General features: G+C 38.4%; 3 protein-coding genes, 3 non-coding genes and 1 pseudogene across 14 annotated transcripts; 4 read left to right on the top strand and 3 right to left on the bottom strand.

Moving 5' to 3' along the window:
• The first annotated feature begins 40,358 nt into the window (after positions 1-40,358).
• On the top strand, positions 40,359-40,492 carry LOC121433319. Its single transcript, XR_005972308.1, has one exon. It is a non-coding gene; the product is annotated as a small nucleolar RNA SNORA29 (small nucleolar RNA).
• A 44,874-nt stretch (positions 40,493-85,366) lies between these two features.
• LOC121433310 lies at positions 85,367-85,473 on the bottom strand. The gene has a single exon (XR_005972302.1). It is a non-coding gene; the product is annotated as a U6 spliceosomal RNA (small nuclear RNA).
• A 22,433-nt stretch (positions 85,474-107,906) lies between these two features.
• On the bottom strand, positions 107,907-404,693 carry Mbd5 (methyl-CpG binding domain protein 5). Of its 4 annotated transcripts, none has more exons than XM_041631387.1 (13): positions 404,047-404,693; positions 216,273-216,377; positions 175,959-176,135; positions 166,185-166,851; positions 162,971-163,073; positions 161,648-161,828; positions 154,600-156,735; positions 141,722-142,714; positions 139,881-140,092; positions 137,433-138,641; positions 121,288-121,361; positions 112,567-112,642; positions 107,907-109,813 (listed from the first exon to the last, which is right to left on the bottom strand). In XM_041631387.1, exons 4-13 carry the CDS (start codon positions 166,295-166,297, stop codon positions 109,742-109,744), a joined length of 5,169 nt encoding a protein of 1,722 aa, XP_041487321.1. In that variant the 5' UTR covers positions 166,298-166,851; positions 175,959-176,135; positions 216,273-216,377; positions 404,047-404,693; the 3' UTR covers positions 107,907-109,741. The 4 variants fall into 4 exon arrangements, with proteins under 4 accessions (XP_041487321.1, XP_041487323.1, XP_041487324.1 ...); XM_041631389.1 differs by having other exon boundaries at positions 137,433-138,536; XM_041631390.1 differs by having other exon boundaries at positions 142,388-142,714.
• LOC121433155 lies at positions 330,597-332,425 on the top strand (annotated as a pseudogene).
• Orc4 (origin recognition complex subunit 4) lies at positions 404,242-444,022 on the top strand. Of its 5 annotated transcripts, none has more exons than XM_041631394.1 (14): positions 404,242-404,300; positions 417,155-417,228; positions 420,138-420,214; positions 420,795-420,885; positions 422,358-422,433; positions 422,984-423,069; positions 424,638-424,686; positions 426,574-426,725; positions 430,509-430,682; positions 436,592-436,678; positions 437,439-437,547; positions 438,290-438,385; positions 438,473-438,540; positions 441,764-444,022. In XM_041631394.1, the coding sequence occupies exons 2-14, from the start codon at positions 417,172-417,174 to the stop codon at positions 441,950-441,952; spliced, it is 1,311 nt and encodes a 436-aa protein (XP_041487328.1). In that variant the 5' UTR covers positions 404,242-404,300; positions 417,155-417,171; the 3' UTR covers positions 441,953-444,022. The 5 variants fall into 5 exon arrangements, with proteins under 5 accessions (XP_041487328.1, XP_041487327.1, XP_041487329.1 ...); XM_041631393.1 differs by lacking the exon at positions 404,242-404,300 and adding an exon at positions 404,985-405,135; XM_041631397.1 differs by lacking the exons at positions 404,242-404,300; positions 417,155-417,228 and adding an exon at positions 419,675-419,739.
• On the top strand, positions 439,729-439,886 carry LOC121433320. Its single transcript, XR_005972309.1, has one exon. It is a non-coding gene; the product is annotated as a U1 spliceosomal RNA (small nuclear RNA).
• A 419-nt stretch (positions 444,023-444,441) lies between the features above and the next one.
• Acvr2a (activin A receptor type 2A) lies at positions 444,442-520,220 on the bottom strand. 2 transcript variants are annotated; one of them, XM_041631391.1, is made up of 12 exons: positions 520,034-520,220; positions 476,703-476,910; positions 475,751-475,860; positions 475,463-475,617; positions 462,229-462,252; positions 458,792-458,935; positions 456,972-457,115; positions 455,551-455,696; positions 454,183-454,297; positions 451,310-451,448; positions 449,010-449,140; positions 444,442-448,082 (listed from the first exon to the last, which is right to left on the bottom strand). In XM_041631391.1, the coding sequence occupies exons 1-12, from the start codon at positions 520,086-520,088 to the stop codon at positions 447,888-447,890; spliced, it is 1,566 nt and encodes a 521-aa protein (XP_041487325.1). In that variant the 5' UTR covers positions 520,089-520,220; the 3' UTR covers positions 444,442-447,887. The 2 variants fall into 2 exon arrangements, with proteins under 2 accessions (XP_041487325.1, XP_041487326.1); XM_041631392.1 differs by lacking the exon at positions 462,229-462,252.
• Positions 520,221-561,249: the final 41,029 nt, after the last annotated feature.

Here is a 561,249-nt window from a genome sequence, read left to right as displayed (position 1 = left end):
CTCCTTCCTACTAAAACAGCGCCCCAAAGTTAGGCACCCTCGGTTTCACCGGGAGGATGCTAGTGGTAGCCTTGAGGATTTATGGTTTGAGACTGCTGGGCGCAACAAGCGGACTTGCACCTGTCATCCAAACTTCCCTAGTTATTTAGTGGATGGGAGGGAATTCTCTGATCTCAAAGAGAAAAACGCCAGTTCTTAAAGGTTCCTCTTGAAATCTTTTGCCAAAAATACTGGTTACTGTGACGACTCGAAGAGTTTAATAAAGTTCCTGAATCCAATTAACTTGCGTGTTACTGTGTTACAACTGTTGAATAATTAGCAGTAAGAGTCGTAAATACTTGAAGAAAGGGGCAGCTGAAAAAGATTATAGTCCAAAAATATATAGATAAGTGCCTGAATACTTCGAGAAAACGATACAGATGGCACAGGAGAGTAATGCCACGCTAATTACCAAGGGGCATCAACAGACAGTTGCTGTAACCGGTGAGAGGACGGAGACTAGCTTTGGCCAGAAGAGGTAGACTAGTATCTCCGCAAAATAATTAAATACAGCTACTGTTGACACAAACCTCTTTGTTGCCTAGTTTCTTAGTCTTTAAGCATTGCAGGTTTTTCGGAAAATTTCCACGAAGTGCAAGAATTTTATCATTTTCTAATCATTGACCAAAAAACCTAACTCAAAAAAGGGTACGTAGATGGTTTGCTAAAGTCCAGCTGTAAAAACTGATTTCTTGCTGGGCGGTGGTGGCACACGCCTTTGATCCCAGGATTCGGGAGGCAGAGAAAAGCGAATCTCTGTGAGTTCGAGGCCAACCTGGTCTACAAGAGCTAGTTCCAGGACAGGCTCCAAAGCTACAGAGAAACCTTGTCTCAACTATGTTTCTTCATTGCCACCCGCTTTTTTTTTTTCTACTTCCTTCTCTGCCTGCGTTTTTCTACCCTTCTTCCTTCCCTCTTTCCCCTTTGTCTCCACCCTTCCCTTTGTAGGCAGGATGGTTAATCCGAACATCTATATAACCTAGCCAGGTTGTCCCACCAGCACTTGGGAGCATTGTTCAAGGGGCTTGTTTTTACATCCACTGTTGGGAACCGTGCAAACGCTGTGACTCCCTTCTTGTAAGCAATACCTTTTTCATGCTTGTGGATGTGTCCTGCTCTGGGTGCTACCCTCTGGAGTAGTTCCAATCCTTTGTAAGGAAGAACAAAAAGTTCTTAGATGGAGGGGGGTGGGGGGTGTCATTGCTGAGTTCAGGCCTGAAAGGCAGAGGAAGATAGTAGTTGAAAAAAATGAGTCACCCGGGCCTTTTATCTGGATGCCTGGCCCTTCTCAGGCTCAGATTGTGTGGTGAAGTCTCAAGCTGCTGAAGTTCCCTTAATTCTTACAGCTCTATACTCCTCATAGGGACAAATACTGTCATGTTTACAAATAAGGAAACAAGTTACTAATAAGGTAGCTTGTCAAGTTCCAATACGACTAGTGGGTCACAGAGCTGGATTCAAATCTGGGTCTATCCTGAGTCCGGAACTCTGCGCTCACAGTGGGATACTTTAGGTGATCTGTTGACCATCTAGTGTTCAAAAGTTTCCGACCCAAAGTTAATTAGTGAGAACTCCTAACCGATGGCAAGAATGGCATCTCCCCTTTCATCCCTGTGAACCTAGTTCCACACCTCACACGAGGCAGGCATCTGCTGTGTTTGCCAATTGATAAGAAGTTGTATCATGTCAGTTCCGTGAAGACCTGCAGTACTGCGGACCCTGATCCACCCCAAGCTGGAGCAGGAGTGTCTTCCTGACCTGGCATCAAGTTCATGGATGCTAATGTCTCTTCTTTGGCCTGCCCTGTTCTTCAGATCCTTACCTTTGGCCCTCAGAACTTTAGAAGCAGCAAGAACATCTTAGAGAAACTCTTTTTCCCTAGTGTAAAACTCAACCATGGGAACGGTGTGTGCATCATAGTCGGCTTGCTGTTGTTCTTTTGCTTTGAACACCTAACAAATTTGCCCCAAAGGCCCCTTTGCTTTTTGCGTAGGCAAGGATCACAGAGCTAAGAATAAAACAGTTGGACGCAAACGTCCCAAAGCTCTTTCACCTGAACCACAGTCTGTGTCCCCTTAGCTTCTGATTCAGTGCCCAAACCCAAATGCCTGTTTCACCTCTGAAAAGTGGTTTTAACTTGTCTACAAATGTTATTTATGATAAAGTTTATTTCTACTTGTTAAATACTTTTTTTGCTAGAGCTAAAGACACAGAAATCTTTTCAACTTCTGAAGTAAGTCCTTTTAGGAAACTTCTTTATCAAAATCTGTTTCAAATGGTTACGCAGCCTAGCCTACTCTAATTTCCATATACAATGCTTACGCACGTGTATATGCAGCCTAGCCCACTCTAATCTCCATATGCAATACATATGTACATGTACAGCCATCCTAAAAATCAGTCGACTTCAAATATATTCTGGGTCAGTCCAAATGACAGTCATCTAGTTTAGCGAATGCAATATACAAGCGCCAAGAATTAGAACCGGTTTTATAACCATGCAAAAATACACATATTAAGTAACTGTAAAGAATTGAAATTATATGTCAGTTTTCGTTTCCCAGTACCGTAATCGGGGCTTCCAAGTACTAGACAAGTCACTTTTTGAAAACAACCTTTAAACTAGTAAACACAGTTGCTATTCAGCGATCTCAGGGTTTTGCAAAATGTCACGTTGTTTGTAATTGATTCCAAGTCTCCGCAAACCCAACGGAAAGTTAATTGGGTTGGTATGTGGACGGCATCTCCACCCTCCCCCTCCCCACGTGCCTAGGAATGAACCTCGTACTAATAAAGCTTCCTTGTTCCCCGTATGTCATCTAAACGTGGGAGTCTGCATTCGTCACCATCAACTGGAATCGGTCCTGCAGTCCCAGTGCGCTTGACGGAGAGCTCTCTCGATCTTTTTGAAATGTTGGGAGAGAGAGAGACCGTGCTGAGGGGACACGTGACAAATACCTACTTCCACCCTCCACTTGCCACTGGGAACATGAGACAGTAAATAAAAATCCGTCGCTGCGGCTCAGATACGGGAGCAGCATCTCCTCTCTCAGACCTGGTTGGAATCACAGGGTGCCACCTTGTGTATAAGCTGACAATTTCCTTCCGCGCTCCACCAAGCCTCCAGACGGACTCAAAAATAGTCGGCCCCAAAACCCCTGCATCTCATTAACCGAGGAGAGATGGGACAGATTAATTGAAGGAAACAAATTTGAAAACACCCAACTCCAGAGCATCTACAACGCTTGATTTTAAATCTGACAGCCTGTCTCGTTTGTCTCCCCACCCCTGACCGGAAAACACACACCATGTCCCCCATATGGAATAGATTGACACCGTACACTCAGGCTTTTAAGTGGGGGAGGGAGGGTAGAAGTAATTAAACTCTTGTGATGGGGCTATTATTTTTGACTTGATCTGTGTTCTCGCATGCCAGCAAGAGAGCTACTTAATATCGGGACTTTGAATTTCTTAGAAGCGCTAGGTTCTTCTGTTCCGCTGATGAATATGGTACTACTTATTTTAGTAGCTCTGTTTGGAAAAAAATGAATTGGAGACCGGGAAATACAAGCAAAGTCATGAATGGTAAAATAGGGTCTCTTTCAGCGCTGCTACTTGAGGAAAACAATCTCCGCCTTCAGTACTTCTCCCATGTAGCTAAGGCTACCGCCTCAACTCAGAAAGCTTCCTGCACCTTTTGTGTTTTTCCTACAAGGCATGGGAATGAAGAACCTGGGGCTTTTCTGGCCGTGGCTGCAAGCCTGCTGCAGGATAGCTCTCCTGTAACAGGCTCATCTCAGATGCCTTTCCCAGTTTCCCCTACTGGCTCATCATTTTCTTAAGCACCCAGGAAAGGTAGCTGGGAAGATATATTCATTTATTCACATTCTCCCTCTCCTCCCCGTTCCTGGTCTCTTTGACCATGAACAGGCTCAGAGCACTCAGCTCTCCGAGGTGGACAGTGTTAGCTGAGAGGACCCCATTGCTAGGAAACTGGGGCTCAGCTACTTTAAATGCAGCTCCTTTCCTCTTACCTGTTTTGTTTTGGTTTGGATTTTTAATCTCTCCCACTAACAAAGCTGGTGTTTACCATATAAGCGCAGGTTTGTGAATAAAGTATGCAGCTGGAATCGTGAATTAAAGAAAACGGTGAATTGATTTAATACCAGTCATTGTGCCTTGTTGACCTTATTGTTGTGGTCCCAGAACATGGTGTTTGCAGGGTATGGAGAGCCCCCTGAATCCCCCCCGTGAATCGTCAGGAGGCAGAGAGGAAACTGTATGTCCAAATCAAAGGGCCATTTACTTACCTTTCATCTGCAGTTAGAGGAAACTTTGCTGGAAAGAAACACACCCCTGAAATAAAACGCTAATTATTTGCATTTTTACTGGCTTACCTAAGCCACTCACTCACCTTGCTTCAGAAAGAGGTTCATGTGGCATTAAAAGGTAGCTAACGTATATAGTACGATGGCAATTTGAACTCTAAATTCCTAGCATCCTAAATTATAAGCGTGTCAGTTTCACAGTTCACGGTGTCCATTAGATAATATGATTACTCCGGATATTTACCACTGCTCTCAATCAGAATGTGCAGGAGTAAACAGAACAGTTAGGTGGCGTAATATTATCTTAACAATATTTTTACAATAGACACAACAGGGTACCCTAGTGCTGTTTCCTATAGTGACCTTCCATGTAAAGTAGAAGAGTAAAATGAGCCTGGGATGTCTGGGGCTATGAGCACCAGCCCACACAGGTTTCAGGGTAAATGGACACCATGACCCCCAGACAATCCTTCATCAATGCGTTTTTCTCTCTACTGTCTCTTGATAAACTGGATTGAGCTGAAAATTGGGCTCTGTTCTTTTCACCTGAAGTGTGGTTCTCCTAAGTGCCCAATTACACTCACGGGCCTAAAATGACCATGTTACAGGGAATCGAGTTGGCGTTCTTCTCTGAAAAGAGCTTAACGAGGACCAGGGCTTCATCTTGCAGTGACCTGAGGGTGTGACCCCTGGCAGAGCCAAAAGGCAATTTGACCCTGGATAACTAAGGTAGGTATTGCCCTCTCAGGTTAGATGGCACTGGGGGAAGGGGATGCTGAGAAAGTGTTCTTGTATTTGCCATGGAAAGTTTCGGTAGCCCATCAGACTGTGCAAAGGGTAGTCTTGAAGAAACTGAGTTCACAGTACCCAGTATCCACTTTCCACTGAGGGACCAAGTCCTCGTCTTCCACACTTCCCCCAGGCTGGCATTCCCTCTAAGACAGATACACGGGCCTGTGCCTACATGTGACCTAGACCCACTATCTTCAAATAACAGAAGTGGACCTGCCCTGTGAAGACAAGGGATTCTGGGCATAGAACTCGTGTTATTAGATGTACATGGTTTTAAAGTCAACTATAATACGTGACAATTGCTTGAACCCACTGAGTCATCTCACAAGCCCAGAAAACTACATTTAAAACTTTTTTTTTTTTGATTTTCGAGACAGGGTTTCTCTGTAGATTTTTGGTTCCTGTCCTGGAACTAGCTCTTGTAGACCAGGCTGGCCTCGAACTCACAAAGATCTGCCTGCCTCTGCCTCCCGAGTGCTGGGATTAAAGGTGTGCGCCACCACTGCCCGGCTACATTTAAAACTTTTAAAGATTTATTTTATTTTATATGTATGGGTGTTTTTCATGCATATATATATGTGTGTGTGTGTGTGTGTGTGTGTGTGTGTGTGTGCACCTGGGTGTTTGGTGTCAGAAGAAGGCATTGGATTCCTGGGAACTGGAGTTAGAAGTAGGTCTTAGCCACCATGTGGGTGTTTGGAATTGAATGTAGGTCCTCTGCACAAGCAACAAATGCTCTTAACTGCTGTCCCATCTCTCCAGTTCCTAAAGCCTACTTTAGGCATGAAGTAAGGCTGGAATTTTTTTCCAAAATATCCCCTTAGTGGGAGAACTCTCAACCAATTCTCCAGCACCATATCTGCCTACATACCCACCATGCTTCCTGCCATGATGATAATGGGCTAAATCTTTGAAACTGTAATCTTGCCCCAGTTAAATGCTTCCTCTTATAAGAGTTGCTATGGTCATGGTATCTCTTCACAGCAATAGAACACCCACTAAGACCCCCCACAACTGTCAGCCTAAACAAATCCTTCCTTTCTGAAATTGCTTCTTGTGACCTATATTGTTGCAGAAAGGAGAAAAGTAACTATACAAGGTTCATTTAAAATGTAATTGTCTTATATTTAAAACTTAACAAAATGAAACATTCTATCTCACCCTTGCTTTAACACCTCTTTCTCTGTGCCTTTTTGGCTCCTATCAACTAGCCAGGTGTAGGCACCAACTATCGCCACCATGGTGGCCAAAGATGGGTATAGAGGTTCCTTACTCATAATCCCAGCACTCAGGAGGAGGAGAGAGGAGGAGCGCAAGTTGGAGGCCAGCCTGGGCTACATAGTAAGACCTGTTTCAGTGGATGGAGAGGTAGACAGACAGACAGACAGACAGACAGACAGACGGACGGACGAACAGACGGATGGACAGACGGACAGATGATGGATGGATGGTTGGATATGTTGGGGGCAGGGAGGCTATGAAGATAGCTCAACCAATAAAGTACTTGCTATGCAAGCATGAGAACCCAGCAACCATGTAAAAAGCCAGGCACTGTGGCACCTGCCTGTAATTCCCGAGCTGAGGAGGCAGACCTAGGAGGAATCCTGGGTATTGCTAGCCAGCCACTTTATCCAGTTGGAATCTCCAAGTTCAATGAGAGACCTGCCTCAAAAAAATGAGGTAAAGGAAGCTAGGGAGATAGTTCGGTTAGAGCACCAGCTGCCCTCCCAGAAGGCCCTTCAATCCCCAGCGCCCACATAGCAACTCACAACTGTCTGTGATTCCAGCTCCAAAAGATCTGAGGCCTTCTTCTGGCCTCCTCAGGCACCAGACACACAAGTGGTGCAAAGACATACAGCAGACAAAACGTCCATACACATAAATTAATAAAAACATTTTTTTAAAAAAATGAGGTGGAAAACAACAGAGGAAGACACTTAATGTCAATCTATGGGTTCCGCGTCAACATGTACATCTGTGTGCATATACTACTCACAAATACAAGTAAACACACACACACATACACAAAGACACACACAAATATTCATGGCCCAGCAAAAGTGATGACCTTAGAATTTTGAATAAGAGAAGTATTTCTTTCTTAGGGAAAAAGTATATATTTATGGAGGCCCACTTGTATCTAAACCTTGAACCAGACTCTCTAAAGTAGCAGTTCTCAACCTGTAGGTCATGACCCTTTGGGGAGAGTCTGAACAACCCTTTCACAGGGGTCACCTAAGACTATCAAAAAACACAGATATTTACATCATGATTCATAACAGTAGCAAAATTATGGTTATGAAGTAGCAATGAAAATGATTGTATGGTTGGGATCACCACAGCATGAGGAACTGGATTAAAGGTCTCGGCATCATTGCTCTAAAAAGCCTGATTTGCCAAAACTTTTACTCCAGGTTGGAAAGCCACGCTTGTTACTTTTGCGGAGGAATTGGTTTGATTCCCAGTGACGACATGGCACCCCGAAACCGTCTGTAACTCCAGTTAGATTCTAGGTTATTTGCTGTTGCTGTTGTTTGTGTTTGCATTTTTAAAGGATGATTTGTTTGTTTTTGCAACAGGGTCTCACTGGGTAGCTCTGTAGACCAAGCGGGCCTCTAAATCACAGAGATCCATCTACCTCTGTCTCATGAATGCTGAAATAAAAGACCAGATGTTGTGTTTCTCTCTCTCTCTCTCTCTCTCTCTCTCTCTCTCTCTCTCTCTCTCTCTCTCTGTGTGTGTGTGTGTGTGTGTGTGTGTGTGTGTGTTCATGAGGGCCTGGAAGGGCACTAGATCCCCACCCCAGACTCTAGAGTTGGAGAGTTTGATATTCCAGACTTGTTCTGTGGTGCAGGGATCCAAGCTCCAGTCTTTGCAATTGTGTGGCAGGCTCCTAACGACTGAACCATCTCTCTAGGCCCTCGGCTTGGGCTTTTCATTTTCCTGTCATGAGGGTCAGAGACCGATTGGCTTACAGGATTTGTGATTAACTCTGAATGCCTTTCCAAACTGAGTTCCCAGGATGGAGGGAGTGTTCCCAGGTCTCCCCTGTGAAAGAGGCTACTGTTGAATACACATATTGTGTGTTTATTAAACCAGTTCCCAGGTCAGGTGTGGTGGTGGCACAGGCCTATCACCCTAGTACTTGAGAGGCAGAAGCAGGAGGATAAGGAATTCAAGGGCAACTTAGGATATGAGACCCATACTCCAAAATAAACAAACAAAAATAAAACAACAACAAACTAAAAAACAAAAGCAATAGAATCCTACTTACTGACCCTCTGACCTCTGTTATCAAAAAAGTTTGTTTGTTTGTTTGTTATTCCTTTTCCAGTCGTGGCGACTTGAAGAAGTGTCTCACGCCTCACGCGTGTGCTAGGCAAGTCGCTGCTCTTCCACTGAGCTACAGCCTTAGTCCTTCCTTGTCCCCTTTTATCTACCATTGATATAAATAAATTCAACGGAAAATTTGAGATATAAGGCTAGTAGGCTTAGTTGGTTTTACCAATGTTTCTGAATCCTCGGAAGTAAGAAAATTCCTCTAGCTGGAATTTTGCAAAATAAAAGAGTAAAATAAAAGGACGATAAACATCCTGCTTGTCACTATTTTCTTTGACGACTACTTGTTCTTTATTAGTTTTGTGAGTTTATGAATAGCTCCAATGTTCTACTTAAATAAACTTGAGTCAAGTTTGATGTCATTTGTAAATTTTAATATCGCTGTTAAGTCTATATGTATTTCATCACTTTTAGACCCACTTTCAGTTACAAATAACTTGTTACATGAAGCAGAAGTATAATTCAAATACTTAGAACTGGAAACATTAACTTCATTTTCTTCCTCAAACCAAAGATTTGTTTCATACCCTCAAAGGTAATGTTTGCTGTCAGTTGTACAACTAGGAGACATTGGTTTCTCATCTGATCAACCACATAATCTATAATAATAAATAAAGAAGCCATGCACTTACATACAACATAGTCACTATCATAGCAGGCTCATCTAGGTTCAGATACAACCTGATCTCTTATCAAGCAGGCATTGTCCAATATGATAGGACCACAGGATCACTGCCCAACAGGCCCTTTCAACATGGCCCCTACCCTAACTGTCTTAGTTAGGGTTTCTATTGCTGTGAAGAGACACCATGACCACGGCAACTCTTATAAAGGAAAACATTTAATTGGGATGGCTCAGAGGTTTAGTCCATTATCATCATGGTGAGACATGGCAGTGTGCAGGCAGACATGGATTTTGGAGTAGGAGCTGAGAGTTTTCCATCTTGATATGCAGGCAACAGGAAGTGGTCTCAGACACTGAACATGGCTTGAGCATATACGAGACCTCAAAGCCCACCTCCTTAGTGACACACTTCCCCCAACAAGGCCATAACTACCTTAACAAAGCCACACCTCCTCAACCACCAAACTAGCCCTGATTCGAATACCAGGCCACTTGTGAGCACCAGAAACTCGACACTATTTCTACAGAAGTGGTTTGATGAGGACATACAACAGAACACCTGAGTCCTCAGCACACTCAGGTGCCAATGTCCTGTTCAATGGCACAGCAGTTTCTGTCATAGGGAACTTTGGAAACAGGCATAGCAAAGATAAAAAGCAATTACAAAAAAATTATCCTGGATGCTAAAATGACCCTCATACTGCACACATGCCTCGGTTTATCTTAAAGGATTATGTAACAGTAATATTGCTTCTGTTAAAACATTTTCAATGGTGCTTATTTGCCTGTTCTGTGGAAGAAGGGCAGGCAGGCTATGGCATATATGTGAAGGTCACAGGACAACACTTACGAGTCAGTTCTCCTTCTCTCTCACGTGGATCTCAGAGCTCCAACCCAGGTCATCGGGCTTGGCAGCATGGGTCTTTACATGCTGAGCCAATTCACCAGCCCCCTCTAACTTCTTTTTATGCACTATAATTCCAGCATGAAAAATGGGCATGGTAGACAACCCCCTCACTCTGAACCTGTAGACGAGATGTCAGGGGGCTTCCGATCTTTACTTTTACCAAGTGTCCATAAGAAAATGTCTAAGAATGAACAAATGATCCATACTTAGGAACCACCCCAGCAAATGGACCGAAGGAAAGAGCAAGACACACATTGTTGCGGTTCACGAGTTTCCTGCATGCCCAGCTCCAGTGCCCGTGGCAGAGGAGAAAACACCTTTGACATGGTGCTGCTGTTCTCAGAGTGGAGCCTTCTGATGAGAGGTGCTACATTTTCAGGGATGCTTTGATGTGCGCGAAAGCACACCAACATCTTCGCCAAAGTAATGGTTATCAAGCGAATTAAAGAGAAAAGCCTTTTAGGCGAGGAGATGAACTATTTTTTTTTTCAGCTTTAAAGAAGCAAATGGATTTTAAATTTTGAATAAAATACAATTTGAAATCAAATTAACAAAAAGGGGAGTAATTATTTTATCAGAACGCTTACTCTTAAATCATGCTGTTGCCATGGATGCCAATTTGGCTAATCTGGGATGTGGCCCAGAGTGAACGATTTCACAATGCAGGTGATTCCGCTTCAGAATAGCTACACTGTCTCCGCTTTGGTTCCTCTTTCATGATTACTCCTTTCTCTAATTTTCATCTTCCTCTTGTTTTGTTTCTTTGTGCGCTCTCTTTCCTCTCCCTTACCCTCTCTTTTCTCTCTCCTCTCTTTCTCTCTCTCTCCCTCCTCTCCCTATCTCTCTCCTCTCTCTGTCCTCTGTCTTCCTTCTCCCTCTCCTCTCCTCCTCCTCCTCCTCCTCCTCCTCCTCCTCCTCCTCCTTCTTCTCTCTCTCTCTCTCTCTCTCCTCCTTTTAATTTCTTTCTCCCAGGATGGAAGGAAGTCGTTGAAGGAAGGTGGCAGTAGAGATGCGGAGACTGGCTGGGGAGACCTGCGGAATGAAGAAGAAAGACAACTACCGATTCCGTCACCTTCAACTGTACTATCAAACAGTACCTGGCCTCACTGTGTTCTCCATGCCCCTGTAACTGTGACATACACTCAGGCCACCTAATTTTCTACAGTCACGGTTAACAGAGGGAAGCCACCAGAGGCCAGGGGAAATGGGCACGGGTCTTGGATTAAAGCCTGCAAATGTCCAGATTTAGTCCTTCCAACTTAAAGAAGCTGCGTTAAAAATGCTCAGAGGGGACCTAGGATTAGAGCAGCTATTGCCTTCACTTCCCGACAGTCTATTCTGATCTCCGTCTTCTCTACTGCTTTTGTTTATTTCTGCTGTGTAGAGGCTTGTTCAAATGCACTTTTCTAACATAGTAAACTAATATTGTTTGAAGAACATTGACTTAGGAGTCAGAGGAAGCACATCCACACCTGCCCCTAGCATTAGCTAACCTGGGTCCTCGGCACACCAAGCAACCTCTCAGCTCTCATGGCCCATTCCCGTCAAAGGGAGGGTGTTATTGACGATGCTCATTTTGATGCTAGCATTATGCTAAATGAAATTATATTAATCTTTTATGATGCCTCAAGATAAACAAGATCAGGTATGCGTAATGATAAGAATAAGTGAGTTTTTATTATATTTTAATTTTTAATTATGGATATGTGGGGGTGCACATGAGTGAAGGTGACTTTGGAGACAAGAAGTGTTGGTCTCTTGGAACTGGAGTTATAGACAGTTGTGAACTGGCGAGGGTAAAACTAGTAAGCAAAAGGAAGGTATCTCCAAAACTCAGTGTAAGATTTTCCCTGGCATGGCCCTGAGTGAGTCCTTGCTGTCAATCAAAAATGATATACGTACACGATCCAAGGATCATAGGGGTGTTCCAGATAGCTAGACTCAGATGTTCTATTCCTGGGTGACTATGTAAGAGGTTGAGCAGCTTCTAATAGCGTGACAAAACTTTTCCTGGGGAGATGCAAACTGTATCTACTCACAGGCGGATCTCTGAGTTTTAGGCCAGTCTGCTCTACAAAAGTGAGTTTCAGGGAAGCCAGGGCTGCACAGAAAAATCCTATTTCAAAATAAAATAATAAAATGAAAAAGGAAGAAAATTCACATAAATTCTCGGTGTTCAAGTTGTACAATCACAAGGACCCGCCACATGTGGCAGAAACATGTTCTTTCTACGGAGGCATGAACATTAAATTCAATAACAGCAAGCAATAATGAATAATCTGAAGTAAACTCACTCCTATCTGCTACACCTGGTGTGGGGGGGAGCGTGAAAACATATCACAAGAACAATTCTGTGGTTTAAAGAAACTGAGGTCACAAAACTCTTTTCTTGTTTTCTCGGGGTTTTCTCCCAAGCGTTCCGAATTCACCTTGCATGACTCCATTCTAGGTCTGTGTTCTGACACAGGGAGGTGCCCAGGGAACCTGGTCAGTTTCAGGGAATTCCTGAAGCTGTGTTGAGCAGCTTGCCCGGCTCTCTCAAAGCTTCCCTGCAAGTGGAAAGTTTCAGTCCCAGTAGAAATGTCTACAGAAGAGCCCTCCGTGAAAATTAGGAAGTCAGCTAGCTGAACAGCTTCATATTATCTTTAGAGAACATTCCTCCTCTCCATAAATAAAGAGGGGCTATCAGGGAGAATGAAAAGCATGCGGCGTGTTTCTCCTCCTGACCGTCACGTCCCTGGAACTGACTTTTCTCCTCTTATCCATTTCTCCACTCCAGCAACAGTAATGTCTACTACGCCTTCCACTCTTCGCTCAGTAAAGCTTGCCACCAAGTTCTCTGAGGATTTACAGAAGAAGATGCTTTTTCTTCTGGTGCCAGTTGCCTGCTAGAGGGCATACGGTGTAAGTAAACGTAGTTGACTACACGGCAGCATGCAAAGTGATGGGTACCACACGGAAAATGCGACACTAAACACAACGGGGAGAGAAACTACAAAGAGTTTGCTCCCGGCTGATGGGGTTGGTGATATGTCAGAGAAGTCGAAGAGAGGAAACATGACCTGAGCTTTGTAAGAGCTGTAAGCAGGTAGATACGGATGGGAAGTTTGTGGCTGGCTGAGAAAAGAGGGCGTGCATGCAAGCACACCCAGGAAGGATGGGAGGCATTCCAGACTCGGGAACCCAAGGAGCGGCGCGGAGGGAGTGCAAACATGTACCGATAAGCCAGTGATGTTCCCAGGCTAGGTTTGGCCTACTAATAACCTAGTATGTCGCCAACATAGTTAGCTTCTTTCATTTCCAGCGTTCCTTATGGCAGATGGTGGAATAAGCATCTGCCAGAACCACAGGGTTATTGTGAGTACGAGACGCAGCGAAGCCTTTGAACACTCTTCAAGTCCTACGGTCTGAATGCCCCTCAAAGTGCCTGTGTGGAAACTTAATTGCCAACATAATGGCATTTAGACTTCTTGGGAGTGTGGCATCCTCCTGCTTTTGCCCAGCAAATCATTTATCTTGTGGGATCGTTTCCCCACGAGCAGAAGCTCTGCCTGCTCTAACTCCCATGATCTAACTCCCCCAGTCCCCTGCATAGTGTCTCCACCTGTCCAGTCTTGCCCTCCCAATCTCCACAGAGTATCAGAATGGCTATTTTGTGTGTTAATCTGGGCATACGCTTCCTGTATTTCGTGTGGGCCATACTGGTCTCTATAATCTCTCCCTTCTTCGTCACTTCTCCCCTTCGCGCCTACCCCAAGTCCTGGTGACAACTCCCTACATGCTGTTGCCCATCACTGCCCTGCCAGCAGAACATGCTCTTTTGCAAATTCCTTCTCTGCATTGCTCTTCCCTGGATTTCCCACTCAATGCCCCTACAGTCCACCATCAAATCAAAATATCGGCCCCTTTCCCACAAAGACAGCTGGTGGTGATACTGCTCATCCCTTGGCCTTGGTGACTCAGTTACTCTCTCAACATTTCTCCCACACATAAGATATTGCAGTATTTTCCATGCACGTTGTCGTTCTTCATTCATCTCCACATCACATCCAGGGTCCTCTGGTTGTTTTTTTTTTCTTCCTAGCTATTACATTTAGAACAGTTGAACGTAATAAACACTTGTTAAATGGATTAACAATGTACCCGTAGAGTTGAACATCAGAAAATTCTCCTCAAACCTTGGTTCTCTTTCAGCCTTTCTCTGATCGCCTATTCCATTTAGTTCTTAGAACCACCCTGTCCATTTCAGTCCAACCCAGCCCCAGATGTCTTGGGTCAGGAGTCAAAAGCTGTACTCTATTTTCAAGCAACACTAGTGTGGAGTGAAATGAAGCCTTTCACGCCCGTCAATCATTTCTCACTCATCTGCTGACATCAAGGTTTCAGCTGCACACACATTTGGAAGAGGAATGGGTTTTGCCGTAGTCATTCCTACCCCTGACTTGTAAACAGAATTTTACCCAATAGAAGTGGCAACAAAAGAGAAAAATGGAAGTAATATTTCAACCTATTCAAACTTAAATCCAATTCAGTTTTTGGCATTGTCTCTGTACCGGGCTGAGTGTGAGGGTACATCTCCAGACATGCTCTTCTTCGGCTATAATAATTTATCTACTTGAGAGATTTCAATTCCGGCTCTCCAGATGTTTAGAACGACACACCTGTTTGTTAAAAGGGAGGGGGAGTCTCATGGTATCAGAATATTCCACAGCATCCGTTGCTTCTACCCACTAGATGCCAGCAGTGTCCACACATTGTAATGATGAAAAATGGCTCAAAACAATTGACCGGTAATTCCAGGGCAGAATCACTATTGGTTGAAAATAGCTGAGTTAATTAATTCCGGTTATCATTTAGATTTTAGATAATATGTTATGATATATCTGAAGCCTCTCTGAGCTCCTTAGATCAAATGCCCTGTCCTGTTACTTTATTATTTTATGGGTGTGGGTGTTTCGCTTTCATGTGTATCTGTGCACCTTGTGAATATCTTGGAGCTATAACAGGACATTGCATTCTCTGGAACTGAAGTAACAGTTGCTTAGTTTGCTCTGTGGGCACTAGGAGTTGAACTTGGGTCCTCAGCAAGAGCAGCCAGTGTTCTTAATCACTGCGCCACCTCTCCAGACCCACATTCTCAGTTCTTTTAATAGTGCATGCTATTCCTTCAGAATAGATACTAAGATTTGCATTTATCTAGTTACTAGCATGTATATTCGAGTTCTGTACAAACAAAACCAATAGGAGTCACACAGAGGATTTATTTCATCAGAACAATTGGCTGATGTGCTCATGGAGGCTGAGAAGTCCCTGGCAGGCTCTCTGAAAAGCGGGTAGTGGGTGCTCTCAGGGGAAGGGCTTCAAGACTAGAGCCAGGGAAGCTGATGGCATCATGCTCAGTCCCTACCAATGGCTGGAGATTCCTGGGACTACTGATCCAAATCCTGAGTCTCAGGACCAGGCAAGCTGCGATTTTGAAGTCCAATGGCCAGAGGAGGAGGAGTGTTCAGGCCCAGGAGAAGGAACTCTCTCTCTCCCTCTCTTTACCTTTTGTTCTTTCTGAGCCTCCAGCGACTGTGATGGTTCCTGACCAAGTCTAGTGTAAATCTCCCCCTCATCCCACTAGGTCACAAGCCACTCTCCTGCAGTCATGCCTTCTCAAACATATCCAGCAGTAATGAATGCCTTTCAGTTCTCTCAACATTCCTCAGGTCAGGCATGCTGACACCTAGAATCAACCATCGCCACATGTTCCTAGGCTAGCAGAGCCGAGACAACACAGACCTGCTGCGATGTGCCTTGTCCTTAGCACAGTTCCTGGCTCATATGTCCTGGCTTCATGAAAGAACTGGATAATTTCTGCCTCGGTAGCAAAGTTCTAGAAAACTCCAAGAAATCCTAAGTGTGTCCCCGTGACCAGAGAGGTCTTTAAACAACAGTGTAGTTTGCAAAGGATGGGGGCTTTTCGTATTCTTTCTGAAAACCCCGAGAGACAGGGGAGAGCATCCATAAAAACCAAGGCAGAAGAGTCTGATAAGCCCTTGGGGAAATGAAGGGACAGGCGTACAAAGATGTTTGTTTGTATTTGCTGTAAGTGTTTGATGGAGGTTGGCACCCTGAAGAACCCACAGTTCCCATAAAGTCCTAGTCTACAGAAGGACTTTCTGATCTGGACCATGACAAGCAACAGTGGCCAGGGACCCTAGGACAAGTGAAGAATTTACTCCCGGCTTCTCAAACATTTTGTATGTATGAATAAATTCAAAACAAAAGCAGTTTTCCTTCCCTTCAATAAATAACCAATAGATCATTCTCCTTTCTGGAGATATAAACAAAATAGGGGAAAAAAAGCCGTTTTCTCTTATCTCCCTGCTATCAATGACACCTTTTCAAATAAAAGATCCTAAACTTGTTCTAAACTGTTTATGCTTCGTCTTGTTTATTATTTGAAGGGTGTTAGGAGTCAGGGTCTGGGCAGGAAAAATAAAAACACGATAAGAGATGGTTTACAAAGTGTGTTAGGAAACCACAAGGCCAGTGCTGGAACTAAAGTCCAGTGAAAGGAACTGGTTCTCTCTGGTTCTCTCTGGTTTTCTCTGGTTCTCTCTGGTTCTCTCTCTCTCTCTCTCTCTCTCTCTCTCTCTCTCTTTCTGCCTAAGGGGTAATGACAGAATGGGGAGGGCGGCTGTGCACAGTGGTCTGTGGCCTTCAGAACAGGGATGAGGTGACTGGGGGTGACAGAGCACAGAAATAAATCAATAGTCAACGTTCCCATTCTCTGCTGCCTCATTTTGCTCCCTTTTATTGATAGCAATCGAGTCTTGAAGCAGCAAGGTGGCCCACTGGAGCTCCCAGCATTCCAGAGAGCACAGGAAAGGGCAGAAAGCACACCTGATGCCAGAGAAACCTTCCTGCAGTCCTAACTGCCAGCGATTTGTAAACGAACGTGGATTTCCCAACAAAACAATTAGGAGATGGTATATACTTTGAAAGTTGGTACATCATGAAGAAATTGTGCGTGGCTACGTCACGGGATTTGGTCACTTTCATTGTCCTTGCGGTTGCCTGTCACACTACAGAGCTCGCTCCAATGACAAATACGTGGGAGGAATTAAACTAAACGCCACACCTGCCTCCCTCCTGCAGGCAAGGGTGTTAGAGGTCTCACAACACCACCGCTTCCCCTTTGCCCTTTTTCTGGGATGGAAAGAGAGACGTGAGGAGAGCCATCAAGACCTAAAGTATGTGTAAGAGTATGAGGAAATTGCAGGGGAAGCAGAGAGAAAAATGCAGCTGATTGGAGGACGAGAAGGACCTTCGGACCCTAACTGGGTCAAAAGGATAAGATGTTTGCCCATGTGTGGTGCAATACTATGTCTTTCCAATTCGGAATTTCCTGAAGCTTTTAAGAGAAGATTTAAACTGCCTCCCAATTTTGTTTCTAAATATAAATGGAGCTGCGCGGACAGACACCGTAAATTACCCCAGCCTTCATGTGGGCTGCGGAAGAAAGCAAAGAGCAGATGACCATCTGGCCAGGGATTATTTTCCAGGAGGAAAATGCAGAGGAGATGTGGGCCGAGAGTTGCCAGGCTCTATGTGAACTCCTCTGCCCTCGCTCTTGTTTCCAGGAAACTCTTGAGAACCTCTTCATTAGGTTATCCTGGGAGATTCGGAGGAGAAGAGCAGTCCTGTGCAGTAGACGAGCACGCAGACACGGAGCACAAGAGCTGGGGCCGCTCTTCTAAACAGAGTGCCTTTAAGAAAGCAAAGCCCGAGCCCCACTGGTGCCGAGACCCTTGCTCTTTGGGACCAAGCCCCTACTTCTGCCTGCCCCATCTCTCATGACCACCTATGCTCCTACCTGCTCACTTCAGTGTTTAGTAACCTCAGCCTTAGCTATCAGTGCCTTCCACGGGTCTCTTCTACAAACTCTAGTCTTAGCTTGCCTGTGCTCAGAACCAACTTCCTTTTCTCCCTTCGTCTCTCCCTTCCTTCTTTCCTTTCTTCCTTCTTCCCTGCCTCTCTCCCTCCCATCCTCCTTTCCTTTCTTTATTTGCTGTTGTTTTCTTTTTCCTTTTTTTTTTTTTTTTTTTTTTTTTTTTTTTGAGACAGGGTTTCTCTGTTTCTCTGTGGCTTTGGAGCCTATCCTGGAACGAGCTCTTGTAGACCAGGCTGGCCTCGAACTCACAGAGATCCGCCTGCCTCTGCCTCCCGAGTGCTGGGATTAAAGGTGTGCACCATTATTGCCTGGCATTTTTGTTCTTTTCTTTTCTTTTGAGATGGGTTTCTGTTTAGACTTGGTTCTTCTGGAACACTCTCTGTAGACCGGGCTGGCCTCTCTCTGCGTCTCTGGAGTGCTGGAATTAAAGGCGTGTGCCCCAGACTCCTGGGTGCTGAGATTACAGGTGTGTATCACGATAGTTGGATTGTTTGGGATCCGCGGCACTGTCCTGGCTCTCGATGTATGATTCCTGTATGGTAACCAGAACATGACAGGGGTTGATGCTAAACCAAATTCAGGACACTACCATTAGGATACTTGAGCCTTGCCAAAACCACCTGCAGCCAACATAATACTGATGACATTTATTGTTTTATTTTTTCCTTATGATCTCAGGACTTGGCATAAAATATCTTCTAGAATCCACAGGAATATATATCTGTGAATGAATGTTCCCATTCTTATTTTATTAACAATAGAGGTGCAGTGAGTGTGTGTTAGAACATATGTATCTGCTGTAAAGAGAATTAGCTGTGTCTCTCTGCGACTTCTCTCCCACCCCAGGCTCAAGGAAACCGGAATCAGGCCTTCGTAACCTACCTAATACCCTCCTAAGTGCTGAGCTCCCGGCACATGGCTGCCCCATGTCAAGCCACCTTATTTCCAGTGAGGGACACCTCTCCTTTAAAGTCTATAAAAGCACCTTTATTCTGTGCGTGCTGGCTCTCCTAACTCAGTTTGCCCTCTTACCAAGGGCTGGTGTCACTAAAGATGTTTCAGCTGAAATCAATTTCAGCGCTTCTCTCTGTTGAACCCCCAAGGAATATCTCTTTCTTATGTGAAATGGTAAGTCTGCATAGTTAGCTAGGAGTGGAGCTGGGGCAAAGCCCAGGCAGTAAGACTGTGTGCCTGGGTTCTCAGCCACGGGTGCCAGGTACATAGGCTATGACCCTCACATGAGCGGCACCTCTAGGTGGGAACTTTCTGGACATGGTGGGTTACTCTGCACCCTTTGTGGCTCCTCCTCAGAGGGGCCTTCCTGCTCACCAGTCTGGGGATAGTCTCTTGTTGTCTTCCTCTCAGAATCCTTTTTCCTTTGTTATGCTAATCCCTGCATATGTGTGTACCTGTGTATACTTACTTGTCTAGTGTTTTATCCTGCTCCATAAGATTTGGGACTGGGTCTGTTTTACTCAGCAATACATTCCCATCAGTTAGCTTGGTAATTCACCAAAACAAGATTCAGCCAATCTCTTTTAAATGAAGTACCAAATGGTCTCCTTTTGGGCACCCTTCTTATCAAAAAACCTCCCAAGTTTCCATACGCTACCTAAATTGTGGCTAGTGTTCTTTAGTGTTTGCTTGCTGCTGAGAAAACAAACTTTCTTTTCAAAGAGAGATAAGCATCTATTTAGGTCAAATTTACAGCAAGCAGGTTGGCCATGATTAGATAATGAACTCTAGTTCAAATGTGTTCTGATTATAAGGTGGTGGTAAGATGTGTGGGTGTGCATGTGTGTATGTTGTGTATGTGTGTATGTCTATATGTGTGAATGTATGTGTGTATGTATATATGTATGCATGTGTGTGTCTGTATGTGTGCACACACACTGCACAGAAGATGCAGGGATCTAAATGGGTGCCCAATGGCAGAAGTCCTGAGCTGTGTACAACCTACAGAAAAGAATTAATTGACTGACAAATCCTAGCACTCTGCTGAACGGTTTTATTCCTTTTAAAATTTTTATTTATTTATTTTTATTTTATGTGCTTTGATGCTTTGCCTACATGTATGCCTATGTGAGGGTGCCGGATCCCCCGGAACTGGAGCCACAGATGCTTGTGAGATGCCATGTGGGTGCTGGAAATTGAACCCGGGTCCTCTGGAAAAGCCGTCGGTGCTCTTAACCTCCAAGCCATCTGTCCATTCCCTCTGTTTTATTTTTCTTTTTAAATGATGTTTAGTTATGTGTATGGGGAGTATGCGCACAAGTGTAGTGCCTTTGGAGGTCAGAGGCACCACATCCTCCTGGAGCTAGAGTGATAGCCGTGGTAGTGAGACACCTGATGTAGGTCCTGGGAACTAAGCTCAGACCTCTGCAAGATTCGCATGTGCTCATTGCTGTTCTGCCATTTCTCTAGCCTGACTTTATTGCTTTCTAGTTAGCTTTCCATTGTACCTAGTTTAGAGTTTTCAAATTTTCTCAGCTTGGAACCCAAAAGATACTCTTGAAAACGATGGAGAACTGTGATTAGTGAGATGGATCATCAGGTAATGTTTCTGCCACCCAGTTTGATGACCTGAGCTTGATTCCTAGAACGCACATAAAAGTGGAAGGAGAATCAGCTGTACACAGTTGTCTTCTGGCCTCCATATGCATAATGACCCTCCCCACACATAAAATAAAAATGATACATAAAAATTTTAATTAATATTAAGGAAACCCAACGAGATTTTGTGCCTTGTTAGTAGCATCTTGTGTTATAATGAAAACCATTTTGACTTACTAGTACCTTGGAAGGCTTGTATGTTTATCTAAGAGGTTGAAGATCACCCCAAGATTGGCTGTATCCACCTACTTCCTAATCAGTTTTCCAAACGCCTTCTGCAAATTTGTGGCATTACCTTCTAGCTTCAGGTAAACACCTTTAAAACACGTTTAAACAGTGTAAACCCGAAACCGAAGGAAGGCTCAAGAACCACGGGAGGAAAGAAAATGTGGGCGAGCAGAAATTATTTATAAGCAAGACACGTGATTTTGTGATAACATCTTTGGAAGCATCTGGAAGTAGTGGTGATGATTCTCAGCTCTGCCTTGCTTGGCCTGTGAGGACAATGCTTCAGGGGCCATCTCAATGGTTGCTATGTTCTGCTGGCTTTCACAAATCAGATTCCTATGTCTCAGGATACACAAAATGAGTCATTTGTCTGTTTTTGAGACAGAGTCTCACAATGCAAGCTTGGCTGGCCTACAACTCACTAGATACCAGGCTAGCCTAGAACTCATGGAAAGCCATGTACTCCCAAGTCCTGGGATTAAAATGTGGACCACTACAGCTGGCTCATGCTTTTGAGGAGAAATCGGACGTGTCTTGCTGGGTAATCCCAATTTGCTTGCTGCTACAAATTCACTTGTTCCCCACAATATGAGTTGAGCTCTCACTTCTGACCAGTTTTGTCCCATCTTGTCTGTCGCTCCAGGAGGGTTACAGTGTATGCTATGGCTGCTTGTATGTGGTGACATTTGGCAGAAGACGATGTTGGGAGAAAAGTCAAGTTTATATTTGGCAGAAGGGGCTTTATTTTTTTAAAACGAAGAGCACATTCATCCTTTTAAATATTGTCAGAGCCGCAGAGTCGTTCTCTGAGCGGAGCCCAGGAGTTATTCACAGTCAAGCTGAAGTGAATGGGAGAGTCCTAGGGATCTGTTCCTGCACGGATAGCCCTAGGGGAGGGGACCTTGGAGATAGTGCTATCAAGGTCGAATCGGAAAGTAGAAGAGGACAGATCAAATTCTTCATGTCAGTGTAGCTCAGCTGTTGTTGTATCTTCTCGGGATCTCAACCGTGGAGGTGGCCCTCTGGGCAGGACTCAATCCACCCTGGGAACTAGATTCACACCAAAGCCTCACCCTATCTCCAGATCAGTGACCACAAAACAGCAGAAAACCAAAGTGTCTTCCTTTAAGACCTTGGTGGTGAAGCATTGGAACAGATATGGTTCTTAAATCCGAGAAATGGGTCAATGTTTGCCCAAGTTCCCTGCCATGTGGTCAATGACTCAGATTCTTAGGATCCCATGGATGAATTGGAGCCAAGAGAGTATTCTCAACCTGATGTATCAGCGGACTGAAGAGGAATCCATTCAGAAAAGTGAACCAAATGTGGAGAAGAGGAGAGGAAACCAGTATTTCTTTTTCTCATGAGGCAAAACTTATTGTAGAAATCTCAACTTCGACCAAGTTGTTCTTTACAGAGGAACAGTGTACTTCACACTTTCAGAAGCATTTGCCTTTTTGAACTATTCTTTTTCTTACATTTATGCATTTGCAACATTCATATTTTGTGCTTCTCTTGAACCAACTGGAGCAGGCCAAGGAGAAATGAGCCCCTCAGCTTGCAGAAATGCCGGGGAATGTTTCCAAAATAAGGAAATAAAAAAGCTGTAAAAACTTCACGTTTGCATCTCAGGCTGTTCCTTGGTACGGAGGCAGAGCTGGGGGACCAATCTCGGTGCTTTTAGAAAATTTCTTTGATGTTACAAAAAAATGAGAAGATTCTAAAATTTTTTTCAAATGCACTCACAACAGGAGTGGGAGGCATTCTGTCCTGGAGACTTCTGATGAGATCATTTACATTTTTCTTTTTTTATTTTTTTCCAAACAAGAATAAAGGCTTCTGGTGATCCTTGCTTGTTGTAGTCTTTGTTATCCCAAGGCCATTAAGAGTTTCCAGCACACACACTGTTCTAATGCTACCTGGGTAAAATTCCAGTATTTGAGGCCCTTTCAAATGATTGAAAGAGTCATGGGTCTCTTATTGTGCTCAGAATAAAATAATAAAAAATATAAAAAACAAACCAAAAAACACTGGGTTGTAGCCTATAGCTGGGGTGGGATGGGAAGATCTGCACTGTGTGGCACTAGACTTCCGTCCTCGAAACACAATGGGAATGCCTAGCTTAGTGTGCACACTAGAGAAGAGGCGGGGCCACACAGACGGAAGTGTGCAATGCAAGATCCTGGGAACACGGGGGGGGGGGGGGGGTGTCAATATCTTGCTGGAATTCATTGACACATGCTTACAAAAGTCGACAGCTCCATTTTCAGGAGTTCTGCTAGCCCGTTGCCGAATGATTGGCAGTTTAGAAGGACAATGGGAGGGATACTCACTCCATAAATGTCAGCAGTCACAAACAGGGTTCCTCTCAGTTGGCAGCCAACACGTTGTAAGTAGTAAGTAGTTCATCAATGCTCCTAATGAATGGAAGGTTTTTTTTTTTTTTCTTGGAATTCAGTTTTCTTTTCTCCTCCTCATTCTGCATCTGAGTCGAGATATGGTTTTGCTACGTAGCACAGGTTGGCCTTGAACTTAGCTTTCTTGACTCTTCTTGCTCAGCCTCCCCAGGGCTGGGATTATAGGTATGTCACGCCCTGCTCAGTTTCTTGCTGATTTCCTAAAAATATGGTGGACTAAATAGTTTGGGCATAAATGTTTTGAAAGTGTCACTTTGTTCAGTGGGATGAGATCTCTCTCTCTCTCTCTCTCTCTCTCTCTCTCTCTCTCTCTCTGGTTTTTCAAGATAGGGTTTCTCTGTGTAAAAGCCCTGGCTGTCCTGGAACTTGCTCTGTAGACCAGGCTGGCCTCACATTCACAGATATCTGCCTGCCTCTGCCTCCCAAGTGCTGGGATTAAAGGTGTGTGCCACCACTGCCTGGCTGGGACAAAATCTCTTTTAATTAAAAATTTTATCGGGTGGTGATGGTGTACATCTGTAATCCCAGCACCTGGGAGGCAGAGGCGGGTGTATCTCTGTGAATTTGAGGCCAGACTGCTCTACAAAGTGAGTTCTAGGACTATTTCAAAGAGAAACCCTTCCTCAAACAAGCAAATAAGAAAGGAGGAGGAGGAGGAAGAGGAGGAGGAGGAGAAGGAGAAGAAGAGGAGGAGGAGAAGGAGAAGGAGAAGAAGAAGAAGAGGAAGAGGAAGAGGAGGAAGAAGAGGAAGAATATTGATGTATTAATGCAATGCAAAAAACTGAAACGTAATTCCAGGTATCAGCAAGCTTTTTGGTTACAGTCTTTACTTCAGGCTGACTACTGTACCAAGCCTCCCTCCTCACTGAAGAACTACCAATCGTCTTGCTTTGAGTGAAGCAAGGTTGGACCAATGCTAATTCACAGTCCCGAGGTTGATCATGACAGATTCTTCGGGCATGGAGATGTGATTTCTCTCCAATCGTGACTTTTTAAATGGTGCACATGTGATTCTGCTGTGACTTCCATTCCAGATACAGAAACAGATCATTGGAGAGATTGCATCCTTTTGTGCTTATCTTCTGTCTTCTGTAGTATGAAGGTGTAACCTTCAGGCAATGGTCTGATGGGGGAAAAGCCAACTTCCTATGGGATTCTGAGCAGAAAACTAGGGCATGTAATTCTGTGACATCATTGCGCCACCACCTAAAGTCTGAACTTGCCTTTCCCCAGTAAAAGTAATTTAAGCCATGGTTTTATCTTCCTTTTATTTGAAGCCTGAAAGCTTTCAGTTTAATACGTGGAAGGAAATATATTGCAAGTACAACTTCCCTTTCACAGGTCCGCTGGCTGTAACTTGTTGTACTCAGCACCTCCTTATAGAGACTATTCTGCTTCCAGATCTCAACGGCCCAGAGAGCAACATTAGAGCAGAATGTATTATGGGGGTAAGAAGATAAAGAATGGGGTTTATTTGGCTAGTGTAGCGAGGCCAAGCATGGCTAGTCTTCACAAATGTACTCTGGTACAACCACAGGGGCCCCTTTAGGGTTATTCTTGAGGTTCTTTCATCCTGGATTACTTATTTCTTACCAGAAGTGATATTTGGGGAATTCACTCACGGCTGAAAAACTGATGAAGACAGAAAGGAGTGGTGAAGCTGGCAACCGTTGCTGTGGAAACAGAACCTGTCACACACAGGGACTTGGTCTGCCCCTATGACAAGCTTTTCCAGACTTCACATAGGAAGACTGGGCCTGGGACATGGGGTCTAGCCCTCAGAAGGGTGTACAGACAGCCCTATGCTCCTCCTCTCCTCATGGCCTCAGTTCCTGGCTCATCTCTTCTCTGTGGAGTCTTTCAACTTGTCTGATGTTGACATCTTCCCATACACCAAAGGCTCTGGGCTTCAGAGGGCTCAGCTGCCAGGCTGATGCCTAGGAGGGACAATGGCAATAGTGAGAAGACACATTCAGGGCCTCAGCACTGGGGAATGGCCGAGAGTGCTAGGAAGTCTACGCATGGCTTCCGACGCTGTTCGGAGCACATCAAGTCTTCCTTTCTCCTATTGCTGAAAACTCCCAAGGAACTGAAAGGAACCTCTGTCTGCTTAATTTCAAAGGGGAGTTTGTAAAAAAAAAAATGCTGAACATTATCCAAGTAGGTCCTTACTGGGTAATTTTCAGAGCTAAATATCTCAACTGCTCAAAAATAATTCTTTTTCATATTACTCAAAGGGAATGGGAATGGGGCTTGACACCAAATGCGTTTTCTTTTACATATATTCTCTCTCTCTCTCTCTCTCTCTCTCTCTCTCTCTCTCTCTCTCTCTGTGTGTGTGTGTGTGTGTGTGTGTGTGTGTGTGTGTGTGTGTGTGTGTTGGAAAGATTTAAGCACTTTTAGAAACTATTTTTAAGGAGCAAACTGCTACCTAATAAATGTTTGAGTAATTTCAGAAGGAAAGGGGCTCCTGCATAATGTTCGTACTATTTGGGATCAATGAACTCTTGAGTTTTTAAGCTGTTACAGACCCAGCCTGTTTCCATGCTCAGTTGCCAAGGGAAAAAGTTAGAAAGAATACAGCAAGGACCAGCTAGGCTCAGGGCCCTTGTTTGAGGTGTGGAATTTTATAAGCCCTGTGTAAAGGTATATGTGCACACCCCCCTAACTACATTCACATCTAGGAAGCAGGCACAAAGAGGGAAGGGACTGGGCTTAAAGCTGGAATCCTGCTATAATTGCATCATTCAAAATAAGGCTGCATAATTTTCGGACAGCGATACTTCAAGTTACCTCAGCAAGCGTTGAAAGTAGCGATTCTTTTGCCTCAGTGGGTGACTTGAAAAGAATCGGGGGATCCAGGAAGACCCACGTATCCTAGCCTCCAAGAGAATAAGAACTGTAGCAGAGCTAGGTGAAAGATAAAGGAGGAATTGGCCAGCTCCCGCCCTCCAGTGACACTCGTCTGTTCTTCCTGGTCTCGTTATTTCTGCTTTCTTGTAGTTTTTTGCCTCGTCATCTCATAGTTTCTGTTTCCTTTAGCCTTTCTACTCATGTGTGGACCCCATGGCACCTTGTGATCTCTTTCAGTGCTCTCCTCGAGCTCCACAACCAAATCTCTTGCCCTCATTTACTGCTTCCTCATTCTGGCTTCTAGGGAGAATTGTTTAGCCCAGTTCATCTTCTCTTGTAGCCGCTCCCTCCTGTGGTTTCAATTCCTGTGGTTTCGATTACTCACGGTTAACATCAGCCTGAACGTTATCAGGTGGGAAATTCCATAAGTAAGTAATTTGTAGATGTAAAAATTGGCAGCTGTTTTAGTAGCCACATGAAGCTCTTGTCACCCTGTTCCACCACACCGAGGACATGAATCATCTTTGTTTTTCCATCTCCCCCAGGACATGAATCATCCCTTTTCCTTAGCATACACACCTGCGGATCCCACCTGCCTGTTTGTCATTTGCCGGTTACCTTAGCTGAAAGATGGCACAGCTCTCAGTGTTTGTGTTGGCGTACGCCTTGTCTTCAGTGATGTTCCTAGAGCACAGGTGGAGCGAGAGAAGCAATGCAGGTCTGGCCAACAGAAGCCACCGTGTCTTCCTTAAGTAAAAGGGGAGACCTCTGACTTAATAAGACAAAAAAAAAGGTGCTGCTGTTACTGAGATCTGTTATGGTAAGAACGAGTCTATGAAATCATGAAGGGGAATTTGCTGGTTTTCATGTCATATTTCAAACTGCAAGCGCTTAGTTATAGGGTTTTCTGGGCCAGGCATTCACTGGGGGCTTAGAACACCTCATCCAAGGGCAGGGAGGACTCTGTTGCTTGACATCCTGAAGGTTGGTTGTTGTGGCTGCAGGCTGGTATAATCGAGGAAGTGGATCGTGGGGCTCTAGCCAGGGCAGTACTGAACTCCCTCCTGCTTAGGAGCAGCTTCTAGGGGTGGACACCGTGGTTGGTATGTTCGCTAAAATGTGTGAGGATATAGCTCAAGTACCCTCAAACCAAATTTTCAGGATTTTTTTTTCTAACTGTGTGCATGTGTCTGTGTGTTATGTGTGTTTTATCCTGAATGTGAATACTTAGGCAGGCACAACACAATAGGACAACATCTCATTTGGAACTCTTCCCTCTCATTGAGCCTTTTGAGCGTGTGATGGAAAGGGCTCACTGAGCCACTTGTCCCCTACTAATTCCCCAGTGCTTTATTTCCTTAGTTCTTATAAAATGACACAATTTCTTCTATAACCTATTGCCTCCACCAACTGTAAACCCCTAAAGACAGGAACTTAGACTTGGCTGATTCTAGTTCCTGTGCTAATTCTCAGCACATTACATGGTGCCCGCCCCACAGGAACAACTTGTTGAATGAATTAACAAGTAGCTGGGATTAGGGATTGCACAAAAGAAAACACTAACATGGAGTCTCCAACATGAGAAGGAGAATAGCCTGGTTCTTGTTTGAAGTGCACATTCCTTGTAGATATTCTCACTGAGGGCTTCTGGGAAAGATTCCAGGATTTCCCATTGTGAACGGTCACTGTGAGTGATTCTGATCGCTTGGAGAATGGCAGTTTGATAAACATTGCTGCAGCTGAACTTCAGAGATCTTACATTGGACATCCCCTACCCAATCAATATAAGAGCAAGCAGGAGACTACAAAGGGACAGGCACATGGAAGGTTGGAACTAGCCCTGTTTGACAAGGACAGTGATGACCAATGGGCCACCAAAGAGTTTGTTGCCTCCGACTATATGAGAAAGACCTGACCAAATAAAAGGTATTAAATCCAGTGCAAGCACCAGCTCAAAACCCCTTTCCGAAGCCGGGTGGTGGTGGCGCACGCCTTTAATCTCTGTGAGTTCTAGACCAGCCTGGTCTACAGAGCTAGTTCCAGGACAGGCTCCAAAACCACAGAGAAACCCTGTCTCGAAAAACCAAAAAAAAAAAAAAAACAAAAAAAAAAAAAACAAAAAACAACAAAAAAAAAAAACCTTTCCGAGTGCAGCGAGGGGCTTCTGAAGTGGCGATGCTCACAGCGGAGAAAAATTCAGGACTTTAAATTAGAATATGTAGTCTTTTTTCTTCATCGTCATTAACATTCTCACATACTTTTGAAAGATGATTGACAAGGCGTTATGGGTTACTGTAAAGAAGAGGGAAAGGCTGTTTTTAGATAATCTTCACAACAGTCCAGGGGAGAGTCATCCTTTCTACTCCCATTTAATGGATAGAGCGCAGAGAAGTTGGGGGACACATCTGAGGGGTGCAATGAGGATCCCACATACTTGGACGTAAGAAGCTATGTGTTGATTTTTTTTTTTGGCAAAAGAGCACTCTTAATGTTGGTGATGTCCTCTAAACACGCAAGTCACATAGTAAAACCAGCCCCAACCCGAGTTTTCCATGCACACAAGCCAGTGAAACTCTTTTGTACAAGCCAGAGATTGTGTTTTCAGCCTTGGGCCGTTACAAGGTTTGTTGACCCAGCAAGAAGGCCCTCCCCTAGGACATGCTGGCTCAGTGTTCTCAGAATTCTAAGCCTTGGGAGTTGGGGGCAAATTAAACTACTTTTAAATATTTCCAGTACTTGTCGGTCACTGGTCACTGCAGTAGAAACACCAAACACGCCATAGCACTAAAGGAGGGAGATTCACTTTGGCTCATGGTTTCTGGATTTTTGTCCCCTCGCTGACTGGTGCTTCAGGCCTGAGGTAAGGCAGAATATCATGGCGAGCCACCAAGAAGCAGAGAGATAGCAGGAGCAAAGGGTACTGGGAAAAACAGACCTTCCCAGGGTCCGTCCCCATTGAGCGCGATCTCCTCTAAGATGGCCCTGCCTCCTGCTTTCTATCAGCTCCTCATACGGCCATCAAATTACGAAGCCATGAGTCCCTTTGTGGAGTCACCCACTAATCAGGATAGAACCTGTGATCTAGGCACTGCCCGAAGCCCCTCAGCAAACGAAAGCTTTCACACTGTGAGCCCAAGGAAATATTTTTTCTTTTAAAGTTGATTTCCTCGAGTATTTGCCATACTAACAGGAAGGTAACAAGTCCCCACCACTGCTCTCTGGTGTCACCAACAGCACCCAGGATGAATGCTATAATTGGGATCTAAGTCCCCTAGAAACCATCTGTTAGAAAAGTCTCCTAACACCTATGTGCGTGGCGTTTACGGTATTTAGAGGTAGGGCCTTTGGGAGGTGATTGGAACAGGTCGCGAGAGTGGAGCCTCCACAATGTCATCATATTTATAAACAGGAGAAGAGCCCAAATCGGAGCACTGAGTCTGCCTTGCCATGCCATGCTCTGCACGTTGTGACCCAGCAAGAAGGCCCTCCCCTAGGACATGCTGGCTCGGTGTTCTCAGAATTCTGAGCCTTGGGAGCTGGGGGCAAATTAAACTACTTTTAAATATTTCCCAGTCTGGGGTTTTTGTTATGGTCATGGAGAACAGTGTAATACTCTAACCTTCTGGCAGTTTCACTCAGCTTACCATACTCATTGACTTTTGTCGGTAAATATTTATCAATTTGCTTTTCAGGTATTAAAAAAATGAAGCCAATGATGATGTTCGCTGTGTTAAAGCTTCCCGGTGACTGGCTTCAAGTTATTAACATGATACCCATAGACGAGACGTGGCCTTGGGAAGAGAATCAGACCACCAGCTTTTGAAGTCTATAAAAGCAGATTCTAGTGTACCACCACCTCTGGTCTGGGGGCTTCACTGTTTTCTTATATTAGAATGACACCCAAGTCTCTCCACTGCCCCACAACCACTCAGCAGCTAATTCCCCTAGGTCTTCCATCTGAAGCACAGATAGAGCCACCATGTCTGGGAGCAGCGTTGGTCCTGCCAGCTTCTACGATCCCTGTGTTTCCCTCGGGTACGGAAGCATCTACTGCACTTTGCATAGTACATAGAGCCTAGTAAGTCACCGTGTTTATTGGATAGAGGAAAGCATGTGTGCATGCCTTATGTCTCATAAAAGAGGCTCTTGTGAGCAGCTGTCTACCCAGTATGAAGCCAGGCAGAACATATTCACTAAAGATGTAAATGATGCATCTGGGAACGGCTTCCCAAGGGTTGAGATACTGCTCAGGCTCATCTCATTGAGAGGTTGTGCCCAAGTGATCAGTAATTCATGTCTTCTCTCTCCTGTACCAGTTTCTCTTATTCGTGAAGCCCCCAGGAGGCTTCTGTAAGTAGACGAGAGCCTATGCAAGGTGAAGGGTATATCTGTGCACGCGGAATGCCTTGCTTACCTTTTTGTCTGTGAAGATGGGGACAATAAAGGCATCAGGATGGTGAGTAGATGTGGCAAGGACTGGTGGGATACTTGGATGGTGGTGGGAGAGAGCTGGGGCTGAGGATGACTAACTCATTCCCTACATATTTTGGGAGCTTGGAAGTGAAGGACATTCTATACTTAAAAGTATTTTCAAAGGTGGTCTAATACTGTACCCAAGTTTAGAAGAAAATTACAAGCAGCAATAGATCATTTTGATGTTCTGTTGTAAAAAAACAGATGTGAAACGTGACAGGCTCCTTATAGTAGAAGTAGAATATAGGGCAGGCATGTTGGCCCAGTGGGTCAAGGTACTTTTCATAAAACCTCACAACCAGAGTTCCAGTCTGGGGTCTAGCATGGTGACAGGAAAGAAGAGAGCCTTAAAGGTTGTTCTCTGTCCTCGTGTTTATACTGTGGCATATTCTTATCTACCCACCTGTTCAAAATGGGTTAGTAAATGTATAATAAAAGTAACATTGAAACTAAAAAATAAAACTTGTATGCCTCCTGGACACTGATGGAGAAGATCCCAGTGTTCGTGGCCGCATCCTCTCTTGTACCCTCACCTGCAAGGGAAGGTCAGCGCCAGGACGCATGCCTGGACCATCAATTCCTGCCCACCCACACAGACAGGAGCACAGCACTGACAGCTGGCTCCACCTTTACAGCTTTTGCTGTCAGCTGAAGGGAACAGGGACTCTTGCTTCCTGCGTCCATTGCTGAGCTCCATGGCACAAGCATTATTAAAGGGCTTTCTCTTCCTTCTCTGTTCTGGTGACTCCTCATTTTCTCTCCCAGTTTCCAAAGCACTTGAGTGCAAGACCCAGGTTTCCAGAGCCAGCCATGTGTTTGGAGTTAATAAAACACAAAGTCTTTGTTTTTAAGAACTTCATAGGCAAAAATAAGTCAGTGGTACTTTTTGGTTTTTTGTTTGTTTTTTTTTTTTTTTAATATGGGTTCCTGATCTTCATGGTTATGTAAGTACTTCAGTTTGGACTGAGTATGAAATTCCAACTATCTCAGGAGAGGAATCTTAGTGTCCATTGGTGTCAAAAATGTTTCCCAAACCTGTAACGCTCAGCGGCCCATTCTTAGCAGAATCAAGCTGCAATGGAAATATCAGGAAGGTCCTACTGTCTGACTCTCTCTCTCTCTCTCTCTCTCTCTCTCTTTCTCTCTCTCTCTCTCTCTGAGACAGGGTCTCTATGTAGCTGTCCTGGAACTCACTATGTAGACCAGGCAGACCTTGAACTTACAAAAAGATCCGCCTGCCTCTGCCTGGGATAAAAAGTGTGTGCCACCATGCCTGGCATGTAGAAAGTCCATGAGCAACCAAGCATGGTGAGAAACCCCACAATTGCTGTTCTGAAGGAGCAAGCAAATGAACTTGGCCTCCAATAGGTGAATTATGAATCCTGAGACCCAAGAGTCCTCAGAAGAGCTTGGACAAATTGGGTGAAATCCTGACTGCAGCAGCCCTCCCTGCTTTTAAACAATGTACAGAGTTTGGAAAGTTGGGCAGCATAGACAAGCTAATTCCAAGCTTATTTTCCAACACCATGCTAAATCTATTTTTATTTGATCTTTTCAGAATAGATGAAAGACTTCTCAATTTAAACCGAGTCCAGTTGTTCACCTGGGAAAAGCATAGTTAGCACCGTCTTTCCATGTTTCTCAGACTATTGGAACCATAGTTAGTGTACTGAAAAGTGAAAGGCTTATCTGAAATACTGTTTTGGGAACCGAAAAAAGATTCTTGAGCAAAATTACTTGGAAACAGAATAGCATGGAGCTTAAACAGGTTTATCTCCCCAGACTGTTCAAGATCCCCTGGTTATGGGTTGTTGACACACTGCTTTTATTTTTAGTAAAAGAAAAGTTTTATGAATCTCAAAGAGATAAGCGAAGGGCTTGTGATTCTCCACTGCTCCACCAGGCCCCAGTGGTCAGGTGGAGCAGCTGCCTGTCTTTTTTGTACCTCCAGCCAACCATTTCATTCAACTCCAGTGTTGGCAAGATACCTAGCATTTCCCGGTGTGGTCTCCTCCGTGGCAGATGACTGTCCTAGTCTGAAGGGTTACACTGCACTTCAATGACAAACTCAACTCAGTTGAGTCTCATGAACATGATTTTGTAAAAATGCTGGCTTCAGACAGAAGCCTGGAGGAGTCTGGTACTTCCCCATGAAGTAAGCAGGCCCTGCAAAATGTTCCCAGGGCTCTGTGCGTTCCCATCTCCCCAGGGTGGGGCTCGAGGGACAGCAAAGCCTTCCTCTGACCTATGTGTGGATGCTGATAGTGTGTGCAGAAAATGCGCACCATAGCTTTCTCCCCAGGGCGAGAAGTTTGCTCACCTACAGAGACTGCTCCTGCTGGAATTAGCTAACCCTGCCTCCTTCTCCAGGTGCATATAGTAACCCTGCTTCCTTGTTTATCTCTCTGTTCAGTTGTATTCAATGACGCTGCCTCTCTATTCAACCGTAGAGGATAAACACGCTGAGCTTCTCGTTGCCAGGAGCGAAGGAAAATGGTGTCATGTTTTTTCAGTTATTTATTTAGAGAGAGCTCAAGAGCATGTGCCAGTCAGAGGACAACTTACAGGAATTGGTACTCTCCTGCACCATGTGGGTTCTGGAGACTGGACTCAGGTCATCACGCTTGGTAGTAGGTGTTGTTATCTACCGAACCGACTCACAGTCCTTAACGTGGGATCACTATTTGAAAAACTATCTGGCATTTCCTTATGAAGTTCAATATGAAACAGCCCTGAAAGTGAGCACTTCACCTTCTAGATATTCACTTAACCAAAGTGAAATAATACTAATCAAATTGCATCACGTTAAGTGAGGCCATGCAATCTCAGAATTAAAAAGCTGCATGTTTTCCTTAGTCTGTGAGTCCTAGCGCATAAGGTTCATTTTGTCCCAGTTTGCTTTCCATTGATGTGGTAAAACACTGTGACCAAAAGCCCCTGAAGGAGGTAAGGACTTGTTTCGGCTTACACTTCCATGCTATGGTCCATCACTGAGGGAAGTCAGGACAGAGCTCAAAGCAGCAACACGGAGACAGGAACTGAAGCAGAGGCCGTAGAGGAACACTATTTACCAAAGTCTTGTTTCTACGAAACAAGCTGTGTATGTTTGTTTCTCATGACTTGGTCAGCCTGCTTTCTTACACTACCCAGGACTACCTTCTCGGGTGGGGGCACCACCTCCAGTGGGCTGGGCCCTTCCGCATAAATCAGTCTAGAAAATAAATGCCCCACAGACATGCTTCTAGGCAATTCCTCAAACGAGAGTCCCTCTTCCCAGATACGCCTAGGTTTGTGTCAAGTGTGCAAAAAATAACCATAACAAATTTAGGAAGGAGAACATCTCTTCTAGCATGTAGGAAGGAGAACAGAAAGGGCAGCCTCTTGTGATGAGAGATAAAGGACACACGCATCGTAAAGGGGCTATAAAGCTAGCTGGCTTCCTAGCTTAGCTCTGGCCTGGGTTTTACTTTTTTTTTTATTTTCTTTCATGGTTGTGGGTAAGTGCATTAAAATGTAATTGATAATGAAACTGTGCAATCCAAATAAAAGCTCTGCGACTTCAGAAAATGGTTTCTCTCACTGTACCAAAGTTCTTTAAAATAAACCGATTTTTTCAATAAAGTGATTTTTATAATTAAAAAAAGGGAAAGCAAGTGTCCATACAAAGACATGAGCTAAAAGCTGGAGACAGAAGGTTATAGAAATGATAATAAATGCAGGCCGATTAATCTGTTACATTTGTAGCCACTCGTTAGGTGGTCTTAAGAAAAAGGAGCACGCAACCCCTGTGTTCATTAGCGGGTGAGTGCGTGAAGATCGTACAGCATTTTCACGTGAATGATACTTACCAATAACCAGAGCCCTCTGCTGATGGGGGGTAAATCCCAGCCTCTGCGAGCATGCGTACAATGTAGAAATCAGGGCAGTGGTTGCTCCTGAGAGTGGGTGTCTGACTGACCCCAAAGCACCAAAGGAAACTTTCTGGGTATTAGAAGTCCTTGCTTCGGGTGATATTTACATAGAATGTAAACATTCATCAAACGCACTAGGACGGTGCACTTAAAAATCTACATGTAATCTCACATACCTGTATTTTGAAGCCCAAGTGTCTTTTCTCCCAGATTCTGTGTCAGAAGGTCTAGAGCAGGGATGTACAGACTGTTCTCTTGTGCGCCTACATGAACGTGAGCGCTCGTGCCAGAGGTCAACCTCAGAAGTCATTCACCTTGGTTCCTGAGACAGGGTCTCTCACTGGGACCTGGGATTTGCTGGTTAGGCTGGCCAGCCAGGGAACTTTAAGGATCTGCCTGTCTCTGTCTCCCTTGCAACTGGGTTATGAGGGAATGCTGCCACGCCCCCACTTTTTATATGGGTGCTGGTGATTAAATGCATGTCCCACACTTGCAAGGCAAGGACTTTACCAGCTGAGCTATCTCTCCAGCCCCAATTCTTCACTTGTCACCAACACCTGCTTTTAATGCAGAAGTTACCCCAGAGCGGCAGGTCATGTTAGAAAGGATAAGGAATCGGGGACATATGCTTTCTTCTGACTCAATTTCGCTTTCTCCCAAGGGATCCGAACTGCAATTAGAACAACATCGTCACTCCTTGCTCGGCCGGTCATCAGGCACTTCCAGTCATCTCAATTAACAGAGTATTTTTTTTTTGAGTCATTACCATTTATCTTATTCAAAGAGATCACGAGACAACCATTCTTCCAAAAGTGAGCAACATTTAATTAAAAGAAAACACACCTGTGTATATAAGAAATTTGGACCATTTGATTGTAATAAAAAAGGGATAAGCATCCACTCTCTCCAATTTAGTTTTTCCCTGATCATTTCCCAATAGCTCTGCTCCCTTATATCTGTGTGTCCTTTAGAACGACGTTTTCGTGGAGTAGCCTGTGTTTGTAATGGCTGTTCAGATGCTTTTTCTGCTACCCATTCTCCTTTGATCTTAGGTTCCCTTTTCTGCGTTTTCATTGCAGTTAATCACGAATTCAGCAGATCTCAGGCCCTGAGTCGAGGATCAGACAGTAATGCTCCATCCCCCGACTCCCTGGTGTCTTGTCAGAGCCCGTGTTCCAAGAACAATTGAAGACTTTATTCTGATCAAAAGCCCAGCCAGACAGATAAAAGACACCATTCTAATTCCCAGATGATACTGGGTTTTGCTGAGCCTATTTCTCAGGGTAATTTCTGCTAACTACCTAAGTGTTAAATTTTAATCCCAATTATCTCAGCCTATGATGTTCACAGAGATCCATACTCTTGAAACCTTCCTAACAATTTTCTACTTCCTCAATTCCAGGTCATTTTAAAAGAATGCTTTTCTACTAGTAATCAATGGTCCAGAAAATATTTCTCTTTGGTGATAAAGATGGTATTTTTTTCTTCTTTCTAATGGAAGAGCAAAAAGCCCCAGAGCAGAATGGCTTTTCAAAACTTATTTTGTTGTTAAAGCAAACGCCTATGTAGGGAGACTATAAATCTAGGGACTTAAGCAAGATGGAGTATATTTGGCAAAAAAAACATCAAAGAGGAAGGATGTGCAGGGATTCCTTATTGCAAAGGAAGGCAAGCTTCAGTAGCTAGTGTTGGCTGTTTTTCTGGCTGCAGCAAGGGAATCTGGTCCTGTAGTCCATATCATGATTTTTAGGGAGCATGGCAGCAGGCAGGCAGACATGGTTCTGGAGAAGTAGCTGAGAGCTTACCTATGTTCCATAGCCATGGGAAGAAGGGAAAGAGGGAGGGAAGGAGAGAGAGAGAGACAGAGAGAGATAGAGAGAGACACAGAGAGACTGGGCTTTCATAGGCTTTTGAAACCTCCAAGTTCATCCCTAGTGACACTCCTCCTCCAACAAGGCCACACCTTATAATCCTTCCCAAATAGCTTCACCAACTGGGGACCAAGTATTCAAACATATGAGCCCATGGGGCCCACTCTCACTTAGACCACCACACTCTGGTTTGCCTCCCTAGCGATCCCCTCGTACGTAATCTAGTACCACCCACTACCTGCCCAGCAGTGGTACTGCCCTCAGTAGGCTGGGTCCTCCTGTACTGGTGGTCAGCCAAGAAAATGCCCCTCAGACCGACTCAGAGGCCAATCTGCTGAAAACGGTTCCTCAGCCATAGTTTCCTCCCGTAGTGACTCTAGCTGGAGGGACATTTATGAGGAAAACAAATACAATCTATATGACTAATTTTCTTACTAGTGAGGAGTGCTACAGATTCATATGGATACCCTGAAGGAGCAAAATAGAAAGAAACAGGAAAAATGCATACACTTTATAGGGTTAACGAGGCCAACATGGGGCAACCAGATACTGACATGAGAAAGAGAATTTTGATTCCGACTTCATACTGTATGTAAAAAAAGATAAAAATAAAGAAAAGATTTCAATGTGAGCGTTAAGACTATAAAACTCTTACAAGAAAACAGTGTATTTGTGACATCAGATAGGCAAAGATCTGACACCAAGAGCATAGCAAACACATAGAAAAGTCAGGGGTATTGTGCTGTGGGAGCTCCTTCTGCTCCTTCAGCCAATAGCCTTTAAGATACCAGCCCACTTGGACGTGGTCTCTTATACTATAAATGCAGCTGTGAAGCTGTGCTTGCTCTCACTTCCGGCTGCTAGACTCTGTTCCTGTTTCCTGTTTGTGTAGAGAATTGTGATCTAGGACAGTGATCTGTAAGTCTCTCCAAAATAAATAACCCTTTATTACACGTAATTCTGAACCAGTGTGGGATTATTTTGCATCTTCCACCATCAGTAATGCACTCTGCCATAGAGCAAAAGCTTTCAGGCATCAAAGGAAGTGAAGAGGGAAAAAAAAAAACCATTTTCAAATCACACATCTGCTGAGGCCTTGGTGTCCAGGACATACAGAAATGTTTAGAATTCACCAGCAAGAGACAAGGCAGTGTCCAAATGGATAAAACATTATGATGTATATTCTCCAGGGGAGAAAATGGCTAAGAACAACACGAAAAGCTGCTAAAATTCACCCGCTGTCAGGAAAGGCAAATAAAAGCCGCCGAGGGGTACCACTTCACATGGGCGACCATAGAGAAAAACAGGTATCACGGGGGCATGAAGGATTACAATCCCAAATCATGAATGGCAAAGCAAAGTGGCAGTCTCTGTGTAAAGAAGCTGGCCGTGGCTCAAAATGTCAAACGTGAAATTACTGCATGGCCCAGCGATTTTATCCGTCAAGAGAATTGAGTGCAGGGACCGTGGGTCATGTGGGACAGTGCTTGCCTGGCATGGCCATATCCATGGAGCCTATCCCCAGCATTCAGGAGGCAGAAGCAAGAGGATCAGAAGTTCAAGGTCATCCCCAGCTATCGTAAGGAACCTGAACAAAAACTACAAGGAATGTGTATGAAATATATATGTACATTTACACATCTATGCCCATATTTTATAATAGACAAAAGGTAAAAACAACCCAAATGTCCATCGATTGGTGAATAGATAAATAAAATGTGTTTTATTTAGACAATGGATTATTTAAAATACATATTTTAAATTTGTTCTTTGAGAATTTCACACACACACACATATAGTGTATTTTGATCATATTCTCCTTCCTTTCCCATTTTACCCCAACTCCCAAAACACCCCCTCCCAATTTCATGTCTTTTTTTTTCTTTTTATAAATAACCTAAATTCAGTTTGTGCTATCCATGTCCACTTGGGGGTTGGTCCATCTCTGGAGCCTGGGGGGAGGCCTACTAGGGACCATATTCTTAAAACTGACTTGCTCTCCTAACAGCCATAGAGGCAATAACTTTTTAGGGGGTGGGGGTATCTACTCTGCTACAATGTTGACTGGTTGGATCTCGTTCAGCTGCAAAAGCAACAAAGTATTGAGAGATGTTTCAGTATGGATAAGTATGCTAAGCAGAAGGAGTCATTTCAAAAAAGCCACATGTCATTTGATTCTAGTTATTGAAAATGTCTGTATTTGTGATTATCAGGGACTAAACTGTGGCAATAAGGTGGGGATGGTGGCTGCTAATACACATGAAATTTGTTTTTGGGGTGATATAAATTTCTAGAATTAGATAATGTAACGATGATGTAAAGTCTGAACACATTAAAACCACCAAGTTACACCTTTTTTTGTTAAAAAAAGAAGTCTTTGTTTAAAAAAATTTGTTTTTAAGACAGAATTTTATTGTTCATCCCAGTCAGGCCTGGAGCTCATTAGATACCTCAGATAGTCTGGACTCAGATTCTAATGTCTTAATCTTTCACATGCTGTGACTACAGATATATTCTATCATGTCTACTTTAGCTGTGTCTTAAAATGGTGACTTATTGTAAATGAATAAGATTTATTATAAAAGACTTAACATAAATAAATAATAATAAATTATTCATTTGTCTAATAAAAATGAGCTAAAAGTAAGGTAATAGATGATCAAATTCAGCTTTGAGCTTCGAATGTTATGATTCAAACAACAACAAGAAACAGGATTCATTTTTCCATTATTACATTAGCAAATATTTAAGATTTTATAACTCATAGTATTTCATAGCTACATGGAACCTTATCTAGTTTTGTTCAGGGTAACATGTTATAGCATGTTTTATAACTTAAAAAGAAAACAACCTCTCCTCAGTCAGGTGTTGCAATTTCTGCCTTTATCTACAGCACACCAAGACTGGGGCAGGAGAACACTGAGATTAAGGTTAGTCTGAGTTACATAACAAGTTTAAGATAAACTAAATAAATAGTATAAAATTAAATACATTTCTAAAAGTAGATAAATAAATGGATGGGGCTTAAGAGATGGCTTTGTCAGTAAATCATGTTTGACAAATATTCATGAGAACCTGAATTCAGTCCCCAGTACCCACATAAAAAGCCAGAGATGATGGTGAGATGGATATAATCCATGGTGAGATGGAGATGGATCTTTCCACCGTGGTGGAAACAGATGTAGGCAGAGCTCAGGAACTGGGGCCAAGTAGCCTCTCACTTCTGGTCCCAGAGAGAGCAACGATAAGGTTGATGGGCTGGGTCCTGAGTAATGACACACACATTTGTCCTCTACATACCCTCACACATATGTGCCCCCAAACACATGCACACCAACAGTAAAGTAAAATAAAATACATAACTTCACTTCCAAAAGTTAAGCCTATGCTTCTGCTTTTATACATACCTGTGTATAAAAGTTGTTCGCCATAGCACGGTTGTCAAGACTTAGACCACTGGCCACAGTTGTACAGCCACACACGGAAAAAAACCAGCTACCTTGAAATAAGACAAGCTTACATGGGAAAGTGCCTAGAATATGGTTTTTTAATGATGCTAAGTATATATGTATATTTACACATATATACTTGTATTTTATAGGTATTATATTTATAGTACTTAAGAGGTATATCAGAGAAAACATTTGAGAAATGAAAAAAGTTTCCTAGAGCTGATTGGATATTTTTTAGTTTTGTTTAACCTACGTCTATCATATATTAATTTATAAAATTGTTCTCTCCTGTTATTTGCCAAAAGTTTATATCATTTTGTACCTAAAGAGAAAAAGCTGGACTCTGGAATCAAGAGGATTGCTCTGGTGGAGCACAGCCCTGCTACCCAGAGGATGACTGCCTGTGGGAAGGACCGGTGGCTAGCACCACAGGAATCGTCAACTACACGGCCACCAATGACCTTCTGTGCACACCTCGCTGAACTTGAGGGGGGGCAGTTATCTGTGTCCCTTGAGGGCAAGGCTCCTCTTTGGTCAATGACTCTGTCCCCAGGAACTGACTCAGACACTGCACACACGATGGTTGTTTTCTTCTCTTACTGCTAGATTATAGTGGCTATGCTCATGGGATGGGTTAAAGGTGCCATGACATGAAGAGAGAGGGCTTTTCAGTGTCTCTGTTAAATGGCTGAACTTAACACTATTGCCTTTGATTGGTGACACTATGCTATATATGCAAACCCCAAAAGTTTGAGTAATGGACTTGTAAGGATTTTTATCCCGTATGCCTTAAAACAGGGGTGCAGCGTACTGCATTGGTAAATGTAAATGTTAACGCAGATGATCCTGAATCTGTGCCTCCCCAAATTAGTGCAATAGGTGGTGATTTCTTTTCTAATATGGTAATAGATGCAGGGATGCTACTCCACAGTTAAAACTGGAAATAAATTGGTCTCCTTTTGAGCTGTAATTAGATTTGTATACATTTTGATTTGATTGCATGTTTAAGCTTGGGTAATTTCACCTCTCTTTAACTAAAAACAAAGCAATTAATAGTTGTTTTCTAATCTGAAGTGGAAAACAACAGAAAAGAGCAAAATCCTCTCTATCACCTTGTTTTTGGTGGCAAAATGGGGATGGGGTGGAGGAGGATGTTGACTAAGCATGGACCTTATTTTTGTTCAGACAGCATCTCGCCATATAACCCCTGCTGGCCACAGACTGCTGGGATTACACACTGTGCCCCACGAGGAGGTTAGCAGGAAGTCTCAATGGGATTTCAAACTGATTCCTCTCTGCCTCCTTCGGAACACCTTTGAAAATTTAGCTAGGATGGGGATCTAGGCACACCATACACATGTATTGAAATATCACGTTTGCCCCACAAATATGTACAGTGACCGTATCTCAAATAATAAGAAACAAGACCCAAGAGTGAGAGAAGAAAAATAACATCAGCTACCAGGCAGCTCTCATGTACAGCCTCTCCTCCAGAGGCCAGTCAGACACCTAGACTGCGAGGCAACGCTGTTAGGAAAGGTACCAGGTTCCCTTTGTTCTTCAATCACAGGGAACTTTTAGGAAAACGTCATGCATGGTCCGTTCCATTGTAATCCTTAGCTAGTGGTATTAGGAGGTAACCGTTTGCAATGGCCACACTTCTCAGCTACCTCAGCCGTGTGTGAGCATCGTGACTGCAAGCTACAGTCCAAGCTCTTAGAAACGCCACCCTCTGGGTTTCAGGCCAGGACTTGCAACTGCTTTAAATTCTTTGTTTGCTGTGAATTCTGCTCAGTTCCAACAAAATTGGCACATTTCAACTCTAGACGAATAGGGAGCCACCTGAAAGTTCCTACTGAGGCAGGCAATCTGTCAGGCTGTCTGTCCTTACCAGGCCTGTGATAGCATCTGGGTTTTGCTTGTTTTTATTGTTTTTCTTTTTCTTCTTCTTTTTTTGTCTTTGGGTTGTTTACTAGCAAATTCCAAATGAAGTTATCACTGATGAATATGAACTTGCCAGTGTAGACTGTGGTGCCACTTTGTCCAGAACACAGACTTTAACTGATTGATCTTGAGCACAATTTTAGACCAGAGATGATATGACATTGGAAAACTGGGGAAACGACTCAGTTGGTTTTAATAGCATTGACAAATAAAGTCAAGGGTGATAAAATGGAACTTATCAGGGTGTATGTGCCGTAGTAAGGGTAGACTGTGGAGCTCCAGTCATCGTGGATGTGTGTGTGTTGTAGGTTTAAGGCAAGATCAGATTCCTTCATTATCTTCATAGCCTCGAGTACAAAAGGCCCTCAGCCCAGCGCTGATGCTAACCCATCGCTGTCCACAGCAAATCCAAGACCCATGGAGTTAACGGTCTGCAGAATGGCTTCTGTCTCTAGAGGCTGGGGGAAAGATCCAAAAGAGTATTTCACGGTGAAAATCATGTGATCTCAAACTTTTGTGCCTACATGGAACTGTTGGAATCTAGTCATTCCCATGTGTTTCCATATTGTCTGCGTCCACTTCAGCAGGCTTGAGTTCAGTAGGTAAGACAGTTACTTTATGGCTGATAAAGATTAAAATATTAAAACATTGATGAAAAAAGTTTAGTAAGCCCTGATCTAGAGGAGCTGTGTGTGTGCATGTGTGCATATGTGTTCGTGGGTGTGGCACATGTGTGCATTTGTGTATGGAAGCCAGAGGTTAATCTTTGGTGTAGCTATCTAAGACGCCATCTCTGCTTTTTTTTTTTTTTTTTTTTTTTTTTTGACATCAGGTCTCTCACTGGCCTGGCTTGGTTGTCGAGTAGGCACGGCTGGCTGGCCAGTAGTCTCCAGGTATTGCCTATCTCTACCTCCCCAGCTGTGGGATGACAAGAGCAGGTCCCCATGCCTGGCTTTTTGTGTGGGTTCTGGGCTTTTGAATTGAGGCCCTTGTTCTTGTATGGCAAGGTCTTTGACAAATACTGAACCCTCTCCCCATCCTAGAGAACTTATTTTTATGATGCATTTTTCTCATTTGTAGATCATCAGATAAACACATATATATATGTGATATGTATAACATCAGATACACACACACACACACACACACACATATATATATATATATATATATATATATATATATATATATATATATATACATACATACACACACACATTGATTTGTTGAATGTCTAGGGAAAAGGTGTTTGGGGATGCTGTGGGCTCTATAGAAGTTCCTCACATCCCACGGAACCCATTTTATTCTACGGGCTGCTCCCTTGGCCTCTGTGTCTTCTACCTTGGAACACCTGTGGAGTTGGCTCAGGGCCCCTGGAGCAGCTTTTCCTGACCACAGGGGGTTGAATGCACTGTTGTTAGCCCTTGGTCAAAACGCAGGTATGCAGGTACATTTTCTAGCCTTGGATGAAAAGTCAAGCTTCTGAGACACACCTTTCATGCTAGAGGTCTTCTGTGGAGCCAGGCTGACGTTCTCTTCTTCAGGCTTTGTCTGCATCACCCCTATCCTGTTGTTTCCCTTCCTTCTGGGTACTCTTTGTCTCATCCCATTGGGGTCTGCTGAACTCTTTAACTAGGCTGGTGGCCAGCAAACTCCAGAGTCCTTCTGTCTCTGCAGCCCACAGTGTTGAAGTTGTAGATACGTGCAGCCAGGCCAGGCTGTTTATGTGGGTGCTGGGATTTGAACTCAGGTCCACAAGCTTACACTGCAAGCACTCTTATCCACTGGACCATCTTAAGTGTTTAAAATTAATTTCAAAATCTTTGAGAGCTCAAGGGGACATCCTTAAAATTAATGTAATTAAATAAGTAAGACATTAGTTTAATAAATAAAGCACAACGAGGTCAGGCCAGCGGCTGACTTTATATGTGGATGATGCAGTTGGACCAGAGGCCATGGTCTTAGTAGGAGGCCGAGGATATACGCTAGACAAAATAGGAACAGTGTAAGAGAAGTTCTGTTATGGAGACCTTCTAAAGGAAATGAACAACTCATTTCCAGGTTTTACCATTTTCTTTCCAAACATTGTGAACTCTGTGTCAAAAGTATGGGGTTTCTAGCACCTGGAAAGATTAGAGCAAATTCAGATGATATTTCCTTCTTGTGTCTTAAATCTTAGTAATAAGTCAGCGAAGTGTATCCCTACAGTGTTTGTCCAGCCCATGTGCAGAGCAGGCTGTTCGGATTTCTGGTCCATCAGTAAATTCCCCACCCCTCTCTGCAGTGACTGCCTGGATGCTTTCTGAAAAGGTTACACCATTTCCCCACCCCTTGCAGGTGTGGAAGTTTGCCAAACACTCACCAACATGGACGTCTAAAAATTTCTAAATCTTTGCAGGTCTGGTGGTTGAAAAGAAAGAATTGTATTTAAACGGAGTAAATGGTTTTTAAAGTAACACTTATTTTCCTTTAGTGTGTATGTGTGTGCGTGTTTGTGTGTGTACACGCTTGCATGCACGTGAGCGAGACAGCATGCATGCGGCAGTTAGAGGAAATTTGCAAGAGTCTTTCTGTCTTTCCACCATGTGTGTCCAGGAACTGAACGCATCAGCAAGGGACTTTTCCCATGGAGCCATCTCTCCAACCCTATTTGCTTTTAGTCCATGTTTCTGGGTTTCAAATGTGTCCGAATGCTGCATCCTTGGGTCTGTTTATCTGTGTGCGACTTATCAGTCAATAGCCAGGAAACACTGGCATGCAGATGGTTTAGGCTTTTGCAGAGGACTGTTCACATAAACGTTTTTACATTTACAACCCTGAAGTTCCCAGGAAGCTTCATGGGAATTCTACTTAATCTCCTTCTACCCCGAGAAAATGGCAGATCAAAGAATGGGGCAGCGCTGGCAGCTGCCCCTGCCTTCTGTTCTGACATAAGCACAGTCCCAGCTGTCTCTGGATTCAAAGAAGTTCCAAAGAAGGGCCAGATTCCTCTAAATAAGGGATAAAAGTCTTTTGTATTCCCAAGTTCCAGAGTCTTAGTTTTCCACGTGTGGATTCAGTGTATGCGGACAGTGAACAAAATGCCATGCTAGCAATGCGCCCAGATGACAAAGCATGCTTTGCAGTGCATGGCTCTTGAGCTTCTTTGGTGGTCGAGTGTGTCTAATCCATCCGCATCCTTGCATCTTCCATGCCTGGCACAGGATTGGAGAAGTGGGGACATCCGGGTATATGTTGGAAATCTAGCAGGAGGAACCAGTACATTTTTTTTTCTTATTTGGGCTTCACTCTTTGGAGAAATCATGATATACAGAGGCCAATAGTTTGGACTTTGCTGGAATTAATATCAAGATATTTTAGACGATCAATACAAGTTCTCTCGGAAACCACAACTAACTGATTTACAAATGTGGATTCTGCTTCTGTTTCTATTAGTAACCAGAAAGGGAAGCTTGGTTCTCATCAGAAACTCTGTTACCAAGGGAACCAATAAGGTCAAACACCTCATTACTGATGAAGCTGGAAACACAAGTTAGGAAGCAAAAACCCCTCCATGACTGATAAGAGAAGTCTCGAAAGATTTATCGGGTCTTTCTTGTCTTTCACTTCTTTTACAAAACGTGAAAGCCGACATGTAATTCCCATACAGTGGAACCCACTCTCTTGAGGGGACAGCTCAGTGGGCTTTGGCATATTCACCAAGGTCTGAAGCCATCACCACTAGTTTCAGAAGCTCCTTATCTTCGCCGAGCACTAATTCTCTTATCTCTGGTTCATGGTACCTATGGTCTCATGCAGGTGGTGGCTAAGAGCGTCATCTCGGATTTCTGCTTCTGTGATCCTATCCTCTTTTGGCCACCTTCAGTAAATGCTATGGACTGAGCTCAGAAACTCTAAGATGGTTCAGGTAGGGCAATTGTTCTGCATCATACAAAGACATGTGAGATTGCTTGGGTAGGATTAATTAATGAGCCTGTGGATCATGGCCTTTGTGAAGAAGAATAGTGATTGCCACAAAGACCAAGGACTGCTTTCTTTTAAAGGGGTGCACTAGCGGGGTTGGAGAGATGGCTTAGCAGTTAAGAACACTGACTAGTCTCCCAGAGGATCCAGGTTCCCAGCACCCACATGGCAGTCACAACTTTCTGGAACTCCAAGATCTGATACCCTCACACAGACATACATGCAAATAAAATACCGATGTCCATAAAAGAAAGATAAATAAGTTATGTTTAAAATAAGAGATGCATTAGTATGGTAAGTACTTGCACATATAAACAAAGTCATCTGCCACCGGAGTCTAAGATGGGGCCTGAAATACGGTGCATAATACAAAAAAACTCAAACTTACAAGCACTAACAATTGGCCTTGTTTAGGGCTCTGGGGTTCAAGCCCAAGTACTGCTAAAAAAAAATTAAAATAATATACATAAAATAATATGCATATTTCTAATTATAGATTTTCCTACCATATAACACATTTTATATATTAAAATACATGTAGGGCTAAGTATAGAGATGCACACTTGTAATTCTAGACCTTAGGAAGCAGAGACAGGAGGATCACTGAAAATAGAAGGCCAGCCTGAGCTCCATAGTGAGACAGTGACTTAGATGAAATAAAAAGTAAAATTAAAAATTTATGAAATGCGTGTTCGTGCTCTACCTAAGATCATCTCACCCCCAGCGGGAGCCTAGCCAAGCTTAGATAGGAAACCGGCTCACCTCTGGATAGCGCTTTTGTTCTTGCATTGTGTTGTTATGATTCTAGGGCATGCAATGCAATGCACACAACACAAGGAAGAAAACATAACAGGCAAACAAACCAGGGACACCCAGAAAGACACATGCCGCAGTTCACTCTCACTCTCCGATACTGGCTCTGACTCCTTAGCTGTGTGCATTTAGACTGGGGTTCCTAGAGGTCAGAAGACTAGAAAGGGGCCATACATAGGTAAGGGTGGGGAAGAAGGAGGCATCAAGCTAGAGCAAGTATAACAGATCCTAGGTGGTATAAGGTGGGCAAAGGGAATAATGGTGCAGAGCGGATTGCACGGAAGTGGGGAGGGGTGAAACAGGGTAGAGAAAGGAAAATGAGGCTGAGTGACAGGGCATAGAGAAATCAAGCTGGTGTTGACATGGAAGATTAGACCCATTGGCTAGCTTTTATACAGCTAGAGGATTCTGTGCATGCTGCTGGGGGAGAAAAGAATCAACGGTCTTGGCCAGGTGTAAACACTGAGCTACATTAACCACCAGGCTAGCAAGGTACATCCATTGGTGTAATAGTGGCATGAATGGAACTCATGGCTGGTACTGTTAACTGGGCCAAGAACCCACAGCTGGTATTACAGATCCTAGACAGTTGCTGCTATTACTCAGTTAAATGGACAGAATACTAAACTATATCCTAAATGCTTACCATTATACTCACAGATTAATGCTGCTCTTAGCTCTCATCAGAGAAGCTTCTCTTTGTAGTAGATGGCAATTAATACAGAGATTCATAACTAATCAAAGTAAAGAAAGCAAGATACTGTGAAGTACTCAGGGTAAACAGAGTTTCTGTTCCACCCGGTCCCACAGACATTCAGTCCCAAAGAAACACACAGAGGCTTATAACAATTATAAACTCTTTGGCCTATTAGCTCAGGCTTATTAACAACTAGCTCTTACAGGTTAAATTCACCCATAATTCTTGTCTATGTTAGCCACGTGGCTTGGTACCTTCCATCAATGAGGCAGTCTCATCTTGCTTCCTCTGCGTCTGGCTGGTGACTGCAGACTGAGCCTTTCCTCTTCCGAGAATTCTCCTAGTCTGGTCACCCTGTCTATACTTCCAGGCTGGCTACTGGACAAGCAGTATTTCATTAAATTAATATGAGTGACGAATCTTTACAGTGTACAAGAGCATTATCCCACAGCATCTCAGCCCTAAGTGGGACCTCTCTCTCTCTCTCTCTCTCTCTCTCTCTCTCTCTCTCTCTCTCTCTCACACACACACACACACACACACACACACAGAGAGAGAGAGAGAGAGAGAGAGAGAGAGAGAGAGAGAGAGAGACCGCGCCAGAGGAGTGGAGCAATAACGCTGTGAAATAACCATTTCCAGATGTGTCAGGGATGTTGCACAGATGAACTCACAGCGGCAACGACTGCACCCAAAAGGCTTGCATAAGATCAAGGGAGTCAAAATTCCCAGATCTGGAGGTGGGGCTCATGAGGTCCCACCCCTAGTTGATGCGCTATTGGCAAGTGATAAATGCTGAGGGAGGGAGAGTCCATCTTCAGACAGAACCAAGTCCTAGTTTGCTTCCCCAAGAGCCGCTTCCTGCCTTGCTCCCCAGAGCTGCTTAGTCAGTGTCCTTTCTTCTACAGCCTAGGACCACCTGCTCAGGAACTGCACCTCCCACAGTGGGCTGGGCTCTCCCACATCAATAATAAATCAAGATAACTCCCCACAGACTTCCCACAAGTCTATCTGATGGAAGCATTTTCTCAGTCCCTAGTTTGTGTTATGCTGACCCCATACCCACATGCATGCTGGACGGGGTACATAGACTCACAGTGCTTAAAAAAGAGTTTGTAAAATTGGGAGAGGAGAGTAGGAACATAGAAAAGGAGCTGGAGAGAACAAAGTGTGTAAGGGATTGGAACAAGACACACATAGTCATGACTGAAATCCCTAAAGAATAAAGAAAACTCAGGGTCACGACTGACATAACAAATGGAAGTATATAAAATGATAAATAGATTATTCCTTTTTTTTCTCTCTCCAAAACAGTCTCACAGTTCTCATTGTGTAGCCCTGGCTATCCTGGAACTTACTATGTAGACCAGGTTGGCCTCCAACTCACAGAGACCTGCTTACCTCTGCCTTCCGAGGGCTGAGATTTAAGCAGGGTGTTACCACACTCAAATCCCTTGTTTCCATGACCTCCACCCAGGTGCTGGGAGTTGGAGCCTTTGTTAGATAAACAAAGGTGCTACCACTGAGCCCCAATAATGGTTTTAAAGTAGGGACAACTGTGTTGGAACGGCTGCATTTTGAGGCTAAATGGCCTTGTGTTGGTATCTTAGTTACTGTCTATTGCTGTAAAGAGACATTATGATGCCAGCTTATGAAGGAAAGCGTTGGATTAATTGGGAGCTTCCATAAGCTTCAGAGGGCTAGTCTGTGATCATCATGGTGGAAGGCAGGCTTGGGACTGGGGCAGTAGGTAGGCGCTTACCTCCTGATCCACAGGCAGGGGCAGAGAGAAAGCAACTGGGCCTGGCACGGCTTCTGAAACCTCAAAACCTACCCCCAGTGACACACCTCCTCCAATAAAGCCACACCTCCTCACCCTTCCTAAACAGTCCGCCATCTGGAAACCAAACATCCAAGTATATGAACCTGTGGGGTCCATTCTTATTCAAACTACCACACATACACAAGGAGCTTCCCCCCACCCCTAAGAATTGTTTGGATAATAAGAGAATTTGTTTTAAACAGTATAGGAAGACCTCTTCGAGAAGAAAAGATTGCAGAAATTATGTGTTCTTCCATTTATTACCTCCAGGTAAAGGACCTCTAAAATCTTTCTACCTAAAGTGTATGGATGGATAGTGACAAAATATTGTCTCCTTCCTTCACCTTATAAGTTGGAATCAGTGTGTCTCTTGGGCCCCTGTGACTCATGCACATGTTGAAGTTTGAGGAGCTCTACTCTAAGCCATGGAAACCTACTATGGTTAGCCCTTACCTGGAAACCTTCTTCCATAGACGTATCCCCAGACAACTAGCAAGGAGACTGGATGTCTGGACTAAGAAATGGATTGAAAACCCAATCTCCTGTGTGCTGGTTTGTTTTTTGTTTACTCATCTTGCTATAAGCCAGGGTCATCTGGAAAGGAGGAATGTCAATTGGCGAAATGGCTTCATCAGACTTTCTGGAGACAAGTTTGTGGGGGCGTGTTCTTAGTTATTTTTTTTTTTTTTTTTTTTGGTTTTTCGAGACAGGGTTTCTCTGTGGCTTTGGAGCCTGTCCTGGAACTAGCTCTGTAGACCAGGCTGGTCTCGAACTCACAGAGATCCACCTGCCTCTGCCTCCCGAGTGCTGGGATTAAAGGCGTGCGCCACCATCGCCCGGCGTGTTCTTAGTTATTGATTTGCGTAGCAGAGCCCAGTTCATTGTGGGTGGTGCCACTCCCGGGGCAGGTGGTCCTGGGCTGTGTAAGAGAGCAGGAGAAGGCAATATTCTTTCATGGTCTCTGATTCAGTTCCTGCCTCCAGGCTGCTACCTTGAGTTTCTATCCTGGCTGCCCTCAGTAACAGGGATTGGGAACTGGGGCCTGTAAGCCAAACAAACCCTTCCCTCCCTCAGTTGCTTTTGTTTGTGGGATCTTCATCACAAACCCACCCTAAATCTGGGTCACAGCTGGTGGCAGCCTACATAAAGGAGATGGGGCAAAGAAACTTCTGTTTTCACCTGCCTGGTCTCACCCTTGCTGGCAAGATCTTATCTCCTGCTGCTGAGGCTTTCCTTCACTGTCATTGGAACCCACTTCTGTGGGATTCCCATGTGGACTTAAGACCAGCTGAGGCATCCAGCCTTGTGGGCCGAACAACTTTTGGATTCTCAACTTTCCAATGGAAGACAGCCATTGCTGGACTACCCAGACCGCTGCCTATAAGCTAGCTGTGTGTCTAATAAATCTACTTCAGATACAAACACACACAGACACACACACACACAGACACACACACACACACACACACAGAGAGAGAGAGAGAGAGAGAGAGAGAGAGAGAGAGAGAGAGAGAGAGGAGAAAGACAGAAGGGGGAAGGGGAGAAGTGGGGAAAGGCAGAAGTTGCCTCTTCCAAGAGGGAGATGGAAAAGGGAAGGAACTCAGGCTGGAAGCTGACAGGGGTTGGGGAAAGGTGGGGGAAGTGGGTGTAGCTTGTCTCCTAAAGAGACAGAACAGATTATTACACCATGTGCCCACAAATAATGACATGTAGACTTCTTATTAATCATGAAAGCTTGGCCTTTTGCTTATACCTGCTCCCAACTAGCTCATAGAACTTAAATTAACCTGTTTTTATTCATCTACATTCGACCACGTGGCTTTTACCTTTCTCCCTTTCTGTACATCTGACTTCTTCCGTATCTCTCTGGAGTTTCTGTGAGCTTAGGTTCCCTCTCCTTTTCCTCTCTTTCCCCAGATATCCTGCCTATCCTCTCCTGTCTAGCTATTGGCCATTCTGCTCTCCATTAAACCAACCAGAAGGTGTCTTAGGCAAGTACACACCATTATAGTGTACACAAATATTCTGCAACATAAGTGCTATAAAAATTAAAAAATAAATATGCAATATTAATTTCTTCCTTTTCCCCCCCAACTCTCAGTACCATCTCATGTCCCTAAGCTTGCCGGCTCAGAAGCATGTCTGTCCTATTTGGGAATCGCAAGCCTCTGGGGAACACTGGAAGTACTGAATTCATATAAAGAAAAGAATTCATGCATATAAAAAAGAAAACGTTCACATTTATGTTTCTTTGAGGAAGCGTTTTCCTTGGGAAGCCTTGTCAAAGGGCTTCGTTACTGTTTTCAGTGCCCCTTCTCTGTCCTTCCTATAGTCAGTATTTATCGAATGAATGAAATCACAGCCTCCAGGGGCAGAAAACCTCTTCCCCTCAGCTCTGTAGAAACTGGAGTTTTGCCAAGGGGTCTTTGATATCACGCTTTCTCCATCATGACAATCATAAAAAAAAAAATCAGCATTTATAAATGTTCCAATGGCTAAACAGAAATTGGTTTCTGAAGAAGACCAAATGAAATGAGCCAATCAGAACACAAACAGGCATAAAAGCTGTAGGTCACTATGGTGACTGTTATGTGAGGAACCTAATATTTAGATAGAAGAGAAGGTTATTTTTAGCTTATTTGTTTGCTTTTTTGGTTTTTTTTTCTTTCATTTTTTTTTTTTTTTGAGACAGGGTTTCTTTGTGTAGCCCTGGCTATCCTGGAACTTGCTCTGTAGACCAGAGATCCCTTTGCCTCTGCCTCCCAGGTATTGGAATTAAAGGAGTGTGTCACCTTTACCTAACTCTTTAATTGTTTCTTATTCCCAGGTTTTCATTTTGAAAACCTTCCTTGGCCTACGACTGCCCCCGTGCCATGTCTGTTTTATATTTCATCAGCACATTCATTTTCCCCAACTATCTCCTGAACACTTGCAGTCAGGGATGATAAGATATTATTAGAACATTATCTCATGTGATGACGAATAATAATGGACTTTAGTAAATCTAGACAAGCGAGAATAACCTAGCTGGAGTTTAAAAGTCCTTCAACATGTACGTCTAAAGCTCTAATGCAATGTAGATTTTTCCAGGTACTTTATAGCAGAGAAGAAGGAAAGAAAGGACCAGCTATTCCTATTGTGTCCTGTCACAAACTGATAGCATGGGCAGAAATAAAGACAGATCAGGGACCTAGGCTAAAATATATTAGAGTCGAGCTTACAGTATGCCTGGTACTGATTGGACTCTGAATGTCTAAAGCAGACTTTCCAAAATAGTGTGGTTCTTCACTCTGGCTATACAATAGAGATGCTTGGACTATCTATCATCTATCTATCTATCTATCTATCTATCTATCTATCTATCTATCTATCATCTATCTATCTACCTGTCTATCTATCTATCTATCTATCTATCTATCTATCGTCTGTCTGTCTATCTCCATCTATCATATCTATCTATCTATCTATCTATCTATCATATCTATCTAATCTATCTATCTATCTATCATCTATCTATCTAATCTATCTATCTAATCTATCTATCATATCTATCTAATCTATCTATCTATCTATCTATCTATCATATCTATCATCTATCTATCAATCATATCTATCTATCTATCTATCTATCTATCTATAATCTATCTCTCATGTCTATCTAATCTATCTATCATCTATCTATCATATCTATCTAATCTATCTATCATCTATCTAATCTATCTATCTATCATCATCTATCTATCATATCTATCTATCTATCATCTATCTATCATATCTATCTAATCTATCTATCTATCTATCTATCTATCTATCTATCTATCTATCTATCTATCTTGTGCGGGCCCACAAATATGAGCCTGACTCCACCTTGATTGGAGGTCAGAGTTTGAGCTTAGTTTTGCTCTTTCAAAGTTGTTGACAGCAGGTGTGGCTATACACCCTGACCTAGGGTGTGGTTACTTAATGTTTTGGGCATTAAGATGGCCCATAGTGATGAATCCACTCCACCCTGACCAAAGGTCAGAGAATTCAAGCATACTCCTGTGTTCTTTCATTTAAAATAGGAGGTTTGATGTAGGGAGTAGACCAAAGATACTTGGTCTAGGGTGCGCTCACTGAGTTTTCCTGCCTGAGACATCAAATGCTTTATTCAGAAAATAATGGCTTGATGTCTCAAGCACTGAAGCCAGTAACTGTTCTAGTTGTCCTTTGTGTCATGATAAAGCAGTCTTTTGCCTCCCCCACCCTTGTACGGAAAATAAACGGCGGGCAAATTCAGTATTCAGTATCTACGGAGTTGCCTTCCTGATACTGTCCTGTGTCTCTGTGTTTCTTTCCTATCTCTCTTCCTCCTACCTAACATTGCCTGCCCTGGAACATATGAACCCGTCGTGGCTAGGACCTCAGCAGAAGTTACCCCAAAAGGTGACTCACGACACTATCTTTCTATTATCTATATGTCAGTCTATCTATCCCTTTTCTATCTACACACACACACACACCTACAAAACAATCAGATGTCTGCTCCCATTCCAAGAGGTTTTTAAGCAATTTGTTTGGAGTGAAGTTTTTTGAAAAGTTCCCTAGATGTTCTGTCTATGGCCCAAAGTTAAGAGGTAATGCTTGGCAAGGATATACTTACAATATTAAAATAATTTATACATAAACCACAGGGTCCATTTATTTTGACTTGTGTTATACAGAGAGCACATCTTTCCTTCCGCTGCTGAGGATACGGCCTTTGTGCTTCCATCATGTCAAAGGGAGGCATCTATAGATGAGGGTGGAAGATCTCTATGACAACATCTGAGAAGCTACAGCCTCCCTGCTTGCCTACCTCAGGGTCTTCAAAAGATTTTTTTAAATTTACTTATTTTATGTGTATGAGTATTTTGTTCATATTTATGTTTGTGCAGAGGCTATAAATGGGCATCAGATCCCCTGGAACTGGAGTTACGGGCAGTTGTGCGTTGACAGGTCGGTGGATGGGAAACAACTTGTTCTAAGAACAACAAGTCAGCTGCTGAGTCATCTCTCCAGCTGCACCCCCAAGCTCTTATACATGCTTATTAAATGGGGGAACAGAAGCTTGAGCCAATGAAGAAAGATACTGTGTGTGTGTGTGTTCCTTTTGTGAGGCGGGGAAGGCACGGAACCCCATGGCTCCACTGTTCTTCCTCAGGGAATCATGAACTGCCCATCCCCTCCCTGCACTGGACCAGCAGAAATGCTTTGCAGCAGATTGCCCAGAAAGCCCTGAGCTGGTCTCCTAATGAGCCCAATCAGATGGAACCAAGAAGCAGTAATCAAGAAGAGGATCAGTGTGCCGACTAGTTTTGTGTCAATACGACACAAGCTAGAGCCATTTGGGAAGAGAAAAACCTCCACTGAGAAAATGCCTCCATAAAACTGGCCTGTAGGCAAATCTGTAGGGCATTTATATATGATTGATGTGAAGACCCATGCCTCTGCGGGTGGCGACATCCCTGGGCAGGCAGTCCTGAGGGCCGGAAGGAAGCAGGCTGAATGAGGCACAAGGAACAAGCCAGTTAGCAACATTCCTCCAAGGCTTTTGTTTGAGTTTCTGCCTGACTTTCTCAGATGATGGGCTGTAATGAAGCACTGTAAGCTGAAATAAACCCCCTGCTTCCCAAGTGGCTTCTGGCCATGGTGCTTTATAGCACCACCAGAAACCCTAAGGAAGACAGTCAGGAAGGGAGTGCCATCAGCAAAGGGATCAAGCAGAGCATCAGCGTGATAGGGAAAGGAAGAGCTCCCAGGACTTAAGTAGTCAGGGGTTGAATTCTACTGTGCAGCTCACTCTTCTATACATAGAGTTGGGCAGTACACATCAGTAGTCTCTAATGTTCCCTGGCTTGTAGAGTGGCAGCTTGAGCCTTGTGAATTCTCTCTCTCTGTTTCTCTCTCTGTTTCTCTCTCTTTTTCTCTCTCTGTTTCTCTCTCTCTCTCTCTCTGTTTCTCTCTCTCTCTCTCTCTCTCTCTCTCTCTCTCCCGTCACATATAATGCACACACCCTTCTCCATTTCTTCCTTGTGAGAACACTAGTCATGCTGGATTCCAGCAATCTAAGACCTCATTTCTGTTGACTGCTTCCCTAAGACCCTGTCACCTGTCATATTCTGAGGTCTTCAGATTAGGACTTTGATTCTGGGGAAACAGTTCCTCCTGACATGGTTTCTTTCTGTGGTGTCTAAGATGCATTGAGTTACATTTTGCTTCCTCAGCAGCTGCGGTTCCTTCCCGTTTCATGCCTTTTTTGACATTATGACTGCGGTCTCATTTGGTGTTATCGTTTGCTGTGGAGAGAGGAAACAGCTACCTGCTTTTAAGAGATCATCACCTCTCAGGAGAAGAGAAGCTCACCACACTGCTATTACTGTTTTCTGTCATTCTTCCCCATTGCCAGCTCCCTATACCTTCTCCCCAGCTGTCACTCTGCTTCTGATTTTTTCTTCTGACTTTCCTGGCAAGTCGTTTGGGTTTAAGTCACTACCTGCTGCTGTAGGAAAGCCAAGGATGCCACTTATGTAGGCCTCTCAAATAACTCAGATACCGGGATGCCCTGCTTTGAGTTCTCTGTCCCTTATAGAGGTAAGACAGTCACCATCCAGAGATGAGTGATAGTCTCATCTGAGAGGAAAGAGGTCAACAGGATGAGCCGAAATGCCACATCTGGGGGAAAGGTGGCCCAATGAGGTAAACAGTAAGTGGAAGCATCTACATAGCACCCAGGAAGCTGCTTGAAGCTTTGCCTCACATTTGCAACCACACTGGGTTTCCTTTCTGGCTTCCTAGAAGTAGAGAACACAGCCAGAGCTGTTTCTAAGGTCAGGGCACAAAGCTGCAAACTGGGTGGTGGTTGCGGTGGGTTTTATTTTATTTTGTTTTTCCTGTCTTTTTACCTCTAGTGCTTTGCTCACAACTAAAGCATTCGTGGTCGTTGCTTTCTCCCGATGCCCTGATGTCAACCAAAATAACTTCGGGGGAATGTTTTGCAAATTACCTAAATGCTTATAAAAAGTTATCTCCAAATACATGTGCCGGAACTCACGCTGCGTTTGAGACGTCAGGAAAGGATATAAAGCAAAGGGTGTGGTGGGTTTTGCTATGTGGTTAAAAACACCTCTCAGCTGCTCTGATTTCCTTTTCGGTCTACCAAACAGGGAACAACATTCCTGCCCAAAGGTGAAGAGTCAGTGAGATATGAAAAAAATTACACCATTTTTTGCCTGTACAGGTCATTCTGAGACAAGTTCTCTTCCCCTCTCGATGACATAGTTCAACGCAGTCCCACGTGTAAGGAATGTTAGGAAAAGGAGAGCAGATGCTCCAAGGGTCCATAGTCTCCTAATACAGACTTCCTGTGTCCCGCCACTGCCACTCAGATGCAGCCACGGCTGGCTGACATTCATGGTCTCTACTGGGTGTTCTCACGCTGCTCTCTGTCCCATACCCAGTTTCTCCAGCCTGTGGTCCCCGGTCCACACACCCACCCACCAGCACACATATCTCTACAGGGGACTCTGCATCGCTCTGGAGGAGGAGTTGAAGAACATGGGTGCTTTCTCTCTTCTATGGTTCACTGTAGCCTCTCCATCCTCCCCATTATGACTGTTCTTGTGCTATAATCTTGCACAATCTCTTAACTGCCCTGAAGTTCCACCAGAAGAAAGTAGATGTTTTAAAAATGCTTATTAGGGAAGAGAAATTGCGGAATAACCTTGAATGTGATGGCACAGGAGACAATTTTCTGAACAGAATGCTGATAGCACAGGCACTAAGATTTAACAACTGAAAAAAAAAGATTTAACAACTGATAAATGAGACGTCATGAAGCTGAAAATCTTCTGTAAGGTAAAGGACACCATCAATTGGTCAAAGTGGCAGCCTAAAGAATGGGAAAAGATTTTTTACCAACCCTAAATCTGACAGGGGACTAATATCCAAAATATATAAAGAACTTAAGTGACTAGGTATCAAAACACTAAATAATCCATTAAAAAATGAGGTACAGATCTAAACAGAGAAATTCTCAGTAGAGGAATCTCAAATGACTGAGAAACACTTAAAGAAATGTTCAACATAGCCGGGCGGTGGTGGCGCACGCCTTTAATCCCAGCACTTGGGAGGCAGAGGCAGGCAGATCTCTGTGAGTTCAAGACCAGCCTGGTCTACAAGAGCTAGTTCCAGGACAGGCTCCAAAGCCACAGAGAAACCCTGTCTCGAAAAACCAAAAAAAAAAAAAAAAAAAAGAAATGTTCAACATCCTTAGCTATCAGGAGAATGCAAGTCAAAACTACTTTGAGATTCCATCTTACACATGAAAGGATGGCCAAGATCAGAAACTCAGGCGAGAGCTCATGCCGTGAGGATGTGGAGCAAGGGGAACACTCCTTCACTGCTGGTGGGAGTGCAAACTTGTGCAGCCTCTATGGAAATCAGTGTGGTGACCTCCTCAGAAAACTGTAAACCAATTTACCTCAAGACCCAGCTAAACCACTCTTGAAGGAAGGATGCTCCATCCTTCTAGAGGGACACTTGCTCGTCTATGTTCATTGTAGCTCTATTCATAATAGCCAGAAAATGGAAACAATCTATGTTGTTGTTTTTCCTTATTCCTTCTTCTTTGACTCTACATGTGGAGTCTTATCCTTTCTTATGAATGCCCAGCCTTCACTTGGCTTGTGTCTAGCCAGCTTTTCTTAACTTAAATTATTCTATCTACCTTTTGCCTCTGGACCTTTTTGTCTACTCTATATACCTTTCTTTACTTCTTACTCCATGGCTTGCTGTGTAGCTGGGTGGCTGGCCCCTGATATCCTCCTCTCCTTTTCTTTTTGCTCTTAGAGCTCTTTTTCTCAGATGTCTCCTTCTACTTATTCTTTCTGACTGCTAGCCGTGCTTCTCCTTCCTCCTGCCTAGCTATTGGCTGTTCAGCTCTTTATTAGACCAGTCCGATGTTTAGACAGGCAAAGTAGCACAGCTTCACAGAGTTAAATAAATGCAACATAAAAGAATGCGACACAGATTTATGCAATTAAACAAATGTTCCACAGGATAAACAAATGTAACACATGTTCAACTAATATTCCTTAACAAACCTAGATGTCCCTCAACCAAAGCATGAATAAAGAAAATATGGGACATTTATACAATGGAGTCTTACTTAGCTCTTTAAAAAAAAGACATGAAATTTGCAATCAAGTGGACACAACTAGAAAATTCATCCTGAGTTAGGTAACCCATACCCAGAAAGACAAATATGATATGTATTCACTTATAAGTGAATATTAGCAGTTAAGTAAAGCAGAATAAAGCTACAATTCACAGATCCAGAGAGGTTAGGTAAAGAGGGATCTAGACAAGGATTCATGGATCTTTCTGGGAAGGGGAAATAGAATAGACTTTGTGGGTGGACTGAGGGCAGGTGAGGATGGGAACAGAAGGAATCAGGTGATGAGGAGTAATGCAGAGAGAGAGAGAGAGTGTGGCGGGGAGAGATGGCTTGAACTGAGGGGTATTCGGAAAGCTGTGTGGAAACCTAGTGCAGTGGAAATTCCTGGAATCTGTGATGGTGACCCTAGTGAGGACTCCTGGTAATGGAGGATACAGAGTCTGAACTGGCCTTCTTCTGTAGCCAGGCAAGGCTTGGTGGAACTGGGTTGCATTTGGTCAAGTTGCTGGCCAATGAGGTTCCATGGGGATCCACAAACAAGCCAGGCTGGTGCAAGAGCACTGGGTTGCTCGCTGCAAACTGACGGTGGGGCCCCATTGCTGAAGACTACATCTACAGAACTCAATGGATGTGGAGAGGTTGAGCTGGTGCCTACATTTAACCTTCATTTCTATAGTCTAATCTCTTCAGTGTGGGCTACCAAAAGACAAACATGGACACGAACCCAGCCACAAAACCTTTGACCTACAATCTGTCTTGTCTGCAAGATGTGCTGCGCCAATGGTGGCACAGAACTTCTGGTAGAGGCCAACCAATATCTGGAGGTCCATGCCAGGAAAGGGAGCCCATGCCCTACATTGCCTGGATGGCCAGGAACCAGAGTCTGGATAACCCAGAGACATAGGGTAGAACAAAACTCAATGGCAAAAAAAAATTTAAAGAAATTATTCCTAATTGTATTAGACTATACTCATAGACTGGTTCCTTGTCTAGTCATCTTCAGAGAGGCTTCTTCTGGCAGCTGATGGGAGCTGGTGCAGAGACCACAGAGAGACATGTGGAGAGAGAGTCCAAATTGGAGGTCTCCATCAGACCCTCCCTTTGGAGCTCTGGGTACCCCACAGAAGGGAGGAGGAAAGATTGTAGGAGTTAGAGGGGAATGGAGGACACCAGGAGAATATGCCCCACTGAATCAACTAAGCAGAGATCGCTTGGGCAACTGATGCAGCACACAGGATCTGCATGGGTCTGCCCCAGGTTCTCTGTGTGTATGCTATGACTGTTAGCTTGGTGTTCTTGTGAGACTCCTAACAGCGTGTCTCTGATTCTGTTGCCATCTCTTGGAACTCTTTTCTTCCTATTAGGTTGCCTTGTCCAGCCTCAATATGAGGGCTTTTTGCCTTGTCTTATTGTATCTTGTTTTGCCGTGTTTGGTCATTGTATCTTGAAGGTCTGTTTCTTTCTGAAGGGAAACAGAGTAGATCTGTAGGGGTGGGTATTGGGAAGAAAGGAGGGAAGATAAACTGTGGTCAGGATGTGCTGTGTGACACAAAAGTCTATTTTCAATAAAAAAGTTAACAACCAGGAAAAAAATTCTTATTAGGGACTGAAGAGCTGGCTCAATGGTTAAAAGCACTGGCTGCTCTTCCAAAGGACCCTCCCAGCACCCACAGGGAGATTATAACTGTTTGTACCTCCAATTTCAGAGGATCCAATGCCCTCCTCCTGTGTGCACATAGTGCATAGATATACATGCAGATAAAATGCACATATACATAATTTTTTAAATATATAATATTAACTGGATTTCCATTCAAGCTCTACACCATAACTTGAATGATAGCAACTTCCCATTGAAATCAACTAAAATAGCTTAGATTAAAAAAAATCCTGTGTTTGGAATAATCAGAGTTACCTTGGTTGATGGCTATTAGGGTTAAGGCCCTGGAGAGAGTGGGAAGATTCTGAGGTGACCGCCCCAACCCCCCAGGTGTTTGTTGATTCTTAGGAGACCAGAGTACAACCAGAAATGATGCTAGAGACGAAGTGAGTAGGTGTGGCGGACCTCTCGACTGGCGAGAAAGAACAACCACCACATCAGGATTCTACTCAGAACACGCTTTACTGGAGTGCCCTTGATTGATGGGGAGCATGAAACAAGGGGGGCAGGAAAACAAGGGGCAGGAAGGGAAGGGCAGGGAGAGCATGAAGCGAAGGGGAGAGGCAGCAGGAAGCGAAGGGGCAGGGAGCTAAGGGGAGAGACAGCATGAAGCGAAGGGAGGGGGGGGCACTTAGGCAGCCACTTAAATAGGGAATTGGCACACGGGTCGCCCTGTGATTGGCTGCCACCAACAGCTGCCACCAGACCACATCGGGATAGGCTCAAGGATCCTCATCCACCACGCATGCGGGAAGCGGGGACGTGCAGCTCTCAAAGCCATAGCCAAATATGGAGTTGTTTATAACCAACAAGACAGGATGTCAGCGCCATCTTGTAATGGCGATCCTGTCCAGCTCACTACAAGTAGGGTTTCCCATGGAAGATGCTAAAGCTGGAACCTGGGTGTCTCTGCACGTGGGACTTCAGAAAATCAGGGTTAAACACCCACAGGCAATTCTCACTCTGTGGGTTTAAGAACCATGGGGTCTGCCATCTTGTTCACTATCGCCAAGGCTTGTTCCCTAGTTCTCCCCACCATGCTGCCCTTAGTGACTGACAGTGAAGGGAGTTGGGTAAAGACTCCAGGCTTGCATGGATCCTTGAAAAGAGACATCGTAGGAGAAAAAGGAAGACCCAGAAATAGTTCTGGCTGAGTCCAAGAGAATCCAAGGCTGGGTTAATTCCAACAACCCTAGTATTGCATTACTGTCTTCCAGAAGCAAAGACCAGCTTCTTTATGAGAAGACAGTCCTATCCAGAGCTTCCATATGTCTTCAAGCTGCTATTCCATGGTGGAATGGTTCGTATACCTTTTCCAACCCTATCTTCCGGTCTCCAGTGAGATGTAGAAAAGTAGTGGATATAATAATAATAATAATAATAATAATAATAATAATAATAATAATGAAAAGTAGTGGATATGCAGAAAACCCCGCCTCCGGGGTTGCTTCCTTATTAGTAGAGCTGGCTTCTAGCCTTCAACATCTCTATCTCCGGAGTGGATCTGGCCTCAGTCCAGCTACTTCCTGTCCTCCTGCCAGTGAGGGGGCAATCCTGGCCCTGTGGTCATGGGGACAGCTGAAGAAGAGACATTCCCAACACTGGGCGCACATGCGCTCCCTCACAGCGTGTCCTCAGCCAATGGCAACAGCAACAGTAGGAGCACAGCCAGGTCCTATAGCTAGCCAGCCTCCAGCATCTTCTTCCAAGGATCCTCTGAAACCCAGAAACCAGGCAGGTCTGCTTTTTGCCCTTTTTAGTTTGGTTTTGATTCTGCCTTCCAGATCATCTTCACGAGGCTTTTTGTCCACCACCATCCTCTATATGTCTTCTCAGAGGAGACGGGACACTCAGTGGGCAGGACTTGACTTAACACCTTTCTTCCGCCCCCCCTTTTTCTATGTGTTTACATGTGTGGTGTTCATGAGCGCATACATGTTTACGTCAGGGGTGGGCACATATGAATGTGCTTATATGTGTGTAGGCCAGAGGCAACATCGGGTCTCTTCCTTGGCTCTTGCTTACTTTAGTTTTTGAAATAGGGTCTCTCACTTGAGCCCAGAACTTTCTAGTTCAGCTAATCTAGTCACCTTGCCTGGGTGACAGCTACCTCTGCCTCTGCCTCTGCCCCTGCCTTCTGAGTGCTTGGGAGTTTAGGGGACTCACCGCCTCACCTGGCATTTACTTGGGTGCTTACAGTCCAAACCCCGATCCTATGCTTTCCCAGAAAGCGCTTTTCTGAGTGATCCCATTCCAACACTTTTCTTTTAAAGTAGACTTTCATCAATCTACAGGGAAGGTAGCGTCATCAAAAGACGGTCTCAAAACGACTCTTTGGCAGTTCAATTAGCTTTGGCTTCCTCAGTAACAGCCATTCACACACTGTTAGCCACTAAGGACAGCGGGAATGTGTGAGGAACAAGCTACAGAGACGTGGTGAATCAGATGACAGCCCCTGAGCTTCTTAAACCCACAAACCAAGAATCTGCTTGTGTGTGTTTTACCAGACTTCCCACAGCTCTCTATGCAGAAGGCTCAGTGTTCTAATGTCAGGAGTAAAGATGGGATAGAAGGTACAAGAGACGTGGAGAAAGTCTGCTGATTAAGACAGGTTCAAAGGCACTGGACTGTCAGCATTGGGTCCCCATCCCAGTCATTCGGGTGTTCATTCAGATCTGAGGAAGGGACTGCCGGTGACAGCTACTTGGTTGGTATTATAATCCCTCTCCTCCACATCTCTTCAGCCAGACAGAAAGCGAGGAGCATGAGTGTCAAGAGAGGAATGGGAGCGATGCCATTTTCTTCGGCATCTCCCTGGCTGTCCGTCACAAGTTGCAGAACAGTTCTTAGGACAGATGCTGCCTACATTGCTTGAGAGCCTTCAGGTGAAGGACTGGCTTACCACGGGATGCACTGCTGTGATTGTCCTGTTGGTTGTCCAGCCAAGGCCCCTAATAGTTGGGCAGTCTTTTTCTCTCTTCCCTGTGTGCCTATCTTTATATTCCCGATTGGAGTGTGCCCTTTCCAGAGTCACTTGTGGGTACAGCAGAGCCCTGCTCGAGTCTCTTCTTCCTTCCTGAGGATGGACACATTGCCTCTGGCTCTGTCTCTCCATTTCCTTGGCCTCCTCTCTGAGGACAGATGGGGGTGTTTCCAGAAGCTCAAGAGACTTCTCGCATCAAGTCAGTTCCACAGAAGTGCCTGTTTCTTCGAGTACTCATATCCCTCCGCTGTTGGGGTATGCGGGGTGGCACAGGGCCACAGCATTTGCGCTTACCCACACTGCGGGTACTGGCTCTCTCCCAAGCCTGAACAGTAATGGCCCTGCTGAGGATAGTTTTCTTAACCACAAGTCCAGAAAGCTCTCAGTTCATTTTCATATAGAAACCATTTAATCAACCAGGGCAGCCTGTGGTCAGGCAACCCTGCCCACACGCGGTCCTGAAAGCCTTCTGTGCCCTGCCACAGGTACAGGTACTTTTTGTGAGCATGTTGCTGTATCTATGTCTTGCTCGCCTCCTACCTCCCACTCCCAGCAGGTCCAGTGATCTCTTTGGACCTGTGGCTGCCTCTAAGTGACTACCGAGGAGGAAAGACAAGTTGGCTCTTGGTGCAGTGAGTTGGCTCTCACGGCTTTGTGATTAGTTTGTTTCTACAGAACAACATCTCCCCTGTATACACTGTGCCCTAGCTTCTCAGTACACAGAGACGGTGGTGGCACAGTGCCAAGGCTGTAGGCGAGGCATGGTGCCTGCAATTATAAAGTCACATACAGAAAAGGCATATGAAGAAATCATTTTCTTCTTTTCTTTATTCTTCTCTATTTTCCAAAATGTTTTTTTTTTCCTTCTGAAGGAGGGGTGCCAGGAAATCCCACCCTGCGTCCTCTGAGTAGAAGGCTGGAACACAGCCCCTGGAACCATGTGGAACCATTCCACTCAGCATGCATTCTAAAGTCAGAGCTGAAGTCAGTTTTGTTTCTGCTTCTTTCTTGCTACAAGGCCTTAGGTAAGGGACTTAACCTCTCCAGCTGGAGTGTTTTTATCTACAAAAGAAACACAGGTCCCCATCTTCTTGGCTCCCTGAGAAGGTTGACCAAGACAGCCAGGTAGAAACTTGCAGACCTGGTGTATATATATGTACAAGGGCTCGACACAGCTAGATGATCACCTTGTTTCCTTTGGCCTTTCCTGGATGGGAATCTTCATTTTGCCCAGCAGATATAAAAGTACAGGTGTGTGTGTGGGGGCGGGGGGAGAAGCCAAGACATGGGAAGAGCTAATGAGAAGCAGATAAACGGCTCTGAAAGAGGAGTGGGAACTAAACTCCATGGATGACAGAGTCTCTCACATTCCTTTAATACCCTGGGTACCAAATAGACAAGAAATAAGTCTATTACTCCCAAGATGCTTTCCTGGGGATTCTTTGCAATAAAGAGGAAATCTAGAGGACTTTTTGAGAAAAGACACTGCTGTGGAGGATGTTCTAGAATTTCAAAAGTCCACCTAGGAAATTAATGCAATGTCAGCTTTTGGGCGAGATTGCCTGGACACCCAAGCCAGTCAGTCTACATACATTTACGTGTCATAGCTGCCGTTTTTATAGGATGCAGAATATTCTGTTGATAACATTTCCCACTATAAATATGGAGACAGTTTGTCCGGTATGGCATAGATTTTTGGATTATGGGAAAGCTGCATGGCATTTGATAAAATCTTTGCCATTGATTACTGGCATGTGTCAGTGAGACAGCCACCAAGGGGTGAAGAGGAGTATCCAGACAGACATGAAGGCAGGGACAGACATACAAGGGAAAAGACTATTTCCAAAAGTCACATGTAAGGACAGTATGATTAGTGCGGAATTCATGAGTCATTGAGCATCCCCTGAGTTTAAGAGTGAGGGCTGACTGAACACATGGGCGCTTGACATTTGAATTTGATCTTTCTATATTATATGAAATCAGCAAATGCCACTTAGGAGCATAGAAAGAATGGTTCACAGCAACCATGGTCATGCAGAAAAAAAAAATATCGGGGATTCCTGCAAAAGGGGAGGTAAGACAGGTAAAGACCTGAGCTAAAAGTCAGAAGAATCCACAGGAAATTATTTTTCAATCTTTCCCCAAAATCAATCTATCTATCTATCTATCTATCTATCTATCTATCTATCATCTATCTATCTATCTATTATCTATCTATCTATCTATTATCTATCTTTGTCTGTCTGTCTGTTTGTCTGTGTCTTAGAGTGTCTATTGCTGTGAAGAGACACCATGACCACAGCAATGCATACAAAGGAAAGCATTTAATTGGGGTAGCTTACATCTTCACAGGTCTAGTCTGTTATCCCCATGCTATGGCATGGTGGTGTGCATCAGACGTGGTGCTGGAGAAGGAACTGAGAGTCTTACATCTTGACCCATATGCAACAGGAAGTGGTCTCAGATACTGAGCATGGCTTGAGCATACATGAGACCTCAGAGCCCACCCCCACAGTGACACACTTCCTCCAACAAGGCCATATCCACTGCAACAAAGCCACACCTCCCAATGCTGTTATTCCCTACGAGCTTATGGATGTCAATTACATTCAAACTACCACAGTGTGCGTGTCTGTCTGTCTGTCTGGTCTGTGTCGACAAAGGGAAACTTTTGGGAGCTGGTTCTCTTCTTCCACTGTTGGTTTGGGAACAAATCCAGGTCATCAGATTTGTGCAGCAAATGTCTTTCCTTGCGGAGCCATCTCATTAGCTCGGAACTCATCTTTGGATCACTAGATCTTGGAAGGCTTCTCTCAGTAGAAGGAACAAGTTCCTGGTTTCTGGTTTGAGTATCTAGAGTGTATGATGGGGATTCAAAAGATAGAGAACTTTTATGTAGGAAATAGATACTGGAAAGTCAAGGACTTAGTGTAGAGAGGTGTGTGTGTATACCTAAGTGTGCGTGTGCAAACAAGGAGAGTGCTAGTGAAGCCACTGTCAAAGTTAAATTGAGTAGAGTTTAGCTCAGCTGCTGCTTTCTGTTATCCTGGCCTCTGTTCTTCTCAGAGAGGGGATACTTTAGGATACCCCAAAGGCAGAGCAAACAGCTTTGTTTCCTGAGTGCTTCCTATGTGACTTTCTTGGGTCATTGGGTACTTTACCTATATTACCTCATTTGATCCTCAAAATAATTTTATGAAACGGAGATTACCATTTCTAGTTTATAGATGAGCAAATGGAGACTCAGAAACTCACCAATCGCGAAGGGCAGCATTGACGCCATGCGACGGGAATCAAGATGTTTTCTGCGAAAGAGAAGGTAGCCTTCCTTGTTCTTATTTCTGGTTGCAGGAAGAGAGGGCGATAAGAAATGTGGATGAACAAATGTGCTTTGGCAGTTTTATTATCACTTCATTCTTAGATCTGTTGATGCTTTCAAGACATGGTCACATCCCCTATTTCAGATTTCTCTCAAATCATCTCTGTGAGATAGCCCAGGCAGACAATCGTGTCTCTATTCATCAATCAACTAATATTAGCTGAGCATGTCACTATTCATAACGGCATTTCCTCTGCTTTGAGGGAGTTGAAGTAGAGTAAAGGGCCCCTACAGGGGGTGACAGAAGTACCAGAGTGGTGTGTTGAGCACTAAATGCAGGCTGTGGAGCCCTAGCTTTCAAACTGTGCGCCACGGAAACTCCAGATCCTAGCACCTGCATGGTAATGTCTCTCAGAAGGTTGGGGGATGGTTTTGCCCCAGAGACCTCTGGCAATGCCGAAGGCAGTTTTTATTCCCTCCACATCCCACAAGCATGCCAGAGAGTAAAAGGGTGTACACTGCTGGCCTCCAGGGCACCGGGAAGCTGGCAAATGTTTGTACGGGACAAAGCCCACAAGAGTTAGCCATCCAACATAGAAATCATCCAGGCTGAGCGTGCTACTCCAGGAAAACACAGCAAAGAAACAACAGGTGTGTTGAGAATCACGGAACTCATATGCTCACGCTGGGAGTGAGATGCATGTGAAGTTGGGTGCTTTCTGGAGAGCCTGCCCGGCACAGCCATCACGAAGACCCCTCCCAACAGAGTGCCGTACTATGGGGAACATTCGAAGATTTTGAGAGGGAATTATTTAAAAATAAAATCTACAATTTGATGGGTTTCTTGATAAGATAAAGAAATGAATTTAGAAGCTGATGTGAGTCATCTACAACTTTCATTTTTTTATCAACCCAATTGAACTTATAAATACATGCTAGGATTGAACTTAAACATTTGGATTAGTGAAATATATATTTTATTTGAGGAGGGGGAAAGGCTGTTACTATTTCAAACAGACTCAAAACCCTATACGAAGCTACTATGCATGAAATCAGGTCCATGGCTTGGAGCCTCCGCACAGGCTTTTCGTAGTAGCGGCATTAGGATTGGCTGAGGAGCTCAGCACAAATGCAGAGTACTGGGCCCAGCTCGGAATCAGGGGCCTCTGTTTCTACACAACCCCACTCACATTAGAGTTTGGAAGTGCTGGCCTCTCGGACTTCACAGAACAGAGACTTTCTGAACCACTCTTATAAGCAGGACTACAGACAAACGGGAGCTTCTCCAGGCTTGATTCAGCCACCTAGGAAGGGCATACCGGGTGGGACCAAGGGTGAGGAGAGGAGCAATATGAGGGGTCTAAGACAGAATGGCCAAACAGAATGTTCTAGATGTAGGGTACCAAAAGTGTTTGAAGAATCTTTCGGGGAATCGGGGAACTTGGAGCTGAATGCAGGGCAGCCAGCCAGCTCCCTCTTGCTGTGGTTGCCTCTCAGGGATTCCAGGCCAGGACTGGGATCCAACCACTCAGCCACCATGAACCAATTAAACCTTCAATAGCCCCAGAATTTGAGGGTCATTAGCTGCAATTTCTAGAGGGGAGCCAACCACTTCCGAAGCTCTAATTACCAAAGGTCAGAGGAGCACCTGAAACAGGAAGTCTGGTCTGTAACAGCACATTCTTGGCCTCGTTGGCTCTTCATCCTGAGCCTCCCAGAGGAGGGGCTGTTCTCAGTAAAACCCTTCCAGAGTTTCTGAGCCCTAGAGGGACTCTGGCAGGAGAAAGGGGGCTATTCCCTCTTCATCTGGGCCTGGTTTGGGGTACAGAACAGATTTTAACCTCATGCCACAAAGGCTGAGAAGGCTCACAAGAGAGGTGCTGAGACAGAGGTGCCCTGGAACCAGGAAGAGGGAAGCTAGGGAAAGCAGAGGAAGTGGTTGCTATAGAATTGAGTCTGTCTCCATCCGTGCAAGAAGCTGGAAGCAAAGCCAGCATCCAGCGGAGCAGCACAGAAATCTCAGTTGAGTCAGGGGATCAGCCAGTTTGCTGGGGAATCTGCCTCCTTTATTCGTTTACTATTAAGTGTGAACATGTGGAAGTGCACACGCCACAGGGCACATGGGGAGGTTCACATGCTACAGGACACGTGTGGAGGTGCACATGCTACAGGACATATGTGAAGATGCGCAGCACGCGCATCCCCATACCCCAAATAAGTAAAATGTAATGAGAAATTTAGAAGATTGCATGATGCCTGTCCTACACTGGAAAAACAGGATAACTACTGCTGCAGGCACTTGCCATTCAGAAGGGAGAGGCTCCAAGGAAACGCAAGAAGTCGCAATAGCAGAAAGGTAAGACAAAGGTAACCCTTGTGTAGGCACAACTGGAGTCATCAAGCATCTAAGAAGCTGCCTTATAGTGGCACTGTCTCAGGGCCATCAGGTGGGTTCATTTTCTTGAGAACTTCATAATGACATTTAAAAAAAAGTAGAAGGAAAAAAGTCCCAATAGCAAAATCCAGAAGTTCTTTTTGCCCAGATCCTATTTTACCGATCAAGTGAGAACTCTGTGGGGCTATACATGTTCCCTTCTTGTCCTGATGTTGACTCTGCATTTGAGGAAAAAGGCATGGCCACCAGGTCAGTGTGAGTATGGTTCAGAGACGAAAAAAGAAGGAAGAGCCTTGACTCAGAAATATTTCATAAAGTGGAGGAGATAAAACTGAGTCTTACCCCAAATGCTAAAATCTGTATTCTTGAAAGAGTCACCTGGGACTGTGGCAGGTATCTCCCAAGTGTGGAGTTTGGAGGTGTTGGTTGAAGGCTTTGGGGAGCAATAATAGCATATTGGACCTTCCCAACAGTCCCTCAACGCCAGACACAGTAAGAAGACATCCGTTAGTAGCGAAGACAGGTTTCTCAATCAAAATATTTTCTCCCCAGCTGAGATCTTGGAGATTGGCTGGTCCCATTGAGAATTCCTCTATAAAATAGTAACATTCATCAGAGGGAATCAAATTAATTCACAATAATGGGTGATTATCTAGTCTTTCCACAGACCTCTGAGAGGAGGAGGCTCAGGGCGGTGCAGAAAAGAGAGATCAGAGATTCCCTGTTTGGGAAGGCTGCTCCAGGTGAGAAATGCAAGTTGGGAAAGCAGTCAGAAGGCTGAATCAGGGATGGGAGACCAATTGCCTTTCTCTGTAGTCCTTGTTCAATCTCTGCTTAGCCTTCTTCACTTAGGAAATACCTCAGCTTACCCTCTGAGCTTGCCCAGTATCTGCACATAGGACTATTAATTCGACAAGATCCTTAGAAAATTTGGTGGCCCATAAATTTGAGAAATTCTGGGTTTACAAATTAATGCTTCTAAGAGGTCTTGCATTCTGGAGTCTAATTTGTATGAATGTAAGCCGAATTCTCCTAAGTTTCTTTTGATGAAAATACTCTTTGGGGCATGTGTATCATCACCTCTTGACAGCATATTCCGAGAACTGCATCTCTGACGCCTCTGGATATCACTGCGAATATTTTTGTGTTTGACAGGTTGTTTTTAGGTGGGAGTCTCACTGTATAACTCAGACGGACAAACTCAGCATACTGAGTTCTGGAGTTACAGGTGAAGGCACCACAGCCAGCGCTGGGGGTTTTAGATACTGTAGCCCCTTATTTCTTTGTTTTGCTATCGCCAATCTATAGCATGTGAGTGAGAAAGATCTTAGTCTGTCTTCTGTGGTTGCAATAAAAAAAAAAAAACTTGAGTTCCATGTCATTTATAAATAGAAGGCTTTTGGCTTGTGTGTTTGAAGGCTGGAACTCCAAGAGCTGGGTACTGGGATTTGCTCAGTCGTTTACCAAGTAAGGTCTTTGTGTGCCATATGATGGTGAGGGCATTTCATAATTAGTCTACGGTGGTTTGAAGGAGAATGTCTGCCACAGGCTCAGATGTCTGAATATTTGATCACCAGTTGGTAGTGGGGTTTGGGTAGATTTAGGAGGTGTGACCTTGTTTGAGGAAGTATGTCCCTGAGTGTGGTGCCATTTCTAGTTTGCTACTTCTTGCTGGTAGTGCTCAGCACCCTGTTTCGTTCTGCTGCTTGCTGCCCTGCTTCCATCCCATAACAGAGAATACCCACCCTCTAGGACCTATCTGTCCAAATAAACCCATCCTTCTGTGATGTGCCTTGGTCCTGGTGTTTTATCACAACAATAGAAAATGAGTTAATACAAGACAAAGCAAGCACATTAACTTAGGGCTATGTTAGGGCTAAGTCACTCTTATAAAGTGACTGATGCCATCACGCGGCCCCACCCTCATGACCTCAAATTAGTCCTAAACACGTCCCACAGGCCCTACTCCAAATATTATAAACATGAATTTGGAAATTAAATTTTAATAGGTGAATTTCATGGAGGCACATCCAGAAGAAAGCAGAGGAGGGTCGATGAACACCCTGGACACTCGGCTTGGTACTCCTACTCAGTGATGAGGATGGGAGCAGCATCACACCTCCTCACCCCATAGTGAGCAGATTTCCGACGGAATCCATGGACCTATGCTCACTTCTACTGGTCCAGCCTGGAGCCTGGCTCCTGCTGAGCTGTTACCAGCAGAACTCCGCCCTCTTTAAAGCAGTAGCTTACCTAGTATGCTCTTTTCATTGCTTTGTAATCTTTGGAAATAGTCCAACCATCTCTTCTCTAAGGAGAACTGGTTTAGGAAAACTGTTATTCCTGGCCAGGAGGTACTTCAAATACAGGCATCCCTGCTGTAACTGGATACGTGGGATGCTGTCTGAACACCATCCAAAGTCAAAGTCTTTGAGAGCACAACAGAAAGATCCAAGGACTCGCTATAATTTTTTTTGTCATTTGGAGTGAGTTTTGTGGGCCAGAAGCCCCAAATCACTGAGGACTTGTTAGACATGCAGATCTGAGGCTGCAGCTTAGACACAGTGAGCAGCATCCACTGATGAGAAGCTCTGTTTAGTAGCCCATGTGCACACAAAGCGTAATACACATCTAAGTTGACCTCACCGCATTTTATTGGTTAATCCATTTAGTAGTAAGCAATTATTGATATTTGTGATATGCTAGAATCTCTTCTAGGTGTTGTGGACATAGTAGCAAAATAATAGTTATGTCCCTTCTTCCCATCACTGTGCAGTTACATTCTGGTAGAGCAGATGAACAAACACGTTTAAGAAAACAGATGTTAGGCAGTGAGAGGTGCTTAAGAAACTGTTGGGTAATGGGTTGAAGGTGACTGGAAGTTGGAGATGACGGGGTGGCAAGGGAGGCTCTGTCTGGACAGAGGCCAGCATGGTGAGGCCTCGGGTAGATTTTAAGCAGGTAGTTGTTAGAGCAAAGGACCAGAGGAGAGTTTGAAACTGGGAACAGGAAGAAAGAAGACCAGTGTGTCTCTGATTTAGTGAATTAGGAGACTCAGAGGGCAGACAGACAGGGAAGGACCAGAATCCATGTGTCAATAGTCCTCAAGTTCACTGCTCTTTGGAATCACTTGCTGGAAGGCATGAGCGACACAGATGCCTGGGTCCTAATCTAAAGATCATGAGTCAGTAGCTGGGGGGGGCGGGGGAAGAATTCACATTTATCGCAAGCTTTAGGGCATGCAGTGGTACTGATCTGGGTCCCCTACTTGTAGGGCCACTGATCTGGGCCCTAGTTGGTCCTTGTAAAGAGTTCAGTGTGGTGGAAAGCCAGCAGAAAATTCTGAATGGGACAGTGACCTGGTCTGGTTTTCATTTCCAGGAGGCAGGAAGGTCTTTCCAGTGACATCATCACTGTGCCTATCCCTTTCCTACCTTGTCTGTCTCATGGTTTGATCCATTCTTGCACCCTTCCTTTCCATTTCCTTCCAGATACTTCCATAGCATCGTCTAGAACCCCCACTCCCTAAGCTTAGTTTTCGCACATATACTCAGCGTGTTTCAGAACTTCTTCCTCTACTTAATGGGAGTCTGCATTGTACCAGGGATGCAGTCATTGGCTCTTTCTGGCAAAGCCTACTTGGTCTGTGGGTTTCAAAATCTGCAGGTTATGTTTGTTGGTGCCTGCTGTTGTTTCTAAAACTGAGCCTGTGATACCTCTTACCAAAGCCACTTCCTGTTTGGTGGCCTAGTGCCTGACTCAGACAGTCTTCGTTTTTTGAGGCCCCATGCTTCCTGGCTCCCTGTCTTCTTCTCTGCATAGCGCCTTTGTTAATTCCATTGAAATTAGTCGTGAGGGTGTCTCACCTAGCATCCTCTCTCCTCACTGTTCTTGAGCTCCTCATTCACTATGACCTTAGAAACCTCCATTCCATCTCAAGATTCTTCTCATCCTCGTTGTCATCAGAAAATCTCATGCCTCTGCAAATCCAAACACTCATTCTTTCCCACATTTCTTGGCACATGCTATAGTTCTTCGATCCATCAAGATCTCCTTCCCACTGGTCCCACCAGCTTTAATAGGTCCATCAGCGACCTCCTCTGCTTACCCTTCTCCTCTGCGTTAGGGTTTGTGGCTCACCACTGTGACCAGTTTCTTAAACATCTCCCATCCTCAGAACCACTTATCTCCCAAGTGTGGTCCCCGACAAAACACTACTAGACCTGATGATTGACACCTCCCTGACTGCTCCCGTGCCCCCATGTTAGCCTGGAAAGCCAAGGGAGCCAGTCTGCTTCTAGCTCCAGTTCAAAACCACTAAGTGATACGATGGCCAACTCATACTCTTTGAGGTGACTTTGTCATAATTTGTTTCCCCCTTAAAACTCTCACCTAACGCTCTCCTGGTTTTGCTCCTCACTGATGAACTAGCCTCATGTTTCATTGAGAAAGGAGATAGGATATGGAACGGAAGCTCTCGGTTTTCTACCTAAAATCCATAAGCTGGTCTTCCCTTGCCAGGCTCTCCTTTTCTTCGGATGCATCATCCCTCTCAAAAGCTCACCATAGCCTAGGCACTGTGAGTGGTCCATCCCCCTTGTCTATTTACATCCTCATCAGTGTCCTCTCATGTGTCATTTCTCCTATCACACAGATGTACCCCAGGTACCCAATCTGCTCCTCCTGCAGTTCATATCTATATTCGAATATTTAGTGTCTTCCACTCTGAACCCTTTCTATTGCAGATATCCACCCCTTTAGTTCCTGTTTCCCACCCTTCCACCCTGCCGGTACAAATCACATCACCCTTTTGCCTAGACTGATCAATGTTATGTGTATGCGTTACCATGGCTGTTGGGTATCCACAATTCAACACGTGGAATGTTATATATATTTTTTTCTGGTTTAACTTTGATTGTCTTGGAGTTAATAATTATTTTATTTTTCATTGCTTGGCTTTCTACATCTCACCAAGTGTTTCTAAACTTACCAAAATACAAAGCGTCTCTTGTGAGGCACGCAGGACTAACCAAGATGCCGCTCCACTCCCAACTTCAACACCTTTGCCAGTACAGCCAATACAGCTAAGAAACAGCTCAGAGGGGAGTGGGAGCAGATTGTGAGTTTAAATGTGGTGTCTCTAGACTGGGAGGTATGGGCTGACCAGACTTCTCACCTGGAATCTCAGGATTCCAAGTGTAAGTGTTCTAGAAAACAAGGTGGCAGCTGGAGGACTTTTAGCCTGGGGGAGGGGTAAACCTCTCCATTGTATGGGAGGAGTGTGACAGAAGATTCGTGTCTGTGTTTTGAAAATGCCATAGACTCACACACGTGTGTGTGTGTGCGCGCGCACACACACACACACACACACACACTCACACACAGCTATTTGAGTTGAATATCTTTGGGCAGGTTTTCAAAAAGTTGGAGGGGGGAACTGGGTCACTGGGGACGGGGCAGAAAGAGTCTTACTGTATAAATCATTTTGTGTGCTTTGAATTTTGCAAAGTGTGCTTGAACTACTTTTTAGGAAACGCTGAATGGCTGAATATTTGTGCCTTAGCCCAACTCCTCTCTCTGGCTGTTACCTGCCCCTCCAGGCCGTGTGTGTTCTCAGAATGCAGCAAGCCTGTGGTGTCCTATAGAACTTTCATGATGGGACTACCCTGGATTTGGGGCAATATGATTAAAAACTGAAGAACCAAACTCAAATTATACTGCACACTACAGCTGTAGGAAGTGAAGGAGCTCCCGTGACCAGTGTCAAACTGTGAGATACCCTGCATTTTGGTTTCCGAACCTTTTTGCTCAACTGCACCCTAAAACAACTTTGAGCCGCTGTGCACCCTTTGCACAAATTAGCATTGACATCTAAATGCTTCATCTTTGGTTTGAGAGTTTATTTTTGTTAGGCATTATAAAAGATTAAACATCTTATAAGATGAGATGACGAGTGGCTATAATTGGAATAAATGTTTCATGGGCTGGCTTGATAACATAAGTTTTAATTACTGAATAATGCAGAATAAGTTTGAAGGAAATTGTGCGAACGAGCCTCTCATCACTAACTTATAGTGCTCCTGTCTAAATTTAGAACGCCTCGGTGCGGGTCACACGTCACCCTTGACAGACACGCACAAGACCGAGGGAGATAGGAGGCCCTGAGCACTGAAGACGCCTGATGAATCATTAAAGAATCCCCAGAAACCAACATATTCATCTTCCCTCTTCTGGCTCAAGGAGCTTTGGATACCCCAAAACAAAGCTTTGTGGTGGATTCCGGGGGGAGGAGAGGGCATGGGAACTTTAGGAGACAGTTGTAGAAACCAGCAAAGTGAAACCTAGTCATTTTGACCAGTAGTGGACTCTGTCCCAACCCCACCCTCCTCCCCAACAGTCCCTCCCCTCCCTTCTAGTAACCTCAGGTGGAACAGGAGGCGGGTATGGAGCATCTCTGGTCACGGAACATGTACCGGGGCTCGCTACAGCACACTCCTCATAGACAGACTGTTGGTGTCGGTCCCATTGGGGTCCAAAATTATTCCTTAAAGTTGGGCATGGAAATGGCTCACAAAGTGTGTATAGGTGCCACACTGGAGACCAATATGTCATCCTTCAAAATATCCCATGCAGAGTCACATTCCCTACTGCCCAATCGCCCTTTCTTTGGTCAAGAGGATCAGCATCCAAGAGCCGCATGTTCTGTTCACCGAGAGTCACGCTCCTTACACATGTTGCACACATAGCTCTTAGGGTGGAGTGGAGCCCTGTCGTTTAACATCCTGGAAAGTGCGAACAAAGATCATCCTCTACCCGTGTGATGGGCGAGTCCCTGTCCGCATTGCCTTTCCCGCTCAGAAACCGTCCCCTGCCCTCTCCTCCGCTCAGCAATTTGTAGTTAAATTCTCTAAGTCTGCATTTGCCTGCAGCCCATGTCAGCTGCATTCCCTCTGCATTCTTTGGCCATTTTCCGAAGGTGGCAGATGTTTAGAGCTTGCTGTCTCTTGCCGGGCTCTGCATTAAGCAGCCGGCACTTTCCTTTCAGACGAGACTTAGCACGAGGGCCCCTCAGCCTCACCCAGTTCCCTAGTTAAAGCCCACACCTCTGTCTACTGGCAGAGTCATAAAAGATACAGAGGGCAAAGAAGGCAGACACATTTGGCCCCCTTCCATCAACACAAGGAACTACCATGCCAGGAAGTGGCAAAGGAGGCAGCTGTCTGACACCTAAGGTGTACTGTCTGAACAGTGGCCATCAGGAAAAGGTCGAAAGGACCTAGAGAAGCGAAGAGGCCAAGGGATTAAAAGGGAAGATGGAGGAGTTAAATCCAGGAAAACGAAGGCCCTTAGTGTGGCAAAATCTTGATAATTTTCAATAGAAGACATTTAAGACCACAGTGTATTGGCTCTCATCCTCAGCCTCGGGGTAACTCCTATCATGTCAAATTAATAACTTCGGGAACATGTGCTTAATTTGCCTACAGTTGTCATAAAGAAAAGCAATCGCCTTGTGAATGTGGCTGGCTTAATCAACTCGAGGGCTCGCATTCCCTCCCTCCATCATGCTGACTTCAGTGGCTCATGCTTCTCTCTCCTCAGAAACGAATTCCACAATAGTATTGCTGGAATTCTATACTAATATTGCCCTGAGACAGTTTGCAGATGGTTCTCTTCTCCCATCACAGTGTCTTTCTTAAGCTTCGCTTTAAAAACTCCATTTTCCAAAGGTCCTTCAGGAGGGCGTGCTGAAGCAAGGACTCGGTGGGTCCCCCTTGAGAGTCACCTAAATAGTCCACTCTTCTGTAGATATCAGGGAGGGAAAAAGGACGAATGAGCCAGAAGGCAGTTGTAGATGGTGTCAGCTTCTTGGGAGGATTATATTTCTGATCTAACACTGCCAACAACTGTCTTCTGTTAGTTCTAACGGTAAAGTAGCGGGCACTCTATCACCCCTGCCACTGTCTTTCATCTGCAGTACCCATTGCCAAACTGTCAAGATGTTATGTTCCAAGAAGAAGAAGCCTGGCGTTTTTCTCTTTAACTCAGACCCAGACCCTTTGTATTTGGGTGGTAAGAACTCAAGACACATTTGTTCCCAGATGAGACAATTCAAGTACTGCCCTCCTTGGCATTGTCTGTCCTGGAATTGTCAGCTGCTTAGTGCAGTCTCTGCTCATGCAGAGTCTGGGCTCTGCTGACCATGTTCTGATACTTAAGTCCTCAGTGACAAGTTTGCTCATACTATGCCCTTTCGACCCCTCTCTTCTTTCAAGAGATAGTGCGAGCTCGCTTGAGATTTGCCCTCCATCTCCTTCGCCTCACCATATTGTCTTTCTTTGGATTCCAATAGTCTGCCCCATCCACCCAATTCCATGGAATTTCTGCCTTGGAGCTCCGCCATGTTACTCTCAGTAAGTTTTGGCCTTACCTCACAACAGTGACGAGCCTTGATTGTGTGTACATCACTTGAGACCAGAGCTGGGGAGAAAAATGCCTCAGCTTCCACTCACCAAACCTGCGAACCCACTAAGAAATCCTGCTTGGCCTCCACTGTTCCAGTCTTGAACACACTTCTTGGTTGTGCTAGCTGAGATGGTCCTTGGAGAGTCCATTCTGGAGCACTGTGCAGCAATCACTCGGGTGGCTCTAAGCACGCAAAGGAAGGCCATGCTGAAAATTAATTTTCTGAGGTCTTCAGCAAAGAACTCATCGCAAGGTTAAAGGGGAGCAGTGTAGGCACTGCTCTACTCTCTCCGCAGGATTGCTCGGACAAATGAAAACTTCGTGTTTCCTCTTTACGACTTGACCATTGCAGTCACTGTTTCTATCCCTGTCACCCCCCTGTCCTCGTCGCAGCAGATGCCTTAGCATCTCCATATTGGTAAGGATGGGAAAGTAGTGTACTTCATAGTAGACTCTGAAAATAGTTATTGTCTGCAGATGAGAAAAAGAGACCCCTGTCCTCATGGACCACAACCTATGATAACAGAGAGGCCATGAGTAACAGACAAGACACATGGGTAATAACAGTATTAGCCAGTGAGCTGGTAGGTAATTGAATGCTACAGAAGAAGAACCTGGGAGGGGTTGACAGATGGTAAGGGTCCACAAACTACTTTAGACATGAATCACAGACACAGTTCACCCTGAGAGCTCTTCCATCCATGGTAATGCATCCTTACCAACGTGGAGGTGATTTTCAAGCTGGAACCAGAAGCCTCGTAAATGTAATGTCCTGTCCCTTTTAGAGACAAGCCCTGCCCACTCCCTCCCCGCTCCTCATCTGCTGAGGCAAGCAGATCTTCTAGCCTGAGTTCCTTCCTTTCCATCTCTCTCCCTTCTCCCTCCTTCTCCCCATCTCTCCCCTCCCCCTCCTCTCTCTCTCTCTCTCTCTCTCTCTCTCTCTCTCTGTTTCTTTCTCTCTCTGCCTCTCTCTCTCTGCTCTTCTCCCTTCTCCCCTTCCCCCATTTCCCTTTCTCCTCCATAACCCACTAAATAAATACCCACTTTCTCTGCATGGTGTGCCTCTGTCTCTCACCTGCCACATGGCTCCCTGCCTGGGACCTGCTGGCCCTTGCGGCCCATGGGCCACTCAGGGAACCACAATGTTTTATCACCACAACTCTCCATTCTGGGTTGCTGACTAGGTTAGATTTTTGCTTCAAGGCCAGTTCTGGGGGAGGAGTCTTTCTGACCTCTCTCCTGCTGCAAACCAGTTGCTTTCTCTTCCCATGTGCTCAGTCTCCCACCTGTCTCCCTCAGACACTCAGGAGCACTGGAAATGTCTGTCTTTTAAATTTTTCCTTCCCTACTAAAATTTAGGATCAAGAAGACAGGGATCTGTCCACATGGCTCCACAGGCATTTCAAACACCTATAACCATTCCTGGCCAGAAATCAGTGCACACTGAGTAAATACATTGGTTGATACCCATTAGATGGAGCCATTGCTGAGGCCTCTCAATCGTGGAGGGATCGATGGCTTAGCAGTTAGGAGCACACACTGCTCTTTCAGAGAACCCAAGTTCAGTTCCTCACACCTACTTCCGGTGGTTGACAACTACCTGTAACTCAGCTATGGGGAGTCTCTCACTATCTCTACGGGCTCTACACTCATGTACACACGCCCACATCCATATTCATAAACATATGCATGTAACTTTTCATTTAATTAACATTTTTCATTTATTTTACATGGTGCCAGCTGTGAAATGGTCGAATCTACTATGTCAAGGGGATGGGGACAACCTCGGGGCCTTTTTTAGGTGGGCTTGGCCTTTGAGGGTGAGTTTTGGGGAAACCAGGATACAGAAAGCACAGAGACAGTTTGTCAGAAGTGTGTTTGGCAGTGCACACAGGCAACGTTTGAGGCCAGGTTTTGTGACACAGAACCATTTCTCTTTGGGGCTGTCCTGTAGTGAAGAAGATGCCCACGGGCTTTCCAGCTCACAGGACCAGCAAGCAGGCTGCCTCTCATTCAGGGGTGGAGTGGAGGAGCCGCCCTGACTCCTGAAGCACAGGGCCCCCACAGTTCACTCCATGAGGCCTCGATTTAGTGGCTCCGAAGGGTCACAGCAGAACCTCTCAAACATCCTCACTAAAGTCTTCTCACTGAGAGTTGAGCACGTGCCCCCAAGAAACAGATAGGAAATGCCTTTCAAGTGCCTTTTCTAGCATAAAAAGTTTATGTGAATTTTGCATCTGACTTTATAATCGACTCATGCTTGTTTTAATATAAATATATTATTTCCTCCAACTATTCCAATAACATGGATAATCCAAGACAGCTGCTAGTAGAGGGGCCTGGGTGGCAGGCAGGCAGAGAGAAAGCTAGCAGCCCACATCTGAAGCCTTGGTCAATCCCCAACACTTCAGGTAGAGGCTTTTATTAGAAGAAACATATTTATTATAAAAGAATTATATTTTCAGTCTTTATAAAGCATACCGTGGACACCCCTAGGACCTTCTACCCTAAGGAAAACCCTGGTAAGGAATACCTGTGTTATCTTTATACTCATTGGCCTTGCTCTCTCTGACCACTCTTGTCACCTTGCCCCCTGTGAGTTCTGTCCCCACTACTGTCACTTGCAGATTCTGGTCCTATACGTTGCCCAGAGTGGAGCCTTCTATCCAGACCTCATTCAGCTAATCGCATGCAAGCAGTCCTTGTTTACCTTCTACTGCTGGGATAAACACCATGACCAAAAGCAGCTTGGGGAGGAAAGGGTTTATCTAACTTACAGGTTCGAGCCCGTTGTAGAGGGAAGCCACACAGGAGTACAGGGCAGGAACCTGGAGGCAGACCTGAAGAGAACCATGGCTTGTTCTCCTGTGCTTGCTCAGCCACACTTCTTCAGTACCTGCCCAGGGGCGGTATTGTCAACAGGAGGTTGGGTTCCCCTACATTGATTATTAATCATGAAATGCTCCACAGATTCACGTACAGGCAATCTGAGGGCCACAATTCCTCAGTTGAGGTTCCCCATTCCCAATGACTCCAGCAGTGTCAAGTTGACAGAAATGAATACAAAACAACAAACAAACAAGCAGAAACAACAAAAAACTAACCAGCACAAAGCTTGTTTTGAACTCAACTCTGTCTTCAACCAAGAGAACTCACTGGAGAACTTGGCCTGTTAAGATCCTGTCCTGCACTGGGCAGTAATGGCGCACACCTGGGATCTCAGCACTCGGAGGCGGAGGCAGTCTGATCTCTAAGTTCAAGATTAGCCTTGTCTACAGAATGAGTTCCAGAATAACCAGGGCCACACAGAGAAAACCTATCTCAAAGACCAAAACCAAACAAAAACAAAAAATCCTGTCCTGGCCTTAAAGTCCTGGCTCTTGTTCATAGGGTCTCTTTTGTCTGGTGGGGCCATCTGCTGGTAGCCAGATGCTCAGGAATCAGCTGGAATAGAGAGAATTCCAAAGCACTTCAGCTCAGAGCCAAGATGGGGACAGGTGGAACTGGACATTGTGGTCTCTGCTCCCCAACTTGTAACTGAGAGAGTGCCCTAAAAAGAAACCGTTGAGCTCCTTGCAATAGGGAGACCAAGTCCAGAAGCTGTGATATAAGAGGAGGTTTGAATGCAAAGCTGCTTTATGTTTATAAGTAAGTAGGGTACCTAAAAATCAATGCTACCGGAGATCCTGGTCAAAATGTCCCCAAGAGGCTTCTGAAGTAGCTGTGGTCAGCAAACGGGTGTCTAAGCTGAATATCATAGAGAGACAATGTTCTGAGGAGACCAGCAGTACTGGAAAGTAGGGGTGGGAGGGAGCGCAAAGGTAAATGGGAGGCAGATGCCATGAAAAAATTTAATATTCATACTTGCGGGCAGTGGTGGCGTACACCTTTAATCCCAGCACTCAGGAGGCAGAGGCAGGTGGATCTCTGTGAGTTCGAGGACAGCCTGGTCTACAAGAGTTAGTTCTAGGACAGGCTCTAAAACTACAGAGAAATCCTGTCTTGAAAAACCAATAAATAAATAAATAAATAAATAAAAATAAATACAAAAAATGATTCACAATCTAGGAAGGCTTGGGCAACTTTAGAGTAAAATTCCATCAGTCAAGTATTTAGTCATGGGATTTTTTTTTTTTTGCTTGTGTATGCTCTTTTTAAATTTTATTTAAATTTTCTTATTCATTTTAAATACCAACCACAGTTCCCCCACCCTCTCGTCCTCCTGCTCCCCCCACCACCTCCCCTCCAACCCACCCTTCATTCACTACTCAGAAAAAGTAAGGCCTCCCATGGGGAGTCAACAAAGCCTGGCACATTAAGCTGACCAAGCCTGCCCTCCTTGCATCGAGTCTGCATGCCACCATAGGGAATGGGCTCCAAAAGCCAGCTCATGACCCATGGGTGGATCCTGGTTCTTTTCCCAGGGGTCCCACAAACAGACCAAGCCACACAACTGCCTCCCACATACAGAGGGCCTAGTTTGGTCCTATGCCAACTCTCTACCTGTTGGTCTAGAGTTCATGAGCTCCCATGACTTTGGGTCAGCTGTCTCTGTGGGTTTCCCCGTCATGGTCTTGACCCCACTTGCTCATGTAATCCCTCCACCCTCTCTTTGACTGGACTTCTGGCTTTCGTATGTTCTGAAAACAAAAACAAACAAACAAGCTAGAACTTGCACAGCAAAGGGCAGTTTACTTTTCCCTCCAGAGCGGTGTCTCAGGAGGTAACACCCCAGTTCTCAGATGCTCACACTAGCTTTAGGGATCATCTCCGAAACTAACTTTAAAGCTCTCCCCAGAGTCACACTTGGGACTCGGCTGCTTTGATCACCTATCGTAGTTTTCAGCTTTGCCTTGATTCCAGAGATAAATCCTGCGGCAAATAAGTATTATTTCTCACCAAGCCTGCTTCCCGGTGGATTTCTTGAATCAATGGGACATATCTGGCTTATCTTTGGCCACCAAGCCCTGGCCATGTGTTTCAGAGATGCTGGCTCAATAGTTGTCTCTGTGGTAGCCCACTCCTATAGTGACACTTCATTTGTATTTTAATAAACAAAGTTTGCCTGAAGGCCAGAACACAAAACAGCCACACTAGTCACAGTCATAAAGGCCAGGCAGTGGTAGCACACATTAATCCCAGCAGCCACACTAGTTAGCCATAGAGGCCAGGCGGTGTTGGTGCACGCCTTTAATCCCAGCCCTAGAGAGGAATAGAGAGCAGGAGGAAAAAGGAACTTACTTCCTTTCAGTCTGAAGATTTCATAGAGCTAAGAGCTCTCTAGTGGCTTGGCTGCTTTGCTTTTCTGATCTTCAGGATGAACCCCATTATCTGTCTCTGGGCTTTTATTAACTGTGCTACATTCGGTGAAGAATGTTTGGTGTACAAATTCACGAAAAAGCCATTTGCCTGTGGCTCTCTAGCCACCAGCACAGGCCTGAGCCAGACGTGCGGCTCCAGTCCCATCCAGCAGGCTTTCTTTTCTTTTTCCCCAAGCTTCCGAGCAAATTTGGGATTTTCCTGTTGTAGCCTATCTGAAACAGTCTCCAGCTGCCACCCAAACTCCAGAAGCCCCTGAGCCTCAAATGCCACAGGACTCACCCTCCCTAGACTGGCTGGTTCTGCCTTCAGACAGCACCTCCACCACCTGTACTTTTCCCGAAAAATCCCTAGACATTTTTCAGACAGCTCCCTTCCCCCTGTCTCCACCGTGGACCATGGGTTGTAGGTTTTCCCTGAACCCCCTTCTCAGGCTGCTGTCAAACTAGGTCGCTGCCTTGAAATCCAGTCAGGCCTCTCCTGTTCTACGCAGCAGCAATCAGTCTCACATCTTCATCAACATCGTCAGGAGATTTCATAAAACAATGGGGAGTTCTTAAAGGGAGGAATTAGTTTAAAAAGAGGGTTTCTTTCCTACATTAAAAATAAGAAAAACCATTACAATGAAGGGATTTGGATCTCTGTATGATAATATGCTAGACACCTTGAAAATGGAACAATTAAGTGAGAGGGCATCTAATTTAGATGGGATTTATGTAATGTCAATTGTAAATAAGCTTTATCATTTTTGTCTGATCACTAAAAGAGTTGGCTAATCTGAGTGCTAATATACAGGCCTTAGAAAAACCTAATAAAACAGATCACAGAGATATTCAAATCCAGAGAGAGGAATTTAATGGAGAACCAGTTTCAGCATTGCATTATAAGAATAGAGAGGAACAGCCTAAGGTTTTCAGACAACCAACTTTAATATATCCAGTAATCTTACAGGAATTGCCAAATGGCAGAGGCTCTGTTACAGCTAACTGGGCTCCTGTTCCAATGTTAGATTTCAGGAGATTCAAGGATGCAATCGTCTCATATGGCATGCATTCACCTTTTGTGAAGCAAATGTTAAACTCATGGTCAGTTTGTAATAGAATTATCCCTAAAGACAGGATAGAATTGGTTAAAGGTGTTTTAGAACCTGATCCACAATTACAAAAAAGTACCTGGTTCAGAGAAGAGGCTAAGATTATTGAATAATGGAGTAAAGCTAGAGGTAGGAAAATCTCCCAAGATCAAATTCTTGGAGAAAGAGATTATGCTACTACAGAAAGGCAAGCTTATATGGTGACCACATCCTGGATTTCTGCTGCACAGTAGCTTTGAATGCTTGAGACAGAATTAGAGAAGTAGGAAAGAAAATTGAGTCATTTACTAAAGTTATACAGGGCCCACAAGAAACCTTTACGGATTTCTTACAAAGACTGACTTCAGCTGTAAATAGAACGAAACCAAATTCAGAAGCTGTTCCATTTGCCTCTTATAAAAACCCATGGCGGAGGAAGGTCAAATACTATTATTATGAAGGTCTAGACAGAGACCAGGAGGTGGCCCAAGCAGATCCCATGCTGATGGTGAATGGTAGTGCTTCTGAGATTCAACTGGTCAGGTCCCGGCTCAAATCTGTAGTTTTTTTTTGTTTTTGTTTTTTTGTTTTTTTTTTTTCTTTCTGCTCTTTGGGGGCCCATCACACAGCTCCCAAATACATACACGGTGACTTAATTTTTTTTTCTTTATTTTACATTCCAACCACAGTTCTCCCTCCCACTCCTCTTCCCAAGGGTCAGGGTTCCCATAGGGAGTCAACAAAGTGTGGCACATTAAGTTAGGGCAGGACCAAGCCCCCACCCCCCACCCCCACATTAAGGCTGAGCATGGCATCCTACCATAGGGAATGGGCTCCAACAAGCTAGCTCATGCATCAGGGGTAGATCCTGGTCCTACTACCAGGGGCCCCTCAGATAGTCCAAGCTTCACCACTGTCTTCCACATGTGGAGGGCCTAGTTTGATCCCTTGGAGGCTCCACAACTGTGGGCCTAGAGTTCATGAGTTTCCACGAGCTTGTTCAGCTGTCTCTATAGATTTCTCCATTATGATCTTGACCTTCCTTGCTCATTTATTACCTCCTCCCTCTCTTCAGTTGGGTTCCTGGAGCTCGGTCCAATGCTTGGTGGCAGATCTCTTCATCTGGTTCCCTCGGTTACCGGATGAAGGTTCCAGCTTCTCTGAAGCTGTGGATTACCATCTGGTCATCCTTTGCTTTGCACGTAATATCCACTTATGAGTGAATACATACCGTGTTTGTCTTCCTGAGTCTGGGTTACCTGTGAAGGCCCCCAAAATTGTGAGCCTATTTCCTCCTTGGCCAAAGGTCAGAGAGTTGAAACCTATCTCTACTTCTTCAAGTTATTGTCTGTTTCTACCTCAAAGGTCCCACCTAGATTTAGACCAGAGAGTTCTGCAGTCTCAAGGTTATTGACAGAAGGTGTCAACAAGAATATCCAGACCTTGTATTTCAGGAGGAGAGAAGTATATATGTTTCTACTCCAAACAAAAGTCTAAGGATCCAACTAAGTTCCTTCTCCTTTAAGGGGATAATAATAGATTCCACTCAGGGAGTGGTTTGCCAACGGAACATTTTGGTCTAGGGTGTGAGCATTACTTGTCTTGTTCTAGCAACAAAATGTTTACTTAAGAATATAACCCTCAACCTTCACTTGGTATGTTCATTTCCTTGTATACGTTAATGCAGATTTTTTTTAAAAAATCTTTTTGGCTTAAGGGGTATTTTAAGCAATTGGAAATTAAACACGGGCGATTTCAGCAGTCACTGGAACTCCCTCCCGGTACTCTCCTATGTTTCTGTTTTATCATTTTATTCATGTCCTTGTATTATTTACTTATTCTTCTGATCCCCAGCCTCCACCTTGGCAAGAGGTATGTTTGTTGAGGGTGATCCCTGACAGTTACCTCACTCAGGATGTTTTTTCTCTCGAAAAATATGTAATTCTTCAGGAATTCACATGTCATCCTTGCACAGGGGCCACGCTAATCTTCTCTGTAACATTCCAGTTCTAGCAGATGTGCTGTCGAAGTGAGCACGTGGTGACTTATTATTACTAATGAATGCCTGGACTTGGCTTGGCTTGTTTCTAGCCAGCTTTTCTTAACTTAAATTATCCTGTTTCTCTTTAACTGTGTTTTGCCTCTGGTTTCTCCCTGCCTGGATTCTTTGTAGTTTTGGAGCCTGTCCTGAAACTCACCTGGTAGACCAGGCTGGCCTCAAACTCACAGAGATCCACCTGTCTCTGCCTCCAAAAGCTGAGATTAAAGGTGTGTGCCACCACTGTCTGGCACCTCTGGGCTTTTTACTTTTCTTTATTCTATTTATCTTTCCTTCTTACTCCACGGCTGACTGTGCAGCTGGGTGGCTGACGGGTGCCATCTTCCTCTCCTTCCCCTTTTCTTGCTCCTTGCTCTTCTCTTGAGCCTAGATTTTTCTTCCTATTTATTCTCGCTGCCTTGGCAGCCCCACCTATCCCTCTTTCCTGCCTAGCTCTTGGCCGTTCAGTTCTTTATTAGACCAGCCAGGTGTTTTAGGCAGGAAAAGTAACAGCTTTACAGCTTTATGTTAAATACAACATAAAAGAATGCAGCGCGTCTTTGCATCGTGAAACAAATATTCCACAGCATAAGCGAATGTAACCCATCTTAAAACATTCGATAGCACAAATCCTGTTCTTTTGGGCTGGATCAGACTGGAAAATAAACTTATTTTTGGAATAAAAGCACCAGGTCACCAGCTTGTCCTGGTGAAAGAATCCTACTTTCTGGTTGCTAGAGCCAGATTCAAATAAGAGGGACCATGAGGACTCACCAGAGTGGAGGAAAGAAGCGGACAATCATTTTGTCTTTATCTGAATAATGGAACAGGGGTTCTATGCTGGATAGCTTGCTTGCTTAATGTTGAGTGTTCTAGGGTGCCACAATATTATCATAAATATCTAAATTCTGGGCATCGTTGGGTCTGTGATTCTCCCACACAGCAGCATTCGTAGCAAAGGTCATTTCCACGAAAAAGCAAAATCTTCTTCAATACTTGCCACCCCTTGCCACCCTGGCCGTTGCAACATTCCGCACGTCCAATTGCTAGTGTCTTCTCTCCTGTTGCTTCATGTTGTCGAAGTTATGGGACTCTTTCTGTGGAGCCGGACTGTGTCCTATTGGCACACATATACCGCACGAGACGGCTGTGCTTGGAGACAGTCTTTAAAGAGGGGGTTAAGAGGGGGTCATTGGAGTTGGATCTGATCCAATATGACTGGTGTTATAAGAAAAGTTTGGGGCCAGGCTTACAGAGGGGAGAGGGTATAAAGACAGCCATTTACAGCAAGGAGGCCTCAGAAGAAACAACCTCCTGACCTCTTGGTCTCATACTTTCAGCTTCCAGAACTACGAAAAGCAGTAACATCCTGCCACTTAAAGCATACTGTCTACCAGACTTTGTAGCCACCCCTACAGCAGATACCCAGCTCCCTGTGTTCCTCCCTGCCTCTCCTGAGGCCAGCAGGATCCACAGCTGCCTTTCGTCACCTCCTTCTACACACAGCTCATTTCAGCAGCACAACAGAAACTGAGTGGGCCCCTGGCATTACACAGTTGCAGGTTCAAATCCTGCCTCCCACACTTGGTCGCTCAATGAATGTTTGGCAGGTTATTGGCAGTGACCTACCACGAGCCTTGCTCATGGAGCAGGTGTGAGGCTGGGGCCCTGAACTATGGGTCTGGGCTTCGTGCCAGCCCTGCCACTCCCTCCCTCCTGGACCATGGGAAGTCACATATCCCCCCAGTGTAATAACAGTTCCTGCTGCCATGATTGGTCATGGACTCAAGTGAGTTGACGCGTGCAAGCATTCAGTTCAGCTCCTGCTCCTTGCGACCCTGACATGAGCGTGTCATTACGATGCCGAGAGTGCCCACGGAGCCTGGCACCAATCAGTACTAAACAAATATTGGTTTAGTGAACACAGGAGCTGAACTGGAGGCGAAGCCCTTGCCTGGCTCTTCGGTGTCACTCTGGGTTTGGCAAGGGGAAAGCCACATACAGTGAGACGGTAAAGTCCACACACCTGGTTCTCTAGAGCCCAGGAAGCCAATGGGAAGCGAGGAGTCTGATCTTATGGGAGATCTTCTTCACTGCTTCGGCAGCTTTCTGAGCAACACTGCTGCCTGAGCCTGGGTGTTAGCAGGACACAGTCCCGGGGGAGAAGCCGGTGGACAGTGAGCTCTTGATCTCCGGCTAGGCCTATTGCCTAATGCCTAGGAGCCACCTCCCACCGCTGTTTGTCAGCTGACATTCTCATTGCGACCTCCAAGCAGGGAGCAGCAGCTAGGAGAGCTGCCTCAGGCAGAGCTTCCAGAGGTCACCGAAGCAGAGGACGGGAAGAGGCCTGACACCAAGAACATATATAGATTGACAGTCCAGATGGACACTGACATCCATGTAGCCAAATGCACACAGACACATTAGAAACACACGGACACACGTGCAGCGCACGCCACAACCGGCTGCGCATTATGCGCTACCATACAGTTCCCGAGTTTTGGGCTAGGGGCTGGAGGTTGAAACACAAACACACACGGACAGAGGGACAGAGACACGGACCCCTAGTCACTGGTATGAAGCGCCATAGAGGCTTATATACCCAACCGTCAAGTGGGCCAACAGGTGAAAACATTATCCTCTGATCCTCAAGGCCAAGGCAACAAACACGTGCTCATGAAGCAGAGCTGGTCAACAACTTTGACACAGCTTTCAGTAACTCAAATCAGAAGGAAAGTAAAGATCTCTAGCAGGGAAGAGCAGCTGGGGGCCAGGACTCCAAATGGTCCCAACACACAGGGATACATTCTTGCATACACACTGAGACACCTAGCAGCAGACACGCAATGGATACACCAGAGGTTCGAGCTTCCTGTAGTCCTTCAGGGGCAGTGCATGTCAGACTGCCTGGGCTGGGCAGTTGGTGTCAGATACTGGGTTTTCAGCCTCACCCCAGGGATTCTGGGAAATCTGCACTTCGCATGAACTCCTTAGACAGCACTAAGGGGGTGATCCCTGGATCATAATTTGGGAGACATTTCCTTAATGTCCATTATTAAAATGATGACTTTGGAGAGATGAGCAGAGGAACTGACGCGACAAAGTCCTGTCTCCACCCTTAGCTAGAACAACAGTGAGACGTGCCGGGAAGGATGAAGACGTGGGGCCTTGTTTAGAAAGGATGGCTGTGGACATTAAGAACCGAATCCTCTCTCTCTGGCCCCTCCTCTTCCTCCTGAACCCTGTGGGTGGCAGGACCCAGGTAACACATTAGCCAGCAAACTTTCTTAGAGTGTCCAGGCCAGGGCCACACCTACAGGCTTCTTCTTGACCCCCGTTCGCCAGGCTCTGTAGCTCCCCATAGTCCCCAAATATTCTCTTCCTTTCCCTCACCCCACCGTTAGACCACCAAACCTGTCCCACACACGATCTTCTGCCCCAGGAGAGGAGGCTGTTAGCAGATACTCCCTGGCCTGACTGTCCTCCTGGGCTGACAAAGGCCTGTTAGGGGAAACAGCAGGCTCACTACCTGGAGGCCTTAGGCCTAACGCTGGGTGTCATTCTTAACAAAATGCCCTAGGCAGTGCAGAAGTAGGTGACAGAGGGAAGAGGTCGGCCAAGGCAGTGGCGGTGTGTGTGTGTGTGTGTGTGTGTGTGTGTGTGTGCGCGCGCGTGCGTGCAGTCCCAACACCCACACTCAAGCTCACACCGTCTGCTAAGTACAGGTATATGTAACTTTGTGGTTTGAGGGTAAAACACTGGATTCCCCCCTGCTCTGTGGAGTATTCCTCCGTCTCTCCCTTCCTTTCTTTCTTCCTCCTTCTTTTATAAGTGAGTAGCCCTACCTTGTGTTTGTGGGGGAGCAGAGAAGGAGACAGACAGGAGAAAGAAATGTCTCTGAGACAGAGGGGCCACATGACAAGCCAAGGGAGGTGTGAGTCCCACGAGTGCTGCTGGCTGTCTCCCTCAGTGCCCCTGGGTGGGCAGGACCCCAGAGGCTGCCATACCCATGAAGGGCAAGTATGTTCTTGGGGGAAACCCTGAGGACAGGAATACAGGGAGCTTGGCAGTGCCCTGTGCCACACAAGGTGCTGGGTCCTTCAAGTCTGGACAAAGATGGGTTGAACTTTCTGCTAGTCAAGCCTGATTGGGGCCACAGGAAATCTTGAAGTTTGTATTAAGAGAATAACAGAAGCTGGGCAGTGGTGGCGCACGTCTTTAATCCCAGCGCTTGGGAGGCAGAGGCAAGAGGATCTCTGTGAGTTTGAGGCCGGCCTGGTCTACAAGAGCTAGTTCCAGGACAGGCTCCAAAGCTACAGAGATCCTGTCTCGAAAAAACAATAAATAAATAAATATAAATAAAAAGAGAATAACAGAATGTTGTTTCTACTACTCTGGGGTTTGTGGTCTGACGTTTTTTTCTTCTGATTTTAGCAGTTAATGTCTTCAGACATTTTTGTTTTTAAGTCTGTGCAGTATTTGTGTGTGTTTGTGTATATGCACGAGTGTCTGCACAGATACTTCTTTTAGGTTAACACATTTATTAGCAGATTGTGGAAAGGCAGACAAGGGTCACAGTGTGCATGGACACGTGTGTGCACATCCCTTCGGCTCAGTGCTCCCCTTCCCTACCCTCTCTCCCCTGCCTCTCAATTCAGCTTTGAAACAGTGGATAGAATCAGGTCATGAATTGGCTAAGCTCGGTTCTCCACTTGACTGGGTCTGGAATCAACTAAAATGTGAGCACTGGGTCCACCCGTGAGGGCAATTCTCGATTAGATGGTTTGAAGGAGGAAGACCTACCTTAAATGTGGGTGGCACCTTCCGGTGCAAATCCAAAGCAATGGACATAGAAGAAAGAAACCTTCCCTTTTGACTGCTTACCCTCATGCTCGCTGGCACGTTCATCCGCCCCGTTTCTGTGGTATTGCACAGTGGCTATTAGAAGAGTGTCTTCAGGGGGCTGGAGAAATGGCTCAGTGGTTGAGAGCACTGACTGTTCTTCCAAAGGTCCTGAGTTCAATTCCCAGCAACCACATGGTGGCTAACAACCATCCGTAAGGAGATCTGGTGCTCTCTTCTGGCCTGTAGGCACACATGCAAACAGAATACTGACAATACTGTATACATAATAAATAAATAAATCTTAAAAAAAAAAAAGAAGAGTGTCTTCAGTCTTCCGACAGACTGAAGACCAGCAGCTCTCCAGGAATCCTCCAGGCCTTTAGTGGAACTGTTGAGACATCCAGACCCACGAACTGAGCAATCACGTTCTAGTCCTCTCCAGTGTGAATAGTCAGACCCTACCTACCTTGGAAGCCAGTTTAATAAATACCACATATACGCATATACATGTTGTGTGTGTCTGTGTGTGTGTGTGTGTGCGTGTGTGTGTTTATAGTAGGGAGGGGGCCACTTGTTAGTCCCAGCTGCCCAGAACTGAAATAATCACACAGAAACTGTATTAATTAAAGCATTGTTTGGACCATTAGCTCTACCTTCTTATTGGATAACTCTTACATAATCCAAAGGGCCTCTGTATCAGTTAAGGTAACAGACGCTTACCAACTTACCTGGACAGCCAGTCTGTGATCCTCCATGGTGATCCTGATAGCTTTGTTGGGGGCAGAGTTGTCAGTCTTGGGCTAGCACACAGGACAGCATTAAATCTTCAGCTGCTACACTGGGCAGCATAAACCTTTGGTCCCCAGACCCATGATGTCTGAGAAGCTTTTCCAAAGAGGAGGAACTTGGGAAAACTGACCTGTTTTGGAGAAGTAGAGCAGGGTAGTTAACCTAACAGTATCTAAAGTTTTGGCAGTGCCCTGGCAGTGGCTGAGACATGGGGCAGTTTTTGTACAGTGGTCAGCATTATCACAATCCAAGTGGAGTCTGTGGTTATCCTTTAGGTAGCCTCAGCTGCTGCTAACAGAAACTGGCATTTTTGTCTAACAGGGAAAGCCTCTTTCATTAAACACCTTAAATGCTGTATCAGCAGATCTCTGAGTAGTCGGAGGGCCATCATCTCACCTTTATGCAAGTTCAGAAGTCATTTCTCTGTGGGTACCATATGTCCAGTTCATACAGCATCAAGCAGTCCAGGCAAGAGCAGTTTCTTGCCCAAATGGCTAGCAAACTCCATACGGAGCCTCTTCAGTGCCCATCTTCCTCTTGAAGTTATTGGTGCTGCCAGGAGCAGATGTGTCTCACTGTCATAAAAAAGTCCTAACTTCTTAAAACACATTAAATACTATATTCTGAAGGACCCTGAATGATTTGAAGAATACCTAACTAACTGAAATATATCTCTATATATCAAGAAAGCTTAACTAATATGACTACAAGATTGACTATTATAGATGATTATCTATTAACCTATATTTAATTGTACATTGCATTTTTAAATGAACTGCACAATCACAATACCTTAATCAAGAGCAGAAATATACATATACAAAACTGACCTTAAATTTGTATCAATAAACCAGGAACCATACCAATGCAAATCTCTATAGCCTATCCCTTTTTAAATGTAAACAACCATTTATAAACAATACTTGGGAATTTGGGCACAGTTCTCTCCAAACTACTTCCTGCTGTTTATTGGGCAAAGTAATTTTGGGTTATTCACGGAGACCTTCCAGGTGATCTTGGTCCATCAAACTACACTAGTCTGGAATTAATCCACAGACTCTCATCTTCTGTGGAAACAAAAGAAGAACCTCTTGTCAAAGCAACAAATCCTTAGACCCAAATTCTGAAGTCACGATACCTTTAATGTTTAGCTTAGCAGCCCATACAATGAAATGTCTCTTTGTACTTAGCTCATTCACAGTCAAAAAAATTCAAAGAAAATCAATAATATACATTATCCAGACTCTTTGTGTATTTTCCATCTTTATGTGGTTTTTCTTTAATCTTTGATTGTGTACTCTGTCTCTTTAAAAAGTTTACCTTTTCTTAAAACCACTTACTTCTTTTTATAACTGTCTATATTCTTTTTCTTTTTCTTTTCTCTCCCAAGCCTATGTACATTTATCTATCACTGTGACCCATTTAGACACCTTTCCCATCTGAATTTGTCTTTATTGTATATCTGTAATACTTTTCTGACCAGGACTGCTTCTTGAAATGTTAAGCAGCTAAGCTTCATTGGTAAGACTAAGGCTGCTTTGCCTTTTGGCTCCGCCCAGTCCAACATGGTGGGGCAGAGGTCTGTTTAGCGTGAGCCACACTCATAGCCCCATTTTCAGGCACACAGTGGGTCTACGTTGCCATTAAACAAGTTGTAGCAGTCTGTTCACAAACCCGATTTAAATGCTCCATAGCCTGATCTCCCAAAAGAGTTAGCGCTCGTGCTGGCAGCATGGCCCAGAAAGCCATGGTTTCAAAACCATGTGGCTTTCTTTCTGATACCTCTGAAAAAGGAAAACCTTTCTTAAAGGAGCCATGGCATTAAGCCATGCTTAACTCTGTTATTTTGTGTCTAGAATTCCTTTCCAAGCTTTCTCAGGTTTAACATGGATTTAGTCAACCACACTGGCACTCCAATTTGTTGTAGGAGACTTGTTTGTTTCCTGACTGCTCAGCCCAGGTAAAGTTCCAGTGTCTGTCTCTGGTATATGCCTTCTGTAGGGCTACATGGCTTCTTTCTGACTCTGCCTTCTTTCTCCCAGCATTCAGTTTAGTTTTTCCCACCAATTTCTGTTCTGCCCTGCTCTGCTATACACTCAAAGCAGTTTCTTTATTTTTTTTCTTTCTTTTTTCTTTTTTTTTGGTTTTTTGAGACAGGGTTTCTTTGTGGTTTTGAAGCCTGTCCTGGAACTAGCTCTTGTAGACCAGGCTGGTCTCGAACTCACAGAGATCCGCCTGCCTCTGCCTCCCAAGTGCTGGGATTAAAGGCGTGTGCCACCATTGCCCAGCAGTTTCTTTATTAACCAAAGGTATTCACAGCATACAGACCCACATCAAATATCCTTCCACGTGTTTATTGGCCATTCACTTACCTTTTGACTTTATTCATATCCTCTGCCCATTTTTCATGAGTTGGGTCTTTTTCTGTAACTGAGTTGTAATAGTTTATTATATATTCTCAATTAAAATTCTTATATATAATTTCCAAAAAAAGTTTTCTGCCATTCTGTTGGTTGCCTTTTTACTTTCTTACCAGTACCCTTTAAAGCACAACATTTTTTATTTGCTGATTTTGGTGTCACATCTAAAAAATAAAACCATTACTACACCACTGCCTAATCCACAGTCGTGAAGATCTATACCTTTGTTTATACTCTCCTTTGCAGAGTCTTACAGTCTTTAGTCCATTTTGAGTTGATATTTTGCATGTGTTGCAAAGTGTGTGGGAATCTTGAATATAGGTTTGAAGAAGTTGGATACAAAGCCCATAAAACACCCAGGGGAAAAAATGACAGGAGTGTAAGAAATACCAATAAAAAGTCAAGAAAACAAATTTAGAACCATTAATCCATATAAAAGAAAAGAATCCTAATGAGTAGCCAATGAGAACACGGTGCCAACAATTATCCACAATTCTCTGAACATTATTTCCAAACGATGGAGACCTACTGAGCCAGCAGAGAAACCAAGGCTCAGAAAGGAGGAAGTATGGTGTACTCAGTCTTACCCTGCCCCCTAGGGTGGTTCAGCCAGCTGGAAAAGTGGAGCCATGAGACAATGTGTACCCCAGTCCCCCAACATGCTTAGTTTGGTTAGTTAATTTTCTGTGTGGTGATATGAATGTTTCTGTGGCTAAAATTAAAGCAGATGCAAATAACTTTGGGAGAAGAGAAAACCCATGTGCCTTTGTAAGGGAAGTCAGTTTGTAAAACCAATGGTCCCAGGGTTAGGATTAGCTAGTGATTTTGTGTGCTAGACAAGTGCTCTACCACTGGGCTACAACATCCTTCTCTTAGTAACCTTATGTCTCCTGCTGGAAAACTCAAGCCTCCAGCTTCTCCTCTTATTTGGCCAGTGGGTGACGAACCTGAATAAGATCAAATGATCAAGGCAAACCCCAATGAGCCTCCATCTGAGTTTGAGAGGTAGTACATGCCAGGTGACTTCAGGGGCCACCTCTGTCTTGCTAGAATTGCCCAGTGGCTGAGGACTGAGGAGCCAGCTTTTTGCTTTGAATCAGCTTGGTCTTAGTTTCCTCATGGATAAAATCCATAGGAAGGCCTCATGGTTCTCATCTCACATAATTATCATGAGAAATAAAGGAGTCATTTTAAAATATAGAAAGCTGTGAGTTCGAGCCCAGCCTGGTCTACAGAGCTAGTTCCAGGACAGGCTCCAAAGCCACAGAGAAACCCTGTCTCGAAAAACCAATATATATATATATATATATATATATATATATAGAAAGATACCGAGGACCACTGATACCTCCTATTCATGGGCTCTGATTCTACCATCACATCTATTTCTCTTCTGCAACAGGTTTCCCTATGCATCCCAGCCTGGTCTGGAACTTGCTATCCTCCTGTGTCAGCCTTTCTAATACAGATGTGTGTTGCCAGGCTCAGCTTATAGTTGTTAAAATGTTCTCTTTTCCAGCTACTTCCTGTGGTCCTTTGGAAGTAATAGCCACTCCATTCTCATCAACTTGGTTTTTCTAGTCAAGAGCCCATAAAGTGAATCTTCTATTCGTAGCTTTTGGTTCACAGAACCTACCAGAAGGAACTTTGCTGTGGGACAATGGTCTGTATCCTGTCAATTATACTTTAAATTAATGCTGATTGTCCAGTAGCCAGGTAGGAAGTATAGGCAGGACAGGAAGTAGAGGCGGGTCAATGAGATCAGGAAGAAGGAAGTCCTAGTCTGTAGTCCTGACCCAGTCACAGAAGAAGCAAGATGTGACTGCCTCGCCAAATAAGGTAGCGAGCCACGTGGCTAACATAGACAAGAATAATGGGTTAATATAAGTTATAAGAGTTAATAAGAAGCCTGAGCTAAGGGGCCAATCAGTTTATAACTAATGTAGACCTCTGTGTGATTTCTTTGGGACTTAACAACTGCAGGAACCAGGCAGGACAGAAAACTTAGTCAATAAAACTTGATTTTTCCAGACTCATCATTTTGTCTGACCAGTCAAAGGGACCTAGTTAGGTCTTCCTCCAATCAGTTCCCACCTCAGTGCAGTCATCCAAGCGCAGGAGAGAACCATTTTCCTCTGTGCTCAGTGCTTGGACACAGAACGGCCACACAAGGAGACACACACAGTGCCTGTGCTTACACCATCAGTCTGTGGCACCACTTCTCATCTCTGCCTTTCCCAGGAGGATCCTGCTCTCCCATATACCACATCAGAACAATCCTTCCAAATGGCTCTGCTTTCTCTCCACCTCTTAGCCCTGTGCGCTTGACTGTCCCCTCCAGCCACTCATACAAAGTACTTCCGTGCATTCCTATTTCTCTTCTGAAAATTCTTCACAGAAACCACCCTCAGTCCTTTACCCTCTTGAGCTCCTTGACCCAGAGAGCCGCCCTGTGTATCAGTTCCGCTGTTTCCGGTGCTGCCTGATAGCCAGCCTGAGGTTCCCTCACCAAACGCCTCAGATTTCCCACTTGGGAACTTCAGCTGACTGTGAGCGCCTACAAGACAAAGACATCATCCTTCAAAGGGACCAGAAAGGGCTGTTTAAGTGTGATTGACAACAACTGAACCATGGAATGCATATTTCCACACTGAGAAGGTCCCTTTGAGGTTATGACCATGTAGCTAACTTTCAAAATAGGAGAAGGGGTCAGAAGTCTGTCCCCTCCGGCGCCGTGCATGTTCATTTCTGAAGGAGAAACTCAGTCACTTTCAGAATACGACAGTGGTAGAGACAGGAAGCTACAAAACCACACGGTGAAGCCAGAACTTTCTGAACTTGATAGACGGAATCAGAGCATTTTATAGAAAACAATCAACACTTAGTGTTTTGTGGCTGTTGTTTCCCCCAAAAACTGAGACCTCCGACCAGAAATCTGTAGTAAGTGGTGGCAGGTACCAAGAGTCAATAACAGGAAGCCAAGAGGGGTTCAATGAAACAGGTAAGGTTGCTGCCCCTGCCCGTAGTGGGTGGAGCCGGAGATACTTCAGAAGGCTCCTTGTCAAACCCAGAGAATATCCACGTGTTTCTCGCCACAGAACTGGTTTAGTTTCAAGGACTTGGCCTTGATTTCATAGACTCATTTGAGGAGTTCTTTGTCTTTGTTATGTTTTTTATATAGGGTTTCTGTAGCCAAGGCTAGTACTGAAATAACACACACTTCTGCCTTAGCTTTCCACATGCTCAGATTATAGTTGTGTGCCACCATGCCTGACTGAGGAATTGGACTGAGACTCACTTTCCTATTCCTGGTATCCAGAGTGGGCAAAAGAGGGTGAAGAGGCTCTCAAGGCCATATTTAGTTCTATTGAAGCTCACTTGTGTGTGTCTGTGCCTTGTACAGGTACAGGCACTCAGGAACACGTTTGATGGAGGCTTGTTCTTCCTGGAGCGGAGCTGTCCTAATACCAGTTGCTGAGAAGGATGAAGATGCTTTGGCTGGTATTGAAATGGTTAATGGATTTGCTCACTTTGTCCCGCCCATGAACTGCTTGTTAGAGTGTATGATTTAAGAACCCAAAAGTCAGGTCAGTCTCTATCCTCATGAACTGAGTCTTGGTATAAAACACAGCCTCGAAACTAGCCATAACAAGAAATTCAATTACAGCAAATCCATGGTAATTCCCCCTCCCAGCAATTTCACCTTCAGGGAGAGTTCATGGGGCTCACACAGCACAAGGCTACCTTGTAAATCCTTTCACAGAAATCAACCTTTTAAAGGTCTGCAGTCTCTCTCCTCCTGATCCCCAATGGAGGTGTGTAGTGGGAAAGGGTGTGTGTGAAGGGCTCTACTTCCTGCTTCCTCTTCCCTACACTCCCCTTGTTCCAGGAATCTCCCTCCTCCCAGGCAAGCTGACTATGGAGGTAGCCAGTTTTCTGTCACTGTAGCACATTGCCGTCTACAGTGAAAAGGGTAGTTTTGGCTTATTGGAGGTTTAAGTTCACGGTCATTGGCCCTGCTGCTTGTGGCTCTGTGCTGAGACGGCACTTCTCAGGGGAGTGGGCAGTAGAGTGGAGGCACTCATTACACATTTAGGGAGTGAGAGAGAAAAAGAGGGAGCCCCCACAACCCCTTTGGATGGCATACCTCCAGTGATCTACGAACTTTGAACTAGGTCTGTCTCCAATTCCCGCTCACCTCCCAATAACATCACCCTGAACATCCATATGCTAATGTATGGGTTGTTGGTATCGGGGCAGGGATGGTCCTCCAAACCAAAGCTATAGTACCTCACAAAGTGGTCATCACGGAGGCTTTCCTTCAAAGACAAACTCTACAGGAGCCTCCATCTAACTTAACAGCTATTGACAAAGATATTTTTCTATATTATGAACTGTATAAACACTTTTGTGTGTGTGTGTGTGTGTGTGTGAGGTTGTATATGTTATATACATAAGCTATTAACTTTGAGAAATACATTTCAGATACCTTATAAATATATAAAATAGGATAATAAAATGTTATAGCTTGGGCTTTGTGGGTGGGTGCTTGTATTCCAGTTTCTCCAGGTTCTGATCTACTACTTTCTACTGGGGTGACATGGGCTAATTGCCTAAAATACTTAGATTCCCGAAGTAAAAGAAACTGGTTGAGTTCCATTCACTGGAGAATGTTAGGAATTATTTTTTATCTTAACAATACTTGTCAGCAGAGAGGATGTTTCATAGTCACTTACTTTGTTAAAAACTTCTGTGGAAGTAAGAAATGAGTCTCAAGGTTTTTGTTACTGTCACGAGATGCACATTCTCTTCAGGCTTATGGGATGTTTGTGGAACCTCTCTTCTCACCACAGGAATTTGGCAGCAGTGCCGTGGCATCTGAGGCTAGGCCAGACTAACACTACCCTACACGACCTCTGTCTTCAGGGCACTTGTCCTTAGAACCCAGACACCATGCTGAGAGGAAGCAGGTAGAACAGAGAGGCCACGTGAAAGCTGTATGGTTTTCCTTCTTTCCTTTTTTTCCTTCCTTCCTTCCTCCCATTCTTCCTTCCTTCCTCCCATCCTTCCTCCCTTTCTCCCAAAAGAAGTCCCAGGCCTCTGGTAGCTCTCTGGTACACTGTGTGGGTGACTCTCCAGAGCAGGTGACAGCTCGGTAGTGACCTAAGATCCAGGGAGACATATTTGGATAGATAGTTTGAGTTCATATATATATCTCAATGTTCTCAAACCAAACAGTCCATGTTGGTTATCAGATGTTGTTAGGAGTAGACTGCCAGTCTATTCCCGGCTGCTTCGACCAAAATAATCACACAAAACTATATTACTTGCAATACTGTTTGACAGATAGCGTAAGCATATTTCTAGCTCGCTCTTATATCCTAAACCAGTCCATTTCTATTAATCTGTGTATCGCCACATGGCTGTAGCTTACCGGCAAGGTTTCAGATCGCCTGTTCCAGGCAGTGGCTACACAGCAACTCTTGACTGCTTTCTTTCTTCCCGCATTCAGTTTAGTTTTCCCTGCCTAGCTCTATTCTGCCCTGTGCAGGCCCGAAACAGCTTCTTTATTCATTAATCAATAGAAGCAGCACATATACAGAAGGGCTTCCCACATCAAGATGTTTCAGAAGTCTCTGCTTCCTTTTGCTAATCTATCACCATTTACTTAGGATGCCAACGAAGTGTAAGAAAAGCTGGGTCTCTCTCTCCCATGAGCTTTGACCAATTTGCATTCATTGCTGATAATACTCAGAGGAGTAACATGCTGTAACCTTGCTGCTTTGTAATCTTGCTGCTTTGATGAGGACTCCTCAGAGTTGCATGCACACAGCCCCAGTACAATGAAGGAGGAGATGATGAGTCATTCTCAGCTTATCTCAGTGTTTCTTCATTTCTGAGTGCTCTTAAAATGGAACAGAAGGATATATAACACTATACACACACACACAGTACACCTTTGATTTTATTTTTATTTTATTGACAGGAATTCCTGGTTGAAAGAAGGGTGGAAACCATTGCCTTAGGGAAAAAAAGGCTAGCCCGGCAGGGTGACACACACCTGCAGTCCCAGCTGAATGAAGACAGGAAGATCTGGAGTTCAGTCAGCCAGGGCTATATAGTAAGACAAAGAGGGGAAGCATAGTAGGGGAATCGTTTTACCTTGGGGCCCAAACCACACTTTCCATCTCTTTTTTTCCATTCAGAAGTCTGTGAGCTCCTGGTGGCAATTTCTGGGCATGACCTTTAATTACACTCAAAGTGACAATGCATGGTTCTGCCTTTTTCCCAGATGCCTCAGCTCCTTTGGGATTGTGATCACTGGTCATTGGAAAGAGACAGAAAGCAAAGAGAAGGGAGGAGGGAGTTCCCAGCCTCCAGTGACTCCTGCCCAAAAGATGGCTCTCCCAGGGGGAGCCTATACACCCTCTGTCCAGTTTCTGCATGCTTGTTCCCCAGCTCCTGTGAAATGTCTTCTGTTGACAGATAAACCACAGCAGTAAGAATCAGCCTGCGATCACCAGTTCCTGTCTCCAAATTAAGTTGAAATTTGAAGGAACTTACCTACTCAAAATAATCACTACATGTTTGGAAATGGAGGGGGGGGGGGCAGAGCCTGAAAAAGGGATCACGAGACATATCTGCAGTCTCTCTTCATGGCAAGGAAAGCTACTGAAGATGAACTTAGAAAGGAAAGCTGAGCCGAGCAGCCCTCCCAGCTGAGTTCTCCAGGAGCCTTCTCCACACCCAGGCAGCTCCATCATCAGGAAACCCCACGGAGGCCTTGTCTAGGAGTTAATGTCTAATTCCACCTTTCCATCACTGGCGAGTATCTGTTTCTCTTTACAGCAAGGTGTGCCTGTGACTTAACATTGTGCTACAACTCGGGCATACTGTTTAGACAAGCATTCCCAATCAAGAAATTATCTAAGAGCATTTACAGATGCGACCATTATACATGTCTTCCCTTCTCTTTTAAAAGCACTTCTCAGTCTATTATCTTTTTTCATTTCGTGCTAGTCTTTTGTGTACAGCTAATCTTAGGATAGTTACGAACCCACTCCAAACTATATCCTCCCAACTCTCATACTCAAACCTTCTAGGAACTTCTTAACTCTAGCTTGGCTATAATTCTGAGTATTCATGTTAAATAAGAGGATACATTTAACAACATGCAGTTAAAAGTGACCAGCAGGATCCATTAAAGTGGTCAACACCTGTATTTACCTACTTACTTGAGCCTGTATCATTCCCGTCTGCTCATGGAAGGACCAGGAGCTTAGCTTCTATATTAAAGTGGATATAACTAAGCATTGCATATACAACTATCTTAAATAATAACTAAGCTTACATAGCGCTTGTATGGAGTTTATCACTCCAACAGTTATGAGGTAGCTTTTCAGTTCATTTTCCAGATGCTAAGACTAGGGAATGGAGAGCTTACACCCTAGGATATTCCTGGTGATGCATCTTCTAACACAGAACCATTCAGTGTCAAGAACTGAGACCTCATGTTTCAGTCTGTCGAGGCAAATATGTCCTAACCTGTCCTAAGTTCTGCACCGCTGGCTTTTTAAACGTTTGTAGTCTAGCTACTCATTTCTAGAGCTGTCCTTAATTTTATTGTAAGGCAGAGGCTAAGAAATGCTCAATTTTTATCCAATCCTAATTCTATTCTAGTTACTACAACCAACGTATGCAACTTCTTGAAGAAACAAATTTCTAAAGTACTTTGTTGGGAAATCGTTTTGTTGGCCCATTTCTGCTTGTGGCACCATGAGGAGCAGAATTCATCCAGGAAAACTCACACCTTAGTCGGTCCAGACATGTGGGACTGCAAAGAGGAACCACAGAGGGTAGCATGACCCTGGACAGCAGAGCTCGTCTTCTGTTAGAGGCTTCCCAGGGACCCACATAGTCTACCGGTGCCAGGGCCTGACAGTTCCTTCTGACAGGGGTCCCTTTGCTTGTCAGCATTTTCACACTGAAGTCTAGCAGTGTTTTGGATTAAGAGTTTAATCTGTGTTTTGTCATCCAGTCTTTAACACAATAAGGCAAGTGTCATTATCCTCTTTTTCAGATGAAGAACCTGCCCAAGTCAAATTACCAGTTAGTATCAGAAGGACATTTTGAGTGCACATCCATCCGGGCTCTCTAGGGCCCAGTTTGTAACCATTATAACAGACTGCTTGTGTAAGGGGGTGCACTTCCGTGTACGTGACCTCATGTTAGAGGGAAGGGATAGCTGCTAGCCCAGAGGCCATCAGATTGAATATCTGTTAGTTTATCAGTGCTTGTCTATTTTTAAAAACCAGGATGAGCTGTGGAAAAGCCCCTCACCTCACTGCCCATTGAATACAGAAAGTGACTAATTGTGGCTGGATGTCTGCAGAACACAAACAGCATTATGGGCTGGTTCGCATGACGAAAGGCTGTGTTCTCACCTGCTCTGGGGTGGAGGTCCAACAGTCAGATGACCTGTTCTGGGCTCCGATCGCCTTTCATCTGCTTTGTTGTCCTTCCTGAATTGTCAGTGCTCACCTTGTATTTCGAGGGTCTTGCGCCTTCCGTCACAGCTTCTTCTTCCCCAGGAGGACAGACAAGGTGTTCATCCCGAAAGTCCACACTGGGCCGCACTTACCTGCACATTCTGGTCAGTGTCCCACCACTCTAGCAACGACGCTCTAGGGTTTAAACCTCCCCACCTCTGATAGCCAGGATAGAAATGCGCTTGTTTCCTACCTGTGGAGGGAAAGAAAGGCGATGTAGGACACACAGATCGTGTCCCCATGACTGCAGCTGAGATCCCGCTCCTAACACGCTGGGAGGTCAGCTGTCTTTTAGGCTTTGGGTTGTTTGGGACTTTAGAATATTTGCATATATATAATGAGGCATCTTGGGTATTAGATCCCAAATTAAATTTTTGTGTGTGTGTACTTTTCACACGCATACGCACTGAGGCAATTTAGTACAAGAATTTTAGTGCATCTGACTTCTGACTGTGAGTCTTCACATGAAATTAGGTGTAGAACTGTGCACTTAAAGATAGGATATTTTCACTAAGACCTTTCGCACTTTGGAGGATTTTATATTTCAGATTAAGAATGTTCAACATAAAAGACAAGATCTCCCGAGTAAGTTGGGAGCATGGGGACCATAGGAGAGGGTAGGAGGGAAGGGGAGAGGAAGGAAGGGGAACAGAGAAAAATATATAGCTCAATAAAAACAATAAAAGAAGAATGTTCAATCTATATTAGAAACACACACACACACACAGAGCTCTAGACTGGAATGGTATCTGATTGACAAATGTAATCTGAAAAATTATGGTAAGCTGGTATTTTCTAATAAAACAATTAGGAAGTTTATGAATTAAAAAATGTTGTTCAGAAGAGATTTTCATGCTCTTTAGTCTTAACCCCCTTCATTGTGTGTGTGTGTGTATGTGTGTGTTTGCACGCGCCTGTTGTGTATATGCATATGTGCATGTGTATTACTGGGATTTGAACCTAGAGCCTCAGATACGTTAGGTAAGAACTCTATCACAGGTATTCCCAGGCCTTTTCTTTTCATTTGTCATTTGAGACAGGGTCTCACTCAGTTGCCCAGGCTGTGAACTCCCTTTGCAGTCTTGAACTTGTGATCTTCCTGCCTCAGCTTTGGACTGGTTGTACACCAGGCCCAGACTATTGCAGGTTCTTAACACTGCAGTCAGAATAATTTTTCTAAAACACAAACCTCGACTTTCAATAAGATTATACAACAGTTCCTTATCAATACATGGTGAGAAATCATGTACTTAGCCAGGCTTTCAGGGCTCTTCCAGCATTTTCTTTCCTGCTTCCTTTAAGCCCCAAGCCTTACCATGCACTACTCTGCTGTATCTAACACACCTACATACTCTCAGGTATTACACTCTTTACTTTGCCTAACTTCTATTCATTCCCCACTAATTGTGCTTTAAGCCTTCATCCCCACAGACAGCAGACATGTGATGCCCCCCCATCCCTTACAATTATCATACTTACATGTTTGTCTGTCCTCTCTATCGGTTTACTGAGGGCAGAGAATGGGCCTGTCTTGCTTACCAGAATCTCCATAGCTTCACAGAGGGTGTCATACACAATGTCACAGAGTAAAGATTTATTAACAGAATGAATAAAGCAACGATACCTCTACGGTCTTCTGATTTGCTTCGGTCAGAATTGTTGAGAGGATAGCCAAAACCTCCTGATACCTGAACAAGGCAACTGTAGAGAACACGTATGTATCATGGCCTCTGCAGGCAAACACCCCATCTATTCCAAGGAAAGCATCTACCTCCTACACCTTGAAGCCTTCCACTCCCCCAGAGATCCTAGTATTACTCTATGTGGGCTCTGGGTCTTCTTGTAGACTCCGAGTCGCATGTACTTAGGTAACTCTTCTAAGTGGGCATCTCTGTCATGATTATCTTGGAGCTCACGATTGAGCAGATATGTCCAATTTGCAGCCCGGTAGCACTTTGCCCCAGGATAGCTATGAATGTAGCTCAATGCATTTGTAGATGACAGTGTCAAAAGATTCTGGACACCCCTGAAAAGTATCAAGTTCAAAGTGGGGACCGATATTAATATATTCACTTCCTTAGCCACGATGGGTCAAGACACATTCAGTTGACACCAATTTTGGCAGCTTCTGGAATCAGTTTACCAATTGTTACATAATGCAAGCCTATTCCTAGTTTACACAGACACAGGGTCCCAAACAGGCTCAACTTAGGCAGTGTTTTGTTTTGAATTTTAATTCGAATCTCTACCCTCATGTGCTTCAGCAGATATCTGGTACTGTCTGGGGTCACTTTTGATTGTCACAACTTGGCATAGCGTGCTACTGTCACTGAGAGGGCTGAGGGGAGGGGCTCTGCGAAATGTCTGAGAATGTGAAAGGCAGCTCCTCAATCAGAGACAACTGGGGCCCCAGCGTCACTAGTACCAGTGCTGAAAGCCCTGTGTTGAGGTAACACCCGTGGGATTCTTGAGGAGCAAGAGTTAAGGTCTATTCATTAACATTGTACTTCCCAGGGCCCCTGCGAGCAAAGCAGAAAAGAGTAAACTGCAAAGCAGTAGAAGGCTGGGGCTCTGCCCTTCTTCGTGTTTCAAAGAAAGATTTGTGGGCTGTCTCTCAAGTAGAAGAGCTGCCTTTGGGAAGTTTTCCTACGTGGGTCCCTGGTATAGACCATTAAATCTCTTATGAAAATCTCACGATACAAGGTATTTAGCACAGTTCAACGGTTTTGCATGTAAAAGGGGGTCTTGGGGAAACTGGAACCATATTTGCTTTTCACATTGAAAAGTTTCAGGCCACTTTGTTTTTCTGATGGTATAATCATCTGGACAAAGATATTCATTTGAATGGTGAGTGAGACGTAAACCACTACCCTCCTACCCAGACAGTTCAAAGTATTTACACTTAACTCATGAAGGCATAATGTTACAAAAACACATTTGTATATTATGAAGCCATGTGGCATCAAATTTTCCAATTTATAGACAACTTTGTATTTACATAACAAATTATTAAATCAACCACTTTTCAGGTTTATAAAAGGTCATCGAGGTACACACACAGTGTGTATAAAAGCAGATAAGGCTTATCATACATATCTACAGTCGATACAAATTAACTTTCATAATTGAAGATAATACTTTCAACATAATTTTCTGTATCAAACTTCCCATCGTTACCAGGATTTTCCAGGATTCCACTGTTTACGGCTCTCTGGCTTACTGATTTAATACTCACTTCCGGGTTTCGTACACATATGAATTACTAATGTTCTTGTATCTTTGGCTAATGCAAACACGGCAGAGTGAATCAAAGAAAAAGATATGCTAACTTGGGGTGGGTGCTGTGACTGCTTGGTTTCTTGTGTCCACATCTTCATACAGGTCTTTATGTTCTACACTGCAGAGCCTTGAGTCTTGCGTTAGGTCACTTGGGCATAAACGGTCAAAGGAAGCACGTACTAGTCGGGACTTAGAATTCTAAGCTTTCTTTTCATACAGAATAGTGCTACTGACATCCTAAGCATCCTCCAGGTCTTAAACCCTAATGCAAAATTGTGTATGACTCGCAAAGGAAGGCTGAACCCTGCATGGAACGTCACCACGGTTCCCAACAGTGTGTTGCTATCACCTGAGAATCTTCAGAAACCTCACAGACGGTGAGCCACCAGCTTCAGCGCCTCCCACACGGCTGCTGCATTATAAAGTAAGGAGGCCAGGTTTACTTTACAGACAGACAGCAATACTCCACATCAGGTTTTTACAAAGGGTTGACCATAGCTCACGACATCATAGAGGATGGTGCTCGTCAAGCATTTTCATTCAAAGCGCAACTGAAAAGTACGCTTCAAAAATCTTCCTTTAAAAAGATTTTAAAAACAAGTCCTGGACTGCTTGGAAAGACAAATCACACAAGGCCTCTGTAGTTAACTTTTACTCATTGGGAATGAAGCGTTGACACTACTTAGATGTGTGGTCTATTCTCTGTGTGCATCCCAGAACTGTGAAGGAATGGATTAAATTTCCTTCGCTAGTTAGGGCTATTATATTCTCTAAAGGAAAAAAACCAAGACGAAGCTTTCTTTTCTTTCTTTCCTAATGCTTGATTTCTTTCTTGAAAAAAAGATTATTTTAGGAAATAAAAATTTTGCTAACATAGAAGGACTAGTTTTTTTTTTTAAATAAATTTAGTAGACTTTAGTAGAAAGAGAAGGAAATGGCTCTATGGGAAGAACTGAATCATAAGTGAGCAATTTTTCAGGTGTAAAGTAGGTGTAACATTTTAAAAAGTGTTACAGCATGGTAGGACCTGAACTCCTGACACTATTTACATTCCCTGCTTATACGAAACCATGAAACTGTAAGAGGAAAAGAGAAAGAACCACGTGAACAGAGGAAGTCGTATCTTGCACCCACAGCAAAGAGACAGCAACCATGAGGTCATGGGAGAAACAAATGTTGCATGGTTCCCTGATGCAGAGTGTACCACGGTGCTAATGGAACTAACTCAGATTCCCCAGAGAAGGTGTGTTGGAGCCAGTCTAAAGAAGGAAAGGCCAAGGCCTTCTATACAGCACATCACACATGTGGACACATGGAGTCCATGGACATACCCATGTAACACATCACACATGGAGGTACACGGAACACACAGACATGCCCAGTCTAAAGATGCAAAAGCCAAGACTAAGTAAGAGAGTCTTCTGTACAGCAGTACCACATCACACATGCAGACACACGGAGCGCACGGACACGCCCACGTCTCTCTGAGAACAAACAACGATGGGCATGAACAGGAAGAAGCAGGTTGATGCCAAAGAAAAGCATCAGAGGTTTAAATAGACCACATACATCACCTTGTAACAAAACATGTCCACTATACGATATCAAAGGTTACTTCATGTGACTGAAGGAAGGCTTGGGCAGCTGTGGGACCCTCCCTCTGGTACCCCCTCCCACCTTCCCCAAAGATAAAATGACCATACCCACTGTAGGAGGCACTTCCATTACAGCCATGTGTATCCTCTTAGGCAGGGTGGGGACAGGACAGACAGAAAGGTAAAAGATGTGGGGAAAAAATTTCAGAACTCTGATATCAGAGTTCTGGTGGAGGATGGGTGTTATGGTGTATGCCTTCAGTCCCAGCACTCGGGAGGCAGAGGCAGCAGGATCTCTGTCTATTTGAGGTCACCCTGGTCTATGGAACAAGTTCCAAGACAGTCAGAGCTCACAGAGAGACCCTGTCTTAAAAAAGAAAAGAAAGAGACTCTGGTGGTGTATGTGCACTGTGTACTCTGAGTTTTGTCTCCTCTCCCCTGAGTTACTGGACTCTGTTACATGACGGGACTGAGGAGTTTAAGAGGAGGGTTAGATAGGTGAAAAGCAACACAAATACAGAAGGACCTCCTACACCAGTACTGTCCAGTCCAGAGTCTGGTAGAGGACAATCTCCCAGCAGCTGAGTGCCAGGCTACAGAGTGACCATGGCAAGCGGGTCTTGGGTAGAGGCTGGTTCCAAGAAAGAGGGTATAACATATCCCTTCTTTTGACAGTCTCTAACAGGTGGTCTGTAATTTTGTCTATGCCACCATCACAAAGAATTGTGCAACAGAGAGGAGATGCACTGTGCTCCGTTATTGTTCGTTATCTTGCACTTTACGAAGACTCACAGTTTTAGGTTCGTGTATTTGTAATGTAGCAATATTCTACATTTATTTCACATTTTTTATTTAATATAACATAAAATAATTTGGCTAATAAGACATAACCAACATATTTCAGCCACATTTATATATATATATATATATATATAAAATAATCTGTGAATGGTATAAATAATTCTTTAAATAAAATAAATCTGATATGTTACGTAATACTGATAAAATTACCACTGCTCATAATTTTGTAAGCTACTCTCTCTTCTGTGTAAAGACACAAATGAATGGCATGAAATGCGGTTTGACTTATTTTTCCCATTACAAAAAATAAAAACTGAACTGTCTTCACCCTTATGTCTGTTGAGGGCTGCAATGTGTGGCCTTTGCCTCCATGTGTGGAAATGAAGCTTTACTTTGTCAGATGTCTGCAGAAAAACTCTGAGCATCGCTGGTGGAAAGCTAGCTAGTTCAACTGCTGGCTATCAAATATTTACTAAAGAAATGATGGAGTAAAATAGTTCATCTAAGTGTTTTTTAAATTTTATAAAACCCACTCTATTTTAAAACTTCATTTTAAAAGATGTCCTAAGTGGAGCAGCCATATCCCCTTTCCAAGGTAGGAAAAGGTAGGGAAGGAACACTAGAGCCAGAGCACAGGGGGATATCTTCTGGGTACGCCATAGCCATCCCTCTCCAGCCCGCAGCTTTGGCTATCTGCACAAGACTTACACGATTGAACATAGCAGTATTTCACCATGGATGGTGGAGGGGCCATGACAGACACATGATTGAACACAGCAGTATTTCACCATGGTTGATGGAGGGGCCATGACTTACATATGACATGACTGAACATATCAGTATTTCACCATGGTTGATGGAGGCACCATGACTTACACAAGACTGAACTTATCAGTATTTCATCATGGATGGCGGAGGGGCCCGTGTGGTCTCACTCCACCATGAGGGACTATTAGCAGTTAATGGTTGCTGGGTCAGGGGATGATGCCATTTTCCCTCCTGGTGTAGCCACTGAGAAGTTGCCTTGCTCTAGTAAATAACCTCCCACCCATGCTCAGGCAAGAAACTCTAATCACATCCAGTGGGTCACACACAGGAAGACATAAAAATAGGAGGGGACTCACTGTAAAGGGGAGGGGGGTAAAAGAAGGGGATGGAGGCAGGGACAGTGACTCAAATTCATTATAGAAATGTCCAAAACTGTGAAACAGTGAAATTGTAACAAATGGTTGAGATTCTGAATTCTTGATTTAGGCTTGTGAATCCTCAATCCACTCAGAAATTTTCAGGCTTCTTAGACCCCAAAACCTGAGTCTAGTTCTTTTATATGAGGCTCCTGCTAAAGAGACATTGTAAGTGGACACTCAGTGGTGTGCAGCGTATGCCATGATTTGTGTATTACATCATCGTGCCTTTTCTCTGCTGTTAAATACAAAACCAGCATCTGTTATATTATCATAGAAAAGCATTTAAGTTGTATTTTTATTTATCACTTTACACTGGTAGTCTCTGGTAGGTGTACTCCATAGAAACCAAAGATTTTTGTACACTATTTCTTTGTACAATAAAAGATAAAGTGTGCATTAAGTATGCTTGTACATGACAATATTGTACAATATTTACATTTCTAATATCGCCATGAAATTCTGTATTTTCTATATACAACACTGAAAATTCTTCAGAAACATTTGGACTATCTCTTATAATCACAATTTTAGTATAATAGAAAACGCTTCTCAGCAATCACTTGGCCATTTATCACTTTGTTCATACAGGGATTTTGATTGTTTTGTTTTGTTTTGTTTTCAACATTCACTTTCCTTCCTGATCAAAACACATCTCCATCATTGCTCCTTTTGGCGCCCTGTGGTGGTGGTAGCTATCTGCCATAGTTTACATTCAGACCTCACCATGGCCATGTCAACACCTACACACAGATGGATCTGTGCACGTTCCCTTGATAACACTGTGCCAGTGGAACAGTCTCTGTTATCTGGAGATCTTCCTCCTCTTGGGCTTGGGGGGCCTCATTTGTCTGTCACCCTGTGGGATTTGGTGAACCTGGGAATAAGGTGGGAAAAAATAACAGGAAGATTGAAATCATAAACACCATATGACTTCTGACAAAGAAATAGGGCAGAAAACAGTCTGCTTCATTAGATATTCTAAGACTTCTTTAAAAAATTTATGAAGACCTAAGTCTGTGCACTGTCTCCACAAGGCTTGAGCAATAGTAGAAATTGATAATCTTAGTATCAGAAGACACCACTGAATAGCGTGGAGCACAGTATGAGCTGGAGAATCGCCAGCCAGAAATGCCTGGATCAACAATCTCACTATGGCCTGGAGACTCAGGTATATGCATGCCAAAACCGCTTCTGTTCTCTTCATTACACTTATTGTATAACTTCTACAAAGTGTCAAAGATCGGGATATCTACCTACACGTAGTTCTGCCTGAGGATGTTTGTTTATGAGAAGAATCAGTATAGGCAACAGAACTCCAAGACCATTCATGGGCAGGCTTGAGTTTGTATGAGTTGGGAAGAATAACTAACACAACTTACTGTAATATATTAGTACAGAAACTAGAAACATTTAATTCTGTGCGTCACAGTGAAAAGGGGTTGAATGGTACAAGAGCATTAGATAGCAGATACATTCTGAGGGACAGGAGGTAAGATCTCCCAAGCTGGAACATGGCTCGTGATGTCAAAGAATGAAGTAAGACACGGAAGACAGAGTAGACCCAAAGCTGTGGCCAAAGTAAGTATTTTAAACTAGCATTTGGAAACAAAACCATTGTAGTATTTGCTAATTCCCATGGTGTAAATGCTTCTATAGCCAATTTTAACCTATCAACATGATGTCACAGGACTAAGAGTTAGGAAAACAATCCACTTGGGTTAATTGTATGCTTTAAATGTAATGTTTAAGGTCTGGGAACTAACTCAGTTGTAAGTGCTTGCCAAACATGCACGAAGTCCTAGATCCAATTCCCAATATTGAGCCAATTATAAAAACAAAGGTTAGACAACAGCAAAGGCTAACTGTCTTTAGTCAAAGGTAAGATTCTTTTATAAAAATGGTATTTAAAGCTTTAAGAAAATGTTCATGACCTTCTAGGAATACTTCTTTCTCTAGACCCTTTCTGTGCATGTCTTTAAAACAAGCACAACTCAAGTTCACTTGAGGTGAGGTGTTACGTTATAGAGGAAAGTCTTTACCCACAACAACGTGTTAGTAATCTGCAGGTCCAATGTGGCCTGAAAAGGTATTTTGCTTAGATATGTAGTTTTTCAATGTTTTGTGTGTGTATAAGTGCTTTAATATCTTTCAAACAATTGTAAACATGAGGCATTTTACTTTTGGGTTCTCAAGAAAGTTGGGGACATCTTGCAATTCCATCGCAATGTCCTGCATGGTTCAACTCTGCTGGAGTACAAAGGAGGAAGAACTTCTGAAGAACACATTCCAGGTTTGCCTCATTCGTTTCCAATGCCTGGTGGCCACAAAGGCCAAATGCCCCAAGACAGAGAGTAATGAGACAAAGACCAAACCATTTTTTTCTTTTTCCTTGGAAGGCACATTGTATAATGTATTTCCTAACCCACTTGAGTTGAGGTGGTCTGGGCTGATAGGAGCTATGTTGACAATTCTCTGTGCCCTCTCTTTCTTCACTATCAAGCAGGATGCAACAGATATATGGGATATGGAATACGTTAAGGTCCTAAGGAGTGGTGGGCACTTCCCAGAGAATCCAGGAAGTGAGAGGCTGAGGGGAGCAGCACCTTTCTCAGATGGCCCCAGAATCAAGTGAGAGATGGCCATTGGTGCTGAAATTCTAAGTCAGAGAGTGGTCAGCAGTGGAAACAGTACATTTTAGTTGGTAATTCTCAGCTCTAGGATTGTTATCACTTTCATACCTGATCCGCTTTACTTATACACCCGGGTCCTAGAAGATGTTGAGTTGATGGCCACTGGTCTAGGCCTACAAGTTTATCAGGAAACTCATTGTCCTCCCACTGTAGGTTAGATTACCAATTTTTTATGACCTGCACCAAAGGCAACGTTTTGAGAACCTCTGCGTGTTATCCATCATTGAGTAGCCATTGGATGGGTTGTTAGAATTCAGATGGCCTAAGTCAAAGTGTCAGTAAATTACTTTTCATTGCTACATAGCCTGAAATAATTCTTAATTTAGGGGGATTACTAAAATTAGATTCATGTGTTTAAAGTCTACATGTGAAGGAGAGAAGGCTTTAGACTTCTCCCTTCAATGCTTCCGATGCATCATCCAACAAAAATGTGAAGAGAAAGCGCATGACTTCCTTAATCACAGGGTTTACAGTTTATACTAACAGAACTTTGCACAAAACATTTTAACTTTAAGATAGCAGAAGGAAAATGAGAAGTCAGTACACTCTTTGAAATTGACTTTTTTTTTTTAAAAAAAAATCTCACTGTCCCCCTTAAATGTGAAATTTGTATTGCTGAATATTTGGTTACACTGACAGTCACTGCTACTCACAGTCAATGCAGAAATCTGTGATTGGGACCTCACCGTATTGCTGCTGACACTTAATGAACCTTTGTAAGAAAACAAAAGTTACTTATCTCAGAAAAAATAAAAAAGTCATAGCCAATACAGGCTCCTTCTTCTTAAATGCTTTTCTGGTATCCGACTTTCCCCTGTGGAGCAGTTTAGTATGGCTATGAGTTGCTTCACAGTGTTCAAGAGAGGTTACCAAAAAAGTGTTAAAGCAATTTATTTTCAAAGAAACACAGTATAATGAGAAGAATAAATTGACTTACTGTCCCAGACATTTTGTCCAGTTCACTCATGGCCTCATGAATAGCAGCTTCTAAATGGTTATTTAGCTTTCCACTTCTGGAATTAATGAAAATAACATGCCAGATTAACAAATTAAAGAAACAAAAGCCCTCATTTAATTCCCTAATCAGAAAACAAACATATCAATTCTACCAGGAATGGCAATCTAGATTCATGTTTAGAAAACCCAGGCCATAACACATCGCTCCAGAGTTCCCACCACTGAACACTAATGATTTAAATAACAGCATCTTAAAAAGATGAGCCCAGGAAGCTCACGCCATCAAATGCTTCTTCTGCGTTCCGGCGACGAAGGTTGGATCAGGGGGTCTGTGGCTGCCAATGCAGGGGCTTCTACCAGAATTCAGTCTGCCCCGCAATGTCTTTTACCTGGCTGTTTTTCAGCAGGGAAACAGATTGTGGCTGGGACACGGGGACTGAACTGCAGGCTCTGGCCACTAGGGAGCTCCCTCCACCCTTTCTGGATCTCAGCTATGCCAAATGGAGCAAAAAGAAAGTTAAATTTTGATGCACTGTCCAGGTAAGAGACAGCTATTCCCTCGTCACACCTGAGGCTCGGAGGCTGGTTTCACACATATTCACTTAAACTGACATGGTGTGATCCTTCCAACAGACACAAGATGATTGTCTCAGATGCCGATCACTCCTCTGACTATTGCTTTCTCCCTCAGCACCCCACTCCATGGTTTCTGTGAAGAACATACCGCACATGCCAATTTTGAAACTGATATGGATGAAACCGTTGTGCCCATTACTACAGTCAAGAAAACTGACCTTCTCTATGGCTACACATCCATTCACCTATCTTCCTTCCCCTCATCTATATATATAAACTTTATTCCTGAATCTTCTGAATATGCAGACAATCTATTCTCATCAGGGTATTTGACGGGAAAGAGGTTGAAGCAAACTCCTATAGCAAGCTATCATTGGCATGGCTTTGCATGAGTTAAGTCTTATCTCAGCATCTGCAGTGGAGACTGGAAATCTGCACTCGTGGGAGGGAACACCATCACTTCAGTGGAATGCCTTCGGATGAGGCCTTTCCGTTTACCAGAGTGACCTGACAATTCCCATATTTTGGTTTTTCCCCTATGCCCTACAGATGCTCACTGATCCACCTTTGAGTATTATACGTCTAGGCACACCATGACTGCTGCATATATTTGCTGAGTGAATTTGTCCAAAGTGAACATAAGTGGGTTTTGTATCTTGGTAAGTCAATTGTGCACGTAAGTCAGTTCAACTGAAAGGGAAGATTCGATTTCTACTTGGTGACTATTCTCAGTCACACTCTCTTCCATCTGTCCCCTCAGCTTATGTTTTACTTGATATACTCATGGACAGAATGTTTTTTACACACAAAAAGCTGTCAGGATTCACAATTCATCTTTCTTCACTACTATATCATCATCATCATCATCATCATCATCACTATTATTTTGAGGCAGGGTCTTGCCAATGTGGATCAGGCTGGGCTGGAACTCTGAAGCCTCTCCCTCCATGCTGGGATAAAGACATGCCCCACCATGCCAGTTATTCCTGTATCGTTACTTTTGGGCACCATTCAAGCTGGCATACACATTTCCTTCTTTTCCTCAGTACACAGCATTTCCACGTATATACTGCCTGCCATTACATTTTTATGGGCGTCTGCGACTTCTAGAGCCACTCTGAGTTGTTGTTTTTCAGTGAGGAGTTTGTTAAGTGTGATCCTGGGTGGCTGAGAAGAAGCTTAAATCCAGGACTGTGGGGCCATCAGTGTTTGACTAAGGACCTCTTTTAAGGGCTATTTGGTGAGAATCATGATAATATTCTTCATGGGAAAATTGTTTAGCAATATCTTACTTTCTGCAGTGCATTTAATAGGTTTATCTTTATTTTGTCTTTTGGATTGAGAAACAGGCATTTATATTTTTCAAAAATTGGAAAAAATACTTATGTGTATGGGTGTTTTGCTTGCAAGTAAGTTTGCATGCCATGTACATGCTAGGTATCCACAGAAGCCAAAAGAAGGTATTGGATCCCCTGGGACTAGATTTATAGATGGCTGTTAGATACTGTGTGGGTGCTAGGAATTGAACCCCAGTACTCTGAAGAGCAGCCAGTGTTCTTAACCACTGAACCATCTCTCCTGCCCCATATGCATTTAAGTTTCAAGGATATTTAGTGTTTATGTATTTTGATTAAAGCATATTATAGAATTAAAATGGACTATGCCTAACAACTTCTAAATAACCAAAAATAAAAATATTTCATTAAAAAATCTATCAGTGAACTATGCTCTCTTCCCTTTAATCATCTTTCAGAAAATATTTATTTATTTAAGTCAGAAAGTGCACAAGCCATGGTGTTGAGGTCACAGGACAGGTTGTGGGATTGGTTCTCTCCAGTCACATGGATCCTAGGGATGAACTCAGAAAGTGCATTAGCCACCAAGCTGCTCTGCCATTCCTCTTAATAGCAAGAGTACTTACTATTTATTGAAAGACTGTATTTGCCAACAATAGTTAGATCTTATGTATTATCTCATTTAAAATTTACAGCAATCTCATGAAGTAAGCATTGTGGTAACTGTGTGTATATAATACGTTGTGACTTTTTTTAGGTAAAAAGAATGAAATCAATTATAATTATGTAATTAGGAAAGTGTGTATTTAACTATAAATATCTTTCCAAAGTAAGAGTCATGATTTTTTTTCCAATGAAGAGCACAGTAACGTCATGATGAAAGTACAGAAATAATTTAACAGCAGAACTTATTGAATACCAAGTTAGAACATTAGAAACTCATTGTTCACCCAAGAATTAAAAAAGATATTTGTAAAAAAAACATGCAGAATGGGCTAGTGCAGTGGTTCCGTGGGTAAAGGCACATGTTATCAAAGCCTGATGACCTGAGTTTGACCCCAAAGACGAATGTGTGGAAGAAGAGAACCAGCTCCCACAAGCTGTCTTCTGACCTTCACACATTTGCCATGGCTTATGCATATGTCCCTCCCCAATAAATAAAACAAAATATTCAATGGTAATTTAGACCAAATAGCACAATATTTTGTTTATAATAAATTTAAACAGATACTAGATGGAGAAATGACTGTTTTTGGAAAGAGAACACACACAGAGATGTGGAGCATGAAATGATGTGAAGGTATCACGAGAGTCAAGAGGCAGGCAGACTTTTCTAGGTGTCACATCTACAGACTGATTTCCATTGTATGTGTGCCAGGAATGAATGAGCTTAGAAGAGGAAGAGAAAGCTCCATGAGTTCTTAAAGGAACAATTAGTCAAAATTTGATTTTGCAGTCCTGAGAGACTCCTGTGGAGTCTCCGCTAGTATTGTCTATTCCTGCTGATACTTAATAATAAACATTTTTACTAATGGACACTCTAAATCCTAACTGATTAAGCAACAGACATTCATATGATCATATTTCTAGTCATTAATGGAGATAATTGCCACTTCTTATCTCCTTCGACTATCACGTATTATCTTTATCTTTACTAATTAAAAAGAAAAAAAGGCCAGGTAGAGTCTGTGAATGATATAAGATGTCAGTGTGAACTGAGAAATTATGTATGACTTTTTAAGATTCACTTTAGAATGTCTGTGACTCATTTCAGGTAAAACATAACAAATTAAGTGAAAACAGGAAGCCAATAACTCTGTACTCTGAAAATTTAATCCATAAAGCAGTATGAAAATTTAAGACAACTAAAAAAGCTAAATTGAAATTATTCTTTTTTATTGTTTGGGAGTTTCATATGTTCATGGTTCATTTTCATCAAATCTACAACCCCTGCTATTTCTCCTCTTCCCCCTACCACTTCCCCTCCAAACTTCATATGCTGCTTTCTTGCCTCCTCCTCCTCCTTCTTCCTCTTCCTTCTTCTCCTCCTCTTTCTTCCCCTTCCTCTTCCTTCTCCTCTTCCTCCTTTTAAACCCACTGAGTTCACTTAGTGCTACCCGCATGTGCATGGTGTAAGATCACTGACTAAAGCATGGGTAGCCTCTTGGGGGCCACAGCCCCGAAGAAAACTGACTCGACCTCCTCCACAGCCATCAGCTGCCAATAGCTCCTCAGCTAGGGGGAGAGCCCCTCCCTTGTCTGTGTTGGGATTTTGGCTAGCCTGCTTTTGTATATCAGTCCCAGCTGCTGTGTGTTTTGTGAGTAGTCGTGTCTGACAAATACTACTACTTTACTGCAGATGTTCACTGCCTCTGGCTCTCACATCTTTCTGTTGCTCCCTCTTCTGGGATGAACTGTGAACCTTGGGAGAAATGGTATGAAACAACGATCTTATTTAGAACTGAACACTTCACAGTCTCTTGTTCTTTACATGATGACCAGTTGTGGGTCTCTATACTAATCACCATCTACAAAAAAGAAGTTTCTTTGATGAGGGCTGAGAGATATAAATATATTAGAGACAGTTTATTACTATGTCTATTTAGCAGAATAAGAGCAGTAGTTTCTCCCCTATGGCCTGTGACCTAGCCAGCCATGTGTTTTTGGCCTAGTTAGTGGTATCAGGCATGCATTATGTCTTGTGGATCAGGCCTTCAATGCAATTTAAAAGTAGTGGTTGGTTACTCCCTAATACCCGTGGCATTATTGTACTAGTGAGTTTGTATTGCTAGGATGTTTATTCTTGTAGTTTGCTGGGTTCACAGCTGGGTAAGAAAGTGGGCTATTTTTTCTCCTAGTAACCTACATAGCATCTTCTATCTAGCACTATGAAAGATACCTAGTAGGGATGAAGCTTCCAAGTTGGTATGACCTTGATTTCTACATGTTCTATAACTCAAGTATGTGGTGACATTTCTTGGTTTTAAAGTGAAAATATATTTGGCCTATTTTTTTTTATCATTTACCAATTTCCAATTTTGTAAGATATCAGGTAACCAAAGGAATTTATACACATAGAAGGCTGAGTCCCTTGTAACTGAAAAAAGTAATGTTTCTAAAAGCTTTGGAACTTTCCTTTTGTAGAGCCACTTCTTGTGGGTTTTTTTTTTTTTTTTTAAGTTTTTCGAGACAGGGTTTCACTGTGGTTTTGGAGCCTGTCCTGGAACTAGCTCTTGTAGACCAGGCTGGCCTCGAACTCACAGAGATCCGCCTGCCTCTGCCTCCCAAGTGCTGGGATTAAAGGCGTGCGCCACCACCGCCCGGCTTTAGAGCCACTTCTTTACGCAGCAGATTAACCTAAACTAACTGTTAAAACCTTACTACTCCTTATAAAGTGTGACTATTATGTCAATTCAAAGATATTCATTTTTGATATGGTAGTTTAAGATATTAACAATTAAAATGATTATATAACACCCTAAACATTTACGAAAACAACATGTTTCAACCAGAAAAAAGTACTGATAATTTATTTCTTTTACTTTCAACTATATATGCCAAGTACCATATGTAAGGGCCTATATTATTTATAACAATCCTAAAGTGGGAATTAATATGTACATTTTAGAAATGTTGAATTTAGGCTCAGAGAAATTAAGCAACATACTCAGACATATAGCTATGAAGCAGCAAAAAATAGAATATGAATCTAGGTCAAGAATCAATCTCTTAACTCTCTCAACACTTTTCCTTTTCAGACTTTTCCTCTTCTTAGTCTACAACAATTTTTAAACCTGTCGTTGCTGTGGCTTGAATGTAAAAGCTGCACATACAATAACACCTGATCCCAAACTTACTGCAGTCTGGGAAGGCTGCTAACTCTTTAGGGAGTGAGTGGGCTCCTAGGAGACCAGCCTGGTGATGCTCTGCTTCCTGAATGATAATGCAACGTGACCGGCCAGTTTTCAGTTCTGCTACCAAGCCTTACCAGCCTGCGGTCAAGTGTTCCCTATCAGGATGGATTGTGTCTCTCTGGAACTGAGAGCCAAAATAAACCCTTTCTCCCGTGAGTTGCTTTTGCCAGGTATTTTTCTCACGAAAGTAACTCAAAAACTTTCTAATTGTAGCCCTGGTGAGATGGCTCAGCTGCTTTGAGAACTGTGTTCAGTTTCCTGATGCTGGGAACCTGTGTAGCTTCAGTTCTATGGAATCTGACACCCTCTTCTGACCTCCACAAGCACCAGGCACTAGGTACAGACATGGCATACATACAGTGCAGGCAACACACACACACACACACACACATACACTCACACACCAAACACCAATAACAGCAAAACAAAAATAACAAACAAAATCCCTAAAAATAAAACACCCCACCTTTATTGTGGTTTTCTAGGAAAATGTCATAGGAAGACTGGAAAAGAGAATGAACACCTGTGATCTCCCCTCTCGATTCCTTATTTTATCAATAACCCATGAGCTCTTTGTACATCACCAAAGGACTGGATGGCCTCCAAATTGCAAAAGCCAATGGAGAAGTCTCACTTCTTGTCTTCCTGGATCTCTGCTGCTTCCATCTTGGTTTTCTTTCTCTTTTTGAGACAGGTTCTTACTCCTGTGCTAGTTTTGAACTCATGGCGATCCTTCTGCCTGGACCTCCCAGAGTGCTGGGATTACATCCCTAAGCCACCATGCCCAGCTTGAGTCTGTCTTCTAAGGCCTTCCACTCTCCCCCTGGTCTCTCTCCTTTCCTAGCACTTGGTTCCACTTTCTTCACTCTGTAGTTTCCAGCTTTCAGTCCTCAGTGCACAACTCTGCACTGGCTGACAGAGCACCTCTGTATGGGTGTAACAGCTTTACAGGCATCTCACACTTGCCTGTCAGCCACCCTGCAGATCCCAAGTACTATCCAACAGTTCCCTCCGTATTTCCGTTTCAGTCACTCCCTTCCTCATCACGCAAGCCCAAGTCCTTGCCTACTTTCCTTACTATTCTGATCAGCACCATGTTTTGTTAATTTTACCTCCTAAATATTTCCTGAGCATGTTTCTTCTCTTCCCTTTTCATTACTCCTTGGGTGCTTTCCCTTCCTCGTCTGCTGGCATGAGCTCTGAGGTAATCTACCGCGAAGACTGTTTTCTTAAGAGTCCCCCTCTTCTACATTCACACGAAGGTAAAAAAAATCTGATCATCTGCCCCCTTTGGGTACTTCAAATAAAGCAAAGAGCCAATATATTGGCTCCTGCCTATGTTTCTGGCCAGACACTTAAAAACATTCTCTCTGCTGCTTTCCCCAAATTCAGTACTAACATTATCTAAACACTGTCCTTTCCGAGCTCATTTGGTTGTGTGGAAGCTTTGGTTTAGGAGTCTAGGAACCATTCTTTTTTTTGTTTCCCCTCTCCTCTCCTCCCCTCCCTTCTCCTCCCCCTCTCCACCTCTTTTTTTTTTGAGTCAGGGTCTCTTTACATGGCCCTGGCTGTCCTGAAACTCACCATGTAGATCAGGCTGGCCTTAAACCTGCTTCTGCCCCCCCCCCCCCCCGAGTGCTGAGATAAAAGGTGTGTGCCAATATGCCCAGCCCTAGGAAGCATTCTTTGTTGACTTCACTGTTACCTCTCATATTTACTTACATACAATGCTTTCCTTGCTATTTTCACATTTAATTGTGTATTTCCGAATCTGTCTCTAAGGACAAAAGACTAAACCTGTGTCTCAAAGGGTCTGTGTAAAGATCATTTACAAATGAATAAAGATTAATTTGTAATTCTTCTTTTTTTTTTTTTTTTTTTTTTTTTTTTGGTTTTTCGAGACAGGGTTTCTCTGTGGTTTTGGAGCCTGTCCTGGAACTAGCTCTTGTAGACCAGGCTGGTCTCGAACTCACAGAGATCCGCCTGCATCTGCCTCCCGAGTGCTGGGATTAAAGGCGTGCGCCACCACTGCCCGGCTTCTTAAGAAAAACATTTATTCAGTGCATGTACCCACCCACAAGATGGCGCACACATGGAGATCAGAGTACAGCTTATAGGGGCCGGTTTTCTTCCTCTACTATGTAGGTCCAGGGTTTCCAGCTCTGATCACCAGGCTCAGGGGCAAGTATCTTTACTGAGCCAGTGATCTTACCAGTCCCAGTATATAATACTTAGTTGTTGGAAAATACGGAACTGAACAGGAATGCCAATGACATGGTCTAAAATAATCCTCTGTCTACACACACAGAGCAACATTTGTTTCTCTACCTCAATGTGAAACAATGATTACGATTCATCAACCACCTTATCATAAAAATGCTTTGTAATACTACCTGCTTATCTATATGTTTTATTCATCAAATAACAATCCAGGAGAACTTGAATAATAATGGTTCAAAGTTCAATTTCATGTCAGAATTCTAAGAGAACTTATATTCAAGTCTATAACTCTGGCAAAACAAGAGCAACATCCACTAGTACTGCTCTCACCAGTGGGGTAACCGGCCAAGGCTTTCAGGGTGCTTCCCTCCTTAGTATTTGAATTGCAAACGACAGACTCACTAAACCTGTACGGCTTACTTAATTGCCATAAAAGAAGTATTAATCATGTTTTCTTTCCTTCTAAGTTAGGAGGTGAGGATGGAGAAAGGAAAAATGGATGAAGAAGCAAATCCCACATGCCATATGGACAAATTACATAGAAAACGTCTTTCGGTAATAGCTAGTTTGGGGTGTCCATTATGGTCCTCTGATTAGAAATATCAGAGAATATAGTACCTGGGTCACAACATGAAACAAATCAGTGAGACTTCACAGTCCCTGAAGGAAAGACAAAATGGAAAACCAAGTGCTTACTTTCTGTTCCTTTTCCGGACTCGGCTGTAGGCTTCTAAACCGTCTGTTAGGGTCTTCAACTTCTCGGGCTCCACCTGAGGGAGGGTATGAAGACCAAACCGCATTACCCAGACCTGTAATTGCTGAACATGCTCTTTATTCTACTTTCTTGCCAGATAGCAAGTGTACCACTGGGGAAAGGACCCCCCCCCCCCCCCGCCCAAATCAAATGTACTGTCCTTGCTCAATTACAGGCAGTCTCTGGGACTCGTAAGTTGAAGCATCAGTGGAAATGAAAGCCAGTTTGGTTTTGACATTGTCAGTGTTTTAGAAATAAGAAGCCTGTAATTTAATAACTTTCAATACACACAATCACGTAGCTCACACATCCTGGCCCACTTTCTCCACTGCCTTATACGCTCAGCATCTTCACAACATGCAGGGGAGAGGTGAGAGTGCTGCTCAGGGAAGAGGAGCAGCTGTAGGGTCCACGGTCTGGAACCGGAATGTTATCTCATGTTTTACTAGGAATTAAACAATTCAATATTCTTCAAAAACTTTCAGACCTATTTATTTTATTTTGCCTGTATGTATGTGTATGTATGTATGTATGTACGTATGTATGTATGTACATGTTGTGCATGCCTGGTGCTTGTAGATATCAGAAGTGGGCGTCAGATCTTCTGGAGCTGGAGTTACAGATGGTTTTGAGCCACCATATAGGTGCCAGGAACTGAACTAGGGTCCTCTGCAAGAACAAAAGCTCTTAGCTATTAACTTTCCAGTCCCAGACAGCTTCCTAAGCCTCATTTCCCCTGTTGCGAAAGGCCAGTACCACCTATCTTGCAGCTATGCTTTCTGTGATCAGTAGAACGAAAGGCCACATTTTACACAGCCTACTGAAAAGTAATTATTATGTAGAGTGAGCTAGGCACCCCAGAGGCCAGAAAATAAGAAGGGTAGAAGCCATGCATAGTCCTTGGTGCTGTAGGAAGGAGGGGGCGATACTCTGTGCCCTTGTCATCTTTCCTGTCCTGCCATCATCACTGCAAACCCGTCAAGTTGGCTTACTCCACAGAACATGGCCTCCCATTGGGCTGGGTATTTGTATGCACAGGCTGTGTGCATACATTTTGCCCCTCCGTCCCCCAAAAAAACAAAATAGGAGAAAAATGTGTATGTATCAAAATGCCTTTGGAAATATTTTGCTATTTTTATTGATCTTTAAAAAAAGAAGTCCAGCTATGCCTTATCTGTATGCTTGTCACTACTAAGCCATTTTTATATAAAAATTCAGAGTTTGGGAAAAGCTTCACGCATAAGCAAATAAATACTTATAAGCAAAGAAATTAGCTTTTGTCTTTAAATTTTAATGACACGCATGAATGTCATTTATAAATAATTTCTCTGTGACCTCCTCCTCAGACGAGCACACACTAAGAATAACAAAGTGTTTCTACTTTCATGTCTGAGTGCAGGCATTTCTATCTGTTCAGTCAAGTAACACAAAGGTATTTGTGTGTGTAGCTTTGTATTTTGTCTAAAAGAAAGCAAGTTTGTTAGGGATGTCTGATAGAAGATGTGCCAGAACAGAAGACATCTTTGTTCCTGCCACACTTCATCAAGAGATGTGCCCTACTGACCAGAAAAGGCCGAGGTTTCCAGATCTCTAAGACAAAGAAGGCTTCCATGCAGAGTATCACATTTCATGGTAAAGTTCTGTTTTGTGTTCACGTTCATGAAAGGAACACACAAGATAATATACGCACTACATCTATGGAACTATAATACAAAGTTACACCTTTCTTATTTTTTGAGACCAGGTCTTACTATACAGTTGTCTCACTGTATAGCTCATGCTTAACTCCACTTATTTTTAAATGAACTTCCTGCCAGTAGAGGGAAGTCCTCCTGTACAGAAAGATCTGTCCAACCTAGGTCTCCTATGGCAAAGAGAGACTTCAGAATTGCGAAGAGGCACAGAATTCAGGTTCACACTGAAACAAAAGATGCAACAATTAGCTTGTTGGTCTTAATTAAAAAAAATGTTAGGTTGCCTTTAATTCCAGAACACAGGAGGTAGAGACAGGTGCACCTTTGAGGTCAAAGCCAGCCTGGTCTACACAGCGAGTTCCAGGACAGCCAGGACTACATAGAGAAATGCTGTCTTAAAACATCCTCTCCAAACAAAACAAAACAAACAAAAACTTGTTAGGTCAGAATATATTTAACTTATCAATTTATAATTTTAATTAAGTAAAGAATAAGGGCAGAAAAAACATTTTGTGCTATTTTGTATAAAGGGAACTAATTTATCATTTAATATGATAATCTTACAAACTAATTTTATTTTGCGTATGAGAGTAATGAGTTTAAGCAATATAGCCAGATTGAACAGTTCTGATTCCAGAATATTCAAACTATTTCCACCATATTAAGTTTAGCATGAATAAAGTATAATTTTATAGCTACATTAAAATTAAAAATACAAATATGTAATATATACACACATGTATATAAAACAGGTATCATAAAAAGCTAGGATACTGGCTAAATTATTTAAAATAAAAATATTGTTTACTAAAATTTAGTAACGTGTCCAAATTTATCCTCAATCAAATATTTTCTCTTATTTATTGATTTATGTGTGTGCATGTGTGTGTTGGTGATACAGCCCATGTATGGAGATCAGGGGACAGCCTGCAGAAGTCAGTGCTCTTTTTTCACTTCATGGTGCCAGGGATTGAACTCAGGGTTTAGGGCTTGGGAGCCAGCACCATTATCTACTGTGGTATGTTCAATTTTTAAATGCCTAGATGATTTTCCAGCGGTCCTTAATTTTTGAGTTTATTACCTGTCACAGCCTCTTCAGTTAAATCTGCGTCTGCACCTCTAAGGTCCAGTCACACTGAGCTACACTACTCACAGAGGGTTCAGTGGCCTCAAGAGAAGAGCACTGGCAATGGCTTCTGAAGCTGAACAAAACTGAGGTACATACCACTGTGCATTTTTGTGATGAAACCATACAGATCACTAGGAAAATGTTGATTTAGTGTGTGTGTGTGTGTGTGTGTGTGTGTGTGCGCACACACACACACACACACACACACACACACCGTATATTATTTCTGGAGAAAATACTGGTATAATCACAAAATATTAAAAAAAAGTCTTTAAAAGTGTACTCATAAAGATGGTATCAGAGAAATATATTCATATTCTCATCAAATGGAAATCATGCTAATGATTTAATGAAGATTTCCTTATAAATTAGTTAACATATAAATAAAAACAGGGAAACTGAGCATATAAATTTAACATTAAAATATTAAACACACATAAATATTTTTATAAAACTTATACTGAGGGAGCAAGTTATTTGGGGATAATTAATACTTTATCTAGAATAGGTTCTTAAATACTTACAAGTCAAGCTATTTCTCATCTAGTGAGAAACTGCTGGAAGTCTTTATCATTTTATCTTTGGTCATAATCACATAGTCTCTTTCTAATAATAATACCGCCACTAGGAATGGCCACCACTGTATATCCATTCACACATGTTTAACAATTATATAAAGCAATTCTCATAAAATTTACAATGCCATTCTTTACAGAAATTGAAAAATAATTTTAACATTTGCATGGAAGAACAAGGGATCCTAGATAGTCAAAAATACTCCTGAACTAAAAAACAAAACAAAACAAAAAGGTAAAAAATGCTGATGGAGAGATCCTCATTCCTGAAAGCTATAAAACCCAAGACTATGACACAGACGCACAACCAAACACAGTGGACTCAATTAGAGGACCGAGATGTAAGTCCAGGCCACTGGAAGTTTGACAAAGATGACAAAAACACACAATGGTGGAAAAACAGCATCTTTAACAAATGGTGTTGGGGAAACTGGATACCTACATGCAGAAGAAAAAAACTTTATCCTTCTCTCTCAACATGCGCACAAATCATCTACAAATGTATCAAAAAGATCAGTGTTAGAACTGAAACGCCAATGCTTCTAGAAGGAAGAGTAGGGAGCACAGGTCAGGATATAGGCTCAGGTAAGGGCTTTCTGAATAGACTCTGGTCACCCAGGAAATAGGACTGCAGTAGTTTGAATGAGTATGACTCCCACAGGTGCATAGATTTGAAATCTTGCTCCCTAGTTGGTGGAACTGTTTGGGAAGGATTGGGAGGTGTGGCCTTGTTGGAGGAGGTGGCCACTGTAGGTTCTGACTGTCAGTGCTCTTTCTGCCTTGTGGAGATGGACTGAGATGTGGGTTCTAAGCTGTTCTTTTGTTCTGCCATCATGGAATCTAACCCCCTGAGACCATAAGCCAAATCAAATGCTTTCTTTTACAAGTTGCCTTGGTCACAGTACTTTATCACAGAAATAGTAATTAATAGTGATAGTAATAGAAACTAGACAAAGACCAACAACAAGTGGCACTCCAGGAAATGCTTCCGTCCTATAAAGAAGTTGATAAAAGACTGAAGAGGCATCCTACAGAATGGGAAAAATTATTTGCTAGCTATATCTCTGACCGAGGATTAATGTCTAGAATGTGCAAAGAAATAAAAAAAACAAAATACCAGGAAGATAAGCAATTCAATTAAAAGTGGGTTATGGAACTGAACAGAGTTCTTAGAAGATGAAATAAAAATGATCAGAGAATTTTTAATTGTTCACAATCCCTAACTAATATGGAAATGTGAATTAAAACTACTTTGAGATCTCATCTTACCCCTAGTCAGAATGACTAAGTTTAAGAAAATAAAAGCAAAAAAAAAAATGTTCGCAAGAATGTGGAATGGGGAACCTTCACTCATTTTTGGTGGGAGTACACGCTGATATAGCCACTGTAGAAATCAGTGTGGCAGTTCTTCAAAAAACTAGAGATAGACTTACTCTATGGTTCAATTATATCACTAGGACATAGTTCAAGAGAAGAATTCTAAGTACCTTTGAGAAAACTTCAAGAAACCAAGACAAGAGTGTTGTGATCTCAGTTTTTTACAAAAATCTGGAATTGTCCTTAGAATGTGTTTTTGTGTTCCTCCCAGTGTAGCAGACAGGACCATGCTTACTTCAGCTGCTATTCATATGCCTCTATAGAAAAACCTGTTTTCATCACGTGCGGCTTGCCAGCCTGTGTGACTTGCCCACCATGTGTAGCGGCTTACCTCTGTGATTGTTCAAGTTACTCATGGACTCCTCTTAACCTCAGAGTACAAACTGTCTGGAGCTCTGAATAATACTGACTAGAGCATGAGACTTTAGTCTCCCTCATTTATCAGCTCCATTCTCCTGGGTCCCGCCACCTCTAACATACCATGGCAAACATGCCATGACAGGGCATGGAGCTTCAAGGGAATCTACAAATACAGACACTCATGTTCCTCCACTTTTATAGCTGCTCTGTTCACAACAGTTAGGACATGGAAGCAGTGTAGATGTCCTTCATCTGATGAGTGGATAATAACAATGTGGTACCTGGATACAATGAAATTTTATTCAGTTGTAAAGAAGAAAGAAATCATGAGATTTGCAGGTAAATGGAAGGAACTGGAAAACATTATACTGAGGAAGCCTGGACTCAGGGAGACAAATCTTGCATGTTTTCATACTTGTGTGGATTTTAGCTTCGAATATTTAGATTGGTGTGTTTAAACGGAATATAATCTAGGAAACTAGAAAATCTAGGATGATTAGTGGGAAGGGGAAAACTTAAGGATGAGGGGTAGTAGAACACAGGTGACATGAAGAATTAAAGGGAAGAATAGGGTTTAAATAGCAGAATGGGACAGTAAGACAAAATATGGTGGGTAGGAGATTATCAGCCCTAAAGCTGTTTGAAAAAACATGAAAACCTAATATTGCATAAGCTTCACTTTTCATATATTCATAGAAAACATTTAATTGGGGTTACTCTACAAACAGGATGATGTTCCTCCCAAAAGCCAGAGATGGCTAAATAAAAAGCCCTTTGCCAGGTGTTGTAATCTTCCAGTTGTTGGTCAGTGGTGTCCTGGAGATGCCAGAAATACTGCACGGTTCTTGGTTGCCCATTAAAAAGTTGATGGTTAAAACCTATTGCTGAAGATAATATACATTTTGGGCACTGGATATGGAGAAATCAAGTTGGCACTAAACAGGAAGCTTCCTTTCTTGACTAGCTTTTGTAGTGCCAAAGGGTGCTTGCTGTGTTGGCTTTTGGGGGGCGTGGGGAGAGTCATCAACAGTCAACCGTCTTACCTAGCTATAATCCTGTGAGATACAGTGATGATCAATGAGACAAGAATATCCCTAACAATAGTGGCACAAATGCTATCAGGGTAACCACAAACTTTCTGACAGGATTTAAGAACTGTTCCACAGAAGGAAACATATGCCTAGTACTGTATATCTGGTCAAGAACCCAGGCCCAAGAGTGAATTTACTATTACTTTATTAAATGAACATGATATCAACTACCCTCTCCCCACAGATTAGTCTAAGGGCAAATGATAGAGTACCAGTCATATCACAGATGCCATAACAGAAATGAGACATCTGTCTTCAAGTTTCCCATTCTATTTCTAGCATGTATTGGGGTTCTGGGCTAATGAATAATACTATGTGCAAAGTTAGAAGACAAGGTTGGGATCTGCCTCAACAGTCTGTGACTCATGTCCTTAACAACGCCTCTTCTCTGAGCTTTAGTTGTCTTCTCTGTAAAGTGGGTAAAGATGTACATCATGACCAGTCACTGAGATCTAAGTGAACATAAACACAATGTTTATGCAAATAACAAACTAACCTTTCCCCAAAAGCTACTGATATATGTGATATTATTTTGAACATTATAAAGCCTTTTAATATTTTAATCATTATGTATTTGCATGAATTCATCTTTAAAATATTTACATAGGATATTTGAAGAATGCAATTATTTAAATTTTTAAAGTGGCCTCAAGTTTAGTATATAAATATACAACTAGTATTTCTTGATGGAACAAAATAATCAACAAATAAAGAAAAAATATTAAATAAACAATAGTACAAGTGGTAGGCAGTGCTAGTTAAAGTCTGGGAAACACATATTTGAAGTAATACATAAATACAAAGCATTTATTAGTTATTTTTAAATTATTGAAAAGACACATTGAAGATAACAGCAAATGTTTGAAAATAACATCTTTAAACTGAAAAGACCTACTAACTTAAGAGTACTTTCAGTACTTTTGAGATAACGGAAATGAGTGATAAATAATAACTTTGGTATAAAAGTTGATTTGTTTGTGATAAGAAAGATAATTTCCCAGCTGTAGAACTGGTAAGAGACCTCTTAATTAATGCTGGCATTTTCAGTGTGCCAAACAGCTCCCCCATCATCACCATCTTGTCCAGTGTCAACTCTCATCAGCACTTTGGCAGCCAACTCTGTTCTACCGGGATTGAAGTATTTTTAAGTATTACAGAATTATGAAGAGGAAGTAAATCTATTCCAGTGTGATATCAAATATCTTACCAAGCCATGATATGTAAACAGAATAAAAGTTTTGGGCAATCCTGAATTTCTTGGAAAATGTGATATGAGTCCCCTTAGATTTTAGATTCCATTTGCTGCTGCCTAGATGGAGGCTGCATTAAACCTTGGGAACTGGTACCTACATTGATCTTAGTTATCAGCCCGAAAAGGGATAAAAACTCTGCTTCAGTCTTTCTTACGGGGAACCAAAGGTCACTACAATAAAGCTTGCAGTCTTACCTACCTTTTCACTCAGTTTAGGATTTTTCTTGATAGTCATATCTTTGGGCCGATCTAGCTCTTCATTCTTACTATCTTTCAAATTTGGATTAGAGACTGACTTTGTTGGTCTGGATTTTATCACTCTTATTACTTCAAAATATAATTCTGCTTCATTTCTAAGAAGATTCTGGTGCCAATAGAGCACTGGTTGTCTTTGCCATAACACTAGCCAAAATGTAGCTCAAAGACTGTGGCTGTCTAGGGAAAGATTCATTTCCAACACTGGTTAGGAAGACAGAAGGAAAAGTGAATGCACAAGGAACATTTTGGATACAGAATCACAGTACTACAGACTACAAATTAGCTATCACCTGTATTCAAGCACACAAAGAGCATTCTTTAAACATTACAGGAGCACACCTCCCAAAGTGGGCTCCCTGGTTCAGTCTCTTAAGTTCATATCCCTGGAACATAAATATGGCATTTTTTGGTTATGTACCACAGCTTACACACATGACAATGCTGAGCTGGAAAACAGAAACCATGATGCCCCCAAATGAGTAAGTTTTAATAAGGATGACGTTGACAGCTTTAATCAATCAGCCAGAAAGCCATCTTTATAGACTACCACTGCAAATGCAGCCATGTAGATAAAGTCAAAGAAACATTTTTGTGCCACTCTGGTGACAAGTCTTTAGAGTTCAGGATATACACAGAAGTGCAGTGGAATATGAAGAACAAAGAAACAGCACTGAAAACAGTGAAAAGATTTATTCGCAAAAAATAAAATTTCTATGTTTTGATTATTATTAAGTAGCAACCTTTTAAGACTAGTTCATGCATGATCAAAAGTGGCAGATGGCACCTATTTATCCAAAAGAGAATTAACATTTAGGCCAAACAAAGAACAAAACAAAACCATACAGAAAATAAATGACCAATCCAAAAATGGACTGATATATCTGAACAGAAAGTTTTCAAAAGAAATATAGATGGCTGATGTATAATTTAACAACCTTTCAACACAATTAGCAAAGGAAATGCAAATTAAATCCACTCTGGGTTTCTGTCTCACTCAAGAGAAAATGGCTATCATCAAGAAATGACAACAAATGTTCTCAAGGATGTAGGGAAAGAGGAAGTATTATTTGGTGAAAGGGCAAACAGGTGCATTCACTATAGAAATCTGTATGGTGGTTCTTCAAACAACTAGAAACAGAACTATCACCTGCCCCAGCTGTTCCACTCTGGATGTACATTCAAAGGAATCTGTGTTCTGTTACAGAGACACTTGCTCATCTATGTTCATTGTTGTTCTATTCCCAAGATAACTAGAAAACTGGATCAGTCTAGATGTTTAGAAGCTGAAGAATGGATATTGAAAACATGGTATATATGCACAACGGAATTTTGTTTAGCTGTAAAGAAAAATACAATTACGAAATCTGCAGGCAAATGGATGGAGCTTGAAAATATTATGTTGAGAAAAACAAATGTCACGTGTTCTTCATTTTGGGATCTTAGTTTTCCAATCTCCAAATTTACATGTTCAACTTGGAGTTACTGTAGAAGGCAGGAAACTAGAAAGATTTTTGGAGCAGCATGCATAAAGTAAGTGGGTGGTAGAACATGAGATAATGGGAAATAGAAGAGGGAATACTGAGGGTGGAAAAGTTTAAGCAAGGAGGTGATAGGGGGTGGATAGAGGGGAGGATAGGGCAGAGGGAAAGGTCAACCAAAATTAAAGGTGTTTGAAAAAGTCATATCCAAATGGACTGGTAACAAACTAAAGAACATATACTTTATCCCGCAGAAGTTGGGACTGAGGTGGCCCATGGTTAAGGGCATTGGCTGCACTTGTAGACTACCTGGGTTCAATCCCCAACACCCACATACATGGTGGCTCAAAACCATCTCTAACTCCAGATACCATGCCTTCTTTTGACTTTAATAGGCACCAGGCACTCAAGTGGTGCAGATACATGCATACTGGCAAAAACACAGATAAATATAAAATAAAATCTTTAAAAAAAAATGGGTCTTTTGCTCTTCCAGAGTCAGTGTTCCAAGACAAATCCCCAGCTCTGTAGCAGAAAACCTGCTGTGAGACAGAAAACTTCCTTTTCCCAGCTCATCCATTTTTCCAACCCTCAACACTAACAGGCATTCCCTGGGAGCACACCTGTCCAGCAGGCCATGCAAATAGATAGGCCACCTGAAGAGCTTCTCCACTCCCTCCTCCCTTCCAAATCCAACCCCTCAGCCTCAACCCTAGCTCTGCAAAAGAACACTAGCTGCAGCCTTCCTCACCCCCTGCCCACATTCCCATGGACTCCACAGATAGCCACTCCTCTCCTCTCCACAGCTCTGCAGCAGAACACTGGCGGCAGCCTTTCCTACTCTCTCTGTTTCCATCTCCTGAGCATCCCATAGATCTTCTCCTTTTAACCTCTTTTCCTGACTGTTTGCTTTGTCCCAGTCCACAACTGCAGCAGATACCCACTGCTAACCCAAGGGCTGTTCCAGTCTGGGCAACAAGTAGGCTGCCAGGAGATCCACACTTTCCTTCTGCTCCCCCAGATCCAATCTCTCCAGTCTCATCCCCAGCTCTGCAGATGGAAACCTGCTGTGGTCTCCCATTCCTGTCTCCTCATTCCCAATGGATCACAAAGATCTCCAATCTTCCTTCCCCCAACTAATTCCAGTATCCCAGCCTCAAACACCAGCATACATACATTGGGAACACACCAGCTGAAGTGGCAACGGAAACAGGTCCACAGAAAATTTCCTACCAGGCAACAAATAGCTAGCACGCTTTCCTAAACTCCAGTGAGGAAGCAGAAATGCAGGAACAGAACACTCACCCAACAGAGACAAAACCAGATATCATCACCCCAAACTATAGTCATCCCAATCCCAGATACCTAGATTAAAGCTGGATATCATCAACCACAGAAACAAACTCATGGAAACTGAACAAATCTCTACTGAATTAAAAACATGTCAAGAGAAAAATAAAACCAATGACTTTCTAGAATTCAATGAAAATGAATGCACAACACACCCAAATTTATGGGGCACAATGAGAGCTATTAAAAATCTCCACCAGTTAACTGTCAGGGACTGGGTGCCTGGAGATGGAGTACAAAAGTCTAAGTTGAAAACTTTTAGAAATAATCGAGAGATTGTCAATTTCACTCAAAAGAGTGTTCTAAAATGTTGCTGGTATAACCGTTCTTGAAATTAACAGCTAACACTGATTGACATACAGATATACAATTTGTATGCTATGTGATAACATTCATAAAACCATCACAAACTATTTTGCTTGTTGGGTATATTCTCTACTATCCTTTTACTCTCAACCTGGTGAGGAAATTTCTATGCACAGATAACAAGTCAACAATAACAAGGATCTACTACCTCAACTCAGTGACGGTGGAGTCCAAATTAATATGATTGTTTTTTAAAGGGGAAATAGGCTAATCTTTACTGGGTCTTCTTCTGTTTTGAGAACTTAAGGAAATCTCATTGAACACTTGAAACACCATTTTGGGTAGGAATTACTGTTCCCATTAGAGGAGACCAAGCCCTTGGGGAGTATTATACACATGCAGGGCCACTTAACTGTCAGGTAGTACTGGGTTAGGCTCCTGTCAGAGTGCCCAAAGCCCATGACTCCTGCAACAGTTCACAGACTTTCAGGTTCTCTCTACTGTGCTGTTGCATGGTTTCTTAACAAACTGCTCAGAATGTAGCCTATCTTCTGCATTACCAGTCTTCTGCTTTCTATTACACAACATCAAACTTTAAAAATGCCTTTCTAACAGGCTAAACTGAACACCATGTTATTTTCTAGAATGATTGCCATTCTACTAAGGTTAGCGATTGGCCAAAACAAGTGCTCTAATCCGTACTGAAGGTTCTTCCATGCAACAGGGAGACAGGAGAGGTATTTTAAATACTTACCTGTGATCCTGTGATTATTTATTTTTCTAACTTGCATTTGTCTAGAAAGAATTTTGAGTGGCTGCTGAGAATGAAGATTATAACAGGAAAAAATAATTGTGGAATTGAGTTGGGAGAGTAACAAATCTATTTTAAAAACTTGAGTGAACAGAGCTTTATCTGGTAGGATCTGACAGGATCTTGGATTAATTTACTTTGTTGTACATACGAATAGTATCAAAGGCTAGGAAGGCTTAAAGTGACACTATGTAAGAGAGTTGTTTGGCTCACCCTGAAGGTAAACAGCGGGAAAGGTGGCCCTGCAGTCCACAGCCGCCTAGTGGAACTAATAAGATTTTGCTGTTACAGACCTAGACTTTAATAAGTGTTGAACACTCAGCACACAGAAGGAAACCTATAGTTCTTACTTTTTAAAAGCAGAGGCCTGCTTATTAGCATTCAAGGCTTTATTTACCCAATATTGCTAAGGGGTCCTACGCAAATAAACTCATTATCATAATTAGTTCACTTGAATAAAAGGACAAGTCTAAAAGTTGTCTACCTAGAGATATTTCTCTTGGCTGTACTCAGGTACTGAAATATATTTTAATCTTTCCTTGATAAATCAGGGTCATTACTACACCACACGAAAGTGAAAGTCACCTGGCTGGAATTCTGATAGTCCTGTTTGAGTCTTTTTGGATCTCAAGGAAATGAGAAAAGTGGGCATCATTAAATAAGGTGAGGAAGCCCTTTGTTTTTTGAAATACTCAAGAAAAATAAGTCTAGCAAAATAAGTACTTTGCTTTTAATGTACAAAAGCAATATGGGCCTTGGAAAGACTGCATATTTTAAAAAATGCTAAGTAGCTTAGAGCTGTTCATGGCTGCGTATTTTGCTTTAAAATTTAACATTACATGCATGTATGTATGTGTGCTTGTGCTCACACACAGATGTGAAGGTCCAAAGACACTTGGAGGATTCTGTTCTTGCCTCTCATCATACGGGTCCTGGGGATCGAATTCAGGTGCTCAGGCTTGGCAGCAAATATCTTTCTCTGTTAAGCTACTTTGTTAGCCCTATACCTTACTTTTTAATAATAGGTAAATATTTCATGTATTATCATTAATATTTCATTACATATATTTTGTTTTCTCACCATAATGTATGCTTTAAGTTATACATTTTGAATTATTAAAATTACTTTTCATGTATCTTGATATAAAAGCCTTTTTTGGTTTTTCTTTGTGGGGGGGCAATTTTTGAGGCAGGGTTTCACTCTGTTGTGTAGCCTTGGCTGTCCTGAATCTCTGTACATCAGTCTGACCTCGAACTTACACTGCCTGCCTCTGCCTCCTGAGTGCTAGTATTCAAGGTGTGCATCACCACCACCCAACTGGTTTTAGACAGACCCTGAACTGCTCATCTCCTGTAATCAGGCAAGATTTCCAGTGTAGGAATTGGGATAGCAACCCAGCCACCAACATTTGACCTACAACTTGTCCTGCCTACAAGATGTGCTAGGGTAAAGGTGGTGCAGAAACTGTGGGAGTGACCAATTAGTGACTGGTCCAGTTTGAGACCCATACCATGAGAGGGAGCTCAACCCTGATAGCCAGGACCTAGAGCCAGGATAGCCCAGAGACCTAGGACAGAATCTAGCACACCTGAGTGGTGGGGAAGTCAATGAAATGATTCCTAATGATATTCTGCCACACTCATAGATTGGTGCCTAGACCAATTGTCATCAGAGAGGCTTAACTCAACAACTGACGGAAACAGATGCAGAGACCCACAGCCAAGCATTGGGTAGATCTTGGGGGAATCCTGCAGAAGAGGAGAAAGGAGATGGAGGGGTCAAGGATACCACAAGAAAAAACGCAGAATCAACTAACCTATGTTCACAGAGACTGAACCCACAACCAGGAAGCCTGCATGTTACAGTTGTGTAGCTTGGTCTTCTTGTGGGATTTTTAACAGTGGGAGCGGGGGCTGTCTCTGAGTCTGTTGTCTGATTTTAGGACCCTTTCCTCCTGCTGGATTGTCTTGCCCATCGTTTGTAGGAAAGAAGGTCCTAGTCTTACTGCAACTTGATATAGCATGGCTGGTTGATATCTATGGAGGCCTTTCCTTTTCTAAAGGGAAATGGAGGAGGAGTAAATTGGGGTGTGAGGTTGGAGGGGAGGGGCTGGGTGGAGAGGAGGAATGGAAAATGTGGCTGAATATAAAAGAGATTAAATAAATAAATAAAAATAGAAAAAGAGAGTATTCAAACACACATGAATCAGGAGATTCAGACTGGTGTTTAATACAAAATGTGTTAAAGAATATGATTTGGGGCTTGAGGAGATGTCTTTGCAGGTAACTTGTTTGCTTCTCAAGTATGACAACTTGAGTTTGGATCTTAACATAAAAGTCAGCCAGGTGTGGTGGCCCACTTATAACCCACTTATAGCCTGACTGCGCCAGGCGAGTTGAATCAAAGGAGCCAGGTTCAGTGAGAGACCCTTGATGGAGGAAGGTCATTGGCTAATAAAGGCACTGCCCTGGCCCATTTTATTGGTTAGAGGATAGGTGGGAGGAGTAAACAGAACAAAATGCTGGGAGGAAGAGGAAGTGAGCTCAGAGACTCGACAGCTCTCCTCTGGGGAGCAGACGCCTGAGAGAGACGCCATGCTCCTGGCTCCTGGGCAGATGCATGCTAAGAAGCTCCGACCCAGGATGGACATAGGCTAGAATCTTCCCGGTAAGCGCACCTAGGGGCGCAACACAGATGATTAGAAATGGGCTAAATTAATATGTGAGAATTAGCCTAGAAGAGGTTAGGTAGAAATGGGCCAAGCGGTGTTTAAAAGAATACAGTGTCCGTGTAATTATTTCGGGGCATAAGGTAGCCGAGCAGGCAGCTGGGGTGCTGGGGACGCAGCCCCGCCGCCCCTTATTATTACAGACCCTGCCTCAGTATGTACAGTAAGCAGAGATTGAGGAAGACACTTGACATCAACCTGGGCCCTCCGGGATCTCCCCAGGCACATACGTATGCACCCATACATTGTGCCTCCATGCATGCAAACTCACATGTACACCATACAGGCTTAGATACGCAACAATGCATGCCTTTGTCTTGTGGGAGCATACAATGGCATCTAGATGCAGACTGTGGCAAGAACAATGTTTGGGGAGGGTGGTAATCTTTCTTTAAGTATATATTTTTATAAAATGGCACCTGAACAGTCTTAGTTCATTCACACAGAAATTGTAAAGCAGTCTGGTGACTCTATTTTGTATTTGGAGCAGCTCCATATATAAGTGCCCATTTTTGCTGTTTCTAATTATTTCTTGAACAAACTGTCAAAAATATTTAGGTTTATCAACCTAACAAATGCTTGGCTGGCAGGCCTAAGAGAATACCAAGAATAAGATGTTTTGTGAATAGCAGTATGGAATTCATTTTCTTATCAAATTAGAAACATCAGGCCCATAGTGTATTGTGACAAGTATACATTAGGCATTATAAGCATGAGCTTGAGGAGCTCCTGGACCCTTGACGTAAGACAGTCCTTTTATTGTACAGGCAAAATGCTCTTGGTTTCCTGCCATTAAGTCTAAGTGCCAGCTTAAGTCTGAGCAGAGCTGTAACAGCTTTGCACAATACCCTCTTTAAGAGAGCAACGTATGCCTGTAAGAGTGATTTTATTAGCTAAGAAGATGAGAAATTCTGTTTCTTCATATGAGGGAATTGGGCATGATTTTCTCCTTCTGGTCCAGTAAAAATGTTTCTATTTACTTTAAACATTCTGCACGCTTCCTGCAGCCAATTTTAGCAACTGTAAGAGAGGGCAGACACTCCTACTGATTTCTTTTAAGTTAGAAGGTAGTTCATGGATACATTTTCATTTAATTTATATGGTCAGGTTATGTTAAGTAGACACCGTCTATTGATGTAAACATATCCACATGCTAGAAATACCCAGAACTTTCTCTGAAAAGAATTCAGATGTTACTGGCTGGTTTCTGTAATGGTTTCAGCTTTACCCAGATTTAGCAATGTCCCACCTCTGGATGTGACATGTAAACATGGGAGGGAAGCTGTCTGTTGCCATATCTTGCTACATGGGAGTATCCCTTCCTCTGCTATATTTTCCCCAGTCATTGCCACTTGCCTCCCTCTACTGAATAAAAAACTACATAAACACAGAGAAGAAAGACGGAATTAACAGGATTGTAGAAATCTGGTTGAGGGTTAGAGGTACCCTGAGCCTAGTGGGTCTGTAAGGTTTTCATGACTCACCCCTTGTCAACATGACACCTTGGTGACTATAACCATCCCCTCTTCATTTTATGCTCCAGAAGCTTGTGAGACCTCAATGAGTCATGAAGAATCTTAAAATCAAATCCAAAGAATCCAAAGTGATGATAACAAAACAGAATAATTGATATTTGAACAAAGGTTAGTATTTGACAATGGATAAAGATTGGTATACCTTCCCTTCCTCGGGGCTTTGTTGGCATGAGTTGTGAACGTCGTCTTCTCTTATGAATTTTCCAGGCCAGGAAGTCAGTCCTTTGATTTGGCCCCAGACCAAGTCACCAACGTTGAACGTCCTTGGTCTATAGTGTATCAATTCATGTGAAGAGGGGGAGTCTGGATTCCTTAGGTCATCTTCACTACTAATGCTTTTAGCATCTGAGGGACTAGGCACACACCCATTCATGCTTTTGGCATTAAAGTCTCCATTGTAATGGATGTAGTCTTTGACCAGAGAACTTTCCAAACTATTCGAAGAACCTGGAGACTGCCCCTCTAGGACTAGGTCTTGTTTAGCAGTGCCTAGCAGCTCTCCAAAGCCCCGACTCTGACGAGGTCTGTTTCCATTAATGTGCGTACATCTCTCCACAGTGTTCTCCAGTCTCTCCTTAAAGCCCATCATAGTTCTTTTGTAGCTGTTATACCTGAAATTTTCCTCCAGAATTTTATCCCCTTGACAGTTTCTTGGTGGTAACAGTATTGGGTGCTGTTCCCCAGCTAGAAATGGCAGTGCAGAGACATTGTTGGGCCTTTCATGACAAGGGCTACTGTGGATATGGCCTGGATGATCTAAAAATTCCTCATATTTCCACCTGTTACGCTCCCCTCTGGGACTTTGCTCCCCATCCCACTGTTTTCTGGATGTGTGGCAACTTGCTGACTTGAAATACTCAAACCCATCTCCTTCGCTGGAGTTTTTCCCATGGTCTATACTCTTGGGTAGCCGTGACGCTCTTGCATTTCTCAGCCTGCCATCATGATCCACTCCTCCCATGCTCCGCCCGTGAATGACCGCACTTACAGCACTGGACAGGTTTAACGGGTCACCAATCGAGGCGGTGAAGGCACTCATGGCACTCAGAGCCGGAACAGGGCTGATCTGAGTTGTACTGTTGACAGCAGTGGTGATGACAACCTGCATTCCTTTGCTGGCCGCATCCACAACCGCTTTGTAAATGGCATCTACGGAGGCATCACCTGGGCCACCCATAACGAGGCCGTCCTTCCCCGGCTGACCAAGAGATGGGTCAATCCTGGGCTGCAGTTCACAAGGTGCATCCTGGAAATGTGGAAGTACAGTGTTTGGGTTCTCAGGAAGTGCTGTGAGTCCTGGCTGAGTGCTTATTCTTTTATTTAGAAGAGCTGCATCTCCTTGCATCCTCACCTTAAATAAGTAAGAGATGGAGGGGGGGGGGGAATTTAAAGACCTTAAAGAAGAAGGTCATAATTCCAAGATTTACCAAAAGACAAACCAAGGAAGTACAAAGAATAAGAATAAAAATGAACGTGAAAATCATCCTATATAGAAAACCTTACACATTGATTATACATTTTTATTTTTTTAATTTATTTTTATTTTTGGTTTTTTGAGACAGGGTTTCTCTGTAGCTTTGGAGCCTGGCCTGGAACTAGCTCTTGTAGACCAGGCTGGCCTCGAATTTACAGAGATCTGCCTGCCTCTGGCTCCCGAGTGTGGGGATTAAAGGCGTGCGCCACCACCGCCCGGCTGATTATATTTTTAGATTTGGGTCATTTCTTTAGTTGAAATAATGCAACAGATCTCTTTTAAACGTCATTGCCAAAAACATTTTCTAGAAAAATGAAACTTGAGGTGGTGGACAAAAGGTGTTTCCAGTGAAGACACTGCTTGCGGAATGGTCATATTATTTATAGTCTGTGATGGTGGATGCCTGTAAGCCCAGCATGAGGGAGTCTGAGCAGGAGGGTGCAAATTCAAGACTAGCTAGCTGTGCTACATAGTGAGCCCTAGCCTTGTTTTTTTTTAAATCGTGTATATTTTATGCTCACATTTATAGAATATTACTTTTTCTATATAATCTGTAATATATTTCACATCTTGGTAGAAGCTGACCTCATGGCATAACCCGGAAGGATGGGGTGTGGTGAGCCTACACTGACAGTGAAGGAAATGGGCACTAATCATGGCAGCAAGGTGGGTACATGGCTCAGAAGGGCACAGGAGGGCACAACTACCTGGGTTGACTCAAAATTCCAAAAACAGTACTGCTTTATACAAAAAAAAAATTATAGGCCTGGAGAGATGGCTCAGAGGTTAAGCACATTGCCTGCTCTTCCAAAGGTCCTGAGTTCAATTCCCAGCAACCACATGGTGGCTCACAACCATCTGTAATGGGGTCTGGTGCCCTCTTCTGACTTGCAGGCATACAACAGATAGAATATTGTATACATAATAAATAAATATTTAAAAAAAGAAATAAAATTATATTTACACAAAAGATTGGAAAGCTTAACAATATTCCACATTACTAAATAGCTGGCAATAGACTCGGAAGGGCCTCGAACCCATTCTTTCACTTCTCCTAGTTATTTCAATAAAACCAGACATTGTTTTCAGCTGAAGTCACACATGGAAGGAAAGTACCTGGAAGTTCTGAAACAGACAAGCCATGGGGTTACTGTTAGCTGGACAAGGGACTGTGGGCTGTCCTTGGAAGGCCTGGAGGTTCTGGTGTCCCTGGAGGAGGTGCTGCTGCTGCGGCTGACTTGGAGGGAACATCTGGCTGCTGTTCAGCAGCGACTGCAGGTGACTCAGTTGGTGGTTATTCAAAGAGCTGCTTATTGTCGACAGGTCACCTACAGGTTCGGGAAACATGAGGTGTAAGTCAGCATGTCTCTCCAGAGATCCTGTGCTTATTTTTGCACCTGAGACCTCCTGAAACAAAAACTAAAAGCTGGGCTGTTTGATCATTTATTTCAGCCTCACTTAGCCGTAAGAGTACCTTTAACATTTCGTTTTATCTGCACGATTAGCTTTGCACTTTATATCACATACAGATTACTTAGTCCTTATGTTAAGCTTCGGAGTTAGATGCCTCCCTGTATCTATTACAATTAGGACAACTACATTAAAGGTTGAAGACTTCCTGAACAGTCCTAAGCAGCTGACTAAATGGAGACACAACGAGTGGGAATGAGATAGTCTCATTTATAAAATTTTAGTCTTAAGTCACACTCACAATAAATACCACCAAATAAAATTAGCTGCTTAGTTTAGAAATATGCATTTTGAGCCAGGTGGTGGTGGTGGCTCACACCTTTAATCCCAGTACCTGGGAGGCAGAGGCAAGTGGATCTCAGTGAGCTCAAGGCCAGCCTGGGCTAGTTCCAGGACAGGCTTCAAAACAACAGAGAGAAACCCTGTCCTGAACCCCCCCCCCAAAAAAAATGCACTTTGTTTTGCAGCAAAATGTTAGCTAAAATCAAAACTTTAAAGAAACCTAACAATCCAAAAGAATTCACCCCTGTAGTTATTCTAAAGATTTTAAAATCAATGACATCAATGGATAGCATTAATAACTGGTTAATTTATATTTGAAATTCAGAACTGTTTTAGATTGTTGAAATTCTTTTGAGAACAGTTTTGTAACTTGAGACATATATGTCTATTACGTTTTTGAGTGGTTTAACTACAACTATTTTAGGTCTATATGAAACTAACTGTGCTGTATTACAAAAGTTTCCATATCACAGTCTGAATGTGTTCCGTAGTGTGTTGAGATGCTAAACATCATGGACACTTGCTTCTGTTTCTGGGCTTCATGGGCACTTCCTGCACTTCCCCCGATTGTTACCTGAACCCATCATTTAAATACTTGACATTATTTTCAAGTTCTGTTTTTGAAAGGCTAATCTATGTGGATGACTTTGTTTTATGGCACAAATACATAATTATAAAGATAACAATCATGAAGAAATCTAGTATTATTTAGAGGGATGGTTTCCTTAATGTTTGGGAAGCTTAAGCTTGGAGTATTTTGATGCCTCGCCTTTTTAGTTTGGCTTCTCAGGGTTCACCTGGAAGTTCTCCTCAAATGGTTCCCATTCTAGTGCAGCTGCTCATACCAACCCTGTGATGCCACACCAACTAAAACAGAAACACAGGTTCTTTAGAAGAGGCAGACTGTTCTTGACTGAAGAGAATGACGGGTAAGGTTAGGGCTAGGCGGCATCAGAATTGGAAGATAAGAGAAAGCAGATTACAGTGGCATTTAGTAATGCTAGCATTGGCAAAAGGAAAAAGGCATTTTGTGTTTGTTTAGCTGGTTTTGTGTGGGCATTGTTATATTTAATTCCTTAAAGAAGCTGTGACACAATAAAAACATTTTTAAAAATAGTGTGACAAAATGGAGTTTTAAAAAGGAGAAAAGAGAATTAGAAAAACGTTTCTTAAAAAAAAAATTTTGTGACAAAATTTTAACTTACCAAGCAGACCTGTCCCCAGTAGAGGGTTAAGTAGCTGTGGCATCACAGAGTTACTGTTGAGTTTAGCTGGACCAGGTGGATTCCCAGCACTATTAGATATATTCAGCAATGTTTCTGCCATTGACACCACTGCTGTCCCACCAAGTGTTGAGACAGTCAGTGCTGCCACTGCTGATGATGTAGTGGTTGTGGTAGTGGTTGCCTGGGAGGAGGTTGCTATGGAAACCTCTGGATGATTAGCGGTGTTGGCGGATGCTGAGTTCAGGACACCTCCCAACAGCTGGGGATTCAAGGCCATTAATCCCGAGGCCCCAGTGACAGCTGGGAGGAGCAGGGGGTTAAAAGTAGTGTCACTGCCTGTAAAGCTCGGTAAAGGGTTTCCCAGGGGGCTGGTTAAAAGGGTCTCAGCTCGGCTGTTGTCTGACTGATTGCTTGGCAAACGGTCTGTTGGGGCTGTCATCTGTGTTAATAAGGGTAAAGGGGTATTTTGCTGTTGCAAAAGATCTGAGATGGTCAAATTGAGAGATGGCAGGGGGAGCATGGCAGCTGCTTGTGCTTGGTTCTGCAGCAGGGCGGCTAAAAGCTGAACATGAACAGGCTGCAATACCTGCCCATCCATGTCACCGGAGAGAAAAGCTAAAGGGTGGAGGTTGATCTCAGACTTGCCTTCTCCTGCTGAAGGCTGGAGGATATTTAATAGATTCTGGTTTAGGAGATGCTGTTGATTCACTGGCAAAGAGATAGGTAGAGAACTGAGGAGGCTGGGGTTCAAGGGGTGTGGAAGATGGTTGTTTGAAGTGCTGTTGGATGGAAAATGAAGGGCATGCTCCTGGCCAACAAAAGGAAAATCGCTCCCAATGGGCAGCTGACTCTGCAGTGGGTTTCCAGCTGCGGTGGTGACAATGACTCCATCTTGGAGAACAGATGTTGTCTTTGTGATGGCAGGGTGGTTGCTGCCAGCTATAGCTATGGAAGATGGTAGGCTTGGACCACCTAGAATAAGAAGAAGAAACACAGCTGTTAGTTATGGACAGAAACACTACCCATAAAGCTTCCTAAGGTGAATTTCAGTTGCTCTACTTATTTCATTGTAGTAGATTTATTGTACCATAGATGATTTGACATCTATTAGTGGTATTTAACTCACTTTGAAAATTAGTATACCGAAAAGCAAATAGGTTTCAGTCACTACTCCACAGAATGACGCTGGGCAAGAATGTTACAGTTCATCCATTCGGTTTGGTACCAAAGCCTCCTTTTTCTTCAAAATCATACCTTTTCAATTAAAAAAAAAATGTTTGGCCTTATTTCTAAGAGTAGTACTTTCCTTTAATGAACAAAATAAAATCCTTTAAAACTAGGATGTACATGAAACAAAGCAGATAGTAAAATAATCTATGGTAATACAAAATACAAACATCTTAGCGCATAGCTTTCTGATTTTCCATATCAGTATGTATATATACATCCAGATACATGTACACACACACACACACACACACACACACACACACACACAAAACCACGTAACTTTACAACAAAACAACTGTGCTATAGTTTTTAACTTTTCATTTATCAATTTAGGGAATACCTTTCTCTTGTTAGTTGATATATACTGAATCATTTACTAGTTTCATGCATCAATATATGATAATTTACTATCTATAATCACGAATATTTTTGCTTTAAATTATTTTGCAAAAACATTGAGAACAATTACTGGTGACACTTCAATAAATATTATCAATGTATCTTTTCAATTGTCTATTTTTTTTTTTTAAAGACATGGCTTCACTGTGTAGCCCTGCCTGACCTGGAACTCTTTATGTAGACCAGGTTGTCCACAAACTCATAGTGTCTGCCTCCCAAGTGCTGGGATTAAAGTTGTAAGTCACCACACTGGGCTGCATAATTATTTTCTAAGGATACATTCTTGAATATATAATTTTCAAAGTCTCAAAAGCATATATATATATATATATATATATATATATATATATATATAGTCAAACTTCCCTCAAAGATATATATCAATATATATTCAATTTATATTCCTTTAAATGGCATATAATATATTTCTCACTAACACACTATCATTATTTTTAACAGCAAAAAGTGTTTAATAATCTATTATTCTGAAAGTGTATATAAATGTTTCCATAACTGTACAATGGTAAAAATATATTTTTTGTTTTAATCAAATGGAATAACATAATAATTTTTATATACCTTTAGTCATGTTTAAAAACTATGTAGTATATCATGCTGATGAAATGTAGCATTTATATGTTGATTTCTATCATCACATATTAACACAGTGGTGAGCATTTTCTCATATACTTTTATTTGTGTTTGTGTGTGTGTGTGTGTGTGTGTGTGTGTGTGTGTGATTAAACCTAAACCCTTAAATCCCAGAACTATACCACAGAGTTTTCTTATTTTGAGATAGGGTGTTCTCAAGCTGCGCAGATGGCCTCACAATTGTGGTTCTCCTGCCTCAGCTTGTGGATACTAGGATTCCAGGCACATACCACCACACCCAGCTACCACTGAATGTTTCCCGAGGAAGTTTATTTCAAAGTGTTCATAGAGAAAATTTCCATCACTGTTATGATTGCTATGAGATCAGAAACAGGTAAAAAGAGCTGGTCAGGTGACAAGTCTAAGGAATAATAAAGGTTTTGTTGCTGTTATCCCTGACATCAGCAGGGCTGTGGTAAGGTACTAACAGTGGAAACTCAAGCTGCTACTACCAACACCACCTTGCTGCCGCAACAATGGCTTCTGCCTTCCCATCTGTCATAGTCTGATCTTTTTTTCAAAAATTTCAGTGTTTTATTTAAAGGCTGAGATTAAAAAAAAGCTTCTTGAACATATATAAATATTTATGAAATATTATCATGAAATAACGACATGTTCACAAAGATTAGGGTAAGAAGACATACGGAATGCTGAAGTAGGCACACGGTATACAACTATTTAAATATTAATTCAGATTTTTTTCACAAAACAATCAACACCTTTAATATTTCATTGCTTCTTAAAATTGTCATTTCCATACATACGATGCATCATTTGCATCTGGAAGGCATCTTTTAAATGAGCCAGGGAGTCTTATTTACGAGGAATCAAGATCACTGTCAATTTTTCTACCTGCTAAATAATAATGACATACTTAAACATGGAGCTTGCTGCTCTTCGGACCACATGCAGATTATATTTTCAAAATATTAGCATATATGCAGCAAGGCTTTTGTAGATGATGGTTTTCCTTAGAGATTACTTTTTATTACTTTAATTTGCCACTGAGAAGCATCCATATTTATGATTCAAAGTAGTAGTCATTTGGGGATAACACTATTTTAAAAGCTCTCCATCTAAATATTCTTGAGAAATTATAATTAAAAGCACAGTCACTTTTTTTTAACCCTGCCAACAAGAAAGGATGAGTCTATAAGCTTTATAAAGACAAGATGTGGACACACACACGGACACACACACACACACACACACACACACACACATTTTCTCCAATTTCTAACAAGTCAGTTCAACAAACAGATACATTCTGTTGGAGAATAGGATTGAAATAGTGACAGAAGTTTAAAAATCTTGTCCAGAAGAAAGTCAGAGTTTAGGTAAAGTGGCAAATGCATAAATTTCCTAATCTTCCCCCCTCCTCAAATATATAATCACAAGGTAGGAATTTTTGAATGTCATGTTCCATATTAGCTAGGACGATGCGACTGCAACGATAGGCCTGTAGCAGCTATAGAGACACATACAACCAGGGGACAATTATAAAACTGATGGTGTCTGAGAAAATGGCGAAATGAGAAAACTACACATTTTATTATGCATTTGAAAGATGAAAAGAGATAAAAAGTGCCTCTAAGTAGAGGCAAAATAATTTTTTAAAATACAGAAAGTAAGGCGGATGAAGGATAATGAGTCTTGTGTTTCACGAGCACAAAAATATCTGAAATGTGTTTGGCTTTTCTACACTCTGACTCTCTCAGCTCACAGTTAAACCTGCCAGTTTACACAAGCAGTAAATATATTTGAATACATATTTTTAAACCATTAAAGACAAGTATCATTTCTTATTTCTCTCTGTATTTCAAAGACAAAACAGTCATGACGCATGGTTAGATTAAAAAAAGTGTTTGTTGGCTGAGACCCTAATATTTGCACTCATGCCTCCAAGGGAGTTAACAATGTAGACATGGGGGAGCTGAAGCTTGGTTTTCCAATTTATTGGCCCAGTGCCAGGACACAGGGACTACTGCAGAGGAGGTGGCTTGAAAATGACAAATGACGTTAGAGCTCCCAAGCAGTTCAAGAAGTTAAAAGTCACCTCACAGCAGGGGACATCCACCCCAGAGGACAGACCTACAGTCAGTCATTCAGGCATAGAGCTGCTCAAGGAGAGCCCTCAATCTGCATGCACTTTTATATCAGAGGGCAGTTTGGAGAACTCTTATTTCTGAATTACTAACTGTAATATTCTGTGAACCTATTTCAGGCTTCTGCTGAAACAGGAAAAACTGTATATTCAGTTAAAGTATGTAAGGAAAGTATCTGTTAAAGCAGGTTTTTGGTCTTAGTGGTGAAAATTTCATCAAACATTATCAATAATCAAAGGCATGAGGGAATTTGGAAGAAGTTAGCAAATTCTAGTCATTTAATTAATAAGGAAAAATAAGATTACTTTGTGGCAATCGCTATGAAGTGACAATTTCTTTTTGTTATTTTCAAAGTAACGCTCAGGTGTTGCCAGATGTCCAGCCTAGACCTGCAGCGGTGGGCAGTCCAGCGTGGTGAAGAAATGAGTATGCGCCCTTGCTCAGTGAGCACTGCACAGAAACCTTCTGCACACACAACTCATGTGCCTAAGTACAGGGTGTGTAAATACAAATAGCATAAAGAATAATTTATTACTAATTTAGTTCTTGAGATGCTTAATTTGCTTTAGTTTTAGAATTACTTCTGCCTCCAGATTTATCTCACTGGTCAACAACATTCCTGGGCAGAAGTTCACATTGTGATCAACTCTTGTATGACTTAATATTACTACTTCTACTATTACACATGTGTCAAAAAAAGCAGATCAATAAAGTTTTTAAAAAATGTCAGTAACTTGGTTTATTTAACTCCAATTTTGAATAAGTATTATTTTGTGCTAAGTACTTTCTAAACCGAAATGGCCAAATACTGACTTTTTATCCATGCAACTCAAGAGCTTAAGGAAAAATATTTTATGAAAAATTTTCTTTCACTGTTTGACCTTTATCATTTACTTTGCTAACAGTACTTTCATTGCATAGAGTCAGAAGTAATCCTTAATAAAAATAAATCCTTCCAGAGATAAAATATCATGGCCTAGTAAGTTTAATAAATATAATTTACTTCTCAGTTCCATTGAAATATGAAAAAGTGTCTTTTAGATTTAAAGGACTGATTTTTAATGATAATAACATAATAAGCTGAAAGATAACTTTTATGAGAAGTATAGGTACTCCAGTAAAGCTTTATAAACATGTTCAACTCTTAGCAGCGGCCACAGTAATGTGCGTTTACAGAAATACATCAACTTCATCTTTCTGCTTTGGGTTCTAGTACATATTCTTGACATTCCTGTCTAAGGAATAGGAAGACAGAGGAAGGGACCTGGGGCTATGTTTTTTTTTTTAATTTTTTTTTTCCTCAAGGGAGAAATGGACCCCAAACAAAAGCACACTTAAGGTGAAGGGGAAGAAAGCAATTGCAGGATCCCAGGGAATGCTCTTGGCCTTGGAGGGTCAAAATGCTGGAGAAAGGAAAGGAGAGCAGAAAGACGTGACTTACATCTCAGGATGTAAAGATCAGTTTCTGGATGATGATGAAATGAAACAGGGAAAGAAAACAGACTGTGTGATTACATTATGTCTCTCCATCCAGTCTTCCTCTGTGGTGCTGGGAACGGAGATAGGGCCTCAAGCATGGTATGCCAGCACTTCTACCCCTGAGCTATATACAGGCCCAGCCTGTTTCCTTTCATAACACCCAGAACCTATTGGAATTACTTTTAAAATGCTTGGAAAATGTAAGGCTACTCAAGTAGCAAAGCTCATTTGTTGTTAGGTAAATAGGGTATTTGTGTGATAGCAAGACTTGAAAAAGGTGGTGAAATCTCTGGTAGGATTTGTTTTCTGACCACACGAGTGAGTTAAAATGCATCGTTAATTACCAACTAGAAGTTTCATTTCAACAGACAATGCTGGATTTTTACTAGTCAACTCCGTATCCTATTATATCCTGTTTTATCTGAAGCTGTCAAACAGTGCCTAACTCAATAAACACCGAATTACATCACGGATGTTCTAAGCCACTGTGACATGCCAATGAACTACAGAGATCAATTTATTATGCTCCACCTAATATTTTGACAAGTAAAATAGGAAATCTGGAGAACACTGTAGTGTTATTTTGAAAACTGTTTCTGATAGCTTATAGGACATCAGTGTTATTGGGTGCTACAATCATCTCAGTGTGTCGTGACGGTGGCTAAATGTTTAAGTGGAGGATGGAAGCAAGATGGAGTGCTGAAAGCAAACCTCAGTGTTTTCATGAAGCTTTCACTGTTATAGTGACGTGGTTAGGGGGCTGTCATGCCAGTTGCCTGAAAACCATAACTGTGCGTTTGTGTGTGAGTAGATGTCATGGTGGACACAAGATCAGAGGACACTGTACAAGAGTGGGTTCTCTCTTTCTACTGTGGGTCCTGGGGATCCAACTAAGATGGCCAGGCTCGGCAGCGAGCACTCTGACCTGCTGAGTCATTTGGCAGGCTAGGGTCAGGCTTCTGAGATGTGCTCTAGGGAGCAGACTATTTGTAGACTGAAGTGTGGAAGCATTTCTGCAGAGTTGGGCTCCCTACGAGCCCCACACCAAGCTGCCTGATGAATGTGCATACCTGTGCCCATGGGTGCTTCTCTGGGGAGCACTTCCAACCTCAGGAGCTGTTCAGCAGCTCTTTTGGACTTCTATTTTTGGTTTCACTTCTAGTTTGTAATGTGTGAGTTTTTACTTTGAATTTGTAAGAAGTCTAATAATAAAAAGTAACTTTTACTCATTGCTTGGTTGGCACTGATAACTGCTAGATTCACAGAATGCAATATCCTCACAATTTTGAGTTATTTAGTACTACATGAATGTGGAAATAAAATTTACTTTGATTGGAATGTATTTTAGCATTACTTTTCATAAGTCAAGTTTTTGCGGGGTTGATATTAGGTCCCAGAATCTGGATTCTCTTTAGATGTTTTTGGAATAGTTTTTAGTAAATAATAGCTTAGGTAGCTCCTAAAGAATTGAAAGTTGACAGCTGTATAAAGAGAGCTTAATATATTACAATGGAATAAATTTCTCCCAACTAGAACACTAGAACAATTTATTTCTTTAAAGGTACAAAATAGATAATTGAATCAGCAAACATCATATCACTCTGAGTTTCGTTATCACTCTTGATTACATAGACTTAATTAATGTTTTACGTAAAAACATATTTTAACTCCTTTTATATACAAGAAAACATTAAACCTATAATATGTAAACAAAACAAGTGGTGTAGCCCTGGTATAAGAAGACCTTCTCAAGGACCGAGACAACGCCTATAAGAAAAACATCTTTCAACAAAGAAGGGTTCATTCTGCAAAAATTTAACTAAGAATAGATTTTCAATTTGCTTGGTTGTCTGACTAAATAACAAGATCACAGAGCACTTTAAACTTGCAGATCACATGCATCATAAGGGGAAGAAAATATAGGCTTTAAAAACTTAGTATGAAGTGCATTCAACAGAAACAACTGTCACGGTGCCCTTGCCACCTTCTTCAGGCTAATGAACGTCCCATACCTGTCTCTTCAACATTGTCATCTCTACCTGTCTGCATTTGTTATTTCCCCTTTAAGTGCAGGGTGTAACTTTCCTTTCCTTTCTAGACTGGCATGTTATGAGAATAAATAAACACATAGAGCTAAAACTTAAATACATCATAGTCTTTTACACAAAGTAGTTTTGTGGTCTCATGATTTCACTGCCTTATACCTACCATTCTATTAGCTGTCCTGAGTTTCACATGTATTTTGTGCTGAGTGAAAACATTTTCGTTTGCAGTAAAAACATACATACACACTTACATACGTAAATACTCATGAACATGTATTTATTCATAGGTTTATTTATATCCTGACGAGTTGATGCATAGAGTTAAGAGTTAAGGCAAATAAATGTGTTAGTTTCTCTTCTGACACAAACACAACACTCCTTTCCCTCAGAGCATTGTAATTTCATGTAGCTGAGTTGATTGTTCCTTATTAGGAAAAAGAAGTATTTTATAGTTAAAAGAGTTTAATGGCATTACCATATGGGAAACAGGAAGGTTGTTATTAAGTATGTTCATACAATAATTTAAATCCTTCTTTTTGTACTCTGTGTACAGGACCAAGGGAGGGACTAGTTGTGTGGATGTAGGCAGGACCTGTGTTTTGGTACAGGTGTTTCTGTTATTTGGTAAGTGGATGTGGGCCTACTTAAAGTTTGCTGGTCAGGGACACTTGATTTTTGACCCCCTCTAAACCAGAACACTACACTTAGGTGGTAAATTTTCTTTTTAAAAACATTGAAAATTTTGTGTCCATGTGATATGTGTGGTATGCGTTTGTGGGTGTGTGCAGGAGAGCACATGTGGAGGGGAGGCCAGTGTGAACTGTTTTCCTTTATTGTTCTTCACAGCGCTTTCTGAGATGGGGTCTCCTACGAAACCTTAGGCTTAGCAATATAAAAGATCAGCTGGTCACCAAGTCCCAGGTCCTTCTGCCTCTGTTTCCCACACTAGGATTATAGGACTATGTGACCATGTATGGCTCCCTACAAGGGTGCTGGGGCTCCAAACTCAGGTCCCTTGCTTGCACAGCAAACATTTCACTGACAAAGCCATCTCCCAGGCCCCTGGCATTTATTATAAATGTCCACTGCTTATGTATTTCTAGAACAGTGTGTTTGGCACTGTGTGACTGGACTGGGGTCTAGGGTTTTTGAGGTCTGGTTTCCAGATCCAACAGAACATGATTTGACCATTTAACTATATCACCAAGAATCTTACTGTTATGAACTAAAAATTCTTCAATGGAAATATTAGGCTTGATTGCAATTCAATATTCAAAAGAAACACTTGCACACACTTCAATATAGAATATTTAGAAGCATTCATGGAAAGGAAACTAAAACACTCAATAGAGTTAATAAAACACATAGCCTTAAGATTTTAGAATAAAGAAATTTAGTATTTTTATATATTCTCCACACTCTTCATTTAATTCCTATAACTGAACTCTATACTTAAAAATGTGAATACAGAATTCACATATTAGCTTGCAAACCAATATTCTTAGTTTTTAAAGATAGAATGATCCTCCTTAAAGGAACTTTTGAGGGGCTAGAGAGGTGGTCAGAGGGCAAAGGCAACTGCCGTGCAGGCTTAGCTGCATTCAATCCTGGGGGCCCACACAAACGTGGAAGTAGAGGGCTGACTTTGTCCGAGTTATCTTTGACTTTAACATGTATGCTATGGCACATGCACCCCTTCCCCACATCACAGACACACAATAATAATGAGATTTTGAAAATTAGTTACCTACTGAGTTAAACATGAGAACAAGTCATTTCTTAATGTCTTCATGTCATATTTCTGACCTGCTGTTTAAAGACTGGATAAGGCACTGGGGTGGGTAGGTCACCTGAGCTGTGCTTACACTGTGTTGGGAAAGAAAAGCTGGACCATGCTTCCTAGCCATCTGCTCCTACACCATGAAGCCATGCAAGAAGGGAAGAACTGGCACTGTACTGCTTCAGAGGCCCACAGAAACATCACCCACAGGGACCTGTTCCTTTGTCAGCCAGGAAGGTCACCAAATGTGGTTCACATATGTGGGGAATTCTCTTGATATTTTGACAAAAACATTCTAATCCTGTGTTCTATGATATCAGACTCCAAAGACAGAAGGCAAAAAGAACTGGCTTTTGTCTAAAAAAATATTAAAAATATACATATGTGGATTGTCATATGACTTAGTGTGCTATTTGAAAAAAAAAAACAGTATTTTTGGAGACTAAACAATTCAGATGAACTTGTGTAGCTGGGAAGGTGATATTTCAGGATCAGATAAACCTGAGCTCTAATCCTGGCTTAGTCATAGGGTTTTGGATAGCGAGGTTCTCTGAGGTTCACGTTTTCCACCTGTAAAATGAAGACAACACTTTATACTATGGACAACTATACAGATGATGAATGAGTGGAGTACTTGGCACACAGCAGGTAATCCGTGATAGCTAATGCAGCATTTCACTAATAAAATATGCGAGCACACGCTTTCAATCCCTGAATCCAGGAGGCTGAGACAGGAAGACCATGAGTTTGAGGTCAGCATGAGCTATGTACCTTACCTCGAAACAACATCAAAAGACCAAAAGGTGTTTTTTCTTTACTCTTACAGAGAAAGCTGTGCTATCTTCTGATGCCTCATTCTGAATGCCCAGCCGCACTGCTCAATGAGTGTTAATGAAAGAACAAGTATCAGTTTAAACAGGTATTTATGCTAGGCAAGTATGGCAGCACATTCAGTTGACATAATTTGCTTCATAACAAAAAGAATTATGGGGGTAAAGTCCTTCTCAATATTATCTCTCTAAAGAAGTTCATCAGTAAATCAACTCATTTTCATAACCAGCTGCAATAAGATCTATATAGTAATTATTATTTAATTTTATTAGGTCTAATGTTTTCGAATTCTTAACTGACCTAGATTTTTACCGTGTATGTCTTGATAACCTACACATGCTCAGTCACATCCATCCCATTGCCTGACATCTGTCATTAGTCTCTGAGTTACTCATATGCTAAAGCCTTTCTTACATTAATAAATTTGCAGTCCATGTGCCTTGATACCCCCAGCAATAGCAATCTAGGTTATATGGATAAATGTTTATACGGATAAATGGAACAAGAAAATAAATGACTGAGGCTCTATAAAATAAATCTAAACTTGACAATCAGAAAAAAAACAAAAATATAAATAAATGTAGGTATTTTCCATAATAGAAACATTGAAATACATCATTATTGAAACACATACATTTGCACATATGAACATAGACCTGACATGAAGCAAACTATGGTAAAGAATACCAAAACTAAATAATAAATGAGACTAACAAGGCTTCAGCAAAATGACTGAGGCATGCTCAATAAATATGGTACATCTTGAAACACGTATGAACTTGATGCTGTTTTAATTTCTAAGTGCATATATTAAACTTTTATTTGTACAATATTAGCTAAGACAGCATGAGTCAGTGAAAAGTTGGAAGCCCCTTATGCACCCTTTAATCATCCTGCTAAACCCAGTTTCACCAGAGTCCTTAAATTAAGAATATCAGGAAGGCACTACTCGCTTCAAATTATCTTTTAAGCCTGCATTCTTTTTGAAACACAAACGATCATTGTACAATTCTTCATCGAATACTGACATCAAAACAACACAAAACACAAACTGTGAAGGATGGCAGTGTAAAGCGGCAACACCAGGAAAGCGCACACTTGACGTTACCTTCCCAGACATGTGGATGAGAGCGCCCTTCCAGCACAGTGGCATAATGAAACCTGTCTACGTCTACATGGTGACATCAGCAGAGGTGTGAGCGGTTTCCCCACCAGCACCAGCAATCTGGACTAACTATGGGGCTTGGAACTGAACTCAGGGTCTTGTGTATGTCGGACAAGGGTTTGACCACTGAGCGGTATTTCCAACCCCAAATAGTTTAGTTTTAATACGAATGCTAGTGTCCCTGCAATCACCTTCCATTTCCTCCTTTTTGTTTCCTACAAGTCTGGGATCGTCAGTGATGGGCTTCAGGGGTTTTCTCTAATGTTTCCAGGACCAACTTTCTGCTGCTTGAATTAGTTTACGTCTCTAATGTTCTAGGATAGTTGTTTTTGTAACAATTTCTAAGGATTTTATTGTGCAAAACATAGTTCTTTTCTTCTAATGTGTCTATTTTTTTTTGGTTTAAATTTGCCTTAATTAATAGTGGATGAAGATTTATACTTAATTTGGGTTCAAAACCTTAATACTGATGCTAAAAACATAGTTTAGTTTGAGAAAATTTAAACAAATTCCATGATAAAAAATTCTGGAAATCAGGTTTTCAAGCCTTATTTTATTAGAAAATTTAAATTATTAATTTTTTGTTTTAAAAAGGAAGTAGCCATATTCATGCTTGAATTTTCTTGAACAAATACTAAAGGAAAGAAACACATTTGAAGAGAGCTTCCTACTTCACACACCCTCTAGTGACCCTTTCCTACCTATTTACCTATTTCTGTTGAGCAGCAATAAAAAAAAAATCCCCTTCTTTTTGTATTTTTGGATTTTTCAAGGCGAGCTTCATTTACCTGTATACAAATTAAAGCTGGGTAAACAACTTTTATACTGGTGAAGACCAAGGACACATCTCATGAAGCAGGAAACCTTGCTTTCTATGGCTTCTTTTGCAGTGTAAAGTCCAATGGTTATGAAACCAATTGAAAGTCAAACAATATTCAAAATGACACAGATGGACAACAAATGACAAAACACATGGAATCCTCTTAGCTGGCATCCTTTCCAAAAGACAAGGCCCTACCATTCTGTAAATAGCATTATAAATACCATAGAAGTGAGAATCTTCACAACGGGGAAAGGAACATTTCTTATCATAATAAATATTTTGGTACAAAAATTTAAAAACTGTAGAAAACTTTAGTACCTTTGGGTACTTTTTTCTAGTAAAATCATACCTGCTTCAGAACTTGTCTGATTATAGCTGCTAACAGCGCTGTTTGGTATCACTGGAGTGGAGGACGCTGCAATTCTTGACTGAGGTGGATTGGGATGTAATGAGTTTCCTAAAGCCACGCCCGACTGACTGAGCATCCCACAGTTCCCGCTAGCCTGAATCTGATTTATTAAACCTGCAAGATGGTGGTTGGGGACTGGGCTGTTACTGTGAACAAAGTTAGTGTTTGCATTGTGGCAGTGCACGGCTTCCCCTCTTAAAGGTATGCTCTGTGTCAGTGAGTTCTGAAGAACACTGGAATTCATATTAGGATCTGGAAAATGCAGCTGGTTAGCAGAGCAAGGCAAAGCAGTATTCGATCCCCCACAACCCGGGGTACTATTGCTACTCAAGTGAGAGCTTTGACAACTCATAGACTGTAGTAACTGAGACATTGAACTTATGGGAAATGACCCCTGCCCCTGCTTCCTTAGCAAGTCGGGTCCGGGTTTAGGAACTGCAGAACTATCCATTTGAGACTGTCTGAGCAAACTCAACACTGTGGTAGGTGGCTGTTTTCTTTTCCGTAAGGAGTCTTTTTGCTGAGACATCAACTTATCTCTTAGTGCTGCTCGACCACTTTGACCTTCACCTGTAGGGAGAAGCATGTTGGCAGTTGGAGGGAACATGGTGTTTAAAGTGCTATGTCCTTCAGTGTTGCCACTGCTGGCAACAGCTCCAGAGTTGTTACTGCTGCTACTGTTGTTACCAGCAAGTTTGTTTTGATTTGCTAGCTGTGCTTTGGCTGCTGCTGAGAGTAAACTACTTGCTGGAAAGGAGGCAGCATTGTGCTGGTTCAAGATCTGATTTAAAGGCATTCCCAGCAAACCAGGCTGACTCTTTACAGAACCATTTCCGGCAGATGCGGCAGGAAAAGCTGCACTGCTTGGGGTATTAAGTACATTACTCATTCCAGCAATTAATGGGTTAGGGATATCCTTGTACTGATGATGTCCATCAGACTTGGTAGAAGGGCTTGATGGCATTGATGGCCTTGGGGAACCTATTGTTGACCTTGGTGACCTAGGTGGAACCTTTATGCCACTACAAGTGGCCTGGGGTCCTACAGGTGGCATCATGAAATTTCCATGATCTGATGATGTGGAAGATGAGCGTGATCTTTGGGGCGATGCCTCAATCCTTCCAATTCCAGTCCCCATCATGTGCACTGGGGATGTCACTGGAGAAGGGGACAGGGAGGTTGAAGCTGAATGCTGAATTCTTTGTACATGACTCCCATGATTCATATGACCAGGTTTTACAGTTGGCAAAGGGAGATTACTTGGCAAAGGAACAACAGCAGGAGGCATGCTTACATTCATCACAGGTACCTGAGAGTGGACATTTGAATGGAAACTGGTTGAATTAATGATAATAGGGTTCTGATTCACTGGTTTACTAGGAATAGGGTCAAGGATGCCAAGTGGATCTTTCTCAGATGTTAATGGCTTTTTCTGAAGAGCACAAGAAGGTGGAGGAGGGGGAGGTGGGCCTTGGGGTGGTTTGTGGTGGAACATTGCTCGTGGTATTTCCATATTAGTTGAAAAATTACACATTGGTTTTTTCATTACTGGACTCTTTGTAGTCAAGGTTGGGGAAAGAGGTATATTAGTTCTTCCAGCCATTGCACAGGATGACTGCACGGGAGAACCATGTAGCATTACTGAAGGTGGAGAAAGAGGAGTCCTATTCAGGTGAATAGGACTGGAATTGGGAGCTCCATGAAAACCAGGGTTATTTCTTGTGAAGACATCAGGGCTTCCAAGTGGGTCAGTCCTTGGAGAGATTGATCCATCTCCATAGATCTGGGAACCTGATGATGCTGGGCTGGGTAGGCCTCCATGGCTGCCACGAAATGGAGATTTCTGTCCATGTTCACTGCTGCCCAATCTCTGTCGGGGGTAGACAGGGTGGAGTTCTTGCTGCTGGCTTCCAGGCAGGTCTTGCACATATAGTCTTCCCATGGCATTTGCTGATCCAGTCATTAACTTGAAAGGATTCTTACATTCAGGCATTGCAGAGTTTGTAATTCCTTCGTGAGACTTGTTTCTTACTGATCTTGGAGCTGCCGCCCGTGAAGGTGCTACTGGAGATGCATCTGAGGTGAAAGAGAAAAAAACAATTCTGTTAATTGTTTCAATTATTTTGTGTTGGGAAAAAGGGAGGGAAAGAGAAAATTTAGGAGGGTGAGAAAAGGACACCTGGGAATACAAATTTACGAACAAAAGCTGTGACACCATGCAACTAAAAACCTTTTATAAGCTTTATCAAACTTTAAACAAAGAACACGATTCACCATTAGTTCATGAAAGGTTCTTGATAACTGTAACACTTGTTTACTCCATGTTTCTTAAGAAAGCATGGGCATAACAATCAGCACAGACTCACATTAGCCCTTTTAATATTTAGAATTTGCAAAATCAAAACTGACAGCCCAGATGGTGATGGCACTGTTACTGTTTTACTAAATTTACAAATTTTAAGAACAGTCATAATGGAAAGTTGTAATCTCTGTGGCACTTTTTCTTAGATTACTTAAATAAATTGCTATTTCTACAAGACAATGTGTTACTCTGTTACTGTTTCAATTACTTGAATGAAACCTCCCCAGATGCTATGGTAATAATTCCTTATCCCCAAATTGTTACTGTAAGAGTAAGCTCTTAATTTCTGTGATTCGAGTGCATGAAGTTCCAGTTCTCTCTAATGGCAAGATAGCAATAATATATGTAGCGATACAATCATACTTAGATTCCTATCATCTCCAAAATACAGTATAACACAATTTCTTAATTGGTTTCTATTGTAAAGATGGTTTTAGTCTGCCAACTTTGGTAAAATCCTTTTATATAAGGACAGACTTCTCATCTAAAATTTAGTTGGGGTGTTAGAGTCTTCAGCACCGGGCTGCAATTGAGTATTCCCTTTCTGCATCAGTTTACTTCTCCATCCTTCTGGAATCCCTTCAGTTCCTTTGGAGATCAGACAGAATACGGGCAACAAAAAAAAAAAGCTGGCTTATCATACAGAATTTTCAGCCTATCATGTCAGAATTCTAGGTTTAATTTTTTTTAAGGCCCGAAGGAGAGTTATGTATTATATAAAGTTGCACCTTCTGAAACAAAAATGCCGAATAATATTCTCCTATGCTAATTCCCACTAATTTGTGCTGGCTGCTTAGAGAGCTGTGTTGAAAAGAATGCTGCTATAGCTGCACTCTATGAGAAAATGCCAGAAAGTCTATTAAGGCAAAGGCGATGAAAGTGGCACCAATCATACTACGTATTTGCCGTATCTATTTTGAGACTGAAAAGCATATTAGCAATTATACTTAGATTCATTTGCAATCAGAGATAGACTTAAAGGGATAATTGCACACTTAAAATGAATCAACTTCTACTATGTGCCAAAAGAGTATACAGGTCAAATCATATACTAACTTCTAAGACAGCATTTCTCAACCTGGGGTACACAGAAGCCGGGACAAAAAGAGACGTGAACGTGTCCCCTTCCTCCTTGGAGTACGTAGACTTTCTGATTATAGCTCGGTAGAAGTTCTTTGAAAGAGTAATAATGTTCGTATTCAACAACATGACAGAGGACAGAAGATACATGGAACTGAGGATAATTTTCTTGTTAAAGAGGGAATTATTAAAGGTTTTTAATTAAAGAAATCACGAGTTAAGATATCAGGACATTGTACTTGGTGTATAGTGAGAATAGGGTTAATGTAGAACTAAGATCATGGGCTATATTCTATATAGTAATGAGTCACCCATCTGCATATTTTCTAGTTATCAATATATTTGTATAATTATCTATACTTCCATGATTCAGATATGACAGTAGTGACATTTTGTATAAATTCAGCTAACAGAATTTATATAATAGCTATGATTTAGAAAGGATTTCTTCTATCCCTGAGGACAAATTGTTACTATCTTTAAAACAGCAGGAATGTCAAGTAGACAAACAAGAGCCAGGCTGACGCTGAGTGACAGGGGCTAAGGGCAGTCAGCACAGGTGAAAGCTTGGCACTGGTCAGGCACTGCTGAATATAGTCAAGTAGGACATTGGAAAAAGCATATGAGAAGCTAAGGTAATATTTATACAAGAGGGAGGTGAAAACTGCCTCAGTAAGCCTGAAGTGTTTAATTACTTAAACCTCGGTTTATGGTAACAGTCTATAGCTGGGAAAGCAGTACACTTAATTCAACAACACACACCATTCTAAAGGGAGATTCGGCATACTTCTCATTGTATCTTTAATTTCAAGAACTAAACTTGTATGGAGAGGTACAGCAAAAAAAGACCTAGATCCAGACTCTGCTGGGTCTGTAGAGCAACAGGGCAGACTGGAGAATGGAATATGTTGTGATATAAGGCATACAGGATCAGCACAGTTAAGCGCAGTGTGGGCTGGAGATGGCTCAGTGGTTAACAACACTTGCTATAGAGGACTGGGTTGGCTTCCAGGCAACCACACAGCAGCTCACAACCACCTGTAACTCTAGTTCCAGGAGATGAGACATCCTTATTTGAGCACATACATACATGCAGGTAAACACATATAAAATAAATAAATCTTAAAAAAAGAACATATATAACACCTACAAAGTGATAATACTTGCAAAGTGATAATAGCCACACTAAGGTGGGAGGGCAACGGTGAATTTTAAATAATTTGTTACTATCAAATATACCTTTACAACGTTGGAGACAATTTGTATTTTTAAAACTAGCCTTGTTGAGAAATAAGTTCCCTGAAAGGTTTTTTCCTCACCTACCCCAGAGGAGCAGTTCTTTCGATTACTCCTTGTTTAGAGTTAGTGGCTACTGGACAGCAGCTCTGTGCCAACAACAACTGAAGACCAATTTCTCTTCCTCTGCACTCTTGCCTTCAGTCCCTTCAATTATGTGTATGATGTGCTTATGTTCTTGGATTCAGGGCTCTCAACGGTTTGGCCCCCGTTCATTTATTATTATGTAGTCTCCTACTCAACTCGGGTTATTTTCCTCATCATCCAATAGTTACGGTACACTCACGCTGGGGATGAAGTTTCAGTTCTTTTCACGTCTCCATTATTTTTCAAAGCTGGTTCTGATTCTGAGTCCTAGTCTTTGAGTTCTGCCACTAAGTCTGGGATAATTATTATAGGTTACATACATCATGACGACATTTTTCAGAATTTTGTGAAACAGAATCAACTGTCCATTAAGCAAACACTTGGGAGCTCAGCTGCATCAATTCAGCGTTCCTGTTTAAATGTTAGACAGGCTGTGCTGTTTTTTTTTTTTTTTAAATTATTTATTTATTGTGTATATAATATTCTGTCTGTGTGCATGTCTGCAGGCCAGAAGAGGGCACCAGACCTCTTTAAAGATGGTTGTAAGCCACCATGTGGTTGCTGGGAATTGAACTCAGGACCTTTGGAAGAGCAGGCAATGCTCTTAACCACTGAGCCATCTCTCCAGCCCAGGCTGTGCTGTTTTGAAGGGAGTTTACATAAGGGCTATGAGCAGAAGTTCCTCAGCCTCAAGTCATCCCATAGAGTACAAACTCATCAAGGGAAAAATACCTTAACAGTGGAAAAATAGAATGGACCCAATCTTAAGCAAGTAATCAAATTTAATGCTATCAGCACAGGGTTAGCTGACAGTATATACTGTGCCATTTGATGAAGATATAACATCATTCCTACCACAATGAGCAGAACTGTGATGTGAGGAAGCAATTAAGAAATCCAGACGGAGGAACACTCTGCAAAGCTAGCCTTTGTGCCTTACGATGTCATGTCATCAAAGACTAACACACACTGGGGAACTGAAGATTAAAGATAAGTAAAAGCTTATTATAGTGTACAATCTCTGATTATATTTTAGATTCTAAAAAAGGAATGAACTTTTAAAGATATTAGTAGGAGATATTAGTAGGAGAGTAAAAGGAACTTTAACACAGACTATATGATAGCTCATGGAATTTCACCAGCATCACTGGATTGTGGTGGCATAGGGGAATGTCCTTTATTTCTACATTCAGATGATATTATATCCTTCCTCATCAGGGACATTTGATGTTAGGAAAAATATTTATGTCCAACGTGGGCAACCAAACTTAACAGCAGATGGGAATTCAGCAAACTCCCTAGCACTTTCCTATGACTTTGCAATTTGTCCTGGGGGCAGTGTCAGGGCTAGTGAGGCAGCTCAGTGGGTAAAGGCTCCACCCACCAGGCCTGAAGACCTGGGTCTGACCCAAGAGAGACTGCTTCTGCACGTTGTCCTCTGATCTTCACGTCTACACTGCGACCATCTATGTGCATGCATACATGGACACACTTCAATAAGCAACTGTACTAAATTTTTTACTTAAAAAGGAATGTGTGTATGCGTTAGTGTTGGGAGTATATCATAAAAATTTCTGGGCCAAGTGATTTGTACTTGGGTAGGTGCTTAATAAACAGCTATTGTGACGAAGTAACTAACATGGCTAATTTCCTTTTATTTACTTGTGATTGAAAATGGATGTTCTCAGATAATATAACCTGACTACAGCTTCCCTCAGCTCTGCTCCTCCTAGTTCCTCCCTTCCTTCTGGACCCACTTGCTTTCTGTCTTTCATTAGAAAACAAACAGACTTCTAAGGGCTAATAGTAAAGTAAAATATAGAAAGATAAAAAACTCCTAATAATATTGCTAAGCTATATTGGGACTTGATCTTATCCATTGATATCTAGCCCGATGTAAGAGGATGTTTTCTTATGAAACAATGTAGCCTTTTTCCCTGTTAGCTTGTCTGTAGGAACTGAAATAAAATTTTAATTTGCTGATTAGAATTTATTTTGATTGTGTTACTGCATGCTATAAGAAAATTTGAGAAATAGATCCACAGTAGTTTTTCAGATAAAATGACAGAACACACAAAACTGTGGATGTTCATATTATGGCCTGGGAAATCCGTGGCAAAATGAGTCAGAGAGATCGGCTAACCCTACAGCCATGTGACATACTTGTTCCTCCTCCAGGGCTGGTGAGCACCAGAGAAGGGTGTGGGGCCTCCATGCTTTTATGGAGTGTGGCCACAGCGATGATCTTCCTCTTGTGGATGCAAAGCTTTGTGACATCTTCATCCGCTTTAACATCTTCTGCAGTTCTCTGCTTCACAGCAGCTCCAGGATCAAAATTAAACACCTGGAAAAAAAAACACAGCATCTGCTTATAGTAGGTCCCTGAAAATATTTCATAAAAAAACTCCTGGTTACAAAGAGAAATGCTGTACCTATGAATAGGAATTAAAACTCTGAGGTTTGAAATGGAAGAAAAATAACTTTATATAATTCAAAAATACTTTTGGCCAAATAATATTTTTGGGACAATGAAAATTATACACATTTTATGATAGCTAAGCTAATTAAACATAGGGAAGGGTATAATATCTGATAATATCTCTGATTTTGACACCTCCTGATGGCATAAGAGCACAGAAACAAATGGTGCACACAGTGAAAAACACGGAAAGCCACAGCATCCTATAGCCTGATTTTTGCCACAACATCCCTACATGCTTACTTTCCCTGTTGCTTATTTTTATTGCTATATTAATACTTCTGCCTCAGTGATCTAAAAGTCTACTATATGTCAAAAATTCTTATCTACCATATAAATCTCCCCAAATTTATTTATTTTAATCAGTTAATTAATTTCCCCAGTCTGATCAAAGCTTGCCCTTCTGCAGCCCGCCCTCACCCACTCCTCCCCTCCTATGTACACCGGTCAGCCCTGGCACATCAAACCGCAGCCAGACCAGGCATCTCTTCTCCTGCCAAGGCCGGATGAGGCCACCCAGTAGTTAAAATACGGTTAAAAATTAGCAGCAAATACACATTTCAGAGAATGATTGCCTATTTTCATATGAAATATTCACCCTTTTAAATAACTTTGCTTTTTACTTTGTAAAGCAGTAAGGCGACTCCGTATTTTTGCTATTAGAGATGAACTCTGTGATTTTAAGAGTATCTGTGGCAGATTTACGGATGCCAGTGCTAAGAAGAATGTTAGAGTTGAGCAGCCACAGCAGCGAATGAGCGTGCTACACTATATACAAAGGCACAATGAAACAGTCACCATGTCACCTTTGAAAATGAAAATCATTTCTTTAAATCTTTAAGCATTCCAATATTCAATAAAATAATTACAATAAATTAAAGAATAGAAAATAACATAAAAGTAAGGCACCAAATGAGAAAAGCAAAGATATAAAATATCTACAACCAAACAAAAGCCAAAACCACAACCCAAAGCAAAACACTGCTGCACTCGATTGTGACGGTTACCTTGGGAAGAATAAGAGGACATTCCAAGCCACACTTGCATGTTCCATCAGTAAGCAGGTATGTTTTAACCTGCTCCAAGCAAGATAACAAAGACCCACTGGGACTGTAAAAATAGTTTAAAAAAGGTCAGAAAATAATTTTGATGACACATACTATAAAAAAGTACAGTTTATAAACTTATCGTCCCTTCACAAGATAATATTTTCCTTCTAAGGAAAAACATTTTCTTTGTCAATATTATGTTAGCTACTAAATTACAGACTTCAACACTATCTCTTTCTTTGGAACAGAAATATTTCTCAGAAAAACACATATATTCATAGAAGATGAAGGAAAGCATTTTGAAAACCAGGAATAGATCAAAGATGGGATTCCATTCTTAAGAAAGGACATAAACAGGTAAGAAAGAAAGTAGAAAAATAGGCCAAGTATGCTGGGTAGTGGTGTTGCATGACTTTAGTCCCAGCACCTGGGAGGCAGAGGCAGGTTATGGGTTTGAGGCCAGCCTGGTCTCCAGTGTGAGTTCCAGGACAGCCAGGGCTACACAGAGAAAACCTGTAATGAAAAAAAAAAAAAGAAAGAAACAACAAAAATTATGAAAAACAAAGCTATTTATTTGAACCCTCAGGTCTGCTTTAAGCTCCTTGGGGAGGAAGTGAAACTGGGACATGAAAAGGTTCAAAGCAGAAAGTTATAAAGAACAACAACAACAAAAAAGGATATAACATTTTCCTCCCATGTCTACTGCTTGATTCTGTGAGGTGGAAGAGCCTCCATGAAGGTGTCTTCCCAGCCCCTCAGTGTGTGAAGAAGAGTAATCTACTTCAAATTCTACCCGACAGAAAGACTGTACAGAAAGGGAGGGAGATACTTGTTCTGGAGTCACTCACATAAGCAGGCATGGATCAGTTTCAGGTCTACACAGTAGGTATTAAGTCAGACGAAAGGATAAGTCTGTACTACTTACTTACATGAGGGGATTGATTAAAAACTGAATTTGCATCTTAGGACATTTTATTATTAATAGGTTGATCTTTACAACATAAATGTGCATACTCTGCTTTGAATTTTATATATATTTAAAGATTAATTTTATTTGCGACTATTTAGAAAAATGTTCCCTTAATCTTTCTGGTCAGATTCATCCAGAACAACATCCTGTTTCATGTGCGAGGGGTCACTCTCAGGTGGAGTCTAGTCCGCCTCCACGGAAACACAGGCAGCACTTGAATCAGGCTAGGTTAACATGCAGCTCATACAGTGTTCGTGGGAAAGGGCACAAGTGACTTCGGCACAAAAGCGAAACCTACAGACATCCTTAACTTAGGTCTTTCAGATTATGTGAAAGAACGATAATTTTCACATTATAGACTGGAATTTCACCAGGGCACACAGGGGCAGTAATGGCTTTAAAGTTTTGATAAGTTTAGTGAAAGTGTCACTAAAATGTATCACATTGATTTTTTTCCCATGAAGAATTAGTAAATTTAGTAAAAAAAAAAACAAAACTGCTCAATATTTTCCTTAAAAGAAAGTATATGGATGGCAATCTAGAGGGATTTACTTGTAAATTTAGACTAAAGTGAGATTCTATTAAGAATGCTTCTGATATTGTAAAAATACTTCCCACCACCAGTTAGGGTATTCCCTTCAGTTACAGCTATTTAATTAACTTTTGGGAGTAATAATTATCATAAAAATAGTTAGGTCTTAAATCACAGATAAAGCTTAAAGGATTGGAAAAGGGTGGAAAACTTACTCTGTAGCCTGTGTGTCAGGGGGCAGGGACCCTTGGCGGCTAAACTGAAAACCAAGCTGCAGGGTGAAAGGGGCAGAGGAAAGTGCCTGACTTCGCACAGGCGCTCCAGAGAGATTCAACTGGTCCTAGCCGGACAGGTCAGATCTATGCTGGCTTGACTGAATTCTCTAAGAATTCTTGATGTTCAGATTTGATTTGGAGACCTCAAGCAAAGAGGATTATCAGACATTCATGACTAGGAGACTTGGAAACTCATGAACAAGGTAACTGTGGTTTCTTAAACCTTAATCTGGTTTTTGACTCTTAGACTTGACCTGATTTTTGTTCACAGCAATGTGATTTCATAAGTAGTTATCAAGACTTTGGACTCACTTGGCCCAGGCTGAATATTAATTTTTTTCTTTATAGTCTTTTACAGCCATAAACACAAACCTGTCACGGATAATGCGCAGTGTTGTATTAATGACAAAGTGTTTCTGACAATCTATGGACAACATTGGCAGCAGGCATACTTTGAGAGAATTAGTTATGAGCACTTGTGTTTCTCATTTCCATGGGCTGAGCTTCACTTTCTCCATTATTCCTTCACTACAATTAGCAAAGCAATCCTTTAAAATTTAGGAAAAATATACATGACAATGGAATTTCAATTGTAATTAAAGTTAACTCAAAAAAATCTTACCCAAACTAAACAAACCCAGCTGACTTCTTGAGTTCTGGCATCTAATTCTTTATGTTCACGTAGCAAAGAATATCCCAGTCATGTCTTTTAGTTTTTTTCCCCTAGGGGCAAGGCTTCCAGAATCCCAGACTGGCTTGACTGACTATGTGCTAAAGCCTGCTTTGAACCCTGGGTGTTCCTACCTCTAACTCCTAAATGCTGAGTTTACAGTTGTGCACCACCAATTATGTATATTTCTGTAGAACTGAAGAATTCTGTTGAAGATAGGTTGCAAAAGTCACACTGAAAGTAATCGCATGAATATAATGACGAGATGTGTCTTTGAAAAATTTCTGTTCTTAAATTGTATCTCAGAGATTTATGGTATCCAATCTTTGATTCTTTATTAGAAACTACAAAGCAAAGAATGTGGGGGTCAATTATTAAATCTATTTAATATATGGAGAAATATTGGGCCTATTTCTAGTAGTTTACATTTCCTATGGTATTCTTGTTTCTATGTTTCTTTTAGAAAGCTTGGTACTTTCTTTATCCTTATTACAGAGAAGCAGAAAGACAACTTTACACAGACACTCGTAAGGCATAAAGATTCTCTTCAGTAATCTAAGGGATTTACATTGCTGAGCAGCACAGAATAAAAACACTTGTGCATTTCTGGCAGAGGTCATTTATTCAAGCTTACGTTAGGTGCTGTCAGTCACAAGATTTTGTTCCCTTAGAGGAGATGAGTCTTTTACTGCACACGCGGAGGTGACAGAGATCGCGAAGCTCACCTGATGTAAAGCACGCCGCCGTGGTCCACGCGCCGCTGCCAACCCACAGGAACCTGGATAGCTGGAAGACCTCCTTCCTTGTCTCCTCCGTCACACTCTTTGCCTCCATTCATTTTCTGTGTCTGCTTGGGGCGCTCCGAAGATATCAGCAATGCGATGATATCCTTCTAATACAGAGCATGGTGGCCTTCAAAACTGGGCCAGCATAGCACAGTTTTCCTGGACTACAAAACACATCGGGAAGCTTCGGCTCAGTTTGGAACCAAGTCCTTGAAATCTGCCATCGTGAAAATGTTTCCCATTATAATCTACATTAAATAAAAAATATTTCATTCCTGGGCATGATCTACATGGACAAAAACAAATACTCTCAACCAGGGAAAATCATAGTTTGCCTACGCTGGTACCTGTCTGAAGCAGAGGAGGGAGGGGCTAAAAGTTTTTAGTTGTACATTTTTTTCTTGAACCTTGGTACTGGACTAAAATGACTTCGGCTGTCTAGAAACGGGTCTGCTCTGACACTACCAACTGGCTACTGTCTCCAGGCGCCCCCTGCCTTTATAGACCACATTCTTTAAGCTTTCTCTTTATTTTCCAATGTGAATCCAAGGTGTTGCAGGTTGGTTCCTCTGGCGTTTTCATGACTTCAGAATTCCAATAATGTAGCCTGAAATATAGGTAAATATGTAAACCGTAAATTTAATGTTGAAAGTTGAGAAGTCACGTAATTTAAAAATAAACTTTTAAATGTATCTGATTACTTTTGTGTTCTTTGGTGTCAAAATCATATGTAAAATTCAGTTTTGCTTTTTTGAAAAAAATTGTTTTTAAGTCTTTTTTCTTTTTAAAGTTTTTAAAGTTTTTTTTAAAGGAAACAGTAGAAGGAATAAAAATACATTTCCAAATATAAGGGAAATTTTTCTTTGTATTATTGAAGGGATGAGAGTTGATTTATTGACAAGATTTCACAAAACCTTATATTGTGGTGTACTCTCCTAATTCTTTTATTAAGTGACAAGGTGCTATTTGAAAAGAAACAATATTGTATGAATATAACTTGTTTTCTTTTTCTTGAAAACTTTATATGTATACATCTATGCTTATATATTTCAAATTTACTTCTTTGTTTACATTTTAAAAATATTTTATTCTTTAAAAATTTTATACATGTATAAAATGTTTCTTTATCATATCTACTCCCCCTTCCCTGTTCTAAGTTACTCCAGGATCCCAACTTCATGTCCTCTTATAAACTTTTATTATTATTTTGTTCGGATTTTTAAAAAAAAATATATATTGTTACTTAAAACTATTTACATTCCAGCCACAGTTTCCTCTTCCTCCTCTCCTCCCTCACCTTATTCCTACCCGCCCCCTGCCCCCCATCCAGTCCTCCTCTATTTCCACTTCAAATGGGGTAAGGTCTCCTGTAGGGCAGGGGTCTACCCTTGTTCCTGGGGTTCATCTTGAGGACCGTTTCAGGTCAGCTGACAAAGCATTCTGGGTGTTCCTGTGCTCTTCCTGCCCCACCTGGTGATTAGCTGTAGGGCATTGACTCCATTGTTGGTATGGTAATTTCCCACCTGCCAGGGCGGAGGTCCTTGTGCAGCAGTTAGGTAGATAAGATAAGGACTTCCCCAAGTCTGAATAAACCAAAGCCCAGGTCAGGTCTCCGTGGGTTTCCCCATCGCGATGTTGACTACCCCCACTCTTGCTCATACAATACCTCTATGGGAAAGTGTTTTGCATGTATGTATGCCACATGTGCATAGCATCTGCAGAGGCCAAAAGAGGATGCCTGAACTGGAGTTAGAGACAGTTGTTAGCTGCCATGTATGTGCTGGGAACCATATTTGTGTTCTCTACAAGAGTACTAAGTGAGCCAGGTGGTGGAGGCACTCAGGAGGCAGAGGCAGGTGGATCTCTGTGAGTTCGAGACCATCCTAGTCTACAGAGTGAGTTATAGGACAGGCTCCACAGCTACACGAGAAACCCTGTCTTGAAAAACCAAAAGAAACAAAAACAAAAAAAGAAAAGAAACAAAGAAAGAAACAAACAAAAAGAAGGGCTCTGAACAGAGGAGCCACCTCCCCAGCTTCTCAACTTTTGAGTACTAAGTCATTACCAGTTTGTATTCCCCCCTCCACTTGGACACGTTTGTATGACATTAAATATTTTCCCAAAACATTACTTTTAATGATTGGGATGGATTTTTGGGGAATTGATGAGTTAATTTAATTACTTCCGTGCCTCCAAAACTGTCATAACCATAAACAAATTCAAGAAATGTTCCTGCACATATAACTATATACATGTTAATAATTAACCTAGAATTATTTACTAAAAAAGAAGTGTATAATTTGGGCTCTTCAGACATTCCTTAACTTCATGAAGCAGTCCCAGGAAAGGACGTAAGGTCTTGTTTCTCAAACTACTGAAGCGTATACAATACTGCCCCCCTCTCACAAATTACTCAATGTGCTCTCATTGCTTCCAGGATTCTGGTTATTTTATCTCTTATAGAGACCCATCATCCGAGGTGCAACCACACTTTCTTTTTTATAACCTCAGTATAAAAACTGAACGCTTTCTCCTGTTTCCCAAATTTAGCATTTTAATATTACTATGCTTCAAAAAGCCAATATTCCACGATATCCTTTCCTCTTTTCCCTTGGAGACCCATCTTGTTTATGTGGCTTCATGCCATTCTAGTAAAACATGCTAAAATAGAAATGACTATGATATTCAAGCTACCACCTTGCCCCTAGTGTTTGGGATCTAAGATTCATGTGTGTGTGTGTGTGTGTGTGTGTGTGTGTGTGTGTGTGTGTGTTTTAATGTTTCAGGTTAATCTGCATTTACTTCACAGAAAGTTCTGCAATGATGAAAATCAAATGTGTGAGTTTACTTATATGTGTGATCTAAGGGAGAGAGCTGTTACAACTCTGCCAATGTTTTTCATATTTTCAGCCTCCTTTCAATAGTAAATCAGTCTCTGATAATTGGCTTTGAGAGAAATGAATTTAAGTGGCTTCTTTTTCTTTGCTGCCCTGGTGTCTTCTAACATTCAGAATTTAAGATGTCACTTTTCACCAAAACTATAATGTAAACCACAGGCACGCTTTATTTGTAATTAATTCACTAATACTTCCTATTTCCGGCGTACCAGCAGCATCAATCTGCTTTCTGACTCACTGAGCAAGAACCTAGATTCACTCTGTCCTTCCTGTATTCATGCTTCCCATATTAATCATTTCCTGATGATTGTATATATTCTAGTACACAATTTTATATTCTGTTTATTACTTAGGCTTATGATACATTTTAGCATCACAAGTCTAAAATGAGGTTTTTGAAAAGAAGCCAATGAATGTATGCATGTTGATAAAATCTAAGAAGCACTTTTTTGTGATCTAGATTTACCCTTAAGGATCTCACAACTTCTGAGTGATAACTTTTGTAGAGAATATAAGGCTTCTATGAAGACTAGGATACTTTTTGGGAACTCTCACTTTTATTAAGTAACACATTAATTGTATCAATAAGGGAACTAGAAACTGAATGAAACAATATAACAATTGAGCTTATATTTGAACAAGGTACTATTAAAACAGTAGACTTCATTTTTCAATCTGTTTTTACTGATGTTCTTGTCAATATAAGAATAAAATTATTATACATTACTAAATGTATTAAAAAGTCAAAAGTCAAACTCAAAAGACTATGAAGATTAAAGATCAGATAATATGACATCATAAAAGTACTACATAGATATTCTTCCAAAATCTTTTTGAATGACCTCAAATGCCATAAGTCACTGGAATACTGTCACACAAACTTAACGGTAAACATAATGAATTGGCTTTTGTGTGGTGATATTCTTTATCAATGCATCTTTATCGATAACAAATTGATCTGTGCTCTGTGGATATACAACAGTAGCACAGAATTAAGTCAATGATTCTTCAATTATCAGGAACAGACTGTATGTTAAGTAAAATATGGAAATTGTTTGATACATGATGTAATTAAATCATCACTAAACTTTTTATAATATGATTTTAAAGTTAGTTCATGAAATATTTGTAAATAGGAAGTCTTCTCCCATCCTGCATTGGCAAGACTGAATGCTTCAGTTATCAGACTGATAGTAAGTTTCACTTAAAACAATCTTCTGTGCTTACATCTCAAATAGTATGTGTACAACAATGGATTTGACTGGAATAAACACAATATTAGCACCATAGAGAGCTGTATCTAAATGACTACACCATAATTATCATTTGATTGAATAATAAATAAAATAACCACAACCTTTATGCTCTTTGTTAAATTATGTTTGTTAGAGTAATCCTAGATGGCATTTTCTCTAATTATCTTTTCATAAAATATCAATTATATAAATGCACCCTTCATTGCACCCATCCAGCCCTAGTCAATGTTAACATATTTATTCAAATCATGCATTTTTATTTATAAGCATCCCATTACTCTCATTTTGAAAGGAAATTCTGAAGCATATTAACTCATTTTATACTAGTTATTGTTTCCATTTGGTTCTTATTATGACTGGGTGACCACTTCTAAAACATCTTTTTGATACATCCTGTGTAAGAGACCCAAAATGCTCTGCTAGGCATGGTGTCCCCAAACAACCATTATCATATCTATATTTTGTTAATCACTTGGACCAGAATATTCTCAATAATGCCTCTTTCCATGCTTGATAATCAAAGTTCTTAAATTCTAGATGTTTTCCTTTTCCAGAGCAGAAAGTATAAAAGCCCACAACCTGTGAGGCTCAGCCGTCAACACTGGCCGCTCTTGCAGAGGAGCAGGGTCCAATTCCTAGCACCCTCATGGTGGTGATGGTCTGAAACTCCAGTTCTACAGGGAATCCAATGCCCCCTTTTTGATTTCTTTGGGCACCAAGCATGCTAAGTTGTGTACAGACACATGTGTAGGCATAATACCCATACAAACAAAATAAAAACATTAAAAAATAACAGCTTATAACACAAGAATGATGTGATAGTCATACAGGAAGGTATCCATCATAAGCCTGAAGGTCTTGGAATAGGCCCATAAAGTCTTGGCACTCTTCACAGCCAAGGCAACAAGTACCTTAGCCTGGGTCCCCTCTACGGCCAAGAATAGTACTTACAGCCAGGCCAATTACTTTTGACTATAAAATTTTAGCAACTTCCATGTTTGAGCCATATGGAAATCTTAAGTTATGGGTAGGAGAGACTGCAAGTGGCCCTGCATATTTTTTGCCATTTCCCCGGGCTTGGTGATCTGCAGAGAAGTGTGACAGGTGTGACGCTGCTCTCACTGTGTTCCTGAACCTCAAGAAGCTGATGCTTTCCACTCTGGTGCTTTAGAATGCCACTATCCTGTCAACAGCCTCAACCAGCTCTCTTGCGGTTGAGAGGGGATCCGGATGGAGAGAAGCCCAGCTGTCTATCCAGCTCAGCTGAGGCCTGTCATGAAGATGAATGTAGAGATCACCAGTGGAACAGGGATGAGCTGGCTCAGTGACTGTGCAGTAAATTGCAAATGCACAGAACCATTAGTAGAGGCAGAAAAAACTACTCATAACAACGAGGCTAAAGTCGTGTTGGCTTATAGTGCTGAGAGGCTGGTTAGCACCGCTTATTAACAGTGTAAGCCTTAACTCTTATTTCCTCTAACAGAAATTTTAACAGTTTTTGGAAAAAAAACCTGCTCTCATAAATGCTTAGAACATTGTACTACTCAAATTATTATTTACAGATAGCCATTCAAATCAAGTCAGTGTCTTGCTATGACACCATAACTGGTCTGGGACCCACTGTGTAAATTAGGCTAGCTTTGAACTCACAGATGCCATTCTGCTTCTGCTTCTCAAGTGCTGAGATTAAAGAAGTACACAGCCATGCCTAACCATATAACCTTAATTTAAAAAGTGTAATCATATGTCAGTATAAAAACAGTACACCAGTAGTTGTGCAATTACTAATGTATGTAAGTATAGGAACACGGTACCAAGTGTCCTCTCAATTCCATTGCATGGCCTTGGCAATAGGGACACATTTTATTTTTATTTTTATTTTTTGTACAATAAGCACACATTAGCTCTAACTGGGAAATATTTCTAAAAGCCTCAGTACAGTATCCTTAGATCAGGAAATGAATGATTTCTACTCCTCAAAAGTACCAGGGAAACTCTCCATGGAAACATTCATAAACTTTGTGCTTAGGACATTACAAATTATTTTTGTATTTTTTTTTTCAAAAGAAGAATAGGATAAGGACAATGAAAACCCTTCCCCTGAATGACTTGAATGGAAAGCCGAGGCTGTTTATTGTGTTCTGAATTCTTCCGGGGATCACTCCTACTTTTCTGCTTCGAATTCCATATCTCATCCCAGCTTCTTACCCATCACTAAAGCAGTCTTATTTCTTTCATTTTTAAAATGTCACCCGCAAAAGACCCTTCCTTATTTCCCAGCTTTTGTATGACTTCGCAAGTCTATATTACTATCCTCATTTGGTTTCTATTGCTGGTAAGCACTATGACCACAACCAGGTGGGGAGGAGAGGGTACACTTCAGACTACAGTGCTGAATGATGGAAGTCAGGGCGGGCATGCACAGCAGGCACTTGGGAGATAGAAACGAGGGGCACTGAATGATGGTTTGTTTCTCATGGCTTGACACCCAGGATGCACTGCCTAAGGGTTGGGCCCTTCCACTTCCATCGTTCATCAAGAAAACACCCCACACACTTGCCTTCAGACAATCAGATGAAGGCAGGTTTTCATCTAAAGTTTCTCTACCTGACGAACCTAGCTTGTGTCAAGATGACAAAAAAGCTAACTGAGACATTTAAGTTCCCCCTGTAATCTTTCTGGTAATATCCAGTACCTATCTTTTATAAAAATTACAACATAACACTTAGCTATCTACTTTATTGCAAAGAAAAAGCAGATGAGACCCAGGATTTCCTCTTAAAGCTTTTCTTTGTCACTTTACAAATATAGAATGGTGTGGAAACAGAGTGTCTGCATGTACAGGTAAACAATGCCTTCCTTCTTAAGGGAAACTGAGCAATAATTAGTCTCAACTACATAGCCTGAAGCCTCTTTTCAGTATTATTTTTAAAATAATAGGTTTTCATAGGACATCTATAAAATAATAAACTGACTATAATTCTGAAGTAAAATTATTTGTGATGTATTTTTTACCTATTAGTACTATGATGTTACTTTTTTGCTTTTCTGTATTTGAAGATTCTCATGAAGAATGGTGATAATGAATCCTTGGGTATATTTATATAACTATCTAAGAGTGACCATGTAAGTTAAAAGTGGCAGATTTTGCACTTCAACCTTGTAAGAACAGTATTGTGACTGCTTCAGATGCAGGCTATTTTATGCAGGTCAAATTATTATTGAAAACTATCATCTTGTTATCATCTAGTTACCCAATGGTTCTCTTCAAATTTATCCCTCCAATTAAATGTAACCATCTTCCGTTGAGCAATATCTTTCATATTACCTTTGTTCCACATGCAAACACTGCCATGGGCAACTACCATTATATTTGATCACTTCTGTGAGATCAATTGACATTTTTCGAATCCACTAATGAGTGTGTTCATGCAGTGTTTGTGTTATTCTAACTTTTTCAGTTCAGGAAATTTCTATTTGGTTGCAAATGGTAGGACTTTGTTCTTTGTAATAGCTGCACTAAATTCTCCCCACCCCCGTGTGTGAATCACATTTTCTCTATATTCACTCATCCGCTTATACATCTGTATATCTATAATAAACATATAAGTTAAAATTTCTCTTCCACAATCTGATTTAACCCTTTGGATATATACCCAGTTATGAGATTGCTGGGTCAGACAAAAGTTTTAGTCTAGTTTTGTTCTAGGACTCAACACACTTCTCCTATAATAGTTACATTATTTACTTTTCTGCCAACAATATGCAGGGTTTTCATCTTTCCATGTCTACACCAGCACTTGTTATCTTTTGTCTTTTCAACAGTCACGCTTGTCAGAGTGAAGTGACATCTCACTGTGGTTTTAAATAAAATTTCTGTACGTCTTATTTTGAAAAGGGTATTTTTTCTTTTTAAATTGGCTTATTTATTTTGCTATAAGTTTTAAAAACATAAGGTTTGAATATTAAGCTCTTTTCAGTTTGTAGAGTTGGCAAATATTTTTTCCCATTCTGTAGATTATCTCTTCCTACTTTTTAAAAGTTATTTCCTTTGTTGCACAAAAACTCTTCTAGTTTGGTCCAATATCATTTGTCTATTTTTGCTTTTGTTTTACTAGACATATATAATATAGTCACACACACATCCTAGACCTGGTTAATGTCATTAAGTATTTCATTTATCTTTTCTTTTAGTATTAGAAGTTCAGGTGTTATGTTTAAGAATCAAATCAGAGGAGAGGGTGCCTGAACTGGCCTTGTCCCGTAGTCAGATTGATGACTATCTTGAATATCACCATAGAACCTTTGTCCAGCGACAGATGGAGACAGAGTCCCACATCAGAGCACTGGACTGAGGTCCCAAGGTCCAGTTGAAGAGCAGAAGGAGGGAGGATATGAACAAGGAAGTCAGGATCTCGAGGGGATGATCCACCCACTGAGACAGTGTGCCTGAACTAATGGGAGCTCACCAAAGCCAGCTGGAATGGGACTGAATGAGCATGGGATCAAACTGAGCCCTCTGAATGTGGCTGACAATTGGGGCGGACTGAGAAGCCAATGATAATGGCAGTGGGATTTGTCTCTATGGCATGTACTGGCTTTTTGGGATCCTAGTCTATTTGGATGCACACCTTCCTAGGCCTGGATGGAGGGGGGAGGGACTTGGACTTTCCACAAGGCAGGGTCCTGCCCTCTCTTAGGACTGGAGGGGGAAGGGAAGAGGGTGAGTGGGGGAGTGGGAGGGAAGTGGCTGGAGGGGAGGAAGTGGAAATTTTGATTCCTAGTATTAATAAAGTAATAAAAAAGAATTGCTTCTAAGTCACATAGAGTTGTATACCTTAAGAGAAAATAAAATACTTAATCAATAAAAAAAGGAAAAAAAAGAATGAAAACATTTTAAATGAAAACCAGATTACTCAAAGTAAAAACTCACAACTTAGTCAATGAGACACTCATCAAAGACAGCATTTCAGCATATGAATAAATACCTAGGATCACACATATCTAATAGATCTCCAGTCAATAGGATTAAATACTGCATAACTATGGTCTGATAAAAGTTCTGATAAGTTCTCTCAAGATATGAGAGGAAAGAAATCTTGCGTCTGGATGTTAGAGAGGGATTACCTAAAGCATACAAGTAACATGAAATAAGTAGTGATATTTACAAATGTATGAGATCATATGTAATGTCTGAAAAGAGAATCATGTTAACAAGGAACTGATTCTCACCGGAACATTCAAGAGTGGCCATGAAAATGTGCTTACCCAAGAAAACTTATGAGCAAAGTACTCCACTTGCAAGGAAATTTCAAAAGCCCAAAATGAAGTAGAAATTAACTCAGAGGATATTATCAATGAAAGCCAACCCTGTAGAAAATAAAGTCTCCAACAAATAAATAAAAAATGTGACTCTAGTTATAAAAATAAAGACTCTGAATCAAATCCTACTTACAAAAATGTTCGGCTTGTACAAGCTTACAATTAACAACAACAATAAGAAATTAATTGGCCATATTTAAATCAAAAGATTTCAATGAAAATATACAATTCCTGTTTACCTGAGAAACTGGACAGTGAGTGTGGTAACGGTAGGTCAACATTCCTGCCTTGCCACAGTTATCTGGAGCAGAGCAGAGGCTGCTCCTCCAGAAAGGGCTTGGCTCTCCAGCTTGCTTCAGCGGCTTCCTGCTTCATTCCACCATTCTGGCCTCTGTAAGTGATCAGGTTTCCAACTTCTGGAACAAAAAGGACTTGGAGATAAGGGCTCAAGCATACACTTTAGCTTTGATAAGAGGCAAAATTAATTTTTGTTCATTGTCAGGAGCCAATTTCCTCCTAAATTCATTGCAGGAACCATCACCCTGGGGAGTCTGCAGAGAACCCCACACCCTTAATTGTGTTAGGAATAGTTCTATTGACAGAGCCTACCCCACACCCAAATTGGCTGTTAATGAGAGCTATCTGTTAGCGGAACCCACCCCACATTCCAAACTATCTAGGGATCTAGGTGTGTCAACTCGCGACTTCTTGGCCTACAGTGACCTGACCTAAGACAACCTCCTGCCTACGTGACCAACTCGGACCATGTGACCAACGTGAACCACGCGGCAAGAGCCCAGGCCCCTGTGCCCCCCCCCCCCCCAACTCTTTACCCTATAAAAGTTGTACCCCGTCTCTAATAAACGGAGGCTTTGACAAGAATTCTCGCTTAGCCTCCTTCCGCTTTCCTAGCCCATGTCTCCCAGGTGGTGCCTCTCCGTGACCCTGGAATAACTGACTGCCAGGTGGGTTACTAACCCTAGACTGAGTAGCCCACCCAAGGCAATCAACAGTTCATCATTTAAACTGTATTTTCATTTCTTCAGAAGGGTGGAGGTTGGGCACTCAGGAGGCTCGCATACATTCTTAGCTTGCGCAGGAGCAACACTAAACCAGTTACAGCCATAAACACACAGTAAGAGTCTCACCAGTGACACTGAGCTGGCCCGTAACTGTTGATTCTTGAGTCAGTGACTACATGAAGACTCCCAACTCATATATCATCCACATCTTGGGAATTCACAGTAGCATCAGAAAATTATGGAATAAAATTACATAATTTACTTTTTATTAAGAGATACAAAATGTAATGGATTTTACTCTTGGAAAAATAATTTTCTTTTATAAAATGATAAGAACATAAGCTTTTTAAAGGTATGTTTAAGATGTTGTATTTACTCTGTTGTATCCTGGCTTTCAGAGACACTTGTTTGCCATGCCGTGTGATAAGGCTTTTCCTTATTGGGTAAAATTGTCCCTACAGTGATTTGACTTATTTTGCTCTGTTGCCATATCAACAGACAACCTTCTGAGTATAATAGGAATTCTATATCTTATGTAATTAAGTTGGTGATGTAGACAGGTACAAGTCCTTCAGTCAGAAAGCAAACTCCTAAATAAATAAGCTAGCTGGCATGGAAACTAGATACGTAATAATGAAGATATGTGTAGACTAGTGTTGTGGAATGTTATTTTAAGGCGTGTTACATTTGTTTATGCTGTGGAGCATTTGTCTAATGATGCAAAGATGTGTTGCATTCTTTTATGTTGCATTTGTTTAACTTTGTGAAGCTGTGATGCTTTGCCTGTCTAAAACACCTAATAGTCTAATAAGGAGCTCAACAGCCATTAGTGAGTGAGACAAGAGAAAGGATAGACATAGCTGGTAGGAGAGAGAATAAATAGGAGGAGAAACCTGGGAAGAAAGAGATCTAGGAGGAAGAGGCGATGGAGGAGCGAGAAAAGAAGGGGCCAGTCACCCGGCCACATAGCCAGATACAGAATAAGAAGAAAAGAAAGGTATATAAATAGATAAAGATAAAAGCCCAGAGGCAAAAAGTCGATGTGATAATTTAAGAAAAGCTGGCTAGAAATAAGCCAAGCTAAGGTCGGGCATTCATATAAAGGAATAAGACTGTGTGTATATACTTGGGAGCTGGGTGGTGGGTCTGCAAAGAGCCAAAGAGCCAAAAGAGTTAAAAGCAGCAACAACATCATTTTAGTGTACCAATGTGAAGCTCTCAAACATCCATCGAGACGAGACCTGGGAAAGCTGAGAAAACAAAAACAAAAACACAACTCCTTTAAGAAGTTCTGATGCACAGAAACAGCCTTTTGTTTCTTTTCTTTTTTTTTTTTTTAAATTTTAAGTAGAAAAAGTAAGTTAAAAAATGTCTGCCACAGTGCAGGGCACTGGCATTCCTAGTTGGGGGGTTGAGTGCAGTTCCTGGTCAAAAGGCACCTCTGATCAGGTTGCAAACTTTAGGCTTGGCTCTCAGGAACTCAAAAGCAGGTGTAGCTGGCCAGTAGAGCTGCACAGAGGACCCAGTTGTAGCTTAGTAGTTTAAGGTTTGTTCACATGGTCAAAAAAGGCTAAAAGTATTCAGTAAAAGAAGTCCATATGGAAAAACCTCTAAACAGGTTCCAGTGTGTTTTGCAATGCCTGTCTAAAACATCTGATTAGTCTGATAAAAAGCTGAATGGCCAATATCAAGGCAGAAGAAAGAATAGGTAGAGCTGGCAGGAGAGAGAATAAATAGGAGGAGAGATCTGGAGAGAAAGAGATCTAGGAGGAAGAGGAGAAGGAGAGAGGACACCAGGGGCTGGCTACCCAGCTATACAGGAAGCCACAGAGTAAGAAGTAAAGAAGGGAATAGAGAAGAGAGAAGGATAAAAGCCCAGAGGCAAAAGGTAGATGGGATAATTTAAGTTAAGAAAAGCTGGCTGGAAATAAACCAAGTTGAGGCCAGGCATTCATAAGAAAGAATAAGATTCCATGTGCTTTATTTGGGAGCTGGGTGTTGGGCCTCACAAAGAGCCAAAAGAGTAAAAGACTAAACAACAGACCAGTGACCCATTATCCTGAGAGTAAGAACAAACTCCTCATCACATCCTAGTTAATCTATAGGGCAACCCTCCACCTGTATGCATTTCCTGATAGTCAGACTTCCACCTTTTTGTTTTATTTCTGTTCTGTGTCACGTGCTTTAAACCAGTGACATTGCTGGAAAACAATTTTCAAGCAGATGAGGACAGGAGAGTGTGAAGGACAGGATGTGGGCAGTGCCCTTGAACAGTTTGTTAGTTTCTGACAAGGCAGCCAGGAGAGACAAAGGAGCAGGTGTAGGGAAGGGGGAAAAAGTTAAATGATGGTTTTAGTAATCCTATGTATCTGGGCATTATATTTCATATATAAACAAAAAGTTCAAATTTTTGTTAAGCACCAGAGAAAGGACTTTATTAGCCCGGTTAACACTAATGGTCCTGGCTATGATAGAGATAATTATGGAAAGTTAGAGAGCATAAAACTCGTCTACTTTTCAAGAATAATGGCTACATCTAGGGCTGCAGAGGGGTTAGGCAGGCAAAGAAAGGTCAATAGGGGCTACAGACTTCATTAAGTCCATTCAAAAGATTTCCTTTTCCAAACCCTGAAAATGAAAGTGTTTACATTTCTGTGTCTGCAAATGTTTTCAACACTGTACTCATTTTTAGCTGATAAACATAAAGGTCTCATTTTGTCAGACCTTCAACTTTGTGATGTTGAAGGGACAGAGCTGTGACTAATCTGCCTGATTTCTGAAATGCAAAATGATAAAGTAACATCTACAGGAACTAACAGCGTTATTTTATTTTTAAAAAACTGCTATCAAATAATGATTATTTCAGTAAGAAAGGAACATTAGAAATTAATGCATGGAAGGAAAAAGGAAAATTGAAAAGGAAGCTGGGTGCTTACAATTACAGCAACACATGGGAGGCGGAGGCAGGAGGCTAAAGAGTTCAAAGTCGGCATTAGCTACAAAATGATTTTGAGATCAGTGCGGGCTAAAGGTACCCCAATCTTACCCACAAAAACAAACAAGCAAACAAGACAAAAGGAGCTAGACACAGGCCAGGGAGTACTAGACAATGTAATTCAAGTTATAGGAAACTATAATCCTTCTTTATGAAGGAATCCTGAGTAAAAGAAAGATGAAGCTAGGGTGCTGAGCAGTCAAATATATAAATGATCCTAGAATTATGTTCTCTTTTAGGAACATACATAAATATGTTAACTCAACTTTGGTATGACCCTACAAGGCAAGTACTTTTAATATTTTTATTATAGAGTAAAATTAATACAAGAGAAATAAACAACTTTACGTTCTTTCCAGCTTTGACATGATTCATGTACCCTTTCTTTCACCCAGAGTATGATCATTATCCAGCATTTATCCATCTTACTGTTTATCCTATTCCTATCTGTCTCCTCTGAAAAGAAGGCAAGCAATGTAAGCACAGGGGATACAGCAGATATCGTAACAGACAAAAATCCCTGAGAATTATTTTGCTTTGAGTTCAATAACTTCCCAGAGACTAATTTTGTAGTGTGTTTTTTTCTACAAGACACAAAGTACTTTAAAATGCTTGAGTTAAAATATTTGCCGAAAATATTTTTCGAGTGGATCATGAACATATCTGATCATTACGCATATCCTTGCCAGGCTCATCACTCTCACTGTAAGACAGGGAGCTAGAGAATTCAGTTCCTGCTTCAAAGAACATTTAGGTCTTGAAACAAGGTAGAAGCATGAAGGATACTTAGGGCATAAATGAGAAATCCCGTATTTCATGATCTCCATTCTTCAATCAGCAAATGTTATCTTCAACAGCAGCTCATCTTTCCTCTCCACCATCATAATATAAGCCTAACTTCACATTATTGTAATGTTCACAATACCATGAGCTGGAATTGGCCTGAAAGCTCCCTTTTTAAGGACTAGCTCTCATGGTACCAGAAGGTACAATGCAAACTTCCAATATAAGGGAGCAATCAACTGTCCTAACCAGCTAAGACATCTATGAACCACAGTAAGAGGGAAATTAATAGGAATAAGCACTACAATAAAAATCAGAAAAAGCACAATAAATAACAATGATGCAACTGAAGAATTCCAAGATACAAGAACAAACCAAACCAAAATCCTGTAAGAACAAGAAATACTAAAGACCAAACAAGACATGAACGTGAAAGAAACACAGCTAAAATGCAAACAATCAATGAATCTAAGAGGTGATTATTGCAGAAGATAAAAAAGAAAGAAATGACCCAGATGAACAGAGTCAGAGATGAGCATGGAATCATTACAACAAACACCAAAGAAATTCAGACTATCATAAGCAAATACTTCCTGCCAGGTGACTCCACCTATACTTCTTGCCTGGCTACTGGCTAATTAGCATTTTAAGAAACCAATACAAGTGACCAATCTTTACAGGGTACAAGACCCTTGTCCCACAGCACTAAGGCTCAGGGAAAATTATGGAAGAGGGGATGGAAAGACTGTAAAAGCCAGAGCATTGGGAAGTCTGCTGTAAGACTGTGTATCCTACTGCCATCTGGAGCTACATCCAGAAAAGTCTTCCCAATATAAAATTCTCAGTTACACCTATAGAAGTTTCTCTCCAACATGAGCTGAACACAAAATGACACCAGTGGACATACCAAACTGGATGGTTTCAGTTAGTCTCAGTAGTCCTGGCTAACGGGCCCCAACTGATGTTTAAATGTTATTTCAGGGAAGAGACTAAAATTTTAGAACATCAGTGAAAAACAAAAGGACTTGAGACCTCCCAAGATCAAATTCTTGGTGAGGGCTCTTATGCTGACCCACAGGTTCAAGCTCTTTACAATGAAAAAATCTTGTCCCTATGCCACAAAACAGCCTTAAATGATTGGGGCAGGATTCAAAAACCAGGAAAATAAATTGAAGCATATACTAGGGTTAAACAGGGTCAGAGAGAATCCTTTAGTGACTTTTTACAAAGATTAAGGCTTCCAGTGGTAGGACTGGGGCACCAATGCAGTCACCAAACCTTAGACCTACAATCTGTCCTGTCTGTAAGATGTACTGGGGCAATGGTTACACAGAACTTGTGTGAGGGGTAAAGCGATAACTGGTCTAATATGAGGCTCTAGTCAAAGCCCATGCCAGACAGACACTGCCTTGATGATCAGGAACTGGAGGATGGATACCTCAGAGACCTAGGGTAGAACCAAACATAACCAACAAAGAAAAGAAAATCAACGAGATGATTCCTAATGATACTCTGCTATACTCAGACTGATGCCCAGACCAGTAGTCATCCAAGAGGCTTCCTCTGGCAGCTGATGGGAGCAGATGAAGAGACCACAGTCAATCATTAGGGGGAGAGAAGAGTCCAGGGTGGAGGTCTCCATCAGGTCCCTCCCTTCAGACTTAGGGCAAGAGGAATTTTGTGGCCAGAGGGGTTGAGGGCACAGGGAGGACTCAGCCTGAGGAATCACCCTAGTAAGGCTCATGAGGGCTCACAGAGACTGATGTGGCAATCACAGAGCCTGCATGGGTCTGAGCTAGGCCATCTGCATACATGTTATGGTTGTTAGCTGGGTGTTCTTGTGGGATACTGACAGTGGGAGTGGGGTGTCTCTGACTCTTGCCTGCTCTTTTCCTTCTACTGGGTTGCCTCACCCAGTCTTGATGTGAGGCTTTGTGTCTGGTATTATTGTATCTTGTTGTCTGGTATTTAGTTGATGTCCCTGGGGGCCCTGCTTTTTTGGGATGTGTGTGGGATAGGATAGCAGGGTGGATATGGGGGAAGAGGGTAGGTAAGGGGGAACTGGGAGTAGTGGAGGCAGGGAAAGCAGTGACTGGATGTACTGTATGAGAAAAGAATTAAAAAAAAGATCAATAAACAAACAAAACCAAATTCATATATAATACCGAGGAACACATTTTAAAGTATAAAATCTATTTATGACATTAATCTTTTCAAACCTGACATTTTTCTCCACTATTTATATGTTTTAATTTTCATGTGTCTATGTTTGTCTCCCCAATATTGTTACTCTTTCAGTCAGATAACTTCTCCTTCTGTATGCAGTACCTCTTCTCCACCCCTTTGTACCCACGCTGCATATCCCTTTCCTTCATATAGACCTGTGCTGTCACTGAGGCTTGGTTGGTTGTTCGTGTCTAAAGCTCCATGGCTGCACCTCAAATTCTCCAGCCCACTGTCTTTTGTTCAGCCAAGTTCAAAACTTTGTCTGATTTTATTTTGATTTTCTTTCATTTAAAGAAACTTTTCATTTTGAAATAACTTAAACAACAGTTACATAGTACCAGGACCATTCCATAAAGATACAGACGCTGTAAACATTTGGCCACAATTGCTTCATCTCTCTCCCTCTCTGCCTTACTCGATATATTTGTAAGTTTAGAAGATTTTGACATTAAATTGCATTTATCACATCTCTGCTTTGTTTCTGCTCTCTTTGCACTTACTTACTTAACATACTCAGTATGTTAGAGCGTCCAATTCTGTCCATACTGTTGTTCTCTAATCTGACACTTTTAGAGAAAAAAACCAGAGAACATTAAATTGAAGACTTTTTAAAAGATTTTGACTTTAAAATGTTTATTATGCAAATGCATTTGGCATTCTTTAGTGTATGATTCAAAGTTTTGCCTTGCCTTAATAAGCTTAATTATTTATTTCTACACCAACACAGAATGAAAACAGACAATGATGACCTTGCTACTAACACTGAACGCATCATTGAGCTGCATTTAAGTTTCAAGAACACCCAGTACAGAGAAACTCCCAGGAATCTGGAAAGAATTTTAGGTTAAAGTGCTGAAGTTGGCTTCAGAGTCTTTAGCAACATTGGGAAATAAAATGGTGCAAGCAGTTTTATTTCTAGGTAAATCAATCTAATGTTACAGAAAATTTTCTACGGCCACTGATACAGAAAAAAAAGATAAAAGCTTTCTTTATTTCTAACTATTGGGACTGTTTGAAGACTTTATTCTTTACTGTGACTTTTGTTTTAAAATTCTACTAAAATATATTTCAACATTTTTATTTTAGCAATGCTCAGGATGGACAATGGTGATTCTTATCAGCCAATCAGCTTCTAATTGTGCCTACTGACTTTTGTAGGTCTGGGAGCTTATATAAATCCTAGCTTACGGTTAAGCAGTAACACTAGTTATTAATTCATTATTTTTATCAGAAAGGCATCAAGAACAGATATTGACATACATATCATTTATTAAAAACAGCAGGCAACTAAAGAACATATAAATTGTGTTTTCACCCCCAAAACAAAAAGACAAACAAAAGTAATTTACCAAATGTAAGAAAATAATCCTGAGGCTCAAAAGCTTAGATTTTAAGATATTTGCTCCTAGCAATAAACGAGTATTTTCTTTCTTTTTTTTTTATTTTAAAAGTTCGTTTTTCATCTTACATACCAACCATAGTTCCTCTTCCCTCTCCTCCTCCTGCTCACCCCCACCCAACCCACCATTCACTCCTCAGAAAGGGTAGGCCTCCCATGGGGATTCAACGAAGTCTAGCATATCAAGTTGCAGTAGGAACAAACCCTCCCCCGCCCCTGTGTCTAAGCTGAGTAAGGTTTCCCTCCACAGAGAATGTCTCCAAAAAGCCAGTCATGCACTGGGGATAAATCCTGGTCCCATTGCCAGTGGCCCCACAGACCGTTCAAGCCACAGAACTGTCACCCACATTCAGAGGGCCTCGTTTGGTCCTATGCAGGTTCCCCAGCTGCCAGTTCTGAGTCAGCGAGCTCTCATTAGCTTAGGTCAGTTGTCTCTGTGGGTTTCCCCATCATAATCTTGGCCCTTTTGCTCATATAAACCCTCTCTTTGACTGGACACCGGGAGTTCGGCCCAGTGGTTAACTGTGGATCTTTGCATCTGCTTCCATCAATTGCTAGATGAAGGTTCAATGATAACAATTAGGGTGGCCACCAATCTGATTACAGGGCAAGAACAGTTCAGGCACCCTCTCCACTATTGCTTAGTCTTAGCTGGGGTCATCCTTGTGGATTCCTGGGGATTTTCCTAGCACCAGGTTTCTCCCTAATCCCATAATGGCTCTCTCTATCGAGATATTTCCTTTCTTACTCTGCCTCTCTGTCCCTCCCCCACCTCAATCATCTTGTTCCCTCATGATCTCTGTGGGCTCATATTTCTATATGGTGTGGCAGCCAGGCTATCAAGCCATAGTTCTCCACCTGAGGTGGTCATGGAACCTTCCAGACAGGCTGCCATTAACCTAACTAAAGGTCAAAATGTTGTTTTGCTTCTTTCTTTGTAATTTGGAGGATGCCTGATAGAGATGTTAATTCAAACCTACGTGACAGCTAGCATACAGAGCACACAGGTAGTTGTGGACGTGACTAAAAGCCATTCACCTGGTTACCTAGGAGACAGAATGCTGGTGTATTTCTCCCTCGGTTTATGTTTTAGTATAAAAGCTGTTTGGAGAATAAAGTGAGAGGAATTCTTCAGGTTGTGAACTCAGGATTTCATGAGGGATCTCTGAGAATCTCCCTCCCGGTAAAGCCATGTGATTTGTGTTTTTATTCCCGTGCCTCCATGCCGGTCCAGAGAGAGACAGTTTATGATGGGGTCTGGTTTAGAGAAATAATTTATGGTCCGGGCTAGTACCAGACCCCAGAGACCTCCTCTCCCTACCTTACTCCACCTCCCCCCCCTCCAGCCCCACAGTTTACTCAGGAGATCTTATCTATTTCTCCTTCCCAGGGGCATCCTCTCATGTCTCTCTTAGGGTCCTCCTTGTTACCCAGCTTCTCAGGGGTGGAGTAGCCTGACTATACTTTTCTTTACCTCTAATATCCACTTATGAATCAGTGCATACCATGTTTGTCTTCCTGAGTCTGAGTTACCTCACCAAGGATGGTTTTTTCCTAGTTCTATCCATTTGCCTGCAAATTTCAAGTTGTCATTGTTTCTCCTACACAAGTAATAAATGGGCTGAAAAAGAAATCAGAGAAACATCACCCTTTATAATAGCCACAAATAACAGAAAATATCTTGGAGTAACTCTAAGCAAACAAGGGAAAAACCTGTATGACAAGAACTTTAAATCTCTGCGAAAGAAATTAAAGAAGATACCAGAAAATAGAAAAATCTCCCATGCTCTTGGATAGGAAGGATCAACATAGTAAAAATGTCAATCGTACCAAAAGCAATCTACAGATTCAGTGCAATCCCCATGAAAATCCTATCACAATTCTTCACAGACCTTAAACGACAATATTCACCTTCATATGAAAAATCAAAATAACCCAAAATAGCCAAAACAAATGGGCCCTCCTGAAACCGAGAAGCTTCTGTAAGACAAAGGACACAGCAAATAAGACAAAATACCAGCCTACAGAATGGGAAAATACCTTCACCAAACCCACCTCTCACAGAGAGTTGATCTCTGAAATATATAAAGAACTCAAGAAACTAGACATCAAAATACCAAATAATCCAACTAAAAATGAGGTTCAGATCTTTATCTAATAACTGATGGAAGCAGATGCAGAGATGCTCATGCAGAGTGGTTAGTTGTGGAACTAACCACTGCAAGGAGCTCCTGGAGTCCTGGGAAGATGGATAACATGAACCAAGGGGTCCAGACCACGATGGTGGAAACCCACAGAAAAAAGCTGACCCAAACTAGTGGGAGCTACTGACTCTGGACAGATAACAAGGAAACCTGCATAGGACTGATCTAGCCCACCTGAAATCAGGTGACAGTGAGCGGCTTGGACAGTTTGTGGGGCCACCAGCAGTGGGACCAGGAGCAATCACTAATGAATAATCTGGCTTTTGGGAGCCCATTTCCTATGAATAGAAACCTTGCTTAGGCTAGTCATGGGGGAGGGCCTTGGTCCTTTTTCAATATGGTTAGGTGACAGAATTGACTCCCCATGGGAGGTCTTACCCTCTCTGAGAAACAGATTGTGGGTAGGGGAAGGGGAAGGTGGGGGAGGAGGAGGGAGGTGGAACTGGGATTAGTACGTAAAAATAAAATAAATTAAAAAATGGTGTTCAGATCTAAACAGAGAATTCTCAACTGAAGAATCTCAAATGGCTGAAATACACTCAAAGAACTGTTCAACATTCTTAGTCATCAGGGAAATGTAAATCAAAATGACTCTGAGATACTTACACCTATCAGAATGACTAAGATCAAAAACACTGCTGACATCTTATGATGGAGAAGATATGGAGTAAGAGGAACATCCGTCCACTGCTGGTGGGAGTGCAAACTTGCTTTTTCAGTAGCAGCCTAAAGATCATCTTGATTTGACTGTTTCTTTGTCAAGCATATCAGTCTATCACCTTCAAACTTAACCCTTCATAGAATACAAAGAGAATGCAGGCAGCTTCACCTTGTACAATATCACATGAATGGCCCCATCTCTGTTCACCTTTGAAATGTCCCAAGCTAGTCCCTCATTGTCCACATTTCTCTCAGCTTTGTCTTCTAAGCACACACACATATGAAAGAAAAATCTACACATATGACATAGAAGTAGAAGGCAGGCTATTTTGGGACTGCAGTTGGAGACCAGTCTCAGTGGTTAACAGCATATACTGTTGTTGCAGAGGAACAGTTCCAAAACACACTCTGTGCAGCTCCCTACTGTCTGCAGCTCCAGCTCCAGGAGATACAGGGTCCTCAACTCGCTTCTGGGGGTAACTGCATTTATGTGAATACACCCCCTCCCATCACACACAAAATTAAGGAAAAAACAAAAATAAATATTAAGAAAGAAAAAAGATCAGCATAGGGAAAGAGGGGAATTAGTTCAAAATGGGTAAATATGGTCATAGTACATGATCTACTTGAATGAAAATATTCTGCAACTCATTGCTTTAGATGAATATATGCTAACAAAATGTATGATGAATATATGCTAGTAAAATTGTGAAGAGCTATGAAAAGAAAAAAATAACAACAATATGGAAAGCTAGAATAGCTATTTGTAATTTCCGAAATGGAAGACTTCTAAATATTCATAAATAGGTCAGCAGTAAAATACAATAGTTGTTCTATTCCACATAGGCAAATATAAGAGAAAAGAAAACCTAGTTTTTCATAAAACAGTGGCACTAAGTCTCAAACAATTATACTGAATGAAATAAATCAAATGGTTAAAAGTATATATTTTATTATTCTTTTTATATAAAATATGAGAAATTCAAGCTAAGATATAGTGCCAGAAAATAAGAGAGGGAAAAGTAGAAGGGGTGAGATTAAGGAAAAAATATTAAGAAAAAATTTGGTGGTTATAAGCATGGCTATTATTTTAACTGTGGTGATGGTTTTACATATGTTAAAACATCAAAATGTGTTCTTTCTTTTCTTTGGGACTGGATCTCATGTAGCTTAGTAGGCCTAATTTTCCTGTTTCTATCTCTATGTGATGAAAGTGTTGGAGTGTGTTTCTGATAACTGGGTGTGTTTTTATAAGTGTTAAGATCAGGAGAGAGTAGGTAAAGGGTATGGGGAAATGCTGTACACCAGTTTTGAAGTCTTTAATGGTCTAAGTCTAAAATTATTTCAGTTTAAAGGAGTAAGTCACAAGCTTAAAGAGGTGAAGCAATAGTAGTAGTAGTTTTTTTTTTTTAATTATGCCAGTCATCTTGATCCAGATGATTTCCTGAAATAAACAAATTAGGGAAGCTGGAGGTGACATGATTAGATTGATGGTATTTTTTGATGAACCACAGAGATAGAATTTAGAAGATAAGAAGATGAAATAATTTCTACTGCTTTTATTCCAAGGGGAAAAAGTGTGGAAATCATACAACAGACTGGTTCCAGCCTACAAGATTGTGACAGGGCATTAATGAGAAGATAGTTTTGCATGCACTTAGAAAGGAAGTCAGCGACATTTATGAGATAGTTTGGCTTCAAAAGAACAAATCGTGTCAGACTAATTTCATTTTGTGAAAGTATGACTGGTTAGCAGCTCTGAAAATGTTCTAGTCACAGTAGACTTCACGTTAAAGTAGGAATTGGCCTTGGCAGCTGGAGAAATGCTCAGCGGTTAAGAGCACTGACTCGTTCCGAGGACGCAGGTTCAATTCCCAGCATCCACATGGCAGCTAACTACTGTCTGTAACTCCAAGATCTGACACCCTCACACAGACATACACGCAGGCAAAACACCACTGTGCGTAAGATAAAAATAAATGAATTACAGATAAAAAAGAAGTAACTGGCCAAGTCGATGGGCGGATGAGATGGTTTATCAGGTAAAGAAAGCATTTGCCATGGAAGACTGGTGACCGAGCTGATATTCAGAACACATATAAAGGTGTGGGGAGACTACACAACATTGTTCTCTGACCCCCCCCCCATGGTGTAGCACATGTGTGTCTACACACACATCATGCATACACAAGTCCACACGCAAGAATTTAAATAAATTAAAAAGCTTCTTTGTCACCTAGATGACAAAATAGAGCTAAATAATTCAAAAGTCAAATGGATTTTTATTATTTGAGTAACACAGATCTATGACTCCATGTTCAAGGTCAACCTGCTATTAGAATTCTATACTACTCCAACTCTATTTTCATTAATAAGGATGAAGACAAGTTCAATTGCAAAAATATACGGATTTAGAAAGATGGATGTAGAACAAAAATTAAAAATTGCCGTATAAAGGAATTAAATGGAAAATAGGATATACCATTTTTAGTATACAGGGTAAGGATTTTTTTTTTTTTGGCTAACTACTAGTTCAGTAGGTCTAGTCATACAACATAATTGGTAAAAGGGCAAAGGGGAACTCATTTATCAGAGAATGACATTTAGTCTACATTAATATATGATATTCTGACAAACTAGATATTTTCCATGTTTCATTTAGCAAATCTTTTTGAGGATAAAAAGTGAGAACAAATTAATCTCCACAACAGATGGAAATTACAGATGCCTTTGAAAGAAGAAAGAACCTTTATTGAGAAACCATTCTGCCTTGATGAAATGGAAGCCAGGATCTCATTATAACCAGTTTCTTCTGATGGTGGTGGGTATGGGTATGACAGGCTTTCTGAGAGCAAAATGGAGCAGCCTATTTACTAATGTACGACAGCAAAGACCAAGTGAAGACTACGTGCCAATTCAGAGAGAGAGAGAAGGCAAGCAATTCACAAACACTGCTAATAGATGCCGAGAAGCAATTTTCTGTAATATCTTAGGTGCTAACCCTTCTTTAACTAGAACCAGCTTTAGTTTCTTTTATATATTAGAATTCCATTTGAATCTATTATATGAAAAATATTAATAAAACAAAAATGTATAGTTTCTTAAATTATAAGGATCAGAAGGCAGAAGCATGAGTCAAGATACACATTCATGAATTAATCAGAGAATTATGAAGTCAAATACAATCTAGCTGACCATGTAATCAATTTGTCAGGGGTTGACAACCATTGCTAAATAGCTTACTTCAACATTATTTCTTTTAAACTGCACACTTCTCTTATTTTCTACTTTTTATTGAATGCTTTAGCTAGGACTTTCAAATTGAAAATAAAAGGAGAGGGTACACTTTTACTTAAGATAATTTTAATACATGGTTGTGCTACGTCTGTGGATGAAATAGGACTTTAGGAAAACCATGGCAAATAATTGTGAACTTACATGTTTTACTAATCAGTACTCTAGGAGAAAAGAAGTCTATGTATTCAAACTGGAGAACATGCAGAAACATTACAATGGTAAGGGCAAAAATGTAGGGGAACTAACAAGGGTTAGTGGGTGACCCCAGGGATAAAGATACTAGAAAGCTATTAACACAGTAGAAAAGAACAGTTTCTGTTGCTGAAAGTAAAGGCACGCAGCCACTGCAGCTGGCCCTACATATCCCCATTCTCACCCTCTTTCCACCGTATGTTCTTCTCTGGGTAACTTCTACTGGGCCAGCTTTGATATAGTCCTAAAGGTAACTGCAGAGGCAACACCGTGGAGCAGAAGTAGGGTGAGAGTTTTAATTGACAGGCAGTGGTTGCCTGAAGCAGCATTCAAAAGGATTATGTGATGCCATCCAACATTACAAAGATCTCCTACTATGGAGAGCATGTGTGTATTATGAGAACGGAAGAGGTACCATCACATGTGTGGACATGAGTCATTTATCTCTTCTGAGCATGGAATGGGGCATGGTGGTACGTGATTTACAACTTTGAGCTTAAGAAGTCTTTATAAGTTTTCCAACGTGTTTGCCTAATTTTTTAACACTATGCCAACAAATCAAACAAAATCACAGGAGGGATAAAATTGGGAGTAGGGATGATACGCTTTGTTGATTTCTGAAATGCCCAAATGTTATTATATTAGTTACTTTTCTAGTTGCTGTTACAAGATACATGACAAGAGCAATTTAAGGAGGGGTTGTTTGGCTTATACTTGGGGAGAACAGTCTATCACAGCCATTGTCATATTGTATCCAAAACAGGAGGAAAATAGAGATTTATGCTGCAGTCCATTCATTTTCACCTTGATGTGCAGTCCAGAACCCTAATCCAGGGGAGGCTGCAACCCGCAGTCAGGGTGGACCTTTCCTCTTCAGTTATAATTTTCTAGTAACAGCCTCATGATACAAGCAAAAGTACGTTTCCATGGTGAATCATAATCTAGTCACACTGACAAGGTTAGATATCACAACCATCATGCCTATATAAATGAGACAGAAAATGGTAATTTTGGAACTAGCAGCTTATGGGAGTTGAAATGACAAAGAGTGGCATATAGGGGTGAAAAACTACTCAGTATAGAATCTGGAAACAACAGTATATAAGGGGCGAGTGGTATAGGAACAGTTTAAAAATATGAACAGTAAAAAAGCAAGAATATTTAGATTACAAGCACAGTGTGGGAGGGCAGATTCAAGAAAATAAAAGAGTATAATATTTGTTGGAGAAAGCTGTCATGAATGTAAAAGGCTGAGAAAAAGAGCAGTGAAGAATGGAAACATGTCCCCTGGACATGACAGGTAAAGGTCCCTGGTGCCTGAGTGAGAACAGGGCAGGAAGCCCACGTTGAGTGAGGTGAGATGTGGTGAGAGGTGAAGACATAGCTAGATAGAAGCAGGTCACGGGGACTGCTGATTTTATGTTACATCAAATTTAAAAGCTGAAAAACAAGACAAAAACGAACAGAACATTAATAAGCACAACAGTAACAAGAAAGAAAGAAATAGCAAATTACAAACCAATTATTTTAAAATAGTAAAATCATGAGGGGAGCAATGAAAGACATATCTTGATAAAGGGACCCATTATCGGGGCAGGGAGAAACCAGGTCTTAGGCAAATTCCCAGCAATCCACAAGGATGACCCCAGCTAAGACTTTTAGCAATGGTGGAGAAGGTGCATGGAACTGGCCTTCCCCTGTAATCAGATTAGTGACTACCCTAACTGTCATCATAGAACCTTCATCTAGTAACTGATGGAAGCAGATGTAGTAACTAACAGCCAAGAACTGGGCTGAGCTCCTCAAGTTCAGTTGAAGAAAGAGAGGAGGGATCATATGAGCAAGGGGATGGGGATCAAGATCATGATTAGAGAGATACAGCTGACCCAAGCTTGCAGGAGCCCACTGACTCTGGACTGACAGCTGGGGATCCTGCATGTGACCGAACTAAGCCATGTGAATGTGGGTGACAGTTGTGTGGCTTGGTCTTTCTGTGGGGCCCCTGTCAGATCACGGAGATAGCTGCTTTTACATTATATCAAATTTAAAAGCTGGTGCATAAACTGGCTTTTTGGAGTCCATTTCATATGGTAGGATACCTTGCTCAACCTTGATACAGGGAGCAGGGGCTTGGTCCTGCCTCAACTTGATATGTCCAGACTTTGTTGACTCCCCAAGAGAGGTCTTACCTCCTTTGAGGAGTGGATGAGGGGTGATGGAGATGGAGGTGGAAGAAGGGAAGGAAGGGGAAACTGGGGTTAGCACGTACAATTAAAAATATTAAATAAAAAGAAAGTAATAAAATGAAGTTATATGATGAAAGGGACAAAGGATTTGGACAGCCATTTCTGAAAAGAAGAAATAAGAATGGCAAACAAGTATATAAAAATGTTCAATGTTCTTATAGATGAAAAAAGCAAAAATCAAAACCACAAGGATATATTATCTCAACCTAGTCAAAATGGTTATTATCCAAAGAATAAAGCACTCAATTATTAGAAATACTGAAACAGAATTGTCATACATTACTTCTATCAGTACAGTGATTAACAGAAGTTCCATAAAAATCAGGAGACAAGTTGCTCAAACAGGTTTGACGGTTTGGTATTCCGGTTTTTATGAAACTTCTATACTGTAGTTCTTAATTGAAAAGCCCAAGTTAATAGGCCAACTAATTTATAATTAATGTAGGTCTCTGTGTGTTTCTTTGGGGCAGAATGACTGCAGGACTGGGTGGGACAGGAACCTCGGTCAACAAAATGGCACCAATGTAGACAACTACATTCACATAAAACTGGAGAGAGCTTGGGAACTAATTCTAGACACAAAAGAACACAGTTAAACATGATTCCTTGGTAGCAGCATTTTATCAGGTGGGTTCTGTTTGCTAGAGGCAGACATGTCTCATTTAGGAGAGGCTTCCTGACTCGGCTTTAACTCTGAAAACCTTGTAGCCTTTTAAGTAGATCTGCCACAACGCACTAAATGGTGTATGGAATAGCAGATGGCATGCTTTTTGGTGGTGGCAGGGCAGGGACCTTGAAACTTCATAGAGTTGTGGCAATAAACACGGCTCCCACCAGTATCTCTGCCATGAAGCTAGAGTCTCAAAAAGCTAAGGAATGTGGTGGATCCAACCGTCAAAGTCATGGTTTTAATACTAGCCATATCACTTAGCAAATTAAAGACTCATGTGGTCAGAAAAAGAGAGCTATACAGTAAAGAGATTCGGATGAAGAAAACCTCTAAATGGCTTACAGTGTGTTTAAAAATATATGTAGGCTTGGGAGAGAAAAGAAAAAGGATAAAGTCCTTAAAAAAAAAAAGAGAATAGCTGGGTGTGGTGGCACATACCTTTAACCCCAGCACTTGGGAGGCAGAGGCAGGCAGATCTCTGTGAGTTTAAGGGCAGCCTGGTCTACAGAATGAGTTCCAGGACAGCCAAAGATACACAGAGAAACCTTATCTCAAAAAACCAAAAATTAAAAATTAAAGAAATAAAGTTTAAAATAAAGCCATGTAACGATGGAAACTACACAGAGAATCTGGGTACTGTGTACTAGTCTGTTGTCTTTGAAGGAAGTTGAGGAAGGAGTAACAGCTGCTAAAAGACATTTGATTACAAATGCTGCTGGATTAATCCAATATATATATTTTGAAAATGTCTTGACTTCAAAATTTAAGTAAAAAGATATGTTTCTTTGGAAAAGAGGTTTTGCTTTTGTTTCCACAGGAAATGAGAGGCTGTGGATTCATTCTGGGTAAAGAAAAATCAGGTTTCATCAAGTAAGATCCCCCTGAAGAATCTCCAATAGGTGCAGATGGCCCAGATAATCCAACATTTCAGAGAACCTTTGTAGGAGCTTCCTCTGAGTTCTACAGCCAGAACAACCTCAAGACTGTTGGCTGAGATGATCAAGTCTCACAGAATATTTCAGTCAGGACTTGACCATAATCCTAAATTTTGTTTGGGTCCCCATAAGATTATCAGTGTCTCCAATCAATAGGAAGTAGCCTGGAAAACTACACCCACATTCCCAAAAAAAATGGATAATGGATGCTTGTCTTTGTTTAGAGTGTTGGTTACAAGTTGCTATGGATAAAATGGCTAGGAAGAAAGCTAAACAAAGGAGATTAGATTCGGAGTTCTTCTTTTGAAAAAAAAAAGGGGGGGGGGGAGTGCTGTGAGACAATGGCTTTGTACCCTGTAAAGATTTGTCACTTTTATTGTTTCAATAAATGCTGATTGGCCAATAGCTAGGCAGGAAGTATGGGCAGGGTGACCAGAACAGGAGAATTATGGGAAGAAAAAAGGCTCAGTCTCCAGTTGTCACCCAGATGCAGAGGATGCAAGATGAGAATACCAAGCCACGTGGGTAACACAGACAAGAATTATGGATTAAGGTAAGATGTAAGAGTTAGTTAATAAGAAAGCCTGAGCTAATAGGCCAACACATTTATAGTTAATGTAGGCCTCTGTGTGTTTCTTTGGGGCTGAACAGCTACGTGATGGGGTGGGACAGAAACCTTTGCCAACAGAGATGGAAATAATCACAGAGAAGGCTGGTGCCAGACCCCAGGCTTGGATCCTCCACTGAATAAGGAGAAAGAGAGCGGAGCACTAGTATTCATTGCCCTGTTCTGCCTAAGCGAATGAAATGTACCTCTGCTAGTTGCCACTGTCGCTATCTTTATACCACCATGGAGTAACCTCAGTGTGCAATATATCCTTCCTTCAGTAAGTTTCTTTTTGGATCACATCCATGAGAAAAGTGAATAACAGAACCCAGGCTAGTCGCTGACCCACAACCCTCCTGGCTCAGCCTCATGAGCTCTAGGATTTCAGGCATGCACTGATGCAATAATGATTTCCTGGCCCATGATGGACTCAGTTGCTGTGCTAAAATATTTAGAGTAAATGATCTGACAGACTGCTAGAAACAGAATCCTGATAATAACCTTCTATCTTACTTCTGTGTTCTTTTAAATTTAAAAAAAGTTCAGACTTTTATAATACAAATAATTAAACAGACTTCAGTCAAGGTGCTCTAGACCATTCTTTCCAATGACATATGTCTTTTAATGTTAGTAATAAAAAATAAAGACTCCCAACCTCTAATGTTTAATTATATTTTCCTATGACATTACTCAATTTCTCTCAATCCCTTTCACCTTATACAAGAGTATGCACAGTTTAAACTCTATGAATGGTAACAACAAGAAGGTTCAGCCACATATTAAAAAATCCATTGCTTTCCAATTGGGTCAGTGAAAAGTAAAAAAAAAATCATCTAAATGTATTTTTCGTAAACATTTTTCTGTATAACTATACTTACTATAGTTAAAACACAACTATATTTCATTATATGTGTTCATTAATTAAAATAATGAATATTAGGGAAAGACATTAAGACAAAGCTAGATAAGAAAATAATTTAAAAAGTTTACCAATATTGCTATTTTTATTTTAAGACAGAATAACAGATGAAAATTTTTTTCTGATAAGGGGAAAAAGAACTACTTAAAACTGCTGATGAAGTATTCATAATATAGTATAAAATTGAAACTATACTGACAAGAATTGAATTATTTATTTTCCTTAAGTAAAGAAAAAAAATTTAATCATGCCTTTAGACTCACAAACAAGGCAATAACTTCTTATGTAGTATATAAAATACCTAAAATAGGAAAATGAGATGTTGCTGTTCAATTTAGAAAAAGTCATGCTTCTTAACACTTAAAACAGAGTAGTAATTATGGAAGTTAATGTAAAAAGTGCCAATATTATTCAGGTCAGCTTTGAAATTTATTAGAAATTTAAAGTGCCCTAAAACTGATTTTAAAATTATTTAATCTATGCTTAGAACAGTTCAGGATTAACATATAAAACAACTTTACTTAGATGAACTATTATTTCTTAAGTAAAAGTATATAAATTAGTGAATAGTGCAGACTTATAAGAAGAATGAAATCCAATGGCTTATCTAAAGTTCTTGGAATATATTCAACATTTTAAAAGAAATACAAAAAAGGTAAAGACTCATCCTAAAGGTGGGCTAAAGGACCATTAGTATCTCTCTAAGTAGAACCATTATCAGGTAAAATTAATATGACAGAACAGGTAGGTTTTCCTTTGCTCCCATAAGAACCTAAGGAGATATGGACTCACTCAAGTCACTGCAAGCATGAACTCTCTTTCCTTCCTGTAGCTAGCCAGTCTCAAGCATAACCTTGAAAAGGGATGGTACTTAGCTCCTCTTGTGCTGTACGCGAGCGAGGGGCAGATGGCAGGTAGAGCGGAAGCATTGGAGGAAGTTGAGTCAATGACAACTTTTCCGCCACCTTTTGGTTTCATATAATTTGTTGTATTTTGATGACAAGAATTTAGGGGAAGTAACAAGAAAGACAACATTACACTAGCAGTTAGACTGAAAGAAGCAGAAAACGCAGTCCAAGGTGGCATCTACTTATTTGCTTCTTGACTCATGAAGCAAGGACACAGCATTATTTCTGCTTCTCAGTCTATTGCTTTGTACTCTAAACGAAATACGGTCAATGTCTGAAGGGGATTCTTTTGATGAATTCATCTCATTGGAGTATAATAATGAACGGTGAGGAAGTACATAAACCACACACGTTGGTGCTCACAGAACTTTTACCAATGCAAGGGAAAGTGAGAGACTCAAAGCAGCATTCAGGGACCTTCCAGGGCTCCTCTTGATTATTATAATGGATATGTACATGTGTGCTGCTGCCCCAGAGGGCAGAGGGCAGAGGGCAGAGGGCAGGGGACATCCTGCACTGTGGACCCTCCCAGAGACAGCACGGTTACACATTTAAAAATGTCAGATGAGAGCAAGGAAAGAGATATTTTGTTTGAAAGAGCTAGCAAGAAACCTGGTACTAGAGAAACTCCCAGGAATCCACAAGGATGTCCCCAGCTAAGACCCTAAGCAATAGAGGAGAGAGTGCCCGAACAGGCCTTGTCCTGTAGTCGGACTGATGAATATCTTAAATATCACCATAGAATCTTCATCCAGCAACTGATGAAAACAGAGGTGGAGATCTGCATCAGAGCACTGGGCTGAACTCCCAGTCCGGTTAAAGAGTGGATGAAATGAGAATAAGAGCAATGAGGTCAAGACCATGATGGGTACACCCACTGAAACAGTTTACCTGAGCTAATGGGAACTCAGCAATGACAGCCGGACTGGGAAGGAACAAGCATAGGACCAAACTAGTCCCTCTGAATGTGGGTGACAGCTGCATGGCTGGGGCAGACTGTGGGACCACTGACAGTGGCACCAGGATTCATCCTGACTGCTTGAACTGGCTTTTTCGGAACCTAGACTCTTTGGATGGATACCTTGTTTAGCAATAGCTGGGAGGGCCTTGGACCTTCCCCAAAGCAATGTGTCTTGCCCTCTCTGAGGAGTGGATAGGGGGTAGGGTTGGGGGTAGGTTGAGGGGTTGGGAGGAGGGGAAGGAGTGGGAACTGGGATTGGTTTGTAAAATGAAAAAAGGTATTTTCTTAAAAAAAAAAATTAAAAAAAGCCAGGCGGTGGTGGCGCACACCTTTAATCCCAGCACACGGGAGGCAGAGGCAGGAGGAGCTCTGTGAGTTCGAGGCCAGCCTGGTCTACAAGAGCCAGTTCCAGGACAAGCATCAAAGCTACAGAGAAACCCTGTCTTGAGAAAACAACAACAACAACAAAAACCAAAAAAACAAACTTAAAGAACGCTATTAAAAAATAAAAGAAACAAAAAAATTAAAAAAGAAAGGAAAATGTGAGTAGTGCCAAGTGTGGAAACCATTTTACAGCACTGGATATGCTCTTTTCCAGTTTCAACTTAACTGAAGGAGACTAAAAGAACAAACACTGGATGGAAGTGATGCACAGACAAAAGATTTTTTTTTTTTTAAAGAGAATGCAAAACTTTGAAATTTATCATGTAAAAATGAGGATGAGTTTTCAGATATAAGGCAGTGACTTATATCTGAGCATCCAGACATTTTATGTAGTTCCTTGGTATCTGTGGACATTAGTATGCCTACCTCCCACATTTAAACATTTTCCCATAGATTTTGCTAATTTTTCATAACATGACTTCAGTCTTTTTAAACCTTCCCTGAGTGTCTTCTGGTAGGAAAGTAGCCCATACATCAATAACCAAATCTAGAGTTATTTCAAATTCACAAGCAAGCAATCTGAGGATGCAACTCTTGTTTGGGGACTTCCTTTGTTAGAAACAGTTTCAGGGTCTTTAAGACCTATTGTGGTATTCAGCCTAGGGCCACAGATGTGGGGTGCCAACAGAGGAAAGTGATTCCGCCACAGCAGATTCTGGAAAGTGCTTGTACCGTGCTACTCACTGGACAACATCAGAAGTTTCGGTCTTGCTGATATTTGTCAGTGCCATAGTTTAGATTTTTTTCTTTTATTGTGAAAGAAAGGAGTATGTTGTTTTGTTGTAAGAAACTTTGATGAACAGAACAATGTAAAAATGTAGAAACAAGTTCTTTTGTATAAAGTTACTGAAGATCCAGCAGTAGACCCATGACAGACTACTGAACTATGCCATGTTGGTACTGCTGCTAATGCCATGTATTATACACTAGACAGGATGCTAAAAATGAGAAATCCAAGGTTTTGGTCTTAATAATGAGTACTTTTATGCAGAAGGCATTAAAGATTGCATACTAAGAAGTTAAACAAATTCAAAATAAAACCAATGAATTGAACAATAAATTACTTAAAATAGTATTTTCTGATACTGAGAAATTTTGTATATAGTAAAAACAAAGAAGCAATTCAACAGGAAAGTACTTGCCCAAGCTTCATCCCCAGAACAGAAAAAAAAATCTAAAAATAACTGTAGTCACATGAGCATATGGCAGATCAGAAGCTAGGCAAGGCAGCACACAAGGAGCTTAGTGTATTTTGATTGTCTGCTCTGACATAGGACCTGCCATGTTGCCTAGGCTGGTCTTAAACTTGGCTTAAATACTACTACTGCCTTAATTTCTTTAGTTGCTGAGTACACATGAGCACTGCATGTTTGCCTCAGGAGTATAGCAGAATATACTACTGTCATTTTGTAACTAGTTAACAATTTACATATAGCCTGAGAAATCATTTTTCTTTAGTATCCCAGAGTCCTGAAAGGAGGTACTCTATCCCCTCTACTTTAACTCCAGGGTAAGGAACCAATAGGTCATCTTTAGGCTCTCCAAATAAGAAAGAATATTTAAAAAGTAGGTTAGCAATTGAAGGGAGGGTATGCCCTCATTTTCTTTTTTTAAATATTATTTTAAACTTTATGCCAGATGTAAGAAGTGTTCAACATGTAGTTTTTAACCTATTATATTTCCAAAAAATACAAACTTTTAAAAAATAAATTATGCAATAATTTACAAAGCCAAAACAAGACAAACCCAAAGACCATAACAAGGAAAACTAAACTCCATTGGATATGTTTAGTGCTACTAAAGGGTTTATTATAAGAAATAATATGACTGATGATTGTTAATCATTTTCAGCATACATTTAGAAACATTTCAGATATAAATGAGTGTTCATATTTAGCTGTTAATACATGAACTTAGTGTCACTGTCCACTTGATTTTGGGGACTACGTCTTTAGATCCACCACCACAGCTGGCACACAGAAATAATTTAAGCTGAATAAATAGATGGATACATGTCCAAGTACATCTAGGGAATTTAATCAACTAACTGAGAATGAATTCAATATTTTATGCAAGTGACTTGCTGTGACTCAGGATACTGATGGGAGGAAATAATTTTGTATTCCTGTTGAATTCCCAAAAGTTAGGGATGCAGAGAACCAAAAATGGCTCTCGTATTCAGTGTAAAGACTATGAAAAAATCATGTGTAATAAGTATAATTCATCTACAGATTTTGTACACTTTTTGTTTCTAAATTCTAAATTTCTTTTAAAAATACCAGGCAATTTAGGAAAGTTTTAGTAAAATCTGAAAATCTTATGTTTATGGGATAACCTAGTATATGAAGCCTGGCTTCCAAGAGTTCTGCTTACCCCTGCTGGCTGCTGACACAGTGTATCCTCATATTCAGATTACAGAAACAAGCAGGAGCACCTCCTGTTTACTGTAACATAGAAAATGTAGCTTCAGATCTGGTGTTAGATGTAATTGCTAAAAACAAAGCTAATCAAGAAAAAATGTAGGTCAACATTGCTGCAGGATTCTTTCTGCTACCAATAAAAGCTCTAAGCTTAAATTTTCAGAAATACTTTTTTATGAGAAAATATGCTATTTTGTGGTCACTAAAAGGACAAGAAATAGTTAACATATTTTATTCAACATACAATGAATGTAGACTATAATATTATTAGTGGACTTTGAAGAAGCAAAGGTTGAGCAGAAAATAAAAACTATTTCCTTAAATAAACGATGGACTATCTGTAGTAACCCAGCAAGAATACCACGAGGGAACACATAATTTAGTATACGGGAGAAACAACGTTTCAGGCTGAAGGTCTATTAAACTTGCGTTAGGAAGGTAAACCAGGATTAAGATGCAGTAAATGAGTGTCTGTGTGCCTTCAGAAACAGCAGTCCATTGCACATTTTCTAATTGCATTCATTTAAAATATTAACTGGAATTCATATAGTACGTTTAATGTAAAGAAATTCATGTGACTCAAGAATACACAAGCTTTTCTCAAAGGAGTGTATTAATTACCATTAAAATTTTGTTTCATTATTGTATTGATTTGAATAAAAAGGAATAGTTTCTAAGGCTTGGAGTTGTAAACTGAATGTTTTTTCTTGCACATATGGAACATTAAGGACTATTATAATAAAAAACCTTTGACTTCCAGTGGATATATTCACATTTAAATATATATATAAACACACATATAAACACATTTTAAAAATATGTCCCAACTTATTTCAGGGTAAATTCAAAATTACTATAATGCTGCAAGAACTGGACAAAAAAAACTATCATTCCCTTCATCTAGAAATCGGAAATACTAACATTCTGCCCATGTTTTTGGCCAGTGATGAATCTATTACTTGTCTATCCCCATTGTTGATCTATCTATATCCATCCATCTCTCCATCTATCCATCTTTCCATCCATCCATCTCTCCATCCATCCATCTCTTCATCCATCCATCCATCCATCCATCCTTTACTTTGTTCTGAAAACTTGGAGAATAAACCAAGCAATTGTTGAGGAATATTTGTTTAACTATGCAAAGATGTGTTACATTTGTTTATGTTGTAGAATATTTGTTTAACTATGTAAAAACATATTTCTGTTTTAACTTACCTGCCCAAGGCACCTGATAAGTCTAATAAAAAGCTGAATGGGCAATAGTGACTGAGAAGGTATAGGTGTGACTTGCAGGTAGAGAGAGTAAGAAGGAGGAGGAATTTGGGTTTGGGAAAGAAAGAAAGAAAGAAAGAAAGAAAGAAAGAAAAAGATATGCTAGGGACCAGCCAGTCAGACAGGGAGGAAGCAGGAAAGTTAGACATACCTAATGAAAGAAAAGTAAAAGCCCCAATGCAAAATGTAGATGAACAGGAAAAAGAACTAGTGGGACAGGCCTAAGCTATGGTTGAGCATTCATAATGAATAATAAGCCACTACGTCTTTATTTGGGAGCTGGTCGATGCACAAAAGAAAATTCCAACTACAAATGGCACCAATATGGGGCCTGAATTTGCACATCAGGCATGAGAAAGCTGAAGCTGAAAAAAAAGAGAAAAAAGCAAGAGAAAAAGATAAACAACAAAATAAAATCAAAACAACTAAGGCTCCCTGAAGAGGTGCTGCTGTGCATTAGTGCATTTGAGCAGTTGGCATGCTAAGCAGAAACAGCAAACAAAGGAAAAACGCTTGCCATAGTGCAAGCACCAACTTCCTAGAATGGGGTGGTTAAATGAAACTATCATTTAAGCAAGTCACAGTTAAATGCAGCTCTCTACCAGTGCGATAACTTAAGGCTCTGCTCTCAAAGAGCGGAGGAGAAGTGAAACCAGCTGCTAGGGCCTCATGATGGAGGGCCAAGCTGCCATTTAGTAGTTAAAGGTTTGGCTCACATAGTCAGAGAACACTATAGGTACAGAGTAAAACAGGTATACACCAAAAAAAAAAACAAACCTAAAAAAACAAAAAAACCCAACAGGTTACAGTGTGCATCAGTGCTTAAGGAAGAAAAGAAAATGGGTATAGACAGTTGTAGAAAAAAACAGTTTAAAAATAATTAAGTAAAGTCTTTAAAGAAAGTAACTAATATAAAAAAATAAGCCACGTATAGATGGAAAATACACAGGGAGTTTGGATCCTGCATGGTGCTTTGTAGACTTTAAATTTTTTGAGTTCTGGTGAGTTAACAGCAGCAGCTAATGACAGACATGGGACTATAGAACGAACTGCGGAATTGAACCATGCTAGATACTTTAGGGAAAGTAAACATCAAGAAGACTGAGATATAACACATGGGAAGGGCACACAAGAATTTTAACATTGTAATAAAGAATAGAACCTCCTAGTAATGTCAGAAGTTACTCACACCTATGAAGTCTCAATAACATGATTGCCTAAACATGGGCTGAACAAGGACAACACCAATGGACAAGTCAAAATGGATGGGGAAAGCCCAGGAGTCCTCAGTCCTATAAAAGAGCTACAGGCAATTAAAGAATGCTGCGAACAGGAGAAATAGTCTTTCCCAGGGAAGGGGACAACAATTCATTATACAATACCAAATGGTCATCCTTGAAAACATTATATAAAATGAGCAAATTATATTTAGGAATATACATATAAATATATGTATGTTAAAGTAATTAATTTAAAAAGATGCCATGTATTAGTAAAAGAGCAAGGAGGGGTATATGGGAAGATTTGAAGGGAAGAGAGGAGAGGGAAAAATAATGCAATTATATTCTATTCTTAAAAACCCTGCATCTTTCCCCCTTTTAAGTTGTGTTGTCACAATGATGGAAAATGAAGTAACACATGGAATTACATCCCTATCCGTCTGACTGTAATGTGAGCCCTTTGGGGCTACAGCCTTGACCTTAACAATTTTGCACAGTGGGTGAATTCAGAGTATCCTACTGTTTGAAAATGACTTCATAACGTTTTCAGTGCTGCTAGGGAAAAATCAGAGCTAGACTACCTGTGAACTGTAGGAAGTCTCCAGTCTGTTGTCCACATCCACTCTCCTCTCATGAATCCTTACCCCATATGCCACACCCTGTAAATCCTGGTTCTAAGCCCCTTTCTTAGGTTTGTTTGTTGCCGGGAAGAGATGGTGTCTAGTTTCTGCTTACCCAGTTGCATGTCTTATTTATTTCTGATACTCTTGGTGTGGGGGACTCGATTCACAGCAACAGATTTCTAGCTAAAAGCCATCTCATTTTGGTGGTCTGCCCTGGTACTTTACGGCTTTTTCTGGTTGTACAAAGAAACCTACCAAGTAATTTGGTGACCTGGTCTATCAGCAAAAGAGGAGACAAAACCACAAATTTGATCATTAGCAAGCCTATATTCTAATTCCTCTGCATAGACTTGTGATGCAATTTTATTTCCTCTGTTCTTTTTTTTTAATTTTCTGGATAGAGTAAATAAGCACAAACTTTTGAACACATATGATTCTCCACCTCAGAGCAGTTACCTGTGCAGATGTCTTAACATATTCCATGCCTCTCTTTTGTGGTGTTGCTTTTCACACAAAAGTATTAAGTAACAAAACAGCACTCCACAGCAGAAAGGCAGCTCTTAAAATGGAAAACCTAGAGAAATTCTCTGCAGTAGTTTGAAATATAACAAAATTAGCATTATAATTTTATAATAATGCTATTATGTTCTTAACAATGCTTTCTTAAACCTGGGAAATTAAAAAAGACTCAGGTTTCATGCTTGGGATAGATATCTTAGTATACCGGAATACTGTAAATTCCAATCATAGGTAAATAATGAAGGAAACTCTACTGAGACTTACCCAGTTTGTTCTAAAATTATAAACATTGACTGACACATTCTAAATAAAAACACTGCGTTTTCATTTGATTATTTAAAAATGTGTTGAAGAATATTTTAACAGCAACCTTGACAATGACTACATATAGTACCGGAGTCTAAGCAGTGTGCTCCCTGGGATTCTGACACGCAGAACGAGTATTTCAGCATAAGTATCAGCTATGCAGCACACATCCTGCCTTCACATTCAAATCTAGGTCACACAGACTACTCTAAATACTGTGAATAGAAAGAAGAAAGCAGGAGGATTTCCAGGGAGCCAAGAAACCATAATGGCATTCAAATAAGAAGAAAAGCAGCACAACATGGTTTTTAAAAGAGTAATTCCCATGTAAAATAAAAGACAAAGCCTTAAATATGAACTTCTCCTTTATTATATATGCTGAATAAACCTTTGAGAAGTGTTATTTACTTAATAAAATGTCTTCTGTCTCCACCACTCTCTCAGATATGTGTGTGTGTGTGCGCGCGCGCGCACGTGATGTGTGCGGACATGTGTGTTGAGCAGCCAGAAGCAGACAAAAAGGGTATATACCGAAAATAAATGCATTGCTAATAAAAAAGCTTATGCAATTTTCAGAGAAATCCTGCAGCAGTTAGCAGCAATCAGAAAAACTATAGCTTCCATTTACAATAAAGGCAAGTAGATATGATAATAATGATCTCTAAAATTATTTTTTATTTATAAGAAAGTCTTAGAGCATTTATAGTATACTTTAATTAAGAAAATATATAATGCTTTAGAAGTTTCTTAATAACTATATTGTTAGAGATATTCTGTATAAATGATCTTAATCTATTTTATTATTTTACTTGAAATTTACTGAATGTGTTATGGCATAGATTCAAAACATCTTGCTTTTCTTCCAAACTGTATGTGAAAGATAAGAAACAAATATATTTTTCAGCAGAACACAGATCTCTAAGACCCTACAACAATGGATATAATTTTCAAGTGTTAAATAATATTAATACATATGTTAAATTATTTTTATTTTAATTAAATTAGAATTGCACTATTTCCTCTTTCCTTTCCTCCCACCCATGTCTGACTACTACTACCCCCCTCAAATTCATGGCTTCTTTTTTCAGTATTTTCAAGGGAGGTAGAAATGAAAAAACTTGTCTGTCTTATGGTCTTATTATCTGAAAAGACCCTTTCACTTTGCAAGCACAACAATTAAGAAGAGTAACATGAAGAACTACTGAATAGGTAAAAACAGCACTTCATAAAGGAGAAGCCACATCATCAAAGGCATCTCCAGACCAATCAATGAGATCTCCCTAATGTATGCAGTAAGAATGTACACAAGAGTTGCTTTAGTCAGAAGAAAGCACACTTGATCTTACCATGTTAGCTTACGCTGCCACAATCCAAATGGTATCCGTAAAAATATATACAAAATTCCAACTGGTCTGGTTATTTTTCTGCTTGAAATTTTTGTAACTTTATTTAAGGCTAGAATGTAGAATATATATTTTTATTTCTGACAGGGCCCAGTAAAATAACATTACAGGAATTAAAAAAAAAAAGAAGACCACAACAGATGGAAGATGGGACACCAATAGATAAGAAATTTCAACAAATTAATGTGATCTGAGAAAAGGAATTGCTGAAGGCACCCAGAAGACCTTGACCCCAAGTAGTTGGGACCATTATTCTCTGAAACCACAGAGGAACTCATGGCTTAGAGACTGCAATGAGATGGCAGGGCTGACAACTAGGAGAGTTCTGAATATTTGTACGGGGAAAAGCATTGCCATTCACAGAGGTAAACTATGAAAGCATTCACATACCAGAGAAACTAAAACTATTTTCTTCTGCTTTTCTCAATTAACATTTTTGGTAGTATACTTAAGAGTGATGCTATCTGAGTTAAGTAGTTTTAAGCACACCACAGTGAACACACTGGGGGACATGTACTTTTCTGGTGAACTCAAAGGTGCTAGATCCCTAATACAAAGAGAAGCATTTCTCATGTTCATTCTAGTTTATATTTTCATTTAAATCTTTAGGTTAAGTTTAAGCTTTTTAAAAGTTAGTTTTGAGAATTGAGACACAATACTAATACTGTAGGAATTGGTGAGGCCTTGACTTAAAGCTTTCTTTGTACTGTGATTTCCTTTTGGGTGTATTTTGCTAAGTGAAACTTGTTAAATTTTTTGTTAACTAAATTTTTTTCTTAAAATAAAGACTTTTTAACAATTAAAAAAAAGAATATGAGATGCAGCACTGAGGGCTATACTCCACTTCCTGTAGTGCCTAATTCCCCTGCCCTGAAATCCTAAACCTGCCTTTGAAGGTTACATGGTGAATGATTTGTTACCTGGAATCCCACAGTAAGTACTGCTAAAATGAAAAGTGATAATTGTAAATATGACAATTGTTAAGATTATAAAAAGAAATTCATATTAGATTTATGAAATGTCAAGTTTTTATGCAGTGTCTCATGAAGATGTGTTAGCCCAAAATAGCACTTTAAAATGTGTTTTCTCCTTTTTGAGAAAGGATATGCACACACCCCCTACATTTTTTGTGTTCTCCAGTAAACCTTAAAAACTCAGATATGAGCCTATTTGGGTGTGGTCTCACATGATAAATTTCAGCCATAAAGCTTGCATGCTCTCTCTCTCTCTCTCTCTCTCTCTCTCTCTCTCTCTCTCTCTCACACACACACACACACACACACACACACACACACACACCAAAAAGAGCCTGCCTGTGGCAGGTGTCTGCTTAGGCTGTTCAGACGCTGTTTGCAGTTGAGGGTTCTTCACTCTGTCTCTCTCCTGCCGGATTCAGTTTCTGTTCCCCTGCTCCTGCAAAGTACCTGTGATTCTATCTCTAAATAAAGAATCCTTTATTATACTCAATTCTAAGTTAGTGTGAGACTACTTTATAGCATCCATCTATAGATACATTTCTCTTGAGAATAGATTTCAACACCTAAAATTTTGAGAATTTGACTATTTATAAACTTGTAGTTTCATTATAGAGAATGCAAAATTTAGAGAGAAAAAACAATCTGTGTTCTAGTTGTGCCAACTAAGGACATGAAGGGAGGAGCAGCCCAGGGTGACACTGGGCAGCTTAAGGACATCGACCCTAGAGCAGATCCAAAGGGAGAGAAGTTAAGAAAGATCATAGAATGGACAGTTGGAAAACACTGTAATGAATGAAGAAAGCAAAAGACATGTAGAAATTCTAAGGAAACTAAAAGATAAAATAAGTAAAGAAACAAAAGACTCCTTGGCATTATAATCATTAACTAAAACACTAATTCTCTAGTGGCAGCTGTGATTATGACATTCTTTCTGTCACAGAAACTATGGTAGCAGTGGAGAACATAATAAGCAAAATTAGAAGTAGATTAATCTATTTTTATTGTTTTCTTGGAGCTTACATCCTAGCAAAGCAAGAGTGAGATAATTTAGAAAATTAAGCAAATACAACATTTATATTAACAATAAGACATATAGAAAAACAGTAGTGGACAGAAACTTCTAGACATAGAACTTTCTATCTGAGCAATTACTAGTTTAGTCAAGAATTTAAGAAAGGGAGGCTAAAGAACTGAACCATCTGGTTACCTTTATTCTGGAGGAAACAGCAATTGTGAAGGTTTTATAAAAAGGTGATGTAGATATTAGAGGGCTAGGAAGATGGCTCAGGGTCAAGAGCATGTGGTGCTCTTGAAGAGCACCTGGGTTCAATTTCCAGAATACATGTGATGGCTCATATCCATCACTCTAGATCCAGGAGGTCCAACATTCCTTCTGACCTTGGCAGACAGTGGGTACATATGTGGTGTGCAAGTACACACAGGTATAACAAACATATAAAATAAAAATAATACAAATATAGCTTATAAAATAAAAATAAGGTGAAGATGTAGCTAACTATGGTTTAAATACAGACATAAGTAACATACAAAATTACCAATTAAAATAAGAACCATGGAAGTTGAAGAGCTGAAGGAACAGTGGGGTCTATTGAAAACTTAATGACAGAGACGACAATCACAAAACAACATTTATGTGGTTATTTCCTCCACACACCTACGAACACCTGCTTTTTGGCAAAGAAGCAAAAATATCAAATGGAAAAAAGAAAGCATATTTAACAAATGGTGATGGCATAACTGGATATCAACATGTAGAATGAAAATAGATCCATATCTAACATTATGCACAAAGTCAAGTCCAATGGGATCAAAAACCTTAACATAAAGCCAGCCACACTGAACTTCATAGAAGAGAAAAGGGAAATCCACTTGAACACATTGGCACAGGAGATCACTTCCTAAACATATAACCTCAGTAGCACAGACACTGAGAGAAAGAGTGAATGAATGGGACCTTCTGAAACTGAAAAGCTTCTGTAAACCAAAGAACACAGTCAACAAGACAAAATGGTAGCCTACAGAATGGGAAAAGATCTTCACCAACCCCATATTAGAGGGTTGATCTCCAAAATATAGAAAGAACTCAAGAAATTGGTCATCAAAAGAACAAATAATCTAATAAAAAAATGGAGTACAGACCTAAACAGAGAACTCTCAACAGAGGAATCTAAAATGGCCGAAAAACATTTAAGGAAATGCTCAACATCAGAGTAATGCAAATCAAAACAACTCTGAGATTCCACATTACACCTAGAAGAATGGCCAAGATCAAAAACACTGATGACAACTTATGCTGGAGAGGATGTGGTGTAAACAGACCACTCCTGAATTGCTGGTGGGAATGCAAGTTGGTACAGCCCTTTTGGATGTCAGTGTGGTGATATTTCAAAAAATTAGGAAACAACCTTCCTCAAGATTCAGTAATATCACTTTTGGGTATATATCCAAAGGATATTCAATCATACTACAAGGACATGTGCTCAACTATGTTCATAGCAGCAGTGTTTGTCATAGCCAGAACCTGGAAACAACCTAAATGTCCTATGATCAAAGAATGGATAAGGAAAATGTGGCACATTTACACAATAGGGTACTACATAGCAGAAAAAAAATAACAGCATCCTGAAATTTGCAGGCAAATGGATGGAGCTAGAAAACATCATTTTGAATCAGGTAACCCAGAAAGACAATTATCACATGTACTTACTCATAAAGGAAAGAAAAGCAGCCCACAAATCACAATCCCAGAGAACCTAGACAACAATGAAGACCCTCAGAGAGATGTACATGGATCTAATCTACATGGGAAGTAGAAGAAGACAAGATCTAAATAAATTGCGAGCATGGGGACCATGGGAGAGGGTTGAATGGGAGAAGAGAGGAAGGGAAGGAAGCAGATAAAAAAAATGTATAGCTCAATAAAATCAATTAAAAAAAAGAAAAAAACCAAAGCAGCATTTATAGCTAATGGGTGCAAACTAATGGTGGCTCCAGGAGGCAAGGATTAGGTATGGGGAGACCAAGGAAAACAGCAGGTGTGGTTGCAGCTGTGTCCCCTGATGCATCAGACGGCTCTCTAATCATTCTTGCAGGTGCAGTGACATTGTTACCACTGTACGAGAAATTAAGGCACTAGAGCACTTTCCGATTGTCACGAATATTCAATATTCAATAGTGAAGTCCACAACCCAAAAAGATGCTGCCAGACTGTAGCAATGTTAGTGTTGGGGTTTAAAGCACTATCTCACTGTCTAGAAAATCAAGGAGAGAAACGCTAGGAAAGAAGATCTCGTCCTCCATGTTCTCAGAAAGGAAAAGGCTCATCTTACCCACTTCACAAAATTTCACAACACTCTTTAAACGTCCACAATGCAGAGCCCAATGAAGGGCTACTCCTCCTACTTTGTGATACCCTGGTTCAAACTCTCTTTGGAGCGCATGCTTTGTGCTGTTTTGTTTTGCTAAATCAACTTCTGTTTTAACTGTTTATGTCTTTCCACTGATTCCTTCTTTCCTTGGAGAAGATAAGAACTTGATGGACAGAAATATCTGAGGCCATTAGCAAAAATAAATCTAGGTTACCTTGTCTCACTCATGCATTTGTCACAGTGATGGAAATTGATGCATATGTTGGTGTTTAATGAGCAATACCCTGGCCATCTCATGATTAGCATCCTTACTAGTGTGATCCCAGAAACTGAGTGAGAACTGGAAATGGCTTAATGTACTTATTGGTTCAGCAACATCTATTTTAAAAGGTGATATACAATTGCTACAACTTCTAGATACAATTTTAATTGAAAAAAGTAGCTCTGAAAATAAAGCAGGATGTTTCAATAGTTGGGAATGAACTAGAGACAAACTCAAGACTTTGGAGCTTTCAGAAGACTTTCATGTACCCAGTTCATAACTTTACCACATCAGACTAGGAAAAAACTCACAAATAGAGTGAGAGAATCAAAATTTACAACTGAAAATTTCTCAGAAATTCTAATAAAAATGAGAGATGGAGTTTATTTTGCCTTAAAGAAATCTTACCTCACTGAAAAACATTCAACATAGTTGAACACAACTTAATAGTGATCACATTCTTGGTGTTATAGTTTCAGATGCAATTACTTCTGAAGGTAAATAAAAAGCACAAGTTAAAACTTAAAAATAAAAGAGCAAATGAGAAATCTATGAAGGTATCTTGTGTTTGTGACCTTGCACTGTATGTACTATTAAAGCTTGACTTCTGAGACCATCTGTGGTTGATAACGTGTCCAAATCAGGTTTCCTTCTCTCTGGTATTACAAACAATACCCCTCAGTGAAGAACCAATTTCTGAGAATTAACAACTGGCTAGGAGCATCCACGCCCAAGGCCTTGTCTGAGGCCCACATCTCATCTAGTCATTATTCACAATCCCCTAGACAAGCCTCAATTAAAACTGTGAAGGCTATTTAGAACTACATTTGTAAAATCATTTTAAATCATTCTTTCTCATGCTTTCATGACTTCAGTTTGTTTAACTCAGGTGTACCTTCAGATGCAACTAGAGCAAGTAATAAAATAGAGTAGTAATTATTCTGACTGTTGGCTGTCTTGTTTCATTTATTAAATCTAGTTTAATATTTTAAAAATACCTAGTGATTGCATTATACAATAAAAGCAACTGAGCATATAAAAACCTTGAAGCCATGTAAAAAGCAGTGATAATGGAGAGGTGTTCCATCAGCTTAGAATTTTATAATATAGTTTTCATAAGTTAACTTTTATTTGAAAAACAAAATAAATTCAACAAATGCAAAAATGAATTTAAAGATGCAATAGTTCCTAAAATCCAGGGATAAGTTAGAGTCACAACATGCCATGAACTTATTTGATTCTTACTTTCTCTTAGATGAGAAATTACTTATTTCCCATTTATAAATAATTTATTGTCATATGTTAAACTGATTTTTTTCACTCTTACTTTATGTCTATGGCTGAGAATTGCAACCTTCTCACTTTGCTGTTTGCATAAATGGATTATAAGATACAATTTCCTACTAGATATTACATTTAAAAATCTCCTTGTACAAACCATACCACCCCATACTTAATAGTATGGCTAATATTAGAAAGGCAAAATGTAAGTGTTGGTGTGGAGAAGATGCTCATTACTGGGGTGAATATAAATTAGTTCTTCTATCACAGGGAAAAGTCATAGATGTTCCTCTACTCTCCAACATGGTCACTGCCTACCCAAAATTGGCTCTGATTATATGCCTCTGCACAAAATCTACAGTAATGAAAAATGGGAGCTATGGTAATTAACAACATTTCACAATACATACACATATCGATATTCCAGGGGAAAATAAGGTCCTTTCTCAAAATGAGTGATTGAGAATGCCTCAGACTGCTTGGGTCAGAATCATTTTATCTACGGAGAGATGATTATTTTCTACCTCAAGTAGATATTATGAGGATAACAATTTAAAACAGCAAATCAATGTTAGACATGCACTATCTGTTATTATAGATAGTAATAACTTTTTAGAATCTTATTTACTTTTCAAAATTCCTCAAAGATAATTGAAAGCTTTCAATATGTGTGACTTTAAACTTGAAGATTAACTTTTTGTTCTTTTTAATCAAAAAAACAATTTATTTATATGTATGTCGTGACTACGTGTGTGTGTGTACATGCATGAGCATGTGGGTCCTTGCAGAGGTCAGGCAAAAACCTTGGATTCTCAAGAGCTGTAGTTACAGGTTGTTGGAAGCCACTGGGAATCAAACTCCAGCCTTCTTCAAGAGCAGCAAGTGCTTTTACAGGCTGAGTCATCTTTCCAGCCATCCCAAATTTTTTAAATTATAAAAACATACATGACTTTTACATCTATGATTAAGGCTTAATTTTCATGTGTGTGTGTGTTTTTTTTTTTCTATAAAAAGGACAAGTCTACTTCTAGTTGGGAATGACTTGCAGTGTGTCACTTTAAATTAAGATTACCCGTGGAAACAGTTTGTAGTTATGGCTCTAGTTACCACAGGTGCATTGTCTCAATTTTCTAGGGTAAGCTATTACTATGTTTACTATCACATTGTGAAAATGACCCTAAGATACGACTTTCTTCTCAACTAGTACCTTAATCATGAACTGGATATTGACTGCATCATATGATGTAGCACTATCAAAACTATATTCTACCTGACTCAAGGATAAAAAGACAAATGTTGTACTTGGGGAGAAACATATTAAAATGTTCCTCAAAAGATTTGGGAAAGTTCATGTTGATACACCCACAGAAGTAAACTCAAGATAGGACTTTCTGAGGTTAGAAAAATGAAATATACATCATAGTCTAAAGAAGAATTACAGTATTTAGTCAGATGATTCCAATAGAAAAATCAAACAAGGTATTTATTTTTTTTAGGTTTGTGAACATTCTGCTTTTATTATATGGGTGATAGTCTTTTTTTTTTGTAAGTACTTTAGTACAATTAACTTTTTATAGGACTCATTTTGAAACAGCAAATTAAGTAACATTAGTCTTAGCTAATGTTTATGTTTAATGAAATATTCTACGTATGTTGTAATGGAAGTATGTGATTTCAGCCGAAGTGCTACAGATATAAAATATAAATTAGGTAAAATTACATCTTGAGTCATGTGTACACTGAAATATTAACAGATGACATCATATAATACCTGTAATTTACTTCAAAATAAAAATATTGAGATATCAATAAAACAAGATAATCAAATTCTTAATTATTAATGCAAAATTAGGAATGTGAGGATTCATTACTAATATTTTTACATTTATCTCATTATTTTTCAAGAATTACACATGAGTACTACATTAATATCATTTCAATTCAACATAGACCTGCTGCATACTTGGAACTGGGGCATTGTGCACAGATTGCAGAGGCAGGGAATAAACTTCCACCATGTTGGACTGTACAGAGCAAGCAGAGAATACCATATATACCCTAGTAATGATGCAGCTTAAGTTTTTAAGAAGCGCTTAGCAATTTAAGAAGTGCTCATGGTCAGTAAGGAATTATAGATACACAATAGATCAGATTCAGAAATAAAAGACCTCTAAATGGGTCACAGTATTGGATAAATGTACATAGGCTTGGGGGAGAGAGAAGAAAAAGAATATAGACAGTTATAAAAGAAAGTAAATGGTTTTTGAAAAAAAGGTAGTCTTTAAAGAAACAGAGTACAGACTCATAGATTAAAGGAGTAAAGATAATAAAATAAATATTAAAAAGTACTATAGTAAAAATAAATAAGCTATGTAAAGATGGAAAAGTCATAGACATTCTGATTATGTATATTATTGTATTTTCTTAGAATTTTTTGACTGTGAGGGAGCTAAGTACAGAGAGACATTTCACTGTATGGGCTGCTAAGCTAAACCAACATGTATACTTTAACGGTATTTTGATTCCAAAATATGGACCTAAGGATATGTTGCTTTGGAAAAGAGGTTCTTCTTTTGTTTCAAACAAGAGGCCTCCTACTACAGAGGTGATGTGGGATTCCCCTCTGTATGCTGTCAATACCACTGGTTAATAAAGGAACTGGTTTGGCCTGACAGGGTAGAACAGAGCTAGGCCTGGGGGGGGGGAGGGAGTAAACTGAACACTGGGAGAAAGGAGGCAAAGTCGAGAGAGAAGCCATGGAGGGGCTGGCTGGTAAACTACAGCTACATGGTAATACACAGTTGAATAGAAATGGGTTAAATTAAGACGTAAGAGATAGCCAAGAAGAAGCTAGAGCTAATGGGCCAAGCAGTGATTTAATTAATACAGTTTCTGTGTGGTTATTTCAGGGCTGAGCAGCCAGGAACTAACAAGAGGGCTCTTAAAACAAGATTATCAAGTTCTTAATTATTGATACAAAATTAGGGATGGCAGATTTTATTACTAACATTTATACATTATCTCATGATTTTTCAAGAATTATATACATGAGTAATATATTAATATCATTTCCAGCATGCTCTTCCCTCAACTCTTCCCATGCTTTACTTACAACTTCATGATTAAATTACTGCTGCACACACACACAAACACACACACACACAAACATACAAATAGAGCCACATGCATTCGCGCACACACTCAGAAGGCATATTACTGTCTATAATATTTACAGATTTAAAGTTTGTCTTCTGAATTAGGGTGTTTTCTTCATTGTAGCCAAGGCTAGCCTGGAACCCACTATGTATCAGGCTAGCCTTAAGTGCATGGCAGTCCTGTTGCCTCACCCTCCCAAATGTTGGGATTGTAAGTGTGAGCCACAACTTTCAGTATTGATTTAATATTTTTTTATTACGATTCTTTTTCTCATTAAAAAAAAAAAACATTTCTCCAAAGTGTCAGCATGGGGAAAAATGTGACATTCATAAAAGAATGAAAAATTGAAATGAAAATTAATGTTCATTTTACTAGTGATAATATAAAAATTAAAATGTCATACACTTTCATTAGGTTTAAGGATAAAAACAGCTAACACAACAGTATACAGAACTATAGAGAAAGAGGTACTCTTATAAAGTGTCACTGAGATGCAAACTGGTAGATTTACTGACCCTTGACAAACCAATGCGATTTCAAAGAATATACCATAAATTCGCATTCCAAAAACATTCAGTGGAATTTGAAGCATAGTTGTGCTTCTGTAAATGGGCATATCTAAATTTAGGAGTCTGTGCTTCAGAACAAAGAACATGTACTCTTGGAAATCATCTCAAATCATCAGACACCAACACAAAATATGCACAAGATATGTATAGAAGTCATGCTTATCAGAGAAAACTGGAAACATATGAAGTACAATTACAGGAAAGAAGCTCCATATTTTATGGTCGTATTATTAAGCTGAAATATTACAACATGATTAAAAATAATGATGTTAATAACAGTTACTGATACAAAAAATGTTACAAAAAATTGCCAAGTAAAAGAGGCAGTGTACTCATAGAACATTTACACCCTACAATTACTAGTCTCAGTCATGAACACACAGACATCTATTCCACATAATCATCGATTACCTCAGCAAAGAACGTTAGAAAGCACCAGGAGTCCTATGTCAGGACTCTTGTCTGTGTCGGTACTACATTTTTCTGCACTACAAACTCTACAGTGAGTGTTAACCAACCTTATAATAGAAATATTCCTTAAAGACAACAGGTTTATACACTTTTATAAAAACATTTGAAGGCGCTGGCATTTCAAACTACAGATACCAGAAGCTTTCATTTTTAATGAAGACAAGAGAATCATAACTGTATAAAAAAACCAATGGAGCCCAAACGCCATTCCTACCTTCTGGAGAGAGACTGGGACAAACATAGCAAGTGTAAACTCCAGCAGTGTAGTGTTGGTAAATGTTCAGGTGCACTGTGCTCAGCAAGGGAGTGCTGCTTCTCTCTGTTAAAAAAGAACATGGGCACATCTGATTTAGAAGAACCTGGGACCGAAACTCATCTCATAGTCTGCCAGCAACATCAATGAGCCTTTGATAAAGCACAGAAGGATTAGGGTATTGCTTATCTTGTTCTTCAGAGCATATTGATTAACCATGAACGAACAGTACACTGTTTTCATGCTTACTTCATATACTTTAAGGAGATACACCAAAAAAACTGTAAAATTGTTGGTAAGAATAGTATGGGTTTTGTGTCTACTAGCCAGGTAGGGTGCTAAATACTTTCTCCATCCTTTGACACTCCCCACACTTAATACTTGTTCACCAGTATTTATAGGTGCTTATATTATTCAGGCATTATATGAAGTACTGATATACAATGGCAGCCAGTCATGGCGCAAGATATTCAGCAATACCACACCTTCAAATGAATCATTGGATATTGAGAGTTAGTCCTTTGTAGCCAGCTTTAAGGCAGATAAAATATCCAGGAGAGAATAATAACTAAATTGGAATTTGTAGACGAAAGTCACATGAGATACATATGAAGTATGTTATATAGATTTAATACTTTGTAATATGTTATCCTTACAATGTGTCATTACACAAATGTTAGGAAGCCTAATTAATCATGAGAATACAACATCCTAGACAGAATGGTGTTAAATAAGTTTGGCTTGTATATAAATCTCAAAATCTTACTTAAGAGAAAATAAGAAAAATATATATTAAAATAAAAAAGAAGTAAAATGATGAGCATAAAAATTAAGTATTCTGGCATATGCACACACATACATACAGAATTATACAGAGAGTGTGGTTCGTGGTATGTTCCTAACCAAGAATCACCATTGTATGGTGAAACATACACAGAGGGAAAACGCAGTGAGATGGAGAAAAAGAGGTAGTTATTTACAAAGGGGAGCTGAATGAAAATCATCCTCAAACACAAACTGTAAGAACTTTGCATGTCTGTTTTTAAGACACATCTTACAGGTAAACAGTAGAATATTTGCATTCTTCTACACGTGGACATCCAGTTATGCCAGCACCATTTCTTCAAGATGTTTTCTTTTTTCCATTGTATACTTTTGGCTTCTTTGTAAAAAATCAGTTGTTCATGGGCTTATGGATTATGTCAGGGTCTTCAATTTGGTTCCATTTGTCCACATGTCTGTTTTTATGCCAACACCAAGCTGTTTTTATTACTATAGTGCTATAGTAGAGCTTAAAGTTGGGGATGGTGATACCTCCAGAAAGAAATTTCAAATGGCTGAGATACACTTAAAAAAGTGTTCAACATCCTTAACTATCAAGGAAATGAAAATCAAAATGACTTGGATACCATCTTATTCTTGTCAGAATGGGCAAGATCAAAAACGCTAATGACAGTCTCTGTTGGACAGGATGTGGAGTAAGGGGAATACTTCTCCATTGCTGATAGGAGTGTAAACTTATACAGTCACTTTGGAAATCAGTATGACGGTTTCTCAGAAAATTGAGAATCAATCTACCTCAAGATCCAGCAAAACTAGTCTTGGGCATATACTCCAAAGGATGTTCAATCATACCACAAGGACACTTGCTTATATATATTCATAGCAGTCTTATTTGTAATAACCAGAACCTGGAAACAACCCAGATGCCCCTCAACTAAAGAATGGATAAAGAAAATGTGATATATCTATAGGATGGAGTATTACTTAGGGGTAAAAAACAGTGATAATCATGAAATTTGCAGGCAAATGGATAGAACTAGAAAAAAAAAATCACCCTGAGTGAGGTAACCCAGACCCAGAAAGACAAACATGGTATGCACTCACTCAGAAGTGAATATTAGATGTAAAACAAAGATAACCAGACTACAAACCTCAGTCACAGAGAAGCTAGGTAACAAGGAGAACCTAAGAGAGATGTATGGATCTCCTTGGGAAGAGGAAATAGATGAGATGTCCTGGGTAAACTGGGAGTAGAGGAGAGTAGAGGGGGAGAGAATGGGAAATGGGAACATGAGGGATCAAGATGGTTGACTTGGTGGCAGGCAGAGGACAAGAGCAATAAAAGAAGTATCTTGATAGAGGAGGAGCCCTTATTGAATTAGGGAGAAACCTGATGCCAGGGAACTCCCAGAAACCCACAAGGATGATCTTAGATAAGACTCCTAGCAATAGTGGAGAGGGTACCTGAACTGAGAACTTGTAATCAGATTGGTGACTACCCTAATTGTCATCATAAAGCCTTCATCCAGTACCTGATGGAAGTAGATAGAGATCCACAGCCAAGTACTAGGCTGAGCATTGGTAGCCTAGTTGAAGAGAGGATGAGGAATTTTATGAGCAAAAGGAGGGCCAAGAACATGATAGGGAAACCCACAGAGACAGTTGACAGCTTGTGGGAGCTCACGGACTCAGATGGATAGCTAGGGAGCCATGGCACTAACCTAAGCCCTCTGCATCTGGGTGACAGTTGTGTAGCTTGGTCTTTTGTAGGGCCCCTATCTGTGGGACCAGAACCTGTCCATGATGCATGAGCTGGCTCTTTGGAACCTATTCCCTATGACGAGATGCCATGCTTTGTTGACTCCCATGGGAGGTCTTACTCCTTCTGAATAAAGATGGAGGAGTGGATAGGGGGTGGGTAAATGGGAGGCAGGGGAAGGGAACAAGAGGAGAAGAGGGAGGAGAAATTGTGGTTGCTATGCAAAATTAATTAAAAAATTATGAATAATAAAAAAGTTTTCACCATAAAAAAGTATAAGTGTGCACACATGATGTTTGAAGGCATTTTGGATGACATAAGTGGCAATGACACATTAGCTTCCTTACCCACTGAGCATAAAGCTTGGGCTACTACTTTCTAAATCTTCATTTCCTCCTTTGATGCCTATGTCTATAAACTTGTTCGAAACTTTGAAAATATCAATACTTTCAGCTGAATTTTATTGAGCTTAAGTAGCAAAGTTGGGGGCAGACAATTACTTTATTACCTATACATAAAACACTATTTAAAGCGAATCAGAAAAATATCACTTGTTTACATGATAGCTGACTTTTATAAAAAATAAAAGTACCTTGAAGTCAGAATTAAAATTGGAAGACAAAAACAGCAGTATAAAGAAGCCTGCAGGGTTTACAAAGCTGTTTTCGTCTTGCATGTAAGATTAATGTGATCAACAAAATTTTCTTCTTGTTGGGTAAAGAAGAAAACTTCAACTCAGCTCCTGTTTCCTTGCCTTAAATTGAGCAGTTAAGAACAATGGACATGGATGTTGTTTCAGCATCTATTCCACCAGTTGTGTCCTTCAGACAAAGGACCAGATAATTTGTTGAGGAAGTTGAGAGACTGAGTTCTGGTTTCATCCCTGACCATTATAAGCACAAATATGGATTTTATAATGAAAAATTCAACAAAAAGAAAGAAAAAAATTCATTGACAAGTTATGATAAGTATAAACAAGTCTTAAAGGAGGAAACAATGGAATAAGATGATGATCTCTATAAACTAGTGACAATAAAAAGGATAGCCACTGGTCAAAACTTAGTATCAATTCAATATACCATTAATCTTATTGCTGTGTGGCTTGTTTTGGGATTTTGACACATATACACTCAGAATCTGTTATCTGGTCAGGGTAGTTTCATAATTTCATAGTACAGTCTCATAGCTTACATTGAAATATGATCTATGTTGTTTTCTTGCATATGGAGAGAATTGAAGAATACTTTATTCATTCTGCATATGGAGACCAAGAGCATTTATTGAATATAATTGCTTCAATCTACCTATGTTCATGTTGTATTTGTTGGAAATTGGCTTAACTATGTATTCTTTATGCTACTTTATTGGTTTATATAGTCTTATCATGACAATTATCATACTGTTTGTATTCCTATAGTTTTAAAGTTAGACAATGTAATACAACTAACATTACAGATTGTTTAGCATTGCTTTGTACTTCTGGAAAGACTGACTAGTTTAGGGTAGTCTGGTCAACTTAACATTATTTCTGCCATCCATGAACTTCAGTTGTCTGTTCTCTGTGTATGACCTCTTCATCTGGATTCATGACTTGTTATTTTCATTATTGGGTTCCTTTTTGGGCTTAATATTTTACTTAGTATTTATTATTTAGTGAACACTGTGAATGACATTTTTTCAGTTATTATATTTTGATATATAAAAGATTCTTAAATATGTTTACTTTGTGTTCAGAAACATTATTGAATTTATTAATTATAAGAGTTTTAGGGTACAGCCTTTTACACTTTTCTTCATATAAAATCATGGTGGCTGTGAACATGTACAGTCTGACCATTATCCTATTTGAATGTCCTTTAGATAAAAATAAACCAAGTACATGGAAGTACACTTCTGCACACTTTCTGTATTATCAGAAAATCCTATTGTGTAGACTGTATGTACTTAAAAAAAAAACCTAGCTTCTTAATACTAGAATATCATTTCGCTGGGCGGTGGTGGTGCACTCCTTTAATTCTAGCAATCAGGAGGCAGAGGTGGATCTCTGTGAGTTTGATGCCAGCCTGGTCTACAAGAGCTAGTTCCAGGATAGGCCCCAAAGCAACAGAGAAACCCTGTCTTGAAAATCCAAAAGAAAAGCAAAGAGTATCCATTTCCTTGTTCAGTATACAACTGTGCAACTGTGTGTTTAAAAAATTCTTATTGTCATATTTGTTAAATGAACAACGATTGTTTTAAAATGAATTTGTGTGATTTTTACAAAATTTCTTAAAATTAAATAGTGGGAATTGATTGTACTGTCAAGACTCTTACTGGAACGGTATATTTGAGAATTAAATGTATAGTTTCAGAAATAATCAGGCAGACTTAAAAAATTAGGTCAGTCCTTCCCAAGTCTTCTAGAAACAAGAGCCTGGCCCCTAGCTTTCAGTCTTATTAGTCTTCTAAGCTAAGTAAAGCATACAGGTTAAGAAACTCAGGCTACTCCAAAGCCCCCAAAAGTCAGGACATCACTGAAATCTAAAGGTACTGAGAGTGTCAAGTGGACACTGTTCAAGTTGCAAAATCTTATGCAGTTTCTTGGTTTGGCTAAGAATCTGACTTCCTGCCATAGGAAGTTCATATAAGCTTAATTTGAGATTCCTTATGAAAATTTCCAGTGGAGAAAATTTTAATATGGCTCTATGTCAGTGGCTCCCAACCTTTCTAATGCTAAGACCTTTTAATTTATCATGTTGTGGTGACCCCAACCATAAAATTATTTCATTGCTACTTGATAACTATAACTTGTTACTGTTATGAATTGTAATGTAAATATCTGATATGCAGGATGGTCTTAGGTGACCCTTGTGAAAGGGCTGTTCTATTCCCAAAGGGGCTATGGCCTACAGGATGAGAACCATTGCTCTATGGTCAATGACCATTCTTGCTACACTTATTTAAGAATCAGGGCCGCTTGTTACCTTGCAAATAAAAGTTAAGGAGGAAGTAGTTATAGGAAAAAGTTTTGCTTCAGTAGAAAAGCATAGTGAAGTTGATATAACTTCAGCGGTGTTCACTGTCTTTCTTAAACTGAATGGGCCATTTATTCTCCTGGCTTCTTCCAATATCTGCCTATGATGTTGCAAATTACTATTTCTAATATTTACCCCTTCTGATTTGACAGCTTTGATAACTGATTCATCTCCCCAAAGTGAAAGGCAGAAAACTGAATATAAACATCAAAGAAGTAACCCAACAGATTAAATGAGTCAATATGTAAAGTACTTAGATTAGTGCCTAACAGTGCCTGGCACAGAAAAGAAATATGTTTTTAATGATGGCTACTATTTTCTCAACTAATATTATTATGTATATTGACCATCAAATATCCTGAGATTTTTAAGCTTCCAGGAGCCAGAGAAATCAGCAATATAAATGTATGATGAGAAAAATTCCCAAGTTCTAAAAAATCATGTGAGGTTGGAGAGGGCACGAAAAGAATTACAGGTTGAGTCAGTTCATCAAACCCAGGGTTTGAGTCCATCTTCCTCTGTTGTTGATTCATTGCTATTAAAAAATTTCACTTTCAAATGTTCTCTTTAAACTGGCTATAACAACTCTTCTTGGCACTCAATAAAAATGAACTTATTTGATAAAAACAAACATTTTAAAGTTACAAATAACCATTGACAACTAAAAGGGAAAAATACATCCAAATCTACTCAAAATGAGCAAACTCAATAACATAACCAAGGTATGCTATAATTTTGTTGTCTTAGTAGGTTCAATCCCATGAAATTGTCCATATTCAATCATTTTTTAAAACTCAAAATGACAATTTCACCTGTTCTAATCTAGTATTTCAGCAGCTATACAGTAGAGACCACATACTTAAATTTTTCTTTATTAGATGTTATATTTTTATTTGGTTAGTTGAAGTTACTTAGACAAAATATAGATAGATGAGGTCTACAACAGAAGGCAAAATTATCCAAGGAAACAGGATAAGCATTTATAAAGTAGCATATAGGTGTCTGAAAACTTAATGACGCTACTTCCTTTTGCCTTCACAAGACAGACTCCATGTGATCATGGGCAAAAATCCAGCTTTAAACCAAGGGCTCTGGTATAGTAATAATGGCAATATATGGCACATTAGTGATAAATGAGGGAAACTATACATGTTTCTCATGATTCAGCCACTTGGTTTAGAGGATAAATTCAGGGCAAGTATAGCTGAGAGGAAGCAGCCTCTTCTTCTTGCACTAAACCTTAACCCAGAGAAAATCAGCAAACACTGGGATCAAAGCCATTCTAGCTAACTCATGAGAAACAGGTTCTATGCTGAGAACACTGGGGTCCCAGTCATCCTAGTCTATGGGGCAAAGGTTCTATGCTGAGAACAGCGGGATCCAAGTCATCCTAACTAACTCATGGGGCACAGGTTCTGTTCTGAGTAACGCTAACCAAGTAAGTGAAAGGCTACTTATTATTGAAGGCAGTTTCACTGACTCTGTCCTTAGCATTGAAGTAGTGGCTCTGAGACTTTACCCAGGAAAAGAGGAAGGCTTTAAAGACAGAATGCAAGCTCTATCGCCAAAGCACTGACTTTAGTTAGAGTAGAATATAGAAAAGCAAAACCACAGTGTGGCCTTGGGGAAATGCCAGTTTCTGGTAAGCAAATAGGACTCTTCTATCTTTGGGACAGAAAAAAAAAGGTAAGCTTTATCAGTGAACAGCAGGGAGAAACGATGTCAGTTTTTGAACAATAAGGAAAGGTAATATGAGGAAAATACAAGCAGTTACTGCAGAGAACCAAGGGGAGAGACAGATAAGAATGGTTGTTCTGAGGTGAGACAAACTTCAAACATGGCCTGAAGAAAGCATAGCAAAGGGGAGTTTGATAGGAGTGAAGTGGGGCAAAATTTATGTGTGGGAGTATTGAAAATAGAACATTCAACCAGCAATTAATAGCACCTATCAGACGGAAGTGACCAAATGAAGCATTAGAGGAGGCAGCCAAAGAGCTCTTTGTCATAACTGTCACTACAGTTTCAGAGTCACTACCACACATGAGTAAGGTTTTGATCCCTACAAGGCAGAATCAAAAGTATTACGAAGTTAATGAAGCAAATTTGATGAAAATAGTTCAGCCAGCTTGTTAAATAAATAAGAGTAAACCAGAGGTGCTACTATACACTACCCCACAAATCTACATGTTAATTATACTTTCCTCAAACCCGCATGTGCCTGGCAGAAACATTTAAAGGAGGAAGGATTCATTTTGGTTTGAGGTGTAGGTGTTTCAGTTTATGGGCAGGATGCCATCTGCTTTGACTCTCAAGAGATGCAGGATCTCATGGCAGCAGAAGCATGTGGCATAGGGTACTTAGCAGATGGCACCCCAGAAGCAGAGAAAACAGGAAGGGTCTACACAGCTCTAACAGATCCAAATAGTCTGTTTAAGTAAAAGATGAATCATGAATGACCTAAACCACTTATCTGAGCCTTCACATCTCTGACAGACACCCAAAAGTTTGCCTTCCTAATCTGTTCTGTATACCTCAACCTGGTCAGGATGACAAAAGTTAACCATGACCTCCAGGAAGGAAGTGAACTGAAGCTGCATCTATGTAAACTGGAGGAAGAGAATTAGAATAAGGAAAAAAAGATTACTTTTCAAATAGAGAATGACAATAGCAACTTTTTAAGTTCAAAAAGGCAGTCACAGGATACCTGAAAAGGGGAGAGAAAATGGTAGCGCATAGAAAGGAAGCCAAGCTGAACAAAGTTCCAGCAGTATGGCTCCTCATCAGAGGAGGAAATACAGAAGAGTGTCCTCAGAGGTAATCCTGATGGCCATCCATGAGAAGTTCATAGTCCTAGTAAGCCTTAAAACCAGTCATGCATTTTGTTGGGATATTAATTCCTCTGGTAGATGGATTAGCAGTATAGAGGATTCCCATTTTTCAGTCTGTGACTCAGACAGGGGCTGGGTGTCATCTTGAGACTATTCTCAAAGTAGATATAAACTGCCAATAAGTATTTGAAAAAATATTCTACATCACTAGCCCTCAGGTTAATGAAAATTAAAACTGTTGGCTTACAATACCAGGCATGGATTCCTTCCTATTGGGCAAGGCTTCCATTCAACTGGACAGCTGTTGGCTACGACCATGACACATGTGCCACTACTGCACCTTCACAGCCATCTGATCAGGCTGGTCAGTGCTGTGGTCTGCGGCCATCACAGATGGGTAGAACTGTCAATTGCCTGCCCCCTGAACAAAAGGCACTTTCTGGCACCATAAAAGCTAGTGCTGAAGGAGTAAATATTCAGGTTAGATTCAGCTCAATTCTGTGCCCTGTATCCAAACTGCATGTAGTCTTCCAAAATAGGAACTTGTCTTCAACTTCTTGAAGACAATAAAAAGAAACAGCAGTAGCTTATATTGTTTTCAGAGTTGCTTGGACTCCCCTACCAACAGCTGGATAGGTTTCTCTTGCTTGTGATTTGTGATTTTGTTAGATGGTCTAAGGTTCTAATTATCACAAGTGGCGTAACTTCATTTAAAAACACACACACAATATGTAATTTAAGGCAAATATAAATCATATGATTCCCTATGGCTTTTAAAAATATCCTTGGTGTTATTTATCCCTCGTCCTTGTCCTCTGTCTCCATACTGTTCTGCTTTCTCCTTCCGAAATAAAGCACACTCCCAATTTTTTTCATTTCCCCTTCACAGCACCCGTACCCCACTCTTCTGTTTCCATCTGAAGAGCTCCTTCCACCATGGTGTATCCTACTTTCTTGGTTTTATACTCACATCTAAAGATTTGGAGCAAGGATCAACAAATGAGAGAGAACATGCGTGTTTAATCTTTCTGAATCTTGGTTACCTTAATAATATTTTCAAGTTCCATCTATTTATCAGAAAATTTCATTTAACTGAATTTGAAAGACCCATCCAGAATGTGGGTAGTGCTATTCCATAAGCCATAGTCCCAAACTAAACAAAACAGACAAAGTGAGTAGTTTGTCTAATATGTGTTTTATATCTTATATTCCATTATTATCTCTTAAAAGACTGGTCTTTAAAAAAAGCACTTCTGCCTTTCTCATGATGGACTATATCCATCCTTCAACCACGGGTAATGCTTGATACTGCTGAACATTAAAAATATTAAGTGAAGGAAACTACTAAAAGAAGACCAAAATGGTATGATTCCATTTATAAGAAATATGGAAAACTGACAGGTATGTAAATATAAGAATGATTAATGAATGCAAAGCTGAGGTGTGCAGGTAGGTTGAAAATGAATCAAATGAAACATTATGTATTGTTATTGGGACAGGTATATTTTGGGTTGATAAGAATGTTCTAAAATACGCTGTGGTAAAAATTGTTCAACTGTGTAATATAAAAACAGCCAATGAATCATATACTTCATATTTATTTATTTTCCTTTCATTGAAAATAGATTCTTTTCTCCTATAATATATCCTGATCATAGTTTTCCTTTTCTCTATTCCTCCTAGTTCTTCCCTACCTAACCTCATATCCAGATCCACTCACTTTTCCACTCTCATCAAAAACAACCAGTCTTCTAAGAGATAATAATAAAATAAGATAAAACAATAACTATCACATCAAAGTTGAACAAGATAAACCAACAGAAGGAAAAGAGTCCAACAGAAGGCACAAGAATTAGAGACATACTTGTTTGCTCTCAGGAATTCCATAAAAGCACTAAACTGGAAGACACACATGTATATATTGAACCTGGTAGAGACCTGTGCAGGCCCTGTGCACGGTGCTTCAGTCTGTGAGTTCATATGAGCTTTACTCCTGTTGATTTAAAGGGCCTTGTTTTCTTGGTGTCCTTCATCCCCTCGGGTTCTTACACTCATTTCACCTCCTCTTCTATAGTGTTCCCTGAGCTTTGAGGGGAGGGATTTGATGAAGACATACCATTTAGGGCTGAGGGGTTCAAGGTCTTTCTCTCTTTCTCTGCATGTTTGGCTGCATGTATTTGCTCCCATCTGATGTAGGAGGAAGCTTCTCTGATGATGGCTGAACAAGGCACTGATCTATGAGTGTAGCAGAATATCATTATAGGAGTCATTTTATCACTAGAGTTTTTGTTTTGTTTTATTTTGTTTTCTTCCAGGTTCCTGAGCTATCTGTTCTGTGGTTCTTGGTCAGTCAAGCAGTATTGTGTATGGGTTCCAATTTGTGGGTGAGCTTTAAACCAAATTATTTATTGTTCTGTACTCCCACAAGTTTTGTTTTTTTCTTTTTGCCACCATTGTCCTAGAATATCTTGCAGGCAGAATACCAGTGTACATTAAAGGGTTCGTGGCTGGCTTGGTGTTTATGTTTTTCCTTTGGTAGCATGCAGAGTACCTTTTATGTAGGCACCAGCTCAACTTCTTCATGTCCAATAGTTGTGTAGGTGTTGTCTCCAGAAATGGGACCTTGTTCTAAGTTTTTTGATAGCAACCTATTGTCTTGGCAATAGAATGGATTATTTAAAAGATTAAACTATATAACACAAGGCTTATACACTAATAAAATGTCACATACATTTAAAGTAGGTAAGAATCTAAGTTCATTAGCATATTAGAATTTTGCATCATTTCTGCAATTTACTTGACATACACAATTTAGGAGTGGAAAGACTTCTTAGTATAACATCTCTGAGGTTTCTGTCTAGTCTTGTCTGTAGATTTTGAATCTGTGGTGAGCTGGTGGGAACATTTGGCAAAGGTTTCTCACTTGGCAGACAAGAAGCAGAGAGGGAGCTACACTATTTCATTTTCTACTTTCCTCCCTTGTATTTCATATGGGTCTCTAACCTATGGGACAGTTCAATCACATTCAGAGTAGTCTTCCCACTTAGGTATATGCTGGGGAGATGGTTCAGTTTCTGAAGTGTCTGCTCGCAAGTATGATGGGCTACGCTCTAATATTCAATACCCACTAAAGGTGCATGTTTGTAACTCAAGTAAATGGAGGTAGAGATAGGCAGAAACCTGAAACTCACCTAGCTGAACTGCCTCAAAAAATATGGTGGTGCCATTGAATGTCAGTGGTAAATGGTCGCCAAGACTTACAACCTAATTTCAATTGCTGAGACCCACATGATGGAAGGAGAGAACTTACTCCCATAAATTGTTTGTTGACCTCTCATGTGGAGAGGTCACATACACACATACACATACATAACAGATAAATAAATGTTTAAAAATGGCGAAGAAGGCCGGGCGGTGGTGGCGCACGCCTTTAATCCCAGCACTCGGGAGGCAGAGGCAGGTGGATCTCTGTGAGTTCGAGACCAGCCTGGTCTACAAGAGCTAGTTCCAGGACAGGCTCCAAAACCACAGAGAAACCCTGACTCGAAAAAAAAAAAAAAACCACAAAAAAAATTGAAAAAAAATGGTGAAGAAGGTGAGAGAAAGACACTTGAGGTTGATTTCTAACCTCCATATTCAGGTGCACACAAGTATACCAGCCTCTACCCTTGTAAACAGACATATATATCACAAACACCTGTGTACGAACACATACAAGAATTGATTTCATGCTTTAGTTAAAACTCAGCATAGGATTTGGTAAATAAGGTCACACTGAAAGGCTGAGTAACAGTTTTAGTTATGACTGGTCTATAACAAGAAAATGAAGAGCACATACTTGGTAGGTCAGGAGTCTGGGGCGGCAGCACTGAAAACACACACACAGTCGATGTTTTCTGTGTTTCTAAGTTAAGGGCTGTCAAGGCATGAAAGGCAAACTGCATCTGACCAGGTGTCTAGAGCTGTAAACCTGCTTCCCTTTTCTTATTCTGAAGCACCCTATATCTAACAAAAGGTAGGAATCTAAATTTTAGGAAATATGTCTTTCCCAAAATAACATTTTAAGCATTCAATTTTAGGTTAAAAAAAGCAACCTGATTTTCTATTCTAAAAATAATATATTATTTAATAATCCAAATAAGTGCAAAATGATAGAAACTCAACAGGGGAAAAACCAAAAACTGCTAAAGAGTCGATCTTTTCCACATCTTTTTAAAGATAAGATTTTTCAAATTTTTATTGCAAAAACAGTGATAATACTAAATTATATATATGACTGTTTTTAAAATATTCATTTTAAGCAATATGAATAATAATAATATATTGCCTTGTAATTTGCCTATTCCAGTTAACCACTGCATATCATTTGGGTGGTTTCCAGGTTTAGTTATTAATAATGTTTCATGTTTCCTTTGTTTGATGGCTTTTCTTTCTGTAGAATTTTTAAATTACGTCAGAGGAGAATATTTGGTATCTGGTATATATACTGATCTCCAGAGACCTTTACCCTATATCAATTAGCATAGTAATAAAATACCCGTTTGTATATACTTTGACAAATATGTTGCCCTCATGAATATTATCTTCTTAGTTTTTGTACTAAGGATCTGACATTCTATTTACAATCTATATTGTAAGAATAACTCAATGTAAATTTTTTTAGGAGAGGAAATAGTAATCAAATCTTGAATACACCAATGAATTCAACTGATTAGCCCTCTTAAAATCAGGTAACATCGGGGCTGGAGAGATGGCTCAGTGGTTAAGAGCATTGCCTGCTCTTCCAAAGGTCCTGAGTTCAATTCCCAGCAACCACATGGTGGCTCACAACCATCTGTAAAGAGGTCTGGCGCCCTCTTCTGGCCTTCAGGCATACAGACAGAATATTGTGTACATAATAAATAAATTTAAAAAAAATCAGGTAACATCTCAAAAGTCTCACTGGCAATGGAACCTTTAACATGAAATTTTGGAGATATTACAAGTACAAATCAGAAGGAATAAAGATTATTCTGGAAAATTATACATTTCTATCTGTTTCGGTCAAGTCAAGAAACATTTTGGACATGTCTTATGAACAAGGCATTATATGTCACAAAGAGCTACAGATTATAAGGCACTTACAGTTTGGGAAGGTTAGGTTCAAAAGTATTTCAATAACTACATAACTTCAATAACTACATATTAAATAAAAGAGTTTCAGAAACTAGCAGACATATAAAATAGAAGTTTCCAGAAACTCCATGGAAAAAAGGAGAGAGAAGGAAAGATAACTATCTTCCCTCATCCATCTACTTACCTGCCTATGTATGCATACATCCATTTATCATCCATCTATCATCTATCTATCTATCATCTATCTATCTATCATCTATCTATCTATCATCTATCTATCTATCTATCTATCTATCTATCTATCTATCTATCTATCTATCTATCATCTATCTATCTATCTATCTATCATCCATCTATCATCTATCTATCATCTATCTATCTATCTATCTATCTATCTATCTATCTATCTATCTATCTTTTAGGTTAGATTAAGGGTTAGTTATTAATTATTCTTGTTGGGATTTAAGATTTTTTCAATATAGACTTAACATGAAGGTTAGGAGAAAGAGAAGTGCTCAGAACAAAGCATAGTTGTAGGTTTTCCAAAGAATCTGAAGTGTGTGTGTGTGTACACGCATGCATGTGTACATCCTACATAATAATTTTTCCAGGCTAGTCTCAAACTCAAGAATTTCCTGTGTCAGCTTTTTGAGTGTTGGGATTAATATCATAGAGCTCATTCATATCCCCACCCACTGCTAGATATTGACAAGACTTTCAATTCTCTAAAAATCACTAACAAATTACCTGCAAATTACAACAAATTCATCCTTTTATTTAGTTATTCATATCCACTTTGGCTCTCCTAGCACTGTCAGTAAGAACTTTTCCTTGGTATATACGTAGCCTTAGAGACCTATTATACTGTCACATTAAGTCAGGCACTATTAGGATCTTTAGTTTTTCTGTCTGTCACATAGAAAACATTTTTTTTTCTAGCAAAATGCCTTTCTAAGATACCAAATATTATTTATTTCAAATTTCTTTCAAGAAATCACTTCAGTTTTTAAGGTTTGAATCTCATACATACATACATACACACACACACACACACACACACACACACACACACAAACATCTATTAGCATCTGGATGGAAAAGTTTCTCAATGGTTAGAAATACTGGTTACTCTTTAAGGTGATCTGGACTCACATGGCAGCTAACAATTGTCCCTAACTCTAGTTCCAGTGGATCCAATGCTGTCTTTTGGCCTCTGCAGGTATGTGCATGGTATGCAGACAAAACAACCATACATGTTTTAAAATTTCATATTTTATATATATATACACATATATGTGTGTGTATATAAATATATATATATATATATGCTTTAAAAATTAACTTGATCATCTTCAAATTCTACCACACAGAAAACCATTGTCGTTATTCAGAAAAAACAGTGTGTCTCCCATTATTTGAATATTCAAAGAGGTTGTCATATTACTAATTGGTCCCAACTCCAACAGTCCTTCTCAGAACTAAAGGGCCTTTTGAACTTTCATGTTAGAAGTTTTTTGGTCAAGTTTTACCTTATCATTAGATATCTGTTTAGAGTTTTGCAATCTATGGCTAAAAATAATGTAATGCACCTTACTTGAAAATCAATATTGGTAAAGACACAGAATTACACTGTCAGCAACACTGAGAAAATCACCAAGGATTAAGATTCAGTGGATGTTCAGTGGAGATTGATATGAATATCAAAGGACTGGAGAGATCGTTAAAGTAAAAAAAAAAACAAAACTACCCAGAGTAATATTTTATAAAAGGAACCTCCTTAAAATCATGTTAAAATCACACATCATGGATATATCTATGGATATGACACATTATGTAATATTGTGTTGTCAACTTTTTTTTTTGAAATAGAAAATCAAAATGTCATTCTTTTTTATGGTGATTTTCTTCATGAATGAAAAATTACGTTTTATCAAAACCTCTGCTGTAAGAAGCCTGTGTTGGTTTTTTTTTTTTGTTGTTGTTGTGAAAAGATTAAGCACTGATGTGCAAGTGTCTCTGGGGTGTGCTGACTTCACACCCTTCCTGTGGACATCCAGGACTGGGACAGTTGGTTCACACAGTAGGTACAGCTTCAGATCGTCGGAGAACCTCCTCACTGATTTCCATAGTGGGCCCTCCAGTTTACATTTCTACCAGCAGTGCATCATGGCTACCTCTTGCCCACATCCTCTAAAGTACCTGTAGCAAGCGCAGTTCTTACTGAGGGAAGATGGAATCTCAGACTATTTTTTTCATTTCCCTGAAAGCTAGTAGGGTGACCGTTTTCCCCCATGTGTTTTAGAGGATGTTTGTTCCATATTGTGAAAACTTCCATTCATTTCAGTTGTCTGCATTCTTTTATAATATTGCTATTAATTCTCTGTCAGACATTGTCTTAGCTACTTTCTATTGCTGTGATAAAACACTATGACCAAGGCAACTTAAGAAAACAAAAAACAAAACAAAACAAAAAAAAAACCCAAAAAAACCCGAAACCATTTAATTTGGTGCTCATGGCTGCAGAGGGTTCGAGTCCATGACCGTGAAGCAAAAGTATAGTGGCGGAATAGCTGAAAGCTCACATGTGATCTACAAGCTGGAAGTAGAGAAAAGACACTGGGAATGATACAAATCTTTTAAAACTGCAAAGCTGTCCTCCAGAGATACACCTCTTCCAACAAGACCACATTTCATAATTCTTCCCAAAGAGATTCAACACCCGTGGAACAAATATTCAAACTCCCATTGTATAGCCAGTCTTTAATAGCTGTGCAGAAGCTCTTTAATTTCACGAGGCCACATTTATCAACTGTTGGCAATATTCTTCCTGTGCAACTGAAGTCCTATTCAGAGCACCCTTGCCTATCTATGCCCAAAGCTTGAAGTGCTTTTGCTACTACTGAATTTAATAGTTTCAGAATTTGAGGTCTAAGATAAAGATCTTTGTTACATTTGGAGTTGATTTTTGTATGGGGTGAAAGACAAGGGCTGAGTTTCTTCTACATGCAGAAAGTCAATCAATTTTCCTAGCACAATTTATTGAAGATACTATCTTTCCTCAAAGGAATATCTTCAGTATCTTTGTCAAAAATCAGGTGATTTAGCTGTGTAGTTCTTTAATGTAATCTATCAATCTACTTGTCTGTTTTTGTGCCAGTAAGTACTATACTGTTTTTGTTATTCTGGCCCTAAAAGAACTTGAAATGGTTATACATGTAGAATCATTCTTTTTCCTCATGCTTACTTTGGTTACTGAGATCTTTTGAGCTTCCATACACATTTTAATGCTATTTTTTTCTATTTCTGTTAAGAAAGGCATTGGAATTTTAGTGGAAGATGCACTGAATTTGTGCATTTATTTTGGGAATTGTCCCCAATTCATGTAAACTGTTTCTATTCATGAGCATGGAAGGTCTCTCTCTCTTTTGGTATCTTGTTCCACGTCTCTATACAGTGTGTAAAGCAAAATTGATTCTTTAAAAATGTATAACCATATTTAGCAAAATTTTCTGTAACATAGATGCAAACCTTAATTAAAAGTACTTGTAAGCAAAGGATCCATAATTTTGATAGTGTTAAGTATCCATTTTACACTGTAGATATAAAAGCAATATCCATTATCTCTGTTTATGTCATGATAACTTTCATAGTAGAGAATGTAGGGAAACATATTTAAAAGAACATATTTAAAAAACCTGGGTCTGAATAATGCAGAAATTTAAAATCAATGAGAAAATGAATGTTAATTCTTCATCTCAGTTTAGAGACTGAAACATAGAAGATACATGACCATAATACTCATTAACTGTGCTATGACATTTTTCAGTGATGAAAATTTTGTAGATCAATATGTTAAAAGTCAAATAAGACATATATAGAATAATCAATATATCCTGTAGAAAAATCCCCCAAATCATTTAAATAGTGATGAAATAATCAATACTAGCATGTCAACATAGTAAGATAATGTTCATTAATAAGAAGTGAAGTAAGTTTATGTTAAATACTTCAATTACCAAAGCAAGAGATTTTTGGTAATTGAAGTATTTAACATAAACTTACTTTAGATTATATTATATATTATAATATAGAATCACAGCTATATTATAAATGAAGCATTGCTATTTTATTTGTTTACCTTAAAATATAATAAAACAACTGATTCATAATCTTAAAATTGATTAAAAGTTTAATTAAAGTCTATTGCATTCTGAAGAATTAATAAGAAAAATGAATGAAGTGGCCAAGTATAAACATGTAGTGAATGGGGTGTAACCCCAACTCCTGACAGCTGGAATATGATGCCATGGGCAGTTGTGGTTAGGTATTATCATTATGCCAGGAAAGTCAGGAATTTAGACCTCAATATAGCATTGTCTAACTTTAGAAATTCATAGGAGGAGAATGATTTACAAATATGGTGTTACGGTTATTTAAGTATTATATTTATAGTCTTTAAAGCATTTCAATACAATTTTTTTAGTGTGTTGTACAGCAGTTATCTTAGAAACTCCTTATGACTCAGAATGTTTAAAAGGAGGCTCATTAAGACCCTGGAAGTAGACAACTCAAAAGGTTCAGAAAATACATTCCCCAGAAATTGACAATGTATTCTACACACAATTTCTCCAAACCGGCAGCAAAACGGCTGAGAGACATGGTTAGACAGCTGTCTTGAAAGAGGCTCAGACCAACTGAGCTGCCCAGAAAATAAACACACTCTCCAACCCATTGAGCTGTTATGTAGTACACTTCAAGTTTCCAGCTATTGTGAGCTCTCACCCAGGCTGAGATGGGCTTCTGCCAAGACAGCTGTTTCTGAGTCACCCACATTCCTCAAGTGGCCCCTCATCTCTATAAGTAACACCAGCAAAGCTCATTGGTTCACTAGTTGGACTCTGGCCTGTCACTGGTTCCCTATGCTTGATGAGTAGATGTTTGTTCATATTTCCCAGGAATACTGCTACATTGTGTCAGTCCTCTCTACCACTCTTTCTGCAGTAACTTTACAAATGACAATTGAGAAGTGTAAATCATTTTCACCCGCTTTGATTTCCGATGGTTGACACGGCATACCAATCAGAACAGATGGAAGCTACATGTGTACCAGAATTCACAAACACTTAATAAAGAACAGTCGCTCCCCTTATGTTCACCAGTGAATGAGCCTGCCCTGTGCTTCCTACAGTTACCTCTTAGCTACCCAGAATGACACAGTGCAGGGAACTAGTAGGTCCATTTGCCACAGAAGCAGATGGCAAAAGTAGTTCCCTTAAAATGCGATCAAGTATGAATGCTCTTTTAGTGTTTTCTTTTAAGTCTCAGACTTTAGGCTAAAGTAACTTTAGCCAACGAAGGAAGGACCATACAGATGCTGTAGACCTAGCTCATTGCTTATGTTTTCCTGTAGTGGGAATGTTAATAACAACATACAGAGAAACATAATGAACTTTTATCTTCTGCCAAGGTTATGAAGAAAAAGTCACTCATTTTATTTTGTGGAGCTCAGTGTGAATACACAACTTTAATGAAAACAACTAGTCAATATCTGTAAAAGTTGAAAATGCATCTAATATTTTAGATCTTGATTATGGTGACAATTATACAAGGCTATGAAAGTACTAAAATTTACAGAATTATTCAATAAAATGAAGAAAAAGACATATCAAATAATTAAAAAAGAAAAAACTCCAATAAGGGCACACACTATTAATTCTAGTACTTTGCAGAAGGTGGCAGGCAGATTTTGAATTTGCGTCTAGTATTACTTATATAATGAGATATTATCTTAAAATAATCAATAATAAATAAGGAAAAAAAATAAAGAGAAAGTAAATGAACCTCAAGAGCGTGTGGTAATTGTATGCTTATTCATATCCATACATTAAAGGCGGCAGTGGGGACAATTTACATTTACCATGTCATATATCTTCATAACCATTCATTTGGTACGAGGACTAGTTTTTACTTTTTACAGAGAAGACACTGAGGTTCCTTAAGAGTGGAGGTGAACACAGGGCATCGGAAGGCAGCCGGAGGATGCCCAGCGCAGTTGGCGGGGGACCGACTGGGACAGGCTGGAACCCGCTGGGAATGCAGCTGCAGCAGAGGACACAGGCTGCTGGCGGCGGGAACCGTCCCAGCAGCAGAAGCAGGCTGCAGGGACCGCGCTGCGCACAACACCGAGAACAGATCGCCCCACTACAATTAAAGCAAAGAGGTAGGCCTTCGGTTGGGGAGGTCCCTGGCAAAGGAGGAGCCGGGTCCTATTCCTGAACACCCTTCTGAGGGGTGAGAGGGATCTTGGGCCCCGGCAGGATCCAGGAAACAGAGCAAGGGCATTTTGTAAGAGGAGCCCCTGGCCAGTAGGGAAACCTGAACCAGTTTTAACAGACCCCTTAGATAGCATCGATAGGAGGAGATGGGCAGGCGCCAAGGAAAGAATTCACCCAATAATCTGAAAAACAACATGAAAACACCAGAACCCAATGATCTTACAACAGAAGGTCTCCAACACCCTAACACAGAAGAAGTGGGAAAAATTGACTTTATGAAAGCAGTAGAATCCCTTAAACAACATGTGAAAAATGCCCTTATAGAAATGGATGAGAAGTATAACCAAAAATTTGAAGAAATGAGTAAATACGTACATAATACCCTGGGAAACCAAGAAAGAACGATCAAACAGGTAATGGAAACAGTTCAAGAATTGAAAACTGAAATGGAAGCAAGGAAGAAAACACAAACTGAGGACCAGCTGGATATGGAAAATCTAGGTCAACGAGCAGAGCCTACAGAAACAAGCATAATCAATAGAATACAAGAAATAGAAGAAAGAATCTCAGATTCTGAGGACACCATAGAGAAAATAAACGCTCTGATCAAAGAAAACTGCAAAGCCAACAAATTCTCATCACAAAACATTCAGGAATATGGGACACAATAAAAAGACCAAATCTAAGAATAATAGGAATAGAAGAAGGAGAAGAGTCACAGCTCAAAGGCCCAGAAAATATTTTGAACAAAATTATGGAAGAAAACTTTCCCAACATAAAGAAAGATATTCCTTTGAATATTCAAGAAGCATACAGAACACCAAACAGACTGGATCAAAGGAAAACATCCCCTCGCCATATAATAATCAAAAAACAAAATATACAGGTTAAAGAAAGAATACTAAGAGCTGCAAAGGAAAAAGGCCAAGTAACTTATAAAGGTAAACCGATCAGACTTACACCTGATTTCTCTATGGAAACAATGAAAGCCAGAAGGTCCTGGATAGAAGTACTGCAGAAGCTAAGAGACCATGGATGCAAGCCCAGACTACTATACCCAGCCATGCTTTCATTCACTATAAATGGAGAAATCAACACATTCTAGGATAAGAACAAATTTAAACAATACGTAGCCACGACCCCAGCCCTACAGAAAGTAATAGAAGGAAAACCGCAACCCAAGGAATCCAACATGGCCAACACTGCCTACAATAACTCAAGCATCTAGCGACCCTTCACTAGCACAACTCAAAGAAGGGAGACACACAAATTCTACTTCCAAAAACAATAGGAATATCCGGCATAAACAACCACTGGTCATTAATATCACTTAATATTAATGGTCTCAATTCACCTATAAAAAGGCACAGGCTAAGAGACTGGATATGAAAACAGGATCCAACATTCTGCTGCTTGCAAGAAACACATCTCAACCACAAAGACAGGCATCTACTCAGAGTAAAGGGTTGGGAAAAGGTCTTTCAAGCAAATGGTCCTAAGAAAAAAAGCAGGTGTGGCCATATTAATTTCTAACAAAACTGACTTCAAACTAAAATCAATCAGAAGAGATCGAGATGGACACTTTATACTCATAACAGGAACAATTTGTCAGGATGACGTCTCAATCCTGAATATTTACGCCCCTAATATAAAAGCACCCACGTATGTAAAAGAAATATTACTAAAACTCAAGGCAGACATCAAACCACACACACTAGTGGAAGGAGACTTCAATACACCTCTCTCAGCAATGGACAGGTCAATCAGACAGAAACCTAATAGAGAAGTAAGAGAACTACTGGAGGTAATGAAGCAAATGGACTTAACAGACATCTATAGAACATTCCACCCAAATAGGAAAGAATATACCTTCTTCTCTGCAGCCCATGGAACCTTCTCGAAAACTGACCACATACTCGGAAACAAAGGAAACCTCCACAGATACAAAAAAATATCAGTGTCCACCTGTGTCTTATCAGATCACCACGGATTAAAGTTAGAATTCAACAACAATCCTACCTCCAGAAAGCCGACAAACTCATGGAAACTGAACAGTCAACTACTGAACCACACCTGGGTCAAGGAAGAAATCAAGAAAGAAATTAAAGTCTTCCTTGAATTTAATGAAAATAAAGGGACAACATACTCAAACCTATGGGACACTATGAAAGCAGTGCTAAGAGGAAAGTTCATCGCACTAAGTGCCCACTTAAAGAAAAAGAGAAAGCATACATCGGAGACTTAACAGCACACCTGAAAGCTTTAGAAAAAAAAGAAGCAGATGCGCCCAGGAGGAGTAGAAGACTGGAAATAATCAAACTGAGGGCTGAAATCAACAAAATAGAAACACAGAAAACAGTCCAAAGAATCAATGAAACAAAAAGTTGGTTCTTGGAGAGAATCAACAAGATCGACAAACCCCTATCCAAACTAATTAAACGACAGAGAGAGAACACACAAATAAATAAGATCAGAAATGAAAAGGGGGACATAACCACAGACACAGAGGAAATTCAGAGACTCATTAGATCTTACTACAAAAGCCTGTATGCCACAAAACTAGAAAATGCAAAAGAAATGGACATTTTTTTTTAGATAAGTGCCACATACCAAAGCTAAACCAAAACCAGGTGAACGATCTAAATAGACCTGTTAGTCGCGAAGAACTAGAAACGGTTATCAAAAATCTACCTTCCAAAAAAGCCCAGGACCAGATGGTTTCAATGCAGAATTCTACCAGAACTTCCAAGAAGAGCTAATACCTATACTCCTTAATGTATTTCACAATATAGAAACAGAAGAGTCATTGCCAAATTCCTTTTATGAAGCTACAGTTACCCTGATACCAAAACCACACAAAGAACCAAGAAAGAGAATTACAGGCCTATCTCACTCATGAATATCGATGCAAAAATTCTCAATAAAATACTGGCAAACCGAATCCAAGAACACATTAGAAAAATTATCCATTTTGATCAAGTAGGCTTCATCCCAGAGATGCAGGGCTGGTTCAACATACGCAAATCTATCAATGTAATCCAGCATATAAATAAACTGAAAGAAAAAAACCATATGATCATTTCATTAGATGCTGAAAAAGCATTTGACAAAATTCAACACCCCTTTATGATAAAAGTCTTGGAGAGATTAGGGATACAAGGGTCATACCTAAATATAATAAAAGCTATTTACAGCAAGCCATCGGCTAACATTAAATTAAATGGAGAAAAACTCAAAGCCATCCCACTAAAATCAGGAACGTGACAAGGATGTCCACTCTCTCCATACCTCTTCAATATAGTGCTTGAAGTTCTAGCAATAGCAATAAGACAACATAAAGGGATCAAGGGGATTCGTATCGGTAAAGAAGAAGTTAAGCTCTCGTTATTTGCAGATGATATGATAGTATACATAAGCGACCCCAAAAACTCTACCAAAGAACTCCTACAGCTGATAAACACCTTTAGTAATGTGGCAGGATACAAGATCAACTCCAAAAAATCAGTGGCCTTCCTATACACTAAGGATAAGGAAACAGAGAGGGAAATTAGAGAAGCATCACCTTTCACGATAGCCACAAATAGCATAAAATATCTTGGGGTAACTCTGACCAAGGATGTGAAAGATCTATTTGACAAGAACTTTAAGTCTTTGAAGAAAGAAATTGAAGAGGACACCAGAAAATGGAAAGATCTTCCTTGCTCTTGGATTGGGAGGATCAACATAGTAAAAATGGCAATTCTACCAAAAGCAATCTATAGATTCAATGCAATCCCCATCAAAATCCCATCAAAATTCGTCACAGATCTGGAGAAGACAATAATCAACTTTATATGGAAAAACAAAAAACCCAGGATAGCCAAAACAATCTTATACAATAAAGGATCGTCTGGAGGCATTACCATCCCTGACTTCAAACTCTACTACAGAGCTACAGTATTGAAAACAGCTTGGTATTGGCATAAAAACAGAGAAGTCGATCAATGGAATCGAATAGAAGACCCTGACATTAACCCACAAACCTATGAACACCTGATTTTCGATAAAGGAGCTAAAAGTATACAATGGAAAAAAGAGAGCATCTTCAACAAATTGTGCTGGCAAAACTGGATGTCAACCTGTAGAAAAATGAAAATAGATCCATATCTATCACCATGCACAAAACTCAAGTCCAAATGGATTACAGACCTCAATATCAGTCCGAACACACTGAACCTGATAGAAGAGAAAGTGGGAAATACCCTACAACAGATAGGCACAGGAGACCACTTCTTACGTATAACCCCAGCAGCACAGACATTAAGGACCTCATTGAATAAATGGGACCTCCTGAGACTGAGAAGCTTCTGTAAAGCAAAGGACACTGTCGCTAAGACACAAAGGCAACCCACTAACTGGGAGAAGATCTTCACCAACCCCGCACTGACAAAGGTCTGATCTCCAAAATATATAAAGATCTCAAGAAACTAGACCGTAAAAGGCTAATCAACCCAATTATAAAATGGGGCATTGAGCTGAACAGAGAATTCTCAACAGAAGAACTTCAAATGGCCAAAAGACACTTAAGGTCATGCTCAACTTCCTTAGCGATCAGGGAAATGCAAATCAAGACAACTTTAAGATACCATCTTACACCTGTCAGAATGGCTAAAATAAAAAACACCAATGATAGCCTTTGTTGGAGAGGTTGTGGAGAAAGGGGTACACTCATCCATTGCTGGTGGGAATGCAAACTTGTGCAACCACTTTGGAAAGCAGTGTGGCGGTTTCTCAGGAAATTCGGGATCAACTTACCCCTGGACCCAGCAATACCACCCTTGGGAATATACCCAAGAGAGGCCTTATCATACAACAAAAGTATATGCTCTACGATGTTCATAGCAGCATTGTTTGTGATAGCCAGAACCTGGAAACAACCTAGATGCCCTTCAATGGAAGAATGGATGAAGAAAGTATGGAATATATACATATTAGAGTACTACTCAGCAGTAAAAAACAAGGACTTCTTGAATTTTGCATGCAAATGGATGGAAATAGAAAACACTATCCTGAGTGAGGTAAGCCAGACCCAAAAAGAGGAACATGGGATGTACTCACTCATATTTGGTTTCTAGCCATAAACCAAGGACATTGAGCCTATAATTAGTGATCCTAGAGAAGCTAAATAAGGAGAACCCAAAGAAAAACATCCTGAATATTAACCTTCAGCACGCGATGAAAGGAGACAGAGACAGAGACCCACATTGGAGCACAGGACTGAAATCTCAAGGTCCAAATCAGGAGCAGAAGGCGAGAGAGCACGAGCAAGGAACTCAGGACCGTGAGGGGTGCACCCACACAGTGAGACAATGGGGATGTTCTATTGGGAACTCACCAAGGCCAGCTGGCCTGGGTCTGGAAAAGCCTGGGATAAAACCGGACTCTCTGAACATAGCGGACAGTGAGGACTACTGAGAACTCAAGAACAATGGCAATGTGTTTCTGATCCTTTTGCACGCACTGGCTTTGTGGGAGCCTAGGCAGTTTGGATGCTCAACTTAGCTTTGTGGGAGCCTAGGCAGTTTGGATGCTCAACTTACTAGACTGGATGGAGGTGGGTGGTCCTTGAACTTCCCACAGGACAGGGAACCCTGATTGCTTTTCGGGCTGGGGGGGGGGGGACTCAATGGGGGGAGGGAGAGGGAAATGGGAGGCGGTGGCGGGGAAGAGACAGAAATCTTTAATAAATAAATAAATTAAAAAAAACAAAAAAAAACAAAAAAAAAATAAACAGCAGGCACAGAGGAAAAAAAAAAAAAAGAGTGGAGGTGACATGCCCAAAGCCAGGTACCAAGAATTAAGGTCAAATCCAGGTCTGAATGTGCAACTCTAGCTCTTTTGATGTCATTCTGAGATGTTTCAAGTAATTAACATTTTGCTTAAATGTCTATTTCTTGACTCGTAATGTACCTTTAATAATTGGAAAAATGACAACACATAGGCTAATCAGTGCATTAGTGTGTCTATCAGCCAAAGGATATAAACATCTAAGATGTCTACCTGTGAGGGGCTAGGGACATCAATTTCAGCATATGTTTCTAATGGAATATAATGCAGGAATAAAATCTCTGTTTGCTGATATTAAAGCAACAATAATAAAAAACCCCAAACATAAACAAATAATTTGGTAAAAAAAAGCAAAGGGCAAATTAACACCAATTTAGTATGTTATTACATATGTAAGAAGAAAGGAGTATATATCTGATTGCACATAGTTATGTTTGTTTAAATAAACAAACACCAGATAGACAGAAAGAAATCAGAAACAGTGAAGTTGGGGTAGATGGGGACAGGGTTTTTTATTCCATACACAACATTCCACGTTGTTTAGATTTCTGATCCTCACATGGAAACGATAAGAAGATAGTTAAAGGACAGGGCTATCACATGGCTGAAAAGGGTTCCACATTTACAGGTTATCCTTTAATTTGGTCCCTGGTGGCAGCAGTTTTAAACTCATCTTCGCACAGATCTAGCATGAGGAAAGCCATATTAAACTTAAGTTTCTTCTACGTGAGTATGAAGAAACAAGAGCAATGCTGCACTGGTGACTTGGGTGGATAATATTTATTTCTCTGTGTGTGACTGAAAATCAAAACAGCAGTTAAGGATAGTTTAGTTCTGAGATGTATTCAGTTTAATCTACTAAAAGTATGCGAAAATTTTATATGAACAAGAAGGAAATGCTTGTGAAACTTACTTCTCAACTGAAACTAGACTTCTTTCATTTTTTGCTTCAAATTTCTAAACGGTAAATATTAGATGATGTAGTGGAAAGAACAAAGGATTCTAATACCTTGGTCTCAAAAGCTGAACTGTCAAGTGGAAAAGGCAGATAATGTACTTTCTCTGCATTGACATCTCCTAAGACCACCCTTTATGATAATCTCACTGAGGGCTGCTCCTTACTTCTAAAAGTGCAGGACCAACTGGTGAGCCAACACATTTTCCAGACTCTGGCTTATCCATTTTTCTTATCAGCTCCATGAAGCTAACTGATGTAATAAAGACAAGCAGTCATGGTTTACATATGTAGTGGCTCACAGCTGATCTATTCTAACACCTTACGTCACTTACTGTTTAGAAATACTCTAGTTACATGGGCATCACCATCTCTTTGCTAAGCAACAGTAACAAAACCCCAATATTCAGAGAGTGTTAAGAAGATAGGATCCTATAGCCCATCATGAGAGAAGCCAAGCTGGAACACAGAAGTCCTAATGCTTCAAATGATTCTCTACTATGGCACAGTTTACCTGATATCAATGTACATCTGGCTAAGACAGAGACAATGAAAGAGTACTGTTTCTGATAAGACTGGCAGTTCTTATGTGTGTTTATTTGCATGCAAATATATACATATACATACATACATATATATCTATATGGCAGTTCTTTGCATGTAAATTTGTATGTATCTGTGAAGTCCACAGTCAACGACAAGTGTCATTTCTGAAAGCCATAATTTGTGACTTTGGAGAGAGGGTGTAATTGGGACCAGGGATTTGGTGATTAGACTAGTCTGAATGGCTAGAGAGCTCCAGGGATTGAACTCCGTCTTCTCAGAACTGAGACTATAAGCCTGGCCTGACAAACGTATGTGCATGCTGGACATCAACCAATGTCAGATTCTCACACTGGTGTGGCAGGCACCTTACCAAGTATTCTTTGAAACTTTCACATATATGTACAGGAGGAGTGTACATAAAATCATATCTACTCATTACTTTTTCCAGCTTCTCTCCTGCAAGTTCTCAATGTGTCTCCCTTACAACTTTATGTTCTATCTTAAACAACAACAACAACAAAAACAACAAAATCCATTCAGCTCAATTAGTGTTATCCATATATTCATAGCTAATGGATCCATCTATGGGAGAATGGGCCCCTACCATTGGCTACACACCCAAAAAAAATTGATTTTTCTCCCCTTGGCATCCAACAGCTCCGCACCAGGAGTAGGTGAGGAGCTAGTCAAAGACAAGGGATAAGTATTAAAAGTCAGGTTTGTGAGAGCCTAGCCAGTTTGGATGTTCACCTTCCTAGATATGGACGGAGGGGGGAGGACCTAGGACTTACCACAGGGCAGGGAACCTGGACTGCTCTGTGGACTGGAGAGGGAGGGGGAGAGGAGTGGGGGGAGGGGGAGAAGGGTGGGAGGTGGGGGAGGGAAATGGGAGGCTGGGAGGAGGTGGAAACTTGTTTTTTGTTTATGTTTTTTTTTCTTCTTTCCTCAATAAAAAAAAAATCTAAAAACAAAAAAAGTCAGGTTATAATGTAAAGAACATTCAGTAGTCAAAATTGCCTTTGAAGATAATTTACATAACAAATAAAACTGGAACATACTATGGTATACACGATTAACAATCCCAATAATATTTTACTTCAAAGCACAAATTAATAACCCACATTCACTAGGGAATATATCTTAAATATAATTATATGGTTTATTTATTTCATGAGTGACTACAGATTAAAGCATATATACACATATATCTTATAACCTCATTGCTTAAATAATAAATCTAAAAAGTTCACTATGAGTTACAATATATGCTAAAGCTTTATGTTATAGTAGTCATTTAAAAATTTCCATGAGGTAGACATACTTTAAAAAAGAGATGATGTAACATAGACTTTGAGAGTTGCATCTTAAGTGTCATCAGATTTTAAATCTATTCAATTTGAGTCTACAAGTCAGTTCCCAGAATATGAACTGGTATGCATATTTTCATTGTGAACCTACCACATCTGGGCATTACACGAGGTAGTGCACTAAACTGTGTATGTGCCATATATGACAGCGTTGACAAAGATTGAGACTCTAATTTCCAAAATCTTACATAGAAACTATATAGATAGGAGTTTTGGTCACAATGCTACTAGAAGTACACATCTAAGATACTCCTCTGATACAGACACTCAGCGGTCATGGGCAAAGAACAAATTAAAGTCAAAGTCCAAGAGATTTCCAAAAACCAAGTGACACAGCTGTTTGGGAACGGATGCTATAACGGCAATCGTAGTATTTGGGAGCCACACGTAGGATGACTGTGAGTTTGGTAAGTTCTAAGGCTACCCTACACCCAGCAAGACTTTTTAAAAACAAAGCTACACTAAAAATAGAAACTGCCACATCACAGATCATAAATAGTTAGACTTGGCGAGTCTTATAGAGCATGAAATTGCACTGAGATGTGAGTTCCCAAACTGTGAAATAGGCTGATAAAGAATCTTTCGGAGTTAATTAACCCTTATATAAAATGCCTAGGTCCTAAAATCCAGGCCAATCAATCCACTGACTCAGTGACATGGTGAGGAAAAAATCACAAAAAATAAAAAAACAAATTCTAAAGCATTCAGGAAAGTTACAGCTAAGAAAAAAAATAAACACAAGAAAGGGAAGAACCTGAGGACTTAGAAAAGGGGAACAGAAAAATAAAGTGGAAATATACATATAGCAAAACAGAAAGTATCTTAAAAGTTTAGATTCATAAAAAGGAAGAAATATCACCTATGTAAAATAATATAAAATTATATAATAAACCAACAAAAATGATAAGAATAGTCATATAGAAAAGTACAGCAAAAATTGTTACAAATAAACATGCACCAGTTGAAAAAGAAAACTATAGAAGACAATATAAATTATATACTGGATAGAAAACACCATTAGGAAATTGAAAACCAGAACTGAGGAGTTCACTGAGAGGAGAAGAAGATCGAAATGGTCACTGAAGTCACAAAGGCTGGAGGGCTTAATATGTTACATCAAATTTTGAAAACAATAAAGAATTCGTGCAATGTTCGCACAGATTAGAGCCAAGGTACTTCCTAAATTAAAGATCAGTAACATATTTCAGACTGAGAGCTAAATAAACAAAGTTAGAAAAAGGTAAAAAAAAAACGCAATTTACACCCCAAGCCACCTTAATTGATGCAATTGCCAAAATAAGTCTCTTTCTGTATGTAATTGGTTCTATATCTAGAAAACTCAGATAAAAATAAATACAAGAAATTAAATCTGAATTCATAGGAAGTGTTAAGTTGGGAAAAAGTGGCATTTATAAAGTATGTCAATATTTTAAAACACAGCTTTAATATACTGAAAAGCATATGGACGGCACTGAAAGAATTCACTAACTCAGAATATTTGCATTCACACACACAGACACATACACAGACAAACACACATGCATCTACTAAAAATAGAAATTACATAGTTCAAATTCCTAAGAAAATAGATTTCAACAAGGAAACTGATAAGCCTATCTATCAGGTACATGTAGATTTATGTTCCAAAAATACAGGGAATTCCTTTCAAACACAAATACATGGACCATTCATGAAAATGGATCACACCTTCATAAATGTCAGACTCTGATTACAATGACCTAAAGATTTACACAATATTATGAATAGATTTCAAATGTTAAATGACAGCAGAGGCTCACAAGTATGGTTTTATATACATGACACTCTGGAAAAGGCAATATTACAGGGAAAGCAAATGAGTGACAGGTTGTCTGGGACAGGCAAGACTGGCAAGACGTAATGACTACAAACGAACATGACAGAGGTTTTATGGTTGTGAAAAGTTTCATTTCATGAGTATCATGGCAAGTAAATGAGTGTGTACATGTGTCAAAACTTCGAAGTATACATTAATAAGGTCAAAAGTTTTTTACTTCTTACCAACTAAGCCTTAACTAACCAATTTAAAAACTCTCGCTTTAATAAAATCTTCAGTGAACTACCTTAGGTGCATTTATCAAATTAGAAAGACAACTCCCCCAATATATAATCAACAAACCAAGTATTCCAATCAGTGTGGGGGGCAACAAAAAAGAGAGGAGAATGATGAATGTAAGAGCAAGGAGCATTCTTCAAGACTGATGAGGAAAGAGTAGGCATAAATAACATTATGAATGAAAAAAGGGACATAATTACTAATAGGAAATACAAAAAGACATTAAACATGTTAATAGATAGTTTTCTAAAGAAAGTAAAAAATTCATTTATTTCCATTAATATTAACATGAATATATAACTAACAGGATATTTGCATTTACACAAACACACACAGAGAAGCATGCGTATGTACGTGTGTCCCCATCAAAAAATAAAAACTCTAGAGTTGAAATTCTTAAGAAAACAGATTTCAACAAGAAAACCGATAAGCTTTTCTAACAAGTACATACTGATTTGCACCAAAAATATCTGCATGTACACATAGATGTGTATACACATATATGTACAAATATATATAACTATACACATATTCATGTGTGTGTACATATATTTTTAGAAAAGGGTTTCATTTATATTCTGTTCTGGCCTGCTATTCTCTATTCTATGTAGACTAGGGTGGCCTAGAATTCAGATTCACATGTCTCTTCCTATCAAGTGCTAGAATTAACATGTGCCACCATGCCCAGTGTTATACATACTATCATACAGTAAAGACAGACTTTAATGACCTGTATTTGCCCTGAACTCTCACCTGAAATGGTCTTATGATTCTCCAAATCTTCTTATGCTGTCTAATTGCTCTCCAGTTATTTTACCAGTATGATTATTGTTCACTGCACCAGATTATACACACTGTATTCTCTATAATACAATCCTTTGTAAGTACTGTAGGTGATAATCACTATTAAGGTTAAAGTAACAAATGATTGTTTTCTGAAGTTAAAGATTCAAAAGTGCCATAATTGGGTAGGTTGAAATCATAGAAAAACAATTTGTTCTTCTTCAGTCTGGACTTAAAATTTCAATAAATACACTACCAACAGTTCTGAAACCTTGGTACTGGTACACAGAAACACGTTCTTTAAGGATGAGTGAGAAAAGGCCATCAAATACCTAAAGTAAGGATCATTCTAAAGATTTGTGCCAAAAATTACTTATGAAAAAGACTTATTCCTGATGCAGGATGTCCTTTTGTATATGTGTTGCTATAATTGGTTAATGAATAAAACTGTTTTGGCCAATGGCTTAGCAGAGTAAAGCCAGGTGGGAAATCTGAATAGAAATAGAGAGAGAGAGAGAGTAGTCGGAGTCAGGGAGACGCCATGCAGCTGCCTAAGAAGAAAGATGCAGAAAAGATGCCATAGAGACACCACAGACTTGTGGCAATACACAGATTAAGAGAAATGGGTTAATTTAAGATATAAGAGCTAGATAGGAATTCACTTGAGCCATTGGCCAAACAGTGTTGTAATTAATATAGTTTCTGTGTGATTATTTGGGTCTGAGTGGCCGAGAAACCAACACAAAGTCTCCATTTACAAAATGTCACCCACTCTCTGGGGTATGGATACAAATAAGACCTAAAAAGCTTAAGAAAAAAAAAAAAGAGGGATTCCAGACCCACAAAAATGGGAGCCAAGTGCAGCTTCTTTGTAGACACATTTTCTTTTCTTTTCTTTTTTTTTTCAGATAGGCTCTGTTTGAAGGCTACAAGCAGAGACTTGGCTCCTTTAAGGAAGGGCTTCTTGGTTCATACTGGTAGCATGAATGGCTCTGGTTCTCTCAGGAGGTCCTTCTAAAGCACTTAAAGTTTGTGAGCAGAGTGCTACAAGTTGCTTAATGGTGACAGACCTGCTATGTCCCCGGAGCTGGGGCTGTGAGACAGCGAAGGCAGTGAACATACTTCCGCCATGTTGGATGGGGTAGAGCCAACAGGCAAAACTGCAGTGCATTAGCCCCAGCCATGCCTGCTTAGCATTAAAAAAAAAGAAAAAGAAAAACTATACTTGTGAAAAAATGATTACAGATACACAATAAGACAGATTCAGGTGAATAAGACCTCTAAATGAGGCACAGTATTGGATAAATGTACATGGGCTTAGAAGAGAGAGAGAGAGAACAAAGACTACAGACAGTCATAGATTAAAGGAGTAAAGATAAAAAATAAATATTAAAAAGTAATAGAATAAACAAATCCATGTAAAGATGGAAAATACACAAAGTGTCTGGATTATGTATAGTACCATGTTCTCTTTGAAATTTTTGACTGTGAAGGAGCTAAGTACAGAGAGACACTTCATTGCATGGGCTGTTAGCTAAACCAGCATAAAGGTATCTTGAAAATTTGAGTATAAGGATATGTTACTTTGGAAAAGAGGTTCTGCTTTTGTTTCCCTAGAAGATGAAGACCTATGGATTCCTTCCAGGCTAATGTAGTTTGATTGAACAAGACCCCCCCCCCCCCCCCCAACCACTGAAATGTCTCTATGAACCTTAAAATACTTTGTCCAATAAACAGCAGGAAACAGTTTGGAGAAAACTACCCCCACATTCACAAAATGATTGGTTATAAATGTTTGTTTTCATTTAAAGGGAGTTGATTATAAATAATTAAATGGTGATAGTCAATCCCTTTTCTTAAAAAAAGAACAGGAAATGTGTTATAAAGATGAATACTTTGCATTGGTATGGATCTTGGTCTACTGATATGAATTTAAGATCGATTTGTTATGCTGTGTATATGTATTTCTTCTGCTCTTGTTTAAGGTATTGTGTTTGTGCAACTCATTTAAAAATGTGATATATAATTAAGAAATACAGATTAATAGATAGCCATCTATAATAGTAAAACTGTAGTCATGTTAGTTAGGTTTTCTAGATATACAGAGATATATTTCAGATGGATAGGTATTCTTCAAATATTTTAGAGACCTATTGAATGTGACGTTTAAAATGTTTTAAGAACTTAGACTTTTCTCTGATTGTTAATTATAGGCTGGTTTTTCTTTGCTTTATGTCTAAATGCCTCTTATAAGTTATATATTTGTCTTTCTGGGTCTGGGTTACTCCATTCAATATGATGTTTTCTAGTTCCATCCATTTACCTGCAAATTTCAAAATGTCACTATTTTTTTCCACTGTGTAGTACTCTATTATGTAAATGTATCACATTTTCCTCATCCATTTTATGATCAAGACGCATTAATGTTGTTTCCAGGTTCTGGCTATGACAAATAATGCAGAACCTAGACTATAAAGAGGACTCTAAGAGATACATACATGGATCTAATCTACATGGGAAGTAGAAAAAAACATCTCCTGAGTAAATTGGGAGCACGAGGATCATGGGAGAGGGTAGAAGGGGAGGGGACATAGAAAAATAGCTAAATAAAAACAATTAAAAAAGGAACTGCAATATTATGTATACTGATAAATGTGTATAAATATAGTTACATCATCCAAAAAATTGTAGAATTTTTGGAAGCATTTATATAAATTTTAAGCATGACAAAAAAAAAAGAACTTAGACTTTTTTTGATAGTGAGACATGTCTGCTTCTGATAACACCGGTTCTGAGAAGTGGAGGGCATTAAAGAAACTCGTTAAAGAATTTGTCTTTAATGTGACAAGGCTAGCCATTTGGACAAGAATATGCTCTTGCCTGGACTACTTGACAGTATCCTTTATGAACCTGACATGCAGGACCCACAGAAAGTGACTGTTGAATTTTCTAAAAGATGGGATTGTCCTTCAGGGTTCCTGCTTTACAGAATAAACTGTCAGGCATTCTGCAGGACAGAGAAGAAAGTGACTGACAAACTGCCAATATTGGTGAGAGAGACTTTCAAAGTTCCTTCTTCATGGAAAAGTCTGCTAAATACTATGAGCTGAAGATGGATGCCACAAAGTTACAGAAGATCTTTGGGTGACTGTCCAGGCAGCAAGATGTCGCTGTCAATTCTAGAGTTTTGGAAGTCGTTTATAATGCACTTCCTGTTTACTTAGGTAATACTTTATCCTTCTGGGGTCTTTAATGGAGTTGAAGACAGATAGCTACAGTTTTCCTTAGTTATGATAAAATACAAATTAGATATGAAACTTTAGACTCACAAAGAAATATTTTAACTGTAACTCTTGCTTGATACCTGTTTTATTTTATGTAAAGTTAAAAATCTTCCTTTTTAATTAGACAGAAAAGGGGAGATGATAGGGGGTGTCCTTCTACGTGTTGCTTGTATTGGCTAATGAATAAAGTTGTTTTGGGAAATGGCTTAGCAGAGTAAAGCCAGGTGGGAAATCTGAACAGCGAGAGTAGGTGGAGTCAGGGAGATACCATATAGCTGCCTAAGAGGAAGGACACCAGAACCTTACCCAATAAGTTACAGCGTTGTGATGATATACAGATTAATAGAAATGGGTTAATTTAAGATGTAAGAGCTAGATAGGAATACACATAAGCTATTGGCTGAACTGTGTTGTAAATAAAAGAGTTCCTGTTTGTTTATTTGGGTCTGGCAGCTGAGAAACAAACATGCAGTCTCTGTTTATATAAGCCAAAAAAAAAAAAGAAAGCCAGATACAAAAATCCTGCATGATAACTAAAGAATATGTATAATTCTTTGAGTAAGAGGAAAAATGTTATAAAAATAAGTTATTCAAACAATTATTAAAACTTTACGGTACATACATCATGTAACGGTATTTTATCAATCTTCATTTTCTCATATGTATTAGCTGGTTTAAATGATGTTAAAGAATATTTCTGGTGGCTTAGCTTGGTTGTCAACTTGATACACCTGGAATGAGGGGCTCTCAGTGGAAGAACTGCTCTATTAGACTGGATTATGGACATGTCTGTGGAGAATTTTCTTGATTGCTAATTGGTAGACAACGGCCTGGCCCACTGTTGGCAGTGGCACTCCTGAGCAGGTTTGTCTATATTGTCTACGTAAGATAGCTGAACCTGGGTTCGCAGGGGCAAGCCATGGTTCCTGTCTCTGCTCCCACTTAGTTTTCTTTGCCAATATCTCTCAATGACTGATAGTGTCTAGTAAACATAGGCAAAATAAACACTTTCCTTTCTTTTTATTTTTATCACAGCAGCAAAAGCAAACTAATAACAATATTCTTAGGGGATACATGTTAAAGTGTTTAGGGAAAATGTTAACAATCTCTGAAATTTACTCTCAAGAAGTTTATCCATATAATGGCAAGTAATGCATATGTAAGAAATTAATCGAACATGGCAAATGTTAACTATTGAACCTATGATTAGGAATAAGTGATAATTAAATATACTATTCTTACAAACTTTTCATTGCCTTTACCTTTTCAAAATATAGGTTAAAAAAGTACAAGCAAAGCATAAATGTCTAGGAAACATTTCGTATCAATACGTATGTTTAAGGAAATGGCTAAACTGAAGATACAGAAAATATAAACATAAAGAATACTGTTTTTAATTAAAATTATGGTTAACTTATTTACAATAGTAAAAATGCTTTAAGTAGTAAATAGATAATTTATGCATAAAGTTTCAGAAATTCTATTAAGTTCTAACTGAAAGAATGAAGTAATAAAAAGCAAAGAAGAAACTGCTTACAACCCATAAAAATTAATTGCATATGTCAACTGAGCTAAATTCTTTGGTTAAACCCTGCTGTGAAGCTGATTTTTTATTAAATATGATTAACATTTGAATTAGTAGACCTTGAATGAGGCACATTATTCTAGATCTCACCCATTCACTTAAAGGCCTGTGAAGGAATTCTGTCATCAGACTGCCACAATCACTTTAGGCAATTCCGTTAAGACTCCCTTTTTATATACACCCACTGGTGGTGTTTCTATGGAGAGTTCTGACTATAAGAGAAGATAGATCCAGAAAGTTCAGGAAATAAGAGCTTGAGAAGGTAAAAAGATAATGGAAGAAAGGTGAAGAAATAATACCAGGAGTTTTTCTGAAAGGAATGAAAAGTAAAATTTCACAACAGAAGCGCTTACTCAAATGTAGTAAGAAGGTAATGTTGAGAGGAGGTTTCTTGTCTGAGATTTCTGTCCTGCCCGGTTCCCACAGTTGTTAAGTCCCAAAGAAATCACACAGAGGCTTACATTAGTTATAAACTGATTGACCCTTTAGCTCAGGCTTCTTATTAACTCTTATAACTTATATTAGCCCATTATTCTTGACAATGTTAGCCACGTGGCTCGGTACCTTATTCAGTGAGGCAGTCACATCTTGTTTCTTCTGTAGCTGGGCCAGGTCTGTGTCCTCTTCCTAGAATTCTACTGTTCTCCTTGACCCGCCTCTACTTCCTGTCTGGTTGTCCAACCTATACTTCCTGCCTGTCTAATGGCCAATCAGTGTTTATTTAAATATAATTGACAGAATACAGACCATTGTCCCACACCAAAGAAACATACAGGTAGACATTACAAATTCTATATTACAAATCAAAAGATTTGAAAGAAGAGGTATAAAGCAAAACCTTGTGGGGGTTTCATCAGAAAAAAATACTGTATAATAGTTACAAAAATGCAGTTGATATCAGACTTCTTATACAAACATATGACATAAGGGATTTACAGAACATGCTCAGTTTTTAAAGGTAAAAATTTCCATACACCTTTCTGTTCTATCACAATGCGCATAAATAAAAACGAATCCTCAAACTGTTTATTTCCTGATAATCATTAGGTCAAAATTCAAATATGGCTATAATTTTACAATTCAGAGATAAAGCTTTCTCTTGAGAGAATGTTGTTTATTAGGATTCATGAATTCATTGTTTTAATGTTATTTAATTATATAGTCTTGCCTACATTTTGCATACAGCAGTTCAAAAAGTAGCCCCTTTAAGAACCCTAAGGGTTCAAATACATCATTAAACTATAGTTATATTATTGATATAATAACACCAAAATTTTGGGGAATATCAAAACGATTTTCATGCAAGAACCTTAAACCTATTCACTATTTTTTTTTAGATTTATTTATTTCATTTTATATGTGTGTGTGGTTTGTCTGCTTGTATGTATGTACAACACATCTGAATGCCTGTTGTCTATAAAGGTCAGAAGAAGGCATAGGATCCTCTAGAACTGAAGTTATACATAGCTGTGAACCACCATGTGGGTGTTGGAAACTGAACCTGGGTCCTCTGCAAGGGTAATATGTACTCTAATTGCCAAACCATTTTAGCAGCCTTTCAAACATTTACTTTTTTTTCCACACAAACCCCTTTATCTATACATTTTTATATGAAGGCATTCATCTCAAATAATCATTGGTCTGGTTTGAGGCCCCTGGTCTCTGCTACACCATCAATGACGAGTCCTTACTAGGACTCTTCCTGAACATCCTGTTGTTGCCTCGTGTAGTGGAGGTCTTGTAGCCCTGGGTCCACAGGACAAAACCGGCCCCTCTTGCTCCAGCAGATCACAGATGGGGTAGAGGTTGGGGTGGGCCCACATATAACCCTGGTTCTGGGCTTGGGTAGCTTAAGGGTTGGTCAGTCCTCCAGCTCTTCCCTGTCTTCAACACCAGATGAGCTCGCCAGCATTGGCCCGGCTATGGAGTGATGAGTACAGTTCTCTGGCATTCAGATCCTCAGGGTCAGTTCTTCAGCACCAACACCTTCAGTGCCAGCTCTGCTGTATTGCCCAGGCAAAGTGTAGGGGCCAGCTCTTCCACCTGCCTTGGGCATAGATGGTGATGGTGATGGGAGGTATCTTTACCCTGCCCATCCCACCACATGACAGATGAGTAATAGGGACAACTCTCCCATGCTCACAACATCAGGGCTGGCTTACCTCTGCCAACAGGGTCAGCTCTACTGTGCTGACCAGAAGAGGTGGAAAGCCCACTTTCCTGAGTTTTGCAGCTCCCTTGCTTACCCTAGGTGGCAGAGTTGGGGTGGATGGGGAGGTGCAAACATTTATTTTTAAAGACATGAAAGCAAAATAATGTTGTAATTGTGCCTTCTATCCCTTGCAACTTTACTATAGTTCTTTAAGAATATGACTTAATATGTAAAAAAGTATCTTCAATGAGTATCAGCAATACAATATAGGAAGAGAAAGGGATACTTGAACACTGCTATGAGGACAGATATGTCATTACATCAAAAGACTAAGTATTTGGGGTACTATGTAAGTTAGTTAACTTCATTTAGCCATATCACAATGCATATGCACTTTCAAACATGTTATATGTGGTAAATACTTAAATTTTTTCTTTGGAAATTTCAACACTAAAGAAAAATGGCAGCATTAATAATAAACTTGTAAAATGAAAGCAGAATTTATTATACTTGCTGAGTGAATTAGATTCATCAGAAAGTGAAGCTATATAATGAGGATACATATTTCATCAACTTTTAGACTATAAGCAACAGCATTGGAATATCAATAGGAGGCATTTAAAATTCAAGAGAACATGAAAAGATGAAAATAATTGTTCTGGAGAGGTAATTTTACTTACAGTCATTTACAAATCAAACATTCTAATGTAAATTAACAAAAATGTATTCAACTCTGTAACAGAGAAAAAATTCTCTATAAATGTCCTAGAAATGTTCACCAAAGTTGATTTTATCCTATATTATAAAGACAATCTCATTTACGGCCGTGGCACATGCCTTAATGCTAGAAATTGGGTGGCAGTGGCAGATGGATCTCTGTGTTTCAAGGCTGGCCTGGTCTACATAGTGAGTTCCAGGTCAGTCAGGACTTTATAGAGAGACCATATCTAATAAAGAAAGAGAGAAAGAAACCATCATCAATAACCAAAATTTTAAAGGAATTAGGGGTCAACCAGTTATCATGGGTCAAAAACTAGGAAATATCAACTACTGATAAAGAGACAATATAAAATTCCCTAGAGATAAAATCATTCTCCAAAGAAGAAATCCACACATCAATGTATTTATTGTATCTATGTATTCTAAATTAAAAAATAATAAGATCAGCCCAAACTCTTAATATGGATTTCTACTATAAAAATGATAAATTGAACTCAACCTCCCTTCTCTTCTCTTGAGATCTCACTAAGAACAGTAATGAAATACTCTACCTAAAAGTCAAACAGACAGTAAGAAAGAACGATTCAAGATCATCTACCAATGGCAACGGCAGTTTAACAATTTCATAGTGGGAAACAAAAACAAAAACACAAAGCAGCAGAGAAAGGGGTGGTGGATGCAGGGGCCAACATATCAGAGCAGCCCTAGAAAGGGAGTAAAATCAGAAACAAATGATGAAGGACATTGGTAGAGTCAAGTGGGATGGAAAAAGTTGAAAGCTAAAAGACAAAACTTTAACTCTTCTCATGACAAGACAGAGAAATCCTTGGTTAACTCCTGAAAGCCCCTCCTCCAAATAATGATTAATAATAATTCATTATAACAATTACCAGCAGCAGCAGTAGTAGAAAATGAAGTTGCTTCTCCAGGGTAAAAGGCAATGCTTCATATAAAAACCTCAGGTTTTTGAGAACTGGGGTTGTGAAATATGGTGGTATGAGGCAGTTAGAGGGCAGCTTTCTGGAGATGGTTTTCTTCTACTGTGGGTTCTGGGTTCAGAGTTCAGGTTGCCAGGTTTGTGCCACAAGTGCTTTCCCCAAAGAAGCAACGCTCTGCTCAGCACTAACAATTTCTCAAGGTCCTATTCACTCTCTTTTCTCCCTTCTCCATGAGCGTATAAATTTGAACAAACACATTTCAATTTTAAAAAATGCATGTCTTTACAAATGTCTGACAATTCCATATTTCCTTGTTCAGACTTACTCATTTTCATTTTTGAGAAATTTATAGACAAAGAATATACACACTACTCCACAGCACACAGAAACTTCTCTAAAATAGAGTACATACTGGAGCACACAGAAAACCTTAACAAATAGAGAAAAGCAGAAATAACCCAGACATTAATTAGACAATTAATTTTAAAATAATCGGAAAAAATTCTAAGTTTATTAACTCATGGAGATTAAACAACTCATTACTAAATGATGAATGGGTCAAAGAAGAAAAAAAAAACTTTTGCTGAATTTAATTAATGCTGCAACTACAAGACAACAAACTTCTGGGACACATTAAAAGAAGTTCTAACAGGAAAGATTACAACCCCAACTTCCTATACTGAAAACTAGAAAAAGTACAAACAAATGACTTAATGAAGCAATGTAAGAATTTGGGAAAAAGGACAAGATAAACCAAAAATCAATAGAATGCAAGAAAAGAATTTATCTATTACCACCAGTTTAGTAGACTAGCATAATTCCTGACTACATTCTAAACTTACCTATATCTACAGATCCTTAAAAAGCTCATATTTTCTTGAGGTGAGATTAGCTAAGATTCATTTATGACAATCTTAAAAAGGCCTATTTGGTACTTTATGAATAACAAGTTCTTTTGTTTTTCTTTCTATGAGACAGAGTCTTCTCAGGAAGCCTGGCCCTGGAACCCAGATATCCACCTGTCCTCCCAAGTGTTAGGAGTAAGGAGTGGATCAAGAGCCTCAGCTTGATAAGCAGTTCTTAAATGCACTGTCAAAACTGCTAGTGTGAATAGACTGAATGTTCTAGCCGAGAATTTAAATAAAAATTGACATTCAATCTTCTGTCAATTACTCTATAATTAAATATATACAAATCCTGAAATTGTTTTAGAGTTGAATTTTAGTTCTATTTTAGTAAAAATGTTCAACTTTCATAAACCAATATTAAATATATTTTATATTTACATAAAATATGAAATGTATAACTCTTATGTGCTATGAAAACAGGCTTTGTTTACTTTGTGTCATAATTTTAGGTAATCTTTCATTCACAATATACCTTTCTACAATTCAAATTAGGATATGACTACACAGGGGTAAAGGTAATTCATCTTAAAATACACAAGTATTTTAAAAAATTATCTATGGCTATGGTTATAGAAATATATGAAGATTTGATTTCTACAAAACCACACCCTGACAGGAATTATTTTTTGTCCTCACTTGATACTGCATTTTGCTTCTTGAATAACGATAAAATCAATCTGAAAGGACGGATTTTAATCTGAAATGTTACTGCACGTTTTTTCTTGTAGAGAAGAGTATGCGGCAATTTCTGTTATGCATTAGAGATCAGATTCTTGGCCATGGTTTACATGATTGATGGGTTTCTATTTGAGCAGGCACAAATGTGAATAGCAACTGTGAAGTGTTTACCAGAGAGACACAGCTAATGTAACATCAACCAGTATCCCCTTTTACTGTCAGCATGAAATGGACTTTACTAAAGCAAAATATTTTTGAAGCCACATACAAAATTTTAATACATGGCTTAAATCTAACACAAAGTAACAGACACATATATTCAGAACATAGGTCTAGCAGCTGGTCAGCCATAGATGTCAATAATTCACAGAAAAGCCCACTCAATACACCATTTTTGAAATAACATGTTTGATCAGGATACAAATTTTTCAGTTTTGAGGCAGCTAACCTCTTGAAGGTAGAACAGCTCATTTCATACTGGGTTTTTTAAATATAAATTTTTAAAAACTAGCATTCTATACAGACCATATACACAAATACTATTTATTTTACTAAGTCAGATAATTCTTACTGAATAGTCTGTCTGCCTTAAAAGTAAAAAATTTCAGTAGACCCATTTATATTTGATAGGAAAAAAGTCCATAGTATCCCCCATCTTGTTTGTAAGTGCACCCAGAAAAGAAAGCAACATTGCCCAGAACCCTGGAATTATGATTAATATTTCTTACAATGTTGCTTTTCTGAATGACAATCAAGCAGTTTTCCCCACCCAGAATTCAGTGAAACCAGAACATCTGAAGGCATAACTCAACTCACAGAATCAACTTAGTGGATCTGTATTCTGGATACCCAGAAGCACGATCCTGGGTAAGACATCCCACATGGCAATATCCAACCTTCCAACCTTCTGGGTAATTATGGTCATAAAGGGAGGTAACACTTATGAGAGCCTACTGAGTTCTGGATCCCAAGTCTACGTTTTATATACACGTTCACCTACAATGTTTAAAGGAAACTCTTAAAATACAAATGATTATTTCTGCTACATACAGGGGACACCGATGATCAGAAATCTGAAACAATTCCATAACCAACAGCAGAGTCAGGAATCAAACGTAGACCTAATAGACTATATTCCCTGAGAAGTGAGAACAGGTAAATATAAAAATACAAAGACCCAAGGATGCCAAGTCCGATAACAATCAAGTGAATTAAGCCACAATAATTCTTTCAGTGACAACAATAAAAAACTATGCAAAATACTGGAAAATGCAAAACAAGACAAAACAAAACAAAAATTATTCTTGAGGATAACTGAAGAGGAACCAAAAATAAATAGAGAGGGAAAAAGGAGATTACCAATGGGTAAAAATCTATGTTCTCAACCTTAATGAAAATTCCTGGATACAAACACACACCATGGATAAAAGGTCTCAGCAAAAGCAGGAGACAATAGAGGGTAAAAGGGGTGAATATAATCTAGATATACTATATACTTATGAATGAAAACATCATAATTAATACATGCTAATGAAAGTCATGGAAGTAGATACTACTCAGCCAGAAAGCTGAATTCACTGTCTCGTTTGCAGGAAGTATCAGAGCCCAGAACTCAAGAGTAGAGAGACTATATAAGGTGAGGATAGAAGAGGGGAAAGAGAAGGAAAAGCAGCAAAAGCTACAAACTCTCACCTGCACTGTATGTAGTGTATGGTGTGTGTGTGTGTGTGTGTGTGTGTGTGTGTGTGTGTACACTGCTTAGGGAAGAAGGCTAGGACCCCATGGATAGGACATTGTTGCAGTGAAAATGGCAGCTGTCCTGGCACAAGACAAAAAAACTGACATCTGAATTTCACCTGCCCAAAGCTAGTGCAACCTCTGGCTTTTCACAGAAGTCTTCAAAGTCATTCAGTATCATTCTAATATCAAGGTAGAGCATAAACTGATCTGTTTCAATAAAGTATAAAAGTAACCATTCAAGAGACACTTAGCAACTCCACTGCTGTGTTAAAACACAAACCACAAACACAAAATAAAAACAAAAACAAATTTCGGTGGAAGGTAACAAAATTTAGTATCAAAAGTATGTCATCTACATCCAATACATACACCAAAAAATTCATAGACATGCAAAAAAATAGGAGTGCACCAAAAATAGCTAATAGAAGACAATGAGATTGCCAATACAACTATGTTAAGCAGCCATTATGCAGGAAAATTACCATAAGGCATTTCAGTAGAAGAGGAGAAATAAAAAAAATCCAAAGACCCTTAAAAATGGTTAATGTGATAAATTTTATGTCATATATATGCTACCACATGAGAAAATTAAATAGAAATTATAGAATTGAAAAAGTGAAGCATTAAAATGAAGAAAAAATACTACATGGTCTTTAAAAGCATAAAGAGGTTAAGCATACACGTTTCAAAGAACAGCCTCTAAAGAACATCTAAAAAAATACTAGGGGAAAATAACAAGCAGGGACAATATTGAACTACCATATTTAAATACAGTGGAAAAAAAAACAAGAAGAAACAGAAATATTTGAAGAAGTAATGAAAATATTTTCATGTTTGGTTTTAAAAATCAATTTTTAGGAATCAACAAGTCAGTAAGAAGGCTGCAAAGAAAAAAGTGCATAGGTACACTGCCAGATACAAAGAAAAAGGTGCAAGAGCAGGAAGTACTTTTAACTGCTGAGTCATCTCTCCAGTCCTATTAGTTAAACTATCAAGGAAAATTATCAGGATAATTATAAAATCTAATACTATATTCTCTCCAATAAACATTAAAATATTTAATTTTTATGAAAAATTAAGTTTTTCATTAACAAAAAGTTGTTCCCCAAAAATTGATGTGGGGGGTGTATATGGACAAGGAAAATACTCTCCACTCACTGAACATGGAGAAGTCAGGCTTGTGTCTATATGGAGGCCTCATCCCTACCTTCTAGTCTCTTTCGTGTGGGAAGGTACTCTGTAGGCTACCAAAAGAGAAACATGGACACCAACCCAGTACAAGACCTTTGGCCTACAATCTGTTATGCCTGAAAAATATTCTAGAGCAATGGTGGCACAGAATGTGTGGGAGGAGCCAAATAAAGTCTGATTTGATCTGAGGCCCACTCCACAAGCAGAAGGAATTCACACTTGACACTGCTTGGGTAACGAAGAATCAGATACTCGAGAGCTCAAAGATCTTGGGCAAAACCAAACACTGCTGGTCTAAACAAACAAACAAACAAAATTAATAAAATGATTCCTAATGATATTCTGTTATACTCATATATCAGTGCCTTATCCAGTCATCATCAGAGATGCTTTCTTCAGCAGCAAATGGGAACAGATGCACAGACCCACAGACAGACATTATGCAGACACAGAGTCTACAGAAACAGTTATAGAGACACTTACAAATAAAACAAGCACACCTGCTCAGAGAACATGCCTTGTCACAAAGACAACTGCTTTTCAGGAGATGTGCAGAAGAGAAATCTCTAATTTCAAGCTAAAATTAATTCTTTAGCTTTATATCCAGCTAAAGACAGAACACAGAGGGATAGTTGAATGATGTTCCTCTAAAGGTCTGTTCACACCTGGTCCCCGTTATCTATGAATATGATCTTATTAAGGATATACTACTGTAGGTATTGCAGATCCAGTCAAGTTTCTTCCTGCATTGGTTATAGTCCCTAGGCGAATGTGACTGAGTCTCTATAAAAAAGGAAAAAGTGGGTTCTAGAGAAAGATAAATAAAGTTCCCGCTGCACAACATGAAACCCGAATTACGATACCCAGAGTCCTGTAAAAGCTGGGTATGGTGCCAGGTGTGGTACCGTTCATGCATGTAACTGGGGCAGGGGCACAGGGGCAGGCAAATTTCTGGCACTCTGGCCAGCTAGACTACCAAAATCAATGAGTTTCAGTGTTTAGTGGGAGACTATGTTTCAAAATATAAGGAGCATATTGATCAAGGAAAACATCCAACATTAAACTCTGGCCTCAACACACACTGCTCACACGAACACTCGTGTGCACACACCTATACAAACATACACACAGTTATGTACGTGTATATATAGATATACATAAAGTCATACACACACATACATATATCTCACATATGTATACACACAAAATCTTGCTGATTACTGCATTTGGAGCCTTCAGCTTACAGATGTGTGACAGAAGAGTTTTAGTATATTTAAGTCACTAAGTTTCTGGTAGTTTCCTACAATGACCTACACAATTCTAAATTTCTTTAATCATTTTGACCTATAAATAGAATAGTGAGTCTATTCCCATCCCAAAATTTTTAAAAAAATTAGGACTATATACAGTATGCACGAGAGTCAGTAAAACAACCCTTGGCACAATGTTTTCTCAATAGGAGTTTTGGATAGCCTGCATTTCTACATTTAAAATTAAGGTTAGAAATTCTTATTGTGATACTTCAATGTGAGCAAACTCATCAGTGACAACAGACATATGGTGAAAAGAAAAGCATTCCTTACAAGAGCTGAACGTAAAAGGAAAACTATTGTTTATCACCTCACAAAGGTAGAATAGTATACCATCGTCTATTGAGTGAATTATGTTAGGACCTAAGCTATTACTTACATCTATCTCATTTAATTTTCAAAACTGCACCATTATTAGTATTCATATTTAAAAAGCTAAATAAATTGGGGTCAAAGAGAATTAGCCATTTTCACAAGGTCACAAAGTTGGTGAATGATACTATTGAGGATAATTGGTTATTATTAATCTGTTGTATGAAGCTAAATAATTCCTGTCTATAAATTCTAAGTGCCCTTTTAACTCGTGAAAGTTTTCACTACTATAACAGCAACTAATCCTAAAATCATAGGAGATAAATGAATTAATACTTCAAATTAAAGTCTAAGTATCTTCAGCTTATTAATGATATGGTGATAGATAGGATGAAATTAATCAAGAACAAGAGGGTGAGTTCTTAATATTGTGTGGAAAATGAATTAAAACTATATGACACAGATATGTTGTTGTGGCTAAGGAATAATCAAAACTGAGCCGGTGAGGTGGGTCAGCTGGTAAAAACTTTGATACAAGTACTTAGGACCAGAGTTTGAGCTCGGGGACCCACATGGTGAAAGAGGACCAACTCCTACAAGCTGCTGTCTGACATCACATGTTCGCCATGGCACATGCATCCTACCCCACACAAATAAATGTAACACAAAAATAGGCCACGACTGAAACAAGATATGACACACAGGCAAGTTAAAATGTAATTTAAATTTGATGGGCTGTTAATGGAGGAACATAATCTGCAGAACTATTTCTCTGCTACAAATCAGTCAAGTTCTAGTATATTTTAAAAATACTTAAGCAGTTGGTTATAGTAAACTAAGAAAAGAAGCAAAATTATGTGGGAAAAAGATTTAGGAAAAGTGACTTAGCAAAGTATTTAGAGGTTAAATAAGGATGTTCCTACTCTCCTGAAAAGCTCGTAGGCGGGTGCAGGTGGCTCTGGACACGAACCTTGCAGCTATTCCCAAACACAAGGCAGCTTCATGAGCAGCTCCTAAGTCAGGTGTGTCTCTGCCAGAAGTCTGGAGCACACAGACTAGCACTATTGCCGTCACTGTATGGCAGGGCAGAGCAGCGGCTTAGGAGTTGTGATCAGGACTGGATCTCCCAAAAGTTTTCCAATGAAATACAACAATTGATTTTGATTCTTCTAAAATATCCAAGCTGTACCCTGAATTCTTTTGAACATTTACAGTCACTTGTAGTTACAGAAAGCATTGCTCAGGTCCAGCCTGCAGGGCAGATGTGTTACTGAAGACTTTAGGTCTATGAGTCAAATAAAAACTAGAAAACTCCAAGCTTGATTACAGTTGCTATATGTGAAACTACCACCTTTCCTTACATTTTAAAGAGGTTATTTTTTACTTGTCTTTATTTCCATCTACTTGAGTTCTTATGTTTCATGAATGTGAAAAATGTGGAAGACTGCATTTATGTTTTTAAAAAGAATTGTCAGTCTCTACTAGGTAAACATTCCCTTAATGACAATGTACTTAATTTTAATTTTAAGGATGGCAGTCTGATCTACAACCTTAAAATACAACATGTGTCAGGAAAGCACCTCGAAGTTCAGGGAACCCTTTTGATGCTGTGGACTGATAAAACGCAATTCTGGGTGGGATTTAACGTGATGGCTTCCTAAGACTCTCTTGAAAACTTGCTAGAAATAAAAGAGGAAAATGCTGAAAAGATAAACTAATAAATAAATGGTACAAATAGAAAATAATAAAAGCTCAAAAATATATTTAGCACTTTTAGTTATATATTTCCAAGATAGATACAGCAAACTGATTTTCAAATGTGGGTAGTTAATTTCTGTTACTTAAATCCTCATTTTGTATCCATGGATTTAATATCTCCTTAGCCTGTATAATAGTGTAGGTGGGGATAAACACCGTAACATAACTTCTGACATGCAACAGATCCAAAGAAACGAAGATAGTGAGAAGACAAGAAATGGACATGTTAACAAGAATGCTTTCTCACTAAAAATCCTATGTAATTCTACTTGATTTTAGAAAGTTAGAAAACAGAAAACTCATTCCACAAATATTTCATTGCTTGCCTCCAAAAAATTGTTGACATCCTCTGTGGCCATCTGCCAAGATGGCCTTCCTGTGTGCTTGATGGTGTTCGAAGAGTTTCAGGGTTCTGTGGATTGAAGGAAGAAAATATTCTGTGCTCTTGACTTCTTGTATTTATTTTCTTGGTTCTGTTAAAAGGAAAAAAAGGGTAAATTTACTAACTTTGATCAGTTATTCTGTACATATTAAGATTCACATTCAAATCAAACTTAAGCTTTTTATGAGCTTTGCTTAGAATCATATAATTTTAAATGCAAGTTATGTGCTAATAATATGAGTAATAAGGAGTTGCATGAGCCAGGTAACATGACCCCCCTGGGGTTCACACTAAGGGACACAAACGTCACCAGCCTTCACTTGGATCCAAGTGCAGTTGAGCCCAACCTGGATCTGACAGACTGCTGCTTTCACTCAAACACCTGAGAAAAAACTAAGTGCTCATACAGGTAATGAAAATGAATGGTCTAACAGGAGGAGCTGGGATAAGAAACAGATCAAGTGTGGTTTAAGAATCTGTATTTTAACGGGTATGCTAGAGTACCGTTACACTGTACTGGTTAGATTATTTGATATTTAATTATTTTTAAATATGATAATGGCATATATTTAAATTTATAGTTTATAAAACTGTCAAGAGACAAAGTTATCCTACAGTTTGGGGTAAAATATTTTTATCTTGGACAATTAGTAAATATAAAATTTATTACATTTTTAGACTCATTCACAATAACAGACATCTTTGAGATTGCTTACTAGACTATCCTAACATCAAATCCCTTAATGCTGACAGGACAATTCACAAATATACTCTTGGACCTGGAGAGGAGATAAAGTCTTGTTTAAAATATTACAATAATAAAGGCAAATGTTCTTCCTTAACTTATATCTAGCTTTCAATAGGTACATAAGAGCAATTCATGTACAAGATTCAAGTTGTACCAGTAACCAACCACTAATTTTGAAAAATATATAGAACACAACTGACTTTTAGCTAAGAGAAAGAGTTCAATAGATTATGTTCTTCCATTAACAGCTCATCAAATTTTCTTTAAAACTCATCTATGTACCATTATCGTCTTTCACTTACTGTTTATTTTTGTTTTACACTATTTTGTGTGGGGGTAGGGGGAATGTGTATCATGGTGACATGTAAGGCCAGAAGGCAACTTGCAGGAGCTGGCTCTCTCCTTCCACCATGTGGACCCCTGGGCTCCAACTAAGGTCCTAAGTCCTTGCATCAAGTCTTTACCAGCTAAGCAAGCCATAAGGAGCAAGCTAGTAAGCAGCCCTCCTTCATGGTCTCTATATCAGCTTGTTTCCTTGGTTACTGGCCTATTTTGAGTTTCTATCCTGACTTCCTTCAGTGATGAACAACGAAGTGGAATAGTAAGGAAAAGTTGCTTTGGTCACGGTGTTTTATAAAACAAATGGAAACCCTAAGACATACCCTTTCCATTTCCTCCCTCTGATCCCTCCCATATACCCCTCCTCGCTCTCTTTAAATTCATAGCCTCTTTTTCATTAATTGCTGTTATATAATTTCTATTCCTAAGTACAATCTGCTCTGTCTGTGTTTAGGGCTGACGATTTGGTATTAATAAGCAGTGTGTATAGTCTTCCCTGGGGAAGACTATTTCTCCCGTTCCCAGCATTCCTTAGTTGCCTGTAGTTCTCTGTGAAGGATTGACATCTTCTGAATTTCCTCTTCCCAGTTTAGCATGTTTATTATTGTTTTCTTGTTTAGTTCATGCATAGTCAGTCATGTTAGTACGACTTCATGTGTACCTTATGACATTCCCAGAAAACAAAATCTCACAGCAAACTTCCTGATCCTTGGGATCTTAAAAATATTTCTGCCTCGCTTTCACAATCCTAAAATGTTCATTGAGTCTTAGGAGCAGGAGTGTATTGTAGATATATCCACTGGGATTAGGCTCCACAACTCTGCAATTTGATTGGTTATGCCTTTTCTGTAATAGTCTCTGTCTGCTGCAAAGAGAAATTTCCTTGACGTGGTGAAGGTTACACTTAGATGTGCATATAAACACAAGTATTTAGAATGTAGTTAGGGATTATGCAGGTTTAGGAAAGTGGTACTTATAGATTCTCCTCCAAGATCAGTGACTTTACCATTCCTGGGTAGTTGGCTAGGTTCCCCTGTTGTTGAGTGGGCAGTCCAATTAGAGAGCTTCTAGTTACTTCTACCACTGCACCTGTTGAGTTATCAAGATATGCTGGTCACTGTGGTTCACAGGTGTCATAGCTGGGTGGGTACTGCTGGTTACTCCACTCCTTTGGAAACGTGCATGGTGCCTCCTAGTTCCAAGGTCTCTCAGTGGAATGAGGGGCTCCTGCATTAGAGTAAGTTCACTGTCCAGTAAGTTTTTGGAATCCATCTGTCTCTGTCATCATCATGCCTAGCTTTTTATGTTGGTGCTAGGGGCTACATTCAGGTACTCTCATGCTTGCACAGCATGCTGTTAACCTTAGTTACTGCTTTGTCTTCCCCAATAAGATATTAAGTTCCATTAGTTATTCAGTATTTATTAAAATTTATAAAACAATCCATGGCTACATTGATGGCATACAATATACTTTAAAATAAATGAATAAATAAGTGAGCAATACTCTTAATATTAGACTTAAATAAAAATGTTTTAAAATATCTCCATAGGTAAAAAGAAAAGCACATAAATGCAAATTATTACCAGAAGGATTTCATAAGTTATTGCTTTTAAACTGTACCCTGATGCTGCACTGAGTATTTAGTGAGACTTTAGAATATATTGGCGCATGTATATATTATTTTCCCAAGTGAAATGATATCACATTTCTGTCTGAAAACAACTTTGCTTTGATTCATATTTGATGTAAAATTATTATCCCTTTTTTAGAAAAATGTGATTTACACATCTATAAACTCTTTCAGAAGGTATATGTATCATACTGCACAAATACTGCCTCAGTATTATTTTACTTCTAGTGTGGGCAGAAAATAGACAGAGATTATATAACCATTAGGAAATTTAAGTGCTATGAAGAGGGAGGCAAAGTAAAGAAGGAACTAGAATTTAAAATAGAGCACCAAGAGGAGATTGTAGCAGTGCGAAACTTTAGTTTTCAGCTGCTATGAGACTGAAGATCAAGAAGGGGAAGCACAGGAGTTGGAGTATCCTGGCCAAAAAGCAAGAGCCCAGCTCAAAAATAAAAAAAAGTAAAACGTCACAGAATGGTCAGGACAGAACTTATAATACAGACAACATCAAAACAAATATAGAAAGAAAAGAGTGAAACAGCAATATAGATAAAATGTAATTCATGCTCAAATTCTTTTTCTGTAGAAAAAATATCCAAAATACTGATGAATTTTAGTATCAAAAGATAATCTCAGAGCCTCCTAAGGTGATCATTCTGGAGGAGTTAACATCCATTTAGATAGCATGATTTTAGTTTGTTTCAAAAATCAAATCACTTTCCTTTTATACCACACATTATAATTTTTTTTATGGAGAGGAGGCACTCACAGAACATATGTGTACAATGAAGAATTTCATTGAATCTGTATCAACAGGAACCCTTTTTCCATTTAATACACATACACATAAATCAAATAAATATATCCATATATTGCCTTTACACATGAGCAAGGCCAAAAGGCTTAGGAGCATCATGAGCTACCTCTGTTTGGAGAATGCTGGGAGTCCTTATCTCCTACTAGTTTTCCTAAAAAGGCATCTTGCCTTGGGATTCCTGCACTTAAGACAGGTCATACCTTGGTACTGTCTTAAAAGAATTATCATCGAAGGATATTTTAATTTTAATCCAAGTAATTGGAAGGTGATTTTGCCATTAAATAGAAGAAGAAATTATCACATAAAAATATGTAAAATTTTATGATGTAATAAAAAGCTAGTGAGAAAACAAAAACTAAGTTCTCCTATGAAATATGAATATAGGACCTACTACAAAAACACATAAGACAGTATTTTTGTTATGGGAGAAAACCTACTTACTTAGAGCATTTGAAACATACCATAAGTTATCATTATTAGTCAAGGCAAACGCTTTATATTTGAAATAACTTCAGAAACATAATAATCCAGTATTCCATTTTACAGAAAGCAAGTTGAGTTGAGGAACGGGGATACTGGGAAACAAAATAGGCAGAGTTTCATATTGAGTCCAAGAGATCTGAGGCAGGTGCAGTGGTAAAGACAGGTGGAAAAAACAACACACACCTGCAATGTAGAAAATCTTTATATAATTTTTGAAAATGTAGAAGCAGTAGAATAGCAGTGGGAAAGTAAAATAGGAAGTGAACTACTGGAAATTCTCTTTTTCATTCTTTTTACATCTGGAGGGTCTCAGACTTCTGTACAAGTATCTTCGAAGAAAAGGGAATGCTTGGATCACAGATGAGCCCTAACTAAGCTTTGGTTAAGAATCTTTCTTCTCTTTTCAATCAGAGAATTGAACTGGTGAGCTGTAATTGCTAATTTAACTCTGATTCTCCCTGGTCAGAAGGGAACCTATAGTGAGCCATAGTCTTGATGTGTATTTTGTTGATATAAGTTAACTGATTTCTCAAGTGTCCTGGGGTAGTTCTACCTTTCATCGGACCTCATTCAGAGTGATGCAGGTTGGGTACCAACTTCTCTGGATACCAGGAATGTATCTCAACATCTATAATGGAACCTCCATCAAATTTAAGTCACATTTTAAAAGAAAGAGAAGAAACAACCCTAAAGTTCATATGGAAACTCAAAAGAGCCCAAGTAGCTAAAGCAATCCCAGACAAAAGGTACAAAACTGCAGGCATCGCAAACCTGATTTCAAATTACACTACCAGTTAGCAAAAGGAGCACAGCACAGGCACAGAGACATAGACACAGACCAAAGGAATAGAATAAAGGACATGGAGATACACTTACAAAGGCAGAGTCACCTCAATTTTAAGAAAGCTGTCAGCCTACATTCAAGAAAAACCTCCTCAACTGGTGCTGGGAAAATTCAATATCCACAGGTAAAAAGAAGAAATAAGATTTCTAACTTCTGATACAAACACGATTAAAAACAAACCAAAAGTCTAATATAATAGCCAAAAACTCTCAACATGCTAAAGGAAAACATAGAGAGAGCATTCTAAGCTAAGGACATAAACAAGGAATTTCCAAATATAGCCCATGACACAATGGGTTAAATTGTTTCCACACAGAAAGGAAACAATTGACAGAGTGAAAGGCAATGTATACAATAAGACATAGATTTAATAGCCAAATTTCGCTAATAGCCAAAAACTCTCAAAGTGCTAAAGAAAAACAGAGAGAGAGAGAGAGAGAGAGAGAGAGAGAGAGAGAATATTCTAAGCTAACGACATAAACAAGGGATTTCCAAAAATAGCCCATGATATAATGGTTTAAAATGCTTCCACACAGAAAGGAAACAACTGGCAGAGAGAAAGACAATGCACACAATAAGACACAGACTAAGAAGGAAGTAAAGCAATAATTACCTAATCATTATATGGTGGTCCCTACAGACTCATATGTTTGAATACTTGGTCCCCAGTTGGTGAAACTGTTCAGGACGGACTAAGTAGCCTTTTGGAGGAGTTGACAAATAATGAACTAATTACTTTGGCAGAGGAGATTTCCAAATGCCCTAATATTGTCTCTATTGTATGGTTATTATTAATCACTCAAAAGCTCGTCTACAATAAAAAAGAGTAAGTGGGGCAAGAAATATAATAATACATTTTTAAGGGAAAAAAAAGGCACCAGAAAATTTAATGTTGGAACCTTGTTCTCAAACTAAGGAGAGGCCTGACCTGAAATGTAATTGAGGAAAGGGTGCCCTGAGCACAAGACCTCACCCAGCTAAGCTTTCAGCTTGTGAAAGGAAAAGACCTAATGGGTATGGTCCTGGGGCAGGAGGTGTGACACTGGGGGTGGGCTGTGAGGCTTAAAGGACTCTTGCCATTCCTGTGCTCTCTCTGCCTCGTGCTAGCAGTTTTAAGATGTAAGTGCTCAGCTGTTCCTGCTGCAATGCCTCTGCTCTATCATCATGGCCTTAACCTTAGGAGGCCATGGACGCCCAATTAAACGCCTCTTTAAAAAAGTTGTCTTGATCCTGGTGTTTTATCACAGCAACAGAAAAATAATTAAGTAGTCCCTCTAAAAAGCCAATGACACCATACACATCATGGAAATTAATCAAAAACAGTATTAGTCAGCTTTTCAAAAACATCATTCTGACAAAAATACACACACACATACATATACACACCTAGTAAAATAACTAACTTGTTAGCTACAAATTCAAGAGAAAACAGATTTTAAGTACTTGTAAAATAATCTGGAAAAGAGAGTAATGTTGGAAGAGTGAGTGATCAACAAAATCATTTGTCTCAAAGGCTGCACAAACTGTTTTATCTTGTGCAAAGAGAAAAGTAGACTTTCTTCACTGGCTAAATTTTATGGTGCTATTGAAATATATTTTTGATAAATCTGTATTTCTGATTTCTCTGGAGAAATAATTAAGGTTTGAATTTACAGCCCTCATTTCACTTTATAAGACGTTCAGATGAAGAGTGGTGCCCTATTTTCAGGTCATATATTCAAAATATTTTAATCATCTTACACATGTCAGAATGGCTAAAGTCAAAAACACCAAGGATAGCCTTTGCTGGAGAGGCTGTGGAGGAAGGGGTACCCTCATCCATTGCTGGTGGGAACGCAATCTTGTGCAACCACTGTGGAAGTCAGTGTTTCGGTTTCTCAGGAAGTTCGGGATCAACTTACCCCTGGACCCAGCAATACCACTCTTGGGAATATACCCAAGAGATGCCCAATCATATGACAAAAGCATTTGTTCAACTATGTTCATAGCAGTATTATTTGTAATAGCCAGAATTTGGAAACAACCTAGATGCCCTTCAATGGAAGAATGGATGAAGAAAGTGTGGAATATATACACATTAGAGTACTACGCTGCGGTAAAAAACAATGACTTCTCGATGGAAATAGAAAACACTATCCTGAGTGAGGTATCCCAGACCCAAAAAGATGAACATGGGATGTACTCACTCATAATTGGTTTCTAGCCATAAATAAGGGTCACGGAGTCTACAATAGGTGAATCTAAAGAAGCTAAGTAAGAAGGTGAACCCAAGGAAAAACATATAGTTATCCTCTTGGCTAAGGGAAGTAGACAAAATTGCCGGGGAGAAAATTGGGATCTTGGGGGTGGGGTGGGATGTGGGTAAGGGGAGATGGGGAGAGAAAAGTTAGAAGGGAAGGAGGGGGGGGCCTTGGGGAAACAGGAGGATTGGGATAAGGGAAGGTTGGACAGGGGAGCACGGAACCACAATTCTTAGTTAAGTGAGCCACTTTAGGGTTGGCAAGAGACCTGACCCTAGAGGGGCTTCCAGGTGCCCAAGCCGAGGTCCCCAGTTAGTTCCTGGGGCAGCAGAGGATAGGGAACCTGAAATGACCCTATCCTAGAGCAATAATGACGAATATCTTGCATATCATCATAGAACCTTCATCTGGTGATGGATGGAGATCGAGACAGAGACCCACACTGGAGCACTGGACTGAGCTCCCAAGGTCCCAATGAGGAGCAGAAGGAGGGAGAAAATGAGCAAAGAAGTCGGGACCACGAGGGGTGCACCCACCCACTGTGACAGTGGAGCTGATCTATTGGGAGCTCACCAAGGCCAGCTGGACTGTGACGGAAAAAGCATGGGATAAAACTGGACTCTCTGAACATGGCGAAAAATGAGGGCTGATGAGACGCAAAGGACAATGGCACGGGGTTTTGATCCTGCTTAATGTGCTGGCTTGGTGGGAGCCTAGCCAGTTTGGATGTTCACCTTCCTAGATATGGACGGAGAGGGGAGGACCTAGGACTTACCACAGGGCAGAAAACCCTGACTGCTCTTTGGACTGGAGAGGGAGGGGGAGAGGAGTGGGGGGAGGGGGAAAAGGGTGGGGGGAGGGGGAGAAGGGTGGGAGGAGGGGGAGGGAAATGGGAGGCTGGGAGGAGGTGGAAACTTGTTTTGTTTTTTTCTCCTTTTCTCAATAAAAAAAATAAAATAAAATAAATGGCAAGTAAAATTTAATATACTACTTCTGGCTTGTCCACATCATATCTCATTTGAAAAATTTCAAATACAGCTGTGATTTGAGGTCATGTAAACATTTAGTAGTCATATAGAGAGAACTCTGCCTGAAAGAATATTCCGGAGAAAAGAAGACAATTTGGTGAGTTAAGTTGTAATCGAGTAACCACACTATTTACGAGGCCACTTACAGGGGTGTCTAATTTCTTTATATTGTTTAAACCACACAGCCTTCAATATCTATCTTACAGAGTCAGAAGTGGACATCTCCAGTGGTCTCCTAAAAGATAAGCATAGGAACATATAAACAGGGATATAGATGAACTTTATTTCTTTGAATAGAAAAATCTTTAAATTATGACTTTTCATTAAAGAAAACAAACTTGCTTAATAATCTAAGGTAAAGAGAAGCTGGGTCACATTACTGAACATATTTTAAGTAAATAAACAAACCCCAAAAGTACATTAAGGCTTGTTTTTAGAGAAGTCAGTTTTGTCAAACAAATTGTAGCATTCCCTCTCTCAGACACATTTATTTATAAGTTATTTTATGTTGGGTAGGAGTAAGATGTGGTGGGGGTGAGGCATCCATGTAGTATGGAGGTCAGAGGACATCTTGTAAGAACCAGTGCTTTCTTTTTTACCATGTGGACTCTAGGGATGGAACTCAAGTTGTTAGGCCTGGTTCTAGAGCTTCTCCCTGTACAACCATATCCTGGGCCCTTAACATATATCTGATGCATGTCATAGGGAGAGCACTTTTTATAGTTCTTTTTAACTATCCAGTTTCTATGCATATTTTCTGTTTGAGATTGTAATTTAATTATAATATTTCTCCCTTTCCTTTCCTCCCTACAAACCCTCCTCTATACCTCTCTCAGCTTGGCTTCAAATTCAAGCCCCCTATTATTTCAGGCATATATGTATGCATATATATTCCTAAATACAACTTGTCGATTCTGTGTAATATTACTGGTATGTAACTTTTCAGAGCTGACTGTTTGTTACTGGACAGCTAATTGGAACTGCTTCTCCCTCTTCCAGCTTTATTCAGTTCATGTTATAAATATGATTTAGAGCACACCGATTCCAGGGTCCTCTATGATTTTTCATATATTAGAAATTTGTTCCTTGTTCATAACTCTTACAAAACATAATCAAAACAAAAACATAATTATGTTTGAATAGTCATAAAAGCCATATTAATAAAACCCTCAAAATTTAAAACTGTGACTTGTTAAAAAACTACAACTCTATTCTCATCACTTAGAGACCAATAAGTATTTCAAGCCATCTTAAGAAAGCTTGGCAATTACGGATAGGGAGAAATCTGGTGCTAAGGAACTCCCAGAACCCACAAGGATGACCCCAGTGAAGACTCATAGAAACAGTGGAGAAGGTGCCTGAACTGGCCTTCTCCTTGTAAACAGACTGGTGATTACCCTAAAATTGTCATCATGAACCTTCATCCAGTAACTGAAGCACATACAGAGATCCACAGCTAAGCACTGGACCAAGCTCTTGGAGTCCAGTCAAAGAGAGGGAAAAGGGATCATATGAGCAATGGGGGTCAAGATCATGATGGGAAAAACCATAGAGACAGCTGATCCGAGCTAGTGGGAGCTCATGGTCTCTGGGCTCATACCTGGGGAGCCTGCACTGAACCAAACTAGGATCTCTGAATGTTGTGTGACTTGGACTTTTTGTGGGGGCCCCTGGCAGTGGGATCAGGATCTGTACCTGGTACATGAACTGACTTTCTGGAGCCCATTCCCTATGGCGGGGGGGGGGGGGGGGAGAATACCATGCTCAGTCTTGATACAGGGAGGAGGCTTTTGGTTCTGCCTTAACTGGATAATATAGGCTTTGTTTACTCCCCATGCCAGGCCTTACCCTTTTTGATGAGTGAATGAGAGGTGTGAATGTAGGAGGAGGGGAGGGACAGGAAAGAGGGGAGGGAGGAGAAAGTATGGTTGGTATGTAAATTGAAAAAAATTAAAAATAAAATAATTAAAAAAGAAAGTATAGCAGAAAAAGTTGCTTCGAAAAATGACTCTAACTGACAAATGGATTTATCCAGAGACTAAGTCTTTACCTAAAAAAACATTTTTCTTATCATCCAGCAGTGCAATCTTGGAGAAGATTTCAATGCTGCAGGGCCATTCATTTAACAAACAGGTTTAGGGACTACAAAGTCTCAAGCTGCACACAAATTATTTTGGATGCAATACCATTGTTGATTTTAGTCATTACTGCAGATCCTGGTTTGCTTGTATTTGATTACTTGAGACACTTTAAAAAATATTACGATTTGGCTGTTTGTTAGCTATTCAGATTTAATTTTCATGATACTAACAGTTTATCTTAAAAACCATAGTCTGATTGCAAATGTCATGTCTATATGCATAAAATATATTAAATATGGCTCAACCTTGCAATATAAATTTGTAGTTTTAGCATATCTCTTATGAAAAGGTATGCTTTCTTAAAATATTTCAGCACATCTAATTATGAAATACAGGAATTTGTAGAGAAAACCATGCTTTCTAGCTTCACAATGCCATAAGTGCATATGCAACTTCTAAGATCCTACTAATTTGTGTCCTGTAACTTTAAAAACATTTAAATTCACATTTTCAGTGATTTAATCAAAACATTACCATAGAAAGAAATTACAAAATAACATAAAGCTCCAGTCTTTCATTATAATAGTAACTGAACACTTGAGGACTCAAAATTATTTGTAGCTTATGCTTGCTTTATAAAGGCCCCAATTTTTTAAATAAAATTTTAATCTATGGATGATGTATGTTAAAAACTGTTTTATGCAAGAGAATAACTTTAGTCTGAGCATATGCAAACCATTGTTTAATACCAATTAAGATCATTAGAATGTTTATTCCAAATTCTTCCAGGAGATCCTGAATTAGTATAGTTCAAAAGTAATTATTACATTTTTTTTTATTTTCTGTGGCAAAGAGCAGAAGAGTTAGTTCTTTACTAGGTATGCCTATGACCCTCTGAAAAATTCCAATTATTGACTGTAAATCTTGCCCACTGACAACTTGTTCTTCAGCCGTCTTGCCACAGTCTAGTTAATCAGGCTTCAGTAGGCAATATATCTAAAATATGGAGGAACAAAAGCTCTTTTTTTTCCTTCCTCACCAGTATTTTCTAACGTTCACCTAATATGGACAAAGCATATTTTTGGTTGGAATAGTCAGTTTGGTCCTGATACATCTGTGCCCTCACCAACATGGGCTTTGGAAGGACAATGCACTTGCCTTCTTCACCTTCCCAGTGCAGGTATGAGAGGTATGACCTATCACGCCCCTCTGTGACGGCATACTTTCAGAGCATCCATTACTTCAAGAAGCAAGCAGTTTGTGATCACGATCATTTGTTTCTACCATCAGTTTTACAGAATGAAAGTACAAAGTTTCCCCAAACATAGTAACAGAGAACATTCATGTGCAAAGAAAATAAATGATGATCTGGGTGAATGTGTGTTCTTGAGATGAACATGGCCATGCCAAGCGTCCAATGCTTCAGTCCCATTGGAGTGGCAAAGCCTTCCTTGGGTGAGGTTCAGAGAAACAGCAAATCCTTCCTGTGCTTGAGTGTGAATATTGACAGTATGAGCATAAAATGTTCACCATAGCTTTCTTCTCCAAATGTTTATGGCCTTAAGACTGTGCCCTATGGAGCTCTGCCTACTGACATTAGTGAGACGAACTTTCTTGTTCAGCCGTATGTAATCATCCCTCCTTGTTTATGCATATATAATAATTATGCCTGATTCTTAGCTGTGTGAGATAACCCCACTTCCCCGTTCACATGCATATAATAAAGAAAGGGTTTCCAGGTTGCTGCAGCTTCTCCATCGGAGAGCCTGCCCCATCTGATCTCACTATTTTTCTGTCCCAATACCTGTAAGTCAGCACTTTTTTCATTCCCTTGATGCCCCAGTTAGTTTAGGCTCTGGAATCATGCAGAGTGCTGCACATATGGGCACTCCTGTATGAGCTGTTGTTGAGAGAAACAACTACTAAGTCAGCAAGGTTGAAGTCCAGGAAATAGGTTGGTATTTCACCCTATTGCTGAGGTTTTGAGAACAATTACTAAGCAAATACACAAAGCTAATAAAACAAAAAAAATGTAGAAAATAACAGGGTGAGTGAACAAGATGATGTCAATATGAAGGTCTAGATTAAGTTTACAATCATTTGAATGTTTTTTTCAAAATGTAACATAAACTGAAAACAATCAAACAAAATGTAAAATCTGAAAAAACCTTGACCCTAAGCATCTAAGAAAACAGAGAATATGTGAAAAGACAAAACCTGTGAATAGAACAAGAGTGAATAGAGGAAAAAGAAACACAGGTGAAAGGAACAGAAAATATTTTAAACAAAAGAATACATGATAATTTCCCCAATCTAAAGAAGATCAAGGTGTCTATCACGATACATGAAGCGTGCAGAACAACAAATAGGGCAGGAGCAGAAAAGAAATTCCCCATGAAATATAATAATCAAAACATCAAATATCCAGTACAAAGTAAGACATAATATTAAAAGCTGCAAGGGAAAAAAAGACCAAGTCACATAGAAAGGCAGGCACATTCGTATAACACCAAATTCTCAAGGGAGACTCTGAAGGCCAGAAAGGCCTGGACATCCATTCTACAGACTCTTAAGAGACCACAGATTCTAGTCCAGACTGAAGGAGTTAGCAAAACTATCAATAATAATTACTTGAGAAACAAAAATATTCCACGAAGAACTAAATTTAAGCAATTTCTGTGCACCAACCCAGCTCTACAGAGGCACTAAAAGGAAAATTTCAGTGTGCAGAGGTTAACTGTACCCAAGAAGACACAAGTAATAAATAATCACTGAAGTGTTAGTAGAAAAGGGGGGGGGGATTAAAAGTCTTAACAACAAGATAATAGGAATCAATAAATACTCCTTATTCGTAACTCTCAATATCAATGACCTCAATTTCCTAATAAAAACAAACAAAATAACAGATGGATGAGCAAAAATATGATGATCCATCTTATGCATCCAAGAAACAAACCTCACCACTGAAGATAGATACCACTTTAAGGCAAAAAAATAGAAAAACGTATTCTACGTAAATGGATTCTAGAAGCAAGCAGCCTCTTTAATAACTGACAAAAAGACTTCTAACCAAGACTAATCAGAAGAGATAAAGGACACTACATAGTACTCATCAAAGGAAAAATGCACAAAGAGGATTTTACGATTCTAAATATTTATGGACCAAATATAACTACAGTACAGGCTAAAACCACATATTGGACCCCCTCCCACCAGTGACAGATGGTAACTTTAATATCCCACTCTTAAGAATAGGCACATCATCAAGACAATAGCTAAAAGAATAGAGTTAAAAACTACATAAATCAAATAAATTTAACAGACATTTCTAAACTTTCAACCTAAACACTGACGAATACTCTTTTCTCATCAGCTCATGGAGTTTCCTCCAAAATTGACCAAATGCTAGCATAAAAACCAAGTCCCAACACATACAAGAAAACTCAATAAAACCCAAGTCTGACCCTCATGGATTAGACTTAGACAGAAACAACAATAGAAATAGCAGAAAGTATACAAACTCATGGAATTGAACAACTTACCACACATGACAAATGGGCCAAGATAAAAATCCAGAAGGAAATTACAAACATTCTAGAACAGAGTAAAATGAAAACAGTGTCTCCAAACACAAGGAAAACAATGAAGGCACTTCTTTTTTTTTTTAATTTAAAGTTTAAGAATGGAACATATATTTATTGTTTTAATGTGAGAAAAGAATCTGAAATGATCTTTGAGAGAAGCATAGCTAGACTTTAAAATGTGACCATGGATTTCTGCAGGGACTCTCTTGTTATCTATCTATCTATCTATCTATCTATCTATCTATCTATCTATCTAAGATTTCTGTCTCTTCCCCGCCACCGCCTCCCATATTCCTCCCCCTCCCCCAAACAACTCCCCCTCTCTCATCAGCCTGAAGAGCAGACTGGGTTCCTTGCCTGGTGGGAAGTCCAAGGACCTCCCACCTTCTTCCAGGTCTAGTAAGCTGAACATTCAAACAGCCTAGGCTCCCACAAAGCCAGTGTGTGTAGTAGGATCAAAACCCAGAATGAAGGCACTTCTAAGAACCACGTTCATAGCACCAAGTCCCTACATTAAAAACCTGGAGAGATCTTGTATTAGCTCCCTAAATACACACCTGAAAAATGCAGAATAAAAAGAAAAGACAATGCCCTAAAAAAGTAGAGGGGAATGATCACGTTCATCCCAGAGATACAGGGATGGTACAGCATACGAAAATCTGTCAACATAATCCATCATATAAACAAACTGAAAAATAAAAACCACATGATTATCTCCTTAGATGTCAAAAAAGATTTCGACAAAACACAATATCCCTTCATGATAAAGGTCTTGGAGAGAGTAGGGATACAAGGAACATACCAAAACATAATAAAGGCAATATACAACAAGCCAACAGAAAACATCAAACTAAATGGAGAGAAAATCCCAGGGATCTCACTAAAATCAGGAACAAGACAAGGTTGTCTACTATCTTTATATCTATTCAATTTAGCTCTTGAGGTCCTAGCTAGAGCAATAAGACACCAAAAGGAGATCAAGGGGATACAAATCGGAAAAGAAGTCAAACTCACTATTTGCTGATGATAGTTTATATAAGCGACCCCAAAAATTCTACCAAAGAACTTCTACAACTCACAATCACTTTTAGTAATGTAGCAATCTTACCAAAAGCAATCTACAGATTCTATGTAATACCCATCAAAATCCCAACAAAATTCTTCACAGACCTCAAAAGAACAGTACTCAACTTCATATGGAAAAGCAAAAAAACCAGGATAACCAAAACAATCCTGTACAATAAAAGAACTTCTGGAGGCATCACAATCCCTGACTTCAAACTCTACTACAGACCTACAGTACTGAAAACAGCCTGGTATTGGCATAAAAATGAACAGGAGGAACTGAACTGAAGACCTGGATATTAATCCACACACCTTCAAACACTTGATTTTTGAAAAAGAAGCAAAAAATATTAAATGGAAAAAAGAAAGCATATTTAACAAATGGTGCTGGCATAAATATCAACATGCAGAAGAATGAAAATAGATCCATATCTATCACCATGCACAAAACTCAAGTCCACACCAAACCTTATAGAAGAGAAAGTGGGAAAGACACTTGAACATATCGGCACAGGAGACCACTTCCTAAATATAACCCCAGCAGCACAGACACTGAGAGAAAACAATTAATATATGGGACCTCATGAAAATGAAAAGCTTCTATAAAGCAAAGGACATGGTCAACAACACGAAATGACAGACAGGCTACAGAATGGGAAAAGATCTTCATTAACCCCACATCATACAGAGGTCTGATCTCCAAAATATACAAAGAACTCAAGAAATTGGACACCAAAAGAACAAATAATCCGATAAAAAAAATTGAGTACAGACCTAAACAGAGAACTTTCAACAGAGGAATCTAAAATGGCCGAAAGACACTTAAGGAAATGTTCAACATCCTTAGTCATCAGAGAAATGCAAATCAAAACAACTCTGAGATTCCATCTTATACCTGTAAGAATGGCAAATATCAAAAACACTGATGACAACTTATGCTGGAGAGGTTGCAGGGTAAAGGAAACACTCCTGCATTGCTGGTGGGAATGCAAGCTGGTACATTTCCTTTAGATGTCAGTGTGGAGATTTCTCTGAAAATTAGGAAACAACCCACCTCAAGACCCAGTAATACCACTTTTGGGTATATGTCCAAAGGACGGTCAATCATGCCACAAGGACATGCGTTCAACTATGTTCATAGTAGCATTGTTTGTCATAGCCAGAACTGGAAACAACCTAAATGCTCCTTGACCAAAGAATGGATAAGGAAATGTGGTACATTTACACAATGGAATACACAGCAGAAAAAAAAAAAAAACGACTTCAGGCAAACAGATGGAGCTAGAAAACATCATATTGAGTGAGGTAACCCAGACCTAGAAAGACAAATATCACATGTACTCACTCATAAGTGGTTTTTAAACATAAAGCAAAGAAAAACAGCCTACAAGTCACAATGCCAGAAAACACAGACAACAATGAAAACCCTAAGAAAGACATACATGGATCTAATCTGCATGGGAAGTAGAAAAAGACATTATCTCCTGAGTAAATTGGGAGCATGGGGACATTGGGAGATGGATGAAGGGGAGGGGAGAGACAGGGAGGGGAGCAGAGAAAAATGTAGAGCTCAATAAAAACCAATCAAAAAAAGAGTAGATGGGAAGAAATGATCAGGATGAAGTCAATGAAATGGAAACAGAAATACAATACAGAGAATCAGTGAGATGAATGGTATCTGAGAAATAACAGAACTGAGAAGCCTTTAGCCCAATTTAAATGGAGACAGAGACACAAATTTTAGAAAAAAATTAAGAGATGAAAATGGGGACCTTACAACAGACATGGGGAATTCATAGAATCCTAAGGTCATACTTTAAAAATCTATATTCTAACAAACTGGAAAACCAAGAGGAAATTGATGAGTTTCTTGATATATACAACCTGTCAATATTAAATCAAAGTGCAATAAGCAATTTAAACAGAGCCACACCACCTAGTGAGTTAGAAGAGGAATGAAAAATCTCCAACCAAAATATGTTGAGGGCAAGATGGACTCAGTGCACAATTCTACCAGTTCATCAAAGAAAATTTAATGTCAATACTCATTAAATTATCCCACAGAATAGAAACTGAAGAAATATTTCCAAAATCTTCTTATGAAACCACTAGTACCCTGATACCAACACTACACAAAGAACCTCCCAAAATAAAATTAGAGAATATTTTTCTTTATGAACATAGATGTCAAAAATTCTCAATAAAGTATCTGCAAATCAAATCCAAGACACACCAAAAAAGATGATACACCATAATCAAGTATGCTTCATCCCACACATGCAGAAATGTCTCAACATATATAACTCAACATATGAGGAAGAGACCTGGTCAGCTGTCCTCACCAACTTAAGACAATGAAACCCAATCTGGACAAGTTCAACAGAACCATCATGTATGCTGCCCATGCAGCTTCTGCATTTCCAGGGCAAAAATTTCAAAGTCAATATATGCAATTCATATTTAAACAGACTGAAAGATAAAACCACATGTTCATCTCATTAGATACAGGAATGGGCTTTGACAAAATGTAAAACTGCATTTTTACAAAATTCTCCATGACAGAAGCCCTAGAGAGCCTGTGGAGACTGGGCATACAAAAGACAAACTGTAACATACTATAGGCAATTTGCAGCAATCACAATGCCAACATCAATCTAGATGGAGAAAAACTCCAAGCATTTCCAGGAATAATCAGGAACAAGACATGCATAATTACTCCTTTATATTATTCAGGGTAGTAGGTGATATTTTAGCTATAGCAAGAAGACAAGGAGATCAAAGTAATACAAATGGAGAAGAAAGAAGTCAAAATAGATCTAATTGCAGATGATATAATTTCATACATGCCCTAAAAACTGCAGATATAAACATGTATACCTGATAAACACTTTCAGGAATGTAGCAGCATTAAAAATTAATACACAAATTCAGATGGTGTTTTATAGAAGAATGAAAATAGAGTCATATCTACTACGCTGCATGAAATTCAGCTCCAAGCAAAATGTTCAATATTTAAACAGATACCTAATCTGACAAAAGAGAAAGGGGAATTGGCCTGAACTTAATGTTACAAGAAAGGGCTTTCTGTATAGGACAATGATAGTACAAGCACTAAGATTAATGCAATCTCATGAAGCTGATGATGTTTGCATGGCTAGGACACTATCATTTGTAAAAGTGCCACTCTATAGATTGGGAATAGATCATTATCAATTATATATCTGATAGAGGACACACACACACACACACACACACACACACACACACACACACGACAAGAAATACTCCCAAACATCTGAACAATAACAACAATGAAAAACTCAATTAAAAAATTGGGTACAGTTGCAGGCATCAACGTTCCTGACTTCAAGCTCTACTATAGAAGTATAGTAATGAAAATAACTTGATATTGGCATAAAAAGAGACATGTGGATCAATGGAATCAAATTGAAGACCCTGATATTAATCCATACACCTATGAAAACCTGATTTTTGATGAAGAAGCCAAAATTGGACAATGGAAAAAAAAACTTCAACAAATGGTGCTGGCATCACTGAATATCAAGCCTATGTACAAAACTCAAGTCCAAATGGATCAAAATTCTCAATCTAAGTCCAGTTACACTGAACCTGACAGAAAAAAAAGTAGAAAGTTATCTTGAATGCATGGGCACAGGAGACCACTCCCTAAATACAACACCAGCAGTCAGACGCTGAGAGCAACAATAAATAAATTAATTAATGGGATCTCCTGAAATTGAGAAACTTAAAGGACACTGTCCTTTAAGACAAAAAGACAGTCTACTGAATGGGAAAAGATCTTCACTAACCTCACATCTGAGAGAGCGCTGATCTCCAAAATATATAAAGAACTCAGGAAACTAGACATCAAAATAACAAACAATCCCATTAAAAATGGGGGTACAGATCTAAACAAAGAATTCTCAGCAGAGGAATCTCAAATGACCAAAAGACATTTAAGGAATTGTTCAACATCCTTAGGCATCAGGGATATGCAAATCAAAATGACTCTGAGATACCTGTCAGAATGGTAAAATTCAAAAACACTGATGGCAACTTATGCTGGAGAGGATGTGGAGTAAAAGGAACACTCCTGCATTGTTGGTGGGAGTGCAAACTTGTAAAACCATTTTGGAAATCAATATGGCAGTTTCTCACAAAAATGGGAATCATTCTACCTTATAACCATTCCTGGGCATATACCCAAAGGATGCTCAATCATACCACAAAGACATTTGCTCAACTATGTTCATACTAGCATTATTCAAAATAGTCAGAACTTGGAAACAACCTAGTTGCCCTTCAACAGAAGAATGGATAAAGAAAATGTGGTACATTTACACAATGGAGTATTATTCAGTGGTAAAAATAAAATGACATATTAAGATTTATAGTCAAATGGATGGAACTAGATAAAGTTATTCTGAGTGAGGTAGCCCAGGAAGACAAACATGGTATGTACTCATTCATAAGTGGATATTAGATGTAAAGCAAAGGATAACCATGCTATAATCCAGAACCCCAGAGAATCTAGGTAAAAAGGAGGATCCTAAGAGGGACACACATGGAGTAGCCCAAGAAAGGGAAATAGTTAAGATTTCCTGAGCAAAGTAGGAAGGAGAGTATAAGGGAAAGGAAGGGATTAGGAAACAAGAGGGTTGGAGATGACTAAATTTGAGGAAGGATGAAGCGGGGAGCAATGAAAGAGATATTCTTGATAGAGGGAGCCACTATGGGGTTAGGGAGAAACCAGGAGCTAGGGAAATTCCCAGAAATCCTCAAGGACGACCCCAGTTAAGACTCCTAGCAATAGTGCAGAGGGTGCCTGACCCGTCCTTCCTCTATAATTAGATTAGTAACTACCCTAATTGTCATCACAGAACCTACATCCAGTAACTTATGAAAGCAGATGCAGAGATCCACAGCCACACACCAGGATGAGTTGCTGGAGCTCAGCTGAAGAGAGGGAGGAGGGATCATATGAGCGTGTGGGGGAGGGGTGCATCAAGATAATGATTGGGAAACCCAGAGACAGCTGACCTGGGCCAGTGAAAGCTCATGAACTCTGGACTGACAGCTGGGGATCCTGCATGGGACCAAACTAAGTCCTCTGAGTGTTGGTGACAGTTATGTGACTTGATCTTTTGGGGGGTGGCATGGTAGTGGGACCAGGACTTATCTTGGGAACTGGCTTTTTGGAGCCTGTTCCCTATGGTAGCATATCTTGCTAAACCTTGAAACAGAAGGAAGGGGCTTAGTTCTGCCTCAACTTGGTAAGCCAGACTTTGTTGACTCCCCAAGGGAGGCCTTACTTTCTCTGACTCCCAGGGGAGGATGAGGGATGGGATGGAAGAGGTATGTGGGGGAGGGGAGCAGGGAAGGGAGGAGAGCCTGGGGTTAGTATATAAAATTTTTAAAAATTAAATAAAAATGGTATACAGAAGTAAGGAGAGAGTTCTCAAGGAATAAAACACAAATGGCTGAGAAACACATAAAGAAATGTTCGACATCCTTAACTATTAGTGAGATACAAATCAAAACTACTGTGAGATTTCATCTTAAACAGTCAGAATGTCCAAGATCAATAAGGCAAGTGACTGCTCATGCTGGCACATGGTAGGCATAACATTTACCTTCATTTTATCTTAACAGAAACACAGTAAAATCTACACACACACACACACACACAAAAAAAAAAAAACAGGCAAAAATTAGGCTTCTTTCTTTAAAAATAGTTTGCATGTCAAACAGTTATTTTTGTAGTCTGGTAATTAAGATACATTGATGTCCATCTGTATATGAGTTGCTTTTATTGGCTAATGAGTAAAGTTGTTTCAGCCAATGGTTTAGCATAGTGAAGGCAGGCAGAAAACCCGAACAGAAATACACAGAAAGAGTAGGCAGAGATGCCATGTAGCTACCAAAGGACAAGGGTGCCAAAACCTACCAGTAAGCAACAGCCTCGTGGCAATATGCAGATTAATAGAAATGGGTTACTTTAATATATAAGGGTTAGCTAAAAAGACGTCTAAGCTATTGGTCAAACAGTATGTAATTAATACAGTTTCTGTGTGATTATTCAAGTCTGGGCTGCGGAAAATGAATAAACAGTTTCCATCTACAAACATTATCTCTACAAAATTATGATATAAAAGGTGAAATAACACAAAATTTTATAAATTAAAATTCTATTTAGAATGTGTTATCATTATACATGAGAAAAACAAATACTGAGAATTTGTATTATCCAGGTATTACCCATTCTTAATGTTGTACATTTTATTTGTTTATTATTCAAAACAATCTTATGGCATATATTCTAAACCATTTCTATTTATAAAATTAAGAAAACAAGGAAAAGAGTTGGAAAAAGAAAACCTCCAAAGTTCCCAGGTGTTAAGTAGTAGAGCCAGGATATAAACCAAGAAATTATTCTCCAAGACTTATGATCTCAATTATCATAACTACATTGGCTTTGAAATTACTTTAATCACAGAACATGAACATTAAACAATAAAAAATTAGAAAAAATACATCAGTTGGTCAAGTACAGACAAAACTGTTTAAACTTAGCAAAAGAAATTATCTTATTTAGGCTGGAGTATGAGGGAAAACAGAGACAGAGAGAGAGAGATAAGACTGAAGACATATAAGTGAACTATACTATCTGCCAAAGGTGTTTTACAATTTAATATATAAAACATTTTCAGAATTTCATGCACATACTACATTTACATCATTTCTATCCTCCTCTCTCCCAACTCCTACCATGACTCTTTTCAAACTCATTACTTCTTGCTCAATTATTGTTACAAATACATACATATACACACATTTAAAAAATCATTCTTTGAGTATAACTGTTTTACCTGCATGTATGTATGCTCACTGTGTATGTGTCTCGTACTATGGAGGTTATAACAGTTTGCCAGATCCCCTGGAAGTGGAGTTACAGACAGTAGTGAGCATTCAGTTGGGTGCTGAAAACTGCTAACTTTCTGGAAGAGCTACAAAAGCTCTTATCTTATGAGCCATTTCTCAAGCTACACTCATGGATATATAAATATGCAACCTACCAAGTACATTTAGTGTTGCTCGTATGTAACTGGGATAGAGGGAAGAGGGAGCTAACAGGTTTTACAGTTCTTGAGATCCAAATGTGCATTGGGCCTGCATCAGCCCAGCTTCCTTCCAGCATATCCACTATATTGCCATTCACATCCACTAATTATCTACTTCAACAATTGGAAGACTTGGAAAACGTCTGAAACTTTAGATACTGTGACAGACAGGGTGAAAGAGCTCATCAGTGCAGAGCCAGGGGCAGCACTGAACTACAAAGGCACAGTGAACATAGTTATTAAAATGTACAGCACAGGCCATAACAACAGTAGTGTGGCTCAAATTAGGCAGTACAGGTAGCATGACTTATATGGACCTCTGGTACTGGCTAATCAGACATGGTGCTTCCAACAATGAAATGGAAGGATCCTGTTACATTTTTGTTTGATCTGTATAAGTAAAAAAAAAAAAGTTCAAACAGATGAAAGATAACATTGAATAGTAGCAGGGAATCTTGACCCAGGAGCCAATTTCAAGATTTTAGTCCGTTTGCAGACCCAGTACTAAATGAATGAAGGTATGGCCAGCATCTCCTAAAGAACGACCTTGCTAAAATATCTGAGTTTTACTATTAGTATTTCTCCTATCATTCCCCAGGCAGACCTACAATCATTTACAAGAGTAATTGTATACTGCAGAAAAGAATCAGATTTTCCAGAATTTAGTAGGTATTGGTTCTGGACTAGCAGTGATTCCAGAAGACATAAAAGATTCATTTTGGTCCTCCAGTTAAAGTAGGGACTTATGGATGCCAGGTATTTAATAGGTTTTGGCTGAACTGGGTTCACTAGTTCCCTGTACTCATTATATAGTTATTTCTTCAGTTCTAGAATGTATAATTGGGATAGATATACTGAAAAGTTGGCAGAGTCTCTTGTCTAAATATTATGAGCTGTTATGGTTGGAAAGATCAAATGGGAGTCATTAGAGTTGTGTCTACTGGGAAAACCAGCGAACTGAAACCAATACTGCATTCCTGAGGGAACTGCAGAAATTAATGTCACAATCAAGGACTTGAAAGATGAAGGGGTAGTGCCATCCACGACATAGCGATTTAACTCTCTTATCTGGCCTGTTGAAAAGACAGATGGAACATGAGAATGAGAGCTGACTATCAAAAACTTAATCAAGTGATGATTCTGATTGCAGCTGCTGTACCAGATGTGGCATCCTTACTTGAGCAGATTAACATATCTCATGGTACACAGCATGCAGTTATTCATCTAGGAAATGCAAATTTTTTTAGGTATCTGTCCATAAGGACCACTGGGAGCAATTTGCTTTTAGTTGACAAGGTCATTAGTAAACCTTTAAAGTTTGACCTACAGAGTATATTAACTCTCCAGCCCTGTGTCATAACTTCAAGGTATCCTGATCTCGGTTGGTCTCTTCTACAAAACATCAGTTCTTCACTATATACATGACATTAGATAGACTGGACCAAGCCAGCAGGGGGCAGCAGCCATTTTCGATTTGTTGATAATGCATACATACATACATTAGTAGATGGGAAATAAACCCATCAAAACTTCAAGGAAATTCTACTTCATTGAAATTTCTAGAGTCCAGTGCTGTGGGGCAGGCAGAGATATCCCTTCTAGGGTTAAAGATTAAGTTACTTCCCTGGCCCATTGCACCACTGGGAATGAAGAACAAACCTGCTTAGTAGTCTGCTTTGGATTCTGGAAATAGCACATTCCTCACTTGTGTGTACTGTCACATACCAAATGATTTGGAAAATCGAGCCAAGAATAGGAGAAGTTTCTTCAACAGGTCTAGGCTCACGTGTAGGATGCTCTAACACTTTGGCATAAGATCCAGCAGAACTGATAGTATGTGAAGTGTCAGTGACAGCTAGTGATGCTGTTTGGGGCCATTGGCAAAGTACTGCAGAATTACATGGTATGGGAGGTCCTTCTGTCTATGTGTTGCCTTTTATTGTTTAATGAATAAAGAAACTGGCTTGGCCTGATAGACTAGGTGGGAAAACTAAACTGAATGCTGGGAGACAGGAGGCAGAGTCAGAGAAAAGCCATGGAGCCACTGCCTGAGACATACATGCTGAAATTTGATGGTAGGCCATGGCATGGTGGTGATGCACAGATTAATGAAAATGGGTAAAATTAAGATGTAAGAATTAGCCAAAAAGAAGCTAAAGCAAATAAGCCAAGCAGTGATTTAAATAATACAGTTTCTGTGTGATTATTTCAGAGCTACGCAGCTGGAACCAATGAACAGCCTCCTTCCTACAATAATACATAAGGAACTTGGGACTTTGAAGTAGGACTAGACAATCATTTTAGACACTTATTCTCCCCTGTGGGGACAGCTCTTGACTTTCCTTTGAGCCTTAGTGTAATATGAATATTTGACAAGGGTCATCAAGTTACCATGTGACCTGAGCTGTCCATCATGAATTGGGTATTATCTGACACCTAAAGCCATAAAGAATAAAGAGTACAATAGCAATAAGTTATCAATGAAAAAGCTGTATACACGTGATCTGGCCTGGAAAGTTTTAGCGCATAACAAGTTATATGAAGATTTACACAAATGGCTATGGTTTCTCCTCCATTTATAATCCTGTCTGCTTTCAAGTATGCACCTATTGCTTCATGGGGTAAGCCTTATCATCAGCTCACCAAGGAAGAGACTGGGGCCTGCTTTACAAACAGTTCTGAACGGTATGCAAGTACCACCCAGTAGTGAACAGCTACAGCATTATAACCCATTTCTGGGAAAACTTTGAAAGACATCCATGAATAGAAAGTTTCACAGTGGGCAGAACTTTGCACAGTACACATGGCCATACATTTTCCTTGAAAGGAGGAATTATAATTGTGAGACGTTTACTAATTCATGGTTGGTAGGAAGTGGACTGGTTAGATGGTTAGGGGCTTGAAGAGAGAATGACTGGAAAATTGATGAGAAAAACATTTAGAGAAGTATTATATGGATAGATCTCTCCAAATGGACGAAGGATATGAAGATACTTGTGTCCCTTATAAACTGACTTGAATAGAGGAATTCAATAATCAAGTAGATAGGATGTTGTGGTCTTCAGACAGATGGACTCTTTTCTAAGCCACCCCAGTCACTGACCAGTGGATCCATGAAAACAGTGGCCTCAGTGACAGAGACAGAGGTTATATATGGGCTCAACAACATGAGCCACTCACTGAGACAGACTTGACTTTAACTGCTCCTGGGGGCCAATCTTCCAGCAACAGAAGTCAACAACAAGTCCCTGATATGACACCATTTTCCAGGGTGACCAGCCAGTGACCTGTTGGCAGGTAAACTACATTAGATCACTTCTTTCATGGAAAGCACAATGCTTTGTCCTTACTGGAGTAGATACTTAACTCTGGTTACAGATTTGCCTTTCCTGTACATAACGTTTCTGCCAAAATCATCATCATAGACTTAGAGAATGCTTTATCCAGCATCATGGTATTCCACACAGCACTGCTTCTGATCCAGGAAGTCCCTTCACAGCCAGAAAAGTGCAACAGTGGGCACATGATCATGGACTCCCGTGGTCTCACCATGTTCCCCATCAAAGGCAGCTGGTCTGAAAGAATGGGGAAGATCCTCTCAGAAGACACTGTTACAGTGCCAATTAGTAGACAATAGCCAGGAGCATTTGGCAGCATTCTCTAGGAAGTAGTATATACTTTGAATAGTGTCCAGCTTATGACACAGTTTCTCCCACTGCCAGCATTCACAAGTCCAGGAATCAGGGGACTGGAATGGAAATAGTTGTACTAATTATCACACCCAGTGACTATGAAAATGAATAACAGTGTTAGGAGGGGTGATTTATACCCACTACCAAGGGGAAATTGGATTGTTTCTCTATCATGGAGGCATGGAAGATTGTGTCTAGAGTATAGGAGATCTTTTACAGTGTCTCTTGGTGTTATCATATCCTATGATTAAAGTTAACTGGAAACTACAACAATATAATCCAGGTAAGATAGTGAAGTAGCTAAATGAAGGTATCTATCACTCATCCAGGAAATGAACCAAGATGTTTGCAGAAGATGTATTTCTGAAGGTAGTAAAAGTAGATAGCTATAAATACCAACTAGTAAATGTAGATTGCTATAAATACCAACTAGCTAATGTAAATAGCTATAAATACCAACTAGTAAATGTAGATAGCTATAAATACCAACTAGTAAATGTAGATTGCTATAAATACCAACTAGCTAATGTAAATAGCTATAAATATCAACTAGTAAATGTAGATAGCTATAAATACCAGCTAGTCAATGTAGATAGCTATAAATACCAGCTAGTCAATGTAGATAGCTATAAATACCAACTAAGGTCATATAACTATATGAAGAAATGTGGAGTCTAATTGACATGGCTGTTTCTTTTCTATGTTAGGAACATGTTTGTGCATATATACTTATGTATTAGGCAACATCTGTATTTTCTTTATTTCTTCAGTATGTAATGTAACATTGATTGAGATAGTTTCAGTGGCTATTATCACATTAAGCCATGAGGCAATAAAAGACTAAGAATTCCTCAAGACACAATGTTATAAATTTGCATTTATACATGATATAGTTACAACATATTAGGCGGAATTATGGCCAGATTATTGTTTTCCTTTAGAAATTAAGCATGGCCTAATGTGATATACTTCTGTGTTCATTTGACAAGGGATAGACTTGCAATGGATAATCTTGGTTGTCAACCTGACTACATCTGGAATCACCTAAAACATAAGCAGATGGACGCACCTATGAGGGATTTCCTTGACTGGATCATCTAAGGGAGGAAGACCCCACCCTAAATCTGGTGGCAGTTCATACTAAAGAATATAGGAGAAGGAAGCCTTTGCTTTAGTCTGCTTGCCCTCACTTTCATTGGCGAGTTCACCTGTCTTGCTGCTGCTGAGGTATCCTTCCCTGGTGTTAGAACCTACTTCTTCAGAGCTTGAATGTAGACTGAAGACCACTTGAGATATCTAGCCCCATGAAATGAAAAACTACAGGAGTCTTAGTTGCTGGGAGACAGCCACTGTTGAACTAGCCAAATCACAGCTTATAAACCACCCTAATAAATCTCATTTTATACATACATATATACATATTCATTGTGTCAGTTCTTTTACCCTAGAGAACCCTGCCTAATATACATTACCAAAATATTTACGTAACTTCTTCCCCCAATTCTTCCCATAGTTCCTCTATGCTCTCTTACATTCATGACTTCTGTTCAATTATTGTTACATATACATATATATGTATAAAACTGAAATTTATCTATTATTTTATGAGTATGAGTGTTTTACCTGTATGCATGTATGTGCACATATGTGCTTGGTGCCCCTAGAGGCCAAAATGGCTTATTGCATTCCTCTGGAACTAGAATTATAAAGAGTAGTGAACCTTCGTGTGTATACTAGGAATTGAACCTAGGTACTCTGCAAGAGCAACAAGTTTTCCTCATTATTTAGCTAGCTCCCCAGGTTGCCAATGTATATATAAACAAACAATACATCAAGTATATGATTAGTGTTGTTCATTTGTAGATATGTTCAGGGCTTACCAACTGGAATTGTCTATGTCTCCTCTCAGCAGCAATTGGCTGCCTATAGTTCTTTCTCTAGGTAAGACCCTGTGAAATTCCTCTACTCACATTGGTGTGCCAACTTGCTATGATAGATCTTCCACATAGCTAATGCTCCTGAGTTTGCTTTATTCCTTATTTACAGATCTATTATTGGTTTTCAGAAAAACTAATAAAGGATGAAAAATTCACCAGAAACTAGGGTCCAGGAGATGGGCTCGGTGCCTCTCCTTTGTAATTTATTTTTTTTTTTTCAAGTTTCAAATAGGCCTTCACCTAACAGAGGAAACAGGCACCTGCTGGGCACTTCACAGCTCATAAGAATTTGCCTGTCTACTCCAAAGAGGTTAAGCTCTCTTCACCATCTCTGACTTACAACTCCTTACATTTAGACCTCCATCTTCTACTCTAAGGCTCTGAGTGCTTTGTGACCATTTCCAGCTCCGAATGACTGCTCGGTGTGGTAAAATGAATTTCATTTCTACACCTGCAGTATTTTTAGGTTACTCTTAATACTTTAATTTAACACTTTATTATATCTTATTTTAGTATCAAGGTGGCTGATGAATATTTTATTAGTTTCTTGCTACATTAAGTTCTTTGAATATTAGTTTTTAAGGTCCTAGAATTTTATTCTATACTATTTTTATTGTTTCCATTTTTTAAAACAATTTTAAGTAACCCTCTACATTTATATTTGAGCATTTTAATATATTAAGGTTTGTTTTAGTTTAGGCCATAGGTGTGTGTACATATATATATATATATATAAATTTACATTTTAAAAAGCTAAAATGTATTATTATTTTCAATGTTATAACTTGTAATTGATATAGATTTTAGTATTATAAATTATTTTTAGAATTTTAACAATATATTGAGTATGTAGGATGCTTTATTTAGTCACATACTCTTGCTAATTTTTACAGGTATTTATCAGTTATCCATTTTAACAGTTGTGGGAAAAAGAAAATGGAAAAGGACCTATAATATTAAATATTTTATACCCGCAATAAAAGATACTTATAGGAGTCAATTTGTCTAAACAGTTTATCAATTGTATAAATAATATTCTGTAGTTGGGATTCCTCCAGAAGCTGTTTATCAAACAAGAAATGAAGAAACATAACTTGTTTGGGCCTTTAAGTGTCAGTGGAGGGCAAGAGAAGCATGGGCACATGATAGGAGGCACAGCAGTTCCAGGTATCCCAGCGGCCACATGAAGCCTAATTGCACGGGGAGAATGCATGCAGTAAGTAGAACATACAAGGCTTAGAGTTGCCTGCATGTCGGCTAAGATATCAGGCATACTTATATGCTGAAACATGACAATTTTGCTTAAGACCTGGTCTCAGTGGTGTCCATCAGCTCAAACGTCACTTGTTCAACTTAGATAAGGAACTGGCCTTCGGGAGACTGACACACCCAACAAGAGCTTTCTAGGGATACAGGCAGAGGATTCACACCATTTATTATATTAGCAAAATAAAGAGATATCCATAATCACTATGGTGATAATCAGTACCAAAAGACAGAGATCATTTGGCAACTAACTTTTATCTGGAAGATTAGGGATCCTAAATATATCTATTTTTAACTCATTTTTCTTACTATAAAAATGCTTGACTACAGATGTTTGACTATAGCTATATATTAAGAATGAGGCTTGGACTACATGTATATATTAATATGAAATTTATCTGAATTACTATCATCTTATTTAAATTAATGGTAATTTATGAGTTTTAAAGATAAGCTATGCTCTAAAAGAAACAGTGTTGAAAATAAATCAAATTTAGAAAGAGAAGACCCACTAGGAGCTGGAGAGATGACTCAGCCGTTAAGAGCATTTTGTGCTCTGGCAGAGGACTCACGTTCAGTTCCCAGCACCCACACAGTGCCTATCAAGTATCTGTACCTCCAGTTCCAGGTGATCCTATGCCCTCCTCTGATCTCCAGGAGCATCAGGCACATGCCTGATGCACAGATAGACAAGGATAGAAAACATTATACACACCGAAAGAAAATCTTTAAAAGAAATTACTCAAAACACTCTAACCCAAGATAATTTTTTTCTTCTTCCCCTCTGTAAACTAAGCAATTGTAGGATAAAACCAGACTTGCAGTAAATCTTGTTATAATTTGTAATACATTTACACTGTGTTAACAAAAAGAATTATGTTGCTCTTATTAATCACAAAACAGTTTTAGGCATGATCAATCCTATTTTGCTAACAAATCATGTGAGCTTAGAGTTTGAGGACTGGAAGAGAAATCAGCTGAAGGAAGTTCTAGTCTTCAAAGTTCTGACTAAAAATGAAGAATAAAACGGAGACTGATGAGTCTCTGAAGACTAGTTAAGATAACATTTATCTCAACATGAGTGATTAGTGCTGATCACATTTTAAAAACATTTGTTTTATTTCAAACTGACTAAGGCAGCTAATAAAACACCAGGACCATATTTAAAGCTGAAATAAATTAGGAAATTATGGCAAGAGAAATTATGAATGAGAAAGGTTTAAGATTAAGAAATTAAGAGTGATAGGAAATGAAAGCTTTACCAGTACAGAGCCTGTTCAAAAGATTATTACCAAACAAAAGCTACACGAAGTTCTGATAGTATTCTAAGCCTGAATTCCTCCTAAATTATCTTTCTCTCTGGCTCCTGGTCTTTCCAGTGACACAGCTGCCAACAATGGTAAAATGTCTGCCTGTGTTTCCCTTTCTGAAAGACCTAAGCTGTCTCTAAGGAACACGATCCTGAAAACCTAGCTCCATTTATCACATGGTTTCATAAACAGATATAGATTCTCAATTCCAAACAGCAAATTACAGAAAGAAAAAGTGTATGCATGGTTAAGCCCCAAATGTAATTCCTACTAATAGTGCAGAAAACTCATATGAGAACTACAGCAATGATCCACCTACACAAAAGTTTCTAGTTACTAACATGTTCATATCCCAAAGAAATTTCAATTCAAATTGAAGAAACGTACTCCAGTAAATACCATTATCCAATTTTGATCATACTGTATATGATAAAATGGAAGTACACATAGAAATGTCAAACGTCTCCCATGTATCAACCCTTTCCCAAACAACACTTATTAAAACCTGTTTAGAAGCTAGCTTCTTGATCAAGTAATTTGAAATCAAATCAACTCTCTTCCTTGAGAGAAGTGAAACATATCAATGTAACATAGCACAGAAATAGTGCAAATTCTAACAAGATGTGCTTCAACCCTAGCTTTTCAGCCTAGTGATATAAATCTCTCACTACTGTAAAGAAAGTGGACCCATGAACACATAACGTGAATGGGTGAAAGGGTGAAGAGCTGGTGTGTCTTCTGATACTTAATTTACAAACCTTTCTGGGAGTGGTGGTGTGTACTTATAGCTCTGGCCCTTGGGAAACTGAGGCAGGAACAACATGAGTCTAGAAGTTCAATACTTGGCAACACAGCAAGATCCTCTCAGCAAACATCTAGCTAGCCTCTAAAATTTACTGACATGGTTGAAAATATACCAAGAAAAAGAAGTCTAATTCTAAAGGTGTCTGTATGGCATGTTCTTTATGGGTACATTGCTTTGAGCTTCGTAAAAAAACATTTTTTTTTTGGTATTTTTGTATTTTTTAAATTAAAATTAAAAACATTGGTGTTTTCACATTTTAAGTCCTCTACATCTAATGTAAGATGCTGTGAAAGAAGAAATTACACACAAAATATATCAAGTCTGATATATATCTGAAGTCTGATATATCTGATAAAAATATCAAATAGAAAAGCACTAGTCACTATAAAAGTAGAGTTAAGAATAAAATGCCATTTCAACTACAATAATAGAGAAGCAAATAATTTATATGCAAGTTTTAGAAAACTATTATGTTGGGCGGTGGTGGTACATGCCTTTAATGCCAACACTCGGGAGGCAGAGGCAGGTGGATCTCTGTGATTTTGAGGCCAGCTTGGTCTACAAGAGCTAGTTCCAGGAAAGGCACCAAAGCTACACAGAGAAACTCTGTCTTGAAACTTAAAAAAAAAAAAAAACCAACAACAAAACACTTTTCCGTAAAAATATTTCATAGGCATCTCTTATTTGTTCCAAAGATACTCACTACAACCCACCACATCCCTTAAAATGAGCTTATCAATAACTTCTTGTTCACATGACCTATATAAATGTCATAATGTCTAGACTGATCTCTACTCATGCTATCCTGATATATAAAGTAATATCAATGAACATTTGTACACTTACATAACTATCTTATATAGCATACCAAACTCATGCGGGACTATCTTTACAGCAAATTTACATAGTTGAAGCTGGGTCTACATGTCTGGAATCTTTTCTACCAGTTACTATGTTGAAAAGCAATGGGTTAACATGCTGTTAGAACAAGACAAATTTAAAATAGCAGACAGATTTCCTTTTGAGGTTAGCAATTCAATTTTGGTTGTTTGGTAGTGGTTGCCAAAGTACCATGTTAAGAAAGTTATTAAAGCCAGTGCCAGCTCAGACTGCCTTGATTTAGATCTTGGCCATGAAGCTAATTAGTCAAATTTAATCAAGCTTTCTTTGGTATGAATTAAATTCACTATTTATTTAATGAAACGCAGGCACAGACACTGTGCTAGGAAGTACACATTCTAACTGAAAACAAAAAGCCCACAAAAGTTATGAAAAAGTTCACACTATCAGAGAAGTTTAACAAACAAACTGTTCTACATAGTAACTGCAAGGAAAAATTACCTAGGCCCACTCTATTTAAATGCTAACACAAGACTTTTATAGAATATGACGTCAGACATTACTTTTAAAGGATAAATGTGAATTCATGTGGTAGGTAAGGGTTGAATAACATTATAAGAATTTGACATGGCCTGAGACAGTTCTATACTGTTGGAGCTTAAGGAGAAGGTGGGAACTGACAGCTCATGATGCAGAGGGAAATGCTAAATTAAAACTCCTTTATGTGCTGTTTTGTCGACTATTTCATCTAAAGTCAATAGGAAACGGTTGGTACCCCTTCCCCACCAGTGCTAGAGATGGAGTTAGGGTACTGGGTATGTTAGACAAGCTCTCTACCCCTGAGCTACGTCATAGCACTCACTGGTAGAAATCTATTCTGGCAGATTAATAATCATGTCAATATTTTAAGATGGCTGGTTGGTGACAAATGGATCACCAAATACTTTACTAGGGCCTGCAGATTCCATGCACAATCTCCATCAAGCTCTACATCCAGACCCACGCTGAGTCACTCACTCTCCCTTCAGTCCCCTGAAACGTGAAATCTCTCCCAGTTCCGTTCTTTTATTTGTTTGCTTGGCTTTGTTTTAGCATTTGCACAACTGCTCCATTTTGTTTGATTGCCGCGTGTTTTCTCTTTTAAAGCCTAATGCCCACATATTATTTCTCTTAAGAGTACAGTTTTCTTTAGAAAGCTTGTACTCACACTGATAGATGGATGCTTCTCATATGACTGGACACTGCTTGTTCTTGAAGTACTTATTACACCGGAACATCAAAAACTAATTGTATCATCCACCCTCCCTTTCTCACGTTGTTTTGAATTTTGTTGAGGGCAATCGAGTAGCATGAGATAGAGAAAATCAAATACCTATTTACTGATCCATTTAGTGATCTACTTAAAGCACACTTGTACTGCTTATTCACAAACATGAATTCACCTTGCTACTTAAAAGGAATGACCTGGAGAAATATCTGAAGTGGAACGGGTCATTGCCCTTAGCAACTTGACCACAAAAGCTTACAACTGTCAACTGTAACCTACGTCTTTCAAAACCAAAAGCCCCCAAGCTACCTGCCACATGGGCTCTATAAATCCTACTTGCTGGCTTGCTCAGCCCCTGTTTGTAGCTTAAGAGTATAAAATGAGTACAAACTGGAATCAGAAACAGAGCATTTCAGGAGCTACCCTGGCTTTGGGCCACCACTCTCACTGGTATCGGATGCTCATGCCAGAGAGACTCCTGCAATAGATATGCTCACTTCTAGTTTGATAATTATGGTATCGGCAATGTACAGCACAATGTCTAGTACAAAAATAGTGTTCACAATGCTCATAAATGAATATTATTTATAGGCTGAGAGGCTGGCAGGAGGTCCATGATAAAGGCTGTATGTAAAAACTGATGAATGTGAAGAGAATAGGCAGCCAAGAAACATGAGTTAAGGGGTGAGTTACTAATTGTTAGAGGAGTAAAAGAAGTTAAGGTTTGAAGGAAAATTCACAAGTGAAAAAACAACTATGAGTACAGAACCAATAAACCCTATTTCCTAGTGTCCCATTGAGCACTGGGCTATTCTGTTGTTCTCCACCCTTACCTCGCCCATACAAGTCCATCACAATGGCTATCCCCACTTTCTGCCAAATGCTATGCACATTCCTCTCTGTTTCCACATCTTGGACCAATCTTGTCAAAATTCTCCCATGCCTCACTCTATCAAGTCTTCAGATATTTTCTTATTTTTTTTTTAATAACTAAAACCCTATTCCAGTTCCTTGGCAATCTTTTCTGATTTATTTTTCCTCACAAAACTGATCAACATCATATAAACAATGTAATTTATTTTCTCAGCCTCTGTCACTACAAATATAAATTACTCAAAGAGTAAGGATATGTTTGTTAATTTAATTCATCAAATAAGGAATGATGAGCGAGGGGGCATAGTCTTCCTCAGAGATGAAGAAGCATCACACATACTCCCGTGGCAGCTGTGCAAACTTGTAGGTGAGCAGCTGCCAATACAGCAGTTCTATAGTTGTGAAGACAGAGTTCTCAAACACCTGTCCCTCAGAAAACTCTCGCTATTTATTTCTGATCTGATAGTCCACTTTATTCTACACTTCATTTCAGCTCACCGAAGACTACCACTGTCCAAACAATCCTTCAAGAGCATTTTCAAAGCAACAGTATTCTTTTTTCCCCTGAGATTTAAATTTTATCCCCTAAGTTACAACCCCGAATTGCAAAAAGGAAAAAAAAGGAAAAGTTTTAAGTCCTCAAAGAAAAACATATCAAAAAAGAATTTTACTTCCAGCATGCAACTATCACAAAGAAGTCACGATCTTTAAACTCAAACCCACACAACACAAAGCCCTGAAAGAATATTGCATCAATTCTGACAAAAAAAAAATGATAAGAGAATACTTTAGACAAAAGAGAAGCATACTCGAGAGAAATTTTAATTCAAACAAAGAAAGAAAAAAACATTAACAAAAATCACTGTTATCAAAGCTTATATGAAAAAATATATGTATAAATTTGTGTTTCCTCACTGAACTGGTTTAAAAGAAAAATGCATAATTTAAAATTCTAAAATATTTTGACTAGGTTTATAATAGATAGAAACATAATTTGAGGGACAACATTAATGAAAACTAGATAGGGATTGAATAAAATCATACCCAAAGTTTTTGTCTTTTAATTAAGGTAGTATTAATCTAAATTAAGTTGTTTTGGGTTATAATGTTAATTAGAATTACATTACAAGAAAATAACACTAAAACATAGTTTTGCTTGAATCCTTGCGAGATGGCTCAGTCAGGAAAGAGCCTGCTGTGCAGGCATTAATGCCCAGGATTTGAATTCCCAGCACCCATGCTAGAAGCTAAGTGTGGCAGCCCTTGCCTGCAGTCTCAGTCCAAGAAAGGGAGGCAAAGAGGGCAAGATCTGGCCAGCTAAACTAGCTAATCTGGGCTTCTGGTTCAGAGACCTGTGTCAAAAAACGGAGGTGATCGAGGAAGAACACTGCATGCACTGGGCGTTCAAACTTGTACCCATACACATGCACAAGTGCATGCGTGTGCACACATACAGACACATGCACACACATCGGGGGGGGGGGGGACCAATAAGGGAATAAAAATGGCATGTTTAAAAAATACTGTTCAGACCAAGGCTGACACATTAGTAGAGTGAAGACTGCGAGATGGCACAGGTCTTAGAAATGACATCACAACCACCGATCTATGGAAACGATGGGCAATTATGAGACAGAGACACAGTCCTGTTTTTCCATATGGTAAGTTTTCCTTTACTGAGAAGAAAGACATGGACAATTAATATTTACCAGGGTACACATAGCTAGTCTCCAAGGTCATCTCAGAACTTGTAAAGCAGCAATGTTAACACTTACAAACCCGCTTAAAATTCATTCTCTTTCCATATAGTGCCTATGGAAACCTATTACATGAAACTGTAGGTCTTACAATTACAGATATGATGGCATAGGCTATAACTGCATGCATGAAGATGATCTTCTACTCAGACTTGCTCAGCATCAGAAGAAAACAGGAAAGAGTCATTTCAATCCATTCATTTGCCAGTCAGCATGAAGATGAATGCTATCTTTTCAGGCGGTTCTAACAGTTGAAATCTGTGTTTGATGTAGCAAATTACCTTTCCTAATTAAAATACATTTACAAGGGATTTTTACAGCATTGGCATTCATCATAATCTATAAGGTACCTTTATAGAAGATTATAGAGTCTAATGAGACTCTGAGATCAAGGACTTTGTCAGACAGCGAAAGTAGTAAAGTTTGCATGGGTCTTGAGGACCAAGGAGTTTACAGCAGATTTATTGACTGATCCTCTTGTGTTTGTTATCCTTAATGGTATTTACCTCACCCTGGCATTGCTAGAGTGGTGAAGTACCACATAGTGGTGTGACCAGAGTTGGTAGAAAAGTATGAATTTGCTTGTTGTATTTGAAGGAGTAATTACTTTTATTGCTGATTTATGAAAAATTTTGTTCTCAAACAATAACCTAAAATGTATGGTTGTTTTCTGGTTGTTCTTGATAATCAAAGAACATCCAGACCTTCAAACGGGATCAAAGTCATTGTTAAAAGAGGTAATCTCAGTGAAATTACTAAGTGCAATAATTTTTTTCCAACTCAACACTAAATATGACTGCTGATAAACAAGGAAATGCCTTTGAATCTGTTTTTTTTTGTATGAACAAATAAGGTTCTTGGTGCACATTATTAGACAGTGAGAAGTGAAAATAAAAAGGATCTTTGATATCTTTCATTTTTCTATGTAGTTAAAAACTTTGAAATCTATTTCTTTAAAAGAAATTAATCTACAGTTTAACAAATCTGTCTTTGTTATTGGTTATTCCAGAAGTTTTTCTGACAGAAATTATTTAAGTCCGTAGACTTACTGGAAGAACAGGACTGATTTAACTACAGAGTGCATAGTTATATTTAAGAAGGGATTATCTACGCTTTTAGATGTGCACGTGAACATGTGTGTTTGTCTGTGCGCTCATGTGGAGACCAGAGACTGACATTAAAATTCCTTTCCTCGATGGCTTATCCACATTCATTAAGTAAAATACCTATTTGAGACAGGGTCTTTCACTGAATCCAAAGCCTAGTTGCAGTTAAACAATACTGCCAAGTCAGCTTCTATAGCCTTCTGCTTCCACCCACTCCCACTTGAGTTACTGTTGCATACAGCACACCTGGCTTTTACAGTGCAAACTCAAGCTCTCGTGATGCACAGCAAACACTTTGCCCTCTGAGTCACCTGTTACTTCTGCTTTGTTTTCTAGTGATAGTGCCTCACTATTTAAGCCCCTTACACGTGTAAGTTTACTTTAGATAATAATATACTCTCAGCACAAATAACTTACAATATTATCTTTTATTATACTTTTAAAGCATCTTTAAAAGTCATCAAATAAAGGACTTCTGGGCATGGTGGCACACACCTTTAATTCGAGCACTTGGGGAGCAGAGGCAGGTGTATCTCTGTGAGTTTGACTTCAGTTTGGTCTGCATAGTAAGTTCAGGCCAGCCAGAGTCACAGAGAGACCCCAGTCTGTCTCCCTCTCCTCTCCTCTCCTCTCCTCTCCTCTCCTCTCCTCTCCTCTCCTCTCCTCTCTCCCTCCCTCCATCCCTCCCTGTCTACATTTCTACTATGACATTTTAAAGGAGACCCTAAAATACCAGTTATAAATAAAAACGAAACAAAACAAAAAGCAGATGGGAGTGATGGAGAACTAGTGATGGAAAGACAGACAAGGAAAACAAATGCTAACACAGTAGATATAATTCCTACAGAAACACCAATTACTGTTCTTTTCAAAAGATAAAGACTGGCAGAATGGATAAATAAACCTGACCCAATTATACACTATCCTATATATATATATATATACACATGCATATACACACACATATATATGTATATATATATATATATATGCACATATGTGTGTAAAGTACCAGGATACCAACATCAAAAGTAAAAGTAGACAAAACATATCATTTAAACTAAAGCAAAAAATGAACTAACATAACTTTCCTAGTATCAGACGAAATGTGTTTTACAATTTAGAAGAGATAGAGAGCCAGACCAGTCCAGGCCAGACCAAGAATAGTGGTGCATGCCTATAATTCCACTGGGAAGGGGTAATCCTAAGCACCTGGAGTTCAAGACCAGCCTCAGCTACACAATTTGTTAAATGCCTGACTGGATTACACAAACTCTAATGCAAAATAACTCACACAAAGAACAAAAGCAAGAAATATAGGCATAACATATATATGAAATATGCACTATATATATATATATATATACACACACACACACACACACACACACACACACACACACCGAACTCATAGAGATCCACATGCTTTTGTCTCCCAAGTGTTGGGATTAAGCGCACAAGGCACCACATCCAGCTACTGGCACATTTTTCATTCAAACACAGAAACAGCAACCAAAAGAGCTGGACAGAATGTATTTGTATTGCAAGAATTTTTAATCAAGACAAAGATATTTTTAAGAATAAAAATGTCAGGAAGACAAAGCTATTAGGTAAAATTACAAACCTAACAAAAACATCCTAGAACTCACAGAACTGAGGAGAAAAATAGACAGATTACCAATATTTGGAGACTTGGCTAATCTCCTTTCAATAATGAATGCTATAACTAAGCAGAAAACCAACAGAGAAACAGAAGATAGGAGGAGTATAATAAACCAATTTAGGCATATTGAATATATAGAATACTCTGTCCAGAAAAAGTATAAAACCATTTGTCACAATTAGCTTCACTTGTCAACTTCACTTGAGGTGACTTCAATTGCCTCCATCAGACTGGCCCACATGGCATGTCTGTGGGCCATTTCCTTGATCGCTAGTTGATGCAGAGGGGTCCAGTCCAGTGTGATAGCGCCATCCTTAGACAGATGTGCCAGCACTGTATAAGAAAAGTAGCTGAGAAAACCAGGGAAAACTAGTCAAGGGAAGCAAGCTAGCAAGCAATACTCTACCATGGTCTCTTTTCCCGTTCTTTCCTTGAGGTTCTGCTTGACTTCCCTGGAAGATGGATCGTAAAGTGTAAGATCAAACTGATTTTAGTCATGGTGTTGATCATAACAACAGAAACCTAACATGATACCATTCTTCCCAAGTGAATATGGACATTCATACATATGTGAAAATTTAATAATATCTGCAAATAACCAATAGGCCAAATAAACTATCTTGAGAGAAATAGGAACACTTTGCTTTAAGGAGAAGGATTTAAAAAAATAATAAAATAAAATTCAGATCAAGCATTAGGAAAGAGTAAAGAAAAGAAGTTAAATTCAGAATATAAAAGTGTGAAACACAAGGGGAAATGATCCAAGTGGGTAATCTGGAAACTCTTTAGCTATACATAAATTACTAAAATCACGAATAGCTTGAGGGGCTGGAGAGATGGCCACGAGGCTAAGAACATTGTTGCTCTTGCAAAATCCCCAGCTGCAGTACTAGTCCTACAAAGCAGCACACAATCATGTGTAATTTTGGTTCCATGACATATGACATGCACTTGTCTCTGAGGGCACCAGGCACACAGGTAGAGCACACACTTATACTCAGGCAAAACACAACCCAAACAAAATAGAATAAATAAACCTAAGCCAAAAATTTTAAAAAGAGTAACGTGAACATTGCCAACAGTAATGAAACAAGAGGTATTCCTTGCTTCTTTAAAATTTTTTATACTATATCATAAACTACTGCATCTTAATTACACAAAAGTAAGACTACTGTTTTGTTTATTATTATGGAGATAAAGTATTGATACATAGCCTAGAATAGCTTTAAACACAAAACACTCTTAACTTACCGAGTACTAGGATAATAGGTATGCACCATTACACTGAACAGCTGCAAATTGATTTAATATCAATTAAAAGACTAAATAGTGAATACTAACACTTTCTACCCCATCCATCTTTATTTTCTATGTCCCAAGAGACAACTATTCTCATCTATTTTGCCTTTTCATCTAGTATTAATCTTATAATTGTTCTTGATCTTCTGTTTCTTCTTTCATTTATCAGTTTTAATCAACAACGGCTGTTTACATTTATGGATCAATACATGTCCTGCACCCATAGCTCACATTTCTTAAATAATGTTAAATTTGAAGTTTATGAGTGTCTGTAGTTCAAGTAATGGTAACTTTTAAACAGTGAAGATCAAGAAATGAACTAGAACAGTGACTTTATTTTCCTTGGAGTTAATTAAGTACATCACTTTCCATATTCCTAATTTATGTACGTTAGAATTTTTATGTATTTTTCAACATCAATGGTAATTGTATATAACTGTATTTTTCTTGATATGAATATTTCTTGACATAAATATAGATATTTATATGTAAACAATAGAATATATATATATATATATATATATATGCCCACTGGTTTATAAAAACTCTTCTGAAATGTCTTGCTTATGGGTATGATATTAAATAGGTTTGTTTGGCATATTAAATACAGACACATTTTGGCCTTTTCCTGAATGGTGTATATTGTTCAATTTCTTGTGTACTTTTCTTTTTTGATTAACTTGAACATTTCTATGAATGGTGCCCAGTAGTTTCTTAGAAAACAAAAGAAATATGTGTTTTGAAGTGGGGAGAGGATAGTCTTCTCTATATGATATTACTACATAGTTTGTAGTAATTAATGTTTGAAGAACATGATTCATTGCTACTATTTTACTTCTCAAATGTTAACTACCCCTTTCTGTGACCTTCAAGAAGTCCCTGAAAGTTCTTTATTACTGGTATGCTGAAATATTTTCCTTTATGTATTTTTTTCATTGATTGAGTCATCCTTAGTGAATATCCTCAAGGTAGAGGTCATATTCTCCTAGCTCTGAAGAAGTTCAAAGTGTTCTATGATTAGTTCTTATTGACATTTTAGTTGTTTTTCTCTTTCCTCCCTTTAGTGTGCATGTTTTCCTTTCTCTTGAGATTCATATGTACAATGTGATAAGCCCCACAGAGGACTCTTAGGTTATTTTGAGTTTTTGATTTTAATTCTTTGCTTATTCAATTTCTTGGGAGTGCTCTATAATTATTTTTAGTCTGTTTTATTTTCTATTTTTGTATTTATTTGCTATATTTTTAATTTAAAATATCTGACTTTTTACAATACAAGTGTTATGTAGCAATTATTTTTATTTAACATCTACAATATTTTCTATTAATTCTTTGAGAATATTAACTACAGACTATTTTCCTCTAGCTGGGTTTAATTTTTTTCTGTTTCTTTTGTATTTCATATTTTGGTTACTTTCATTTTTATTTTCCTCATGATTCTATTAAATAATTTTTGGTTCTTTTTATTAATGTTGAAAGTTTTCCTTAAATTATTGGTCAACTCTAGAGTTGACTATTGAAAACTCATTCATATTGAGAATGAAGTACCAAAAGGAACTCAATGAGGAAGAAGTCACTGCTGTTGTACATTGCTAAGAATTAATCTGGCTAATCTGGTATCAATCAGAAGGTCTGAGGTATAAATTTAAGCAAGGATATAAAACATTTGTACCCTACTATTAAACACTGATGAAGGAAAATGGAAGAAGACATAAATAAATGGAGCAATATATATCATCATGGATCAAAGGAAGCTATACTGTGAAAATGTCTATACAACCAATGTGATACACACATTCAACAAATCATTGTTAAAATAACAGTATCATTTTCCTTCACAGGTCTAGATAAAGCAGTCTTAAACACTGCATGGAATCAGAGAAGACCCAAAACAGATAAAAACAAACAAACAAACAAAAAATAAAACTGGAAGTATGACACTTGATTTCAAGATAATAAGTTTTATTTAAAAAATGGCCCTCTTCTGGTGTGTGGGAAGCAGAATGTTGTACACATAATAAATAAATTTTAAATAAATTTAAAAAAAAAAAGAATTTCAAAATATGTTGTAGATTTGGTTGGGTTGTGAGGAAACTAATATGCGTGTCAGTAACAATGGCTTCGCTCTGTCAGCTTCTGGTATAAAACCTCAAATAGTGAAGGTGGTGGCACAGCCCCAGAAGTCCAGAACTTATGAAACAGAGGATGGGGAGTTTTAGGAAAGCCTAGGCAATGTAAGGGGCTCAAAGCCAGCCTGGGCTCAATAGTGAGACCCTGTCTCAAAACAACGAGGGAAACAGAAACACCACAGAAACCGAATCCAAAAGCAAACAAAATATTCACAGGCAAAAATAGAAGATCTGGGTTGGGATCTTGACTCTGCCCATCTTTGTAACCCCGAGGAAGCATCTGCTCGAGTCTGCACCAGTTTCCTAGACTGGCAAATGTACCTGATGCTGCCTTCCTTAAAGGGCAAGCCCCAGTTTCACTCCGAGTCAACACATGACTGTTGGGACTAATGAGTCCTGACCTTCAGCTGCTCTTCCCTCCTAGAACCTTCTAATTAAAGTTACTAGAAGCTGTGCCTAGCTTAGAGGATCAGAGGATGGGATTTTCACCTGTTGGCTATTGACTGCAGTGTATTTAAGCCTACATGGTGCAAATAAAGGTATCAGTGTTAAAAAAAAAGTTTTAAATAGAGAAAGATTGACTAATAAGATAGGAAACCCTGGAAATAAACTCAAGTATTTATAATCAATTGTTTTTCAACAAAGGTTTCAAGTATAAACAGTGAAGAAGAAAATGTTTTCAATAAGTGGCCTTGGATGGTCACACAGACAAGACTAAAAGTGAATTTTTTATCTTATGCCATGTATAAAGTAAACAATTGGGTAAGAGTTCTAAACATAATATGTGATACAATGATGTCACATAGTCTGCAACATTGCTCTAGAAAGCTATTTCTTACAACTCCAAAGCCACAAGTAACAGTAGGAAAACAGAGAGAAAGGGGTGTATCGATTAAAAAAAAAAACCTGTGACAAAGTAGCCAAAAACCTCTGGACCAGGATACATACCACCATACCACCACAGAGGTGGAAAACAGGGTAGTATTCCAAATATACAAGTAACTAATATGGCTCAAGAAAAAAAAAAAGAAAATTAAAAATAAGCACAGCATCTAAAATTGTATTCCTCATAAGACAACATGGGAATGGCAAACAAATAAATAAAATAAAAATCTGATAATTACCAATAAATTACAAGTAAAAACAAAATGGGATACCATCCCATGTCCATCAAGGTGACTATTAAGAGTTAGTTTCCCTATGGCGGTTTCTCAGAAAATTGGGAATCAATTCAGAAAGATGGGAAACAATCTACCTCAAGATCCAACATTACCACTCCTGCTTAACTATACCACAAGGTCTCTTGATCAACTACATTCACAGCAGCTTTACTCTTAACAGCCAGAAACTGGAAAAACCTAAATGTCCCTCAACCAAAAAACAGATAACATTTACACAATATAGTATTACTTAGTTGTTAAAAACAATGACATCAGGATTTGCTGGCAAATGGATTGAACTAGGGAACTAGAAAAGATCCTGACTGAGACAGCCCAAATCCATCAAGATAAACATATGTTCTCACTCATAAGGGGATATTAGCTGTAAAGTAAAGAGAACCATGCTACAACCCACAGACCCAGAGAAGCTAAGGAACAGCTCAGTGGGGGAGAGGGGCAATGCATGAATCCTATTGTGAAGGGAAATAGAATGGATATTGCCAATAGAAGGGGGCAGCCTGGAAAAGCAAACAGGGATGAGAGCAGAAGGGATCAGGTCAGGGAGGATAAAGGGAGAGAATACTGGAAGAGAAAATTAATCTGGGGCATCTCTGGGATGTGCTAGGAACCTAGAGCAATGGAAACTCACAAAAATCTATGAGCCTGACCCTAGCTAAGATTTCTAGCAAAGGGATCTGTACCTGAACCAGCCAACTCCTGTAACCAGAAAAGATTTCCAGGGAAGGGACAGGGACACCAACCCAGCCACAAACTCTTCAATCTACAATTAGTCCTGTCTACAAGATGTGCTAAGGTAAAGGTGAAACAGAAATTGTGGGAGTGATTGACCAACTAATGACTGGCACAGTTGGAGACCCATACCCTGAGAAGGAGCTCACCTCTGAGGGCCAGGACCCAGAGGCAGGATACCCAAGAGACCTAGGATACAATCAAAACAAAACAAAAAATAAACAAAAAAGAAAAATCAATGAAATTATTGCTAATAATATTCTGCTATACTCATAGATTGGTGCCTAGCCCAACTGTCATCAGTAAGGCTGTGCCCAGCAACTGATGGAAATAAATGCAGAAACCCACGGCCAAACATTAGATGGATCTTGAGGAAATGTGCAGAAATGGGGAAGAAAGGATTGTAGGAACCAGTGGTGTCAAGGACACCACGAGAAAACCCACAGAATCAATAACCTGGGCTCTTAGGGGCTCACTGAGACTCAACCAACAACCAGGGAGCCTTCAGGGATTGACTTAGGCCCTCTGTATTTATGTTCTAGTTGTGTAACTTGTCTTCATGTGAGACTCCTAACAATGAGAGGAGGGGCTTTCTCTGTGTTTCCTGCTTTTTGGGGTTCACTCTTCCTATTGGATTGCCTCATCAGTCTTAACAGAAGAGGAGGTACCTAGTCTCACTGCAACTTGATATTCATAGGGATGCAGCCTGTATCTGAAGAGAAACAGTGGAGGTGTGGATGGGGATGGGAGAGGCGCTAGAAGAGGAGAGGGAGGGGAAACTCATTGGGATGTATGACACAAACAAAACAAAACAAAAGATCCTAAAAAAGTAGAAAAAAGAAAAATGAAAAAAAAAAAGACCTTGTATGATCTACCTACTTGTGACTCAACACACATTGAACATTGACAACATGACATCCAAGGTGTGGTCTTCTAAACACAGGCTCTGTGAACAGAAGCACTAACGAATCTGAAATTCCATGTAGCACTGATCTGTGGCTGAATAAAGCTTTTAATTGTTTCTGTGCTGGCTAATTTTGTCAACTTGACACAAACTGGAGCCATCTGGGAAGGAGGAAAGTTAATTGAGAGACTGCTCCCATAAGATTGACCGTAGTCAAGTCTGTGGGTGCACATTTGTTTTCATTAATGATTGACATGGGAGGATGCAGTTCATTATGGGTGTTGCCATTTCTGTGTAAGTGGTCTTGGGTGGTAGAGGAAAGCAAGCCATGGCAAACAAATCAGTATGTAACTTTCCCCAAGGGACTTTGCCTCTGCTTGTGCTTGTGTTCCTGCCCTTACTTCCCTCAGTGATATTCTATGATCAGGATGTGTAAGCCAGATAAACCCTTTCTTTCCCCAAGTTGCTTTCTGTCAGTGCTTTATCACAGCTAGTAAAACAAAATGAGGACAGTCCCTTTTTACATCTGTACGTTAATGTCCAGACATGTAATAAGGATGAAGATTCAATAAGATTCAATAAAACAATCTGTACATTTTGATGACCTATGCTCCATTATCAGATTGAAAAAAATCTATAGCTGATATTAATGTGAACTACCACAATCAAAGTGATAAAATTGTCCCCAGAGAGGTCATTTTCAAAATAACAAAAGTTGGCAAAAATTTGGAGAAAATGAAATTTACATTGTTCTACTTTCTGTAGTGGGAATGTTATAGGAGATTTCCTCAAAAATAATAAAGAAAAAAATTATGAAAAAATGCTTAAAAATACCTTAAAGATAGAACTGTCATATCATCTACCAGTCTTGCTAAAAAATATGTTAAAGAACTGAGAACAGTTAAGTTGAAGAAAAATTGGTGCCCTCCTATACATTTCAGCATTATTTATACAGGCGAGATATCTAAGAAATCTCAGTGTACATCAATGAATTACTGACTCGGAAAATGTGCTAGAGATAGAGAATGGAATATTAGATTTCCATACAATGCAAAGATTCTAGCATTTATGACAACATGAATGGATCAGGAAAGACATGACAAGAAGCAGGAAATAACAGTTTCATCCCACGCACATCTGGAATCTCATGGGAACAGTGGGAAATGGTTACCAGTGACTAAGTGAAAGTCAGAAGCAAGAGAATAAGGAAAAGAATGTTAGTTCAAGAGTTCAAAGCTCCACTTAGACTGGAAGCTTAAGTGTCAGTGCTGTATTATACTGACCATCATTAATACAGTTTTTCATTTATATTTAAATTGCTAAGAAATTTTGAATATTCTTTCTCTAAAAATATTAACTAATGAGCTCAAAGCATGTCAATTGGCTAGATTTAGTAATTCTACAATGTATACACAAATAAAAACATGGTATACTCCATAAATATACAGAATTATTTGTCAACTAAAAATTGAACAATCCTAAATATTTTATAATTAAATCTAACTGTACTTTTAAATTTGTCTATTTTTAAATGCATTATCTACAGTAAAGCACAAAGTATTTAAGACATTTCCATGGAGTTTTGCAAGATGTTAAATATGTTTTGCATCCCACTTACATGAAAATGCATTAGGACTGAAGTACTCTGGATAAGAAGGCATATTAAAATTCGAACTTTAAATAGCACTGATTCACATAACTATAGTACAAGTAAGGATTTTTGAGATGTCAAGAATTAAGTTTTCATATTTTGCAGAATTTAGTAAATTTGAGTAAATCCCTCAGAAGATAAAATAAAAATTGTTAACAGTTAATTACTTTAATGTGAAATGGAATGAAAACCTAATAAGCTCCCAAGTGGTCAAATATTAAAATCTATTACTTAAGCCTAATGCTTTAAAATGAATTCTTTTATATACCTCTACCTAGATCAATCTACATACTTAATCAATACTATATATATATAAATGGCATTTGGTGTTTTCAATTTAAATTCACCAAAATGCATTTGTTCTTTTAAAAATTCAAACTAAACAGTCATAGCTATTACACACAGGAAAACATAATATCTAGGGAACCATATCTAAGTTACAGGTCTCATGTGATATGTTTAAAAAGAAGTCTTAATAAATGAAGAAGGAATTGGGTTCCAGTCTGTTATCAATATTTTTGAAACTAGGTAAATTCTTTAATTTTTCTGTGCCACCTATTCACTGGCAACCACCATACCCCACTTTGTGATGCTGGGAGTCTTACTTAGGCATGCTAGATAAGAGCTGTACTATGAGCCACATTCTTGGCTACTAAGGGACTAAAAGGTTAGTTACCTCAAGTAAATCATTTTTACATAAAGAGATTTCCTAATTGACAATTCAAACACCATCAGTAGTATTAAAGTTCAGTCACTAACAGCTAGCAACAACTTTTTCTTTACAGACTGAGCATGAATAGAGAAGGCAGGGAAAGAACAGGGACTGAGTGAGGCTTAGTAGTATTTCCTTTTATCCTATTAAACAGACTTATAAAATGGGTGTCAAAGGAAAGATATACTTTTTAATAGGCAAAGTGAGAAGGATACTACATGATAATGAAAACCACAAAACGAACAAAGAGGGGCTATGCAGGCCAGTGTGAAGAGCAGCAGAGTGGCCTAACTTGACAGGCCATAGGCTAAACACAAACAGAAGTCTACGGACGGCAACAAAATAAGTTGAAAGGAAATGGTTAGCAATTGGAAAAGACAATAAGACATTATAAAAACGTTTCTTCAGAAATAATCCTAGTAGTTTGTGTGAATGTTGTGTTAAAAGAAAGTTAGAAGGCTCGAGAGATGACCCAGCAGTTAACAGTACTTGCTGCTGTGGTAGAAGCCCAGGGTTCACTTCCTAGCACCCAAATGTCTTTAACTCCGGCTACAGAGACTCTAATGTCCTTTTCTGAACCCCGTGGGAAACAGGTATCAACTTGGTGTACATACATTTGTGCAATCAAACACTTATGGATGATGACTTGGAAGTAAAAGCTAACACAAATCATTTTCTCCTCTAAGGTGCTTTCGGTTACAGATTTTATGACCGTATCTATGAGCAGCAGGGTATGACAATCCCAAGAATGGAGTAGTGACATGTATACTTTGGCAGTAATGAACAGTTCTCTAACTGGATGTAACAGTCCCTCAAGAACAGGGAAATCATTCCTGGTATTGGAAAACTAGCTAACTACTCAGTGCTAATGATGTTATGGTTATTGGAGAGAAACTACAACCTCTCATTGACTAAACCAGCATAATCCTTAAGAACAAATCTATAGACATTAGTCCTTATGCCCATAGATAAGTGTAGAAATTTATCTTTGTAACAGATGAAGACCACAATCCATCAAAATATTATGGAGCCCAGTCCCAATGGAGCATCTGCAAAGCACATCCTTATCTGAGGCTTGGGATCACTGCAGAAAGGAAGGCAGAAAGATTATCAGAGCATCGGAATTTGTTGTGAGATGGCGACTCCTACTCATGTCAGGAACTATACCCATAAAGTCTCCCCAACATGACTGCCTAAGCAAGAACTGAACCAAGACAACAATAAACATAGGTGTGAATGGGACCAAGCCCAGGAGGCCTCAATCCTACAGAAGGAACAATAGGCAATAAAGGAATGCTGACTGACAGTGGGAGAGGAAGTCTTCCAGGGAAGAGGACAGCAAGTGTTTGTACAGGCCCAAACAGGAGGCCTGCCTGAAAACATGCATACATGTAACATTATACAAACTGAACAGGGGATATTTAGAAATATGTATGTGTGTGTATATTTATATATACACATATATACATACACACACACATATATATACAAGCAATATATATTAGTGGAAAAAAGAAGTCATGAATTTGATAGAGAATGGATAGAAGTATATGAGAGGGCACAAAAGGAGAAAAGGGAAGAAAGAAATGTTCAAATTGTATTACAATCTCAACCGCTTCCAAAAAAAAAAAAAAACCCTAATTGGATGAGTGTTAGCTAGGGTAGAGTATTTCTAATAAAAGGACTATGTAAAGATTCCTAAGACAGAAGAGACATTGTAAGACAAACAAACAAACAAACAAACCTAGAACCAAAAGAACTGAACTCTTAGTAAAAGTGAAAAGTGTTCCAAGTGGGTAGAGGAAAGCAAAAGCTCATTTGAGAAAACTGGACAGAGAACTGAAGAATTCTCAACCTTTATCTGGCGATGGATGGAGATAGAGACAGAGACCTACACTGGAGTACTGGACTGAGCTCCCAAAGTCCCAATGAGGAACAGAAGGAGGGAGAAGACGAGCAAGGAAGTCAGGACCAAGAGGGGTGCACCCACCCACGGAGACAGTGGGGCTGATCTATTGGGAGCTCACCAAGGCCAGCTGGACTGTGACTGAAAAAGTAGGGGATAAAAACGGACTCTCTGAATATGGCGGACAATGAGGGCTGCTGAGAAGCCAAGGACAGTGGCACTGGGTTTTGATCCTACTTCATGTTCTGGCTGTGTGGGAGCCTAGCCAGTTTGGATGTTCACCTTCCTAGACCAGGATGGGGGGGGGGGGGGAGGACTTTGGACTTTCCACAGGGCAAGGAACCCTGACTGCTCTTCAGAGTTGAGAGGGAGGGGGAGAAGAGTGGGGGGAGAGGGAGAGGAGTGGGGGGATGGGGAGAGGAGTGGGGGGGGAGGAGTGGGAGGCTGGGAGGAGGTGGAAATTGTTTTTTTCTCAATAAAACAAAAAGAAAGTTAAAAAAAAAAAGAATTCTCAACGTTGCACTCAGTAGCGGCCAGTGAGCACACTAGAGAAGGAGGTGTTTCTGCTTCCCATAGAATTGAGGCAAAATTATGTATTAGACAATGAATTAGATAGTGAACAAATAGCACCAAGATTCCATATTAACAAGGTATAAAGAAAAAGAAGATGTATTTAAATATGGACAGTTTAAGATCAAAAATAAACTCTTAGGCTTTATTTTATTTTAAACACCCACTTTAAAATGTCCTGGGGCTGAAATGAAGTCTCAGTGTATTAAGCACTTGGTATACACATGTGAGGATTGCCGTTTACATCCCCAGGTCCCATGCAAAGGTACAGCTACCTGGAGAAAGAAACGGGACCCTGATACAAACTGGCTAGTTAGATTAGTTGGAACCAGTAAGCTCTCAGTTCATTGATAGATCCTGTCTCAGCAAGTAAAAAGTAGAGAAGGATCAAGAAAGACACTCAACATCAACTTTGGACCTGCACGTGCACATGCATACAGATGAATACACATGCACCCACAAAAATGTTAACACTCACACATGTTGCATGCATTCTAATTGGCATTAATAAGAAAAACCCAGCGTCAGATATTAGAGTAAATGCTGAGAGATCAGAGAAAGTCAGCCACTAGAGAGACTTATTACCTCTACCGAATTCTCAGACAGAAGGGGGCAAGATCCTGTCTCCAGGAATACTCAACTGAATGGGCTGAGTTCCTGTCTCATCCGGCCTTATATTTCTCTCTGCCCAGTCTTATCTCTTCCTGTCTCTACCTCTTAGTGCTGGGATTAAGGACACCTGCCACCACTGCCTGAGCTCTATGGCTAACTAGTGGCTTGCTCCTCACTACGATCTCCAGACAAGCTTTGTTAGAGCACAAACAAAATACTACTACTACTACTACTACTACTACCACCACACACACACACACACACACACACACACACACACACGTACATATTAACATATAAAGAAGTACTAATTATTTTATTTTAAGAAAAGTAATTTAACAAATGTATGTAACTGTATGTTTCTATTTACCTATATACTTGTCTCTTTACCTACACATCTAATAATCTATAAAGACATACAATATTATAAAGATTGAAGTGATCACTCATAAACAAAGCTGAATTTAATAGGCTGGAGGTATGTTGAGGTCAGCAGAAAAATCTCTTTTGGGGACTGTTATCAGATCCACCTACCCTCAGTGAACTATGATTACAACTGAAATATCACTTTTATTCATGTATACCTTTCTCACGTTTCCTTAAGAATTAGCTCATCTCAGTCATATCCTATCATTTTTTGTGAGCAAAGCAGTTAGCCAATTTTATGTTACACAATGAAAAACAATGTATGAGTATTCCTGTGTAAGCAATATAATTTGATTTTTATGCTTACTGAACATTAAAAAGAACAACCTCTTTACATTTTAAAATTGCCATCTTGATATAGACCACTTATAAGTAAACTGGACACCTGTCCTCACCAATTTTAATCTGCATATAAAGATTTCTAATGGAATAAAGACTGTAATTTTTAGTTTAAAAATCTTTTCTACAGAAAACAGCATGATTTATTTAAAAGTACTCTTTTCTATATTTGTCAAGAAGAATAATTTTTAAAAATGAAAAAGCAAACAAACTGAGGGCAGAGACAGAGTCAGAAAATTTATCCCCCAAATTCACAGCTCCATATTTGACTAAAAATAATTTATTTGGTACAGTCTAATTTGTAACTTATTAAGATAATAAGATGAAATGTACAGCTAGGTCACTCGAAATAAGCTAAGTGACACATAACAGCCATAAGAAAAATACAAAATGATTATTCTAATATATACATTCTTTAAATAGACTATAAAATTTAAATTGTTATTCAAGTTGTTTCCTTATAAGTGATGTTATAATTCCACCAAATTATATATCTAGAGATACCAATTATGAACCTTTTTTTTTGTTTTTAAAAAAAGTGGCATTCTAGAACAGTACTATCAGAACCCACACTGTCTAGTGAAAACCAAGCCATTACATATAGGCCACACAATTACGCGAGGTATGAGGCATAGAATTTGACTAGAAACCGTGTGAATCACGCTCCTGTGATAAGCTTCACAGGCTGTGTCACTGCCCTCCTTGTCTTTCTGCATGACTAACGGACCTGTAAAGAAAGCGAACATGCAGCTGCAGTACATGCTTTTGCTCCAGAAGAGATCATTTCAAATCTTAACCGACAAATAATGCCTAATAAATAAACATGCAAATGCTAACAAATAATGTGTCGATAACTGATTTAAAAAATTACCACTCCATCCTGAGTGAACTAAGTTAGACTATGATTACAACTGAAATATCACTTTTATTCATGTAAACTTCCTGGCAGATTTCCTTAGGAAGCATCTTACGATTAGTCATTCCCAAACAAAGCAGCTAGCTATTTTTATGTTATACAAATAAAAAAAAGTAAGAGTATTCCTGTTTAAGCAACATAATTTGAATTTCATTCTTATTCAACATTAAAAAGAAGATCATCTTTACATTTTAAAACTGTCATATGGATATATTTCACTGAAAATTAATTTTTACTGAAAACTTGGAGATTTCTGTTTTAGTAGGCGATAAAAGCAACAGATGATAACATAGATCTTTATGCATATTTTATTACTGTTCCAATTTTTGAATAAAGATTTTAGATTTCTAGAAAAATAAAACCATGCAGCAGAAATAGCAAAACAATATTTTATTTTATTTTATCTTATTTTCTGAGACACAGTTTCACTGTGTAGCCCTGCCTGTCCTGGGACTCAGAGGACCAGGTTGGCCCTGGACTCATGGAGACCCACCTGCCTCTGAGTCCTGAGTTATGTGATTAAAGGCATGAACTGCCATAGCCCAGCTTCCAAACACACTCTTAGTTACAAAACATTCTTTTTTTAAATTCACTAGTAATAGTTTTGAATATTTGAGAATTTTCATGCGCCAGACATTGTGCTCGACAAATTATCATATTTATTTTTAGCCACTTAGCATAATTATTCTCATTTAACTTCCATTTCTCATTTCTCTTGAAGAGATCATATGGTTGAAATTATAGCAAGTTTGGCACCAAAATTTTGTACTCTAAAAATGAAGCAAAGGTCGTGTGTGAAAAGCATCTATCTGTGGGCTATGAGCACAGTCGTCTTTAAGAACAAGTAGACAAAGAGCAAAGCTCTTGTTGCCTGAGGTGATGAGGCCATCATGCTGAAAAGACAGGCACATCTGTAACCACCAAGGTATTAGGAAACTTGGAGTACAGAATTCTTTTCCAGATAAGGAATCAGCCTGCCTGCTATTTAATAATAAAGGCTACCTTTCTAAATGCACAGAATAATGCTATTTTCTTAAGAGAACAGAATACTGTAAATCTTCTTGAAAATTCAAATTCATTCTTATAAAAATTAGATTTTTGGAGGGCTATTAAATGTACTGAATGTACTATTATTGCAATGCCCTCTGTTAGCAAATATTATTTCAATAGGACTCAAAGAACCATTCTTTTTGTTTCTCAAAACATTTCTAGTGGTTTTCCTATTTTCTGGTAATTAGTTGGCTACTGTAACATGAATACTATTGCCTAGAAAGTTCCTCATATCATTAAAAAAATAACAGTAATAGAAAGCAAACAACAAAATCTTAGACAAGTGATAAAAAACTGCTTTTTCATCCTTTCTATATTCCCCTTTGTCAGTAAATATTGGGTGGCTAGTTATAGGTGGCAGGCACATAGAGGCAGTGATTAGGATCAGACTGGATATTAACAACTAAAAAAAGTGGCTAAGAAGGACTAAAGAGATGGTTCACTGGTACAGATGCCAGCTGCTCATGATGGCCTGAATAAAGTTAGAATAGAAACAACTCCTGCAAGTTGCCCTCTATCCTGAATAAAACAAATGTAAAAACATTATAAAATGAAATAGGTTGGGCAGTGGTGACATATACCTTTAATTCCAGCAGAGAAAGTGGATCTTTGTAAGTTCAAGACCAGCCTGGTCTACAAGAACTTGTTCCAGGCCAGCCAGGTCTGTTATACAGAGGAACCCTGTCTCAAGTGCCCTTCTCCAAATAAAAAGTTCTGTCATAATTAACATATTAGTAACACCTAAATTCCCCATTATAGTATGTGACAGCTACCAGATAGAATAACTTTACAATCTACCCAAAGTATTACCCTTATTGCTAGATCTCTTCCCAGATGACAACACAAAGGACAAGACACACAAGGTGGACTGTGGGTAAAGGAGTTCTAATAGAAATATGAAAGCGATAAAAGGCTGCCCAATTACTCGTTCATTAAACAGTTTTGGATAGCGATTGGTGTAAAGCTCTTTGGTACATGTTTGCCTAACAAGTGTGAGACCTAAAAATGTGGTACAGGTATACCTAGCATGTATGAAGCCTTGATTCAAGTACGATACCACATAAACATCAATCAATCAGCCAATCTATATTTACAGAACATTCATTACCTGTCACAGGATATCTAAATATAGAAACATAAAGATGATTAAGAGGTATTTCCTGTCTTGAAAACAAAATCTCTAGACTATTGTTTGTAAAGGCAGTAAGATGAATATGTCAGACTAATATGTCCTTTATTAAATTCTGTTTTAGATTATGGAAAAGTGGTGCATGCCTTTAATCCCAGCATTCGGGAGGCAGAGACAGGCAGATCTCTGTAAGTTCAAGGCCAGCCTGGTCTATAAGAGCTAGTTCCAGGAAGGCTCCAAAGCTACAGTGAAACCCTGTTTTGAAAAACAAAAAAAAAAAAAAAAAAACAAAAAAAAGGAAAGTGAACGATGTAATCAGCCTTTCATATAACTTGATCCATGTTTCTTCATAAAATCTGCCATAAAATAAGACTTCTTTAATAATTTCCATAGTGAGTGCTTTATTATTTTATGTATGGATGTTTTGTCTGAACATAGCCTGTGCACCACATGCTTTCCCACTGCCCATGGAGGCCAAATGAAGGCATCAAATACCCCAGGACCTGAGTTAGAGTCCCGAGGTGGGAGCTGAGAATGGCATCCATGTCCTCTAGATAAGGAACTTATCTGCTGAGCCAATTCTCTAGCTCTTATTGTGTTTGAACACAAGGAACTCATTCATCGATTATCAAGAAGATACATTACTAGATAAATATAGTTTTGAGATAAATGATGCTAATATTTATTAAATATTGCAAATATTGTGGTTAAGTAAACATTGTAAAATATATTAAATATCAGTTGCACTCTCTTACCTTACCAACTGGATCTTTAACCATGACTGCGTAAATTCCAACTACTCTTTCTATCAGAGCTGAGCATCATATAAACCCTATCAACTGACAGGTTTGTACATATGATTTTTTTACTGATATCTCAAACTTGGCACCACTGATTTCTTCTACAGTGTCTTAAGATACATGCATGTCCGTTCTGATCAGAAGTCCTTTTAAAGGCTTCTGGGGTGTAGTTACTTGTCTGAGCTGCAAGCAGGTTTTCAAGGTAAAAGGCAGAAAGGATAAAAAAGTCTGTTTGTGTAACATTCTTTATACTTTACAAAACCATCTTAGACAATATTTTCAAATTTGGTGTGAAGTTTCTACTGCTTACTCCTATTAATATATTTACAAAATATCCTTGGAATCAACAAATTAATGATAACTTTGCATGGTGTAAGTGACTTGCTCCATCCCTTACTAGATCATTCTATTTTTTTACATGTCCAGAGATCCAACTAAGTTCATGGAATAACTTTAAGGCCTAAAAATGTCAGCAAAATGCATGTTATACCATGAATTACTTAAATTTGGAAATGGTTCATAATCATCTTAACAATGAAAGAAACTTTCCATTAAAAAATTTGGATGTGTCAATTAAGAAGGTATTTAAAATTTCAGAAAACTTTTAAATTATGTGAAATATTCTATAAATTAAACAAAAATTAAAAAAAATATTTAAAAGTTTGCTATTATATAATTAGTTTTCTATGTTTTCATAGTTCTTTATTCAATGTAATATATTTCTATTACCTGATACCAGAATATTGTATATCCACAGTAAAAGTAAGAAGATGAAGACTTAGTAAGTTGTTTTTATGTGTACATGTGTATAGCTTTTGGTTGCATGTATGTCCATGCATAGCAGGGCTGCCTGATGCCTGGCCAGAAAAGGGTGTGAGATCTCCTAGGACTGGAGCTAGGGCAGGTTCTGAGTCAGCATGTATAAGGTGGGAATGAAACAAAGGTTCTCTGGGTTTATATGCAAAAGATGTAACACGTAGGGCAGACTGTAGAGTCATCTTCTCTGGTGGCTGTCATATACTATAAAAAATGCCTTTGGTGCTACTAAGAATTATATATTAATCACGATAGAAGTTAATATTTTAGAAACTTTTATTAATAAAATTTTAGTATATTTTCATTACTATAACAACTTAAGGCTTAATATCAATAAAATGTCTCTCGTTTCAAATACTCAATAACACTTTCATTCTACTGGGTCACAGTCTCCTTTGTACAATATATCAACTGCACTTTTATTCAGTATGTACTGTTATGCCAAGACTACAGTCTGAATTATTATTTTGGTTAAGAAATTCTTTAAGTATTCCTTATCCATTTTTGCCACTATTCTGGACTGTTACAAGAAATCTGCTTTTAATTCTCTTGGAGTTATATTAAGAGTTTTAAAAATGGGACTAAATGTATTAAAGCTTTTTTAAAGATTCATTTTAAGTGTGTGTGTGTGTGTGTGTGTGTGTGTGTGTATGCATGTGTGTGCATGAATGCACTGTGTGTGTGCGTACTATATGCATGCAGTCCCAATGCAGGTAAGAAACAGGTATCAGGGTCCCTAAACATGGAGTTCCAGGTGGTTGTGACCGGCCATGTGCATATTGAAACTGCACCTGGATACTCTGCAAAAGCAACCAGTGTTCTTAAGTGCTGAGACACATCTTCAACCTCAATTAAAATATTTTTTAAAAATAAAAATAACAATGTCAAAAGTAATTTGAAATTGCTATCCTAAAGTAAATGCATGTAAACGTTCAACTTATAGGTATCAAAACTTGGTTCATATTTTACAGTTCCACTAACAGGAATAATCAAACAGATGTGGGATTTCTTTTCTTTCTTAAAAGAGTCTCATTTATCCCAGATAATTTTCTTAACGAAATGAACTGTGGTAATGTGTGAAGTAAAGATATGTGTAAACATTCCATACACATGAAATACATTAATTTTAACTAAATCCTACCCCAGGACAAAAGCAGGAGTGAAGCTTTAGATATACTAATAGTGCAATACATTCATATACCTGTGTGTCTTTTGTACAGACTTGGTTAAAAAATTTATACACTTCATTTTTATGTTTGATGGCATTTTAGTTTATTGAATGGAAATATAGTATGAAGGAAAACAGGTCCCTAATGCAAGGAAAATGGGAGTTAGTTTTCCCTCTCCTCTAATTAACATGGTTTTACATCAGGATTGGCCACTGGACTTCACCATAACAGAACACAGTACTTCAAAATTTCAGTTTTCTAAGGACCAATAATATACTTATGTATTTCTGTATATACTACATGTATGTAATACAGTATACATATACATTCTAAATAAGCATACTTACTAGAGTGTTAAATTAATTTGATACTAAGAATTAAGTTTAGGTTAAAAATTTACTTTTAGTCTACAAAGAATTCAATATTATATTAACAAAATAAATTAGTTTTTCTCCTCTCCTGCTTCTTCATTAACTGCATGCTGACATGTTTTTTTAAAGTATCTGTAATACAAGTGGCTAATGTTCTCCATATAGTCACCTGAGGTAAGAGCTAGTCAACTGCTGTTTATATATAAAGGGCTTCAAAAGAGATGGCACTAATATCATTGCTCATATTATTACCATAATCCCGGTGAAAGCATAAAAGACTGCTTTGCTTTTTCATTCTGGAGTGTGAGGAATGTGGGGGAAGCAACTGTGAGAACGTACTCAGTATGTGTAGTGGGAGCTAACATCAAGACTATGGTTTTCCTACAAAGGTAATAGTTAGCCAACTATTAACTACAATTCTATTTTCTTCTAAAAGTTTCATTTGCAAATTTACCTACTTCTTGACCGACAATTATTAATGATTTATCTAAGCTGGCTAATAAATCTCTTCTTGTATCTTGACATCAGTTACTCATTCCGTTAAAAATACATTTCAAAAATAAAGTACAGGTATATATGTCCAATAAATTACTTCTTTCCTTTTAAGGTAGCCACATAGATTTTTTTCTCTTTATTTTTTTTTTGTATCACATAGATCTTTAAATGTTTATTTTACTTTCCTTTTTAATATAGCAAACAACTTTATAGCTCACGTTTAAAAATATTTGGAAAAAAATTATACACAAAATTAAGTCTTAATTATTCAACGGTAGCTATATAATCCTAGTTTTAAGGAGGCCTCTAGTATAAGAGAAAGAGTAACAGAGAATATCTGCAGAATAATGTGCTATGAATCAGCAGAAGCAAAGCGTGTGTGCGTGTGTGTGTCTGTGCAAGCATACCTCTGTGTGGCTTGTCAGCCTATGCTACAGGCATCTTTGAGGTTGAAGATAATCTTTTTAGATGTTATAAAAATTTAACTTTGAAGTTAGAAACAGAAAGTTAAAAAATTAGGACATTAGGATACTTCTGTCAAAAACAGAAAGTAAAACAATTAGGAGATTAGGATATTTCCAGAAAAAACAGTTATTATAGGAATTATTTATTACACATTTTCATTTAGGAAACATGACTAAAGTTATACTATGGAGAATCAATCAAAAGAATCATAAAAAAAACCCAACATAACAAACCCAAACTTAACAAGTATAAAACTGTTAACTCATAAACTGGGATTATAATAGTTAAAAAATTTCACCTCTTAAAAAATAGAAACCCAAGATTGCAATGAATTTACAAAAACATTGCATACCTAAATTAACTTAGCTACACAAACACTTGCCATTTCCTAAAATCTACATATCTCAATAATTTTTTTTAAATTTTTAAACTTTTATTTTTATTTTACGTGCATAAGTGTTTGTCTGCATGGCATGTCTGTGTACCATGTTGCCATTTGCAACAACAGAATATAACCTTAACCTCTGAGATATCTCTCCAGCACTAAGTGGACTTCTAAATACTTAGAAGAGCCATTGTGAAGTGATGGAGTTAAAATAAAATAAAAGGGAAGACTCACAGAGTAATGTGCAACAAAGGCAAGGACGTAATTACACTTTCATTGAGTGTGTCCAAAATGCTACCAGAATCAAATATAATCTGTATTCAAGAGATTAAAATGTGGAAAAGTATGTCTCAGAATTGATATAATACATTTTATCTGTAACTGTTTATATTTTAAAAATGTTTTAAAGTTTGTTTTAAATAGTATACATGTATATTTCTGATTCGATTTTATGCAAGGTTTTAGGCTTATTAAATATAATTTATATTTGTACATATATTTAGACATATGTATATCTAACTCATCATATTTACTTAAATCAATTCTCATTGTTTGGGAATTATCCCGAGATCCTTGTATATACCCCAAACCAGAGTAGTCCAATTTTCTTATAATATTTGCATATAACCTATATACAACCTCTATACACTTTCAGTCAGCTCTAGAGGTTAATGTTATCTAGTACAATGTATAACATCTATACTGATTAGTAAATAATGGTGGCTGGGGTCAGCGGGGCTGGGCCATGTCCAGAGCACACTTTTTTCCCTTAACTGTTTCGATTTGGTGATTGACTGGATTCACTAATACAGAATACTGACTGCAGTATAATTTCCCTTTACAAATATCTCTCTCTCTCTCTCTCTCTCTCTCTCTCTCTCTTTCTGTGCTTGTGTGTGTGTGTGTGTGTGTGTGTATCTTTCATTCATTTTCCTTCCATTAAATGCAACATACTTTCCAATTATAAGCAACCAACCCTTTCAAAAATATTAAATGAGAAAATTTTTATGTCTTATAATAGACAGAATATAATAATGATGATTCCATATGAAAGAAAAATAATTTGGAAAATAAAAAAGAAATTTCACATGAACATTTTAGGGAAGAAATTAGTGGGAATATGGCATTTTGGTTATATTATATTTTATTTTTTTGAGACAGGTTTCTCTGTTTAGGCATAGCTGCCCTGGAACCTACTGTGTAGACTACTCTGGCATCAGATTCAGAGATCCTCCTGCCTCTGAATCCCGAGTGATGGCATTAAAGGCATGAGCCACCACCACAATCTGGCTATCTTCTAAATATAAATGTTTTGTGGCACAAATCTATTCATCTGAGTATTAAGATCTTTAAACAAATGCTAGATGTTTTAAAACTACACTCACTGGGTAGTAACAGATCATTGGGCTCATGTGATCCATCTCTTGTCAGAGTTCCTGCTTACTGAGGTTCTATCAGATCACTGCCATCAGATCCTCTCTCACCACCAGCACTGTGTGTGTATGTGTGTGTGAATGTGTGTGTGCATATTCCACATCTTAGCTCACAGAGGTCTTCATGTGTATATATGGCTCCCTTTAAAACTTTGTCTATTTTGTCATAAAATCTATTAAACTTGTTTCTTGGTTTATTTTCTTATATATAATTAGTAGGGGCCCACTTTAGCTTATCTGATGAACAATTCTAAATGGGTATCACATACTCAATGCAGAATAAGTTTATACAAAATACACTCCAATTATTCATCCTACAAATTACCTTGATGTTTGTTGTATATTTTTGGCTAACAAAGAACTATAATAGCAACAGACAGGTAAGAATCATTTCTGATCTTGCAATTTTAAGTTAGTAGCCAGGCCTTAAATAATGCTGAATACACATTTGTATTGCTTTTAATTTGTACTCTTTAAAAAATTTTTATGACAGTCCTCTGTCTCACTCGGATGATAATATCTTTCTGAGTTCTTCAACTTGCCAACATTAAAACTTTAAAAAAGCATTTTACAACAAAGTACAAATTCCTCAGTTTTTAATACCTTTATAAGCATTTCACTGCTGCATATTTTGTACCAACAAATGTGATAAATTGCTAGGACAGAGGTGAAAGATAGAAAAAAGAGTCCTTGGCAGGACGAAAAACCTGAGTATTTTTGGCCCTCAATTTAGCTATCTTTGGCCATTTTTGATCGTGCACAATTAAAGGGTTTCTCATACTTTATGTCATGTATATCGTAATAAAGTGACAGTGAAAAGCAAAATAAAATTATCATCTTCAAAATAATGCAAACTGCTTAGAATGAACTTTTTTTTCACTAAATAGCTTAAAAAGACTATTTTCACACTTACCCTCAAACATAATTATGGTCCATTTATCTAATGTTTTTAGTTTAAGATAACATGCTTTTTGTTTTGTTTATGTTTGATTGTTTTTTATTGAGTTCTGTCTTTTAAGACAAGGATTTTTTTGTGTAGCCCTGGGTGCTTTGGAACTCACTCTGTAGATCAAGCTGGCCTCGAACTCAGAGATCTGCCTGCCTCTGCCTCATGAAGATTAAAGTTATGTGCCAACACAGCCTAGCTTAGCATACTTTTCTAACCCGAGAAAAAAATAAGCAGGCCTATTAGAAGAACTGCTGGTTTCATTAAGCAAACATAAAAAATAAAAATATTATGCATGTAATTTTTAAGAAAATGAATTAGTTTATGTTCTAAGTAGCTAGATAGCCTTCAAATCAAAAATTCACCTTTTTGGGGAAGATATTCATTATTAATGTCATATATATCTCTTATCTTCCTAAAGCAAAGAATGATTTTAATTTTCCTTAATAATTAGTTTATTTATGGATATTAACTATCATTTGTGTTTCTCATTTTATATTGCTATTTCCTGCCAAAATATGTTTATAAATATCACATATAATTTTATAAATATCCTTATCACATATAATTTTTGCATTGGATAGTTAGAAAATATATTGAAAGTCAAAATTAGTGCTTGAAGAGAGGGATAAAGAGAACTGACATAACAAAGAGCTTGAAGGTAAGTACTCTCTGTGTTCTGCACTGTTATACTATTTTATTTCTGGATTAGGAACTGTATTCAAGTATCTGCTTGTACAATTTTTTTACCTATTAAAATAAGGTAAGTTAAGTCTAAACTTTTTAACCAATATGACAGTAAGTCACATGCAATGTTGTCCCATAACATAAGAAAATCTGACATGCTAACATTGAAGCTCTCCTAGTTGCCTCCAAATAATTCCATTATAAACCTTCTTACCACTTTGTCTAAAATAACAAGAACTAAAGCATTAATATCAATCTTTATTACCTCAATTTATAATCAAAGCTATTCTCAAGGATGCAAAGAGATTGATTCACACTGATAAAGTGGCTGATAGAAAAGTAGCCTTATGAGTTGTGGGATATTTTTAATTAGTCTGGTTCCTTCAAGCAAATATATTGCTTTGCTTATTCAGTCTGGTTCTCTGAGTAAAAAGCTTGGGCAACTGTCAGAACATGCTCTGTGAATGCAGCTGTGCGAGGAGACGCCAAGAGATCAGGACAAGAGTGACTGTGACTGTACTTTGCTACCATGACTCCTCTTAGCCTTCAGAGTATAAACTGTGTGATGCTCCGAATAAAGGCGGCAGTGCATGAGGCTTCAGTCTGCCTCATTTTTAGGCCCCAATCTCCCATGTTCATGCTGCCAACTAGAGCTTTAACAGGTGAGTTTGGAGAAAAGCCAGGAGAAATGTTTGCCAAAGTTTTAAAGCTTAGAAAATAAAATATCTTTTAAGAGAAAATATTTCTTAAAAATTGAATTTATTTATAAAAAAGACAAAATATAATCAAAGAAAAATAACTTAATGCTTATCCAAATTGCATTTTTATTCTTCATTTAAAAATTATGCTAAAATGTTCTTTATTTAGAAAACTATAACGTCCACCAACTTTTCTAAAAATATTTTCCTAAAACGATTCTTTGTTATAGTGATATATTATTTGTGTTTTAATAAATATAGCTTGCCCGAATATCAGAGTGCAAAGCAGCCATACTGGTCAGCCATATAGGCAAGACAGTGGTGGCACATACCTTTAATCTCTCCATCCACCCTAGTTAGTCATGGAGGCTGGGCAGTGGTGGTGCACATCTTAATCCTAGCACTAGAGAGGAATATAAAACAGGAGGAGACAACTCACGCTCAATCTGAGGATTCATGGAGGCAGGAATTCCCATTTCAGTCTGAGGTAGAGGCAAAAACCAATAGCTAGCAGCTTTGCTTTTCTGATCTTCAGATTGAATCCCACTACACTTTGTGCCAAATGTATTCTACTTGCTGCAAAGCTTTAACATACTGTAAAATAATATAAGCACAAAGAATGATGACATGAACCTCTTTGCAATTCATGGTTTTTAGTACTTATTAAAATTAGTTTTAAATGTTCTTTTTAAACTTTTTTAAATTTCTTTTTTAAAAAATTACAGTTTTCAATGTTTGTTCTCATTATGTATTTTGTCATTGAGTTGTAACTATTATTTAAACCTGTTTCTCATCATATTCTACTCTGGCTTGCCAGTCTCTTTTGCTGAATTTGAAAAAGAAAAAGGTTTCAATCTGGGTTCAAAAATCTTAGCAGGCCCAAGTTCCATCACCCACCCTCAACCTCAGTGGTGTGTTGGATGGTTGAAGATCGGAACATACTATGCTCTATTAGACCAGATTGCTTTGACACATAGAAAGCTGCCCTTATTCTCACTATTATATGGTTTCTTTGGGAGTTTGTAATCTTTCTGGAGTAGCAGATAAAAATGAAACTGAAACTAAACTTTCATGTCTACAGTATATTTGAGTCTCCACCAGAATTTTTGATTTTTTTTTTTAGTAGACAAAAACTGTGCTGACCAGTTCTGAGAAATTTTACCCTAAAAGCAATATACAGCAACATACAGCACTTTCATCTTCTATATTATTAAGATGAAGTTTAAACTACTTTTAAAACCTTAATTCAAGGGCTGGAGAGATGGCTCAGAAGTTAAGAGCATCGCCTGCTCTTCCAAGGGTCCTGAGTTCAATTCCCAGCAACCACGTGGTGGCTCACAACCATCTGTAATGAGGTCTGGTGCCCTCTTCTGGCCTGCAAGCATACACACAGACAGAATATTGTATACATAATAAATAATAAATAAATATTAAAAAAAAACCTTAATTCAAGTGTAGCCCATAGCTTGTTATTTACCTAACCAAAATTTTAAAATGTATTAATTTAAATAAAAAGTGAAAAAAGAAACTGTGTCAAGAGGTTGGAAATATGGCTCACTGGTTAAAAGTATTCGGTGTTCTTGCAAAGAACACGAGTGTGGATTTCAGCATCCACACAGTGGCTCACAACACCCCCTAATTCCAGAACCAGGGGACCTGATGTCCTCTTTCTAGCCTCTGCGAGCACCCGCACACATATGGTGAACAGACAGCCAAGTAGGCAAACACACACATAAAATAAAAACAACCTTTAACAGTAACACCCCTTACCTGCACCCATTACCAATCACACCCCATTACTCCATAACCCAACCTGCTCCCAATTACTCGACTACTTAAGCTATTGTGTTTGCGTAAACAATTGCCTAGATAGTTATTTCATTAAGAATTACATAATATCAGCGCTTAGGAGATGGCTCAGCAGTTAGAAGCACTTGCTGCTGCTCTTCCAGAGGACCCGGGTTCAGTTTTCTGCACCCACACGGTAGCCCACAACCATCTGTAACTCCAGTTTCCCAGGATCCAGTGCTCTCTCTTGACCTTCATGTGCACTGTATACCTGCAGACAAAACACTCGTATATATGATTTTTTTTTAAATTGCACAATATGTGGTCTTTCAGGTTTGACTCCTCCCAGGCATCTTTTCTTGGCTGACCTGTGTTTTAATATGTGTCTTCACTTAATTACTTTCACAGACAATATTCCAAGTTTGCAAACATAACATTTGGCTCATCCATCAATAAAAGGAAATTTGAGTTTTTGCCACTAACATCATCATCATCATCATTATTGAGTAATGCTTCTATAAATGTTATGTAAAGGTTGTGTGTGTGCCTGTGTGTGTGTGTTTGTCTGTCTGTCTGTGTGAACAATTGTTTGGCTTTCTCATAGATAACTACTCAGGAGTAGAATTATTAAATAACATTATATTTAATGATTCAAGGAATTTTCAAAAGATGCTACATATCCAACAGCTCAAGATTCCAGTTGCTCTATGATTTCCTGAACAATTGTTAGTATCTTTTAATTATAAACAGCTTAGTGAATGTGAAATTATGTTACAGTTTTAATTGGCATTCCCCTAACAATGTTGAGCATCTCTCACTGTGCTGTGTTGTTTCAAAACTTCTTTAGAGGCCCTGAAAAGATGGCTCAACTGTTAGGACTGGAGTTTGTTTCCCAGCTCACAACCATGTACAATGCGAGATTCAGGGAATCCCGTACCCTGCCCTTCCTCTAGGCCCACTTGCATGTGTGTATACACATACAGAGACCCACACACACCTAAATTAACAAATACCTGCTTTGGAAAGGCAATTATTTATACCCTTTTCCAACTTCTCAGTTTGGATTGTTGTTATTACTCCTGTTAAAAAAATGGTATAGCCTGAATAAAAGTCCACATCAGGTATTTAATTCCTCACTTATGTGTTTTTGGGTTTCATTATGTTATCATGATGTAAAATTAGAGCATTTAGTATTAGCTGGATAATTACTACTTTAAAATGTTAAGTGATATGCTATCAATAATACGTAACTGCTAGTAAACAAATATTTGAACAACTGATAAAAATACATGGGAAAACCAGCTGAGCAGACCAGGGAAACAGATGCCAAGATGCCATCCTAAAACAACCAGTAACATTCAGGACACTGTGCGTCCACTGGAGCCCAGTAACACTATCACAGCAGGCCCTGAGTATTCCAACAAAACTGAAGCACAAGAAAAAGACCTTCAACAGCCTGTATGAAGATGATAAATGTCCTTAAGGAGGAAATAAGTACATTCCTTAAAGGAAACCAGGGAAACATTTTAAAAAGTGAGGAAATGAATAAATTCCTTTAAAAAATATAGGAAGATACAAAAAATAGTGCCAGGAAATGAATGAAAGTGTTCAAGACCTGAAATGGAAACAGAAATAACAAAGAAAACTCAAATTGAGGGAACTCTGGAAATGAAAAATTCAGAAATTCAAACCAACTATAGAGGCAAGCATTGCCAACAGAATACAAGAGATGGAAGAGTCTCAGGTGTTGAAGATATGATAAAAAAAAATGAAGGATACATCAGTCAAAGTAAATGTTAAATCTAAAAATCTCCTGACACGAAGCAGCCACGCAATCTGGACAGTATGAAACGACCAAACATGAAAAGAGAAATGGAAGGCAAACTTGTTGAGGGTCTTGATCTGCTCATGCTCCTCAGTCCTCACCTGCTGGATGGCGGGGTTGAACTGCAGGTTAGAGGGGTGAGGAGGCTCTGGTTGATGGTGACCTCTTGGATGCCTCCTGCGGGGGGCACATGGGAAACAGCACCCCACAGCCACCACCAAAGCCAGCTCCATCACTAAACAGCCTAAGCAGGAGTAGGCTCTGGAGTGAATACCAAAGACAGTGGTGAAGGGAAGATGCTCTACGCTTTGCTCAAATACTGCCATTGTCACTGGGTGACTCTATCCTGGCTTTGTCCCCTCTTTGGTTAGACTATCAGCTGGCAATCAGGGTCTGAGGTTCTCTTCCAGAGATTGCCCCATAAGGATGTCTGAGTCCACTGCGCTGAGATGAGCTCAGGCCTCACATCACAAAGGACTGAACTGAGGCAGAAGTCTCTACATGGCAGTTTGAAGCCATCCTAGCCACACTAAATGAGACAACACACCAGTGTGCCACCGCTAGGCTGCCTGTGCCCTGTCTGAGAGCCCTGCCTTCCTTAGAGGGATGATGTTGGGAGCTCCGTGCTGGATTTTAAGTGCCAGGGCCAGGGACTACATTGAATGGGTTTAGGCAGACAGCCTGAGACAGAGGTCACAGTAGTGACAAGATCAGAGAAAAATTAAACTCTTAATTTCTCACACTCGGTGCCTCTGGGTGTGGATCCTGGAGCAACAGAACAAGGTCCTGGAAACCAAGTGGACCCTGCTGCAGAAGCAGGGCACCAAGACTGTGAGGCAGAAACTGGAGCCTTTGTCTGAGCAGTACATCAGCAATCTCATGAGGCAGCTGGACAGCATCACTGGGGAGAGGGCTGGCCTGGACTGAGGAGAATGCAGGAGACAGTGGAGAAAGAACTACAATCAGTAAGTGCATAGGCAGCAAAGAATGAATTTGTGACCCAGAAGAAGGATGTAGATGCTGCTTACACAAATAAGGTTGAACTGCAACCAAGACAGACAGTCTGACAGATGAGATCAACTTCCTGAAAGTTCTATATGATGCAGAACTGTCTCAGATGCAAACTCACACCTCAGACACATCTGTGGTCTTCACCATGGACAACAACTGCAGCCTGTACCTAGACAGCATCATTGCTGAGGTCAAGGCCCAAAATAAGGAGATTGTTCAGAGGGTCCGGGCTGAGGCTGAGTCTTGGTATCGACAAAATACGAGGAGCTGCAGGTCACAGCAGGAAGACACGGGGACAACCTTCACAACAACAAGCAACAGATCACTGAGATCAACAGCATGATCGAGAGGCTGAGATCTGAGGTCGACCACATCAAGAGCAGTGTGCCAACATGTAGGCTGCCATTGCTGAAGCTGAGCAGCATCAGAACATGGCCCTCAAGGATGCCAGGGACAAGCTGAAAGGGCTGGAGGATGCTCTGGAGAAGGCCAAACAGGACATGGCCAGGTTGCTGAAGGAGTCCCAGGAGCTAATGAATGTCAAGCTGGGCCCTGGTGTAGAAATCGCCACCTACAGGAAGCTGCTGGAAGGAGAGGAGTGCAGGCTGAGTGGTAAAGGCGTTGGACCAGTCAATGTCTCTGTGGTGCAGTCCACCATGTCTAGCGGCTATAGCAGTGCTGGCGGTGCCAGCAGCAGCTTGGGCCTGGGAAGAGACAGCAGCTACTCCTACAGCAGTAGCCATAGCTTTGGAGGTGGCAGAGTCATCAGGGGCGCCTCAGCTCCTCTGGTGGCAGGCCTTCCACTATCACTAACAACACCACCTCCTCCAGAAGGAAGAGCTACCAGCATTGAAGTCACGGCCACCAGACCTTGTCCCTGGATCCCCAGATTCTCTGCCTGTAGAGCCCTGTGCTCAGGTGCTGTCCTTGCTGGCTTCCTACCTCTGCTCTCTGGTTAGGGCTGAGGAGCTGAGTCCTTGTTGCTCCTCTCTGCCCCCCACCCACTAGGTCCCCACTACTCTTCCTCTGATTGTCATCTTCTGATCTCACATCGTGAGCCACTACACATGGTGTTCCAAGTTGTAGTTAGGCTGCTATGTTCCTGGCTCCCGGGCTCTGTCTCTGACACTGCCTGAGAAAGGGGCTCTCTGTCCCTTTCATCCTGGAAACCATTGTTGGGTCCTACTCAAATAAACAGGTAAATGGTTGCTTCCCTTTAGTTTCCAGTGGCCTGAGAAAACCCCAACTTCAATGTTGTGAGCCTCCCTGGCAATAGCTGCGATAGCACAAGCCAACAGTCCTGTGATATATGGAGTCTCTGCTCATGTAATGTTTCTCTGTTCTTTGCTTTCTTGTAATAAAGCTAAATAAAGCAGGTTTATAACATAAAAAAAAAAGAATAGGAATAAAGTTTGAGGCCAGTCTGGTCTACAGAGTGAGTTCCGGCACAGCCAGGGATATACAGAGAAACCCTGCCTCGAAAAAAAGAAAGAAAAGGAAAAAGAAAACCAACCAAACAAACAAACAAAAAAAATAGGAACAGAAGAAGAATATTAGCTCAAAGGCTCAGAAAATATTTAAATATTTTCAACACTATCTTAGAAGAAAACTTTCCTAATATAAAGGAGATACCTATGAAGGCCCAACAAGAAAATAGAATATCAAATAGATTAGACTAGAAAAGAAAGACGATGTATCAAATAATAATCAAAACACTAAACATACAAAACAAAGGGAGAATATTAAAAGTTGAAATGGAAAAAGACCTAATAACACACAAAGGCAGAACTCTTAGAATTATACCTGACTTCTCAATGAATACCATAAAAGTCAGAAGAAGTGAGACAGATGTCCTGCAGACTCTGAGAACAGATATTAGCCCAAATACTATTACCAGCAAAACTTTCAACCAACATAGATGGAGAAAACAAGATACCCAATAATAAAACTAAATTTAAGCACTATTTAATCACAAATCCAGCCCTAAAAAAGGTGCTAGAACAGTGGTTCTCAATCTTCCTAATGTTGTGACCCTTTAATAAAGTGCCTTATGCTGTGGTAATTCTCAACAATAAAATTATTTTCATGGCTATTTCCTAAGTACAATTTTGCTACTGTTATGAGTTATAATGTAAATATTTGATATGCATGATGGTGTAATGCCACCCCTGTAAAAGAGTCATTGGACACCAAAGGTGTTGGCACCCACAAGTTGAGAACAACTGTGCTGAAAGAAAACCTCCAATTTAAGAAGTTAACTACAAGCATGAAAATACATGGAATAAATAATCTCAGACCAGCAAACTCAAAAGAAGGGAAGCTCACCACCATCACCACCACCACCACCAGGAATAGCAGCAACACCAACAGTACCAACAAAAATATTAGAAATCTATAACCATTGACAATGGATACTTCTCAATGTCAGTGGTTTCAATTCTCCAATAAACAGATACAGAATAACAGAATGGATGTGAAAAGAAGGACCCATCCTTCTGCTACATCCAAGAAACTCATATCAACATCAAAGATAGATATTACTTCAATGTTAAAGGCTGAAAAAAAATTTAAAACAATGGACCCAAGAAGATAAATGACGTAGCCATTTAATTTCAAGCAAATAAATTCAAACCATAACTACTCAAAAGAGATATGGAAGGACATTACATACTCATCGAAGGGAACAATCCACCAAGAGGACATTTTAGTTCTTAACAATTATTATGCCTCAAATACAAGGGCAGCCAGTTTGTAAAAAAAAAAAAAAACTACTATAGCTTAAATTACCTATTGGCCCACAGTCTACTGAATGAAAAAAAAATATGTCAAGACAAAAGTAAAGAAACTAAGACTTTCTAAAACTGAATGAAAATGAATATACAATATACCCCAAATCATGAAACACAATAAAGGCAGCTTTAGAAGCAAGAATATAGCACCAAAAACCTATTTAAAAAAAAACAGAAGCCACCTCATATAAGAAATTTAACAGCACATCTAAATGCTCAAAAACAAACAGAATAAATCACACCTAAAAGGAGTAGAGAGCAAAAAAAACTATCAAATTTGGGGCTGAAATCAATAAAACAGAAACAAAAAGAACCTTAAAAGACTCAATGAAATAAAGAGTTGGTTCTTTTTTTTTTTTTTTTTTTTTTTTTTTTTTGGTTTTTCGAGACAGGGTTTCTCTGTGGTTTTGGAGCCTGTCCTGGAACTAGCTCTTGTAGACCAGGCTGGTCTCGAACTCACAGAGATCCGCCTGCCTCTGCCTCCCGAGTGCTGGGATTAAAGGCGTGCGCCACCACCGCCCGGCCTTTTTTTTTTTTTTTTTTTTTTTTTTTTTTTGGTTAAGAGTTGGTTCTTTGAGAAAGTCAGTATTATTGACAAATTCTTATCAAAATTAACTAAAGGGTGAAGAAAGAATACCCAAATTAACAATTCTGAACAATAAAAGAATTGATGGAAGTCTTACCATTTCTGATTTCAAGATTCACCACAAAACTATAGTAATAAAGCCAGCATAGCATTGGTCTAAAAACAGACACATTAATCAATAGAATCAAACTGAAGACCTAGACGCAAATCCACACACTATGGGTACCTGAATTTTGATACAAAGCCAGAAGTACATACTAGGTAAAAGACAGAATTTTTTAACAAATGGTGCTAATCAAACTGGATGTTTGTATGTAGAAGAATGCAATAGACACACATTCATAACACTGCCCAACACCTTATTCCAAATGGATCCAAGACTTCAACATAAAACCAGATACACTGAACCTGATAACAACACACTAGTCTTCTATTTGATGCTTCAAGCATGATGCAACTGAGACAAGCTGTCCTGACTGAATTCTTCTTCCAGAATTTATAAGTATATTAAGTAGCTTTTATATACTATTAATTTAAGGGAATTTGAAATGTAGCATTGGCGAACAGCAATAAGGGTTTTGATACAGGCGGGTTTGGGACTTCGGTATCTTAGGTATATATGTACATATTTGGAGCTGAAAAATCTGAGTATTTTTATAATAATAGAGATAAAGAAGCAAGAGAAGGAGATCTAATTTTAGCTAATACTTGGCTCTTTGTTTCTCTTGTTTTAAGAACATTATGTAGTAATCTGTAAGATGGTGCATGCCTGTAACCCCAGGACATAAGATACTGAGGCAAGAGAAATATGGAATTCACGACATAGCTAGAACTGGTCTCATGCTCCCAGCCCTTCCATCAACATATAGGTAAAGCACCCTTTGCTGGAAGCATCACTCAGCAAGAGACACTCATCCTTCTCCCTGTAGACTCAATTTTCACATGGGCAACAACTTTACTTTGTTGAAATGTTTTTGAATACTTTACAAGTGTCACATTCATTGATAAGGAAGGGAGAGGAAAGTCCTATTATGTTTTATTTAATTTACTGTTAAATTTTATTTTTTAAATATTTTCTGGCCTAATAAGTTGAAAAACTTCTTCGGGCAATGAACCTAACCTTGGTATAACCAGTACTAAACAGTGATTAGTGGGTGTCAGTTAGACAAATGGTTAGCTGTGTGAACAAATTGATTTTCTCTCCTCTACTGCAAGATACACAGACTGGAGGTAAAAGCAAAAACACTGGGGCTAGTGAATACCGAAAATAGTAAGATTAGATAAACAGTGCTGAAAATATGTACTGACATTACCGCCCACCTAATCAAGATTTTCCTAGTTCAGATCACCTAAAATACACCAACCCCATCAGAGCTGATGAATTTCTAGTCATAAAAATAGACATAGTTGTTTTCCCCATTTCCTTAGTCTTTAGGCCCTCATGACTCATAGAGGACACAAGTCTCATGATTTATATAAACCAGTTATGGTAAGTAACCCATATTCATAAAATCATATGCCAGCTCTACTTCAAGACTGTATGGGCTCACAAATGAACTGGTACGGGTTTCTTCCATAACACTGATACTAATTTCTTTTGGGACAAACAGGAACATCTGACCAAATTCTCCAGTATTACTTTCTCCAACTAAGTTTTTACTTTCAGTCGTTAATGCTGAATAATATAAAATACTGGTTTCGTTATAACAAATAACCAGAGTGTAAATCATTTTCTCCTTTTCAAGGGTTTACGACAGATGAGAACTTATTTATTCAGATGAATTACGTGCAATTGAAGAAAGAGAAGGACACTTTGAATTATGGAGCTCTCTCACTAATAACTGTAACTACTTCGATTGGTCTTAAAAAAAAGTCTGTCATGGAGTACAAAACTTTGTTGTTGTTGTTGTTATTGTTTTCTTTTGTTAGTTTTTCAGGCTACTATCTCCCTATCCTCCTTGCTGTCATCTATCAGGTAATTCCTTCAAAAATCCTTGTCATCTTTTAAAGTTAGAAGTCTCTGGACCACTCCTCCAGTGTTCCCCTCCTACCCAAATACTGGAATCATGTAAGCAATGTCAACATATTACACAAACAATTTAGACTGATTTTTTATTCTTGATTTGTTCAGAAATTACTGATTCTCCAACTGTCAGTAATATCAATGGATATTTCTTCAAGTTAATAAAATATTGAGGAATAAACCTAAACAAGGATTATATTGATCTTTACAAGGAAAACATTAGATCTCTGAAGAAAAAGGAAGAGAAAGACAGTAGAAAATGGAAAGATATTCCATATCCATTGATTTGGAGAATTAATATTATGAAATAATCATTTTTCTAAAAGTTATTTACAGAACTAATGCAATTTTAATCAAAATTCCCATCAAATTCCTCACAGAAATAGAAAAGTTATCCTAAAATGTATATGGAATTGCAAAAAAAAGTTAAATAAACCAAAACATTACTGACCACCACCAACAAAACAATGCTGGAGAGATTGCCATTTCAGATATTAAGATATATTACAGAGCCAAATACAGTGTTGGCGCAAAAATAAACACGTAGAGTCATGAAACAAAACAGAAGTCTTCATACTTTACTATTTGACAAAGATGCAAAAAACAAATACTGGAGAAAAGAAGGCATCTTCAGCAAATGGAGCAGGAGAACTGGATGTCCACAAGCAGAAAAATAAAACTGAACTCACATCTATCACCTTGCACAAAAACTAACTCCAAATGGGTCAAATCTCAAAATGTGAAACATGAAACACTGACATTTCTAAAATAAAATATAGGCAGCACCCAACATGATATAGGTGTACAATTTTCTCAACAGGTCTCCATTTGCTCAAGAATTAAGATTAACATTTGACACATAGAACATCATAAAAGTAAAAAGCTTTTGCACAACTAAAGAAACAATCACTCAAGTAAAAAGAAAGACCACTGAATGGGAGAGAACCTTCGCCAGCCATACATCTGATAGAGGATTAAGTTCCAGAATATATAAAGATCTCCAATATATATATATAAATATCTCTCATTCATATATTTATGAATATTTATGAGATATTTATGGCCGATTAAAACTAGGGTGATGACCTGAACAGAAAAGTGCTAAGAAACACCTCTTTAAAAAAATAGTTTATTGTCTCTAGTACTTAGCAAAATGCAAATCAAAGCAATAATTGAGATTTCATCTTGTCCCATTCAGAATGGCAGGTAATCAACCAACCAAACAACAAATGCTGGAGGGATAGGGGAAAGGGAACCCGCAGTCACTGTTGGTGAGACTGTAAACTGGTGTAGTCACTGTGGGAATCAATGCGAAGAATTCCAAAAAGCTGAAAATAAATCTACCATAATGCTCAGCTATACCATTGCTTGGCATATATTCAAAGGACTCAGCACCTTATTCCACAGATATTTGCTCAGTCATTTTCCCTGGGGCTCTACTCACAATGGTTAGGAAATGAAAATAATCTAAATGACCTTCAACCAATGAATGGATCAGAAACATTAATAGATATATGGAAGGAAGTAGAAAAGATCACATTGAGTGACGTAAATGCAACCCAGAAAGACATGTTCTCCTTCAGCTGAATATCCTAGCTACAAATCTTCAGATGTGAGCACATATTGTGGAGTAAGGATAAAAAGGGGGAAAGTACAAACGGACAATTGCCAGGACAGGAAGTGGAGGAGCAATAAAAGTGGGAATATCTCTGTACAAGTGATCTGATGAGCATAATGGGAAAAGCGGAGAGGGAGCTCTAATAATTGAGGTAGAAGGGAAATAAAGGACAGAGAGGATATAATAACAGTTAGGGTCTTTGAAAAAGTCCTAAGAAGGGGCTGGAGAGATGGCTCAGAGGTTAAGAGCACTAGCTGCTCTTCCAGAGGTCCTGAGTTCAATTCCCAGCAACCACATGGTGGCTCACAACCATCTATAATGAGATCTGGTGCCCTCTTCTGGTGTATACATGTTAAAAGAACATTGTATGCATAATAAATAAATAAATCTTTAAAAAAAAAAAGAAAAAGTCCTAAGAAATCATGTCATTAACTATTTACCTAAGGGGTGGAACCTATAATACCTGTAAATTTATATATAGTTTACATGAAATTTTCTCATATGATCTGACAATGCTCCATCCAAGAGCCAAAGACAATCTAAGAAAAACCTCAACACCATACATGAGAAGCCCCTTTTTATTCCAGATCTGTGAAAGAATCCCCATAAATTACAGACTATTGTTATAGCTCTAGGTTGCCCACCAGGGGTGGAAGGTAAGACCCTAAGACAGCATGAATTTCAAAGGCCCCTTGGCTGAAACTGAGGACCATCTTCCATGGTACCTTGATGGTACCAGAAGATGCCATGTAAGCTTCTTGGAGGAGATCATATAACCTCCACTTTACTAAACCAGCATAATCCCTAAGTACATGAAATATGTCTGTCCTTATAAGCACAGGTAAATACAGCCTCACTCCTCATCAGAGAAACTTCTCTTTGCAACAGAGACCAATGCTGAATTGCTGTGGAACAATCTTTTTGTATACTGTGAATATATGTTATTCTCATTGGTTAATAACAAGCTTACTGGCCAATAGTTAGGCAGGAAAAGGTTATGCAGGACTTTGAGACAAAATGAGAGTGTGAGGAGCTGAGGGTGGAGTCAGGAAATGCAGATAAAAGATGATCATGCTGATAAAATTTCCTGCCACGTGGCCAGGTGTAGATAAGAAAAATGGGTTAATTTAACTTGTAAGAGCTACTTAGTAACAAGCCTAAGCTGTAGGTGAAGCATTTATAATTAATATTAAGTCTCTGTGTGGCTATTTGGGAATGGGCTGGTGGGACAAAAAACCCTGCCTACACAGAATACCACAACCAATTAAAATGTAAAGTTGTGGATCCCAGGACTAAAGGATATATCTAAAAAAATAACTCCTATACTTAAGATTCAAGGAACATTGCTGAAGAGCATTTGAAAAGACTTAAGATGGAGAGGATCAGGGAGTATGTTGTGTCATTGTATTTCCTGGTAATATCAGATATCCTGTCCATCAAGAGTCAGCATGACTCCCTAAACACAAGCTGAACAAGGGTAACAACAGACATGCCAGAGTGGACAGGGGAAGACCATGAGGCTGCAAGCCTACATAAAGAACTGCAGCAACTACAGAGTGCCGAGAACAGAAGAAATAGTTTTCACAGGCAAGAGCACATCAATTGGTCATCTAATGCCAATGGTCAGCTCTTTAAACATTCATATAAGTAACATCATACAGACCAAGCAGGTTCTATTTAGGACTACATATATATATATATATTATATATATATATTATAACAACAATTAATGAAAAGAAAGGAGACCATAAATTTTGGAAACCAACAAGGGGTATAGGGAAGATTTAGAAGGAAGAAAAGGAAATGATGTAAATATAACCTCAAAAATAACAGACAGAGAAAACTAAAATAACCCAATGAATAAGCAAACAAATGGGCTATACTTAAAACTCCCCCATTTTCCAGTGTCAGGGAATTTTCTTTAAAGGAAGAAGAGCTAAAAATGGACTTTTACTATTTTTTCTTTCTTTCACTTTGTTAGAAACAGGAGAAATGCCATGATTTGTTATACAAATTATGAACATTTATAGAGTATATTATTATATCTTTATAGATATAGACAGTATACAACTAAATCGGGGTCCTTAAAAATTTAAATTCTTTAAAACATAATTTTTGATTCATCCACAACAATTGTACATATTTATATGGCTAAGCATGGCATTCCAATATGTTTATTATAAGTACTTTTAAATATAAGTAATTAACATTTCCATCAAAGGTTATATAATGTCCATTTTTAAATGTTATGAATTGTGGCATCCAAAGCTTGTAGTGCTAATTAAAGTGACTTCTTTAAAACCAAAAAAAGGGAAAAAGAAACCTGAAATCTGAAGCTTTTTTCCATGTCATTTCCTTTCCCTTATCAGTTCTTCTGTAATTCACTTTTAAAGTGTCAAAAGCCTATTAATGAATATGGAAAAAGTATAAATGTTAAACTGATTATACCAGGCTAATTGATCTGACCATGGGTAATTAAAAATTGATAATAGTGCTTTTTTAACTCGTAACAGTATTTTCATTAGTTTTTTTCTTTTCTATTCTCTTTTAAGAAAAGGGAATCTCAATTTTTTTCCTCTTCACATATAAAATAGTTTCAGATAGATTTATAATTCAATGAATCTCAAGTACATTTAACATTCAAACCCTGGATGTCTGACACAACTTCTTCACAAAAAGTGCTTTTTCCAAATCTGCTAATGACAGTAAGATGAACACCTACCAAAACTCACTTACAGACATAATTTAAAAAGAGGTAATGTGCATATACGTGCGTCAGAGATCAAGTTCAACAAAAATACCACTTACTAGGGTAGGGGTACGGCAATTGGAGGAGTAGTAAAAGGCATGAAGACACGAGTGAAAATAACAAAACAGAAAACATAGGATAGTACCGGGAGGGAGTTCCAGTGAGTATTGAAATCACCTGCATTTTATTTTCATTTGCTTACAATAAACAGCCCTGACCACAAAAGGTAGGAGTAAGACTAAAAAAATTCATTAACATGATACAAGGAAGTGAACAGTTGTGGGTTACATTCTTAATTAAACATTCTATCGCTAGTATAAGACAAGTAATGCTCACACCCTAGACCAAAACATTCTGTAGTCAAACCACTCCCTGGGTGGAATCCATTATTATCTCCCTAAGGGAGTAGGAACTCAGTTGGGGTAAAAAAAAAAAAATCTACTTCTCTATTCCTGAAATACAAGAACTGGATACTAGCCACACCTGTTTACAAAAACCTTGAGAGAGCAGAACTCTCTGTTCTAAATCTCGGTGGAACCTTTATTTGAGGTCGAAACAGACAATAACGTTGAAGGAACAGAAGTAAATTCCCACTCTCTGGTCAAAGTGGAAATAGGCTCACATTTATGGGCCTCCACATATATGTATTTTATAATATATAATTTATATTCAAGTAATTTATATTGATATGTAACATATACTCTAAAAAGGCTATATAAATGTTAAATTAATTAAAGGTGGTAACCTTTATTAAAAAAAGAACTAGTTTCATTTTCTAAATGGGAAAGACTTAAATTAATACTATGTAAATAAAATGGATATTTTTACTTACATACAGATTACATGAATATTAATGGAATTACACACCAGTAATATAAACTATGAAGTGCAGCTATACATCATCTCCCAGAAAACCAGACTTTTGTTTTGTATATTATTCAAAATCTAGCGCAGAATAACAAGAAAATAGTTTTTGATAAGGAAAAAACTTGGAGTACTTTTAGAAATGGTATCTCAACATTCTCTATAGTCTCTTAGGAACTTGAAAATGCACAATTTTATGACAAACAACATTTTTGTTTGTTTATCAAAATAGGGTTTCTCTGTGTAGCACTGAAGCCTGTCCTGGAGTCAGCTTTGTAGACCAGGTTGGCCTGGAACTAGGAGATCTGCCTGCCTCATCCTCCTGAGGGCTGGGATTAAAAGCCTGAGCCACCACCACCTGACCCAAACAACATTCTTTATCCTGCTCAAGTGATTAAGCATATCCTGCTACCATTTAAAAGGTACTCAGTGATCAGCAATTACCAAAAGTTTATTCAGTGATGATTCAGGCTTCATTAGATTCCAATACTTTAAGATGATTCAGCTGACCGTTAACATTCTGGGATTATGAGGCAGCTGGGACAGTGGGGAAAGCTCTGTTTTTGGAATCTGACCTTTTGCAATCTGAACCACATTGCTAGCTCAAGACCTTCAGAACCTTGGTCAGGTCACTCCTGGTGAGGAACACAGGATGCCAACCGACTGCAACACTGTGCCTGATTTGTGGCTTGTTAGTTACTTTCATATCGAGTTACCATCCTTGTTCTTTCCAAATGCTTACATATTTATAAATTTATCTTTTCACAGTACTCTCATCATAACTTATGTTAACATGTCTAACGGGAAAATCATTAGAATTTCAAAATATCAATGCATACTGTTTGGAAATACATTATGAGGTCATGTCACTAAAGGTGGTTAGAAAATACTTGGTGGATACGTATGAGAATGAGTTCCTGGAAGTCTTCATGAAGACTTCTTGAGGGATTAACATAAAAAAAAAATGACCTGACTAATGGACCCATTCATCCAAGGCCTAAATGGAGAAGTATTCTAAAGGAATTACTTACATAAAGTTGTAATGAACTTGGTGTAGCAAACACTGACAGGCCAGTTATGATTGTTAACGTAGATTTTCAAATCAACTCTTTCATCCAAGGTAAAAAGTTTGTAGGTTTCTATCCTGTAGAAGTGAGACAATGTGCCATATTAAAAAAAAATAGTAAGTATTAGAATAATCTTTGATAGTCCATCTAAAGGAAAAGGCTTCCTATAGAATAATGGGCTACATTTCTAACTGGCTGAATGATAGTGCCAGAAGCAGCAGGCATACTCTAAGAAATTTAGTTTTAAAAATCCAGAGGCTGGGATATGTCAATTCCAGTAGACACCTGTGCTCTCAGACACTCAGTTTCTGCAGCAAATGAAAAGAAATAGAACGAATGTTTTTCTTGTGCATATTAAACCTCAAGAATATCCAGTATCAAAAATTAATTTAATTTGTGGGTAGTTAATAAACATCATTAATATTATATATACTAATATAGATTATTTGCTTCTTTCTTATTTTGGGAGAATTACTGGTTGGTTTGTTTTTCATACATAATTTCTACTTGTATCTCAAACTTGGAATCTTTCTGGTGTACTATGATGATTGGCATGGGACACCATGTTTGCTCTTCCACATACACTGATGAGCTCAATAACCAAACAAAAACAGAAAAAAAAATTCTAGGCTTTCTAGAGAAATTTTCTGCATGTAAATGGCCCATGTTAAATGACCAGTAATACAGTTTAACAGTTTAATAATTTTCAGATCATTAGGATCACTATGACATTCTTCAGATAAACCTGTCTGTATGAACACATAGCTAACTGCTTAATACAATCACATGATAAAAATTAAGAATCATCATGATTATGGACTTCACGTCAATATATAAAAAATATACTATACTCAAGATAATCTGCTTAACTTATAGGATTCATAGATCAAACCTTTCAAATATAGCCTCGAACCTACTCTTCTCTAGCTACTATAAGAATAAGTTGAAAGGCTCCAAGATGTTCTGATTTTCAGCTATGTATTTCTGACCAAAAAACCAAAGAAAGCAGGAAAACCCTAGCTTATCAAGTATTGTTAATTTTATGTGTAAAATTCAATCAAAATGTAACAACTTAGATAGATCATAAAAAATTAGCAGGTAAGAATAAGATAGTTTCGTCCTAACAGAGCTTAGCCACTAAAATGAATAAAGCAGACAACATCCACATTAATATTACAGACAGACAGCCTAAGCCATTCCCTGATGAAGGAAAATGCAGGTCCAGAAATCACAGATACCAAAAGTACTGATGTCATTAAATGGGAAAACACATAGGCAGGGAAGCTCTGAAGAAGACTGGAAAGAAAATAATACTGCAGCTAGGAGAGACAGAAACAACAGCCAGTCTAGAAGGGCAGAGAAGTCTGCACATGTGGGAACCTGAGACGGGAGGATGTCAAAGCCATAGTCTGTTAGACGATGCAGAAAGATAAAAACAGTCCAATCTGCTGTGACATGTTAGCCCTTTCCTCTGCTTACTGAAAGCTTACTTATTTCCTGAACTGGCAAAAGCCTTAACAGTCAAGTAAAGGCTGTGCAGATAGACTTATGTTTGAGGGTCAGGATGAGAAACAAGAGATAGTTTTACTTTTAAAATGGTTTCCAAGCCGGTCGGTGGTGGCGTACGCCTTTAATCCCAGCACTTGGGAGGCAGAGGCAGGTGGATCTCTGTGAGTTCGAGACCAGCCTGGTCTACAAGAGCTAGTTCCAGGACAGGCTCCAAAACCACAGAGAAACCCTGCCTCGAAAAACCAAAAAAAAAAAAAAAAAGAAAAAGAAAAAAAAAAGTTTCCATACAAACACGGTCAGAATTTCCATAAAACTGATAGTAGAAGAAAATGGTAAAATTATTTTAAATAGCAAGAGGATAGCTTGTTTTACAATCGTAACTGTTTCCTAAAAATAACAAAGTGATAAATTTTTTGCAGTTATGACACGTTAAAAAGAAAAAAATATAAGTTTGGGTAACTTTTAATTTCAATTTTTTATTTTTTTGCTTAGTTATGTGTATGAGTGATTTGAATGACCACATGCATGCCTGGTGCCAGTAGGGATTAGAAGACACTGGATGCCCTGCAACTATAGTTACATATTTTTGTGAACCAATAAGTGAGTACCAGAAATTGAACCCAAGGCCTCTGTAAAAACAAGTGCTCTTCATGAATGAACTACCGCTCCTGCCCCAAGTTTGACTGTTTAAAGTATCCAATATTCATATATTTTAGGTAATTACTTAGCCATGAAAAAGAACTGAACATATGAAATGTGAAAAGATGTTAATAAACACACATTTTCATGATGAGATGCAAATAAAAATATTAAAATGTATTTTAAAATAATGTTAGAAATCAATAAACACAGAAGTATTATGAAAAGTATATTTTATATGAAATTGTATATTAGGGTAGCTACACTTAGGTGTATCATAACTGGTTTTCCCTTATTACTCCCATGACACTATAATATTTATAAATACTTGGTTTTAGAACATTTTTACTTTTACTATGGCAGAAATGTATAATCCCAACAAATGCCTGAGTCTCCCAGTTTGACATTTCACAAGAGGTTGGTGTCATGTTTACAAGAGAACGGAAGCAGAGAAAAAGTGAAGGCAAGCTTTCCCACTGTAGATAAAGATTACATAGCAAGATTGAAAACCTAATGTTGAAATACTTTATAAAATTTTACCTGTTTAAAACTGAAGATAATATCATGCTGTAGAACATATTTTTATGTATTTAGTGTTTAATCATTGCACTTGAGACCAAGATCTTGTGTTAGCATTAATGTTAGACAGAACAACATGAGATTCTTGGGAAATGATAAATCTGGGGAGACCCAGCAGAACAAATGGAAGGAAGAGACTTGATGGAAACTCAACAGGGAGATTGCTATGTACTGCAGAAGACACTGAATGAATAAATAAGAATTGGAAAACACAAATCTTCCAATAGTTCGGATATATGTGGAGGGAGCAGTTTCAATCAGAGGTCTAGAGCTAGAGAGCAATTCTAGCTTCAATAAAGGATCTTTTAAGAATTCTTCTGGTTTTATGCAGAAGTGGGGAATATTTCCTTATACACAAAAAAAAGTATAGAAGGATTTAGCAAGAAAAAAACCTCATAAAATAACACTGCATAATAAATACAAGTACAATGACTCAGAAAATTTAGAAGGATTTACACAGCATCACAGTGAAATGGTAAAAAGAAATGAGTCTACGTGGTCTGGCTGAGATGAAATTATTCACCTATCAGATCCATACACTTTGAATATGGTTAAAGTTGTTGGTGTCCTGTAGTGGTTTGTATTCTAAGATAGCTGGAATTCTCGAACACAAGTATGCATGTATTACAGTTCAGTAGACGCACTGCAGCATAAACGAAAATCAAAAGCCACAATACTGTAAGAAGTCCAGTAACGAGCTTATCAAGTCATTCACACATGTGCAGGACAGTCTGTGTTGTCAAGGGTACATCTGTGTAAAGCAGCCTGGGATTGAAAGGATACTCCTATCTCCTTTATACCTCAATGTAGTCACACTCCTCACCCAAGTCAGTATGTTGTTCATCTGAATAAAGGGAAAACTAATTCTTTGTCAAAGCTCATCTTTAGCAGCTCTATGTTGTTACTTCCTCTGTCTGGTGGTTTAAGGCACCTTAATTATTATACTGTATTTCATATTCCTTTAGTTTTTATTCTAAACTAGAAGAGATGGTGAGGGACACAAGTGATTTATACTGGAAATAGCCTGTGTATATAAAACTGGGACGTAATCACATCTCTGTCATCGGTTCTTTTCATTCCTGATTGAACAAATACTGATCAAGATCCCATTTTGTTTTAGAATTATTCCTAAATGCTAGGGAAACAACAATTTAAAATGGCAGACATAAACCCAATACTGGTAGAGATTTTTTGACATGTTATTTGAGAGAATGAAAGTTAGAAGAAGACAGTAAAAATGTACCATTTATTTAGCCTATTTTATATTTGATATTAACTTTTAAAGTTGCCTAGCACCTTGACACTTTGTGTTTGGGCTGCTTCTTATGCTGTAACAAATACTAAAGAAAGTACAGACTTTTGGGCATATTAATATTTGTATTTAGTAAGTGCCTTTTAAACATTTAGAAGTACTCAATACTTTTATGTGTTTAACCTGACCTTTCTATAATGCATTTGAAAAAAAAATCCACAATAACTTTTGCCATTAAAGTACACTATGCAAAAATCTGTTAGAAGAAAAAAGCAACTATCTTACCATTTTTAACATAACCTTATCCAGCATTTCAACAAATTCTTATCTAACAATTTAAATATACAAATATTTAAATTTTCTGTATATTTAGTGATCATACTTCATAATAATTATGAAACTGTAGACTTCAGTTTTACTTTAAATCATTTTCATTACTTCATTCTTTTATTTATAGTAGAGACCCATAAAGATCAGAACAGCAGAGTGTATCTTACCCCCAGATCATCTAAAAACTTCAAGAAAAGTAATAATTAAATCTATTTTAAACATGGACAGTTGTTTGAATTGAGACCTAATGCTAAAGAATTTTCTACACATTTGCCAGATATTTTTTTATTTTATTAAAAATATCCGCCTCCTCCCTGCCTCCCTTTTCCTTCCCCCTCCCCCCACTCCCCACTCTCTTCCCCCTCCCTCCCCAGTCCAAAGAGCAGTCAGGGTTCCCTGCCCTGTGGGCAGTCCAAGGTCCTCCCCCCTCCATCCAGGTCTAGGAAGGTGAGCATCCAAACAGGTTAGGCTCCCACAAAGCCAGTACATGCAGTAGGATCAAAACCCAGTCCTTGGCTTCTCAGCAGCCCTCATTGTCCACCATATTCAAAGAGTCCGGTTTTATCCCAGATATTTTTAAAATGCATTAACTTAAAAAATTCAAATTAGGAAATTCCAGCTTTAAATTTGCAGATGAATAAAAATAGGAAAAGCAACTTAAATATTTTTTTCAATAAGCATTTATCAACTAATGAAATAGAAAGTCTCAAATAAAGAGTTCAGAAAAGAAATGTTTTTGAAGAGGACGGTATTTATCTAACTAAACATGTACTTCTGTTATAACAAAGTATTTCTAGGTCAGTTTCAAAAGTTATTAGAATCTAGTTATCTGCAAAACTGTCCAAAACTAAATACAAAGAGCACTGCCTTTTCATGAATGTTGTTGTACAGGTCTGTGACTTTTACAGTTGTCATGCTCTCCTACAGAAACACTTTCTCCTGATTTAGCAAATGGGTGAATGCCTGACAGCGTACTGAGAAAAAGATTAACCACCTGCCTCTAATTCTGTACAGCTAAACCCACAGTCACCTTAGTCCTAAACTTCTTTTAATACAAAATATGAAAGTATTGGTATTAATAATTCTAATGACTGGTAATAATCTCAAGAGTTATTATTTTATTCCAAGAAAGTGATAAACTGGCAACCTGGTTTTAATAAATTAACTAGCTTCAAGAAATAAGCAAAAGTAAGCTCTAACAGGGAGAACAGTCACACCTCAACTTGAAGCACTGAAGCCAAGAAGTGGGGTCACCCTCTGATATCAGTATTTCAGACACAGATGACGATACGTCCTATGTAAGCTCACTAGACATCATGATCCTATGAATGCTTATTTTCTCTGCTTTGTTTTGTCAAAACGATTTTCTAAGATATTGGAAAATCATTGACACAGTAAGGCTGGATGGAATGAGGGCAAACACAGTATTCAGGATATTATATAGACGCAGTGGCTCTAAATTTAAAAAGCAGAGGTAAACTAATGGGTTGGGGAATATTATTTTCAGGTGTGTGCCTTTTGTTTATGCTGCACTTGTTTAACTCTGTGAAGCTGGTTACTGTGCCTGTCTAAAACACCTGATGGTCCTAAAAAAAAGAGATGAACGGCCAATAAGGAGGCAGAAGCAAGGATAGGAGGGGCTGGCAGGCAGAGACCATACATAGGAGAAATCTGGGTGGTAGAGAATGAGGAGCAAGAGAAAGAGAAAAACCAGAGGAGGAAGGTACAAGGGACCAGCCACTCAGCCACACAGCAATACATTGAGAAAGAAGGAAAGAAGGGTATACATTAATACAGAAAGGTAAAAGCCAAGAGGCAAAAGATAGATGGAATAATTTAAGAAAAGCTGGCAAAAAACAAGACAAGCTAAGGCTGGGCATTCATAACTAAGAATAAGTCTCCATGTGTAATTCATTAGGAACTTAGGGGTGGGCCCCTCAAAAACCAAAAAGAGAAAAATATCACACAACACTCATGTTTGACTGAAACACCAGCAATGCAGGTTGTGAGTGAGAACTAGTGCAAGAGGCAAGTGAGTAACTTCAGATTATTTTGTATCTATTTTTAAAACATTAATCATATTGATCAAAATATATTTCAATGGATGTCAAAATGACAAATTACATAAATCCCAAATCCAAGAAATGACACAACATTTAGCATTTCCTATTAATAAGTCTTAAGAAAGCTGTATGAGTGTTTTATATATATATGTATATGTATATATGTATCATATATATGTATATATTTATTTCTATATCAACATATCCATGCATAGATAAAATATTTTGTTAATAAATTCACTTCCTATTTTATTACATTGAAATTTCCTACTCAAGGACAAGATTTTTGAGGAACCCAAATGACTTCATGGCTACTAACACAAACTGTTTAGTCACATTTTCAAAAGAAATTAACAGTTACCAATAATAAAAAAGGCCGTATTTGTAGGGTAAAAGGGAAGACCAACTTGTAATACAAATATATTATACATCAGCTACTGTGGAAAGGGCTGTCTTAAGACCTTGCTACATAAGGTGGCATTTGTCAGGTTTAAAGGAGAAAATAACAGGAAATGAGATTTTAAATGTAATCTCTAAATTATAATAAAAATTAATAATTATGAGAAGTGACTTGTATATGATCTGTAGAAAACACCGAGACATTTGTGTTTATACAACAACTCCTGCTTCCAGCAGAGAGAGGGCTACTAAAACATGCCAATGTGATACACAAGTACACAGCACCCACAGCACACAGAGTATCCATGGTACATGTACCCAGAATCTGGTTGGTGTATTGGAGGCTGTCACATAATTCTAATCAGTCAAGAAATTTGAAAGACTTTCTTGAATCATTTGGAAAACTAAGCTTGTTGCATTGTAAGAAAATAATTTCAGTACTTGTAAATTATTCAGTGCTGGTTTTATCTGAAGATTGATCTCTGAAGCCTGGTATCTGAGGGACATATCCCAGTCTACCTACTTCCTATCCACTCAACAAGACACAAGGATGACCTAAGATTAGGACTCTTCAAAAAAATTATATTCATATTAGCCTTTTACCTGAAAGTGTTTGTGTGTTTGTGTGTGTGTACCATGTGCATGACTGGTGCCCATGGAAGTCAGAAGAGGGCAGCAGATCCCCTGAAACTAGAGTTACATATAACTGTAAAGCAGGGTGTAGTGCTGGGAATAAAACCCATAAGTTCAGTAACAGCAAAAAGTGCTCTCCAGACCAAGATTAGAATTCCACAGAGTATTAGACTAGTGTTTTTGGGACTGACAATCTATATCCCATCTATCAGAACATATTAAGTAGACTGTAAAACTGAGTTCTATAAACTAACATGACCCTCAAAACGAGAAATGAGGATATATAAGTGAAATAAAAGCTAGGCATATTTTGGGGTCAGCGACATATAGTTCCATGGTTAAGGTGATTATAATATAAAGATGATGACTGCAATTCAGATGATCAGAGTCCATGTACATGCCAGATGTGCCTGGGGACCTGCTGTAATTCCAGCCTCTGAAGGCAGTCAGGAACCCTCAGCAAACTGGCCAGCAAGATTATCTGTATATAGAAATACTCTGTGTTCGATTGAGAGACCTTGCATCATAGAATAAACTGAAAGAACAATCAACGATCATTACCAACATCAACCTTAGGCCGCCACATGAATATGCACATGTACAAAATGATATGACTCCACATATATGTACATGCACACCACACACACGCGAAAAATGGGAAAAAAATTACAGGATTTTTTCTCTCCTGTGGCTTAATGTATCTTCATGCAACAAAAGTAACATTTTGCAGCCCTTTTCTCCAAAACTGCTTTAGAACAATCCTGATTTATTTTATAATTACTTCTCTCAATCTTAATGTATCTTCTTTTTCTCTGGAATTGGTATCACAGTGATTTTTGGCTGTACCACAACTACTTCATATGAGTCAAGATTTCATATTAGCCTCTTAGAACACTACACATTTTGAACCACAATATTTTACTGTTTAAAATTATAATTTTCCAATCTAAGTGGTGGTTCACAGCCTCAACGCCAGCATTTGAGGCAGGTGGATCTTTATGAGTTCAAGGCCATCCTGGTCTACAGAGCAAGTTCCAAGACATCCAGAGCTACAGATAGAAACCATGTCTCAAATATATACATATATATATATATATATATATATATATATAGAGAGAGAGAGAGAGAGAGAGAACTTAATGTGTAATATATATGATTATGTATTTAATATATATTTTCATACAGTAGCTCAGTCCATATTACAGTATATAAAACCTACTTTTATGTGTGTCCCCATAACCTTTTTCAGATTTCATTTTTAAAGGAAGTGTTTAATTTGGCTTAGGGTTTAATAGAGCTAGAGTCCATGATGGCAGAGAAAAGGCATGACATCAGGAACAGCTGAGGGCTTACATCTTGATCTACATGTATGAGCGAGAGGGAGGAGAGGGAGAGAGAGAGAGACAGAGAGACAGAGACAGAGAAAGGCACTGGGAGTGGATTGAGTATTTTGAAACCCTAAAACCCTTACCCAGTAACAAACCTCCAATTCTTCCAACTCTTCCAAAACAGTTTCACTTAGGACCAAATATCCAAATATATACGTCTTTGGGGCCATTCTAATTCAAACCACAGAAAACAATATCCTTTCCCTTCATTATGACCCTCTAACAGATCTTGCTTCTCAGGTTTGTCTGATCAGTCACTCTGACTATCTCTGTTGTTTCCAAGCACGCTGATGTACCAGACATCTCGAAGTTCTGCAGAATGTTCGAAGAGCTTCCCTACCATCTGGGCAGTGCCTGGTAGGGTCAGCCACCTCCCAGGGCAGCCACATCCCTTTTTTCCCATTTATAAACTGATTTATGCTAAAGAGATATAGAGGCAAAAGGATGGTATAGTCTTTCTTTGGCATCCCAGTCAATAGCCATTATACCATTATCTTTCTCTTTTGTTCATTTCCTAGCCCAGATAGGACACAGTTATTTAATTGAAGGTAATAAAAGCACTGTTTTGATTCTCAATACTGCTCAAAAGATCCCAAGTCTTAACTCAAGAATTCTATCTATTTCAAGTGTGCCTTGTTCAGCCTTCTTCAGAGAAACTTCCTCCTGCACCAGATAAGAACATAAACAGAGAGCCTCAACCAGATGGAGTGAAGAAAATAAGAGACCTTGAAACACTCAGCTCAAAACTAGATATCTTTATCAAATGCCTCTACTCAGGAATCAGCAGGGAAGTGGAGGTGGAAAGAGTGTAAAAGCCAGAGAGGGTGGAGACCCCAAGGAAACAAGGCCTTCCTAACACAGCAGAATTGATGTACATATGGACTCACAGAGACTTAGGCAGCAAGCACAGGGCCTATGCAGGTTCGCACAAAAAGGGGCCCATCTCTAACCCATAAGCTATCTCCAATTGATAACTACTTGCAAATGCAAAATTAGTTTTCTGCATGTCTCACTGGGGAAACAAACCATTCTTATGGACAGGTCCCAAGAGAAAACAATGCAACAACATCTTTGGAGTTTCCTTATCTCATAATCTTTATTTAAATTTCTAAGACAAATGGATTTAAGCCTTAATTTTCTGAAAGAGCAGAATTTTCTGAAAAAGCAGTTATCCTTAGTTTGTTTTATTTCCTATACTAAAACAAAACCTACCTTAAGCTTTCTATACACATATCATAGGTATCTTATCACTATACATGCATCAAGTCAAATAACTGCCCTACATCCCTAATGGCTAGTACCAATAGTATCTAAGAGGTTAATAAAAAAAAAAAACACTTTTAGTTCAATAAGATTCATAATCCCTTAAAAATCCTGTATCACTATTAAATGATATGAAAAGCAAATTGGATAGTTCTTGGTATTTTATTCAACAGTTAAACAGGAATTTGCTCGATGGACTTCCAATTTAAGTACACATACAATAGAGCACATTTTGGACAAATGCTTTTTGTTAAGACTTGGATAGTATGTTTCTTTCTTGGCTATGCATGTTGACTAAAGTCTGTTCAATATTCTTCATTTTCCTAGGTCCTTTAAAAAAGTATAATAGGCATTTTTATCTTCAAAGATAAAATAAAATAAACAAAGCGCTACAGGCCACACAGAGCCTCTGTTTGTGATCTTTACTACAGAATTACTTCTTTTGTTCAGACTACACTATGAGACTCTAGAATCTTTCACTTTCTACTATGGAGAGCCCCAAATAGTTAAGTATTCATTAAAGTAGTAAATGAATAAATGAGAAGATGTTAGCCATGACAGGTAGAAATACTACAGCTATTCTAACTTATATGTTGCTCAATAGGATCTTTCTGCTAGATAAAATTAATAACTAACTTCTCAGTCTACATTCTCCGTAACATTTGAAATAGTGGGTGCTTCATAAAGTTCATAGGTGCTTATCATAAACACATTTCTTGTTGGTTATGATTGACATGCATGGGAGGCAAAAAATATACCTCTGTTGTTTTTAAGTACTGAGGTTTTGTGGTTGCTTTAACATAACCTATCCCGACTGATATACTGCCAATTATTGTAGCAGTGTAGGCTAACATGCAATCTATTTGAAACTTATACCTGGTTACAGTACAACCAGAAAAAATTAGGGCATTTTTATCATGCCCTAAAACAAACAAACAAATAAAAAGGGTTTTGAGTTTTCAACCGCATTGTTATTGATGATCTAGGGCAATGAATAAACATTCATTCTATATGATGCTTTTGTAACCACAGTAGAATAAAGTTAATGTTTACTTTAAAATATTACATTTATAGGTGAACTGAAAAACAACCAAGCAGATGTATTATGCTATGACTACAATATAAGAGCAGAATACATATATTACAAGTTTATTTGGCTCCATCATTTTAGAGGGTTTAATTCATGACTGGTTGCCTCTAATGATCCTGAATGGAGGAGGAGCAACAGTATGTGGAAAAACCACTCATCTATTGACCAAGACTATGAAGAGTCGTCCTGCAGTCCATATCAAGAGCATGCTAGTGAAAACACAGAACAACTACATCCACTTATTGAAGAGTCCACCACATCCCATATCTGCAAAATTCAAAACTATTCTTTTAACGTTTCGGCCTTTTAGGAACATTCAAGACATAAACTACAGCAGGTGCTATTATAGTTGAATAAGTTGACTAACTACTATTGTCTCTGCATTTCTTGCAAACTAATTATTTTAATCAATATATTTTTGTGGGTATTGATTTCAAAAAACTACTCAAGATTCTAAATATAACGTATGAAACTTTTTGGAGTTTCATATAAACAACCATTTAGGAAACGCACACACAACTAATGTTATAACCTGATTAGAAAAATGTACAAAATTGCTGATTTATTACAGCAATAAAGGAATTTTTTGTTTGTAATAATTGTATTGTAGCAAAGTTTGAGTCTGTCACACACACTCAGAGTTGGGGAAAGTTCCAAATGCTTGATGCCTTAATCCTTCCAGGAAGGTTTTTCTCATTTCTCTTAGTCCACTGCTCGAGACATAAAGAAAAAGTTATAGTATGGTCAAATTTCTAGACAACCATTCTGCTTTCAAACAGTAAACCAATAAATAAATAAATAAATAAATAAAATTGTTTTGCTTTGGTTTTTGTTTTCTGAGACAGGGTTTCTCTGTGTGTAGCCTTCTCTGTCATGGAACTCACTCTGTAGACCAGGCTAGCCTTGAATTCATAGAGAGCAACCTGCCTCTGCCTCCTGAGTGCTGGGATTAAAACCATTTGCCAGCACTGCCCAGCAGTAAACCAAATTTATCCGACAGATATACACGCACGAGTGCAAACATGCGAACACCCACCCCAAGTAGAATCCTTTAGTTACAATTATTCCCAGTGTGGCTTATGATTCTCCTTCATCTTGGCCACATTCTGACTTACAAAATCATTTCTCATCTACATTAAGTTTAGTCCTTTGTTGCTTCCTTCTGCCCTGAGATGCTATTTGTTTGAGTCTTTGCTGCAAGCATCTCTTCACAAAGTGGTAAGACATCTCTATTAGTGCATGTGTAGTTATTAATTAAGAGCTGACAATCTTTATTATCCCTTTCTGTCCTCCCCTGGAGACCTCTATTTTAAGAGAAGTCCCAAAGTACATCTTTGCTGGGAGCTCTCTGTAAAGGAAGTCTTTATTCTCAAAAGACACTTACAAAACTCTACAACATGTGGAAGGAAGAGATAGGCATTATTTCCAAATCATTACCTGATGTTTCTTTTGAAGTTTACTATTTCTGGTTCACACACTATTCCTTTAAGAAAATAATATCATCTACAAATCAATTTTCTGTATCTCTTTTCTATGCAGAGTCACTTTTTATACAACATGTAGTTGAAGAAGACCCTGAACTTCTGCTCCTCCCACCTCTATTTCCATAGTGCTAGAATTATAGGCATGTTACCAAACCTGACCTTATGTGGTACTACATACAAGCTAGACAAGCAACCTACCAAATGAGCCACATAACCAGTCCTATACTGTTATTTTATAAACCCAAAATAACTAGAGCCTAGAATTTTATAAAAAGAACCATGTTAAATGTGAAATGTTTTACCTGTTATTTTAAATATAATAGCTTTCCATGCTGGCAGTATGGATTTATATAGCAAAGCATTTAAGATTATAGGCTCTAGAATGAGCCTATAGCCTGTCTATAGCCTAACGTTGCTCCCTGATAGTTTAATGAGCTTGGAAAAAGTATCTTTCTTCGTTTTATTTATTTTTATTTGTTACACCTTTATTTATTTGAGGGTAGGAGTGTGGTTACACTCCCATATGGCATGCATGTGGAGGGCAGAACACAACCCCAGGGAGCCTGGTCTCTCTTGCCACCTTATATAGATAAGAATTCATCAAAAAGTTAACAATGAAGGAAATAACCAAATCTCCATGATCTAGTCTAGAAGAGAAGTAACTGTTATTTTTCATGAAAATTTAGAATTATAGAACTTTAAGCCCAATAAAAGCTGCTGTGGAAAGCTCCGAGTCTGTAATCAGGGCAAGTCTGTACTCAGATTTCATACAACTAATGCACATTCCTCTAAAGAATGCAAGCGATATTCATGCTAGAAAATTATTCACCTTATCTATATTTGGTTGGCATATAGATTGCCTTCTTAGGGGCAAATATTTCTAAGACAAAACAATGCAGACTAAACAGAAACTTTTATTTATCTTTCATCACATATATAAAAAAAGTACTATTTTGGATAGAGAACAAACATGATTGCTGAGTTTTACCTATGAAGTAAGCAAGTACAGTTCAGTCTACTATATAGTAAAAGTAACTAATTATTAAAAAATAGAAATCTATTTTGAATTGAAAATTGTAATCCCAGCTACAGCAGTGCTAGAAATGGAAAATTTGCTACAAATGACTGATTTTCACAATGCAGTTTTCAGGTCTCTGTTCACATAGTTACTTTATAAGAAGATATTGTTATTTTAATTTCTTAAAACACGAAACAGATAGCAAATTACAGCAAATACTCATAATATAGATGGTATGGTCAGGGACACTGCTCCTCCTTTCAAATACATTATCTTCAGACAGATAAACTGTAGATTGTAGATTAAGGTAAACTGTAGAATGGTTAATGAAGAAACACAGATGCGTGTTTCTCCAGAAAGTGAAAACACTTCATCATTTATGCAGCAGCAGTTGCTTCTGCTTCTCTTTGTTCTGTTTCTCCTCTTCGGTTTTGAAAGCCATGAGACAGAGAACTGTTATCTTGTTAGCATTAGGCACACTGTCAGGTAATGGTAATTTGAAAAGCCCACTGTTCAAAGAGGTAGAGTATTTTTTTTTTCTACACAAGCAGTTATCTTAGAAGTGACTGACCACAACTTTAATACTAACAAAATTCTTAATATGTTAAGTTTCATAGGTTTCAACTAAAAAAGAGTCCCAAAGAATGAAATATAAAATATCTTTGGGACAAGAACAATAAGGGCTTTATTCATTTAAAAGTATTGAAAAGCAATGCACTTTAAGGATAGTATGATCTGAACAAACGATGTCAGTGAATGGGTAATCCTAAATGATCAGTCAGAAATAAATCACTTTTGAACAGTCTGGAACTCTCAGCAGGAAAATCCTCAGCGTACAGTGAATTGGCTATAACACCATAACACCAAATCAGGGTCTCAAGGCCTATTAGGAAATGACCATGAAATAATACACAACTCAGAAAGGAAGGAATGAGAAAAGTTCATATTTCATTGTTTATCAGAAGGATTAAGAGAAAAGCTCAAATGATATTCAAAGTATCTGCCTCAAGATACAGAGAGTTCTTGCCAATCATTTCCACATTTACATATTTGTGTACAAAAATCCAAATGACTAAACATGTACTCATAGAGACAAAAAAGCTGCTGTACATGAATTTGCATGAGCAATCCAGCTGGAGTATGTCAGAAAAGAATATTATAGTTTACTTCCCCTTTAGTCATTTTAGCTTCCAAGAAACATTATCATCACTATTTTAATATGTCTTTTAAAATATCTATTTATCGTAGATAATTTATGCTCCACTTAAAAATTATTTATCAACAAATTAGTTCTAACTCCCATCTGATATTATTTTTACATTTACATTTTTCATACCTATGACGTTACCTGACTCTTCTATATTTCTAACATCTAAAGTGTCCCAGGTATTGTTGGGAAAAAAAAGCATATCAAAGAAATATTTCTTATGAAGTCAGGTATTATGGCTCATGCCTGTTACCCCAGCACCTGGGAGGCAGACTCAGGAGCATCGGGAGTTCTAGAAAAAACTGAGTTTGATGCTAGCCTGGGATATATGATACTCTTGTCTCTGTTGTCTCAAAAGTCAAAACAAGGGTCACCTGATGCCCGAGCAGGTTGAAGATGCTTCCCAGCAAGACTGAGCACTTGAGTTCTATCCCTGGGATGCATATGATAGAAACAGAGAATCCAGTTACAACGCTTGTTCTCTGACCTCCAAATGCATGCTGTGGCTCACAAACACACAAAATAAATTTTAAGAAATGTAATTAAAAAAATCTATATAAAAACAAAGCAAAATAAAAAAATTCCAACATATGCTTCTGCACAAAATATGTGGACTAGAATTAGAGATCCTTATATTTGTGTATTTAGTATCTTACCACTCTCTAACCTTGTGCAACACGGCAAAACTATGCTAAAAATGGCCGCTTGCCCAATGATTTATTTTTAAAGAGGATCTCTTCATGATTTACATTTCACCAATTGTACTATTTTTGGAAAAAAACAGGTAAGACTGGTGGTTTGCGAACTCACTAAGTATCATACTATCACTAAGCATGCATATTATGCACCACCTGGTATTTCTCTGTGAGTGTGTGTGTGTGTGTTATTTTTAACATGCATCAATGACTTTACCTTACCCACCAAATTACAGTTTACAATATTAAGGTTCCTATTATCCAACTTTGTGTATAACTGCTAACTACAGTAACATAAGATAAGTTTTTCATAAGTAGTAAATCCAGGATCAAACACTGGATAAATGATCATTTACTACAAGATATGAAGCAAGATTGCTGTCAACAAAAGCAAACAAGAAAACATAGGCTAATCTGATGGAAGCAACTCCTCAACACAGTTTCTCCAAGGCGACTTTAGCTTGTGTCAGGGTGATAAAAAATAAAATGAAATAAAATAAAATAAAGAAAACTAACCAGCCCCAAATTCTATTAGTAAAATTAATAAATTAGCCTTCAGTATGCCTTAAAATCAACATAGTAAAAATGCATAGTGTTAATTACTTACAATTACTATTAGCCAACTGTTCAGGAAGGGAAGTCTCTATAACATAAAATAACAAGGAACCACAGTGGATATTTGATGATATCCAGTTCTGTCCATCAGAATCTGCTACTTGCTATATACATGCCATTTACTTTTAAACAACCTAACACAGAAAGAGCCCTTAAAATCAAAGATGTCAAGACTATGAACACAGACAATCAATCAATCACTGTGACATAACGTACCCTGGGTCTTTAGTTTGTTCCACGTCTTCTCTCAATAAACAAAAGGTAGGTACTCCTGCAATGTCTATGAAGTCCTACTTCTTAGGCTCAACTAGAGTCACAAGTTAACAGGAGAACTATCACTCATCCTGAGCACCAATATTGCTGGACTATTAGAAGACAAGCTCCGGAGCAGCATCTATCCTTCAGTTGCCCGCAGCAGTCCATAGGTGGGTCACACAGCCATCAAATTTGGATGGCTTCCTAGATTATGGCTCAAGTATAAGACATGATTTGTATCCAGTAGGTGTGGGGGGGGGGAGTTGTACTAACCTGAGGCTTTATTCCTAACCAGAACAATGTCTCTTATAACAACTCCATAGGCGCATGCTTCTAGAATTCATCCAGGATACATCCTTTCTAAAAGTCATCATCCATAAAAAAAAATCCAGATTTCTGCCAGGTGTTTGTAGATATATTACCTCTTAGATGAAAGTTACTAAATAAAGTTATTATTGCAATAAGCAATGTTGCTTAGCAACTTAGGGTATTTCCATTAGATGAGAGAATGCACAGATCAAATTTTCTTTATTATTATTATTGTTATTATTTTATTACTTAAAAAATACCAATCCAAATTCCCACTCCTTCCCCTCCTCCCACTCCCTTGCCCCCTCGCCCCTCCAATCCTAAGAGAGGGCAAGGCACCCTGCACTGTGGAAAGTCCAAGGCCCTCCCTACTACATCAGGGTTAAGCAAGGTTGGATGGCGGTCAAATTTTCACAATGAGAAGATAACATCAAACCTGCTCCACACAAAACAACATATCCTCCTAAGGCAACTAGTTAAAACTGAAATTAAGAATACTTGGTTACACAATTTGGAGAAGTAAGATTAGTGGGACAGGGATAGAGGCAAATTAGAGAAACAGGGTTCCGAAACATAAGTACAAATAAATTTCTTGTAGTGTTGAACAGCATGCTCTCGTCTACTTTTCCCATTCTTTCTGAGATAATGTTCTCACCACGTAGTTGAGTCCTACTAAGGATTACCAAGCTGGCTTCCTAACTCATGATACTGTAGCACAGGTTCCTAAGTGCTGGGATTAAAAGACTGCCACGAAGCCTTACATAAAACTCCATTTAATTGTAAGCAACACTAACAAAAATAAATCTATTTTTCATATTTTGAGTAAATAGACAAATTTTAGAATATATATACTATATATACTCTAAATAATACTATATTTCAATTTTTAGTTCTCTGAATGAAAGAAAATTGGTATGTCAGTTTAAATAGGATGCATACTGAAATTAAGATATGTATCTTCCTCAATTGATGGTTTGAATGAGTTTGATTCCAATAGGTTCATATATTTGAATGGTTGGTTTCTAGTTAGCAGAATTGCTTAGGAATGGACTTGTTGAAGAAGGTGAGTCACTGAGGGTGGTCTTTGAGGTTCACAAGCATATTCTAGACCCAATCTCTCTCACTGCATACAACTTACGGGTTAGGACCAGGCTCCTAGCTATTGCTCTAGTGCCATACTTGCCTGCTGCGATCCTCCCTACCACGACAGTCATGGTTTCACCCTCTGAAACTGTAAATAAGCCCACAATTAAATGTTTCCTTTTATTCCCCCCCCCCAATGTTTCTTTTTAACTTGCCTTGGTATTGTTTCTTCACAGCAATAGAAAAGTAACTAAGACATTCTATGTCTAATGAGAACTAATAAGAAAAGTAAAATGTAAAGAAAATGTTTCAGTTATTATTCTCATTAACAATCACTGAAAGGCCCTTAATTGGAGTTCAAAATAACATATTATATAGATATATTTAAAACATGTACTTCAAAGTCTACCAAATGTCTGATTTGGGGGACTCACCTCATGCCCCTTCTCAATGACAAACATTAAAAAGAGCATTGCTTAACTACAGAATAGACACAACAGACAGCACTTATTACCTGCGTGTCAACAAACAGATATGCTCTTGTTTTCAGCTAAGCTTTGTATTTAAGACAATCAACATAAAAAGACAAGAAGCTCAGAATCGCAAAGCTTCAAAGTCTACAATCTACAAAATATCTAAACTTAGTTGTTTTGCTGTGATGATCCCACTCGTACATTTCTCAGTCGACTAGGGTTTACTCTGTGAGTCGTCATTAACTTTAACATATTCCACCTTGAAGCAATATGTATTTTCCACTAATAGCAAACTGTTATTTTCTACACTGTGTCCTCTCTATCATTTTCTTTCTTTGAGTTTTTCTTTTTTATTGCTGTTGTTGCCATTGTTGAATGAAGATTCCAAATACTCATGGCACTGCCTCTGAGTTGTTATTATTAAAGGAAATTACAGGCTATAGAAGGCTCATGAAGGAAAAGAAGCATAGGTGCATCCTACAAAGTCAGTAGGCTTATCTTTCTAAACTATTAGCCAGAATCTGTAATTGATGCAAAACTACTGAGCCCTCCTCCAATAACCTTACAGTGGTTCTCATACCACATTTTTCTTATCTTATCTTAAAAACAGTAAATGCCAGGCTATTGAAGATGGGAGAGCCTTTTAATGAAGGCCAGAGACATCTATTAAGATCTTCCCAGGAATGCCACAGAAGAGAATAAATATGTTTGTTTACCCTTTACCTACTACAACTCCAAATGAGCTGACTCTGAAAAGACTAGGATGAAAAACAATTATTAAATCTTTAATTCATTATGGAAAACAGTGATACTAAATACTGACTATACAACTACTATCTCTATCAGACTCCAAGTGAGGTAAGACTCTCACCTGCCTATTAGGTTGCTGGACCTGGAAAAGACCTGCCTTTAATACAAGTACTCCATAAGTTCAAGGACAGTGTGGTACAAAACGAGTTCCAGGACGCCCAGAGCTGTTACACCAAGAAACCCTGTCTCAAAAAACGAAAAACAAACAAACAAACAAAATACTAGCTGGCTATATACAAGAAACAATGGCCAATATTGATGATTTGTATACATCAGCTACTGAAGGAATAGAAGGAAAAGAAGCCAGTAGGATGAAAGGAGAAAGGAAGTAAAGGACACCGGGAGAAAGGGCTAACAAGTCAATATTAAGGCTTCAATGATTTGGGGGTGTTATCTCAGAATATTGTTTACATGATGAAAAATATATTAAAGAGTGAGACATCTGTAGATCATGATAAATGACACACTCTCTGGTTAAGATAAGTGTTAAAATTCAGTGCTGGAGATATGGCTCAGCAGTAAAGGGCACTTGGGCCCATAGAAGAAATGGGTTCTGTCACCAGAATCCACATGGTGGCTCACAACAATCCAGTTCCAAGATTTCCAAAACTAACCCATCTTTTAGGCTCTATGGGCACTATACACACACATATACATGCAGGCAAAACACTCATACACATAAACAAAAATAAATATATTGCAAAAGATTACTACTTATGTTAATATTGAATGAAAGCAATAAACTTTGAAAGCAAGGACCATGTACCTGTTTAGTTTTTACATATTAAGAATCTAGGGATTAATGCTTATTTTATCATTTTCAAATTTTAACCTGGTGTGGGGAGAGATAGCTTGGTGGTTAAGAGCACCAGCTGTTCTTCTAGAGGAAGAAGGTTTGATTCTCAGGACCTGCAGGCATCTCACAACTGTCTGTAACTCCAGTTACAGAATATCCAATGCTATTTTCTAGATCCTAGGAACACTAGTATGCTCATGGCACACAAGCTGGAAGGAAAACAAGCATACACATAAAAAAATTAACAAAAAAACTTCAAAACTTTCTCAGACAAAAAAATCCCCTCCCAAAATATAAAATGATAAATGATTATATATGTACAAAAACATTGTTATAGTTATCTGATTGTAAGTTTTATAGAGTAATAAAAAGAATCATGTGAGCAATTATGTGATAAATTTGATTTCAAACTATTATATAAACAAAATGTAAAAACATTATAAATCAATATTTTAAAATGATAATATATATTATAATTATATAAATCTTAGTACATATAAAAAGAAACACCCTCAACAGACATAAAGAATAAAGTACATGAATCAATACCTCCTTAAAATTAAAGATTCAAATGTAAAAAATACATGGGAAATAACTAAACTCTTGAGAATATAGAGGAATAAATATTAAAGAAAAGAAACTAAGTATTTTGATTGCATAATCTACACACTAACACTACTTGCAAGACTATAAGTCAGCTTCGTTTTTCTCAGATAAGCTTATTATATAACTAAATATGAAGTGTAATATTTTTAATTCAGAAATTTCATTTTTAAGAATATTTATCTTTGTAAATAATACATAATGTAAACATTATAGTTGTGTTAAATAAATGTAAATATCAGGAAAACCAAGACCTAACAATGTAGGAAAGCTAATTAAATTATGATGGCATATATAAAAGAATTGTGTATCTGAAATTTTTAAAAACATGAAATATATTTATGGCTGCAAACTTTTCCCTATCCTTTTCTTGAGGAAGAGAAAGCAGACACATAGTATATTATATCAAGGGAGGACAGAAGACAAGCAGGTTAAAGTCTTGTGTTTTGTAAATTTATGTACTTTCTAGATGTAACACTGTGAGCATGAAACAAAGAGAAAACAGAAACAGAAAAGCACAGTGACTATGCCATTGATCATTTGAACAGATTACTAGCTGTTTATTCTGCAACATTGTAAATACAGACCAGTGACTGCTGTGTCCCTAACAGGAAGAAGGGTTAAAAAACAGGGAAGGACCTTATTAAGCTACAGGGCCAACATCCCAAATACAAAGCCTCTCAGATGGCAAATAATCACACACAAAAATAAATAAAAGAAAGACAATTAGAAAATTTAATTTAAAGGATATTTACAAAATATGCTATGGGATTGGAAACCCTTTTTGCAAAGGAGAAAAACATAAACAATCACAACAACTATCAAGAGAGAATGCAGTATTTACATCAGAATTAGTGTTCCCTCTTTTATGCATTAGCTTCCTGTGTTGGGAATGGCACATATCAGGCAAGATCAAATAAAACATAACAAAGCAAAGCTTCCTTTGTAAGGCCACGAAGAGCAGGTAAAATCATGCACAAGATCTGGCTAAGGAATATATCTTAGGAAACAATGGCAAAAATATATTTATTTAAAATATTTAAAAGAAAATTTAGAAAATTTCTGAGCTGGATGTGGAAGGCTGAGGCAGGATGGTTTCACATTCCAGGCAAGGCAGGGCTATAACGTATTCCAGGCAGGCCTGGAAGACATGGGTGACTTTTCCCACAACAAACAACAAGAATGAAATCATCAGAATGGAACCCATTGACAAATATATAAGAAACACATATATTTACCTAAGAATTCCAGTGTAATCTGGAATATCTGAGAGTAACTCATATCAAACCTAAAATGCTCACTTTCACATATATAAACTGTTAATGAAAACTCATACAATTCTCACTACTGTGATAAGAAAACCAACTGGAAAATTATGAAGTATCACAAAAAATGACCAAATTTGATTTCATATAAACCATATAATTAACCTATCTTTAAAGTACCCATGCACAGTGGGACATTTTCAAAGTATGGCTCCATAGTTCGTGGCATTTGTGGTCTCTAAACACCCCAAAGTCCATCACTGGTTACCAAAAAATAAGGTTTTCCATGTTCCTATGTTAAAGAAATCCTTAAATGAGCTAGGAAATATTTCTTTCATGTTTTTTAATTGAAAAGTAATTATAAGTGTATTTAAGTATGGATGATAAAAAAGCATTTAAATTATAGCTATATATTTACATAGGTTGTTATTATTATTTAGATTTCAACAAGCTTAACACATTATGAATACCTGCCTTGATGCATATAACAAACTGAACATAAAGGCGATGGAAACAGGGAAGAAAACTTGTTTACTGGACATCTCAATTTTTAAATGTATGCATACTGTACATATGGAAATCAAATGGTAAACTTTTCAACTGTCAGGGCTGATTTCCACATGTGTGGAATATTTTCATATTTTAAAAACCCACTGACAAGTTTATTATTTATAAATGATGCTAGAATAGGATGGGCAAAAGCAAGCAGAGAACTTTCATAAGCAAATGTGACCACAGTAAATGAGTTATAAGAAATTATTGTCAAGGTTCATTATCCAGAACTCTTCTTTTGATATTATCTCCAATATCAACATCACAAAGATACACACAGGTCACCGATTATTATAAACATCAGGATAGAATGTTTGCATATTTATCCAGTTACACAGCCATTATCCTACCATCCATCCAACCATTCCAGGGCATTGTATAAAACTCTTCTATTGTGCTACAAGGCCTTAATTTACAGGTTGATAATGACAAAATAATTTCTTACCAAGCTTCTATACTACCATTAACTTCTTGACTGTTTCACACATATAAGTGCCTCTGTGGGAAGTGTTTAGAATAACTCCAAAATACCTTTTGTTTAGGTCCTTGACCTAAGTTTTAAAGCCAGATACAAAGAATGAAATCTATATGAAGAAAACCTGAAGCACATGTCTGTTCTATCCAGTATTTATATTAAGAAGATAAACAGACTTTATGATGACAGTTTGTTCAGTTATTTTTAAGGAAGTAATAAAACTAAAGTAAATCACACTGGATAATATTAATAAACAAAAAGTGCCCCAAAAGTTTCTTAAAACTAAATTTAAAGGCAAGTTAACAAGCACTCAGGAATACCCAAATAAGCATATTTTAACACATTAATTACCCATGATCTAAAAATGTTCTGTTCTCTCCTAACTCTTCTCCTTTTAATTCTATTTTTTTTTCTTTTTTCCCCATCCTGTGCTCCCCTCCACCCACACACCATGTGGGTAGGCTGTCTGTTTGCTGAGGCAGCCTCTTAAAAGCTTGGGCTATGGTTATGCACTTCCACATCTGTCCTAAACTTGTCCGTTAATATCATGCATACTACAAATAATCTACAAAACAAAAAAAAATGTAATGCAAAAAAAAAAAAGGTTGGCAATACTGAGGTGAGGTAGGTTTGACTTCTGGCTCCTTTCAATTTTAAGAATTACACATTACTAACAACTTAACATTTTAATTTTGGTTTTATTCTTTGAGAAATACAAAAAAATCTAATATGTAGTGTTTAATTGATATTCAATATATACTGAGTTTAAACACTACACAGTATGAATACACTCTAAGGAACCAATGGAAGAAAACATTTAGGGATAAAACTCTAAACCAAACCAAGGTAAAATGGAGGTGTAATGTTATGCCTTCTACTCTTAAGATGGCAGTCTCAGGTATATATTCTTGGTAGGACTCAAGAATTTAAAGTATTGTATGACAAACAAATAATAATGTCTTCTCCATGACCAGTGGCTCAGACCAAAGACTTTAATCTCAGTTCTTTAAAATCAAAACTTTTAAATAAGAATTTGCGCTTTCCTCAGTGCCCCAAAAGACAGAATCTGTAAGTTACAATACGGCAATGAAACAATAACAAGATAACATTTTTTACAATCTAACTTTATTTTCATATTACAAATATATATGAATAAATTACAACCTCTAAATCATGTACACACATACAAATGATTTAAGCACATTGAATTTAATGGTGGAAACATCAATTCTGGACCTTGTAAGCAGACATTCTAAATCTAATAACTGTAAAGGTTTTAGTATAGCCCAAAGTTGTGACACCAAATGACTTTAAGTATATATTACAATTAATAGCAAACACATACATCCTAGCAGAGGTTAAGCAAAAACAATACCCAAAAAAGCAGGAATCAGTGAATGAATTACAGTAGGTATTACAAAACATCATAAAGAAACAATTATAAAATTCATACATATGAAAGAATTACAAATAAGGCAATACTTATAGGATGTCTAATGGCCTTAAATATTTACACTGGAAGAGATGAATGGTTTAAGACTCCCACAAGAACACCAACCTATATAACCAAAATGCATATACAGAGGACCTAGTTTAGTTCCAAGGCCAGTAATTGTCGGATTTGGACTTACTCTTGTAGTAACTTGTTATGTGGAGGTCTGTTTACTTATTTATTTATTTATTTTATTTATATTTTTTTTAAGGAAGACAGAGGAGTGGATGGGGGAGGGGGCACGGAGAATGTGGACGGAGAGGGAATCTGCAGTTTGGATGTGATATATGAGAAAAGAAAAAAAGAAGAAAGAGCCGGGTAGTGGTGGAACAAGCCTTTAATCCTAGCACTCAGGAGGCAGAGACAGGCAGATCTCTCAGTTCGAGGACAGGCTGATCTACAGAGTGAGTTCCAGGACAGCCAGGATTGTTAAAATGCAGAAGGCTTAAATCAATCAAAATAAATAAGAAAGCTCTAAAGGGAAAAGTTTAAATGTTTAGTAGAATTAAAAATAAAAAATGAGGAAAATTTTAAAGTAGAAAAATTATAGAAATACAGGATTAAAAAAGAATACAGGAAGGATAATATATAAAATATTCCTATTAAAAATCAAAATGTAAAGAATAAAGTATAGAAATAGATAGAGGGATATTAGGAAGACCTTTGGTAATAGATGTAAAAGCATGAATTTCTCTATAAATCATAATATGTACAGTATTTAGGGAATATATGGAGACCCTAACCCTCCCTTAAAGACTTGTACATTGAAAGGGAGATGCTCTTGTGATGTGTTGACCAACTGATCTTCTGTGGATGCTTCTATTTTGAGACGTTGGGAAAACCCAGAAAGAAGCAGGCCAGTGGAAACCTGCCTCTTTAACATCCCTAAAGACTGCCTCGGCTTTCTGCCCACTATAACATAAGCTGCTTTCCTATACCACACACTGCCCACCATGATGCTCAGCTTCAGTTTGGGTATAGAAACAATTAAGTTGTTATGGATGAAACCCTCCAATTTCATGAGCCAGGAATAAGTCTGTCCTCCTTAAATTAATTTGATGTATTTTGTTTCAGAGACAAAAATTTCAATATAATGATGAAATAAACATTAAAAATCTTCTCCAAAAAGCAAGCATCTCAGTTGAGTGGATATTTCTAGATATTAGATAAATTTTTTAACACAGTTCTAAAATAATGGATAACAAAAATAGATAAACATCCCTACTCATTTTTTTAAAAAATAATAATTAAAGGCAAACAGTTTCTTGGATAAAGAGCCACAACACTCAAGCTAAACATTTTAAAATTTAATCCGAGAATAGAAAAAAGATATGACCAGTCTTCGTTACCTTGGATTTAATTTGGAAAGTCATAAAAATATTAAATATTGCCTAACAGGAAAAAAATACAAAAATAATAATCACTGCAAATATATCAAAACATTTGTACACAGTTTAAACTAGAAAGAGAACTCTGGAGCCTATATACAAATCATATTTCAAGGTAACATTCAAAAACCATTGCTTTTAAAGACAGCAACATGAAGGATATGATGGCAAATGCATCAAAAACTTAGAAGCTGAGCAAGAGGCTTTCCAATTCAGTGAATAGAAGAAAAACAAATTTGTCTTTAAGGAAAACATTAACAACATGAACATTTCATAAATGGTGTTTCTGGCAGGCACAAAAAGCAAAAAGAAGAAAAACTGGTTTAAGATTGGAACATGACAAAAAAAAAACCCTAAACATTATTTCATAAAAATTACAATTACAAAAATATTTTCAAGAATCTATACATAAACTGTTAAAGAATGCTTAGATAGCTTCCCAAATAAATATGAGAGGTTTACATTTATACATAAAGCAAGTTAAAATATTATTTAAAGAACTAAGAGTAATGAGAGTACAGAGAAATTTTCAAAACCTTGAGATATTCAAGGTAAAATAGTTCATTATATAGAAAATCAGTACCTAGTAATATGCGATCAATATCCCAATATCCCTCACTGTAAACCAGAAGGGGATTGTGAATGATCTTTGGAAGAACTACATAGCAACGCGTTTCTTCTACTATCAGCTATCAATTTGCCCAGTTACTGCAGGTACGACATGGCAAAGGCAAGGCAAAATGACAAGAGAAAGAGGGCAGTGAGCCCATATGCCAACCCATATCTTTGGGAAAACACACTGAACACAGTGGGCAAAGGAAACCAAAACTAAAGAGAAGCTACTCAGTAAACAGTGATGCGATAACCAATCCATCCTTGTTTAACTTTCACGTAAAAATAAAATCCATATTTTGGTGACTTCAAAGACTTGCATGTGAAAGACAGTGTTTAAACAAACAAGCATACATGCATACTATACATATTATATACATATATATATATATATATATATATATATTTTGGTACATAATTGGAAAAGTCCCTAAACATGAAAAAGAAGCCATTAAAAAATTCTAGTATATTTAAATTTTTCTTATCAAAATAATCCCTATCAAAAGAAAGACAAAAATTATAAAATCACTGTTGAAATACGGAGCGGCGGGCTGTGTCCCGCCACCTGGCTAGCTTTACCCAAAATAATTACACGGAAACTGTATTCTTTTAAACACTGCCTGACCCATTAGTTTCAGTTTCTTATTGGCTAGCTTTTACATATTGATCTAACCCATTTCTATTAATCTGTGTAGCCCAAGAGCTGGCTTACCAGGAATGATCTTAACCTGCGTCTGTCTGGAGTGGGAGAATCATGGCGACTCCCTGACTCAGCTTCTTTCTCCCAGCATTCCGTTCTGTTTACTCCGCCTACCTAAGGGTTGGCCTATCAAATGGGTCTAGGCAGTTTCTTTATTAATAAGAAATCATTCCCACATCAAATCACAAGTATATAAAAACTTATTATGGGATGAGCATTAACATAAATATCCTACAAATTCAAATTATAGTTCAAATGTGGTGTACATATATCCAGGTACACTGAACTTCACTATCAACCTGGGGATGCAAGCAGAAAAGGTAGATTTAATAATCTAACAACTTGCTAAAGTTAAATACAAACATGGGTGGGGTGCAATTGCAATGAACACAGAAACATGGGGCAAAGACAACTCTCAAATCTTAATAGTGAGACAAATTCTATTTAACAATTGTAGAAAACAGTATTTTATTTCACAAAGTTTAACATATGCATGAGAGTGTGAACCTCCAATTCTTTACCAACATATCTAGTCTTTCTCAAACTATGCAGTGCAAATAACTAGTTAAACATTATGTCAAACCTTGTACTAATCTGTATGTATGTTTAACCAGAGTGAATTATTAAATCCTAATATTACTAAATTACTAACATAGTTTACTATAAAAACAAACATGTATTTGAATGTGGCAACAATATCAAATTGCCATTTAAGTTTCTACCAAGAGTCAATTTAAGTTTAATTTTGTTGTAGACCAGTAACGGTTTTCAAATCAACATTGGTGCTTGAAATACTTTTTTAAAGGCATTGCACTTGAACAAGGTCTTCCAAAAAAACTAACTGGGATAATGGGATAATGGAAATTTTCTATTTTTGTGCTCTTCAGAAAGTTCACTACCACAGATGGCTCCAAAAAAAACCAAAGATTAAAATTTTTCACTTAAGTCAAAATGTAAAATGTAAGCTGCCACATATGCCTAGTGGCTACTGAAGCAAATAGCACAGCCTTAGGGAAATTCCGATGTATACCATGAGAGACCCTCACACAGGTTGAGAAAAGGTATATAGAACAACAAAGAACTCTTGAAACAACATAAATGTCTGTCATTACAATAGGTCAGTAAGTTGTAACAAAAAGAATAATATTTTAAAAAACAAATATGAAACTAGGTAATACAAATGTGTGCATGTGTGTATGTATAAGTCATGAAATTGCAACATTAATTGAATAAAGCAGAAAGTTTTTACAGTCATTTGATGAACATTATTTCAGTCAAGGACTGAATGTCTCTATGATGGTGGAACCAGAAGATTAGCTTACTTAATGACATCTTTGTGCAAATATTCTCTATGATGTTTATACAGCAAAACAGCCTAATACTACATTTGTCAGGATGTATCACCATCAATTTAGGTTTGACAGGACTACCCTGACCCTTTAAATATAAATCATAATTAGATAAAAAGGAATACATTGCTCTAATACACAGACTAAAATATTTTTAATGCAGGAAGCTGGATTGATGACTCAGAAGGTAAAGGCATCTGTAGCAATACCTGATAACCTGGGTCCAATAAAAAACAAAACAATAACTCACATTGTTGAAAAAGACAATTATTTCCTACAATTGTCCTCCAACTTCCAGAAAGATGCTGTTGCAATGCATCACACATATACACATATGCATAAATAAATAAACAAATAAATTTAAGATGGAAAACCAGAGAATGACTAAACAAGTCCTTAGTAGGTTTCTCTAGAAAAAAGACAGGCAAATGGTAAGAGCAACACAGACAGGTTGGGGATGTGGCTTGATGGCAGAGCTTATGGAAAGCTCTATGTTCAATCTCCAGCTATGGAGGGGTTGAAGTAGGATGCAGAAGTGGGGAAGTTCATAGTCTTAATTCTAAGTGATTCTGTAGAATAATATTCATTCATTAAGCTTCAAAATTAATCATGCCAGAGATTTTATTGTATATATTAAACATTATATAATGTAATGTTTTAAAATGCACATGCTAAAATATCTTAAAAACAACATCACTATAACAAAATAGTTTTAAGCATATGGGACTTCAAAAGAAAAAGACTGAATCTAACAGTCAAAAACATATAGCAATTATAAAACTACATGAAAGCAAATAACGAAATGTGAAAAAGAACAGACAGAGGTCAACAATAATAGCTAAAAATCTCAAAATCCTACTTTCTTAATGAAGAGAACCAACTAGATGGTGGATGGACAGGATAATGAAAGACTTGAGTAACCCTGTAAGTTAATAAGAACTAACATTTATAGAAGAAACCTACCCAAAATAGAATACACAATTTCCTAAAATAAAAGAAGTATTTTCCTAAACAGACTGTATGCTTAGCCAAAAAACAAGTCTCAACAAAATTTTCAAAGAGTATAATCAGAGTGGTGGTTCTCTGAGCATGATTGAATAAACTCGGAAAAAAAAACTGAGAAACTTTAAAATGTGTGTATATTGCACATACATTCCCAAATAATCACAGGGTTACAGAAAAAAAAAATCAAGAAAATTAAAAATGCCTAGCGAAGAATGAAAATGAAAGCATGACATTTGAAAATTTCTCGTGTGCATCCAAAGCAATGCTAAGAGGAAATGTTACAGCTGTAAATGTCCACATAAAACAGATCTGAAATTAATCTCCTACCACCTTATTAAAGGAAGGGGCAAATCAAATACAGTCAAGAATAAAAAAAAGATAACAAAATTAGAGCAAAAAAATAAAATAAAAGTAAAATCATCATACAAACATTTCTCTAAAATGATAAACAAAATTGGTAAACCTCTGTCTAGACTGACAAAGGCAAACTAATGACAATGAAGTCATCATGACTAGGAACAAATAAGAACCAACAATGCTTACATTACGGAAACAAAACGCATGAAGAGAATACTGTACACAGTGTGTGGGGCTGGGCAGATCTCTGTGGCAAGAGTACTTGAAGCAGCAGAAGGACTGGGAATCCAGCTCCCAGGACCCATATCAACAGTCTGGCTCACATGGTAGCAGCCCAGCTATAATCCCAGAGGGAGAAACAAGAGGCTAAGCTGGGTAGCTAGTCCAATTTTCCATCTCAGTGACTGAACCGGAGAACCAAAGAGAAAGACATCCTATGTCAATCTGTAACTCCACATGGGTGCACACACGAGTCCGTAAGTGTATGAACAAACTTATCAAAGAGTGTTGTATGGCAACAAATAAGTTATAAAGTTGACAGATGTCCAAAAAACACACAAAATATTTTTAAAAGAGCGAGAAAAAAACCCAAAAATTCTTAACATATGTATTACAAATGAGCCAATAATTTAAAAATGCTAATATAAACTCACAATCACATCGTCTGATTACTGAATTCTACAAAAGTAATCAAGCAAAATAATATCAACCTCAGCCTCTTTCAAAGAACTGAAAGAAAAATGAGCGCAGTCTCACCAATTCTAAGAGCCCAAATACCAAAGTCAAACAAGGAAATCCTATTTTTAAAAAAATATACATTTGTATGTCTTATGGCTACAAATTCAGGAGTCCTCAAAAACAGTGATTAGAAAATTGAATCTAGAAGAACTAATATACATAAAAGATTAATGAAGTTTTAGTTCACTATAGAAAAATCATACAAGCAGACTAAAAATAGTAAAACATGTTTGTCTTAATTATAGCACAAAAAGCATGGGACAAACAACCATGACTACGAAAATAAGACTAGGGTATTTCATTTTTTTAACTTAAGAATTTCTTAATACAATCTTTTCTCATTTTATACAGATATCCCTGATCCCTCTCCCTCCCCTCCCCCACCCATGCTTCCACTCCTCTAGGAAAGGTAAGGCTTCCTAGGGGAAGTCATCTAAGTCTTACACTTCACTGCACCTAGGGTGAGCAAGGTATCCCTCCAAAGGGAATGTGCTCCTAGAAGCCAGTTCAAGCACTAGGGATGAATCCTGGTCCCACTGCCAGTGGTCCCACAGACTGCCCAAGCTTCACAACTGTCCCTTTATGTAAACATTATCTATTGGAAACGCACAATAACTTCATGATTATTTAGAGAAACCCCAAGATCAGAAATAAGAACTAGAGTTCTACATCGTTTACATTCTACATAAACAGTTGTCAACCTTGGGGTTGCAACCGTTAAGCAAACCTCTATCTCTAAAAACATAAACATTATGATTTATAACAGTAACAACATTACATTTGCAAAATACCAATAAAAACAATTTTATGATTGGGGGTCACCATAACAGGAGGAACTGTTATTAAAGGGTCGCAGAATTAGGAAGGTTGAGAACCACTGTTTTATAGGGTTTAGACATTCTAGTCAAGGAAAGGGGTAAAGGAAAAATATGTGTCTAAAGTACAAAATGAAAGCACTTTTAATTTACAGATAGAATAATTTTATGCATATTAAAAATCTGAAATCTCAACTAAAATAAAATAAAGGTTAATGAATTTAATAATATCATAGATTATACGAACAACATAGTAACAAGCAATTTTATTTCTAAACTGTATCAATCAACAAACCAAAAATGAAAATAAAAATAAGTCCACTTACTTAAATCCAAAGAAATTCAATACTGAATAAACTTAACGAAATATAAGGCACATGTGCTAAAAACCAAAGACGGTTTAAGAGTGCCAACTTAGTAATGTCTGTTCATAAACCCAGAATTCAGGAGACTGAGGCAGGGGATCTTGAGTTCAAGGCCAGCCTGGGCTGATGTAGGGGATATGTGCATAAGATAATGGCTAAGAACATGCACATATGTAAAAATGCATCCGTATTTAAGGATTAGATGAGCTGCTATCATGAAAACAGCAATCCACAAATGGTGAAGCATCAGTGCAGGGCCCATCAGACTTCAATAGCCTGTGTGTATATCTGGGATGGTACTGACTCCGTGATTTTTTTAACTAAGTATATGAAATTATATCAAAACAATGTAGTTCTGACATACATTTGGAGATAGATGATCAGTGTATTTCTGAGAAATGGGCAAAGTTATTTAATGAGGAAAAAACAACAGCAAAGGGAAGTTAAAGAGACAAAGGAATTAGTTTGGACTTAAATCTTACAGTGTACACAAAAACTTGAACATGAACCAAAGAACAATTTAACTCATAGAAGCAAACAGAGATATAAATCTTTAAGATCTTGAAGCAGGCTGAGCTTTCTTACATTGGTAGTAAAAGCTAAAGCAACAAAAGGCAAACAGACTAATTAAATGAAAATGTTTGTGCATGAAAGGATGTTACCAAGCAGTCCAGGCATGACAGCACCTGCCCTGTTACTCAGAACTCAGGAAGGAGACCAAAGGGGTGCACAAATTTGAGGGCACCTGGGCTTCATAGAGGAACTCTGACTAATATAAATGATTTAAAAAAGAAAGATATTATCAAGAATATGAAAAGGAAAAACAAGGAATAGTAAAAAAACATTGCAACCATGCATCTCTTAATTGTCTATTATCCAAAACATGACTAGAACCTATACAATTCAAACAGACAATAACCAATTCTAAATAGAAAGTATTCAAATACACACCTCCAAAAATGATATTAAAATGACTAAAAAACATAAATATTTGGAACATGAGTCATCAGGGAAAGAAAATAAAACCCAAATGAACTACCATTTCATATTTTTGTAACAAGATAGCTACAGTAAGTAAGTAAACAAAAAAACACCTAGGTGAGAAAGTAGAAAACTGAAATACTGCAAGGTCGGAGTGTGTGTGTGGAGGAGCAGCTATTAAGTGCTAAACCCTTTGAAAGTCTAGAGTTTCAGATTATCAATTTGACCAGGAAATTCCTCCCTATGTACATATCAATACCAATGAAAACGCATACAAAACAACCTGTACATGAACACTTATGAATCTATAATAACCAAAAAGTGAAAGCATCCAAAATGTCCACGAAATATTGATGAATGGACAAATTAAGACACAATCCTATAGAAAAATAGGATTTTTTATATATGTACAAGGATAAAACATTCTGGCATATAGTAGAAACCAGACACAAAAGGCTACTTATATGATTCCATTTGTATGAACTGTCCACAATAAATCAATCTGTATAGTTAAAAAGAGGAAGAGAACTGACTAGAAATTAGAGGAAGTGAAGACCTGGACATTACTGCTCAAGGGTACAGGGTTTCTTTTAACAGTGAGGGGTCCCTAACTCCGTGTCTATACCGACAGTACTAAAGTGTATATGCTAGGGTGGTGCAGACACAAAGTTCATGTTACTCTTCATCTAAATAAACACACACAGAGAGACAGAGGGATATATAGAGAAAGACAGACAGACAGACATGGAAGCCAGAACTACAGTGGAAGACATAGAGTACATTTCAAACAAATTTCAGTTACTTTTCTTCTGCATTTTCATTCAAACAAACTGTCATATTCTTCAATGGGTTAGAAATCTAGCTGGGCCGGATGTAAAGCAATGGCACAGTGGCTACTGTGTGGCCAGTCCTACCCACAGGCTTCTATGAAACTCCAGTGTCCTCCAGCATTCTCCCTTGCGCGCACACACACACAAAGTGAACAGCTGAGTTCCTGGGTTATCCCACAAAGTCCACTTGTCACATGATTTCCAGCTTATGAAGTTATGTTCTACATAACTTCTGAGTATAAATGAGTAGGTTATGAAAACCAGAAATACATACATTGACATTAATTACCTCTAGGCAATCTATGACATACATTATCAGAATGTACAGTTACAGGAAAAGGCTTCTTTCAGACTCTTTCCCACACGAAGATCAGTTTCACACCTGCTGCTGGTGCTGCATCTTCAGCACTAACATTTCTAATCACTGTTCCTTACTCCTTCTGTCTGTCAGAGTTATAATAATGCTTTGTTAAGCTAGGTGAGGCTTAGCGTTGTCTGATACACTATCTCAGCATCTCAAGCTGAGACGGTCGTTTTTCAGTTTTCTCTCATATATGCACTGAGTACTAAAATGCTTTTATTATCAAGGGAATGAGGTTTCAACTTTAGACATTATGGTATACTTCATAACACTGAAGTCCACTCTCACACCAACACACCAAAGTAGATGTAACCCCACCCCTTTCATTACCTCACATTCCAGTCTCTGATAGAGGTGTTGTTACCAATTTCTTTAACCGTTTAGCATCATCTTCATCACCACCACCATTGTGTCTGTCATTATGTATGTTTGTTCGTATATTGTGTGTGCAGGCACTCTTGTACCACAGCACAAATTTGGAGTACAGAGGACAAGTCTCAGAGCCACTTCTCTCATTCAACATTCCCACATTTCCATACATTTTAGGGATAGATCTTAAGTCACCAGATATGCATGACAAGTGTCTTTCCCTCCTGAGACATCTCAATCAATGCTACCATACCATTTTTCTTTCTCTGAACAAATTCTACACTGACTTTCTTCCAATCACCAACCATACTGAAAAGCATCACAGCCGTCTGTGCTTCAACTCCAAAGCAGTCATCACACTACAGTGCTCATGAGCACAGCTGTTCTAGTGGTCCTTCTGCATTCCTTGGCTTTTTAGTCAAAAACTTTCCCCTAGTCATTAGCGAAGATTATTAATTTTCAATAGACATATGACCATATCCTCATGAAATTATCAAATTTATAAGGAAAAAGGTAGTATTTTACTCATTGTTGTTAATTCTAGCCCAGAATACATAAGAAGCACTCAAAGAATCATTTCTTAAATAAGTAGGTAAAAGAGAACAAAAAGCCTTATCTGCAGAAACATGTTGACACTTGAGACCTGATGTTGAAATGTTTTTACAAACCAGACATTTCCAACAGCTTTGTCTTCATTATCTCAGAATCTTCCTAAAAGCTCTTGATATAGACATAAAGTAGAGTTGATATCTCCTTTGAATGGGTAAGAGATGTTTCAAAGAGATTGAATACTTCAGGACTTTAATTTGAATTCAGGTCTACAAAAAAGTATACACTGACCTATATTAAAAATGAAAGCACAGGTATAATAAACAATGGATAAAAGATTGCACTCAAAAAGCATATTTAGGGAAGTAGAAAAAGACAATATCTCCTGAGTAAATTGGGAACATGGGACCTTGGGAGAGGATTAAAGGGGAGGGGAGATACAGGGAGTGGGGCATAAAAAAATGTAGAGATCAATAAAAATCAATAAAAATATAAAAGCATATTTAAAAATTTAAGTTGAAAGTTATCTACTGGACCTTGTGGAAGCTGGTTTGTGAGATCTTCACTTACTTTGCTGATCTTGCTCTTTTTGTACCATGAGCTCTTTACTCTAGGGAGCTCTAATCAATCTTATTTGTCCAAAGAATTCCAATCACAATTGAAGTTTTTTTTCACATCCTATGTGAGTCCATTTTGACAAAAAAATTCTCATCATGAAGTTGCTGTTCCTTAGAATTATTTCAATTCTACATTTCTAGATGACATCAGGCTTGTTCCTATATCCATCTCACTTATTCACTCTGAATTTCTGAATTACTTGAGGCAGAGACCCGTTCTTACTGCTGTTTGTATCTTTAGTGATGAGGTAGCATAAACCCATACATATAACAAGGCACTTAGTAAATAAATAAATAAATAAATAAAAGACTGGCTTAAAATTTTTGCCCCAATGTTTGATGCCCTGGTATGTTTAAGATCTAACACTGTCCAAGCATGATATGAAAACAGCCAGACTTGCTAAATAAATAAATAAAGAAAGAAAGAAATGAATGAATACCCCTCTCTCTGCTGCCATACAGATTGTATTTCATTCACTTTGCCAGGGCATCCTTACTTTAATCCAGGATTGTCTGAGTCTTACAAAGCTTTATGACTACAACAGTGCAAGATGGTGATGATGCTAGCTAAATTTGAAGGTAAAAATAAAGCAAACATAAACCTTCAAAATCTTAAGGATACAGAAGTAATATAAGCAGATATTCATAAAATTTAACTATTCACAAATAATGTACAAAGGGCAAATTATGCTTGAGCAGGTTCAGGTAACTTATAAGATGTGACAATTGACTTAGAGCTTTGCAGTGAAACTATGTTGGAGTATAAGGCTATGGAACCAAACGTAGCAATATAGGTATACAGCCAGGAACTGAAGAACACATGTTGAAGAGCTAGCAGCTTTGTCAGGTGAAATATAAGTAAAGCAGAAGAGTAATCGGTGATAAGGATGGACGTCTACATTGAAGATGGAAAGTAAAGACTAGACTGAACTTGGAATTTTATAAAAAAAAAAATGAAGGAATAATCCTGACAGATTCAATAAAGGTACTGACATTGTATTTGGGAACATGTAATTTACACAGATAGATTATGGAGAAGACAAAAAGAGGAAAGCAAGATGCAGATAGATTATCTAAAGAGATTATTTGCTGCCACTCTCCATCCAAAGAATGAATTCTAGCCACTGCAATGTACATAACCTGAAGGCATGTCAGGGAGTGGCAGAAGACTGTGATGTCCTCTAACACGGGGAGTGGGTAACCTGAAACAGTACCTCCTCCAACAAGAAGAAAAATAGTTTTGTGGGGATGTAAAAAAGTCCTTGGAAACCTTGTATTTTATTTCCTTTGAATCAACGGCAGAGGAAGCCTTAACTAAAACAATGAGCTGGCTTTTTCTGTGTGGACTATGGTGGTGGACATAAATGAAGATACAGTTTTGTTATCCGTTGTAGAATTACCACCAAATGTCTTGAAAATTTCTAGACCGACATATATAATGAATGCTCAAATAATTCATAGCACAAGGCAAAACAGAAGAAGAAAAGGAGTACTTCCCACGTATATTAACAAGTAGCTGCTGAAATTCCCTCTGATTCTTTTTATTGTTTTTCCTAGAGCAAGTAACTAGTCTCTGAGAAACAAGTAAGTGAGAGAGTGACCTGATTCAATTTTAGGTTTTTCTTTATCAATCACAAGCAATAAAGTATCAGATAGTATTTCTATTACATTCTGGGAAAAACTTGAAAAAGTTACTAAATTGATCCTATAATTTTAAATCTTTAGGAACTGATGAATAAGGACTACTAAATATAATAATTATGTAATACATACACTGTCTGTTAACTATGGGAAGTATACACAAACAGTCAATCACCTATCTTTCTTATTGTTCTTGGGGAAGGGGAAATCTATTAATTGATGTGGGAGTGTCATATATCAATCAGTTGATTTCATTGGTTAAGCAATAAAGAACCTGCTTCGGCCCTCATAGGTTAAAACATAGGTGGGTGGAGTAAACAGAACAGAATGCAGGGAGAAAGAAGCTGAGTCAAGGAGTCGCCATGATTCTCCCACTCCAGACAGATGTAGGCTAGAATCTCCCTGGTAAGCGCACCTCGTGGTGCTACATAGATTAATAGAAATGGGTTAAGAGGCTGGAACTAAGGGGCCAAGCGGTGTTTAAAAGAATACAGGTGGCGGGGGTGCCGGGGACGCAGCCCCGCCGCTCCTAATTACAACAATTAATCATCCATCCATCCATCCACCCATCCATCTACCTATGTACGTACGTACATAATGTTCCTATCTATCGCATACCTACATACCTGTCTGTCTGTCTGTGTGTGTGTCTGTCTATCTATCTATCTATCTATCTATCTATCTATCTCTGACAGTTGTTTTTAAAACAAACACTGACATGTATAAATGTCATTTAAAGTAATGTATGACAGTTAATAGCTATCTAAATTTAGCTTAAAATGTACTTTTCATATAATCTTGCTTTGAATTTGTTTCCTTATAGGTGGAAATAAAAATTATACTAAATTTGAAGATGACTGCAGATTAAATGATATATTTGTAAGCCAGATATTAATCATGTACGAGATAAGGAGCTAATAAAAAATAGTTCCTATTATAATTCTTATACCTATTGTGCAAATATGAAAATAAAATGTAGTTCTTATTCCAGAGATAAAATAGATCTTTGTCTCTGTGTGTGCATGTGTGTCCTGAAAAAAATAAAAGAAGAAACAAAGACAGTGAATTCAGCAACTCCTCAAATTATATACCCTATAAGTAGTAGTATTTTAGAAAACAAAAGAATTCATCATCTGAAATAATAAGCACAAAAAAATCACCAACTAAATTATAACTTTTATAGAATAACTATTCATTTCATAAAAATCTGGAGATCAAAGAAGAGATGAAAAATTTTTATAAGGCATTTTCACTTACTTTCCACAAATAAGAACTTTAGGAATAACATGTCTTACATGATAATCCCTAGTGAACTGTTAATTTCTATTTTAAGAAGAAAAACACAGATGAACGTAAATTAGGAATTTTATCACACAGTTGAATAATTGAGTAATACTAAGAAACATCCTAACACAGGAATGATGTTTCTGACTTTCCCTCTGGTCACCTTTGTCCTTCCGTGTCCTTCTATATTTGAAACCATAAGTTCCAGGGCAAGGCAAGGATCACTGAACTGTGAACTAGCAGACTTTGTTCCTCTAACAAGGGTGAGACCAGAGCATGAGAAGCTCAAGCAGCTATTCTCAGACTGTTACAAACAGACTCAAAAGAGAATGCTGGGAAACAGCACTTCCGACAGCATCTGAGGGGGTACCCACTGCCTGCATTCTACTAGGAACTTTGGTGACCCTAAAGCCATAGTCTAGAAAACCCATAGACCATCGTTCATGTAGGCACTAGATCTGAGAGCCCAATGATTTCATTAGGTTTTTAGAAAGCCAAGATATAGGAAAAGAGTAAATGCTCCCTTGCCTGAGGAAGCAATAAAGTTTAGGTAAAAATAACCTTGAATAGCAAACAGATGCTGAGGTTTTCCAAGTTTTCCTTTACCACTACTAGCCCCATCCCTTTCTTTTTCTCAGTCATTATAAATTTACTAAATTTTAACAAGAAATTTTTATTACATCAGTTTTTCTTCTATTTTTTTTTTTTGAAAAATGTGGTGTGGTAACATACAAAAGCAAATTACAGCCACACAGTGTGTCTGAGACACAGACAATATATACAAGACCAAACCAAGCTAAAAAAATAAATAAAAAGAAAATTTGAGATCTTAGTTTTCTCATTAGCCTGTGGCTTGTCTTATTCTCAAATCTGTTAGAATATATTTTCATTTACATTTATTTAGTATAGTAGAACTATATAGCTGTTTTGTTTGTTTTAATATAATATAAACTTTTGAAATAGTCCTTGTTTTAATTATATAAAAGGAAATAATTATGAAAAGAAAGAGAGAGAGAGAGAAGGAAGGTGGGCTATTTGTGTTTTTTTTCTCTTGGATTTCCCTAGTTTTTCATTGCTGAGAGAAAGGTTTATGTTATGTGTTATGTTACAGCATTTCTTTTGCATGACAGCATATACTTCTCATCAGTAATATAAAGATGGGTGCAACTTCAAAATGCTATACAAGCACTAAAAACTAAAACAGGTTGTAGAAAAAAGACCAAAACCCAGGGTATTTTTTTTTTTTATTTTTCGAGACAGGGTTTCTCCGTAGCTTTTGGTTCCTGTCCTGGAACTAGCTCTTGTAGACCAGGCTGGCCTCGAACTCACAGAGATCCGCCTGCCTCTGCCCCCTGAGTGCTCAGATTAAAGGTATGCGCCACCACCGACCGGCAACCCAAGGTATTTTTGCTACACTACTTAAATATTTTAATGGCTATTATGTAGAATTGTAAAGAAAAAAATAGAGAAAATATATGTCCTTTCAAAACCAAAGTAAAATCTACCTCACAATTTTGATAATAAATTTTTACTATTTGCACCCACATCAGTGTTTTAAACAGGGATTCTATGTCTTTGCAAAGCCAAAGCTCCATTCTCTGAAAGCTGTACCAGGCAAGGTTTAGTGGCTATAGGACACTGCAGCCTATCTTTTATGCCTTGGTTCACAAGTAAAGAAAATCAGCAAACTGGGAGGGGAGGGCTACATTATTTATCCTCGCTTTCGCCTTTAGATTAAAACCTGGAGACATTTAACCTATTAAAAAACAGCAATATAATGAAAGGAGACAGAGACAGAGACCCACATTGGAGCACAGGACTGAATTCTCAAGGTCCAAATCAGGAGCAGAAGGAGAGAGAGCACGAGCAAGGAACTCAGGACCATGAGGGGTGCACCCACACACTGAGACAATGGGGATGTTCTTCTGGGAACTCACCAAGACCAGCTGGCCTGGGTCTGGAAAAGCCTGGGATAAAACCGGACTCTCTGAACATAGCGGACAATGAGGACTACTGAGAACTCAAGAACAATGGCACTGGGTTTCTGATCCTACTGCACGTACTGGCTTTGTGGGAGCCTAGGCAGTTTGGATGCTCAACTTACTAGACCTGGATGGAGGTGGGGGGTTCCTTGGACTTCCCACAGGACAGGGAACCCTGATTGCTTTTCGGGCTGGGGGGGGGGGACTTAATTAGGGGAGGGGGAGGGAAATGGGAGGCGGTGGCTGGGAAGAGACAGAAATCTTTAATAAATAAATAAATTTAAAAAAAAAGTTCACACTCAGATGGAAAAAAAAACAGCAATATACATCTTTACGTGGCAACTGCTCAAATCCTTTAACTGTCTAAAGAGAACCAGTTTCCCTTAAGAACTTTCAAGCAAACAGTTATTAATGGTCTTGATGGTTTTGGATAAGGTATAAGTAGAAAACAGATGAAAAGCAGGGAATACAAGGAATACCCTTCCCATGCCCCAATCTTTGCATTAAAACATGTGAACCCTGATTGATTGGGAATAACTGGGTAGTAGAAAAGATGTGGATTTCCGAGCAAGCATGAAGTATATGTGGATACTACAGGGAGCACTTCCAAGGATGATGGTCTCTTAATGCCTGGATCTCATCTTTCTCTCTAGGAAAGACCATTCACAGCTGCTACAGGAGGATTTTCTGGAAGTCCATTTCAAGGATTTGTGAACACAAATGGCTATATACTCTGCTTTTTAAAGTATTATTATCCTGAAACTTTGAAACTCACTTCAGTCCCACCTAAAGACTTAGGTCACTCTTCTAGTTCATCCCCTAACGCACCAAGATGAGATACCTTTATCTATCTTGTCCTAGTTTCAAGAAATAGAAATAAGAATCTCCATGTTATCCTCAGAATTCAGCACCACATCCTAGTGCTACTCTCTAAAGTTCTAGAGTACAGATTCACTGTGGCAAAGTCCTTATTTAAAGACTACTCAAGTATAAAGTAGAAAATTCTAACATAATAGCTCAGCTTTAGAATAATAATTGTCAACAATGACTATATTTTAGAATGATTTAGCATGACAGGAAGGTTATTCTTACCAATTAAATTACCTGGGTCGACAATATCAAAGACCATGACTTCAAACCTACAGGCATCATCATGCATGATTTCATATGTAACCAGGTTCAAAAACCAATGTTGTAGGCTTAGGAGAAAAAAAGATAGCTATGAAGCCAAAGGAAAAGTCTTGCTTTATCATCTTAACGAAGGAGAAACAATTAATAAATTAATTGATGGATGTATATGTTCAAGATTAAACTGTGGGTTACCAAAAAAGATGTTATGTTAGCATAAATGAAAACAGGACGATTCTAAGCTACATTTTATAAAAAGCAATATATGCCATTTACAGCAACTACTTATATGTACCAATTATCATAATACTGAACAATAACTATGATATACATTAAAGATACATCAAATTAGTATACAGGAAAGTTAATTTCAATTTTACTTAGCGATTACAAAAATAAAATAAACAATTAGGTTGAATATTCTACCATCCAAATAGTAAATAATTTCAGCTCTATAGATATAGATTTATTCATAATATTAATAAAGATATTGTCTCAGTAGGATAATTTATCATTAAAAAAATCAAGCTAGACGAAAATCCAGTATTAAACACCATTATATTCTCTTTCACTGAAGCAGAAAGAGGTGTGTATGCATGGTCACTATAACTTAAAGCAAAAGATAGTCTGAAACACAGCTGACAAACATAGTTAACTATAGTGTCACAACACTTTAGTATATATCTCTTTTCTCTTGTTTCTTCTGTTATTATTATTATTATTATTATTATTGGTTTTTCGAGACAGGGTTTCTCGGTAGCTTTTTTTGGTTCCTGTCCTGGAACTAGCTCTTGTAGACCAGGCTGGCCTCGAATTCACAGAGATCCACCTGCCTCTGTCTCCTGAGTGTTGGGATTATAGGCGTTTGCCACGCCAGCCAGTTTAGTGTGTAACTCTTAATAACAGTAACTCCAATTCAGCATTTTAATGCAGACTGTATAAACTATCTGGAAGATAATAAATTAAACTATAACTCACTGAAGAAGATACATTTACAACTGGATGCAAACGAGACTTCTCTATGAACAAAATAACTTTAGTTTCTCATCAGGAGTTTAGCAGTGGTTTATCTCTAATTACTATCCCGCTGCAGTGACTTTTCACCGCTTAGCGCTGTCTCTAAGCCCACGGAGGAAGCGATCTTACAAACATTCAAGTACATCAGCGGCACTCTCTATTCAGAGACATCTTCAGCAGAAGCTTTTTCACAGCTTTTTACTCTCCATATTCAATTTGTTGGTTTAAAAAAATTCTTAAAATTTCGCCCAAGATTTAATTAAAAATAATCACTTGTTCTTAAAAGACAAAACACATGTAGCAGAAAACAATGCAGCTTAAAAACATACATGGTACATTATAAGCTAACTACAAACTGTAAAACATAAGGGTGCTACTCTGAGAAAATTTTTATGAATTAAAATCTGTTCCTATCACCTCACTATATCTGAAAAGAAGATGGTCTTAGTTTTTGATAAAAGGAATCTAAGGTTATAGAGCAGAAAATTCGCTTTCAGTTCTAGCAGGCATGTTTGTCTGGAGTTTGCTGAGCTGTTTCTCCTTTGCCATATGCATTGTAGGAGGGATGCTTCCTGCGGTTACCATGTCTAGCTTTGTAGACTCAACTTTCAAGCATTTATTTATTTTAGAAAATGTGATTGTATTATTGTTTTGCTTCCCTAAACCTGAAGGAATAAAAATGCACCTAGTTTCACTAACAAATATACTTACCAAGTTTTGAACGTGAAAACAATTGAACACTTAGATTTTGTATTTAGACAGAGATCCAAAATTAAGAAAACATAATGTAAACTGGGATAAAATCTTTATTTAGTCAAAATCCCAACTGTGATAGACTATCCTTTAAATTTATTATAGGGCTGAGGATGGCTAAGTAGGTAAAGGTCTAGCTACACAAGCCTTACAAATTCAGTCCATCCCTGAAATCAGTAGAGATCTGAATGCAGTGGTGTGCTCCTGTAACCCCAGCACTCGACAGTAGGATGGGAGGCGGAGACAGAAACCAAGAAGAAGTTCATGGACTGCGAGCCTCCAGGACACAGAACAGCAGCAGAAGTAAGACATCTGCCCCACTACACAGAAAGTAAGAACTGACTCTAACTCCTAAAAGGTGTTCTCAAACCTCCACATGTACACTGCAGTACACACACACACACACACACACACACACACAGAGAGAGAGAGAGAGAGAGAGAGAGAGAGAGAGAGAATTGTTTTACATCTTTAAAATTCTTTGAAATTTATTATGAAATTTTTCCTTATCAAATATATTTATGACTGAACCCTAGTAACAGAATTCTAAACCAGTGTTGGATTGAAACCATCTAAGAAAAAGCTGTGTTAATTACCCAAGAGACCCAGTTTTTCTTCATAATAGAAATAAGACCATACCTAACTAAATTCAAAAAATGGAAGCAATTTTCTTCCCTCAGAGAAATAATAAATTCATACAGCACTGCAAGGTTTTATAGAGAAGAGATTTAACAATGTATTACCACACCCAGCTTTAGAAGGGTCATAGTGCTCCCTGTGAGAAATCCTATACAAGGGTGGTCTTGGGAAAACTCTGTAACGGTAAATGATGAAGAAAACTAAATTCATTTTTAAAATATTCAAATTAAAAATAAGAAAGTTTAAAAAGGTTCCTATTTTAAAAGGTTTATTTTTATATGTAAAGGTTTTTGGCTTCATGTATATACATACATGTGCACCAACCTGGAACTGGCGTGTGGGCGTACTACAATACAAACTGTGGTCCTTGACAAGAGCGGCATGTGTTGCAGCCCTTTGACATATATTTTAAATATATTCCTATGTAAAGTACATGCTACAGCTTTCTAGTATCTTGCCTGACTTTCCTTTCTGTCACATCCTGCTTAATTGTACATGGGAGATATAAGTAGAATAGGAAGCAGGCAATCTCAATCCCAGATGTAACATTTGCTACATGACTTTGGATACCCATAAAGCTTTTCTGCATCCCTATCTTTTATTTTAACCAATAAAATTGAGAGCAAAAAAATTTTTTTATGATTATCCCTTAGAAAAGCCTGAGTTATAATTCAGTCAAGTCTATGGCCAAGTACTTAATATATATAGAACTTCATGATTAGACCTTCCTTTGTCTTTTTCTGTATCATTATGAAAAATCTCTCTCTCTCTCTCTCTCTTTCTCTCTCTCTTTCTCTCTCTTTCTCTCCTGTGTGTGTGAGATGCAAACAGAAACAAGTTTTTTTCTTTAAGACAATTTCCTTCTTTATAAAATTTTATTATTCCCTTAAGTTAGAGCCTGATGTCTCTTACTAAACAATATTGACTTTTAGGATAGTCTAAAATGTCTATAACTGTCTCATTTTGAAAAAAATCTTTTTTTTCATGAAGTATAACTTAAAAATACATTTAAATACAAGATTTCTTGGAAGAAATTTAAAGTGGCTTTATTACATCAGGATCTATAAAACTGGTTTTTAAACTAGGAAAATTAAGAGAACCATGTTTCCAAGTTTATTTATAAAACCAGCAGAATGAATATCAAAACAAACAAAAATAACATTTAAAAACTAGTCCAGAGTATTTAAGTAATAGATATGAAAATTAGTATGAACTTTGTGTATCATACTAATGATACTGAATAATGATACCTGTCCATACTGAAAAATGGACAGGTGGGTAAAGAAGTTCAGCAGCTAAAGCAGTTGGCACACAGACCAAACACCTCAGTCCAATCCCTGGGAACCTAAGGTAAAGGTGGAAGGAGGAACCAACTCCAGAAGTCGTCCTCTCACATCCATTACATGCTGACACATTTTGCTTGTTTTTGTTTTTGTTTAATACTGGAGAAATTAAACCAAGGGTTTCAAAAATGCTTTTGTACCACTGAATTTCATCCCAAATCCGTTTAAAGAGAAAATTCATTCTGCTTTCATGTGGGTGTGTCTACGCACACATATATATATGTGTGTGTTCTGATGCTATATGAAATTATATATTTTGTTTTTTTCCCTTGTTTTGTTGGATAAGTAAACATCTATAATACTCTCAGATATGGTTATCTTGAGTTTTCTTCTGGTTCTCAATATTCTTAAGCTGATGTATATAAGAAAAGCACAGTATATAAGAAAACCTAAACACTTTTTAAGAAACTTTTGCAATGTCTTAACAAAAATATAGCATTTGCTGCATACACCTAGAGGATTTTAAAAAATATTTTATAGTAATACATTCTTTAAACTTCAGTATCCTGTTTAAAGAAAAAATACTGAGGTGCATCTACGATTGTTCACAAAACCACATTGAACCCGCAGAGATAGAGTACAGACAGCATTAGGAGTAAGAAAGTTTGACTAGTTCATAAGAGAGGGGAAAGCCAATTGATGACTAAAATAAAATATTCAAACGTGAAGTATCGTAAGGGAGAGCTAGGCCACTGTTTGACTTTAAATAGACCCATCTGATTTTAATGCAATTTATTACACTACCTTTGAGTGTATCAATCTTAAATAAAAAGACACCAACACAAAACAATGAAATTTCTGGAGAACATTTATTTTGCTAGCTGATAGGCTTTTTGAATTCTCAATAAAACAGAAAAGATAGCTTGGATTGTGAATATTCTGACAGAGTATTTTAGTTTTTCTACTTTATTTTTTTATTGTCATACTTTAAAAGGCTCTGAATTATCTGTATCTCAGTCTCTTTATGACAAACAATGGAGAGAACTATTTCAAAGAAACAAGTCAAACCGAATTCATTTCATCCTATGAAATAAAACATTGTTAACTTCCTAAAACATACTATGTATTATCTTTCTATAACATACATATAGTACACTATTTATAATTATGTACATTGGTTATTGATTTAAGCGAATTTTATATAGTTATATAATATGCATTCATAATTGTGTACTTAAATACATAACAACAGATATAAATACTAATGTGCACAATCATGTCTCCCCATGCGTCTGGCATTACTGTAAAGTATGTGAGCATACATGCACTCTCTCTCACACACACACTGAGAAAGATACATTTCTTAGATCTATTTTATTAATAACACTGAGTCGAAATATATCACATTCATGCTCTTAACCATTTTGGTAGTATTACCAATTTAATATACAAAAATTCAGATCAAATATATTTATATTCTTGTTTTATTGATAGTAAAAGATTACCAAAACCGAGGCTATTAAATCTAAATAGACTGCATGCATTACCTAGCTACAATTATTTGACTTTCTGTATAATGTGTGATCCACAACTTTTATAGAATATTTTAATTGTTAAGAAACGTACACAGTAGCATAAAGATGAATTAGACCAGATTTTCAATTACAAGGCATTGTATAACTTCATAAAGAATAAAACATGGGAGAGAGAAGCAAAAGGAAAATATTAATGAATATCTACAAGATACAAAAAGTTCATATGCTTTACATTTAAATATCAAAATAAGAAAAGCATGACAAAATCATTTTCCTTATAAAAAATACAGTGCAGAACCTCATTGCCCCCACCCCCTCAACTATGTACTCCAGGATGCAGTGCAAAGAGCTAGCTCTCAGGTCAAGGGGTGTCTCTCAAAGCTCCAGTGCTTGCTGCTTAGTAATAAAAATGACATAATGGCTTATTGTTGATACCAGTGAACACTGTGGCTAGAAGCGAGTGGAAGCACACGATAAATTTAGCATTTAGCTTTATGGATAAAGCCTGTGACCTTTTTTCCCCAGTGCTATAAAGATGCAGCAAAAGAATGATATTTATTTTACTCTTTCATTCTTTAAAGAAAATTTGCCTATATTTATAAACAGAAAGAAATAAGAAATACTTCCTACTTGTTTCTTAGAACTTATATCATTTGCTACTTGTTAAAAGAATTAAATGTAGTAACTTAAGTCAATAATAACCAAGCCACAATCTGTAGAACCATATAGAGTAAGGGACTGGGGGACAGGAAGACAGACAGATTTTGATAGGAAAGGGAAATAGAGTAGAAAGCTAAGAATGGGGGCTGGGCTGGGCTGGGAGAATCAAGTGAGGAAAGGGAAGAGGGGATGAAGGAGGGACTATGGGGAGAGAGTTAAGTTAAAGGCCAATTTAGGGTTAGTATGGAAACTAAATAAAGTATAAGTTTCCTAAAGTAAATATATATATATATATATATTGGTGATCTAAACGAAATAGTCAAATAATGGGAAAACAGAGCACCAACTGGACATCTCTTGTCATGAAATGAAGCTGCATATAATTGAGTTGCTGACCAAAGGGGTCCATCACAAGGGAACCACCAAACAACCCAGGCTGTTGCCAAAACTATAGTTTGCTCTCCACAAACTGACAGCAAGACTTTATTACAAAAGACAATAACTACACAAGTCGTTGAATATGAAGGAGTTGAGCTGGTAGCTACATAGAGCCTTCATCCCTACATTCTAGTGTCTTTGGTACAGGAAGGTATTCTGCATGCTACCAAAGATAAATGCAAACACCAACAGAGCCATTAACCCTTGGCTCAACAATGGTGTCCTGCCTGCAAGATATGCAAGTACAATGGTGGCCCAAAGTCTGTGGAAGTAACCAACCAACTATGTGATTTTACTTAAGGCCCTCTTGATGAGATTGAACCCATTCTTAGCACTGCTTGGGTGACCGAAAATGAGAGAAAGATATATCAGAGAACTAGAGTAAAACCAAACATTGTTCTTGAAAAACAAAATCAACTATAACTACAAAACAATGAAATCACCACCAACGACATTCCATTATCCTACACTCATAGATCAGTGTCTTGCTCAGCCATCATCAGAGAAGATTCCTACTGCAGCAGATGGGAACAAATAGAGATACCAACTGACAGACATTTTGCAGTGAGAAACTTTGAAACATTCAGTCATAAATGGGATATCTCCATCTTATATCTCTCTGCAGGGCCTAGAGAATTCTTTCCGGGAGGAGGCAGAAATAGTGTAAAGGCCAGAGATGACGGAAGACACGAAGAAAAAGGCCTAAAGTCAACATGAGTAAAGCATGTACAGGGCCTGCACAGATCTGCAGCAGATCCTCTGTGTATATTTTAGGGATTCCAGTTTAATGTTTTTATGGAATTCCTTAGTTTATTTTTTGCGACTTTTCTTGGACTCTTTTCCTTCTGTTTTTTTGCCCAATTCTGATGTATCATTTCTTGTTTTATCTTAATTTTATTATTCTATAGAATCAGGTTTTTTTTTTTTTCTAATTAGAGACAGAAAGGGATCCAGGTGGGCAGGGAGTTAGAGAGGAACTGGGAGAAGAGAGCAGAAATCACAATCAGGATATACTAGGTAAAGGGTTAAAAAAATCTATTTTCAATAAAAGAAAAAAGAGAAAAAAAAGTCAAGAAAAGATTTTGGGATCATATTCATATATATTAAAGTATATTATTAAAAATAGAAGAATTATAATACCTATAAAATTCTTAGCACAGTACATGGCACACAGAGAAGTACTCAGTAGATTATTAACAATTATATTAGAGGTTTGAAATTTACACTGATAAACCTTAACATATGCTATAAACCCCATCTACCATTCTTTAATTATAACCATGAATTATTAACCTTATTTGATAAAGAAACCCTTGGGGGCAGGGGTACTACTCATTTATCACAGAACTAGTATCCTTAGGAATATGCTTTGCTAGAAAGATAATAAAGAGGTATAAAGCAGAAGGAACACAGCAATTCCTGAATAATGCCCAAATCAATATTTATTCCCATTTAGAAAGTACACCTGACCAGAGTTATTAAACTCAGTAAGTTTTCCTTTCAAGTATTCTAATAAGCTTTTCAAATATAGGTGGTCTATTAACTCACTACTCCTCTAGGTACTGAAAAAATATGTAAAGTATCCATGCTATGTATACTCTCTCTCTCAGAATGTTGTATTTATAAGTAAATAAATAAAGAACTCTAAACATCAAGAAGCATAGTCTTGGCTGGGAAGACGGCTCAGGGGGTAAAGGTACTTGTCCTCAAGACTAAAGACATGTTCAATCCTTGACTCACATGTTGGAAAGAACCAGCTGGCCCTGTTGTAGGTTATCTTCTGACTTCTCTGTGCACAACCGTGCAAATACACAAACACACAAATACAAACATATTAAACAAATAAATGTAATTTTATAAGAAAGAAAGGAAAGGGAGGTGAAGGCAGGAGTGGGAGGGGAAGATGATCACCTATATCTGAGAATCCCAGAATATTAAGATAAATTTATTTTACAAACTGTTCATCTTTAAAATTAATTCACTGAAGTTGGGTGGTGGTGGCTCATACTTTTAATCCCAGCACTTGGGAGGCAGAAGCAGACAGATCTCAATGAGTTAAAGGCCAACCTGATAGACAGAGTGAGTTCCAGGCAGACTCCAAAGCTACATAGAGAAACCCTATCTAAGAAAACCAAAAATAATAAAAAAAAAGTAAAATAAAATTAGTGCATTGGAAGAATTTACCAAACCTTTAGTATCCCAATGATTTAATGAATGCTTAAATATATTTTCACTCTTATACATCTTCATGATATTTTGATATTTTGCTGTTAACCACAGACTTAATACATTAATTTTATCATGTTCTTACATGTTCTTATTGTATTCTGTTTCTCAAACCTCTAGTAATCAGACTGCTAACTATTTAATAAAAACATAAGGTAGTGTCCAAAGCTCAAACAGAATGAACACAATTCAATGATAACATTATATTAAAAAGGTAAACTAACATTCCTTCAATTTTATTTTTAAAAATCCTAATGCAAATTAGATACACCAAATTATTCAAGGCTAACATCATGGAGTGAGAGAAGGAGTGCAGCCTAGTCATTTACTACCATTTCTGACTGTATGTGTTCATATGAACAGAACAAAAATGCTAATATTTGTATTACCATTGTTGTGCAGCACTATTTTTCTTAGCAGTACATGAAATAATTTGTGAAGTGTTTACATTCTAGTTAAAGATAAACCTGCATGGTTTATAATGGTTTTGTCTTCTCTCTGCTTTGATTTGCTCCATGTCTTACTGTCCTCTTCACAAGTTGCCCCACACAACTACGTCCCATAACTTCATTTGTTATCATCTATCTCATACCTGAAATGGGCTTTTACTTCAGTATATCGATTAGGCATCACAATTAGGTCCTTCTCTTTTGAACTTAAAGACATATTAATTTAATTCCTTTTCTAAGTTCTGCCTAGTTATCTCTAGATAAGTATATTCTGTTCATAGCTTCCAATAAATTTGTATTAAAAGAGTCTTATGGGATCTGAAAGTAAGATCATGGCTGCATGGGAAAGTTCATTATTGGTTTAGAGTGAAATAAAGTCATCTTTAGTAACAGCCGACCTATAACTAATTGTGAGCTTTCCTCATTAAGAACAAAGACTATCTGTCTATATTCAGTTTTAACCCAAAGATCAAGGAAAGTATTGCTGTCAACGTCTTGGCACTTTTGCTTGTACCTAAGCCTCTAAAAGTCCTTGGGCTTTTCTTTTCAGGAAATGCTTCTCAATCGTGATTAAGGAAACTCAGAGAAATTACAACTAAACATTACCTCACAATTAGATGTCTCCTGTTTCCACTGAAACCTCTAATAGTAAACTTCATGTAACTTTCCATGACAAAAAGTTCTAATTTTACATTTATCGGCATAATTATTTGATTAATAACCTTTTCCACCTCCTGGGTTTAGTTCTAGAAGACAGAGAAGCATGCTAATGTTCACTCACACATCTCAGAAAGCACACAATAGCTATCAACATATATTAGTTTAAGGAAGGTAATGGCAAGTCATTGGTAAAAAGGAAACAACAAACATCTAATTAATGAGAATCGAATTTTCAAATATAAATTACATCTCTTTTCATCTGGACACAAGATACAGCATCGTGTTTGTCATAATAAATTTGTCTATTTTCAAAAGGGAAAAAAAATTCCTGGTGGTAAGGGCAGAATATCATAGTTTGTAACTGTAGGACTACTTCAAGATAAATCACATCAATCAAAATCCATAAATTAAATCGAGAAAACCTAAGCTAGCCTTTTCTACTTTTAGCATCTATATGTAATATGTTTAATTTTATAGTCTACTATTCATAACTGCTCAAGGATTAACCAGGGTATGAATTTTAATAAACTGAACAAAAAACCATGCTGTAATGTGGTAACGTTTTACTACCTGAACCACAGTGCTTCATTCCCAACTCATATCCAGACACACTAGTTTCAGAAACCAGTGGCCCTTCTAGTCCTAACTGCACAGTTATTCATTTCCTTAATTTTTGTCCAAATAATTTTCTTCTATTTTTCTGCATATTTCCTTTCTGATTTATGTACTGGGAAATAAAAAAGTAAAACCAAAAATTTACAGGTATCATATTTCTAATCACATCGTTACTTTACTAGATTATTTTTAACTTTAGTATTTGTGGTTCTGCCTGCAGGGGTGGGTATGGCAGTGCATGCCTTTGATCCCAGCACTTGTGAGATAGGGGTAGGCAGATAGGCAGAGCTCTATGAGTTCCACGCCAGTCTCATCTACATAGTAAGATCCTGACTACAAAAACAAACAAAATAATGACAATAAAATAATAATTAATAAGTAAGTTTGCCAATGTTCTCATCTCATTAGCTTTGTTCTTGCCTGAAATCACTTCCTTCTGTAACAACTCAATATTTTTCCTCTATATAAATCCACATTAACTTATCCTCCCCAAAAAGTATATGGTGATTAGCCTTACAGAATTCTAACACTTTCTTTTCTAAGCATATTTACATACTCATTTTGAATAATTTTACAAAAGTTCCAAGGTTGATTTTCCAAGGACATACTCAGTCACTTTAAAAGAAAAATCCTTATTCTTCAAAACCTTCTCCTTTATTTTTGTCTTCTATTAAAAACAGTAGCTAAATACTAAAACTCTGTAGAAATGTCAAGTGATGTATGTGATCTATATTTCAGGGAACACACAATAATTTGTACCACTCATGAAAATGTTTTACAATCGGTCTATGCATTCCTTCTATTTTAGACTAAAACTTCCTAAATTACACCCTTCATTATTGCTTGGGGTAGACTAGAAGGATATCCAATAAATAAAATATTTCAACATACAGTTTCATTACAGAAGACAAGACTTCACTCTCTTACATAAGAAGAATAGATTGGTGTGACTGATTTTGTATCAATCTATGATGACTTTAACAACATGAAATTTCCTCAAGGTACTTGGGGATCTATTCCTGAAACTATTTGCTTAGGCCTGCAATTTTTATGGGTCCTTTTTTCTTGTTACTTTAATATACAAATGTACTTTCTCATTATAAATTTGATAATATAAATAAAAACATATTGAAATCAAACCTAAGTAATATTAAAACAGACAAATACAGAGTTCTTTAACTTAATCAGAATTCTAGACGGATGATTTCAATACACAAAAGATATAAGTTAGTAAATGTATTCTAGGTCTGTTTATAGACGGATGGATGGATGGATGGATAGATGGATGGATGGATGGGTGGATGGATGGGTGGATGGGTGGATGGATGGCAGAGTCTATACTTTCATGACATGTACAGTAGAAAATAAGCACTGTATTATCTGTACAAATACACATTCTTAAACATAACAAGATAGTATATTTAAAAAATGACAACATATTGTACATATTACTTGACTTACTTTTTTTACCTAGCTTATCTTAGAATTCTATCCATGTATTTAACCTACAAATCTATAAATTTTGTATATTTTTCATTCTTATCTTCAGATATCACATTGTATTTCTTACTTACTATCTTATATTGTTCCATAAAAAAGAGACTGTTTCTTCATTTAAAAAGTGAGCCAAATGCATCTTTTAATTATACTATTTAAAGATTTTACTAACAATTGAGTCTATATAAATTTTCATTTTTCCTAAATGATACATTTATATCTGCATGTATTTTGCTTTCAACAAAAACATTTTTACAATATATACAGAAAGTCAATGTATAAGAGAAGTAAAACAACGGTAGGAAAAAAGTAATATTTTAGCAAAAGTGCCTACTAAATTAAACTAGGTACACACACAAGTCAAGTCAATTTATGACTAGGTGATACAAAAATAGATGAACAGCTAAAGACATTAAATTCATTATACCTTTATAACAAGAAAAACAACTTAACAACCTACTTAACATACAGAACTGCAAGAGTAACAGCACAGAAAAGAAGGTAGGATTGAGTTAAAATCTGTTATTTGCATGTAGACTTCCTACATACACATAAAAACACAGGAATATGACTCCTTGTTTTCTATGGGGAAAGGCAGCATACTATTCTGTTCTTCCAACTAGAACCAGGATCCAAATCAATTGATAAGCAAATAAAAAAATTTAAAGAAAGAAAGAAGCTAAACTGGAACATTAGGAAAGCAAATAATAAAAAATGTTAGGTTTCAGTATCATCAAAAGAAATTGTTAAAGAGAAATAGAAAATACTATATATTATCTCTATAGGAAAGTTTGATTTTATACATCTATAAGAAGAATTAAATGCTAACACTTTCTATATTTAAAAAAATATTCTTAGGAGTTGCAAAATTTAGCATAGCCTCTGGTAACAAAATCACCACATACATTACCAGCAATCCTTCTAGCTGGCATGGGCGTGCTGCTACGTAGTGAACTAAACACTGTAGCTTTAATTGAAATTTGAATGTTATAAACAGTTAGATGTCTGGCTCTGGCCAGCATTGTAATGCCATCAGCAGAACAGAGATGGGAAGCATAAACAAACCTTTTAACTAGATTAGTCTCTAAAATGGCCAAGAAATCCTTTAGCACAAACTCCATTGTGATTAATGTGGAAAGAGGAAAATGGTTTTTGGAATAATGCTTTAAAAAAATTCTGTCTGTATTAAAATGCATTCTAAATATTTTGATATTTGATATTTATTAATGAAAAACTTTATAATTTGCAAATAAAAATCCCTTCCTTCTTTAAATGGCAGTTTCACTTTAGATCAGTATATCCCAAACAAAGAAGCGACGTAAAACAACAATACTTGTTTTCCTTGACTGTGGAGTACTTGTTTTGCTTACTACAGTAAGTAGTGCAGCCGCAACTATGGCTTTGAATCCTAATATTAAGAACGTATGGATTAAGTACAATAATGGCTAACATGTCTTTACTCATAGCAAACAAAAAACAATAACCATAGCAACAAGAAAATAAAGTTTAAGACTGGGTCTTAGGAAACATTTTCATATGTACTTCCAGGTTCTGACATACAGACATGCAGTGAAGAAGTGGGGTAGCAATCAGCACAAGACTTTAAATTTTAACAGTAATACCAAACCAAAAAATTTCCAGATTGATAAAACTTTTGATCTAACAAAGAATTTAGCAAAGAACCAATATACAAATACTTCACTCCTGCAAAGTTCACAGTTGATTACATAACTCATTTTATTCCTTTAAAGCAATATTCTGCTAATTTGTTCGATTCTATGGAATTTAATGAAAAATTCTCTAAGAAAAGGTTTTACAGGCCAACTATGCTAGATGAAAATTTCATCATATCTAACTCTGAAAGAAGTATAAGCTTTACAGCTTCTTCAACATCATTAGCATTTTTATTTCCATTATGTCCACCTATATTAAAAAATAAATATTAATGTGCATTAGTCTATAAATATCTCACCTTTTTTCTCTATGAAGACATACTGAGATATTCCAACATTAAAGTATTATCTAATTCCTCAAACAGAAATGCTAAAAGAGTTAGGATTCTTACTTTTAGGTTATCTAAAAGAATTATTTTGGATCAGACTTATTCTTTTCCATTTTTTTATTGTTCTCATATGTCAGAAATCATTTGTAATTATCTATTCTTACCTACAACAGAAAAACAGATTTTTTTAGCACTTCAAAATGTTCCCAAGAACTGGCATACTGCTTATAGAATGAAACTCAAAGTGAGTATACAGTGTGAATATGCATTTAGTAAGACAGAACCTCCAGATTAACTCATTAAGAAAATAGTAAATTTTGACTTAACTCCCCTTTTTCTTAAAGAAAGCAAAAGAAGCAAAATAAATAAATAAATAAATAAATAAACAAACCCAAATCTGGTTTACTGCACTAAAAATCATTTTAATTTGGTAGCTGCTTTAAAATAAAGAACCCTGTTGTTTTGTGGCATTCCACTAATAAAACATTTGTATAAAAATTGTTAGAAGAAATACCTTGTTACATACTGTTAGATACTGTTGTAATCTCCAAGTTCATTTAGCAAAATGCTAAATGTAACTCCATGCCAGTCAGAGGAAGGTCAAATAAAGAATTCTGTCATGTTATTATTTTTTTTGTAACGGGAAGACTGACTACTTATGCTTTAAGTTGCACACTGGATTGTATCCTATAAGAGACTTCGATTTGGTATGTTTTTCCATTCACCCTGTACACTTTGAAAAATTTTTTATCATCCTACTTAAAAAGCTATCAGAGCCATCATTTTACAAATTCTTTCCACAGTCCAGATAGATAAAACTCTTTATTATGATTGTATTGTGAACTAAGAGTACCCTATGTCTAATGCAATACAGTGCTTAGTGCCGTCTAATGGTAAAAGATACTTGACTGGTAAACGATTTCCTCATTTGGAACATGACACAATAAATACAAATGGAAAGACTGGGTAAAAATGATATATTCATGAAGGTGCTACACACTTACAATAAGTCCTGAGTATTACTAAAACACAAACAATAAATGTGAAAGAGTTCTGAATTTACCATTTAGAGTCAATTTACTTCTCATGGTATTAAACTAGTCAGCAGAGGCATCCACTCCTTTACTTCAATTGCAAATCAACATTATTCTCAAACATACATGGCCAAAACTGAGAAGCGAATGTAGCTTTTTCTCTCCAAGGTACTGTTCAATTATGTATTAAAGCTATTAAAGAAACTGATACGGGATTCTTTGCTTTTTAAAGAACTCATCTATTGAGAAAATTCTGACTCATTTTATTAAAACTATAGAAGCAGTATCACATAAGCAGTATTAAACATTTCAACTGATTTAGAAATAAAAAAAAATTTCATGAGGATCTTGAAGAAATACGCCTAGAATATACTAAAAATTCTAAAACTTAAAGTCAGTACTAAATTACTGGACTTCAATTATATTTTAAGAGTTGCTTAAAGTATGGTACAAAATATTTAAGCACTCAAAATGAAAATGTATACTTTTCTATAAACCATGAAAGATTATCTGCTGTCTGAGGTTTAACAGAAAAAAATATATTGAAAACAAAACATTAAATTTGGAGAAAATTGCTTTTTATTTGAAAACATTTAATGAACATTTTTAATAATCTTCAAATTAAAGAATTATATTTAGAATAAAAACTCAACAAAGTAGCCAAATAAATGACTTTCATAGTCTAAAGCTCATGAATTATGTATGAATTGAAAATCTCTAAAGTACAATATTAAGTAGAAATTTTGTTATATTAGTCTATTCTAATAAAATATAGTAATAATCTTCTGGAACATTTATTTTCCCACCTAACAATATTATTATTATTAATATAAAATTTTAGTTATAAGAAAAATACTTGACCAATGCATTTGTGGGATACAATTAACTCTCTTAACATGGGATTGCAGGCCTACCCTTGTTTTCAGATGCCTACCACAGGCCTAGGAGAAGAAGACATTCTACAGATGTTTAATTTCTAAGCACAATCTATTTTTCACAGACATTCAAAAATCAAACAAAGTTTGCAAAGACACGTAAGTGGATATAGGCTTTCTGGCTGACTTCATTGGGTCCCACTGATGACTAGGTGTAAATCTTCATATCCATAGAGAACTGGAAAGCTGATAATTGTCTGGGTAAGGACCAAAAAAAACAAAGTCAGGGACACATGTCACCTAAGTAAGGACTGCGACCGCTTTATAGAGCTGGTGAAGGTGGCCTACTCATCCTAACATCTTACGATATCATTTGCTCACTGAGATGAAACAAGGGAACAGTGAACAAATACATGTTGAATCAAGTTTTTAAGTAATTGCTTACTCAAAATAAGCCACTTTTCTCAAATTCTATCCTGATGATTAGAAGGAAATATCTTTTTAATTCTTATTATGAGTACTACATTTTTAACAGCATTTAATTTAACTGTTAATTAGAAAATGTGAGAGCCACAGCAAATATCAAGAAAAAAAACTCTCAAGGAAAAAAAAAACTTTCATGGTAATGAGAATTATACCAGGAAGGAGGGGGGAAAGAGGAAAGGGAATTAATCTCACACTTCTTGAGTGGAAAAAAAAAAAACCAACTATATTTATTTTTAGAAATCATATGGATTATGTCAGCCAGTTGGCCCTACTATATACCTACCATGTTTACTATGAATGAGGTGCATACAAGGTCTAATCAGATGAAAAGTTTTGTCCTTACGTAGTTCATTAAGTCAAACTCATAAATAAACATACATAATTCTAATTGATTTTGTAAATAAGGATTTTCACTTCAAGAGTAAAAATTTATTTACTTAGCTGATTAACTGGGGGTGGGGGGATGGGGACTAGTAGTAGAGAAAGCTAAATGATTCTGAAGAAATAATCCACAACCAGTGAAATTAGTGCCTCTCAAGAGGCAACATCAAATTACTGCTTTATAGGTGGGCAAATCGTAGCTCTAAAGCTATGCACCTTAACACTCATAGGAAGGATCAGTCTAGACAGGCATGCTGGCTGCTTGCTTTTAATCCCAGGACTGAGGAGGCAGAGTCGGGTGGATCTCTGTGAATTAAGCTAGTCTGGTCTAGATAGAGCTTTCCAGATCACAGACTCAATCTCGAGAAAAGCCTCTGTGTAAAACTTTGAACTGCCATACATGGAATTAGGCATGAAAGTTTTCATTTCTGACCAAAAACCCTTGGTCATAATCTTGGAATCTTGAGTAAATTCTTCAGGTCTTCTAAATATTACAGCTTGGAAAGTGACGAGTTATATAATGTGACCTCCAAGGTATTATCGACTTGAAAAATTGGTCTCCTAAAATATCAACAGTACTTAACACTTAAAATATAAGCATTCTAAAAATATATAGAAGGTTTTCAAGCCATAAGTTGTTACCTCCTTTACAGAAAATACAGAGTGGTCTAACCATAGTAGGGATTAAGTAAGAACTAGGAGAATAGGAACTCTTTCAAAGGAAGATACAAACAGCTGGGTATGGCGGCACAGGCTTGTAATCCCACCACTCAAAAGGCTATATGCAAAAGACCCTGTCTCAAAGCAGAGGAAACAGAAACTAAACACAGGCATTAAGTTCCAGCCTGTAAATTCTTACTCAGCTGCCCACTAGACAACTACTATCTCATTGTCTGTACAGGGTGCATTATTAACATAGGTGCCTTCAATAAGTTCTCCTTCCTATCCATTGTATTATGACTGCTAAGTGTGTAAAAAAACAGAAAAGCTTAGGAGTATTAGTATTAACAATATTACTAATATTTATGATGGAAGACAAAATTGAAACTAGCACAGATTTCTGCTCAAGTGCAGCAATCACATCTCAGAGAAAGGCTAAAAAAAGGTGTTCAAATTTATAACAGAAATGAAAGAAAAAGGACCATACTGTTTACTGCTACACAGTTCCCCGCCGGTGTGTAAATGTCTATTTTATACACAGTTGGTAATTAAAATTTTACTGCACAAGTTTCTACAGATGTACTGACTTTCAGTCACTAAAATATGAGTATAAAATGGTTTGGTTTTACCATTAAGAAAACAAAATAAAGCAAACAAAAAGGATCATCACATTGTAAGACTCTATCAAAGATACTATCTCAAATATCATTATAGATTTCTATTTCTTCCATCCTTCTTGCTGATCAAATTGCTATTCTCCTATTGTTGACATAAATTATAGAATCAGAGAAACCAAAGCAGTTTTTAAAAACGGAGAGAGGAGCACAGAGAGAGAATAGGGAGATGAATGTGTGCATCCATCTTCAAAAAAGGGGAAAGAAATCCATAAATGAAACAAAATACCACTTCCCAATGTAAGATGCAGCTATGAGGCCTACAACAGAAATATATTTTTAGTATTTATGAAATAAAACATAGCACTATTTTTGAAATATAAATGATATATAAATATAAATAAAATAGAGCACTATAGAATGAAACCACTAAGAACATACCACACAGAATGCAGAATTTTTATCAAAACTGTTATTCTATAAGTCTAAATCCAGATTTACCTTTCGATTTGTATCTAACTATAACATACTAGCTACAACTTGATGATTTTTTTAGCTCATGAAAGTGAATTTTAAAAATTTATTTTCCTTCACATGTTGTGAACAATTTGGTCACTACCTCTGGATGAAAAACGCGTCTCAATTTACAACAGTAAATAAATAATTCAGTTAAAACTGAAAGTGGTACCAACCGAGCAAAATATTGATGGGGAGGTTTGGCCTTCTATGCAGCAAGAACAACATAAAGTTTTCAATGGGGATGACTTGTTCAGACAAGTTACAAAGATTAGAGTTAAAAAAAAAACCACTTAGTTATGAAATAGCTAATATTCTCATGTTATGGAAAATAAATACCAGAAACGTATGTGGGCAAAGATATTACCAGTGGCATTTAAATTTCAAGCATTTTAAGCTTTGAACTTGAACAACATGAAATAAATATTTTACAAGAAAATACAAGTGTAAAACCCAACCAAAGGCCTCATGAACTAAAATTTGAAATTTGCTATGCAATTTCAGACAAAATTTTAAAAAATGGAGAAACTAAACACGTAACATAAACACCAGTCAAGTCTTCCAACCCTAAAGTCAATATCCAAGCCACAGACAGAAGCAAAAAGAGAAACACTCAAGGTCTACAACTGCATAAGCAGTTCCAACACAATTCACATCCCGACATTTTCCCACTCAGAAACAAATGCAGGCAGCTTTTCCTGGGGAAAGAGAAGAAAGCTCTCGAAACGTAATTTTTTAAGTGACATCTAGAAAGTATGCCTCTTTCTGTCTCTTTCCCTGGCGCCTCATTGGAGGAAGGAGGGGGTTGTTTTTGTAGTCTCCCCCACTGAAGCCAGGCACAATCAGATGGTAGCTGGAGAAACCACTTTTGACAACAGCAAAGGAAAATAAAAGTGTCCTCCCTTCCCTGACAGGGTGGACACCCCACCTCACACACCCCTCCTCACTCCAGCCCCTCCTTCACTCACCCCCCAGCACCACCCCCTCCTCACCCCGGAGCTCCACAGCGTAAGAGGTTTGGTGCTCCTGCCGCCCGGAGTGAAAGTCACAGCTAGAGGAAGGCAATGGAGCCCCCCCAGACGCACTTACCTTTCCTGCCCCCCACTTTTGAGTGCCTTCCCTGGAGCTGTGGAGGATGACACAAAGGGTAATAAAGGGGGGGAGTGGAGGAGGAGGAGGCAAAGGAGGAGGAGGAGAGCTGGGGAAGTGGCTGCTCCCAGTGTAGGGAGATGTCTCCAGCCAGGGCCAAGCAACAGCAGCAGCAGCAACAGCAGCAGCAGCAACAGCAGCAGCAGCAGCAGCAACAGCAGCAGCAACAGCAGCAGCAGCAGCAACAGCAAAGGGTCTGTGTTGCTAAGAGGCTTTTGGTCTCTTTCTCTCCTCCTCTCACGGCCACAGAGAAGGAGGGTGGAAGGGGCTCAGGGAGCAGGCGAGTAGAGGGGCTGAGGGGGGTAGGAGTCGTGGATGGGGGTTTTCTAAGAAGAAGAAACTCCTCTCCTCTCTCCGGCTCAATCCCCCACTCAGGGCTCGGAGCTGGAGGGTGGGGGAGGAACTCAGCCGCCTTCCCCCCACCCCCCTCAATTCAAGGTTGAAGTGGGGTAAAATGAGTGTCCTGTCCCTTTAAAAATAGAAATAAAAGGTGCCCCCCCTCTGCCACTGCCTCTCTCTTCATCATCAGCTGCTGCTGCTGCTGGGGTCTCTCTGCTTGGGGGGGAGGGGGGGACTCGGGTAGAAGAGACGGGAGGCACTCACTGCGCATGTCCCTTTCTGACGGGAGGCTGGTTGGTTGACGGCAGGAGGAGGGGGAGGGGAGGAAATGAGATGTTTTCCCAGAAGGCTCCAAGGCGCCGCCGACCCGGAAGACATTGTAGCAGGGGGTAGAGGGGCGGGGGCGGGAAGAGGGAGGAAGTTGCTACTCTTTAACACCCCCAGCCGCCTCCTCCTTCCTTAGGGAAAGCGGAGGGACGGAAGTAGGCGGGGCCCGAAGAGGCGGGAGGTCACGTGACGGGCCGGGGCGGGGCCGGGGAGGCGGTGCGAGCGCGGCGCATGCTGGGAGTAGCTGTGGGCGCTTGGCAGCAGCAAGGGAAAAGCGGAGCCGGGGAGGAGGTGACGGTCCTGGGTCCTCGCTGTCGGCGGCGACCGGCGTTGCCCCGGGGTAGGCAGGCTTCTCAGCGAGAGGTAAGGTGGGTCCCGAGGCAGGGTCGGGTTGGCTGTGGCCGCAGGCGGGCGGAAGGAGCGAAGATGTCAGGCTGAGGGGGACTGGGAGAGAGGTAGGCTCGTGCAGGCCAGGCAGGCCCGGAGCCGACGGGCTGCTGCAGGGTCCCGGATCCCCGGCGATGCTGAGGTCGGAACCCCGAGCGGGGCAGAGTGCTACTGATCTGCTGAGACTCGGTGCAGAAGGCTCGAGGGGGAGATACATGATTGGCCAGCGTGGAGAGGAAACCGGGGGTCTCTCTGCAGGTGGCCCCCCACTTCACCCTTGCTTCTGAGCCTGGGACCCTTCTGGAAGAGCCAATCCGGATGTGTGAATTTGGATCAACTTCTAGTTAGTCTTGCCGGGGCCGCATCCTGCATCCCCTCCTTTTCTGTCGTCCTAGGGATTTTTGGAGAAGCAGTAGGCAAGGAACGGGCACGGGAGGTTTGAGGGAAGGCTCCCTGCACGCTCTGCCGAATGCTGCCACACAAAAGGCTGCAGGCTCTGAGGGAGAATGCCTGGGATTGTGTGGTTCCCTCATGCTGAGTTTTGTCCTTAAAGAAGAGACACCTCCAAATTTTCTTTCCTTGTAGCGTAGAAGAGAAAGCTTTTTATCTGGGTGTTTTTTTTTAATAGTGAATTAACGGTTTCTTTTCCACCTTCATATTCTTTACAATTAAAGTCGTTACTTTTTCATTGCTTTTTATAAAGATATTTAAAAAGATTGCTTTTTAATGAGCGAAATCACTTAATAAGATTTTTTTAAAGAATCGAAGATCCTCGAATTAATTATTAGTATCAACTTTAGTTCTGCTTAGTATGATTCACCGTCCAAGTTATTTTATTTTACAAATTTTATTTGGTGCAAGTTCATACAATGGGCCCTATTCATGTATCCATTACCCTGTGCTTACCTTTTCTTTGTGTGAGGGAGGTAATTATGTCAGATGGTCCGAAAACTTCTTTATTAGAAAATCTTTTTTTTTTTTTTTTTTTTTGGTTTTTTTCGAGACAAAGGTTCCCAGCTGTCTAACTATCTCTTGGAGACCAGGCTGGCCTCGAACTCACAGAGATCCTTCTATCTCTGTCTCCCTAGTGCTGGGATTAAAGGTGTGTGCCATCAGCGCCTAGCTTTTTCAAGATATATATATATATATATATATATATATATATATATATATATATATATATATATATAAATATTATGTGTAGAGTGCTCTGCCGCTAGGAATGGCTGCACTTTAGAAAAGGCCACCAGACCTCATTCAGGTGTTGTGAGCTACCATGTGGTTTCTGGTAATTGAACTCAGGAACTCTGGAAGAGCAACCTGTGCTCTTAATCTCTGAGACATCTCTCCAGCCCAATACAAGCTTTTACAAAAAAAAAAAAAAAGTCACAGTTAGTCTTGATGGATATCAGACTTACGTTCGTTTTTAACTACTTATAAACGATCTAGTTTAGAATATTTATGAATATCTGCATAAATGTTTTCTTATGCACATAGTTATCTATGTGATTTGTATAAGTCTGTCTTCAGTTTCACCAAATTTTAAAATGGATATGACATTTTATACTCCTGTTTTGGTGTGTGATAGACTCTGACTTGTGCCATCTCATCAACGATATTTTAATTTTGCCGATCTGATGAATCTAGTTTTATAATTTGTAATGCCTTGATTACAGTTCTGTACTGAAGATATTTCTTTTTCAGAAACTTACTGACTGGATTTATTCTTTCAAATTGTGGTTTTGTTTTTTGGTTTTTGTTTGTTTGAGAAAGTTTTGGCTGCCCTGGAGCCACTCTGTAGACCAGGCTACCTGGAACTCACAGAGATCCGCCTGCCTCTGCCTCCTGCATACTGGGATTAAAGATGTGTGCCACAACCACCTGACTCCAGAAATTGTTTTTTTTTCTTTTTTATCATCTTTATAAGTTTTTGTGTAGTTTTTTTTTTAGTTTGCTGTTTCCCGTAGGGATTTGTAGCATTGTGGCAGATAGCTAATCTGTTATTGGAGTATTACTTATCTTCTGGATAGTATGTTTAACAGTCTGAGTTTATATGTTGTTATTGTTCCTTAAACTTTATTTTTAGCTTTATCTCCAGGAAACAAGTTTTCTTCTCGTGCTATTCAGTACATTTGTCATCAACTTCATGTAGCTTTTGAGCACTTGAAATGTATGTTAATAGTACAAATGAGTAGGAATTGTTTTTATAGTGTTTATTAAGTATATTAGAAAATATTAAATTACTTGGAATTTACACTTACTTTGGACAGCAGTGTTCTCAACTTTGAATGTTGAGTTAGTTTCTTCATCTTTGCCACTTCTGATTACTGTACTGTCTTTCTGACCGTCCTATTGGTATCTTCTTCCTCTTACATCAGTATGTTCTCTAGAAGTTCCTTAATGCAGACAACCACCCACTTTTCTTACTCCTTTGCTTCTAAGCCCTTGTTCTGGTTCTGTTTTGAGGGATTAAGGTTTCTTGCAGCTTTCTGATGGTTTTTCACCACTTTGAAGATAATATTCTGCTGGTTTGTTTGTTTAAGGGGGGTGACTTCTGTTACTGTTTTCCAGCAATTAGCTCTCAATCTAATTCCAGGTACATTGAAAAAGTTGTTTTATTTTTTAAAAATATTTTGTTTGGAATGATTTTTCTGCCATTTTACTATGATGAGGGGAGGTGGAATTCTTTGTATGCTTTAGAGAGTCCTCGTGGTTTCTGGTATCAGTATATCATTGTCGTTGAAAAAACATAAATGAACTGTTTGTGATTACCTCCTGAAAATTGAAACCTTGACTTTCATTTTCATGTATTTATAGTTAATTTGTTGTCTTTTTAGTACAGGTTCTAAATTGATTGAGTGTTTCTGCTGACTTGCAATGTTTCGTTATTTCTTGGGTATTTGTTCCAGCTGTGGTCTTTGGAAAATTACATGAATATGCTGTAGGATAATCTCTTTGTACACTGTGAAGATGTGTCTTTACTAAGGAGCCTTCTGATTGGTTGAATAAAGAGCTGAATGGCCAATGACTTTATTCATACCAAGATCTTAGAATTTCCCGCTATATTTATAACATTTAACAGGACTTAAAATTATGCCATTTTCCTTTACCCTAATTACGTTGCCCTTAATTTCTCAAGTTAGGCGATTGTCTGAGTACCTTTGGTGGGCAGTGCGCTCTGATATTTTTACCATAATCCAGCAGTATCAAATGAGTCGGCCTTTTTACCAGCCATATCTTTTGTATATGTCATCAGCATAGAAATGACTGGATATATAACTTATCTCTGATTTACCTTTTTTAAATTTGGGCTTGTAGTTTCAGAGTGCTTTATTTCTTTCAGTGTCAGTGTGTGCAAGTGAGAGTGTTTTGGCCTCGCAAGATGATCTGTCCAGCCTGCCTCTAATTATAACTTTAAACCTCATGTACACTGTTTGTTGTTTTAGTAAGTAATAGAAGTTCCTGATTTTTCTGAGTGTGTGGGAAGGATATGTTGACAAGTAGCATTTGCTTAGGACTGGACAACTGATATGTAGAAATTACAGAGACATTGACAGCTATCCCAAAATAAGGTATCAGTGAGAGTATGTTTACTGGTTTTCAGTTTTCCTTTTAGCATTCTTAACTACATATATCATTAAAAATAAGAAATTAATTTGCATTGTTTTGTATATGTAAACAGATTGTATATTGTATATCACCTTTTTTCTCGTGCTGCCAAGATACAACTTCATTGATATTTTAAACTGTCATATTTCCATTACTAATGTCTCCTATATCACATGTAATGAAGACATGTAAGTGGTTGGAATATTTGTATTAAAAGGCTAAATCTACATCAGCTTTAATAGTGATTCCTAAAATTGAAAAACAATGTCATTTAAAGCTGTATAATTGGCGCACGCCTTTAATCCCAGCACTCTGGAGGCAGAGGCAGGTGGATCTCTGTGAGTTCGAGACCAGCCTGGTCTATAGAGCTAGTTCCAGGACAGGCTCCAAAGCCATAGAGAAACCCTGTCTCGAAAAACCAAAAAAAAATTAAATAAATAAAATAAATAAAGCTGTATAATTTAATACCAGAAGAATTCGCCAAAGTAACTGAACTGTTCTGAGACAGAAAATACAGACTATGACAACTATCTTACCCAACACCGTAATTGTCCAATACTAAGAAAAGTGCCAAGTAAAGTCTCCCTGTAACAAAGAGTTGTGAGGCAGTTTTAAATATAAACCATGGAAAAGTACATCATGTTTTGTTTGTCTATTTTGTGTTTTTTTGGTTTTGAGACAAGATATCCCTATGTAGCCCTAGGCTGTTGTAGCACTCCCTGTGTTACCTAGACTAGCTTTGAATTTACCATGATTCACTTGACCCAGATTCTAAAATACAGAATTAGAGCCTGGACTGCCACAAGAAGTGGTCATTTTCACTCTTGAAATCATTACCTTAGACAGGAAATGTTGTGATAAGAGCGGCGGGGCTGCGTCCCCAGCACCCCGGCTGCCTGCTAGCTTATGCCCGAAATAACACACAAACTGTATTCATTTAAACACTGCTTGGCCCATTTCTATCTAGCCTCTTCTAGGCTAACTCTCACACCTGGACTAGCCCATTTCTAATAATCTGCTGTAGCCCACGAAGTGGCTTACCAGGGAGCTTCTAGCCTATGTCCATCCTTGGTTGGAGCTTCAGCGCATGTGTCTGCCCAGGAGCAGGGAGCATGGCATCTCTGCTCCAGAGAGCAGAGCTGTCAGTCTGAGCTCACTTCCTCTTCCTCCTAGCATTCTGTTCTGTTTACTCCACCCACCTGTGTTCTAACCTATGAGGGCCAGTCAAGCAGTTTCTTTATTTTTTTAACCAATGACCTTCCTTCATCAAGGAAATAAACTGCTTAAAAATATTTTCTAGTCTTAATATCTTGTCTTCTTGTACATAGAGGCAAATTTGGTTTCAGAATTAAACTAATGTATAAGGTAAGTTAAACATGCAATTTTAAACAGGAGTAAGTTCCTACACCCCTGCTTGTCAACCCTGTCCAGCACTCTCTACTATTGACCTAGTTTCTAGTATGAACTCCTGCCTTAGTTTGTTATATTAGTTACAGTTAATGAGCCAATGTTAAAACATCAATGCAAGTCCAAAGTTGACAGTGGAATTGTCCGTGTATGACACTCTGGGAGATGTCATATGGTATTTCTAGTATGCTGTCATGGAGGGAAAATACCTCTTGTGGCTGCTGTCAGTGTTTCTATAGTTTTACCTGTTTCATCATCTCTATAGTTAGACAGTCTGTAGCATTTCCCACTTGGCTTCTTTCTTAACTTAGGAGTAGCTATCTAAAGTTTATTTCTGTCTTTTTTCATGGTTTCATAGCTTCTTTTTATTTAGCACAGTAAAAAAATCATTGTAGGGCTGTATAAGTTTATTTGTTATATTGAAAAACATGCTGCTTCTAAGTTTCCATGGTTACTAGTAAAAATTAATTGTGGATATGGTAGCATGTAGCTTTAATCTCAGCTATTTAGATATTTAGGTAGGAAATAACTTGAATTCAGGTGTACCCAATGAGAGGCTAGGCATCAATTTCAAGTAAAATACATAGACCATAAGTGTCTTACTGCTGTTATAAATATTTTAACAAAAGCACCCCAACTCAGCTTCAGGTTCCAGTCTATCATGACGAGAAAGTCATAGCAGCAGTAACTTGAAAAGTCAGGTTACATCCACAATTAGAAGCAAAGAGCAGTAAATTAATAAAGCCCTGATGCTAGGGTCCTGCCCTCTTTTTACACTTACTACTATTGCGTGTTAAATAATACAAGCAGCGTTATCATTAACTCAAAGACTTCCCAGCAATTAATGAAATTGTTGTTTTAAATTTTCTAATAGCTGTGGAGTGATAGAAAACTTTCTGACTATTAATTTCTTTAAGGATATGATATTGAGCATCTCATGCTTTCTTGCCACCCTATTTGATGAGATGTGAGTTTAAAATATTTTAAAATATTAAAAGCATTTTTAAAATAGGCTGTTTTCATGATAGCATTTTTAGAGTTTTTTGTGTATTTTGAATCTAGTCAAATAGGATCAGATATTTCCTCCCAGTTGGAGTCTTTTTGTTTACATATTCCAAACCATGAAATTTAAAGAGCAGAACCTTTTAGTTAAGTCCAGCTTAACGCTGGGTTGGGCAAACTGAGTTAATTTCTTAACTTGAATGTTGTGGTTTTTCTTATATAGATCTTGTACATATCTTACTGGATTTGTACCTAGGAGTGTGTGTGTGTGTGTGTGTGTGTGTGTGTGTGTGTGTGTGTGTGTATGTGTGTGTGTGTGTGAATGCACGCACAAATAGGCACCCACATATGTTTGTAAATGTGAATAGTATTGTTTTAATTTGGAAATTATGTTGTGTCATAAGAAAGCAATGGGAAATTTTATATTTCTTACTCATAAGCTTACACAATAGGTATTTGGCAAAGCCCATTTTCCCCCTTCATGTGTATGTCCTTGACTTTTCTTACCTTGCATTTTATAAGGATTTTAATACCATTTGAATAAAAACAGTGGAAACTTTTGCATTTTACATTAAAAGTAAGTCTGCCAGCTCTAGTTCTTTTTTTATAAATAGTATTTACCATGTCAGAAAAAAACCCCAACTTTGCTTCATTTTTTTTAAATATCATGTATCAGTGTTATATTTTGTCAAATGTTTTTGAGCATATGTTTATAAGATCATGATTATTTCCTACTTTAACATTAGTGTGAGTTTCATTGGTGCTTTGCAAGAATTGGTATGTGTTTGAGGAGTGATGGTAAATAAATCTTTAGTAGATTTTATACTAATTAGTTCAAAGTTAGACTCTGTTTACTGCTTATTTAAGAAACGGGTCCAAAGCTAAAAGTTTCTCTTGCGTCTTTAGTGTTGTTCCTATATTTTCTTAAAGTTTTGCTTGGCATTTCTTAAGATCTGTGTCAGGCATAGGAACCCATATAAATGTGTCAAGGTAGGGAAACATTCATCTATTTTCTGCTCCTGCTCCATTAAATTTATATCCTCAGTGTCTCTCATTGATTCTCAAATGTGGGAAGAAACTGTTTACCTTGTTACCTTGGTATTTTTGTGGATCTAGGAGTTAAAATTTGTTTAACATTTTCTTTATTAATTTTTGTTTATTATTGAGATTATAATTTTGTTAACAACATTTCTTGCTTCCCCTCCTCCCTTTAAACCCTCCCATATACTCTTTCCTATTCTCTTTCAAATTCATGGCCTGCGGTTTGTTTTTTTTTTTTCAGGAATTGTTATTGCTGACATATATAGTCCTTCATATGGCCCGTTGAATCCGTATTTAATGCTATTTGTATACATGTTTTCACAGTTGACCATTTGGCACTGGATGACCAGTTGATGTCCTCCTACCTGGGGAAGACCACTGTTGAAGTAATAAGGGCGGCGGCGAGGCTGCGTCCCCAACACCCCAGCTGCCTGACCGGCTAGCTTATGCCCCGAAATAATTACACGGACACTGTATTCTTTTAAACACTGCTTGGCCCATTCTCTTCTAGGCTAATTCTCACATATTAATTTAGCCCATTTCTAATCATCTGTGTGTAGCACCCCAAGGTACGCTTACCGGGGAGATTCTAGCCTAGTCCATCCTGGGTCGGAGCTTCATCCCGGGAGCGGGGCATGGCGTCTCTGCTGAGGCATCTGCTCAGGAGAGCAGAGCTGTGGAGTCTCTGACCTCACTTCCTCTTCCTCCCAGCATTTTGTTCTGTTTACTCCACCCACAGGGCCAAGCAGTTTCTTTATTGGCCAATGACCTTCCTCCATCACACTGTGTTTGTTAGAGTTACTATTACTGTGATGAAACACCACGACCAATGCTACTCTTATAAAAGAAAGCATTGGGAGCTTGCTTACGGTTTCATAGGTTTAGTTGGTTATCATCATGGTGGCATGCATGGCTCTGGAGCAGAACTAAGAGCTACATATTGATCCATGAGCAGAGAGAGAGAGAGAGAGAGAGAGGGAGGGAGGGAGGGAGAGAGAGAGAGAGAGAGACAAAGACAGAGATACTGAACCTTAACCTTGCACGGGCTTTTGAAACCTCAAAGCCCACTCCCAGTGATACATTTCTTTTAACACGACAGTACCTACTTGAAGGCCATACCTATATGAGCCTATGGGAGCCATTCTTATTTAATCTACCACAACCACCTCTCCCACTCCAAACTTTATTAACTTGCCTATAGTTTTTGTATAGTGTTGAGACCTTGTGGTTCTTTCCCAGTCCAGTTTGGAATGTCCATTGGTATCATTCGTGTTTCAACTTATGTTTCGGCAGTCATGCTGGTGAGACTTTATGAGTATAGCTTCTAATTTTACTAGAAAACATAGTCCTACAGCAAACTTCCTGATCTTTTAGCTCTTAAAAATTTACCTCCTCCCCTCATTACAGAATGTTCATTGAGTCTTAGGTGCCTGGAATAATTTCTCTATATATCCATTAGAACTAGACTCCACGACTCTATATTTTGATTGATTGTGGTTTTCTGTAGTGATGTTTCATCTTTTTCAGAAAGAAATTTCCTTATTGAGGTGTGAAGAATACACTTATCTTTGCGTATAAAAACCATCGTTTATAGATTTTTATTAGGGATTATGCTGGTTTAGCAAATTAATGGTTGTAGATGCTTCTCTAATAACCATTATTACTAGTTCTGAGTAATTACTAGGTTTCTAGTGCCAGGCATGGCATCCCATTTGTTGAGTGAGTCTTAATTCCACCAAAATATGTGTGCCACCATGCTGGTCACTGACGTGGTTCACAGGTGTCATAGCTGGGTAGGATTGTTGGTTGTTTCCCTCCTTTGGAAGCTTTTGTGCCAGTCTCTGGTACCATGAATGCTAATCCTTGAGGAGAGGGTGTTCAGGTCAGTTCAAGCTCAGATGTCTCTGGGCCCTGTTTCTGAAGTGTATGCTGTCTTCAGCAATAAGGACTTACCTTCCACCTTGAGCTTGTAGCAAAGGACAACAGCTTTGGCTGTATTTGGGGGACTCTGTTAGGCAGCTCTAGCCAGCTTTAAAAGAGGGCTTCTTATGTCTGCTGTTGGGGTTTTTGTCTTTGGCTTTCGGGTGTATTGTCAGCTCAGATAAGAAAATCAAGACAGTGAAAGACTTCTGTAATTAAATCTTTAAGACACTGAATAAAGAAATTGAAGACATCAGAAGATCTAAAGGTCTCCTATAATCATGGATTCATGAGATTATAATTCTGAAAATTGCCATTCTACCAAAAGCAATCTACAAATTCAACATAGTCTTCATCAACATCCCAATACAATTCATCACAGAAATAGAAAAAAATTTTCAGCCTCATATGGAAACATACATACAAAAACAGGATAAGTACAAAAATCCTGAATAATAGTTTTTTAAAAAATGTTAGAGGTTCAGTTTCCATGAGTTGAACATTTTTCTTCCTACTTCCACTATTACAGGTAGTTTTGTTGGGTACAGTAGTCTAGGTTGGCATCTATAGTCTTTACAACCTGTCCAAGCCTCTTTTGGCTTTAAAAGTTTCATTTGATAAATCAGCTAGTATTATTGTATGTTTCCTTCATAGATAACTTGTTGATGTTTCTTATTCTTGCTTTTAGTATCCTCTCTGTTGTTTATTTAATGTTTTGACTATAATATGCCATAAGGACTTTTCTAGTTTTACTTGTTCTGTATGTTTCTTGCATCTTGTACTGTCTGGTTTTGTGTATCAACTTGACACAAGCTAGAGTCAACAGAAGGAGCCTCTGATTGAGGAAATGCCTCTGTGAGATCCAGCTGTGCGGAGGACTTCTCGACCAATGAGAAAGAACAACAACCACATGAGGATTCTTCTCAGATCACGCTTTATTGGAGTGCCCTTGGTTGAGAGAGAGCATGAAGCGAAGGGGCCCGAGAGCATTAAGGCAGCAGCTGCTTATATATGGAAATGGCACACGGGTCGCCCTGTGATTGGCTGCCACCAACAACTGACACCAGACTGCATCGGGATAGGCCCAGGGACCCTTATCCGCAGTGCATGCGGGAATCGGGGGACAAGCAGCTCTCAAAGGCTTAGCCAAATATGGAGTTGTTTATTTCCAACAAGACAGGATGTCGGCGCCATCTTGTAATGGCGATCCTGTCCGGCTCACTACACAGCTGTAAGGCATTTTCTTTATTGATCAGTGGGAGAGGGCCCAGCCCAAGGTGGGTGGGCTGCTGGTCCTGGGTTCTATAAGAAAGCAGACTAAGCAAGTCATGGGAAGCAAGCCAGTATGCAGCTCCCCTTCATGACCTCTTCATCAGAACCTGCCTCCAGGATCTTCCCTTGCTTAAATTCTTGTTTTATTTATTTATATTTATATATATATATGAAATATATATATTAATATATATAATATAAATAATATATATATTAAAGAAAATTTATTTACAGCATCTTGATAAGACAGTGTTGTCTTTTTATAATAATTAAGTAGGACTTCTGCCTACTACAGAATTCATTCAAAAACATCTCAGTAAGCATTCATGTGGAGTCGCCCAGTGTACAGTGGTACCAGCTTGAAGAAAACATGCACTGAGTGCTTTGCAAAGCAGTTGAATCGTGAAACCCAATATGGACAAGTTCAACAGAACCACCATATACAGGCTGCCCATGCATGCTTTGGCTTTGCCAGGGCATTGATTTCATTTTCATTTTATTTCAACTGCTTTGCAAACCCTGCTTAAATATTGTCCTGACTTCCTTCAGTGATGAACAGCAATGCTGAAGTATAAACCTAATAAACCCTTTCCTCCCCAGCTTGCTTTTCGGGCATGGTGTTTCATCACAATAATAGAAACCATAACTAAAACACAGTCTGTGTGTGTGTGTGTGTGTGTGTGTGTGTGTGTGTGTGTGTGTGTATACATATATATGTATGTATGCATGTATCTTTCCTTAATTTGGGGAAAGTTTCTTCTGTAAGCAGAGTTTCTCTGTGCAGCTGCTTTATAATAATCACATTGAGCCTTAATAATAATTATAAATGTTCAGCCAATAGCTCAGGCTTGTTACTAGCTAACTCTTAACAACGTAAGTCATTTCTATTGCTCTGTGTGGCTTTTACCTCTATCCAATTTTGTATATCCAACTTGTTATCCATATGACTGGCGACTCCTCTGATTCTGCCCTTCATTATCCCATCATTTTCAGTTTGACTTTCCTGCCTAACTTTATCCTGTTCAGCTATTGGCCTGTCAGCTTGTGTATTAAACCAGTCATACCAACATATATTCACACAGTGTACAGAAGGACTATTCCACAGTATTCTTCTATATATTTTTAAGCTCTGCTTTATTCCACTGGCTTTGGGTTCTTGTCTACATCTATGTCTATAATTTAAGATTTGTTTTTTTCCTGGTGTTTCACAGTTCTTTCATTTTGCCATCTTTGCTTGCATGGTCCAAGTCTTCCTCTACTTCAAGATCTGATAGTCTTTGTTTTTCTTTGTCAATTCTACTCAAAAGATTTTCTCTGAGTTTTCTATCTGGGCTTTTAAGTTTTTTATTTCCATCTTAATTTAAGCTTGCATTATCCTCAATATGTATTGTGTTTTCTTGAACAAAGACTTTAACTCTTAGTGTGTAGATTGTGTAGTTTTCCTAAGTAGAACAAGAAATGGAAGGTGTTCTGTAAGAAGGATTCCATTGGATGGTTGGACAGGAGAAACATTCTGTATGAAAGAAAAAGTACTTGCTTGAATTGAATTGTATCTTTGGGGGAAGGGAGGAATAATCAGGAGAATCATATCAATTGTGAGAATACAAATGGACATGTTTGTAGGTTTCTTGTTTGAGAATTTTAATCATTTTTTACATTTAAGAATTTGTATCTGATTCTATAAATGTAATTTTTAAATGATCTTTTAAAGCAGTATTTATTCATCTTATTTTTAATTTTTTAGGATTTAAGTTGGTCAAAATGAGCAATCGTAAGACCAAGAGTAACAACGTAATACATGCAGAATGTCTTTCAGAGGTTAGTATGTATGTTCCTTAATCTCAGATCCTTGCTAAAGATGATCAGAAAAATAGTCATCTTTTCTTCTGATTTTTTTTCCTTTGCACTTTTTAGACTGCTTTATATTATTAAAGGAGGTATCTTTGTAAATTCCTAAAAGAGTAGCTAAAAACAAAGCTGTCCAAATTGGAAAAATTGTATGTGAAGTGATAAACCATGTTTTTATTGTTAAAGTTCTTGAAGGCTTCTGAAGTATTTTTATTCTGTTGGATGATGTTGTATATGAAACTCTTTTCTTAATTTCATCTTTCTTTAGGTCATCGTTTATAGAAATACTGATATATTGCAGAACTCAATAGATACTATTTTTTACATTATTTTGGAGTTTTTTTTATGTTCAACATTTTGTTTCATTTTTACATGGGGCAAGTTTTATTTTCTACTTTTCAGTTTGAATGTGCTTGCCTTAGAAAGTGTGATGCTGAGGATATCACCAGAGCTTTGACCATGGAAGACACATATTGTGCTGAGCTACATGCTTCTGATGACAAAGGGAAAAAGGACATTCTATCCTCACTGTACTTTGTTGAGTGTCTTTACCAATAATTGAGTATTATACTAAATGCTAGGTAGTATCTTAATAGCACATTATTTTCAAGTACTAAAAGTGTGTAAATATATATGTTTACTATAAGAAGCCTATAATCCATGATAATTGTACTCTAGCATGTTTATCAGTTGACTGCAGCTACATTTACTTTTAAAAATCAATGCTAAATTTTGACATACTTAAAAAGATCATTTTTTCTTACATATCTCTTTGTATGTTATATATGTGTTTGTGAGGCAGTAGCGGATGCTAAGTATCTTCCTCTGTCATTCTCCATGGTACTATTAAATGGGGTCTCTAACATGTTGGACATGGCGATTGCCAGTTAGCTAGACTGATTGGCCAGCAAGCTCCAAATTCTCCTGCCTCCACTTTTCAGGTCTGAAGTTGCAGGCATGAGCTTGCTGTACCTGACTTTTGATGTGGATTTTGAGATTCTAAACTAAGGTCCCCGTGCTAACACAGCAAAATATTTACCAACTGAGCCATCTACTCAATGTTTAGCTCCTCCTTTTTTTTTTTCTTTTCTTTTTTTCCCCTTCGTTCTTCTAGACAGGGTGTCTTTGTGTAACAGCCCTAAATGTCCTGGAACTAGTTCTTGTAGACCAGGCTAGCCTTGAACTTACAGAGATCCACATGCCTCGGCCTCCCGAGTTTTGGGATCAAAGGCCTATGCTACCACTGCCCAGCTAATCACTCTTATCTTTTAAGAGAAATTACTGCTTAAAAATAATTAGCTTTTTTTGTATGTGAAGTGAATTAGTTCTTCCATGAATTGATTCTAAACACCTGTTTAACCTATGTTCTGATAACTTTGGAACTTTTTAACTCTGTAAGGTTTTAATAGGTTCATTTCCTTTTTTCCTATTTCTTATTTTATGTTTATACATCCAATAAATTTTAATAAGGTTTTCATTTATTTAAGGAAAGGGTTGAGGTTTGTCTTTATTTCTAGTGATCTTAACTACGTAGAGGAATAGATATAATTCATTGATTCTTTAAATGTCTGTGGTCTATTTTAGTGATTAACAGGTATCAACTATTATCAGTATAATCCATGTATTGTATTACATATAACTGTTTTAATCTTCAAAATAGGTCTTACATAAATGTGTTAATATTCCCTTATTTAGATGTTTAGATCTAGAAAACATTTAATCATTTAATAGTAACTTTAATGACTTCGGCATCAATCCTATTGCTGTTTGTGCTGCATCTGAAATAATAGCCATGTGAATCATTTCTTATACCCTTCCATACACATAAAAAATTCACATTTTATCTTTGGTACTTTAAAATCTGACAGCTTAGTCTGGGAGAAATAAATAATCTTATAGTCTTCTTAGTCAGCTATCTGAGTATTGTCCTTGAATGATTACTATATTAACACCAGATCCTGGAAAAGAGTAACTTTATAATGGCTTGGTTTTTAAAAGACTACATGATTATTTTGACATGTTTTTCCCAACTAAGTCTAAGACAATAATTCTAAACCAATTTGAAAACATGGCTACTTTTAACAGATTCTTTTCTAGCTCGCTCCAGTGATGTCTTACTTTTCTATTTCCTTTTTTGTTTTCACTTTATTTATTTACTTTTGTAGTTATGGTGATAGAAACCAGAGTCTGGACATATATACTAAGCAGTTGGTTTATTGTGGAACTACATCCATGGGCCTGATTGCTTACTTTATAGACCAGTGGAATCTCATTTCTTTCACATAATTAAATAGTGGCTTATAAGTTGATGTAGTACTGTTTTATAGTTTGGTATTTGAATTTGTCATTTCTTTCTGCCTTTTTTATAGGGTCTTTTTTGAATCATATCCCTATAGTGTTTTTATGCTCAGAATCTAATGGGTATTTCAACTACATGAACCTTTAAGTTTAATTTTCTGCAGAATCCTGACTTCAAGGCAGGTACAGATTGATAGTGATTACGCTAAGCCATTTTAGATGTATTATTCTCTAGAGAGACCATTGACTGTGTAGTTGCACTATTGGATTGGATTGCATTGTTAAATTTTTTCTAGTCTTTGATCTTTTAATGATATTTTATGCAAAGTAAAACACTTTTTCACATACATTAGAACAGCCTTCAGATTGGTTATATGTTGAAACAGTTCTCCCATTCATTGACATGATCACAACCAAATTCTCATTATTTATCTGAAACTAGATAAATGGAGAATCTAGTTATAAGTCACAAAAATGATGGCAAAGCAGTTAGTATTCATTCAGTTCCTGACTGCTATAAATAAGCTTTCTTTTTATTGTATGTGTAATATTTTAATTTTGTGTATCTTATGTTTTTTCAGGTACAAAGAATCTTACGTGAAAGATTTTGTCATCAGAGCCCACATAGCAACCTATTTGGAGTCCAAGTACAATACAAGTAAGTCTGGCTGTGCGCTCCTCTATTATAAATGTATTTACATTTGCTCTCCAAGTTTTGTAAGTCTTAGTAATGCACGGATCTTACCTTAGTGATGTTGAAATCTGTTTTCTATATAGAAACACTGACCATTGTGAAACAAGAGCATATACCAGTACTTATATAATGCAATGGTCTCTTAGTGTTTCTTACATTTCTTTTCTGTCTATTATCTGATAGTGAGAAAATTCTGACACTCTTTTCCTTAACTTCTCAGACAACTCAGGTGATGGTGACCAAAGTTATAGTTATCTCTAAGCCCAGGGAATCTAAAAATTAGCATGATTGTCTCTTCTCTACCACTATGGAACCCAATATATTCCAGCCTTCCTGGGTTTCCTCTTCAGATCTCTAGATATTCTCAACTGGGCTATGTTCTTTTCTCCGTATTCTTCATACGGGAAATCTTAGATCCTTCACAGTATAGAAAGCCCAAAGGAGAAAAGTAATGTGTACCTTCCAGTTTAGCTTTTTAAAGGTATGACACAGTAAATTATTATACCCTTATTTTTTATTTTTTGACCTTTTCATATCATTATAGGCATTTAATTGAGCTACTCAAAAGAACTGCTATCAATGGAGAAAGTAACTCTGTACTCATTGTTGGACCACGAGGATCAGGAAAGACCATGGTAAAAGATTTTCAGATGTATCATTGCTTTAATAAACATTTGAAGTTTCTTACATCACATGACATTGGAAATGTTTTTCATTTCATTATATTTCAATCTTCTGTGTTTTCTGTGCCTTTTAAATTGCAGAGATCCTACAAATTTAGGATGTGGTATTGAAATTAATCTTGCTTTTTTTAAAACTCATCATTGCTCACAATGACAAGTTTTTTTCTCAACATTGGTTCTGTCATTATCATTTATCCTTTGTATTGTATTAGAGACTACAAACAGTAAGTCCTGATCATCTACTGCTTATAGATTGTGTGTGTTTCTGTTTATCATCCTTTTGTGGAAACCAACAGCTTACAATGTGTGTGAAACTTTGCTAGTCCTTTTGCATAATGTTGTAGTAACAGTTTTAATATATTGCAAATGTAAATATGTTTTATTTCTAAAAAATAGTTTACCAGTTATGTCTATGTCTTTATTAAATAGTTTTTCTGTCTTTGCTTAACTTTTCTATCTACTCTAGTTTACTTATATCTGTCTTCCTGGAGCATTTATGTTTGGAACAGAAGGGATAGTCCTTATTTCTCTTTGAAAGATTTTTAAGTTTTCCTTAATTCATTTACAAATTTAATGGATATGCAGTGGTAATCAAAACAGTTGTATGTGGTGTTATGATAAAACACTACAAATGTTAGAAGAATATAATTATGTGACACACAGCCATTATCCAAAAAATGTGAAGCCTGTAATTAAACATTTTGAGGCTTTGTAATACCTTCTGAGTATATTTCCATAGTAATTATAATTAGTAATCTTTTAATTGCAGCCTTTTCCTTTAACTTTCCTATTATTTTGTGGGGGTAGTTTTTGTTTGTTTTATTTGTTTGTTGTGTGGTTTGTGAAACAGAATCTCATATAGCTCACATTGCAAATCTTGACCCTTCAGCTTCTTATTCTTATTAGTATGTTTTATCTCTTTAGTTAGCCATGAGCAAATACTTTTTTTTTTCCTGTTTGATTAATTGCTCTTTTTTGTTTCATGAAATGTGCGGAGTATTTAGCAGTGTTCTATAGAATTGGAATTGCAGGAAAAACTTTGAAATCATTTATGTTTATTTTTTTTCTATTCATTTTAGATGCTTTCAGTGATACTTAGTAGAGAAAATGTAAATAGAAAATGTAATATTAAAGTAAAATATACTGAGACATAAAGATCACCTAGGACAGGAGTTTAGTCTGTAATGTATAGAAAACTTGATAGTTGCTTCCAAATTTATTAGTTTGCTAGATTATTAAGATCTTATAGTATCTATTAGGCTCAGTGTTTTAAGACTTAGACATAATAAATAGGTCCTATATAGTTAAACCTTTTAGCTATAAAGTGATTTCTTTATATTTTATTCTTAGCATTCATGATTTAAAAAAATGATGACTTCATTTCATCTTTTTCATATTAAACATTTTGCATATTTTATATTTAGTTACTAAATCATGCTTTGAAAGAACTCATGGAAATACAAGGAATGAGTGAGAATGTATTACAAGTTCACCTAAATGGTGAGTATATCATCATTTTTCCATTAAGAAATGATGCAAGGGGCTGGAGAGATGGCTTAGTGGTTAAGAGCTCTGGCTCCTCCTCCAGGGGACCCGGGTTCAATTCCTCATGGCAACTCACAACTATCTGTAAAGTAACTCCAGTTCCACAGGATCCAACACTTTCACATCAGTACATATAAAATAAAGTTAAAAAAATTATTTTTAAGAAATGATGCAAACTACATAGGTTTGCATATTATAAATTTAAATTTATTTGTGTTTTAGATCTGTTCAAATACTATATTTTGAAAACTGTATGGAAGTATAAGGGCCTGTAGAAATTGGAAAGGTTATTAGAACTTTTTTAAGAGTAGTTTTTTCTTAAACAGTACTATCTCAAAAGAATGGTTGTGTGCCATTTTTTTAGAAGAAGTAATATAAACTAGCAGTCTGATTTTTTTCTTTCTACTTAAATTTAAAAAGCACTAGAAAATATACTTACCTTGAAAATAATCCATGCCAAATACTTACATCATTTTAATTGTACTTTAATTGGGCTATATTTCAGGACTGCTGCAGATAAATGAAAAAATTGCTCTAAAGGAGATCACAAGGCAATTAAATCTAGAAAATGTAGTTGGAGATAAAGTTTTTGTGAGTATCATTTCAGATGTTTTATTTCTGGAAAGTTAGGAAAAACATATTAGACAGTTATATATATTAGGATTTGTAATGTTTTTGTAATTAAAAGATGTATATATAGCATATATTTAGTCATCAAGCATTTATTTCAGAGATTGTCATGAATTTTTATGATTATTCATTGAAGTAAAAGTGTTTTTAAATCAACACTTGTAAATTAGCATGGGCAGAGTGGATAGATTCATGCTGAGTTTAAAGCTGGCATAGTGGGTTGGTTGACACCTTTGTTATTATGATTCCCTGGTGATATCAGACTGTTAGGCTATTGAATATTTCTCAATTTCAGATTCTTGTCTTTATTTTGTGTATTTCACAAGATTATTCTAAACAAGGGAGAAAGCATTAAATTTCCACCTGATTAAAAATATTGGATGGTAGGCTGGGTGATTGTGGCACACACCTTTAATCCCAGTGCTCTGAAGGCAGTGGCAGGTATATTTCTGTGAGTTCAAGTTCAGCCTGGTCTACAGAACAAGTTCCAAGACAGCCAAGGCTACACAGAGAAAACCTGTCTCAAAAAAAAAAACAAAAAAAAAACAATAAAATAAAATACTGGATGGTATTGTGTTGTATGTTTATCTGTTATTGCATATCCATAACTTAGAGTGTAGTCTTGTAGTCTCAAGACACTGATAGTGCTTCAGACTGATTGGAAGTATTCAGATTTCTCATTAAACTGTTTCCCTGTTTGATTAACTCACGTGGCCTAAGAAAAGCAAGAGTCATCCCTGTCTTGATCTGAGTTTGGTTTCAGTGCCCATATTAGACAGTTGGCAGCTGTCTCTGACTCTAAGTCAGGAAACCGGTCCTCTAGCCTTTGTGCTATACCTCATGTGCACATACCTACACGCAGACAGACACACCTACCCAGAATTAAAAACAAATTCTTACAAAAAGTTTTGAAATATCTAAATAAAATTCAAATTAATAACTTTAATAAGAAATAAATTAAGGGAGTTTCTGCTCCAATTCTGGAACATCTCGATAATTTATCCATTATTCTCAATTTCTTGTAGAATTTTTAAATTATGTCCAAGAATATTTTAGATTGTTCCAAATAAACAGATAAATTTGATGTAATAAACACATTTGTAATGGATATTCTTGATCAGAAAAACTGTATGATATCTTAAACAAATTTTATCTTTTTTGGATCTGATTTTAATTTATACTAAGTTTTTTGGTTGTACAAATTTGAGAGTAGTGACAAAATGGAATGCATTTCTTTTCCCTAGTATATTTAGAATCTAGCAACTGTCCAGGAACTATACTCCTGCTAACATTTCTACCAGGATTGCCCAGAAAATAGGAAACTTTACTTATGAGATAAGTAGATTTCACATTTTCAGAGCATTACTTTTGTTTTTAAGTTATGGATAATTAATGCAGAGATACTCAAATGAGAATCTATCCCGTGGCCAATTTCCTAGTAAAAGCAATGCATTATTTGTTGTAAATATTCTTACGATTCAGCCGTCTTCATTTTATTAAAACTTAGTCTTTCTATTTTTGTTATTCAGGGAAGCTTTGCTGAAAACCTTTCATTTCTTCTGGAAGCTTTAAAAAAAGGTACATATAAAAGATATTTGTAAAGCATTGAAATTCAGAAATAGCAAAAGAGGTTTTTATAAGAATAAAATTGGTATCAATGAGATGGCTTAACACGTAATAGTGCTTCCCACACAAGCTTGACAGCCTGAGTTTGCTCCCGGAACCAAAGATGTAAGGAGAAAACTGACTTCTGAAGATTGTCCTCTGACCCCACACACTCACAGTACCACACCAGAGTCTTCACGCGGAGATAGCATCCTGGCACACTAATAATAAAATTTAAAAGAGTAAAATTATTCACCTATAATCATAGCACTTGGGAGATAAGATAGGAAGAATATGTGCTCAAGGACAGTATGAATGAGACCATGTCTCTGACAAGCAAGAATAAAGTCATTTTGCCTGTTATTTGTTAATTATGGTTGTCTTACATTCTGTTATGTAAAGATACTATAAATGATTGTCCATGTGTCTTTGTCTGTTTAGGTTATAATGAGTAGAAATTTAGATTAAAAGGTGCCATGTTGAAAAGAATATTGCTTACCTGTCTTTGAAATATGTTTAAAAATACTTTTTCTTCCCATAGTTCAGAAAGTTACCAATTTTCATATTTAGGTACCTTGTAGAAAACTAACCAATGTCAGTTTCATTTGTATAATTTTGGTTTTTATAATTTGCATTCCCTGGTATGTGGTGATGGCTATTCATTTGATGTTTTGACTCACCGTTGTTGTTTCCTGTTTGATGCCTCACCCCATTTTGTATCATGCCTATTTATAGAACTTTTTACACTTTGTTGTCTTAAATTCATACTTGTTGACTGAATAGAAGTTTTAAATTTTTGCATGACTATTTTATCTAGAAGATACCTTTATCTCCTTCAAATTTTAAAAACGTTCACCAATATTTCCTTTTAATACACATATTTCTAATTGATAATTTGGTTGGGTTTCTTTTTCTAAAGACAGTAGCTCTGGTATCCCGGGCTGTCCTTGAGTGTACTTTATAGCTGAGGCTGATTCTTAAACTCCTTATCCTCCAGCATTACTTACTTATGCCAGTAAGGCCACAGATTTATTTTTATATGTAGTGATTTGACTTTGAATAAACGTTTTCCCTATACTGAGATACTGGCCGTATTTTACAAATTCTTTTTTCTGTACTATTTCCTAATTTTGCTAGGCTTTAGTATTTTGATTTTTGTTTTTTTTTTGCCAAAATTAAACCATTTAAACTCAGGTTATTTTATTACCTGGATAAATAAATAAATCGTCTCTTAATCTTTCCTTAGAAGTTTTACATAAATGTAAATTATTCCTAAAGTTGTGATGATTTTTTACTAAAGTAGTTTATATTCATCTGGAGAGAAAATGTGTTGAGTGCTACTGAATATTACCTGATTGAAGTATTAAAACTTGTAGTTAAAAAAATTTTATTTCTTTTTATTGCACCACATATTCTAATTGGGTGTTTGTAGAGAAAACTTTAAATAAGAAGGTACATTTTGCACTTCTCTATTAGCTAAATATGTCTTTCTTGAAATAGTAGTTTTTATTCATTATTGACTACTTTTATATTCGAGAAGTGTTTTGATCGTATTGAAAAGTCATCTTTGTAATTATTAAGGAGCTACACTTACATAATTATAAAGCTGTTTTGCAAATGACTTTCTCAATTTTTTTCATCAAACTCCTGTAACTAGATGGAAACTAGTTTAGAACAAAAATGGCTCTATTTGTCCTGTGGATAACTTTTCATGCAAGAGTGAACAAGCATTTGTAAATGCTCTGCCCAGAGTAACTTTTGAGTTTGTGTTGAGGTGAATTATAAACTCAAGTATAGCAGTTTGGGGAAAAAAATTATTTGATGTATTTTCTTATTAATTTGAAACACATTTTTTCTTAGGTGACAGGACTAGCAGTTGCCCAGTGATCTTCATCCTTGATGAATTTGATCTTTTTGCTCATCAGAAAAACCAGACACTCCTTTATAATCTTTTTGACATTTCTCAGTCTGCACAGACGCCAGTAGCAGTTATTGGTCTTACATGTAGATTGGTAAGTCTTTTTATTTAAAAAGAAGAAGATATATTTTTTGGATTTAGAAAATGCAGACTTAATTACTGGCATAATCTATTTGACTTAAAGTAAGTTTTAGGGTATTTTGAAAATTATCTTTCTTCAATTCTTTATACCTTGGTCTTGCTTCCCACTTGTGGAAAACAAGAAAAGAGTTGCCACCTATATTATAAGTTGTGCTTTAGTCCTCTCAATGAAATCATGGAATAAAACCTACAAATACTAATTAGTGACATTTCTGCTATATTGAGTAAAGAAACTGTTAAGTAATACCAGTAGTATTTTATAAAGATTGTTAGTTTTTATTTTATCATACAAGATTATTTCCATAATTTGAATATATCTCCAGGAATTCTATCCATCTTTAACATCAATAGAATGATTCTTTGTTAGGGGTTGGTTTTAGAATGATCTCACCTAGATTATAAGTATTTAAAATTTTAGACAGTTGTATTATTCTTTTGTGCTTAGCCTTCCCCTTCCCCCACCCCCGTCCTGAGAACTGAAACCTAGGACCTTATACATAGTAGACAAACATTCTTAGCACTGAATTTATTTACTGTTTTGATAGGTAATCTCACTCGTGGGTTTCCTAGACTGTCCATGAACTCAGTATGAATCTTAGGCAGATCTTGAACTTATTTATGATCCTCTTGAGTGACACAAGTTACTAGCAGGGCTATCTGTGTCTACTGTGGTTGCTCTTGTATCCATGTAAAGTCATGTAAGAATCCCCCTTTCTCTAACTTACTATAACTACCATGTCTCTGCAGATTTCTTCACGTTCCCACCACCTATCTCCTTTCTTATTAACCTTAAGTCAGGCTGGCTCATTTACTTATTTTTCTTTCCTACAGCTCTGTCTTTTTCATAAAACTTTTTTTTCAATTAATTAATCTTCCAGTAGTCCTAGTTTTCTACATAATTTTTCATTGTTTTTATTGCTTTTCTATGAAATTTCTGTGTTTGACTTCTCTCATACCTTGTATACTTTGTGTGCTTTCAGATTATTTTTCCCACATAGAAGAACTGACTGATAGTTTGTCTTTATCCTTGATACTCTATCCCCAACGCCAAACCAGAAACTATCACCAGGCTAAAAGAAATACATTCCTGTTTTAAAGAAAGGGACAGGAAGTGGGGCTGGGCAGAGGGCTTAGTGGTTATATCACCTGCTGGGTAAGTGTGAGGAACAAAGTTCAAACACCCAGAACCCACGTATATATTCCTGATGGGTAGGGTGTGGCAGTCACCTGCAATTATAGAACTGAAGGGCTACTTAGTATCTTTAGAGCAAGCTATACCTGACCAGAGTAGCCTAATTGATGGACTTCTGGGTTCAATTGAACAAGAAAGATGGAAAGCCGTGATGAATTCTCTTGACATCAAACTCGGGCCTCTACACATATATACACAGGCACAATTATGTAAAATATACAACATACATGTATGAAAAAAAATTATGTGAAAGTAGGAATGACTTTCTCAATAAGCATGAAGATTTAAATTCAATCTCTACACCCATATAAAAAGCCAGATATGATGATGGGCCACTGTAATCCATGCCTGCGGAGATGGAGACAGGAGAATTCCTGTGCCTTGTTATCCAGCCAATCTAAATAGGCAAGCCTCAGGTTTACTGAGAAAGTCTCGCCTTTTTTATTTTTTTAATCTTTGTGTATGTGTATTTGATAAGTTAATACATATGGATATGCATGTGGAGGTCAGAAGATAACTTTCAGGAGTCCTACCATGTGAGTCCTGGGGATCAAACTCTGGTTTTCACTCTTGGTGGTGAGTTCTTTATACACTCAGCCAGACCACTGTCCCAAAGGAACCCTATCGTAAAAACTAAAGTGGAGAGCAGTGAAGATGACACTCAGTTTTAGCCTTTGACCTCCACATGCAAACATTCATGACTACCTTAGGCCTTCAGAGTGATTTTGATTCTTGTTTCTGCATATTTCTCTAATTCTGTGTTTCTTTTGTGAAGAATTGTGCCCTTGTATATTTACAGGAAGAAAACCAAAGCATAGGTGTAAACAGTTTTGTCAGCAAGAAACCCCTCTTTGTGGAAATCATTCCTTTAGTGTTTGTTGTTGCTTTCTCTTCTCTTTTGTCATTATTGACCACCACAAAAACAGTTTCTGTTTTGACTCCTTCCAGTCTCAGATGCAAGATTTTTTTCTTTCTTGCAATTCCTTCTTTGGGGGTGAAGTATGCGTGCATAGCAGACATGTAAAGGTCAGATGACGACTTGTAGAAGTTGATTCTCCCCTAGTATATGGGTTCCAGGAACTGAACACAAGTCTTCAACCTTAGCAGTAGGGGCTTTTTCCCTCTGAGCCTTCTTCCCAGCTCCCAAGTAGTGTCTTAATCTTTGCAAAGAATATTATTTTTATTGCCTTTCTGCTACTTATATAAATAACTTTTATCTCTCCTTAGTAGAAAACAGTTATAATATTTGTATTTTTGAATATTACCTGTATTAATTTATCTGTTGTCACTATAAACTATTAAAAAACATTCTAGGTATTTGTATTTCCCCTCTTGAACCAACACAACTCTTAGTCATTGCTCTTTGCTTCCTAAATGAGCCATAATTATTTAAAATTTTCCTTCGTATCACAGGTTACTAACCTTTTTGTTTGTTTTCTATTATAAAGATCATTTAGCTTTAAAAAATGCACATTTTCTGGAGCTGCTGTCCTCTTTTTAAAACCAAAAAATTCATTGTAGAAAATACCAATATTTGTTGGAGATAACAGTATAATGAGTCCTGACTCTTCCACGTTTATGCATTGATTGTTTAATTTTAATAATTATCACAAGATAACTTAATCTATACTTATCTCTTCTTTCTCTGTAAAATATTGAGGCAATAAAATAATGTCATTTTGTAATTAATTACTTAGTTAATTTTAAGAAGATGAGAACTTTTCAATCTATTTCTATCAAGTAATTACACCTTAAAAATACTAATTGCATGGAGAATGGCTCAGCTGTTAAGAGAACTTGCTGCTATTAGAAAGAGTGAGAGTTCATGTTCCAACACTGGTTCTTTCCACTGATCATAGCAGCTGAATTCTAATAGCTCAGCAAATAGAACTTTGCTCTGTTACTCATCTTGTTTCTTGAGACTCCTGGTTTTTTGAGACAGGGTTTCTCTGTGGATCTCTGGCTATCCTGGAACTCACTAGGTAGATCATGAATGTTGGGATTAAAGGAATGTGCTACCACCACCCAGCTTCTTGAGACTCTTAAAATCATGAATCATGAATATCTCTGGATTTTTGTTACCTTAGATTTTTATGAGAACTTTATGGTGTACAGAACACCACACTGATGTGCTTGTGTTCCTATCAGTCTGGGTCAGGAATAGTTATTGTTTGAGTGTCCTTAGTAGACTTGGGGATGTTAGTACTTGATATCAGGGCCAGAGGAATTATTTAGTTCAGCGGTTCTCAATTTGTTGGTTGCCCAAGACCATCCTAGATATCAGATATTTACATTACAATTCATAACAGTAGCAAAATTACAGTTATAAAGTAGCAACAAAAATAATTTTATGGTTCAGGGTCACCATATGAAGTAATATATTAAAAGTTTGAAGCATTAGGAAGGTTGATAACCACTGATTTAGTTCCCCTCAAATTAAAATGCTTACTTAGGAGTTATAAATAAATGTTACTACTGTTTGCTTATTCTCTGACAGTGTATTTTGAACATGCTTCTTACACGGATGTCTTTTTGTTTCCAAAGGATATTTTGGAACTCTTGGAGAAAAGAGTGAAGTCGCGGTTTTCTCACCGGCAGATACATTTAATGAATTCATTTGGTTTTCCACAGTATGTGAAAATATTTAAAGAACAGTTATCTCTGCCTCCAGAATTTCCAGATAAAGTTTTTGCTGAGAGGTGGAATGAGAATACTCAGGTAAGTTGAAGGCAATAATGACATAGAAATGTGTCTTTTCATGTTAGTAGAGGAATGAAATTTTAAACTTTTTCTTACTTAAGGGCAATAGACATAACTTGTGTCCTAAATTATATCTTTTCAGAACTTTAGGTTAAGTTTTAGCACTCTTCAGTAGCTGAATTTTTTAATCTATATTTGGTTTACATTTTAGATAATTTTTTTAGTGAATTTACATAGTTTAGATTTTATTTTATATATTTTGCAATTTGACAAGAGACCGTATTGAAAGTTCACTCTTATCCTACACATGTGTTTTTTATTCCAGTTCTCATAGACAACTTAAGTTTGTTTCATTAGTTTATTACAACACTGTACAGGCTGTGGCACCTCTTATGAGTATACTGGGCAACCAGACTACCACTACACTATATTCTAGCCCACTTACTTTGTACCATTTCAAACCTTACTTGTAAGCTAAAATTTGTTTTGAGTTTAGTGCTTACGTGGTTTTTTTTTTAATCTTAATTTTGCTCTGATTCATACAGTAATTAATGATGTAACAAAATATATAATAAAATAAATTTAAGGTAAGAAGGGTTTATTTTGAGAGTATGAGTTGAGTTTGAGTTTAAGGATATAGTGGTGCGAAAGACATGAAGACCCCAGAGCTTTTGGTAGATAGTCAACAGCATCTGCAGTCAGAAAACAGAGTAATGAATGTTCCTTTTCAAATCTCAATATCTCTCTCTCTCTCTCTCTCTCTCTCTCTCTCTCTCTCTCTCTCTCCCTGTCCCGTTTTTTATCCAGGACCCCTACCCAGTGGGATGGTGATTGAGATGGGTGTTGTCTTAGTCACTGTTCTATTGATATGAGGAGACACCATGACCAAGACAACTCATAAAAGAAAACATTTAATTAGGGTCTGGCTTACCATCTCAGAGGCTTATACCATTGTCATTATTACACAGAGTGTGACATCAGACAGGCATGGTACTGGACGAGTATCAGTGATACATCCTGATCCACAAGCAGAGAGGGAGAGACTGGATCTGGCATGGACTTTTGAAACCTCTAAGCCTACTCCAATGACATGTTTCCTTCCACAAGGTCTTGCCTCCTAATCCTTTTAATATTTCAAACAATTTCATTCCTTGGTGACTAAATATGTGAGCCTACAGCAGCCATTCTTATTCAAACCACCACATATATCCAACCTCAATAAACTAATATAGATAATTCTTTACAGGCATGTTCAAATATTGACAGAGGTTTCTGTCTCACCCGGTTCCGCAGCCTGAACAGTCCCAAAGAAACACACAGAGGCCTACATTAATTATAAACTGGTTGGCCTATTAGCTCAGGCTTCTTATTAACTAAGTCTTACATCTTACATTAACCCATAACTCTTGTCTGTGTTAGCCACATGGCTTAGTACCTTTTATTAGTGAGAAATTCTCATCTTGCTTTCTCTGCATCTGACTTGAGTGATGACTGCAGATTGAGCCTTTCATCTTCCCAGAATTCTCCTATTCTGGTCACCCCGCCTATACTTCCTGCCTGGCTACTGGCCAATCAACGTTTTATTAAACCAACACAAGTGACAGATATTTACAGGGTACAAGACCATTGTCCCTCTGCACTCAAAGGCTAACCTAACCTAGATAATCTTCCATTAGTAAGTTGACAGTATTGACCATCACAGCTATTATATGTATACAACACACTTTAAGGTGATTAATATCTTAATTTTACAAATACTTAGTTTTGGATTTTTCCCTTCCACCAAACTAATCTTACATGGGACTAGGCAAGTTTTCTCTGATGCTGTGTCTGATTTAAGATCTCTTTCTATAGGAAGATGTTCTTTGTCATTGATAATCTACATTATTTCTTTTCGTACTGTGTTCTGGATTTTAACATCTGACCATTTGCTTTACTTCTCAATGCCTCACAGGCATTCCCCTTATATAGCTCTTGAGCTCATAGTCTTATTTCATCATATTTTTGAGAGATTTGAATGCAGTTATTCATATTTAAATGTCTTCCAGGGATTTTTGTGTTTTCATGACTTTTTATTCTCTTTTCCTAAGGTGACTTTGCAGCCAAGGCCATTGTTCACCTAACTGTGTTGCATGTGTGTATCCATCACTGTATAGTTTTAAAGCCATGGGTTCTACATCTTGAGATACAGCCACAGATGAAAATTAAACAGAAAACAATGGCATTTATACTGAACATATATAGGCATTTATTTGTCATTCCCTTAACAATGCAGTTTAATAATGGCCTAGTTCTGTTGCTATAATAAAATGTTCTGATTAAAAGCAACTTGAGATATGGCTTACAGGTTAGAGTCCATCATTGGGAAGCCAGGACAGGAACAAGAAGTCAGGAAGTGAAACGGAAGCCATGAAAGAATGCTGCTTACTCACTTGTACAGTTTGCTTTCTTAGAGCTACCTGCCCAGACATGGCTCAACCACATTGAGCTAAGCCCTCTCGCTTCAATCATTAATCAAGAAAATACCCTCCAGACATGCTGACAGACCAGTTTGATTGAGGTAGTTCCTCAGTTGAGTGCCTAGCTTCCCAAATGACTCTTAATTTGTGTCTAGTTGGCAGAAAACTAACCTCTACACACACACATACACAAAGCTATTTACATAGCATTTACATTGTGTTGGGCAGTATAGTATAAGTAATCCAGAGATATACAGAAATGTGCATTGGTGATTACATACCCAGACTAATGACCTTTTCATATCAGAGAATAGGATTTCCCCTTATTTTATTTGTCTAAGGTATTTCCTCGACTCAGTTTTCTACACACAGTAATCAATATAATTAGAGAATGACAGGAGTTTCTGGTGAAGCACTAGTCTAGATGATTTAAAAAGTGGATGCAGTTTGATGACAGGATGACTCGCCTCTAGTGTTTATCAGGTAAAGATGAAGTCGTATGCAGTTTAGGTAGACACTGATTTAGCAAAATAAAGCAAAGGGTAGTCCAGTAGAGAGAGACTCAAACAGAAAAATGAGGTGGCAACTCTTTGAGTCCTTTCCGATTTTGTGAATATTTATGGATGGTATGATCATGAGGAAGAGTTACTCTCTTCCTCCTGGCAAATCATGCTGAACCAGATCTCCCTTTTAGGTTATTTCCTATGAGCCTTTTGAAACAGCCAGACACCAGGCTCTATTGAGGATGCAGGCCCTTAAGTAGCATGTGAAAGTTCCCTGGCACCTTAGTTACTGATAAGAACAAATTTCAACTTGAAGAATGTTTAAACAGGCACAGAGAGGCATTTGTCCATTGAGAAACGCACTTACCAAGACACACCTACAGTTTCCTTCGTTTCCTCATGTCAAGTTGCATCCAAGCAGTATACCCGCTCCTTCGGTACAGCTGCAGTTTTCCTTGTTACCCTCAGGCATGACTGCTGAAGCTCTCAGCTTTCTAGTTTGTTTTATTTTGCTGTTTTGTTTTCAGACTTTATTGCCCCCAATCAAACTTAACTGGCACATGGTAGGTGATGATCTCTTTTCTAATGACAGGCTTACAGCTTGAGTGTTTAAAGGAGAATTGGCACTGTTAGGGCTTGCAGTTTCATCATCTTGTGCTGCCTCCTTGAGTGTGTTACTAAAATGTCCTTGGAAAGTGTCAGCACCATGGTTAGAGTCCCCTTCTGGGTGGGGGTGTGGTAAAGGTGGTTTGGGAGCTAGCCACTACTTCAGTGCTGACATTGCAGCTAGTTGTTTATGATAAACCTGTAGTTCTTACAAGCTTTTTGAAAGCACTAGGAAGTGAAGATTTAACTAGAAAAATACATTTACTGAGAGCGTGAAATTTCAAGAGAGAATCAAAAGTTTATTCCTGAAATTTAGATATTTTTGAGGTGAAAAAAGCAAAACATCTCTAATAGAGATATAAACATGTAGTTTATCTGTGGTTTTCATTATTGTTGGGGAGTTCAGTATTTATATTTGTTGGGAATTTTTTTAGAGATCTTCAGTAAATTTTTTTACAGTGTCATGTAGTGTCTTTTGGTAGTATGTTCTTGTTTTTATAACCCACTGTCATATTTTGCTGTCCATATACCCTTGTTTGTAGGACCATCTGCTGGTGACTGGCCAACCTGCTAGGAACAAATGATTCTATCTCTCCTAGAACCTGTCAGCTGCCCTAGCTTCTCAACCAGAGCTGGGGCTCATTAACCCCTTCCCATCCTGTGCTAACTGGCTTGATCTTGTCCAGATAACCTCAGCTTCCATGAGTTCATGTGTTGTGAGAGTCTGCTTGTTTGTCCCCAGCTACTCAGCTCCAAAATAACCATACAGAAACAATATTATTTAAATCACTGCTTGGCCTATTATCTTTAGCTTCTTTTTTTTTTTTGGTTTTTTTGAGACAGGGTTTCTCTGTGGCTTTGGAGCCTGTCCTGGAACTAGCTCTTGTAGACCAGGCTGGTCTCGAACTCACAGAGATCCGCCTGCCTCTGCCTCCCGAGTGCTGGGATTAAAGGCATGCGCCACCATCGCCCGGCTATCTTTAGCTTCTTATTGGCTAACTCGTACATGTTATTTTAACTCATCTCTATTAATCTGTGTGTGCATCACCACGAGGTCGTGGCCTACCAGCAAAGATTCAGCGCATCTATCTCAAGCAGAGGCTCCATGGTTTCTCCCCTGACTCTGCCTTCCATCTCTCAGCATTCATTTTCATTTTTTCTGCCTAGCTCTGTTCTACCCTATCAGGCCAAGCCAGTTTCTTTATTTACCAATGGTATTCATATTCATGTGGGAATCCCACATCACTCATGAGTACAGAAATTCTGTTCTGGTCCTCTCTAGCCCCCTGGCTCTTAGAATCTTTTCATGTCTTTTTCTAAGATAGTCTCTGAACTTTGGAGGAATTGTCGTATATAGATGTTCTATTTCTGGCTGAACACCGATCATTCACTTAGCATCTGCACTGTGGCCAGTTGTGAGTTTCTCCATTAACCACTATCTGCTACACAAAGAAACTTTTCTGATAAGGTCTGAGTGCTGTACTAATTACCAGAGAGGAATTTAGAGGGTACAGTGTCCATACAGCAGAATAGTAGAAATAGAGCTTCCCAGCCATAGGTACTTGGCTGTATTTACAGTACTAGGCATGTGCCTCTTAGTCTGTAATATTTGTGCCCCTACGGCTCCCATGGTCATAGCTTGCTATTTTGGTCATTATTTTGTTACCGTTTTTGTTTTTACTTGTTTAAGGAAAAGGAACCTTTATACCAAGCAGATTACTTGTGAAAAATGCCAAGTGTTGCTGCATCTGTCCTTGCTCTGTCACTTTGAGTTTACTTGTTTTCATTTGATGTTTTATTCAGTGCTGTTTCCTTACCTTCCTTTGAATGCCAGTTCTCTAGACTTATTTGATTCTTTTATAATCTTGCTTGAGCAAAGACCCTAATTGACCTCCATATTTTTACATTCATTGGCATCTTATAATGTACTTCAGTTTAGTTTTACAGAGTAGTTTGTATCAAATTGTTATTACTTTCCTCCTGAAGTTTCTTCCCTTGTGTGATAGTTAATCTTCATGTCACTATGGAAATACATGGAAATACTGTACTTGGTTCCAGTTAGGCTTTCTTTTTCTATGCTGCCCCTTTGCAAATAACTGTGCTTAAGAGATAGGAAGAATTCCTTTTGTGCCATGGTCTTACTTCTGCTCATGTTCTTATAGCGCTTCATAATTTTCCCATTATATTCTTTTAATACTTCCCCTTTTTTCAAGTATAATAACTCTTGATTCTCTGGTTTGTACTACCTTCTGTTCAACCATCCCACCAGTTTGACTATGTTGTTTTCCCTTATTAGATTGGAAATTTGGGATTAAGCTATATTATCCTTATTGTTTTGTTTTTGTTTGTTTTTTTTTAGTGTCTCTCAGAAGACGCAACTGTGCGTGAAGTTTTACAGAAACATTTCAATGTCAACAAAAACTTGCGGTCATTACATATGCTATTGGTTTGTGTTTTTTAACTACATTTATTTTTGCATGATCCGTGAAAACAAAAATTATATGTTAATGGATAAGTTTTCATAATAGATTTTTATTAGAAGATGAGTTCTGATACTATCTTCGTAGAACTTTCTTTATAGAAAGCTTGAAAAAAATAGAGAAATAGCCACAATGGTCAGAGTCCCAGCTTGTAGAAGAATGAAGTTCAAGGACTTCCAGTCTCTTGTCCTTAACTGTTGAATATCTGAAGTGTACATCTAACCTGATGCTGTTTTTTTGTCTGCTACATTGACAAACCTGAAATATTTCTATTCAATATACAAATTAATACAGTGAAATTGTTAATTGAGGTGAAAACTTAGTCCCAGAAACTGATATTTCCTTGAGTAGAGCACTAAATGAAGAGAATAGTTATGTCTAAGGTTATAATTGTTTTCAAAATTGCTTACTTATAAGCTGTAATTACTTACTTACCTTTACATATTATTTGTAAATATCAGAGTTTTGAATTGTGTTCTTTCAGTTTCTTGTTGGACATTTCTTCTTTTAATTATTTTTGACAAGTAAGATTCAAGTAGAGATAGTAAGATAGTAGAGACGGCAGATCTGAACTGAGTCTCTGCTGCATTTTCATGGAGCAGAGTTTAAGGCTAACTCTCTAGTTTCTTTCTTATAAGAATAAACTATACCAATTTTTAAGCATTGTTCTTTAATATCTCCAGAATATTCAAGTAAATAAGTTATTTTTAATGCACCTTTCTTTAGATGCTTGCTTTAAATCGAGTAACAGTATCACACCCATTTATGACTTCAGCAGATCTAATGGAGGCACAACATTTGTGTAACCTGGATTCTAAAGCAAGTATTGTACATGGTGAGAAACTGCTTTGTTAGTCTTTCTTTTAACTTTTGGATTTTTAAAGTATGGATTTAGATATTTTCCAAACTTATAATCAGTATGTAGTATACAGAGTATTTACATAGCAGCTTTGAATTAGTACTGTCCAGTGCGTGTATTATCACTGCTCTTTAGAGTGAAAGAAACTGTTCAGCCTCCCATGCCAATAGGAATTCCAGGTAAGGTTATTGACAATGTTCTCCATCTTTCCTCTAAGTGCTACTATATTTGGTAGTATTTGTTCATTTGAGGTTCCCTCTTCCTTTTGAGAATGGAACATTTTTCTTTCCAGTATGTTGGGGGAGAACAGGGGCTATGCACACAGATTTAGATATAATTCCCAGAACTTCCCTGCATAACTGCCTCCCAAAGGCATGTTATTTGAAATTGCATGATAATCACAACTTCTATTATTTGTTGTGGGCCATATAGTATCAATCTTTTCATGCTTATAGCACACCCCTTTAAGTTTACAAAAATCCTTATTTTGCAGATCTCCCCCCACTCCCACCCCCCAAAGAAGCCAGTAACAACTATGTTTGGGGAAGTTAAAAGACTTACTTGTGTTCTTGTAGAAAATAGTGGTTGGAATACTTTTAAATACAGGGCATCCCACCCTTCTCTACCCTTCAAAGCCTTGACTAAACAGTAGTTATTTTCTAGAGGACAGTCATTTCAGTGTCAAGCCACTCAAGAGTCTATCTCTCTTTTATTATAGGTCTGTCCGTCTTGGAAATCTGTCTTATAATAGCAATGAAACATTTAAATGACATATATGAAGAGGAGCCTTTTAATTTTCAAATGGTCTATAATGGTGAGATGAAAAGTTTGTCATTTTCTTCTAGATTTCTTCTTTGTCCCTTATTGGGGAGTACTAATACTCTTATTGCTTACTTTGCAGAGTTTCAGAAATTTATTCAGAGAAAGGCCCATTCTGTTTATAACTTTGAGAAACCTGTGGTCATGAAGGTATGGTTTGATTTGCTTGTAGTTTTCATCAGATCTAACTTGATTTTTTATATATTTCATAACCTTTTGAACCCTTAAGTATTTTATTGTAAGAACTCTTTGAGAGCAAAATTTGGTTAAATTGAAAAATACTTCAAAAATTCTTTAGGCAGCCTGTTTTAGAGTTTGTGAAGATAGATTGCCCTCTACTGTCTGTTCTTAGTACTTGCATACTGCAAAGGAAGTACATTGCTGTAATGACCCTATCCTTTTTCAGCCTACAAGTTGGTACTTACAAATGTTAAGTTATATTTGTAGTAAGTTATCAATTTACAACTTGACAATGATATCCTATAATACACTCCTCTGCTCCAAAGAAAATGGGAATCACATTATATAGAGTTAGGTTTTCTAGTAGGCATGGGAAATATAAGGTCAAATAACTGTAAAAGTATAACTCAGTCTATTAAAAATATTTCCAAATCTGTGATTAAATATTTTATGGAGTATTTTCTATTATATCTTTAAAATTTGGAATATGTGTACAGAATTACAGCAGATCCCAATTTAATAAATACCCATTAGAAATTTTTTCTTTTAAATTTTAAATATATAACTAGAAAAGTAGATTTATATTTAAAAATTATACCAAATATATTTATTTTACTAAATCTCAGTTTTACGTTCATATTTAATGGAATCTAAATAAAATGTAAACAGGCCCACCCATTTCAAGGGCTTGATTCTCCAGTGTTGTAACAGTGGGGACTGTTACAAGGGACTAAACATCTTTATTTTTAAACAGTGGAAGCCTGATTTGGCATTCATTCTAGAGCATAGCCTGCATTTCTTTTCCTGTAGCAGTTTTCACAGAGCAGAGTCTTGCCAGTTCTCGAAGCAGTACCAGTCCTAGCATCCTGAGGGAGGATTCTCCCTAACCCCTCTCTAGTGTCATGGTTGTGCAAAGGACACCCGGGCATGTTTACGAATCATTTGTACATTTTAAAATAGGCTGTATTTTGCAACTTGGAAATGTTTTTTCAGTTTTGTTTTTCTATACTGAAGAATCTAATATTTTCTCATTTTATAAAATGATTGACATCCGAGCCTTTTCTCTTCCTATAAGAACTTTTAAGACAAACAGAATTATATTCTAGTGATACTTTTCACAGTGAACTTTAAGAAAAAAATGCTCAAGAATCTACTTCAGTATTTACAGACAAGGGAGATACCATGGCCAGGATGGTGGTTTCTCCAGGGGTAGGCTTATCCATTGCACTCCAGATGTTTGACCCTGCAGTTTCCCAGATGCAGGAAATTCGACTTCATGATTTGTGAAAGTCGGTGACTGGATTCGCAGTCTCCACTGGGAGAGAGAAAAAAACAAAGAATCTTCTCCTTCCATGTGTCACTGTTTTAGTATGTCATCAGTGTGGTGTTTCTCTTTCCTTCCTATAACAAAGCTCAGCAGTTGTCAAGGTTCTAAAAGTACTGTATGAGTTGTAGAGTAAGAGGAAGCAGACAGTGACAATTTCTGTTAAGGTGACTAAGAGGAGCATGGACGGGAACTTCATTGACTGGTGGTAAAAAAAACGAACACACCACCACCCCGGGGTTGGGCCACCTTACAGGCCCTTTGCTTACAGGACCCACCCAATAGCTTTATTGTACTCTGGACCTTTCTTAACCTGTGTTACAGTTGTTTAATTTTTTTGTTCTTTAATTTTTACTTATGTTTCTTGAAAGGAGTTATTCTCATATAATATATCCCAATCTCCTCCCTCAGATCCTTCCCACCTCACCCTTGCCCTCCCTCAAGAAAACAGTCAAGCAAATAGACAAGGATAAAACAAAATGAACAAACAGACAAAAGAAACAACAAAATAGCAGGGGAAAGAGCATACACAGGCAGAGACACAACCAGAACCCATAAAAACAAAAGCAGAAACCATAATAAACAAGCAAAAGACCAGTTTGGGTGGGGTGGGAAGGGAACATGTGCCAAAGGAAAGCCATATTTAGACCAAAACTTTCCAAATACCTTTGAGTTCATTTTGTGTTGGCCATCTACTACTGTGCACTGTCTCTGCCCTTAAGTGTGGTTTGTATACACAGAGAGACTTCCTTAGAGAAACTAATTTTCCCTTTGTGAGAGGTTGTTAATTGGGGATAGCTTCTTGGTTTGGATGGGAGATCAAGTTTACTTCCCCATTCAGCATTTGAATGGACCCCTTCTGGCTTGGACCTGTGCATGCTGTGTGTTTGTCATAGCCTCTCAAAGTTCCTGCTCCTTAGTCCTGTTGTGTCTAGGAGACACTGTTTCCTTGGTATCCATTCCCTCTGGCTCTTAAAATCTTTTTGCATCTTTTACCACAGAGCCTTAAGGTGAGGGGTTTGGTGGAAAAAATCCTATTTAGGGCAGGGTGTTCCAAGGTCTTCTGCTCTGCACATTGTCCAGATGTGGGTCTTTATTTTTTCCCATCTACTGCAGGAGAAAGTTTCTCTAATGGTGAAGTACGACACTGATCTATTGGTATACAGCTGTTTAACATAAGCTTTATAGAGACTGAAACAAACTGCAAATTTTAGTAACCTGTTTAGTTAGAGTCTTATCAGTTTCTTTGGGTTTTTGTATCAAAGTAGTAGGATAAGCTCAAGCGGAATGTGGAAGGTGCTGAGCATGAATAGGATTTGGGTACAGTAGGAAAAAGAAACCTGTGATATAGAATCAGTCTAGAAACAAAACCTCCTTAAGATTCAGATAAAATTAACAGTGTAATTCTCTGGATTTGAATAGGCTTGGGGTTTGGGGACTACCATTTCTGTTTGGTGGGGCTAGGCCGGCACTGCATACTGCTGAGCTAAGTTCCCATCACTAAAAGTTGGTGTCTTTTCTGTTCTCTTTCTTACTTTCTTCCTCCCCTGTCTGTCATGAACAAAGTTTTAGTTAATTAAGAAAAAGATTATAGAGCCCAGATGTGGTAGCCCACACCTTTAATACCAACACTTGCATGCAGAAGCAGGCAGATCCCTGAGTTCTAGGAGAGCTGGGGCTACAAGAGAAATCCTGTCTTAAAAAATAGTTAAAAATGAAATAAAAAAGAAATATTTTAATATAAAAGGTATGGTGAGGTGCACATGGGGAAAAGATGGTTTAAATGTGCTGAGTCTCTTCTTTTTAACCAATCTGTCTTAGATTTAACATTTTCCCCCTATTTTCTATGCTCTGTCTTTTATTTTGCAGGCGTTTGAGCATTTACAACAATTGGAATTAATAAAACCCATGGAAAGAACTTCAGTCAATTCACAGAGAGAATACCAGCTAGTGAAACTACTTTTGGATAATACTCAAATTATGAATGCTCTACAGAAGTACTCCAACTGCCCTACAGATGTCAGGCAGTGGGCAACATCCTCACTAAGCTGGCTGTGAATCTTTTACGTACATTTCTGTAAAAAACTAAAAGCTACTACTGCCCTTTAAAAGAGATATATTATTACATTCCTTTGTTTATAAATATTGTTTATGAGAAACTTGAACTTAACTATCTTGCCTATTTGTTGATTCATGACTGCACATATACAAAATTCCATTGATTTAAATTGTATTACATTAGTAGCAATTCAAAAGAATAAAATTTTAGGGATAGTCCACATGATGATGTGAGGCTCTTGAAGAATGTATGTGGTCTTTTGGAAAAGGTGGTTTCAACTAAGTACTCAGTTTACCAAATGTAATCCTAAGCAGTCAGGAGACAACAAGGAGCAGAAATTACATGATTATTTCAGCTACAGTAGGAACTTGTCGAGATTGGGTTTGGTTTTGCAGTATAAGAATTTGGGGTCTTATCCAAATTTCCGTAGACTCGCCCACTTGGGCTAAAGAAAATTTGTGTGGAAGGGGTTGAAAAATCTGAGCATTTTCTTTAGGGATTTTTTTAAGTGTACATTCTGAGTCTACTTTAGTTCAGAAGGAATCAGAATTTGCTATCTAACATGTACCTTAAAGGATTCCTGGGAAACCGCTTTTACAGATGGGAAGTGTTAGCAGTGTGCTTCAAAAAGTCAGTCAAAGGTCCAGATCATAAATTCAGACCTAAAAGTAACAGGTTGAAGTTTAAAAATGCAACTTTAATCATTCAATGGCTTCAATTTGTTCAAGAATATTTGATTGCATATTTGGTCATAGTTGAGGTTTTATGAAATACATAAATCTGTGTGCAATTTATAAAGTATTTAACTGCAGAACTGAATAGTGTTTACAGACTAGAAAACTAGCACACCAGCACTATGTCTAGGATCACAGCACGGGAATATCTGGTGTGACTAAAGCCCATCTTACTAAAAACTGAAGCTCAATCCGGCAATGGCGCACACCTTTAATCCCAGCACTTGGGAGGCAAAGACAGGCAGATCTCTGAGTTCGAGGCCAATCTGGTCTACAAGAGCTAGTTCCAGGGCAGGCTCCAAAGCTATAGAAAAACCAGCTCAACTGCACATTTCTTACTATTTTACAGGACACTTTCAAGAAATAATTTGATTTCTGTGCATTAAAGTACTACCTCATAGTTAAAAACCCATATTCTTCAGACACAGCCTTTCCTACAGTAAAACATGGTAACTTTTTATGTCTTAAGACTTTTTATTCAGCCATATCTCATTAAGTCTAAGGCTTGCATAGTGGTTTGATAACATAGTTAGTCTACACATTTTCAGCGGTGAATACTTATTTAACATGGTGATATTAGCAATATTACCTGAATAAAAGCAAAATTTTTCCTTTAAAAAACTAGCAGGACAAAGTGTCTGTAGTCCCACGATATAGGAGATTTGTTAAAAGAGAATCAAGCATTTGTGACCAGCCTAGACTATACATTGTGAAAGCCTGTCTAGAAACAAAAGTCCCTCATTAAAGACTCTAATAAAATGACATGAGAATTTCAAACATACTTAGATGCTGCTTAAAAGCTGAGTCCTCTGCTTTCCTGACTGGATAACAACTAGAGAAGCTCTAGCTTGAACTTTAAGCAGGCAAGGTGAATTTTTTAAAATTTAATTGTGATTAAAAATGAAGTAACTATGAAGGTCATACAAGTATAGGCATATATTGCATGTTTTTTTAGCCAGTTTCACTTCATACATTGTTTAAGTTACATTATTAAATCTAATAAAAATGAATTTCTAAAAATAACAGTGTATGGCACGGAAGTGTATATCTGTAATGTACAACGCCACAGCTTCAGAGGTGGAGCCTACATAACAGTTCCAAAGCGCCCTGAGGAATGGTAACAGAAATTATGACTTGAAGATTCTCTGCAATGAAGAAAAATACTGAAAATCAAGAACTCAAGATTCCCCTGGGCCAACAGATGGAGGAACTACCAAAAGGGACTTAAGACTGTTTCCATGTGGCCTACAGAAACTTGGATCTTGTTTAAAAGTCATTTCTGATTTATATGCAGACACATGTCTCTGAGAAATTAAAATCTGTCATTTAAACTTCCATATGGTAATGTCTTATATGGTAAGGACCTATTACCTACCTATCTAAAGAATTAGACACTGCAGAATATGCTGTGGAAACGGGAGTTTCTGTGGCAGCTGTGTGCATATTCCACCATTGCCTTTTGATCTGGCTTAGATGACAGCGGGGGTCCTTTCACAGCAGCAGTCTAAGTTGTCTTCCCCTTTGTCCGGAGAGCACAGAACCCATGAAATGCACTGACTTCACCAATAGCCTCTGCATCCCTCCCATAGGCAGTAGGAACAACACAGACACTTGGGTAGAAATACAGTCGGATTATTTCATTTACCCTAATTCACAGAACTACCCTCGAAATTCTCTATGCAGAAGCCTCAATGTAAAACTACTACCTCTTTAAGAATGTACACAGCTAAAGAAAAACGGCATGTGCAAAACAATACTATATTCATTTTTTATTTAACATAGGGATGGAATGGGGATAGCATACATTTTATTTGTACAATATTTAACAATCACTTATTCAAGGTGGGATTTTATGGGGATTTTTTTCGTTTTTAGCTTTCTGTTAAATACTTGCAGGAAAAAAATAGCAAGTACAATATGACAGTAGTACAACAACCTGTGCCCAAAACGCTGACGGGAAATACAGAGGAAAGCTAAAATAACGTTTACCAATCTTTTGAGAGGTAACAAATAGGGAGAGACGGGTTGAGACTGCATAAAAAACGTACTGCTGGTTGAATATCTGAGGTAAATGATGTTTAATCAAGATGCTACTTGTATCTTTGTCCATAAATTGTAAATAATTTTATGCACATTATACCAAATGTTCCTAAAAAGTAATTCTTCAAAAAAGTAAAAAAGAGAAACTGGAAAATATCTGATGAAGCATTATTTTTTAAAAAACAGTAACCAGTCTATTCCACTAAACTACCATCTATCTGGTGAGGGTTTGTTCCCAACCATTAGAATTTTACTTAAATGTGACTATTACTGAAGGATTAAAAAAAGGGGACAGAAGCGATGTTTTCATAATTGTGATATATGATTCTAGTTTTAAATTCAAAGGTTTTGGATTTTGTTTTTCCTGGTTGTATTTTCAGAATATCACCACGAAAGATAGTGCAAATTCATGGGACCAATCATTGAGGCACAGTCTCTGTTCTGGAATTCACAAGGTACCTGTAATAAAACGTCCAAACAAGAATCACAAATCACATGCTAAAACTCCTAGCATCTAAAATACATACAAGATCTGTGCAGGGCATAGATAGACTTCAAATAAATTTGAACACTGGTTAATCCATCAGTCCTATGGCAGTTGATCATAAAGCATTTCTCACAGGAGATCTGGGCAAGGTAGAGTAAGTAAGAGCAGCAGTTCTGGTGGGGATCAGAAAGGCAAAGTACAAGACATCATGAGGAGCACCATACACAAAGTTACAGGGGTCTAAGTTTGCCATCTCCCTAAAAAAAAAAAAAAAAAAATCTTTTCAGTCTTTGATCTTCCTTTTTCAGTGTCCCTAGATCAAACTTTTTATCTGCCCGCTCTGCACTTACTGTAAACCAAACACTAAAATGCCCTGCAAAAGAAAGTTTTAACAAGACTAGGTATAAGGACAGGTAGTCACTGGAACATTCTTACTTTACTGCTTATAAAAAAGGCTTTCTGTAAATGTAGTTCTCAAGAGGATACAGGTTTTTAAATTGATAAGCTAGATTTAAATACAATACCCAAGATATCTTAAAGCTTCCCTCGCGTGAGGACAGCATTTTCTTTCTTGAACCAGTCTTGACAACATTGTATCTGCAGTGCTTTCCTAAGCCAGACACTCACATAGCCCTCACTTATCACTTGTAAAAAGGTTGAATGTCTACAATCATTAGAAATTTGTTTATGGAGATTAACAATTTCCTTGTATGCACATTCTCTTATGGTTTTCCTTGATTAGTTTACAAGTGGAAGCAAACCTATATCAAGAACTTGAGAGGCCAAATATGTAGAAATCAGAACAAGAACACCAAACTGGGCGATTTTTGGGTTACAGTGAGACCTTGGGTACACAGCCAGCACAGTTCTCTATGGGGTGTGGCATACAGACACAAATGCTATTACTCTCCCCTCCCTGCTTAGAGTCTGTTGACCTATGTATTGTTTATAATTAATTTAATCTTCCCAGAGATTAGTGTACATTTTGTGTAAAATATAGTGTATGATGTCTTAGCCATCCGAAGATAATGCATTCACAGTGAGCTCCTGACAGTAGTAATGTAAAAAGTTTATAAAATTAATGTATGGATGTTAAAGTGACTCAACAAAAATGTATATAACATAATACTGGCTATTTGTTGGTAATCTAAAATTTCAGGGAATTAAATCTTTCACTTAGGCTTACCTAAGTTTGAGGAAGAAGCCAATTCTATTCTAATGTTCCGTTGTTTTTAAAAGTATTCTGGCACCTACTTGCCACCAGTTCCATTTTCTTAGCAAGAACTATCTAGAATTAGCTGTAAAGTAACTCGGGGGAGTCTAGGCTGTGTTCCATATACCACCACTGGTTACCTCTAAATGTCATTGCATATTTTAAGTTATAGGTTCAACTTGTTATCCCTGATTTGATTTAAAGCAGTAATATCTGAAATCTGTGTTTAACGGTCAGTATCTCTATCCTAACGTAATTCTCTTCATATCACAGACATCAAATAATACTCTGACAAGATGGCACCACACAGTATAGTGATAGTTATATGTCTCAAAGCAGAGTGAGGAATTCTGAGTAATGACACTTCCTGAGGTGATCCTAAAACAGTGATAAGAATATCCCACACACTGTTTGGTAAAAGAAATACACCACAATTTTACATATATAAATAGGAAAAAAATCTATTTTAAAAGATAAAATGAAGAGCTTTCCAGTGTCACAGCTCACTTAAATGTTTTTTTTTAAATCATGCTTTATGTTTTCAAATATTTCCCAAACACAGCACACCTTAAAGAAAAAAGTACTACTTAAGTATGCAATACTTTGGGACTTGGATATAAGGTGAAAGGAAGGAGGGGAAATGACACGTTTTTTTTTTTCTATTTCAAAAACAGCACTTTGTTTTCCCTAAATTACAAGCCAGTACAAGAAAAGCTAAAACACTGCTTTACAAATAGCCACTTACTATTGGCACTAAGCATAGCTTACCATTTTTTCTTAAATAACACAGTGAATTTGTAATACCTTGTTATAAAACATGAATTGATTTATTCAAATTTTGTTAGTGTTTTCAATTTTATAATTTAGCAACCGTGGAACTGAGGTATACCTTGTTGAGGGAGGTTAAAGTAATGCTTGGAAGCCTCTTTACTGTACCCCACTTTGATGACTGTATGTACACAGAACAGCAGCACACTACACATTCACAAGCTGTGTCATGTTGGCATTACAATAGTCATTTATAGAAACAACAGCAAATGCAATAAAAAGTTACCCTTTTAAAATCTGAAATGAAAAGTTTTTGATTTAAAAAAAATAGCAGTAGTTCATTTAAGGAATTAGTGTCTTCTGACAGACATTAAGAAATCTGATGTCAGTTTTCAAATACTTGATTAGCCAGGTCCAAAAGACCCTTGATTTGGAGAGGGCCACATTCTTCGTGGACATTTTTCCGAAGTTCTTTACAGTTTGCAGCTTTTCCCTTAGACTCCCCTTCATCTGTGTGCTGCAGACGACGCAGTAAGTCTCCCAGAGCCATGCTTTCCACAAGGGGCTGCTTGCGTACATGTCCCGGAGGCATCCTACTCATTTCACACAGAAAATACACTAAGCAGTTTCCGTAGCTTAGCAGCTCCAGTTCAGAGTCCCAATTCTCAGTGTGTACAGAGATGGTGCCACCATCATAGACTAGATTCTTTGGGAGGAAAGTCAACGTTTGTCACCATTGTGACCACTGTTACAATGTCCTCTGTAGTAATGATATTTGTTAGTCTTTGCATCTGGGTAATTCTTTCACCTACACATCCAGCTGATAACCTGGCTTCTGCATCATGATCCCAGCATTCTTCTATGGTTTCACAGAGCATTGCCATTCCCTAAGAGGAGAAGAACAGTCAAACATAATAGCTATTGTTTCCTGACAGGAAGCAGACTAACACTGTCATAAAGAAATAAGTACTTTCATGGGTCACAGTTTCAAGATCAGCCAAGTGTGACCAGTATTGACTTTGGCTCTTTTTAATTGACTCATTATATTTGGCCTCAAACTCTTGAGCCTTCTGTCTCAAGCATGTGAAATACCATGACTAGAGCAAAACTCACTTTTATTGAATGTCATTTTATGTGCCAGGAAAATAAGTCACTTTTCTAAGCACTAGGGATCCACAACATGAAAGTTCCAAAATACAGTTCATAAATCTGATCATATGCCTGACCTTTTCAAGTAGACTCACAGCGAAGTCTAATGTGGGTACCAGTATTTATCGCTTTCTTAGTTGATACCAGCATTTCTCCTTGGAAGTTAAAAGACTGGCCTTGAATCCATCTCTGGCTTCAGGATGTAGTTACTTATTTCTACTTGGATTTTTAGTTATATTAACACCAAATGGCCAACACAATTCTGTGCTGTTCTGCATGCTCTAACTGTAAAGTAAAGTCTTGAAAGCCTGAATGAAATGAATAAGACTTCATGGAGTAGAGAAAACTTGGTGCTTAGTAAGTGCTAAAATGCCATCCATTAGAAGCATGACTATCCAGTTTTTGTTTTTTTTTTTTTTTGTTGTTGTTTGTTTGTTTCCTCATGGAGCTTTCAAAGCAGGAAATAACTTGTTTGACCTTAACTGGACAGCTCAGGGAAGATGACTTCAAGTAAAGCCCTAATTCTGCCTCTGAACTCCAGTACAAAACATCTGTCTGTGTGAAGCTCACCTTCCCACCAGAAGAGAAAGATGCACAGAACTGATACACTATTCCCCTGAAAAATGTTTCCTTGAAATTTCAAATGAAAAAGTGAATAAACTTACTGCATGTTTCTGCCAATAATCTCTTAAAACAGGCCTCTTCTTTTTATGCACAACCACTTCCTGCATATCTTCAAGAGATGGATGCTGGCCAATTTCCTCCTCAAATGGCAACATGTACTCATCTACAGGTCCTGAAATGTAAGAAGAGGAAAACTGTTTTAATTCTTCCTGACTAGTACAAGCTCCTCTAATTCTGCACTCTATAATCAGCAGAGAGATGGACCCAGGCTATACTTGAAAAATCAAAATGTCTGTTTTTACAAGTTTTGTTTAGGACAGGATCTGGGTAAATAGTTTTGGCTGGCTCCTAATTCTGGATCTTCATATTCAGCCTCAACAGGCTGTTTTGGAACATATAGGCTGAGTGCCCATGTTGATATATGACAAAAATCTGTCAGGACTTAAGAAATCAAAGCTCTAAATGCAGCCATTCGTATCAGAATGTTAACACTCAGAGTTATTAGCGCCTCTGGAGGCTCAGCACTACAGCTGCTATACTTAGCTGTGGCATACTCAAAACATCCTACATGAGAATTCATGTTCTTTGCAATATTTTGTTTTCTCTCACAAGCATCTTTATATTTATAAATAATGCTGTTTATTTTTATGTTTAAATCACAAGCATAATTCAACCAGAATTCCCATCAAGTCAAAATGTACCCTCATGACAAAATTTATTAAGTAATATAAACAACTTGTTTTTCTTGGATCTCAGATAGACAGGAATGTACACTTAAGAGTTAATAACTGATGTTCTATAGATTCTTATTCAGACTAGACATACTTACATTTTCACTGTTACTTTATATCTAAGTGAAGGTGGTATTTGCTCTATTTTGTAAATAAGATAGCTTGAAGTTATGAGATTTTGCACAGAGGTATTTGACTATTATATAGTAGAGTTGAAATCTGAATCTTATCTGAAAATGTGCTTTTAATCTATATTTTCTTGGCAGTGCCACTGAGCAGAGAGAAGTAGATGTACACAGATGCTTTGTGCAAAGTATAAAAATATATCAAATACTTCAAACGTAGTGTCATCAATTACAAAAGGCACTGACTCAGCCCTCTACGAGTACTTTAGGAACTGTCTTTTATTAGTAGTACACTTATTGTGTTTGTGTACCTGTGTGTACATACTACAACAAGCAATATTGAGGTCAGAGGACAAGTTACAAGGAAGGGTAGGCTAGACTTGCAAGCTGGATCAAAATCAGGTCATGAGGACTGCCCACTGAACCATTTCCCCAGCCCTGTGGGAACCTTGTGATAGATAAAGGACTACTTAGCACTTCTAGTAACCAGTACTAACATCTTAAAATTTCGGTCTTTGGTTCATAGGTCAATAACATTGGCATCAGTAAAGTGATGGCTTGTAAGATGCACAGACTTCTTAGGACTTAGCCCAGGCTGTTTTGTCTTTTGTTTTTTTTGTTTGTTTGTTTGTTTGTTTGTTTTTAATGTGGATGATTGTTTTGCTTGCATGTTTGTACCATAGCCATGACTGATGCCTATGAAGGAAGAGCAACCAATGTTCTTATTAACAAAGCCATCTTCCCAGCCTCTAGCGGCTTATTTTTAACAAGATTCCTAAGAATTTGATGTGCACGTTACAGTTTGAGAAATGCTGGACTTTAACTAACTAGACACAAATTTTAAAGCACCCACTTCCTCAATGTGGTCCACTTTTCCTTTGGCCCTGATTTTAAAGGCCAAAGGTAAAGTGAACAGAGTTCTCTTTTAAATATTTTAGAGCATACACAAGGCATTTAAGAAAAGCAGCACCTAACCTTTTCTTTGCCATAAAAATACCTCAGTAACCCCAAACCCCACTAAGTAACTCTTCCTAATTTTGATACCACCAACTTACATTTCTTAGGTATGACTGCACCCCATGACAGTCACTAAATGCCTTACAGACAGGTCCTGGAACAGACCATTCACACTAATCTCACTCTGGAGTACTCTCTCCAGAAGGTATTTTATCACCTTAACCATGAATTACTTAACAATAGGGCCTGCACCACCAGGACACCAAGTCATAGTTTGATATAAAGACTCACAATGAAGTGCTTAAGCAATGTGTTTTCTTGGAGTGTGTGTTACCTGATCTACTATCTCCAAAGTGTCAATGTCAGTTCCTTTCATGCCCAGCACCCCAAAATTCACATTGCCTCCTTCACCTTCAGCTACCTTTTGGCGTCCGTAAAAGAAGATGTAGTTATTTACCTTTTTGTGTAATCCCTTTCATAAATGTGGTATATATATTTTTTTTTAAAAAAAAATGCTTTTTCCCTTACCATCTGCAGCAGTACAACGAGAAGCCAGTTCCCACAGGACTAATCCCATGGCGTACATATCTATCCTCAAAAATGCATCTCTTTGGAAGTTTATAGCGCCCTCTAACACCTCTGGAGCCATATACCTCCGAGTACCAACCTGAAAAAGATTTTGAAAGCAAACAGTACTCATTGACTTTATGAACTAATGTTTTTGTTTTTGTTTGTTTATTAACTAACGATTTTTATTATCTATTTATCCAGGGTAAAGTAACTGAATTATGACTGTAACACCACAGGGTCTATTTCGTACGGTGGTTTCTGGGTATTCTCACCACAGAGGCTTACAGAGCTTGCCCTCCCTTCAGATCAAATCACAAAGAGCTGAGTAACAGTCTGCTTCAAGGGTGGGATGGAGGAAACAAGGCACCATGCATATTGTCCGAGTTACATTTTAGAGAATACCTTTTTAGGGTTTCACTAATAAACATTTAAGGCGATGTAAAAATAATTTACCAGGGAAACATTTTTTAAAAATTCTCCTTGTAGAAAATCTTATTTATTCATGAATTCCTCTTTATTTTCATTTGTCCGAAACAGTTTGGTATTTCGTAGTACATTTTGTAGTACTGTAACTGTCACTACTAAGCCACGGCAGCTAGTGCTAGTTGGTTTTGATTGTATTTTATGTGAATGCTTAGGAGATGTACGTAGACTACAGGACACTTATGTACATCAAAGAAGCAGCTTAGACACTGGTGTTTTCATTCCTATGTTATGAATGTTGAGTCAAGACTTTGGTGGTTATTTGCACATTTAGCAATAGGTTTATTTAATAAATAAGGACTGATCAGTAAAACTCTAAAGTTCCATTTTTAACTGATTTTATCAGAATATAAAGTAGCTACCTCTCTGGCTCTCGCTGTTCAGCCTAAACATTGTGACTGTGTTCTGAATATCTTTCAATGTCTACTTTTTCACTTACAGGTAAATTTGTACCATCCAACATTACTTCTTTTATTAGGAAACTATAGTTTATCTATTTTAGTCTAAGATATTCTCTTTTATGAATGAAAGGTGGTATGACAGTAGAGAGCTCTTTACCCATGTAGGTAATAACTTATTTTGCCTAATCTTGTAACCCAATTGTAATAAGGCATTAAAAGATGGCATGAATGAGGTTTAAAAAAAAAAAATTTAAGAGGCTGGAAAGATGGCCCAGTGGTTAAAAGCACTGGCCGCTCTTCAAGACGTCCTGAATTCCCAGCAACCACATGGTGGCTCACAACCATCTATAATTAAGATCCAGCAAGCAGGTATATATGCAGAGCGCTCATACATAAAATATAAATTATAAAAAAAAGTTATTAGGTTTGCTATGATACCAAAAGATGAAAGTATTCCATACATACTGTTTTATGGTTGCCAATCATACAATAAGCACAGAAATCTTTCTCTATGCTTCCTATTCCATTTTTGTAATATTCTCCCTAAAACTGACCCTATTCTCAATCATGTCGACTTTCCTAGTGTTCTGCAACTGCTGACATAACCTTGAACCAAATCTGAAACTGTTAATTCATGTTGACAGAATTTAGTGCACCATGACTGCACACAGCTTGTTCCTGGGGATCAAGATATGGAAGGAGTAAGAAAACTCAGAAATAGACAAATAACTCAAATGACTTGAAAGACAGAAAACTAATAAGGACAAGCCTTGAAAGATCATTTGGCTTTGTAGGAAATGTCATATTTCAAACTATTTTAAGCAAATATTCTATCCTTAATTGTAGAGACAGGGAAGTATTATGGAATATTCCTTTACACTATGTGAACACATGTCACTGTGACTGGCTTAATGAAGAGCTGAAGGGTCATTTGCTAGGCAGGAAGAGGTTAGGAGGGACCACTGGCGACAGAGAGCTCTGGAAAGAAAAAAGGAGGGTCACTAGTCAAGTGAAGAAGAAGCATGATGGACAGTACAGAGTAAGGGTAACTGAGTCAGGAAAAAGAGCATAGATTTAAAGATGAGTTAATTTAAGCTGTAAGAACTAGTTGGGAACAAGAAGCTAAGGCCGAGCTTCAATAATTAATACGTTTCTAAGTCGCTTTTTACAAGTCGGGGGCCCAAAGAAAATCTGCCTACAGGGAGGTTTTTTTATGCACATATGATTGTGGGTGCCTACAGAGTCCAGAAAAGGGTGTTGGGTACCCTCAAGCTGGACTTGCGGGCATTTCTTAGTAGCTTGAGTCAGGAAATTAAGTTGATCTTCTGCAAAGGTAGGAAGAACTCTTACTTCCTGGGCCTCTCTCCTGCCCCTACACTGACCTTGGATAATAAAGGTGTAACAACTTTCCTAGCTTCGCATTTCCCTGAGAATAATGCATGGGCGCTGCCCTCTCTTTAGCCTCCTAACAGATGCAAACCACAACTGGAGCAAGCCACCTCACTCCGGCTTTCTCAGGAGATCTGAACTCTAGAAAAAAACTCAAAGAAAAAACATTCAATTCATTCAAGAGTTAATGGATCAATAAAGAGCCAGAAGCAAGAAAGTATTACATAGAAAAAAATGGGAAGGAGAAGTTGTAGTGAGAAGTGACCCATTATCCTCCACTGTTAGGGTAATGAATCGGCCATTAATGTTAAGAATTCCCTAAAGATGAAAGTATTAAAAACGGGTTCTTCTGTGACTAATTATTTTAAAAAACAATTGCCACAGATAAATGTTCTGTGCTTGCCTTCCCCAGAGGACACAGTGTGAAAATGCGGCGTCACTCTTCCTCAGACGGTGACTGGTCCCTAGCCCAACAGCCTCAGATCAAGTCGGCACTGATCTAATGGAAGAGATGCACTTATCATTTTCTACTCACACTTTATAGTGGGGCGTTCTTACCTGTCCATGGGTGTCACCTGCAGACTTGCCAGCCTCAAACTTTAATGCCAACCCAAAGTCAGCAATGCAAGCTGTCAGATTGTTTTTCAATAGCACATTCTTACTTTTGATGTCCCTTCAAATAAAAAAAAAAGTATTTTAAATAATTTATCTTTTAAAATTTTCTATTGAACATGAGGAGAATATGCTATAAAAATAAAGTTTCTTAAAACTATGAAAAGCAAAGAAAGGTAATGGGAACATTTCAGATATTGTAGTTATAAACTTTGAAGGAAACTTAAAAAAAATAAGAAAATTTTTAAAATAGCCTTTGGGAAAAATTTCCACTTCAGAATGGGCCCTCACTGCAGTGGCCCTTGCACTGCACGGGCACTACTGTAGGAAAGCAGCTCTGGAAACACAGAACACACAGAAGCCTTTATCGTAAAGCATAGCCTGGTACTTTGGAAAGTCTATCAGCTGTAATGCAGGAAAATATTCTTTCTACACATCTGCCTCATCTGGTTCATATTAAAGACAACTCTAGCAAACAACAGTTACACTTAGAAGTCATCATATTGACCCACAAAAGGATGGAGGCAGAATCAAATGCTCTAGAAATCAAAACATTTTCAGGGTCTGTATAACAACTCTGGGGAGGTCTGGATGATTAGTCTGAATATATTAATATAAGGCAGATTCACGAAGGAAGATGAAAGAAAGAACAGCCCTTTCTGAAGAAGTCACTCAGCTATACCTTTGCTAAATCACTCTCTTAATGGCTACTTTTAAAACAGCCATTTTAAAACTGAATAGAAGGTGACAACTCCATCACTTGTTCTACCAAGGAAATTAAATAATGGCAAACTAAATCTATTTTCCAGGAACAAACACTTGTCAAAATATGGTAACAGCTTCTTCACTAGACATGTATACTTCTTCACTGGGCAGCTGTCTCCTCTCAATGATCTCTCCTTCTACTTTAACTCAAGGAATCAATGTATACTCATCCAAAACAAAACAAAGAAAACAGTCTATCCTTAACTTCATCACTGTGCATCTATTAAAAAAAGTCCCTTTAAAGTAAATCAAAATTTCAAATTAAAATAATTTTCCTTTAACATAGAGAAAATACAACTTTATTCTCAAACATGGTTTCAGAAATTAGACAAATTAAAACATGAGATCATTAAACTTTACTAATGAGATGAACATGTATATATTACTCAGGATATATCCTAGTCAATCTCAAACCTAATTTTAAAAAATGAAAATCTTTGCCTCTTCAAATATGATTGAATAATCAAGGCAAAAATAAATTTTACCCTGAATAAAGTTTAAATAATAAGCCTGTGAGTTTACGAAAAGAAAATGCAAATATTGCTTTACCTGTGAGATATTGCAGGCTTGTGGCCATCTTTTAAGCCAGGTATATCCTCATGTAAGTATGCCAATCCTCTAGCCATGGTTTCTGCAATGTGGCAAAGTTCATTCCAAGAGACCACATTAGCCTTAAGGAAGTCAGACAGCGAACCCTAAAGAAAAGAGAGGGGGAAACCCAGAAGCTCTTGATGAAAGTTTTACATAGATGGAAACTTCTCTGGATATGGAGGCAATGCATTCCTTTCAGTACATAATTAATCAATCAATCATTCAATAACTGTAGAGTTGCTCAAATTTTCTTCCAACTCACATTAATGAACATTCAACCCCAAGAGGCTTATTTTTAAAACCTTATTACCAAAATAAGTTCATTTCCATGACTTTAGAAGGTTTAAAAAAAGAAAAGACTAGCTGAAAATCTTAGAAAAAATTAACCTTAAAAGTAAAACATTATAGAACAACACTGAAAACATAAACCACCACTAATCTGCAGAATATTTCTAAGGAAATAAGTTGGTTGATAAAGGGCCTGTCACACAACCATCAAGACCTGAGTTCAGATGCTCAGATCCACATTAGTCTATGAGCCCAGTGCTAGGAGGACACAGAGACAGGCAAATTCCTAGAAACTCACTGGCCAGCCAAATCAGTGAGCTACAGGATCAGTGAAAGACCCTGCTTCAAAACAAAACAATAGGAAAGGAAACTGAGGAAGACATCCAAAACATCAACTTCTACATAAGGACCTTATATGTGTTCGTGTGTGTACGTGCATGTGCGCGCACACACACACAAAATCTTTCTAAAGATATTATGACCCTTATGATCAAATACTAAGTGAAATATAAAACCAGTTACACTTAACAAAGATGACACTCATTGTACAAACCAAGTATCTTAGCTGGCAATGGTAATGCAAAGCCATAATTCCAGCACTTGGGAGGCTGTTAAGGCAAAAAAATGAGGCCAGCCTGTGCTACACAAATGAATTTTCTTGAAAAAAAAATTTAACTGAAAAATGAGGGAAAAACACATGTGCTTTGGCACTAATTCCAAGTTACTGACTTGGGGTTCATCATTAAAGAATTATAAGGCAAAAAATAAAAATAGAAAAAAGCAGCGTTCATAAAATCAAACTGTATTATAAGTAATACATGGAAAACAATAAACACTGTCTGTTCTAAAGCAGCCCTAGGAGAAGTAATTGCAGCAGCACAGGAAGGCAAGGCTAAGGGCTGCTCTGTGATTATTGGGTTAGGTACAAAATTGTTCTTTCCTTAAAGTAATTTTGTAAGATTTTTATAAGTGATATATGATCAAATATTAATCAACTATGATAACATACTCCTCTCTTGAAATATAACAGCTAACATTAGGTAGGTAGGCCAAGTCCAGCTTAACAAAACTTAAGTATTAAGTTGTTTTACCTTTTCATGAAATGCTGTGATTAGCCACAGGTCCACATCAACACTGGTGCCTCGTTTTTCTGCACCAATGAACTGTAGTATGTTCTCATGCTTCATTCCAGGTAAACTATACACTTCATACTCATTCTGCCAGGACTGTTTGTCCTACAGTTAAGAAAAGAAAAAGGAAAAAAATCACGATAAGAACACAAAAAGTACAAGAAAATAAATCACACTGAGATAGATGGAGTGAGTTCTGAAGTAGTGACAAAATAAGCTAAGAACAAGTGATACAGCAATAAAATGAGCTAAATACAAGTGACCTTTCATTGTTTCTATAAAAGAAATCTGTAACAGGTAATAACGATAATCCATAATAAATCCTCGTTATTTACGGAATCCTACCCCCATTCCCTCATAATCTACTTTTCTGAGTTGCTACATTTACAAACACAGACATTCATCAAAAAACACTGCATTTTTGTATGCTACACAGCAACACATTCTGCTTACAAGTTCTGCAAGCACTTTATGGTAGGCAACTATTTATGCTACTATTCACAGTCATCTCCCTAAAAGGTAAATTTAGGTACCACCTTAATTAGGTAAATCTCTCTTCAGTCTGTCCCTCCCTCACTCCCATAGCAAGCTAACAATACCTATTGGTTTTATTTTTCTAAAGACTATCAATTCCTGCAGGTTATCTATGTCTATTATATGCTGACAAAAGATTAGTTTCTCTTCACTAGGAAAGGCCAATGAAAGTAAGTTACACTATAATTTAATGGTAAGGAAATCTCTGGATCCAAGAAGAAATTCTGGCTTTTCCTCTGACTTTTACAAAATCAATTATTTTTCCAGTGAAGTAAAAGAATGATTGTGCTTTTGGTTGCTAAAGTATATATGTATGTATATAGACATAATATATGAACATATAACATGGAAATCATTACTTTGTCCATAAAAGCATGAGATAAAACAGCTGCTCTTATTTCTACTCTTCATGGCTGCATTATTTTCTAACTGTTAAGATTCCTCACACATTGACTTCCCAGAGCTTACTACAAATCTTAGCACAACAAAATGCTTCTCCTTGTGAAAGAGCTCTACTGCTGCTGAGCTAGAGAAAGACTCTGTGGGACAGGCTTTAGAGGAGGTGAGAGGCGAAAGCGTAGGTAGTTAAGGAAACTGTTTCTGTAGTAGCTTTGTGGTGATGGAGGCTGAGTATGAGTAGCCAAGACTCCAACACCAAGGGTGCCATGCTACAGGAGTGTATAGCAGAGAAAGGGGAAGGTGGAAGCCCTAAAGTCAACCAGCAATGCAGCAAAACAGCAGCAGTACAGACTGCCTTAGGCCAGGCATTCATAGGGAGTTCAGCTGCATTCCAAAGAAAAACAAATACTTTGGAAATCTGATTCACTGCCTCTGAAAAATTAGCAACAAAAACTGAAATAAATATATGTGAACACTAAAAGTACAAAGAAAAGGACTCAAAGTCTGGTCATGTAGCTCAAACAGCCATTCTAAAACAAATCACACAATCTGTTGTTCTTTCTTGTCAAGGGGATATTAGGACAATGACTCAGACAGGTTATTTTTGTGGCTAGAATACTGGTCTTTACTGTTTATTAATAAAAGATCGACTACATGTTTATTTATTGTGATCATTCCCTTTCTCGGATGTGAGTGAGTGCAGCACAGACAGGCTAGACTGCTTTCACCACGAACACAATCACTTTAGAATACATAGCCGTGTTTTCAGGCTGTTTATGAGCTATAACGTTCTAAATGGTTACAGCTTTAAAAACACATAGGTAGATAGAGAACTTTAATAAACATACCTGTATTGGAAATATTTTGACAGCCACATATTCATTAAGCAGCTGGGCTTTCCAGACACAACCAAATCTTCCCCTTGCTTTCACTTCTAACAGCTGCAATGGCTTCAAACCCAGTAATGGGGAAGGCGGGGGTGGTCCTGGGTCCTACAGGTAAATAACAATAATACTGTTGTAAATAAGCAGAACATGAGACATCGATTGTGAAATGAGAAAAAAAGTAAGGAAACTGAAGAAGGTACTGACAGAAACTGTGAACACATAAGTGACTGAACGCCAGCGTGACCTTAGCTTTCAGCCTGCAAGAACTGGGCTTTGGGTGTTAGCAGGAACCAATAAGCAGGCAATGTCTAACGACATTACCACTATTGCTACTTAGGAACAGCAGGTGAAAAAACTGGAAACCCAGTCTAACCACTGTTCCCAAGGCTTTCTGTGAACTTCAGAACACTCTCAGTAATACACCATTGGCTTTGTTCAGCTCACACTCTCTTAAATGATGCAGATTTGAAAAGATTCAAAACAGCAAACTATAACCATTTCTCAAAGAAAAAATCTCAAAATCTACTATTTTTTCCAGTGGCTATTTAGTATTAACTTTCTCTTTATTGATTTTGTTGCCCGGTCACTTAAACAAGTATATCAAATACAAAAGCACTTAAAAGAAATGTTTCTATAGACAAACATTTTGTTCATTCATTCTGATTTTTCATAACACTAATAGTTCATCCCTTTAACTGTTTCCCAAAATTGACTAGAAATAAAAATCATGATAATTGAAGAGAAATATAAAACAAAGAACAAATAAAAATCTCAGAATGTGGTAGTTATAGTTGGAAACTTGTAATGGTGAATAAAGGACAGAGTGATACTATGATGGATTTTAAAAATAAGGCCAGTATAATACATAAAAAGGAGGACTGCAAGGAAAACTCCCTACACCAATAGAATGGCAACCCTTTGCTGAAAGTATTCAATCAATTTACTCTCTGCACCTAAAGCAAGATGTAAGAAGCCTCTGGAAAATAACGGACAAAGCAACAGAAATGTTTCAACGGCTAAAAGTTCTGTGAGAAGGAACTAATACTCCTGGTGGTACCTCAGATACTTGAGAATGGCATTGAATCCTAGATCACTGCATCTCACCCTAACTTTCTTCTCCCTTTTTACAACTCCATAATGTTCAAGACTGTTAGTACTCCCTGTAGCCATCCTTCGGCCACTAGTCTGTGAGTCTAAAGAATTTCTATCAAGCATTACAATGGCCCAAGCAGAGAAACAATGCAAAGTATTACATGGAAAACGACCGCAGCTTCTAGATAATCCTGATTTAAAGGCTTGAAAACTCCTATTTTAAAAAGTAAGACAGAAGACTTCCTGTGACTGATTCTCAAGTCATGTCTGTTTTTAAATGCCTACCAACATTGCTGTTTCTACCTAAAAATAACCACAGGTTAATAAAATCCAAGTGCCTCTCTTTAGCAGAGTGATGGACCAAAGAGGTTGTCTCCAAAGCCTACACCAAGGCCAGGCTCACAGTGAGTCTCAGGGAGGGAAGCCTTTGTCTTCTCTGTTAAGTTGCTATGAGGATCGTGTCCCCCCTCACCAGTCCTTAACTGTCTTCTGCCTTTTTTTAAGATTCTACTGACAGGAAAAGGCTGACTGAGGCAACTGGAGAGGAAAGGTGAATACTGCTCTTTCAAAGGCAAGAAAACAGGCTAGTCTATAAGGCCTAAGAGTAAGTGTACAGGTTTATACAGAAATAACTAAATAGAAATGATAAGGATCAGTTTTTCAAAGCAGTATGACTAAAACCTTCAGGTAATAACTGAAAAAAGAGGGTAACACAACTATAACACTCTCATCTGACAGCCCTTTTATACACTGCCCAAGAGTGTCTCTAGAGATCACTAACACATATTTGTTCTGTGTTTAAAGGGGCACCAACCATGGACATGAATCCAGTTAATGACACAAAATTGAGATGATTTCTTTAACATCTCAATAACATAACAGTAGCTCAAAGTATGTTAAATGTTTTCCAGATGTAAAATAAACTTCAAAATTCCTACAGGCTTACTAGGCTTTCCTTAGTAAATTTCTTAATGTAATTTTATTTCATAGAGAAATCTTGAATCAAGCTTTAATATTACAATTTTACTCAAAGTTCTACTATTAATTGCTACAAAACATACAACTATCAAAATTTCCCAACAATATGAAAAATTAAACACTGGCCAATTTTCAGAAGGGAAGAAAATGACCTTCAAAGGTTTATTCTTATCAACATCAAAACCTTTTGATATGTAGTCTTAAGTATACTTTAATATTCTCAAATACTTCAAGATTGGGCTAATAAGCAGCTTCATAATAAAATGATGGTACATTATACCATCGACATACCTTTTTTCTTTCTTAAGAAGTTAATAGAATGAAGCTTTAAATCACCCCTAAATTCTGTTTCATTTATTGTATAATAATATTAGAAATGATTCTCAGTTTATTAGCATCATTATAGCTATTTGATCAGAAAAACTCAGTATGTGTTTCTATGGATGAGGAGTGTATCATTAAATGTCTGAACCCTCGAGGAGACAAATGGGAACTTAACATGTTATAAATGATGGCATCCGAAAAGCATGGCTTTGCCTTGCTGCACAGAAACACTCGGAGGGCAGCAAACTCTAAGGACTACAGAATTTCTGAGATCCCAGTGCTCCTTCAACAACCATTGAATGCATAAAACATCAGAAGTGGCTCTGACTTTGTATTCCTTCTTAAGACATCAAAAGATATGTTGAATATGAAGCTACTGGTAAAACCCCACTGTCCAGAGCACCTTGCCCAGTGACATAACTGTACCCAATGCTGCGACACTATTCGAGAGGAGCAGCAAAGCCATCTGTGATCAATTTTGCTTATTTCTCAATTAAGTATATATTGTAATCCAAACAGCCTCAACCTTCCAGGTAGGGATTTATCAAAGGTGCTGCTATTTCTGCAGCTAAACCATTTGCTAGAGATGCCATTGAAAAATACAGATTTTTAAGTTAAAAAGTAATGAGCTAGACTAAAAAATAATCTCTTATTTAAATGAGTGAACACTGACATTTAAATATATGAAATATTATTAAAAAATTACAAATACTGGGTTTCTAGGTCTAATGACCTCCTTAGGTTTTCTCTTCTGTTCAGCTGAAATAGCTCTTTCTACATTCTACCTTAGATAAGTACAAATACTGCCAAAAATTTTTCAAAACCTTTAACTATGCCAAGTGAATCATATTTGTATACAAAAGCGGGAATTTTATGACAAAAATGTAAATAAACTATAAAGGATACAAAGTACAGCAATAATAACAACAAAACTCTAAGGACAAATGTTCTGTGGGCATCCACAAAAGCTTTCACAACCATAAGCAAACATCAATGCATCTTACCTCTATCATTATATGAAAGGCGTGCTTGTGAAGAAAAAACACAGGCAAAAGAAATTACGATTCATATTTAGAATGAAATGAAAAATGACACATCAGTTACAAAGGTGAAAGAAAGAATGAATTAGTTTTTTTAAAGTTGACAGTGATTCAATGGATTATATTTTTAAGGTAAGAATTAAGAGCACTTTCCTTTTAACCAGAGGAAAGTATTATTATAAAAAATTGTAAAGGTGAAATCCTTGAATATCACCTATCAGGGTGAAAATAAATAAATTTTTATGTTAAAATAACTTCAAATTACCTGACCCAATGGGCTTCAAGCCAGCAAGTAAAATAAATTTTAAGCATTACTTATTATTTGAAAGGTTTTAAAGTCTAAATGCAGGAGTAAACAGGTAGTTGAACTGGGGTGGACAGGAGCAGAAACTGTCTTCTGAACAGCAGAGGGCAGTGTTGCCTTTCACAAACACCACCAAACAGCCCCAAGGAATCCAATTTTCTCAAACCAGCTTTCATGGGTGCGTGCATGGAGGTTACGGGACAACCTGGGCAGTCATTCTTAAGTGCCATTTCCCACTGGCCTGGAACTCCTCGAGATGGCTAGGCTGGCCAGCAAGCCCCAGAACCCAGTTGCCTCAATCTCTCCAGCGCTGGGATTATAACAAGCATGAATCATCACCCCCAATCTGCCTGTCTTCCCCTACCCCTCTTTTCTTTTCTATGGATTCTAAGAAACAAACTTACATTTTCATGCTTGTAAACCCTTTGGGAGTTGTAATGTCTCTCAGGTCTAATTTGGTTTTTTTTTTGTTATTTGTTTTGTTTTGTTTTTTTTACAGCTTTCATAAGAACCTCTGAAATTTCCTACTTCCAGTGAGTGACCATAACTCACCTCTCTGGAAGGCAATAAAATCATATGATGAAACACAAAATAATGCTTTGGGTGGCTATGTGTATGCTCATTAAACACAAACTAGGAAGAAAACACACGAGGAAGAACAATGGCCAAAAACCAACAAAACCTGGTGACAAACTAGGTCTGCTATAAACTTCCCTAGCCAGCTGTAGCAACGAGAATGGTGACTTAGTTCATACTTCGAATTGAGCATTTGTTTGCAGTTAAAGTACAATTTTAGTATTACAGTAACTTTAAATTTAGAAGGTATGTACAACTGAGTACTAAGCAGTGCCCTGGAAATGAGTATCCAGACACTTTCCTCACAGCCTGAGGACAACAGGACAGTAATAGAGAACAAGTCGCCCCTAAAGAGATAACTGCTTGAATTTTAAATTAAGTAAAATGCACATAAGCCACTTCCAAACAGATGACCACATTCCCCACATGCCACTCTTTCTACAGAGAACAGTGCCACTAACAAAAAGAAATGACAATCCATTATCTATACTAGTTGTTTGCTGAATTTTCATCCTGTGATAACCATCCAGGACTATTCATGACCCATCAAAAAGCTAGCTTAATCCTACTATACCATGAGTGAACCTAAGCACTCCAGAATATGGTTCCTCTCTTACAGGGAATGCAAAGACACAAGAATTACTGAGATCTTGTTTAAACACAAGAACTTTCAGAGATAAAGACGTCAGTGCAAGAAGATGTTACTTTTATCTTAAAAAGTATGCCTACTCAGTAAACTTCCTAATGAACATCAAAATAAGCTATAAAATATACAAATCAAAAAATAGTAAGGATAAAAACAAGCTTTAATGTGATAAGAATGGGCAAGACAAAAACCCCCAAAATTTAAACTAACTAAAAAACATAAAGAGATTTTAAGTATATCTCTTTGGATATACTTCTCCATAAATGAATATTAGAACAAACAAAAGACACAAGGTGAACGAGAAGCACCAACAACAAGCTTCTTCAAAGGAAAAATTGTTACAGTATATGCAGTCAAAACATGCAAAAGAGATCACTGATTATACAAACAGACAAAAGCTCACCAAACAAAACAGTCTGGATTCACAAAATGGAAGGGTAGCTTTGAGTACTCTGCACTGTAACTGTAAGTAACTAAAAATCAAATAAGCACGTTAATGCCGAGTATTCAGGTTTCCAGATCAGAAATAGACTTGCAGCTTATCAAAAAGGAATGAAATTACTGTCAAACATCAGAAAAGAATACAGGACTTCATTCACCCATTCATTTACTCACTCATTCAAACAAGTTTCCTAAATGCACTGTTTGTGTCAAGTACTAACCACTCAGGCTCTCATGAACTTCACAGCAGATGGACTAATTGATGATTTGCACTAACAAATGCATAACTAAACACTAAAATCAGTAGGAAGGAAGTCACGAGCTTAAGCACCTTTAAGACATCTGACTAGTTTTCCCTGAGGAGAGCAGCCTGAAAAAAATGAAGCAGTAGAGGGGACAATTGGGAATGAAAAACATTGGGACACATCCTAGATTTTAGATTACACAACCACATGGACAAGTGCTGTATTTACTGAAAACCGGGTTTGGAAAAGACAATCATTATCCTTGAATGGGTAATGTAAGAGATATCCAAGTGCGGAAATCAGTTAACTATGCACATCTAACATTCAAAGAAATCACGCTAGAAATAGAGACTTTGATATACTATTCATAAATACACATATAACATATACTACTTTACTGTTTTACCCCCCCACACACACACACATAGAGTTTTAAGTGTATCTAGTTAGATAGATAAGTAATTTCCATTTTTGACACCACATTCAACAACCTCTTCTTATGACTATCAAGTGTCCATACTCTGTGAAAACTGACAAATTCCCAATGTGTCTCCTCTTAGTCATCCATCTAATTATCATATATTCTTAGAAATGTCACAATTCATTCTTTAAACTATCAACAAGCAAGAACAGACATAAAATCTGTAAAGTAAAACAGTAACAATGTTTCTGAGCTAAAAAAAAAAAGGCAGGCATAGAGATTAATAAATGAATAAATCTGATACTGTTGAATGCTCAGCCACGGCTCTATTAATTGGATCCCAAGATTCCTTACAGCTTCTCTCGTTGTACATTTCCTGAAAGCAAACGGGAAGCAATGTAGATAATACAAACACTGGACAGACTCCCGAGGCTGTTAGCAGCACAAGGCAGCCAGCACTGAGGTACAGAATCCTAAGAGATGGAAGGAAAGCCCATTCTCCTCTCAGCTGCTGTTCAAAAGCATGAGGGTTATGACTAGCTATAAAGAAACCCTACTTTTATTTATTTTAACATTTATAACCTCTAAGTGAAGGTGAAAGAATGGAAATTGATATGAGAAAATATTTAACTACCAGACTATCTAGGCACAGATAAAACCTATATTCAATATGAAGCAGTGAACTCTAATCAGTTTTCCTTGGTTTTCTATGGACTCCATCTAATTATTGAAATAAGCCATTCAATGGATAATAATTACTGAATAAAAGCCCAGGCACTGTCACTCAGGACGGGATTGTAAGTGTCATTTCTCCTGTGAGCACCCTGATATTTTTTTCAATAAAATGAACTTTCTGAAACAGATATTTCAGAGTATTATATCAGTAAGAGTTTCACTGAAAATTATTCCTTCTGAGTTGAAGCCGCAACAATGACAGTAGACAGTTACTGAGCATTTTAACACTGGCCACACTTCAAACAGAGTTCTCTCAGCACTACCGAATATCAATCAGATCTTTCTTCCACTGGATACTCCCTTCATAATTTCTTTACCTTCATTTCCATATGGCAAAGTTAAATAAACAGCCAGTTTTCATCTTACCTTCCTGTAATTGTGAGCCACTAGAGGGCAATCGGGGACCCTCCTGGACCTGTACTAGGTGCATGCTTAGTGCAGGGCTCAGAGCAGGTACACAAGCACCAAGAGAAAGATTCGCCAAAAACAGAACAGCAGCCCACAGTATTTATTTCATTCACAAATGAGCTCTTCTACTTCTACTATTTCAAATTAATAGAAAAGGATTCTAGATGTAGCAAGGAATAAAGGAAGACGTCTGGGCTAGAGTCCGAGTAACAAGGAGTGTACAGGGAAAAGTTTTGCCTCCTCCTGGCTACTTCCTGCTCGCCGGATAAAAGACAAATCATGAATTTTGGTCTACACTCATGAGCCCAATTCTAGGCTGACAAAAGGAAAACTGCATCCCAGATGCTAAGAACTGAATGGCGGGTGGGCACCTGCAGTAGTGTGTGTGTGTTGCCAATGAATAAATCTGATACTGTTGAATGCTCAGCCACGGCTCTATTAATTGGATCCCAAGATTCCTTACAGCTTCTCTCGTTGTACATTTCCTGAAAGCCTTAACAAGTAAGTGTAATATGTAGCTTTACTCTAACTAGGTTTAACTTCAAGGATTTTGTCTTCCTCTTATCCCTTTTTGCTTTTGGATACAGAAATTTTAGAAAATCTCCATCTGACTATATTGAAGTAAGATTTAGAAAATCTCCACCTGACTATATAGAAATTGTAACTAGAAAAATATCTGTGTGCTTAGTAAGGGTAATTTTTTTCAATTTTTTCATTACTATATATCAGTAATGTCTAAAACTTTGCTTAGAAGTACATTTTAAATGAGGTTACAACTTTGATTGCTGATACAAAAACAATTATATACCACAGTGGGACACACAGGAACAATATCGCTAGCAGCCCTGCACCATTCTTAGGAATGCACATATACAAAGACGTGCAAGGATAAAATGGCATTTAAGCATGTTAAAACAATATGGTTGGAATACTTGTGAGATGTACATTCTCCTATCAGAAATCTCACACGAACTTTACTAAACTGATAAAATATCACACTGTATACCTTAAATGTACACAATTTGTATAAACACACATTATACTATATAGTATTTCCTAAGCGTACACTAACACTCTACTAAGTTTCACTTAAAAATACATCACTTGCCAAGCGGTGGTGGCACACGCCTTTAATTCCAGCACTTGGGAGGCAGAGGCAGGTGGATCTCTGTGAGTTCGAGGCTAGCCTGGTCTACAAGAGCTAGTTCCAGGACAGCTCCAAAGCTATAGAGAAACCCTGTCTTGGGGAAAAAAGAAAGAAACAAAAAGAAAAAGAAAGAAAAGGAAAATGTAACAGATGGAGCTAGAGAAAGGTATCCAAGGATGCACACCAATCTTAAAATTATTTTCAGAAAGTGATAAAAGAAAAGTGCAGATGACTTTTCCTTTTTGATAGAACTCTTTCTAAGTAATTTGTGTCCATACAACAAACATAGCCCTGTTTTAAGCAGAAGAGGAAAAAATGGGGGGGAAAAATCATGTCTTAATAAACTCTAGCCATTAATCAATCAACCTAGTTGTGTGTAACAGCTTCCTTGGTAATTGAAACACAGCGTCCTGAAAGGAAACTCCTTAAACAGGAAGATAAACAACTCATAACAGTTTCAGGAAGTCCCTAAAACTGACCAGATTCACTAAGCCTCTTTGCCAGAATATGCAATAAAAGTTGAGAATCCCTTGCAGACCTAACAAGCCAAACCTTAACCAGCTTCCTAGAGGAAGCAGAAATCAGTGAAGCTTGCCTGGAAGAGATTTAGAACTGAGCCATGAGGAAAGGCCACCCTCCAGCTGCCAGCAGGCTGTGTAGTACACTCCAGGTTCTCTGCTTTGGTGATTCAGTTATCACTGAGTCATTTTTGCTCCTGTTATATAACATGTCACCCATATAGTAAGTAACTCCAATAAAACTCACGGTTCACCAGGCTGGACTTTGGTGATATCCATGACTTTGGTCTGTTACGGTAATCCTCTTTGGGGTGTGTAGACAAGTGTGTTGCATCTTCCCAGGAAAAATTTTGCCACACAACGCTAATTCATACTGGATCAGACCTAAAAACCTCCTTCATGTGGTCCAGCTTCCATGGTACCAGAAAAATCCTATACAAGTCACCAAAGGAGGGAAGCTGTGACACCTATGAGCCACAATGACCAACACGATGAGATATCCATAAAGATGTAATAAGTGGCACTCACATGTCAGTGGTAACCAACAGTTGTCTGATTGGACTTATGGCCCCCTCAAAGGAGGGAAATAATGCCTGAAAATATATGTAGATTCCCAAGGCTAATGAGGCCATAAGCCTTAGAAAATAATCTATTAACACTGTTTTGTTAGATCAGCACAATTCCTTACCATATTCTAAACCATATCCTATATGCACAGATAGGCGAAGCTACTAACAACTGCCATTAAAGAAGCTTTGTTTTTACAGCAAATGGAGGCCATCACAAAACACCACAAATGGACACAATGCAGAATCAGCAGACTGTGGGAGTCAGCCCCAATACATACATCTACATCACAGTTCCTGTATCTATGGCTCAGGGAACAGTACGGAAGATGGGGTAGAAAAATTTTAAGAGTCAGAGGACTAGGAAGTGGCTACTAAGAAAGGGAACTCCCACAGGATTCCACCCCTAGATAAAGAAGCACAGGCAATTAATAGGTGCAGAAAGAAGGAAAAATTAGCCTTTCCCAGGGCTAAATCCAATGTAAAGGGATCATCCCTGAAATCATATACACAACCAACAAAATTACACTTAACAGGTTATATCTTTACATTTATGCATACATGTATGTAACAAAAATAGTTTAATGAAGCTATTAATGAGAGAGAGTGCGGGGGGAGATGTGGAAAAAACTGGAAGGAGGGAAACTGCAGGAAGGAGGGAAAAGGGGAAAAGTGATGAGGTACTTATATTTTAATTAAAAATGTATTTTAGAAAGTGTGCTTCCATAAATATTAGACTTATCCTATAAGAATAATTTAATATTAGCATGCTAAACATTATCAATAAAACTTAGTAAGTTTCCCCTACATCTTTACCAAGAAAGAAAGGAGAACACTTTCCTAAATTGACTTGAATATATTACCCCATAATTTGGTTTCTCACTATTTTTCAATGGAGTCATATATAGGCTCATGATCAAGAGGAAAACCCTACAAGGCATTTTCACAGATGACTTAGTTTCTCAGTGGATAGTAATTTGGCACAGCATGAAATGACAACCTATTATTACTTTAATAATTAAGGTCAATGGGATTACTTTGCATGCTCAACTTGGGGATCCCCAACATCTGAAGGCCCTTACTCCACCTCAAACCAACAACTAGACAAAACATTATGATAATATAAACAAAAGAAGCTGATGTCACTTTAAAAAGAACAATAATGCAATACTAAAGTTTAAGTTATATAACCTTTTAAAATGAGCAAAAAGTTAACTTCATACCTCATTTAAGGTAAGTCATCTCTGAACTCTAATCACTTGATCGAGTGGTAGGTTTTATCAGCATGAATATGGATCTTAAATAGAAAACTTCAGTTCACATACAGTTTACTGAAACCACATTAACTCTTTGCCACAATAAGGCATAATAGGAGTACACCAAGTGTCTCATATTCATGACTCACTATCACCAGAAAAACCAGTTTGCCTTCAGTTTACTCAGTGTGCGAGCTTCCTATGTGTGGAAAGAGTTTCGGCATAAACAAAAGAAACGTGACCCATATGATCAAAAGTTAGAGGCTCTTCTTGAGTCTGATCATGTCACTGTCTTATAAAAGCTAGGATACTTCAACTTATTGTACATCTTCCAAAAATACAGTCTCAAGATTTATATCAAGACAAAGCCCTAAGTATCTGACTGTTTATTAAAGGAATTCCCTTGAATAATGTTATTGTCTCAATATGACTCTACACAAAACAAACTGAATTTAGCATTCAGTGCTTACAGGATGATCAGTCCTCACAAACACTGGAAACACAGTTGTTACATACTCTGTCTTCAAGAGCCTACAAACTAGAGGAATAATAAACTATGAAATAGGATGTATAGGCTTCGGGAGCCGCCGATTACCGTCCAGCCATGGCCAAGTCCAAGAACCACACCACACACAACCAGTCCCCGAAATGGCACAGAAACGGCATCAAGAAACCCCGGTCACAAAGATACGAATCTCTAAAGGGGGTTGACCCCAGTTCCTGAGGAACATGCGCTTTGCCAAGAAGCACAACAAGAAAGGCCTGAAGAAGATGCAGGCAAATAATGCAAAGGCCATGAGCCCACGTGCGGAGGCCATCAAGGCCCTGGTGAAGCCCCAGGTGATGAAGCCCAAGGTGCCAAAGGGCCCCAGCCGCAAACTCACCCATCTGGCTTTAATTGCTCACCCCAAGCTTGGGAAGCGGATTAGAAGCGACATGGCCAGGGGTCGTAGGCTCCAAAAAACAAAGCCCAAGGTTCAAGCCAAAGCAGAGGCCTCAGCTGCAGCTCAGGCGCCCAAAGGTGCCCAGGCCCCTGTGAAGGCCCCATAAAAAAGGTCTGCCAATGTGAAGACAGATGGACTGGTGTGAACACCTACAAAGTATTTGCAGATGCTCAGGACCTTATGCTGTTTATACAAATAAACTTGAGGCAAGTTCTGTTAAAAAAGAAAGAAAGAAAGAAAGAAAGAAAGAAAGAAAGAAAGAAAGAGGATATATACAGAATACTATAAGTTTTCCTCTCCTGGGATTATTTATATGAATTACAAAGAAGAGAAAATTGAGTGGTATCTTCTCAACCATCTCAAGTAACAAATAAATACATAGATGCATATGCTGGATGGTATCGTATACTATGGAGAAAGAATTATAAGATGGTATATAGTAGACCACACATCATAGGGTGTAAAGCAATAACAGTTTTTGAGGGGCTGGAGAGATGGTTCAGAGGTTAAGTGCACAGACTGCTCTTCCGGAGGTCCTGAGTTCAATTCCCAGCAACCACATGGTGGTTCACAACCATCTGTAATGAGATCTGGTGCCCTCTTCTGGCCTGCAGGCATGGAGGCTGAACACTTTGTACAAAATAAATAAATAAACCTTTAAAAAAAAATATAACAGTTTTTGAGTACTTTTAATCACAGAAACAACATAATCCAACATATAAAATATCGCTCTAGCAATAGCAGAGGTAAAAGGAGAGCATGAAAACAAGTAGAGCAGCTGTCAGACTGTAGAGGCATCAGCCTCTGGGCAGAAACATTCTGTATACAATACCACCAGAATAAGAGGTGGTGAATGGGGCCTGGAAAATGGCAGGACTAAAAACAGTAGTTTCCCCAATACTTTCCCAGATGGCTGTGATAACAGTGATACTAGGAAACTTAGAAACACTGTAGCTAGGACTTATAAAGAAACATCCACAGCTTCAATTATTTTTTTTAAAAAAAGAGATCTGCCCTTTTTAATCCTTAACCATGTTAAATTATTTTAGAATAAATGTTTTTGTTAATCATAAAGAATCATGATTAAAAAGAACTGGATTTTGCCAGGAGGTGGTGGTGCACGTCTTTAATTCCAGCACTGGGGAGGCAGAGGCAGGTGGATCTTTGTGAGTTCGAGGTCAGCTTGGTCTACAGAGCAAGTTGAGGACAGGCTCCAAAACCAGATTTTAAAGTATGTCCTATATGACTTAAAATAATATTTATAATAAAGATAAAAAATACTCTAAATAAATGGTGTCTTTATCATGACTTCCATTACTTAACTGACAGAACCCACTTACTGCTCCTGACAAGGCCAATTCCTTCCAAGATACCAGGTTATTCATAAACCAGCCATTAGCCAAAGATTTGAAAGGTTCTCTAAGTACTAAAAGATACTATGTCATTTTCCTAAAGCACTTAAACAAGGTGCAAAGAAAATGTTCCAGGTACCCTTGGCAAGATTACAAGATCTTTTCCTAATAGGTCTTTTAACTGGGAAGATGGGGACTTTGAGGATGCAGATATGTCCTCCAGACGCTAAATGTGCAGTATATCTCACCTACCCACTCATTTCTCCTCCAAAACATCTTAAACAATGAGTGTACCCTGGCAGAATCAAACCACTAGCCAGGAATTTCTGCCTATGACTCAATCACATGTTCAAAAATGTATTCTTCATTTTCAAACAACATCTAAAGGAAATCACATGAATATATGTTTTCTGTACAGCTGTCATGTATGTTCTTTCATCTTTGTAAGAGGCTAACAAATGACGCTAAGTGCTCACCTGACTAGGTAAACATGCTACTCAATACCTAAAGCAGAAGGGTAAACCGGACAATAACACAATATAGAGATTCCACTAACAGTATTAAATTCCCTAAATAGTATTCAGAAGTATCTGCTTTCTGAAGAAAAGAACAAAACAAAAAAAGTAAATGGAGTAAACAACGCTTGAAGAACATCATGATTTAGATTCCAGCTCTGACAATTGTGAGCTTTTTTAAGTCACAGTTTATCTATAACCTAATACTACATGCTAAGTCCTGTGAGATAAAATTAAATCAGTGCTTATCAAATACAATTTATCCACGGCCCCAGTCTAAACATTCAGGAGTATGGTCCAGGAATGTGAATGTCTTAACAAATCCCAAGGATTCTCCTCACATACCAGTATCACAACTGAGAAGTCCCCGGAAAGAAGACATATACATATACATATACATACATATATATATATATATATATATATATATATATATACACACGCACATGCTGGTGTGTTTGTTAATAAGTATTCATATGAGCACCCTAGAACAAGCATTTAAATGTTCAGCAAATGCCTGATGTAATTATTATAATTGTATTATCAACAATTATTTTGAAATTTAAAAAGAGTCTTTTGAAAAAGGATTACAAAATTTGCATAAACCTCTCACCAAAAATAAACTTAAAGTATACAGCTATACCATTTCAGAGAAACTCGGAGGTGACCAGAGTAAGATTCCACATAAAAGACAATGCCATTTTGCACACAACTTAAAATCCAACGACAGTTTAAAATTAGTTCTGTGTTGTATTTTTTTATAAAAACTTGTCCGATTTGATCACATGCTCGTTCAGTCCCAGTCCAGCTGGCTTTGGTGCGCTCCCATTATATCAGGCACACTGTCTCAGTTGGAGAACGAACCCCTTGTGGTCCTGACTTCCTTGCTCATCTTCTCCCTCCTTCGGCTCTTCAACTGGACCTCAGTCCAGTGCTCAGACGTAGGTCTCTGTCTCTATCTCCATCCATTGCCAGACGAAGGTTCATATTCATCTTTTGGGGTCTGGGTTATCTCATTCTTATAGTGTTTTCTATTTCCATCCATTTGCATGCAAAATTCAAAATGTCATTGTTTTTTACTGCTAAGTAGTACTCTAATGTGTATATGTGACGAGCATGTGATCAAACCGGACTCTCTGAATGTGGCTGATAATGGGGGTTGACTAAGAAGCCAATGATAATGGCACTCGGATTTGTCTCTACTGCATGGACTGGCTTTTGGGATCCTAGTCTGTTTGGATGTATAACTTCCTAGGCCTGGATGGAGAGGGGAGGGCCTTGGACTTCTAGGGGGAGGGAGGAGGGTGAGTGGGGAATGCAGGGAAATGGGAGGAGGGGAGGAAGTGGAAATTTTGAATGGTATTGTTTATAAAGCAATAAAAATAAAAAAATAAACTTGTCTAGGCCAAGTTGCTCAACCACAAAACTGATCCCTTATTTTCCAGCATTCCTAAACACATACGAGAGTATCAACAGCAACAAACATCTAAAACCAGAGGAGAATACTTATCTTTGGTTATTATTTATAAATAGTAACGGTGTCTTTTCTTCTTTAAAGAATAAAGTGTTAAACCCTTCAATTAATTATTACTTCCTATGAGAATCATCTAATGTATGGGCTAATATAACACACACAAGCACACATGCACACATGCATACTTAAAAACATTTTAACTACTCTTTCATACCAGCATTGGATATACCTCAATGTTCTATTGATAACATTGTATTATTGTTCAAAACTTCCTTTAGCAAAAATTCTACTAAATTACATACAAATTTTACTTAAATGTGTTTTTAGGCTATTTCTATCACATTTATGAATGTAGGGTATTTTCAGAGAATTATTAGAGCACTGAGTACTTTCTCTTCTAAATTTAGATACTAAAAAATAAATTTTAAATTAAAAATGTTAAAGTGACACTAACAGATGTTATTTGTCACTGGGTTTATTTTCCACATACATCTTTCTAAGATTATAGAAATCAATGAGCTAATTCAACAGATTGCTAGGTGTGTTATGTAAATAATGTTTGTATCCAGTTATAATGTGAGTATCCAGTTATCTATTCTTTATAAAGTAAAAAAAAAAAAAAACTCTTCTAGACTTCTGGTGCGAAACATCAGCAGAAAATAAACAAACAAACAAACCAGCAAGCATCTGATAAGATTTAATGATAAAAAGAATTGTTCTTATTAAAATACCAGATTTTACTATTTTCTTTTATTAAATTTTACTATTTAGCCTACTAACATCAGAAAAACACAGTTAAACCAAAAAACCCAGAAGGCTCAAGGTATTTTAAAGAGTTTAAAGAAATACAGTAAAAATTAGAATTTAAAGATGGCTCAAGGAAGTATAAACAAAAGTTAGCAGCTTTCTTGAGCATGTAGAATATTAGCTACTTCCATGAAAAGTTCTATGTAGCACTAGACCAATTGCAGCACTCTAAACAATAGATAATAAATAAAATTCAGGGAGTTTAATCTGATTACCTAATACAGCTGTTTTCATAAATATTTCTGAAGTGAGTGAAAATCAAAGACATTTTTAAAAAATTTTAGTGTTCAATATACATTTACTATGCTGTAAACAAATCAACACACCTGAATTACCAGTAATACATTGTGAGAAGTATTTCTCTGAACCTCTTACCTAGAAGAGCTTTACAAAAAAAAAAAAAATTATATATATATATATATATATATATATATATATATATATATATAGATAGATATATATCTCCTCCCATTTCCACACTTTCTTGGCTGGATCAGTTCTAACACTCAAAGGATATTTTGGCAAAGGGTATTTAAAAAGGCATCAAATATGAATAGAGAATAGTAAGGAAAAGACAAAGGAGGTTCCGAGACTACTTCTTCATCATTAATTACTTCAAGATACAAGCAGAGACCATTCCATACTTAAAGCACTGGAAGAACAGTGTGAGTGCAGAGGAGACTAGGGAAGTCTGCAATTAGCTATAGTTACCATAACAATAAACATTCCAAAATGAACTCAAAAGGAAATAACTGGCTAACATGTTACTGTGTTATATATACCTCAGTTAACACTTCTTTAAAATATAAAATGCACAACAGAGAATATAGGACAATAACTTACTTGAGTAGGAACAAGTACTGGAGGGTAGGCCATCTTGTGATGTCTATACACCCAAAATGCACAAATGACAATCCCTGCAATTAACATAAGTGGTACCAAGGAATACAGCAAGATGTTGTAATAGGGTGGCTTCGGTGTAACAGGATTTGAAGTGGCTGTGGAAGAGGGAAGAGGAAACGGTTCGGATTTGGTCTACAATTCTATCATATGTAGTAAGCATAGAGTCAGATTTGGGGGGAAATAAAATATAAGAAAGTAGTAGTAAAACAAGCATGATTTTTTACTTACGCTGTGTGACTTCCATCTCCGGAAAATAAGAGAACTTTTCATTACACATATTGCCCTCACAGCAACAAAAGTACACTTCAGGGCTGTCTTTTTTTTCTATACAATCAGTCCTGTTTGAAAAAAAAAAATTAACACCAATATTATTATACTGATCCTACAACAAACGTTCAAATTGAAGATATTTATTGAGTATCCAGTTATCAATTCTTTTTTTGATACGAAACCCCAGCAGAAAATAAATAAATAAACAAACCAGCAAGCATCTGGGTTTATGAGATCACACCGACTGCCCGAGACCACTGCTTTAATGTGGTCTATAATGAGCAATCTAAGGTAACTGTCTTCTTTGTTTTTTCAATTATTAGAGAAGCTTGAGAAGAACATAAAGCCAGTGAGGCAATTTAGTCTAGGAGTTGTATTAGCTCATGGGAAATGGAACTTACCCATTTTGTGAATATTAAAAACTGAAAGCTAAATAAACGTACACATACATTAAGTGATGTGAGCTTGTATTTCATGAATGGAACATATATCAACATCAGAGACCCAAACTAGCTTTGGGAATGTCATGTTTTTCAAAGTAGTACATTTACAATTCCTGAACAGATAAGCAAGGTTGTGATTTTAAAAATAAAAATGCAGAGAATATGAACAACAAACACATAGGACCTTATACTGCGGACTGATCACAATCAGGCTGACTAAATTAAAATACAAAGCAGCAGCCTTCTACACAGGAACTAAGTCATTGGAAAGACATGGAGTTAGCCTAGAGAAACAAGTTCCATTCAACCACTAAGAAACAGCTATATCTCTCTGTCTTTTTAAAAGCAACTTTAAATATCAATGAACCTAAAGACACAGCGCACAACTGTACCAAGGTTTTAGTGGCATTCAGCAATAATATGGCTGAGACAACTCCAGGAAGAGTTGAAGATGCATACATTCTTACCTGTCATAGCAGTTGATGTCATCCAGCCAACAACCTTGCTTCACTATTTCTATGGAACCAGAAATATTCTTCCAGGTCGCAAAACAATGTCGCCGTTTATCTTTATCACCATAACAAGGCTCAACACCAGTCTGATTGGTTCTGTCTCTTTCCCAATTAGCATTAAAGAAAAGACACTCCTGAGTTTCTGATCTACCGAGTATAGCACCTGTAAGATAACAGAACATCTTAATGTAACTATACAGCTCTTAATATCTATGCTCTGAATAAGGCAGCCACTTAAGGCACTCTTGCAAGTTCCCTAGTGTTGTAACTTTGCATTTATGTTGCTAGGTTAATCCCCATACTTTAAATATAAAAATAACCACAATCATGTGAATTAGCCACATATATTACAAGATTTCTCTTGACAATGTCAGCCTCATTTAATTTAAAAACACAAAAAAAGCAAAATTGTTTTCAACCCTCCCACAGACATTTTTTAAAAATATTTTGTACGACAAAAGACAATCTAAGCAAACAATTCTCCTGTATTGTAGTTCCCTCAACTCTGGAGACTAAAACAAAGCAGGGCCATGCAGACTTTGGAATCCAGCAGACTACTCTCAAAAGTGAGTCTCTTTAGTAAAGCAATTTGCATTAATATGCATTACCAAGGGTAAAATTTTAATCTGTTGGTAAAAACAGGTGTTGTGGAAGACCTGTACGTGAACTACATTAGGATAACAAAGTCATAGTGAGGTCAGTGGTAATATTAACAAATGTGGCCGTTTAATTCTAAATAGTGAAATGAACCAACATCCAGAAGATCCATATAATACAGAGAATCAATAGTTTCTAAAAAGAATTAACGTGATGTTACAAAAGCACTCATGTGTAAAAACTCATTAAAGGTGAAAGGCAGCTCACCAAAAGAAGAGACTATACTTCTTGAATTTTGGTATTATATCAAAAATACAAACATCTAAATAAATTATTCCTCTTCTCTAACTACATAACTGTGTGTGGCTAGATGAAAATAATACAGCAACCAAAGTAACATACAACAGCAGTTGAATGAAGAAACAGATAAGGAACCCCACTGTTTCTACTAAGCCAATAACGAAAGTTACAAAAAATATCACATTTCTTTTTGCTTTAGAAAATATTTTTCATAAAGATTTCTTCTTTTACTAACAGAATAAAAAACACTTGCTATTTTTAAACAAATTGTCATTTTAAAATATCTTCATTTCTAACGTGGAAAACATATAATCTACATTCAAAATCAAAAAATTCTCTGGAGTAGTTGTGTTATGGACAGGAAATATCGGAACAAAACGCTCATATGTTGAAGATTTGGTTCCCAACTGGAGGCATTATTGACAAGTGACTAGATATTGAGGTTTCTGACCTAATCAATGAGTTAATCTCATAATGGAGCTTGTAGGAAGTAGGTCACTTGAAGTACAATATCCCTTCTCCCCAGTCCTCACTCTATTTCCTGTCTACCAGGAGGTGGGGGTTTGACTGGACAGTTATGATGTTCACATCTGTACTCAGGTCCATAGCAATGAAACCAACCCACAAGTGACTGAGACAATGAAACTAGGATCCAACATAAGTCTTTTAAGTCACTGAGGTCGTATGCTGTCCTAGCAACAATAAACTAACACGGGTTCCTTAATTTTATGAGCCTAAGTCTTGAGAACAGCTGTTCTACAATTACTAAGAGAGATGTACTTATGAGTTTGTAGTGTCTATGTGCAGGAATGCTGTCATAAGATGGCATACTGCAAACTATCCTGACAACTATGTCATCTGTATTCTATACAAGGACTGCTACTACTATTTATCTGTACACATCAGCAGCCATTTTCTAGGCTACTTCTTTTCTAAAACTTCTTCAAAACATGAGCAAACCAATTTCTCTTGTAAAAAATATTCTAAAAGCATGTACTGCCCACACTCTTATCTTAAAACAGGGATGGCAAACTTTTTTGTAAAGGTCCAGACAGTGTGTATTTTAGGCTTTGCAGGCCATATGGTCTGTTGCAACTACTCTGCTTATGAAGTACAAAAGTATCCATAGACAGTAAATGAATGAACATAGTTTGTGTTCCAATAAAACTTTATTTATGCAAATTAAAAACTAAACTTTTTGCAATTTTTGCATCTCAAAAAATATTATCCTTCATATTTTCTCCAAACACTTAACGTAGAAATTCATTCTGGGATACATCTGGCCCACAGGTTGTGTGATCAGCAACTCCCTCTTAAAACATTGCCATTACTATTCCAACAGGCTGGCTAATCTGACTTTGATTTGCTAGAGTTGAGTGTCCTATGTATTTCTGTCCATTTAACTCACGCAATAAATAGATAGATGGATAGATAGATGGATGGATTCATGGATGGATGAATATATAGATGAATGAACACTGTGTAACTATTTTCAGTCTTCAAAGGAAGAGTCCACTGCAGCACAGGAATATCTTAAACTAAATATGACCAAAACAAACATTGCTTGTAGCCTTAGTAACAAATGGGCTATACCTTTGGTTTCCAGTCAATGAAAAAGGTTTCCTTAAGTATTCTGCTGAGAGTGAGTCTGAAGATTTTTTGAAGAGAATTTAGTACAAAAGAAATGACAAAAAAGGGGAAATATTTGTTTCCTCCTAGTATAGACAAAAGACAAACTAATGATCACTTTAATCACTTTAAAGTACTTCTAAAATTTATCTTTTAAAGTTAAATAAATTTTCTGTGTAATTTTCTAGATCTAGAATATCATTTATTTTTTTCAGAGGTAAAGAAAATTGCTTGAGGAAACTTATGACAATCTTCTTCACTTGTCCTAAAGTTGGTCTGTAATTAGTCTTTGTCTCATACATTCCATAACTAAACAATAAATAAAATAACATGATACTTATAGAAATAAACTAAATGTATCTAAACATATATTCTTACACTCTAAAGTTCACACCTTGACTTTGAAAGTGTAGTTCTATGAAAAGATGCTATTGTTCAGATGCTATAGTTTAGTCTAAAGCTTTCTTAAACACTAAACCTTTATACTTAAGTTTATTCTCCCAAAATAATTCTAAATACTTAAAACTATCATTTCAAAAAAAATTAAGTAGGCATAAAAGTCTACATGTAAGGCACATTCTTAAATCCTGTTTCTTTCATTCTTGTAACTCGGTGTTACTTTCTATGTCCTATAAAAGAGATAGCTAAACAGTGTATTTAGAACAAGCAAACAAATCCTTCGCTACATCTTTCTACATCTATAAAATGAAGCAGGCTCATTCTGGGTCCAAATTTTCTCCAGAATCATAATTCAGTCTAATTATAGTAAATCAAAAATTCTAGTCACAATCAACTATCTAAGTAACTTAGTAATATTTCTGTATAGAGTACTTGTATTGATGACTAACGCTAACTGCTTCATTTTCTTACCACTAGGGGAAAAAATAAAACAAACTATAAACAGGACTCCTGAGACATAAAACACCCAAGACAATGAATCAAAAATACTTTTCCATGAGAAAGGAAATTTCAACTAAAAGATGGCAGATAAATAGAATTCAAGTTTTTATACCAATACAAATTTTATACACAATCTCCTCCAGATACAACAAAAAAGATCCAGTGCTTCCTCATTCATTTCAAAGTTAAAATTAATTTTAAACAATTAATTAATTTCAATACAATTTTGAAATTGTAGTATACTGATAAAAGTAACAGCAGGCAAGGAAAAAGACCTTCTTTTCACTAACTTGAATGCAAAAATTCTCACCAAAATTTTAATAAATTAAATCTATAATTTTTTTAAAAAAACAAAAAAGAGAACTAAGACACTACAGTTTTACTTCAGCTATGCAAGGCTAGTTCAGTGTTCAAACTTAACTCAATGCAGTCTACCAAAGGAAATAAAAGTGAAAAATAGTATGATCACATACACCAAAAAAGACAAAGCACCAGACAAAATTTAACGCCTGTTTATAATAAAAACAAACTGCATACTAGGAATAGAAAAGAACTTCCTCAACGTTATAAAGAGGGTCTACCAAAAGCCCACCAATGACATCATATTTAATGGTTATACATAATGAGGAAGACTTCAGGCTAACATAAGAGACAAAGCCAGGTCATCTATCACACTCCTCTTAATCATTTAAAGACAGACTGAATTTTCTGATTTCTGACACAAAACAAGAGACAGAAATTATGGGTATAATGCCGAGAAAAGAAAAATAAAACTGTACTTTCAGATGATATTACTTTTTTAAAAATTTCCAAGAATTTTAAATAAAAGGAAATCTGTTAGAATTAATAAGTGACAAGATAAGAACAAAATCAGTTGCTCTTCTATATACTAACAATAAGCAAAATGAAATGGAAGTCTAAAAAGTTCAAGACAAGATACATTTTATGTAAAAAACTATTTAGAAATTAACATAATCTAACAAAACACAAGTGTTGTAAAATTGTTAAATGCTAATGGAATAAGAGATCCAAACATTTGCAAAGACATCCAATTTTCATATATTAGAAAGTTCAGCATAACAAAGATGACAGTTCTCCCTAAATTTATGTTATGTACAGCTTTATTTAAATTCAATCAACTCTCCATAAATCTATTCGCAGATATAAACCAGGTTATTAGAAAATATTTTGAAATAAAAAAAACTAGAGAGAAGTCACTCATCACTTTTCTAATGTTAAGGTTTACAATGTGGCTAAAAACATCAGGGCAATGTGATAGATAGTACAGAAAGATTCCAGACATGTGTGATGCAGACAAAAAGCCAGAAATAGATCCAAGCAAACCAGACCACTTTTAATAAATGAACAAAGCAATGCAATGAGGAAAGGTAGCTTTTACAATAATAATTGCTGAAGGGATTATAAACTCTATGTAAGCAACTATACATTTAAAGAATCCCTTCCATCATCATGGTCAATTTAGCAGTTCCTAAAAGGCCAGCTATTTCATGAAACTTTGCAGGCTAAATCTCATATATGTATCTATTTTCAAATTTTCTTTTGGTATAAATAGCAAAACCCTAAAAATCTGACCACCATTACTTATTCATTCTCTCAAGTGTTCACTGATCCAATGTAATTAATATCTGTTGACTTATTTGTATAATTTAATAATATTTACTATAAAAACCTTCAAATATAAAAACTGTCAAAAAGTATCACACGCTGGTATCCTTTACTATTTTTGTGTTTTTACAGTTCTGAGGAACAAATCTAAGGCCTAGCTCAAGCCATTGAGCTGTTTTCCCTGGCCCTGTGTGCAGATTCTAGTCAGTCCGTGTGTGCATGTGTGTATTCACGCATGTATGTATGTGGGCATGTATCCTTCTCTATGTCAGGATGGTACTGAAATTTAGATTTTAAATCTATGAAGTAATGCATGTAAATTAACATGACTTACCCATTCTATAATGTGTATATTATTTCAAAATATGCTGTAAGTGCTAAATGTACACAACTTTTTTTCAAAGAAAAATTAATTTATAAAAAAATCATAAACAATCATGAATGGGAAAGCTACACTGCTGAAATGGCATATTTTCATTTAGAAAGGCAATAAATAAATGGTGATGGCTGATGTGTCTTCTGTCAAACTGCCAGTTTTGAATTTTGTCTTTGAGATTTTGTGTGTGTGTGCTGGCAAAAAAATCATTCATGACTAAAAACTCGTATCTAGCATAATACATGAGAGTCAACTTTAGTGAACTATTGCACAAAGGTATTTAGATGCCTACATAATATCTAGATATCACTTAATATGAAATTGAGTAATTATTTAACTGTTTCATGCTTCTTTAATTTTATTTTCAACAGTTTCTATTTAGTAAGCTTTGATTTTTGTGAAGTATTAATTAGTTAAAATGTGCTACTCTCAATATGAAAAAATATTTAACCATTTTATAGAGCTGTATGGCCGGCAGTTCTGAGTAAAAATAATACAAACGTACTCTTCAAAAACATGCTTGGTGTAAGACTACCCATCTTACCTGCCCTCCGACATACATGACTTAGTGAGTGATAAAAAGCAAAATATAATGCAACAACTGAATAAAATCTATCAAGTACCAAACAGGTGAGGTTGGAAATAAAATATCATTTGAGATTACAAATTGCATGCTATATTTTTTCTAAATTAAAAGCACTGTGACCAAACTCATCCTATCAAAATTTTCCTATGTTTGAAACAACTCTTTAAAAAAAAAAAAAGTTAGGCAATTTAAAAATCTGAAGTTCATTCCTAGACAAATAATATTTCCTGAGGTTATGAACAAGTTCTAAAAATACAAAAAAAAAAACACATATGCTAGAGCTGGACCTATGCTACTGAGCTCCATGCCTACACCTCTCAGAGAGAGCGACTGATTTGTATCAGTTATATATGGCACTGGGGGTTACATGTTAAGTCTGTGCAGGAATTCACATGTAAATTAATGTGTCTTAGCCATTCCACAATGTGCACATACTTCAAGACATGTGACATGTTGTGTCTCCCATAGGCAATTTAATCTACCAGAAAAAGCCAATGATGTTTAAAATATAACAATTTGAGAAGCAATCTCTATTTCCCTTTCACTGTTCCTGTCACTCTGGGGACAGACCAGAACTCAAGAGAATCAGCTAAGGAAGACAGATTGAAGAAACTGAAGTCTTTTCATTCAAACAATCTTATTGTACAAATTAAAACATCAAATAGTATCAAAATATTCTGTGCAACACTATACAAATGAATGATTTTAGGATGTTCAACACATTAGGAAACCTTGTGTTTGAGTGTGTGTGTGTGTGTGTGTGTGTGTGTGTGTGTGTGTGTGTTAGAAGCACCACTGCTCTTCCAGAGAACCCAGGTTCAATTTCCAGCATCAACATGGCTGCTAACAAATAACTGTAATTCCATCCCAGGGATTCCGATGCCTTCTTCTGACCTCCTTAGACAGCACACAAATACATAGTTCACATATATACATGCAGGAAAAATAGTCATACACATAAATAAAAAGCTATCATAAATAAACAGAATACTAATGTTCAATATGAAATATCCCTAATTTTTCCCAAAAATATTTTTAATTTTTTTGACAAATGTAAAATAGACAGGCCTAGCGAGATGGCCCAATGGGTAAAGGCTCTTATCACCAAGGCTGACAACCTAAAGTCCATCCCTGGGGACTTATATGAAAAAAGAAAACAGATATACAAATCTGTTTACCTAATTATATTCAATGTATACTTAATTTGTTGATTTAGCTTTACATTTCAGAATGATAAAAATATAAATTGTTTTACAAAACAATCTTATTCAAATGACATCTTCAGCAAGTGTTGTCTTACTACTGTCACTTTGACCACCTACAGCAGCTCCATCACCAGGGTAATTTTCACTTGCATTTGAGTTGTTGTTTGGTGAACAACACTTTAAAAATCCGATTTGTCATTAAGAAGTTCTTTCAATGGAAGGATCTATCTATCCGCATAACTATTCCATGAACAGTGTGATCTCCATAACTACAGGTCTGAATCCAAAATGCTCCGAAGTCCAGATGTAGCATCACAAATAAATAGAGAACACACGAGTGAGAAAGTGGGTACATTTCTACAATCCCAACACTCCAGAGGCTGAGACCAGCCTGAGCCTCTCAAGAAGATTTTATCTTTTTAAAAGAAAGGTGTTTTAAAGATGCATCAAAAAACTGCGCTGAAATAGAGGTGGGAGAAACTCCAAGAGCCACAGTAAACTAATCCCATGAAAAACTACGGGTCTCTTAAGTCTTTATTGACAAATGTCATAGGTACTGAAAGGACTGACACATAACACAGAGGCCAAGTCTCTGCTTTCCTCAGTTCTGTAACATAGCAAAGTAAGAAACCAGAGGTTTGATTTATTGTATTAGGTAGCTGTCTGCTTCTAAATGTTTGTCTTGTACTTCTAAGATGCCAATGCTTGTTTCCAAACTTCCCTGCTTCTCCGTTAAACCTTCATGGCTTAGTCTCACTGTCCAGCATAAAACTTTGCTTTAAAGATAAGATACAACAGGAAACTGCTTTAGCCTATAAATGCATACCTGGGGGATTCTATCTATAAAGTAAGTCAAGTCACGAGAATCTACAGTTCTCTGGCAATCTTTCAAAGGATGATTTATATCAAAGAGCTAGGTATTCAAGTTTTATCAAGTCTTTAAAAGGAGATTTCTAATATGAGATATTCATCTTTGGGGAATGGACTTGTGTTCTACATACAATATTCAGATTAAAACTCATAGGCTATTTTTAAAATGCACAATAGTAAAAATTGTGCATAAAAGAGATGAAGTGTAAATTCTCAGAATCATAACAGAGCCTTTTTGATGTTTTTTTTTTACCCCTTGGAAGATGTAGATCTTTTGTGCTGTTGTTGTTAAACTCATCAAGCCTCTGTTAAAAAACGTGAAAGTGGGAATGAGAATGAGTGGGGATGAAGGTGAGCATGACCGAGACAGAGAGGTAAGGGAGAGCAACGATGGTGGTGACAGTGGGAGACTGAGGGGAGAGAACAGTAAGGGACAAGGGAGAGTGGGGGTGAGAGTGAAGGTGCAGTAGAGGTGACTGTGCATGACCTTGAGAGGAATCACTTCTGCCTGAGAAGGTGACCTGCAGCACCACCCTAAGGACCAAAGTAGGCAGAGAACACAAAAGGTACCAATGAACACTTCCCTCAAAGTACTATCTATCAGCTTAAAACTGCAACTGAGAGGCTGATGGCTCAGCAGTTAAGAGCACTTAGTGCTCTAGCAGGGGAGCTGGGTTCTGTTTCCAGCACCCAAATGGTGACTCACAACCATCTGAAACTCCAGTTTCAGGGGATCCAACATACTCTTCTGCCTTTTTTGAATTCAAGGCATAAATGTGGTGGTTCACAAACATACACATGGGGAAAATATCCATACACAGTAAAATATAAATGCATGTATAGATGACAGATGTATGGATGGGTGGATGGATAGATTAGATAGATAGATAGATAGATAGATAGATAGATAGATAGATAGATAGATAGACAGACATAGATAGATAGATAGATAGATAGATAGACAGACAGAGATAGATAGATAGATAGATAGATATAGACAGAGAGATAGATAGATAGATAGATAGATAGATAGATAGATAGAATCATCAACAGCTTTTTCTATCTTTAAAACTACATTTCTTTAATTTTCAAGCAACAAAATTTCTAGTGATCAAAAAACTGAGTAACTAAAAGCCCTGGCATGACATTACAAACTTGTTAGTCGGGGACTTGAAAGTTCAAGGCAAACATGGGTTTCATAGTTAGACTTTATCTGAAAGAAGGCAGAGATAGGGAAAAGAAGGAAGAAGATGGTGGGATGCAGGAAGAAAGGGACAGGAGGAGGGAGAGGGAGCGGGGAAGAATTGAGAATAAGGAAAAAAAGGAGACAGAAGGGAGCAGAGGAGATCTAAAGGTTTAGTTTACATTTTTGTTCCAGGAGGTCTTTCGCACTTGATCAAAGTGGAAGTTATAGATTCCCCTCGAGGATCAGGACTTGGCTGGCCCAGTCAGTAAATGTCTATATACCAGTCATTAATTTCCTCCTGTTGAACCGGCCTTATGTCCAATTAGGAAGCTCTTTTCCCAGACTTGTTTTCATACAATTATAAATATAGTATAGATCTTTTAGTATCCTGTTTTCTATGTTAATGCACATCAAGAAACTGTCACCTTCCATACTTGGCTGCTGAGAGCCTTTTTTAGTTCACTGTTGTAAAGGCTGTTCTCAGTAGACAGAAGTTCGTTGAGATGTACGGCCTTTGGTCCTGATTAACTTTTATACATTTTTTTATTTGCAAGTTCTTTAGAGAACCAACCACTGCCCAAAATTTTATCCCTAAAGACTTCTTATAGATATGTTAGATATATGACTAAAGGAAATCAATTCTCAAATATTATTTCTGCATTGTAATGCAGCATTTGATCTCTCTCTCTCTCTCTCTCTCTCTCTCTCTCTCTCTCTCTCTTTCTCTCTATCCAAGCACCTTTTTACCGCCAAACAATCACTTCTACGGAAAACACAAACATTTTCTGGCATGCTTCCCAGAAATTTTGGGGATTTTTGTTTGTTTTGTTTGCTGTGTGTGTAATTTCCATACTTAGCACTTATTATCAGTTTAACAAAATATTACAAGATCTTGCAAGTAATATGTATATAGTATCAAATTTTTAAAAATACAGAATATGTTTAAAATACAAACATTGTATGTTGTGGCACTAGATGCTACACACAAACATACACATTTTATGATGAGCAAAAGCACTTAGAAGCCCACATCTAAGCACTGATTATCCAACAGTTCTTTATGTAAATTTCTGACAATACCAAAGTAAAACCAGGATCTTCAGGGGGCTGAGGCAGAAGAAAAGCTGCTTGAGTACAGCACAGATAACATAGTATAAGTACAAAGTAGAGCAACTTCTCCCCATACAGACAACACCAAATAAATATAAAGACCAAGATTTGAAAAGGTGCTCTCTTAAAATGCTATAACACAAAGTTGTAGAGCTTCAAACAGATATCCTTTGGCCAGGCAACTTTACAACTTGCTTATTTCTTTCTTATTCCTTAATTCACTACTAGAAACAGAACTAATGCAAAGAAGAATGGGTTTTGTATTGGTAAAACTTGTAAAGGAGCTCATCATTTAAACTCATATCCAAACTAGTCTACACAGGGCTGCTCAAGAAAAGGTGCTAAAAGAGCACAAGGAACCATAAATGGTAGTAAAGCACTAGATGCAAAAATTGTATAGCAGAACCTATTTTTAATGTATAATATACACTAATTTAAAAAACAACCAAGATGGGAGATGCTAACTGACCTGAGTTCAAATTCTAAAATACTCAATACAAAGAAATCGATTATAATGTTTCCTCCAAGATGACTTAAAAGAATGAAAAAGGTTGTAGACATTTTGATACACAATCAAGAAAAATTTAAAAGGACCAGTATTTGGCCTTCATCTTCTCACACTTAAGAAATGACTTCCATCCAGCAGTGTTTTCCCTCCACATCTAGGCTTTCCATCATTGCCAAGAACATGCAGGTAAGCCAATTATGAGGGCACGCTACACGGAACTTTAGAGGACACTGCATCTTTCACACAGAGCACTGTCTGCCATCAACCTGAATGCAGAATTGGTTAGTATGTGCCAGGCACTTTGATATTTGGCATTAAACAGAAAGACTGAAAAGAACATAATTTCAAAACATCTTAACTTCAAACCAATTTTCAAAACAGGGCACAAGAAGTAAAGGAAACTCACAAAGCAAGTATGGACAGTTAACCCAGTCTACAGTATTCATCACCCAAGCATGAGGACCTGACTGCTAGGACTTGCTGGCTAGCAAGTCCAGACAATCAGCAAGAGACCCTGTCTCAAAATTCAGTTGGAGAGTTACTGAGGTAGACATCCAATGTCAACCTCTGGCCTTTACACACAGGCACATTAACATAAACAAGTAAATAACTCAAAAAAAATATTTGATTCTTCTGAAGATCTACTGAAGTCTTTTCTAATTTTTCATGTAAAGTGGCCAACAAGGCAGGAATGCTGAACATAAATGAAGAGCCTGCGTGCATCCTTATTAATGCATTTTACTAAAGAAATGTCATGTAGGATGTCTACAGAAAGGTAGGATTTTATCTTGAACACTACTTAGAAAATCAATAAGCTATGTAAAAGTTAAGGAAAATTTTCCCACCCTAGCACATGAAACACAGTTACTTGTCATTGTTGCCTGTTTAGCCAGTGGCCACACTGACTTCTTGCTGGAATTAGTTATAGGGATATAACAGAATAAGCCTCTATAAAGACACTAAAAAGACACTCATGCTCACCATAAAACCACCTGTTCATGTTAGTGCTCAGTCAGTAAAACATATTACCTAAGGCTATCAAATAAGAATTTCTAACAGAAGCTCCCTTCTTCCTCAAAAAGAATAAAGTCAATCCATCAATAATTTAAGTTAGAAGCAATACAATTAGAAAATCTAAGCAAATTCCTTTTTTGTTGCTGCTGCTGTCGCTATGGTTAAGGAAGTGTTAACAGAATTTAAAAGTCTTGTCTGTTCTTAGACTATAAGATATATATATATCCTCCTTCAGCTTCCACTTTCCCCTATTCAACCAATTCTTCATCCAGAAACCAGACAAATCTTTACCAAGGCCTACTCTGACTTCCAACTGTTCAGCCGCTTCCCACCGGTGTAGTTCTCACAATCAAGATCTCAAATGAAGCTCACAAGACCTTTCATCATCTGACCCATGTTCTGCTGCAGCTCACAGCAGACTTTTTCTTTAAACATCTCTTCTCTTGGGCCACGATACACTCTTCCCACTTTCCTCATCACCAATGCTATTGAATGAGAAGCTAAGGAGAAGCCTGGAAAGGTTTGTAGGCCGTGGCTTGAATTCCAAAAGTTCTGCTGGAAGGTACTGGGAGGTGGGGCCAAATGTGAGCTCTGTAGGTCACATTTTCCACTATCATAAAAAATGGCCCTTGAGAGTGTGCTCTTCCTCTTCCTCTGTGCCAAATAAACATGTAGTAGGAAGGACCACACTAGATATTAATAATGCCCTGATCTTGAACTCCCAGCCTCCAAAACTATGATAGAATAAAAAATAAATATCTGTCCTTATCCTACCCAGGCTCAAAAACTATTACAGCACAAAAAAAAAAAAAAAAAGCCAAGGCAAATTTGAAAATTATCAGTTCACAAACTACCCTGAATTTATAAATGAAATGCCATGTTTACTTCAATTGTAATCAATAACTGATAAGCTGTACTGTATAGGTGAACAAACTACTTTCTAATATGTTCCCACCTATATAAACAGAAGCCAGAAAAATTGTGCTTACTAAGCTAAGATAATGAAAAGCTTTTTGAATCCAGGAACATGATAATGTGGAACCACAGAAGTAAGTAAGACTTTTAAATTTGATAATACAAGATTAACAAAATGATGGATGGCTTCCAAGGGGCCAGACTAAGCTTTACTGTACCTTTCCAATATTAATATAAGTGCTGTCTTAATAAAAACGTTTGCCTGTGTTTTAAATAAAATGTCTTATTAAAAAAAAAAACCACTGGAACTTTGCTAGCATATCTTAAATACCATCCTATGTTCTCCATACAAACCTTTGCATTCAGTGCTCTTGGAAACAAAGATTCAAGGAACTAAAATTAATTCAATGAACTAGAATTAATAATTACAGGACTTATGAAACATTTCAACATGAAGTAAACTTCTGAGATAATAATACTGGAAGGAGGTCCAATGATAAGATGCTTTCTTACAAGTTAAAGATTACTGAGAATGCCAGAATCTAAGTGAGGATCACACGGTGATGGAGGAAGGTCATTGGCTAATAAAGGAACTGCCTTGGCCCATTTTATTGGTTAGAACATAGGTAGGTGGAGTAAACAGAACAGAACGCTGGGAGGAAGAGGAAGTGAGCTCAGACTCCACAGCTCTCCTCTCTGGAGCAGACGCCTCAGAGAGACGCCATGCTCCCGGCTCCTGGGCAGACACACGCGATGAAGCTCCGACCCAGGATGGACTAGAATCTTCCCGGTAAGTGCACCTAGGGGCACTACACAGATGATTAGAAATGGGCTAAATTAATATGTGAGAATTAGCCTAGAAGAGGCTAGATAGAAATGGGCCAAGCAGTGATTAAAAGAATACAGTGTCCGTGTAATTATTCCGGGGCATAAGCTAGCCGAGCAGGCAGCCAGGGTGCTGGGAACGCAGCCCCGCCACTCTTAATACAACAACACGGTTCAGATCTCTGCTCAGGTATTCCTGAGCACAGAACCTGGGATCAAGAGACAGGAGCTTTAATAACAACAGTCCCTTTTCATACTCACACTGAAGAGAAGGGAAGAGCAAAGAAGAAAAGGAGTGGAGACAAAGTGAGTTGAAAGGACATGGAAACAACTGTAGCCATCAGTCATTCTCAGTTAAGCAGCTGGCTGGTGGGTGAGTCAGGGGTCAACAATTCTAACCCTTGGCTTTCTACTAAATCTAAAAAGCAATTCCTAGTGGAATTCACACACCCTCTTCCCACTTATCACTTAAACACCATCTGCATCAATTTCCAATAAAGAACAGTTTTTCTTTTCATGCATTTATTCATTCATTAGTTCACTCATTTTGCATTTTGTGAATGTGTGATGTATGCAGGCACATGTGTTTGAGTGGAAATGTCTACACACTTGTGTGGAAGCTTGGGTTCTGAATCAATCATTCCCCACTATATGACGTAAGACTGGGTCTCTCACTGAACCTAGAGCTCAAAGATTCAGTTAGGCAGGCTGGCCACACAAAGAGCTTCAAGGATTTCTTGTCTCTGTTTTGACAAGGCTGAGGTTATAGATGTATGTCACCATATCCAGCCTTTTAGATGCTGTGGGTGCTGGAGATCCAAATACAGGTCTTCATGCTTGTATGACAAGCATTTCACTAAGTCATATTTCTAGCTCCAAATCTGTCTTTTAAAGACAAATTAAAAAGAGGGAACAACTGAAATACAAGTTTGGACCCAAAAAGAATGTGTTATCTATAACTATTACCAGCCTCACTGAGTCAGATAACAAGGATACAGGCTCATGAGAACTGTGCCCCTAGGAGCCATAGAGTATAAAGCTAAGTCTCCAATGTTTGCATCTCTAAATAAAAACAAATAAGTTATGGTATGTACCTAAGCCCTCAAAAGAGGCTTTAGGAGAAATATCTATCTAAGAAATAGCAAAAGCACTGGTACAAATAGAATGGGTAATATTAAAATCAAGTATTAAAGCTTTTTGATAACTTTGGCAGCTAGGTATTTAATTTTTTTTATAAGCTACTTCATTCATTTTCAAATTATATAGTATAGTAAAAGGGAAAGGCAGGATCAATAAACTGAGGAGCAGTAATGAGCAGTAGACTGTTTAATGAGATACAAAGACCAAAAAAAAAAAAAAAAAACAACAACAACAAGACGTGTGCACAGGAATAAAGAAAGACAAGCCTAAGAGATGAGCACGAACGTTGTTGAAGATGTTCCGCCAGGAAGAACAATGCCAAGCACACAAAACTCAACACTTTCACTCAGCAGAAATGTCAGATAATTGCCTGTCACTTCTGTTTCTGCTTCTCTGTTTCACTATATAACCTTAACCATTTTCTCTAATAACTATATCATACATTTCCTGGACCCTCAAACTAACATTAAAAAAGGAGGTTGAGGGGAGAAAGGGAGAAGGGGATCTTTTCTAAGGCGTCAGCTGCTTCTAAAAAGTTGATCTTTCTTTAACATCTTTTTTTTTCTCTTTTAGACTTTCACACTTGAGTATAGTATTTACATCATTATCCACCCCACACTTACCCCCTCAATTCCTCCCATATCCCTCCCTCTCAGGACCTTTTGATTTATTATTATTACATATTGTTACAAACAAACAAACTGCTGAATCCCTTTAGTGTTGCTTAAGTGTATATATGTATAGGGATGATGACTTGGGATTAGATACTCAATGGAGGTTGGAGGCCCCAGAGAAGAATAATTGGCAGTCATTAATTGTATCTCTTTATCTAGAGATGGAGCTTTATGACATTTCTCCCACTCATGGTGGTGCTGTCACTGTTTGGGTCTTGTTTAGGTGAACATATTGTTAAGATTTCATGGGTACAACTCCCTGTCATAGAATACACTGTCTTGCAGCCAGCACCCCAGTCAACCTCCTCTTCTGTGGCGTGCGTTCTCTGAACCTTAGGCAGGGTTATGCTGCAGATGTGGATGTGTATCTCATGGCAGCTTTTTACATGCAGGGAAAAAAGAAGACTCTACTGTCACGTGCAGGAATCCAGAAAGAATATTTTTCATGCAAGAAAATAAAAGTTCAAGAACAGTCTGCTCTCTAAAATGAGAAATATTTTACAACCAGAAGAAGCATTCAAGCAGAGTGGCATTTGTTCTAAGTTGGGGCTTCCTTATGTTGAGGGTTTATTTAAACACTTAAGTAATAATAATAAAAAAATGGTAATCAAACGGTAGATTGTAGATAATTCTTAAGTAAACTATCTAAACAAAAAAAACAGATTGGGGGGGGGGGGATCCATCATACTGACAAGCTGTAAACCTCTCAATTTAAAAATTAAAACAGATAACAATTCTCCTTTTAAAATTATATGCAGTCCTCTGTATCTCTGTGGGAATGCTTCCAGAACATCCCCCTGTGAAGAATATCTAAGTTCACAGAAGCTCAGGTATCCTATAAAAAGATAAAATAATACAGTTTTTATACATAATCAATACACATCTCCTGTAAACTACAATTTGTCTCTGGATTACTCATATCAAATAAGACATAAATAAAATATAAATGTAAATATAATGTAATATATGCAAACAATCAGATAATGGGTTGTTCAAATGATGAGTAAAAAGAGATACATATATAAAAAAGTATTTTTTAGTTCCGCGTTGGCTGAAAACAGAGAGGTGAAACTCATGGAGATGGAGGACAACCATATTCCTTTGATTTGAATGTCTAGAATCCCACTTACCTCCTGAGCTAATAAAAGATTAAAAATTAACGGGGACAAAGGAGAGAAAATCTGACATCAAAAGCTACTTGATGAAAACTATAATCCAACAAGACTACTTACTACAGAAATCATAGCCAGGAATCACTGCCATTTAGATTAATGGAATCTAAAATTTAAATATCTGTTCACTAAATCCAATTTTTACAAACTAAGAAACATCTCATTTGATCTTCACAATTATATAGAGTATATGGAAAGAGATAGTACTCCTATGGCACTTCTCTGAAGAGATGCATACTTGAATGAACTCAAATCTTATAGTCATCCCGTCTATAGTTCTCCAAATGGGCACTCTTTATATAACAGTTGTGTATGAGTGTGAACCAAAACTTCCTTTGCTCTATCATGAGCAACTGATTCGGGAGGTCTGGAACGGAACTTAAGAACCTACACTTTTTGAACCAGTACCCATGATGATTCTGATGCTGAAAGGTCTTCAAATAACAGTTTGAAAGACAATTCCACCTGAGACAAGGAAATGAGGTCATCTTAGAGAGTAGCTGAGACTCAATCTCAGACCTCTGTCCTCCTTTTCATTATCAACTCCATTCATAAATGAAATTTAGGAAGTTTTTTCTTCCCCTGACAGAGTATGTATAAAGAAGTTTTCACCAAGCACAACTCAAGAGGTTTTACTGAGCTAAACATACTTCCCATCCCATATCAGAAACTAAAAATCAACCAGAAACGTGTCACACTAGTAAACTGCACATGCTTTTTCTATTTAATCCATATAATTCTATGAAGAAGGTATTATTTCTGCAGGTTTGTTGTTGTTGTTGAAGGTATTATTTCTGCAGGGTGTGTTGTTGTTGTTGTTGCTGCTGCTGCTACTACCTGCTTGTTTGCTGTTATTTTGTTTTGGTTTGGTTTCTCTAGAGAAATTTCTCTGTGTAACTTTGGAGCCTGTCCTGGAACTAGTTCTATAGACCAGGCAGGCCTCGAACTCACAGAGATCCACCTGTCTCTGCCTTCCAAGTGCAGAGATTAAAGGCATGTGCCACCACCACCACCCGGCTATTTCTGCAAATTTTATGGGTGAAAAAGCCTAAAGCTTCACTGGTTGTAACTTGCAAAGGAATACAAAGTTAAGTGGTCGGTACAGGACTAAGGTGGAGAGCTGAGCCTTTTACCACAGTTACACAATGGCCAATGTGCCTATCATTAGGGCCTCTAATTCACTGCCTAAGCAATAAATTTTAATACAGTATCCTGCATGATCTTTCATCTGCTCTTAGGTCACAAAGAACTTTGTTCAGTTTTCACTTCATAAAAATCAATCATTTACCTCAGACTCTTCCTCTCTCCTGTATTAAAGTAAATCATCCTCCCTTCCTCCCTACCACCCACATTATGCTTCTGCAATCAATTTTATCTGATCTTAGTGGTTTGTCCTGGCTGTCACTGTAATAACCACCTCTCTACTCCATATGTAACAACACACAGCCTAGGCTAAGAAGCTCTGGGTTGTGAAAGATGGTTTTCTTGAAATGGCATCCAACTGTTCTGATCTTCTTATGGGATACTATGAGTATCTGCTCTGCCTTTCTGTTTCAGACTTCCAAACCCCTGCTGCTCTACTTAGGGATAATTTGCCCACAATCTACCAAAGCTTGCTTTCACAGGAGTATCTGATCCCCACCCACAGCGAAATAAAAAATAAATAAACAAACAATTGACATATCTTTCACAGAGAAAACCATTAACAGATCTGTAAAAGATTCACATTTGTTCCTCTTACATCTTCACCAATTTTCTGACATCACCACAGTTTTGTTAAATGCTTATACTTGAGTTGCCCAGTAGTGTGTAGTAGTGTGGCTAGCCTTCTGCAGTTACTAAGCTTTAGAAATGTGAACAGTATAAATTGAAATGTAAAGCATAGTCTGAATTTCAAAGACAGTACAAAGAGATTTACAAAGAATTTTCACACTGATCATAAGCTAAAATGATATTTGTATATACTGTGCTGAGTAATGTAAAAGTTAAAATTAATTTTACTTTTTAAAAATGTTTAAATATACTTGCCAAAAGATATAAAATTGCATTTTGTGGTTCACATTGTTGCTTGCATTATATTGTATAAACTCCACTCTAAAGACTTCCAAATTCTAAAGCTCTCATTATAACAGATTCCCCTAAGTCGATCTGCCCAATCACTTCAAAACATGAAGCATACGTGCTCAGTTACATTTTGGAAAATCAGACTACTTGTTCTATAGAGAATTCTAATCTCACTTAGAGAAAATTGAGCTCTTTTCCCACGAATTATTAAGCTGCATACAGCAAAACAGCTCTGATTGTATGCCAAAGTAAAGCATCTATCAATCATATCATCTGATAATAAAAATTCCAAAACAATGTTTCAGCAAAGTAATAAGTATGAACATTTGAAGGAATACTGCTGAAAATAAATGAAGCTACTGGAAACATCTCCAAAGCAGTTACAAATTAGGTGGCAAATGCACTAATCAAAGGTATACAAACTATCCACCTACCCACAAGTGGTCTTACCCAGGACTTTAAAGTACTCTCTTGACCTTTGCTTACTGATTTCTTTTTTATGTACTTAAAAACGTGCCCCCAAGGTGAGATAACAGTTATGTCTAACTTAACAAAAGGAAAACCACCTGAATGGCTCATAAACAGAATGCCCATCACTATATGTGCCGAATACACTTAACATGCCAGAAGCTAGAAGATTAAAGAAAAAAATCATTCTAACTTTAGAAAAGATGCACTGAAAATCTGACCTAGGTGCAGCTCAACTGGATGACCTAGGGACCACGGCAGTCAACTCAAACGTCTACCGTGGTCAGCCAGCAGCACTCTTGTCAAGGAAGAGTAAAGTCAGTAATGTCTGTCATTGTATAAGCCAAGAAATAAAGTGATGATAATTTGTCTGGGTTTGTAGAAATGACAGTGATAAGCCAAAATATCTGAAGAAAAAGACTGCAGTCTGTTGCTATCAGACAGAAAAAGAAATGAGAAGTACTGGGAAAACATGAAGCATGATACAGTGTATCATACCAGGGCTTTAAATCAAATACACAATATGTAGAAGATTCAATGAAAACCTTTTCATTAATGCATGGAAGCTTTTTACACTGAGGCATGTGTGGACTTTTAGTTTGTCTTTACATACTATGTTTAATGCAGAAGAGATACTTTATAACTTGTTTTTTGATAGATACAAAACTAAAGTGGGGCATATTTTAAGTTAGATATTGATGTAGTGGAATACACACATTTGACCATGTTTTCACTGACTCAGAGGAAAAAAGAATTAGTACATGATCAATTTATCTGGTGGGTAAAATAACTTTTTTCCTTCACAAAGTATTGCCATATCTGTTATGAAAATAAACTTACAATTAAATATAGCACAGGCTGCAGAGGCACATAGGCTTAGATCTCATGTGAATAAACCGAAACACTCATGGATTCAGAGTCCCTGCACAGTACTAACTCCTGCAGGTGGAACTTGGAAGGAAAAATGCATAAATACTTGATATTTAGTGCCAACTTCAGCCTGGGTAACACACAAAGGAAACAGAGATCCCAAAGAATTACACAACAACACGGTCTCAAGACGCTCTAATAAGAAGAAATGAAAAATGTATGCTAAGCTACTTCAGGTAAGATATGCTTTATTCAAGGAGGTGCAAATATGCAAAGTTATATTAAAAGTAACATTTTCATTAAACAAAGAACAAAGAAAGATGACCACAAGACTATCAGAGGAAGAAAGAAGTCAGCAGTTAACCTGAAACTACAAAACATGAGAATGTTCATCAACAGACAGTTCTGAAAAGAAAAGACGTTTTACGCATCAGACAGTTTTCTAATACTTTTGCTGGTTTAGTATGAGTATCTCAGTCTCTCAAATCCTTCTCTGGACACTTTTACTCACCTAGCTCATATTCCTTCACATCTTCAACTCCACATGCCTCTCTCCACATCCTTCCCCTCCTACATCCATTAACCATCTTACCTACCCCAAAGACATGACATACCCTCTTCACCCTTGTCTACCATGTTAGGTCTAATCATTATTATTATAACACAAGCACTGTATTCTTATTATCCATATCCTCAGACATCCACAACCACTGTCCCATCTCCCTGAATTTTTACTCATTTTTCAAGGTTCACTGATAGCCCATTTTCTTTATGACGCTTCCCAAGCTACCTTGTCTCTTGATTTTTCATTGTCCTAGGTTTCCTACTTACTCAGCTAGTATTCAGCTGTCTTCTCATGCAATTCATCATTTAACTATAAACTATAGTGTAACATTTACTGTTGATTTATATACAGAATTCTCTCTACAACTAGAGAATAGCAGACTCAAGCTTTCTGTTTTCTTTACAGAGACATAAGAAGCAGTATATCTCTTTTGAACGGCTCTTAATTTCATACACCATTCCCTGTTTTCCCTTAATCTTGTTTCATAGTTCCCCAAATACATTCAATCCCTGGATTTCCTCCCACAAATCCAAAATACCGTGTTTTAATACACCCACATATAATGGGGAGGGCCTTTACAAATCATAAATTGGATTCTATCTTTGGAAAAAAGAAAATGTAAGGATGAATACTTAACTTTCCTGCATAATGATACAAAATCAATTTTAACGCTCTTTACAAATACCCTAGGGGAACACATGAAGAGCAAAACATGAAAATTTAAAGATTTCCTCAAGTCATTCTGGACATCCAATTACCAACCCAAAAGATAGCAACTTTAGAAATTTCTCTAAAGGGGATAAAAATATGTGAATGTTAGTGTTCAAATATTGAAAAAAAACATAAAAATACCAAATTAAATAATTATATCTCAGAAAGACCCTGAAAACTTTTTTTAAGGATTAAAAAAGCAATGACAAGAAAAACTTACTAGTCAAAATAGGTCTTATAATCTTTAGAAAAAATATAACAAACTAGAAAGCATGAAAGCATTTCACAAAAGAACAGGATTGTCTACATTTTGGATATTCCCCAAATTACCAAACCTTTCCTCAAAAATTCAAAAGTTAAGCATTACTTCCCAGAGTAGCAATTCATAAAGGCTGGATGCCCATTGCAACAGTAAAAAAAAAACTTTTAAGAATGAAGATTCCACTAATTTGAACTCTAATTACTTCGCCAACCCATCTTCCCAATGTAACTTCTACTCACCCATCCAAAAGGAGTATTCAGCATACTGTTTCTACTATCACACATACTATCTAAAAGCTCTTACATATGCTGCCTATTTTGCATAGAATGTTCTATGGAGAAATCTAATGACTTCTCCCAGGTCCAGCCAAATAACACAACCTCCATGTATTATTTTTTCATAAAACAATGAACATGAACCAAACACGAACTCCACTGGCATTAAACCAGGTACCAAAGGTACAGAGATAAATCAGTAATAATTCCTACAGATGTCATGTGAAGAGAAAAATAAAAAAACATCAATGACACAGAATAATGGATGAGCAAAATGTACTGCATCAAGAAAACAACCCTTAACAATTTACTAAGGAAGAACTGCGGGAGAAGGCAACTCAAGAAATACAAAGAACAGAATATGGAAGTAAATATCAAGTACATGGCAGAAGACATGTCATTGGGTTTTTGCAGCATTAAAGGACCAAAACAGGAAGAAGTAACTTACAAGAAGCGACAGTAGAAAAGGATAGTCCCTGTGGGGAAATACAATAGTCAGCCAAACGAGAAAGCTTGACCAGCATCATTTGTTGGCCACAAGAAGTCAATAAAGAGCGTTAGGTACATGAGAGGGTTTGGAGGAAAGACAGGAAAGAAAGAAAAAATGTAAATATAATTTTGAAAAAATTATCACAAAGGCTGAATGTTGTCAGAATCAGACTTGTCCATTTATAGATCCCAGTTTTTACAAGTTCCACAATTTTTCCTAAAAAGAAAGGAAGACAGGCTTTTTCTCAAACTTCCTTTCCCCTCTTATGCTGAATAGAGAAAGAGAAGTTCTGATAGGCCAGACAAGGAAAGTGAGGGTGGAATACTGAGGATGGGAATGGAAACAGGTACAGATCAGAGCAGAAGGTCAAATCTACAGCATTTAGTTATTGCTTAGATCTGATAGTTAAAGAACAGTGAAGGTGGTAGTTTCTGGCTTCAATTTAATTTTATCTTTTCTGTAAGCCTGTTCTTGAGCATCCCTCAAGCAAACATTTTAACCTAGCTTTCTTTTAGATCTTGAAAAGGACAGACCACAGCTGAATCTACCCTTATCTACATTTCAATCATCGCTTACAACGTAGTATTTGTCTTCATTACTCCATAGAATCATCTCCCGCTGAAGTTACTAACAATGTGCAAAGTTTAAAATCATCTAAAGTTACAAATAAATTGGCAAAGTAGCAGTGATTTTTTTGAGACTGTCTTGATTTCAAACTGTCAAATAACCCTTCTATCTAGATTTCTTATGAAATGATATTTATTACTGGACCCACTTTGGTCTTCTACACAAGTTCTTCCTTTTCCTTCATCCCCTGCTAATGCTGGTATTCTCCTGACTTTGGCCTTTGGTTGGTTTTTCATTCTTTCTGCTTAGCTTATTTATTATATATACATATAATACATGTAATGGCTGGACATTAAAGTAACTCTCTTCAGCTTGGACCTCCACCTATGACTTATTTGACATTCAGACAAACACAATATTAATGGATCTCTTCTAACGTGTCAATCTAACTGCAACACTGTTATTCCAAAAGGTCTCTCCTCAACCCTCAGCAAAAGGTTCACACTCACTAGCAAATCAAGCCTTTTGTAATTTGACCCTTACCTATCCTCTTTAAAGACTCATCCATTCTCCAATGCCTAATCACTGTCTCATATATACTCATGATATAGGTTTCTTGACGTACTTTCCTAAACCACGTTGCAATCACATACATACTAATATAAAATGTTTCCTTTGTCTACTCTTAACTTCTTAAATCCCTTTCTGCTGCAAGTACCATCCCTGAAGACAAAGCAATGCCCCAGTCGTAACAAATCAAACTCAACAGTTTAACAGTATCTCGTGTGTAAATAAGCATGCCATGATATACATGAGGGGCAAACTCTTGGAAAAGCTATACTTTAATACTGTAACCACTATTCCAAATGCACTATGTAGCAAGAATCCAAAAAAAAAAAGGAAAATTGAGTATACATCACTGTCTGAGCCTTAGTCCACATCGTTCCCTTACAAACACTGCTTTGAATAAGTAAGGAGTGTTGGAAATGCTGTCTACTCTCCTGTTCTCAGTCATCACTTTCCTTCTGGAGTTAATGATTAACACCACTTTGCAGGCATGACATTGACTGGTTATTCCCACCCCTGCCTAAGGCTCCCAGGACTTGGAGAAGTTGCTACACTAAGCTTTCTCACCACCAGGGAGCACTGACTCCAGGCTTGACAGGAAAAAAAAAAAAAAAAAAACACATGAACCACTCTTTCCCACCTTTTCACCTGGTGAATTTCTAGTCATTTTGGGTGGCTTACTTCAAACATTACTGATGGAAAGCACAAACAGATATTCTCCAAATTAAAAGAGGCCATCTTTTACTTCACTCTATAACTGCTAGTTTACTAATCATTCTCCTCAAGTGAGGCTGTGAATCCCATAAAGACCACACCGTTTTCACTTTCATAATACAAAACCTGATATATACTTAATGCTTACAAGATGACTAGTAGATATGTATGGAACTTAAAAGGGAAGATCAAAATAAGATATGGAGCTCTGAGCCTCCACATTTAGTTAAAACTGAAGATGAGAAGTGACATTATTTCAGCAGAGGACAAGTAGAATAAAAATTGTATGACCAGTGATCTCTGGCGGGGGAAAAAATACAACACAAGAAAGATGGGGAGAATGAATGATAGGGTGGCAACCGACAATAGCCAGAAGATGGGAAGGCACTAAGGGAACAGGACAAACTATCTATCTATCTATCTATCTATCTATCTATTTATTTAAGATTTCTGCCTATAGACAACATCATCAAACTCAAAGAGAGGTCAAGTGAAATAAAAATATTCTTTAGATTAGGAATCATTAATCAACTAAACATCATTAATCTTCATGAGAATTGTTTGATGTTATCAGTAGGATAAAGAGAAAACAAAAGATACAGAGAGGATAAAGACTCCTTCCCATTAATTTATTCAACAAATATTCATTGAGTCCTGAACACAAGGAATGCAATGACATACATAAGGACCACAATCCTTACCCTTAAGGGGTTTTTATTTAGTAACAGTAAATTCCAAAAGAAACATGGCAAAGAACTCAAAAGACTAAACCAAGGAGAATCTAAAATACAACTCTTAACTACTGAAAGTCTTACTAACTAAATAGAAAGGAAGAAGGGAGGGAGAGAAGGAGGGAGGGAAATTTGAAGCATTGAGGGGTAAGATGGTTCAGTGGCTAAGAACACTTGTTGTCAGATGTCATGTGTGCCTGGCTGGCCATAATGGTGATGGACTCCTATCCCTCTGGACTGTAGGCTCCGATTAAATGTTTCCTTCTTTCTATAAGCTGCCTTGGTCATGCTGTTTTATTACAGCAATAGGAAAGTGAGACTACATAAACAAACACACACAAAACTATAAACAAAAAAATACATTATTGGATGCCAGAAATCACTAATTTTAGTAATCAATGTATCTAATATTTATATCCTGCACTCTCTGTTTTATAATGTAAGATTTAAAATTCCAGTGACTATACTCTTTAACTTTGATAGGCTGTACTAAATCTGGCAAAATAAAGGGGTACATAGTAGTTACCTCTTAATTATTGGCTGCTGTCAATTATAACTAAACGAAACACAGATTAGGTTTTCTATAAATTCAAATCAAATTGACCAAAGATTAATTGTCTCTAATATTCACATGTCAGCTTTTATTCATACTTACTAATTTAAAAAAAGGAAAAAAAGGTTATTCCTCCAATGTTCTTTATTTTATTTTACTTTCCTTAAGCTTAACTGACATTGTAACAGTTTAAAGTCCTTAAATCTGGGCAAACAGAGCATGTGTTACATCTTTTTTATCAATATACTTTAATATAAATGAGGAGAAAACCAAATTCTAATAACAGAACCAGCATAGATAACCGGTATCAAGAAAGCAATTAATGATCATAACTATTAAATGACTTTCCAAATAGGAGGCAAAAACAACACAAACTTGTTTTCCTATACAAAAAAAAAAATGCAATTAACTTCTCTGACTCGAGTCCATCCCTCTAAGAAGATGCCCTCACTTCCAATCCTCAGCTCACTAAAGACTCCAGTGGTACCCAAAGCAAATGAATGCTGACCTGGTCCTAATCCTGGTTTACTGTAAAACCAAAAAGAACAACCTTTTCTCAGCCTTTACACAGCTGTATTTCCATCCCAGAACTCTATCAGTCACAGGGACGATAACAGACCATCAACACCTCAGCTTGGTAACAGCGTTTCTGGCTACATCATAGGTTTCAAGGGGCGCCAGCAACAGCAGCTGCTCATAGGATGGGAGTAGGAAGAAGAAACCTTGGCACAAGAGGTTGGAAGGAAGCAACACTGTTCAAGTACCAGTAATTCATATTTTAATTCCTAATATGTATTTTAGAATATTTGATTCAATACAAGCAATTTAAATCCTTTAGCTTTAACTATCCCAGCTGTCCTGCTAATTCAGTCTAAGTCTTTGAGTCTCCGTTTCCTCATCTATGCAATGGGAATAATACCTATCTTCTAGGGGTGGATGATTCATGCATGCATATTAAAATCAAAACTTAAATCTTAGCCCACAGCATACTTCAAATAGTGGTTGTTGATGATAGTTTAAATAAATTATAATTATCAGCAATACTATTATTTTGAACCCAACAATATGGCTGGGCTGTGACATATCTTGAAAGTTGTAATTTTGACTAAGGAAATGTAATAACAAAATCAGGCACATGTGCATAAGACTGACCTATTAAAAAAAATTCTAAACATTCCTTATCAAAAAACAAAATGAGTGAGAAAAGTACTTCAGCAATAAAGGGCAGATTTACATATAATTCCTTCTAATAATAACCAACACCTATGAGTTTATGGCTGCCATCTTGCCAAACAAAAGCAAAACATTTACCCTAAATTTAGAACTCACCGTGGTGTGGCTTATTGCTGTATTTCTATTTCTGACTCCTCAGGTCCTAATCAAGGTTTCTTTAAAGTGTGATACAAAGCAACCACTGCATAAATTACTGAAAACATTTCTCCCACTAAGGCTGGAAATAGTAGGAGTGGATTAACCTCCAGTATATACTCTTTATACAAGAACTCTGAACTTGAGTCAGGGCTATAGTTTTAGCCTCGCAGATAGATTAGTGATTTCAGACAAATTACATCATCTCAAGTCTCGACTAAACAAAGATACCAGATTTACTTCAAATAAACTCAGAATCAAACAGGCACATAAGATGAGTTTTTAAACTTAAATAGATAAAAGTCATTTTCCCAGAAATACTGGTACTCGAATCCTGAAAATTAAAACACAACTCACTTTTGGAAATGTCAGTTACTCTCCTAACAGATCCACTCCCTTTATCTCATCTGCAAAGGAAGTTCTGACGCATTCACACTTGGAAATACTGAATGAAAAAAGTATTTCATTCTCTAAAGCTCTTAGTTTTTGTGTGAATACTACTACTAAATCACATACTTGATAATGTGAATACTTTTCTCTAAAACTCAAATAATGTTATAGAATTAAAGCAGAATCAAAGAAATATTACTAATAACAACACAAACATGTTCTGAACAAAACAAGATGGCCAACCACCAAAGTACAGTCTTTCAATAAATATACTGAAATGCCCTCAATATTCAATTTTGGCTAGTGTATTCAATAAACAGTTTAGACACTGCTTAGTAACAGCAAGCAGCATCAGCAATTAATATTTATTGAGGTACAATGCTACATTCGCGAAATCATTGGAAGCTCATTATAGCAACATATACTTCACAACAATACATAAAGTGGGTAGAACCATCATCTCCATGTCTAGATGAGAATCAGGCCATCTGCCTCTCCTGTTGTCAGTAAGCTCTAAGCACTTATTTTAAAGTGAATGAACCTTAAAGAACGTAGGGTAAGCATGAAGAGAAACACATAAAAGTAACAAGCAATTATAACATGGAAAGGCAAGCACATTATGACAGGAGGCTAAAAGACAAGTGGTGGGGCTAGAAGATACTAAAAGTTGGGAACTCTTAGCTGAAACTTATTGAAGATGATTGATAATTTCACTGCAAAAGAAAGAATCCTATCCAGCCTAGAAAAAACAGGATACATTTTAGGGGTCTGTCAACTTACCACTCTTTACCGAAATATGTATGTGTCTTCTATAGTTTTCTTACTTTTCTAGTAAATAAAAATAGCTTGTCCGTCAATCTTTTTCTACTCACAATTCCAAATCAAGTTAGCGACCAGAGTCAGTTAATTTTCACTTAAATTGCTAATTTAACATTAAATAATAGAAAAAATGTCTCAAAGATATTTACTGTGCGTGATTTTTAAGTGCTTAAAACAGGTAACTAACCCAATGCTGCTTCCTTCATGAGTCTTTAGAAAAGAGCTATCCAATCAGCATACCAAAGGTACCAAAGCCAAGACTTTTACTTTAACCCAGGTCCTGTTCTACCTGCACCCACTTGTAGGTGCCACCTCAGAACCGAGGCTATCTGGGTGGTCAGATGCCCTTCTACTTTATTTTCCCTCCTAATTCACTTTTTAGTCAAAAACATGACTATATGACTCTGCCTCACCAATTTTCATCCTCAGTTCCCTGCTTTTTCTAGCATAAGTTCAGTTAAGGGGCCAACCAAGAAAATTCAAAATAAATAGAGAAAAACAAAGGGAAGAGTTTCTTTTCTTCCCACCTTACCAGTTGCCTATTACTGAAGCTAATATGTACCCCAGGAATCTGGTGAGCTGCCATGAACTGGCATGGCTTTTGTCCCCTAAAACACAAAGGTTTTAGGGCATCTCTTTGGGCCTCTGCTGGGAAGCTTGTTGTCCACATCATTCTGCATTCTCCTAGGTAAAAAGCTAACAGTCTCATACGGAAGCTTATACAAGCAGCATACTGGAGAAAGCAAGCAAGAGGATTCCTGTTTGGAAAAAAAAAAAAAAATCTCAAGATCAGCAACCCAAACTCTCCACACACAAGCTATGACAATACACTTGCCATTGCAACCTAATACACAACTACAACTGATATTTCACAAAACATCTTCATTATGGGTGACTCGTTCTGATTATGGTCCATTTTCTGTCTTCTATTAATGTAGCCATGCTACATGGATTTCAAGACGCTCCAATGAGCTGTTCCCTATAGTTTGAAAACTGCCTTGCATTCTTTTCTCTCCCCAACTTTCTTCTCCCATTCTCTTCACCCCAGCCACATGCACAAAGCTCTCTTAAAACTTTACCATAGGGCCATACGGGATAACCCAGAACAGGTTTGAGGATGCAAAGTCTAGGAGGCAGAAGAAAGATCAAGAAAGTCTGAAATTCTGATGATAACAAGGACACTGTCTCCTCATCTAAGAACGAATACTAAATCCTTCTCTCAGAGTCAGTGTTATTCTAAAGGGTTAAAGTTTTACAGTACTGTAAGAATACAAAATAGGTAAAATAGGAGTGTGGCTGGGTCTGGAGTGGTAGCCAACACATGTTGACAATAACTTTGTAAGTTCAAGGCTAACTTAGTGGTTAAAAGCACTGGCTGTTTTTCCAGATGATGCGGGTATCATGCCCAGCACCCACATGGCAGCTCACAACCCTCTGTTAACTCCAATTCCAGGGGACATAACACCCTCCCTCCTCTGGCCTCTGTTCTGGCTTCTGGAGGCACCAAGTCATGCATGTAGTGAAAAGACATACAGAAGGCAAACATCCACAAACTTAAAATAGAGTAATTGGTGGGGAAAGTAAAGAAAATGTGTCCTAGGTTCAAAAGAAAATTTTGTTTAGAAATAATGTATTTATAATTGAGGGAGATGGGCCACCCATAGGTGTCCAACAGACTGGTAATCTACAGATCAGATCCAGCTTGTGCCCTGGTTTCACTCAGTCTTTGCACAATGGTTTTACACTTTTAAACGGTTTTTAAAAATTGAAACAATTATTTTGTGACATGTGAAAATTATAGAAATTGAAATTTCACCATACACAAAGTTTTATTAGAATACATTCACAGTGGTTTATTTATGTCATATTTGTGAGTACTTTTGTTTTAAAATAGGTAGAGTTTAATAACTCTAAAAGACTGCTTTAAAATATTTACTATCTGGCCCCTTAGTAAGAAAAGAAAAGAAAAGAAAAGAAAAGAAAAGAAACAACAAAAGCCATAATAAACAAATAAATAAAACTTTACAGAGCCCTGTCCTAAACACCAAAAAGCACTAGCCACTTACTCACCAATATTAAGCATCTGTGTGTTAGCCACTGGGAACTGTATAGTGAGTAATGGTCCTCTTACAGATTATGAAAAAAAAGGGATGGGAAATTTAGAGAAATAGAAAGTAATTGGTAGGAACAATATGGCAAAAGATGAAAATGGACAGGGGTCACTGTAAGAAGTAAGCATTCCTTTCACAGTTGATACTAAGTTTCAAAGTTGATACTAAGTTGCTTACTGAATTAACATCTTTATTCATTGGCAGCTTACAGACAAATGTCTATTCATTAAGAATCATAAAATTCTAAATTATAAGTTCTCTTATAGCTAAACCTTTACATTTCTCTGTACACCTTTAAAAACAATACTGTAGTATTTACAAATATCTGGTGGCCCAATTCAAAATTTTACATTTTATGTATACTTTTACATATGAATGTGAGTTTCTGTGTGTAGTCTTAGATTTTCAATTAATCTTGTGAGTTGGCCACTACAAATTAAACTTCACAAGAAAAGCAACTGAGAAATTCTAGAACTTCTCCAAGTACACAGCACACTGCCCATCATTGTAGAGATAAGTCCCAACACCTATGTTTCCTTCCTGCCAAGTGTCTTTTTTAAAATACTAATTAGAGGATTGCATAAAATTACTTTTGCTAAGTTTCAAAATAAGGGAAGTTCTTACAGTTACCAAACAACATTTATGCCAACACTACTGGTTTTTATTTCTTTTAACTAGCCCTTATGCTGTACTATGCTCTAATGGTAAAAGGGTTCTATAGATGGAAAGGCAGGGCCATCAACTTCTGTTCTCTAGTTTAATGATCTGAGTTCCTCTCATGACATCAATACTAGGCTGTTAACTACAAAAATGTCACTTAAATCAGGTTGACAAATACATGCCATCAGTCTAAACAGAACTACAAATTTGATTTGTGGATATTCTTGGGCTACAGTAAGAAAGCTTTAGTAAGAGCTAAAGCTCAGCTTCACTAGCTCCATTAGCAATGAAGTCTGCCTACACCTCTAATCCTAATCTCTGCTTCACTTCAGCCTTCAGAACTGGGGCCAGCAAAGGTGTGTTCCCAGGTCTACCGTCCTGATCATTTATTAGACCCTGCAATATTCCAAGTCTCCTATTTTAACTGCCTCTGTTAGTTCTAGCCCTCTTGGCTAATAATTGTATGTAGCAAATAATTCCCAATTCAACACCCAAACCAGGTTTATATAATTTTAAGGACTAAAGAAAAAAATAAGAAAAGGTTATCACCAAATAAGATTTGTTACATAATCACTATGTAGAATAAAAGGATGGTGAGGGCAGTGACCACTTGACTTTAACCCTGAGGCTGGCTTCCTCAGTCTTCCCTCCTGTGGAGCACAACAGGTTTCTCCTAGTCAAGGATGAGGATGCTGAAGCTCTGTCCTAGGAAGAGCTGGTCTCCTTCCACCAAGCAAACCTACCTCCATCCAACAGCACAGGCTAGAAACGTCTCCAAATAAAATACCAGACTCACCATCTAGTTAGAGGCTGTAGCCCTGAATAAAACCATGAGCCTAAAGTACAATTTATTCTTTCACCATTTAAATGAGATCTTCATAACCTGAAAAGATAAATTTTGAAGTAAATAAATGTCTAAGAAGATAGATGTATACAAATGAAGACATAAAATGCACTTGCGTTTTCCTTCTGAGTCCTCAGTTGTGTCAATAAAACCATATACTACATGCTTGACACAGGAAGGAGGCAGCAATTTGAAAGGGGGGCATATGAAGAAAAAAGTAAGAATATAAAACAGCATACAGACAAAATCTAAAGACAGGAGTGTCACAAAAAATACAATAACCTAGCCTAGGTTTGATCATCTCTTTTGTGGGTTTGTCTGTTCAATGAGATGCTACATTGAAAGAATTCATATACACAGAAAGCCTGGTTGATGGGTTTGGGTTTTGATTTTAAGTAATACAAATTGGAGTAAGGGTGCCGTTAAAAGTACTGGTAGCTGGAGACTCCCCAGCTTACACTATCTGGGAACCTGCTTACTGGTCTCTTTGCTCCTATAGACTTCATCATACTTTCCAGACAGGTAAGAAAAATGCTAACATCTAAACCAAATCAGTTACTACTTAGACCTTTTTACTTCCCAGTATCCTCTGCATTTCACTCTAACTCCTGCCCCTGTGAGAGTCCTGTCCGATCTTACCCCTACCTCTTTCTGGAGCTCCTTCCTGAATTAAGTGTCTACTGAATTTCCACTTTGTGTCAGGAACTGTGCTATTTTCTGGGGTACTGTGATGAAGGAATGGAACCTCCTCCCATACTGAGCTTGCACTCTAGTAGTGGAATGTACAAATAATAAACAGGCAAAAAAGAAAAAAGCCAAGGTAAATAATTAGAGACAGCAATGTGTGTGACACAGGTAAATAAAGTGTTGGGCTCTCAGCACCTCTTAATTTCTGACGGCACATACAGTAATATATAATTACTTGATTCACTTCACTCTGTCTATACCACAGGAGCTCCATAGGACATAATCATGCCTGTATTGTTCACTGCAGCACCTAACCACCTAGCACTGAATTCACCATGTATCCACACTTAACTGTAAAATGAATAAGTTATCAGTAGTATCCACTTTAATTTAGGAATAAGTAAAATGGCATCTTGATGTTATTAAAGGTCAAAAAAGAGTCAATAGAAAAAGAATCTGAGTAGCATACTCTTTAAGTCCCAAATAAGCATATATTTAGAATACTGATGTTTGCATGGTGGTGGTGGTACTCACTTTTAACTCTGGACCAGGGGAGGCAGAGGCAGGTGGGTCTACAGAGCCAGTTCTAGGACAGTCAGAGTTACAGAGAGAACCCCTGTGAGAAAAAACAAAATTAGATAGAGAGATAGAGAGATAGAGAGATAGATGATAGATAGATAGATAGATAGATAGATAGATAGATAGATAAAAGTGATGTTTTGTTTGGTGATAGACTCCTGTAGCTCAGGCTAGCCTCAAAGTCATTACTAAGCCAAGTATTGACATTGAGTTTCTGATCCTCCTGCCTACCTGGAGTAGATTATAAGCCTGCACCATGACTTTCTGTGGCACTAGGGAATTGAACTCATGGTTCTATGCTTCATGGGTAAGCATTTTACCAATTGAGCTACAGCCCCTTCAAAATAGAGGATTGAGAGGAGGGGGAGAGGAGTGGGAGGAGGGTGGGAGGAGGGGGAGGGAAATGGGAGGCTGGGAGGAGGTGGAAACTTGTTTTTTCTTTTTCTTCCTTTTCTCAATAATAAAAAAAAATGAAAAAAAATTAAAATTCAAAAACCAGTAGGACAGAAGAGACAGCTCAATGGGTAACAGAGCTTGTTCCACAAGCAAAAGGACCTGACATTACTGCAAGTGCTACAACCTCCACAGCAGGTGGTTGTGGGCTGTACCTGACAGATCCTGAGAGCTCTCGGGCCAGAAAGCATCTCTGAAAGATAACAGTGCACATCTGAGCATCTGGGTCACTGTGAGACAAATCCACCCAGTCTCAAAGCAAAAAAGATGACAGCAACACGGGAAGAAACACGAAGATCTACTCTGGCTTCTACATGCACACACACTAGCGTGCACATCCACACTTACAGAATTCTCCATACACTCTCTCCATGGAGCACACACATATAAATCAAGTGAAAAAGCACTAACACTGTAGAGATAGAATCAAAAAGATCAGGAGTTCAAGACCATTCCCAGATACATAGTAAGTTTGAGGACAGTTTAGGCTATATGACATTTGTGTGTGTGTGTATGTATGTATGTATGTATGTATGTATATACCAACTATGTTTTTAAAACATAAGTAGTTGATACCTAAAAGACTTGAGAAGCCTTCCAAATTTACTTTTGCAAAAAAAGTCTGAAAAATACCTAATATTTAAACATAGTTGTCCAAGAAAAGTATTTTAAATTCCATCATCAGCTGAGATAGATTTACCTCCATATTTTGTTTTTATTTTTGTTTTTCTGAGACAGGGTTTGAATGTGTGGCTCAAGATGGCCTGCTACTATGTAACACAGGAGGACCTCAAACTCACTGCAATCTCCCCTACCTCAGACTATGCTACAACAAGGGGACTGTTTAGAACAAGAAAACCTGGTTTAAAATCAAAAACAAAAACTGCTATAACCAAAGGTTCTAGGGAATCGTAGCAACTCTCTGGCACTCTATACTTACATTTCCTTTGGCTGTATCCTTGTTAGAAAATTATTTTGCTATAATTGCTCAGTAATTTAACTAAAAATTTAAAAATATCTCCCAAGAACTGAACCTATATTTTAAATATCTTAAACACTGTGTCCTTCTAAAACTAGACTCAAAGATTACAAACATATGTTAATTTTATTCTGAAGCAGCTACTATGTTACAGAGTGTATTTCATTTAATACAACTTGGTTTATATATTTGAAAATGTAATCTCAGAGTTTTAGAAACTTGCCAAGCTCTAATAACTCATCTATTCCAAGCCATCTTGGAATGTGTTAGATTACAAATGTGATGTACCACCTAAAACTCATAAAGATGTGAACAAAAGATTTCTTCTTCCTAATGGAAGTAGAGTAGAGGCCGAGTTTCACTCTGAAGCCTAAGCTGGCTCAGAACTCACTATATAGCCTACACTGGCCTTGCAATCATGGAAATCCTCCTGCCTCAGCTTCACAAATTCTGGGATTACATGAGCGAACCACTACACTTGTAGTATTTGTTTTGTTTTGTTTCTCTGTGAAGCCTTGGCTATCCTGGAACTCACACTCTGTTGACCAGGCTGAGCTCAAACTCAAAGAGATCCTCCTGCCTCTGTCTCCTGAGTGCTGCGATCAGAAACGTGTGCCACTGCCAGACAAGTGGGGTTTTTTTGTTTTGTTTTGCTTTGCTTTGTTTTTAGGATCAATCTTACAAAAGATAAATTTTAAAATCAGTAATTCCAACTAGGAATGAAGGCTTTGTAAGAGGCATATTCTATTATAATATATAAAGAGCTGACATGTTCTAAAACAATCTGTCCCCACATGTGCAGCCAGTCCTTCTAGTTCCTGTCGTCCTGCTTTGCATGTGCTTGTTTCAGCAACACTGGAAAATAAAGTTATACCCAGTAATATTCTAGACAATTAGAGAACTGTTTGAATCTCGGCCAGAAGAATGGCCTGCGGGACAGATAGGCTTCAGTCATGAATAACACATACAAACTTCATCACACACCTTAGCCTACAGATAGGCTTCAATCATGAATAACACACACAAACTTCATCACACACCTTAGTCTACTTGGGGACAACAGTAGTGCAGTAATAAAATGCCTCACAACAATTAAAAACATAATCTAGATAATCAATAAGAGTAAAACTGTAACTATTAGACGGTAACTATTATTTAACACCAACATTTAAAGCCATTAATGCTCAGAATCATTACTAGACAACACATGGAGATAGATCCATCAGGGTCTCCCCTTGTAAAATATCATTACATATTTCTCATGGATTTTAGTGCCCTTTTATTTTTCTAAATTTACATGTGTATCTTCATTCACGTTTGCCATCTAAATCCACAGGCACCTAAGACACTTACTTAGCCATACAATATGTTTCTATTTACTTCTGGCTTGTTAGTTCTTTACTACTTGTTTTTAGTAATGCCTTCATCTAACTTCATCTTCACATTGTTACTCTGTTCTGTACTTCACATACAAGGACCTGTATCATCCAGCCCAGCCTCACCTCAGTTCCTACTCTTCCATCTGGATCTATGTCTTCAGTTGAGACTGTATCTCTCTAAGCAAGCAGAGCATTCTTCAATATACCAATCCTTCCCTCAGTTTAGGTCAGAAATCCTCCATCCCACCTTGTCTTCCAGTCATTCTCAAGTTCATGATCAAGTAACACCTGTGCTTCTGAAGATCTTTTGTGGCTTTTCCTTCACATTCCATAAATATCCTTTTAAATGTCCTTTTAAGACCTTGTATTCCCAGGATTAGGACCAATTTCTGCAAGAAGCATTTCCTGAGTGAAAAACTCTGAAATCTCCCAAATTCAAAATGGTGCTAAAACAGAATTAGACTAATTTAAACAACTGGGCCAGAGAAAAGAGTTCAGAAAGTCAACTCCAAATTCTCCCCTGAACAGTCTGCTCTCTACCCCACTCACTGGCTCATAATCTCTGCTAGAGGTTAATTTTATGGCCATATTCTTCTGCACATGGATTTCTGGTACGTTTTTCCATCTCCTTCAGACAGCACAGGGCAAAGGGAATGAGGGAATTGATGAACTAGATCAGTGTTTTAACAATTACAGTCCTTTAGTTGGTCACTGACTCAATGGAGCATACTCAACATTTTTTAAATGTAATTTATTTATATGTATGGGTGTTTGGTCTGCATATAAGTCTGTTTACTAAGTGCATGCCTGCTGCCCACAGAGGCCAAAAGAGATTGTCTGTTCCCCTAGGACTGTGAGCCACCATGTGGGTGCTGGGAATTGAATCTAGGTCCTCTGGTATATCAGCCAATGCCCTAACTGCTTAGACATCTCTCTAGCCCTAATACTTATCATTTTTAAAAATGAAACAGAATATAAAGACAAATAAAAGTATCCTTCCTATACACAGTAAGTAATTCATGAAGCTTTAATCTGACATACACATAGAGACACATGGGAACTAAGTCGTGATACAATGTATAATTCTCATTGTGGATTATAGTTTAAAATTTATGAACATGACTGAACTTGAAGATATGGAAGCATCTTTTGAAATCTACACAATTGAAATTCTAATAAAATGTTAAGTGAACAGAACTTTAGGATATCAAAACAATCACTAGCAAAATGTTTTTTCTTAATAAGATGTCACTATTGCCAACTAATCCTAAGAATCAGAAAGCTTTAAGCGACCATCTAACCTGAGTTCAGCACTTAATAACATAAAAGGAAATGTATGCACCAATCATGCAAAGAAATTCCATTTCAATCACTAAATAAACATTTTCAGAGCACCTACTGTGCGCCAGGGTTGACACCTAGTTCAATCTGTGGTTAAAGGGAAACTGTTAAAAAATGAAAAAGCAAGGTAAGCACTGTGGTTTAAAGAGGAAATGGGCAAGTGAACATTTGCAGCAATTACTGAAGCTAAGGTCACTCAGAAAGCGTGAGTGAACAAAAAGCTACTACCTCAATAGTGGCTAGGTGGCAGAGAAAATATTTCTAAGGATAACACTTCTCAGTCTTAAAAAAATTATAGGAGTTAGCCAGGTAAAGGAGGAAGAACAACGCTCACAAACTCTCAAGGCACCGCATTCTGAGTCTGTATGACTGGAGCACTGAACTCATGAGAAGGAAGACTGACGACAATGTAGGAGAGCTTGCCAGACCCTCCTGAAAAAGGAAGGTGGACCTCTGTGAGTTCAAGGCCAGCCTGGTCTACACAGTTTTCCACGCCAGTCAAAGCTACACAGTGAAACATCTCAGAACAAACAACTAAGTCCACTATTGCTCACGTGCCACTTCTTTATCAAACCACTCTCTAAAGTGGGCATCATTTATATCCCCATTTTGTAGGTAAGAAAAACAGGGCACAAGAAAATGAGGTCAAAGGTGAAGATGTGAACCCTGTATAAACCAAGGAAATCTAAGTATGGAATGCATAGCTTTAACCACTATACCAAGGTTAAAAAAAGCAGGCAAAAAACAAATGATGAAGGCCCGTATATGTCACTATGCTAAGGTAACTAAGTCAGTGAAAATTTTAAGCAAGAATGACATTCATTCATTGTTTTTTTAAGACAGGTTCTTTCTATGTAAACCAAGCCAACTTGGAACTTGCTGAGATATCCCTACTTCTGTCTACCCTGTGATAGGACTACATATCCAGCCTCAAATTTCTTTCTTAATGAGAATAGTTTGGGGGGGTAAGTAGTAGCTTGGGGAAAAAACACATAATTAGCTAGTCTTGTTTGACAAGATGTTAGAGTTTAGGTAGGAAAGCCTGAGAGATGAGCTAGCACCAGAACCCAGGTATAACCACAAGGACATTTTTGTTCACTAAGCATAAAAATCTCTCAAATTTTTTTCCTAGGCTGACCATTCTATCAGTTCAAAAATTTCAACCTCAGAAAAGAACAAAATTCTTTTAAGTCCCTGTATTACACAAAGCATAAGCACTAGATGCACAGATATCCATGAAAGTGACTAAGGAATCTGGTCAAGAATGACAGAATGTCAACTGCTATCTACAATAGTTTTCTTGCCTTCTTCCTCTATACTCTATTCCTGGAACTTTCATCTTCAATAGTCAATTTTAAATCAATGTTCTGTCTAGACATGACTGTTATAACCTAACAGAATTAAATCTACCGCAGAGGAAGTCTAATATGGGCCCATCAGTGGCAATAAATCCACTCACGGGTCTAGTCAAATCTTGGCTTAAACAGACAATGAATGAATAACAATAAAAGATTTTTCAAATGCAGCGAAGAGTTAAGGAAAACTCTGAGTATGAAAAGAAAGTAAGAACAATCTGAAATTCAAACCATTTGATTCGAAGTTAAAACCAGGGAGGAACACTATGTATTATGTGTATATGTATTATGCATACATGATAGTCCAAAATGCAGCAAATGAAAACACAGTGGGGAAAGACCGGGAAGGAGCTGGAGAGATAGCTCAGCAGTTAAGAGCACTGGCTGCTCTTCCAGAAGACCAGTGTTCCATTCCTAGCACCCACATGAAGCCAACAGCTTGTCTGCAACTCCAACTCATGCACACATACCCACATGCAGACACAGATATCAATATATATTTAAAAATAACAAAAATAATTTTTAAAAAAGACTAGCCTCAAACATTCTGGATTCTCTTATGAATGGTGTAATACTACATATTTTAAGAGTGTCACTGTGATTCTCATCTTGCCTAGCTAGATTAACTTTCTTAACCTAGAGTTCAAAACCAGGTATTTATTAATTACAATCAGGATTTAACCTTAAAAAGGACAAAAAGGTCTTTAAGGGACCATAGAATAGTACTTGGTGTGTCCTAAGTGAGCAATCATAACTAAAAGCCAGCTAATTATTCTCAAAAAATGATACACTCAAGAAATCATTTTTTAAAATGTTAAAGTTAGGTAAACAAGAAATACCCTTGAAATCATTCAGGGAATGCATTTATTATATCTGCATGATATAAACCTTTCAAGCACCAAGTCTAGCACACACAGCCCACAGCCATGCAGCTCTGGGATGTCAATAAGCATAAAAAGAAAAGATCCTAAGAGGTGAGTATTATGAAAGAGAATACCAGATCAAAAACAAATATAGCTCAACATGATGCCATGACCACTCATTCGTCATGTCCATGAGCATATGACTGTCTTCATAAACAGTCAGCAAAACACTGCAAAAGAACAATACATACAACTAGAACTTATTTTCCTAATTCAATCATTCTAAATTTAAAAGACAATGAAAACTCTAACAGGGTCACCTGGAGATCACCAGCCTCCTGCACTAGTAACACTTTGATGACTGACTTCAATAGGAGGGAGCCCACAGCTCTTTAACTAACACAGTGAGGCTTTTTTGTAAAAATGTATTTATTTACATATAAGAGAACGCTGTCTTCCTGTAGTTCTACATGACAGAAGAGGGCATCAGATCCCTTTATAGATGGTTTGGAGCTACCATGTGGTTGCTGGGAACTGAACTCGGGACCTCTGGAAGAGCAACTAGTGCTTTTAATCATGAGCCATCTTTTCAGCCCACTCCTCATATTAATGCTTTTAAAGCTTAAGAATTAAAAAAAAAAATGGTTTCTCAATCTGAGCAATGCTGACATTTTGAGCTCCATAACTCTTTGTTGTGGTAGCCGCTGTCCTGTACAGTATCCTGTCCTGTCTTCTACCCATTAGGTGCCAGCAGCATCCCCTCCCAAGTTTGGACAAAAATTTCTCTAGATATCTCCGGCAAGAGACAAAAATCACTCCATCATGAGAAAAAACACTAGCTCAGATCATAAACACAAAAAAATTCAAAATGGGAAGAGAGAGGGAGAACTTGTTTTGGTTTTCATCTGGTCTGTATGTTATGGATTTGATCACATACATGTAAGAGTTTTCTGCCTTTAAGAAACAAAGCACTGGGGCTGGAGACATGACTTGGCACTTAAGAGTACCAGAATTCAGTTCCCAGCACCCACATAGGCAGCTCAGAACTAATTCCAGGGGATTTAACACCTCTGATCTCCATGCATTCAAGTCCACATACCCACATGCAGACACACACCTACACATAATTAAGACTAGAAATCCACCCCCAAAAAAAGAAAGAGAGAAAGAAAGAAAGGAAGGAAGGAAGGAAGGGAGGGAGGGAGAGAGAGAGAGAAAGAGTACTTACTACCTATCACTTGCTAGCCAACATTCAGAAGTCCTGGGCTGTCTTATCAGCTCTCCTTCCAGCCACACAGTGATAACTAGCTATCAATACTCTATTTCTGCTCCTTTCTTGAGTATACTGACCATGCTGCTGCCAGTTCACACACGATCCAAAAGAATCCTCAACTTGTGGGCCACTCAAATACCACAGGAACTTTAGCGCCCTAGGTGGGATAAACCTCAAAACTGGGCAATGTTAAACTCATCCTCACATTTTAACAAATCGTGAGAACAGACACAAATTAACCATGATGTATCAAAAAGTAAGAAGCAGATTTGTGTTTTGAAACAGACTCTGAAGAAGGATAAAGAGGAATAAAAAAATTAAAAATCATAGGGAATCTGAAGGCATTCCAGGATGAGGGCAAAACTTGAAATGTTTCTCCTGGAATGAGAGCAAGGAGGAAATTATACACTTGGCCATATCCTACAGGAATAGTCTGCATAATCAGTCTCCACAGCACATACCATGGGATGGAAGCTGAAAAAAAAACAGACCACAAAACACTAAAAAAAAAAAACCAGCAAGGATCTGTCTTTCCTGAACACCTAGAATAAACACGTTCCTTACTACTGTTTCCCATTTGATTTTATTTTAAAGTCAGATACCCAGAAACAAACTGGTAATTTAGTAAATTACTTAATTCTAATAAAAATAGCCACCCTCTGCTTCCAGTGCCAGATTACATATTACACAGAAAAATCAATTAGAAAACACACACACACACACACACACACACACACACTTTTTCAGAGTGCATTTGTCTTGTAACAAAGTCCTTTTTTAAAGACTTATCAGACATTTTAAGCAAAAAAAAATCTTAATGTATCAGTATGGAGTATAACTTTTCAAATTATTTCAATGGATTACCTATATGTTCTGTAACAACAAAACCACTCTATTTCAAAATTTTCACTATTAACCTGCAAGCCCAGAGAAAATAATAGTGATCGGAACTACTGCTTAATTCTTCTTACTCCCAAGGCAAGCAGGGGAAGCAGTAAGATCTGTAGTGTCAGCCTGCTTTCCAATGAGTGATACCTTGGGTCTGCTCAAGAATCACCACCTTCATCAATTAATGAGACTCAGGTGGGTTTGGGAAAGAATAATGTCTACAGTCCCTTGATCAGTGGCCATGATGCCCCTCCTCCTCGAGGGCAGATCAGAAAAATAGGAGCTCTGCCCTGGAGTTCATCAGCCAGACACAGAGGGTCAGGGGGAAGAAAGAGTATGGGGGGAGTGAGGAACTACAGGGTTAAGTCATTTCACAAAAGCACGATGTTTAACATTATCAAAGCCTTCATCCGTTTCAGACACCATTGTTTAGCTTGCTCTCCAAACCGAGCACAAAAAGAACTGTCCGCCTGCCTTAAGCATGTTCCTTCTTCCATTTAAACAGACATGATTCTTTTGGTTAATCTCTGGCAATGATCGCCATTTCACAACACATTCAGCCCACCCGGAACTGATCAATACCACTACAGACATAAGACTAGACTTTATCCATTTATTAACCACAAGGAAATGTACCATTCAGCAAAATTCTATACATTACAAAAGATTCTATTAAAAGGGGGATGGGGTGGGGAAGACGGACACACACAACACACACACAACAGAGAGGTACACAAAGAAAAGCCTAGCACCTTCCAATTTCCCTGTGACATAGGAGGTAACTACACAGCCACGAAACCTGTCAAACTGTCCCCCCACCCCTATTCTTGATCACAGTCTAGTAGATATACACTGAATATTTACAATGAAGGCATTCGTTGTGACTTTTGAAGTGTTTCCTCCTCGAACTAACTCTCCTGCTAAGTGCATCCGCACACCTTGCAGCTAGACGTGGGCATTTCCAGAATTTCAAGTACAAAAGCCTAGCCTTATTTCAACCACTGGTTGCAGCCACACAACGTCCTCACACAGTCATTTTTTTTTTTTCAGATATAAAATGGCCAGAGGATTCTCCTAACCTCGAGCTAAAATACATCTCACAAGAACAGCCCGTTTAACAGTAAGCACAATCTCACGTGCCCTGTTCTGAACGGAAAACAATGCGTCGGTACGAGGCGTTGAAAAGAAGTCATCGGTAGGTAAGCAGAATCTCCGGCTGAAAAGAGCACCCAAATGGTGGGCGAACGCCAGCACACACCAACACACAGCAGCACACCTCTTCTGCACGGGGTTACGGCTAATACTCCGACAACTCCAACTATTTTTAACACGACTGGACAATGAAGTTGGAGAAGACGTGCGAGGAGACCTAGATTAAATTCCAGATAGGATGCATTGTTTCTCACAGTCAAAATTAAACACCAACTCACTCGATCTCTGTCTCGATATTCACCGGTGAAGCACTAATTAGATGTCGACCAGAACCGGCCCTTGTTTTGGAAAAGCTTAGGCTAAATGACATTTCGGAATACTCGTTTTGGGTCTCAACCTTTACATAAATTTTCACTTGTGGTATTTGCGGCTTAACAGCAACCCAACCAGCGCTGTCATCGAGTGTTATGGCCACAAACCATGACTTTCTCACTTCCACAACAACACAGCACTCAATCTATCAGTTCGCCAAACCAACCCAAAACAAGAGAGATTCATGGAGGTTTCCAGATTATCGGGGCTGCGGAGTCGGGCGCGGGAAAGCCTCGGCCGCCAGAGAGCTGCCCGGCCGACGGCAGCCGGCCACAGCCCCGCCGCGCCGGCTCCTCCACCTACCTGAAGAGCAGGAGATAAGAAAGACGGCGAACGCCAACTTTGCAGCAGCTCCCATTTTCCCGAGGCGCCGGGGAAGCCGTAGGAAGTTCTCGCTAGATATCCAGTTCCCCGGGTCTTCCTCAGAGACAAACCTCCTGGTGTAAAATCAACCGTCATAAAACATATTCGGAAGCCCCGAGACGGGGGGGTGGGGGGGTTGGATCAAAAAACGTTCACGGGGTTTGGGGGGGAAAAAAAGCACAACAATTTAAAAAAAAAAATGTACCACGGAGGGAAAAACCGCCACACACACGCACAACACGGAACCAAACAACGAAAAGCCAACAACAACAAAAGCGGGTTGAAATCACTGTCAAAATCACTGTCAGCTCCGCTCGCCTCTCGCGTCTCTGCGAACAAAACGCCTGGCTGAGGCGACGAGGCGGCGGCGGCGCCCGCAGCCGCCCGGACGGTCCGGGAGCCGAGCTGCTCCGACGTCCGGACCGACCTTCAACCCGGACACCCAAAGTCCGCGGACCACGCTAGCCGAGCTTGCGGCGGTGGCGGCGCGAGGCGGCGGTGAGGAGACGGCGGCGGGAGACGGCGGCGCAGGAGGCGGCCAAGTTCTGGTCCAGGCTGTGGCTCCGGCTCCCGGCTCCCGGCTCGGCCGCGTTTTTCGGTCTCCTGGCCTCCGCCGGCCCCGCCTCCTACACTTCCGGTTCCGGCCCGAAGCTGGAAGCCAGGCGCGGCGGTAAAACGCTCGGCGGCGGTGGCGGCGGGAGCGGCAGCAGGGCGCAGCGCGCGTGCCGGGCGGCGAGCGCGAGGAGATTGCCCGGGAGGCGGGGCGAGCCGGAGGGGCGGGGCCGGAGCCCGAGCCCGAATCGCGCTCTGCGAGGCCTGCGGGACCGGATACCCCGAACCGCCGGGACCGGGGACCCTGCAGGTCCCGGCCGAGGCCCGGAGGCGTCCGGCGTGCCCAGCGCTGTGCCCGCCCGAGCGCGAGAGCCGTGGCGCCCGAGCGGGTTGGGCGACGCCGAGGCCGGCTGCGGCGCCCAGCCTCTCCTCTGGGGGACGCCGAGGCCGCGCCGAGCTGTTCCGAGTGGGCGGGAGCCGCACCCGCTGCTGCCGGAGCGAGCTAGGTGCTAGCGAGCCGGCCGCGCCCCGGCCTCCCTGCGTTTGTCTTTGGGCTGCGAGAGAAAAGCAGCAAGGGCTGTCCGCCAGGTCAGGATACCCTCGCCAGTGAGCGCGACGCACGTTTCCAATCCTTTCCACCATACCTTGTGTACACTAAGCATTGTATTGCAAACAGGTTTGCTCCTAAGTGGTTTGAAAATCTTGCTAGGCTTGAAGTGAAAACTGCAGATTTCGAACAGTCAGAGAAGTGGTTATTATCAATCCTTAGCCTCTTGTGAGACCTATTGTTTTTTGTTTTTTTTTTTTACTCCGTAAGCCATATTTATCGAGTGTCCAGTTAATCACCGAAACAGATCCAAAATGTTAAAATGTGACCCCTCCCTCCAGAAGCTCAGCTCTTTGGGGATGTTGGAAGTTAACTGTATCATGCAAAAACAACTGATAGAGTCAATAGGTCATCATTTACCACAATTTAGTAAAATCAAGATCTTGCTCTTTCCCCCCACCTTTTCCCAGCGCCTGAAGAATCTGACAGGAATGCTGTCTTGGTAAATAGATTAATTCCAAGACCTTCATCTTTTTTCTTAATACAATAGCCTCTGTGTACTATACAGTGTTTGGAGATTTTTGTTAATATTATTATTAAAAAGGAAGCAGCTTTAGGATGAGTGATGAATGTTTTAGCCTGCACTGATTCCCAAAAATTTTTCCACAAACTCAACCTTCTCACTTGCATTTCTGTTTTCTTTTTCTCTTCCCATAAACTACTCTGTATTTCTGTCTATTAAGTACATCCTATAATTACCTGCCTATTTCTCTGACTTGTCAGGGTTAACAATCACTGTGGCTCTTTAAACTCTCTCCAAGATTTCCCAGTTCTCAAGCCCTGCTCAGAATTTGATTGTATTATGCAACAAAATCCCAAATTGGTCTTCAAGATGCCTCAGTAATCTCATGTAGTTCTGCACACATTTTGAGCTGGCCAAAAATTAAGAGTTGCAACTAACAGTTCTGAAATGGAAGAGTGTATTTGCTTTAGAACCAACTGCTCTCTATTCTTTCTGGGATTTGATGGCTCGGGCCCTACTGTTGTTTTATCGTTTTCATATTTCTTGATTGCTAAAACCAAAGCAAGTGGAATAACTAGTAATTGTTGAAAATATAGTCTTTATCTTGCCCCTTACTTGCTATATGAGTGTTTTCTATAGTAATTAAGAAGAACTTCAAGAGAAATTCATAACTAGAACATTCCTGTTTAACAAAGAGTTAAACCCATGAGAAAAATTGCTGACATCCTGTAACAACAGTTACGCATTCTGTTCTTAAACGTGCTTTGGGGAATTATTGGGGCAGGACCTTGAGTAGCTCAGGGTGACTTTGAACTCCCAAGTTAACCCAAGATGACCCCGAACTTCTGATCCTCCTGTCTCCACTTTGTAATTGTTGAAATTACGGAAGTACACTACCATAATGTGTTTATGTGGTCCTGGGCATCCAACCCAGAACTTCATGCGTGTTTACTTAGCAAGCCATCCTGAGCCCAAAAATGTGTATTTTTTTAAATCTAGAAATAATGACTTTAAAAGATTCATTCCTGCTACAGTTCCAAAGCTCAGATTGAAGATAGAAGTAGCTGAAACTATTAAGTCTGCCTTTCTTTGCTCCATATTTTATTTTTCTAATATTGTTTTATTTTTGACAAATTTCTACAAATATGGTGTATTTTGATCATACCACTCCTAAGGCTCCCCTCCCTCTTCTCCTAGGGCCCCTTAATAAATGGCTCTCCCTTACTCATGTCTTTTCTCTTAAATACAGCCTACTAAGTCCAATTAGTGCTGCCTACATAAGCATGAACAACCTATCAATAGCTACGTCCCTGAAGAAAAATTACTCCTCCTCTTTCTAGAAGCCTTCAGTTGCCAATGGCTACAAGAGTCCCTCCCCCATCCATCGAGGTTGGAATTATTGCCTGGCTTGGTCTTTCCGAGGGTCACGGTAGCTGCTGTCACTTCCATGTCACGTCCAGAAGATAGTATTTCACAGCACTCCGTCCTCTGGCTGTGCCATGGTGTTCCTTGAGCTTTATGGGGTTGATAGAGGTGTCCTACATTTAGGGCTGAGCACCCTGCAGTCACCTACTCTTTAGCATTTGGACTAATTACAAGTCTCTGTTACTGACTGCTGCCTGCTGCAAAGGGAAACTTTGCTGGCCCAAGTTGAGAGCAGCACTAATAAATGGGTATAAACAATATTTAGAAGGGAATGACGGCACTTCTGTTTAACAAAGCAGCAGGGCTAGGTTGTTTCAGTACCGCTTATGTCCTCCTGAACCATGGGCTTTCAACTAGTTTGCAATCGTCATCGTTTATGCCCCGTCAATGTTTAAGCATGCATGGCCAGCCCGTTTATGGTGATTCTCCAGTGGTTCCTATCCTGGACAATCTTAGATGCTTGTATTGTTGTCATACCTAAGGTTCCACAGTCTTCCTTTATGCTGTCTACAGAAGGCAGTCAACTACAGGATATGGGAACAGTGCTTGAGATCCTCTGGCCATGTTAGGAGAATGAACGACAGCAAATACCCGAAGATAACACTGCTTAGAGGGTGTACGGGATAAGGTGAACAGGAAGGCCCCCCCAAACGTTGGATAGACAGCATAGTTTACGATACAAGGCATTAATTCAGTGGTTCTTAACCTCCCTAATGTATTGACACATGCTGTGGTGACTCCGACCATAAAATTATTTTTGTGGCTACTTCATAACTAATTTTGCTACTGTTATAAATTATAATGTAAATATCTGTTTTTTCTGATGGTCTTAAGTGATCCCTGTGAAAGAGCTGTTCAACCCCCAATGGGGTCGCAACCCACAGATTGAGAATTGCTGCATTAATTAAGAAATTAATTCTTTTTTTATGGAGCAAACCTCAGATCCAATCAGAAAGTGGCTAATCATCCCCGTAATATTTATTTCACTATTGCATTATACATCTTGCTTAGGTCAGTAATGCAGCATTCAGGGTTTACTGTTAGGTGATATCATTGAAGACTCTTTGCCCCCAGTAGCCCTCTGGCACTGTGAAAACCAGCTGGGGATGGTTTTCAGATCAGTTCCAGTTTGATTTCTCTATGTCCTATGACCAAATTGTATTGTCTTCAAAAATAGAGTCTTAGCCGGGCGGTGGTGGCGCACGCCTTTAATCCCAGCACTCGGGAGGCAGAGGCAGGCGGATCTCTGTGAGTTCGAGGCCAGCCTGGTCTACAGAGCTAGTTCCAAGACAGGTTCCAAAGCCACAGAGAAACCCCCCCAAAAAAAAACCAAACCAAAAAAAAAAATAGAGTCTTTCCATCTAGTAAGATCAACAACAACAATAGTCTATATTATTTGGAGAAAGGGCTCTAGGGCCTCCCTGGCCAATAATATGTAAGGAAATATCCCATAGCTGGCGCTTCCTTAAATACCACTGATAAAGTTCACTGTACCTACCCCCAAAATTATATATATATATATATATATATATATATTTATATATATGATTTTCTAAGCCAAGGTTTCTCTGTATAGGGTTTCTCCATGTAGTCCTTGCTCTGTAGACCAGACTGCTGTCGAAACCAGAGATCCACCTGCCTCTGCTTTCCAAATGCTGGAATTAAAGGTGTGGGCTACCACCACCCAGCTAAAAGTTATATGTTTTTAATTGGCTTACAACATATGGATTCTATAACTATAGTTATTCTATAACTTTTTCATACATCCTCAGTTTTTATTAATCTACCTCCCACCCAACCGTCTCCCCATTGCCCATTCCTATTCTTACCCACGCCTTTAGTCCATATTTTCAGACCACATGTATTCTACTATACCCTTGTCACTGAAGGCGTCTTCCTTTCCTTCAATCATAAGACATTTCTAGCTTCCCAATTTCAATAAGCCTAGACACTTAAAATTAAATGTACAAGTTAAGGTTTTGAGGCTAAGATCCACATGTAAGGAAGAATACAGCATTTGTCTTTTTAGGCCTTAGTTACCTTATTTAGTATAACACTCTCCATCTGTTTTTCTATAAATTTTATAATTTCACTTGTAGAGCACAATGCAATTGTTCTGATAATTCACTTAAATTGTCAGCTTAACCTAGAGTCACCCGGGAAGAGAGTTTCAGTCAGGGATTGTTGACATTGGGTTGACCTGTAGACATGTCTGTGGGGGACTTTTCTTAAATCCACTGAAGTGATGGCTTTGCTAGTGCCAGAGGCACTCTGCAGACTACTGGGGGAGAAAAGTCATCAATAGCCTTACTTACCTGGGGCATTGCATACTACACTATCAACCTCACAGGCAAAATGTGCCGACTGAAGCAATAGTGGCTTATGGGGGGAAAAAAACCCAGTAACTCTTACGGTGGTAACCAACTGCATCTTGACTGGTTTCGAGCCGCATTTTTCCAGAGGGATTTCATGCTTGGTATGTAAACCTGGCCAAAATAATATAGCTTGAGGAAGTTTGTAAGCCCTAATGGAGAAAGTACATCAGTTGTTTCAATGGATGGAAATGTTGTGCCCTTCAGAGTGCACTCTAAATACTGACTTCTACTCTCATAGATTAGTGCTGCCATCAGCTTTGGGTCAGAAAATCTTTCTACAGTGGGAGGTAGTTACTGCAGAAACCCACATATGGATAAAGTAATAAGTGACTCTTAAATACTGGATCCTAGAACCCTGTGCCATCCCCTCCTAAGCTCGTGGAACATTGCAGAAAAGTTGAACAGAAAGAATGTGCTAGAGTAAATGGTGAAATGTTATGGTATGCAGTCCTATGGGCATGATTCAGCCTTTGTACTCACGAACTCAGAGCAGCAGTGACTACCTTAACAAGACCTACACATGACTGAGCACATGATCGGCATTCCATCATGAAGAAAAAGGGTCCCTCTCAAGGATCTCCTGCAGTTAGTGGAAAAGAGGGAAAGACACTTTCTTTGGTGGTATAACTAAAAAGTTACCTGTACTCCTGAAAATAACCCTACATCCATGATCTTACAATGACCCTAATTAAATGAACTGGGTCACAAAAAAAAAGTGGAATGGGGACGAGTTGAGAAGAGGAAGGGATTTAATAGGTCTTAGAAGAAAGCAAGAAAGGGGAATAGAGTGTTGTAAATCTGATCAAAATACATTGTTTATATGTATAAAATATTATATTGTATTATCTATAATAATACACTCCAATGAGCTTTAAATATAAAAGAAGAAATGATGGAAGTGATAGTTTAGAAAATTGACACTATTCAGATATCTCATTGATATCTTGGCAGATACTTAAGAAGATGAATTAGAAAGACAGAACCTAGTATCAAAGAATAAAAGTTAAAGTGTTTTTAAGACTTGTCCAATAATAATGAAGCTGAAGACTAAATGATTGTAATGATTGACAAAAATGGCCATCGGTAATAAGGAAGACCATGTCTACCTCTTTGTGTGATGTGGGGTTCCCCTCTGTATGCTGAGAATATGCTTTACTATCATTGGTTAATAAAGAAGCTACTTTGGCATATGGCAGGCAGAATAGAACTAGGAGGGAAAACTAAACTGAATGCAGGGAAAAAGAAGGCAGAGTCAGGGAGCCACATAACTTCTGAAGGAGAAAAAAGCCGGAACCTTACTGGTAGGCCACAGCCTCATGGTGATGCATAGATTAATAGTAATGGGTTAATTTAAGATGTAAGAGCTATCTAGGAATACACTCTAAGCCATTGGCCAAACAGTGTTGTAATTAGTATAGTTTTTTTTTTTTTTTTTGTGATTATTCAGGTCTGGGCAGCCAGGGAACTAAAGTACAATCTCCATTTACATTTGTGTACGTCCCTATTTGACTTACCAGTTTTAAAGAAAGCTCAGCTGCATAACACTATAGTTTTATAAAAAGGAAAAACTGAGTGTCGAGGATAAAGCAAAGAATAGTAGTTCTAAGTAGACACATTCTAATTCATTGTCTTCTGTTTCAAAGATTTTTATTACTTTTTAATTACTTGGGTGTTCATGTCTGCATGTGGGCATGTGCATGTGAGCAGAGGTGCCTGCAGAATTCAGCAGAAGGTGTCAACCTTCCTGCAGCTGGTATTAAAGGGGGTTGTGAGCCTCCCGGCATGGTTCTGGGAGTGGAACTCTGCAAGAAGAATACTGACTCAACTTCTGAGCTTTCTCCCTCCCCTCACCCCCTACTTTAAATTAGACTGATTCATTTGATAAGTTGGGGGCCTACTTATTAAATATTTAAATCCATTCTTTTTAAGGTTTCTTTTCATTGCCTCTTTCTTAAATATAAGTTATTTTAAATATTCTATAGATAAAGAACTTTAATCTTCCTTTCAGTTCAAATGAAGACAAAGAAATGATCTGAATTTTTTTCTCCTTCATAACATGGGGAGAACATTTTTTAAATCTGTGCTGGGATGAAAAATCTAGTTATAATTATTTCAACGATTTCTAAAGAAAAAGAATTTAAAAAGTGTGATTGTTGTTTTGTATAAAATGACCTATGTTTCAGTTATACAAAAAGGAAAATGTGTGTGTGTGTGTGTGTGTGTGTGTGTGTAAAGAGAGAGACAGTGATAACACATTTTGTAGTTATAAAAAGCCTGTGGGCAGAGAGAAAGGATTATTTTACTTTCCACTTTAATTTTTTTGTATGTTTTCTCAGACTTAATCGCACCTGTTTGAGCATGCAAATTAAAAAAAGAGCCACTTTTCTTTATTGTCTTTTACTTTAACTTAAATCAGAAGAATTATAACAAGAGCAGCATGAAGGTTTTAGGAGAAACTAAACTGTACAAGTGGTTACCATCACTTTAACTAGTAAAATACACTACAATGCCTTTATTTGTATGAAAAAAAAGACTTTTACTAGAGATTCTTGCAAATAAATGATTCTATCTCATTGTTCAGGTGGACTAATACAAAGGTTAAGCTCCTTGCCCATGGGCACTAACTGAATCAGTAACATAAATGGGATTATAACTCTAAACTACTGACTCATAGCTCAGTCCAGTGAGCCATGCTGCTTCCCAAGTAGCAAGCATATTAATTACCCCTAGAGCAGGAAACAAGGCTATTAATGGAGCATGTCCCATCCAGAAGATCAATGTAACAAAGGGAAGACTGGGGGCGGCGGAGAGGAGGGGGTTCCGAAGTAAGTCATTATAGATTGGAAAATAATATGAAATATGTTACAAAGTAACTCAGACTGCCCTTCTTATAAGCTCATTAGGATGTTTGTTTTGCATTTTCAGTGGTGAGTTTAGATTCAGGACCATGAAATGGCACATTTGCTAAAGAACCCACATGCCTAGATCATTTAGGAACCAATTTCACATTTGTTATCTAGACTAATCATATAAAAATGGCATTTTTATAAATATTACTCAGTAGTTGAATATGTGATTTCTTGGCTTTATCAGTCTTATTTCAAGCGCACCCAAGCAGCACATACTTTTCTTTCCTTGGTTTTGATGCTGTGCCGTGCTTCTTTTTTTAATGGATTGTTCCTCATGTTTTGCTCAGTCTGCTTTCTCGCCCTTCTTCCCTCCCTCCCTCCCTCCCTCCCTCCCTCCCTCCCTCCCTTCCTCCTTCTCTCTCTCCCTCCTTCTCTTCTTCCCTCCTTCTCTCCCTCCCTCCCTTCCTCCAGTTCTTTCCCCCGTCTCTTGTATTTATAATACAATTACAGTACAATTACAACATTTATCCTTTCCTTTCCCTCCTTCCAGACTCTCCAAATTACCTCTCCCCACTCTCTTTCAAATTCATGGCCTCTTTTATTTTAAAGAAAAAAAAACCCTGTTATTGCATTGCTTGCTTATATGTGTATCTACAAACATCTATATTTCTATATATGAACTGTTTGGTCCATATAACGTTACTTGTGTGTATCTTTGTCGAACTGACTGTTAGGTACTGGATAGCCAATTAGTTACTCTTTCTGAGGAAGACCACCTCTCCCACTCCTAGTTCTCCTTAGTTAACACTGTACTTTTAATACAACAATTGAAATCTACATTTACCTATGCTTTTTTTGTCTTGGCATTTCCAAGTTCTTGACATAGCCAACAGAAAGACCAGAAACATTGTAGGCTTATGGATATTTCACTGGGTTAGAGAGAAATAGATATTGGAGTTGGCCACTGCCAATATGATTTGGAGCTGACCAAGTAATAAATTTGATAAAGAACTGAGCCAAGATTTTGAAGAATGCTTAAAGAAATGAGAATTTGGAAACCACCATAGAGGGAGAGCCCAAACACCTTAGGCCTTCAGCAAAAAACTCAAGAAGACTATTCTTAAAAATTAATGGTTAAGATTTAAGATTTAGAACAAAGTGAAAGTTCAGCATTGAAAAGGAATCTGAAATCCAGTTCTGAATGGAAGAATATGGCATGTTCATAGACTATATGATTGCTGGAGTAAGTCAAAGCCTCTCGGGAGAAAGGGAACTTCATGCAATCTTTGCAATTTTTCATAACATCCAGAATTCAATTAAACAATTACTGGGCATTGAAAATAGGACAAATCGAGGTGCAAAAGCCTAAAATTACAAAAAGTAAAATGAATTTTAAAATTGGATTTCTAATAAGTTAGGCACGGCAGAGAAAATTATAATGAATTAAGAGAAAGAGGACGCTGCAGAAAGTGTTCAAATTCCAGCATAGAGAACAAAAAGGATGAAAATATAGAAGGGATAATAAGAAAAGGTAAAAGAGAAGATTAAACCAAGGTTGAAACTAATTAGAGTCCCAAATGATGAGAGAGCAAAAACTGAACAAAAGCAACACTTGCCAAGCTATTGGTAACTAAGTTCACACGGCTGATGATAGAAAGAAAAGTTTAAAATCTTTGCAAGGTGCATGCTCATAAATTTAATGAAATTTCATCCAGATAACTATCTTAAATATATTTAAAATGATTAAAATACTGAAAGTAGCCACAGAAAAATATACACATACTTCCATCAAATTTTCAGTGGAAGGTATAGAATTTTGAAAACAATGGAATATCTTTGAAGTTCTAAGGGAATACAATTCCAAGGAAGAAGTCCATGCTCGTGAGGACATTGATCAGAATGGAGTCGAAATATTTTCAGAAAAATAAAAGCAGAGAAAATGTATTGCTATGCAATTTACACTCAGATCTAAGGTGGGTTGTGGGTTATTTTTTTATATTAAATGAGGAGTTGAATGATAAGATTAATAACTCAGGAATGCTAAATATATGAGTAAATCTAAGCATAAGCAATAGCAGCAATATGATGGAGTTTACAAGTGAATATGTAAGGATAGAAAAATAGCTCAGCGAGTAACGTGCTTGCCACACAAGCATGAGGACCCAAGTTTTAGCCCCTGAAGCTACATAAGAAGTGTGACACAGCGTCACATGCTTATCGTCTCAGGGTTGTGCAGACAGAGACATGATGATCCCGGGGTCTCTCTGGCTGACTGTCCTTCCTATAAGAGACTATGTCTCAGATAGATAGATAGATAGATAGATAGATAGATAGATAGATAGATAGAAAGATAAAGGTTTGTCCTTAATGCCCATGACCTAGCTAGTCTCATGTTCTTGGCCATTTTAGCAGTGTCAGGTATATGTTACATCTGATGGAGTAAATCCAATTAAGAAGTGATTGGTTGCTCTTATAGCATTTGTGCCACTATAGAAACAGACTATCTTGTGCGCCATTACTCTTACAGGTCACAGGGTTTGTAGCTGAATGATATTGATGATTAGATTTTTTTGTGATTTTTTTTTTTAGTTTGTCTTGATTTTCATTTTTATTTTTTGTTTTTGTTTTGAGAAGAAAAGAGAGCGGAGAGAGAGAGAAGTTGAGTGAGTAGGGAGATTGGAAGGATCTGGGAGGAGTTGGGGGAGGGGAATACATATGATCAAAATAAGTCAAATCTACAAGAGCTAATTCCAGGACAGGCTCCAAAACCACAGAGAAACCCTGTCTCGAAAAACCAAAAAAAAAAAAAAAAAAAAAAAAAGTCAAATGAAAATTTAATTATATAAAAAAATAACCAAGGTGGTTGGCTCCTGAAGAACAACTGGAGTCAATCTCTGGCCTCCATATGCATGCACACATACATGCACCCCTACACATACACACAAGCCCATCTGCCATACAAACACACTCACAACAGATACAGAACTAAAAGATATGAAAACAACATTTTTTTCAAGTGAAAAGAGAATGCCATGGTTTAGACATCATAACAAAGCAACATAAACTGAGTTTCTTTAAAAACAAAACTTAGCCACTAGTCTCACAGTTCTAGATGTTGACAAGCCCATGGACAAAAATGCTAGAAAAGTCTATTCCTAGTGACGAGCTACTTACTGGCTTGCAAATAGTCAAGTTTCACTTTGCCTCACATTAGGGACAGCAAGTGAGACAGCTCTTGTCTCTGATAAAGTCTCTGGTCCTATATGGGCACCTCTTTATCATATCTAAAGCTAGCAACTAACTACTCAAAGGACTCGCCTTCAAACACCACATTGGAAGTTAGAACTTGAGTAGTTGAATTTGAGGATGAGGGGATTCAATTCAGTCTATAACAGTTAGTAGAAGTAGTTCAAGTGTTGCAAGGCACTGGCAATATCCAAGAGAGATGAATTCAATGACTTGAGGCGGACTGTAATATTGGAGCATGATATTGGTATATATTATTTTAGAATAATCAATATGGTAATTAAAATCTATAACCAACAGTTTTACTAGCTGGGACAAATTGAAATACTTGATGACTCAAATGGAAAGATAGAGAGACAAAGAACAGGTCTTAAACTAGGAAATATAAAACACAAATTTGCATCTAAATACAGCAGCAATGCTTACATTAAATAGGTTAATTTGCTGATTAAATTAAAACAGTGGTCAGGGTCATCAAGAAAAACAATATCCAACCATTTGTTGCTTATGAGAGATGCACTTTAAGTATAAGAACTCTTCAGAGGTTGAAAGTAATAACCTGAAGTCATTAATGTTAAGCCATAACCAGACTTAATACACAGTGCTGTTCTGTGCTCATGGAGGAAGAACAGGAATGCTGTTGCTTTAGGTAGAGAGTTCTATGGATGTCTGATCTAGTTGGTCTATGCTTTGTTGTCTTCTATTTGACTGTCAGTCTTCTTCCTTTTTGTCCTATCCACTGCTTCACATGATGAATGAATGGATGTTCCCAACCATTATTTTTTTAGTGGTATGTTTCTTTCTTCAATTTTGTTGTCTTTCTTCATTTCATGCTCTGTACCTAAGTGCATATATGTTTATAGCTGTAGGACCTCCTAAAAGAGTCACACATTTATTGCTGTAAAATGTAATATTTTTTCTGTCTCCTGTTGCCATTTTGCCTATGGTTCTATTTCACCTGACGTTAGTATATTAGTATAGCGAGCCTTCAACTTCTTTTTTTTTTTTACCAGATAGTGTTGACTATATTTATATTATCCAAGGAAATTTTCCTATCTTTTTCTTTCTGTCTCTTTTTCTTTTGAATATAAAGTGTACTTAATAAACTATATATAAGTGCATCATGTTTTTAAAATCCACTTACCAATCTCTGACTTTTGACTCAAGTGATTAATCCACATCCACCAACTGATAAGGTAGGGTTTATATCTGCCATTTTGCTATTCATCGTCTGTATGTCATGTGTCGTTCCTCAATCACTGTGTCCTTCATGTTTACTATTTCCAATATAGCATTTGAGTTCCCTTATTGTTTCTTGTGTGATATTATTTTCAGTTTTATTTAACTGGTTGCAGTGGAGATAACAACTAACATATTCACTGAAAGGAAGGTGCTTCAGGAGCTGGCAAGATGACTCAGCGGGAAAGTGCTGGCTGCCAAGCCTGGTGAGCATGGTTTGCTTCCCCGGCCCCCACATGATGGGAAGAGAGAACTGACTCCTTCAGGTACTCCTCTGACCTCCACACACAAAATAAGTAAGTAAGCATAAAAAATTAACGACAATGTGCTTTAGATTATACTACCCTAATTTCAACGGCGAGCTAACATTTTATTACAACTTTATTTTTCCTTTCCCATTTTAGCGCTATCATTGTCATAAGACCTGTATTTCATCAATGAAGGCCCATCAATGGAGTTCCATGATTACCGTTTTATGCTTTTATCTTTTAAATCACATAGAAGGAAGGAAATTCAATTTTCCTTTGTTTTTTGTTTTTTTTTTTTACACAGTTCCATTGCTATTGTCTTGACATTAATATATGTTCATCATACTTTGGGTTGATGGGGCTTGAGTTTCCTGGGGATTAATATTCCTCTTTATATATGGAAAACATTTGTTCATTATCTTTTCAAATTACAGATTTATTTACTTACATATTGCGTGGTGGTATATGATGTGGTTTGTGTGTGTATAATATGATATGTGTGCATGTATATGGTATGTGTGTGTGGTGGGTATGTGGATAGAGTGTGTTGGTGTATGGGGTGGTGTGCTGTGTGTGTGAGTGTTTGTATAAATGTGTGTTTGTAGTGTGTGTGCATGTGATGGGGGATGCCTTTGGTACGCTAGTGTTTTATGTAGCTTTCTCAGTGTAATGAGCATAGTAAAAAAAAGCCTTTTACACATATAAAAATAGCTTAGTTAGGGTCTTCACTACACCCAAGGCTGCACCTGATAACCAGAACTCAGTGACATCACTCACTCAAGGTAATCAGACATAGTCTTAGATACCATGACACCCATGGGACAGTATATAAGCAGAGACCAAGAGCACATCTGCACATGTGCTCTGGTCTGCACATCTGGAGAGATGCTGTCTTGATCTGCCCTGCATCTGGACAGTCTCCCCCCGGATCCTGACCCTTCACTCAGAGACTTATTTCTGTTAGAGACTGGACCTTTAGCTAGGATACATCACACAGGTGAGCAGCCTTGAGGAGATAGGCTTAGGACCGTAGTTAGGAATTTTTAGTGTGAACCTAGTGTGCTGTCCCTTAACATAATAATATATAACTTTTGTGATACCGTGTGTGTCTACTTTCTCTCTCATGACACTCAGCCTTCACTTTTTGCTTGCACAGTGACTAAGCTGTCCTGGAGGTTGGAGGAGAGATTCCAGCCAGACCTCTGTGTTGGTTCTGGTTTTGGAGTTTTGCCATGTTATCATGAACTTATTCTTCAGATTGTCTTTTGAAATCCTCCCCCTCCCCCCACTTTCTGGAGCAAGCATCGATTTATCTTAGACACTATTTTTGCTTTTAGGTATCTATGGTGTTGAAAAATTTCCACCTAACAATTTTAACAACTATCCTAAGTATGGAATTCTCCTCACAGAGCGAACTCTGAATCAGGTCAAGTGAAGATGTGCCCTTCCAGTTTGTTGCCAAGCAGCTCAAATTCCCACAATTCCCATCAGTTTTCTGTCAGAGTTTTGGGCTGGCTCTTCCCTCTTCATAGTCTCCTAGGATGGCTCCAAGTATCCAGGTGCCTTCCTGAGATGTTGGTGAGCACAGCAGCCTTCTAAACGATGGTGTAAAGCTAGCACTTTTGAATGCTTCTGTGGAAGCAAGGCCCATGAGAAACAGACAAATAATGGCAAAGGTTTGCATTTAATTGAGGATTTTTTTTTCATAACAAATCCTCCTCACACTGCTGTTCTTCATATCCGGTTTTATGAAAAAGTAAATTTTGACCATTTTTATTGGTGCTCTTGCTTTTAGGAGGTTGATTTTTCAGAAGTTCTTACTTTTCCATTCTAGAAGGAATTCTGATGAAGTATCTTCCTTACTGTAGAATAGGTCTACATCAATAAGAAGGGGAAGTCGCTGCTTCCTGCTTCAGCACTGATGAACCTCACACACACAGTGTTGAGACAAAAAGCCAGACACAGAAGAAGACACGCACTCTGGTTTCAATTTTGTGGACTTCTGCAAACAGCTAAAAGCCAGAGCGCTAGCTTCTGTGTTCTGCCGCTTGATGGTAGCACTTATTGCTATCCCTTGAAAAATACATTTTGTGACCTTTTTGAGTCTTTGCACTTGTAAACTAATTTAAATGCTTAAACTCAGGGCTTTTATTTAATTCTTGAATACTTTCCCTTGCAGGGTTTTGTTAAAGTACTGAGAGTTTTATATTTAAAGTTAAAGAAATTATGCATGACCCTTGAACACTGGAAAAATTTGCTTTAAATAGCGTTGCCATTAATAATAGAATTATATGTCCACAGTGCCTTATAGTTTTTAAAGTGCTTTAAATTTTGATTTTATATGTACAACTCTTGAATTTCAAATGTATTTTCCAAATGAGGAAACTCATGTAGAATCACAGAATTTGTGAAGAATGAAGATTGTCTTAAACCATTTATTATGGGTTTCCACCATATTTATCACTGTGATGGTTTATTCAGAATACTGCTAGTCACTAATTTATCAAAATTAGATGCATGCCCAAGACTCAGGAGTTCTCTGCTAAGTAATTCTTATGTGATATTAAAATGTGTTTATTGAAGGATCCTAGATCTCAGGATTGTAGTGGTGGCAAAAAATATAAATGTTCTCTTCTCAGTCTTTGTGAGAAATATGTTTGTCATTCCAACTCCAGAATCACCTTAGATTTCAGTGAGCTCTCCTCACAGTACCACACAGAGTGTATGATAGTTGTTGTCTCTTGGGGACCTGCTCTTTTCTGAAGGGAAATGGAGAGGGAATGGACCTGGGGGAGGTGGACAAGACTTGGGGGAGCATAAGAAGGGAAAACTGGTCAGGACATATTCTACCACTCCTTCTAGACTTCTAGACTACTACTCAAACAGAGAATGATTGGTCACAGTTCTATTATTGTTTTCATGATATTCGACAAAGTCTTAGCTAGTCCCTGGCCCAGCTGCTAGGTCCTGACCCTAACCCCAGCGAACTTCTGCCACTGAGGCCCAGACCACGCTAGCCAGAAAGAGTGAGTGACCCACAAGCCATCGGAACTGTACCCTTTCCCAGGCCCACATCATCCCAGCTCCATCTGGCCCTGCTGCTGCTGGGCCTTACCCCTAACTCCAGTGGTTCTCCACCACTGAGGTGCAGACCACTCCAGCCACAGCTGGTAAGTAACCCTCCTGTCCTGTGCACCCTTCATCTCAGCGCCAGTACCACTGCTGGACCCTGCCCCCAATGCTGGAGGAACCCTACTGCTCTGGTGGAACCCTCACCAATACAAGAGCAGGTGAGTGACCTGCCTCCCAATTGGACCGCCACCACCCCCATATTCTGTTCCCCTCAATACCTACACTGCTGCTCAACTCTTCCTACCTCATCACCCTCCCCGTGGCCAGCACTTCCCCCGAACTCCTGTAGACTCCATAGACCTAGACAGAGTCCACGGCAGTTGGAAGAACAGCCCAAGCAAGCAGCTCTACCAGAAGCCAGGTTGGACCTAGACACCCTAGAAGAAGATTCAGTTTCTCAGAAATTTAGGAATCAATCTACCTCAAGACCCAGCTATACCACTCTTGGGCATATAGCCAAAGGATGCTCAATCATACCACAAGGACACTTGCACAATTATGTTCATAGTAGCTTTATTTGTAATAGTCAGAACCTGGAAACAACCTAGATGCCCCTCAACCATAGAATGGTTAGAGAAAATGTGGTACATTTACACAATGGGGTATTGCTCATATATTAAAAACAATGACATCGGGAAATTTGAGGGCAAATGGATGGAACTTGAAAAAAATCATCCTGAGTGAGATAACCTAAACAAAGAAAGACAAACATGGTATACACTCACTCATAAGTGGATATGCACTATAAAGGATAACCATTCTATAATCCACAGCCCGGGAGAGGCTAGGTAACAAGGAGGGCCCAAGAGGGGGACACATGGATCTCCCTGGGAAAGGGGAAAGAAAAGAGATCTCCTGGATAGGCTGGAGGTGGGGTGGGGATGGGAACTAGGATGGATCCAGAGTGGATGGAACAGGGGAGTACTGGAAGAGATGATTGGAAAGGGGGTGCATTTTGGGGTCAGGTAGAAACCTGATGCAAGGGAAACTCCCATGCATCTACAAAGATGACCCCAGTCAAGACTTCAACAATAGTGGATATGTAGCCTGAACTGGCCATCTCCTGTGATCAGATTGATGACTACCATAATTGCCATCAGAGAGCCTTCATCCAGTAACTGATGGAAACAGATGGCAGAGACCCACATCCGAACATTAAGAACTTGGGGGATCCTGTTGAAGAGATGGAGGAAGGGTTGTAGGAGCCAGAGGGGTCAAGGACATCACAAGGAAACCAATAGAAATGACTAACCTGGCTCACAGGAACTCACAGAATCTAAACCAATAATCGGGGAGTCTGCACGAGATTGACAGAGGCCCTCTACTTATACATTACAGTTGTGTAGCTTGGTCTACTTGTGGAATTCCTACAATGGAAGCAAGGGCTTTCCCTAATGTTTTCAGCTGGCTCTTGGGAGGCTATTCCTCATACTGTGTTGTCTTGCTCAGCCTCAATACAAGGGGAGTTTCTTAGTCATGTTTTGTTGGTGTCCATGGGAGGCCTGCCCCTTTCTGAACAGAAACAGAGGAGGCATGGATTGGGGATGGGGAGGAGATGGGGAGGAAATGGGAGAAGAAGAGGGAGGGAAAATTGTGGTTGGGATGTAAGATAAATAAAAAATAAGAATAAATAAAATAAAAATTTAAAAAGGTATCTGAGGAATACTAGAACCATTGCTTTAGTCATGTCCATAGCTTGTGTTAGCATTTCATCCATGATACCAGAATCCTCCTGAGAAATCATAAAGCTGAGCATTTAAAACCCAGAAATCACAAATGCTCCAAAATTCAAAACATCTTTGGTTGCTGACATGATGCCACCAGTGGAAAGATCTCTCTCAAGGACCATCTGACATGCTGTGGTTAGAATGCAGACAAACAAAAAAACATCGTATAGGCAAACTTCCCACCACGTATTTAAGACATAGGTGAAATAAAATAAATTCCTACTTGAGTACCTTGTCTAAGGTATCCCACTGTATAGACACAAATGTTCCAAAATCTGGGGAAAAAAAATCCAAGTTTTCAACACTTTTCCAGCATTTCTGATTCTGAATTCAGGTATTCAGCCTGTACTGTGATTGAGATTTGGCCAGTGATCCATATAAAGATTTTATTGCCTTTTTATTATTTCTGATATGTTTCCAATCTGATTACTAGATAATATTCTTCCATGTTCATGTAAATTTCTGTGCCTGTGAGTTTTTGTCACCTTTATACAAATTGGAGTCACCTGGGGACCTCACTTGAGGAATGGCTTTTGTCAGGTTGGCTTTTGGGAATGTCGTTGGGTCATGTACTTGACTGTTGATTGATGTAGGAAAGAAAAGTCGCTGGGCAGCCTTGAGAACAGAGTCACTGAGCAAGTCTGAGAAGGCAGAGCCATAATCAGTGTCCCTCCATTTTCTCTGCTTCAGTCCTTGCCTTTGACTTCCCTTGATAATGGACCATAACTTGCAAGTTGAGTAAATCCTTTCCTCCCCAAGTTGCTTTTGCTATGGTGTTTACCACAGCAAAAGAAATGTTGAACTTTAAAAAAGCAATTATTGTGTGTGTGTGTGTGTGTGTGTGTGTGTGTGAGTGTACATGTGTAGGGGTGCATATGCAGCACAGTGTATGTAGTGTATGTGTGTGTGTGTGTGTATATATATAATACACAAATGTGTGAGGGTGCATATACAGCCCAGTGTGTGTGTGTGTGTGTGTGTGTGTGTGTGTGTGTGAGTGTGTGTGAGTGTATGGGGGTCCATATGCAGCCCAGTGTCTGTAGTGCTTAGAGAACAAGTTGGAGAAACAAGATCTCTTGTTCCACCATGTGGGGACTGAGGATAGAACTCAGGCTTGGTTGCAAACGCCTTAAATAAATGAGCCATCTTGATAACCCCCACTTTGAGTCCGATATTTCTACAGAGCCCAGGCTGGCCTCAAAGACTCTCTTGTCTCTGTCTCCCAGGCACTAAGATTCCAGGTGTGCACTACCATACCCAGCTATTTCTCTTATTTCTTTAAGTGATCTAATTTGCAGTCTTCTCCCTCTCTCCCCATTAAAAATCATCGATTTGTGTTGATGAGTTATAATTCAATCATTTTCTTAAGTAATATGCATGTCAGACAATTTTGCATATTTGGCTAGTTTAATAAGTACATTCTCAACATAGATTCTGAAATCACAGATGAGAATAATAAAGTAGGACCCACAAATCTGTTATGTGTTTGCAGAAAGCTACTAGAAAGCCTTATTTTACTTTCTAGGCAAATAAAGACTAGCATACAAGTGAGAAAGTGATGGCTATAAAGAAAATAAAGGCCTTGGACCTTGTATTTATGCTTTTGTCATTACGTTCTAAATGGTTGCTGCAACAGCACTCTCAGAACCCAAACAGAAAACACTTTTAGCTGGATTCTCCATCCTTAATCTTGAGCAAAACCTTACCTTTTCAACCACTTAAAAAGTCAGAGAGTGAAGGGTCCCCAGAGTCTCTTCCAAATGCTTCTCTATAGCCCTGTCTCTCTCTAGAGCACACCTTTTCTATTATAGTCGCCAAAATCTAGTTCACAGAGTCAGTCCCACAATGAGTAGCACTATCCTCTCAGGCAATTTGAGGAAAAAATTATAGACAGATGAGGGGAGCTGCTGTTGAATGTGACAGCATTAGCGTGGAACAGCGTGAGAGAAGATCCCCACTTCCACACCTCATCAGGTCTCTTATTGGCTGCTTCTTCCTCAACTAAACTCTTGAATCAAATCGCCACATCTCTTTCTTAAAAATTTACCTACATCAATTACTTAGCCAAATGCAAATAAGCCCATTTTCTTTTATTATCTATTGTTTTAAAGAAAACTTGATCTTCTTGTTCTGAAAAATATTAAAGATATGCTGTGGAAGTTTGAATGAGAATGACCCCGCAGGCTCATATGTTGGAATATGGTGGTGGGACTGTTCAGTAAGGCGTGGCCTTGTTGGAGGAGGTGTATCACTGGAAGTGGGCTTTGAGGTTTCAAAAGTCCATGCCATTCCTAGTTAGCTCTCTCTGCCTCATGTTTGTGAACCCAGATGTTAGCTCTCAGCTACTGTGCTAACACCATGCCTGCTTGCCTGCTCCCATGCTCTGCACCATGATGGTTATGAACTCTTACCCTCTGGTGCCATGAATCCCAAATTAAACACTCTCTTCAATGAGTTTCCTTGGTAATGATGTCTCTTCACAGCAAGAACACAGTGACAAAGGCACACACCCAGAAAGGAATGTGATACAGGCTTCCAGGTACCTACCACCCAGCCTTTGCAGCTATAATCTGTTTCAATTTATTTTTAAGAGAAGTAGTTTTTGGCTACTGTATCTTTTTAAAGATTGCTTTCTCAGGAATTGTTTTTCACCAAGATCAATTTGATCTTCATTTTAAATCTAGGCTGGAAACCAATCTATAGCACTAGTGGAAAAAATAGGGAGATAAAGAAAGTCAAATAAAGGAATAAGATTCTTCTAATCCTCAGGGTAGCTATTTTATATAATCAAGGAATAAGATTCTTCTAATCCTCAGGGTAGCTCTTTTATGTAATCTTTGCCACACAAGGCAAGTTGCAACACAAAGTACATTCTAAATTCTTTGAAACAATAGCTGAAGGGAATTCTAGATGATTGGAATTTACTTTTTTTTTTTTCATCGCACAGCTGTTGTCATGGTTACCGTACATTTTGGTCTTTGGTGAAACCTTTGGCTAGAAGATTGGCTTAGTTTCAATAGAGGCTGGTTAAGGTCTGAGAAGATCCTCTTTTGGTAATGTGTTAGCAACGGCTAAAAGAAGCTTTGAAAGGACTGAAATGTACAGCCTACTTCACGCCACCTCTTGGTGCCTGAGCAGCACTGTAAAGTTGTGTTTGGTTGCCAAAGTGCTTCTGGAGGCGGTAATTAGTGAAGGTGTAGTGAGGATGGCGAGAGGGCTTGGCTCTCCGGTGTCATGCACAGCTCCATGAGGGTAAGCCTTTCATTAGGAGAGTTGTGTTATTGTGGTATGGGCAGGCGCTGGTATATTAAAGAAGTAGACTCTAATAAGAGATCTTCAGGTCACTGGGGTTGGGCCCTTAAAGGACCCCTCCCCTTTCTTTTCTTTTCTCCCTTCCTATCCACGAAATGAATGGTTTTGCTTTGCTGCCCTCTTCCCATGCCAGGCTCCAAAACAGCAAGGTTAGAGACCATGAGTTGGAATCTTTGAAACTGTGAACCAAATAAATACTGTCTCTTTATAAACAGATGATCATAGGACTGTTTTTCTATGTACATTTGTGTGTGGTATGTATGCATGTTTGCATGGATGGGATACATGTATTGTGAGAGTCCTTATCTACGCTCACTTTCCACTTAGTTTTACCGTGGCATTATCTTTCATTGAACACAGTGCTCTTCCATTCAGTTAGTCTAGCAGGTCAGCTTGCTCCCCAGGGGTCAGTCTCTGCCTCTCAAGCACCAGGATTATAGGGGGCTACCAGTTCCTGCCCAGCTTTTTATGTGGCTACTGTAGATCTGAACTTAGATTATCTCGCGTTCATGAAAGCTCTTTGTTCATGAAACTGTCACAGAAAGCTAAGTAGCATAGTATATATAGTTCTTTATGAAGTCCTGAAGGAAGAAGCCAGAATATAGTGTAGATACCCACATGACTTAATTAGGAAGTTTGTGGATATTTTAGTGGAGAAATGACCTGGGTAAGTTTGCAAGTTTAGTCTCAAAAGAATGTGAAATCATAGTATGAGGCAAGTCTTTAACATAAAAAAATTTAAAAATTCAGTCCAAAAAGTAATTTTTGTACCAATTTTTTAATAGAAAGACTTAAACAATATATCCATCTTGATTAGAAAATTTTAAAATTTTCTGAGGACTGTAAATGGACTTTTATTTAGCTCTCTCTCTCTCTCTCTCCCTCTCTCTCTCTCTCTCACACACACACACACACACACACAAAATGACTTGGACGCTTATTATGAAAGTTTGGCCTTAGCTTAGGCTTGTTCCTAACTAGTTCTTATTTTTCCTTTTTTCCTTTCCTTTTCCTCTCTCTCACTCTCTCTCTTTGATTTTTCAAGACAGGATTTCTCTGTGTAACAAGTCCTTGCTGTTCTGGAACTTGCTTTGTATACCAGGTTAGCCTTAAACTTGCAAAAATCTGCCTGACTCTGCTTCCTAAGTGCTGGGGTTAAAGGTGTGCACCATCACTGCCCAGCCTAACTAGTTCTTATAACTTAAATTAAGTCAAATCTTTTATATGGCTCAGTTACCTGTATACTGTATGGTGGGTATACTCTGTATTACTCATCTTGCTTCCTCTGCATCTTGCTAGCAACTCTGCCCTTCTTCCCAGTGTCCTCTCTTCTCAGAAATCCTGCCTTGCTACTGGCCATTCATCTTTTTATTAGGTCAATCAGAGTAACACATCTTCACAGTGTACAAAAAGATTATTCCACATTTTCCTCTTTTTTCTAAATAAAAAGGAAAATTTTAACTTTAACAATGCAAAACTATGTACAATAAGAACAATTTTCAAGTAAGAAATACATTCATAATGTTCAATCCATTTGTATTTGGCAAATTCAAATAGAAAGATCCCACATCCCATTACTTATCCTATCTTAATGAGTCCAAAGTTTTGTACCTAATTTATTTTCTATCCAGACTAAGGAAAACTGTAGCTATAACTATCAAGTTACTTCAATGCCATCAAAGATCCTAGAAGAATTTAATATCCGAGTAAACACAGTGTACAGCAAGCCTCTTCCAAAATGACAGCGATATCTGGCTGCCTGAACAGTCACCCAAGTTTCCTCTACAATGTTGGAGCATTCATCTTTGGCCTACAGACCTAGAATATCCGGTATACTTTTTTATGAAGCAGGAATTCTGAAGAACTGCCCCACTTTGTTTTGACAAAGTTCAGCAGTCACTTTCCTGCGTGTCCTACAGAACATCTGGCAGGTTTTTCTATGAAGCACGTATTTTGAAAGACTATCCCCCCTTATCAAAAGTCTTTTTCTTTAGTGTTCTTCTTGTCCAATTTGTACAACATACTGTCAGCAATCAAAACAGAAGCAGTTTCTTACCCAAATGACTAGTTTTGCCACATTAAGTTATGGAGTTACTTCAATGCCCATCATCTTCTCTGAAGTAAATTGGTGTTACCAGTAGCAGACATGTCTCTGGTGAAAAGCCTTAGTTATTAAAACTAAGTTTTAGATGTCATATTCTATAGGCCTTTGAAGTGTGTGAAGATCATCCATCTATCTAAAATATATCTCTGTGTGACCTTGAAAGATGACTAACTACTAGCCTGTATTTCTTTATTATACTAAATAGCTTTCATGAACTAACACTTTACTTTTTTTTTCAAGACAGGGTTTCTCTGTAGCTTTGAAGCCTGCCCTAGAACTAGCTCTTGTAGACTGGGCTGTCCTCAAACTCACAGAGATCTGCCTGCCTCTGCCTCCTGAGTGCTGGGATTAAAGGTGTGTGCCACCACAACCTGGCCACTTTACATTTTTAAATGAGGTGTAGAGTTACAATACCTTAAACAAGAGTAGAAACATGTATACAGTATAACAAAATAGCCTTAAATTTGTATCAGTATACAAAATTCCATACCAATGTAAAATATTTGAAACTAGTGGATGTTCAAAGAAGATTCAATGATGCACACTTTTATCTCATCACTTCCATAAAATGTCCCCCATTTTCTCTTCAGAAAAAAATCCATGACTCTAATCTTTGTTCAGCTTTTTTCTGACCATGACCAATAACAATTTGTAACCAAATCCCCTAAGCAATGACAAACATGATAATCCATTGAACTATCTGAAACGACCCCTCCCCACATCTTGGGAATGTTGGAGTCATGTTCTCTAGGCTGCTTTCTGTTGTTCAGGGCAATCACATCTTTGGGGAACCCTGAGAAAACAGATAATGGTCAAGACCTGGGAGAGCTAGTTGCTGTCTAGTCTCAATGTGATGGGAAAATGTAGGGCTTATCAGAAGTGCAGCTAGTTTCTTTCAGGCCCTGTATATATTCAGTTCAGTCATTTCCTGTCATTATGGAGGAAACTCCTTCCCAGGTCAATTAGAGAACCTAATGCTTACTGTAAAAACAAACAAACAAACAAACCAAAAAACAAAACCATACTGCTCTGGATGATAGAAAAGCTTTAGAAAATAAAACAAAAATTTCAGGAGAAACCAGAAAAAGAGAGACTTCTTAATTAGAGGAGATGATAGTTCATCAAATAGCATGACCATTCAATCTAAATTAAGTTTAATTACTGCCTGTATGTATTACATATAGTTATTATACTTACTGTATATAGTTTTTCTTATATTAGGTATAATCTTTTTTTATTTTAGACAAAAAGGGGGAAATGTGGTGATATTTTGTTTGTGCTCTAACAAATAAAGCTTGCCTAAAGATCACAGGGTGGAGCTAGTCACTAATTAACCATAGAGGCCAGGCAGTGGTAGTATACATCTTTAATCCCAGCACTAGGAAGGTGGAAACAGGAAGTGATATGGCTGGGCAGAGAGAGGAATATAAAGTGGGAGAAGAGAGAAACTTAGCCCTGTTTTGGTCTGAGAATTTTGTAGAGGTAAGAACTCTCGTTGTTGGCTGCTATGCTTCACTGATCTTTCAGCTTTCACCCCCTAATAACTGACTCTGGGTTTTTATTATTAAGACCAATTAGAGTTTGTGCTATACATGTTTTCATTGGTATCTATCTTAGTTTTAAAAATGGATACTACAAAACTACCCATTTGTTTTTACCACCATTACTAGCAACAATATCTATGATAGATTCATTTAAAAGATAATAATGTTTAATTTTAGTACAACAACAAAAGCAAAACCAACCTGTGTTAGAGGAGGGGCCGCTTGTTGGTTCCCAGCCTCCCAGCTAGCTTAGATTCAAAATAATTACACAGAAACTGTATTAATTAAATCACTGCTTGACCCATTAGCTCTAGCTTCTTATTAGTTAACTCTTATGTATTAATTCAACCCATCTCCTTTAATACATCTCTGTGTATCGCCACGTGATAGTGGCTTACTAGCAAAGTTTTGGCATGTCTGACTCTGGTGGTGGCTCCATGGCGTCTCTCTGACTCCACCCTTCTTTCTCTCAGGATTCAGTTTAGTTTTCTCTGTGTAACTAAGTTCTGCCCTGCTATAGGTGCAAAGCAGTTTCTTTAGTCATCAATGGTAATCACAGCATACAGAGGGAAATCCCACATCTCCTCCCCTTTTCTGTTTAAATAAAAAAGGAAGGTTTTAACTTTAGCATAGTAAAATTACATATAACAAATCAGTTATCAAGCAAGAATTTCAGCTACAATATTTCTATTTGACCTAGGCATCGTCATGTGAAATGTAGTCTGTGGGAAAATCTTTTCCTTTAGAGCATATAACAAATTGTGCCATGCTTCCAAGGGTTAGGAAAAGACACACAAGCTCATATAGTGGGCCACTGGGCCAATGAATATAAAATGGAGAAGCCATGGTTGTGAATATGTAGATCTTTACCTGTTCCTCCTAAAATCCCAATTTTGTTCCAATAGTTTTTATTTTATTGCTTTGTTTCAGACATGATTGAATTTTTGTATTTTATCCCTTTTCTATAAAATTCTCTTAAGAAGGTCAAGTAAAATGCTTTAAAATCCCAATATTAAATATATATTTTCTCTGACACATTACTTCTAAAGTTAAAAGGAAAGAAGAAAGAAAGAAAAAGAAAGAAAGAAATAAAGAAAGACACCTGATCAAATAGCACAAAGAATTGGAATCTTAAGAAACTCATCTCTTGCGTGTTATTAATGATGCCAGCAATTGTATCTTCATCAATAGGTGTCTTCTGTTTAAGTGCTACAAATCTCAGGTTTGTTAGAAAGAGTAGGGTCTCATTTTATCAGGCTCTCTTTTGCCAGTACACTTGAAGTTTCAATATTCAAAAGTTTTCCTATGGTACTGGAGAGTGGTTAAGAGCTCTGGTTTCTCTTCCAGAGGAGTCTCAATCACCAGCAACCACATGGCAGCTCACAACCCCTTCCTAACTCCAGTCCCGTGTTGCAGGAATTCATTCAGCCAATAGCCTTTTAGGTGCTGACCCAATAGGGTGTGAGCTGAGGTACTATAAGTGCAGATGAAAAGAGGGCTCACTCTCTTGGTGGTGATGTGTATTCTGTTTGCACCTCCCAGCACCTACGAACAGAGGCTTTCTTATTGTCAGTGTTCTCCTATAAAACAATTGTGTCCTTTATCTATGGGATCTCGTTAATTTTGCTTACAGTCCAGAGTGTATGACATCATCCTCTTTTGGACTCTGGGGTTACTGCTTGCACTTGGTGCACAGACATGCATGCAGGTAAAACACTCACACATTAAAAAAAAAAAGATTTTTGAAGTTATTCATGGTTATCCATGTAACTGACCTCTTCTTTTATTGGTGGGGTCTCATTTGTTTCAGGTATCAACTTGCAAATATTTCCCAAGAACATTATCTTATATCTGGGATCTGTTTGTTTGTTTGTTTGTTTTCAAAGGAAAAAGGATCTGAAGAAAAGCAGAGGAGGCTTAGCCCAAGTTTCTTCATTTGTCCAGGAGAAGCAGAGACAGGATTTGTTTGCTTGTTTATTTTAGAAATCTTAAAATGAACAAACAAACAAATAAAACAAAAAGGCAGCAACAACAAAAACAAAAAAAACCTTTTTTGTTTTTGGACAGATTTTCTCCATAGCTTTGGAACCTGTCCTGGAGCTAGCTAGCTCTCGTAGACCAGGTTGGCCTTGAACTCACAGAGATCTGCCTGCTTCTGCCTGCTGAGTACTGAGATTAAAGGCATGCACCACCACCTCCCAGCAAAACTTCTTGCTAGACTGGGTTGGTCAACAAGTCTTGAGTGATCTTTCTGTTAACCTTCCTAGAACTGGAATTCCAGGCAGGGGATGCCATGCTTTTCATGGGAGCTAGGATAGAGACTTAGGTCCTCATATTTAGTCCTCCTGCTTACAAGGCAGGTACTTTACTAACTGAGCCATCTCCTCTTCTCCTTGAACAAATGTGAGGAAGATGTGTACTCCCCGTGAATGTGGGCAGGAGCACCCAAACACCTTGTATGGTTCTTGCTGTGGTCAGCTGTCACACAGGCTAGGTCTCATTCTGACTTTTTTGCTTCAGAAATGGCTGCAAAAAGGAAAAGAACACAAGACTTTAAAAGAGGGTCTCTAATCATAGTTTCTTCATTTGTGTGCAGACCTGCCATTCTGATCCACACTTAACCTTTGGCCTAGCCTCCTGAGAGTTCATGTAAATGCTAGGAATCTTAGTTCTCACATACTTAGATTAACTGGGACCTTCAGCCACATTATCTTAGACAAAGGTTTAATTCCATCTTCTGTATTGTTGGTGGTGATTTTTACGTAACTTCAAAGAGGCATTCTTTAATCATGTCTCTTTAATCTTTCTAATTAGAGAAAAGATTCTGAAGTCAGACACGTCAGGGTTCAAGAGCATATTCTTCTGTTTCTTACTTATGGAATGCCTCCCATATTCACTGGTTATGTGAAGACCAACCACATTGTACCCACTATGGAAATTCTCTGAGATCTTACTTGCAAAGTGCTATCTAGAGCTCACGCATTGTTGGCACTGTACATGTGTGAGTTTCTAAATTTATTTGAGATATTTGAGAGCTTATTATCTTTGAAAAAGAACTTATGTTTACAAAAAATTTCTATTATAGGCAACAAGATAGCTCAGTGAGTAGGGACACTTGTACCAAGCCTGATGACATGAGTTCAATCCCTTGGACCTATTTAATAAAGGGAAAAAAACCTTCTGGCATCTATACAAATCCCATGGCATAAATACTCACACGCTTGTATACATACATACACACACATACATTAAGTAAATAAATAAATCTGATAAACATTGTAGATTACATTTTCATTCATCCATCAAAAATTTCTTGGATACCTTTCTTATGTGACTCATGTTTTTATAGAGCTGGAAATATGTAGTATATAAAAGTAAGAATATTTATCAGTATTAAATTTATGACAGAGTTTGTATTCTTATAAAGATAAAAAAATCAAGCTAAACATGTGTGCTACCTAATATGTCAAATGATGATCACTATGCTAAAGGTACATGGTGTACCAGGAATAGGTCATGTTTGAGTGGAGATTTGAAGAAGAGGAGGGAAGGAAGGACTTGCATGCTTAAAGAAGGAAGAAACAACAGGTAGTTATCCCAAAGCAGAAGGGCTGGTTTGTCTGGGACAGAGTAGCAGATGCAACCACACAACCAGCAAAGGCAAAGTCATGTAGGATGCTCCAAGTGTGGTAAAGACCTTGGGTGTTATTCTCAGTGAGAGGGGGTCTGTGGACTAGTTTGGTGAAAGAAATGACACAGACTAAATAGATCAGGCTGCTAGATGTGGTGGTTTAAATAAGAACGGCCCCCATAGGCTCATAGATTTGAATGCTTAGTCATGATGGCGTGGCACTTCTTAGGAGGGATTTGGAGGTGTGGTTTTGTTGGACGAAGTGTGTTACTGAGGCATGAGCTTTGAGGTTTCAAAAACCCAAGCCAGGCCTAGTGGTTCATTCTCTTCCTGCTGCCAGCAGACCTGGATGTAGAGCTCTCAGGTATTACTCCAGCACCATGTCAGCCATGGTCTTCATCATCACGACAGTGAACTAAATTCCTGATACTGTAGGCAAGCCCCAGTTGAATGCTTTCTTTATAAGAGTTGCCATGGTCATGGTGCTTTGTTATGGTAAGAGAACATTGCCCAAGACAAAGATTTTTAAGGAGAAGACAGGACAGAGGCAGGGATTATTGGTGAGGAGGTTGAGCAGGGACTCATAGAAGTCACGATACTTTGCTAGTAGCAGAGGAAGCAGAAGGGGCTGCAATGTGTACTGACTTTTGCATACAGGACTTTTTTTTTTTTTTAAAGAATCTAGAATTACAAAGAAAAAGGAGGCAAGTAAAAGATGATCCTAAAGCTTTTGACTTAGGTAATTGGGGTTTCAGGTAACTAAAAGTGGAAGACTAGAACATTAATGTGTTTGGAATAGGGGTGAAAAGGAGATCCAAAGTTTGATCTACATATGCTGCATTTGAGAGTGCCTATTAGATATAGAAATAGAAATGTTCATTAACTTTAAACCCACAAAGTACATAAAGACTCCCAGAGGACAAGTTGGAGAGAGAGAGAGAGAGAGAGAGAGAGAGAGAGAGAGAGAGAGACTGACTAGACCCCAGGTGCCCAGCAAGAACACTGATTTGCAAATGTGTTGTTCCCATGAAAGCAGAGGTTAGGGGAGTTAGGGGATATATTTTGAAGGACTTTTCTTTGTGTACCATACTTTGCAATGAAGCCTTAAGAAAAGGAGACATTTACTTCCTTGAAACTAAGATCACCTATCTAGTTGATAAGATGTTTAGAACACTAGAAACATTCAGGACATTTCTACAGAAAATGAAGTGAGAAAAATCTCTGTACTGGAGACCCCGAAAGTCCTGGGTTTGGAGGAATCTAAAGCAAGCAGAAGTAAATTAATAAATGATTTTTGAATACATCAGCATCAAAAGTGGGAGAGATGGGTAATGGACTGGACTAGGAAGTGATGATCAGTGTAACTAGAGCCGTGAATCTGGCTTAGAAATGGTTATGAATGTGCTGAGCACCGGTTCACACCAATGAAGAAAAGAACCTGGGTTGGTAGGAGACAGAATTTAAAAAAAAAATATCACCGAGGATCCCCTGTAGGAAACAGAGGTCTCACTAAGAGGAAACAGTTGAGGAGAATTGTATGGACAGGGTCAACCCATCGTTTAGTGCCCATTACTAAATGTAACATCTCACTGACAGGATGTCATGGCACAGGGCACATGCCACAGGGCAGTCAAGCCTTCTAGGACCCTGAGCAACTGAGATGACAGAACAAGGAAAAGTAGAGGCAGATTGTCCAGTCTCTTGTCTCCATTTTTAAAAAAAAGCTTTTGCTTTTATTCTTCATTAAGATAACCATGAGCATTTGATTACTAGTGAGAACTGCGGGTGATGTAAATAAATAGTCCCACAACCTTCCAATGTTTACACTGAAAATATTTTATTTTTCCTCCTTCCCCCTTACCAATATTATCATTGTTTGTTTTAGTTTGTTTCTGCTACAATGTTCTGTTCATATTTTTGTTAAATATTTATAAAGACCTTGATATGCCTCTTCCTATTAGGGAAGAATCTGGCTTCAAGGAGGGTTCCAGGTTTCTCAAGCGACTTAGAATCTCATTTTGCTGTAGCACTATGCAGACAGTTTGGTAAGTGTAAAGTTGAGACTCTAGTCTGACTCATTAACCTGTTTAATGTAATTGAAAACACATCACCCAAGATAGGGGCTAAATGTCTCTTGTTTCACAAAATAGTTACTTTTCAAATTCTGTTTTCTTTCTTTACAGGATATTAGAACTTCCTGCTGGCTTCAGTAGTCACCACTATTAGGCCAATTATGTAACTGCTAAAGAAGGCAAATGTAGGTATCATAGTAAAAATCTGAAAATACTTCTGAGACTAGGCATCGTAATGGCGTGGTATAAAAAGCTATTGGTAGATGCCCATCACTTTTTCCTCTGCACACACTGCTTTTGTTAAGGAATGATAATTATCCTCAAACTTCATATTAATTTCCCCTTTTTTTCTTTAGTAAAGAACTTCAAATTAGCTGGGCCTGTGGTTGTTTAGACAAAAACTACATTTCCCAGCTACTCCTTTTGCTGTATTTGGCCATGTGTTCTAGGACTGTCTCAGTGTTATACAAGCAGAATTCAATCATTCCTGAGAAAATGACAAAAGCTTCTTTTGACCTTAGGATGATAACCGTGTGTTCAGGATGGAAGAAACCAAAGCAGAAAGTGGTTAGGTCTTCAAGAATGTGGGTAGGCTGCAATGTGGACCCTGGATGGTACGCACTTTAGTTTTTACATAGGAAGAAATCAATAATTATTTGAGCCATTGCCTTTTCAGACTTCATAATTACGATTAGAACTCTCTTAATTTATTTTTAGCCATCCCACTTTTATAGTGTATTTATTTATTTTGTATGTGTGTCGGGGGTGTATACATGTCACAGTTACATGTGGAGGTCAGAGGACAATGAATGAGAGCCGGTTCTTTCATTTACTATATTGGTCCTAGGGATTAAACTTAGGTCGTCGGGCAACTTTACATAACAAGCCATCTTGCTGTCCTCCTTCTCCCTTTTTGAGACAGGGTCTCACTTAGTCCAGTCCAGCCTCAAACCCTCTATGAAGACAAAAATGACCTTGAACTTCTGATCTACCTACTTTGACCTCGCAAGTATAGAGGTTACAGTTTGCCCAACCATATCTGCTTAATGTAGTATTGGGGATCTAACCTAGGGCTTCATGTTTGCTATTCTACCAACTGAGCCATACACCTAGCTCTTGTTCTTAGTTCTAGCAGGGGCCTTGTGGTAAAGGATAATAGTTTTGCTTTGTCATCTACTGGCAGAGAAAATGCCTAATGGAAAGAGAGATCACAGGTCCTGAAAAGTTTTCAGTGAATTGTTATTTAATCACAACTACATAAATCTGAAATATAAGAAGATTTGCATAGGTAGAATGTATTGCCTGTTTGCTTGACAATGCTTGGATTGTCATAAGCTTGGCTAGACAGCTCCAAAAGTGCTTTCTGGAGTCCATGTATCTAGTCTTAAAGTCAAACATAATATCCTGCTCAGCAAATGCACATAAAATCCAAAATGCCAGCTAGTTATAAAGCTGTTGGCGAAAGCCAGGTAAATGAAAAGAGCTAAGACCCAGGAGGTCTTGTACCTGTAATGAATATTGCAGAGACTTTCCTAACAACTTGTCTGTGTTTCCATTGCATAGTAACTAGGCTAAACCTTGTCAACCCTGAACTCACGTCCAGGCAAAATTGTGAATTTGATATTCGGAAATAGAGTCTTGCAGATAAAATCAAGTTAACAGGAGGCTACATTAGATGAGAGTAGCCCATAGACTAGGGATTGATGTCCTTCTTAGAACAGGTATTGTGGTGGTTTGAATGAGAATGGCCCCATAGGCTCATATGGTTGAATGCCTGGTTCCCAGTTGGTGGACTGTTTAGGAAGGATTAGGAGGTGTGGCCTTAGTGGAGGAGGTGTGTCACTTAGGGTAGGCATTGAGTCTCCAGAAGCCCATGCCAGGCCCAGTCCCTCAGTTTTCTGATTACAGATTAAGCATAAGCTCTTAGCTGCTCCTCTGACATTATGCTTACCTGCTTTCTGCCATGCTTTCTGCCATGATGGTCATGGACTCGCCCTCTGAAACCATAAGGAAGCTTCCAATTAAATGTTTACTTTTATTAGTTATAGTGGTCATAAATGTTTCTTCACGTCAATAGCATAGTGACTAAGACAGGGACATATAGACATTTACAGAGAATGGGGACAGCCATGTGAAAAGAAAAGCAGAGTTCAAGAATGCTGGGACATACCAAGGGCACTGGGAGAGAGGCAAGGAGAAATCTTCTTCTAGAGACTGTTTGGGGGAACATTGCCTAGCCAATACCTGAATTTTAGATTTCTAGCCTTCAAATGATGAGAGAACAAAATTCTGTGATTATAGTGAACCAAGTTTTTTTCTTTGCTCTTGTAGCTTCCCTAGGGAACTAAAACGGTGCAGTCAATTCTTTCCTGAGCTGTAGTCTGGAATGGTGTTCAAAATGTTCAAACAACCTGTGCATGACCCATCCAAACAGAAGGGATGTGTGCTGAATTGCTAAAACAGGGTTAAACTAGATTCTTACTCTTTTGATGCTGACTTTCTAGTTGCTAGAAAATAATGGAGAAACCAAGACCATTCTAGCCTGCTGATGCAGTAAGCATGACTTGGCGGGGGGTGAATAGGGAGAATCAGTTACTTTTCCTCTCATGTAGAAGTAGTTTGACATTTTCATACCCACAGGATCATATCATTATATGCTAGACAGGGTCATATTGGTGTGTGCTAGGCAGGTGCCCTGGATGACCTAAGCCAATATAACTGTCTTGTAGTTGTCACTACAGATTACTCAAGATAGACCCAATGAAACGAAGCTCAAGGCTTTCATTCTTTGACTGGATATCATGCACTGAAGATAGAAGCTACAAAATCATCCCACACTAGCTCAGAATTGCACGTAATACAGGGTTATTTATTTAGGGGAAGACTCACAGATCACAGTCCTCTGCATGAACAGGGAACAGGAACCGAATCCAGAATCAGGGAGAGGGAAAGCAATTGTGCTTTACATTGGCATTTATAGTATAAGAGGCCACGCCCAAGTGGGCTGGTAACTTAAAGGCTACTGGCTGAAGGAGTTCCTACAGCATGGTCATGGAAGATGGTGAGTGAGAAAGAACAATATCTGGCTGCTGCTAGTTTCGACTTTGCAACCTGAAAACAGGTAGTTGATGGGTGGAGCCTATCAAAATATAGAAGTACTGAGGTAAATGCAGTCATATGAGCCTAGAAGTCTGATCATTTATGTCAGAATCCCCTCTGTCCTCTGATACACGAGCCACAGATTCTGCCTGCTATTTATTCAAGTTTGAGTTGGCGTTTTGTTTGTGGGCAACTCCCAAAGCATCATAATTGTCGAGCCACTGTGATTTTTCTTAGAAGATATGTATTAGATTCTTTTCTTTGAAACCTTTTGTTTTGATGTCTGGTGGTCTAATTGTTTGTAATTACCTTTTACCTTTGTGGACTTCTGTAATGATACAGGAGACACAAACAGCTTCAAGAAAATAAGACTTTGTTGAATGATTCCTTGGGGTTAACATTATGCTAAATTTCTAGAATTTGACTTGTAAAGCAAACAGGCTCATGTGAATGCACACTTACACACACACACACACACACACACACACACACTTCTGACATTTCTACCCCATGTAGTAAGACCTAGCTTGCACTATAGAGCAAGGGTTGGGGAGGCAAAAGAATCTATAATCTGTGGGACATTGTGAAAAAATAAAGGTAGTAGTTTTAAAGATATGGCTTGTAAGTGTAAATTCTCTTGTACAAGGATAACTCCAAAAATAAATCGCATGGTATTGCAAAGCTAATTTAAATACAGAGGCAAACAACGGAATTGAGGACAGATGAAGAGAGGCAGCCAAGGCGACCTACGAAGTTAAACTACAAAAGAAAGCTTTCCTTTGAAATTGTGAAGCCACTTCAACAGCAGGGTAAGGCAAGGCAGAAACAGTATACCATTGTCCTCTGTACCCCTTTAAAGTTGAAAATTTTGAGCTGATTCAATTGGTTTAAGTTGCTCTGAATTACTGTCTGTATTTGCACACGGAGTTGGGGGCTTCTATTTTGTTCTGTTTGATGAACATGGCTAACAAAAAATATTTTTCAAAGTAATTCCCAACGGAACAAAGATTTCCCTTACTTTTGATCAATTTTTTAGTTATTATGTTGCTTTCAATCATCAAGAGATGTAATTTTAAAAAGAAACTGTGGAAACGATGAACTAGTTTTTTTCTCAATGTGCAGCTCATGTTAAATTGCTGCTGGCTGACGAATACTGCACCAAGATTTTATCAATACATGCAGAACCACACGTCTCTTATTTTAGTTGCTAATTACCATTCAGGTGTGTGGCAGAATACATGAAATTAAATGCAATGCTGTTTCACTTGCATCTTAACATGTACTGATCGTTACCATAAGAGGCATCATCTTGTCTATGTACACGTGTGTTTTTTTTCTTTCTCTATTTTCAATCGTAATATGTTCATATATCATTTGATTCAATCTTCTAAAGGCATGATATGAATACATCTTTCTGGTTTTAGAAAATCATTACGTTCTGTAGTGTGAAAATGAAAAAAAAATGTATCTCAGAGCCACCTTTAAAAAGGCTCCAACTGAGGACTTAGCTTAAGTTATCCACTAGTGCAGAAATTTTATGTCCCCCCCCCTCTATTTTGCTTCACTTGACTTACGATTAGCAGCTACATAAAGTTGTGCGCTACCTAATGGAAGTAGTTTCATAAATGCTGTGTTCCGTTTTGTGTTCTTCAATCTATATTTCCCTTATCAAGTACTTTCATGTTAGGAATTTGCAGAGTTAATGGGTGAGGAAGTAACTAGGTACTTTAGCTAGTTAGATTTCTCTTCCCTGAAGAAAATTACTATAATGGTTACTTTTGCTAGAATGCAATTGCTGTCATGGTTACAATCAATCATATTTTTATATAAGAAACTTTAGCAACTCCCGAATGCATTAAGAAAAGTAAATAAAAAACTAGCCAGTGTTATGTAAGAGCAGACACCTGCCCTCCAATACCTAGTGAGAGAAATCTCAGATCTCTGTTTAATATATGTTTAATATGCTATTTAAGATCACCATAAAAGTTATAGTGGCAAGCATTTTCTTGAAACATTACTGATAAAATTTTTACATATTTATCAACTAGTAGATAATGACCTTTGTAGACAATAACTTAATCCTAACCCAGGAGCATCTTTAGGCCTTGAGTCCCTTATGTTAAGCCAGAAGATACTGCTTGAAAAGGTTTAACGCATACTCAGATGACACCACCCCCACATGAAAACTGGAAGCTATGAAATATCAGGTCTCAGCTTAAACTGGTCATTATTCGAGGTCAGAACGAAGAAGAAGAAGAAGAAGAAGAAGAAGAAGAAGAAGAAGAAGAAGAAGAGGAGGAGGAGGAGGAGGAGGAGGAGGAGGAGGAGGAGGAGAAGGAGGAGGAGAAAGAACATCCAAATGTGTAGTCACACACTTCACAGACAGTATTCATTTCCAAAAAAGCATAATGATGAAGGTCAAAGGTTCAGTATGGCATGCGATGACTGGTACTCAAAGTACACCCGGCATACAGTACTGGGAATATAGAAAGAGTTGACTTGTTCTCTGCTGTTATTTAATAACATGTGAACTGACACAGTGAATACATCATAGCTGATAGTAATCAAAATAGATCAAAGAATAGTGTTCTGTAGGTAAAACTGATAATTTCATGTAGCTCTTTGCAGGGTAACACCAAATTAACATTGAGTAGTAGCACAGGCAGTCACAGCTCTGCTCCCTGCCAAATGTGTTCCCTGCCTGCTCATCTGCTTCTAGAATCTTCTCCAGCATTTTTAAAGATAACTCTAGCCAACCTCTGCACTGAACACATGGGGGCATTTTGATTCTTCTCCCACCTTAGCTCTGTCCTCCATATTGTAGACTTCCACCATCTTCCTGTAGGCCCCTGCCAGCCCTCTCGACCACCTTAGTCTTACCAGTTTCTCCCCCGTTTCCCACACACCTTTTACCCTGTTTCCTGAGTTATTTTTCTAAACCCTTTGGCATGGCACGCTATTTCCACTCCATCTTCTGTGTTTTCACTGCTGTTAGCTTCTGGGCTATTCCTGCTTGACTGGCTTGTCCTGTCAGTGGTCCAGCTTGTCCACAAAGCTCTGTGATAGGGCGCTGCTTTCTTTTTCTGGAATATGACCCTCACCAGGCCTTTGATTAGAAAATTCCCCCCTCTTCATCATGAATTTCATCTAAAAAGCTGTTCTCTGCTCCCCGTGCCCTGTTTCATGGGAAAAGTGAAGTGTTGGCTTCTCTGAGTTGTCATAGCCCAGAGACACAGTGGTTGGTCACACTTCCTGTGTTTCTTGAAGTTTCCCCCTGCTTGGCTGTGAGCTGTTCAAGACAAGGACGGCTTGCACTCATTTTGTTGCTCCTGGTGCTTGGCTCAGAGCATGACACTTAAGAGCTGCTCTAGACAGAGTGAAATAATAAATCATTTTGCACTTTTAATTGTGAGCCAATTTCAATGTTATTACTTAGAGATTCACATTCTGTCTGGGAATGAGGCCATTAAGAAAAAAAAATAATTTTAGCCATGCTGTAAAAATTCGCTTTTCTCAATTTACCTGAAAGTCAAAATCCATTACAGCTGGCAGATACTCTTCACCATTGAGAAGATCTGTTTGTACATATGTATATCTTGAGGGAGAGGCCCAGAAGGATGAGCTGTGAGTGACCAATATATAACAGCTGCATGCAAGATTATTAATTAAAAAATCCCAAGCAAAAGAAAACCATTATAAGGATATCTGCTGAACATTAGATTTCTTTTATTTTCCTCAAAGCTAAAGCTGGCTATGAAGTTCATCTGGTGGCAATTTTTCGAATGCATTTTAAATTGGACAGTAGCAGGCCAATGCTATCTATAGAAAATTGCATTTGGCTCTATTGCCAATGTGTGCTATTTTCTCCTCTATACTCCATCTGTTATCAGAAAACTAATACAGGTGCTTCTTTAAGTCCCTGCCATGCTTTCTAGAAAAAGGGGAAAGAATAGTACGTAAGCGTTAACCTTTCCCCTCCCATGGAAAGGAAACATTACAATGCTTTGATTTTAAGGCACACCTAATTAAGACAACAGTCATTTCAGTCTGACCATATTGGTCTTTGAGAATTGCTCAAGGCCTTGGATGAAATGTCAACCCCAGCAAACCACTGGTCTTTGGCTACAAGACTGGGCCCCATGGTATCTTGTCTTTCCTCTTGTGTTTGAGTCATATGGTGGGGATATGACTATAACCCAGACAGGACAACTTAGAGTCCCTCAGTGATATTGTGATATTTCCCCCATCTGACTCTCTCTCTCTCTGTATATGCCTATAACCCAGTGAGGATAAATTAGAGTCCCTCAGTGATATCTCTCCCTCTTTCTTTCTCTCTCTGTGTGTGAGAATGCTTGTGCATGTGTGTGCATGCAAAGTGCTTAGTACTGCTTTTTTTTTTTTTTTTTGAGACAGGGTTTCTTTGTGTATCAGCCCTAACTGTCCTGGAACTAGCTCTTGGAGACCCAGTTTGGTCTCAAACTCACAGAGATCTACCTTCCTCTGCCTACTGAGTGCTGGGATTAAAGGCATGTACCACCACCACCTGGCAATACTGCTTTTATATCCTTTTGTGGGGCAGGGTCTCTCTGTATAGCTCTGGCTGTTTTGGAACTCTCTTTGTTGACCAAGCTATCCTCAAACTCACAGAGATCACCCTAACTCTAACTCTGAAGTGCTGGATTAACTGTGTGTGCCACCACTGCCTGGCTTTCTTTTTATAACAAGATACAGAAACTGATATATGGAGATACATGGAGATAGTTCTTTTAGAGTGGAAAAACTTACGTACAGAGAAATGCAGAGACTGGCAGAGTTGAGGAGTGTTGGGTTAGCCCTAATGTGCACTCCTAAGCCTAGAAGTACTTGAAGAAGCAATCATTCCTGCATTTCCAGGTTTATGAGCTAATAGATTCCATTTTCTACGCTTAAGTAGACTTTCTATCACTTGTAACTTGAAACAGTAAACATTGGAGTGGCATTATACAGGGACAAATTAAGTCTTAAGTCTTCCTTCCTTAGATGTGAAGTATCAGCGTTAAGTAAGTGAAGAGCATTCATGATCTGTCACTGCGTCCTAAAAATGATAACCCCCAAACAGGACAATGGAGGACAACAGAGGAGCCTTCTGGCTGTGAGTTTTCTGGAACATCTTAATCTCCCTACTCTATAGCACTTGACAGTTTTAGTGAATTACTTTATTTTAGACTTCCTCTCAGAAACTAACTTTTCATTAATGCTCAGTAAGACTTTTGAAAGTAGGATGGCTTTGTATCAAAACTACTTTTTAGCCCAAACAAGCTAGCTGAATGCTGAACTTAGGGGCATGTGCCACCATGCTTGCTTTGCACAATTTTTCCCTATCCTCTGAAAGCCACATGAAAGCTGATTTACCATTAGGAAGCAAAATTGATGAGACTGAGCCAATTTCAGCTTTCTTTCCAAGGTAATAAACAGCCTTTGCACTCCGCTTTCCTCTTTGTTACTTATCATATGTGTGACTTTGACCAAGTTATTGAATCTCCTGATTCCTCATTTTCTTCAGTACAAAACAAAGTATAACATGATTCCTAATAGAATTACAGCTGGAACTCAAAAGGAAATGATATTTGTCTTGCCACTAGTCTTTTGTTCATTGCTGCCATCTCAGTAACACAATAATTCCTACACCGAACCTATGCCACAGTGCCTTCTAAACTGCCGAGTAAATGTAGTGTGTGTTCACTGTATGTTAATCTTTTCCCCTTGTCCTGTAGTTGGAGACATGTACTAAGTTATCTTTTAAACAATAGTTGGCCCCAATTTATTCCCTTTCTAAGATGTCCATTGGAGACATATTATTGCTCTGCCACATTGGTGTTGATCTTAGTGGTGTTAAATAATGTTAGCTGATGAGACATGAGTCACAATTTGGCAAGTGCTTCCATAATAAGATTTTCTCTCTTGCTCTCTCCTCTTTTTTGCCAAGAAAAGAATAAAGAAATAGACCAGAAATAGTCAGTGTCACTTGAGCAGTGTGATAGGACAATCTGAGTCCAGTTCAAGGAAACTCTAGCTAATCTATAGATACAAGGCAAAAATCAAGCTAGGTTTATTTTTTTTTATTCAGTGTTTTCTTGGCTTCTTGTGTAGAAAGAGCCGAGTGAAGTAGAAGTGTTTAATTGTAAAAATGGAATCAATGTCAACTTAGTATATAAAAACTTTTTTTTTTAAGACAGGATTTTCTATGTAGACCTGATTGTCCCGAAACTCACCCTATAGACCAGGCTTACCTTGAACTCACTACTCAGAGACCTACCTGCCTCTACCTTCCGAGTGTGTTGTAAGAAAGCTGCTTGTTCGTCCTGGCCACCCAGAACCAAAATACTCACTCAGAGATTGTATTAATTAAACCATTGCTTGGCCCATTCGCTCTAGCTTCTTATTGGCTAACTCTTCTATTAATTTAACCCATTTCTAGCAATCTGTATATTGCCATGTGGCAGTGGCTTACCAGCAAAGATTTGGCACGTCTACCTCCGGTGGTGGATCCATGGCATCTCCCTCATTCTGCCCTTCTTCTTCCTAGCATATAGCCTAGCTTTCCCTGCATAGTTCTGTTCTTCCCTGCCATGGGCTCAAAGCAGTTCTTTATTAACTAATGGAAGCAACACATAGACAGAAGGACCTCCTACACCATGAGTGCTGGGATTAAAGGCACATGCCACCACCACAGTGAAGCATGCAGAAACTTTTAAGACTCAGTTATGTCTTCTGTGTCTATTATAAGTTGGAATGATCACTTTGAACCATAGTTGTCTTAGTTAGGATTTCTATTGCTGTGAAGAGATACCATGGCCATAGCAATTCTCTTAAAGGAAAAATATCTAATTGGAGTGGCTTAGATTTTTAGAGGTTTAGTCCATTATCATCATGGTGTGACATGGTGGTATGCGGGTAGACATAGGGCTGGAGAAGTAACTGAGAGTACTATATCTTGACTCAAGGCAACAGGAAGTGGTCTGTCTCACTGGATGTGGCTTGAGCATATATGAGACCTCAAGGCACCACCTCCCTGTGGCACACTTCCTCCCACAAGGCCATACCTCCTAATAGTGCCATTCTCTTGGGGGCCATTTTCTTTCAAAGCACCATAATAGCTTAGGACTATCCTTCACCAGATTAATTCATCCACTAACACTCCATTGTACTGTCATTACAGTCACGAGTAGCTGAATCAGACATGCAAAGAATATAATTCACAGTAACTATCTTCAAAGAGTACATAAATATATCCTCAAGAAAAAAAAATGAGTCTCATCTTTAAAAAATAGCTGACTCTATATAGATTAATTCTCTGCTTCTCATCGGGACACAGAGAAAGATTTCTACACTGCTTACAGGCTCTGACCTGAGAGAGAAGAAACCCAACTTCATTTCCTCATCTGCAAAACAAGGATAATAATAACTACCACCCAATGGAGCTGTGAAACTTAAACGAAAGCATACATATAAAACTCTTAGCACACTGTCTGGCTCATAGTAAGCAGTTAGT

This window comes from Microtus oregoni, unplaced genomic scaffold, assembly GCF_018167655.1.
Source record: "Microtus oregoni isolate MIOR12 unplaced genomic scaffold, Mior012 000037F_ref0000500, whole genome shotgun sequence".
NCBI lineage: Eukaryota > Metazoa > Chordata > Mammalia > Rodentia > Cricetidae > Microtus > Microtus oregoni.
The sequence above is the reverse complement of the archived record's forward strand: the minus strand, read 5'-3'. Positions and strand labels throughout refer to the sequence as shown.

What these genes read in the sequence shown, in the direction of transcription:
- Mbd5 (XM_041631387.1), bottom strand. Translation starts at nt 166,297, where the DNA reads ATGAATGGAGGCAAAGAGTGTGACGGAGGAGACAAGGAAGGAGGTCTT. An exon ending in GGCGGCGTGCTTTACATCAG is followed by an intron (nt 163,074 to 166,184) that starts GTGAGCTTCGCG and finishes CTATTTTTACAG; the next exon opens with TCCCAGTGGGTCTTTGTTAT. An exon ending in AAAGCCCCGAGGAAGGGAAG is followed by an intron (nt 121,362 to 137,432) that starts GTATACCAATCT and finishes ACCCTCCCTCAG; the next exon opens with GTGGAGCCCGAGAAGTTGAA.
- Orc4 (XM_041631394.1), top strand. Translation starts at nt 417,172, where the DNA reads ATGAGCAATCGTAAGACCAAGAGTAACAACGTAATACATGCAGAATGT. An exon ending in ATGCAGAATGTCTTTCAGAG is followed by an intron (nt 417,229 to 420,137) that starts GTTAGTATGTAT and finishes ATGTTTTTTCAG; the next exon opens with GTACAAAGAATCTTACGTGA. An exon ending in GGAGTCCAAGTACAATACAA is followed by an intron (nt 420,215 to 420,794) that starts GTAAGTCTGGCT and finishes ATATCATTATAG; the next exon opens with GCATTTAATTGAGCTACTCA.
- Acvr2a (XM_041631391.1), bottom strand. Translation starts at nt 520,088, where the DNA reads ATGGGAGCTGCTGCAAAGTTGGCGTTCGCCGTCTTTCTTATCTCCTGC. An exon ending in CCTTTCATATAATGATAGAG is followed by an intron (nt 458,936 to 462,228) that starts GTAAGATGCATT and finishes ATTTACCTGTAG; the next exon opens with GACCCAGGACCACCCCCGCC. An exon ending in TCAAAATATTTCCAATACAG is followed by an intron (nt 457,116 to 458,791) that starts GTATGTTTATTA and finishes TCTTAACTGTAG; the next exon opens with GACAAACAGTCCTGGCAGAA.